This window comes from Tinamus guttatus, unplaced genomic scaffold, assembly GCF_059628265.1.
Source record: "Tinamus guttatus ecotype Peru unplaced genomic scaffold, ASM5962826v1 Tinamus_guttatus_pri_ptg000397l, whole genome shotgun sequence".
In the NCBI taxonomy this organism is placed as follows: Eukaryota; Metazoa; Chordata; class Aves; order Tinamiformes; family Tinamidae; genus Tinamus; species Tinamus guttatus.
The window spans coordinates 1,536,147-2,070,705 of record NW_028288931.1 but is presented as its reverse complement, the minus strand read 5'-3'; the positions used below and the strand labels follow the sequence as shown (position 1 = coordinate 2,070,705).

General features: G+C 55.9%; 45 protein-coding genes and 3 non-coding genes across 60 annotated transcripts; 28 read left to right on the top strand and 20 right to left on the bottom strand.

Annotated features, from left to right (window-relative positions):
• The first annotated feature begins 4,783 nt into the window (after positions 1-4,783).
• MYOM3 (myomesin 3) lies at positions 4,784-23,890 on the top strand. The gene is made up of 36 exons (XM_010224780.2): positions 4,784-4,928; positions 5,066-5,140; positions 5,438-5,597; positions 5,826-5,983; positions 6,865-6,960; positions 7,178-7,266; positions 8,969-9,013; positions 9,203-9,343; positions 9,633-9,794; positions 10,074-10,215; positions 10,307-10,506; positions 10,750-10,803; positions 11,022-11,149; positions 11,575-11,758; positions 12,282-12,456; positions 13,078-13,199; positions 13,875-14,062; positions 14,247-14,373; positions 14,795-14,973; positions 15,049-15,163; positions 15,368-15,524; positions 15,838-15,947; positions 16,432-16,476; positions 16,605-16,741; positions 17,800-17,944; positions 18,275-18,334; positions 18,852-18,919; positions 19,207-19,317; positions 19,709-19,796; positions 20,413-20,451; positions 21,053-21,158; positions 21,940-22,103; positions 22,508-22,544; positions 22,863-22,885; positions 22,973-23,028; positions 23,541-23,890. The coding sequence occupies exons 1-36, from the start codon at positions 4,822-4,824 to the stop codon at positions 23,802-23,804; spliced, it is 4,257 nt and encodes a 1,418-aa protein (XP_010223082.2). The 5' UTR covers positions 4,784-4,821; the 3' UTR covers positions 23,805-23,890.
• A 1,604-nt stretch (positions 23,891-25,494) lies between these two features.
• LOC104577325 (fatty acid-binding protein, liver) lies at positions 25,495-27,361 on the top strand. Its single transcript, XM_010224779.2, has 4 exons — positions 25,495-25,573; positions 26,259-26,431; positions 26,748-26,837; positions 27,293-27,361. Exons 1-4 carry the CDS (start codon positions 25,507-25,509, stop codon positions 27,341-27,343), a joined length of 381 nt encoding a protein of 126 aa, XP_010223081.1. The 5' UTR covers positions 25,495-25,506; the 3' UTR covers positions 27,344-27,361.
• A 2,302-nt stretch (positions 27,362-29,663) lies between these two features.
• SRSF10 (serine and arginine rich splicing factor 10) lies at positions 29,664-40,388 on the top strand. 5 transcript variants are annotated; one of them, XM_088531119.1, is made up of 7 exons: positions 29,664-29,819; positions 31,725-31,831; positions 33,541-33,642; positions 35,346-35,508; positions 35,792-35,845; positions 36,004-36,105; positions 39,150-40,388. In XM_088531119.1, exons 1-7 carry the CDS (start codon positions 29,755-29,757, stop codon positions 39,166-39,168), a joined length of 612 nt encoding a protein of 203 aa, XP_088387245.1. In that variant the 5' UTR covers positions 29,664-29,754; the 3' UTR covers positions 39,169-40,388. The 5 variants fall into 5 exon arrangements, with proteins under 5 accessions (XP_088387245.1, XP_088387248.1, XP_088387244.1 ...); XM_088531122.1 differs by lacking the exon at positions 39,150-40,388 and having other exon boundaries at positions 29,665-29,819; positions 36,004-36,729; XM_088531118.1 differs by lacking the exon at positions 39,150-40,388 and having other exon boundaries at positions 29,666-29,819; positions 35,795-35,845; positions 36,004-36,729.
• A 1,329-nt stretch (positions 40,389-41,717) lies between these two features.
• Positions 41,718-46,073, bottom strand: PNRC2 (proline rich nuclear receptor coactivator 2). The gene is made up of 3 exons (XM_010224781.2): positions 45,912-46,073; positions 44,849-45,054; positions 41,718-43,692 (listed from the first exon to the last, which is right to left on the bottom strand). The coding sequence occupies exon 3, from the start codon at positions 43,672-43,674 to the stop codon at positions 43,249-43,251; it is 426 nt and encodes a 141-aa protein (XP_010223083.1). The 5' UTR covers positions 43,675-43,692; positions 44,849-45,054; positions 45,912-46,073; the 3' UTR covers positions 41,718-43,248.
• A 6,528-nt stretch (positions 46,074-52,601) lies between these two features.
• Positions 52,602-58,228, top strand: CNR2 (cannabinoid receptor 2). The gene is made up of 2 exons (XM_010224784.2): positions 52,602-52,631; positions 56,942-58,228. Exon 2 carries the CDS (start codon positions 56,961-56,963, stop codon positions 58,068-58,070), a length of 1,110 nt encoding a protein of 369 aa, XP_010223086.2. The 5' UTR covers positions 52,602-52,631; positions 56,942-56,960; the 3' UTR covers positions 58,071-58,228.
• A 1,356-nt stretch (positions 58,229-59,584) lies between these two features.
• Positions 59,585-63,944, top strand: FUCA1 (alpha-L-fucosidase 1). The gene is made up of 8 exons (XM_088531117.1): positions 59,585-59,930; positions 60,446-60,580; positions 60,774-60,911; positions 61,544-61,649; positions 61,926-62,126; positions 62,343-62,533; positions 63,092-63,191; positions 63,802-63,944. Exons 1-8 carry the CDS (start codon positions 59,587-59,589, stop codon positions 63,940-63,942), a joined length of 1,356 nt encoding a protein of 451 aa, XP_088387243.1. The 5' UTR covers positions 59,585-59,586; the 3' UTR covers positions 63,943-63,944.
• Positions 63,945-65,328: 1,384 nt separating this feature from the next.
• HMGCL (3-hydroxy-3-methylglutaryl-CoA lyase) lies at positions 65,329-68,375 on the top strand. The gene is made up of 9 exons (XM_088531116.1): positions 65,329-65,420; positions 65,567-65,645; positions 65,794-65,901; positions 66,312-66,407; positions 66,904-67,052; positions 67,190-67,253; positions 67,588-67,776; positions 67,893-68,018; positions 68,259-68,375. Exons 1-9 carry the CDS (start codon positions 65,362-65,364, stop codon positions 68,358-68,360), a joined length of 972 nt encoding a protein of 323 aa, XP_088387242.1. The 5' UTR covers positions 65,329-65,361; the 3' UTR covers positions 68,361-68,375.
• A 1,162-nt stretch (positions 68,376-69,537) lies between these two features.
• GALE (UDP-galactose-4-epimerase) lies at positions 69,538-73,471 on the top strand. Its single transcript, XM_088531115.1, has 11 exons — positions 69,538-69,613; positions 70,800-70,926; positions 71,027-71,142; positions 71,534-71,647; positions 72,041-72,217; positions 72,371-72,484; positions 72,565-72,631; positions 72,713-72,798; positions 73,002-73,079; positions 73,217-73,331; positions 73,410-73,471. The coding sequence occupies exons 2-11, from the start codon at positions 70,806-70,808 to the stop codon at positions 73,463-73,465; spliced, it is 1,044 nt and encodes a 347-aa protein (XP_088387241.1). The 5' UTR covers positions 69,538-69,613; positions 70,800-70,805; the 3' UTR covers positions 73,466-73,471.
• A 3,005-nt stretch (positions 73,472-76,476) lies between these two features.
• Positions 76,477-82,509, bottom strand: LYPLA2 (lysophospholipase 2). The gene is made up of 10 exons (XM_088531114.1): positions 82,390-82,509; positions 79,810-79,915; positions 79,193-79,224; positions 78,646-78,711; positions 77,991-78,038; positions 77,744-77,814; positions 77,475-77,548; positions 77,248-77,349; positions 76,861-77,037; positions 76,477-76,553 (listed from the first exon to the last, which is right to left on the bottom strand). Exons 2-10 carry the CDS (start codon positions 79,885-79,887, stop codon positions 76,503-76,505), a joined length of 699 nt encoding a protein of 232 aa, XP_088387240.1. The 5' UTR covers positions 79,888-79,915; positions 82,390-82,509; the 3' UTR covers positions 76,477-76,502.
• A 538-nt stretch (positions 82,510-83,047) lies between these two features.
• On the bottom strand, positions 83,048-84,377 carry PITHD1 (PITH domain containing 1). The gene is made up of 6 exons (XM_088531127.1): positions 84,171-84,377; positions 84,038-84,081; positions 83,875-83,952; positions 83,589-83,693; positions 83,389-83,497; positions 83,048-83,195 (listed from the first exon to the last, which is right to left on the bottom strand). The coding sequence occupies exons 1-6, from the start codon at positions 84,363-84,365 to the stop codon at positions 83,094-83,096; spliced, it is 633 nt and encodes a 210-aa protein (XP_088387253.1). The 5' UTR covers positions 84,366-84,377; the 3' UTR covers positions 83,048-83,093.
• Positions 84,378-87,163: 2,786 nt separating this feature from the next.
• Positions 87,164-98,383, bottom strand: ELOA (elongin A). The gene is made up of 11 exons (XM_088531113.1): positions 98,217-98,383; positions 94,978-95,034; positions 94,195-94,313; positions 92,149-93,367; positions 90,826-90,940; positions 90,524-90,679; positions 89,998-90,095; positions 89,503-89,683; positions 89,136-89,247; positions 88,675-88,826; positions 87,164-88,263 (listed from the first exon to the last, which is right to left on the bottom strand). Exons 1-11 carry the CDS (start codon positions 98,286-98,288, stop codon positions 88,202-88,204), a joined length of 2,343 nt encoding a protein of 780 aa, XP_088387239.1. The 5' UTR covers positions 98,289-98,383; the 3' UTR covers positions 87,164-88,201.
• A 1,095-nt stretch (positions 98,384-99,478) lies between these two features.
• RPL11 (ribosomal protein L11) lies at positions 99,479-102,584 on the bottom strand. The gene is made up of 6 exons (XM_088530956.1): positions 102,579-102,584; positions 102,240-102,447; positions 102,056-102,162; positions 101,309-101,440; positions 100,315-100,425; positions 99,479-99,556 (listed from the first exon to the last, which is right to left on the bottom strand). The coding sequence occupies exons 1-6, from the start codon at positions 102,582-102,584 to the stop codon at positions 99,527-99,529; spliced, it is 594 nt and encodes a 197-aa protein (XP_088387082.1). The 3' UTR covers positions 99,479-99,526.
• Positions 102,585-103,603: 1,019 nt separating this feature from the next.
• On the top strand, positions 103,604-107,302 carry PPT1 (palmitoyl-protein thioesterase 1). The gene is made up of 9 exons (XM_088531126.1): positions 103,604-103,707; positions 103,778-103,887; positions 104,662-104,789; positions 105,085-105,155; positions 105,935-106,037; positions 106,125-106,215; positions 106,541-106,639; positions 106,822-106,893; positions 107,078-107,302. The coding sequence occupies exons 1-9, from the start codon at positions 103,620-103,622 to the stop codon at positions 107,198-107,200; spliced, it is 885 nt and encodes a 294-aa protein (XP_088387252.1). The 5' UTR covers positions 103,604-103,619; the 3' UTR covers positions 107,201-107,302.
• Positions 107,303-108,009: 707 nt separating this feature from the next.
• CAP1 (cyclase associated actin cytoskeleton regulatory protein 1) lies at positions 108,010-115,821 on the bottom strand. The gene is made up of 12 exons (XM_088531112.1): positions 115,728-115,821; positions 115,193-115,290; positions 114,502-114,579; positions 112,458-112,601; positions 112,271-112,356; positions 111,638-111,743; positions 111,368-111,545; positions 110,573-110,763; positions 110,252-110,375; positions 110,077-110,159; positions 109,797-109,940; positions 108,010-109,430 (listed from the first exon to the last, which is right to left on the bottom strand). Exons 1-12 carry the CDS (start codon positions 115,819-115,821, stop codon positions 109,347-109,349), a joined length of 1,410 nt encoding a protein of 469 aa, XP_088387238.1. The 3' UTR covers positions 108,010-109,346.
• Positions 115,822-126,439: 10,618 nt separating this feature from the next.
• MFSD2A (MFSD2 lysolipid transporter A, lysophospholipid) lies at positions 126,440-135,320 on the bottom strand. Its single transcript, XM_088531105.1, has 14 exons — positions 135,234-135,320; positions 134,953-135,075; positions 134,063-134,187; positions 131,076-131,199; positions 130,859-130,937; positions 130,545-130,717; positions 130,339-130,429; positions 129,473-129,594; positions 129,108-129,191; positions 128,189-128,272; positions 127,768-127,880; positions 127,444-127,587; positions 126,901-127,077; positions 126,440-126,555 (listed from the first exon to the last, which is right to left on the bottom strand). The coding sequence occupies exons 1-14, from the start codon at positions 135,318-135,320 to the stop codon at positions 126,498-126,500; spliced, it is 1,584 nt and encodes a 527-aa protein (XP_088387231.1). The 3' UTR covers positions 126,440-126,497.
• Positions 135,321-141,388: 6,068 nt separating this feature from the next.
• Positions 141,389-144,266, top strand: MYCL (MYCL proto-oncogene, bHLH transcription factor). The gene is given in 4 exon segments (XM_088531106.1): positions 141,389-141,970; positions 143,689-143,798; positions 143,800-144,075; positions 144,077-144,266. Coding segments are annotated over 4 exon segments (1,056 nt in total). The 5' UTR covers positions 141,389-141,465; the 3' UTR covers positions 144,242-144,266.
• Positions 144,267-147,357: 3,091 nt separating this feature from the next.
• Positions 147,358-159,137, top strand: TRIT1 (tRNA isopentenyltransferase 1). The gene is made up of 11 exons (XM_088530978.1): positions 147,358-147,576; positions 151,650-151,790; positions 152,148-152,246; positions 152,474-152,622; positions 153,417-153,559; positions 153,682-153,793; positions 154,384-154,496; positions 155,037-155,114; positions 156,177-156,286; positions 156,630-156,747; positions 158,998-159,137. Exons 1-11 carry the CDS (start codon positions 147,358-147,360, stop codon positions 159,135-159,137), a joined length of 1,422 nt encoding a protein of 473 aa, XP_088387104.1.
• Positions 159,138-163,195: 4,058 nt separating this feature from the next.
• On the bottom strand, positions 163,196-166,092 carry LOC104578796 (CYFIP-related Rac1 interactor A). Of its 4 annotated transcripts, none has more exons than XM_088531014.1 (9): positions 166,023-166,092; positions 164,973-165,094; positions 164,430-164,535; positions 164,216-164,352; positions 163,945-164,139; positions 163,794-163,873; positions 163,575-163,709; positions 163,361-163,456; positions 163,196-163,259 (listed from the first exon to the last, which is right to left on the bottom strand). In XM_088531014.1, exons 1-9 carry the CDS (start codon positions 166,090-166,092, stop codon positions 163,196-163,198), a joined length of 1,005 nt encoding a protein of 334 aa, XP_088387140.1. The 4 variants fall into 4 exon arrangements, with proteins under 4 accessions (XP_088387140.1, XP_088387142.1, XP_088387139.1 ...); XM_088531016.1 differs by having other exon boundaries at positions 163,361-163,431; positions 163,583-163,709; XM_088531013.1 differs by lacking the exon at positions 166,023-166,092 and adding an exon at positions 165,531-165,603 and having other exon boundaries at positions 163,361-163,431; positions 163,583-163,709; positions 164,973-165,127.
• Positions 166,093-171,949: 5,857 nt separating this feature from the next.
• On the top strand, positions 171,950-174,878 carry HPCAL4 (hippocalcin like 4). Its single transcript, XM_088531012.1, has 4 exons — positions 171,950-172,022; positions 173,594-173,763; positions 173,928-174,143; positions 174,524-174,878. Exons 2-4 carry the CDS (start codon positions 173,602-173,604, stop codon positions 174,719-174,721), a joined length of 576 nt encoding a protein of 191 aa, XP_088387138.1. The 5' UTR covers positions 171,950-172,022; positions 173,594-173,601; the 3' UTR covers positions 174,722-174,878.
• Positions 174,879-177,633: 2,755 nt separating this feature from the next.
• NT5C1A (5'-nucleotidase, cytosolic IA) lies at positions 177,634-185,767 on the top strand. The gene is made up of 6 exons (XM_010226369.2): positions 177,634-177,744; positions 183,150-183,317; positions 184,150-184,279; positions 184,540-184,662; positions 185,065-185,249; positions 185,402-185,767. Exons 1-6 carry the CDS (start codon positions 177,649-177,651, stop codon positions 185,765-185,767), a joined length of 1,068 nt encoding a protein of 355 aa, XP_010224671.2. The 5' UTR covers positions 177,634-177,648.
• A 12,066-nt stretch (positions 185,768-197,833) lies between these two features.
• On the top strand, positions 197,834-202,730 carry HEYL (hes related family bHLH transcription factor with YRPW motif like). Its single transcript, XM_088531010.1, has 5 exons — positions 197,834-197,964; positions 199,977-200,043; positions 200,122-200,205; positions 200,938-201,019; positions 202,096-202,730. The coding sequence occupies exons 1-5, from the start codon at positions 197,885-197,887 to the stop codon at positions 202,728-202,730; spliced, it is 948 nt and encodes a 315-aa protein (XP_088387136.1). The 5' UTR covers positions 197,834-197,884.
• A 4,371-nt stretch (positions 202,731-207,101) lies between these two features.
• PABPC4 (poly(A) binding protein cytoplasmic 4) lies at positions 207,102-218,587 on the top strand. Its single transcript, XM_010226356.2, has 15 exons — positions 207,102-207,299; positions 211,836-212,029; positions 212,305-212,420; positions 212,897-213,036; positions 213,301-213,395; positions 213,972-214,109; positions 214,648-214,743; positions 215,235-215,507; positions 215,781-215,868; positions 216,030-216,149; positions 216,663-216,790; positions 217,302-217,395; positions 217,519-217,649; positions 217,738-217,837; positions 218,554-218,587. Exons 1-14 carry the CDS (start codon positions 207,107-207,109, stop codon positions 217,822-217,824), a joined length of 1,893 nt encoding a protein of 630 aa, XP_010224658.2. The 5' UTR covers positions 207,102-207,106; the 3' UTR covers positions 217,825-217,837; positions 218,554-218,587.
• LOC148593415 (small nucleolar RNA SNORA55) lies at positions 214,378-214,507 on the top strand. Its single transcript, XR_015913731.1, has one exon. It is a non-coding gene; the product is annotated as a small nucleolar RNA SNORA55 (small nucleolar RNA).
• LOC148593414 (small nucleolar RNA SNORA55) lies at positions 215,021-215,152 on the top strand. Its single transcript, XR_015913730.1, has one exon. It is a non-coding gene; the product is annotated as a small nucleolar RNA SNORA55 (small nucleolar RNA).
• LOC148593413 (small nucleolar RNA SNORA55) lies at positions 216,280-216,413 on the top strand. Its single transcript, XR_015913729.1, has one exon. It is a non-coding gene; the product is annotated as a small nucleolar RNA SNORA55 (small nucleolar RNA).
• Positions 218,588-219,490: 903 nt separating the features above from the next.
• PPIE (peptidylprolyl isomerase E) lies at positions 219,491-223,529 on the top strand. Its single transcript, XM_088531104.1, has 10 exons — positions 219,491-219,530; positions 219,735-219,833; positions 220,569-220,612; positions 221,027-221,053; positions 221,567-221,648; positions 221,732-221,832; positions 222,226-222,349; positions 222,427-222,612; positions 223,225-223,367; positions 223,459-223,529. Exons 1-10 carry the CDS (start codon positions 219,500-219,502, stop codon positions 223,525-223,527), a joined length of 906 nt encoding a protein of 301 aa, XP_088387230.1. The 5' UTR covers positions 219,491-219,499; the 3' UTR covers positions 223,528-223,529.
• Positions 223,530-225,411: 1,882 nt separating this feature from the next.
• LOC148593412 (bone morphogenetic protein 8A-like) lies at positions 225,412-231,749 on the bottom strand. The gene is made up of 7 exons (XM_088530977.1): positions 231,347-231,749; positions 227,283-227,475; positions 227,014-227,162; positions 226,114-226,305; positions 225,909-225,991; positions 225,690-225,800; positions 225,412-225,561 (listed from the first exon to the last, which is right to left on the bottom strand). The coding sequence occupies exons 1-7, from the start codon at positions 231,747-231,749 to the stop codon at positions 225,412-225,414; spliced, it is 1,281 nt and encodes a 426-aa protein (XP_088387103.1).
• Positions 231,750-233,476: 1,727 nt separating this feature from the next.
• Positions 233,477-347,665, bottom strand: MACF1 (microtubule actin crosslinking factor 1). Of its 3 annotated transcripts, XM_088531108.1 has the most exons (100): positions 347,446-347,665; positions 326,584-326,645; positions 325,721-325,810; positions 324,472-324,573; positions 323,639-323,716; positions 322,417-322,509; positions 316,990-317,156; positions 316,481-316,593; positions 316,291-316,394; positions 315,617-315,736; positions 315,414-315,509; positions 315,058-315,185; positions 314,852-314,945; positions 314,540-314,694; positions 314,157-314,433; positions 313,577-313,705; positions 313,217-313,294; positions 312,884-313,045; positions 312,554-312,658; positions 311,829-311,924; positions 311,613-311,738; positions 309,587-309,739; positions 308,958-309,112; positions 308,673-308,799; positions 308,056-308,239; positions 307,317-307,486; positions 306,910-307,088; positions 306,307-306,445; positions 305,599-305,792; positions 305,278-305,440; positions 304,843-304,926; positions 304,558-304,665; positions 303,822-303,920; positions 303,474-303,626; positions 303,276-303,364; positions 302,735-302,870; positions 294,658-299,910; positions 294,027-294,176; positions 293,391-293,606; positions 293,158-293,307; positions 292,252-292,479; positions 290,751-290,900; positions 290,428-290,661; positions 289,782-290,003; positions 289,024-289,545; positions 288,567-288,743; positions 288,178-288,301; positions 287,824-288,032; positions 287,132-287,449; positions 286,335-286,498; positions 285,443-285,599; positions 284,655-284,772; positions 283,459-283,521; positions 282,596-282,837; positions 282,026-282,155; positions 281,031-281,230; positions 279,909-280,404; positions 277,812-279,283; positions 265,138-265,299; positions 264,864-265,034; positions 263,885-264,051; positions 262,486-262,645; positions 261,720-262,046; positions 260,940-261,024; positions 259,766-260,007; positions 259,461-259,667; positions 258,526-258,645; positions 257,403-257,510; positions 256,835-257,053; positions 256,143-256,346; positions 254,122-254,353; positions 253,178-253,404; positions 252,141-252,263; positions 251,934-252,035; positions 251,599-251,700; positions 251,324-251,497; positions 251,061-251,216; positions 250,734-250,931; positions 249,960-250,088; positions 249,469-249,642; positions 248,497-248,652; positions 248,168-248,374; positions 247,918-248,037; positions 247,523-247,692; positions 247,159-247,318; positions 246,315-246,509; positions 245,360-245,488; positions 244,824-244,967; positions 244,478-244,666; positions 243,965-244,082; positions 243,225-243,388; positions 242,124-242,286; positions 241,892-242,046; positions 241,582-241,656; positions 240,954-240,971; positions 239,322-239,439; positions 236,120-236,331; positions 235,538-235,648; positions 234,438-234,561; positions 233,477-233,721 (listed from the first exon to the last, which is right to left on the bottom strand). In XM_088531108.1, the coding sequence occupies exons 1-100, from the start codon at positions 347,663-347,665 to the stop codon at positions 233,477-233,479; spliced, it is 22,485 nt and encodes a 7,494-aa protein (XP_088387234.1). The 3 variants fall into 3 exon arrangements, with proteins under 3 accessions (XP_088387234.1, XP_088387235.1, XP_088387236.1); XM_088531109.1 differs by lacking the exon at positions 324,472-324,573 and having other exon boundaries at positions 256,134-256,346; XM_088531110.1 differs by lacking the exons at positions 235,538-235,648; positions 240,954-240,971; positions 292,252-292,479; ... (3 more) ...; positions 294,658-299,910; positions 324,472-324,573 and having other exon boundaries at positions 256,134-256,346.
• A 4,086-nt stretch (positions 347,666-351,751) lies between these two features.
• On the bottom strand, positions 351,752-352,946 carry NDUFS5 (NADH:ubiquinone oxidoreductase subunit S5). The gene is made up of 2 exons (XM_088531107.1): positions 352,718-352,946; positions 351,752-351,856 (listed from the first exon to the last, which is right to left on the bottom strand). Exons 1-2 carry the CDS (start codon positions 352,931-352,933, stop codon positions 351,752-351,754), a joined length of 321 nt encoding a protein of 106 aa, XP_088387233.1. The 5' UTR covers positions 352,934-352,946.
• A 1,301-nt stretch (positions 352,947-354,247) lies between these two features.
• On the bottom strand, positions 354,248-357,392 carry AZIN2 (antizyme inhibitor 2). Its single transcript, XM_088531111.1, has 9 exons — positions 357,269-357,392; positions 357,003-357,172; positions 356,560-356,563; positions 356,072-356,244; positions 355,816-355,947; positions 355,371-355,536; positions 355,093-355,255; positions 354,909-355,021; positions 354,248-354,476 (listed from the first exon to the last, which is right to left on the bottom strand). Exons 1-9 carry the CDS (start codon positions 357,365-357,367, stop codon positions 354,258-354,260), a joined length of 1,239 nt encoding a protein of 412 aa, XP_088387237.1. The 5' UTR covers positions 357,368-357,392; the 3' UTR covers positions 354,248-354,257.
• A 2,584-nt stretch (positions 357,393-359,976) lies between these two features.
• On the top strand, positions 359,977-365,832 carry AK2 (adenylate kinase 2). 2 transcript variants are annotated; one of them, XM_088531103.1, is made up of 7 exons: positions 359,977-360,094; positions 360,491-360,616; positions 362,185-362,295; positions 362,375-362,469; positions 363,122-363,194; positions 363,659-363,854; positions 365,489-365,832. In XM_088531103.1, exons 1-7 carry the CDS (start codon positions 359,981-359,983, stop codon positions 365,500-365,502), a joined length of 729 nt encoding a protein of 242 aa, XP_088387229.1. In that variant the 5' UTR covers positions 359,977-359,980; the 3' UTR covers positions 365,503-365,832. The 2 variants fall into 2 exon arrangements, with proteins under 2 accessions (XP_088387229.1, XP_088387228.1); XM_088531102.1 differs by lacking the exon at positions 365,489-365,832 and having other exon boundaries at positions 363,659-363,922.
• A 14,512-nt stretch (positions 365,833-380,344) lies between these two features.
• RNF19B (ring finger protein 19B) lies at positions 380,345-390,253 on the top strand. The gene is made up of 9 exons (XM_088531101.1): positions 380,345-381,031; positions 384,586-384,791; positions 386,216-386,360; positions 386,792-386,954; positions 387,616-387,730; positions 388,001-388,141; positions 388,530-388,737; positions 389,475-389,606; positions 389,787-390,253. Exons 1-9 carry the CDS (start codon positions 380,487-380,489, stop codon positions 390,247-390,249), a joined length of 2,118 nt encoding a protein of 705 aa, XP_088387227.1. The 5' UTR covers positions 380,345-380,486; the 3' UTR covers positions 390,250-390,253.
• Positions 390,254-391,944: 1,691 nt separating this feature from the next.
• On the bottom strand, positions 391,945-392,890 carry HPCA (hippocalcin). The gene is made up of 3 exons (XM_088531098.1): positions 392,513-392,890; positions 392,217-392,322; positions 391,945-392,044 (listed from the first exon to the last, which is right to left on the bottom strand). The coding sequence occupies exons 1-3, from the start codon at positions 392,888-392,890 to the stop codon at positions 391,947-391,949; spliced, it is 582 nt and encodes a 193-aa protein (XP_088387224.1). The 3' UTR covers positions 391,945-391,946.
• Positions 392,891-398,490: 5,600 nt separating this feature from the next.
• Positions 398,491-411,078, top strand: FNDC5 (fibronectin type III domain containing 5). The gene is made up of 6 exons (XM_088531099.1): positions 398,491-398,569; positions 406,093-406,208; positions 406,491-406,689; positions 407,796-407,888; positions 410,346-410,479; positions 410,892-411,078. The coding sequence occupies exons 1-6, from the start codon at positions 398,491-398,493 to the stop codon at positions 410,931-410,933; spliced, it is 663 nt and encodes a 220-aa protein (XP_088387225.1). The 3' UTR covers positions 410,934-411,078.
• On the bottom strand, positions 402,879-422,594 carry S100PBP (S100P binding protein). Its single transcript, XM_088531097.1, has 5 exons — positions 422,491-422,594; positions 420,045-421,385; positions 419,759-419,838; positions 419,078-419,182; positions 402,879-403,038 (listed from the first exon to the last, which is right to left on the bottom strand). Exons 2-5 carry the CDS (start codon positions 421,245-421,247, stop codon positions 402,885-402,887), a joined length of 1,542 nt encoding a protein of 513 aa, XP_088387223.1. The 5' UTR covers positions 421,248-421,385; positions 422,491-422,594; the 3' UTR covers positions 402,879-402,884.
• Positions 422,595-424,011: 1,417 nt separating this feature from the next.
• On the top strand, positions 424,012-428,686 carry YARS1 (tyrosyl-tRNA synthetase 1). The gene is made up of 14 exons (XM_088531096.1): positions 424,012-424,037; positions 424,227-424,291; positions 424,445-424,591; positions 424,683-424,858; positions 425,346-425,475; positions 425,745-425,825; positions 425,963-426,055; positions 426,302-426,437; positions 426,670-426,755; positions 427,129-427,264; positions 427,704-427,798; positions 427,937-428,130; positions 428,236-428,377; positions 428,576-428,686. The coding sequence occupies exons 2-14, from the start codon at positions 424,235-424,237 to the stop codon at positions 428,684-428,686; spliced, it is 1,584 nt and encodes a 527-aa protein (XP_088387222.1). The 5' UTR covers positions 424,012-424,037; positions 424,227-424,234.
• A 1,531-nt stretch (positions 428,687-430,217) lies between these two features.
• NHSL3 (NHS like 3) lies at positions 430,218-435,997 on the bottom strand. The gene is made up of 7 exons (XM_088530976.1): positions 435,943-435,997; positions 435,174-435,326; positions 434,885-434,940; positions 433,751-433,868; positions 433,283-433,399; positions 430,478-433,165; positions 430,218-430,240 (listed from the first exon to the last, which is right to left on the bottom strand). Exons 1-7 carry the CDS (start codon positions 435,995-435,997, stop codon positions 430,218-430,220), a joined length of 3,210 nt encoding a protein of 1,069 aa, XP_088387102.1.
• A 13,186-nt stretch (positions 435,998-449,183) lies between these two features.
• Positions 449,184-452,722, top strand: SYNC (syncoilin, intermediate filament protein). The gene is made up of 3 exons (XM_088531095.1): positions 449,184-450,455; positions 451,490-451,614; positions 452,601-452,722. The coding sequence occupies exons 1-3, from the start codon at positions 449,184-449,186 to the stop codon at positions 452,668-452,670; spliced, it is 1,467 nt and encodes a 488-aa protein (XP_088387221.1). The 3' UTR covers positions 452,671-452,722.
• A 1,874-nt stretch (positions 452,723-454,596) lies between these two features.
• Positions 454,597-461,278, bottom strand: RBBP4 (RB binding protein 4, chromatin remodeling factor). Of its 2 annotated transcripts, none has more exons than XM_088531093.1 (12): positions 461,131-461,278; positions 460,299-460,446; positions 459,711-459,856; positions 459,045-459,218; positions 458,074-458,189; positions 457,769-457,929; positions 457,527-457,653; positions 457,328-457,405; positions 456,148-456,224; positions 455,977-456,034; positions 455,776-455,886; positions 454,597-454,884 (listed from the first exon to the last, which is right to left on the bottom strand). In XM_088531093.1, the coding sequence occupies exons 1-12, from the start codon at positions 461,144-461,146 to the stop codon at positions 454,819-454,821; spliced, it is 1,278 nt and encodes a 425-aa protein (XP_088387219.1). In that variant the 5' UTR covers positions 461,147-461,278; the 3' UTR covers positions 454,597-454,818. The 2 variants fall into 2 exon arrangements, with proteins under 2 accessions (XP_088387219.1, XP_088387220.1); XM_088531094.1 differs by having other exon boundaries at positions 460,299-460,443; positions 461,131-461,277.
• A 1,416-nt stretch (positions 461,279-462,694) lies between these two features.
• On the top strand, positions 462,695-466,871 carry TSLIG1 (tRNA splicing ligase complex subunit 1). The gene is made up of 7 exons (XM_010213031.2): positions 462,695-462,889; positions 464,372-464,396; positions 464,948-465,069; positions 465,281-465,363; positions 465,742-465,794; positions 466,054-466,090; positions 466,623-466,871. The coding sequence occupies exons 1-7, from the start codon at positions 462,802-462,804 to the stop codon at positions 466,707-466,709; spliced, it is 495 nt and encodes a 164-aa protein (XP_010211333.2). The 5' UTR covers positions 462,695-462,801; the 3' UTR covers positions 466,710-466,871.
• Positions 466,872-469,602: 2,731 nt separating this feature from the next.
• LOC104566255 (zinc finger and BTB domain-containing protein 8A) lies at positions 469,603-472,570 on the bottom strand. The gene is made up of 3 exons (XM_010213030.2): positions 471,554-472,570; positions 470,460-470,629; positions 469,603-469,999 (listed from the first exon to the last, which is right to left on the bottom strand). Exons 1-3 carry the CDS (start codon positions 472,512-472,514, stop codon positions 469,670-469,672), a joined length of 1,461 nt encoding a protein of 486 aa, XP_010211332.2. The 5' UTR covers positions 472,515-472,570; the 3' UTR covers positions 469,603-469,669.
• Positions 472,571-477,699: 5,129 nt separating this feature from the next.
• Positions 477,700-482,797, bottom strand: ZBTB8A (zinc finger and BTB domain containing 8A). 2 transcript variants are annotated; one of them, XM_088531092.1, is made up of 4 exons: positions 482,667-482,797; positions 480,874-481,832; positions 480,187-480,356; positions 477,700-479,795 (listed from the first exon to the last, which is right to left on the bottom strand). In XM_088531092.1, exons 2-4 carry the CDS (start codon positions 481,802-481,804, stop codon positions 479,463-479,465), a joined length of 1,434 nt encoding a protein of 477 aa, XP_088387218.1. In that variant the 5' UTR covers positions 481,805-481,832; positions 482,667-482,797; the 3' UTR covers positions 477,700-479,462. The 2 variants fall into 2 exon arrangements, with proteins under 2 accessions (XP_088387218.1, XP_088387217.1); XM_088531091.1 differs by lacking the exon at positions 482,667-482,797 and adding an exon at positions 482,021-482,032.
• A 7,234-nt stretch (positions 482,798-490,031) lies between these two features.
• On the bottom strand, positions 490,032-495,093 carry ZBTB8B (zinc finger and BTB domain containing 8B). The gene is made up of 4 exons (XM_088531090.1): positions 495,074-495,093; positions 493,971-494,900; positions 491,242-491,420; positions 490,032-490,977 (listed from the first exon to the last, which is right to left on the bottom strand). Exons 2-4 carry the CDS (start codon positions 494,893-494,895, stop codon positions 490,666-490,668), a joined length of 1,416 nt encoding a protein of 471 aa, XP_088387216.1. The 5' UTR covers positions 494,896-494,900; positions 495,074-495,093; the 3' UTR covers positions 490,032-490,665.
• Positions 495,094-495,190: 97 nt separating this feature from the next.
• On the top strand, positions 495,191-500,943 carry BSDC1 (BSD domain containing 1). The gene is made up of 11 exons (XM_088531088.1): positions 495,191-495,237; positions 495,353-495,413; positions 496,066-496,182; positions 496,873-497,043; positions 497,136-497,190; positions 497,598-497,713; positions 498,075-498,143; positions 498,326-498,407; positions 498,899-499,336; positions 500,321-500,424; positions 500,848-500,943. The coding sequence occupies exons 1-11, from the start codon at positions 495,227-495,229 to the stop codon at positions 500,878-500,880; spliced, it is 1,257 nt and encodes a 418-aa protein (XP_088387214.1). The 5' UTR covers positions 495,191-495,226; the 3' UTR covers positions 500,881-500,943.
• Positions 500,944-502,621: 1,678 nt separating this feature from the next.
• TSSK3 (testis specific serine kinase 3) lies at positions 502,622-503,868 on the bottom strand. The gene is made up of 2 exons (XM_010213036.2): positions 503,650-503,868; positions 502,622-503,332 (listed from the first exon to the last, which is right to left on the bottom strand). Exons 1-2 carry the CDS (start codon positions 503,792-503,794, stop codon positions 502,671-502,673), a joined length of 807 nt encoding a protein of 268 aa, XP_010211338.2. The 5' UTR covers positions 503,795-503,868; the 3' UTR covers positions 502,622-502,670.
• A 588-nt stretch (positions 503,869-504,456) lies between these two features.
• FAM229A (family with sequence similarity 229 member A) lies at positions 504,457-506,132 on the top strand. The gene is made up of 2 exons (XM_088531009.1): positions 504,457-504,575; positions 506,030-506,132. The coding sequence occupies exons 1-2, from the start codon at positions 504,457-504,459 to the stop codon at positions 506,130-506,132; spliced, it is 222 nt and encodes a 73-aa protein (XP_088387135.1).
• Positions 506,133-506,431: 299 nt separating this feature from the next.
• On the top strand, positions 506,432-524,083 carry KPNA6 (karyopherin subunit alpha 6). Its single transcript, XM_088531087.1, has 14 exons — positions 506,432-506,518; positions 515,748-515,881; positions 516,576-516,671; positions 516,956-517,055; positions 517,156-517,250; positions 518,341-518,472; positions 518,688-518,776; positions 519,335-519,434; positions 520,347-520,510; positions 521,027-521,105; positions 521,611-521,736; positions 522,270-522,397; positions 522,629-522,807; positions 523,432-524,083. Exons 1-14 carry the CDS (start codon positions 506,515-506,517, stop codon positions 523,614-523,616), a joined length of 1,611 nt encoding a protein of 536 aa, XP_088387213.1. The 5' UTR covers positions 506,432-506,514; the 3' UTR covers positions 523,617-524,083.
• Positions 524,084-526,438: 2,355 nt separating this feature from the next.
• TXLNA (taxilin alpha) lies at positions 526,439-532,284 on the top strand. The gene is made up of 10 exons (XM_088531085.1): positions 526,439-526,562; positions 527,714-528,034; positions 528,501-528,592; positions 529,115-529,289; positions 529,794-529,984; positions 530,165-530,284; positions 530,572-530,646; positions 531,065-531,157; positions 531,529-531,624; positions 531,928-532,284. The coding sequence occupies exons 1-10, from the start codon at positions 526,439-526,441 to the stop codon at positions 532,261-532,263; spliced, it is 1,623 nt and encodes a 540-aa protein (XP_088387211.1). The 3' UTR covers positions 532,264-532,284.
• The last annotated feature ends 2,275 nt before the right edge of the window (positions 532,285-534,559 follow it).

The following is a 534,559-nucleotide window of genomic DNA, read 5'->3' as shown; positions in this document are numbered from 1 at the left end:
GCTGCTTGGTGGGTAACAGCCTTCGGGGGCCTCCGCTGAGCCCTAGCAATGCTCATACACGAGGTAACCTGTGAGGGAGACTAGGGAATCTTGAGCTTCATCCTTGCTTCCTTTGCCAGCGCCGCTGATGAGCGACAGGCTCCATCTGCGCGAAGCAGCAAGGCCTGAACCGCAGAACCCTCCTCTGCTCCTCCTGGAACGAGGCCGAAGCAGCGTGAAGTGAGAGCCACGTCCCCCAGCACGGGGCCCTGCCAAAGGCAGGACACATCTGGGGCACCGAGGAGACTATTACCTTGGAGCAGAGCAGAGCTCAGCCTGCTCGTTTGTTTCCATGTGATAAAAAAGAAGTCTCCTGACGTCAGCTTTAAAGGAGAACTGAAATCGTGGGGAGGAAGCTGTGAGGCTGCAGGGGGGAGCCCTGCCCGGGTTAGCGCTTTCACTGAGAGGCTGAATAGAAACAGGAAGGAGCTGCTCTCCCCACGAGGGCTCTTACGTGTCTTCTGTGTGCAGGGAGTGGAGGCTAAAGGTGAAATTCCACTTCTTTTACTGTGATTTTGCAAATAAACTCTGATACTAGGAGTAAGGTGGTTTTCTTCCATCGAGGTGGGGGGGAAGATGAGCCATTTGGATGATCAGGAGCTGCCACAATGCACTGTGATTGCAAAGAGCAGTTTTGCTAAGAGTGATGCTGCTTGGAGGTGTCAGCTAGACGCCATGCTGAGACCCCCTCTCAAAAGAGGCAGCAGAGAAATAAGAATGGAAGACGTGTTTCTTTATCATCAGTGATGAAAACTGACTGCTCTAAAAAGCAAAACAAAGTTATATGAATGTAATATGCAGATCAGATACTGCAGGATTAAAGGAATAGTCCTGGGAGCGTCATATTTGATAGGAAATGGTTCAGCCCCTAATTCTAGAATAAATAACACACAAAGCTCTATGCTCACGTTGCATGAGGCAGAAAGGTCCGAATGCCAGATCAGATGCAGAAGCTTCATGGAAAAGGATATGAAAGGTGTGACTATACCTGTTCTGGGCAGGAACCAAGTGAGAACACTTCCTTGTGCTGGCTTTCCTAGCAGCTCTGCTTAGTGCCATTCAACACCAGAGGTCACGTCTCGTATCCTGCGTCCAAACTCGAGCATCAGAAACAGTCCACACAGAAACGCTGCCGTTCCCAAACGTGCAGCAGCCAAGTTGTGTTGTTCCCAGGAGAACCGAGCTCCCTGGGGTAACGTCCTGCTCCAGCAGTGCCCCCCGAGGAGCAGCTGCATTTCAAGGCAGTGATGCCAGCTCCTTTCTTGGGAGTCGCCCGTAGGCTGCATATCTTGTGTCAACAGCATTCCCAGGCACGCTACTCAGGGAATAATCAAATGCCACAATGTCATCGTTTTGGCTCTTGTTGTGAAACATAACCCGCAGTGCACGGTCAGTATGGGCAGCACTGCGGGAAAGGGAAAGGGGCCTGACAAGAGCATTAAGACACTGCAAAATACATATTTGCTATTTACCAGCCTTCTCAAATCCTTCCGTTACCCATCTTAAGAACATCTACAGCCTTTGCCAGAGAGTGTGATCATGTCACAGCCCTTAAAAAATGTGTCACCTCCACGTCCTAGGGGAGAGATGGGAGCTGATGTTCACTCCCAGATGTGCCCGTAGGTGCCAAACGCTGCAAAAAGGCACACGGTGAAATGCTGATCTCTCTGTCAGGTGTCTTAACTGCTTTCAAAACCATGTCCCTTCTGAGAACACGGGCTGGTGAAAGCTGCCTAGAGCAGCACTGCGGTAAAGGCTGTGGCACCGTCCGGCCCTGCAGCCACAGTGACAGACAGGGATCTCCATTGGCAGAGACTCTCCAGGCCAAGGAGGTGCCTCCCTCCAGCTCATCCATCCCCAACCACCATGGCTTTGCATTATTAAATTTATAGCCTTGTTGGCTTCATAACTGGAAAACAGCTGTATTAATTACCTCACGCTCCTTCTGTGTAAGCACTCTTCCAGATAAATAGCATGTTTCAAAGGTCTTCAGATGCAAGCCACCTGGATATAACAAGAGATTATTCCACGTTTACCTCGACTTTTCCAGATAAGGGTTTTGATAGCACTAGATAACAACAACTAGAACAGCCGGGTGCCGAAGCCCGTGCTTATTCTTAGCCAGCTGTCCCGAGGGTGGCAGGTGTCCCGAGGCCTCAGCGCGGCCGTGGCAGCTGTCACCCTAGAGGCAGCAGCGCCGTCTTTGTGCTCCTGCCCGGCCGCTCCGAGCCCTGCTCCGCGCTCCCGGCCCAACGCTCGCGCTCCCCCTTCTCTTGGGCTTCTTATTTGCTTCTGAGTGGAAGGGTGTCCTGTTTGAAGGACATCAAAAGCAGCCGATGGAAAATCTCACTCAAGGAACAAGTGGAAAGCTCCAAATTCTGGAAATGAAGCACAACCAAGGAGCAGCTCTGAAAGATCCCGGTAAAATAACCTTCCTACCCAGCGCTGGCATCATGTTGGCCACGATGGAGGGCACGACGCAGAGCAGAAGGGCACGAAGGAAGATCTGCAGCAGCTGCAGCACAGGGCGACGCTGTGGCCTGGAGCTGCTGCTCAGAGCATTTTAACTAACTGTAGATATCTCCTCCTTTTCAAATCAATGGGAGAAGCGCAGCACGATTCTGAAATACTTTTATAGGAAAAAGGTGACAAGAGGGGTCAAAGGTATGAAATTACCCCCACAGGAGGGGACAGTAAGTTGAGACTCTTCTTAAAAGAGAATCATAAAGAGTTCAAAAAGAGACTCGAGACATTAACAGGGATAGGACTATTAGTGACAATAAAGCATCGTGTCCCTCAACAGCTACTGGCCTCTGTTGAGAGCCAGGACATGGGGCTGAAGAGACCTTCAGCGTGACCCAGTACAGGGATTTTCTGTTCTAACATCCCCCTTTGGCTCCCCTCTATCTGCTCTGCGAGGTTCATTTCTGACTCCTCCTCTGATAAATCTATGGGCAGCTGGACCTGGAATCTCACCCAGTGCCCGGGCAGCCGCCCTTCGTCTTCCTGCCCCGGGGAAGGCAGAGCGGCCGCCGCCGAACCCCAGCCCTGCCGCGAGCTCCAGGGCTAATTATACACACACGGTCTGGCAGGAGCGGGCGTTCGCTAAAGAGATGTCCAAGTAAATGAATCCCGCTCCCAACGGCAGCGTTAACATCGGGGAGATTCCTGGAGGAGATTAAGACATCCCGGATTCATTTTAGATGCTTTGTGAGCCTTACCCTAAATGAGCAGAGGAAAATATAACGCTCTTCTGCCTGAAATTCGGAGGCACCTGTCTTGCCTTATATCACTTGGCAATGGCATTAATTTGCCCGACCTAAAAGAGGTTGTGATTAGTTACCACCACGGTCAGTGGCTCCACCAGCGTAACCCCTGCACGGTCTCCCCATGGTCCCTGCGGTGACATGGTAGGATGCTATATTTAAGACATCAGGATGGGCACTCCAACATGGGGAACATTCTTTTGGGGACAGTCATTCTTGGTGTCATCCACAGGGAAAAGGAAACGCTCCTTTGTCCTTTATCTTCCCTGAGGACAGGCGCTCGCGCTGTGGCTTCACAGGCTGAGCTGTGTATCTGTAAGTAACCTGCTGCTTATATCAAAATGTTATGGCTTTTATCATCAGCTATTGGGTATGAGAGCTTTACTTGAATTGCACCTAGGTGACAGATTATGCTTCATGATTGTATCTGCTTAAAGTCATCAGTGTTTGTCCAATGTTTTCCTTGTGAAAATATTTTGCTTTGCTTCATTTGTTTTTAATCTAGCCTGTTTTATTGATCTATTTAGAAAAGAATATCCTTAGTCAGAAAAGCAATAGACTATAGTTAGTTTTAGCAGATCAGAACTCTGGATCTTTACTAGATACAGAGATTATGAAGCCCTGAATATTTATTCAAAATTATCCAGGGAAAATCTGAGAACAGCCTATAGTAAAAAAGAACAGTAACAATTCCTGACCATGCAAAGAGCAATCTGGTGCCCAGCAGTCATTTTTCAGCCGAAATAGCTCTGAAGGGAGTAGCAGTCTAGGAAATTTGAAAGATACGCTTCTCATAAACATCTGTTTTGTTGTATTTTCTCTCTTGTACTTGCCAACATTTCTGTTATCCAGACAGAAATGGATTCTGTTATCCGATGTCTTCCAAGGATACCCTCTGCTGAGGAATTATTACTATGATAATTCTGTGTTCTCGTGCCGTTTTGGGGTATTTTGCATTTGTCATCTTAACTGTGCCTTACACAGACTATCCTTAAGAGAATTAACAGAAAACTACACCAGTAATATAAGGTGGATTTTTTACATTGTGTACAGTTTTAGAACGAGGAAGGAACGAAACTAAAATCCAGGCAAAAATTTTCCAAGGGAAAATTTCAATCATGACTGCGAGCCAGGGGGAGATTTACAAGTGTGTTGGAACAGACCCCGCTCAGCCACAGTTCCCCCTTCCGACAGACTCGGCTGCTTCTCTAAAGGAACCGAAGCTCTTCGAAGTCCAAAACCTGTTGGGTTTAGGGATTCTGCTGCCGGTTTGTGAACCAGCTGCAGGAAGGAATGAGAGAGGAGGGAGATACCTGCAAGGGATGATGATTCGGGGTTGCTTTGAGAGAGAAACTTGCTTACTTTTGCCCTATATATATATATTTTTTTTTACTCTTTTATACCCTGTTCGTTCAGCCTTGAATGTCAGAGCAAAGTGAGGACTTGATGGCTTATTTGAAAAGCCACATTTTTTTTGTTCTATTCCAGCCACAAAGTTCGGTTCTGACCCCCCAGCATGGGAACCCGGACCTTCTTCCAGCACCGAGAGGAGGAGCAGAAGGAGGAGAGGCAGCAGAGCTTGCACATGACCTCTACCACTAGCAAGAAAAAGTTCAAAACCAGGTAAGTCACAGAGGAAGGGAAATCAGGTCCAGAGAGGACCTTCTAAAACTGTTCCTGGGCATTAAGATTCATTGAATTTTTAATTTATGAATGTATTCAACTTTTTTGCATTCTTGATGCGTGCCTGCCTCTGGAAGTGATGAAGAAGAGACCTTCACCCTTTCAGAATTATCCATAGCAGCTGCCCTGGCCTTGGCCTCCGAAAAACCACCGTAAGTCAGAAATCCTTGTAAATACAAGCCCAGTTTACACCAGCACCTCAGCATAGAAATGTCCCAGGTTCCAGCTCCCTTTTGTTGGAAGCAAAAAGACCAGGTTCAACAAGAGGTTCTTCCTCTGACACGAGGCAGGAGCGCCCGCGATCATACCCAGACCATGGGCGAGCTGCTCTCTCTGTCCTTGGCGCTTTTTTAGATTTAACCAAATGTATGTGCTATGAAACAAAACCCACCGACCAAGCAAAAACTTTACCCTAACTTTTGTTGTCTTTTTAACACTCTCCATTGCAGGGATTACAAGCTAAAAAGAGAAGCTGCCATCCTTGAGCTAGAGCAGAGGGGACAAAAGAGGGTTCGGTTTGGGAATGACATGGAAAAGCTGGAGAAAGAAGTTATCAGGAACTGCAGGCTGCTGCGTGTGAGAGCTGACCGGAAGGCCCTTCGGAGGAAGGTCAGACGTAGGAAGAACTCAGACATTTCTATGGGCAGCAGAAATGCCCCAGGGCTAGAGCTGCCACCACTAAATCCTAAAGCTGATCAGGTTTTAGGACAACCTCAAAACCATGAGAAATAAGGCCAAGATCTTTGCAGCATCATCACATACGTCCCTTTTGTAAATGAATTTGTGTAACTAGAATATCTTCCCTTTGCACCACCTTTTGTTCTGTCCTCGTCCCAGGCTGTCGAAAAGGCGCGGGAGGAGAAGGAACTGGTGGAGCTGCGTGCGGGGAGAGCGCCCATGTTCTGGATCCCGCTCCGAGTGCACGCCGTGTGGGAGCGCATGGAAGTGACGCTGGTGTGCACGGTGCTGGGCTCGCCGCCGCCGCGCGTCACCTGGTACGTGAGTCACCGCGGCTGCGGCGCCAGCTCCGGCCCGGCACGCGCGAGCGCACGGACGCGCCGGCACATCCGCGTCCTGCGGGGAAGAAGGAAGGGAGAGCACAAGAGTTCACAGAAAACACTCTCCATTCTAGCTGCACTGTTGGATTCTGTAAAGAGGAGTATCCAGGGGATGCTGGAGACAGTGGACTGTCCCGAGGGCTCCTTTGGAACAGAGCTGACACTTATGTGCTGAATTGGCACGGAAAGATCGACTTCCTTCTTCCCTGTAGGATACAACTGGGAGCCAGAATCCCCTGCCCGCGCTGAAGTGCACACGTGCACATCATCAAGGCTTCACTACCAACCAGGAGACCATAAAAGCCTGGGCATTAAATTGCCATAGCTGCTGTAATTTGTAAAATCCAAAGCAACCCTTCTATTTACTCAGCTTTGCTTACCTGCAAATCCATAGGAGAACAAGTGCTAGACCCTGGGCCTGACCACTGCCGCCAAGTCCCTGCTCATTCCTCCTTGCAGGAGGTCTGAATTATGCAAACATTTGCATTAAGTAATGACTCTGTAGGCAGCTAACTCTGCTCCTGCCAGAGCTCCTGGTTGCTGTGTCCTCTCAGGACAAGCCCTCTGAAGCATCCAAAGCCTAGAGAGATGCTGAACCTCCCACAGATCCCCAGCAAACACAGGGAAGCCACAGACATCCGCGCAACCCCAGCACGACCTGCAAAGCAGGGAGCATTAACTGAGGAGGGAGCAAGAAGCCCACGCGACCGCTCTGCTGTCGGGTCCTGCTGCACTGGGCACTGCTCATTTTAAAATACGGGTTTCATTGTACCAGTATCATCCCTCTAAAGCGGCGTGCTGCCTTTGTGTCCCACCAGGTTTAAGAATGGAGCCCGTATCGATCCTCGCCTGGCGCCCGCGGGGAAGTACCGGCTCCGGAACGCGTTCGGGACGCTCAGCCTGCACATCGGCAGGTAACGCTGCGCACGTGGCCGCGCGCCGCAGGGCCCACGAACGGGATCCTCCTCGAGCTCCATCTCCTTCTTTGAAGGAAAAACGGCTTCTCAGTTAAAAGGCAGAATCTGCTTCTAAATTCTGGGCTTAAAGGAAATCCCGTGTGAATTTGTCCTGCCATAAGTTATCTCTGTAATTTGAACAAAAAATTAAAACCTAAAGAATATTTTCTTCCAGGTGTTCCATGGAAGATTCCGCCGAATACAGTGTTGAAGTTAAGAATCAATACGGCGAGGCTTATTCATTTGCTACAGTGCTCGTCAGGCGTAAGTAGAAAATGTTCCTTTTGGTTTATATTTTCAAATTCTTTAGATATTTCAACATATTTTTCATGTTGTAAACTATATCATAAGAACATACAAGCACTTTGGAAACCAGAGAGAAGAGTAAGTCCCCTGAATGTATGGGGGGAGAATTTCTCTCCTATTACTGACAGGGTTTAGGCACAACTGCATAAAACAATATTCAGTTACCAGCATCTGATCTATGTAACAGCCTCTCCTTCTCCGTCACTTCTGGACTTGGGCAAAATCTTTCAGATTCCATGTGGACACAGCTGTCCCTCCACACTGCTGGACCTGTACTAAGTTTAGATGGTCACTAAATTTAGATACTTATTTCTTCTGGACTGATATGAAATAGCCATACGTTTCTATACATAACGGTTTGAGAAAGAGTCTGGTGCATTTCTAAAGATTAGCAAGAAACTGAGTAACAAGTAGCGTGGCTTCCAGGGGAATCTCAGTGCCATGTTACATAGGAAACCATCGCTCGCTCTCAAACCAGTAACCGCTGAGAGTTAATACTGGATTTTCTTCTTTGGATCTGTGCTGATCTGAAAAGAACTGGCAGGAACTCTGTATATTCACATTCTGCCCAAGCGAAATTCAGACATATGGAGAGGGAAGGAAGCTATCGGTACGTAGCAAGGGGAATGGTATCAAGCTTTCAGAAATAGTAGTTGGACCTCAGGGGGTCACAATTCCAACACACACGTGCACAGTCACACAGAAGCGCGTGTCAAAAGGGTTGAAGCGCTGTGGTCTGTCACAGAGCGCCGGGACGGGGCTGCTCTCGCGATCCGGGTGCCGGCAGCGCCTGCACTCCATGGGGCCTGAGGCACTTCCCGCTGCCACGAGCCCCCGCTCTCCTCCTTCCGTGCCCCTGCCTAATGCCACCCCAGTAACATGACCCTTCCTTTTGCTATTTGCATTTAACGCTCTGAAAATAGAGAGCCTCCCGGAGCTTAATCCAGCCTCCGCTGGAAACATTCCTGCCGCCCCAGGCGAGCGGCCGGCATCTCTGCGGGGGCCCCACGCTGTCTGCAGCGCCCCGGTGCCAGGGCAGCCTCCCTGCCCCGCGCTCCCACGGCACCAGCTCCTCTCCCTGAGGACGTCTCTGCGGTGAGCACAGGACCCACGAGGGGCTGGCGGCTCCTTCCCGACCTCTTCGGTCATTCACACGCATTCCTCAGGTTTTGCCGATGAGCTCTGCCGCTGTCAGGCTCCATTCATTGAAAACACGAAAGGTTTTATTTTATGTGCAGTTCTTTGGGCTTTAAGGATGGAAACGAGAATGTGGCCATCTCATCCCGTCTAAACGCAACCGTTCTTGGACCCCAGCTCCAAAGTATTTTATTCTGTGCTGCGATCCCTGCAGTTCTCACAGGCTAAAAAGGTTAAGCCACTGCACAAGGTGCCTCCAAAGCATCCAAGGCCGCTGTAATAAATGGTTCAGCAGGAGATTTACAGTCATATCAGTAATTTCCTCTGTAGATATATCCTCGATGTTTGTGAAAGCAAACAGCTGATAAATGGCTTAATAGTTTATCACACAGGTGGCTTATGGTTCACATTAAGTGCTTGTTTGAGGGAACAAAATAATCTACTGAGCATCACCGTATGTTTTAGGGAGGAAGATAAACATTGTTACAAGATTTGCTAAATGTATTTTCTTTTTATCTTACAGAACATTATGGAAAGGAGTCAGGATTTGATTCAGAAATATACAGAAGTGAGTAAATGACTGTTATTATTCCTTAGCAATCTGATTCCTTTTCTCTGAGCTATGGCTTTCCCTATTAGCCTGACTTTGTGTGAGAAGTGCAAGGCCCAGGTACAACTCTGAATACATCATCATCGTCATCGGATGAAGGCTCGGGGAAGTCTCTTTATCATGTTGTATTTTGCTCTTATTTCACAGGATCTCTCCTGGCCAGAGAGGCAGATTTTGCCTTTTCACTGAAACCCTTATTCGCAAGGGAGAAGGAGCCGTTCACCCTTTCCTGTTACTTCTCGTCTGATCTCCTTGAACACCAGCGAGACATCAGCTGGTTCAGAGACGGTTCGTATGCCAAGCTAAGTTTACATGCAGCCAGGAACATACCCTTCCACCTCGCAGCTGTGGCAAAGCAACTTTTTTGTTTAGATTGCAAGCTCTCCATGGACCGTATTTTTGCTCTGTGTTTGTGCACAAATAAAAGTCCATGACTACAACTCGGATGCAGAGTAACAGTATCAGGAGTGTCCTTAAGGTCCCTCCCTTTGCTCTGCATTTTATTCGCATCTGCAACACGCCACCCTGGCCCCACCGGTCAAGAGGAGGCTCCCCTACCCCTTCTCCTACTTCACAGGTGAGTTGCTGCAGGATTCCCCATGCCGGAAATTCCAGTACCAAGACCAGGAGGCTTCTCTGACAGTGTCGTGTGCTTACAAAGAAGACGAGGGCTTCTACAGCATTCGCGTCCCCACGCTGGATGGACACAAAGAACAGACTACTTACGTGTTCGTCAGAGGTACGAGCAAAAACCTAGAGCAAAAGCTCCTTCTCTGCTCCCTTGACATAAAGGAATTCACAACCTCATTCACAAGAAAATGTCTCCCAATTTTCTGCACAGGCAAAATGAGCAGAATGTTCAAATTCTAATTTCAGCTATGACTTAGGTACTAGAAAATGTGACTTGTATTACTGGGGTAGTAATGCATTGCACACTTAAAAATAAGTTACTGTCTGAGTGAAATGATCAGTACGGAAAAGGAAAAACCGTAACCACTCTGGCTTGGTATTTATATAGATGCTGCAGCAGAAACAGCTGGTGCACCTGGATCCCCCCTCAATGTGAAATGCCACGATATAAATAAAGATTGCTTGATAGTTTCTTGGGTACCACCCAGTGATAACGGAGGAAGTCCAATCCTGGGATACTATGTTGAAAGGTCTGTATGTTTATCATCTTAGCGCAAGGCTTCTAACTACGCTGAAGAAAAAAAAAGACGCGGGAACAGCGTGGGCTGTATTTCATTGCAGGTGCGACGCCGGTTCGGAGGACTGGGTGCCCTGCAACGAGGCGCCGGTGCGAACCTGCCGGCTGCCTGTCCTGGGCCTCGCCGCGGGCCGCACGTACCGGTTCCGAGTGAAGGCTCTCAACAAAGCGGGCATCGGCCTTCCCTCCAAGAGCAGCGAGCCCGTGACAACCCACGACCCCAGCGAGAGCCGCAGGGTGACAGGTACGGGCCAGGCCCAGGAAGGGATCCCTGCCAGGGACGCTGTGAGGCTGCAGCTCGCACGCACCACAGTCTGTCTAAATTCTCCTTTTTCCCACAAGACCAAAATACCCCAACGATGACATTCATTGTCTGTGTAAGGAAAGGTAGATAATAGTGTGTGTAATGAAATAACAGAGTTCTGGCTTCTCTCTTTGTATAAGCATCTTTGCTTTGGGCATAACATTGTCCCGTTTTACATTACAGTTATTCCATACGATGGTGGCAGGACGATAGAGATTTCCAAGGATGACTTAGAAGGTAAATTCAAATTTACATGGAGCCCTTCCTCCGGAAGGAAAGTGCTAAAACCTCATTTGCGAACACGAGCTAGGCAGTTAGTACCCTAGTCTCATTATATCAACGAAACTCAGATTTTTAAGTTGCTTTTAAAAATAAAAAATCCTTGTTTTGCAAGATTATAACTGAACTACTGAGCTACGACTGAACTATATCTACAATATTCTGACTTCCTTTAGGACATATTAAAATTCCCTTGCCACCCACCAATGTTCACGCAAGCGAGGTCAGAGAAGATTACGTGGCCTTGGCTTGGGATGAACCAGATCCAAGAGGCAGAGAGCTGCTGAATTACTACGTGGAAAAGGTAAGGAAATAATGCCGTAGAGAAGGGCAGTAGTAGTTGTTGTTCCTGAGACAGAACCTTGTACTTCGCAGATGACCTGCAGCACGGCTCAGTTCTTACTGAGTGTAACTAATTGCTGGTGGCTCTTTAGCGTGGCCTGTGCAAATGAGTTGTCACTGTTCCTAAGGGACAGTTTCCTCCCATCACGAAAGGCCAAGCCGAGCGTATTTCTTCATAGCTCTGGCATAAAGCAGAAGGGAGGCAAAGAAGCTGAACCACCCTTCCCCCGAATGAGACCCCTTGAGAGGTCACTGCGTGGGGAAACCTGGGTTGCGTCTCCAACACTACTCACTGCAGTTTACTGGAGCTAAAATCCCAGCTCTGACATCAACTCAAGTGGGTTTGAAGCTTTCATGAGTTGTAAATCACCACCTTTTTCTTTACAGTCAATTGCAGGCAGCAACGCCTGGCAAATGGTTAATCTGGATATGCCAGTTAATTCCCCAAGATTTGCACTCTTTGATCTTGTTAAAGGAAAATCTTACTGTTTCCGTGTGCGCTCCGTTAACAAGTATGGGATCAGCGAGCCGTCACAGCCCAGCGAGCCCATAACTGCTGGAGCAAAACTGGGTAAGAACTTCATTAATATGCGCTACACTAATGACATGGAGAAGGAGACACACTATCAGCTGAACACATGGGCTCTCTCCCCCTTCTCCTTTAGACTTTACAGTTTATTACTACACGATGGTTGCTTTGATACCAGGAAATCTCTTAAAGCCTTAAATCCTTGCTTAATTACTTTGCAGTTGGTCAGTGAGCAGTGTACATCTATCCAAGCAATGATAGGGGAATTAGATTTAATAAAACAAGAAATCACTGAAGTGTTTACTACAGATATATTGCAGTGTAAGAGCAAGGCCATGCAGGGCAGTGGTGGAAGGACTGAAGGGGCCCATTTGCTGGGGTTCCAGGCAAAACAGCAGTGTTCACTGGTAAAGGAAGAGATGGAAAGATTCATGCTCACGTTTTCTGTATGCAGAGAGATGAGCACTGGTTCCTTTTTTTTTTTTTTTGCACATTTTCCCACATCACAGCTGCTCCAGGGCTCATTCAAACTCTTCAGATCTTCTCCGTATTTCTTCTTTTTTAGCTCCTCTGCCGCCTCCATCTCAGGTTTTAGCCTTCAGAGACACCAAGACATCTGTTGTTTTGCAATGGGATAAGTTAAAAGACGGGCTGGAGCCTCTTGGCTACTACATATATTGCCGGGAGAGCGGGACGGAGGAATGGCAAACGGTCAACAACAAGCCAGTGACATGTACCAAGTGAGTCAGCTCCTAAACCCCGCTGGCAGGACACAGGGTGTCAAGCTCGGATTCCTCTGCTAACGGCTGCAGTCATATTCCAGATAAAAGAACTTCCTTCCCTGCACATGCACAGGCACACACGCATGCGAGCACCATGTCCTACTTTTAGAATGAAATATTGTTCAAATACTCAGGCTTATTTTTATACCCAAAGCTGATGGCAAAATCTGAGTGTATTTTCATACACTGTCCGTGTGCAGAGGGGAGATGCCTTTTGGCATTACTAGAGCCACGTCCATTTTTTTTGCTTGTTTTCCAGAAGAGTAAATTGGTGCCACTCCCAAAAAGGATTTAGAAGATCCTGCTAGTTGCAGGATCAAATATCAGCCAAAAAAGTCCATTTAAAATTCCCATTTATTCTGCTGCTAGAGCCAGCTAGCAGTGTGACAGCATCAGTATCTGATTCATGCTTCCCGACTGATTTAGTAGTGACTGTTTTCTGGGATTCAAGGCACTTTAATCTGAAATGGCAAATAATGTAAGCAGTAACACCTCATTAAAACTGATAGGCTGTCTGTTCAAAAGGCTGTTTGCCTGCACTTCCAACAGCCAAGTGTAAATATACTGATTTTCTCCTAGATTTACTGTTCCTGGGCTGCAGCCTGGAAAAGAGTACGTGTTCTGTGTGAAATCCGTCAGTGAGGCCGGCCTGAGCGAGAGCTCGCCAGAAACAGACCCCATCGTTGTGAGGCCAGCGATCGGTGAGTAACAAACGCTCACATGTACTCTCCAAAAAGTCCCCAAAACATGTGTGTCCTGCACTGCTATTATTAGACGTAGTGGTAACAGTGCTGAGCAGCTAAGCAGTGCAAAGGGGAACTGATTCTCCCATTCCCTGCAGTTTCTGTCATCAATTTTACTTGTCAACAGTGGACATCATAGATAATTAGCAATTTGAATGAGCAGTGTGTTACGTCTTCAGTACTCACTTGGCACTAGGGCAACAGACCGTTTTCAGTGGGGTGTTTTCCTCATGTCTTGAAATCAGCATTGTGATTTTCTCTTGTGCAAACCCATCAGCAATTACACAGAATTACAAAAAAAAAACCCTCCAAATCTTCAGTGTTCTCCCTTATAGCAACCCACTGCTCTCACCTCTTCTGTCAAACTATAAAGCAACATGCAAAAAAAAAAAAAGCCCTGAGACCTGTCCATGACTTTCCTTGTGATATCTGAATAGGAATCTGCTCAGTTGAGAATACTCCTGCCCTGAAAAAATGGTATTAAGGGGCCTTAACACAAACAGCATCGTATTTGACATGAACCCAGAGATTTTCTTGTCTCAGTTCCTGCAGTACCTACATCTCTTTTCCTGATCCCTCACCTCAAACCCGTCCTGAGCTAGATCCTGTTTTCTCTCTCACTTTGCTGTGCAGCTTGTCCATCTGCACCACGGGGGTTTGTCCTTCTGAACTGCGGGAAGACTGACATGACCATTGGCTGGAAACCCCCAAAGCGCAAAGGAGGAACAAAGATTTTGGGCTACTTTCTAGATCAGCACGATGCATCTGAACCAGACTGGCACGAAGTCAATATTCAACCAATTCCTCAACGAGTTTGCAAGGTTTTAATATAACACTATCCTTCTTCAGGCATAGTGCGAATCAGAAAGGGATGAGCTGTTTTTCCCCTTTCAGCTTTTCTAAAACTCTTCATGCCATCACAAGACTCTATCTTGATGACTGCAATTACAAAGCAATTACCAAGCAAGGTTGCAGTAGTAACTGGTTGTGCTTCTGTCCCCAAAGGTGAGCAACCTCGAGGCAGGACACCTGTATGAATTCCGGGCTCGTGCCGTGAACATGGCTGGTGTTGGGAAAGTATCTGAGCCCAGTGACTTGTTCAAATGTGAGGAATGGACAATGCCAGAACCAGGTATGTCTGATCTAAAACAACAGCCAAAAAATATTGCCAGGTATATTAGTAAATCGCCCTACTCTTTTGTCAATCTGAGGGACTTCAGAAACCTACAGAAGTTTAATAATGTTACAGGTGGATCCATGCACTATTTCAGCATCCAGGTACTTTTATAATATCCTTATTTTCAAAGAATGACGAATCTGGATCTAATATCCCAATATCTTTGCATATTACACCGAAAGAAACAACATTAAACCACTTGATGAATGCTCTTTCTGTAGATCATCTGGTGTTTAATTACCACAGATTCCTATGGACCTGCTAGGAAGCTGTTATCACAGAACTCCCAGCCTTCCAATCTGAGACTGAAATGGGGGGCACCCAGTTGTGTTTTTATGTTAATAAAATGTTTGCCTGCCTCCCCTTTGGTGAACAGGCCCTCCCTACGACGTGAGGAGCACTGAAGTAAAAGACACCTCGCTGATGCTCCACTGGGAAGCACCGTTGTACACAGGAGCGGGTCCGGTCACAGGGTATTACGTAGACGTGTGTGAAGAAGGGTCAGAGCAGTGGACGCAAATAAATAAGCAGCCCATAGCCAGCACTCACCTAAAGGTTTGTATGTGCACCTGGGATCCACGCGCTGCTTCTCCTTCAGACTGTGTGAATTCCTGTCAATGTTTCCCGCAGGTGTCAGACCTGGAGACGGGGAAATCCCTTATTTTCCGAGTAAGAGCACTGAACAAGGCTGGAATTGGTCCTCCCTCTCTCCCTTCAGATCCAGTGGTGGTAAAAACCAAACCCGGTATGAAAGCAAGAGTGATCAGATCATCCCTGCTGAACATCTCCCAGTAAAAACATACATATAAATAGCATCTGTTTGTCTGCATCTAGATTTATTCATCAAAATTGTGTTTTTCCATATAGAAAATAAAAGGTTAAGTCAGAAATCCCCAGAAACTAAGCCCTGCCCTGTTCAGGAATGCCCTTATTTTTTCCTCTTACACAGGCGCAAATGAAATAGAACTTGGAGTCGATGAGGAAGGTTTCATTTACATGGCTTTTGAAGCACCCGAAAAGAATGATTCCTCTGAATTTATCTGGTCGAAGGATTATGAAGGACCACCGGATTCTGAGAGAGTCCGAACTGAAGAGAAAGGCAACAGGTGAGCAGAAAATGTACACTGAGAAATTCCTTGTGGTCTCTGGAACACAGAACCCATGAAATGCTGAAAAAAGGCAACATCAAGTGAGATCTGGTGCCCATGAAACCAGGCACCCAGTGCAGTCTTCTGGTCTCAGCACAGAAGCTGCAGCCATCCTATGGCTACAGTTTTGGCCCCACTCTTCAGTGTCACATATAGAGGGCTATGAGTGCTGTATCAGATGTTCCAAATCTATCAAGTATGTATTGTATTCTCTTACAAAAAAAAATCACTTATAAGCAAAATATGACTTATTTTTATTTTTCTTCCTAAGATCTAAGCTCATCCTGAAAGAGCCATCAGAAAAAGATCTGGGGACATATTCAGTGGAGGTCACAGATGTAGATGATGATATCTCTGCCAGCCGTACATTAACACAAGAAGGTAAAAACTAACAATTAACAGGAACAAAAACCTGATGTGCTCTAATTTTATACTGAATGTTTAAAGAAAAGCTCCTCTTAGAAGAATAGAAAGTGATGAACATCACTTCATGGTAATGGTATCCTTAGAAAGATGTTTCTGTTCCTTGAAAGCCCAAGGCCAATTTCTTTTACAGAAAAGACTCCACAGCCCCGAAAGGTAATTTTTCCTTTACCTTTCAGTATTAAGACACAATACAATATCACCGTGATTTAAAATTTCTTAATGTGATCCTTGATTTGGTATTACAAATGTTTTACTCAGACATAATGAAGAATTATTTTCATGATCTCTTCTAGTCCCATCTGCTCTGGAATGTTTTTTACTTTTTTTTTTTTTTTGACATAAGTGAAGATCCATTGGCATATTAAATCATATTGATACAATGGGTTCCTTTTGACCTAGATATATTAGGCTAAACTGACCGCTATTCTTTGCATTTCAGACCTGGACAAGTTACTGAAACGCAGCCATGAAATCAGGAATCCATGTAAGTTGAACCACATCTGTGACAACCATCTGCACCTGCTGGAAGAGGAACCCTGCCACAACCCCACGACTTCAGCTGTGGGATTTGCCTATGAATCCCCCGGGACCTCCCTTCTCCTTGTTTTCCAGTGATCAAGCTCATCTCCGGGTGGAACATTGATGTTCTTGAGAAGGGAGAAGTGCAGCTGTGGCTGGAGGTGGAGAAGCTGTCACCGGCGGCAGAGCTGCACTTGATCTTCAACGCCAAGGAGCTCACGAGTACCCCCGTATGTGCTCTTTAGACCCTGCCATTTGTGTGACTTACTTTGGCCTTCTTTAACAGGGGTACAGCCCCATGTTCCAAATTCCAGGCTTGATTTCCTGCTACACGTGAACAGGAGGCCAGACTTCACTGTCTGATTCTCCAGTTGCCCAGTCCTGGTGGAAGCAATCAACTAGAGAGCGTAATATCAGCAAGAAACACTTCAAGAAAGTCACTCCTTCCCCGCTTTGCTGTTTGCATTGACAGGCTGCTGCTGGCAGAGACTCCCCTTTTGTAAGGGGACTTTGCAATAAGGAGGCTCGTCCAAAGGATTTCACAGATTTTATTACCATTTTTTGTGGTTTTTTTTTAAAGCAATGGGTAGCAAATATATTGAAGGTTTACCCATTGAAAGAACTGTCTGGAGGACTGACGTGGTAATGCTTGAGTACAAAGTACTTTTCAAGCTCTGTATAATGATAATGTTTGCTTAGAGCAAACAAGGCCATAAAGCAGAATGATGGTATTTATGTTTAAGCGTCCGACAGGTTTCGGGGCGTATGTGTGAAAGGTTCAGTAGTGCTTGCATGATGTCAGAGCATGAAACACTCCTCCTCATTACCCACATACGTGATTACATGCCACACATCAGTAATTATGTGCAACACGTCCATTACACTAACACGCACACGGACTCCAATAAGTTGAAAAATCTGTCAAATACAATGAGCGAGAATTCATTGTATCCTGTGGATTTAATGGAAGCTGTTTCCCACAAAAGGGGGAAAGAGCAATAAGCAATTCTACTAAGGTACAGAAACAAATGTAATGAACTTTTTATATGGGAAAAAGAAAGTACTCTTTGGCAAAATTGACTTGGAGGCAACTCCTGGGGCACTGATTATATCAGTTTATTGCCTTCATTGCACCTGTAAGGTGAGGGAAATATATAAGGATACACATATAAAAGGATTGTTTGAATTCCAAGTGCTATAAAAGATGTTGTGCCGGGATGTGGCCTTGAAATAGTTCCTCTGTGGAATTTCTCTAAGCAATTTATCGTATTTGTTTTGTTTTACACAGACACATAAGATAAACTTTGTCAGAGAAAAAGGCCTGGTCGAGCTTATAATCCAGAACTTCTGTGATGATGACAAAGGGATGTACACAGCCCAGCTGCAAGACGGAAAGGCTAAAAATCAATTCACTCTAGACCTTTTGGATGAACGTAAGTGGAAATTTGGGATCAAACATCAGTGGTAAGCTTCCTACGCACTTAAGGTCCTGAGTATTTCCAGGTGACAGCAGGAAAGGGGAGATCAAATATTAAGTTTAGCACATAACTAAAATCTGTAAAATTAACCCTTCCTGATTCTTATCTCTAATATATTTTAAAATTATCCTTCCTCGTCTGCACGGGGATCAGAGGTAACTGATGCACCAGAGATGTCTTATAAACACATATCACAGCTCTCATGATAATACCTTTCCCAATCAGAAACCTCTACTGGGTAGAAAAGTAGATTTTTACTGACTTTGATCATTGCTGTTCTTGCAGGTTTTGACAAAGTCTTAGAGGAGGCTCGTGCAAAACGGAGAGAATGGAAGAAAAAGCAGGGTATGATAACCTGAAGGCTAATGACTTGCCAAAACTACTATTATTTGGAGGGCAATATCTGAGCAAAGCTATTTTACTGAGTGCTCTAAACAGTCTTCTTTACTGTCCTTTTTTCACTGCTTTATTTAAGCTGATTGATGCACTAGGATAAAAGTCCTCATTTTAAGATAATCTCCTGACTTGAAAATCAAAATATCCTCTGAATCAGTGCGGTAATGCAGAACATTCTTGAATTCTGAAAATTATCTAGCTTAACTATTTACCCTGTAGTTGATCTACTCATTTGCCTTGCAGAAAACAGGGCTATTCTAATATGTCCAAAAAACCAACCAATACCTTCCTCCCTGCACTAGTCTTATACTAATGAATAAGGAAGTTTGTTAAACAGTCCTTTCAGAGAAAACTGTTACTGGAAGGATTATTATTGGGATTCACCACTAGATGGTGGCATTTCAGTACATAATTCTTGTAAAACCTTTGGAAATCCAGAGCAAAAGGCATTTATTTTCTTTTGCAGGTCCACATTTTATAGAAAACTTGAAATGGAAGGTTACTGAGAACTGTGAAGTACTGCTTACCTGCAAGGTACTTATAGCCATATAATTCACAGTGTGCAGATGAATCCCTATATCATTGTATTTTAGATTTGAATTTTCGGGCATGGTGTGAACAGTGCTCATTCAAATGTTACTTGCAAGCCACTGAAAGGTAAGAGTTAATATATCTTGGATTAAAATTTTATCAGAGAAGGAAATTTTCCAGACTCTTTGGCAATCCTCCAAGGAAATGGAGTTCCTTATTGGAAATATGTGTAGGCATTCAGAAAGAAAATATGTTTGGCATCCTGACTTCTAAATCTTCACTTCAAACAGGCAGCAAACCTGAAAAAGGACACCAGCTTTCAGTGGTTCTTCAATAAGAAGGCTCGAACAGGCGGCGTGTTTGACCAGCAAACAGGGATAGGAACTCTTCGGATTAAAAAGGTGAGAACTACAGAGCACTTCAGAAGCTTTGCTGATGTCACTTAAACATGTCAAAAATATGGATGGATCTTATTAATAACATTCAGAGTATGTTTTGGGTACTGCCCACTACATGAAAGAAACTGAACAAATACCAAAGAAAGCATAAAACATCAGTCAGTTAAAGTTATAGCCCAACAGAGCTGAAATAGAAATGAGATTTTTTTTTGCCTATTAGAATTTTAGCTTATTCTGCAAATGGTTAAAAAGGAAAGTGAGGGCTCTTCAGCTTTTCAGATTAAACTGGTTTTGATTTTTCATCGTGATTTCCCACACCAGAAAGGGCACTCAGTGCTACCAGGTGACATAGGACACATGTATGTATGTATGTACATATACATTTATTTGCCAGATAACCAAAGCAGATGAGGGCCAGTACAAAGCAGTTGTTTCAGACGACCGAGGAGAGGACGACACCCAACTGGATCTCACAAAAGGAGGTAAGAGAATGTTGTATCAGGCAATATTACACATTACAGACCCTGGGATTCAAACTGGGTTTAGAAACAAGTTTCCTAACTTTCTACCACACTGATAGTCACCACAGTATCTGCATGCATCTACAGAAATCAAAATCTACATTAAAAAATCACTAGCTAGATTCAAAGAGCTTCCCGATCTTCTATAGCATATATATGCACCAGATCAGTTATGACCACAATATAAATTCTGCCATGCATAGGATTAAAAGTTCGTTAATGTTTCAGTCACTTCAACTCAGCAACAATCAAAAGATTGCACTTTCCAAGATTAAATATTACCCTGGCATCTGGACTCTATCATTTAAACCTGATACATACATCTGTGTGCCGTGACACTCTGTTGCACTGAGTGTTAAGGAAGACAGGAGCATCTAAATATAACAAGAAATCCCCAGCATCTAAAAATAAATCAGTTACTGGCAAGAACCTCAGACCCTGTAAGCTTCCCAAAAAAAGACAATGAATAACTATTATATATAATACATTCTAAACATAAGGAAATTAAGTTGGTAGTTGAAACATGTTTTGTTAAATGCTATAATTATAGATACTTAACCATCTTTATGTCCTGCAGCTTTTGAAGACCTTCTCAAGGAGCTGTGCAGGATCAGTGGTATGTCCTTTATTCACCAGCTGATATTGCTTCTATAGCAATAGAAGAGGAGGGAGATGAGGTGCCATGATCAGAGCAACCAACAGCTCTGGAAGTGACACTGGATTTGGACAGAGAGGTTAATCCTTAACCTCTTAAGCACAATAGTATTGATTAAATATTCCTTTAGCATTAGAAGCACCTTCAAACTGAGGAGGAAATTGTTCAATAAACAGCAGATTGGGCACGGAAAGAAGCATTAGTAAAGTCAGGATTACATGAGGTTGTGAAAGAAAGACTACTTCCACCTCAAAAGAGAGGCGTTATTTCATATTCCAGCATCAAAGCAAACAGAGATCCAAGTCACTTGTCTACAAGACGTGACTGCTGAGAACAGCAACGGCTGAGCTAGTGGTGAACCCTGTCTACACGAGACACTGACATTTCTGTACTGGCTGCTGGGGAAAAGACCCATGGCCTTCACGAGGTAGAACACCCCCTAGCTGGCCCCGTCCTCCAGGCAGAAATGTTAATAATTGCTTGGGATTTTGCTTGCATAATATGTAAAATTACACAGACTTCCTTGGTTATCTTCCTGAATTCCAATCATTTAATCCATTAGCTCTTTCTGCTACACCTCTGAAAATTCAGCCTACTGAAGAAGGCATCAAAATCTACACTGATGTGAAGTACTACACAGACTACATGAAAACAACGTGGTATCACCTGTAAGTCCCCAAAAGATACTTGCAAGGCTGCTGTTTAGCGCTGAGATTAAGCACGCTGGGCCTAAGCCTGCAGCTTTTAAAGGCAATGGGAGATTTGTCAAGTAATGGATGAAACCTGAAAGGGCTGAAAACTCTCCCTGGAGTATGTGTGGGCTTCTAAAATAAGCAGTCCTGTTATTTGTATCTTAGCACTGCACAAATATTTACAAGCGGTCACCTTTACTAGAATAATCATGATGCACTTGAGGGACTGCTCAGTCTCAAGCGTCCTGGTTGCAGATAGGAGAGGCAGTTATTGTGTGTTAAGCCCTTTGATTCTACTACTTTACACCTCTGATTGCTTTACCCCACTCTGACTCACAAATATTCCCAAATATTACAGGATTATTTCCAAACACCAATTACCTTAGTTGCATAGCATCCTGGTAAAAGAGAGAAACACCATTTTACAAGACCCTTCCTAAAGATATACACGAGGACAATTTTAATGATGCTCAAGAGCTCAACCCTTACAAATATTTGATGTCTAAATTCTGTCCTCTCTTAAATAAGAACAAGGAGCTCTACTGTAGAGCGTGCAGAGCTCCAACAAAATGCCTAAAAGAACAGAGGTGCCTAGTGAGATTTTCAAAAGCAACTGCATATATAACTGTTGGTGAAAATAGCAGGGAAGTGCTGACTCCAATCTCTTGTTCTAATCAGTAGATCTAAAGAAAATGTTAGTCTTCTAATTTATGCAGTTCTGCTTCAATGATACTGAACTGATATAATGTTTACTTAGGGAGAAACGTCTAGAAAGTCGTGACAGACTGAAAACTGGCAGTACAGGGAATCAGATCTGGCTTCACATACTGAACCCCACAGAGGCAGATAAAGGAAAATATACCCTGGAGTTATTTGATGGGAAAGACTCACGCAAACTCACAACCGACTTGTCTGGACAAGGTGAGCTAACTGTTACAGGAAGGAGATGCTGCCTTCCAAGCTTCCACCCGATAACTCCTCTCCCTGATTTGAGATGGAGCTGCAGCTCTCACATTCATGCCATGAAATAGGGTTAAGAAGGACAGCGAAGCACACAGAGAATTGTCAAAGGAAATGTGGGGACAGGAAGGCAGGAGCAAGCAGCAGAAAGGCCTGAAGCCCTTGGGGAGTCTTTTGGGAGGGAAGGATGAGTGGGCAGCTGCTGCTCCTGGGATGTGTCCTGATTCCTCCATAGGCCAACGGGACTTGCAGGTGGCATCTCGGAGAGTGTGGCTTCAGGTCCACAAAAACTTCTCCCAGCCACTCAGAGAAGGCTCTTTTCTTCCTCAGCACTAAAAAAAAAAAATACCCTTTTTGTTTTGCAGCCTTTGAAGATGCCCTGGCTGAGCACAGAAGGCTAAAGTGAGTTTCTGCCCACGTATATTCACAGCTAAGATAATCCATTTTGGGTGTTGCATTCTGTGGTGGTCATCTAGTAGCATGGATAGCAGGGTGGGGAAAAGTGAAGGTTGGAAAAAATCATTAACAAATACATCATTAGCCCAGAATAACTTGCATGCTCGATAACTGTGAACGATCAGGCATCCCTTTTTTTTTTTTTTTCAATTTCAAAAGTACAACTATCTATACCCTTTAGAGAATAAACTTCCTTTCAAGAGCACTGAGAATATATACCTAGTAAGCAAAACCACTATAATTGTCTCTCTCCTTCACTTTCAGAGAAGCAGCAGTAGCAGAAAAGTGTAAGTAAATTAATATTGTATGTTTTCTTCTGCTAAACAAAGCCGAGCGACAGGTAAAATTAAGGGGTCATGTTTGCTCATTCCCAGGTCGTGCCAGAGTCGTTCAAGGCCTGCCAGATGTGGCCACCATCATGGAGGATAAGGTAACATTGAGTAACTGTTCTTGCAACTGGCCTTGGCCCAGCAGAAAGGCCCGAGCTGCTGCTTTTCCCTATGGCACATTCCTAGGCAGGCTGGCTGCAGCTCTGCCTGAGCTGCTGCAAGAGCCATGGGCCAGGGGTGATACTGTCCACAGGACTCCTACCACTCCCCAAGTGACAGAAATGACATGTAATCGAGGACAATTATTTGCTTGAAGCCACAAACTGGACAGTGAAGTTCGGTCCAGTTGTGATGTATCAACTTTAAAAATGGTAGCTACCTTGTAAGAATCATTGTATAAAACAAAGATTCAAGAGAAAAGTATGTGTGCTACTTGATGAATACTACAGAGTGATCAGTTCTAAGTCTGATCAGAACAAAGGAGGTTACAAATCAGCAGGCTTTATGGATATTTATTTATACTGTTTTTTCTTTTTTCTTCCTTTCACATTGACAGAATTTCTTTGCTCATTTATGCCTTCATAATCTATGTCTGCTATCTGTTTTACAACAGACCCTGTGTTTAACTTGCTGCGTATCTGGAGATCCTTACCCAGAAATCACATGGTTCAAAAACGAGAAGGTTATTGTCTTTAAAGATCGTTATAAAATGGACGTGAAGGGGTCAGTCGTCACAATTACCATTGATAAAGTCTGCAACGAAGACACAGGAAAATACAGCATCTATGTCAAGAACAAATATGGTTCTGAAACAGGGCAGGTTACTATAAGTGTTTACAAGCATGGAGAGATACCAATTGGGGTGGAAGCAGAGTAAATCTCATGTGGGAGTGTACCCGAACAGCCTAAATGAATTAGGCATCTACAATTAATGGAATTTAAAAGGAATTTAACACTTTCTGATTTCTTCGAATGTTTCAGCCCTATAACTCAGGCTCATGTTTCTCTGCCTTATCAAAGCATCTGTAAACAGATCTGTGGAAAACCTCCAAAACCCTAACAAAATAATTCTACTCTCCTAGGCCAGATTCTTATTTTTATGTATGTAGCTTGTGTGTATGTGTATGCATGGTTGTGCACACATGTGTATTCAGTTTACAGTGTAACTATTTCCTAGTCAGTAGTGCTGCATGGAAAATACCAGGTGATTTGCGTATACAAGAAATATGCTGTGTTTTTTTTTGTATTAAACCCACGTATGTCAATGATTATCTTGTAGCTGACAAATGCTTATGTGTATATTATTAAACGCACACCTTGGGTACCACTTAAGCACAGTAGTCAAGTATGTATCAATGTTGCAATGGGCTGGCCTATCGCCTGCTCCGAAGCCACAACTACACTCTCAGCTTCTGTCAGTAAAACCATGTCAGCAAGAACCAAACTGTTTCTCTAATCCGACTTTGGAAGAATAAAACAGATGCTAGCATGTCTAAGAGAAATGTGTTCTTGGAATGAAGAGAGAGCTGGACTTCAACATTCATTCCATTTTGGAACAACTGCCGATTTGTGTGTGAATTTTCTTTGAAATTACATACTAAAAAACAGTTTTGAATTTGTAAGTAAAAATTCAGCTTTGTTCTTCTATTCAAAGAGAAGAATTACTGACCAGTATGGAGAAATAAAAGTTAACTTACAAAGGTCAGTTACCCCGGGGCTGCAGGCTTTATTTGAATTAAGCAATATCATGTCAGGGCACACATAATCTAATGAATGATTTCCAAAGTCAATAATCATTCTTGCACAGACAGCAAGGAATATACTCACTAGTTATTATGAGTTAGGTATTCTTGGTGCAATCTGTGAGAACAAAAACAATGAATCCTGTTTATTTCTTTAATTTCAGTCCCCAAGCTGTGTTCCATATTTTATTTTACCTTCACCCATCTGCCTATGAAGTGATAAAAAAAAACAAAAAAACGAAATTAGCAGAGTTAAATGCACATTACTGACATCTGTGGATGAAGTCATATCTAACTGTCCCACTAGGATATGATTTTCTATGTGCTCAAGTGATAGGAGGACCACAATTCCAGAAGCAGCAGCCGTGGAGTTTATTCCCACCACTGCAGTTCCATGTGCGCACGGTGCAAACACTGTAGTAATCAGGAAGCCTCTAGCCTAGTTCTTAGCTCGCATCTACTGTAAATTACACCATTTTATCTGAAGAAGTGTATGTCAGCACAGAAAATACATTCAAGAGGTCGTGAACAAAAGGAAAACAGATTAATCAATGCCACCCTTCACAACAATTATAAATCATATAGCTAGATCAGTGACCCACCATAAACAGGAATCCCAAAACATTTGGTCAAGGTAACACCTCCTACAAAGTGGAATGAACTAGAGGTTATGATCATTAAGAACAAATAGATGATTAATAATTGTTACTTCGGTTAATAATTACCTGATCATCTCACACTCTGGGCTGGCTTTTTCCTTACCATAAATAGCATCCAAACGAGCAGGGAGTTCTCTCACTTTCCTGCTAGCATCCACATTGCATTACAGCATCCACAATGGCATTCAATGGGACCTGGCAGGTCTACGCCCAAGAGAACTATGAAGAGTTCCTGAAAGCCATCGGTAAGTGCCTTAGTCCTTTGGAAACACTTCCTTGCATGCTAACATTGCACCTTGCTCAACAACATCTTTTATTACAGTGACTCAAGGTTTCTTTTTGTTTGTGTGACAAACAAGCCCTATCAGACATGTCAAGTCTGTTTCAGAAAGGGAAAGAAGCTGAAAATTGCACAGATCAATGTAGAAAGGTTACAGATAAACCCAAGATTTCTGTCTTGACATAAGATTAACTCCCTCATAAAAGAGGACATGCATCATAAGTTGATTTGTTTCCATTTACCTCTAATTTTCTTAGTACTTTTAACCACAAGCAAGTTGTGAATGACATAAAACTTCCCAAGCTGTATAAGCAGTGCAGGCACTTTCTATAGCATTAGTGACTAAATACATGTAATAGCTGTTTAGTCATCTCTAAAAAATTAATTTGGTCGTTATAACTTAGTGGGTGACTAGATTAATAAACGTGTCTGAACCAAAACCTTTAATACTAATGATGAATCTTCCAGATCACACTAGAGAGAGACTGATGAGAGACTTTGAGGTCACTTGCACTGCTGCATCTTTGCACAGATAACCCCATCTTCTCTCTGCCTGGAAGGCTCTTGCATCAACAGAGAAGAGCATTTAGTATTATATATGTATATATATATATAAACTTCAGAAATGTTATTTTTTGCTCTTTTTACAGCACTGCCAGCTGATCTCATCAAGGTTGCTAAAGATATTAAGCCTACTATTGAAATACAACAAAAAGGAGACGACTTTGTTGTGACATCAAAAACACCCAAGCAATCTGTAACAAACTCATTTACACTTGGAAAAGAGGCTGACATTACTACTATGGATGGCAGAAAGCTAAAGGTAACATATGTCAGGAATAGGTGCATTTCTAGTCATCTTATAATCTAGTTTTAGTGCACAAGTAAAATTTATTGTACTGTTTCCATTAGCAAAAATAGTGTATACACATGCATTTGTATTATTTCAACTGACAGAAATGCTTTGCTGAAACTCTTATGAAAATGCTGTGGTCTTCCATTTCAATTAGCAGACATGGTTATGAAATTTCCATATCACCTGCATTTATTTTACACTTGAATATGTAGTCACCTACTTATTTTAACTGAATTTCAAAATCTCCACTTTTAAAAATATATTTTTAAATCTGCTTCAACAGTGCACTGTGACCATGGTAAATGGAAAGCTTGTGTGCAAATCAGAATCCTTCTATCACGAGCAGGAAATTACAGGAAACGAAATGGTGGAGGTAAGTATTTGGAAAACAATGGTGCATTAGGAAAAATGCTGAAAGAAGTTAATTGTAAGTTGTTCCTTACTGACTACGAGCTTTTCTAAGGAGTTAACCTCATCGGGCTCCTAAAAAGTGTCCACTTGGGTAAAAGTTACTACATGAAGCACAGCTAACTATAGTATAGTTATGTATCTTGGACAATTTCTTGAGATCATTCGGAGTATTTTCTAACATCAAGTAGGCGAAACATCACACAAAAGAACCCATCAGGGTTGAATCTTTCTGGTTTTGTAAGAGACCAATTTCCTCAGTATGAAGGTTACAGATACATTTATAGGCAAGTGCTACAATTGCATTTTCTTGTACAATATGGATTTTAAATGAACTTCAGAAACATCTAGTCACTTGGCTATAAATAGACTTCCCAAAGTCTAAGGGAAAAACAAATTGTGCATATTTGTCATTTACAGCGTTTGACCGTTGGTGGAGCAACACTTGTCAGAAGAAGCAAGAAAGTCTGAAGACAAATCCACTTTCTTTGAGACATTTTTTACATACCTAAATAAAGTGCACCTTCCAGTGGTGTGATCGTTGTTATCTGAAAGAATAGTACAGAAAGTCATTATTTCTACTATCTCCTATCTATTTCTCCTATCCTTTCACATACGAGTGCCTTCCCATCTTAAGACCATGCTTTCCCTGATTACCCTTCCAGATCCTTTCCATGCTCACAGCACGAGCCCTCTGCCTCCCAATCAATCAAACCTGGACATATCTGAACAAATACGACTCACCACAATCATCAACGGGAGGGGACAGAAGCTGACACACTTCTTGTTTCATAATATACCTAATGAACCCAGCCAGCTCTTATCCCTTGTTCTAATAACGTTTGCTGTCCTACTAAAACCCCATCTCTATGTCCTACCCATGACAGTGCCTAGTCTAGACTTTCCTATGCTGGCAGAAGAGTGGTTTGTGAGGGATTTTTTTGGTGTGCTTTATAGCTAATACCAATTACAACAAGCTTTAAGCGTGATTGAGGAATTACAACAAGCTTTAAGCGTGATCGAGGAAGTATATTCCTATTCTGTGATAAGAATGACCTCATGGGGAGTTTTGCTGGCGTAATTAAGCAAGCATTGTTATGTTCCTTTAGCTTCCCATGTAGTTCTACTTCTAAGTACCCTTTTGCAGACTTTAAATTCAGAATTAAGATCATTAGCACACAATCAAGACACCGGTCAGGCCTCAGAAAGAGGGCTCTTTTAAAGCTTCAGTGCATGGAGCCATTTACGAGCTTGGAATGTTTGAAAGTTGCTGGGTAACTGCTGCTAACCACACAATGAAACACTGCAAAACACAACGTAGTTTTCTAACAATAAATTCACATATCAAGTCAACAACCAGGGGGAATTAAGGGGAATATTCAGTGCTGTTCTTTACTTCAAGACCTCAAACCATGAATGATTTTGATTACACTGGGGACCTTACCTCTCTGCTCTAGGCAATCAGTTATTTCTGGACGACAAACGTTACAGCTTTGCACAGTAATCCTGGATCCATTCTTTCGCAAAACCAAGTGAAATTTTCTGCAAAGGCCTTCAGATTATTTGCAATCTTGTAATCAGGAACATTTCTATCTTGCTCGAAACTGTTCATTTCCAATTCCAAAGGCTCTGGAGGGGTAATCCTGGCAGCAAATATATCTATCCATTGCCAAACTCCATTCCTTGGTGATTCCATTGTTCTTCAGCATGTCGGAGGACTGATTTTTCCTGCTTTGTTAGAGCTGAATTGGACTATGCGCTCTGCCATAATTCAGTCTCCAACTCTCTTTCTTTGGCTTGATTCTCAAGTTCTTTTGACAACGCTTGTGTATGTACAGAATCTGACTGGGTTTATGTTGCACAAGTTAAAAAGGAAAATACCTGCTGCTAGCAGATTTGGAGTAAAATAGTATTAAAGGGGAATATCAGATGCATAAAACACTGCCAGGCACCCCTCCTTCTTTTCTGTGGGGGCCTGTACACAAAGTACTAAGCACCTTTTTCTTTTTTTTTTCAAGAGAGTGGAATACATAGCTGGCTCTTCCATCTGCCGGCCTTGCAATTCAAACTCATGTTACATGTAATGTGTAGAAACATCGAACCATTCTGGGTGCGATATTGCCAGGACAGCAGCATGCCTGTGCAGTTTGACAACACACAGAGCTACCACTTTCTCGCCTTTTTCATCGCTGGCAATCATGTTCTATGCAAGAAAAGCAGCAATTCCTCCAGCTGCCTGCTTCCTTGTTAACACAAATGGCTCTGGTTAAGAACAGACTGATCCTTTGCTCTAGAACGCTCCGATGAAGAGCCCTGGAGACAAGCACTGTCCACGGGCAGGCTGCAGCACGCCGTTACCTCACACCGCTAGAAACGGGCAGGCACAGGGAGTTCTACAGCCCTGCACACCAGCCAGCCGCGGGGCCGACCCACGGCACTGGTGGACGGTGCAGGGAAGCGCCTCAGGGCGGCAGCGCGGGGCAGGACACACTCCCCTCAGGGCGGCAGCTCGGCCTCCATCTTGCCAACGGCCGCCCGCGTTTGGGCGGGAAACGCGCGCGGGCGGCGGGGGCGCGCGCAGGCGCGCGCGCGGGGCACGGCCAGAGGGGCGCGCATGCGCGCTCGGGCCGCACCGCCCGCCGGGGGGGGGCGCGGAGGAGCGGCGCATGCGCAGCGAGGGCAGGCTCGGTTTTGGCGCGGGCTGCCCCTCCTCGCCCCCGCCGCGTTTCCCTCCTGCGGCGCCGCTCTCGCCGGAAGCCCCGCGGGAAGTCTCGCGAGAGGCGGCGGCGGCGGTCGCGGTGGCGCTGCGTGCTGCTCCGGAGGGTCCCTCAGCCGCTCGGTTCCGCGCAGCGCCCGCGCCGCCCCCGCCCGCCGCCGCCGCCATGTCCCGCTACCTGCGGCCCCCCAACACGTCTCTCTTCGTGCGCAACGTGGCCGATGACACGCGGTGAGCGCGGGCGGGCGCGCGGGGCGGGCGCGGGGGCTGCGCAGGCTTTGGCGGGCTCGCTAGGCCGCGGCGGGCCGGGGGCGGCGGGGAGGCCTCGCCTCGCGCGGCTCCTTCCCTGCCCCCCGCCTCGCCTTCCGCCCCTTTCTCCTTTGTCCCTTCGCTCCCAGAGCGCATCCAGGGAGAACAAAGCTGGGCCGGAGCCGCGGGGAGCCCTCCCGGCCGCCCTGCGGCTCCTGCAGCCGCACATGGAGGCGGGATTCGCGGGCCCTTGCGCCGCGTCGGTGCTCGGCAGCGGCTGGAATTTAAAATATGCGTTTGAAAATGCACCGATTCTTGCCCGGGAGGGAGAAAACGGAGCACGCGGGATCCCCAGCGGGGCCAGTCCCGTTAGCGGGGTTGGTAATTGCTGCCCGCCCGGGTGGAGTGTCGTTGGGCTAATTGTTGTGTGCGTGGCCTCTGAGAGGCTCTTAATGTGGAGGGAGAAAAGAAAACGCCTTTTCTCTATAACAATTGCGGCAAAATTAGGTAAGCCTGCACCTTAGAGCAATACTTTTCACTATATATTTGTTTTTAAAGAAGGATTAAGCATATATATTGCATGCATCAATATTTGCTGCTTGGATGTTTTTAGTGAACTACTATATTTCTCTGTTTCCCTTCTGCACTTTAGCATCTCCTTTTCATGTTTATTACCAGTTGTGAAACGTTTATTGAGTATATGCGTTAGGAAGGCAAATGTGATTTGGAGCATTCCTTATGCTTTTTATTACAGAATTTTTATGGAAGTTGCTCTAAGATTTGCTTGTATAAGGTCAAGTTTTGAAGCTTGCTGGCAGGACGGCTTGCACCAAAGTTGTTCAGCAAATAACAGTAACGTAGGCACAATGGAATGAACTGGGAACATTATTGTTGTCAAAGAAATTAATAGCTTTTTTTTTTTTTAATCAGCATTCATTCCTCTTTTGACAGTAAATTATTTTAGGGTCAGAACAGTAAAGGAGGAAGACTTTAAAACCTCTTAAAAATGAAACTCCTGTTCAAGCTTTCATTGTAAGCTTGTGATTAAATGATATTTTTAGAGATAGCTTCATTGGACGACGCTTACTTTGGTTGTTGGAACTGGCTTCTTGTTATCATGTATATAATATAGCCTGCTGATTATGTGCATAGATTTTTTTTTTTTTCCTAGTGCATGAGGAGGAGAAAATTATACATTCACATGAGTGTGTCATACAGATTGTTGAGTTAAAATATACAGAAAATATATGTAAAGAAGTTAATGTAACTAAAAAAACGCCTCTTCTGAAGGGACAGGAGTTAGGTTAAGCTGTTCTCACCCTGCCACCTCCGTGGAGTAGCTAAGGGATTGAATGGGGTGCTCCCTCTTTCTCTTCCCTCCAATAGGTTGTTAAGTGCTGCGTGTTCAATGGAAATGCCTTTGTGTGGCTGATTCCTTCTTGTACCTTTTCTTTGCATGTTACAGTTAATGTTTGCATGTTGCAAAATTGGTGTTAAGAATTTTATGGGATTCTTGAGAGAATTCTTGGACCCTTCTCCCTTTTAGCCTGCTTTGTTAGTATATTTTGAATTGAATTAGCTAATATATGTTATTTGTCAGTTTTCACTTATATTGTGAACTTATGCTAAACTGGATTCAAAATACTGGGGTGTATTTTGAGCATCTTGAGGTTCAAGCTGTTTCAGAAAAGCCTGGTGTGTTCTTGGCAGTAATCTGTTGGATCTTTCCCACCATCCCACAAATATTTTACTACACTGATCCTCTTCAGAGCGCTCCAAAAAGATGGTTGGTCACATTATCTGGTCATAGGCATCTCTGTTGTTATTATTTAGCTTAGCAGATGTTTCTAACATAGGGAGGAAACATATATATTTGTGATATTTTAGGTCTGAAGATTTGCGCCGTGAGTTTGGTCGTTATGGGCCTATAGTTGATGTATACGTTCCACTTGACTTCTACACTCGTCGTCCCAGAGGATTTGCTTATGTTCAATATCCTTTCTTCAGATGGCTGATTAGTGAGGGGTGTTGAAGTTTGAAATTCAAGTTTGTGTAAGAGGTAACAAATCTAAATGAAAAAGTAGTTTACTTTTGTGTTGTATCTAATAAGTGTCTTTCTTATGTTGTAGACTTTCATTATATTTGAAGATTAACTCCTCTCAGTTGTTCTTTGCCTTTTTGCAAAGCTTAAATCAAGTCCAGTAATATAAAAGCTTGCTTATGTGACTTAAATTAATACTATATAATTTAAATGAAAAATTATCACTGACTCAAAATTTTCTACCATGTTTTTATTATAACTGGTATGTAAGTAAATTGTGCTTAGCAAATTGTGGCTCGTATTCATTGTTAATTTAAAAAAATTTTAAGAAAATGGGAACTGGAATCACTTGATCAAAAGCAGATTGTATAAAAATGAGGTGAAGTTCTTTCTTTAATATTGTCCCCTAATTTACTGTCCTCTGTTGTTGCCTCAGAATGTAAAGCTGTACAGTAATGGCGACCCCAAAGAGAAAGCATGAAAGAACCTTTAGAGTAGAGTTCAACAATTAAGGCAAGTAGACAAGCCAAAGACCTCTTAAGGATCAGGCTTGAAGAGAAGGGAGAGTTTGGGAAAAGAAAAAATAAAGAAAAGCTGGAAGAAGGACAAGCCATAATGGGAGACAAAGCTTCGCTTTATCTACAAAAGGGGGAAAAGGTTGTTTTTCAAAGTAAAAGATAAAGCCATCTGTCATTTTTGGCCAAGCATCTCATGACAAGTCCTTCTGACAAGCACTTAAAGAGTTAAAGGTCAAGATGAAGTTGAATGGTGGCCAAGATTAAAGGAGTCATACCTGATGTATCCTACAGAATAACAGTTCTTCTTCTGTTTGTCATGTAAGCAGTAATTTGATGAATGATTCTGGTTTAGTCCATTGACAAAACCTGTAATATTTCTCTTGTGAGTGCTACTGTAATTGTGATCATGAATTAAAATGCATTCGTTCTTGGTGTCTCAAGGTAAATAATACCTACAACATGGTAGTTTATTTTCTGCATAGATGATGCTGGTGATGGACTGAGTTGCTCTAAGAAAGGCAATTTGTTCTTTCAAGTTCCACATGTGGAATTACAGTAGTGGTCCATCTCAGGCATTAAAATTGGCAAAGATTGTGTTCCTGAACATCTGACTAATAGCGTAATATTTTTAGTCCATGGTTTTATCACAGAAAGGCTGTTGACAGTCTATATATGTGTCCTTGGCATCCCATAATTTAAATATTTAAAATCAGCTGCTGAAGAAGAAAGCCTTATCCCAATTTAAAAAAAAATAGAAATATATAGTGTTTTCCTGTTGGCATGCCTTAAGTATTTTAAGAACTCTGATTTCTTTTTCTTGTAGTGTGAATATAGTGCAGAGAACTGAATTACCATTAACAATTAACTTATTTGGAAAATACGCATTTCTTATTTAAGTACAAGTGGGGGAAGAAGAAACTTGGGTGCTGCATAGCAATTGCTTGGTTGTGGATAAGTTCATGGGCATAGCATTAGATTGAATTTTACTACATTATAGCAATTCTCAGATAGTTGGAGCAATAAAAGTTGCTCGCATTTACTGTAGCATGCCCAAAACAAAAAAAGTAAAATGAGAAAATAACTGATTTAAAATAACAGCTTTGTTAATTGCTCAAATTCCCAAGTACCTTAACACTCACCACATTTGAAGATGTCCGTGATGCAGAAGATGCTCTCCATAATTTGGACCGAAAGTGGATTTGTGGTCGGCAAATAGAAATCCAGTTTGCACAAGGGGATCGGAAGAGTAAGTGCTTGCATGTACTTCATTGGATTATGATTTTAGCCTTAATATTTAGTACTAGCCAACATTACACAAGTTATAAATTACTGAGCTTTTTTTCTTTCTTTCTTGTACGTAAACAGCATGTAGATATTTTGCCTTCTGTGCAATAGCTATTAATGTTTCCTGTTGTAATTAGATAACTGGGTACAGTGGTTGCTTGCCACAGTGTATGAACTGAAAATATTATTCAAGATCTTTCTGTGCAGTTTTATCAAGCTTTCTTGCAGGAACAGCCTGATGAGAATTCTCCCTGTCAAAAGTGTGTAGCTCACTCAGTTTAATGTATTGCACTGTTACGTTGCTGTGTGTTAGTGGTTCTGTGTGCTATGCCAGGCCGCTTTCCAGGATTGAGGTAACATCTTCAGCTTCATTTTCTTATGATTTTGGATAAAAATAAATTTTAAAATATCTCAGTCCGCTCTGGAAAAGAGTGCTTATTTTTGCTCAGGTAATTGTAAAGACGTAATTCCTCACATAGTTAGCAGCATGTGCAATAAGGTTGCTTTGGGTACAAACCAAACATAGATGTGTTGGTCTGGAACAGTGTTGTTTGTTCAGGCCTCTACTCCAGCAAGTGACTGGCTACAAATATGCTAGATTGCAAAAAATGCTGCTTTTCATTAAATATGCATGTGCAACGTGAGTGCCTCAAAGATTTTTCAGTTAAAGTTGTCAGAGAAACAACCTACGCACTTTTCTTCAAAAGCGCACATTGAGTTTTTCTGAAGTCAATGGAAATCACCTGCTCTGAAGGACAAACTTCTGTCCCATCTATGTAAACATTGGGGTTTCTGTTCTGTTTCTGAACAGAAATTAATTAGAACTAACTCAATGATGTCAACAGCAGCACTTAGCACTTAAACTTGTAGCCACTGGCTACAATAGATAAACATGTTTTGCCCTATCAAGTTAAAAATACACCGAAATGCCATCTTTGGGTTTGAATTAGGATTGGATTCAATAAAAGGGGAAAAAAAAAAGTTGTGCTGCTTTGATGCTTTGAAAAGATATAACAGGAGGTGCCTGCGTTCATTTCCACTAATTATTTAAATAATTAAACCACAAAGTGAATGTGCATTGCTGTACTTTGGGACAGTGGCTTTCACTTTTTTTTTTTTTTTTTTTTCTTTTAGAATCTGACTTGTTTTGTGGAAGCAGTTTCATTACTTCTATGTAAAATCTCCATGTGGGAAGGAGACAATCTTTTAATCATTAGAGAGGACAGTAGATCAACTGTAATGAGTGATACTGCATAGTCATAAAAATGGGAATTTAATTCCCAGTTAGCTGCCCCTTTTTAGGTGAATGAAGACATTTTCAACAATGTTGGCAGATATGAGTTACTAACCTGGCCAGTCCCACCAGGTCAGAGCTTCTCAGTGGGCTGAAATCACCGCAGCCAGTTATTTTTTCTGCATTGACAGTTCTGACAGGGCTGCATCAGGTTTTCTCCAGTGGTTAAACCAGCAAAGCATCAGTGGCATTCAGCACTCTTGTGTCTTTTTCTGTCTTTTTAATAAACATCTTTCCTAAAATCATGAATTAAGCTTTCTGATTAATACGTAAATAGCATTAATAATATTACCGAAGAGAAAATAGAGACTTTGTATATTTGCTGTTGTTGTTTTGAACTTAAAATGCTAAAACCTGCTATTTTTCTACAGCACCAAATCAAATGAAAGCCAAGGAAGGGAGAAACCTATACAGTTCTTCTCGTTACGATGACTATGACAGATACAGGCGATCTAGAAGCCGGAGTTACGAAAGGAGACGGTCTAGAAGTCGTTCTTTTGATTACAACTATAGAAGATCGTATAGTCCTAGAAAGTAAGTGTAGTGTGTTTGGCTTTAACTGCACAGCAGTCTGTTGGAAAAGAAACACCACTGACGATTTAGTTCTTAACATTTTGCATATTCTTCTAAACTTACTTTGTAGTCATTTGAGGGAATTGTGTTGCTTGCATGCTTCATCAAAACAAATATTGATTGAAATGATTCTCTGCTTCATTGGCGAATAACTAAAAGCAAATGCACATCTCTAGTTTATTAATTATCTGTATAAATGCATAGGTATTTGTCACTGTTTACTTTTTCTGATATACCTTTTTAGCAGTAGACCTACTGGAAGACCTCGACGTAGCAGAAGCCATTCGGACAACGATAGGTAAAATACTTTTTACACCATTTAAATCTAAACTAGTTCACTGTATTCCTTTAACTGTAGGCTTAAAAGTTTCTCCTGGTAAACAATTTTTAATGTACTAGATGTCTAAGAATAGTGTTTTTACATTCAAATCTCCTCTCTCCCCTTTATTCTGATAGGTTCAAACACCGCAATCGATCTTTTTCAAGATCTAAGTCCAATTCAAGATCACGATCCAAGTCACAGCCCAAGAAAGAAATGAAGGCTAAATCACGGTCTAGGTCTGCATCTCACACCAAATCTAGAGGCACCTCTAAAACAGATTCTAAAACACACTATAAGTCCAGCTCAAGATATGAAAAGGAATCGAGAAAAAAAGAACCAGCTAGATCCAAATCACAGTCAAGATCACATTCTAGATCTAGGTCAAAATCCAGATCGAGGTCATGGACTAGTCCCAAGTCCAGTGGCCACTAACAGTGTATCCATGTTGTTTTTAGGCATGTAACATTCATTTACACACAGTTCAGTTTACTTAAATTATCAGGAATATGATGTTGCAACAGTACTTTAAAAAAAAAAAAATCAGTTTTCCCTGTAGCCAACAATGGTTATAACTAAAACAGTGTCGAGAAGCCACTGAGAGAGAGAGAGAGAGAGAGAGAATGTCCACTTGGTTAAATGTCATGGGCAGCTACTGATTTGATTGTGGTGTCTCTATGTATATTTTTGTAAAGACTTGCATTTTTAATGCTTCAATATTGGTGATGACTTGATCGTAACTTGCAACATTGTCCTTTTGAAAATGTCATACCCGCAGAGAAACCGGTACTAGCTCGTGCCGAACGGTTAAACCAGCTGTTTAACTTGTTCTTTAATACTAAACTTCGTGATAAGATGGAAAACTGGAGAGCTGTAGCGCAACACTGACCGCCGGGCCGCGCGCACCGGCAGTTACGTTTCGGTGGGTGGAAGGCAGGTTTTTGTGCTCTCCGTGCGCGCCGCCCGCGCGTCGGCAAAGGGAGCTCTGCAGAGAGCTGAGATTTCTCTTGAACGCTGCCGTCTGCAGAGGTGGTGCTGATGCGTAGCCTACCCGGGAGAGAGTTAGCCCTGAAGCTTGTTCAGGGACCGGGCACCGTCCTGACGTGTCAGGATGGGGCCTTGTGGCTTTTTACCTGGCTGCTAATACTAAACGTTTGTGTGAGGGGCAAAAAGCCTTGAAATGGAAAATTAAGTTCAGATTTCAGCAAATGACAGAGCAACTGCGTATTAGGTTGTGTGTACATTTTATGCAGTTTTTGTATCTATTCTAAATTTTAGTGAGCAGTTAACCATAAAATTGCTTAGTTTTCCTGCTGTTAGATACAAGTAGATCGTTTCGAGTTGTGTGTGTACAGTATATAAGAACTAAACTCTTATGCCAATGACTCCTGTGGTTAGTTGGTGTATTCATAGGTATAAAACTGTAGCCATCTCTCTTCTTGAGTAACAAAGGCTTGCTTTTCACATCAACAGGTATTTAGTCGAGCAAGTCTGAATCACTTTTTCCTCAGAATGAATAGTGGTTTGGTACAAGATTTCATTTTACTTGAGAACAAATGTTTCAAGTTGGATATGAACAAGAGCTGCATCTCTAGCTATTTAGTTTATCACTAATACAATATATTTAGTAAATTGAATGTGAAAAAATAACAAAACCAGTGTGTAATCTTAAAAGTATTTCTCTAGAAGGCAAGATACTTCGTTATCAAAATGGCTTTTGGCATTGTTTTTTTTTTTCCTATTTCCCTTCAAAAGCCAGCATCACACACTTAGTGTTCCTTGCTGTCTGTGTAGTAGCATACAAGACATTTGTTTAGAAACTTCCTTTTTAGAGAAACGTTTTGGTTTTAATGTTTTCCGCAGGGCCTTTGAAGAACTGCAGATGGCTTTTGAGTACTGGCAGTGGAACGTGCTTAGGGAGTTGATTCTAGAACCTTTGTATATTTGATAGTATTTCTAACTTTTTCTTTACTGTTTGCAGTTAATGTTCATGTTCTGCTATGCAATCATTTATATGCACGTTCCTTTAATTTTGTAGACTTTCCTGGATGTATAGTTTAAAAACAACAAAAAGTCTATTTAAAACTGTAGCAGTAGCGTGCAGCTCTAGCAGAGGAAAGTTGTGGGATTAAACTTTGTATTTCCTTTCTTATAGAGGCTTCTAAAAAGGTATTTTTATATGTTCTTTTTAACAAATATTGTGTACTACCTTTAAAACATCAATGTTTTGATCAAAATAACTAAAGACCCAGCTTATTTTCTGCTTGCTGTAAATTTAGCAAACATGCTGTAATAAAAAAATGAAGGAAATACTGATCCACTGGAATTATTGTAGCTTTAGAATTTGACTCCAGAGCATTGCTAGGAGCAGAGCTACGCATCCCTTGTGGAGTAAAATCTTTACTATGGTTTTTCAGTAAAGTCAGGAATTTGTTTATTGCTTGACATCTGAGTAAATATCACTTCCTATTTCTAAGAGGGGTACTAGACAAAATAAGACTGACAAGCAAACGTTTTAATACACAGAAATTTCTCTTTCATTAACGTTTGTTATTGCTGGATGGACTTCCCTATGGTTATAACTTAGATATTGCTGGCTAGGTTACAAACTGCAGTTAAAGGTTCATACAGAAGCTGATTCCTAGGTGATAGCTCCTGGTTTTACGTTTGCCTTATCCAAAGCTGCATCACCAGTGGGTCTCCAGCAGGTTGTGAACGGTTTTTGGTGCTCAAGAGCTTGAGCTGCCTCCTGGCACTAGTGGTACCTAGAACTTGTTCTCTTTATGCCACTGAATGAGAGTAATTCTGAAGAGCACTTAAATATTTTGATAAATCCAGTCTTATACTTTCTAAGCTGAACTATGTTTGTCTGGTAGTTGATTTCCCTAAAAAATGGTTTGTAACAGCAAAAAAAACCCTCCTGTTTTTCAGCCTCTTTAAATTACAGAGGTTCAAAGGCTCTTGGGATGGTGCGGGTGCAGAGCTGGTGTGTTTGGGGAGCAGCCTGCCAAGGGTTGCTGTGATTAATGATCACATTTTAGCCCAGCCAGAATTGGAGCTGGTTGGTGGGGAGGAGGGAAGAGGGCAGCGTGTCCAGGCTGAGGTTCCAACTTCTGCCTGCAGCCTAATAGCAACATACCTCAACTATTTTGTCACAGTGTCCTTATATTGTGTGCCTCAATTTATGTATAGCACAGTTTAAATTTTTTGTTTTGAAAATCCAGTTCATTGCAAGTATAATGTAGTATCTGACAGTTCTGATGGTTCTTTCTTTCTCTCCCAGAGGTAGGACTAAACTTTGACTTGACTTGTGTATATGAACAAGCCAGAAAAGCCGAACACAAACCCACGATGTTTCAAGAGTGCATGAATAAAGATGTTGTCCTAGTTCTTGCTCCCATGGAAAAAAATGTGAAGAAGCTGTTCTGTGGGCCTTTCAGTTGGGGACGAGTTAGCAGGATGTGGCCAAAAGGGCAGGGAATGTTTATGCATTCACGCAAGTCCAGCCACAGCCCATCTAGATAACATCTCCCTCCCTTGATGCAGGTGTCTATTCCTGCTCTAAAAAAGCAGTAGCCTGTCTTGTGCAAGCTACCCGCAGGTTATGCACAGCTGGAATGCAAGAACATACGCAGGCTACAAAAGATCATGTATAGGCATCTTTCTTTTGGAGTCTCAAGACTGGTGGGAATTACGTTTTTTTTTTTTTCTCTGTGGTAAACTAGATTTTGTCATTCCTGCAAATTCTGTAGAATTGAAGTAGTGTGTATAAACTCTGCTGAAACTAATGGCTGTGCTCCAAAGTATCTGCAGCATAATGACTGATCTCAGCAGTAACAGAAGGCTCTATTGGAACTTCCTTTTTCACCAAAAGTCCATGCACCCAACTGACAATTTTAATTAAAAATCTTAAAATTTAGTCTTTCAGTAGCTGGGTGTTTAAATTAGGGACTATGATAGACTGGTCTCTGAAAGCTAAATGTTATCCTTTCTATGTCTTTTAAAGATGTTTAAGTGTATACTATAATGGCTTTATTCAAAGTGAAAGTTTTCAATTTAAATGTTATTTTGACCTCTGCTCCTAGAAGAGCTTTTTCTTTTTCTCTAAATGTTTAGTCTGGGGTAACAACTTGAAAACTGTTCAGAGAAGGGTAATTGGATAAAAAATACATTTGCAGCACTGCTACATGATTTTTGGCAGGGATGTTGCAGATAACATTTTGAAGTACAAAAGAATAGATTGACACCTCTTTAGGACATAATCGCCCATTAGTAATTGCTGGTTTTCTCCATTTATCTTGTAACTTGCTTAAGAAGTCTGTAGTCCATTGCTATAATACTTGTCTAAAGATGCTCTTACTGATGAGACTATTATAGGAAGGGAAGACTATGTACCCTGTAGTGTGTTTGATCAAAAGATGCTAATGTTTTATTCATACACATCCTTTCTTCTTGAGTTTTGTGTTCCATCTGTGCAAATAACCCTGTGAATTGGGAATAAAATGTACAAGTTTTGACTATACCTTGAAATCACCTTCTGACTTAATTAATGCAGCTGGTCACCAAACACTGAACTACCCCAGGGAGCTTCCTCTTAGCGCAGAGCCCTTGAGCCAGGAGCACGAGCACAACTGGGCTCTGCGAACTGCACTGGGCTCTCCTCGAGGGGGTTGTTCAGCTTTCCTGGGCAGAGCCCGGCTCTCCCTTTAACTCCTTTTTGGGGGTAATGAGTCATTTTAGTCTTGTGCTGCACAAATCACTTGGCAAGACAGAAGCGAGAGGGGGGCTGGGCAAGGGAGCTGCTGTGGTGGGTTTTGGGCTCCACAGCACCCGCCTGCTCTCAGCAGGCTGCTCTCCTGGCGCTTACAATGGTCCTCAGGCGGGCAGGGTGACAGGACAGTGACATCGATGGGCCTTTAAGTACCTGGATCAGCCTTCCGAAGCGTCCCTGCTTTGCCAAGGTTGGGCTAGCAGGGTGCTCCTACTGCCCGTTACACCACCTAAGAAACCACAGAGGATCACATCAAGGGGGAATTTTGTCTCTGCCTCCATTGCTTTTAAAAGAGGGCTAAAGGGGGAGGTGGAAGAACCTTCATGTTCTCAAGGATTTCAGCATAGACGCCTGAGTTAAATACTCCTTGTGAAGGTTCCTCCTTACCTCCTTGGGGCAATATACTGTCAACTAAGCACTTTCAAATGGGTCAAAATCTTTTTACTGCTATGAACTACTAAAAGCCCCATCTTTGAGAAGTCATTTAGACAAAGGTTGGTGCCGTTTGCACTTCTTTCACAAAGGCAGCGCTTAAACTGTACCTGCTCATGTTTTACACGCCCAAGGTGTGCTGGAGTGGACAGTGTGGGGATGCCAGTCCTAGAGAATGATACACAGGCTTCGCGAGGCAGGTTTCTGCTCCTACCCCTGCAGTATTGTTCCACTGCCCAACACTTCAACCAAGTCCAAATATCCTGCATACAGAACCTAGTTACAATGCTCTATTTGTAACCACAAGCAACATTTTACACTACCCTCTTAAAATAAATAACAGTAGTTTAGGGGGAGAAAATCTGATTTAATTTGTTTCCAATTTTTACATATAAAGTTTATAATTCACATTCCAAAATTGAGTTTACGCAATTATAGTTGGGATACAGCTCTTAACATTGGTGAAGATCCATGTCAAAGACAATTTTGAAGACTGCCAATTCAATCTCATTTGAAACAAAATATTTGTAAACATTCAACCAGCTGCCAACAAGTTCTGAATGTATAGGAAGAACACATTTTAAAACCTTTTACAATTATAAAAATCACATTGAAATTTACTGTTTTGTTATCTACTATTTTAAAAACAATCTCAGATTCTGTGGATAACAGGCCCTTGTTTCTACCACAATCAAGTGAATTGTGGCAGCATTCAAACCTACCCTCTGGCTGTTAGGAACTTATTTTTCATTTTGTTACTGCAGTTGCTGGTGATTGGTGAAGCCTGGACAGAAGAGCGCTGAAGCAGGGACAAGTTTCAGAAATGAAAACATTATCAAAGCAGCTCAGTTCTGATCAGCTTCCTAATCACAGCCCTTTGCATTTCTTAGGAGACATCTCATCATTTAACATGCATCTCTCCTATATATTCAGAACATGAGCACCTTACAGTGGAGCTTTTTTTTTAAAGGTTTTTTTTTTTTAATTACAAAATTCTAAATATGCCTCTTTTGCACTGAGTTTAAGAAAGGAGCCTACGAAGAAAAACGTGCATGTTCACTGTTAAGTGCAAGGGCACAGCCACAAGTGTGCTTTTACGATTTTTTTTTTCTTTAAACAAAATACTTCTTTTTTAAATCAGGCCATGTACTCAGCATGGTCATCTTACATTCAGCAGTTTTGTACTAAAAATACTTTTGTGCAGGAAAGCCCAGCATAAATTTACATATGCTACAAAGTTTTACAGTTATTTACATGGCTCTTTCTTCACTACCTATGAAAACATTTTATATCTGCCACAAGCTACAAGTAATTTAAAACAATATTACAGGGTAACCAATTTAAGACTAGCCTAAGTAACTCTATTCCATTTTTTTCCTCCACAATTACAAAATCGATATAAAAATGCATTTTAAAACTCATCAGTGCAATTAAAATACAAAGATTTAAGTTTTTGGCAGTCATCTGGCAATGTAAAATATCTCATTAGTTGGCACAGTTTGACTGAAATTCCAAATAATTTTCTAGAGTTGAAGAAAGACCAAAATTAATTTGCCTGATGTGTTCTATCTGTGCAAGAATAAGCAAGGAATCAATTTAGCTGCAGGCTTGAATGCTTGTCCAGTGTAAAGAGTGCCAAATAAAAGCTCACAGGTATAAAAGAGAGGAGAAAAAATAAAAAAGAAAAAATTCTACAAGTGCCACCTAGGCAAGTCTCCTCTGCTAGGAAAGTCTGCTCTGCAGAGCCTTTACACAAGTAGCAAACTTAAGTTTGAAAGACAAAATAACTGCCTAAAGCTCTCAGTGTATTTTTCCCCAGTTAATGCTGCAGTTAAGTGGAAGTTGGTTTTCTAATACCATTCCTAATAGCATACTAGGAAATAGTCACAATTTCAATTTTGAAATAGTCCAGATCTGTCACAGTAAATGGAAGAACTGAACTTTCTCATAATTGAAATTCACTACAGACAAAATGTTTTTTTTCTTCACAGTGAAATGCACACAGCACAGTGAGGTGAAGCACTGGAGGGGTATGTAAACTATCCCCGTTCCCCTTCCAGCTGCCCAACTATGTGCAGCAGACTAGCTCCATATACCTGTACATCTGGAGTTATGAATGCCTATTCTCAAATTTGAAACCCTGTAAATTTAAGTAACTAAAAATATGAAAAGTTACATCTCAGGCCTGGACTTTAAGTAATGTTTTAAGCTGAAATGTCATTATTTCTTTATCAGAAGGTTTAAAAGAAACGGGTACCCAGTGGCTTGGTGGCTTAGGAAGAACACTTGGTGAGGGTGGCTCACTAAATTTTGCACCAGCATAGTTCTGATTGGTTTGAGGTGTGAAAAACAAGTTGGAATTTGATAAATTAGGACTCCAATTTTGATTATTGGGGAAATGAACATTGTTCTTTCCCCCTTTCTGCATGGCCTGCCATGCAGCAGGTGATGAGTTGCATCCATGTCCTCTTTCTTTCTTCATATAGGTCATCTTCATCTGAGAGTTCTGATCTTTATTCTTCTGCCTGTTTTTAAGTTGTTGATGGTTCTTGGTGGTATTTCTAGCTTGTGGAACTGGAATGTTGAACCTTTCTCCACCACCCATCTTCAACTTAAGTGTCACCTATAAAACAGAATGACAGAGTGAAGCTTGGATTTTGTGACTTTTTCAAACTTTTTTTTAATAAAGATTCCAGGGAGTTGAAATCAATCCATCTCAAAATTAGACAAATGGAGAATAGCGAAAATGGTGTTTTTTTTTTTTTTTTCCCCTCCATGAGCAGAAGAGTCTTCAGTAATACAGACTCAAGAACTTAGCTGACAGTCATGAGAACTGAATTATAGTGAAGTTTGAAATGTCTTTTCTGTTCAGTGTTAACACAGAGGACAACTCAAATGAGCTAAGAGCTGTACTGGCACCCGTCCCAGCAGCATTCCAAGACACAGGCAGCCAGTATCAAAGCAACACTAACCCCACATTTGGGGTAGAGGTGAAGAAACAGGGAGGCCAAGTTAAAAACACTCACTGGTACAAGAATCCAGAAGTGAATTTTAGGTGAAAACAGCCAAGAACTCGACAGTGAGGGCACATCCCCTAGGTAAGGGAGGATATGGACTGTCCCATGGCTCAGCAATGGCTCATCAGGACACTCTAGGCCAATCTGTCCTTCTGCGACAGTTGCAGCCTTGTCTGCCTTTAGGAAAAGCTGGCTCTGGAAATAGCTGCTACCACCACTTCCTTTCTCCTCAATAATAAAAAAAAAATACTAAGAGCATGTTAAAGACATTGCTCAAATGCAATGCCAGATTTAAGTTGTTAATATCTAATCCCGAAAGCATTTATATTTATGCTCAGCCTATGATACGCCTAGAGATCTGGGCAAGGTCTTCAACTGATAAAGCCACTCCCAGCCTCACGTAAGTGCTCAGCTGAATGGCAGAGACAGGGCTTCCTGGGTAAGCCCAACAACAACAAACAATATTCCTAACATGGAGCTGTATAGCTGATCACAGCAAGGAAGGAGCAAAATCCACTTCCCAAACAGCTTTTCCCAGAGGGAAAAGGGAGTGGGGGGGCACATGCACTAGTAGCACATACAGCCAGACTCAGGCACACCTCAGGAAGAGAGCTGCCCTCAAAGTATGAGAGGAACTGAAAACAACCTCAAACGAAAAGCAGCCATTTATAACTGGACTTCTAAACTACAGAGCCAGATATTAAAACACCCTGGTTGGTCCTTTCATGTCAGTTCTCCCACCGTACATTTATCCCCATTTACCTTTCGCTTGTCTTTTCGGATTCCACACTCTCCAAATCCTGTCCTCTTTCTTGCTTCCAAGCCTGGAAAAGTAGGTGCTGCCTTTTGCTGGATTCCTTCCTTTGGCTAGGAATAGAAGTTTTCATGGGCTGATCTGCTGCGTTCAGCCAGGTAGCCGAGCCCAACATCGGATTCTCGGCACAGAGGTTCCAAGAGAGAAGTCTCAACTGGATAAATTAAGAGAAGTCTGAATTCAAATAATGGAACACACAATTGTTTCTCTTTTTATTATTTTTTTTTTTTAAATGAAAAGAGTCACATGATCTCTAAGCCCAAGTCAGATGTGTTTCTCTATTAAGAAAGGCAACATACTTAAACCATATTTTTAAAATAATACAAGCGTTTTATCTATATGAGCTTCACCATTATGTTTAATATTTTCATAAATGTATTTTCATCTTGGTATACTAAGAAATATTTAACAAACATTTTGTTTAAGCAGAAACGAGCACAACCTTAGCCTCTCTTTCAAAGGGAGGTAAAAACGACGACCAAAAACGAACAATAAAAGAGCAGACACACATTGGGGTGAAGTACAAGGAACCTGGTGTCTCAGTGTATGTTCTCTGAGCAGAAACCCTCCTCTGAAGCCGTCCCTCGGGAACTCACCACCCAACTCAGTGGGACCAGCACCGCACACTGCCAAACTTAGCTGGCCCTAAGCGCCCGAACACTTCCCATCGCACCCTCGAAGCCTCTTCCAAACACTCCCATTTCAAAACGAAGCAATTCCTGACCAGCTTTTAAAGGAGTTTCCTGTTTAACCCTCGTTTATGTTCTCCCGAGGTCTTTTTCGAGGCGCTCCAGCCTATTGACCTCCCCAGCATACTGCGTCACTCTGTGCCACCCGCACCTATGAAGTGTCCCCCTCTCCCGAAAGCTCCAAGCTTTCTCCTCTCTCTTCTCGCCCCCCTCGACCCGCTGGGCCGGACAATCCCCGGCGCCGCTTCCCCAACAATGGAGGAGCTCGGCGAGCACAACATGGCGGCGGCGCCCTGCCCTTCCCACAGCGCTCTTCCCTTACCGACTTCTGTCCGTCTCGCCGGCTCCCAAGCACAGACACACACGGGCTTTTAGGAGCCGAGCCCGCTGCTCCTCCACCGTCACTCGTCGGCCCCCCACCCCCCCCTACAAAGCGCACTCCAAGTCTCTCCACCAACTCCTGCCGCTGCTCCTCTACCTCCCACACAAAATGGCGGCCGCGGAACTACGCCGTATAACGCCGTCACCCTCCTCCCCCCCCTCCCTAGGCCTTCCCGCTCCAGCCAATAGGAGCGCGCTGCGCGCCTCCCGCGGCCAATGAGGAGCAAGCCCCGCCTGTTGCTGGGGCGCCCAGGCAGGCAACGTGGGCGGGCGGAGCCGCGGTTTGAATCGCCTCAGCGAAGGGCAGCTCGGGAGGGGCGGCGCGGCCGCCGCCTTCGGCTTTTGTTCCCCTGTTTTATCGCCTTTACAAAGTTAAGGGCTTAAAATAACGCGTGCGAGGTGTATGACCCGTTTCGAGTCACTGCCGGTAGCTTCGGTTCGCGGAAAACGTCCACGTAAGGTTTGGCAAGCCCATAATCTCCCCCATGCATTGCCACCTTCGTTCTTCCCTTTTACAAGATATTTAAAGATTTCAGAGGGGTTTTAATGCCAAAACAAAGCGAAGTTTGAAGGGAAAGTATTCATGATTTAAAGTGCTGCTGTGCTGTGGAATGGATTCCAAAAAAAAGCGAAAAAGAATCTGTCAGAATCTTAACCTTCACAGCTTCGTTCCTTCCACCTCAGGGCATCATTTATACAGAAACAAAGTTTGGGACCTTTACTGTGTATCTAACAAAATTACATTACTATGAGAGACCCCAGCACTCCTGGAGCAAGCCTCTCCATACAGTCACCTGCAGGCATCGGAAGCACTCAAAATACAACAAAATAATATCAATTTCTCATCGATTTCGGGGGGAGGGGAAACGGTACACAAAAGTAAGAGACTGGGGTTTCCGGAGTGTGAATTGGGAGGAAACTCCTTTGTGCTCTGCTTCCCTCAGCAGAGAAATGGAAAACACACAACTTCCTCTTTTATCTGTAAGATACGTCAAAACGAAGCTGGTTTCTTACTGCTAAGCGCCTGGTGGGACAGGGGGCACTGACTTATCTCAGTCCTTGGGCAGAAATGGAACAAGGATACGCTCTCCAGGGAGGCATCTGGTCTAAGTAGTATTTCAAAATGCAATGCATTATTAAAGAAAAGCTATATTCTATTTTAATATACACGAGGTGTTGACACAACCAAGCTGAGGCCTTTGTTCATGCTCTTTATTGCATGTTTGCACAAACCAAATGGAGATTAAATTTGTTTTCCTCCCTTTGCTGTGTGTTTCTTGGTATTTAATGTTATGTCTGAGATTCTTTGAGTAACTTTCCTTTAAGCAGAAGGCCTCAGTAGCAGTATCTGCTGTAACCAAGCACATAAGCCTTGAGAGTTCACTAATGATCTCAAACAACTCTCCAATAACACATATCAGCTGGTTTTCACTTTTGTGTTTTTATCTACTAAAATATCTCCTCATCTCATAATGTGTGTTTAAATCAGGGCACATCACTGAAGCTTGCAAATAACATTTTACTGGCTGCAAATGTGCACTTGTGTAGGGAACAGAACAGTCAGGTAGTTTTCATCTCAGCTCAAGGATGACACAAGGTCTGGCTGTTTTTCCACATTATCTCTTAGACACTTCAGAAAACATCTTGTCCCTTTCGGGATTGGTTTTGGGGTCAGGCTGACACAATTGGCCAGAGGCACAAAGGAGCGGGAAGCCTCAGTGTTAAACCAATTTCACTGAAACACACTGGGAAGCCAGCTGAATGCTACAAGAGTTGTGTAATGCGCTCAGTTTAAGCAGGAACTCAAGGGGTTCTTCTAAATCAAATCAAAGGACAGGCAGTGTAGAATATCTAAAACAGTGTCTAACTTAAATAAAAGTTGCCATCATTTCACACTGCAGTATCTGAAGACTTGGCTAACTTTCCTCTCCTGCAGTAGAGCAAGAGAGGATAAAGTTTCCAGGGCTGCTGTAACCCAAACAGGTACAGAAACACCTTGTGTGTCTGCACATCCCAGACCACATCTGCCAAATCCAGGTCCCAGGTAACTCTGATTTCTTATTACGGAGATCTAGGATCTCTTCTAAAGAAGATACTCCATTCCCTCAAATACTGATTTTAAATCCACACTGTTTTTATGGCCTCAGCACCAGACTTCCTGCTCCAAAGGCCATGGCAGGAAAGTCCCCTGGATTACTCATGGGCTGCTGGCTGCATCGTGAGCCGTGGTGACACACGAGCCACATCCAGGATCATTTGTGCAGTTCCTCGCCAGCCACGGGGCCACGGCGCTGTCCCCACCTGCGCCGCAGGACACAGAACTGCGGGCCTGGCTTCCTATCACGGCGTGACTCCCCGCTGCAGACAGACTCCTTGACCTCGTCTCCACCCACCTTCACTACGTGCTCTTAAAACTTACTTTGCAAATGCTTTTTATTGCGCAAGAGTCTGCTCTGTCATCGTTACTCTGCTTCCTCCAGGTAAGCAGAGGCTGACTGCAAGAACAACCAAGATTAGCGAGGCAGATGCTTAGGCTGGGTCTACCTTCCTCAAATCCTCCTCTCCCAGCCCTCCAACTCGCTGCTGTGGCCACAGCAACTGCAATCCAACACGGCCTTCCCCTTCAGTAACTCCGTTCCCTCTCAAAGCAGGTCTAACCAGCAGCTCCCCCCAGGGAAGCCAGCTCTGCCTGTGCTGACACTGCGAGAGCCGGAATGAGCCCAGTTGTTCTAGAGAAGACAAAGTCCCCAGGGCCTCAGCAGCCCCACACTGAAGGGCCTCCAGCTCTGATCGACAGATCTACCCACGCACACATTCATGCCAGGACAGAAGCTCAAGGGAAAAGCCCCGACAGCGGCTGCAGGAAGCAGCCCGGACAGGTGAATCAACACGGAACTACTGCCCCAGTTTTATTGCACAGGTGACAAACTTCCAGTGACCCTTGGCTTTAACAGGGCAGAAAGAATAAACACACTCGGCATTACTGAGATTCCCACGACTTGCTTCAAATTAGTAACATGATACCACCTGAGCCAAATATTAACTGGGGTAACAATAATCTAACAAAGTTTTCCCTGTGTGGGAAACGTGTTGATTTTGTACGTTCTTAAAAATCAACAAGAGTGTTAAGTATACAGTAACAGAGTAGACTTTATTCCATTTGGCAAAGGAGTTCAGGCTCTCAGGTTAAATGAGGTACTCAGTAAAGCTGAGGAAATGCACAGAAGGTGGTACACAAGATCCAGCTGGGCATTTGAATCTCCTCAGAATAAACACAGAGAAGCTGCACATCAAACACTCCAGCAATTCGAGGAAAAATTATATTAACTAATTGCTTAAATAAAGGTCCTTACAAGTTTGTTTTTAATGAACGCAGAGGCAGGATACCTAAAGATAATTCATATCCCTGGCTTGGATAGTGCATTATCTCCAGAGTAAGAGATTCCTCCTCCAGACTGCTAAAACCAGACACATGCTCAGCAGTTATCTCTGAGGACTTACCTCCTTTGCTGAGGTGTGACTGCACCATGTATATCTGTATATATACATACGCATGTGTATGCACATAGCTCAGCAACAGTGAGGCAAATATGGAAATACAAAGCTCATTTAAGGCCAGTTATAGAAGCCATGAGCCTGAGGGCTCAGGAGAAATCCCAGAGCCCACGATGGAGCAGTTTCACTGTAACTGGAATCTGAACTTGGTAAATAAAAGCACATCCAGGCATGACTCCTGCATCACCCCCACGGGCTCACCTGCCTCAACAGCTCCCCATTCCAATCCCCAGCAGCTCTGAGTCACCAAGGCCCATAAGAGCCTTCAGCCCATTTAAGTCAACATGCTCAATTCACACCTTATCAGCAGAGAAAACATTCCCACCCTCAAGGCTCCTCAGTACACAGGAACGAGCAGAAGGGGTTTTCCAGCCAGCCCCCTTGTCCAGGACGTTACAATCTAAGGAGGCAAAGAAGCTGCTCCTGCATACAGCCTAGCTGGGAACAAAAAGCCCTTAGATTATAAAAGTCAAGCTAGAAGATTTTTCTTTTACCCTGGCAGGACATAAGAGAATCCAGAAAGCTAATTAAAACCTGGAATGTGCTTCCAGATACGCTGCAGTAACGCTTCTTCCTTTATAGCCCTTGTTTTTTGTCAGAACAGCAGCTTTCTTTGCAGATAAAGAAAACCTGGCTTTGTAATTCACAAGAGCCCGCTGGATGCAGAGATATAAGGGAGCAGGGAATGACTCCGGGCTGACTGCTGCTTTGCTAACTCAGGACTGTGCCCTGCGGATAGTCCATTCTCACTGTGAGCCATGTGGTTCTCATTAATTGTCACTGTTGAAGATGTGGGGTCCCAAAGGGGCTGAAAGTTGTCCTATTGTATAGGAAAAAATGTTTGTTGGCTTATACTGCTGGGAGCAATTTGTAGCTCTTCAGGCAATTGCCTGGTGATCAAATAAGTCTTAGTACAGCTTTTCAGCAAAGGCTAAAGGGGAATTCCTTCCGGCAGAAAAAGAAAAAAACAGCCCATTTCACACTACTGAATTGCACTAGCTTTCCTTTATCCCACAATACTTTATACACCATTGATGTGATCCTGCAAACAATTACTTGTGGAAGTCGTGTCCCTTACATAGGTAATGCTTCCGAATTAGCTAAACCAACCCAGATGGGGAAGCACCAGCTGAGCCCCAGGGTCACACCGCGCTGTGACTCTTGCTCCAGGGTAAGGGCCCTCTGCAAACCCATCTGGGATATTCCGCATCCCTAGGCATCACTTCCACTCTGAAATGCAGCTGCCCCTTGTGCACCCACACTCCCGTTTGCAGGGCAGCAGATATTCAACATGCAGGAAATAATATTGTGGTGAGGATGCTCTGAACCTGAGAAGCACGGGTTCTCCACGGCAGGCACAATTAATAGCAGGATAACTGAGTAAGGGCTGAACTGGAAAAGTCCTGCCACGTAGGGACACTGGTCCAGGGGTGGCCACCTCCAGCCTGGGAAGCTTGTGGGCTCTCCTGCTGCACCTGGAAGGACCTTGTTAACATATTGGGCCTGCTCCTTATTGCAGTTTCCACAGCACAACATGACCCCGAGAGGCACGGGGCAGCACCCTGTTATGGACCCGGCTCTCAGAACCGCCCACGTGAGTAGCAGCTGAAGGCTCAGATGGGACCCAGGTGCCAGCGGTTCCCAAGAGCCCTGGGAGCCGTGGGGAACCCTCCGCTTCCCTGCAGCGGAGCAAGAGGAAGCGCCAGGTTCCCAGTCTGCCCCCAAATCTTCCTCAGGCTTTTGCAGGTCCCGGCGAGTGTCACCCGCTCCCCTGGAGAGGGCAGCCGAGGACTGCTGAACGCGGCCCCGCTGCTCCAGGAGCTGCCGGGAGTCCGGCCTCAAAACGGGTCCTTGGGTTGCGGGAGCCGGCCCTGCTGCGAGGGAAAGGGGGATGTACCCGGGGGCAAGGGGGAACGGCCTCTCCTTTGCAGCCAGTGCCCTGGCTGCTCCTCCGCATGGCACTCAGCAGCGTTGTATTGTCTTTCCCAAACCATAACACTGCAAATTCCTTTGAGATTTCAGGCAGCCTCGCACCTATCCACTGCAATGGAGCCTGGAATAACAGATGCCGGGTCCTCCCGCTGCTCCGGTGTCACCCGCCAGCACAGGCTGTCCCAGCTTGGCTGCAACAACAGCACAATCTGCAAGCAGCCAACTCCCTGCTGCTGCTCGCCTGATGAAGAAGAGTTAGGTGGGAGGAAGGACGAGCTGGGACAGGCGGAGCAGAGACACTGGCCCCTGCAGACCCGGGCCCATCGTGACCGCAGTGTGGACTGCGCAGCTTTAGGCAACTCATTTTCTTTCCCCTCCTTTTGCAGAGGGAAAGTCACTGTTTTGGTATTAGCGGAGCGTGTTTGTGCACAGAGAAGTGCCTTGCATGATTTCACAGGCACAGGGAGGTGAGATTCCTGCTGTTAATGGAACCAGGCAAGACAGCGGGGGGACAGTTTTATGAGCTTGTCCTGTGCACAAACAGGCATCTCAGGGTTTTTCTCTCTCTGCTCCTTAGCTCTCTTCCTTCCCTCTCCTCTTCCACGTCCCCACAGAGCTCAGAAAAAGCCCCTGAATGTGTCTTGCCTAAAGCATCCCAGGTACATGGAGAAATCAAAGAGACTGAGCAAATGATTGGGGCAAGGCGCAGGGCTCGGGTGACTGTGAGATGTGGCACTAGCAGCCAGAAGCAGAACACAAGACCCAGAGGGGAAGTGGGGAAGGAAAGAAAACCTGACACACATTCACCAACAGAACGTGAGGCAGAGCAAGAAACCGGAGGAAGGATTCAAACTGATGGATTTTCAGCCCAAGGGAATAACACGGAATGGTACAAGAAACCCAGAGGAAACCAGAAGCACTGCTGTAAGAGAGAAGAGGGAAGCAGGCGCCGCACGCAGCTGTACAACATGTCCTGAGAGCCGCAGCCATGGGAAGCCCCCAGGCACCCCCAACTCAAGGCTCGAGTGAGAGGCGCCGAGCGCTGAATTTCCCGCAGCGCCGGTACCTGCTGCAGGAAGGGATCTTCCTCCAGGCAGGCGCGTCGCAGCGGAGCCCTCCGCGCCGGGGCTGGTCACACGCGTTCAGGCTATTCTGCAACACAAAGTTAACACGGGTAAGAAACTGTTTTTTCTTTCAGGATGAATATTTTCCTGATGAGAACGCAGAAGGTAAGTGTTTTAAAAGCACACTGCAGACTCTTTGTATCTGGTTCCAGGGAATATTCATGTTGGGCATGTTAGAGTTATTTCCAAATGTCTAGCAAGGAGGAGTGTGATATCGGGCGCTCAGGCTGAGCTTTCTGCACTGAGGGATGTTTATTGTGGCTCTGTGTGTTGGTTTCAGGATGATGCCAGAAGCTCTTCATACCCATATTGATATTGGCATCACTGCTCCATACTCCACGCTCGTGTGTTTGGACTACTGTCATTCCGAGCAGTAGCATGTGGACAGAACGAAAAGAAATAAAGCAAATTATCTTTCCTGTGGCATTTGTACCAGGCGATCTTTAGCATAAAAAGGATTACAACACACAGCATGTTTTAGTATGGTCAGAGGGACAAGCTGGCATGATCAGCTATTTCCACAATGATGCCAAAACTTCTCTTGCAACTAAAACAAGGAATCGTAAACAAAATAAAATCTGTATAAAATAAGACATTATGCTTTTTCAGCATACTAGCAAGTGAAAGGTTAAAGCATTATTGACTTTTTTTGTGTAAATCGTGTCATTTGTTCATATTAAGTGATCATTTAAGACATTTTATTTCTCTGCAAAGATTGAAGCTGTCAGAAATTCTTGTGATGAAATATTCAAGCACAGCACTTTCCAAGTGCTATATGAACTTTGCAGTGACTGATTGCAGTAAAAATAATTTAATTTTCCATTATCTAAGTAACCGGTATGTTAACTTATGAGGCGCAGAGATTCTGAAGGGTCTCTCTCATTGAAGAAGTCATCAGAAACGATGCTGCTTTGTGCAGTGCAGTGCTCGTCTGACAGCTGGAGTCAATCTCACCAGTGCACTGATATAGAAAACGTCTTTTTCACTTGCACGTTTAATTTCCACTGAAGCTGGTGGTGTCATTGGGCTGGCGTGAGTGGGCTCGCAATCAGATCTAATTTGTGGCAGATTTCTCTGCTGGCTGCCTTTGCCATCAGTAACGTGGTAGCAGAAATCTACCACATCTCCACATGCCTTGGCTGCATTTTGCTACTGCCAACAGGGCTCATTTAGTTCACTTCATTTAGTGCGTTGCCTCCGTTTGCTCCGGGGTCTGGCACTGTTTGGAGCTCTCTCCCCTCTAGTTTTGAGCACTGCAAGAGCTGGGGTTTCCGCTGTTGCACTTTGGTGGAATATTCCCATTCTGGGAGATGTTTTGCTGTCCTGGCGGTCCAGCTGGCAGCCGGGACAAGGATTTGGGAGAGCTCAGTCAACACCGCAGAGATCCGTCCTTGTCATTCAGCCTGAGACACAGCAGATGTGGGAAGGGAAGGGAAGGCCTGGCCTGGCCTGGCCGGTTGCTACGAGCCCAACACATTATTTTGAACCTCAGGGCTTATCTGAGTTATGTCAGCTTAATGGAGAGAGCTATACCAGAGCAGTCAGGACAAGAGTTATTTTGCCATTATAACCAAACCCTCTCCCTGAGCAACATAACACGAGCAATAGCATTTTGCTGATTTTCAATCTCTTGCCAAGCGTTCAGTACAACTTCCAGGCTGCCAAGTGTGCTCCTGGGATGCTGCATAAACGCAGATACCGAGAATTTGAGATGATCCCGGGAATGCTGGCTGTGATCAACACACACCAAATTGATGCTGGAGCCTGCTTAAGCAAGAGATGCCTCGACATGGATGGTGATGGCTGCTGAACTTTGGATACCCCAGGAGGCAGTTGCTGCCCTGCTGGTCCCTGGTGAGCTCTGAAAGGCCCAAGTCCATCTGTCTGCACAATCCACCTCTCCAGAGCGGGCTGCTGTCAGCTTTAATGACAGCAGTTAGTCATTAGAGCTGCACTTGCAATGTTTCCGTGCCGAGCTGCAGGAAATGAGCGCTGAGATTCAAACGCAATACCCTGATGCTGTGAGATTGCCCCACGCCAGGGCGTGAGGTAACCGGACAGAGGCTTGTGGCAACAGTCCAGAGCCAAGGGGAAACACAGCGCAGGGCTGAACAGCCCCTGCTGCAGCACGTGCCAAACGCCCTGGAGCTGCCGACGGTCAAACCCCGACGTGGAGCAGGAGACGCTCTGCAGAGCCGGGCGTGGGGCTCGGGCTCCTCTCTGCAGGCTCCTCGGCTGCATCTCAACATTGAGGGAGATTTTGCAACTATGGCCAGCACCGTCCCAATCCCCTTGCGAGGCCTGAAGACAAAGAGCAGCGGGAGTCGGGTCGGTGGAGTCAAGAAGTGGCAAAAATGGGTCTAAAATACCTGGACAGAGGTTTCTAGGAAGTTGGTCACTGTTGACTGTTATTGCGGACAGCTGCTGTCTTTGCTGAGCTTCAGGAAACACGCAGACCACAAGACAGTTGGCTACAGCCCCAGCGCAGCAGCAGCCGGCCCCGCACGCCAGGGCTCTCGCTCGGGGCTCGCTTCGCTCCCGGCACATTCGGGAGCTGTCGGAGCAGCCTGTGGCTCATGATGTTGGGACGTTTCCCCTTTTGAAAGGCAGCTGAGGGGAGGGAGAGGCAGCGGCTGGTTTGTTCTGGGGGAAGGGAAGGTGCTGCCAGGGGTGTTTCTTACCTGGCATGAACATGAGGCGACAAAACGCAGCTCAGCCCTCGGGAAAATGCAGTTAGTTTAAAGCGCAAGTATAGTTAAGGCAGAAAAGAGTTAAAAGCAGCATCCAAAAGGCAAGCTTACCAATGTCATGACTTTAAATGCATTAAGTTGCATAAAAGTAGAAAAGAATCTATGGCATGGCTGTCACAGAATGCACCAAACAGCTCAATATCTAACCAAGGAAAAACAGGCATTTCCTTCTCCCAGATCTCTGCTAAAAGCACGCACAAAGCCCAAGCCTGGGCATGCAGGAGGCTTCCTAGGTTCAGGTGATCTAGCTCCTGTCATGCCCGTGTCTGTCTGTACGTTGTACCTGCATTCTTATATACATTCTAGACCACAACTTTTAGGCACTCTGATCCTGTGCTTGCTCTGGTGATCCCAAGACAGGCTCTGCTCCCCGTCAACAAAACCTTGGTGCGTTCGGTTCCCCCACGCGCTGCGTGCGGAGGAGCTGGGGGACCCGGCACGGCTGTTATGCGGAAGGCAAACGCGACCACACGGAGAGCAGGCCAAACGCTGCTGCCACAGAAATAACTGCTGGGGACGTTACTGAGGAAGGGCAGGGCTGGGCAGCACGGCTCGGCTGGCGCTTCCCTCCGCGACGTCCTGATCTTGCTGCAGGCGTTTTCTCCTGTGTGCTGGTCCCTACACGGACCTGGCTTAGACACCGTTTCCATTCGGAGCCGCGAGCAGGAACACAGCCCTGTGCAAACACTTCCAGACGATTGTGCCTCCCCATTTCAGTCACCCCAGCGCTGCCTGGCAGGTCGTTCCAGCAGCAACTGCTCTGTGTGGCCCCGTTTCAGGACGGAGATGGCAGCCAGGTTCTTCTCCTTCTTGTTTTGCAGGGTGTGTGACAGTAAAACACATCTAAAGGCTTTTATTCCTGTGGCCTGCTGAGGAACAGGAGTGAAATCAACTGGAGAGAAAATGGGAAGCATTTATAATTCACCTTTGACACAGGGATTATGGGGAGAGCAATGCAACTTTAATGTGGCCAAGGTTTATAAAACTCTAATGGGCAAGCTTAAATGTAAAAACGCTGTCATTTTGTATATTTAAACATGCTTTGGTGAAGAGTAAATGCTTCAGAATGCACTCAGCGTCCCCAGGGGAGCCACGCTGAGTCTACAGCAGGGCAATATCCCTGCTCCTGCTCCAACCCAGCCACTTTCCTGACCCCTGGAACGGCATCACTCGGAGCAGTCGCTCTGCAGGGCCGGTTGCCAGCCACAGCACCGGGTCAGCAAGAGCATCCGCAAGAGCCTCCTACCTCCGGGTCTGCTCCAGCTGGGAGCCGGGAATCTTGGAGGCCACGAACAGCTGGAGCAGGAGTCGTGTGGTTGTGAGCATCACTGCTTCCCTCTCGTGGTGAGAAAACAGCCCGAGAGACACGGGCTGGACCCACAGCCGGGAGGGACAGACACTGCTAAACCGGGAGAAACCCTGGATCTCTGCTGAAAAAGGGTAAAAACCGGCTCCAGTGTTTGGAATGAGGACCTCAGAGCAGGTCTCACCAGGCTCTTTTTATTCTGCATGTCCTCCTCTAAGGGGAGAGGAGTCTCTGAGCTGGTTGAATTTACTACGCTTTGTGCTCCAGCAAGTGTCATTCTTCCCCTCCCCTTGTTCTTTTTCAGATCATCTGAAAAAAAAGAAATGCAAAAGGAAGAAGAAAGGCTCTCTGCAAGCTCCTGGCCCCAGCTAATCACTATGGATATATGTAAGGCACAAGAAAACACGTCCCAGTGCGGCACGGACGCCATGCCCCTGGAGTGCTTCATGGTGCTCAGCACACAGGCACAGAAAATCAGCATTGCCACCCTGTGCTGCCTCTTCGGGACACTCTGCATTCTGGAGAACTCTTTGGTGCTGTATCTGATCTTCTCTTCCCCCACAATTCGCAAAAAGCCTTCCTACCTCTTTATCAGCAGCCTCGCCTTGGCTGACATCCTGGCCAGTATCATCTTCGTCTCCAGTTTTGTTAACTTCCATGTCTTTAATAAAACTGACTCCTCTAAAGAATTGTTCCTGCTGAAGCTGGGAGGTGTCAACACCTCCTTTACAGCCTCCCTGAGCAGTTTGTTGCTGACAGCCCTGGACCGTTACATCTCCATCAGCCGCCCCTCCGAATACAAGTCTCTGGTGACAAGGAGGAGAGCGTGGGTAGCCCTGGGCGTGCTCTGGGGGACATGTGTGACCGTTTCCTCCCTGCCCCTGCTGGGCTGGAACTGCTGCACGCTCAACTCGGCCTGCTCCGAGCTCTTCCCCTTTGTGGACAACAACTATTTGTCGAGCTGGATCTTCCTCGTCGTGGCGCTGCTGGCGTCGATCGTGTGCGCCTACGCGCACGTGCTGCGCAGGGCCCGGCAGCACGTGGCTTACATGGGGAAGCACCAAGCGCAGGGCGGGAAGCAAAGCGCCAGGATGAGGATGGACGTCATGCTGGCCAAGACGCTCGTGATGGTACTCACCGTCCTCATGGTGTGCTGGTCTCCCGCCCTGCTTCTCATGGTCTACAGCGTTTTTGGGAAGCTGAGCGATCCGCTTCGGAAGGTATTTGCCTTCTGCAGCACCCTCTGCCTGCTGAATTCCATGGTGAACCCCATTATTTATGCCCTGCGCAGCAAAGAGCTCTATTCTTCCCTGAGGATGGCTCTTTCTCGGCTCAGGAGGCAGCCGAGGGCCACGGAGGACAGCCCTGAAGCAGAGAGCACTCACAAGTCCTCAGCAATAGAGACTGTCTGTGAAGAAACATGTGTAACATAGGGAGGCAGCTGTGGAAAGTCTGAGCTTGGGCTGGTGGAAAGAGCCTGGTTCACTTTTCTTTTGGACGGTTTTTCTCTTCTCTTCTCTGAGTACATCCTATGAGACGATTGATCCGATGCCAACCATGGAGCCAGCTCCCTCTGATGTTTTTCTTAGGCACTGGGGCATAAGGTGCACAGGCAGGGAGAGCTGGTCCCTGTGCTGTGCTGTCATATGAAGGCTGCAGAAATACCAGTGCCACAAAATGCTCTGCCAGTCGAGAGCCTCCTGCAGACCCCCACGAGGCAATGGATAGGGGACGTTTTTCTTTCCATGATGTCTTCCTCACCCTGTCTTAAAATACAGCCAAACTCATGCAAAGCAGGAAACTTCAGGCGCACCAGGAATGTCAGGGTGTCCTTGGACTCTCTCTAAAACCCTTAGGCAGGCATAGTCAAAATTGAGCAAGCACTATCAGCAGAGTGCTAATAGCACACACTGAGTGGCAGAGCTATTTACCTACATCTACATCTATTTATGTAGATGTCCTGAAAGCAGTCCCAAGTATTAGGTATTAACAGCGTGGTGATACCAGGTCCTGGCAATCAGGGAAGGACAACACCAGCTCACAAGGAGGCTCTGCAGCCTGTTAAAGCCTCGGTGCGTCGCTGAAGGGCCTGCACCTGCGCCTTTGCTGGAAGAAGTTACACCCTGCAAATCATTTCAGCAGACTTTTAAATTGTCCTTGTTAATCACATCTCACATAATTTGGTGTACAAAAGCTAGTGTGTCCGCACTGTGGCTTGTAGACTGCAAAGGTGGAGATTTTAAAGGTGAATCGGAGCCTGCAAAGACCATGTTTCAGTGTGTGGTACCGATATTTGTTCATTCAGATGTCACATATTTGGGTGTCGTGTAATTAAACATTAAAAAAGTTTTCAGCCTCTTTCTCCTTTAACCTCTAGTGCTCAAGATCCTCCTCTCTGGTCAACAGTTTCAAAACCATGATGGCCAGATCTTCTGGCTATAAGAAATAGATTCCTTTGCAAAATACACAAAAGCAGCAATTTTAGCTGGGGAGAACCACAGTTTGGTGCCAGTGACATAACACAGTCCCCCTGTGGAGCACCCGGCGCCGCTTCCCTGGGTCACGGCCTCGAGGCACTCGGACTTCGCCCTCTTCCCCCTCACACGCGGGACCCAGGGCCCACATGAGATGAGATGCTCCGGCTGCCAGTGCAGAGGCCGCAGGAGGGTCTCAGGCCCCCACAACAACTCTCTGGGGGACCCTTCTCTTACCGTGGCCCCACACGGGTGGGATGTGGGCGGCTGCGGGGGTTGGCACAGAGAAGGAGCAAGAAGCGCCGCTTCAGCGCGAGGCGGACAGCAGCCTCGAACCGCCGGCCCCTCGGTAGCAATGGCGGCCCGCGCGCGTCGCCTCTGCCTCGCTAGCAATGGCGGCCGCAGCGCGTCGCTTTTGCCTCACTAGAAATGGCGGCGGCCGCCATTACGTCACGCGGCGCGGGGCCGGGGCGCCATGGCGGCCCGCGGGCTCTTGTGGCTGGTGGCGGCGGCCGCGCTGGTGGGGGCCGAGCCGCGGTACCGGGCGGACTGGGCCAGCCTGGACGCGCGGCCGCTGCCGGCCTGGTTCGACCGGGCCAAGGTGGGCGTGTTTGTGCACTGGGGGGTCTTCGCCGTGCCGGCCTGGGGCTCCGAGTGGTTCTGGTGGCACTGGCGGGGCGAGCGGCGCGCCGACTACGAGCGCTTCGTGCGCAGCCGCTACCCGCCCGCCACCACCTACGCGGACTTCGCGCCCCGCTTCACCGCCCACGACTTCCAGCCCCGCGAGTGGGCCCGGCTCTTCCAGCGGGCAGGAGCCAGGTCTGCACCGGGGCGCCCGCCTTCGGGGGAAGCATCCATGAGGGAGGGGAGATCCCTGAGGGAATGGTGGCCCCCTGAGGTGATGTGGGTGTCCCTGAGGGGATGGAGGGATCCCTTAAGGTATGGGGAGTACCTGAGGGGCTGTCTGGTGTCCCTGAGGAGACGGAGGTGTCTCTGAAGGCTTGGTGGCTCCCTGAGGAGATGTGGGTGTCCCCGAGCCCCACCAAGCGTCCCTGAGTGGATGGAGGGACCATGCCGGGGTCCCTCGGGAGTCCTGAGCAAATGGCAGGTCTCGTGCCTCCTGAGTCCCAGTTGTCCATTCTTCATCAGCATCACAGATCATTTAGGCGCTTTATTCTTTTGGAATGTTCTTCTAAATTCAAAAGGTAATGAAAAGAGTCCCTAAGGAGGGTTCCACGCAGCACAGTCACTCAGTCCCATCTTTCTGTTACCTGAGTGAGCCTGAGGAATATCTAAGCGAGTTCCTTTGCCCTCCGTATCCCCCGTTCCTGCAGGTATGTGGTACTCACAGCGAAGCATCATGAAGGATTCACAAACTGGGGGTCACCTGTGTCCTGGAGCTGGAACTCTGTGGATACGGGGCCCCATCGAGATCTTGTAGGAGAGCTGGGACAAGCTCTCAGGGAGAGGTAGGTCACTGGCAGCCTTTGTGGTTCCTTTCATCTTTTCGCATTAAATTCTTAAGGCTGTTCTTGACAAACAGCTGCAAATGCTGAGTTTTGGATGCTTTGCTTACAAATCTGTGAAATAATGATGCTAGTAATTTAATTCTTAAGCCCTGCTGACAGCTTAACTATTTTCTCTCCCTTTTCAATGTTTTAGCAACATAAGCTATGGACTGTATCATTCTCTGTTAGAGTGGTTTAACCCACTCTATCTAGCTGACAAAAAAAGTGGCTTCAAGACCCAGAGCTTTGTTTTGCAAAAGACAATGCCAGAACTTTATGATCTTGTCTTAAGGTAAGAGCTGCAACTGGTTAGGACTTAAGAATATTTATAGTGTAGAGAAAGGTCCAAACTGTCTGCAGAGAAGAGGGATGACAAATGTTACCTTTTGCAAGGTGGCTGTTTTCTTATTGGTAGTGATTTGAATTAATTAGAAAAAATGGGTCACTTTTTGCCTCGTGAACAACATAGCTTATGCAATAATGTAGGGAAAAGGTTTAGATGCAAGAGCGCTACCCTTTAATGAAGTGTTTGTGTATGATAGCTTTAAAAGTGGAGCAAGCTGCTTAATATTGAGTAGAAAAACAATTTCACTGTGATTTACCTTCTTGTTTTGCTTTCTTCACTTGACAAAAATACCAACTGTGTACATCTTTTACTCAGAGGTCATTATTTCCGATAAAGATTGTGCCTTCTATTTGCCAGTGAGATGCAATCTTCCATTTCAGAAAAAATGACATCCTGTATTCAGGTGTGATCAACACACTGTTATGATATGATAGCATAAAACTCCTCATAATGTCAGGCAATGGGAAGAGGAAGTGAAAATAGATTCCAGAAGTAAGAAAGGCAGTGCTGTGGCAGGCTTCCTTCGGGGTAGAAGAACATAAGAAGCCATTTTGAAATAACATTCATCTCTCTGTTAGATACAAACCAGATTTGATTTGGTCGGATGGAGAGTGGGATGCTCCGGAGTCGTACTGGAATTCTACCTCTTTCCTTGCCTGGCTTTATAATGATAGTCCTGTCAAGGTATCGTTCTCCTTCATGGCTTTTACTGGTGAGATGGGACTGTGGTCAGGTCAGAAATCCATTTGACCACATGTTTTATTCTTTCATCAAAAATAAAAAGCCTGTGCTCTGCTCTTGTGAGAAGGCTCTGGTACCTAAATCAGAACTTGCAACAGAAGGCGTAGGCCTTAGATATTTAGCCTTCTATCCTGAATGCCTCACTTAACTTAGGAGGGATGAATGCAAGCTGAAAAGTTCAAGACAAAATGCTCTCCTGAGCTGTGGTTCTCTTTTCAGGACACTGTTGTTGTGAATGATCGGTGGTGTAATAATTGCTCCTGCCATCATGGAGGCTACTACAACTGTGCTGACAAATACAAACCAGGTACCCTGCCGACGCACAAGTGGGAGATGTGCTCCTCTATTGACAAGCTTTCCTGGGGGTATCGAAGCAACATGCACACTGATGAGTTAATGGATGAAGCAAGTATCATTGAGGTAAGAAATCTTAAGTCAAAATAACACATGTGGGCAAATCGATGAGAACTGGAGGTTTCTTTCCTCCTGCTGCTTGCAAAAAGAGTTGTCGTGTTTTTTGCAGCACTGGTGAAGTTAAAGGAGTATTTGCTGGGGACAAAGCTTCCTCAGTTGCCTGTGTCTTCACTGTCAGAGGTGAAGATAAAACATTTTGTTACCTTGGTTTATCTGTCACAGGAGCTAGTGCAGACTGTGAGTTTTGGTGGCAACTACCTTCTCAATGTGGGCCCTACAAAAGAAGGGGTGATTGTTCCCATCTTCCAAGAGAGACTTCTGGCACTTGGGAGGTGGCTGGACACTAACGGGGAGGCAATTTATGAATCAAAGCCATGGAGGGTGCAGATGGAGAACAGCACAAACAGCGTCTGGTAAGGACTCCGTTGCTCAATACCATTCTGAAACACAAAGCTAACATGCAGTGAGACTTCCAGAGCTGACATTTCTTTCTTGTTATTAAGTTTAATACTCTCTGGAGCATTGCCATTGGGTGTGGATGGTTTTTAGGAAATATCCTACAACCAGAGGGCTTATTCCCTGCCCTCAACTGTTAGGTAAGGAATATATTGCTGTGCACATGCAGTTGGAAAGAATGTCCAAATGTGTTCAGCCTAGAAAAGCAGAGCTGTGAGAAGATCAGCAAGAGGCGGCGTGTCCACTCTGTTGACCACAGCCTGAAGCAAGGACAGATGAGCAAATGACGTCCACATTTAGGAGGCATGCGTGGACTTTGTGTGGTTTTCATCAGCCAGTGCTGACAGGATAGACAGTGGGTCCAAAGTGATACATTTTGGAGTGACAGGGAAATAGGTGACCCCTGTATGACAGCAGTAGGCAAGCTGGTGTTCTCGTGTTGTCTGAAGAGGTCATGCTCGTGTCTGGCTCTCTCGTGTGGAGCTCTTCATGTTGCTGAACTGTTGCTCCCTTAGGTATACGTCTAAAGGACCAGTGGTCTATGCCATCTTTCTGACCTGGCCCCAGGACAGTCTGTTGAAGCTCGCTTCACCTGTTCCATCCCCAGACTTGCAAGTAAGGAGCTTTAGAAGCAGCTAATACCCCTTGGGATCCCATCTCGGGTACATGTGCCCTAGGCAGGCCGAGCCTCGCTTCATCTGGCAACTGGTGGGAGCGCAAAGGTTTCATTTCTTGCTTCTTGTCCTGCACTTCTGTTCTATAGAACAGTGGATTGGACTCGGCAGGACGGGCCCATAGTCCACCACAGAATGGGTGGGGGCTCTTCTTCCCTGCCATCTTCTGCTCCTATTGACACAGTGAGAAGGAAATGAAAAATGTCTCGCTGAGCAGAAAGGATCTCTGGTTGCCTGTCTCAAAATCAGATCAGGTGCATTGACCTGCTAATTGTAATTGTAATTGTACGTGACGCAAATGCTGGAATGCCCTTTGCTCTAAACAAACACAAGTGGAAACTTCATAGTTAAAAAGAACTACAGTCAAATGTCGCCAGAGTATCCATTGGGTTGCCCTTTGTACACTGTGACTTATGGCAGAAATACCCCAGACTGCTCTGAATGTGCAGGAACGGTGTAGGGACACTGCAAATGTGTTGGGTGGAGGAGGATGTCCAAGTGGAAGGCCACCATACAAGCTAAAACTGAGTGTCCCCTCCCTCTTTCTGCAGGTGACCATGCTGGGTCTCGCAGGGGCTCTGGAGTGGCAGAAGTCCCCCGATAAAGGAGTGCTCATAACGTTGCCCCATGTGCCTCCCTCTCCTCTGTCTGCTCAGTCTGCCTGGACTGTCAAGCTTGAGGGTGTGGAATGAGAGCTGTGGGTGGAAGCAGCAAATCTGCCTGTGCCTTTCTCTTAACTTGAGGCTAAGCCATTTTTTTTCTCCAATTATTGTCAAATAAAATGATTTTCTCTCAGTAGAACTGCTCTCCTAAGGCACTTTGTGTGTAGGTACCGGTTTGCATGCACCTCATTTGTGCGGAAAGGCCCATGGTGTTTGAGGTGGTTGGTGAGCCAAACACCTCGACTTGCAGCGACAGTTTGTGTTTTAGAGCAGAGCTTCCTGGCAGATGTTTGTGCCTCACTGCTGTGACTGAAGGTGCTGAAGCTGGACAAGAATCCGAGTTGGGATGTCAGGTCGCTCCGTGCGCTAGCTGGGCGCATTAGCAGTGCCCAAATTTGGCAGCTCACTCAGCTATAACGAATAAACTAATGGGGAAGTCTCGTACGTGCTGTCGGAAGCCCTGCTGTGACAGGGCGCTGGAAAGATGTTCCATTCCAGAGCCATCTGATCGCTGCGTGGGACGTACTGTTGGATAAGAAGCTGCTGGGTGAACCGGCTCCTATTACTTTCCATCATGAGCAGTTATCATGGATGGTTATCGCCGAGGTGGATTAGAAGTGATTAATCTATAGAAAGTTGTAATTAACATTATCACAGGTTTGCTAGGAAACCTTCAGTTGTATTTTGGTGGTGATAGCTATAAGCAAAGGCCAGTTTTGTGTTTTCATGTGAGCCGGAGAGAGGAGCCTCTGCTCCGAGTTGAACCCAGGCCCTCATCCGCTTCAGTGAGAGTTTCCTATGTTGATCCTGAACTTCTCTGAACAGGATTGAACAATATGTGCTTCAAAGCTGGAAATTCCTCCTGATAGCTTGTTCTCTGCCGCACGCACGGTTGCTGGGGCGTTGCAGAGGGTTTAGGGTTTACGTTGCTGCTATTCCGTGTGCCGCCAACAAGAGCTGCGCGAAGGCTCGTGGCGTGGAGCGCCGTGACGTGCCGGGGAGGCTCTTACTCAATTGCCAAATAACGGCCCGTACCGGTGAGGCAGGGGGGACTTCGGAGAACCGGGGCCGAACCTGTGACGCCGAGGCGGAGGGCGGCGCCGCCGCGGCCCTCCGCGTCGCCCCGTGCCAAGGCAAACAGGCCGTGTTTGCGCAGCGCGCAGCGCGCCCCGCGCCGCTATAAACGCGGGCGGCGTTGGCTCCCCGCAGCGAGCGGGACGATGCCGTGCAGCGCTATGGGCTCTCTGCCCCGCGACGCTGCCCGCACACAGGTACCGCCCGGAGCTCCCGTGGAGGGAGCGGGGGAGGCCGCACCGGGACAGGGACCGGGACCGGGCGCGGGGCTCCCGCCACACGCGGCGGCGCCGCCCCCGCGTTACGTCATCGCCGTGGCCACGCCCCCCTCAGAGCACGAGGGCGGGCGCGGTCACGTGAGGCGGGCGGGCTGTCATGGCGGCGGTGCGGCGGTCGCTGCCGCGCTGGGCGGTGTCGCTGCGGCCGGTGAGCGGCTGTCCCGTTGTGCGGTACCGGTCCCGTTGTGCGGTACCGGTCCCGTTGTGCGGTACCGGACTCGTTGTGCGGTCCCGGGCCCGGTGTGCGGTGTCCCGGTGTCCCGGCCCGCTCTCGAGCTGTCGCTCTCTCCGCAGGTGAGCACCGCAGCGGCGGCCGGCGCCTTCCCCAAGCGCGTCAAGGTGGTGGAGGTCGGGCCGCGCGACGGGCTGCAGAACGAGAAGGTACGAGAGGCGCCCGGTCACTCCGACGGGGCGCGCGCCCTCCCCGGCGGCGGTTCTTGCGTGAACCCGAGGCCTCTGCTGCGGTGGATGGGCTCCCTGTGGAGGAACGGCGGCTTCAGCTCATTTTTCTTGCCCCTTTCTCCCCCAGACCATCGTGCCAACCCAGGTGAAGATCGGTTTGATCAACATGCTCTCGGAAACCGGGCTGCAGGTCATAGAGGCCACCAGCTTTGTGTCCCCCAAGTGGGTCCCGCAGGTCAGTGCTTGGATGGGGTTTGCTGGTCTTTGCTTGTTAACGTGGAGTAATGTGATAAAAAGATTCTGCTCGCTCCAAAATCCTTATTGCCAAATCCTGTAACTGGGCAAGAAGCAGCAAAGTGTAATAAAGGAGCCTGCAATAACCTAAACCTTCCCTTTGGACCCTGAATCTGAGCAAATTCAAACACAAACAACTTAACGTACACATGTATGTGAGCTTTGCAGGGGGTGACTGAACTATGACCCTTTAAAGCGTGCAACGCTGTTTCCTCTTAGAAGACCCGTTTCTCTTATGGCTGACTTGCTGTTCCATTTAAAAATAATTTTGAAAACTTATTTTTTTATTTTGCAGAAGTAGATGAATATCTTGATTTCACCCTTAAAACTCTGTCCTTGTTTCACATGCAGATGGCTGACCACACTGAAGTTATGCAAGGGATTAATAAGCTACCTGGTGTTAGTTATCCTGTCCTGACTCCCAACCTGAAAGGATTTCAAGCAGCGGTAAGAAATCAGAGCATTTGCATGTTTGCAGTGGCTTGTGCGTGTGTTTGCCCAGGAAAGAACATTTCAACTTTGGTTAAGGGTGGAAACGTAGCACATTCTTTTATTTAATAAGTAGCGGTTTCACCTGTTGGCTCCTTTAAGGGAAGTTCTACTGTTGTTTATGATAAAAAATAGTTTGTTGCATTTTCTTTTAAGAAAAAAAGAAGAGGCTCATGTTAATTGGCAACAGTATTTCAGTCTCATCTCCATGTCGCCCAACTCTCCTGACTTAATCCAGCAATTGTAGCTTTTCTGCTGCATCTGTAGCTTGGCTCTTCTCTTGAGGTCACGCTTGGGTGTCTCATGTTTTTGCTGTAGAATGAACTGAGGAGAGAACTGGGTAGTTGGGGAAAAATCTTCTCTTGTAAAAACAAGAGAACTGTAGTCAAGATTGTGCTTTTATTTCCCTTGGCAGTCAATTTTGTACATTTTGACTTCTATTTCCTATTGACAGGTGGCAGCAGGGGCCAAAGAAGTGTCTATCTTTGGAGCAGCATCGGAACTGTTCACTAAGAAGAACATTAACTGCTCCATAGAGGAGAGTTTGGAAAGATTTGATGAAGTTATGGCAGCAGCAAGAGCAGCCAGCATTCCCGTGCGGGGGTAAGCAGGGTGCCCGCTGTGAGCTGCACAGAGCGTACGAGAGGCTGCGTGGGTCACGGGCTGGGGCTAATTTAGACTTTATAATCTCACTTCACTTTTTTAATTGAAGGTTTTTGTTTTATTCTTCTCAACTATAGCTATGTCTCCTGTGTTCTTGGCTGTCCCTATGAAGGGAAGATTTCTCCAGCTAAGGTTGCGGAGGTGAGTTCATCAGAAACACAGGCATCATTTTTGAGAGGTTTTGGGTTCCCTTGCCTGGCCGTGAGTCAGATCCTGGTGGCTGATGGAGATCCTGGATCACCTCCCTGAAGAAGAGAGGAGCCGTCAGCTAATGACCACCTTGGAGAGGGGTGGCTGGATCTAGCTGAAGTGGTTGGGGGCATTCAGGGAGGTCTGTGGTCTGCAGAAGAATCTCCCAGTGATTAGCCAGGCTCCTCTGCATGCTTTGGTTACGCTGTGTGGGAGGTATTCAGCCCTGGCAAAGCTAGTGACAAAGCAGCTTTCTCAGTAAGCCAAAACCTTGCCTTTTGGACAGGTCTCCAAGAAGATGTACTCGATGGGGTGTTACGAGATCTCCCTTGGTGACACCATTGGCATTGGGACCCCAGGCAGCATGAAGGAGATGCTGACAGCAGTCATGAAAGAGGTGCCAGTTGGGGCTCTTGCTGTTCACTGCCACGATACCTACGGGCAAGCTCTTGCCAACATCTTGGTAGCACTTCAGGTAAGGTGGTTTCTTTGCAGTACTGCATCTTTTCTTGAGTTTCTTTGGAACTTGGCGCTTTAGGAACAGGACCATAATCTGTCTTTTGATTAAGAGGACTTTGCAAATGTTCACAGATGGGTGTCAGTGTGGTTGATGCTTCCGTTGCTGGCCTTGGAGGCTGCCCTTATGCCCAAGGAGCATCAGGAAACGTTGCTACGGAGGACTTGGTGTACATGCTGAACGGCCTGGGGATCCACACGGTAAGAGCCAGCAGCCTTTGTGGTTCTGTTTGCCTGGCTGAAAGCCTTGTCCTGCCGTGGCCGTTGCTGCAGGCGCTGTTGGGAGCGTTTCCTAATGCCCCTTTCTCAGAGCAAGTGGGTGGCACAAAGGGCCTTGTTAAAAATACCCTTCCGACTCCCTTTCCCCCTGTGATGAGCTGTTACTAGGTGGTTTTGCGGGGCAGAACTGGTACTGAGGTGTTGTATCCTTTCTCCCCTAAGGGTGTGGATCTGCAGAAGCTGATGGATACGGGTACATTTATTTGCAATGCTCTAAACAGAAGAACTAATTCCAAAGTGTCCCAGGCAAGTTGTAGACTGTGATACTGCATCAAGTTCGCACCTGAAGCAAGTTGGAGGAGAAAGCAAGGATCTGAAGTTGGCCTGGTTTCCCTTCCTCTCTACTCCTCTGTTTCTCCATGCTCTGAGAGAAAACACTTAATTCACTAGGATCTATGAAGAAATGAAAACAAACAATAATAGAGTATCCAGCCTCGAGCATGTTAAACAGAGAATGAAGTGCTGCTGAACGAAGCTCAAAACAGTGTCTGGTAAATTCTACCTCACAAGTATGTTGCCATAAGTGACCAGCAGAGGCTAAACCCCAGCCCTTCTGCTTAGAGCACTTCTCCACGTCAGCCTTGACCCTTCTGCCTTTCTTTTTCCTCCTGTTGGGAACAAAAGCTACGACTGTCAAGACTGAAATGGAAAGCTGCTCCTTTGGGATCCACAGCGAGTATCAAGGAGCAGCTGTGGATGGTTCTGTCTTAGCCCTTAAGGATTGTAATCAAGGACTGTATCTGTTGTAAGATACTCTTAAATAGGTAGAGTAATAACCCCATTATTTAATATTCTAATATACTAAAAAAAAATGTTTAAAGGAAGCCAGGAAAAGAGCTTTGTGGCCTCGCTCAGTCCCTGTGCCTGTTCCTGCAGCCCTCACTCATGGAGCGAACCCTGTGCTCCTGTCACCTTGCGGCAGGTTTATTCTATATGAACGTGTGCAGGGGCTGGAGCAAGCTCTGTGCTATCCTTCGGGTTTAAAATAAATTATTTAATAGTTTATTTTTGAAAGACAAGTGCACAATATTGTCTTGGGGCCTAGGGGGTGGTATTTCTACCCCCTTGCTGTGTGTTGCTTGAACTCACCTACCGCCTCCTCCGTGTCTCTCCCTGCTTAGCCTTAAACCCTTAAAACAGCCTTAAACTCTTAAAACGGCCTTAAACCCTTAAAGCAACGTTAAAAACCTTTATCTTTAATAACCGCTTCCCCTTTCCAGCGCTTCCGGGCCCGCGCGGGGCGGCCGCCAGGGGGCAGACGCTGCAACCCCCCCCCCGCGCACATGGTATCGCCTAGCCCCGCCCCCTCCGGCGAGCACCAGTAGCCGCAGCCCTTTTCCCGCGGCCCCCCCCCCGCCCCTCCGCGTGGTCGCGCCCGCGCATGCGCGTTCGCCCCGCCCGCGCCCTGGCGGTGACGCGTTTCCATGGGGCCGCGCGGCGGGGGGCGGGACGGGGCGAGCCGCCCTTAAAGGGGCCGCGGGGACAGCGTGAGGCGGCGGCGGCGGCCGGAGCGGCGGGTGAGCGAGCGGGGGAGGCGGCTCGGCTCGGCTCGGCTCGGCTCGGCTCGGCTCTGAGGTAGCGCTGGTTTAACCCCCCCCCCCCCCCGCAAGTAGCTCCATCCCTGAGGCAGCCGCGGGCCCTGAGGTAGCGCTCGGCCCCGGTGCCGTCCCCAACCCCGTAGACGGTCCCCGGGCGCCCCGGCGCTGCCCCTCGCTCAGCCGCCTCCGGCGACCCCCCGCCCGCAGGTAGCCCCGGCTCCCGGCCCCTCCGGTGGCCACTGGCCCCGCGGGTAACCCGGCCCTGCGGCCGCACCACGTCTGCACCTCGTGTCCCGTGCAGCGCTCATCTCCAGGGCAAAGAGTGGATTTTATTTTGTTTTTATTTTGTTTTTATTTAGTTTTTATTTTGTTTTTATTTTGTTTTTATTTTGTTTTCCTGGCCTTTAATTTGAATGCCTGTGGCTGTGTCTTTCCCTGGAGATGCCCTTGCTGGCTGCTAGAGCGGCGCAGGGCAGCCCGGCAAGGGAACCAGCTGCCTGCCGGCCGGTTCAGATTATTCTTTTAGTGGTTTCAGCTGGTTGCTTTGCTGAGAGTGTGTTTCCATTAAGTTTTCCCTCCGTATTCCCTGATAATGAAGCCACTTTTCCCTTCTGCCTGCTGGGCAGGAGCAGCAGGAACTGCTGGGCTGGAGGTGCTGGGGAGACTGGTGTCTCTTTAGCCCTCTGCTTCAAGGGACAAAGGTTCCTTTGTAGGATATTTTCCACGTTTCTGCTGGTGTTTGCCAGCAAATATCCCTGCGAGCTGCAGTGAGCCAGCGCTGCTCCCAACTTCCTTTGGAGTTAGAGGCCAGAGCTGGGGCACCGCTGCAGAGGCAGGGGAGAAAACAGGGGACAGTGCGAAAAGGATGGAGCTGGGGCCCCTTGTAGTGACCCCCAGGGTAATGCCATGGGGTGATGCCTGTGCTTGGGCTAATCAGCCCGGAGGCTGAAGGATATGGGTGACGCCAGGATCTTGGCTGGCTTCAAGCTGTGACAAATGCTGGAAAGTCAATAAATCCTCCCAGACACGGATGTGGGACCTGCAGGTCTGGGACCTGCCCGGCCGGTTCCTGCCCAGGGCAGCGCTGACGTGTGACGGTCCCCGGAGGCTGTGGAGCTCCTGGCATTGCGTGGTCGCTCTGCGCTGAAGAGCCCTCCCTCCCCAGGTAGCGATGGCAGAGAAGATCCTGGTGACCGGCGGCGCTGGGTACATCGGCAGCCACTGTGTGCTGGAGCTGCTGGAAGCCGGCTACGTGCCCGTGGTCGTGGACAACTTTCACAACGCCATCCGAGGTGCGGAAGCCTTTCCCCCCTTGCGCAAAGCGCTCGGCCTCTGTCAGCCCATTCTGGGAACTCGCCCGTCCCCGTGCTGACCCCCTCTCTGCTTTCTCAGGGGCAGGTGAGCTCCCCGAGAGCCTGCGGCGCGTGCAGCAGATCGTGCAGCGGCCCGTGCTGTTCCAGGAGCTGGACATCACGGACGAGGCGGCGCTGCGGGAGCTCTTCAGCAAGGTGAGAGCAGAGCGGCCGTGTCCCGGGGTGGCTGCGTGGGCTCTCTGAGGGGCTCGTGCTGGGAAACAGCAGAGGGAGGCGAAGGGGGCAGGAGGCTGGAGGAGAGGAGAGCACTGAGGAGCTGCCGTGGCTGCTGAGTGTCTCTGCAGGCAAAGGAGACAGCGTGGGGTGGCTGAGAGGCACTGCAGGAGAGACCTCTTCCTGGCTTCTGCCTTGAGTCTCTACCTTTCTGTCTGAAAATGTTCCTCCGGACCAGCAGGCCCTTGCTTCTGTCACGGAGTAGATTAACTTTAATAGATGAGGCCCCTTTGCAGCCAGAACCAATCATGGAGAAAGAGCAGGAGCTGCCCTCGCGCTGGCTGCGGCGCTGACGCTCTTTCCCCCGCTGCAGCACCGCTTCTCGGCCGTGATGCACTTCGCGGGGCTGAAGGCCGTGGGGGAGTCCGTGCAGCAGCCCCTGCTCTACTACAGGGTGAACCTCACCGGGACCATCCGGCTGCTGGAGGTGAGCGGAGCCAGGAGCCGCGCGTGGCCCGAGGGGAGCGGGTGCTGCGGGGCAGGGGGTGGCAGGGACATCCCAACAAATGGGCGATCCAAAGGGCAAAGGAGCAGAGCAGTGGGTGACACTGCCATTGTGCTGCCACCGTCTGCATTGAAAGGCCTTTGCTGAGCTGCTGCCTGCACGGAAAGGAGGCGAGTGCTGCTAGGAAGCATAAAACCTCTCCTTGAGGTTCCTGAACCGTGCCCCTGCGCTGGGGACTGGGATGGCTGGACCTCCTCTGAGCCCCAGGGGACTCAGCCCAGCCTGGCCTGGCCTGCGGGGTGCCTGGGGAGGGCCGGGGTACATGGCTGAGCTGGGGACCCCCTGGCTCATAGCAGGTGGCACCTGCTCCCGCAGGCCATGGCCGCGCACGGCGTGAGGAACATCGTGTTCAGCAGCTCCGCCACCGTCTATGGAGACCCCAAGTACCTGCCCCTGGACGAGAACCACCCCGTCGGAGGCTGCACCAACCCCTACGGCAAATCTAAGTACTTCATCGAGGAGATGATTCGGGATCTGTGCAGCGCGGAGAAGGTGAGGAGCCCTGTGGAGACACGCAGGGCTGCGGCGTCTCCCCTGGGAGCGCTCCGGGGTTCGGGCTGTGCTGCACAGTGCCGTGTAGCCCGAGGCTGTCGCCTGGAATCCTGTGCCCTCCCCAGACAGCAGCATGTGTGTGCGTCTCCGCAGGACTGGAACGCTGTTATCCTGCGCTATTTCAACCCCATCGGGGCCCATGAGTCAGGCATGATTGGAGAAGATCCCCAGGGGATCCCCAACAACCTCATGCCGTACGTGGCCCAGGTACCGGCCGGCAACAGCGCTGAGGGCCCCGCATTGGGGTTTGCAGCGGGGCTGCTCCCTCACGGCCTCGTCTCGTGCAGGTGGCAGTGGGACGCCGGGACGTCCTGAGTGTCTTTGGGGCTGACTACCAGACGGAGGATGGAACGGGTGCGTGGCAGCTCTGTGGGGTGGAGGTGGCCGTCCCCACCAGGCAAGAGGGCTGTGTGCTCACTGTCCATGTCCCCACAGGTGTCAGGGACTACATCCACGTCGTGGATTTGGCCAAGGGCCACCTCGCGGCTTTGAAGAAGCTCAGGGAGAACTGCGGCTGCAAGGTAGTGGGAGCCGCGGCCGTGGGGCAGGGAGGGAGCCCCAAGCACCGTGGGGGACCCGTGGCTTCGTGGGCGTCACGGCTCTGAGCTGGTCGCCGGCCCCTCTGTCCCCGCTGCCCCTGTGTCCTCAGGCTGAGCTCCTGGGGAGGCCTTGCCCTTCTGCTCGTGCAGAAGGAGCTGATGCTTGTCCCTTCTCCTCCTTGCAGATCTACAATCTGGGCACGGGCACCGGTTACTCTGTCCTCCAGATGGTCCGGGCCATGGAAAAAGCCTCGGGGAGGGAGGTAAGGTTGAAGCGGCAGAGGCAGCGGGAGCCCCCGCAGCCCTCGAGCACATTTGGCAGCTGCTGGCTCTGCTCCTGCAGCTCCTATCCCCTCCCTGCCCTGGGAGCCCCCGTCCCCACGCGCTGCTCTCCCCGCAGATCAAGTACAGGATCACGAGCCGGCGCGAGGGCGACGTGGCCTCCTGCTACGCTGACCCAGCGCTGGCCGCGCGGGAGCTGGGCTGGAAAGCTGCCTTCGGCTTGGACAAGATGTGTAAGAGCAACCCCTGCCCCGGGCTGCCGTGCGCCCCGGCCGCCCCTGGCGCTCACCCGCGTCTCTCCCCTCCTGCAGGCGAGGACCTGTGGCGCTGGCAGCTGCAGAATCCCTCGGGCTTCAGCAAGAACTGAGCTGGGGGGTCCTGCCCGCGCTCCCCCGGAGCTGGCGATAAACCGGGATGAATTTCCTTCCCTCCCCGCCCCAGCCACCTTCTGCATTGGGCAGGAGCCCCCTCAGCCTCCTCCTTGTTCTTCCTCCCTGCCAAGGTCCTCTTCATCTCATAGCCCCCGCCACAAGGAAAAGCAGAGCCGGGAGCCAGCCCTGTCCAGGCCGGAATGGCCCCTTGTGGGAATGGCCCTGGGCTCTGCGGGCCCCGCAGCCGCTGCTGGAGCTGCTCCTGGGCCAGCCCCTTCCCAGCCTGGCCCTCTGCTCCCCACATCTGGAGCAGGGGGAGGCTGCTGGTCCCAGGCAGGCAGCTGGGCCCCGCTGCCCTCCCAAGGCAGAGCCCACCGCTGCCTCCTGCACCTACCTCACGGCCTCGGGCTGCCACATCTGCCACCCCCCAGGGACCACAGCCTGAGGCCCGTGGCCCCCAGAGGTGGCAGCAGCTTCTTGCCAGGGCTGCTGCCCTTCCCCTGCGCAGGCCTAGGGTCCACCCCCTGTCCCCAGTCCCACGGACAGAGCCCGTGTCCCCCAGGCAGCTCTGTGAGGAAACCCTGCTGTTCCCATGCGAGTGACCACGGCCCCAGCCACGTGGCTCCTCACTCCCCGAGGACTGTGTCAACGTGCCTGGCGGCAGGAATTCAAGCTGGCTCCCGGCTGGTTTTGCTTCCACGTTGCCTGTGGCAGCCACTCCTGTAACGGTGGTGCCAAAGGCTGCCCAGGAGCCGGCTCCCCAGGGCTGGCAAATACTGCTCCTATTTATTACTGGCAGCTCTGGCTGCTGCATGAGGCAGCGATGACGCAGCCAAGCTGGGTTGCTGTCACTGGGATTAATAACTTATACTACTAAATTATGAATGGAGCTTTTGATTTGTTTTTAAATAAACTTTCTTACTTTCTAAGCAGCAGCTGTGCCCTGCCCAGCCTCCCCGCCGCGAGCAGCCGGGACTGTCGCGCTGATCCCGCTGCTTCCTGCCCCGGCCACCATCGACAGCATCTCAGCTCGAGGAGAGGTTTATGATTTATTTGACCTTGTATCTGACTCTGTGGAACACACACAAAAAACCCCGAACATGTACGAGGAAGACGAGAGAGAGGAGGGGGGAAAAAAAAAACCCAGCTGTACTGAGGAATGGGGAGAAGCCGTTTTCCCTGCGGCTCCTGAGCGCGGCCAGGCGCGCGCAGGGAGCCAGCGGGACGGCCCCGCGGCCCACGCCGGCCCCGCGCTCCGCACAAGGTTCCAGTTCACAGTCGAGTAGGTCGGAACGGCCGCCAGCCCTCGCGTCACCCCCGGGAGCTGCGGGGCCCCGGCCCAGCGAGCCCCCCGCCTCCCCTCGCGCCCGCCGCAGGGGAGGACACAGCAGCTTTGAACAGACACCAAGTAGAAGAAAGAGCGGGACTGAACCCCAGGCACAGGGAAGAGCCCGGTTTCCCCCTCAGCCAGCAGCAAGGTGGCCGGTTTAAGACTTCCTAAAGAAAGAAAACCCAAAACAACCCCAGACACCAACCAGGAGCGGCTCGGCCCGACGCGAGTCTCCGGCGAGCGGGTTATTGCTTTGCCGTCCCAGGCGGAGCGGCGCCGCGCGGGCAGGCGGCTGCGGCAGAGGAGCGTCCCTGGCCGCCCGCGCGCAGCCGCTGGCCCCGCTCCGCGTCACCCCCAGGGACGGGCCAGCCCCGGGGTCCTGGGAGGGGACAGCGACGCCAGCCCCGACCCTGGGCGGCTTCTGGGAGACATTCAGGGTTCCGGCCCTGCAGGGCCCGACCGGCGCTGTGGGCTCAGCCCAGGGAGGGGAGGACGGAGCGGCGGGACGGGCAGCGCTGCTCAACAGCAGGAGCCCTGGGCGCTGCGGGACGGGAGCGGGAGGCGTTCGGGGAATGAGGGGCCCAAGGGCCCTTCCTGGCCGGGTGCCCGGCGGCCACTGGCACCAGCCCCGGCCCGAGCTGGGGTGGGGAAGGGGCTGCTTGGCTGCAGCCTCCAGCCAGTGGTCGGGGCAGGCACCGCGAGCGCCGTGCACCCTCGCATTGGAGCTGGGGAGCTCCACGCAGGACGGGGCCTGGCGCTGCCCTGGCACGAGATGCTGGTGAGACGGTGCCTCCCGCCGCCGCGCCAGCCCGGGGGCCCGCGGGCTGCCCCCCGCGTCTGCTCCACCGCCACGGGAAGGGGCAGCAGCAGCAAGAGAGACCCGGGGCGGCGGGGCCGGCCCCGCACAGACGGGGGAGATTGTAACAGCAACAAGAGGAGGAGGAGGATCATCCGGAGGAAGGACAGAGGTGATTGCTGAGCAGGGGGGCGGCCGCGGCGGCGCCGCGGGGAGGAGTGTGCGTGTGCGACAGGGCAGGGGCTGCAGCCCCGCGCCAGGGCACGGGGAGCAGGGGCCACATGGGCACCGTCCTGGCACCCCGGGGAGACCCAGCAGCCTTGGAAGGTCCCAGCCCAGAGCAGAGCCTCTCCCTGTGGCTTTAGGCTCTTGCAGGAGAGTCCCGGGTTCCTGAACCGTGGTCCAAAACCCGGGAATCACCGAAGCAGGAGCAGCCACAGAGAGGCCAAGCTGAGGGCAGAGGAGGAGCCCTGGGCACTCTGGGCTGCAGAGGGGCCCTGCCCTGCGCCCACCCCGCTCCTCCCATGCATCGGCCACAGCCACCCCTAACACTGTAACAGACAAAACCCGCCGGCCCCAGGCCGGGCCCGCGCGCTGCGGCACCCGAGCAGGGAATCGAGGGGATGGCAACGGCCGCAGAGACGGCTCGGAGCAAGAGGGGGAGAGCAAAGGCCACTCGAGGACTTGCCTTGGCCAGCTCCAACCTCAGCTCCGGGAGCAGCAGGGAGAGATGGGGCCCCCTGGCCGGAGAGGACGCGGTGCTAAGAGACGGGGAGAGGAGGCGGCCGAGGGCAGGGCAGGAGTGAGCTTGGTGCCATGGCTTCCGTTCGCAGCTGACGGGTCACGGGGAAAGATCGGCGGCTGCGGCCTCGGCGTCCTTCCCTGCGACAGTCTCGATTGGCTCCGCTCAGATCCGGGGCAGCAGCTTCTCGATGAACTCCTTCACCGCCATCATCTCCTGCAGCGGCGGCAGCGCCGTCACGCCGGGGACACCGACGGGCAGCGCAGCAAGGGCAGCGCTGCAGGCGCAGCGGGTCCCCGGGCCTGCCCCAAACCCAGCTCTTCCCAGCGCGTGGGGCACGAGGGCTACCCGGCCTCCTCCCGGAGAAAACAGGGGACAAACACGAAGCAGGGGACAAACATGTCTCGTGTGCCCTGGACGCAGCACATCTCCTCCCTGCTCTCAAGCCCTTCCCTGCCCACCCGCAGGTGTCATTCCCAAAGGCAGGAGCAGCCCGGTCCCCTCATCTCTCCAAGGCACTGACCTGAGGACAGGAACTGTGCATCACTCCAGGGTAGGTTTTAAACTGGACCTTGGTGGGGGTGACGACCGACTTCAGCTTCTCCGCAGTGAGGGCCCCAAAGCGCACGGGGATCATGGGGTCCATCTCCCCATGACACTGTAGGATGGCGATGTCCTTGTTCATGCTGTTACTCGCCGCCTGCAGCAAGGGAGGAAGCGTTTAGGGGTGCCAGGAGAGGGAGTCCCCAGCAGGGGACAGGGCAGCTGCTTCCTCCCTGTCCCCATCACCTGGCAGCGCCTCTCCTCCAGAGGGACGTGACAGAGCTGCTGCCCTGCCACCAAACAGCTCTCCGGAGCCCCAGGCGTCCCCACCGCCCCTCTCTCGAGCGGCAGCAGCAGCGCCACGTACCTGCGGGAAGGCCTTGTGCAGTGGGAGCCAGCAGCTGAGCGCCACGATGCCGGCCAGCTGGTGCTGGCAGGTGAGAGCCGTGTACAGCGACAAGGCGCCACCCTGCACGGACACACAAGGACAAGGTCCTTAGCGTGGCGGCAGAGCTGTCACCCCAGCCCCGTGACACGAGGCGGAGGTGACACAGGGGACCCGGTGCCTGAGGAGGGGGACAGAGCCCCGCTCACCTGTGAGAAGCCCCCCAGGATGATGCGGTTGGGGGGGATCCCGTTCTTCACCTCGTGCTCGATAATTGCTTTAACTGGAAGAAGCCGGAGACGAGGGTCAGTAAAAGACACTGGGACTGATCAGCATCACCCGAGGCCTCATGGACCGAATGTGCTCAGCCTCAGTGACCCCAGGACAGCGGAAAGAAGGGAGAGGTGGCAGAAAGACACCCCCTCCTGCCCCACAGAGGGAGGGGAGCCCAGGGCTTCCTGGCCCCAGAGGCCCTTACTGTTTTCTGCAGCTTTCTTGATCCCAGCTTCATCCTCAGGTGCGTCTGGACTCAACCCCATCAGATCAAACCTGGGGGAAGGAATAAGGTCAACCCCGAAGCTCTGTCGGCTGTCAGGGCACAGGGAGCTAGGGGTGCTCTGCCCTTCCCAGCTCCTTCACAACGCTGGATTTTGGCTCTCCAACCCCCCAAAAGCAGCCAAGGTCTCCCCTGCCCGGGAAAGCCCCAGGCAGCCCTGAGCACTGACCAGGAAGGCATCACCATCTTCATGTTGAGCGTTACGGGGATCCGCGGCCTGCAGAGAGGAGAGCTCGTGTCAGTCCATGTGCAAGAAGAGCTAGTCAGGGCTCCAGCCCTGCTGCCCATGGCATGAGGGTGCCTCTACCGAGGGACAGGGACAGGGCAGGGCCCCGGCGCTGGCCGGGACGGCTGCAGAGCGACGCCGGGGACTCCCCAAGGCCTGGGCAGGTCCCGCTGAGCCGGGTGTTTGGCAGCGTTGCCAGGCAGCCCCTTGGGGACGCGTGCGCCTGCGCCCGCCTCCTGTTTGCTGCTGCTGCCGTGCGGGAGACACCGGGACACCGGGACAGAGAGGTGCCGGCTGCACGGACGGGGCTGTCCCAGCTCGGTGAGTGCCTCCCGGCACAGCCCGGGGTGCTCGGGCACAGCTCGGGCTGCTGCTGACGGCAGGGAGCAGCATTCCCTGCCCTTCCCGCTGCTCCCGCCTGCTTGGCTCCCCAGGGAAGGGCAGGAGCTCCGGCGGAGCCGTCACGGAGAGGGTGAGGATCAGGGCAGGGAGAAACGGGACCCAGAGCAGCAGTTCCCACCTGAACTACAACAGGGCCTGGTGCAACCCCCTCCCCGGGCTCTTCCAAGTGCTCTTGCAGGACAAGGGCGGCACTTACGCATGAGGGCAAATGTATTTCACGTAGGGGAGGCGGATGGAGGAGAGAGCGTCAGCCCAGCTGTGCCTGGGGAGAGAGAAGAGGCAGTTCAATGAGGCCTTAGCACCTGGGATGCAAGAGATTCCCTCTGGCAAGGACAGGTCCTCTCCAAGGCTGCTGAGCCCCTGCCCTGATGCTCTGCTGCACCAGTTCCCACTCCCCCAGCACCCAGGACATCTCCCCTATCGCAGGGCAAGAGCTGCACCCAGAGCCCAGCAACTCGAGGCAGAGCAGCTGCTGGCAGCAAGGCAGGAGAGAAGCTCCTCTGCAGGGAGAATTCCTTTGTTGCTGCTGCATCTGACACTGCCCTCTAACGTGGCCTTGTCACACGCACAGAGGGGCTGTCCCCTTCAAGCTGACGGGCACAGGGCTCCTGGCCAGGAATCCCGTTAGGGCTCTCATGACCGAGACCGGAGCGGTGCCAAAGGCTGGAGCTGCCCCTGCAGGGCAGCAAAGCAGGGCCCTGCGGTGAGCGCCGGGCGCCCCGGAGCTCGGCTGCGATACTCACCCCGTGTCTCCAAGCCCGTGTAAAAAAATGACCTGTTAAATTAAGCAGAGAAACAACAGAATTAGCTGGTGCGACAGCTGGGGCCCTGGGAGGGAGGCAGGGCTGGGATGTGGCAAAAGGCCACTTAGTCACTAGGAGGAGACTCAGCCGGGCAGGAAGCCACCGATGCTGATGACACCTCTCTGCACCTCTGAGGGTGACATGCGGGTGCAACAGGTACAGGCCACCCCCGCGGTGCCAGCGTCTGTCCTCGCTGCCAGGCCGTGGGTGTCACCTGCTTCCTCAGCAGCCCAGCTGGAGAGGTGCTGAGCTCACCAAAGCCTCACTCCGAAACATCCTCTGCCGGCTCCCAGCCCCAGGGAGCTGGGACATTGTGCCTGGTGCTTCTGCACGGGGCCAACACCAGCAACAAGCAGCCCAGCCCAGAGGGAGCAGTCACTTTTCCCCAGCAAAAGGAGAGCTCATTGACCCTGCACCCCCTTTAAGCTGCCACTAAGATGCGGTTTGAAGAGCTAAGGCATTACGGGCTCAGCTCAATCCCCCCTGAGCCACAGGCACCAGCCCATCTTTAGCAGCACTAATAGGGAGGAGGAGGAGCGGCCGTGCAGCGCTCTTACCGCAGCGGTCTCCCGCTCTGCCCCGGAGACGGTCACGGCATCGGCGAGGAGGGGGACAGACATGTTGTTACCGCACATACACCGGGAAGGACTCGGACACTGGCACCTGCGGGAGAGACGGGCAAAGTTAGGCGGGAATAAAACTCCCTTCCTTCCTCCAGCAGCTGCTCCGGGGGCCGTGCAGCAAGCGGCACACGAGGGCTCCGGCGCTTCCCCGCCGGCCGGGGAGCTCACGGAAGGGTGAGGAGGGACGGAGCGGGGCAGCGGCGCCGCAGAGACCCCTCCGCTCCGGCCTGGGGGGCTCTGCTGCCCGCAGAAGGATGCGCACGGAGCCCCTGCTCCCCCCGGGCCCCCAGGGCCATGCGCAGCAGCAGGATCCGCTCTCACCTCTCGCTGCTGCCCCTCAAAGATGAGGCTGTTTCTGTGCCCCTAGCGACGCGGGCAGGAGGAGGCCGGTGCCGGTGGCCTCGGAGGCACCTGCCCCGCACCCGGGCCGGGGGGACCGTGGGCACCGCTGGCTGTGGGCAGCCTGGCACACAGTGGGCAGCAGCAGAGGCTGCCCCTGCTCTAATGAAGGGCCCAGCCCTTCCTTACAGGGCACCTGTAAAACCAGCTGGGCAGGAACGGGAGCGCCCAGTCCAGCCCCATCCCCTCCAGGCCCCGGGCACCTGCAGGAGGCTCCGCTCTGGCCCCCAAGGGATGCGGTCACAGACCCCCGGGACGTGGCAGGTGACCTGGTTGTCCCCAGCCCCATGCAGGACACCCCCCCGCCGCGTCCCACACGGCAGCCACGACGCCCGTTCCCACTGCAGCTCGTGCCCTGCGCTCATCGGATCAGGCCACACTCACAGCGCTGCCACGGGCTCCCTGCTGCCACAAGGAGCCGTTCGGAATCCGCCGCGTCCCGGCGAGCGCCCCGGCCAGCCCTGCCCGGCACAAACAGCCTCCTCTGCCAGCCGCGACCTGCCCGACTCGTTCCACCGAGCGCCGGGCACCGGCTCCTGACTCACGGCCATCGAAACGACGCCGCGTCCCGCAGTGACGAATGCGCCGGGGCCGAAACACCGGGCGGGAGCAGCGGCGCTCGCCAGGGCACCTGCCGGCCGGAGCGACGGGCACGAGACCCCCTCGAGCAGCATCGCCCCGTGCTGAGAAGAGCGGCCGCCGGCGCCTGCTGCCAGCGGGGCACCCTGCAGCCCTGATCCACGGAAACTGGCTCCCTGGGATATAGGGAGCACCTCGAGCCTTCGCTGGGAGCGCGGAGGTTCCAGGATGCCCAGAGCACCCCCAGCTCCGGCCGGCAGCGAGGCCACGTCCTGGGGACTCCTGCGGACTCCCGGGGCTCTTCAGGACAGGGAGCCGGTGCTCTGCGTCGCACGGGAGCCCGTGCACAAAAGGGGCCTCCCTTTCCAGAGGCCTCTGCCCACCCCGGGGGGCCTGAGCGGCCACCCCAGCGCAGGGGGCAGCGACGCTCGTCCCTCCCTGCCAGCCACGGCCCCTCCTGCCACGCGAGGGCCAGGCCGGGGTGTCCCCAGCGTCCCGGGCACCAGAGCGTCGCGCGAGGGGAGGACGGGAAGAGCTGCCTGAAGCTGGGACAAACTGGGAAGCCAACAGCACGGAAAGCCCAGGAGGCACCCAGGGGGTCACTGACATCCCTGGACGTAGGGACATGCGGTTTCTGTTGGGGGTTTAAGTGGAAGAATGACACCACACGGATCACAGCAGCCCCAATTCTCTCAACTGCCGCAGCACAAGCAGGACACTCTCCCCGCCATTCCAAACACGAAGGCACGGAGCATCGGAGCCCACATTTTAAAGCCTGCTGATCCAAATTGCTCCCTGGAAATACAATCTGGGCGCGTTCAGCCTCCAGACTTCCCGTGTTTCCCTCCTGCGGAGCTTTCCCCTTCGAATCCGGGGCAGCGACTCGCACCAGGCTGTAATTTAGTCAATCCGCCCCGGCCGCCAGGAGGGATCCCAGGCGGGAATCAGGGGCGCGAGGCGTCGCGGTCGCTCCCGTTCCCGCCGGCTCCCGAGACCCCTCCCGGGGACGCGGTGTCAAAGGCAGCACCGAGCGGCGCCCCTCGCGCGGGCCCATCGGAGCATCCCGGAGATCCCTGCGCCCCCATCGCCGCCCGCGTCCCCCCGCGCGGCTCCGGCCCGGGGAAGGCGCAGCCGCTGTCCCGCCAAGCCCGGCCCAGCGCCCGCCTTGGCTCGGGATCCACCCGGCGGGAATCCCGGCGATGGGAAACGAGGAAAAGGCGCGGAAAGCCGCGTCGCCCGCGGCGGGGGGCAGGAAGAGCAGCGGGGCCCAGCGGGTCCCAGCGCCGCTGCCGAGGGGCCCTGGGCCCCGCGGGGATCCCCCCCTTAGCCGGAGCTGCCGCTCTGCCCCCCCCGCCCGCCCGGTCCGGCGGGAGCCCCGCGGCTCCCGGGAAGCGGCTCCGCCCGCCCCCACGGCCCCCTCCCCCCGCGCACACAACGGCCGCTCCCGCCCCGGTCCCTCCCTCCCTCCTCCCGGTGCCTCCTCCCGCCATCCCCCCCCCCCCCCCCCCGCCCCGCGCTCCCGGTTCCCACCCCCACCTCCTCTCGCGGGGGCCCGGCGCGCGCTCTCTCCTCCCGGCTCCCACCGGAACTTCCGCCCCGCCGGAAGTGACGCCCCGCCCCGCCCTGAGGCGCCGCCATTTTGGCGGGCCGGGCGTGAGGAGAGGCGGCGCCGCGGGAGGAGCCGCCGCCACCGGGCCCCCCCCCGCCCCGCCCACGGCGCCACCGGGCCCCGCCCCCTCCCCGCCCACGGCGCCACCGGGCCCCGCCCCGCCCCCGGCACCGCCGCCGCGTTAGTGCGGGAGAAGCCGGAGGCTCCCGCGCGACGCCCACGGGGCCGGCCCCGCCGCGGCCGCCCGCGTCCCCCCGCGCGGCCCCGCTCCCTCCCGCAGCGCCCGGGGCGCAGCTCAGCGCTCTGGGGGCGGCCGCAGCCTCCCAGCCCCGTCCGCGCAGCGAGCGGAGGCCAACGTGCATCAGAACTTGCTTTATTGGCAACGAGAGGAGTAAACGCGGCCGCGCTGCCGCGGCCCCGGGAACACGTCTCCCGCGCCAAGGCCACGGCTGCGACGTGGCGACAGACCCAGCAAGGCCGTAGCAGCTCCGTCCCGGCGCTCCGTGCGCTCGGCCCTGCGCTTCCCAAGGCAGAGAGCAGCGAGCGGAGCCACCGCACGGCGCCAGGAACCCATCTCCCTCCCGGCCCATCCATCGAGGCCCCGGACTTCCACCGGAGCCCCAGAGCAGGGTTAGGAAATGAAGTGAGTCTGGGGCGTGATCTGCTCCAGCTTGTGATCTGCAGGGTTTGCCGAGGCCTCGTAGCTGCAGATGGTCACTTCGTGGCGGCGAGCCTGGGTTAAGAATAAAGCATGTTAGGCCAGAGGCAACAGAGTTCAGATCCCTCCAGAACAGACTTCCCAGACCTGCCACCTCTAGACAGTTCTCACTTCTGCCTCATAGAGCTGCAAATTAAGCTATGATTTAAATTTTTTTTTTCCTGTTTATTTTTTCTGCTTTGTTCCACTTTGCTCTGGTCTCACCTACCTCTGTCCACTCTCCTTTCAGGCCTATGTAGAAAATCTTTGTTGTCTCAGCTCCAAAGTTCTTGGGAAAGTGCATCGAGAGATGGTAAACATTGGAAAAACGGGCAATTCTGAAAGAACAAAAATAGTCAAACAACGAAAAAAGAAACCAGTGCCCTGCCGGGGAGGGGGCTCCTCATGGCACCCCTGGCTGCATCGTACTTGGTGGGATACTCCAGCTCTCCCGTGAGATCCCGGCTCAGCGCGAACGTCTGCTCCGGTTCCCTGGCCGCATCGTCGAAGGACATGTGAGGAATGTTCTTGAAGCTGGGAATGGAGGAGGGAGACCCAGGAGGTTCTAAAGATCCAGGCGGACAGCACGGCCGCCCCTGCACCCGCGCCCAGAGCCTTGTAGAGTTTTCCAAGGGAAAAGACACCCGTGCGGGGCAGCCCGCACGCAACAACCCCGCTGTCAGCCGGTAGTTACAGCCGTTACAGTTACACTCACAGGCGCAGCTCCGCGGGGTGCGTGCCGCCCTCGCCGCCCAGCACCATGACCGCCTTCAGCTTCACGTTGCCCGTGAACCTGCCGGGAGACACGGGGCTGTGGGGCCTCCCGAGCCGGGGCGGCCGGTTTCGGAGTCGCCCCTGCGCGCACACCGGGGACTTACGGCACGTTAAAGAGCAGCTCCTCGTCGTCGTCGCTTTCCACGAACTGCGGAGACACAAGAGCGGGTCAGGGCCGCAGGTACCGCGGCGATGTCGGGGCGGGGGTGGGTGCGGGAAGGGCGGCCCCGGCGGCACCTGCGCGCGGTCGCCGCGCTGCTCCCAGGCGCGGAAGACGAGGGCGCCGCTGCCCTCGCGCCGCTCGTTGAGGCACTGCAGCCGCTGCCGGTCGATGCGCAGGTAGAGCCCCCAGGCCGCGCCGCCGCCGCCGCTGCCCTCGGCCGCGCCACAGCAGCAGCACGGCCCGTGCCCCGGCCCGTGCCCGTGCGCCATGGCCGCACTGCGCCTGCGCGCCGCCGCGCCACGCCCCTCCCGCCGCGCCACGCCCCTCCCGCCGCGCCACGCCCCCTCCCGCCGCGCCACGCCCCTCCCGCCGCGCCACGCCCCCTCCCGCCGCGCCACGCCCCCTCCCGCCGCGCCACGCCCCTCCCGCCGCGCCACGCCCCCTCCCGCCGCGCCACGCCCCCTCCCGCTGCGCCACGCCCCTCCCGCTGCGCCACGCCCCTCCCGCCGCGCCACGCCCCCTCACCTAGCCGCGCCTGCGCAGTCTGCCCCGCCGCGCGTGGGCGGGGGGGCGCTCGGCGCTGCGCGTGGCGGGTGCTCGCGCCCTGGACTGAGCTTCGCTGGTCCCGTTTCCCTCTTCCGTTGCTCTCCCCGATTCTACCGCCAGCTGAACTGAAGCTGTTTGGGTGCGCTGAAGCTGCCCTTACTCCACAGTGCTGGGGGAAGAAGCCGCTTTGACTCATGCAGTCAGAACTGCAGTCCTGGTTGTGAAACTCAGCCCCTGTGCAAGGGATGGCAGCACGAGGGCAGAACAACAAAGCTGTTTTTCAAAGCAGGGCTAATAGAGAGGCTGCGTGGAAGACCTGTTTTAATTTCAAGTTGAGGCTCTTCAAGCCAGAAGGGGGAATCAGGAACATTTCATTTTAGCCTAATATGCAGCTCCGGCAGAAGCTGTGGAGGGAATTTTGCACTGCCGCGAGGCCTGGCACAAACACTGCCAGGCAGAGTCAGGGCTCAAGCAGAGGCTGAAACTCCTTTGCTCTGGCCCAAGTAGCCCCAAAAGTGGCCCCTGGCCCCCAAGGGCCCCAAAGCAATAAGGGAGCTGTTTTGGCCCCTGTGGGGAAGGGGGGACATTGAAGGTGACAAGCCTTGTTTTAAGCCCTCTGTTTGTCCCAAACCTATGTATAACTGTAGTCACCAACAGTTTCAGGGTGTCAGGCATCGTTAAGCTGTGACTCTGTGCCTGTTATTTTCATATCAGTGCAGCTATTACCAGAGACTGAAAAAGAACAAGCAAACAGCGTCCAGTGTTTGGCTTTTATTGAGACATGATTTCCTCTTTTCATATAACTTATCTAATTAAAATATTCATCTTAGTTACCACAAAAAAAGGAACATAGAAAATTGTATATACACAGTTGGGGACCAAAATACAAATGCAAGTTGAAGTCACTCCCCCTCCTGCCCCCCATTACTCATTCCACCAACAGGAGGGTCACCAAGGGGGAAGTGGCAGCTCCATTTAGTTCCTTCGTGTGTAGTGTAGCACAGAAAAATTGCACAAGGGGAACACGCCGGGCACTGAGAGGCTGCGAGCAGAGCGGGTGCCTTTACCTGGACTTTGCTTAACCTGTGTCCTGGGGCAACAGCCCTCCCTGCCTTCCTGCCAAGCACCTGTGCTCACCCTCTTCCTGCTCGGACACTTAACACCTCACAGCAGGAAGAGGGAGAGCAGAGGGAGACATTGGCATCGCTCACCAAGTGCAGTTAATGCAGAGACTGTCATGTCCCATCCTCTCCGCATCCCCTGCCAGGATCCAGCTAAGCCAAAATACTGACACAGGCGGCAAAGCCTCGAGCAAAGAGGCTACTTGAGGGGGAAGGTACCCCCAAAACTGCAGTGCTTGGGGCAGTGCCCCCATCTGAGTATTGAACTGTTGAATTAATTAAGCGGCAAGTTAGTAGTGCCCAAGATTGGGCTTGGGCTTCATCCAGGTCCTTTGCTCCACTGGGGCATGAGTGCAATGCAAGACCGACCTCCCTTCCCTCTGCCCCTACCCCAAGAACAAGGGAGAAAGAAATGGTAGCACAAGGGTCAGCAGAAGATAATATATTGTAATCTAATTAAAAATACAGCAAAATTAAATACAGCAAAATGCAAGAGTACGGAGCCAGTATTTTACAGCACAACACACACTGAAATGCTGCACGGTAACATTAAAGCATCTGGGACTGTAATGAACTTACAGCACGAGAGTGAGAACGCTTCTCCAAGACCTTCAAAATAAGAAGCAAACAGACCAATTAAACAAGACACAGGCATTTGGGATGGCTTAAGAGAGAAAAAAAAAAAAGAAAAATGAAAAACGAAACCAAAAGCATGTAGGGCATTTTCTAAAGCCCTCTGGGGAAGTTTCCCCGATCAGCACAGAGACAACTCCACTCATTCAGCATTTTCCACCATGGAAAGCCCCGGGCAGAGCTTTAAGAGCTGCCACCGAGAACAGCATCTGCTACCAGCACCTTTTCTATCCAGACAACCAAGCCCTAGGAGAGCAAATAGGGCTTGGAACGGGGACTTCCTCCCTCTTCCTGATGCAGTTGGAGGTCGGAGCCATCACAGAGGCCTGACCTGGGTCCAGCACGTTCCAGTCTGCACTTGCGCTGCCTCCAGAGAAGTTCACTTGAAAGGTAGGTTTGAAGCAGAAACGCTCACCTCAACAAGCTTCACATTCAACAGCAAGTGCCTAGTAGTGTCCATCTCTGTCTATGCTGCAACCACATCAAATTCACCTGAAATCACAAATCTAACCAGCACCTCCTGTGCCTTCGGGCACCTTGTCACACTGCAGCCAAGCCCAGCGGCAGGTTCAGCCAGTCACACCTCTCACTGCCCTTCCAGAGCTCCAGTTCCTCTGCCACCAAGTACAAACAAGTGTTTTGAACTTCTGATACGAAGTATGCGCACATTAAAAACAAAGTGTTCCATTATTCGCTTCCCTGCACCCCGAATCGAGTGGTTTCAAGCTCAAAGATGAGAATTCTTGCTTCTTCCAAAGAGGGGGCAGAGAGAAAGGACAGGATTCAAGTACCAGCTTCCAAACCGGAAAGAAATCCTTCCCAATTCCATGCAGAAAACAAGATAAAAGTATTCCTTCTTTCCACTAAAAGTCAAACTGGTATCCTCATTGATACTTAAAAAGTGTTTGCAGGTTTGGAGGCAGACAAAAACTAAGTCCCCTCCTTCAAAAAAAAAAATGAAAGAAAACAAAAAGACTTAAAATGTTCATTGGAGCACAGTAAAATCTTCTCCCCAGAAACCCTCCAGGCTTTATTCCCAGTAGCCAGCAGAAGACAACAGCAGCAAAGTCCCCAAAGGCCCTTGGCATCCCTGCACAACCCAAGCATCTGTACAAGATCTACAGTAACAGCCGAGAGAAGGTCAAGAGCCAAGATTTTTAATCACACGTGAGAAGAGGGCAAAGCCTCAGGACTTGAGGCACTTGCCAGGGGACCGATGAGCAGAGGTCACCAGCACCACCCCTCCCAGGGAGCCCAGGGGCCACTTTGGGCCCTGCAGGTACCGGATCACAAGGAAAGACTCCCTTAACAAGCAGGGTCCGCCCAGACACGCGACCTCCTGCCAGCTAAAGTCACAGCGAAGGCTCTGTACTGGGGTGGGAGAACACTGGGAGCAACATAAATAGTACCAGTTGGGGCGGGGGGGAATATTAATTAAAACCATTTTATAATTTATTAAGAGGTTAAATAGTAAACAGTCTCTGAATCTTCTGCTCTCAGCAGGTGCTAAGACTTCACATTTTCTCATGTCTGGAGATTCTGTACACCCTTCTTTTGACAGAAGACAAGGCCAGAAACAGGATTTTAAATATGAAAGGGAGGGAGAAGGAGAGGGCTTGACACAGATAAAAGGACCAGAATAAGAGATAAAATACTGTGCTGTCGTCGTGTGCAGATTGAACCTCTCCCAGCAGCTGCAGCCTCCGCAGAGTTCCAAGGAAAGGACCTGGGCCATTTGGGTACCTTCTCCCCCTTCAGTGCCACTCCCCCCGGACGGGGGAAATTCCCAGCTCTGTGCTGCAAGCTTATCTTCGAGAGAACCTGTTCTTGAAAGCTTTGATAGTCTTTGCCATCATGGGTGCAATTTCTGTAACAAGAGGAAAAAGTTTCAAGTGGTAGCCAGGAGAGCAGAACGCAATGGGGAGGTGCAGCTCTGGTTGAGGAGATGCAAGGGACATGCCAGGGCTCTGGAGGCTCAGGCAGAGAGAACACACAGCAACAAAGCAGGTTCCTTGGGTGCTCTCAGCACCTGTACAGAGCCAGAGAGCAATCCCCCCCTCCACATTGTGGCCCTGCACTTCAAAACTTTTCCCTCTATTTTTTCCCCCATGCAAGAAACTTGAACAGACTTTACCACCTCTCTGCAGGGAGAGAAGAGAGACCAGCGTCACCCTCCTGCATAGCCTGGGTCTAATCTTGCCAGAACTCAGAGCAGATTCATGCATTTGTGAAGGGGGAACTAGGAGACCCCCCCAGAGATCCTGCCGTTTGTACTCACTCTTCACTGGCGGTTTCCTGGGGTCGTAGGAGGAGAAGGTGCTACCTGATGAGGGGACAGAATGGGCACTGCTCGTGCTGGGCCCGTCGTAGGACTGCTCCTCACTTACACGAGAATGGCTTTTGCTGGATGTGTAGAGGACTGGTTTTATTCTGAAACACAAGGATGGGACACACAATTTGTTAAAGGATTCGGAGTGTCTTGATACAGTTCTGCAGACACGAGTCACACTTGTTAATGGCAGCATGGCTGAGATCAAATGGAACCAGCACTAATGAGGACCTCCACAAACTTCCTAGCAAGAAAAAGGCTAACAGAGGCGCAGGTTTCACTGCAAAAGGCCCTCCCAGAGGCATCATTTTTTCTCCAGTGAGACTTAGGATATGGAGGTTCAGAGGGAACCTGGCAGGAGCCCCCAGAAAAAGTGCCCTGAACAGCAAGCACCACTGGTAAACACTCACTTGGTCTTCTCTGGCAGAAGAGGTCCTCCCGTTCCAAACTTCTCCTGTCTTCGCCGTACATCCCGAGGGGGCTTCGCTGCAGAGTTCACAAATGCCATCTTGGCCACTCTGCCTACAGGTGGGAAGAGATAACTACTGCTTAGATGCAGCTTACTATAAAGGAGTAAATATTTCACTGTCTGTTCTGCATGGACAACACCTCAAATGAGATCTAGAGTCTGATAATTCATTTGCAAAGACTGCTACATAAAGAACAGTGGTTTAAGCAATGCCTAAGTTGGATGGGATTCAAACCAGCTGCCCAGAAAGACCCTCTACATCTTTTGCCCAATACAAAGACTTCCCCCAGCATCATCCATCCCGTTACCTTTGGGTTTGTTGGCATGAGCCGAGCCGATGTTCCGCGCCAACATGAGCAGCCGCTGCTCTCGTGCGTCGTGCAGCCGGAGGTACATCTCCCGCCACGACTCAAACTCCTGGGGCTTGTCATTCTTGAAGTCTCGGAGACAGTGATTGTGCCACAACTGATCCGTGTCCTCAATTAAGGTCTAAAAAAGAAAAAAAAAAACCCTACACATTATCTGGGATCCCTCCTGACACCTTTGAACTCATCCCCTGGCACACACATCGCTCCCTCCTCCAGCAGTTAGCTCCAACATCCCGGGAGCACCCCCAAGGGAAAAGGACTGCGGGACAAGCCTGTTGTTTGCAAGGACTCAGGCAGGTGGCGAATCCGAGAGCTTGGCAGTCTAGCAAAAGCCACCTTTCCTTGCAAATGATGTTGTTCTTTCCCATTCTGCTACTCCAGACAGAGCTCGTCACTCCCCCACGTCAGCATCCCCTCCCTGGCCGGGCCACTCACATAATTACATTCCTCAATGCGATACAGCTGCTCTGGGGTGCACTTCTCCAACACTGGCTCCAGCACCGAGAAAGGAACACCACCCACTTCATAGATTGCTAGGGACAAAGAAGATACACAGAGTAATTAGTATTTATCCTACTCCTTTCTTGACAAGGAAAAGGCTTTCAGACACCCTGCAAAGCAGTGGAGCTCCGATACAACATGAGGAAGAGAAAGGAACTCTAGGGATAAGAGTGGAAGTTCTGTTAAACATTCATGTCCCTCCACCAGGCTCTATTTACCACCATTTCCAGTACTTTAGTGCTTCCTAGAAGCGTGCTGGGCTCCAGATACCTGCAGCACTCACATAAACACAAGCCCTCTCTCCCATATTAGCTATTTTGCAGCAAGGACTGCCATTCAGGTGTTCAGAGCCAGGCACTGCTGGGATCCATACAAACAAGTTACTAAGAGCCCAGCAGCAACAGAATTCAGTATATCTGCTGGCAACACAATGTTCAAACGGATCAGGAAAGGTACTCACAGTCAATGTTGTTACTGAGGACTCTGATGCACTGCTGGTACAGGGACATCATCTTGGGGAGGTAGGCAGTCTTGGAGCCCGAGTACACCTGCATCTTCGAGTTCAGCCTGCGGCCGGTGAAACCGGCCTCGGCCTCCTCGAGGGGCGAGGACACCGCTGCGAGGGGAAGACCTCAGGTGAGGAGGCAGCCAGCGGGCACTGCCCGCTCTGCGCTACCCGCCGTCCTGCGGAGGCTGAACCCAACATTCGCTCCCCACAGAGTGGCCCCGGTGCCGGCACACCCCTCTCCGACCAGCACCCACCTCTCCTTTTCGTCTGCGAGGAGGCGATGGACTCGATGGAGGGAAGAGGGCGGTAGTTGGCCTGGATCGGGGGCAGCGGGATGTCTGGTAACGTTGGCACCACATCTAAAAGTATCTGGAGGGAGAGGACGTGCACACGACTAAGCAGAGAGTACAGGAGAGCACGACACCCCGTGCAGACCGTGCGTTCTGCTTGAGGTTTTCAGGAAGGCACTCGCTGCTAACCAGGCCGCACCAGGAAACAGCCTCGGGCACTGACACTCCAACATGGGAACTCTGCCTAGGCTGCCAACATGGAGGGGCCAAAAATCGGGATCTAAATCGCTCAGCACCCTCTAAGAGCCATCCATACCGCAGCCTATGAAAGTCAGTGCTAAAGGACTCTGGCAAGAAACCAAGTCAGATTAATGATGCAACCAGAGAAAAGGACAGCAGAGAAAACTGACAAACACGTCCTCAACCCCAAACACTCATTTTCACTTTTTGTCTCATCGCTGTAAAACCACCAATATCCTCCACAGCACTAGGGAGGGGTAGCACTAGTAGCACTAGTTCAGAGGCTGGTGGATATTGAGAACTCTGTTATGAAATAATTGGTCAATCACCCTAATAAAAAGTAAGATTTTAAAATAGTGTTAAGATTATAGAAAACATTTTTGAAGAGTAAACTGTTCTGAAGCAGAGTATGAAAGATTACATAGTAAAAGGCTTACACTTAGTCCTGCTTCATACATACAGCCCTTGCACCCTTGCTGTAAGGAACATGTACAGGAATATTGTTATTTTTCAAGCTTCCACAGAAGGTGATCGAGCTTCTAGAATGAGCTACGTTGTAACATGAGTTCTCCTATTTCTTTACCACTTCTGGAGGCCAAAAGGTTAACAAAACTTCAGTGCAGATAAAATGAGCAAAGGCCAATGTCAATTTTAGAGAAGCAGGAGTATTTGAGAAAGGAGATATTGTAACCTTTGTAGTAAGTAAAGATGCACTGCACAGCAGGCAGGTTTCTAACTCTGCACCTTCCTAAAGAGGTGTTAAATGTACATGTCTCATCCAACACCCTACAGTAAAGCTGATTTTCTCATTCCTAGCAGAGTGCCAGGCTAAGAGCACGGTGTGATGCTCGCGAGGGTGCACGGCAGGGCAGAGCAGCCAGTGGCTCCCGCAGAAGTCAGGAGTCCCCAGCTCACTCAGCAGCATAAGCAAAACGCAGAGCTCGGCCCAGCACCTCAAAGGGGAATCTGATAAGCCCCAGAGAGCAGAGCACTGCGAGCAGCAGCTCTCACCTCCCTCGTCCCTTTTCAGCTCCTTCCAACTCTTACCCTGTTTGGTTTAGGAGGCTCTGGTACACTCTTCTCTGCCTTTTTCTCACTTGTTCGTTTGTGGCTGGGGCTCTTTCGACTTGAGCTTGAGCTCTTGGTACTGGCTTTGGATCCGTTCTGCTTGCTGTGCCCTCGGTCTTTCTCCCCAGCCGACACTGTGGGTTTGGCCACTTTCTTTTTCTTTTTCTGGGGCTGGTCATAGCTGAGATAAGACTCAAAGGACATCGTAGGCTGCTCAAATTCATCCTCTGCTTCCCCATCTCCAAAACTTGAGGAAGAGCCCATAGATTTTTTGTCCACATCAGGGGCCTTGTGTTTCCCCTCTGAAGTTTTTAAGCTCCCCGAAACCCCCTTTTCTTTACTCCTATTCGAGGAGTTGCTCTCAGCTTTCCGTTTCTCCCGCTCCATGGTTGAAGTCTCCAGGCTCAGCTTGGACTTTTCCAATTTGCTTTTGTCAGAGTCCTGATGTTTTTGCTTCTTAACATGGTTGTCCAAAGACTCTTCCAAGTGCGACTGCGTGTGCAACTTCTCCTTTCTAGAGGTGCCACTTTCTCGGGTCTTCTCCTTCTTGGTGCCATCTGACATCCTCTGCTTCTCCCTGCTGCCCCCTGCCACCGGAGTCTCTTGGAGCTGCTCTTTACAGGAGGACTTGTGCAATCTTTCTGGGCTGAAGGCAGAGGGCCTGTCTTCCCCTCTGCCATCAAGGCGCTGCTTCTCCTTGTGAGAAGACTTGTGCTCTTTGTTTCGACTCAAGTTCCCTTTGTCGTGGAATTCACCAGGATTCCTCTCCCGGCTCCCCCCAACCTTGTCCTGAAAGCTGGGGCCCTTGCTGGCTTTCCGATGAAACACTGCCTGCTCTTCCTGCTCCTCGGAGGCGTACGGGTCTGTGTCCACGTCCTGAGGGCTCTCGCTTGGCTCAGGCGACACAGCTTGTCCATAGTCCGAGTACTCCTGATCCGAGGAGAGCACTGGGGAAGATCTGCCCCAACTCTTACCCTCTTGGCTGCTATAGCCATAAGTCTGGTGGGCTCTCTCAGATCCAGGACACCTCTTAGGCTTCTTTTTCCTATGATTTGGACTATAGGATTGGCTGCAGGATGGTTGGAAAGGCTCTGAATAGTCCTGATCAGGTTCCTCATCCTCTCTGGGAGAAGCTTCTCGTTGTCTTTTCCTTGAGCTGCTCCTCTCATAGTCACGGTCTTCAGAATCTAGATTATTTCTAAAGGAAGAAAATAAAATAGATTATTCTCAATAGGACTCATAAGAGTCAATTTTCATGCACTGTACTTTGTTCAGGAATTTTGTCACCAGAACACCAATAATTCTCCTTGATGCAGCAGCATTCAGGGAATCAGAAATAGCATTTCTGGTGCAGGAAGCACTCAAGTGTTTATCAGTACTACAGACTTTCTAGCTCATTGGGCAAGGGGAGGCAGATGCCTATGGAGACTCCTCCTGACTGTGCAGCATACATGGGACGTGCCCCCAGTTCCCAAACTAGGCATGCAAGGACACCACAGCCAGCACAAACACCTGGGGTTTTATCATCTACATCTGTAAGATCTCTTTGCTGGATTCAACACAGCTGTTAATGCTAGCAAACCTGTTGCAGGAACTTTCAGTTTCCGTACCATTTTTGCCCTTCTTAAAAAGTCTTCTTTCGCAGCAAACCACTTCCTTTACTTGGGCCTACAACTTCTCCTCGGCGTCATAAAATGGGAAGCAAGTCGATTGCATCTCTCGCTGTATTAAGGGCGCTTTTTTTGGCGCCTGCTGTTAATCTTTCCATCAAACTGCAGTTTCCTGAACGTCGGCCCCTACCTCTGCTCAGAACTGCAGCTGTCAGCAAGTCGGGCTCTGCAGCTAGTGCAGGCAGGAAGTTTACTCCACAACCAGGCACAAAGGCTGTGCAGAGCTAGTGCACTTGGCTAACAAGTTCTTCCAGAGCCTTCACTTGTTTCCCTGGTCAGAGAGCTTATAATCTCCCTCTGCTGCAAAAAATCTAACACAGTTTATCCAGCGAGACAATGCAGCAGGTTCCCTTACCTGTCTGCCTCTTGGGAAACAGGCACCAGCTTCTTCCACCTGGCTACGAGGTTCTTCGCAAAGTCTCCAACGAGCTCGTGCTTCCGTAAGCCGTTCACGGTCTTCCCAACACCCGTCTCCTTCAGGAGAGAGGGAAAACATTGATTCGCCTTTGCAAAACAGGCAACATTGTGTCACTGCCGAGCCTGCCGCAGGATTAGTTAACCTGCTCTCTATTGCTACTAGTAAACCTCCCTGAGCTACAGGCAGGGATATCATGTGTAATTTAGTATGTTTAGAGCAAGCATTTTGATTACATTTTTTAGTATTGTATTGTTTAGTTCTGTACATCAAAGGCGGCAGGAAAATCTTAGTCAAACATCAATTATTTTGCTTAATAGATCAAGTTATGATTTACCATAGTTGTTGATAAGTGTGAAGACTGGAGTCAGTCACTAATAGTTTCACGTATCGGCACTTCCAAATTCATGCAGCGTCAGTCATCATTAGGGCCCATTTTGGCCGTCATATCCTGATAAGTATTAAGCTTTCGGAAGAATTTCAGACCACAAACTGTCTCCTGCTATTCTACATTTGCTCCAACACACTCCTTCCCCCTCTGCCTTGAGAAAATTCCGCTTCCAGTATTTCTGGAGCCCTCATCACAACTGTGTTTATGACACGGTTTTGTAGCAGGTGCCATGGCATCACATTCTACTCCAAGGAAAGCAGCATTTCCATGGCAAACAGTTACCCTCCAACTTGACAGGCACGATGGAAGCTACGAGAGTTCACGGCTCTTACCACAAGAATGTCAACCGTGATGGGCAGCTCCGACAGCCTCTTCAGACTCTTCAGCAGCTGCAAAGACAAGGAGGAAAGAGTTCAGACTTGTCATACGAACCCACACACTGTGATTAGAAAGGAAGAAAAATCTGTGCTGCATGAGAGCTTGTTAGAAAGATCCAAATGGCAGACAGCTGTTATCCTGCTCCAAATCTAGCTCCCGAGAAGCTGAACACGAGGGCCAATTGTAAGGAAATTAACATCTCTTTGCCTAAGAGGGACTATCTGAGAATCTTAAAATACATTTAAATATTAATGCTTTCTTCACACCAGCCTGGAACTTAACTTTGGCTTAAAGAATCAATAATGGAGACATATTATTTATGCACAGCCTTGTCACACACCAAGCCAAAGAGAGGACATGGAAGCTGGTGGCTCTCAAAGTGATGCTCAAAAATCACATCCTTTGGCACGGGATGTGGGAGGGCAAGTCCCTTTGGACTGTTATGAACAAGATCCTCGCGGAAGGAGGATTTTAGATCTTCAACAGCATCTAGAAAAGGAGCCCTGATCTCCTGTGCCAGTCCCCGCCGCGATGGGGCCGCTGACAGTCTCTCCTCACAACTACAGTCGGTGCCATCTACCAGAAACGCCCCAGTCCAGAACCTCTAGCCCCACTTTAGCTCCCTTCCCTTCCCGCTGGTGAAGGGCATTTCACACTCACAGTGCCAGGCTTGGGCACACCAAGCTGCTCCCCATGCCAGGGAGCAGAGAGGAACCTTCTCCGACTTGCCCCGGCCTCAAGAAGAGCGGTGGCTGCTGAAGGGGAGACGCTCGTAGCTCTGCCCCCGGCTCCACCGCGGCGCCCGAGGGATTTGTAGCCAGCGCGAGGGCAGCGCCGCTGTTATTTCCTGAGCCACAGAGCAGCCTCATCAGCGTTCCCATTGTCACGGCCCCGCGCACGGCCACGCCGTGGGCTGCACAAAGGGCCGGCCCTCACCCTCCAGGGCTGCTCTAAAACCCTGCGCTCAAACCAGCGCTGGCGCCACGAGCTATTCCAGCCAACCCCTGCTTCCACCGTGCAGGGGCAAAGGAGCGAGTCCTGAAGGAAATCACTCCTCCTAACGTACCCAGAAAGTGCTCTGGCTGTCAGAGAGGGAATGCTCCTCGGAGGGATAAGTGCTGGAACGCAGCTCGGCGGTGCCAAGTGGGGAGTTATTTGTACAGAGCAGAAAAGGCCCCCTTTGCCTAGGGCCTCTGCAGGCCACGGGGCGAGACAACGGTGCAACACGGTTTTAGAGCTTATACAAGATGTGTCCTACAGAAAGGAGCTGATCTGGTGCTTTCAGCTGAAGTCAACCAAGCAGGCTCAGACATAACTACAACCCTATAAACATTACGAGGAACAGGCAGCCAAGAAGAAGACAGTTTACAAAGAGGTCTGCATCTCACTAGACACCAGGAAAAGAGACGTAAAAGAAACCTCTTCTGCAACATCCTGGTGCAGAGTAAGGTTTCAGTCAGCCCCAAGACACAAATAAAAATCTGGCCATGTTAGTTCCAGTGCCAACAGAGTCACATTTGACTTGGGAGGATTATTTTCTTTTTCCATAAGAAGTTAGCCAGACTATTACAACACTAACAACACGCACGAACATCAGATCACTGCAGCAGGGCCTGGCCCCATCCCCTTCAGGAGGATTTCTCTCTTGTTCACTGTTCCCTTCCTCTCTTTCTCCCCAGAATAGGGGTGGCCTCAAAGCACAGTTTGTGCCTTCACTACTGAAAAAAGGTGATTGTTTCCAAACCATCACATGGCTCTAGGCCAGCGGCCCAACTTTCCCTCAAAATAACATTAATACTTAACACTGTTGAGCAAAGCAATTTACAGTCCTACACAATAGTGGGTAAATATTGGTCTTTCACATTACTGATAAGGTGTTTCAAAGGGATAGGGCAAGAAAACTCAAGATCTGTGCTGCTCTTGTAGATACGGGAGCGTGCAAAGATGCTGCGGATAGGCCTGGCTGGCAGGGAAAAGCTGTAACCGCTCCAGAGCTGCTGGGTAAGGAACTGCAGCAAAAGAGCAGAGAGACATTTTCCAACAAATAAACAAGCTCAAAATGATGTGATTTGTCAACAACATAAAACCACAACTAGTTCTGAGTCTAAGACACTCGTGAGAATGAGTTTAAAGGGTGTCAAAAATGAAAAGGTCAGAGGATCTTTCTCCTGGTGTAGAGGGAAAAAAATAATAAAAAGGAAGATTGTTTAAAGTTACTATTACAGCTGGTAACAGCCTGCTAAACTCTCCCGCCTTGCAAAACCACACAGAATCAACAGAGAAAGAAGAGAAAGAAGCGATTTATCACTGCAAGGTTACTGGAGGAAAAGTCACCCTGCGCAAACACCGCCAAAGACCGACAGCGTCTCAGAGACACAGAGGGGCCGTCCCTGCCCCGAGTTTGCACAAGGGCAGGAAAGAGGGAGCTGGGCAGACACGTGAAGTCTCCTGCCTGCGCCAAGCAGTCCCCGGGACACAGGGGATTCTCCGCAATCGCCCACTCCCGCCAGCTGAACCCTCCTCGACTGGCCTGGAAGAGCGAGAAAAGGGATCAAAACTTGAGCTCGACTCCAGGTCCCACTTGGCATGAGAAAGAATTAACCAGAAGTCTCGGAGGGGAGCTGCTCTGGGTGGTTATCCAGAGGCAGGCGCAGCCCAACGGCACCAAGCAGAGTTTAGGCGGCACCGAGGAGCCTCTGAGCTACCCAGGGGGTCAGTGACGAGGCCCGTCCACCCCACACGGGGTCAGAAGGGCAGCAGCCGCCCCCCAAGGCCGGGCAGCGCCCGAGTCACCCGCAGGGAACGTCCTGCGCTGCCAACGCCTCCCCGGAGCGCGGCGGCTCCGGCCCAGCCGCCCCCGAGGCCACGGGGTGGCCAGGCCCCGCGGAGAGAGCGTGGCGGGGACGTCGGGACGCGCCGCTCCGGCGGGACAAGCTCTCCGGGCTCTGCCCGGTGACCCGGACCGCAGGCGAAGGAGGAAAAAGGGCAGAATACGTAAAATAAACCACAAGAGCACCGAGCACAGGGGACCTCCAGCGCCAGACGGACCCGCCCCAGTCCGCTCTCACCGGCGGCTCCCCCGGCCCCCGCCGAAGCCCCGGGGCGGCCCCCGCCGCCGCCCGGGAGGGGAGGGCGGCCGCGGCCCAGTGCTGCTCCCCGGTCCCCCGCGAGCGCCGCCGCCGCCCGCCGTCACCTTCTTGGGCTCGGAGCTGCCCGCCAGCCGCGCCTGCAGCTTGCCCACAACTTCCAGCACCGACTCCGCCATTTTTACTCCTGGACGGGCCGCGGCGGCGGAAGCGGCTTCACCGCCCGCTGCCCGCGCGGCGCTTCCCCGCCGCCGCCGCCATCTTGGCTGCAGGCAGGAAGCGGAAACCACGCGGCGCTTCCCCCTCCCCCGCCCCGGCGGCCATGGCGGGTGCGGGCAAGGCCCCGGCGGGGCCATTTTGGGGCCTGGCGCGGCGCCGCGGGAGGCAGCGCCATCTTGGGTGCTGGCAGGGCGCTGCTCCCTGTGGCGACGGCGCCTTGTGCTCGGCCACGACGGTGCGTCCCAGGGTCTCGTGCCGAGCCTGGGGACCAAAAGGGTCCGTGTCCCTCAGCCTGGTGTCCCCTTGGCCCTGCATCCCTTCAGAGCAACATCCCCAACCCGCTCCATCCTGTCAGCCTCTGCAAGAAAACCACCCTCCTAAGGTGCCCACACCCAACACAGAGCAGTTCCCGGGCATTCCCAGTCCTTCAGAAACCAGGCAGGATTTCAATCCTCCAACCAGATACTTTAAGAGGTATTTTAACACTTCAGACCTTGCACTTGCACCTCCAGACACCTCCCTGCATCCCTCCTCAGGGCTGAGGATTGCTAAAACTTGCCCTCACAACCACCTAACCCCTCCAGTTTCATACAGCTGGGGGGGATACATGGAAACATTAACGACACTAGCAATCCAGATACTGTAACTGGGCAGCAGGAAAAATTTCTACTCAAACCCACCCCCCACACACTTTTTTTTTTTTTTTCTCACCCTCTCTTCTCTCACAGCCAAGGCACCAACATTGGTTAAGGACTGAGCTGGGCTGGAGTCAGGGATATTGCCCAGGTTTCCCCACTCTCCCTCCTGGCCCTCAGTGATTTTCACTCAAAAGTAGAGTTGGGAAGAAGTTTCCCATCTGCTCTGCCCTACCCAAAGAATACGTAAAATACTAGCTCATACATTAAAAAGTGGGACTTTTCTATGACCACCTCCCAACACTGGTAACAATTCTGCTGATTTGTGTGGTTGAACAATACAAAAAAAGGAGCCTGTTTATGTTAAATCCAACACCTGCTCCTGGAGAACAGCACTTTCTCTTCCAGGTGCTCAGCATCGTAGTCCACATGTTTCTGCTGCCTTTTCAATGCGAGTGACCCTTGTTCCCAGGAGCTTCCCAGGGCAGAAGTCCCCACAAAACTCACAACAGAAGTTAGGCGTTAGAAAACTTTATTTGCTTTTTTTCCATTTCAGGAACTGCTTATTTGCCTGGAAGGATGATGCCATCATACTGTGAGAGAGAGAAGACCAAGTGAGAAAGAGTCAGGTAAAGGTGCAGCACCACTGTGGTGCTCCCCAGCCTTGTACTGCTAATTTCAAACATAACCATTCAATTCCACCCCTCAGCCACAGAAACCCAAAGCCCCAACCCTTTGGGGATTGATCTGACTAGAATTATACTTTAACCCTTGGGCACTCCCCAAAGTTTAGCCCCTGTAGACAATCCAGGCCACAATAAGCAGAACCAGGGAATTAAGGGAAGAAGCAGGAGCGGATGGGAGGCCTTACTGTGCGGGTACAACCGGAGCACAGCAAGGCACAGCAGCCAAGGCAGAGCTGCCACAGACTCTTTACCCTTTCCAGCTCCGACCAACCAAGGTTCCAAGCATTTGCAATCAAACTTTTGGCCATCCACATTCACTCTACAGTCTAAGAAACACATACAGAGTGTTGAACCCAAGAATGGGTTTTACTTGGCCTGATCCACTCTCCAAGCCTGCCAGCTGACCTAAGAACTCCACAGGACAAACAAATCCCAACCCTGCTTGCTCGCTGTGATCCAGGTACATGCAGCCCTTCTTCCACTGCTCCAGAGCAGTTTAAAGGCATGTTTTAAGCAGCCTTTAGCAAGGATTTTGCCTACTACAGCATCACGCTCAACAACTTGCTTTAGTCTTTCTGCAAGAAGGCCCAACAAGACCTGCAAAGCACTTTGTCAATAAGGCTGCTACCAATCTCTTGGGATAAAAGAATAAAGCCAGACTTTACCTTCTGCTGGAACCAGCGCATGGCTTCCTCCTTTCCGATCCTGTGCTTGGCTCCGATGCTGCCAGTCCTGCGTTTCTTGTCAGCAATACTAAAGCCAGGCCTGCCCAGCACCTGACCGGAGAGAAGATCAACAGCACCGTTTCATTCTGATTTATTATTATTTTAATCTTGCCACATATCTAGGGGGAAGTTTAGAGTTTCCAGATCAGTGATAATCTTGCTGTCCAAATTACTGACAAGACTTCACAGCAAAACCTTCTATGGCCACGACACAAACCGAAAACCATGCAACTTCTGGGCAGTCAGGTAAACTGAGAGCTCCCAGCCTGGACACAATGTACACTCAGAACACCAAGAGGAGTCTGGAAGATGCCCCATTTCCCACCTAAAGATCTCAGAACCCAGAAAAGGATACACTTAACATTGTTAACCCACATGGAACGGCTTTCCTCCCATTTCCCAAGGTATATCTGGGACACAGCAGAGCAGAGACTCACAGGTGCCATCCCCATCCCCACACTCATCTCCCATGCACGGCAGCACAGCAGGACTCGGTCACTACAGCTGGTTCCTGGCACTGCTGCAGGCAGCAGGGAGGCTTAACAACCGCCACGCGCCACCTCGGATACAGGAATTCGCCAGCCCAGATCCCACATTTCCAGACCTGCCCCATCTAAAAAGCCTTCAGTCCCTGAACTCCACACACTCTGCGTCCTACCAAGCTGCTCAATATCTAGCCTGTGATTCCTCAGTGTTATCCCAAAAATAACACTAGGGAGCAAAAGCATTTGCTTCCAAAGAGGCTTTGTGAGACATGCTCTAAGTAAAGGATCTTGCAGTGGCCCTGGGAAGCTCAGCTTAGACTTGCATTTTGTTGACATCTCTGCTTCTTCCAGCACTGGACAGGAAGCCAACACAAGCCAGAGTCACCATTGAAGTTTTTCTGAAGTTTTCATGCAAAAGTAGCAACCCCAGGGAAGCAGAGAATACGCACCACGTAAAAGTCCAAGCCGTAGATACCAATGCTGGGGTCGTATTTAATCCCCAAATCAATGTGCTCCTGGATTCCAAAGCCAAAGTTTCCAGTGTCTGAGAAGTTGTTTTTCCTCAACTCATATTCTCGCACCTGAAATATTTATCGCAAGTTATTATTTCATTATTGACTACAAAAAAAAGCCACCAGAAAAGTTCTGCACGTTCTAATAACTTCCAGAGGTTCTTTACACAGAAGTCTTCAGCCATCATATTCTGATCCCACAACCTTAAAACCCCAGCAGCAGAGGCAGAATCCCAATAAAAGCAGAGACTGCACTAAGAAGCTCCACATTAAGGAGAGATTGCAAACAGAGCAGCCTTTGGGTCAGCCCCCCAGCTGCCTTCCCACCCCTCAGCACCCACGCCTGACCCTTAGCTACCCGGCATGCAGCATCTCCAAGACTCTCCAGTCAGGAAAGTTCAACATTTGTGTTTTCTGGCAAATCATGGATCCCAAACAGGCAAATTCTCCCCTTCTCCAGGCCCTCCTGTTAACTGCACCTCACTCGGCATCTTCAAGACCTTCCAGTCACGGCAGCTCAAGCTTTGTGCTTCAGCCAAACCCCGGAGACCCCAACGGGTTGGGCTCCCTCCTCCAGCCGCCTCTCCAGAACCTCAACCCCGGCCCACGCCGCGTCTCCAAAGCGTTCCCGTTAGGGCAGCTCCACCTTGGTGTTTCCCGCCACATCCCGGCTCCCGCTCTCACCTTCAGCCCCTTCTCCAGGATCTCCTCCGCCTTGGCGCCGCGCACCGTGCAGTGCACCGCGATCTTCTCGTTCCTCCGGATGCCGAAGGACCTCACGGTGTAACGCGCTGCAAGGGGCCGGCGCGGCAGCTGAGCGGCTGCCCCGCGGCCTCCCCCGCGCCGCGGCCGCCCGCCCCGCGCGCACCTTTGGAGAACACGGGCGTCTGCCCCGTGAGCTGCTCCAGCACCTTGGCCGCCCGCGTGAGCCGGTCGCCGCTCTCGCCCACGCAGATGTTGAGGCAGAGCTTGCGGATGCGCAGCTCCCGCATGGGGTTCTCCTTCTCGCCCTGCTCCTGCTGCGGGGACACGACGCGGCGGGTCGCGGAGCCGCCTCGGGCCCCGTCGCGCTCCCCCTCCCGCCCCCGCGGAGGCCCCGCCGTCCCCGCGGAGGCCCCCCCGCCCCGCGCCCGCCGCCGCCCGGGCCCCGCCGAGGGCGGATGGCGGCGGATGGCGCCGGGCCCGGCCCGCGGCCGCCGCCACTCACCGCCATGATAGAGGCGGGGAAAAGGACGCGGCGTCGCCGCCGCGGGGTCTTATGGGAGGGCGCGGCGCGGCCCCACCCGCGCGGCCGGAGGGGAGGGCGGGGCCCGCACGTTGCCAGGGCAACGGCGGCGCCATGAGCGGCCCCCCCGACCCCACCGCCGGAGTCGGGACCGGGGCCGGGACCGGGGCGCAAAGCGCCGTCCTGGGCCCCGCTGGGACGGGCCGAGTCCCCGAGAGCGACCGGCCCGGGCCGCAGTGCCCAGGGATGGTGTCACCCTCCGGCCGGGCCCCGGTGCGCTGCCCTTCCCGCTTCCCGAATCACCCCCGTGTCCTCGGAGCGGTTTAGAGCTCTGCTTCGCTGAGTGCTGCACGGCACGTGTAGGCTCCGCAGAGGGAGTCGAAGGAAGAGAGAGCCAGGGGATTGGGAGTAATTTTTACTTTAGTGCAAAGTGTTTTTTTGTTTTGTTTTTTGTGTTTTTTTTTTGAGAGGGGACCTGTTTTCTTGCAGGATATGCTTGTGGTTAGTGGCCCCCGAATAACGTAGCTGATGAGAAGCCCAAGTGCCATGGGAGTGGTGATTCCCAAGACTGTGCCAAAAGCATTAGTGACTCCCAGCAGGAGCCACCAGCGTCCCGTGCCCGGTGCGCTGCGTGACCCCAGATTGGCACGCGGTCCCGGGGACAGGCAGTGGGACGCAGACACGGCCCTTGCGGCAGGATTTGGAGGGAGCTGAGCCGGGAGCAGCAAACGCCAGGCCTTAACGCAGCCCCGTGGCTGGCGCCTGTCTGCGGGGCAGCGGGTCTCGTCCGTGTGTCTGTCCCGCTGCCTGTCCCGGGACACCCGTCCCTGTCTGTGTGTCCACCCCAGTGACAACGCGCCCCATCCATGGCTCCCTCTGCCCCACGCCGCAGATCCCGCCCCCTCCATGTTCAGGCCACGCCCCCAGTCCAGACCCCGCCCCCGCACACACAAGCCCCGCCCCCGCGGCCAGGCCCCACCCCCACGCGCACCGCCCCCCGCGGCGGTCACGTGCCCGCTCAAGATGGCGGCGCTCAGGGCGGCGCTGCTGCTGTGGCTGTGGCCGGGCCGCGCGGCCGCCCCGGTGCCGCTCGTCGTGTGGCACGGGATGGGTGAGCGGCGGCGGGGCCCCCGCGCGGCCCTCCCCGCGGCCGCGCCGCCTCACGCCCTTCCCCTCGGCAGGTGACAGCTGCTGCAACCCGCAAAGCATGGGCTACATCAAGAAAATCGTCGAGGCGAAAATCCCGGGCATTTACGTGCTGTCCCTCAAGATCGGAAACAACGTGATCCAGGTAAAGCCCGCTGCCTTCCTGCGGTGCCTGTCACGGCGCGGCTCTGGAGCGCAGTGATTCCTGCTGTCTCTGTGCTCGACGCGGTGCTCTGAGCTGTCCCTCCTCGTTTCCTTCCTGTGCAGTAAACAGCTCGGACAGGTGGGAAACAATAAAGTCTCATTAGCACCTGCAGAACTGGTAAGGGAACAAATCCCCAGTCCAAATTGGATCACTGTACAAATCCACTGATTAGCACCCTCCAAGTGCGCCAGATAATACGAAGACATGTGATAAGCTACTGCTCTCCTGAACGGAGAACTTTGTCCCCTGCTGCTTTCTGTGACTACAAATTCCTCTGATTTGCAAGCACTCCCTTGCAGTACATCTATACAATCAACTAAAAATAGAGGCTTCTTCTGCACCTTTGTAGTTCAGGCTGTTCTGTGTAGTCCTACTGGATTTCTTTAAATAGTTTCTCAAGATAATGCAGAATGTTTATTGCTGGAAAATATGAGTGAAGTTTATATATGTATATGTATTAAGAAAAAATACTTAAAGGGACTCATATTTTTTGATGTCTGAGGAAATACCACTGTTCTGTATGAAAGTTTTGCCAGGCAGAACAGGAAGAACAGCCCAATAAAGGGGAAATCTAAAAACCTGTATTTCACTTCTATTACATTGTGAAAGTAAAATATCTTTTAAAAGCAGAACTGTGATCTGTTAGTCGAGCTTGACATAAACTAAGCCACTGTAAAGCACAAGTTGTTCTTTTTCATCTGGGTACTTCGTCAGGATATGGAGAACAGCTTCTTTATGAACGTGAACGATCAAGTGAGGGAGGTTTGCAGCCAGCTCGCAGGGGACCCTCACCTGAAAGGAGGCTACAACGCAATGGGCTTCTCCCAAGGAGGACAGTTCTTGTGAGTTTACCCTTCTGTTACATTCCCAGTGACTTTGTTTGGGGGGGTTGGGTTCTGATGCTTAAAACTCTCTAGCACCGAGCAGATGTAAAAATATTTAAGCCCTTTCACAAAGGTAAGACATGCCAAGGGAGGCAAGAAGAGAGAAGCAGCGTGCGGTTTCCTGAGCTCCTGAACCCTCCGTTCCCAGGAGGGCTCAGCTCTCTCTGCAGAGGTTACCCGGTGCCTTAGCCCATGCAGCAGCAGCGTTCACGACCTGGGTGAGCTGACTCGGCTCCTTTGGCTTTCCCCACAGGAGGGCGGTGGCTCAGAGATGTCCTTCTCCACCCATGTTCAATCTGATCTCCGTTGGCGGGCAGCATCAAGGTAGCGTGCTCTTGGGCTGGCACAACCACTAACCGTGGTGCAGGGCTCTTGGCAGCAGGATTGAATACCTTGGCCTCTTCCTGAAATCTGATTTGGCTTGTGAGTTGAACCATCTGAAGCTGGTGATCTGCTTCAGCTCAGAGAGCTGACTTATCTTCTGGTCTTGCTCAACTGGCAGGGCAAAGGCACTTTTGTAAGCAGATAACTTTTTGTGCAGGCAGAATTCTTATAAATCTTGAAAGCACCTTGGAGGAGTTGTTTCTGGAGAGGAAATTTCTGACTACCTCCTAGATCAGAGGGATATTTTTCAGTGAGCACCTGGAAAGCTAAAACCCCAAGGAAAGGGAGGTGCTTTTTGCAGCAGATTAAAGAGGCAGTATGTAATGTAATTTAGGAGCTGTACAGTTAAGGATCTGGGAGAATGCCTGGCAGTAAATTTCAAATACTCTCCCCCTGGGAAGTTCCACAGCTTGCATCTATTTCTTTGTCAAGTGTTGGGGAAGAGTGTTAGGAAATCTCCTGGAAGCTCCTGGGAGCAGACTGGGTGAGCTCGTCCTGTTTGCCATAGTAATGTGGCTTGCTGGGCAAGAACACCAGCCATTGCCTGTGTGTATAATAATGCCCAGGGGCAGGAGGGCTGTCTAATGGGATTGCAGGATTAAACATCTCCTGACTGCCTGAGTAATTCCTGCCACTGTTCTGTAAGAGGGTGGTTCTTTAGCAGATGGAGAGATTAAGTAGATTGGCTTACCGAGCTGTTACACATCTCTGTGCCTCAGGAGTCTACGGCTTTCCACGCTGTCCCGGGGAGAGCTCCCATATCTGCGACTGGATCCGGAAGACGCTGGATCTGGGTGCATACACACCAGCCGTTCAGGAGCAGTGAGTATTTTCATCAGGCTGCAAAAGTAGGGCCAGACCTGTGTGGGAAGCTTCAGGTTTCCAGTCTGATCTTTGGTTTCTCTCCAGCTTGGTACAAGCAGAGTATTGGCATAACCCTTTGAAGGAGGAAGACTACAGGAAAAATAGCATCTTTTTGGCTGACATAAATCAGGAGAGGGTAAGGACCTGACTAATGTAGAAGTGCTGGCAGTAGAGCATAAGGCTGAGCAGCGAGTTCCTTCATGGTAATAGTTCTTGGCTAGGATCAAGCATTTGCACTGCTAGTCTCGCCAATGAGACTTGTCCCACATCAGAGCAGTTTCTGTGACACCAGGCTGTGATCTGAGTAGAGATAAACCCAGCTCTCAGTCCACACCGGCCTTCCTGGGGGGCAAATCCTCTCCCTCCTGAACAGGAGAGTGAGCAGTTAAGAGCTGAGTTTCTTGCACCCTCTTGGTGCAGGCTCCCAAGGTGTCAATCTGTTTCTCTGCACTTTCACCTAGGGCATCAATGAGACGTACAAGAAAAACCTGATGGCTCTAAAGAAGTTTGTGATGGTTAAATTTCTCAACGATACCATGGTCGACCCTCCAATCTCTGAGGTGAGGCAAGCAGGGTGGATGCTGCCTTTGTCTGGGATCCTGTTTATTCCTTTGCTCATTTTTGGTTTCTCCTTTGATGGCAGAAACAACTACTTTGCTGAGGAGTAGTGCGAGAGCACGTGTAAGCCTGATAGTGCAGTGTCTGAAGGAGCCTTCAGCACCTCTTTCCTTGTTTTTGACAGTGGTTTGGGTTTTACAAAAGTGGCCAAGCCAAGGAGACCGTTCCACTGAAGGAGACAGCACTGTACACAGAGGTACGTTCTCCTGGGCGCTGGGGTGTTCTGCTGTTTCACTCCAGAGAGGGTAATGGGGTAAGTTGGGGACTTTAGGAGCTCCAATGCCAGCAGCTCTGCTCGAGTCGCAGCTCTGCTGTTCCTGCACCATGGACAGCCTTGCCCGGAGCCTGGGGGAGCTACGGTCACAGTTCTCTCTCTTCAGGATCGCCTGGGGCTGCAGGAAATGGACAAAGCAGGAAAGCTGGTGTTCCTGGGAGTCAAAGGGGACCACCTGCACTTCACAGAAGAGTGGTTTTACACCACTCTCCTCCCCTTCCTCCACTGAAGGCAAGAGAAAGGCTCGTGCGAGAGCCCCGGGGAGGCTCTGGCGCTCTAGTTAATGCAGCTGCTGCTGTTCAATTGCACTTCTTGTGTACAAGCCTGGGGGGAAGCAGCAGGAGGGGGGGCTTTAGCTCAGCGGGTCCACAGTGTGCGGAGGTGGCAGCCCTGTTACCCTGCAGCGGGTGACGGGGATTCCTTGGGCTGTAATTAAACTAACTCTGAGCCTTGGCAGCCCTGGGGAAGGCTACCTGGGTGAACTCGTCAGCTGCGACTGTTCCAGGCACTTGATCAGGGCAAAATGGGGCTGGGTGAGGGGTTTAACAATCAATTCACAACCCACGATGCCTGTTCTTCATGGGAAGCCATGGCCCTATTAATCAACATCACTAGTTCAGGGATGCTGCACTGCTGGAGGAGATCAGCAGACTTCCCCATGACTGGATGCAGAGGAAAGAAAGATTACAGTCTCTACTTCAAGGCAGGGAAAAAGGGCCAAAGTTAGTTGATTCTAGGGGAAAAGGAAGGTTTTGCGTTAAGGGGGTATTAACATTGTTAACAGTGTTCAACTAAAGGCTTGTTTTATGCACTTTCGTACAGCAATTAACATTAATAAAAACTTTACAACTAAAGGGGTGAGATTTGACAATTACTTACATGTTGATTAACAGAAGGAAAGAGTCTGTACCTCCCCTTCAGTCTTGCTGCATGGGACAAGCACTTTCCAAAGCAATCTCAGTGGAGCTAAACAGCAAGGAGCATTTTGTGCTGCCTGAGGTTCTGGCCGTCTTCACACAGAGTAAACAAGAGCCACGGTAATGAGCAAGTTGGCATTAACTTTATTCTAATCTTCTGTATAATCTTAAGTACATAAGAAAGGTTTTTTCCACAAGCCTCAGGAGAAGACAAGTACAAGTCACAGGACAGTCTCAAATTAAAAAAAAAATTGCATATTTTTAATAATTTTTGTCCTAGAGAAAGAGAACATTGACACTTTACAGAGGAAATGCCTTTAAGATATGCTTATGCCACCTGAGGCATTGGAAACATGGAGGTGAGAGCACGTGCAGCGCCCCGTACGGGTCAGTACAGTACTGTGGCCTCGATTCATTGCTCTGCTCCAGGGCCCTGGAACAGCCAACAAACCTCCAGGAAAGGAAAGAGCCAAGCAACAGGGGAAAGGGCAGGCTGAGCAGTTTCACTCTATGGTGACCCAACGCCAAGGAGAGAGTGATGAACCAACTCGATCCAGCTCAGGTGTTTTCTACCCTGCACTTACTGACCCTGGAATGAAGGAGACCCTTCCTCTGCAGAAGGGGACAGGTTCAGGAGAACCGTCCTGGAAGACTGAACCTGTGTTCAGCTGCTCCAAGAAGGAAGCCCTGGGGCAAAGATTCCCTTTAGAGGGTGAAGGGCTCACGGAAAGAGGTGCTCAGCTCCAAGCTACCAGCCGCACTGCTGGGGAAGGGTTACTGCAGTCACTCCACTGCAGTCTTACTGTGGCACGAGTTAATAGAAAGCCTCCTGTCATGGCACAAATCAGAAATACACTGGAGCTAGTAGGAATGATGAAAAGGAAGTCGGTGTGGAATGCTACAGCCCAAGTCCTCAGCCTTTGGTCCAACAAAACCGTTTCCACATCCTGTAATGCCATTGATTAACACACACAGCTGGACCTGGCAGCTTCCAGGAGGTCCTCAAGACATCTGCCATAGCAACCAAGTATTCTGGACCCAAAAAACATTATTTGTTGACTTAAAGAAGGGGACAATATTCCTCTTTCACATGAACAGTTTGCTTAAAGGCAATACAAAAAAAAAAAAAAAAAAAACCCTAAACAACACTCTGAAAGCCAACTGCCAATACTGGCTGTGAAGTTCACCCCAAATCTGACATGATCAATTGGTGCAGTTAGATTGGACAAGGGGAGAAAAAATACACCTTCCTGCTAGTAGATGTGGACGACGACTGACCCGCCACCAACACCAAATCCCAGCCAGAGGTATTTCAGTGACGGCAGGTAGCTGTGTCTCTTGGGTAGAAGAGAAGCAGTTTGAGAGCAGAAAGGTACAGGAAATCTAAGAGAATCATCTGAAAGCAGATTTGTCCCACAGCAGGGCCAGGGAAGGGCACGAGCCTTGGAGCTTGTCTGCTTAGCCAGCAATTTCTGTCACAGTGGTAACCAACTTCTGGCCGTTCCACACTGTCTTGAACTGTTCTGGGACAGGCAATTCAGTCTGGAGGGAAAAAGAGAAATCCATCATCAAAAATCTGTTTATGACTGAGACAAGTAACTATTCCCACTGCTTTAGGCACTTTTGTTTTCTTAGATGTGTACTATGTCCCCTCCTGTACCCCTGCCTGTTCTGTCCTCTGGAGAAGAAACAGAACAGAGCAAGTATCTCACTGCAAAGAAACTGATTTGCTGGTTTTAGCAGACCCTGATGGATCCTTCCTTCAGCACATCCTTTTCCCTCCAAGACGTCCTGGAAAAGCTTTCACTTGGACTGAAACACAGTCTAGTACTACAAATTCTTGCCTCTCAAGGAAACCCGTCCTGCTTCACTCCAGCCCTCCTCACCCATTTCAAAACGAACACTTACAAAGTCACCCCCCTCCGTGGGAATAAGGACATTCATCTCTGAGGACTTGGCACTGACGATTTCGCAGTCTAGGGAGCTCTTGCTCAGATAAACATGGCAACCGTCTGTCTTGTTGATGGAAATCGTTGGCACTTTCCCCATTACCTGGCAGATCGGTCAAAGCAGAAGGTACAAGAGCATAATCTCAAACTGGACAGTCACAACATTTGCCTTTTGCAGTTGCCTTCAAGGCAACAGGTTTGCTTGGCTTGTTCACTGTACAGCCAGCAATTACACTCACCTGAACTTTAACGTCCCTGCTGTTTATGATCTCCACAATGCCCACCACATCATCAAACACCAAACCTAGCTTCTTACAGTTATCTGCAAGGGGAAGACAGTAACTCACCAAAGGGTTTTGCAGATTCAGCCTTCTGCAGGCAGATCACAGAGAAACACTTTTGAGCGTCACTTACCGATGGTGATGGAGTTGATCTTGCCTTTGACTTGAAGTGTACTATTTGTGCACTTAAAAACATACGCTACTTGCTTCAACTCTGTGTCGCTGATCACCAGGTTAGTGGCATTCTCATGGTTTTCCTAAAAAGGCCAGGAAAAGGCACTTTACTTTTGGCGGGGGGAAAACAGTTAATTTATACTGAGAGCTGGGCAGTGGACACCCTTTAAAAGCCAACTGCATGTTCCTTCAAGCTTGTGCCTCTTACAAGAAAGGTGTTTAGGAACAAAAGCAAAGATCCCATCCCTCCAACACGCTTATGCTGATATCAAGTACTCACCACTCTCCACTTTTTGCCCTCTAGCTCTAGCAATGGAGGTTCCTTCTTTGGAGAGGTTTTTGTGGTGGGGTTACCACTACATGCTGGTTTGGGAGCAGTGAAAGGCTTGGGTCCACTTCGCACAGGACCCCCCTGGTTCTTCAGCGCCGGATTTTTGTGGGTCTTCATGTCATCTGAAACATGTCTTAAGCCTGCAAAAGAAACCCAGCCTGAGTGCCAGCCCTCCTCACACCGCAGTTTCACTGACACCACAGATCAGTGACCAGCATTATAATGTTTTTCAGAATACGAGCCACTTCTTGAGGCTGGGCTTCAGTCAAGCCCAAGCCTGAGCAATAGCTACTAAAAAAGATTCAACCAGAAGCGCTGTTTCAATGTTGATGAAAACAAAAGGTCCTGAGGAATCAGGAGGCCCCAGCTGTTCCACTCTCCCGTTGGAGAAAGCCTTGAGTAAGCACCTCGCTTCTGCTCCCCATCCTTCCTTGTGCGCTGACCAGGCAGCACGTGAGAGCAGATACAGAGGGGTAAAACCCAGCACCTTTAGCACGTGGGATGTGTGTGCAACTGAAGCCCTCAGCCCAGCGAGGCTGCGCAGGGCAGCTCAGGGCTCCCTCTGCACTCGTGAGTCACCCCAGGGCTGTCCCTGCCTCCCGCTCCAGACCAGATGCTCTTTGGTTATGGCCAGCGGATGTTCCGAGCAGCTGGATCCGTGACCAGCAACAAAAGTGGGATCAAAAAGCACCATCGAGGGCACGAGATTCCTCACTGCCCCCTCCACGAGCTGCGGGCACCTACCGGAGGTGATGCCCTCTCCGCGGTTGATCTCTGCGAACAGCGCCGAGCGGGACGCCGACGGGTCCGTGCCGGAGCATGCGGGGGCCGGAGCCGGCGGCGGAGGAGGGCCCGGGGGCGCCGGCGCAGCCGCCCCGGCGGGGGCACGTGGTGCAATGGCCCCTTCTGGTACCACCGGACCCTGTAAGAGCCAGCAAGGGGAACGGTGGGAGCCCCGCAGCCATCGCACAGCATCATCCTGCAAGAGGCTCTGCCGCTGGCGCCGACACTTACTGTTTTGTTCCAGATCAGCCCCGTGGTGTGGTACTCTTTTATATAAGCCTGCAGGTCTGTCCAGATGTTCAGATAAGCTTTCACCCAGTCCACGTGCTTTTTATCTCTAAGGACACAAGGAGATCGTGAGCGGAGAGGTACATTTGCCATCACAATCCACAGCCCATGAACGGACCGTCATGTCTCTGCCCCTCTCGGCCTGCAGACCCAGCTGGACAGGCACAGCAGCCTCGCACCTCCAGCACTAAGTTTCAGCTTCCAACAGTCATCTCATACCTGCAGGTGGAAGGCCCCAAGCTCCCTCTGTACCCCCCAGTTAATTGAGGGGCCTGGTAATTCTAACAAGACCCTGAATTCTAACAAGATTCCTGAAAGGCATCCTGCTGCCTTGGGAAGCAGTTCAGGCTGCCACCGCAGGGTGCTGAGACAAGAAGGGCCATACACTCCCCTCTAGGGATTCAAGCTGCCAGATGAATACAACTAATGAGAAAAAAAAAAAAAACACTGAACAAGGCTTTATAAATATACTGCACCTTGAAAAAGAAGAATGAAGCTAAGATCAAGGCAGTTGTGGTCTAGTAGCCCCTGTACACCCAGTCAGATGGGTTCAATGATGTCTAAGAGTGAACTTACACATCCTTGTACTCCTTAAGGACCCGGTTGGTATAAAACATGGCAGCATCAGTCATCTCCTTCACATAAGGGACAGGCTTTGGAGCCTAAAGAAAAAATAAACACATTGGCACCGAGCAGCTGAGGCATCACAGAGCCTGCCCTTCCCTGGCAGCCCAAGGAAACCACTTGCCACTGCAGTTCTTACCATGGCCACCCAGCCCAGGGCTGGGACACTCTCACTGACAGCTGATAAGTGATTGAACAATTTGCTACCACGGTTCTTCTCCCTGAAATTCTGCACCATCTGGATTTGCTCTGAAATTGGCTTCAGAAGCGTTGAGAATGTACTCTGCAAAACAAGAAGGGCAGCAGCAGTTAGGAATCCCGGTACTGCTCTGGAACAGCAGCCCATCTATCTTCACAAGCGGTTCTGCCCAGAACCACGGTCATTTGCAGAAAGGTTCCAGCTGGCCCGAGGTTCTGCCCAGCTCCCACCCAGGGCTGACCCTCCCCACGAGGGAGCTCGGTCCCACAGCCCAGCTTCCCTGGAGCTGAAGTCACCGTCCAGCCCCACTGGCACTGTGGGAGTTCGCCAAGAACTGTGACTCACGTACGAGCCAAGAGACACTGACAAAGCTGGTTAGTAATGAGGACAGAAATAGCATTTGCCTTTTCTGGATTCTTTAGTTCTAAGACAGTTTTTCAACTTTTTCCTCTCCTTTATAAATGCTTACAAAAAGGGAGCGCTACGTAGGATTTTGCAGTTGAGGATCCACAGCTGGCATTACAATTCAAGCCCCAGAAAGTCTGCAATTCACCCCATGAAAACTGAGATGATGCCTGGACCTCAGGGTTTAAGACACTCCTCAGTTCAATCCAAGTTTCTAATATTTGGATGATTAAAAAAAAAATGTGTCTCCTGTGTGTTGTCAGCTTGGAAATCTGAATGCAAGTGCATAGAAGTCTTCTGAGGTCAGAGCAGCCAAATACAAGTTTCAAGAGATACCTCTGGGGCCACTTTAAGGTCAGAAAGTCTCTCTCCTGGTGATTGCAGCACTGAGAGACAAATTTAGGCAAAAACCTGTTTTTCAGGACCTGCCTTGTCTTTTCCTTTTGCTGTCTCCTCCTCTGCTTGGGGGCAAGCGTGGGGAGCTAGGATGACTATCCAGGCTGTGCTTTAAGAAGCTCCATTCCCAGGTAGCCACATGGGGAAATCCCTCCCCATCCTCCGTGTCCCCAACAAGCACAACAGTAGGAGCTCACGCGTTCAGCATCCTAACCTAGCTACTCCAGAGCCGACTGGACTCCTGCTAGGCAGCCTGCACAAGGACCCATGCTGGATTAAGGTTGTTGTCTGCTCATAATCCTTTATTTAAATAACGTGTCAGTGGAATTTATAAGCAGATTCTGAGGCTGGAGGCTGTGCAGAGCAGCATCCTAGCAAGCCTGGTGAAAGATAAACAACCTTCCGGTGCTGACTTTGAGGGGAGGGTGAAAAGAGGATGCAGACATATTTTGCAGTTAAAATGAAAGCAGCACCAAAATGCAGCTCCACAGCGTAACACAAGAAGCCACAACTGAGTCAGAGAATAACTGCAAAGAAAAGTAGGGTGGGACCCTGTTGCTCAGGAAAATCGCTTCTCAGCAGGGAAACACCAGTGCACTCAGGATCAGATTCTCAGATCACTCACATCCCGCTGAGAAGCGGCAAGCTAAGGTAAAGTGTTAAATTACTAAGGACAAATCAATCTTAAAAGCCTAGCTATTATTCAGACACCATTCAAAGGAGACAAATGTCTATTTTATCACAGAAGGAATCTGTTAATTGCTTGAAGATGTTCGGTATCACACAATGAAAAGCTCTGCGCTGGTGGCACTGTGGCTGCTGCCTCGGGCAGGGCCCTGTCCCTTGTCACTGCACCTTAGGGTGCTGCGGTTGTGCAGCGCTGGTGCCAGCGCGCCAGACACACGAGCTGGGACACGATGCCCACAGGCTGCTCCGACAGCGACAGAAAATGTGCTGCTCTGATTCCTGGAAAATGATGGTTCTGCAGCTCTAGAATCAGCTCCTGGAATTCTGCACAGGATTTGGATGAGCACCCAGCACAGGTCACACTTCCAGCAAGTGCCGCCTCACGCTGGAAGTGTCTCCAGTCCTGGTCTGGCTCCTCCTATGAAGCAGCTGTACTGCAGCATGTATCCCAGACACTGAGTACCAGCATCCAAGGTTTCTGATTTTGCAGGCTTACCTCTGCTGGCTGCTGATGTTGGGACGCTAGCACCAAGAAAGACCTCACACTCATCAAGCCTGCATGAACCATCTCGGCCTGCGGATAGAGACACATGTGAGAGCTCCCCTTGCTTCACCGTAGGCAGGACAATTATGCTAAGCGTGTCATTTAAACTCCCACTGCCCCCAGTTCTTAGTCTGTAAGAAAGCAGTTATGCTGATCCTAAATGCTGGGGAATACACCATTATATATTAGCTGCCCGGCTGTCCAAAGGGCTGCTATGACTAACCCCAGGCAGCCCTCTGACCTCCGCTTTGGTTATGGTTGTCAAGGTGTGCCTGCCCACACGTTTAATCTGTTTCTTGCTCCAATAGCAGCATTTGCTCTTGGAGATAGCTCTGCTCGGGGACACCCAACAGGAACTTACCAGCTCTGCACCAGGGATACTCTACATGACCATTAAAGGCCATGTGTCAAAGTCCAGAGAGACTGGCGTCTATGTGCCACAGGCTTCACAGAGGTTAGATGCAAAGCATATGTGGGTGGCAATCTGCTGGATGTTATTGGCATGTCTTGAATCCTAGGGGATTATTAACCTCCAAGAAAAAAAGTGCTGAAGAAATACAGTGACAACACACATGGCCTTTGCATCGCCTGAAGGACAAGCAGTAACTATTTGGAGCAGAGGGAAAAGAAAGCGAATCCTTACGTGCGTCTGCACTTCCCCGCCAAGCTCTCTGCTGATCCTGACGTACTCAGCTGCAGGGCCGGCTAGGAGGGCATCGAAGGCCTGCACGTACTCTGCCGCTGCGAGGGGAGAGCGGCACGGCAGTGAGCGCCGCGCAGCCGGAGCGGCGGCACCCGCGTCCACGTGGCACCCGCGGAGCCGCGTCCTGCGGAATCGGAGCCACGGCACCCGCATCCTCCCGTGGGCCCTCGTCCCGTGGAGCCTCGTCCCGCGGCACCCGCATCCTCCCGCGGGGCCTCGTCCCGTGGAGCCTCCTCCCATGGCATCCATGTCCACCCGCCTCCCGCGGAGCCACCAGCCCCGTGCCAGGGCGCGCAGCGAGACGCGGCCACGGGACCTGCTGCAGCCACAGGAATCTCCCATTCAGCAGCGCGGCAGTCGCCATGCAGCCCGCTCCTGCAACCCGCTCCCCGTGGGGCGGCTCTTTGCGGGCACCGGCCGCTCCGCGGCAGCTTCGCTGTCATCCCACCGGGAAGTGCTGTGGCCACGGCCTTACCTTGGGAAGGGTCTTCTCCGCACGCGGCAGCTCCCTGGCACACCCCCTCCAGGCGCTCCACAGCCTTCTCCAGCCGCTCCACCAGCCGCTCCATATCGGCTCCGCTCGCAACCTGCGTGGACAGACACACGGCTGCTGCTCGCGTCCGCACGGGAACCACACGCCCAATATCCACGAGGGTTCATCAGCTGCCTCGTACAAGCTCTTCCAGCTCCAGAAGAACTTCTGCCTTGTTCTGCACCCAGTGATGGACGACAAGGTGGCCTCAGTTTGGCCCACATTAGTCAGGCTATTCTCATTATGCGGTTGCCACACAGCCACTTTTTAGGACCAGAGCAGTAATGGCCATACAGTTTCTATTCCAGAAACACAGCTCATTTTCTAATGTTGTATTGATCGACACCACTCAATAAAGCAGAAGTCTGCACAAAACCTTACTGCAGTTAGTTACCCGAGTCCCAGCGATGGCCCTACAGCAGGTCACGCACAGCCACCGCGTTAGGAGGAGGTCACCGCGCTTCACATGAGAACCGGTGCCCTCAGCTCTTCACACATCTCCACGGGGACCCGCAAACGCCACCTGGAGACACTGGCTCCTGCATCACCAGACTGCAGAGCATCCTTGTGCAAAACGAGCCGCCCCGGCACGTGCCGGGACAGGCAGCTGCGCCGCCGAGGAACGCAGAGCCGTTCTGCAACAATACGGCCCTGTTCACACTCTCCTCCCACAGACTTTCCTATCCAGACTGCAGAATCTACTCTGCAATCATCACCCAGGAAAGCTATTTAGGCACATAAGTCATTTTAAGCTTCTCATCTGGAACAGTCTTAAGTGAAATATAAAATTTCCAGCAATTACCGATTTGCAGAGGCCGAGCACCACGGAGCAAGAGAAGTCACCCCGCACACTAACGCGCAGGGAATGCAGCAGGGAGCAGCAACCACCAGGCACCTTTATCTTATCATCAGTTGCCGAAACATTTTACAACACGAGTCACGATTACGGCCGGAACCCAACTTCCCTCTTACTGCAAGAGTCTGCAAAAGCTCAAAACCTTTGCCTGAGGGCGAGGGCTCTTCCCAGCACATTCCCCGGCACATCCAAAGGATTTATCCAGCTGTGAACATGAACGGAGACTACATCTCCCCTCAGAAACTAAATGCCAAATTCTAACTACTCTTCTGCTTTTGCCTGCAAGCCTTCTCAGCCTTAAATTCCACATTGTTGTCCAGTCTCTAGAAGATGTGGGGCAGATCTAGCACTAGTCAAATGCCCGAGACAAATAGTGTCATTTTCCCCTTCTTTCTCCTCTTTGCATCAGGAGGAGCAACGCTGCGGGACGGGCAGGGAAGGCTGCCCCCCTCCCAAAAGGAAGGCAGCGGTTTCCTCCCCTGCGCAGCAGCAAACCAGAGGATATATTTTGCACAGAACTGGACAGCAGTTACTGGATGGGTTCCAGATGCAGAAAGTTTAGAGAGGCTGGAGTTGTGGGCGGTCACCCATACAACCAACAGGAATGAATGCTGCTTTTTTCACGCTGCACAATGTAGAATTCCCGCCCGCGGGCCCGGGGCTTTGCTGCGCCCAAGGGCGACGTATCCAGCGTGGGGCTCACGTGTGCAGGAGACGGCAGCCGCTTTTAGGGAAGCACCTGCCAAAGACGCAGCCCTGAGCGGCGCCTTCGGAAAGACGGCGGCTCCACGGAGCGCCGCGCGGACAAAGCGGCCGTTCTGCACCGCTGATCCCCAGCACATTCCACACGAGGCTCTAATCTGCTCAGCCCCATTACCGAGTCGCGAGCTGTGCTGCAGATCAGGATTACAGACCAGAAAGTCCAGCTGGAAAGCGGCTTCCTACCCCGAGGAATAAAACACGCTGCTGTGGCCTGCTGCGAGGACCACTGTTGGGATCAGTGTCCTTTAAAAGGAAACTGCTCCTTGCAATTCACTCTCCTTGCCACTTGACACATCATTCTTGGGCCTTCGCTGAGTTTTCTTTGGAAATCTAGTACTGTCTGGCAGATGGTGAAATCATTTTAATTTCTGTTTGATGGACTTGCACAAAAAGTGAAATGGCAGCAAAATTAGAGTTAATTACAGGCAACACAGGCAGCTACACCCCAGTCCCTCCTGGCTCTCTGGTCTGTAAATGCAGCTCCTTCCGCTATGCACAAGCCCAGTCTGCATGAAATATAAAGACTTAGTTATACAGCCAAGAATAGACCCAGCATCAACAGCAAGAGTCTGCAGTGCAGAAAGACTAACACAAAGAGACCAAAAAAAGGGAAAAACAAACAAACCACAAGACAGACCTGCTTGAGCTTCCTCTGAACGGTGCTTTGTCCACTGAACACTTAGAATTTGCTAGTAACTCAGAGATCTCAGAGGTAAAGTGCACACAGTGCAATTCTATTAGCCTTCTTGCAACGGGCAGAGGAGACGTATGGGTCACCCAAGGGTCGTTTTTGTCCATCGTTTTGCTCTCAGGATAAGCAGAAATGGGGCTTCAGGCTGTGTCTTGCAGCAGAGGGGAGAGCTCTCCAGATGACAGACTGGGGTTTAGATGAAGCCCTCCCTTTTGGGACTGTAATGTGGGATTTTAATCTAGGCCTTGTTTAAATTCAATTGAATTTTGATTACTAATGGAGCAGAAGTTACGAACTCGCAGCCAATGTCTGCACGTTTCCCTGTAGGCAAGAAAGCCTATTCATTTGCACTGCACACCCTGTTAATCTATTAGCAAACCTTTATTCCTGTCAAGCCTCGGGAACATGGTCACAATGCAGCTCCATAAAACAGGCTGACACGTAAAACTCGCTTGCCTTTTGTAGAGGCCACAGCAATAAAGGAAAAGAATTCCTAAAAATACTTATTAATCCAAAGCCAAGCACATATAACAAGGCAGCCAAAGGAGCTTCCTGTTTAGCCCATGTCCCAACAAAACTGCATAAACAGAAGGGGCTGTCAGCACGACACAGTTCATCACCGTGACTTTGTGTTCGGGGATTTTACAGTAAATGAACACTCGTGTTTCTGTGGGTCTCAACACGCTGCAGGCGGCAGCTCGGGGAGGGCACCAGCGACTTCCTGTTTCTGCAGCCACAAGGAATGAAGATGGGACAACTAAATTAAGCACATCCCGTAGTTTATTTCTGAACTGACATTGCGGGATCCCAGGGGACCAGCTACCAGATGATTTCCAGCATTTATATCTACCAAAAGCCCCCGGATTTTTTTCTTCTAGTTCAGCTGACTGAGCAAGGAACTATTTGAAGCAAAACAGGCTTCAAATGAGTGATTTCAGGGCGAGTTGTCAGGGCTAGAGATGACTACCAGGCAGCTACTGGTGGCTGCAACAGCTGCCAAGAGAGAAACCTCTGCTGTTTTGAGCACAACAATATTGTTGACGTGGTGCCTTCTCCAGCTATTTCAGTTCTCCTTCATTTAGAAAGCTGAGACTGCTTTAAAAAAATTCCATCTGGCTCCTACTTAAGCGTTCCCAAATAACAAAGGCTATTGAGCTCATTAAAAAAATGTTATTGGGCATTTTTGGTGAGCCGTTAGGAGAGGTGAGGAGCGTCACCTGGCCCCGCTGGAGCGGACACAAGGGCTGCTTGTTCACCGAGGACGAGGAGAGCGGCGCGCGCGGGCCGCTCTCCTCCATCGTTCCCGTTCTGCCCTCGGGATGACGAATCCGGCAAGGAGGTGACTAAGGATCCCAGCTGCGAGCGGAGGTGGATCCCGGCTCCCCGCGATCCCTGCCGGGAGCTCCCGGCTGCGCCTGCTCGCGCAGGAGCCGCTCGGCAACGGGAACGGGGGGCGCGTGGGGCTTCTGGAAGGCTCCGCGGGGACGCGGCAGCCCCCGGGCCACGTTTGTCGCTTCTTTTTGTCCCTTTCTGCAGAGCCACCTACGAGGGGGCAGCGGCTTCGCGAGGCTCCCGCTCCCCGAGCCCCGGCGACCCCCGGACGCGCCCAACGCCGCGACCCGCCGCCGCCACCGGGACCCGCGACCGCGCAGCACCCGCCGTGGCGGCCCCCGAGCCGCGCGCGCAGCCCCCATCGGGATCCCGGCGGGGCGGCGGCTCCCGAGCCGCCCCCCCCCGCCCCGCGCCGGGCAGCGCCCCGCAGGTAACGGAAACCGCCCGTCCGCCGTTACCGGCGCGGTGCCCCCCGCCCCCGGGCGCCCGCCGCTCACCTCCGCGCCGCGCTCCCGCTCCGCTTCCGCCCGGAGCCGCCCAGCAAGCCCCGCGCCCGCCGCTTCCGGCCCCCGCGCCGCGCCCCGCCGGAAGTGCGCGCGGGGCGGCGCGGGCCTGGCGGGAGCCCCGCGATTGGCGGAGGGGCGGGGCTTTGGCGGAGGGGCGGGGCTTCGCGTGGGGGCGGGGCTCCGCGTGGGGGCGGGGCGCGGGACCCCTGGAGCCGGGGCGGGGGGGGCGGTTCTGAGGAACCGGGACCTGCGGGGGGGGGCGGCTGTGAGCCCCCCCGGGAGGGGCTGGGGACCCCCGGGGGGACCCCGAGAGGAGCCGGGGGGGGCTGGGAGCCCGGGGGGGGCCCTGCGGCGCTGTCGGCAGTTCAAACCGCGGCACCGTTTCCGCAGGATAAACCCTGGGACTGGAATAACCCCGGAGACGTTCCCGGTGTCCCGGACGGCCCCCCCGGCATCCGGGGCAGCCACGCAAGCCCTTTCCAGCGGAGGATCCCGGAGAGCCTCCGTGCTCACGTTCACGGCAAAGGCAAAGAATTGCTTTAATTCCGGCTTTCCTGGCCCACTCCATGCATCAGCCCCTCTCAGAACCTCTCCCAAGACTCGTTTACTCTGCTGGGCATGGAGCGCTTTGGAGCCTTGCAGTTTGCAAAGAGCTGCTTTGATCAGGGGTCTCAAAGCACTTGGCAGAGGGTGGATGAGTGTTGTCATCCTGGCTGTGTCACTGGGGACACCAAGAGTGGAGAGGTCAAGGGAGAAAAAAAACACTCGGATCACGAAGAGGTCCCTGGAGCCCGCGCTGGCCGTTCCCACACAAGGCTCCACTGTCTGTTTTTACCATCAGAACATTAGACTTGCTGCTAAAAGGTGTTTGGTGCCATGGGTGGAGAAGGGACAAATGCCCTGTCTGTCTTGGAGCTTTTCTCTGTCTTTGCAGATCCGCTACTCAGGTGGCCTCAGAAGCGGGAGGTAACGTGGCCCTCTGAGCGCAGGATCTGCAGGGAAAACCAGACCAGGCACCTCGCCCTGCAAAGGCCGGGGCCCAAGGACAGGATGGGGAGGAGGAGAAAACCCCGGCAGGTCTGGTGACTTTACCCTCGCTTCCTGCCTCCGCTCTGCTACCATAGATGGTAACGTCTGCCGCAGCAGCGCAACAGCCGCGCAGCCAAGCGGGAGCTGCGGACGAGTCACCGCCTGTTGCCTCAGAGCTCGGGAGCGGAACCAGCGTCTGGGCTCCGTCCGGGGTCCCTGGCAGGGGGCTGAGCGGCTGGGAATTGCCTGCGGGATTGGGAGCTGCGGAGCGAGGCTCTGCTGACCTCTAGTGAGGTTGTCCCGCCAGCTTTGTGCTCCCTGCACGTCTAGGAGGCATTAAAGCCCCTAAGGCTTCGTTTTCCTGGACTCCGAGGGTGAGCAGCAAGCTGCTAGGAACCCCGTGTGCTGCTGGTGGGGGCTGCAGCCCTCCTAGCGCCCTCCTCCCCAGCGCAGCCCCTTGGCTCCTGGCCAGCCGCCTTGGCGGGTTGCTTGGAGCCGAGTAGCCTCTGAGATCGGAGCTGCTGCCCTCCTATTTCCCTGCCTCGTTAGGCTGAAGCTGGTGGTGGAGGCAAGAGCAGCTCCTCTGCAGTCGCGGGGATGCTCTGCCCAACAGCCAGAGATGCTGTTCCCACTGTCCCGGGTGCTCTGTGTAAGGGGGCTCCTGCTCATCACTGATGCATTCCTGGTTTTTCTTGCTCCATCTTCCACCATGCCAATGTCTCTCAGACTCTTGCTCTCTCTCTTTCTCTGGCTGCATCATGATGAGACTCCTCTGGCGCCCGCCGCTAACATGATATGAAATAGAAGATGCAGCCACCTCTTTTCTGAGTATCCTACAGCTCAGAAAATGCTCAGGCGTGCTCTACAGTATCCTGCAGATAGGTCTGATCCCAACCTGCTCGGGAGAACATGTTCGCACTGGGTGGGAGCCCAGAGGGAAGTCTAGGGTCTGTAATCTGTTCCCACATGGGCTGCTCATGCCAGGCCAGGCCCATGTTGGCAGCAATAAAACACGAGCCGTGTTCTGCCTAGGAGACGCTGCTTTGCTGATACGTAGGCAGTGATCCTGGTGGGCAGCGCAGATAGCAGCCGTCCTCCCGGGCTGCTTGCGTGAAGAGGAACTAAAACGGGGGAGAGGAACTAGAAATAACCAAAGATGCTGGGGGAGGAAGAAAATTTCCCAGCAGTCGGGCCCTGGGGACATCGCGAGGTAGCCCCAGCCTGTGGCGTTTGCTTTGGGGTGGGACTGTGGGGCTGAACGTTGTTCCTGGAGGAGCAAAGATCGAGATCCTGGTAAGATTGAGTCACCCCAGCGCTGCCCGGCTGGGATCTGCTCCGATCTGGCAGGGGATCGGAGTGCCCATGAACCCGCGTGCGGCCGAAGCAGCACCCCGTGTCCAGGAGGAAGCTGATGGCTGCCGTGCCAGGCGGTCGGTGCCTTGTCTGCCTCTCCTCCTGGGGACACGTGCGTGTCACCCTATCCGGCAGGACAGAGCGCTGGGGGTTTCCATCCGAGCCCTGCCCTCAGCCCCGTCGCGCTGTTTGCAGTGAGCTCTGCCCCGCGGGGTAGATTTTCAAGTGTTTCCTCCTAGCCATGAAATGCATTGCAGTTGTGGCCCTTAGGTGGCTCTCTTAGGCCGGCTGTGACAGAGAGCACTTGTTCCTTCTGCACAGCAGCGCAACCCGCCCAGGCAGGCAGGGCAGAGCCAGCCCTGCTCTTCAGCCACCTCCCTCAACTGCCATCGATTAGACCCAAGTCCGAGCCTTGACCCCGCTTCAGCAGTTCATTTGCCAGTAAAGCAATTTATAGCTTCAGTCCTGAGGAAAGTTTATTTACTATTGTTGTATTTTTTTGCTTTGTTTTCTAACAGGATCTCTCATCTCGGTGCCGCATTTCTGGCCATGTACAGAAGTGCGGTGGCCGCGTAAGTAGCAGTGCTGGAAAACATTAACTAAGGGCCACTGAAGCAGGCCGGTCACCTCAGTGCCTGTTTGCAGAGCAGGTGAGTGACCTCAACTGGGTGACACAGCCGAGGTGACCCTGGGTCGGGCAGAACCCGGGAATGGCTCCGCTGGATGTCCCTGCTCAGCGCAGCTGCCACGGTTTAACTGCCCTCCCTGTGCGCACTGCAGCTCGAAGCAACCAAGAAAACAGAACCCAGGGCTTTCTGCTGCTTCCCGGGCAGCTCAGGGCTCATGGGCCCTTCCAGCCCAGAGGCTGAGGGAAAACTGTCCCCCACCAGCAGCTGTTTGAAAGTTCCATAAATCTCTCGCTGAGAGATAAGCCTGTAGCTCTTTGCCCTTTTCCTGCGGATAAAGAGGGCCGTTAGTCCCTGCCCTCCGCAAGGAAAGACTTTTCACACTTCCACTTATCCTCCTTGGGTAAACTGTGGCTGGTGCCTTTGCTCTGCTCCTTCCAGTCTGTCTGGAAACACCAGTTCTGTCCGTCCCCTTTGTCACGGAGGGCGTCCATGTGTCTGGCAAGGGTGGCATCCAAGGGGATGCAGAGGATGCAGTTCCTATTCGGCAGGTTCCCGTGCTGCCCTCCCCGGAGGCCTGGCCATGCCTGACATTTGTTTGGGTTTTGTCCCTTGTTGTGGCTGTGCTGAAGGTCTCTGCCTGCCTCTTGCCCACAGGTGCCTGGGCTGACAGAGGGGATCGGAAAGCAGGAGCTGCTGCAGGTGAGCTCAAACCCCAGGATGCCCTGGACAAACCCCCCGGGAGAAGCAGGTCCCGTCCTGTGGATTCCAGCTCGGCCGGCGTGGAGGTGGGTGCCACCAGCAGCCTGTCCTTGCCGGGGACCTGCCCGCCGATGGGTGACCCTGCCCGGGTGACACTGTGCTCCTGCAGCCAGCCTTTGCTTGAGGAAAATGGGACAAGGGAACCTGGTTCCCTGAGCGAACAGAAACCCTCTGCCCCCTTCCAGCTCCCCTCCCGCTGGGAGACCTCCCCTCAGCCCCTCTCAGCACGGGGGGACCCCACCGCCCCAGCTGACCTCTGGAAGCCGCTCGGCTGGGAATGGGGCCAATTCCCTGCACCCCTGCACGGTGTGGGCGCTGCACAGCCCCAGCACGTGTGCCACTAATGGCAAGGGCTCAGCAGGTGCAGAGCAGGCAGCTGCCACCAGCATTTTCCACCTTCTGACTTGCCTTTCCCAGGCTCTGCTCCATCTGTCCATCAGCTCCGCAGAGGGCTCGCTCGCCCAGCCTGGAGGACACGGCTGCGACGAGGCTCCGGCGCTGGAGAGAGGCATTTCCCAGCCTTTTGGGGCACTGCCTTTGTCATGAAGTGAGTGCAAGTAAAGACAAGAGCTGCTCAAGGCCAGCAGCTGTCACGGCCATATCGCCCCATGCAGCACAGGCCGGGAAAGTCTGCTGTGCCAGGGAGCCTTTCCTCACATCCTGGGCTCCCTTTCTCTCTGTACTTAGGCTGGAAACCCTCTATAATCACATCTGCTAGACATGAGCTTTGCTTAGAGGCTGGAGTTTTGCCCAGGACTCAGGGGTGTTAACTCCTAGGGTCATTTTTTTTCCCCATCCTTATTTTTTAAAGCCTCAGATGGAGGTGTGTTCGGCTAGGAATTTCTGGGCGCAGCTTCAAACGCACTGTGTGCTTTTAGTCTCTTGAGCTTAGTGCAGAAAGCCTGAACACAGGCTCTGCATGAGCCCCACGCAGCCTGAAAAGAGGAGGCGAAGAATAAAGCAAGAACCAGACAAAAAAGGCAGCAGCAGTTTTTCATAAAATCAGAATCAGGCAGACTGCAGGGGTGAGCGAGCTGCCTGCTCACAAGCAGGGCCAGGGTTAGTTCGTTTGCCACATGGAGCTCTGTGCGTGGCTGGAGCTGACGCGCTGCCCTCCTCCTCCTCCTTCGCTTGCCAAGGGGGCACGTGGCCACGCTGCCTGCTCTGCTGCAGGTCCCTGGTTTGGCTGGTGCGTGGACCCAGCGCCTCGGTCCCTCTGCAAGCCCCATCCTGGCCCTGGGAGAGCAGAGAGCACCAGGGCTCTGGCTGACTCCATCTCTTGCCCCAGCCTCCCTGCGCCCACATCCCTCAGTGCTGCAGGATCATCCCTCCCTTCTCCTTTGCAGCCCCCTTGTTCCTTCCCACCTGCGTGAAGGCCTGTGTGAGCATTCCTAGCTAAGGCCTAATTAATCCCTCTTGCTATTTTTACCCCTTCCATCCTTCCCCACACATTCAAAAGGAAATCACAAAAGGAAATCCTTCCCTTTCCCCCCACATTCGGGTTCGTGAGCTGCTCCTCCCCAGGTGCCCCCGATGCAGAGGGGCTGCTCTTACCTCAAGCCTCGACTCCACTAACCTCTTCCCGGGTTAACAGAAGGAGGTGGCTGTGAGGAGAGGACAGAGCAGAGCCCCTGTGCTCCCTTCACCCTGCGGGTATTTGCCCAAGGTATTTACCTCTGCGGTATCACTCCTGTGCCCCTCTCCATTACACTTGCTGCAGGATTGCACTGCCCTTTACGAGGGCAAAGCTCTCACCACTTCTGCTTTAGAGAGGGGAATGCGAGAGCAAGGTATAAATATCCCCAGCCTCCATGAGAGCCCTTGCAAAGATTAGCTCTTGCAAGGGAGATAGCGCCAAGTGTCACACGCATCCTGCATTCCCTCTCCCTCTGCTCCCCAGCTGCCTCTCCTGTTTCCAGTGCTGGTCTCAGCCTCGTCACCAGCACTTTCATTTCATTCCTCCCTCCACCGCCCTCCCTTCTTGAAAGGGAGGAAATAATAGAGCCTTTGTTGGGCTGCCGCGGCGCAGGGAGCCGCACGGGGCGAGGGGCTGCCGCCGCCTGCCTGGATTACGGCATTCCAGCACCTTCGGCTTGCGGGAAGTCAGGCCCACGGCGTGTGGAGGGACCCTGGCTCCGGTGTGCCGACATCCCCCGGGAAACAGCGAGACAAAGAAACTCCCCACACCAGCTCTGCTGACTTTATGTAAATTAATATTAATAGGTCCTCGAGTTTGGTTTCTGTACAGACATATACAAATAAGAAACAGCTTCATATTTACATTAAGTTAATCGATGAGGCGCTATAAAAACAGGACAGCTTTCTAAATTAGTGTCTTCTGTGCAGACAGCAGAGGTTAGCTCACGTCCTCGGCGCGTTCGCATTGACAGTGTAACGTACACTAACCTTTATCCCCTGTCCCGCAGGTGAGCCACGAGGCAGCGCGGCACAGGCCGGCCCACGCGGGCAGCGGGCACAAGCGTCACGAGCAAAAGGATCCCACGTCTGGGCTTTGCTGCTCTCCGGGGCCTGGCAGGGAGTAGTTTTTTCTCTCTCGTGAGGCACACGAGTACCGCAGACAGGGTCAATTCGTGTAATGTACACTACCAGCGCTCTGTGGATCCCATGGAAGGCACGAGACCAGCACAGATCTCGTGTTGGAGGCGATGGTGGGTGCTCTGGATGGCTCCTCTGGGCGCTCCTCGGCCGTGCGTGCCCACAGCAGCACGAGGCTGCTCCAGCTCCGGTCGGCTCCTTGGAAAAGCCCCAGGTGTAAACGGAGGGACCCACCTGGGGTCACACGATCCTGGCGAGTTCTGTGTTTTCCGACTCAGAGCTGCTGTTGCTCTCCTCCCTAGGGGCAAAGGAGGAAGCATAAAACCAACCTTTCCCCTGCATCTGGCTCCACAGCCAAGAGGGAATTTCTGCCTTTGAGCCTCAGGAGAGTGTTGCCACCTTGCTCGGTCCTTGCACGTGTTCCCTGACCTCAGGGCAGGTTCCCCGCTGTCACCTCATACCTCACGCCATTATTTCTGAAGACAGGATTGGGAAAGGGAGCCTCTCCACCTGCCTGCCTCCCACAGGTCCTTGCAGGTCCCTGCACACACCGGGCTGTGCTCCAACCAGCCCAGGGCTGATCCTGCCCCATGCACCTGCTCGTGCTCCGCACTTTGCGGCTCCCTGGCACAGCGATGCTCACCTTAAGTCCTGCAGAGCCTTCTTGTTCTTCCTCCGCTTCTCCTCATCGATGGGGTAGAGCTTGAACAGGAGCAGGCCCAGCAGGATCAGCACCACGGGCACAGCCGACACCAGCATCTTCAGGGTGAAATTCACCTTGCTGGGCTGGGAACAGCCCCGGGTCTGGTACCCTGCGAAGCTACGGACAGAGAAGAGCCTTCAAGGAAGGGCAGTACCAACCAGCACCTCCTGCCCCACATTGCAGGAGCTCTCCTGGGGAAGGAGCACTCGCTATAGGACAGGGCTTTGCCTCCAAGGTGCCCTAAGCCACAGCAGCATCACAGTTTCTAGCCCAGAGCTGCAAAGCAGCAAGATCTGGTACCTCAGTGATGCCCATGCCCTGAACATGAGGAAGGCACCTTGCATGGTCTAAGGACAGGCAAGTTTGTACAAGCAGTGTTTTCCCCTTGGGAAAAGGTTGTAGGTTTAGAGCAGAGGAAAACAAAGTCTCCTGGATGCAGAGGCATAGACTGGCTTGGCTCCTGCATTCCTGGCAAGGACTCACTCTAAACTGAGCGTGGAGATGCCCAGGGAGACCCCAGAGGCGAACTTGGTGAAGAAGACGTAGAAGGAGAAGAAGATGGCTTCATGGCCACGGGAGTCGGGGTGCTGCAGCTTGAAGTCGTCTATGACATCCGGGAGCATGGACCTGCACGGAGACGGGGAAGGTGAACGTGTGGACCAAGCCCATGCAGCAGCATATCCTCCTGCCTCTCCTGGAGGATTTACCACCCAGGTGCCCACCTTAGGCTGAAACATGGCAAAAAGGCCTCACAAGGACTCCAGGCTGAGCCAAGAGGTGCAGGTGACATGGGGACCTTGCACTCACCAGGGCAGGAGGAAGGCAGCTGCGACGCTGATGCCAGCTGCAACGGCCACGATGTAGGTGACGATGAGGTTACTGTCCAGGACAACCACCATGATGAGGAAGGGGATGGCAGACTGCAAAGGGGACAGAAGCCACCGTTAGTCTGAGCAGTGCCGAGTCGGACACCCCGGCCCTTCCCCATTCCCTCCCACTCTCGCCGGCGCTCAGGAAGGTGCCGGCTTCCTCCCGGAGCCCCCAGGAGCCATTTCCAGGATGGGGGACGCCGCTTCCTCTGCGGCCACGTTTGCAATAGCACAAAAGGCAGGAAGAAGGACAGATGCCAGATCAGCCAGCTCTGGTCCCTCTCTGAGGACACGGATCTGCTTGCCTCGTGCAGGAAGCCATCCTGCCGCGCGCCTTCCTCCCAAGAGGACCCACTCACCGAGATGCCCACGTAGACCGCAGTCTTCTTCCCAAAGCGGGTGAGAAACCACTGCCAGAGGGGAATGGTCAGGGTGGCAGAGAGCTACGAGGAAGGAAGGGGGTCGCGGTGTTACTCATAGCCAGGGTCTTCCCAGCAGGAATCGCAGCCTCCTCCCCTGCCCTGTGCCATCCTTCCCAGCCCTCCGATTTCCACACGCTCCAGGGCTGGCGCGCGGCCTCGTTGCCTACGCCAGCCTCCCTCATCCCAGCGCTCCCGGGAAGGGAGCTCGGATTGGAGCGGCTCCGTGGAGCCACCTCCTCCCCCGGTGCCGGTGCCTGTCCGGCTGCGCGGGGGCGAATCCTTGTCCCTGCTTCCCAGAGCCAGGAAGGGGCCTGTTGGTGGCACAAACATGCGAACACGGTGCAGGGAGAGCCAGGGGCTGCTCAGCGCCCTCCAGCACCTGGGGGACGGATGGAGCTGTGTGACTATCCCCTCCCTCTGCTCCAATGCAGCAACAGGGGCAGGAGGACAGGAAGGCTGCCCTGTCCCAGGGCGCTCTCCTCCACCCCATCAGGCAGGGTGGAAAGGGAGCTGTTTTACTCCATCCTCCTGGCAATAAACCCTGGCATCCTTTTCTCCGGGGGGGGAAGGGAGATAAGTGGCAGGATTTGGACAAAAGGCCCCCACAGCTCCTGTTCTCCCCCCTTCCTTGGCCGCCTTCGCATGGGAACAAAAGCCTCGCTGTTCTCAGCAGCCGGCCAAGGCCCCTGCAGGAGTTTCAGGAGCTCCTTCCCCCATCCCCATCTCCTGGGGCACCTTTGGTCACTGTCCCCACAGCCTCCCTCGCCTCAAGCACCCATCCCGGGGCAGATCCCAGGCTCCCGCATGTCGCTGCAGTGTCATCCCAGTCCCCGTGGTCACAGGAGCCCAGACGCACCATGATGGCCAGGAGGATGTTCTGGAACTCGTTGCGGAAGCCCAACGTGTAGGTGCAGAACAGCGCAAAGTTGCCCTCCAGCAGCTGAGGAAGAGGCAGAGGGCAGGTTAGTGAGGGGAGAGGGACACCCTGGCACACCGGCCCCGACACGGGCACGCTCTGCTTGAGCCCAGAGCCATTCCCCAATGCATCCGCGGGCACGAGGCCGTGCATTCCTCTGCTCCCAGGGCTCCTCCGGCTCTTCAGCCGGGCACCGTGCACGCTGTGGGCTTGCCAGGGTCCCTGCCTGGGCCCCGTGCTGCTCGTAGCCCGGCCATCAAGCACCGCTGTCCCCCCTCGCCCTCCAAGCCCAGCCGTGGCCTTACCATGAAGGCCAGCGAGGTGAAGAGGAAGCCGGTGATGAGCTTGATGTAGGCACCGTGGTTCATCACCAGCTTCAGCCCCCGGAAAAAAGAGACGGGCTCGTCCGACTGCAGCTCCGAGGCCTCTGGGGTGCAGAGCAGAATCAGAGCATCGTCAGAGCAGCAGAAACACCGGCCTGGCCTGCAGCACTGGGTGCCTCCAGAGCACCCACCCCAGGGCCCGGGGTCCCTCTGCCTGACACAGAAGGGGGAGGAAGGGCCTAGGGGATTTGCCTGGCACAAGCAGAGCTGGCCACAAAGCAGAGGAAGGGAAGGACACACTGCTGGACTTTGGACATCACCCTGCATCCCGGGGTGTCCAGGCTGGCACTGGAGACTTTGCCAGCCAGGCCTGGGCTAGATAACGTTTATCTCCGAGAGACCGATAAGGCAGATAAGTCTTTGGGGCTGTGTTTTGCTCAAACTCTCCAGTTGTGTCCTTCCCACAACGCTGCCCTTCTGCAAAGCCTTCCCTGCCCTGCACGCTGCTCCCCAAGGAGCAGGAGGGTTCACGTGCGCTCGTAGCGATGCCCCTGGCAGGTGCCACGGCATTTCCACAGGCCCGAAGTATTTCTGCACATTGCAGGGCTTAATAGCTTGCAATAGCTCAGTCTGGAGACAGATGAAACTATAAAGCAGCCCCAGGGTCTCCTCTCCACCCAAGGAGCCAAGAACATTTCTCTGGAACACGTTCCCTGCTTGTTCTTTCTGCTCTTTACAGACAAATGAATGTCAGTGGTGGAGGACCCGCTTGCCAGAAGACTCAGTCACCCCAAGGGCAGCCCCAGCCCTCCGTCCTCGTGTCCCTGTGGAGCTGGAGCCCAACTCACCTCTCTTCTCCCGCACGCCCAGCGACAGGATCACGGCGCAGAGGATGTACAGGCCTCCAATGACCCCCGCTGCAATCATGTAGGCGTTTTTCTGTGCGAGAGGAGACGGGGAGCAATGAGAGAGGCTGCTCCTCCCTGGAGCCAGCCCTGCCAAGGGGACGAGGAGCCACAGCAGGGAGGACAGAGCGGGGATCCCCTCGGCTCACCGTGTCCGTGAGCGAGCCGGTGTCGTGCGTCATGTTCACCTCCTCCATGGCCACCGAGGAGTTGGTGTCACCAAGGAACACAGGATTCTGGATGCAGGGAGTATCCGCCTTGCCCACGATCTGGCCCTGGATGGCGGTGCCCAGCACAGTGCCCAGCACTTCCACCGTCATACCTGGGCGGAGAAGCCAGCAGGAGTGAGCACGGCCCTCCGAGAGCCGGGAACGCCGCTCCGCAAGGGAAACCCGGCCCAGGATGAGCAGTGGCCATCCAGGAGCCAGGGAGGAAGAGGGGAGAGGCAGAGGAAGGCTCTTACGGTAGGCGGTGGCCGAGTCCCGCTCGCTCTGCTCACTGCTGATGAACATGGTCAGCGCCGAGTAAGGCACGTGGAAGCACTGCAAGGGCACGGGGAGGACAATCAGCCTTGGGACAAGGTGTGACACTGGGGGAAAGGGGGAGCCTGCCCCTTCACGCAGGGAGATGCCCTCTCCATGCCTCCCCCAGCAGCCCTGGACACGCAGAGCCCAACTCACCGTCACCAGCGTCTGGAAGAGGCAGTAGAAGACAAGGTACCACAGCACTTGGCCGCTGGAGATGTCCGGCACAAACCATATCAGGAAGTAGGAGAGGACGGCAAACGGGGTGGAGATGATGATCCTTTGGGAGGACTCAGCGTTAGCCTCGCGGGTGAGGGGGACCCCAGGGGCCCTGCTGGGCTCAGCTGCTCCCGCAGAATCTGCACGTGCGGCCGCCTCGCTGGGCTCCAGGCACCCGATCCCGGAGGCTCCTCGGAGCTGCCCTGGATCCCAGAGGCTCCTCGGAGCTGCCCTGGCTCTCACCCCGCTCCAAGCCCCGGACAAGAGGCGGCTGCCGCTGAGGCTGCTGAGAGCCAGCCAAAGGCGGCAACTTGGGAAGGGGCTCGGAGCTGACTCAGGCATCCAGGGAAAGGGCGTGATCCATGAGAACAGGCCTCCCAGTTTCAAGCGGAGGGATCGATCTGTCCCTGCTTGAGCTTCCAGCCCGGCTCCCTCCCCTGCCCCGGGCAGCAGCACCGCGTGTTCAGCGGGATGCAACCGCCTCCCTGCTCCTGGCAAGGGCCGTGGAGCTGCCGGGCGGCGCAACCTCCTCCTGCCCGGAGCCCTGGGCGGCCTCGAGCCCCGCGCAGCTGCCGGAGCCGCCTCCGTTCTCCTGGCAGCCACGGGCAAAGCGGCGGGCGGGCTCCTTGCTCCACTGCAGCGCGGTGGATGAAGGATGCCAAGTGCCACGGAGGACGATCTGAGGAGATTGCTCAAGCACGGGGGTTTGGTCGTGGCCCTGGCGGGACCGGCTGGCAAGGGCCAAGCAGGGCAGAGATGCCCAGAGCATCTCTGTGCTCCGTGCAGGGCCGCGACAGCCCTTATCCCGCTGCTGGCTGGAGCAGCAGATCACCCGGCACCCGTGAGACCGCGCAGGCTCCGGTGCTGGGGCTGGAGCGATGGGGAAGCGCCTGCCATTCGGGAGGAAATCCCCGTCCTGAAGGGAACGAACCAGGCTGCGCTGGGAGCAGCCCAGGAGACGCATTTTCCTTGGCTTCTCCTTACTGCGCCCCACAAATTCCCACACCGCGGCTGCATCCTGGAATGACGCTGGACACAGCACAGAGCCTCCCGAGGGCCAGGACTTTCCCTCTGGCACCTGCAAGGGAGGTCCAAGCCCTCCCCTTGCAAGACGCGAAGCTCAAGCGTCCAGAGCAGGGAGGGTGCGAGGAAGGGGCCGGCCGGCGCGGGAAGCGGCGCCGCTCCCGGCGCACGAACATTTTTCTGCCCGCGCGTCACTCCGGCGAGGGGGAGGGAAGGGCCGAGCGGGCTCCCAGCCACTGCTCTGGCGCCCGCTTATCGCCGCGCGCACACGCGGAGCCGGGGGGGAAACTTTGAATCAGGCACCGCGGGAACCGCGTCACGGCCCCCGCGGGCGCCGAGGGGCCCCGCGCGCCGCCCCGGTCCCCACCTCCCGGCAGGCCGAGTGACTGCGAGTTACCCCGCGCCGGGCGGCGGCGATTACGAGGCCCGGGGGCGGCCGGCGTGACGCGCGCGCCCGCTTATTGGCCCCGGCGCCGTGGCGTGTTCCTTTGTGCGGCTCGCGCACCCCCTTCCCGCGCGGCGCTTAACCGTTTCCGCACGCTGCCCCGCAGGAAGGTCACAAGCGGCGCTCTGAAGTCACCGCGACTTCAAGGGCAGCCTGGCGGCGGGGGGCAAGGCGTGGGGACAAAGCGGCGTCCCCAGGGCTTGGGACGTGGCCAAGGCACGAGCTGCTGGAGGGGCTCAGCCTCACGGACAAGGGCCTTGTGTACGGGCACCCCGCGGGTGCCAAGGGTTCAGTGCCCACGCGGTGGCCGCCGAGGCCACCCCACAGCTCCCGGCTTTGCAAGCAGGGAAACGGAGGCAGCAGCACCGGCCTCGCTCGCTGCGGGCTCAACACCCCGGTGCAGCTCCCGGGGCTCCCACCCCATCGCTCCGGGATAGCTCAACTCAGCCCAGCCCGGACCCAACTGCCCTCGAGCCACAAATATCAGCCCCGTGGCCTGTCCCCCGCACGGCTCAATGGCCCCAGCTAATTTTAACGAACCGCTTGGAGGAATGTGGCCGCTCCGTCCCCACCCCCTGCGCCGCCGCCGCCAGATTAGAGGTGTTGGGGCCACCGCGGCGGCCCTGTCCCGCACAGCCCGGCCTCTGATCTCGGACCCCAGACCCTGCCGCGTGCGCGGCCGCAACGGGAGCTATTTCAGGCCTTGCAGGGAGCCTGGCTTAAGCACCAGGCAACGCTGCCCTGCGCTATTCCGGGAAAGCCTGGAAGCGGAGGGTATAATCTGCAGGGGAACAACTGCATCCCTCCAATTCCTCCCCTCCGGCGCCTGTCCCTCTGCCACGCTGTGTTTCGGGAAGTCCTTGGGCCCCCGCGACACCCGTTATTTTGGTGTGGGACCTTCCAGCCTCAGCGCCCACAGTCGCCCTCCAAATGGGCCCTTTGGAGCCGCTTTGGGCTCCCCCAGCCCCAGTCCCACCTGCTCCGACCCCCATGGGCACCAGAGCGGTGGCAGCTCCTTGTCCTGCTACAAAGGTGCCCGCGTGACCTCGCTGGCCCCTCTCGCCGTGATGCCACCTGCTCCGCTGGTGGCAGCCACCAGGGACAGGGCTCGGTGCAGGAGCAGAGCCCTGCGGCTGCTCGAGCTCCGGAGCCCGACCCCGGCTTGGCTGGAGCTGCTCCAGCTTCAGCATTCCGCAGGGAAGCCCGGCCCAGCTCGCGCCGGGGCGGCTCCGGGCTCCTTCGAGCAGCCGGCACCGACCCAGGCGCAGCCGTTTGCGGCTCCTTGGGCATCTTGGGCTGCTTGTCACCACGCTGGGAATGTGACTGGGTGAGATGCAGTGGGAACCCGTCCTGCCCTGCCAGCCTCGTGCCACAGGATACCCATGACCGGCTGCCAGCCTGGAATTGCTGTGACGCTTCACGAAGGGACCCTGGGCTGTGGCGCAGAGCCTCTTACCATGGCATCAGGCGGCCAATGCGGGTCCAGGAGGTTTTGCTGATGAAGAAGCCCACCATGGGGTCCGTGACGGCGTCCCATGCTCGCCCCACAAACAGGATGATGGAGGCATAGAAAGGGTCCAGCTGCAAGAGGCAGAACCCGCGTTAGGGCCGGTGAAACCACCGCGATTCCTGGGCTGAGCACCAGGAGCTCCACACCAGTGGGGAGGCCACAGCTGCTCCCCTTTGGGAGCGGGGACAGGGCCCTTGGCCTCTCCTGATCCTTCAGGGGCACCCGGGGGACATGGATGCAATTCCTGTGGCTGCTACAAGGTTGCCTTCCGCCCCACGGTGACTTTTTTTCCTGGAAAACTCGTGTTTGGAGCAAATTTCTCTGAAATATCCCATACAGCCAACAGGGCCAGTCACACTGACCCATGAGCTCTACCAGGATTAGTGGCATGGATCCTGCCATCCCAGGGGATGGACAGCAATGATCCTATTTTATATCCTGGGAAAACCAAGGCACCGAGCGACCACATGACTTTGCACGAGGCCACGGAGTGAAAGCGGCCGTGCTGGGAGCAGCGGGGGGGACGTGGCCGCCAGGAGCCCAGACCTCACATCAAAGCCGCATGGAGACGTGACTCCAGCGTGACCAAAGCCTCTCCATTTCCCGTGGGGAAGCGGCTCCGGGGAAAACCTCACAATTCCCGGGAGCGCCGCAGGGTGCATCGGCCGCGGCAAAGCCGGTGCATTCCTGCCCGCCAAGCAAACACCTGCGGCACCGGAGCCCCGTGCCAGCAGCGCCCGCAGCCCTCGCGGGCAACGCGTCCCCCTCGCCTGGGAGCCTCGCGGTGCCCCGAGGAGCCCCTGGGGACACGGTGACTGTCGCGGCCGGGCCCTTACCTGTGCCACATCGAGCAGGTAGATCTGGAGGAAGAAGCCGAGCGCGCAGCCCGTGGTCTGGTAGGGGGCCCCGCCGACGGCGTAGCAGAGCTTGCTGCACACCGAGAGCTTGGCGCGGCTCTCCTGCGACAGCGACACCCCGTCAGCACCGCCGGTACCGCCGGCGGCCCCGGCCGGGAACCGGCACCGGCACCGGGCGGGAATCGGGGAGCCCCGGCGGCGCGGAAGGGACGGGACGGGAAGGGACGGGGAGCGGGACGCGGGGAGCGGGTCGGTCTCACCTTGCGGCGCCGCGCGGGCGGCAGGAGGCCGGCGGTGGCGGCGGTGGCGGCGGGGGGGCCCCGCTCGGCGCCCCCGCCCCTGGCCATGCCGCTGCGCGCCCCGCCGATGAATGGGCCGCGCCGCGCCGCGCCCGCGCGCTACATGGGGCCGCGCCCCGCCCCTTCCTCCTCCTCCTCCTCCTCCTCCTCCTCCTCCTCCTTCTTCTCCCGCCCCGCTCCGCCGACCCTGCCTTCCTCTGCCCCCCTGCTCTGTCCCAGCCGCTTCTCCCTGTCTCCGCTCCATGCCTTTCCCATCCCTCTGCCTCATACCCTTCCCCATCTTTCTGTCTTTCCGCTCGTCCCCTCCATCCGTTTTCCCGTCTCTCTCCCCACTCTGCTCCCTCTCTTGCCCCATCCTTCCCCTGCTTCTCCAGCTCCAAGCCCCACATCCCTGGTGGCTGAGGAGGAGGGAGAAGCTGCCCGAGCGCCGGGTTTCCCAGCGGAGGGGACGGTGCTGGCAGAGGCTCTGTGACCCGCTGCGTCCCTCGGGCACTGGTTCAGGAGGGCAGCGGGCCGGGTGTAGGGCTGGGGCTGTAACGTGGAGACCCCACCTCGATCTCAACAGCCCCAACATGAGCCAGGATGATTCTGGCACTACAAATTCTTCAAAGTTCCTTAAAATATTTGCAACAGCTGCCTCGGCTTCCCCTCCTCCAGGCAGGAATTTGGAAGGGGCCGGGCACATCCCCCAGCAGCGCCTGCCGGCCGAGCTGCAGCACCTGCTGGATCAGGATCAGGAGCCGCTGCCAGGTGCCCACTTTGCCCTTTTAGCCACTGGCATCGGGTAGTTGCGGCGGCAGCGGCTGTGCAAACCACAGCCAGGCCATTTACTGGAAAGTCTGCAGAGCTCCAGCCCAAAAATGGGCTGCTCCAAAAGGGAAGTGTGACTCCATGCTCCCCCGGGCACCGCGGAAGCGTGGCCTGAAGCAGGATCCTTTGCAGCCGAATGGGTGCCGGGTGCTGGGAGGCCGGTGGCCGGGCAGCTCCAGCGCCTGACGGGCTCCAGTTCTGCTTGCCCAGTCGCCGCCTGCGCTGCCAAGCCCGGCCCCGGTGCGATGCTGCGGCGGTGCCGCTCCAGCAGCCAAGGAAATTCCGAGGCTTTGGGGAACTGAAGCTGCGGGAGCCCCAGGCAGCCGCTGGTGTCACCAGGCCCGCGTCACCCTGGGGCTTCCTGCCCATCCGGGCGCATCAGCGAGTCACCCTGGGCACAGCCGGGAAGGGCACTCTGGGCAAACTCCTCTCCTCCCCATCCGCTCGTCTGCCCGAAGCCTCTGGAGCAAGAGGGAGCGACGAGTGGGCGTCGAGTGGGGCCGGCTCCGCTCCCGGGGCAGATTCGGCAGAGACGATACTGAGCTGGCCCGGCCCGGGCGGAGCTGGGATCAGGTGGCCCTAGGCCAGACATCCCATGCCAAGGTGCCCCACGCACCCCAAGCAGCAGAGAGGTGCAATGAGTTGGGCAGGGCTTAGCACCCCGTGCGGGGTCCCAGGCACCTCAGAGCTCCGCCGATGGGGCTGTGTGTTGGACCCTGTGCTGGAGTGAGCAGCACTAGCAGTTCCCCCTTTGGAGCCAGCCCTGCTCCCTGCTCCCCTGTCCCTCCCTGCAAAGTGGGGATATGCCGGCTGCTCCCATGGAAGCAAAGGCTTTTCAGGGCACCCTGGCACCTTACCGGCTCCGGAGGGACTAGGTAACCTCATCCTTGGGGCTGATGTGTTGGGATTCCTGTGCTATGGCTCTGGCTTTCTTATTCTCTGGAGCTCTTTAGCTCCTGATGGTTTTGGCATTCCTGGTCTTTGAGCAAAGCGCCAAGAAACTGCCTTGGGCAAAAGAGATCTTTAGGGGAGCAACAAGCAGGCCTTAGTGCCGGGGCAGGGAGGCTGCAGGTAGCAGAAGCCTCCATGTGCTCTGTGTTGTGGACAGTGTAGAGGTAGAGAGAGCAGGACGGCACCTTCCGTGTCCTTTGCTGGATTGGGAGGGTTTTCTCCCTGCAATTTGGTGTTGCACCATTTCCCAACGGGGGATGTGGTCCCTTTCTGCAAAGCAGATACTGCGGGGGATCCTCGCAGGGTGGGATGCAGCAGCAAAGGAGCCTCCGGGATCCCGGCTCATCTCCCGCACCTGGGGACGGGGAGGGAGCAGCTCTGCGGGTGATGGATGCAGCAGGGCCCGAGGCAGGGGCTGAGCAATCGTGAGCGCATCCGAAACCCGACGGCCCTGCCCGGCTGGGCGGCGGGGAGGGAAGGGGTGTCAGCAAAGCGCTGCGGGGCAAACGGTGGCGGGAGGCCCTGATCCACCCCGGAGGGACCCAGGGCACCCGGCCAGAGCTGGTGCCACACGTGGGTGCCCTTGGCCCGGCTCCCGGCGGGCTGAGCTTGGAGCCAGCCCTGCCCGCACGGCAGCGCTCTGCGCTGGAGCAGCGAGGCCAGGCCCAGGTGCAGGGGAGGCTCCAGGCATCTCTCGGCCTCTCCCGGCATCCACTGGAGTGCTCGGAGCGGGGACGAGCGCGGTGGCACTGGGAGGCTGGGGACGTTGTGGGGCCCTGCGGGAGGCAGGCAGCCCTTGTGCAAGGGCTCGGCAGCTCCCGTTGCTCTTTCCCAACTTTTTATGGGGAGAAAGGGGATGTCTTGCTGCAGGGCACACGCCAGCCAGCCCCGCGCGCCGGACCCTCCCACGGGACCGCGAGGAGCCTGTCACAAGGACAGGAGCAGGACAGGGCTGTGGGCCGGGTCCCTGGTGGGACGGTTGTTGGTGCAGGCGCAAGGACACAGCAAAGGGGCAGTGACCAAGTGGGGATGCTGCAGGGCATCGTGGCTTCGTTCACAGCCTCCTTGGAAGCCCAGGATTTCCTCTGGGAAGGGCTAGGACCCCTTCCTGGTGGGCTCCAGGGATTATGCTCCTCCTGCTCGGCCCGGTTGGGATTTGGGGGGATGCAGCGCTCCGGGGGAGGCTGCCCGCTGCAGAGAAGCGCTTTTGAGCTGCTGCGCCAAAGTCCGACCATGTTGTCAGGGGGAATCCAAAGGGCACAGTGCCTTGCGGGAAGCCTCATTGCATCACGCCGGAGCCGTGCCAGCTGCTGGCAGAGCCGTGCCCTGCGCCGGAGGACACGGGGAGCCGCTCGTGCCAGCCATGGAGCCCTGTCACCCTCTGCACAGCCGCACGGGCCGGCGAAGTGGGTCACAGCCCAGCGAGGAGCAGGAGGAGGAGGAGGAAGAGGAGGAAGAGGAGGAGGAGGAAGGAGGTGCTGCTGGCCCAGCTAGTGGCTCACCCCCTTGCGCCATCGCCTCGCCCTGGTGCACGGGGCTCGGCCGGGATGTTTGTGCAGCCGGCACAAGCACTCGCCTGGTGCCGTGGGCGGGAGAGGCTCTTGGCTCCTGTTTGTTGAGCGCCTGGAGAGGCCGGGGTGAGAGGTCTGGGGGGGCCAGCACGGCCTCTCCACTCCCCTTCCATGATGCCTCAGGGCCTCCAGCACCTCTTGAAGCCAGACTGTCCCCCCGCAAGCCCCGGGAAACCCTCAGAAGTCCCTAAGGCCACCAGGGTGGGAGGAGATGGCCACGAGCTGCAGGGCTGTGGGAGCCGCTTGCTCAGGTGACGGCGCTGCCCAGGCTGGACCAGGCAGCCTGGAGGCTCCTTCGAGGAGAGGGACAACCCTGGCCTGACCCCGCCATCCTCCGGAGCACCGCAGGGTGCTGGAACCTCCAGGGATCCCTGGCACACGGCTGCTTGGCCCTGCTTCTCCCTCTCGTGGTGAAGGAATCGCAGTGCCGGGCAGGCGGGAGCCGCTTTGCCAGACCAGGCGCCTCAGCCTGGGAGCCCAGCACCCTTTTGTGGCGCTCAGCACCTTCCCGCCGGGCTGTCCCCATTGCGTGGGGCTGGTCAAGCTTTGCAAGCTCGGATGCAGCTCGTAGGAGCAAGGAAATGCTGCGGCTGCCCTTGGAGCACCCCCTAAGGACCTTGGGGACAGCAGCCAGTCGGGGACCCTGCTCCTTGGCCTCCCTCCTGCCGTCTGCTGGTTCCGCAGGGGGAAACTGAGTCACAGCGGCCCCCAAGGTCCTTTGTTTGGGTAGTTGTGCAGGACATGTGGGGCAGCACTGCCCTCCCTGGGGATTCCCGAGGGGAATGCAGTCCGTGCGGGGATTGGGGGTGCGGGGGGCCGTGCCGCGGCTGCGGGGGGGTCCGGCCGGCACGGGGGCCCTGCCGAGCTCTGCAGGGGGGTCCGGACCCGGTGCCGGGAGGTGCCCGGTGCCTCCGCGGCCGCCCGGCCCCAGCTCCAGCAGGTGGCGCCGCCCGCCCGCCCGAGCCGCCGCCGGTGACAGCGGCGACGGCGCGGGACCGGGACCGGGACCGGGCCGGGCTGGACCCCGCTGGGCCTCCCCGGGCAGGACCGGGCCGGGCTGGACCCCACTGGTGCCTGGGCCGGGGTCGGTCTCTCCACCGCTGGGGCTGCAGGGACGAGGCACCATTTGGTCCCCGTCACCTCCCGAGCGCTCTTGATGCTCAAGCTGGTGATTCTTGCAACCCTGTTGCGTCTCGGCTTGTCTGCGTGATGATGGAGGTGCTGAGGAGGAGGAGCACGGACCTTCCTCCCCTCGGCCACGTGTCCCTGGGCACAAGCTGTGGCTCTTGCTGCTCTTCCTGGGATCGGTGGTGGATGCTGCTCTACAGGTCTAGTGGCGCCCTGGATGCATCCCTGCCAGAGCTGTTGTGGATGTTGCTCCAGGTGCTTCCCGCCTCGGGGCTGGCACGAGGAAGGGAAATGGGGCAATTGGTGAGCGCCAGCGGCTGGAAATGCATCTGCTCATCCCGAGATGGACTTTGTAGCAGCACGTGAGTAACGATCCCGGCCGGTGCGGAAGGCGAAAGCCTTCCTGAGTTTTCACTGTGTTTACAGCTTTTCCTAGCAGGACCTCGGTGTCAGAGGAACGCGGTGTCCCCGCTGGGCTTGCTCGGGTGCCCTGAGGACAACCGTGTCTTACTGAGCTCTGCGATCCTCCGTGCAGGGCGCTGTGCAGGGAAAACCATTAGTTTGTGGTAATAATTACTCAGGGGGTGAAGTGCTGGGGTGACAATCACGCACAGGATCGGCCGCCTGCTGCATTCTGGTGACCTGGAGAGAGCAGGGAGCTCTGGAGCCCTCCCAAGTCACCAAAAAGGGGGCCCTTAGCTGCCGTTGTGGTGCTGTGCTGGATGGTGGCTAGTAGTAGCCCATGCCGGGGTCTGGATCAGCCTTCGGTCTCCTTGGCTTGTCCTACCCACTCGAGACCAAAGAGGGCCGGTTCCCCTAGCACTGGTTTTCCAGCTGTGCTTCCCAATGGGAGGGTCCAGGGGACCTGGGGGAACCCAACCAAAATCCTCCTTGCAAGCATGGGAGAGGCTAGGCTTGAGGCTTGGCTAGGCTGTAGCTTTGGGGTTTTTCTTTTCATATGAAATCTGTTTCTGCGCCATTCTCACGCTCCTGGCGGCCAATTTGGTTGGGAATTTGCAAGCGCCGGCATCGTGTTAATGGGTGGAATTTGATAATCAAATAAGCTCTTCACCCCAGCGACCATGAGTGCCTGCAGCGGGACATCCCGCCCGCTCTGCTGCATCTCCAGTGCAGCCTCCTCGAGTCCTGAGCAGCCTCGGGGGGACACAGGTGACCTGGGCGCTTCCCCGGGGGCCAAGGTGGCCTCGGGGGCAAGTGGGGAAGGGAGCAGCGAGGGCTGCAGGTGCGGGCCGGGCTGCGCAGCCCCAGGAAGGGCCGGGGGCTGCAAGGGGCAGCTCGGCCGGGATGTGCCCGGGGGCCACTGCGATGCTTGAAGTTCCCCCCTCCCCTCCCAAGGGGAGGGGCAAAAGGGCCAGTTCCCGCCCTTTATGCAGATCTCTGCGCGGCGATTGGCCGTCGGGGGGTCGAGGCGGGGCCGGGAGCCGCAGACAGGTTATAAGAGCGGGGGGAAACAATGCGCCGTGTCCCGGTTCGGGGGCTGCCGCCGCCGCGACCCGCAGCGCCGGGGAAGCTGCGTGCTGGGCGGGGGGCGCCCCCTTCCCTGGGGGGCGGTCATGTTGTCCCTGTCCTAGCCGGGAGCGGGGACGCCCCCCTCGGTGGCCGGGGGGTTTTCCCGCCCTCTAGGGGTGTCCCCGGCCTCGTGGCCCTGACCCCCGGTTCTTCGTCGGTGCCGCCAGGCTCTGCCCCCCTGCTCCGCGCCGCCCCATGCAGCCATGGAGCTGGACACGTTCCAGCACTACTTCTACGACCACGACGCTGAGGAGGATTCCTACCGCTCCACGGCGCCCAGCGAGGACATCTGGAAGAAGTTCGAGCTGGTCCCCACGCCGCCTCTGTCGCCCCTGGGACCCCCGGGGGACAAAGCCTGTTGCTCTGGCGCGGAGGAGAGAGCCACTTGGCTCTCCCGCTACTGCCTGGCCGGGGAAGAGCCGGAGTATCTCATAGACACGGGGGAGATCTTTGGGAACCTAAGCGCTTTCATCCTCAAGGACTGCATGTGGAGCGGCTTCTCGGCGAGGGAGAGACTGGAGAAGGCGATGACGGAGAAACTTTCCGCGGGCCCGCCCAGGCTGAGCGCCCACAAACCCTCCTTCGCCCAGGACTTCGGGTTCGGCAGCTCGCTGAGCGAGTGCGTGGATCCCGCTGCCGTCTTCCTGTGCCCGCTGCCCGAGAGCAAGATCCTGCCGTCCTCGGGATCGGAGGGCCAGAGCGATTCCGGTAAGGAAGGGCTCAGGGTGCCGCGCTGCCCCGCGGCTCCCGGGGCGCGGGGGGCCCGGGCCGGAGGCTCCCCGCCGAGCAGCGCCTTTGTTGCCGGTCCCGGCACCGAGAACAAAGGGAAGCTGCCCGCTCCACTTGCCGGGGGATTCGTGTCGGGCAATCCCGGCCGCTGGCGGGGAGGCTACCGGGATCCCCCCCTTCCCCGCGCGTTGTGGCCGCATCCCGTGGCCGCATCCCGGGGCCGAAGTTTGCAGCGTGGGAAGTTTTGTCCGGGCGCTCCGTTCCCCGCTCGGTTTCGCTCCCCCCTGCGCCCCCCACGCCGGGACCCTCTCCCCGCCCCCCGGAGCCCCCAGGCGGGTCAGCGCCGCGGGCCGCCCGGTTCCCGGCGGGGGGGGGCTTGTCCGGCGGGGCGGCCCGGGCCAGCTCCAAACTCGGGTGCAACCCGGAGCTTCCCCGGGGCCCGCGTGCGGTTCCGAGAACCGGCCCCTCTCCCGCTCCAAGGCGGCAGTGCAGGGGGAGACACAGCAGCTGCCCCGGGGGGCTTTCGCGCTCAGCCCCCGCCACGGAGCCCCGGGCCGCGTCCCGGTGACCCCGATAACAAATCTGCTCGGCGGGAGCCGCGCGGTCACCTGCGCGCGGTGACTCAGGCCGGGCCGAGCCGCGGGACGGGGATTTAATTCCATTAGGAGCGCAGGGGCACTAAGCAGGTCGCGGGTGCTAAGAGGCTTTAACGGCGATGCGGGGCGGGGGAAGGGGCGGCCCGGGCTCGGTACTGGAACCGGGGCCGGTCCCGTCCGAGCCACGTGGGCCCCGAACAAAAAGCAACAGATTGCAAACAATGAGAGGGGGGCCCCGCTGACGGGCGGGCGCCCGGGCCAATGGGGACACGGAGCGGCGGCTACAGGGACATTCCAGCCCCGCGGGGCAACCAATGGGCGGCTCCTGGGGGCGGGGCCTGGCGGCCCCACTTTTATTAATGGGCGACCCCCGTTTTGGGGAGTCCGTCCATGCACGTAGCGCAGGTGCGCGGCTGAGAACGGCCGGGTTGTGACACTGATGAGAGCATCTGCGGCCCCGGTCTGGGGCGCAGCAGGGTCCTTATCCGTGCCCAAGCTGCAGTCCCTGGGGAGGAGGCTGGGAGGGGATAAGGGGTGCCCTGGGGGTTCACACGAGCCTGGTGGCCTTTTCCTGGACCCCTTGGCCTCCTGGCCCCCGCTGGGGCCAATGGCGGGTGCTGGGGAGACCTCGGTGCACTGGGGTGGGGGACTCGTAACTTGTGAGAAGTAACAAGTTGCTGAAGGGAGGGCAGGAACAAAGGGCAGCGCTGCCCGGGGGCGCCCAGACCCTCATTTACAATTCCAATTTACAATTCATGGAAGTGCCTGGCTACTGCTGGGAAGATCCGCAGTGCTAATGTCTGTCCGAGGCCTCCAAGGATTCAGCACCCTGGGGGTGGCTGTGGCTTGGAAACTTCTTGCCTGTTGCTTCCTTTTCTCAAGCAAGCACTACCTGTGGCCTGCTTGTGGGTATATCCCTGTTCCAATTCCAGGTGCACAAGTGAAAGGAAATAAATTCCTTTCCCATGGCCCAGGTTAGGTGATGCTGAGGGGAGTTTAAATCTTCTAGCGCTGCAGCGGGCGGAGCGCTTGGGCATCGCAGTGATGGCCCAGGGGGCTGGCGAGTGACGTGTGTTTTTGCTGTGCCTGTTTTGAGCAGAGGGGGCGAAGAGATCGACGTGGTGACGGTGGAGAAGAGACAATCGCTGGCGCTGCGGCAGCCGGTCACCATCACGCTGCGGGCCGACCCCCTGGACCCCTGCATGAAACGTTTTCCACATCTCCATCCACCAGCAGCAGCACAACTACGCGGCCCGCTCGCCGCCCGACGCCGCTCCTGAGCCGGAGCCCGAGGCGCCGGAGCCGGAGGCCGCTGCCGACCCGGCCCTGGAAAGCGCCCTGCCCGAGCCCGGCTTGCCCAAAACCGGCAGCGCCCCCGGCTCCGACAACGAGGACGTGGCCAAGAGGAAAAACCACAACTACCTGGAGCGCAAGCGGCGCAACGACCTGCGCTCGCGCTTCCTGGCGCTGCGGGACCAGGTGCCGCGGCCTCGCCAGCTGCCCCAAGACGCCCAAGGTGGTGATCCTGAGCAAGTCGTCCGAGTACCTGCAGTCGCTCATCAGCGCCGAGCGCAGGATGGCGGCCGAGAAGCGGCAGCTGCGGCTGCGCCAGAGCCAGCTGCTCCGAAGGATTGCTCACCTGCAGGGCCACTAGCGCCATCGCCGGCATCCCGGCTCCTTTTGCACATTTTTCAGTTGGCGCGAGGCTCGGGTGCGCGCGCGCCGCGGCCGCCGCACACGTCCTGCCATCCGGTTAGCGCTGCTGCGATCTGTCCCTGCGTGTTCATCCCTCCTTGCAAGCCTGGAGCGAGCAGCACCCGGAGCTTGTGTGGGGCCGGATGCCCTGGGAATCGGCGGACAGCAGGGGGAGGCCTCTCTCTCCAGGCTGCTGGTCTCTCGGCTCGGGCCGGGCTTTTACCTCACTTCCTTACACTTCACGCAGTAGCTCGTTTTGGATTTTTTTGTGTTTAGAAACCTGCTGCTCTTACTGCAAGTCTTATACTGGAGGCTGTGTTTTTATACTGTATTTTTGTACCACTTTTGAGAAGTATTGGTAAAGAGTTTGTTTTTTTATATAATTTTTTTGTGGGGGGGAAGATGGGGGGGGGGTCCCTGCTGCGGGGGGAGGGCTCAGCCCTGCTGCACTTTAGGGGGATCGGGAAGGGGCCGATTCCTGCCTGGCTCCCCCCTTGCAATATGGGGGGTCCCTCCCTGTCCCCTCTCCCTCCTCCTGCTCATCCCTGGCCAAGGGGCTCCCGGGGGCTGGGGCAGGGGGAGGTTCTGAGCGTCGCTGCCCCCGGCAGCCCCTGCCTGACCTGCTGAGAAACGTTAGAGTTAACACTGTGGTCGGATTTAGCACTTTCTTCATTACCTCACACTTCATAAATAAATAAATTGCAAAGACGACCTGGGTTGGCTTCTTCCAGGAAGGTGGCAGCGGGTTTGTGCCTGGAATCTGCTGTGCTGCTCTGCGACGGGGGCTGGAGATGCATTTTGGGCTCATGGAGCAACACAGGGACAAGGGCAAAAATCTGCCCTGAGGTGAGGGGACAAGATGGCCCTCCCAGGCCCCTTGGCATGGGATTTCTCCCTGTGCCCAGACTGCAGCGTGTTGTGGAATGAGGCACCTGGATTATTTTTCCTCCTTTTAAGTGGCTTTATGAACGAGGAGGGGGGACTGTAACCATAACCTCCCCTGATGGGGCTGGGAGCCCGTAACTCTATAGGCGGATGAGGAGTGGGAATGCAATTCCGCTCGCGCCAAGGGTCCTGGAGAGCTTCCCAGGCCTGGATCTGCCAAATGGGTGAAATTATATATAGGTATCCTGATGCTTTGGGGTCGTGGTTGTGCTGGCGGCAAAAGTCTTGCCCTAAGTGCAGGAAAGTGGGGAGATGAGGATCTGGTTACTGCTGAGAGAGGCTGGGATGGAGCCGCAGAGCCGGTTCTCCTGCAGGAGCCTCAGAAATACCGAGTCTGCAGTGAAGGTCTCAAAATATCTGGTCCCCGTGTCCCTGCAGGGTCTCATGCTCGGTGCCCTGTGTCCCAGCATCTCAAAACCTTCCATGGCCTTGAGATTTGCATCATTGCTGGAAGGTGGGAAAGTGCTTTTAAACCCATGACTGTGTCGGAGCCTGGGATGGAGGAAACTTGACTTTGGGGAGAAATCTGAGACTGAGAAAATCTGAGAAAACCAATAATCAATTTGAAGGCAGTGAGGAAAGTTGGGGTGTCCTGCTGCACTCAGGGCCCAAGAAAGCAGCCTGACGGCCATGGCGGTGCCACAGCCTCACGCCTGGCTTGACACATTCCTGCATGGATTGATGCGATCCGGCACTAATCCCGTCTCCGCCAATGGATGCCGGTTCCGGGCACTGCGGCCGGGCGGGCATCCCGCGGCTCCCTGTTGCTAGGGCAAAGGATGGGTGTTGCTAGGGCGAGCGGGCGCCGTGGCGATACCCTCCTCCTGCTGTCGCCCTGGCAACGGTCTCCCTGCCCCTCTCTGTTGCCATGGCGACAGTCGCCTCCTCCCCATCTCCCTGTGTTGCCGTGGCGATAGTTCCCCCCTCCAAGGAGGCTGCGGTCACCCTGGCAACACTTTCCTTCGTGTTGCTGCGGCAACAGCCCCCCTCTGCCTCGTTGCTATGGCAACAGCATCCTTCTTACACCCCCCCCCCCAAAAAAAAAAAAAAACCAACAAGACAAAATGAAAAAACCCTCTTGATGCTCTTGGCTGCCCTTGGGGACCCGAGAGGGCCCCAGTGCCCCTGACCCTGCTCTGGGGAGAGGTGTGGGCCCCTCCGAGGGCTGCGAGGGCCTTGATGGGACAGGGACTCGCCACGGAGCAGGGGCAGGGACAGGGACTGGCCGTGGGGCAGGAAATAGTCCCGGGAAGAGGGAATAGAGGCAGGCTCGGGGTGGCCCCTCTGGGGCAGGGCAGGAGCCGAGCTCGTGGCCTCCCCGTTCCAGCCTGTCCCTCCCCATCCCTATCCTGTCCTGTCCTTGCCCATCCCTCCCAATCCCATCCTGTCCCCATTCTCATCCCCATTCCCATTCCCGTCCCGATCCCCGTCCCATCCCCATCCACCTGTCCCCCTCCCAATCACATCCCATCCCATCCTGTCCCAATCCCCATCCCCATTCCCATCCCAATCCACATGCCCGTCCCGCCCCATCCCGTCCCTGTCTCCACCCCGTCCCTCCCCATCCCATCCCCATTCTCGTCCCAATCCCTGTCCCTGTCCCCATACCATTCCCATTCTCGTCCCAATCCCTGTCCCATCCCCATTCCCGTCCCTGTCCCCATCCTGCCCCAATCCCCATCCCCGTCCCTCTCCATCCCGTCTCTGTCCCCATCCCGTCCCTCCCCATCCCATCCCCATTCCCGTCCTCATCTCATCCCTGTCCCCATCCCATCCCCATTCTCGTCCCAATCCCTGTCCCGTCCCCATCTCGTCCCTCCCCATCCCATCCCCCTTCTCGTTCCAATCCCTGTCCCTGTCCCCATCTCGTCCCTCCCCATCCCATCCCCATTCCTGTCCTCATCTCGTTCCTGTCCCCATCCCCATCCCCATCCCCTTCCCCGTCCCATCCCGTCCCTCCCCATCCCATCCCATCCCTATTCCCGTCCTCATCTCGTCCCTGTCCCCATCCCATCCCCATTCTCGTCCCAATCCCTGTCCCATCCCCATTCCCGTCCCCGTCCCGTCCCGTGGCGCCCCGCGGCGCCGCCCGCCCCCGTTGCCATGGCAGCCGCCGGGCCAGGCCGCTCCATGGCGGCGGCGGCCGCGCGCGGCCTGGGCCTACCCGGTGCGCGGGCCCCGGCGCCGCTCCGGGCCTGCCCCGCTCCGCAGGCCCGGTCCCAGCCCCAGCCCCGGCCCCGGCCGCCGCTCGTGGTGATCCTGGGCGCCACCGGCACCGGCAAGTCCGCGCTGGCCGCGCAGCTGGGCCGGCAGCTCGGCGGCGAGATCGTCAGCGCCGACTCCATGCAGGTAGGCCCGGCTGGGCCGCGGGAGCCGGCGGGGGAACCGGGGGGCTCCGGGGCCTGCGGTGCCTCAGCCGGGGCCGCGGGGGCCTCGGGGGGTCCCGGGTGGAGGGTGCCCGGGGACGGGGCTGGGGGCAGTGGGGCCGCACGTCTTCCCCCCTCCTTTAACCCTATACGTTTAACCCAGTGCATATTTAACCTAGTATATGCCTGACCCAGTGTATTTTATATTTTTGTGTATGCTTTTCTTTTATTTATGTTTTATTTTTTATGGTCCTCGTTAGTTCCCCCTCTGTCTTCCCCGCTGTGCACAAGCAGGCAGACCCCAAGCGAGCAGCGCTGGCTCCGGGTGGCCTGGGAGCTCCTGGCCCAATGCCAAATAAATTAACCTTTTTAAATTTATTTTTGGTGTTTTTTGGAGGGTAGGAAACCAGCCCGGGGGTTTTGACCCCCAGGCAGCCCCTGGGGGCCGTGTGGGAGTCCAAAGGCCGTAGGTTGCTGGTGAAGTGCAGGAAGGAATATTTATTATAAGTAATATTTGCTGTTTGCCAGCAACGCTGCCTGTAGCCTCCTCTCCTGTCACGTTGGGTATCTCCGCTCCAGAGGCAGCATCGGGAAGCGCCGCTCACCCGAGCTTTGGTTTCCCTCCTCGTTGCTCTCAGCCATGAGCGTTTTGTCACTAGACGTTCCAGCTGCTGCAGGGTTTCATTGCACTTCTAGCGCTGAGTTTTCTTTCTTAAACAACGCTTTTGTTGTTCCTTTTGCACAACGCGTGAGCTCCCCATTGAGTTTGATATTTAATGCTGTTATTACCTGTTTTAAGGAAGAGTTGCCTTGCAGCGATGCTGGCCCTGCACTTTATGCTGCTCAGAGAGTGGATTTTGCTCTCCTGCTTCCTCCTCCTGGCTCCCTGTCCTGGCATATTGGCACTTCAGAGGGTTAGATTAAAATTCCCTGAATTTTAAGCAAACAATAGGAAGACTCTTAGCTGAACTTTTTTAAAAATATTATTATTTAAACTATTGGGAAAAGACCTGGAGCTCTGAGCCAAGTTTACCAAATGTGGCCGTCCCACGTCCTGGCCGCCTGGCACGGCTGGGCCGCGTGAACCGCCTTGTGCCCACCAGGAAAAGAGGCACAGCGTGGTGCGTGTAATTCCACTAGTCCTGATCTTCCAGCTTGTCTTTCTTTTGGACCGTTTGTGCAGTAGGGAACGGTGGGAGCCGTGCGCCTCAGCCGCCGAACCCGGGGCTCTCGCCGCGCTCTGCGGATGCGGCCGTTGACTCGTGTTTGAGCCTGTTTGGAGCTCCGCTCACTCCAGCTCCCGCTCCGGGAACGCGGCCGCTCGGCGAATCGTGGCCGCAGGCGTCCAATGGCACCCGGGCACCGGCGGCTCCTGCCCTCCTTTCCGTCTCATCTCATCCCAGGGTGACTGCGGAGCGGCAGCCGCGCGGCTTTGATCCCGCTGGATTTTCCATGCGCAGCCCTGCTCTCCTGCTCCGGGGCCGCCGGGAAGCACAGCTCGGATCAGCGCCACGGCCGGCCGGGTCTCCCTGCTCCCCGCTTTGTGCCGGTGGGATGTATCCCTGCTCTGACGTCCTCATGGAGCAGTTGCGGGTGTATCTGCGGTAGCCTAAACCCCCCGTTGCTCCCGCTGTGCTGGCGGCTGCCGGGGACCGGTCCGAGCGCCTCCGTACCCAACCGGGCTCCGTGCCGGTCCGGAAGAGCCCGCGGGGGTTTCGGAGCTGCTGGGGCTGCGCCGTGTCCGTCTGTCCCGAGCGTTTCCTTTGTGGCCGTGGGTCGCTGTGTCACGTCACGGACTTAACCGCTGCCTCGGCGGAGCTCAGGTTAATCTGACGGCTCTTAATCTTGCTGTCCTTTCTGCTGCCGTTTGTCATCCCAGCGAGCTGGCTGCCGGAGGGACCTGCTTCCGTGGAGAGCCTGCCCGGTGCCCCCGTTGTCCCTCGCACGACAGGAGAGCGCGGCCGTCCCCAGGCAGCTTTGCTGGGGCGCCCGTCCCTTCCTCGCGTGGTCCCTGCTGGATTTTGCAGCCAGCAGCTCCTGAGGACGTCCCCAAATCTTCAGCAAGGGCTGTGCTGGTGTCTTCCTGGGGCTGGGAGCGGAGAAGTCCCTCCCAGCTTCACGAGGGGCCTTCCTCCCGCTGACATCTCCATCCTCTTCACAGCCACCTGCTTGGCTGTGTCTGGGGTCCCCACGTGTCCCCCCTCGTCGTGTCCGATCCTGTCCTCACCCGCAGTGCCTCCATCCTGGCTCTGGGGGACCTGCTGGGATTGCGGGCGGCAGAGCCAGGGGCTGGGAAGAGCCCATCCGCCCCCGGGCTCCGTCCCTGCACGGTTTTCCGAGGGTCGCTCCTGTTTCTACCTCCTGCCTCGGTTTCCCCACCTGTGAGACGAGGACCCGGCCTTGCCGGGAGGCGCAGGGGGGCCCTGGCCACCGCGGCGGGCGCGAGGGCTGAGTCCCCGAGGCCTCCGCTCGCAGCTCCGGCGACTGCTAATCTGGTTTGGGGCCTTAGAGAGCAACAAGGTTTATCTGAGACACTCACTGAAAATAGCCGTGCGCGGGGCGGGCGCCGCGGGGCCGAAAAGGCTGCAGTGTTCCCCACCGGCCCCGGCCCGGACACCGCGTCCTCCTCTGCTCCCTTCCCGATATTCCGGGAGGCTCTCGCCGCTTCATCTCCGGGGAACCTTGAGGGATTTGAGCGCAAATCCCGGCTTTTGCTGGCAGCTCCCGGCCGTCTCCGAGTTTTCCTGTTAGTGGCGCAAGTGGCTTCAGTTGCCCGGGTGGCTCATTCGCCTGCTCCGAGTGCGGATCGGGCTTCCCTGCTCCCGTAACCTCGTTCTGTCCCTCACCATGGCCACCCCCGTGTCACCTGGTCACCATCCGAGGTCGGAGCAGGCCGCGCTGCAGCTGGAATCTTGGCGGCTTCCCGGGGGGGTTAAGGGGAAATTTGATTCTGGAAGTCTGACCAGGGTGGATTTCTGGGTGACAGAGGAGGAAATGACAGAGCTGTTTCCAGCCACGTGTCCCAGCAGGTCAGTTTGCCCCAAACTGGAGGACTGCTCCAAGCAGGGGACACTGAGTGCATCCTCCCTGGGCCCTTGGCTGGGGATCCTGGATGCGGAGGCTGCGGGATCCCGGACGCAGAGGCTGCAGGATCCTAAACGCGGAGGCTGCGGAATCCTGGACGTGTTGCATTGCTGGATGGGCTGCCCAGAGCAGTTTTCTGTGCCCCACAGCGGCCACGTGCCGGCTGCCAGCGTCGCCCCTGGCACCAGGGCTGCATTTGGAGCTGCCGCCCGGCGTGTCCCAGCCCACAGTGCCAGCACCCGGGGCCACCGCGACGCCTGGGGCCACCACTCCGCTCCTCAGGGCTGCTCTCCCAGTCGCTCTGTGCCAAAAACCGGTACTGAAGGTGCTGGCAGCCCCGGGAGACCGGGCACTGCCACGTCCCGGAGCGGCGAGAGGCTGCGCTTGGGGCAGACTCCTCTCCTGCTCTTTTGTTACTTGGCGTGATCCGCTTTCTTGGCATCTCACCAAGTTTTGTGCCTTGCTGGTTCCTGTTTCGGCAGCGCCAGGAGCAGAGAAGGTGCAGGGGACACATCCCTCCCTATCGGACCCCAGCCCCGCACTTGGGAGATGCCGAAGCTCTCAGGAGCCTTTCCTGCCCCCGAGCTCTGCAAGGAGGACATGGTGCCTCTTTTCTCCCCGAGCCGCTGCATTTCCCTCCTCCCTGCTCGCGGGGAGCAGGAGAAAGCCGGACTTTCCCCGTGCGCCCGAGCTGGGAGCATTGCACGTGCAGGAGATGCCATGGAGCCGGGCACCGCGGGGACAGCGATGCCTGTCCCCAAAGCAGCCTTTGCGCTGGCAGAGGAGGCGCCCGCGACGCTCGGTGTCCGCAAGCCGGGGTCCCCTCGGCTTGGCCAGCCGCGCTGCCCCTTGCTGCTTGCTCCGTCAGGCGGGCACCTCTCCGTGGATGCTGCGCCGGGCACCCCAGGGCAGGAAGGCCATTGTGGTTCATCTCCCTGGGTTTGCCGTGACCGAGGGCTCTTCCCTTCCCAGGTGTACAAGGGCTTGGACATCATCACCAACAAGGCGTCCCCCCAGGAGCAGCGGCTCTGCAGGCACCACATGATCAGCTTTGTGGATCCCCTCGTCTCCAACTACACCGTGGTGGATTTCAGGGACAGAGCCGGCCCCCTCATATCCTTTCACGCCGCAGGCGCGCCGGCGAGGAAGAGCTCTGCTTGCTTCGGCCCCGCACACCGCAGGTTATGGGGGATAACGCAGGGGCGTTTTGCTTCACGCTGAAGCAGTGCCTGAAGTGCACGGGGGGATCCCTGTGCACTGCACCCAGCCGAGCCGGGCATCGGGCAGCATCGCCAGGGTATGGCCCAGGCACAGCCCTGGCTCTGGCCTGGCACAGGGGGAAGCGGGTGGTGAGAACCCGGGCACAACCACAACCCCGTGCTCAACCCCGCTGGCTCCTTGGGGCTGCAGAGAGGGACCGTGCGGGGCAGGATGGGTCCGTGTCCCTGTTACGCTCCCTGACTGCGGCACATTGAAGATATCTTCGCTCGAGACAAGATCCCGATCGTCGTGGGAGGAACCAACTACTACATCGAGGCCTTGCTCTGGAAGGTCCTCGTGGACACCAAGGTACCGCCGTGGGGCTCCGGGGAAGGGGGTGCTCCCTGTGCGGGACCCATCGCACTCTCCCATCTGGGTGGAGCAGATTCCCTGGGGATCGGGCGGGAAGTTCTCCACGGTGGCCCCTTGGAAAGCCCCAGGCCCCTCTCATGGACACTGGGGTCTGGGGGACGCTCCTGGTGGCGCCGGCCTGCGGGCAGACGGCCGATGTGACCAGGGCCGCCCCGTGCCCGCAGGACAAGGACAGCGCGGCCCCCGCGCCGGTCCCCGACAGGAAGGGGGAGCTGGAGCGGCTGGACGGCGCGGAGCTGCACCGGCGCCTGCGCCGCGTGGACCCCGCCATGGCGGCCAGGCTGCACCCCCACGACAAGCGCAAGGTGGCCAGGTGAGCCGGGAGCGCCGGCCTCCCTTCCCGAGGGATCGCGAGCGCCGCGGGACGGGCCCTCCTGGCCCGGGTGGGTGCTCCCACCTCCTAGCAAGGTGCTTGGGGGCCTTGGAGCCCTGCAAGCGGCACCTGGGGAGCTCTCTGGCGTCTGGAGCCCCAAGGGAGCCCCTGGAGCTCCAAAGGCCCCAGCTCGGATGGCCCTGAGGGGCCTGGAGGGTCCTGGTTGTGTGCGGCGGGGCCGGCTCCCGCTGCGGAGCCCCCGCGGCAGCGCTTTCTCCGGAGCTATTTCAGGAGCTGCCGTGCTGGCCGAGTCACATACCGGAGCCGTGGGAACGGCAGCGCGGCAAGACCAGGCTTGTTGGCCTGGCGGGCCCGGCCCGGCCGAGCCCTGGCCCGGGGGGAGCCCAACGCCGCCCACCGCATTCGCACGGTGTGGGGGGACAGAGGGCTGGGCCCGGGCACCGCTTCCTCCACCTCCTTTCGGGCTGGGCTCAGCTGAACGGGCCCCTTCCCCGCAGCCCTGCCCGGCTCCGAAGGGCTGGAGCCCCCGCAGGGCTTGTCCCCGTGCCAGGCACCAGTGGGTGGCTGCGCTCGGGGCTCCGTCGTCCCCAGGACCCGGGTGCACTCGGGGTGCCGGGCACGGGAAGGGGCAGAAACCTGCCCTGCCCCCACGGGAGAGGGTTGGATCGCAGGGAACGTCTGCGGTTCCCTTTGCTGGAGCCCCCAGGGCTGCCGGGGAGATGGCAAAGCTCATCCTCAGCCAGCCCCTGAGCTCTGTCTGCCTCTGCTTCCAGGAGCCTCCAAGTGTTTGAAGAGACGGGGATCCCCCACAGTGAAATCTTGCAGCAGCAGCAGCAGGAGGAAGGTGGGGGGCCCTTGGGGGGACCCTTGAAGTACCCACATTCCTGCATCCTGTGGCTTCACGCAGACCAGGCAGGTGAGAGGGCCCCAGGTGGACCGGGGGCCGGGAGTGCAGACCCACATCCTGGCACCACGTCCCGCTCCGGGCGTCCCAGGGGCATTGCTCGAGATGCTCAGCGTGTCCTGCCCCTCTCCTAGCTCTGGATGAGCGGCTGGAGAAGCGGGTGGACGACATGCTGGCCGCAGGGCTGCTGGAGGAGCTGCGCGACTTCCACCGGCGCTACAACCGGGAGAAGGTGGCCGAGAACCGGTGCGTGAGAAGCCAGGCCTGCGCCTGGCCCCGGCTGACAGACACACAGAGCTTGGAGCGACTCACAAAGCACAAAGTTGAAGCGAGTGAGGGTGCCAGAGCACTGGAATAGGCTGCCTAGAGAGGTTGTGGAATCTCCTTCTGTGGAGATCTTCAAACCCGCTTGGACGCAGCCCTGTGCCACGTGCTCTAGGAGACCCTGTGTGTGCAGGGGGGTTGGACTAGATGATCTCTACAGGTCCCTTCCAACCTTAAGCATTCTATGATTCTGTGATTCTATGACTCTCCCTGCGGGGCTTCAGCAATGACATAACCTTGCCCAGACCTCAGCGAGGTCCCGGCGCGGAGGGGGAGATGTTTGTTTCTGGCTCTGCTCCTGGTCTCTCTCAGCGCTGTTGTTCGCAGAGCGCTTCCGTACGCACGTGGCCCCGTCACCTGCCGAGTGGTGACGTTTTCCCTCAGTAAAAACGACTTGGTGCTGTCTGAGCACACAGCAAAGCTGATATGGGCCAGCTGAAGGCACTGGGCTGGTTTCCTGCATGTGCCTGGCGCTGCCTGCCCTGACCTCTGTCTGTGGCCTCGTTCTCTAGCCAGGATTACCAGCACGGCATCTTCCAGTCCATTGGCTTCAAGGAGTTCCATGAGTACCTCGTCAGCGAGGGGAATTGCTCACCTGAGACCAGCGCCCTGCTGCTGCAAAAAGGTAGGAGTGGGAGGCCAATGCTTTGGAGAAGAGGGCTGGAAAGAAGCAATGAAACAGAGCTAGGAGAGCAGCTCGTTCAGCAGGACGGTGGGAAAGGATCTGTTAGGGCAAGGAGAAGGCTGCGCTGCTCCTCTCTGCACAGTGGAGGTCCCAGGCAGTCGTTCTGCGCTGAAGAGGGTTCAGTGCAAAGCAGAGATGGAGGCTGAAGCAACCACAGGAATGATAAAAGGCTTGAAAACAAGTCCGGTGCAGGAGGGTCTTGTTGTGTCTACTGAAAAGAAGATTGTGGAGGGATGTGATAAGTGCTTCAGCAAATATTGAAAGGGCGTACTCTAGTAAACCATTTTCTGGGCCTACTGTGGATAGCACAAGGAGTCCTGGGCTCCATTTGCACTGAGAAGAATTCAACTTAGATGTTAAGAGAGCAACACAGCCCCTGCACAGAGCCTCACCCACTGAACAGTGCTGGGGTCACAGGCTCCTCGTTCTCTGCGCTGAGCTCAGCTCACCTGCCTTTTCTTTCCTCCCCTTGTTCCAAAGGGATCCAGGCTCTGAAGCAAGTGACCAAGAGATACGCTCGGAGGCAGAACAAATGGGTCCGAAACCGCTTCCTCAAACGTGAGTCCGATGCTGCAGCCCCACTTCACCCTTCCTGTTCTCTTGCATCTCCTCTCGGCCCTCCTCGGAACATTCCCTGCTCCCATCCAGAGACAGGGGACCGATCTGTCCCCGCTCCCGTGTGCCCGCACACGCTCCCGGTGCCGGGCGAAGAGCCCAGTGGCAGCTGCCCTCCGGATTAGGAGCAGGAGCCCCTTGGCAGCTCCTCGCCTGGGCCGTGCGGGCCGCGTGGCCGGGAGCCAGCAGGACTTCCCCATCCCAGCGCCGGCCTTGGAGCAGGGCCAGGAGCAGCAGCTGGGAGCCGGGCGCTTGCTGAAAGGTGCTTGGTAGGGGCAAAACAAAACAAAACAAAAGGCGAGGAGAAACTCGAGTCAAAGACGGGCTTTGAGCTGGGTGCAAGAGCTCTCCCGGAGCCGCGCGCTCGCCGGCCGCGGCTCACCTTTCTGGTGGCAGGTGCGCTTCAGATGGTGGCTCGTTTGTGCCGACGCTGATACAAGGCAGCAGCTGCTGGGGACTCGTGCGCGGGCGCCTTTGATGGCTTTGTGCGAGCGGGCGCCCGACGGCAGGTGAGCTGCGGCCGGGCGCTCTCCGGCCGCGCTGCGCCTCGCCGAGCTCCCCGCGCCGGCCGCTGCTTTGGAAACAGCCCCTCGTCGGGCCTTGGGAAGCGATGCCCCTGGCTGTGAGCTGAGCGGGGCTCCCCCGCGGCCGCACGAGCACTCACAGCTCCGCATGGAGGAGCGGAGCAGGGAGCCGCGCCGGGAGCTGCATTGGGAGATCCAGTCTCTGTGTGTGCACCTCCTCGGGCGCACAGCTCCATTTTGCGTGGTGACTTTGTGCTTGTCCTTGGGCTCTTTTGGTCTTCCGTGGCCTCCTCTGGACCGTGGCAGAGACCAAGTGTTTGCAGTTGGGCTGGGATCCTGCTGAGGATGGAGCAGTTGTGCTGGGAATCTGGTGGGGATGGAGCTCGCCGTGCTGTCCTACATGTCCTGGGATGTGACTTGCTGGGAGAATATTTCTAACAGTGATTTTACCTTTTTGTTTTGTTTTGTTTTGTTTCTCTAGGCCCTGGCCCTAACGTGCCCCCGGTGTATGGCTTGGAGGTGTCTGATCTCTTGAGGTGGGAGGAGGATGTGCTGAAACCAGCTCTAGAGATTGTGGAGAGCTTCATCCAGGTATTGGATAACCAGAATTAACATGTAAGCCTTGGCTGAGAAGCCTGTTACTCAGCAGTCTCCTGACCCCATAACTGGGAACTTGGCCTCTCCTGTGCGGGGGACTGTCCCTGTACATGTGTAGCCTTAGATTTAATTTACTTTCCCTGCATGAGATGTGACCCCAAAACCGAGAACTCCCCCCAGTACCAAGTGCCCCATTTGTATGGTAAAACTGTAGCCTCTGACCTGCTAACCTTAGTACCTGGGTACAAAAAATCACAGCCTAAGGCCTACAAAAGAGAACACAGCCGGGGCGAGTTCGCCGAATAGAAACAGATTTGAGACATTATTTAATCTCCAGGGACGAGAGCCACCAGCAGAGCCCGTCAGGATGGAGTGCGACGTCCACGAGAACAAGCGGAGCCATCGTGTCTGCGAGGTCTGCGACAGGGTCATCATCGGGGACCGCGAGTGGGCAGGTAGGATGCAGCCAGGTGAGGATGGACAAACTGGGGGGCCCGGGCACAGGCCACTCTCCGGAGCGGAGCAGCTTCCTCAGCTCTCTCCGCTTGGCTGAGTGACCCTCAGCATGGGATTTGGGGGCTTTTCAAGGGTTTTTTACAGCCCCTGTAGGAGAGCAGCCCGTTTGCAAGGCCGGAGGGGCTGCTGGAGCCCTGTCACAGCAGCCATCTGTCACACTGTCCCCATGCTGTTGCTCTGCCCTCCTGCCTCACGTGGGCATCCGGGTGGAGAAAGAAACTCCCAAGTGGCCACATTTGGTCTGGTCCTTTTGCTGGTCCTTTTCCTCACTTTAGGTATTTTGTCAAACAAGACTGAACAAAAAACAAAAACATTTTGCTTTTTAAAATGGAAGTTTCTGAATGCTTTTAATGGCTCGCTTTTGCTCAAAAAAATAAAAAAAAAGCTCAGTTTTGCCTTCCCCCCCAGCCCCAGTAGATTTTAAAAGAGCTCAGTTAGAATCAAGTTAACTAATGCTGAGAACCAAAATAAACGTAGTTGAGAAACAAAAGTGGTGTAAATCTCCCCATGTTGCTCAAACACAGTATATGCAAAGATAAGGAGTGTCCGGGGTCATCAGGTTTGAATGAGTCATTTATTTTTATTGGGCCAGGGAGCTGCTGAAAACATAAAGATGGAAGTTGGCTTCAAGTAGGAAGCACAGTGAGAACAGGTTGTAAATGTGGTTATTACTTTAGTGACAGTTATTGCCTCTGCTGTGCTAGTGTGGAGGTGCTTTGAAGGAACTTCACCTATTCCATAGTTAGAGCACACTGAAAGTTAACAGAGTCCAAGCTGCTCATGCCTTGAAACAGAGAAGTTTCATGGCAGAGTGGAAACTCTCCAAGACACCCCAAAAAGCTGCAGTCACAGCCATGTGTTCTCTAGGGATGTCCCAAATCCTGATAGATGGCAACATTTCTCTGGCCCTAGGCTAAGCTGTATGTTCTCTGCAGCCAGCTGAGTTTGGCTCAAATTCAGGTAGGAAAAAATGGTGTAAAATATAAGAGCTCAAAGGGAAGTGAAAACAGTAGTGGGAGCTGAGTCAATCTGCAATCTGGTTTGTTTTCTTAAATCAAGTAGTTCTGGGAACTGCTTCTTAGTACCCCACTGGCTGTGGAAGAGTTTTACATTTTATCTAATTTTCCATTCATGGACTTAAAAGAGCAAATCTCCCCAGACACTAGCAGACATCAGTCCTTCTTCAAGCCACAGAAAGCTTGCAACAAATTATAAGAGGTGAGACTATTTCAAGCAGAGGGTGACCCTACGGCAGTGTGATAAGGCAGCAGCTTTGTATGTAATTTCATCCTTAGGCGGAAAGAAAGATGACTGGAAAACACCTAAGGGCCTTGATTCAACAAGCCCATGCCCTCATTTAATTAAGGCCCTGCTTGAAAAGTTTGCTCCTATAATTGCTGCTCTGATCTTTTGGAAATAGCAAAACCGCCCTGCTAAGATGATACATTGGCCTGGTTAGACAAAGCACCTTCTAGTTAGATAACGCTAGTTAGATAATGTTATTTACTGCCTTAGCCATGTGATTTTTAAACAGAAATTCACCTCTTGTTGCCCCAGTATGTCAGTACAAGCTGAAGTGCCAGCTGTGTCGAGTGCCTGGGATCCTGCCTCTGTTCCAGCCAGATTCCTGCAGAAGTGCTCTTGTGGCTGGGGGCTTTTCCCTGGAATTATGCAAAAGCATAACTGTGCTCCGGGCTGCATCCCCGTCGGCTCCGTAGGCGTGCGGGATATCCCTGGCACTGCAGTGCAGCTTGCAGACGATCCTGGCAGCGCGGGGCAGCGGGGACTTGCACAACCTCATCCTGCAACGGGCTGCCACGTTGGTAACGTTTCCCTACTGCTCTTCTCCCAGTGGTTGTGTCTTGGTCAGGAGCAAACACGCTGGGAGAGGCGAGGGGACAATCTGGAGTTATCTGTGGAGAACACCGGGGCTGGGGGCTCTCCTGGGTGCCTGTGCACCATCCTTTCCCTGCTTAGTACAAGGTTTGAGAGGATTTTTCTGTGAGCCCTGGTGCCTTGGCCTAGCAGAAGTGTCTCAAAACCACCCGTGCCGGCTTGCGAGTTCACTCTTCTGCAGGAATGGCCTCGTGTGGGAGGATGGAAACTCTGCAGGGCACAGCGTGGGTTGGCTGAAGTGTTTCCTTCTCTGAGTTCCCAGAACTAAATGCTCTGTTTGCTCTTTCCTCCAGCTCACACCCGATCCAAATCCCATCTGCACCATCTGAAGAAGAGGCAGAAGCTGGAGGCCGCCAGCCGCGCTGCGGGCAGCGACGGGGACGGTGACAGCACAGAGCCCTCGGCAGAGGACAGTGTCTCCCCTTCGCTGTAGACCCAAAAGTGCCCGGAGAAGGGAAACAGGAGCGATTCCACCTGGTGAGGAAGCTGCTGGTCCTGGGTGGCCTTGAATCCAAGCAGCAGAGTCGTGGGGCTGGGGCAGGTGTAAGTGACAGGCAAAGGCTGGAATCTGCGGCAGAGCCTCTTCATCCTGCCATATTCCTGTGCTTCTCCAGCCCTGCTTGGAAAAGGACTGGTCCTGGGACAAGACTCTGAGGAGCATCCTCCCATGCCAGGCGTTAATCCGTGCCAGGGACGCGGCACTGTCCTTGGCATGGCAGAGTCTGTCCTGCTGCCGTGTGAACGCGTCGTCCTCCGAGACGGAACCACTCTGCGCTCCCCCAGCTTGGCCGGGAGCGCAGCTCGGGAGCTGCCTTTATTGTGGAGAGGATATTTTTGTTTCTTTTATATGGAAATAAACTTGCAAGATTTTTGTGGGTGCACCTCCCTATTAAAAAGTGCAGCTCTGGGATTTCTCTCCAATTCCAGCTGGCCCAGCTCCCCTGCTTTGGTCCCAGGGTAGGATGTCCAGGTGTGGTCCCTTCTTCCAGGCACCTTTCCTGCAGCTTCTGAGGGAGCTGGGCAGATGTTGGAGATGGGCAGATCCGTATGCACAGAGCAGGTGCAGAAGGAACTGGCACCTGCTGAACAGGAACCTGGATGTGATCTCAGCCAGTTTGCAACAGATGAGTCTGGCCTAGTTAGAGCTGAATTCCCCGGGGTTTACACTGTGGTTTGGCAGCGGGATCTGTCCTGCCTTTGAATCAAAGTTGCTGAGCAGCAAATTGCATGTGCTGCATGTCCGGGAGGCAGCGATGCAGCTCGGCCCCGTTCCTGGAGGACGGGAGCGCTCCCTGGGCTACCGTGTTCCTCAGGAGGCAGCGCTGGGATTATCTGCTCTGTCTAAGGCCGGTCAGATGACCATACTGTTAGAAATGGATTTAATATCCTTAATCGGTTTAATATGAACTTTGTTATCCTCGCAGATAAATGTTAGTGCCCGACCAGACTAGCTGCTGGTCTGGCCGTTGTGGCAGCCACCCGCTCGTAGCGGGGACGTGGGCAGAGCTGCCCTCTGTGCTGGCCCCGTGTGTCACCTTGGGGGTCCCAGGGGAGCCTGGCTCTGTCACGCTCGTCCATCCTATGGCGGAATGGGAAAAGGAAGGTGGAAACTCGCTCTGATCCCCCCAGCTGCCGAGCGGCAAGAAGCAGGTGAGGTTTTTTCCTCCACCAGGTGACGAGCTGCTCTCCAGGAAAGAAACCAGGATCTGTTTTGCCTCTGCTGTCCCGAGGACACAGCCTGGGGACCACAGCCCAGCTCGTGGCAAGGGCTGCATTGGTTCCCGGTGCAGGAGGCAGCTCCCTGCTCCAGGCCCTGCCTCCCGCGGAAGGGGCAAACAATGCGGAACAGCTCCCGATCCGGCCAGGAATCACTGAGAAAGTTATTGTGGTCTCAGGTTTCTGGCCGCTGCCGGAGCCGAGCGGTTTGGGGATGGGGAATGGCCCTCAGCTCCATCTGCCCTCCGCTAATCTCCAGACAAGCGCAGCTCTTCCATCTGTGCTGCCGGAGCCACCGAGCCCATCACACCGGCCACTTAATCTAAATGGCTTGGGCCAAAGATAAGGTCATTAATTACGCTGGGATTAGAAGGCAGCGCGGGCCTGGCTCGGCTCGGCTCGGCCCTGCCGCGGTAGCCCTGGCCCGGATGGGCCTCAAGGTGGGAGAGCCCCATGGGGGAGAGAAGCGAGCGCATCCCGTCCGCATCCCAGCGCTCCGGTGTCCCCGGGAGCTCCCATGGGTCCCTGGCCTGGCCTTGCTCCCCGTGCGGAGGCTCCAGAGCCCCTTGGCTGCACTGGCCCTTGGGGGTGGTCCAGGACTGCCCTTCTGCCCTTTCACTTCTCTTTTCCCAGGAAATGCAAGGAGCCCTCAGTTCCAGGCCCCTGCTTCCCCATGATCCTGCCACTCTCCGGGGCCACCCCACAGTGCAGGGACCAGGGACCCTGTGCGGCCTCGGCCGGGGACCGTCTGGGGGACGGTGTCACCTGGGGACGGCGGCTCCTTCCGCCGCGCGGCAGCTGCCGTGAGCAAACCCAGCGCGGGGGATTAGCCGCGTCCGCGCTGGCGCCCGGCCTGATCTTTACTTCCAGACGGGATCGTGGGGCCGCAGGACGTACCGGGGCCCCGGCCCAGCCGCGGTGGGAGCCGGGGAGGGAACGGGAGGCCGAACCGGCTGCTGCGGCTGCCACATCCCTGTGCCCCAGCGGGGCCGGGGATGCTGCAAGGAAGTGGTGCAAGAGCCTAAAAATAAAAGGAGCTGTTGGCCACCGTTGTGCAACCAACGGCGACGGGGCCCCGGGTGGGCTTGGCCACCCGGCGTGTCCGGGGCTGGGAGCAGATGCCCTCGTTCCTCCTCGTGCCCAGCTGTGGTGGCAGCAGGAGAGCCGGGGCCGCCGCTTTGTCCCCCACACAGGGGGTGGCCGCCGCGGGCAGCGTTTTGGGGCCGGCAGCGGGTGCTGGCGGAGCCGCGGGGCTCCCGCGCGCGGGCCGGCCCTTGGCGCGCGGCAGCCCGGGCGCCCGGCCAGCCCCAGCCGCCACCTTCCCCCTCGGAGCAAGCGCCCGCGCTCGGCCGCGCCACCCGGGCTGGCACAGGGCCCGCGCGGCGCCCGCCAGGATTTCGGGAATGGCGGGAATTCTGGGCGGGCAGCGAGCGCCGCCCTTGCAAAGGTGATGGGTGCAGGGAACCTGCTCCGTGTGCCCTCCACAACCGGTGGCTGGAGGGGCCGGGATCACCCCTGGGATGCCCGTGGGAGCCCGAGTTCTCCCTGGGGTGAGATGGATCCCGGGGTGCTGGGGCTGCATCCTGGCCAGAGGCTGCGGGGACTCCGTTGCATCCGAATCCTGGAGGCAGCATCTGCGCCCTCATACACGTGGGGACACTGAGGCACGGACCGGCCAGTGACACAAGGAAGCTGCTTGTGCCCTCCGTCCTGCACAGGGCACCTGGGTGCCGGCCCTGGTGCCACCCCAAGGGTGTCCACACGGTGCCCAGGAGGGTCCCCAGCACAGGGGACGCGCGCGCGGTGCTGGCGCCCGCGGTGCTGGCACGGCCGCGCGGCGGGAATGGCGGCGGGAGCGGGATCGGCTTCCCGCTGGCATCACCCCAAGGCCCGGGCACTGGCCCCAGCGGCGGGGTTGGCACCCTGGCTGCTCCGGCCACTTTGTCACGGTGTCACAGGGCCACCTGCCGGCAGCCTCCCGGTCACCCCCACTATCTGCAGCCACCGAGGTGAGCGGCGCCCGGAGCGACCAGACCTGTCGTCCCATGAGAGATGGCCCCGCTCTGGCTGCAGATGGATTAAATGTCATTTTATTTCACACCAAAAAAAAAAAAAAAAAGGGGAGAAAAGAAAAAAGAAAGAGAAGTATCAAAGAAGGTGAGTGGAGATTTAATTATTTGGAGTAAAAATCTACCGGGTGAGACCGAGTCCTTTCCACTGAGGTCAGCACAGGGCTGTGAAGATGCTCCTTCCTCCTCCTCCTCCTGCTCCAGCACTGGTCACTCACCATCCCCAGCCTCCACTGCCACCAGCTGGGATGGGGTTCCTGGATGCCCCCAGCCCTGCCTGCCCCCTCCTCGGGTCCCCAGGGGATGTCCCTGTCCCCTTGCGGGGGGATATCCCCATCTGCAGCCTGGTCCTGGACAACTTTATCCCTCTGGAAACCCCCACAGCAGCTGTGCCCCGGGCTCCATCCTGCCCCGGGCTCCATCCTGCCCCAGGCTCCATCCTGCCCGGCCCCAGCACCTCCCACCGCCCCGTCCAGGGGGTCTCCAGCTCCAGTGTCCCTGGGGTGACACCGTCCCACTGAGTCCAGAACCGGGTGCGAAAGGGGGAGCGGAGCAGGGGGGAGGGCTTGGCCCATGTCGCTTGGCTTGGAGCATTATTCCTCATTCTGAGTATTCCATATTCACGGATGGTCATTTTTGTCCCTTTCCCCTCGGTACAAAATGGTCATGGGCGTCGCGGTGACGATGTGGCCGGTGCCCCGGGCGCTCACTGGAGCAGGGCGCGGATCTGCTTGGACGTGGTGTCGTCGTGCAGGTGCCGGGTCGTGTACCTGCGCGGGGACAGCGTGACGGGGACAGCCGCCCTCACCGGCCCGGGATGAGGAGGAAGGACCCCGGGGAGGATGAAGGCTGCAGGGGCATCCAGACTCACCTCAGTGCGTTCAGGAGCCCCTCGGTGCTGTTGGACGGCTGCTCTTTGAGGACTTTGATGCATCCTTTCATCTGGACGGAGAGGCGGTGAGCCTTCCTCCCCACCCCTCCATGCAGCCGGGTCTACCCTCCTCCTCTTCACCCAGGGAACCAGCCACCCCCTCAACGACCAGCCCGCGAGGGAGTCACGGGCGCTGTCCCCGCGTGCCCGGCGCTCACTCACGTCAATCTTGGAGGTCTTGGCGAAGGCGCCCACGGGGTGGACGTGGTCGTAGAGGATGATGACGCCCACCATGACGCGCATGCAGAAGAGGAGGGTCTCGGTGTTGGTGAAGCGGCTCCGGTACTCCCTGTCACCGGGAAGGGGGGACATGGGGGTGAGCATGGGTGCCGGTGGGACCCCGGGGCCACCATCGCGCCGTGGGGACACTCACGGTGTCTCCAGCATCACCCGGCACACGCAGGCCATGGTGCTGAGGCAGTCGGTCGTGTCCTCGATGGGGAGTGTCTTGTTCTGGAAGGAGAGAGGCCCAAGGTGGCCATTCCCGCCCCGTCCCCTGCCCCGCCGCGTCCATCCCCGCTCACCTCCGACACGAACTTGGTGGTGGCGTTGCTGAGCGTCTTGAGCATGGGGGTGGCCTCGGCGTAGAAGAGGGACATCCTGTTGGCCATCTCGTTGCTGACCTCGCTCTCCGCCTCCAGCTGCAGGTTGTTGAGGCGGTTGCGGCTCAGGGTTCGGCGGTAGTAGCTGAAGTCGTTCTGGATGGCGGGGTTGGTCATCTGGCATGGGGGGACAGCCGGTGTCGGCCGCAGGTTCTGCAGCTTGCGGCAGCGGAGGGGACACGTTGGGGGGAACCTTAAGCTCATCGAAGCTGAGGGTGAAGTGGAGGATCTCGGCGAACTGCTTGGCCAGGGCCTGCTCGCGCTCCAGGTGCTGCGTGGGCGCGTACGGCGGGCACGTGAGCGCCTCCAGCAAGCTCCGCAGCGCGTTTTCTGCCGGGGAAAAAGCACGGGAGTCCCGGGCACGGCCCCCGCCGGCACGAGGCCCCGGGAGCGGGAAGGGGGCTCACCCAAGCGCAGGGAGAACTCGTAGAAGCGCTTGAGCTTGGCCACGAGGGGACACACGGCGTGCCAGGCCGCCTCCTGCAGCCGCGCGTCCCCGGGGTGCTGGATGGCCTGCGGGCGGGAGAGCGCCGGCGCTTGCCGCCGTGGACAGGACAGACAGGATGGATGGAGGGAAGGATGGAGGGAGGGATGGAGCCACCAGCGCTTGCCACTGTGGACAGGATGGATGGACGGGATGGGTGGAGGGAAGGAGGGAGGGATGGAGCCGCCGGCGCTTGCCACCATGGACAGGACGGACGGGATGGATGGGTGGAGGGATGGAGGGAGGGATGGAGCCACCAGCGCTTGCCACTGTGGACAGGTCAAATGGACAGGATGGATGGAGGGAGGGATGGAGCCGGCGGTGCTTGCCACCGTGGACAGGACGGACGGACAGGACGGATGGATGGAGGGAAGGAGGGAAGGATGGAGCCGCCGGCGCTTGCCACCATGGACAGGATGGACGGACAGGATGGGTGGAGGGATGGAGCCGCCGGCGCTGCACCCACCTCGCGGATCTCGCGGCCGGCGCCCGCGTAGCAGCGCAGCTCGGCCAGCACGGCCTGCGCCTCCCGCAGCACGGCGCCCACCTGCCTCCACACCGGCGCCTCGGCCGCCGTGGGCTGCGCATCTGCGGCGGCCGCCGGGGAGAGAAACCGCGCGGCTCGGAGCGGCGCCCCCGGCGCGGGAAACAAACACCCCCCGGGGCTCCGTCCCCACCAACCCTGCAGCAGCGCCAGGCCCAAAACAGGCTCCTTTGCCCCCAAACTGCAGGCGCTTCTCCCCCATCGGCCCTTCGTGGTGGTCCCCCCATCCCATCCGTCTCCTCTGGCCAAGGGGAGGGGACAGGTCTGTGGTTGTTCCTGCAGCCCCCCCTGGCCCAGGGCTCCCCCCTGGCTGCAGATGGCCCCACAGAGGAGGTGGGAGCCGGGCCTGGGGCCGCGGGGATGGGGTTTTTGGAAGGGGACAGGGGAGGGCTGGAATGGCCGCGATGGGATGTGGGGCGAGAGCTCGAGATGTGCGTGGAGGCGGAACTCCGGAAAGGCAAAGAAAAAATCCCATCTCACTTTCCAAGTCAAGGAAAAAATTAGGGCCTTGGTCAAGCTCGCTATATGTCAACACTTTAAGAAGGTTCCCCATGTGAAACCTGCAAGAGAAGAGAGGAGAGGAAGGGAAGCAGGAAGGCGAGCGGGCGGCGGGGGGAGCGGCGGCTGGGACCCCCCGCGCCGCGGCCTCTCCGATGGCGATGAGCGCGGGCGGATGGCGGCGATGGAGAGGAAGGAGCGGAGGGAGGAAGGCTCGGGGCGTCCCCACTGACCCGCGGGACGCCCGGCCCGGGATGAGGGGGTTTGCAGAGGGCTGGGGGCTGCAGTGGGGGCGGCAGGATGGGAACCTGTTTCGGGAGCTGCGCTGGGACAAGCGGAGCGGCCGCCGCGGGGTCGGTGCCCACGGCCGGGCGTCATCGTCCCGGTGCTGCCCCGGAGCCCGAGCGGGGCGGCGGGCGCCCTTGGTCCCTGCGCCCTCCCCGGCCCTCCCCGCGCCCGCCTCGCCGCACTTACTTTCAAAATCCAGGAAAAAATGAGGACAGTTTTCTAAATCTTTGCCCAGTACCTTTATCAGGTTGCCCATGGCCAGCAGAGCTGAGCGAGAGAAACAGGAGCTTGGAGCAGCCCCGCGCAGACACACGGAGGGACGGAGGGACATTGGGCACCTCCGGTGGGGAAGTGCTGGGATCCTTCCACAGCACCCCCATAGGGAACACCCCTATACGCTCCATGGAGCCTATAGCTCCCGGGGATGCCCTGTATGGGGCCATGTGAGGGTTTGGGCATCATATCCCTGCACCTGGGGGCTTTACCTTGGTGTCCGGCGCGACGGCTACGGCAGCAGCGGGGCCGGCGGAGGCTCCTAAGTCACTTCATCGGCTGCAGGGACCTGCGGGCAGGAGGGTGGCAGCGTCAGGGGTCTGGGGGGGCTCCAGGACAGCTCAGGGTCCCCAGCTGAGCCAGCACGAGCATCCCGTGACACCGAGCACTATGCTGGGCACAGTCCCAGGTTGCTCTTCCCGCATGTTCCTTAGGGTCATTCGCCGGGGAGGGCAGCGCTTTGTCGGAACGCAGCTCCCAGGGGCACCTCGGGTGCCAACGCAGCCCATGGGCTGGGTGCAATGGGCTGAACAGGGCAGGTTCTGGGGTGTCCTGGTTCCGGGGTGTCCCGGTTCCGGGTTGTCCCGGTGCAGGATGTGGCCCGGCTGCATTAGGATAAGTCACTGCGGGCACTGGGGCACGTGGGGCTCCCGGGCACAGAGTGGGCTGCAGCGCTGGGGTCAGGCTTCCCTGTGGGAAACGGCCCTGGGATGCAGCAGGCTGTAATTAAGTGCTTGGGTTTAATTAAAAAAGGGAGCGGGGAGGCAGAGCTCTCCCTTGCTCCGTGGTGGGTGCCCGGGCACGGCTGCCTCCTGCCTGGGGATGGGGCTGCCCCCAGCACAGCCCTTGGCCTCTGGTGCCCTCCTCCTCCTCAGCCAGGGCCGGGAGCATCCTGAGGGTTAGAGCATCCCGATCCAGGCACCGTCTCCTCTCCTGAAAGAGGCGAGAACAACCTAGTTTCCTCTGGAATAAACCGCCCTGCGCCTACTGGGAGCTGCGTTTTCCCGGGGAAGGAAACGAGGCCTCAATGAGGAGCTTCCCAAGGAGCCGCTCTGTGAGAAGCCGGCCCCGGAGACGGATCCCGTCTCTCCCTGCGGCCAGGAAATGAACCGACACAGCCAGCCCTGATCTCAGGGAATTCCTGATGGGGAGAGCAGCGGTGATGGGGAGAGCAGCGCCCAGTGCCGTGAGGATTTGCTGTCACCAGAGGGGATAACGGCCGGGGTGACAGGGCCCCTGCGTCTCCCGAGGTGCCGGTGCTGGGGTTGCTGCTCCTTGGGGCATCCTCATGGGGTGTCACCTGCTTGTTCTTAGCCAGCTGTGCCCTTGCCCTGGGATGGGACCCCATGCAAGGGGACCCCATGTGCGAGCGATGCTCATACTGCTCAGCCGGGTTCGGGGACTCGCTCTGCTCCCGCATTCCTGTAAATTCCGGGCATCCATCCTCGGTGCCTGCGCGGGGAGCGTCCTTGACAGGCGAGAGCAGCAACTTGGGGATTTGTCACCGCCAAGCTCCGCAGCGCCGTCCCTGCCGGCGCCCGGATCCCGGGGACGCAGCATTCCCAGCGCGGGGTTGTCCCGCACGGAGCCGGGGTGGAGGCTGCGCCACGGAGGACGGGCTCCCTGCAGCCACCCCTGCCTGGGTGCTGTGTCGCTTTGTCACCTGGGCTGCAGGGTGGCACCTGGGCGCTGCACTGAGCCCAAAGCGATGCCCGCTCCGCCCGGCCGCTGCTCGCCCAGGACCCCATGCCATGGGCTTCACCCCTTCCCTACGCAAGTCGGGGGCAGGTTTCTCTCCCAATGACAGCAGGGATGTCCCTGGGTTTTGGGGTGCTCCCAGTCCTGCTCTGGCACTGGTGCTCCTCTCTGTGCTTCATGGGCATCTCCCGGCTCTCTGCCCGGAGCAGCCGCTGCCAGAGGGACCCTGTGGGGCTGCTGGATCCCCCTCCTGCTCCAGCCAGGCTGGCTCTGCGCTCCGAGGATGATCCTTCCCCCTGCACCAGGCAGCACCGGTGATGCCCCCGGGATGAGGCCGTGGGTGCTGTGGGGTGCGTTTTGGGCTGTGCCTTCTGCCACCGCTGCAGCGTCCCTGTGTGGCCGAGCATCCCCGGCGAGGGGACACTGCAGCCCATGGGGACACTGCAGCCCATGGGACACCGCAGCCCATCACCGTGTCCCCAGGCCAGGGAGGGGATGGAGGCGGGGGTGGGGGGGGTCTGCTGTTCCCTCTGCCTCCGTGACCTCCCTGCACCCGCTGGGAGCCTCTCCTGTCCCCCGGCCGAGCCAGCGCTGCCGCAGCCGCTGGAAGCTGCAGGGATGGATGTGCTGGAGGATGGATGGCTTTTCCCAGCGGTGGGGAGTGTTATCCCAGGAACGAGGTCACCGCAGCCCCCTTGGCCCCGCCATAGCCCCAGGGAGGGCTGCAGCTCTCCGGACCCCGCAGCCCCCGGCACCGCTCCCCTTCCCGGGGCTCCCCGCGCTGCGGCTCCCGGCGGATTTTCCGCAGGGCTCCGCGGGATCCCCCCGGCGCCCGCGGGGCTGCGGCGACCCCCGGGGAGGGGAGGAAGGGGATTCTCCATCCACCCCCCCCACACACACACAGCCCCGCTCCCCGTTTCCCCTCGCTGCGGTCACCGCGTGCCGGGGCCGCCCCGCTCCGCACCGGTGCCGGCGGCTCTCACCGTGGCGACGCGGCGGCGGCGGCGCCTCTCGCTGCGGCTGCTCCGGTGGCGGCGGCGGGGGGGGCTGGAAGGGGCCGCCCCGCGTTACGAGCCCCCCGCCCCGGCCCGGCCCCCCCCGCCGCCCCCGTGACGTTTCGGGGCCGTTTAACCCGCGCGGCCCCGCGCCCGCCGCCACCGCCCGCGGCGGGGAGGGGACACGGGCGGCCTCCACATCTGGGCGGGCTCCCACCCCACATCTGGCAGCGGGGGGGGGGGGGCGGTTCTCCCACATCTGGCGGCGGGGGGGCTGCTGCGGAGCCCGTGCTTTGGATTTTTTTTGGGGGGGGGGGGGTCGTTTGCACCCCGTCCTTGGTGTTGCACCCCGGGAGCTGGGAAAGGGGGAGCCTGGAAATGGAGTATTTTTCGTCAGAACGGTCCCCTTGGTGTCATGGTCACCCAAGAGGACTTCGCTCTGTGGCACTGTGGGAGATGCTGGGGACAGGCAGTGGGGCAGTGGTGGAGGGGCTGGGGACATCGGGGAGGAGCTGTGGGGAGCAGCAGGGCCAGGCGCAGCGTGGGGACATGGGGACACATCCCATGGCCGAGGTTAAGGGAGAAGCTATGGGCAGAGTGGAGGTTCTTGGACATCCGTGGATGCACCCAAGCCACATTCCCTGCCCCAGCTCTGTCTCTGGGATCAGCTCCCAGACTCCTGGGCCCATCTCCCCCAGGATAACAGCCCAGCTTCCTAAAAACCCCCTGCTGTCCAGCCCCACAGTGACGAGTCACCAGAGTGGTGGCACGGCTGGTTTCAAAGAGAAGAAACCTCATGTTTCCCCAGCGCTGCGGGGCCAGCTGCTCCCAGGTGCGTGAACATCCTGGTCGCAGGTGGCAGCTGCCCTCCCTTGTTGGGGACAGGATGCAGAATGGGGCAAAGAGGGGTGACAAACGGCAGCGATTCTGCGTTTCCTGGTGCTCTGAGCATCTCCAAGAGCTGTTTATAGCCAGCAATTAGCGCAAGCACCTTGATGGGTGGCAGAGCAGAGACCCGCTCACTTCCCCAGCCCCACAAGATAATGTCCCCACGGGGCAGCTTCCTTAAACAGGGGGACTTGGTGGCACTGCAGCCCCACACTTGGGCCCGTGGGGCGCCCAGTCCCCCCGCCTGGCGCAGCCCCCCGGGAGCTGCCGCTGCAGCCCGTAGCCGCTGGGGGAAGCTGCAGCCCTTCGCATTCGGCAGCGGCGCCGGAGATCCGGGTTCCAGGGCTCCGGCGAGGCCCGGCAGCTCCGCGCGCCGGCGGCCCCGAGAAGGGAGCGGGAGCCGGAGCCGGAGCCGTCCTGGGAGCAGCCTGGCCCCGGGCACCCCGGAGCCCGGCATCCCGCCTGGCCTGTGTCCCCAGTGTGTCCCCGTCACACGCTCAGCCTGGTGCTCCCCTGTCTCTCCCAGCTGCTCCCGCACACCCCGTTGCATGTGCTGAGCTGCAGCGGCCTCAGCCCCAGCCAGAGTCACCCGGCACAGCGGGTGCTGCTCCCCAGTGCCTTCCCGGTGCCCGGGGGCTGGTGACAAGGAAGTTTGATGATCCTGCCATTGGATCCACTCCGACCTGCAGGGCCACGAGCCAAAGGCTCTCCCAGCTGCAGTCACCAGGAAGTGGCACCGCATTTCGCTTTGGTAACATCCAAACTGCAATGGCTGTAAAGAGGGGACCCATCTGGGGACACCGCGGCCACCAGTGCCCCCCATCTTGCCCGGTCCAGCACTCCTGGAAAAGCCTGGGAGCAGCGCGGGGCTCTCCTCCTCGTCAGGCTCCATCACGGCGCTGCTTCCATTAAACCCTCATTCATTTTTCAGTCCCTCGGAGCATCCCGAGGGAGGTGAGTTTGCAGGGGCGCTAATTGATGTCTCCTCTGCTTAAGCACGCAAGAAACGGCAGGGACTGGTCCAGCACAAGGGGGGCTCTGCCCGCCCTGCATGGGGAAGGCACCGCGTCCCCATGGCTGCAAATATTGATGTCCTTTTATAAAGTGTCCCTGTGCGCTCCGGCCGGGGCAGTCGGTGCAGACGCCTGCAGCTTGCAGGGAGATGCGTGTGGATGAGCCGGATGGATGGGACCTTCCCCCCACCAGCCCCGGTGGTGGCAGCTGCTGCGTGGCCGGTGGCAAATGGGCTCCGGTCCGGGATCCGCAGCGCGGCTGGATGGCCAAGGTCATTGGGAAAAGCAGCCAGCGGTCGCCATGGCAACGCTTTGCCTTCGTTTCTGGAAATCGGGGTGTTTTTCTGCGCTTCGCTGCGATCCCTCCGCGCAGGGAGCGGCCGAGCCCGGCCCTTAGCCCCACAGTGGGGCTGTCCCGGGATCTTTGCTGGGATACTTGGCACGGGGTGCCCTGCAGCCCCCTGGTCCCTGCAGGGGAGGTGGCTTGGGGCGATTTGGGATCAGTTGGGCTGCCAGGACTGGGAGGCAGATCTGGGCAGAGCGGGGAGGAGGAGGAGGAGACACCGCGAAGCAGCTCAGCCCCTGGGATGGGGTGACAAGTGGTGCTGAGCGCCAGGCAGGGAAGGAGCAGGGGATAGAGCGGGAGAAGGACATTTGGGGCAATGACGCCCCTGCGCCCACGTTACCTATCCCAGCATCCCGCTGCCGGAGCTGCGCTCCCAGTAGCCCACCACAGTGTCCCTATCCCAGCAGCCCTGTCCCAGCCTCTGGCTCTACATCCCACCTCCGTACCCCAGTCCCAGCATCCCCATTCCAATCCCCGCCCTGCAACATCCCCATCCCTGTTCCAGCATCCCCATTCCAACCTCCCCTGCCCCGCCACATCCCCATCCCAGTCCCAGCATCCCCATTCCAACCTCCCCTGCCCTGCAACATCCCCATCCCAGTTACAGCATCCCCATTCCAACCCTTGCCCCGCCGCATCTCCATCCCAGTTCCAGGATCCCCATTCCAACCTCCCCTGCCCTGCAACATCCCCATCCCAGTCCCAGCATCCCACCCCCTGACCCCCCCACCTCCGAGCCCCCTCCCCGCAGCCCCCTCCGGGTTGATTGACAGCTCTCCCAGCCAATGGGGCTCCGCGGCCGGGAGGGGCGGGCCGCCCGCGGTGACAAGAGGGGCGGGAGAGGCGCCAGGGGGGGACAGAGCGGGGCGGGGGCGGCCCCTCCCGGCACCGGCACCGGCACCGGCACCGGCCCCGCTCCCGCTCCCCGGCCCCGCTCCCCGGCCCGGGCTCCGCCGTCCGCGCCGTTCACCAGGTAAGGGGCCGTTGGGGCCGCCCCGTCCTCCCCGGAGCGGGGGCTGCCGTCGGGGCTGGGGTCGCTCCCACCTGGAGCCGCTCCCTTCGGGATCGGGGCGGCCCCGGGGACCCGTTCCCGTGGGAGCGGGGCTGCTGTGCGGGGTGAGAGCGGTTCCGCAGGGAGCTGCTTCCCCCGCTAGCAGGGATGCTCCGGGAGCGGCGGGTTGGACCCGGTGCTCCGGGCTGCCCTCACCAGGGTCTCCTGCCATGTGCAGAGAGGGGCTGCTCGTTCCCAGCACGGGTTTGATGGAACTCGCTCTTCCCGATCCTCTCCCTGCTGCAAGACCAGGGTCCTGCGCCCCATCCCGTCTCCTCCCATATGTGGCCGGCCCACGTGCGTGCTGCAGGCACTGCTCCGGGTTCCCTGCCCTTCAGCCTTCACCGCAAGGATGGCCCAACATCATCTCCGAGGGCAGGATCTGGTTCTCTGCCCAGCTAGGCTGGTTTGGGCTCTGTGTCCTGCTTGGAAATAGGAATTGAGGTCTTTGGACCAAAGGAGCTTCTCATGCTCTGGTCATGTTGGAGGCAACACTGGCAGGGAAGGAACCTGTCAGAGTGTCCTGGTTGCTGCTCCCACCTGGGAAAAGCCTCCTCTCGCCAGCCCTCGTGCAGGATAACATGATCCTTGGTCCGGTGGGGACAGGTGGAAGACTTAAGCATGGTACCCGCTGGGGAGGGACCACCATCACTGTCCAGAAATCCCATCCTTTGGAAGACGCGGAAAGCATCCCTGTCCCCTTGCCCTACTCAGGGCATGGGAGGACTGATGGGTGTCAATACAGACGGGATCAGGGGGCAGGTTTTTGCCCCTGCTCTCCGCAATGTCTCGAAGTTTCCTTGGCTCCGGTTGCCCAAAGGCAGCGGGTGACGTCCCGCCGCAGCAGACTGGTGGCAGATGCTGGTGGGATGGTGGAGCAGGAAGCAGCCTCTGACGGAGGCATTAACTAAGAGCCGGGCTAACAAGCGTGAGGAGCAGCCCCTGGGTGCTGGGGCTTGTGCCTGTCCCTGGCTCCCCCGATGAGGAGATTTCAGGGGAAAATGGCAAGTCCCTGTGCCCGGGACATCAGGCGTGCGGAGCGGAGACGCGGCTTGGTCGCTCTCCAGGTGAACTTCTCCCCAACTTTCTTGGGAGAGAAGCTTCAGGATCCTCTTCGCTCACCATCTGTCGCTCCGCCGGAGCAGCGGCCGGCAGCCAAGGCTGTGTGGGAGCAGGCACGGAGCGTCTTGGGAGCAGATTCGCGCTCTGCCTACGCAGCGGCTGCCTTGCCTGGCACCGCGGGGACGTCCGCGCCGAGGGGCGCGCGGTGGCTCTGACTACCGGGGGGCTGCGGGTCTGGTGCTGCCGGTGAGATTTCTCCATCCTTCGATGCATCCTTGTCCTGCTCCAGCAAGCGAGTTGCGAACGTGGCACCAAGTCGGTGCTGCAGCTGCTGCATCCTGGCATTCTGCAGCCGTATCCATGTGCCCATGGCTACGGATGGGGCGGGCACGTGGCATCGGCGATCATCAGCTCCGCGTCTCCTCTTGCAGGCTCAGCCATGGGGAAGCACAACAGCAAGCTGGCGCCGGAGATGCTGGATGACCTGGTGCGGAGCACGGAGTTCAGCGAGCAGGAGCTGAAGCAGTGGTACAAGGGCTTCCTCAAGGACTGTCCCACCGGCATCCTCAACCTGGAGGAGTTCCAGCAGCTCTACATCAAGGTGGGCCCAGCTGCAGGGTGGTCCCTGCTGTGTTCCCAGCCCTGTGCCGAGCTCCCGGGCCGAGGAGCCGCTCCGGGTCCCTGCTGCGCTGAGGACGTGGTGTCCATCCTCCACGCCGAGCTCCCCCTCCCCGTTTAGATCTCTCTCTTCTCTCCTCCCTGCAGTTCTTCCCCTACGGAGACGCTTCTAAGTTCGCCCAGCACGCTTTCCGCACCTTCGACAAGAACGGTGACGGCACCATTGACTTCCGCGAGTTCATCTGTGCCCTGTCTGTCACCTCCAGGGGGACCTTTGAGCAGAAACTCAACTGGGCCTTTGAGATGTATGACCTGGATGGAGACGGGAAGATCACGCGCTTGGAGATGCTGGAGATCATTGAGGTACTGGTGACATGGGGCACGGTGGTGGGCTCAGCCCTGACGGTGCTGGGCGAGGATGAGGCTGGAGAAGTGGTCGAGCAGCTTGCTTTGACCTGCAGCTTCTTCTTGAAGCTCGGTGCATAAAACCAGCAAGGCAGCCTGCTTTCTCCAGGCTTTTTAAAAATATATAGCCCCCCTCTGGTACCCTAGAATGGGTTTCCCTGGCCATAACTTTGACAGAAAAGAGCCTGGGAGTGCGTAGGGGTTTAGTTGTGCAGACCCTCAGTTCAGGCCAGGGATGAGCAGCTCCCAGCAGGGGTAGGAATCATGCGCCTGCCTTGCCCTGGAGCCTTCTGCCCAGCCAAGGCTCCAGCTCTGGCACTTTGCCCCTCTTGCCACAGGCCATCTACAAGATGGTGGGGACCGTGATCATGATGAGGATGAACCAGGACGGGCTGACCCCCCAGCAGCGTGTTGACAAGATCTTCACCAAGATGGACAAGGACAAAGACGACCAGATCTCCCTGGAGGAGTTCAAGGAGGCAGCGAAGAGCGATCCCTCCATCGTCCTCCTCCTGCAGTGCGACATGCAGAAATAGAGCCCAGGGTGGGGGGTTCCTGCTAGCCTGGTTGATCCGGCCTCTGCTCCCCTTGGTGGTTTCTACTCCTGTTGCTCAGTATCCCACCCCTGCCACACACATTCTGCTTCCCAGAGCTTTGCCCAGTGCCTGGTGGCCCAGATCCGCTGGGGAAACTCTTTCTCCTGCCTGCTGGATCCCCCCGCTCGCTTAGCCCTGGATGGGAGCCGTAGGCTCCATCCTTCCCACTAACCCGTCTCCCTCACAGCTCTGCCTGGCCCCTTCCTTCCAGCATAAGCTTGAACCTGTTTATTTTTTTTTTCTTTTTTGCTCTCATTGCTTGTGAGGCCTCCAGGGAGGCTGAAGGGCTCCGTGTCCTGCCCCAGCGGTTCCATCGTGGTGATCCCTGCAAGCTGCCCCTCGCTGTCCACCTTTAGCCCTCCCGCACCGGCTCGGTGCCGGCTGCTGTTTTAAGCTTCCCAGACGCTGTTTTAAGCTTCCCTGGTGGAATCTGGGGTGCCTGGGCGGGTTCCTGGTCACTGAGGACATGGGAAGACACCTAGGACCAGAGAAGGGGCCGCCGGTTCCTCACGCTGATTACTCCGCGGGCTGCGCTGGGTCGGGATGTGCGGAGGCGCTTCCACCTTGTGCAGCGCAGGATGGGGCGGCTGTGGGAATGGGTGTATCCTGCATGGGAGGCCATGGAAAGGTGCGGATGGGCCCTGCACACGTGGAGCCCCTGGGAAGGGTGCAAGGACACGGGGAGCGGGCACAAGAAGCAGAACTTCCTCCCTCCTCTCTCCATCCCAGCCCCTCCATCCCTGTGCTCCCCACAGGAATATTGCTGCAGATCGGTGTGTAGTCTGCACGTTGTGGTGTTGATGATTGTCATATCTGTTAGGCGACTGTGAAGTTGTTACATATTTTTTTAATGGGAAAATAAAGTGTGTCCCACACATGGCTTTCCTGGCTGATTTATGGAGGGGCATCGTCCTGCGGCTGCTGTTTGGGGAGCTCCTGAGCTCATCTGTGCCTGTGGGACCCCCAGGATGGAGAATCCCCATCCTCAGGGGGAGCACAGTGGGGCTCAGCCCGGGTACTGCTGAGGATGAGGGGGGATTGAGCCTTCGGCTGCGCACACAGTGCCAGGAAGGGAATCGCATCATCTCTTGGTGGGGTAGGACCAGAGATCCCTGGGTTCTGCTGGAACCGGCTCTCATTTCACCTCTGGAAGATGGTCCTGTCCATCCCCTTTGGGATGGTCACAGCCTGGTGGCTTTGTGCAGGCCCTGGCTGTCCCGGCCCTGTCCCAGCACCAGCATGACCAGAACCTGCTGTCACTGCAACTTGTCTTCTCAGCCTCCACTTCTCCACTCCTATTTTCCCTTCACATTTTTTCCCCTGGTCTTTTCTCTCCATCACCAGCCTAGGGGCTGTTGCTAGGGAGCTCTCACACTCCCAACAACTTCCTCTGCATTCCAGCAGGCAGGTCTGGCTTTCGGAAGGACCGGAGCTGGGATCCAAGGGACCAGATCCCAGTGCCTGGTTCTGCTTCAGCCACGCAGAGCATCTGAAGCTTGAGTCCTGCAGCGCAGGGATGGGATGGGGTCAAAACTGTGGCAATGGATGTGTATTTTTAATAGCACTCCCTCAGTTGCTTCGGCAGCAGCAGGGAGAGCTCTGGGTCTGGCTGCCCGGTTCGTGCTGCGCGTGCTTGCAGCTCAGCGGTGCCCGGTGCAGGAGGGATCCTGCAGATCACCCGTGTTGTAAGAGCCTGGAAAGCTGCCAGAGCCTAAAAGGGCAGAGCTCGAGCTTGAGAGGGGACGCTGAGAATAGCCTCGGTTATGCCAGGACCGGCGGCCTGAGTGCGCTTCGGTATTCAGGAACTTTGGGAAAGGGAGACTTTGTGGAGGCCAAAATGCTGTTTAAACACACAAGAAGCTCTGCTGCCTCCTGCCAGGTGCTGCCCGGGCCAGCGAGGGTCCTGTGTCCCTTGGCCCTTCCTTGGTGGCCACTTTTGACCTTCAGGGCTCCCAAGGGCCTCTGCATCCATGGAAGCCGGGATTTACCTGCAGCCTCCCACAGCTCCGGGGCTGGATTCAGTCCCACCAGCGCTCACAGGAGACCATTTAGCAGATAGCCCTAATTAATATCTGCAATCATTCTATTACCCAGCGCACAGCGCAGCTTCCTCTGGGTGCAGAGCAGGGGCTGAGCGCTTGAGTCACGCTGTGACTCACGGCGTGGCCGGCCACCACTGTCACCTCCAGCTCTGCGCCCATCCAGTCCCCAACCCACAGAGCACCTGGGCCCCCACGGAGCACCAGATCCTGGGGACAACGTGATGGTCGGGGAGCAATGGTGCTGGAGCGAAGCCTTCGCTGTCACGGCGCTTCGCGAGGGTGGGTAAACCTGGCTGCAAAGGAGTCCCCTGGCAGCTCTCATGCTGTGATGGAGATTGTGTCCCCATGGGGCCATGTCCTGCCCCATGTCCTCCCCATGGGGTCCCCCGATCACCTTCTGCGCTGTGTCCCCATGGAGCCCCCGGTGACCTCCTACCCCCCATGTCCTCTCCACGAGGTCCCCACGTCGCCTCCTGCCTCCCCCCACTTTTGCTAACGGCATCTCACTCCATCAGGTCCCATCCCTGGGGCTGCAGGAGGGCGCAGCGCTGTCCCCATGGATGTCCCTGCGCCGGGGGTGGCCGCTCCGGAGCGGGGGGGCGGCGGGGACGGAGGGGACCGGGCGGCGGCGGCGGCGGCGGCGGCGGGGCGGGCTCGGCCGCGGCCGCGAAGAGGTTAAGGAGCCGCCGCCGCTCGGTGGGCTGAAACCCCGGAGCGTCACGGGAGGCCGCGGTATAAAGCGCGTCCGCGGAGCCGGCCGCGGAGCCCGAGCCGCCCGGTGCCGCCGCGGAGCCGCCCGGTGCCGCCGCCCGGTGCCTCGGCGCGATGGAGCCGCCGCCGGGCCCCGCGGCGGCGGAGCGGCCCTGGGAGGAGGCCAAGGTTTTCTACGACAACCTCGCCCCCAGGAAGAAGCCCAAATCGGTGAGAGCCCCCGGGGTGCCGAGCTCCCTCCCTGCCGGGTCTCCCCAGGGGCCCTGTCCTTGCTGGGTTCTTTGGGTCCCTGTCACCCCATCACGGGGGTGTCCCCTCTGTGTGCTGCATCACCCCAGGTACCCCATTCCCTCCAGGTTCCCTCAGCTGTCTCACGACCTCCAGGTCCTCTGCGTGTCCCCAAGGTCTCCCTGGCTTTCTCCAGGTCCCCAGGGTCTGCTTCTCCATTGTATTTCCCTCACAGCTGGTGCCCCTCCTTCAGCTCCATTGGGATCTACCCCAGGTGTTCCTTCTCCTCCAGATCCCTTAGGAGTGCCAGGATCTTCCTGCATGTCCCAGTGTCTCCTCTTGGTCCCCTGCTGTGTCCTCCTGCGTCCCTGGGGAAGCCCCTGGGTCTCTCTAGGTGCCACTTCTCTTCTACCTCCCCAGGGTCCCCCTGGTCTTTCTGGGTCTCACCAGCTTCCTGCAGGTCCCTAGGGAGCTGGGGGTCCCTCTGCCCATCTGCAGGCTCCATGTCCTTGCAGGGTGGCTCGGTGCCCTGCAAGCAGCCGGTCCCCTGTGCCAAGGCAGGAGGCTGTGCCAGGGGCCAGGACTGGCTGGGACCCCTGCATGGGCAGAGCAGGGGGACAATCCAGAGGCCAAATCCCGTCCTGGTGCCGTGGGGGGCAGAGCTGCCCCAGCCGAGTGCCTCATGTCTCAGCGATCGGAGCAGGAGCCTGTGTTATCTAACCAGGGCTGAGTGTTGCTGGGTTCAGAAATGTGAGTGCTCCTGAGTGCTGCCATCCCCCAGAATAGCCGCGTGGGTGACCTGCTGGGGACGGCTCCCAGGGCCATCTGTCCCAGGGACCCTGCATGGCACAGGGCACTGCAGCGCTGCTGCCTGCAGCAAGGCTGGAAGTCTTGAGGTGCTGGTGCATTTCCATAAGGAAAAGTGTCCCTGTGTGACTCCTCTGGAGAGGTCTGAGACATCTGAGGCATCTGAGACTGCAGGTCCCAGCTGTGAGCATTCCGGCTGCTTTTCCTTACCTGCAGATTGTCTGGAAACACCCTGCATGGAGGGCAGAGGGGCCTGCCCTGTGTGTTGGTGAGATGCACCTTGTCCTTCCTCCTGCGCTTCTGCCCCCTGCAATATTCCCAGAGCTCCTCCTCTTCCTCACTTCGTGCTTGCAGACACTCCCTGGTGATGCCACTTGGGGCCAGAGTCCACCTTAATGGGAGCTGCTGCTCCAGCAGCCTCACTTGTACCCAGCCCTATAGGTGTCCTGGACATCCAATTTTCCCATCTGTATTTTAAAATTGCCTGTAAGGACTTTGGCTTCTGTGACATCCAGGGAAGTCCTCAGAGTACAAGCTGTCATCTGAGTTCTGAAGATCAAGGTCGATCTGATAGATTCAGCCCCAAGCAGTGCAGAAGTGGCTGCTGCTTTGGGGGATGCTGATGGGGTGTCCACTGTGGTCCTGCAGCTAGTGAAGACCTACAGAGGTGACAACAGGAGCTGCTGCTGGCCTGGAGCTCCTCAAAGGTGATCCAGGTGTTCCAGATGCTGTCTCAAGCCACTGCTGCCCATGCTGCTGTGTTCCTTGGGCAAGTGATCCCAAACAGGATCTCCTCCTGGGTTGTGCTCAGAGGTGTCTCCATCTGGGCACGGACATGAGGGCACCCCACGCCCCTCGTGCGTGTCTCATGCAGCGTGTCCAAACGTCTGTCTCTAATCCTGGGGCACTGCTTAGGGACTACATCCGATTACAGGGCTGACCTAAAAGCCAGCCAGCTGCTGGATCTGCGGAGGACAACGTGCCGCTTCCAGGCACTGCTGGGATCTGCCCTTGTCCCAGAGCTGGGGCTTGGCTCTGGGATGAGCCTTGTGCTTTATGGAGCCCTGCTCTAAGAATATCATGATGCTTTTGGAAACGGGGCTTGGCTGTGATGGATCTTCCAGCTGAGCGCTGGTGTTTTGTCTTGGTGAACAGAAGACATTCAGCCTGTCCGTCCCTTGCGTGGACATCTCATCCATGCTCCGGGTGCTGCTGGAGGCAATTCTGGTGGGAATGGGGGTTTCTACTGCATTAAATGCGGCTCCACGGATCCTGCAGGACGTGTGTCCCCATGGAGGACAGCAGGGACCTGCACCCAGTGCCCAGAAGGGGCCTGGAGATTCGGCGGAGCAAAGCCCCGTGGCTGCTTTCCGGGATGTGCTCCATGCCGGGCTCTAACCGACCTTGTCCGGCCTCGGCTCTGGGGCTGAAGCTCCACTTATTTGGGTCTGGGCGTCGGAGTGGAGGCTCCGGGACAGGAGGCTGCACCTGGGTAGCCCACGGGCACTTGCAGAATGAGGTGCTGGGCGATAAATAATCGCATCCTTTATTGCCTGGTCCTTTTACGGCAGAAAAGCAGGGGAGCAGCAGTGCTGAGCTCATCCCTGGTGCGAGCCCACAGCTGCTGCGGGTGAATATTGTGTGTTTGGAAATGCTGAACTCTCCGTTCCTGCGAGGGCTGTGAGCAGGACCCCCGTTCTGTGCCTGTTTTGATACATGTGGGGGCCTCTCCTCCCCAAAGCTGCGGTGTTTCACGGGCAAAGTGGGATTTGTGGACTTGCTTGCAGCCCTTTGAGGGGGGAACTGAGGTGCTATGGTTCCCACAGGGCCGTGACTTTTAAAGCCAATTTTCCAGTGCAGTAATGATCATGTGCAGTAATAGTGGGGATGAAGAAGCATCCAAACAGCCTCCTAAATGAAACATCCACTTCAAAGAGAAGTCAAAATGAGGCTCTCTCCTTCCAGGGCAGAATTGCTTTATTTCTTAAATGTCAGCGCTTCCCAGAGAAATGAAGGGCTGTTCCAGCCCAGCTGGAGCTGTGAGCTGAATTAACACCCGGGTGAGAGTCTCCTGGAGCAAATGCTCCTGTGGTGCAGATCTGCCCTGGCAGGAGCAAACAGGATCCACAAAGTCTCCTTTCCAGCGGCCAGGCTTCCTGGCTGCAGGGCGCTTGGGGCTCCGGCAGCCCACGCAGAGGCATGGTTAGGCCCCGAGCTTATGGTTATTTTTATTGCTGTGTTTATTACCTCTTAAATTAACCTCCTGGAGGCTTGTGCCTTTAAATGGCAGGGAAGGGACCCCGAGCAGCCTGTTGGCATTGCGCAAGGTGCCCGTGCTTCTGGCACTCGACAGCACAAGGTGCTGCAGGCAGAGAGGCAAATTCAGGCTGGGCATCAGTAAGGAGCCTGCGTGCAGGTTTTGTCCCCATGCACAGGGCTCTGTGTGGTGCTGACCTGGTTTCCCTGCTCAGGAGCCTCTTGTGTGGCTGGATGTTCTTCCTGGCAGGGTCCGGGAAGTGGGAATGGATGCCCGGCTGCGTGCCACCAGCTCTCCTGCTTGCCCTTGGGAATGACTTAGATTTCCAGCGAGCTGGAAGCCGTGCAAAGGAGCCGTGTTCCCTGCTAAAGGCCAATGGCCGGATGTGTCAAGAGCTTTAATAGTTGTTAATATTTTCAGTTAATAAATGGCCCATGACACCTGAGTTATTAATTAATGAGCTAGAGCGAAGATTTGACCCATGACAAGTTAATAGCTAAATCTCAATGGACTTCAGCTGGGAACCTGGCTGTGATTCCCATACTGGAGCAGCGCTGCGCTCCCTGCTGCTGTCCAGGTTCTGCAGGCATCTAAATGACTGTGTCCTGTGGGTCACACACCTTTTTTTTTTTAAAAAAAAAAGCCGGTTGGAAATAGGCTCTTATCCCTCTGCAAATGCAGTGGGATCCCTCTGGGCACAGCGATGTTCCCATCCTGAGCTAATCTGTATCTAGCCCAATTCCTCACTGCTTAATTTGCTTGCTGGGGATTTCAGGTGCAGCCTTGGAGGCACCTGGGGCCGAGGGACGGGGCCACGGGGCCGGCCCGGCGCCGCGGTGCTGGGAATGGGAATGCAATGGGAATGCAATGGGAATGCGGGGCCGCGGCTGACTCATCCCCGGGTGCGTCGTGCTGGGCAGGACGGGCCGAGCAAGCCCAGCCCTGCGGGGAGAGGAGCTCCTCGAGGCCGACGGGGTGACAAGTCCTCGCCAAGCGACCGCTTTCGCAAAGCCCGGCCCTAGGCAAGGCGGGAGCTCGAGCTTTGCAGGGCCGGGGCGTGCGGAGCGGCCTGGCCGGGATGTTCTCCCGCCTCCCCAGGATCAGTCACCAGGAGATGCGGTACGTGCGGGTCCTGGAAATCACGGGGGAGCCGGGGGCGAGATGCTCCGGAATCGCTGGCAGCCGGGGCCTTTCCCAGGCTCCCTGCGGAGTCGCACCCTCCGCCAAGCCCTGCGGCGCTTCGGGTCACGGCTCGCCCCGCGGGCAGGAGCAGGGCCTGCCGGGGACACCTCCGCCCTGCTTGTCCCTGGAGCAGCTTTGATCCAGCTCTGATCATTGCAATGCATGAGGTTAGCCTGGGAATCACGTCCTGGGCGAACCCTCTCACCCCGCTGCTTGGGGCTCTCCCAGGTGCCTGGCAATTTGGGACAGGGGCTGCCGGCACCAAATCCCCTGTTTGCATTTGCCGTCCTGGGCGCGAGTGGTTTCTTGCTGGTCACCAGTAATGAACTTGTTTTTGTGCTTCACTGAGTGACAGGGATTAACACCCTCCTGCCCTCCAAGGAGAGAGTGCCGGGGGGTCAGGCTGAGCCTGGCTTTTCTGGTGTCCCCGCTCTTGCTGCCAAGTCCCACCAGAGGCCCCTTGTTGACTTAGGTAGATTTGGATCAAGCCCTCATGTTAATAATAATGACTCATAAATCAGTGCTCGCACCACCTGTTTGTCATGTTTCCGCCCACAGCAGCTATATCGGGTGTTTGGTTAGTGGCGCTGGCGCGGGTTGTTTGTCACATCTGGACCGCGCCGTGGGAGTGCGGAGCTGGCTGAGCCCCATTAACCCCTCGACATGGGAGGAAATGGTTCTCCTTGAGCTGGGATGAGCCCTGGGAGCTCCTGGTTGCAGCAGGAGGTTTGGACAAGGGGGCAGCAGCAGGGAAAGGGCCTTGGGGTCCCAGACGTGCTAGGACGGTGCTTTAATGGTTTCTAAGGCTTCATCTGTTGCAGCATTGCAAGCTCAGAGCTGCAGGTGCCCCATTCCTACGGTGACCTTCCTGGGGCCGTGCCGCGAGCGCTGCAGATGCGCAGGCAGTGCCATTCCCACATCTCGGCACGGCCAGACATCGTGAGGGCCAACGGGCGCTGCAGCAGGCACCGATTTCCAGGCAGGTGCCCATAGTCATCCCTCATCTTGGGACAAACGTGGGCAGGGAGCTGAGGAGCGTGGGCAGTTTGAGCGGGTCTCCCTGCGTGGCCATGGGCACGTTGTGCCAACGTGTGTTGGTTGTGCCTGTTGCTGTACCCTGACCTTGTTCTGTGTCGTGCAGCCGAAGCCCGAGAACGCCATCACCATCGCGGTGTCGTCGCGGGCGCTTTTCCGCATGGAGGAGGAGCAGAAGATCTACGAGGAGCAGGGGGTGGAGGCCTATGTGAAGTACCAGCTGGACCACGAGAACGAGCCCTTCCTCCCCGGCGCTGCCTTCCCCTTCGTCAAGGTGAGGGCCTGCTCCCCGAGGGGCATGGGGACAATGTGGGACATCTGGGGGTGCCTGGTGGCAGGAACCTGCAGCCCAAGCCCTTGGGGAAGGTGGGTGCCTTGGAAGTTCTTGGATGGGGAAGTGATGGGAAATAAAACGTATGTGGAAACGAGGTAACCATGGATAGACCTTCTGGCTGTGCCTCTTTGGGACTGGGGAGATGCTGACTTCTCCAAATTGCCCAAGAATTGGAGGAAAAAAACCCAAAAAACAAACAAAACAACGACCAAAAAAACTCTCTTTGAGTTTTTTGAGTCTTTGAGTCTTTGAGTCATATTTGAAGTCTCTCTTTCGGGAACTCTTGATTTTTGTCTTTTAAAAAAAAACAGCCAATATTTTCCCCTCTTTTCAGTCTTGCTACATAGCCAGACAGCTTCTAATTTCAGCATGTTGAAATGTTTCAAATTTTGCAAACGCTTTTCAATTGCTGCCCCAACTCTACCAGATCTGGCTCTCTTTCATCTGCTGGCCCTCGCTGAAGGGCTCTTTTGCCTATTCCCAATAAATAAACAAATCCACTTGATGGGGAGAGACTTGTGTCATTGTGGCTTGCTGGAAAAACACTTCTATGCAGCTTCAAGCTAATTTAGCCTTATCTCCTAATGAAAGCTTGAAACTTGTTGTGTTTGAAAATAGAGTGGCTGGAGGGTTATTTTTTCCCCCAAAATGGTCTCTTTTTTCCCAGCTAAAGCTGTTTGCTGAGGTTGGGCCAAGTTTTGATGCATGTTTTGCTGTGGTTGGGGGCTGCGCGCGGTCCTTGGTGACCCTCCGTCGCTCTTGGGTGCTGCAGGCGCTGGAGGCCGTGAACGCGCAGCTGCGCGAGCTCTACCCCGACAGCGAGGAGCTCTTCGACATCGTCCTCATGACCAACAACCATGCCCAGGTCGGGGTTCGCTTGATCAACAGCATCAACCACTACGGTAAGCTCGGAGCAAGCGCGTCCTTTGAGCAGGGTGCTGGCTTTTAGGCCAGGGCTTGGCAAGGAGATATGGAGATGTCCATGTCTTCCATCGAAGCACCCGCTGGTGGCTTTCCCAGATCTTCCTGGGCTTTGAGTGGAAGATGGTACCAAAATTGGCCCTCGTTCTGCTTGCTGCTGGCTCTTGGGAGGCCACGAGGAAGCGGCATCAAAGCCCTTTTGGGGGTGGAGAGGTTCACTCCAGCATCCCTCTGCCCACAGATCTGTTCATCGAGAGGTTCTGCATGACGGGAGGGAACAGCCCCATCTGTTACCTCAAGGCCTACCACACCAACCTGTACCTCTCCTCCGATGCTGAGAAAGTGAGTGGGGCCATTGAAGAGGGTGAGTCCAGGGTCTGGTTTTGGGGGGCACAGGGGGGAGCCCAGAGCCTGCAGGGGGTTGGTCCAGGAGGAATAGCTATTCTGCAGCTGGGACATCCTTGATGCCCCACAGTCTCTAGTTTGCATGGAAATAACAGCTTTCCTCAAGCTCCTCGGGGCGAGGGTGCTGCTTTCCCCTCTTAACCCTTGTATATAAAATGGATTCTGTCATTTAGGAACTTTTTTTGCTGTAAGAGGTCTCTGGGCCTCCACATCCCTCAACACCAAGCTGTGGCTGCTCTATGCATTTCCTTGCTCTGTTTGCTTCCAAGCCATCACATCTTGCTCTGCTTCTCCACAGATGACCCCCTAGGCCAGGCCCTTGGGTAACTGCCACCTCTCGCCTTCCACTTTATCTCCACAGGGATCGCCGCGGCCACCATCTTCAGCCCCAGTAAGGACTTGGAGGTGTCAGACAACCAGCTGCGGGTGGCATTCGATGGTGACGCCGTGCTCTTCTCAGATGAATCGGAGCAGATCGTGAAGGCTCACGGCCTGGACATGTTCTTTGAGCACGAAAAGGCTCATGAAAACAAGCCTCTGGCCCAGGTAGTGCTGAGGGTCTCTGGTATGGGGTGACCAGAGAGTTGTTGGGAGGGAGGCAGCCCAAGGGATGCTCCATCCCTGGGAACCAGTTGAGGGTCTCCTCTGGATGGAGGGGAAGACATTTCTGTCTTGATGGTTTCCTCTCCGTTTTGCAGGGACCTCTGAAGGGCTTCCTGGAGGCCTTGGGGAAGCTGCAGAAGAAGTTTTATTCCAAAGGCTTGAGGATGGAGTGTCCTATTCGCACCTACCTGGTCACTGCCAGGAGCGCCGCGAGCTCGGGAGCCCGGGCCCTAAAGACTCTCCGCAGCTGGGGCTTGGAGACGGATGAGGCTTTATTCCTGGCCGGCGCTCCCAAGGGGCCGCTGCTGAGGAAGATCCGCCCGCACATCTTCTTCGACGACCAGATGTTCCACGTGGAGGGAGCCAAGGCCATGGGCACCATCGCCGCCCACGTGCCCTACGGCGTGGCCCAGAAGCACAAGCGGACGGCGCAGGACAAGCCAACCCCGAACAGCAAGTAGTGGAGCCGGCCGGTCCCGCGGCCCGGGCTGACGCCTGCGAGGATGTCGCTCCGGCCACCGCGTCCGCGCGCAGAGCGTTGGCCCCGGCGAGCGCCGGGCTCTTTCCCAGAGCCCCGTCTGGGCCACGGCGAGGAGCAGGACGCTGGAAGGCAGCTTTTTGCTGTGTATTTTGTGCAATGTTGCGATCTCGTAGCGCTGGCCCCGCGCTCCTCCCTGCCCCTCGGGCAGCCCCGTGAGCCGCTTCCCTCTCCATACTCGCTGCAGACAAAGCGTCGGGAACGGATCTCCCCTCTTTGGACTGCTTGTGCCAGGCAGGCTTAACCCAGTGGCATTTTTTTTCTTTAAAACCCTGGAAATTCCCAATCCAAGTCCCAAGCCTTTTTTTTTTTTTTTTTTTTTTAATCAAGAAGTTCAGGCTGAACCGGGAGGTTTCCTGCACTCAAAGCCTCCTTGCAGCTTTGAAACTGTTGTCTTTAATCAAATTTAAGCCATAACACTGTTCCCTCAGAGGGAACCTCCTGAAAGCCCCTGTTCCCAACCAGAAAATCTTCCAGGTCTTTGTCCTTCCACCAAGATTTGTCAGTGCAGCAACTTTCCCTACATGCACTAAAATTTGGAAAAATAGAAATAAGCACTTAAAAAAAAAAAAAAAAAAAAAGCCTGCTTCCTACTTTGGGCCAATTTATTGTTGGTTTTAAACAACCAACAACCTGGATTTTAAAGCTCAGTTTGACAGTTACAAATGTGAGCACTTATATATCTCGGTAAGGCATCCAAAGCCCAGCCCTTCTATGTGCCTTCCAGGGGCCTCAAAAACAAGCCTAGCATTTGAATTAAGTTAAAAGCAGGCCCTAATATATTAGAGGCAGCATGTGAAGCCCACTGGATAAATCTAATTAACCCTCCCCGGGCTCAAATTCTCTGTAAAGGAATTTTTCTATAAGCTGAGCCCATGGGAGTTGATAATCTTTTTCTCCTCGGCTTCTTAAAACCGCGGGTGTTTCTGAAAATAGACACCTCTGTAAGTGACACTGTGAGAAAGAACCAAATTCCTGATTTAAAAACAGGAGGAGGAATCAAACTGCAGAGCTACTGCAAAATCAATATGAGAGTTACTCTGTTCTTGCACAAAGCCTTGTCCTGAAGGACGCTCTCAGGAGATAGATATATATGTATTTTTTTTCTTGAATTATTCCTTGTGTTCTTCTAAGTAGTATAAGTGATAGGCATGATGGATGCCCAGTATGACTGGATATTATTTTCAGTTGCTTCCAGCTTTGTCAAATGCAAACTGCATGGGCTCAAGTTTTCTTGGGTATTTCTCTGTCTCCTGCTCAATTTTGCAGGGAGATTTCAGCTAAAATAGCTCAACTTTTTCTGAGAGCAAGGCTAGAGCTTAAGTTGTGGCATTTGTGGCAAATATCTAAGCAAGTTACTGATATCTTCTGTGGCTCTGGATAAGTTTTCTTTTTGCACTAAATCTTGCCCTAGCAATGAAAAGCATATTGCACTTTCCCTTGAATTGCTTTGCTCTGACAGACTTATTTGTCACGTTTGGGTGACAAACATGTCAGAGGAAGGTCTAAGATCCAAACAAAGAAAGCCTTGAAAGAAGTATTACAGTGACATATCTATTAATATTCGGTTCCATAAAAAGGTCTTTTCTTGTTAATGAACACTCCAGATATTGGGATTCAAGCTGTTTCTGAGACCTTTTTGGCAGATCCGGGTGGGATAAAGGCCTGGCCTGCAAGTAAACATTTCCAAGGTGTTTCCTGAAGATCTTGTCTTGGAGGTCGTGCCGAGCTCAGCTCACGGATGGGCTGCGCAGAGATGACGTTGGAAGAGCCCTTAGGAAATCCCGACGGAGCAGGGCTGGGAACGGCAGGGATGTCAGGGATGCCCCCCTGGCAGGAATGTGAGGGATGCCCCTTGAGGGGGCTCATTGGAAGCCACAGGGCTGGGAAAATTGGTCTCAGTGATGCTCCCACTCGGCCTCCTGCTCCAGGCGGCACGGGGAGGATCTGCCCCTTGGAGTTTTTAGCCTCATGGTTTCATATTCTGTTTTTTCCTCTTCTCCCTTTCTCTGTCACTGCAACCGGCTGATGTGGATTTGCTGCTCGTGTGCTTCCCGGTGTGCCCAGCCGGGACGTCCATCCCCGCTGGGATTGGGGAAGCGATACGGTCCCGCGGGAATGCTGGCCTGGCACATCTCCCATCCGCAGGGGCTGGTGACTGGACTTTCCTGCTGTGTGTCCTTGCTGTGGGCTTCACTTCACTGTCCCCCACGGTTTCTTTTCTTGTGAATGAACCGAGTTGTTAACGAAACCCCTCTGGGTGTTTATCTGTAATAAACCCTGTTGGTCCCCACCAGGTCTCTGTTGCCCTTCTTGCAAGGGGTATTTTCACGCCCCGTTGCAGCCTGCAAGAGTCTGCAGACCCTATTTGGATCCTGCTGTCACAACAACAACAAAAACAGGTATTTTAGGATTTAAGGGAACTCAGGAAATTTATCAAATGCTGCTACCTGAGGATCAGAGGCCTCCAGGAAAGGTGACATTCTGAGGATGAGATGTGCTGTGGTACCAGCTGCCTTTTTCCTTTGGGAACAGGCTTTTATTGAAACCTTGTCTTGTTTTGAAGCCCTGGAAAAAAAAAAAAACAAATGTGCAGAAGAGTTTTGTCATCTTGTTGCTCTTCCTGCCAACAGGTGGGAGGCAGCAAAAGCTGTTTAGAGGAGATTTATTGCTGCTGAAATACCACGTGTATCCAAATAGTGCTGCTGCTCTGGTGTTGGCTCCTCCCCACCAATAAGGAGAACAGATGGGTTAAGAGGAAGCAACAAATTCTCCATCAGTCATCAAATAGAGCCAAGGAATGTCCACAGCCCCCAGGGCAGCATCTCTGCCTTGGGTGTTAGTTTAAGGGCTGGGTGGCCCTCAGCAGAGCGTTCCTGTGCGGCTTTGTTTGCTCAGGATGCTTTTCCTGGCTCCGTCTCCACGTCTGCATGTTCTTCCACTCGCCTGGAGGGACAAACTGAACTCCGGGGCTGCGGAGCTGCTCGTTGCAGCAGCGCAAGTTGTGGCAGGCGCAGCCAGCACCGAGGTCAGCCCGTCTGGGCCTCAGCTCCTTGTGCCGGAGCCAGCCCTGGCTCCCGCATCCGCACAAAGGCTGCCCTTATCCCGGGACACGCTCCTGGGGAGCACCAGGGCCAACGGGCTGGGAAGAGACGGGCCAGTGCAATGCAGCAAGGGGAAAGGGGGGTGTTGCTGCAATCGCAGCTGCGGTGCCTTGTCCTTGGTTTGCTGCAAGGCAGCATTTTTGTTCCACTGCCTGTTTTTCAAGCTTCTCCCTTTTCAAAGGAGCAGGCGTTGCAAGGCTTTGCAATGCATGTGCCTTGAAATAAGGGATGGGGAGGAGGAGAGAGCGGAGGCAGAGCTGATGGATGGGGAATTATGCTGCTGCTCAGCTCTTGTCAGCACAGATCTTCACAGGGTAATCACGGCCTTTGAAAAGAATCATTTCTCGTGATGAATCAGGTTTAACTCCTGAGAATTTGAGGTCTGTTCCCGAGAACATAACACCCCCATGAAGAACTACGTGGAACAGAGGTGGGGCAGAGCATGAATTGTGCTCTCCTGGTCTCCATTTGCCTAAGGTTAGTCACGAGCCCTCTCTGCCTCAGTTTCCCCATCACCCTAACAGGATCAGTGTGACCTGTCACCCGCAGGTAGCATCGGATCTGGAAGGTGCCTCTAGGCAATTTGCAGAACAGAAGCCAAAATCCAGGTGAGCTCCTTGGTGCCGTAAAATCCGTTCTCTCTGCGGAGACGCCCGCGTGCCCCAGCAGCGGGTCCCAAGGTGCCGCGCGAGCCCAGGGATCCCATTTCATTCCTTTAACACTCGCTGTCCGGCTTGCTGTCCTTCCCGGCGTGCAGAATAGGAGCAAGCAGGGATCTGCAGCCACCTCCAGAGGGTGAAATGTCAGCAGAGGGGATGCGGTGACAGGGTGACAGGGTGCCACAAACACCCGGCCTTGGGAGAGTAGATGAGCTGACCCGGCGGTGCGAGAACAGGCGCAGGGCAGCCGCTATCAGCGCTAGCGCGGCCGTGCCAGCATGGGGACAGCCCGGCCATCTCGTCCCTTTGACACTGCTATTAATAGCCGTGTTCGCTGGCGCCTCTGTCACCGGAGCTGGAAATGGTTCCTCGTGGCGGAGGCCACCAGTGAAGTGGGGCCTTGATAGAGCCCGCGGAGCTGCGGGAGGCAGAGGCAGCTCCAGGCCAGCCCTGCGGATGAGGCAGCAGGTTCCCTGGCGAGGGGACAAGGAAGGCTCTGGGTGCTCCAGGGCTCCTGGTGCTCCTGGTGGCCCCTGGAGCTCCAGCTGTCACCGGTGCTCCACATTCATGGGCGCTTGGCACAATGTCATCTGGAGCCCATGTTCGGCTGTGGACCCGGCACGCGCTCCGGGTGCCTCCATGTCCAGCAGTGCGCTCGGAGCGGTGGGTTCCTGCTGGACATGAAGCAATCCCGGCCGGGGAGGTAGAAGCTGGCATGTTCAGTGCCACTTCCCCGGCCTAAAACGGAGCCCGATGGCAGTCGTGACAACCTGGGACGCAGCGGGATGAGACGGGGAGGACATCGTCCTTGCCAGAGCCTTCATCGGGGAATGGCCGGCAGCTGTCGTGAGCCACCCGTCTGTGATTTGTGCAGGGGGGGATGACGTGGTGACACGGGTGACAACTGTGGTGCCAAGCGGGTGCCACGAGAGGGCGTGACGGGCCACCATGGTGGCCTCCTTCCTGCACCCTCCCTTCCTCAGCGCAGGGGCTCGGCCGGGGGCACAGCCGCCCTTGGTGCAGCCTGTTGCTCCCGTCCTGGCTCCGCGTTGGGGTATTTGGGGGAGCGCGCGAGGATGTGGCGGGCATCCCCGTGCCAGCTTGGAGCAGCCACGGCGGCAGCTGGCACGTGCAGCGTGTCCGTGGCAGGAAGGGCAGCCGCTCGGATCCCCCCCCGAGCTGAGGACGGAGGGATTTTCCTCGGGGGACGCTGTGGCCTTGGGTGCAGAGCCATGTTAGGTGCCAGGGCGGCCATGTTAGGTGCCAGGGCAGGGTGGGCGGCCATGTTAGGTGCCAGGGTGGCCATGTTCAATGCTAGGCCACGGTGACATTAGGTGCCAAAGTGGGGCGGCCACTGCACAGGGGCCACCTCAGGCACCCCGTGGCAATGAGCGGGGCGGCCTCAGCGCTGGGGAGGGACGGGCACCCTGCGCGCTGCGGCCGGGGGCTCCGTGGTGCCCGTGATGTCCATGGGGCCCCCGCTGCTCCGGCGGCCGCGCGGCCTCCTCCAGGTGCGCCTGGGAGCCATTAGGAGCGCGGCGCGCCGGGCGGAGTGTGGGAACGGGAAGGGAGAGCTGGAGCGAGGCCGGCTTTCATCTCCCCCCGCGCCTGCCAAGCCCGCGCAGTCCTGCAGCTCGTGCCAAGCCGGGGAGAGAAGCGGGGGGTGAAGAAAAAGGGGAGGGAAAAGACGAAAAAAAAACCCAGGAATGTGTCCAGGGATCTGGCTTCATTCAGGCTCCCCGCTCGGAAAGGGAGGCAGGGAGGGCCCGCGGGCAAAAATAAACAGGGAAGCGGCTGGTGGGGGGCCCGTCCCTGTCCTCGTCCCCACGGGGAGGCTGGCGCGAGCGGTGGGTGGCAGGAGAGGCTTCTCCTGGCGCTGGTTTTTCTTGGCCGGCCGCCAGCTTTGTGCCCGGCAAATTAATAATTTCCTCTCGCAGCAACAATGTCGGCCTGTGCGTGTCGGCGTCTCCCGCCCCGGCGCGCACGGAGGGGCCGCGCCGCCGGCTTCCTCCATGCTGCCTCCTCCTCCTCCTCCTCAGCTGGGCTCCCAGCTGTGCATGACTGTCAAACTCAGCCCAGCTGTGACGGCTGCTGCCTCCGGAGCGTCCCGGGGGGAGCAGGGCTCTGCATCCGAGCTAAGGATGCGGGAGGCGGCGGGGAAGCGCGCGGGGTTGCAGCCTGCAGCAAGGGGAACGCAGGCAGGGAATGCACGGGTGCCAGTGCCGCCGTTCCTGCCCGGAATGCCGGGATGCAGGGCAGCCCTGGCACGGGCCGTGGCGCTGCATCCATACGTGCCCTTGCTCCGGGTGCACTGCAGCCCACTCCCACACGCCGGCCGGAGCGCAGGCCTCGCTCCCGTGCACCGGGAGCAATTCTGGGAATGCGGGCTGTCCCTCTGTCCACGGACCCTTATTCTGTCCCCAAGGTGGTGCCGCAGGTGGGCGGTTGTTCCAGCTGCCGGCCCCAAAACAACGGGACGAGGGGATTGAACTTCCTGCTATTCACTTGGGGAACGTGTGCGGAGCAGCAGCTGCCGCTGCTGGCAGGAGCGCGGCGCTCCGCAGGCACGCTCTGACGCCGGAAAACGGCCCTGCCGCTCCGGAGGGGCTCCCCGCGCCAGGCAGGACACTGTCCCGTGCCAGAGCTGACGCTTTTGGCTCCTGCGTTTGTTGGTTTGGGAAGGAAACGACGGGTTCAAGGCAGCCCAGGACACCTTGAAAGTGCCAGGCAGGGAGCGCTCGGGGCAGTCGCTGCATTGCAGCTTCCTGCTCGGTCTGGGTTTTGCCACGGACCCTGGAGCTTGGAGTTTGTCTTGGCTGTGCCCGCAGCTGCCTGTGCACAAGGAGCACGGCCCGGGATGCTCCCTTCCCCATCAGATAAGGAGCTGGAGCCTCCCCGTCCGCGTTCCCCCCACGCCTGCACCGCTCCCGCGCGGTGTTTTCCAGGCTGGCAAGGGCGCAGGGAGCCCGCGCTCCTGCCCTGCGGCAGCTCCGGGGCTTCCCGGCACTTCCAGGCACCGGGTGCCTCGGGCCCTGCTGCTCGTGAGCCTGTTCCATCCCAAGGCCAATCCCATGGGAGCCAAGGCTCCCGCTGCCTCCTCTCTGCTGTTCCCTTCCCGGTGCCATCTGTCCCTTGCGCAGGGATGACCTTGCAGCTCCGCGCGGGTGGCGCTTCTGCTCTGGGTCCTTCCGTGCACCTCTTAGCTCCCTCTCTCTTTTTAATCCCTCTGTCTCCATGGGATCTTCCAACCTGGCCCCCTTCATCCACGCAGCAGTTGGGATCCGCCTGGTGCTGCTGTGCAAGCTGCACGCACACGTATGCGCTCACAGGCCGGCACACGTGTGTGCACGGGAGTCTGCACACGTGTGTGCTTGCAGGCCAACACGTATATGTGCATGGGGGCCTGCACATGTATGTGCTTGCAGGCTGGCACATGTATGTGCATGGGGGCCTGCACATGTATGCACTCGCAGTTCGGTACACGTATGTGCATGGGGGCCTGCACACGTATGTGCTTGCACGCCAGCACATGTATGTGCACGGGGGCCTGCACACGTATGTACTCCCAGGCTGGCACACGTATATGCATGGGGGCCTGCACATGTATGTGCTCAGGGGCGAGCACACGTATGTGCTCACAGGCTGGCACACGTATGTGCACGGGGGGGCCTACACACGTATGCGCTTGTAGGTCGGCACACATGTGTGCATGGGGGCCAGCACACATATGTGCTTGCGCGCCGGCACATGTATGCGCTCACAGGCTAGCACATGTATGTGCATGGGGGCCTGCGCATGTGTGTGCTCGCGGGCCAGCACATGTATGTGCACGGTGACCTGCACATGTATGTGCACGCAGGCCAGCACACGTATGTGCACGGGGGTTTGCACACGTATGCGCTCGCAGGCCGACACATGTATGTGCACAGGGGCCTGCACATGTATGTGCTCAGGGGCCAGCACGCGTATGTGCATGGGGGCCAGCACATGTATATGCATGGGGGCCAGAACACATATGTGCTCACAGGCTGGCACACGTATGTGCACGGGAGCCTGCACATGTATGCGTTCGCACTTTGACACACGTATATGCACGGGGGCCTGCACATGTGCTCGGGGGCCAGCACACATATGTGCTCACAGGCTGGCACACGTATGTGCACGGGGGCCTGCACACGTGTGTGCTCGCAGGCTGGCACACGTATGTGCACGGGGGCCTGCACACATATGTGCTTGCATGTCAGCACACGTATGTGCACGGGGGGGCTGCTCGTGGGCCAGCACATGCATGTGCACGCGAGCCTGCACACATACGTGCTTGCACGCCGGCACACGCGTGTGCTCTCAGACCAGCACACACACGTACGCACGCCGCGCCGCACCGCGAGCCGCCCGCGCTCGTCCTCTCCTCGCACGGACGCAGCTGGTCCCCCCGGGCCCTTTCGGGAGCAGCCCCGCGCGCTCCGCTCCGTGCGTGCCGGGCGCTCCCCCTGCTCCCTTGGAAGCGGGGCCAGCCGGCCGTGCCAAACCGCGGGTCGTGCCTGAGCAAACCCGGGTTCCTCCTGTCACTCCATGGGGCCGGGAGGGCCACGGCGCTGGTGTCCCCTAGCAGGGGAGGCGCAGGCTGGCACTGCCCCTGCGGTGCCATCTGGCCCACAGCAGCCCCGGAGAGGGGAACATTTTACAACAGAAAGCAATTAACTGAATAAAGCCCCCCTTTTTTTTTTTTCAAATCCAGTAATTAAAAGCAGTCCCTCCTCCTTGTTTTCCTTTTAAGCTGAAAGTTGCTGTTTACTCATTTGCTTTACAAAGTGTGCCTTGTTGTGGCTTCAGAAGAAACGAAAGTTTGAAGTGGTTAGAGAAGAAAGGCTCTGGGGCTGCCGTGGCAGGCAGGGCGGCGGGGCAGGGGCTCTCCAGCCCGGCCTGTTTGTGTTTGCTCTTGTCTCCTCCCGAGATCGCTAAACACACATTTAACAAGTGCTGAAACCGTCTGGCAGGGCAGAGCTCCCAGGGCTCCCCGGGAACATTAGCATGGCTGGGGGACGGGACGGAGCAAGGGAAGGGGGACGGGAACGGAGCGAGGGAAGGGCTCCGGAGCAAGGGAAGGGCTCCGGAGCGAGGGAAGGGCTCCAGGCCAAGGCGCAGACGGAGCCTTTGTGTTCCCCGAATCCCAGGGACCGGCCCTGGGGCCAGGCCGAGGCCTGGGCTGCACCGCGGGATGGGTTTTCCCAGCGCGTTCCCGGTGCAGCCTCAACGGCGCCCGTGTCCGGCCCCGTGGGACACATCCCATCTCCAGGAGCCCGGGCGCGGAGCAGCCCAGTCGGAAGGACAGGGGCTCTGCCCTGTGCCCGCCTGGGAAGGGCACCCTGGATTTGTGGGAAAACGTTGTTTTCCCTCCTTGGCCGTGGGCAGAGCCGGCTGCGTGCCGTGTGGGCTGGGATAGCAGGGGGAGCCGCTGCTCCGGGGCTTGGAACGCGGCCCTGGCGAGCGATCCTGCCGTCCCCACGGAGCGCGGAGGCGACGCCGTCCTCGCACCCACGCGGCATCCCCGGCGGCCTCCTGCGAGCCCCGCGCTCCTCCCGATCCCTCGGCTCGGCCACGGAGCAGCCCGGGATCCCGGCCAGCCTCCCCGCGAGGCCTCCGCTCCCGAGATCCCGGCGGGTGGCGGGGGGACGTGGCGGTGACGCCGTCACCGTCATGCGGACAGGGCACCCACGGGGTTAAGGCCGAGGTGTCGGTTCACCGGGAGGTAACGGAGCCGTCCGGCTCCGCTCGCTGCCTCCCGCTTTCCAAAAGCGCTGCCGCCCTCCCACATTCCAGCTGCCGCAGCCTTTCGCAGCTGGCCGCTCTCCGGGGACGATTCCCAGAGCAGGGAAGGGAGCCGGACCCCGCTCCTGCTGGAGTCATTCCGTGCCGGAGAGGGCTGGCACAGGCAGAGCTGGGCAACCCCTGGCAGGGATCCAGCCTCCGCCCTGGCACCGCGGAGCTTTTCCTGCTGCCGCGGAGGGACATCCATCTTTGGGAGCTCACGTATTCCTTGGAGTCCGAAGCAGGGAAGCCAACTGGCCTCGTCCTCGTGACACCCGTCCTCTGCGGAGGGCTCCCACCGCACGGGGACGAGGACACAGCCCTCGACGGCCGCGTGGCACCCTGGCCATTCCCTGCCGCCTTCCCTCCCGGATCAGGCTGCGGGAGCTGACAGTGGGTGCACGGATGGGGTCTCGCCACGAAGCGGATGGTTTTCCAGCCGTGGCAGGAGAGACATTTCCGCTACTAAATCCCCTTGCAATGCCCAGGGGAAGAGCAGAGGGGAGAGATCTCCATCCCCAGCTCCTGACTTGGGGCCTCAGGGGGCTTATCCAGCTTGTCCCGAGTGCTGGGAGCAGGAAAACGGGCGGGAGGATCCCGATTTCTGCACCTGGCTGCCCCATCCCGACGCAAATTCCTTTTAATCCGCCCCTGCCGACCTGCGCGGCCTCCGGCCTCAGCCCCGGCCTCGCCGTCCCCCAGGGCTCGCTGGGGGCCGTTGGAAACGGCTCTCCCGGAGCACAGGCTGGAAAACGGATCTGGTTACAGGAGAAGTGGGTTTGAGGGCCCCCGCTCTGCTCATAATGAAGTGTAATCCTAGGAAAACATGTTGCCAATTACACTTCAATTGAACCCAGATAATGATGCTTAGACGAGGCCCAGAAAAGCCAAAGTCTGGACAGCGAATTCCTTTCTAATGGAGAAGGAAAGTGCTCCTCGGTGGCAGGTCTGGGCTCCGCTCGCTTCAGGCTCGGTGCGATACGAGCAAGAGCCTCAAGTAACCAATCTCTGGATCCCATTTAACTGGTTTTATCCGTGGAAAAAGTATTAATCTCTCAAAAACACATTATTTATGGGAAGCTTGGTTTGGAGATACACATATGTACACGTATAAACTGAAATCACTTTGGAAAGGAAGGTGGAGACTCAAAATGGCCAGAATAATTCATTTCTATTTTTTTTTCTGTTTAAAAGTGGCTTTTACTTCTGAAACGCAAGCTAATAACAGCTTGGCTTTAATGGTAAAATCAGAGGAAAATATCAAAATGGTGTAAACAAACGCTGCAGCCTAAAGCAAGTATATTTTTCTCGGTTTTCTGGTTTGTGAGCCCTTTGAAGCCGTCGGTTTTTCCCCATCCGGGAGGACGGCGCGGCCGGGTCTCCGTCGGTGCCCGGGGCCGCGGGTGGGCGCTGGGCACCCTTGGGAGCTGCTTCCAGGCTGTTATGGGCACCCTTGGGAGCCGCTTCCAGGCTGTTATCGCCGCCTTTCCGAAGGCTTTGGGAAGGCCGAGCGCTGCCAGATCTCGGTGCCGATCTCTTCCCTTTTCTTTCTCTCCCCCTCCGGAGCCGAGGGCGTTATTTTCGTGCTGCGAACCTCCGCCGCGGCGCTTTCCCTCCGCCTCTCCTCCCCCACGCGCACGTTTTCGCTGCCTTTGGGGATTTTAGCTGCGCCGGGCTCTAAACAACAGCCCCCATCCCTGCGGGCTGGATGCGGGGGATGCTCCTTGGATGCTGGGCCTGGAGCGGGAGGCGGGGGTCAAAGTTTCCAGCCTTGCGCTACGAGGTGGAAAACAGCAGCCCGGCCCGGGGTTAGAAAGCCCAAAATTGGGTCTGGCCCGTTTATTCTGCAGGGCAAGCGCCGCGGGCGGGAGGGCGGCCGAGGGGGGACAAGGTGCCCGGGCCACCCTTGTCGCGAGGCCCTCGGCGCGACCCTGGGCCAGCCGGTGTCCCCGCACAGGCGGCGGCGGCGGCGTCAGGCGGCCATGTGTGTGCGTGTGGGGCTGCCTGTTGATTTTTCCCTGCAACAAGCGCGCGCTTTATCAGCCCCATCGCTTTCCCACGGTTTTCTGTTGCCAGTGAGGTCACCGGTCCCTTTAAACCGGGGCCGGGGCCAAGCCGCGGCGGGCGGGCGCGGGGGCCCGCGGGCCGGGGGGGCCGCGGGGGGCCCGGGGCCGCCTCGCACAGACGGTTCCTTTTACAGGAAGACTTTGGAGCGGCGCGGGGGGGGCCTGGGAACCTGGGAACGGCCGCGTAATCCCTGGCTCCTGGGAGATGCCTCATTAACCCATTAGCCGCGGAGGCTGCAGACGGGCCGGGGCGGGGGGATAGGGGAGGAGCCGGGCCGAGCCGGGCCGGGCCGGGCCGGGCGGACGCGCTGGGGCCACTCGCGCGCAGCCCGTCGCGGGGAGCGCGCGCGCGTGTCCCGCGCTGCTCGGCCGCGCGTGGGGCCGAGCCCCTTTGCCCGCGAGGATGAAGCGCCTGTGCGAGGAGAGCTCCTCGGACACCGAGTCGGACGGCACCATCGACGTGGGCAAGGAGGAGGAGTACAGGTGAGGGGACGGCGACACCGCGACCCGCCGGCCGGGAGGGTTTCGGGGCTCGCCGTGTCCCCCGCGGGTCCCCAGCGCCCCGTGCCCGGCGCTGGGCGCTCTCCAGAGCGCGGCGCGGGGGTCCCCAGCGCTGCCACCACCCGCGGGTGTCACTCGGGGGTCGCTGGACCCCTCCAGGCTGCGCTCGCCGACTTTCCGCGGTCGTTAGCGGTGACAAGGCAGGGAAAAGCGACTCCGAAGCCGTAGGGCGACCCAGGGTGACGCTACGTGACAAGCGGAGCGAGTTCCAGGGAAGCGCCATGGGGAGAGCTCCCGGAATCGGCTTTTCCTGCTCCGCATGGACAGCGGAGGGTCCGAGCTCGGCTCGCGGGGTCTCTATTCCCACCGCTCCCCTCCACATACGATGCCCCCCGGAGCAACCGCATCCATCAGCTGCCCGCGTGGCTGCGCTCCAAGTGATCCAGAGGCTCCCGGGGAATGTGGAAGGAGCAGGGAGGTTTCGCAGGAGAAACGCGGCTCCTCCGTCCGCGCGTTTTGTACGGCACCAGCCGGGGCTTTGATCTGCAGGAAAAAGGGAGCTGGGGAAGGGAGCCTGGCTTCGGACGTGGCTTTTCAGCAAGGCAGCCCCATCCCTGCGGGATGCGGAGCTGCAGCTTCTCCAGGCTCCGCCGCTCCGTGCCACAGCAAGGAAGGGACAGCAGTGTCCCCCCCGGCTCTCCGTGCGCCCCGGCTCCGGGCAAAGGGCATCCCGGGTGCTCCTCGCAGCCGGCTCCGTGCTCCGAGCGCACGGACGGCGCTGGGCATGAGGAAACGCTCTGTTATTCATCCTATTCCCAAAATCAGCTGCTTTCGAACTCCAGTCTCAGTATCCAAGTGTCCCCCTCCCTCTGCACCCAGCAGGGCCCTGTGCGGATCCATTCCCTGTTGCTGCTTGGTCTCCCAAACAGGAATCGCCCTGCCCGGTGCCAAGCTCAGCTTCTCGCGGCACCAAACCCGAGATCCGACCCCGTGGGGCCTCCCACGCAAACCCCCTTGCCCTAACCCAGCTTGAGATATCAGCGTCCTTGCATCTGTCTTCATGCTCACATGAAATATAGGTAAAATATATGAAATATAGGAAAAATATATGAAATATAGGAAAAATCTATGAAATATAGGAAAAATATAAATATATGAATATATGGCAAAATGCTCATATCTCAAGGATGCAACCTCGGCAGAGAATCCTGAGTTTGCAGAACCCCAGGGGAACAGAGGAACTGTTGTAATATTGTATTTTGGTGAGCAGTTATGATACATTTTTGATCACTCTGGTGCTGTTAGGAAGTTAGCAGTCCAAAGAACAATGTTATAAAATTCAAGCAAAGGGAAACGCAGAGATGTTCATCATGGTGGGGTTCAGCTGCAGGGCTGTCTCCTATCTGCCAGTGGAACATGGTTTTAAAGGACATTTTGCAGGAAGCCGGGTGGGTTGTCCTATCACAGCAGCTCCGTACGGAGCGTTTCGGCTATCGCAGCCGCGTTGCGCGCGGGTTGGGACGCGCAGCCGTGGGGCAGCCCCATAGCAGCCCTGCCGGGAGGCACCTCCGTGGGGCTGTGGAAGAGCCTCTAATTCCACCTGCTTTTATGCAAAGCCGCTTCTGGAATGGCCCCATTTGGGCCAAGCCAAGTGTGTTTTTCCCTGGGAGTTTCCCATGGCCGCTTGTCCGTCCTTGTGGTGACTTGGGCTCCTTGGGGACCTGAGCGCTGCCTCCCCTCGTGCCTCTCGCACGGCCTTTGGTGTCTGCAGCTTCACCCTGCCCGACAGCACGGGACGGTTCGCAGGGCTCTTGTCCCCAAGGTCCCCAGAGCCACCAGACGTGCTGGGACGCTCGGGAGAGGAGGCTGCAGCTCTCCAATTCCCGGGATAACCCGTGCGGGAGCCGCAGGAATCGTTACGCCGGGGCGAAAGCCGCAGCCGGCGGCGGCGCGCGGAGCCCCCCGCGCACCCAGCGCCCGCTCCTCTCTTCCAGCCACGCGTCCCGCGCCGTGTCGCCCACCACGAGCTCCCAGATCCAGGCCAGGAAGAAGCGGCGCGGGGTGAGTGTCGGCGCCGGGGCTCGCGGGGCGGCCGCGCCGGGGCTGGGGCACAAAGCGACGGCGCTTTCTCCTCGGCAGATCATCGAGAAGCGGCGCCGCGACCGCATCAACAGCAGCCTCTCGGAGCTGCGGCGCCTGGTGCCCACGGCCTTCGAGAAACAGGTACGTGCAGCGCTCAGTACCCATCTCCACGCAGCTTTTTGTCCTTCTCGAGTGGCCCCAAACGCTCCAAAGCCTGGTCCGAGCCATGCAAAGCAAAAAGGAGCCGTTGCACCTTTGCATTCCCTATTAGTTTTCAAGCACGTGTGTTTTTAGCCATCTGCAGCACGGAGGGTTTTACTCTGGAGTCTCCTCCAAGGTTTGCTGGCTTCTGCTTCCCCAAATTCCTCTCCGACCATGTTCAGGAAAACTGATTATTCAGTGTTGGCAGGACAAAAGGGCTGCTGTGATTTCCACTTATCTCTCCACGCTGGCTGCGTTTCAGCAGTGTAAGGCGGGGAGAGCCCTCGGAATTAAAAAGTCTGCAGCAATGTTATGTTTTCCTTATCGTTATCACTTCAGGAAGTAACTAGGTGGTAGAATTGGGTGGTAAAAAAAACATTAACGAATAACATTCAGGAGCCCTAGGGAGTATAAAGGCAATGTAGAAAATGTTTTGAAGTGAGAAAGATGCGCAGAAATGAGGATTTTTGATTTGCACTGGGGGACCTTGGGAAGGAGCGGTGCTTTCTGCATCCTTGATTTAAGAACACGAGCCAATGTCTCCATCCAGGCATCCGAGCGCTCCCGGGAGGGTTTGCGGAGGGGGGTATCAGGCAAAACCCTCCTGCGAGACACAAAATATAAGCTGTAAAATGACAGATTGCTCTTTTCTTCCCTGCTTCCAACATGCAGGGCTCCTCCAAGCTGGAGAAGGCAGAAATCCTGCAGATGACAGTGGATCACTTGAAGATGCTTCATGCCACGGGAGGAGCAGGTAGGAGCTCCTCTTTTAAGTGTATGTATGAACCCAGGGTGAAATCCTGAAGGGAAAATTCCCCAGGGAATTGCTCAAAACAGCAAGGGATATCTCAGGGCTGGTGTACCCTGCTTGCAAGACCCACGAAAAGCTCCCGCTTGGAAATGGAGCCTGGAAAATCCATGTTAAATTCTTTACCTCCTCCCCGGGATACATTTCCTGCACAGGCCAAATTCTGCAAATAAACGAGGGTTTTTTCCCCCCCCTTTCTGTTCTTCTTCTTTTCGTCTCTGGGTTGTTATGAGAGGAGAGAGGGAGCCCTGTGCAAAACTCAACAAAGGTCTCGTTTGTGCTGAGACCTCAGCACAGCCCCTCGGTCCTGTTCCAGTTAACAGGATGGAGATGGCAGCCCCAGGAAAGCAGCCTCTGGCTTTGCTTACCACCCATTTCTGGCTTGCCGGGGACACTGCTGGCATCCAGACTTTGCTTCGGAGCCGTGACTTGGTCTGGGACATTTGTTTAGAGATTCGGTTTGACTGCACCCCGACAAAGGGCCGCATTGTCACGCGGGACCCCGCCGCGCGCAGCGCTCCGCTCTGCTGTGACATTCCCTGCTCCGTTGCTCAGTGTCTCATGAAGATGCAGGCAGGGAGCAGGAGCCTACGGAATTGGCGGGTGGTTGCACTTTGTCTCCTGGAGTTTTCCTTCTTGGAGCTTTCTCAGCTGCTGCCCTGTGTCCTCCGGCATCCGCTTAAATGGAGTGTAAAGGGCTGGGAGCGGGAGCCGGGCACGGGAGGAGGGTGCTCGGCCGCGCGGACCCGGTGCCCATCCAGCCCCTGTCCCGTTTCCCGCAGCTCTAACCGGGAAACTCCAATTCCTGCCTTCCCGAGCCCGGTTAATGAAAACTCTTGCTCATCTGGAGGCTTCCTGGCCCGGGAGGTTTTATCCTAGGGAGATATCCACAGAGCCCGGCTGTCTGCTTGGGGGGTGTCGTGTGGCAGCCAAGGGCCTCGAGCGGATACGCAGGGCATTAGAAACCAGCACGTCCCCGAGCTGTCCCCGCGCTCACCGTCACCCCCGTCCCTTCCCTGCAGGCTTCCTCGATGCCCGAGCCCTGGCCGTGGATTACAGGAGCATCGGCTTCCGCGAATGCCTCACGGAAGTGGTCAGGTACCTGGGCATCCTCGAGGGACAAAACACGGCCGACCCCATCCGCCTGCGCCTCCTCTCCCACCTCAACAACTACGTGGCCGAAATGGAGCCTTCGCCCGTGGCCACGTCCCTGCTGCCCGTCCCGGCCTGGCCGTGGGCCTTCCTGCCCGGAGCAGCCGGCCCCGTGCACGTGGCCAGGAGGGAAGCGGCCCCCGCGCCGGTGCTTTTGACTGCATCCTCGCTGGCGCTCGCGGGCCCCGGCGCGCGGCCGGCCGCCCTGCGCCGCGCGCCCGCCGACGCGGGGCCGGCCCGCCGCGGCGCCCTGGCCGCCAGGGCGGCCTCGTCGAGCCGCAGGGCCCGAGGCGGCGGCGCGGCCGCCGTGCCCAGGATGCCGCCGACGGGCGTCTCGAGGGAGGCCTCGGCCAAGGGCGGCCAGATCGCCGCGTTCCTCTTGTCGCCGGCCGGCGTCCCCGTCCCGCCCGCTCACACGGCGCCGCCGGCCGCGCAGGGACCCGGCAGCAGGCTTGGGACAGCCAGGATCTGCCGCTCCTGGGCTACCGAAATCGGGGCCTTCTGAAGCCTGCCCTTCCCTTGGGAGATGGAACATCTTCAGCAGCCGCTGCCAACAGGCCTGAGAACGAACCCAGCTGAGAAGGCGCCTTTCCTGCTTCGCACGACTCAAGGACCCATTAAGAAAACCCCTTTATGTCCCCCGCCGCCCCGCGCTGCCTTCCTCCCCTCACCGTCCCTCCTCTTCCCCCTCTCCCGTGTAAAACCCCTCCACTTGCCCACACGCAGCTGCATTCCCGGCCCCGCGGGACGGCTGCCCCCGATCCCAAACCCTTCCCTCCTCCTGCGAAACCCCCTCTGCAGAGCCCGGCCTTGCTCCTCCTGGGAAAACACCAGCCCGGCCCCAAGGAGCGTCTCATTCCCGCGGACACTCGGGGTTTGCAGACGGACACTCGCTCGCGCTCGGCCCTCGGGATGTAGCCCTGGGATCAGGAGGGCTTTGGGAATGGTGGGACAGACCCAGCTCGGATCCCACCGGATTCCTGGCACCCGGCGAGGCCGGATGGGGCCTCCCTGCTGCTCTTCGTGCTTTGGGCTGTTCTTCCCAGCTCCGGTTCTGTGCCCCGGAGCTGGAGCTGGGACAGAGCTTAACGGAGGTAGTTCCTGTATCCACTTTGCATGGACACAGAGGGAACGCGATGGCCTCGAGCTGCCCGGCTCCGCTGCGGGCAGGACAGGGCATCCCGCTGCTCCTCCTCCTCATCCCACCCCAAAACCCCCTGCTCCCTGGATCCGTGCCTTTATTTGCTGGGATACCCACGCCGAGCAGCCCCGACCCCGTCATTCCCACCCTAAGGAGTCTCAGCCACCCCGAACGAGAGAAAAGCAGGGAAAGGGCAGCAGGGAGGAAGGAGAGGAACAGGGAGAAGCTCTCCCAGCCCCAGCTCCAACAGGCTGGTCCGTGCGGACGGACCCCGGCGTGTCCGGGCGCTCGGGAACAGCGCGTTCCCGTTTCACGAGGTCACGAGGAAGGTCCCTGCGGCCGGGTTGGGCGCTGGAGCTCGCGGCAACGGCCTGGCCTCGCTTTGCACCGCACAGAGCTGCTAGATTCACACTTGTGGCATCCAGCAAAGCTGTCCAATAAAGCCTTTCCAACCCACGTCGTGGCTGTGAAATGCACTGCTGGGGCGAGCCCGTTTTGCTGGAGACGACCCAATCCGGCCTGCTTAGGTGACCACTGGTTTTGTAGCAGATAAGATTTTGTTGACAAAAGGACCTCAGAAACGGTGGGTAGTATCCAGCTTCTAAGATAACACCCCTGATGGTCATCTTAGAGCTCTGTTCTGGTCCTCTGTTTTTTTATTTTGCAAACTGTTGCGTGTGTCAAAATTGGTCAGCTCAGCTGCACTCACCCTAAGATTTGCAATAATCTGTGGCTTGAGAACAACCCCCTTTAGTTACCGATGTCCAAAATGTGTCAGGGAATTAATCAGTGCAGCAGAGCCTCGGCACCAGGGGATTGGGGCTTGCCGTGGCCTCCAGAATAACCCCTGCTGCTCCTTCCTGTTGGAAAACCCTTTGGATTAAACAAAGAGCGACAGCTGAGAACTTGTCTCTGTTTGAGGAAAGGACCAGTAAACGATACTGGTAGTGAAAGACGCTGGGAGAATTTTCTGGGGGAACAGTGGGAATTTGACTTCCTTTCCCATAGCTCCTTTTCATTCCAAAATGCCTTTCAAAACCGCCCATAAATCCCCGCCTTAAGTACTGCGTTGGGAATTGCTGGAAGGGAGCAACCGCAGCTGCGCTGGAGTAACGCGGGGTAAGTCTGGGAGCGAAGAGTGGCTCCAAGAGCAATAAAAGGGCTATTGACAGCGGGTCGTCCCGCGGGTCGTCCCGCCGGTGGCTCCGGCGCTCCCGAGCGTCTGGAGGCCTTGGGAGCGGCTCAGGGCTCTCGTGTGGCCTCCGCCGGGGAGAGCAGCAAAATTATCCGACTGTGGGAGGCGAGAAAACAAACCAGCCCCGGAGGCTACGGTGGTAAAACAAAACAGAGACAGGGAAAAAAATCCCACTTCCTGATCTGGGCTGATCAAACGGGAGCGGGTGGGAGCATCGGCTCAGCCCCATGGGGTTTTCTCCCCACAGCAACCCGGTGATTAGCGCAGCAGCCCGGGACCGGAGCTTTGCTTTTTTTCCCAGGGTTTTCCTGAGCCTAAACATCTCTTTTAACAACGCATCCTGGCAACTTTTTGATCTGCCCTGTAGGGGAAATCCCCAAACTCTCCGTGCACTCGGCTCATCCTCATTCTTCGGGCGCAAGCGTCACGGAAAGGCCCATGGGAACGCGTGGGCTGCGCTCAGTCCGGCTGGATACGCAGCGGCCTCACCCGCACGGGGCCGGAGCGAAGCCGCGTCCGTGTCCTAATTAACGAGCCCTAACCCGCTCCCGAGGGAGGGAAACCGCTTCCACCCGGAGCAGAGAGATTTGTTATGCAGCAGGTGCTCCAGCAGCGAGCAAGCCCCGCTCTCCCAAATCCCCTGCATGAAAACGATCGCTTGTCCGGGTTGCCCTATTGCTTTGGGTGCAATGGTCTTTTTTTTTTCTTTTTTCTTTTTTTCTTTTTTTTTTTTTTTTTTTTTTTTGCACTCCCGGTTGCTTTTTTTGGCTCGTGATGCAATCCCGAGCTGCCACCTACTGGTGACATCCCCAAACTAGGGAGAAATCCTAAAGCGGGATCAGCATTTGCTTGAGGACTTGGCCATCCTTGTTGAGAAATTCGGCCACCTCTTATTGATGTTACCGAGGACCTTTCGGGACCTTGGGACCGTGGACACATGATGATGGAGCCACTGGGAAGACCAGGATGGGACTTGGCTACCGTGACCGTTGGGAAAATGAGCACGTTAAATGTTGTAACCTTTGCTCCGTGTACCCCTGAGAAGGAAAACCGGGAGGATCTCCGGCATCTCCGGCCACCAGCTCCAGCTGCCTTGGGGTGTCTGAGAGGAGCAGGAATGGGGGGATCCCTCAGTTCGTCTCAGGAGTGAGAAGGACTGAGGTCCCGGAAGAGCCCAGGCTCCCGCTGAGTCTGCAAGCAGCGTCCCCGTGGGAGGGGACACAAATGTCACTAAATATGGTTCTAATAAAAGCAAAAGGGAGGTTTGTGTGGAAACATATTCCTCAAACTCCACTGTGTTTTACTCTAACTGTCCAAAACCTGCCGCTCTCCAACAAAAGGCCTATGGAGCCAGCAGTGTTATTGATCGGGTTATTCCTCAGCTCGGGACAGGGGATGGGAATGTCCACGTTGGGCAGTGCAAGTTTGGAGGGAGAGCTCAGGCCTCGCTCCACGTGGGGAAGGGAACGAGGAGGCGGATCGGGCATCGCGGCGCTGAGGGGGTCGCGGCCGCCATGTCGCCGCCTCAGCGCCGGCGCGGGGCAGCGCCAAAATGGCGGGGGCGGAGGAGGAGGAGGAGGAGGAGGAGGAGGAGGATGGCGGCGGCGGCCTCCCCTTCCCGCCCTCCTCCCGTCTCGCCTCAGGCCGGCGGGTCCTCCCCCCCGCTGGCGTCGCTGCAGCCGGGGTCGCTCCGGGCCGCGCCCGCCGCCTCCTCCGCGCGGCCCCGCGCCCGCCGCCGCCTATAAAGGGGCGCCCGCCGCGCGCGGCCGCCTCTCCGCCCGCAGCGCGTGACTCGGGCCCAGCGCCGCCGCCGCCCCGGGGCCCGCAGCGGGATCCCGGCGCTGCCGCCTCTACGGGGGCAGGGAGGGCTCGGCGAAGCGCGGGGGCGCCGGGCGAGTGCGGCCCCCGGTCCGGTCCCGGCCCGGCCCCCCTCGCGGCGCGGCCTCCTCCGCCCGGGAGCCCCCGCTTTATAACGCGACGGAGGAAACCGCCTCTCCACAGGCAGGTTAATGCTATTATATACCGCAGGGATACTTATTTTCCCTAGTTTTCTTCATTTTGGTTTATTTATTGCTGTTATTATTTTCTTTTAAATCTCCTAAAGTGGCCTTGGGTCTGGAGTAATTGGGGATAAGTTGTACTGGGAAGGGGGGTGGCAAAATAAGGGAAGTGTCTTTAAGGTGATTGGGACACAGTCTTGGAGCTGGAGGGGGAAATGCTGCAGTGAAGTGGAGTGGCTTTGGGTTTTGGCTTGATTTACGAGCCCTGGTTTTGGGGCGGAAAAGTCTGACTTTGCTTTTTGCCCCTTTCCAGGCCTCCTGCTGTCCGGGCGCTTTTGGTGCTGTGGCCTGGCCGGGCGGTCACCCCCGGCATCGCTGCTGTCCCTCTGCTCCGCGCACCTGCCTCATTCAGTGAGGTTTTCCAGCAGGATTTTGAGCTTTCTCCCCTAATTAAACACTTGCTACAAGCTTTGTTTTAAAATCTCGTTGCTCCCCTCAAGCAATCCCCACCTTAGCGTGCGCGGGGAGCGCGTGGCGGGCAGAAGATGAACGCGGCGGCCAGCAGCTACCCCATGGCATCGCTCTACGTGGGCGACCTGCACCCCGACGTCACCGAGGCGATGCTCTACGAGAAGTTCAGCCCCGCCGGGCCCGTGCTGTCCATTCGGGTCTGCAGGGACATGATCACCCGTCGCTCCCTGGGCTATGCCTATGTCAACTTCCAGCAGCCGGCAGACGGTAAGCGATATCTGTGACTGCATTTGTGGCTTTTTCTTTCCTTTTCTTTTTAGTCCCCTCCAACCCACCCTTTGCTGTTTGTATATGCTACCAAGTACCTTTGCAATTATGGTGTAAGCAACCACTTGCAGTTGCAGAACTAGAACATTTGCTGCTCCAAAACCCTTTACAAACACCTTAGTAATATATCTCACAGATAGGACTTTTTAATTTGTTTTTGTTTTGTTTTCTCACTTAAAACTTTGGAGACTTCAGTTTGTTCCGATTCAAACATGAGAATAATCATCATATTCTGTTTTGTTCCTGTGAGGATTTGGGCTATCCACGTGGATCTCCACACTGTCAGTCCTGGCAGGAAAGCTTCACAACAGTCAGCTCTGATCAAACAGTTCCATTAACTGTCTTTGACTACCCACCCCTATAATTTAAGATGGAGATGTGGTAGGCTGCAGATCATGCTATTTTTGCAAATAGCCTGGTGGGTCTTCTAGCTTGTGGTATTCTTGCAATAATGGGAAAGAAGGCACAGTGTTTAATGCCTGTAAAACCAGGTTTCTCACACATAAAATCCATGCCCAGACTCTCTTCTAATACTCTAGTTTGGCCCCTGTTTGAGCAGGCATTCCAGAGCAGCAGAAGCTTATGAAAGATGGGAACAGAAGAGGTCATTCTGGAACGTGTCCTTTCTGGAAGGAAAGTGGGTCAGCATTTTCCGCCCTAGATCTCAGAGCCTTTGCTTGTTGCCTAGTGCAAGTTTATTGCTCTGTGCTGTAACTTAGTAGTATCTTTATAAGATAGTCATTTGCAGGGATAAACACAGCCAAGCCTTTTTTCCTTGAATCCAGAATCAGTTCATAACACCCCAGGCTTCAGCTGCAAGTAACCCTCCTATAGCCTTTAATAGGTTGTCCTGCTTTACAGGGTTTTTGACAGGGGCTACAAATCATGATCTTTTTGTTACATAGATTTTGACCCAGTCAATCCATTTTTCTTTCTAATGTAGAATATAGAGGCATTATTGCAGACCTGCTGTCCTGCAAACCAGTAGAGACCATGGAATGAACTCTTGCCTGGACTACACTGTAGTCTGGTTGTGACTTCCCACCTGTTGTAGCTGTTGTAGCCTCCACACCTTTCCTTGGGATGCTGATGGATCCGATAGAGCGCTTGGGGTCCTTTCCCTTGACAGGCTCCTAAAAAGCTGGCTTTCACCCCGCTGCATAATGTCATTCATGAGCCTCTCCAAAGAGCTTTTTTTCTGTAGGCTAAGCCATGCATTTGCATGGTTTAAAACCTCCTCAGCAAGAAGGAAAGAACCCATAACCTTTTTTTCCAGGAATGCAGGACCAGAAATGCACTTGGAGTTCATTCTACAAAAGGTCTGGGAAAGAGGCAGTGTGTTTTCTACCCCTGTCCTTGTAGGGATCAATTTTGGTTTATAGAGTGTTGCTAAATTGCTACAAAGTTGCACATAAAAGTAAAGAATAGTTACTTTTTTAGCATAAAGTTTCTTTTCGGGGAGGTCCCTGTAGATGCAGTGTTACTAGGTTTCAAGTTTTAAAGAAACTAGTGTGTAATAGCTTGCGTTTTGCTGGCACCCTAGTGGAAAGAGGTAAATACTTCCTAAACCTGAGGAGAACCACATCTTACCTGTTTTGGGTGGGAAAATAGGATATCCTTAGAACCAGAGAACCAAGCTGTGAGACCACAGAGCAACTCAGTATTTCAACACAAAATAGCAGCAGAGCCCTTTCTAGTTAGGGATGACCAAATATGACCAGGAGATTTTTCTGTCATATCCTAAACCTGCTGTGTAGTCCCAGAATGTGTCTAAATTGGTCCAGCCCTTATACTTTTCTTTGTTTTGCTGGATAACATATTGATGCTTGACACAGGAAGGGTGTTGAGCTCATGGACATGAGTTTTCTTGCTGGTGGTCTGCTGCAAAGGGGTTATTTTTCATGGAAATGAGCTCTTCTGCCTTCGATTGCAGGTCTTTGGTGTAGCAACTGGAGTGCTGAACCCTGAATCTGCCATACTGTGATAGCCAGATTAAGGAAAGGCTTCAAAGTTGGGGCTGTGGAGGCTTAGCCATGGTATTTAATATTTATTCTTTTGACTTTAAGGCAAGAGGAAAGAGAAAAGGCTTTTTTAAAGAAAAGCTGAATCCCCTTTTTCATGTTCCTCATGCAATCTAATTGCGTTCTTGGGTTTCATACCATGACAGTCACGAGCATGACAGTTCCGATGATGAAACAGGGAAGCTTTAATACAGCTGTAAAGATAAGATATTCTGGAAATGCACAGAAAACAGCACATTCCCCAAGCCAAGAAGGAAACCAGAGCTGGGATTAGATAAGTGCCTCTGAGAAAGAAAGGTGTACAGAAACACATAAGCTTTTTTTTGTTATTTTCCTTAAAATCAAAGATAAGTGCAGGTGTGAATTTGAAAGGGAAGGGTGGTTAGTTACATATGTTAGCTTGTTTTTGGAGGCCTAAAGCAAACTTGAGGCTTTTTCCTATCCAAAAGGCTGGGAAGAGGAATGAGAAGGAAGGGGTTATCTGTGTGTGCAGTGTTATATATGAGTTGCAATTGGGTCTGCTGGAAGGATGACAGGAACCAGTGGGAGAGAAATAGATACAGGAACTGAAGTGGCTGCAGCTTTGTGGCTTAAATAGAAGAAAATGAGAAGGTGCTTGCTCAGATTAAGGAAATGAGTTGGATTTCTTTAGTCTGAGTCATTCCCACCACCCCTGCTGCTCCTTTACAGCTCTTCCTGGGTACTGGTGTGATGTGATTACACTTCTACCTGTGGGAATGGCAGCTTTCCTCGAACTAAGACGTGTGTCTAGAGCTTTTTTACCTCCCTGCTCACACAAAGTGCTCGAGTGAATTCCAAGCAGCATAGAAAATAAAGCAATGCAAGCAAGCTACTGAAACAGCAGTGCAATAGTGTCTGCCTCTAGGTAATAATGCTGAAAGCCTGAAAGAGCTGGGGCTAAGTTCATAATTAGCATATATCTTAATTGCTAAGGAGTTTGAGGCCTCTCTCTGGTTGCGTGCCGCTGCTTCATCTGCTTGGCAGCTTTCAACAGGAGCCCTGTTTCTGCTGCAAATGGTATATACGCTTAGTTAGTGTCCCTGCCAACACATGCTTCTGGAGGACCTTTCCTGCTATAAATAAACATTGCCAAATTTGACAAGCTGGACTTGGTCGCCTTCTGAAGCGCCTACTAGGAATGGGCTGCTGAAAACTCCGTGGAGTCGTGTTGGTTCAGAATAGCAATTGAAGAGTTATTTTAGTAAGCCAGTTAATTGAGTTTAACACCTTTGACTAAGCAATAGAGTTCTAGCAGGGCTAATTTTTTTCCTTAAATTAATATTTCTTTTGTTTTCTTTTGCAAACCTGACTGCTCCAGGAATGGAGTCCAGCAGAACTTGTTTCCCAGCTGAGGATGCTCTGAGTTTCTGCAGATAGTTCTGTGAAATGCTGATTTTTTACTATAGTTGCAATGGCAAAGGAGAAGACATTCAAGTTGGCATTTTCCTTGAATCAAATGTTCCTGAAATCTAATCAGCAAGTATCATTTGGTGACGTGGGTTAGAAGAATGGAGCCGTAAAAATCAGAGAGTTTTCTGCCATGTTAATATTCCTTTTTTTTATGCTTATCCCTCTTTTCCTGCCTCTTGCTGGGAATTAATGGTCTCTTTCTCCGCTCCCTCCATGCTGGGAGCGTTTGCTGGCACAGAAGTGTCCCAGGCATCTGAATTTTATGAACAGGATCCCAGTGCGTGTACGTAATGATCCTTTTAATATGTCAGGAGGCAGCAGAAATAGAATCGTGGAGGGGGGTTTGGTGTAGGTTAGGATGGCATTGCTGGGCAGCCTGAAATTCAGATAGAACACACTTCCCCTTTTACCAGACAGCTTGTATGGTCATTTTCCAAGGTTTTATCCACTGTGTACGGTTATGCTTAGGCTAAATACCTTAGGAATAACTTTTGGGCCACATGAATTGCAGGGGCTATCTCGTATCTTCTTTCCAGCCAGCCTCGTGTTCACGTGTGTTTTCCCTGGCACTGAACTGATAGGGGATGATTGGTTTTTTTCTTCTTTCTCATTAGAAATACTTACTGTTAAATGTGAGACTTGTGAAAAGCAAATAGGTCAAACAGTTATTTTTGTTCTTTTTTCCCCTTTTCCTTCTGATGCATATGGCAATCTATTTTCCTAATGAGGAATATAATTAGTTTATAAAACCCAGGCATTTTGACATTCATTTGACAGCTAAAGCATTCCTGTCATCTCCATTTGTCTTTTAAACCTATTGTGTACTTATTTAAGCACGTTTCGTGATCTTGCTGCAAAGACCTTCCTTAAAACATCAAGTTTGAAAAGGAACCAAGCCAAATGTAGTAATAAGTAGCCCTATTGTCCCAGCTGTCTCCATGAGCTGAGCAGCACCCCGGTGATGGAAGAAGTTATTTTTTCTAACAAGCCACTGCAATCTGTTCTTCTTGACTTCTCTTTGCAGCTGAGCGTGCTCTGGATACCATGAATTTTGATGTGATCAAAGGAAAACCAATTCGCATCATGTGGTCTCAGAGGGACCCCTCCTTGAGGAAGTCAGGGGTTGGGAATGTCTTCATTAAGAACCTGGACAAATCCATTGATAACAAGGCACTTTATGACACGTTTTCAGCGTTTGGGAATATTTTGTCCTGCAAGGTGAGCTGTGCTTGCTTGTCCATTGCACCATTGAGAAGATCAGATATGCTCAACACAAGGGGAGGGAATCTTTAAAAAGGCAGAGCTGACCAAAAGGCCAAGGATCAGAGAAATTATGTCAGTTTTGAGGACCACACGTGCTAGCTGGAAACAGTGGGTCTATCTTTGACGCTCGGCAGTAGCTTATTCCCCATGCAGGCCTTGAGTGTGAGCGTGGGGAAGGAGGTGATGTGTGTCCAGAGAGCTGACGGTCCCGTTTGCTTCCCTGTGCCCAGGTGGTGTGTGATGAGAATGGCTCTAAGGGCTACGCATTCGTGCACTTTGAGACCCAGGATGCCGCCGATAGAGCCATCGAGAAGATGAACGGCATGCTGCTCAACGACCGCAAAGTGTGAGTGTCACAGCCAGCAGCAGCAGCGAGCGCATGAGCCGTGATGCATCTCGGTATTAACAGGGACACACAAGGCACTGGTTCTCCTGGCCCGAGCCTTGGCCTGCCACCTCTCCACTACAGGGCTGGTGAGTGACCCTGCCCGAGCCACGGCCTGCTCTCTCTCCATCCCAGGGCTGCGGGGTTGCCCTAACCAAGCCTTGATCCACCTTTCCTAGCGGGCTGGGGTGGGTTTCTGCAGCCAAAACTCTCTCCACTGCAGAGCCGGGTGGGCATCTTTGGCTGCTTCTTTGTCATATATCAAGTGACTCTGATCTGTGGCCTTTTGTCCTCTTTTCCTCTCACCCTGCCTTTTCCCCATTCCTACTTCCTACTACACACTGTTTTTTTTGCCTTACTGAAAATCACACATACCTTTTTTCCCATTATTGAAAACAATCTGGTTATGTGTTTTTTCCCTTTTTATTCCCCCTTAGATTTGTTGGGAGATTTAAATCTCGTAAAGAGCGGGAGGCTGAGTTGGGAGCCAAAGCAAAGGAATTCACCAATGTTTATATTAAAAACTTTGGGGATGACATGGATGATGAAAGACTAAAGGAGCTCTTCAGCAAATATGGTAAATATAAAAACATATTTTAATGCAGCTGTAATTTTCATAACCTGTGTTAATCTGACAGTGTTGCTACCATCTGTATAGCTTCACCTGGGTCATTTTGAGGATGAACAGGAAGAACTGAGATGTGGCAAGTTGTGCCACGTGTTGGGCAGGAGGCAGAGGCTGGCAAACAGATGGGAGAGGAGGCTTGAGCTGTTATATGGAGTTTAATACTCTTGAAACAGTTCTGTATTTTGTTTTAATAGCCCTGTCCCTTTGCAACAGGTAAAACTCTGAGTGTTAAAGTGATGACAGACCCCACTGGAAAATCCAAAGGCTTTGGCTTTGTGAGCTTTGAAAAGCATGAAGATGCCAACAAGGTATGAGCAACTCTTGCGTGGCTTGGTTATCCTTAAAGAAGAAACTTACCTGGATTACCACAGGAGCCTGTTACTTCTTACCGAAATGAGATAAAACTCTACCTGAGGCCTAACCTCATCTAGGTTTTGAGACTCAAAACCTTTTGCACTTCACTAGCTTGCTGTTTCTCCAGATTATTAGATCCATATGGAATACAGTAAAATAATAAAGAATATAATTGCTGGAAGAACACTATAGTTGGGGGTTTTGGTGGAAGGAAGATGTCTAGAGTAAGAGAGCGGCTTAGAAATGTTCTTTTCCCCATAATATGATTGCCAAAATTTGGTGCTAACTGCAAGAAAAAAGGCTGGGGAATTTCTAAATTGTTGCTGTTAGTCCAGCACTTATAGTGGATAGTCAGCATAGTCTCTCCTGATAACACAGGATAAAACAAACTAAAGTTATGTGGGAGTAACACAAAGATCATGTGGCAACCTTGGCTGTTGGTTAGACAGGCTTTTGACAGGCTTTTAGCTGCATCAGCTACTGCCTTGTTTTTAAGAGTTGACAAATTTCTCTTTGAAACTTCCACCCAGGCAGTGGAAGAAATGAATGGAAAGGATGTCAATGGGAAAATGGTATTTGTAGGCCGAGCACAGAAGAAAGTAGAGCGCCAGGCAGAACTGAAAAGGAAGTTTGAGCAGCTAAAGCAAGAGAGAATCAGCCGGTACCAGGTAGGTCTGTTCCTCTTCTGAAGTTGTGTGGGTGCTGTCAGACTTCAGAGAGCTTCACAAAGGAAGCCACTCGTATCCTGTGGGACTTTCATCCTGCAAGTTAACCATAGGGTTACTTTTAAACTTGATCTGGGGACAAAGGGAATATCAGAGCATAGTCTAGATTACAAGATAAGATGTTGGGGGCACATGAGAACCTCTGTGATCCTTTGTGGGGATACCTGGAAGGATAGGAAGAGACAGCACAGTCTGTATGGCACTAGAGGTGGCATCTGAATCTTTCCCATCCTTGCTGTAGTGCTGGACTGGGGACATGCGATGCAACAGGAAAGCAGAGGAAATCCAGACAGGCTCCCTTTCACCACAGTGGGACTTGTCTCTACACCTTTGCAACATCTATTGCCTTTGGTTTTGGGGGTACAAAAAGAAAGTTATGCTAAACTAACTGTTCTTAAATTAACAGGCTTGGGAGATGAGTGTTAACAGTCAATGTACTCAAGATTTCTCCTTGTTGACACACTTGTTCTTTCTGTTCTAGGGAGTGAACCTGTACATTAAAAACCTAGATGACACCATAGATGATGAAAAACTGAGGAAGGAGTTCTCACCGTTTGGGTCAATAACAAGTGCCAAGGTATTTGGGGCTTTTGGGGTATTTGGAGTTTATGACCTGAAGGAGAAACTGTTATCTGACAAAAGGCTCAAGGGCAGTTCTTGTATTCCCTTGATTATTCAACTTCTGAGAATATCTGGACTAGGAAATAGGTAGATTTCAGCGGGTCGAGGTAGGATTTTGCTAATAACTCTTCCCATTGCCTCCCCAAGAGAGGAGGCAGGAAAAGCTCAACATGCCTGAGCGACTCCAAGCATGAAATTGCTCTTGACTGTTCCCCTGTGCGCGTTGAAGGGCTGCACCTGATCTTTCCCATTCCTTGCTGCCTAGTGCAGGCCTGGGGACACATGGTGCTTACAGAAAAGCAGAGTAAATCCAGACAGGTGTGTTTACTTCTCTGAATACTTGTCCCTACAACTCTGCAACAGTTCTCCTGGAGAATCTGACTTTTCTTGGTGGAGGGAGAATATAAGTTCTTGTGGTGCTTCATTAGCAATTGGTGTTTACTGCAGGTGATGCTGGAAGATGGACGGAGCAAAGGATTTGGCTTTGTCTGCTTCTCCTCTCCAGAGGAAGCTACGAAAGCCGTGACCGAGATGAACGGGCGAATCGTGGGCTCGAAGCCACTGTACGTTGCTCTTGCACAAAGGAAAGAGGAGCGAAAAGCTCATCTAACCAATCAGTACATGCAACGCATTGCTGGGATGAGAGCCCTGCCTGCCAACACAATCATTAACCAGTTTCAGCCTGCTGCTGGGGGTTATTTCATGCCTGCTGTGCCCCAGGTAAGCAGAGCTGAGTTAAAGTGGTTTTATGGGTGCTCTAACCCTGCTTGGACCTTTGGTTCAGCTGCAGCCCATTGAGCCTGTCTTGTGCCTATGGCCAGGCAAGCAGCTCCTAATGAGAGGTGCAGGGTTGGTGGAGTTAATTCTGTGGCTTTTGAGCTGCTGCCCTTAGGTGCATTGAGTGAGTGCTGGGAAAAACTGCCAAAACATGCTGGAAAAGAAGCTTGTTACTCACTTAGGTGCTCCCTCTGAGCTTGTCTCGTCTCTCTTCAGGCTCAAAGCAGACCCACTTACTATGCACCCAACCAGATGACACAGATGAGACCTAACCCACGCTGGCAGCAAGGGGGAAGACCTCAAGGTGAGCTGGCTTTGCTCGTATGGCCCTTTTGGCTGTGCTTTCCAGCAGGAATAGCTGGAACGCTCTCTGTTCGTGAACAGCCCCAACCTGCTGCTCGTAGCTGACCGTCCTCATTGCCAGTCAGCTCCGTTCTGAGGATTTCCCCTCGTTTCTTCCATCAGGCTTCCAGGGAATGCCGAACGCCATGCGCCAGTCGGGACCACGGCCGGCCCTGCGCCACCTGGCCCCTGCCGGCACCGCTCCGGCTTCCCGGGGCCTCCCGGCCGCTGCCCAGCGAGTTGGTAAGGAGTCTGCTCCCAGGATCTTCCCCCGTCGCGGGGAAGGAGGGTGCTATTAAGAGCTGACGTTTACTTCAGCAGATGGCTGTTAAACATGGGTAGGAGAAGGTTACTTTGAGCAAGGGCAGTGACAGCACCTGAATCTTTCCTATTCCTTGCTGTGCAGTGCAGGTTTTGGGGACAGTTGGTGCTATAGCAACGCAGTGGAAATCCAGACGGGTTTCTTTTCTTTCACCTGGAACTCATCTCTACAGCTCTGCAACATTTACCACTCTGAAAATGGCTCTGTGTTCAGAATAAAGCATCCAAATGCACTTTATTCTGGGGAATAAGTAGAAAATGCCTTAAAAGCAGGTATAGAATCAGGAGAGGATAGTTCTTTTTAAATAAACCGATAGGTTTTTGGAGAATTTCTAAACCAGCATTACTGTGCAGTGCATAGTTAATGCCAGACACCCCAATTTGCTTGCTGCATGTTGTTGTGGTGTGAAATTCTGGCCTACTCTTCCTTTTCAGGCGTTGCTTCTGCTGCACAGAACTTAGCTCCTCGTCCGCCCGTGGCTGCCCCTGCTCCCCGGGCAGCTGCTCCTTATAAATACGCGTCCAGTGTCCGCAGCCCCCACCCGGCCGTCCAGCCTTTGCAGGTAATAGTGCTCTGCTCTGTGAACTCTGTGCAGGCAGCCCAGCAGGTTTTACACAAAGTGTTTTTGCAGAAATTCCAAGCTAGTTTATTTTTTATAACCCAGACAAGAAGAAACTGTAATTATATTAAAAAAAAAAAAAAAAAAGTGCAGTTGTGCTCACATATCTCTGCTGGGGGCAATAATTGATTTATCTGTCTTATTCTAAGCCCTTTTTACCCATAATTTGCTGTAAGGATATTCTTCCTGACCGTCTAGTCACACTTTTGCTAGCTTTCATTCTCTCATGTCTTTGTGCCCTCATTGATAGTGAGAATTTTGCTACTTGCCTCCCTAGACACCACTGCACAAAAAGCAGGCATGGGTGCTTTTCTCTATCTGTAGCACTTGCCTGAGTGGAAGGTCCAATTTTTATAGCCCAGGATATTTTCAGACTTTGACCGTGTGACATCTAGTTTTTGAGAGCAGGATTTGGAGCGTGTGTGCCTGACTCCTCACATCTGCCCTCCTGCAGGCACCTCAGCCTGCAGTACACGTGCAGGGACAGGAACCACTGACAGCCTCCATGCTGGCTGCTGCCCCTCCCCAGGAGCAGAAACAGATGCTGGGTGAGTGGAACTCCTGTTTTTACAGACCACATCTGACCTGTGATATCCCCTCAGCTTTCGGAGAACATCTTGATCAAAACTGGCCTGTCTGAACTGCCCTGTTGTTTGTTGTTCTTGCTCTAGGGGAACGTTTGTTCCCTCTGATTCAAGCTATGCACCCCAGCCTCGCAGGGAAGATCACAGGAATGCTGCTAGAGATTGACAACTCGGAGCTGCTGCACATGCTAGAATCTCCAGAATCCCTTCGGTCAAAGGTAAATTGCCCTGTTCCTTCAGAGGGGACATAGACTGGGACACCTTGGTCATGCTAACGGCTCTCCCTTGGATAACTTGTCTACCAAGGTGGAGGAGGCCGTTGCAGTGTTGCAGGCTCATCAAGCCAAGAAAGAAGCTGCCCAGAAGGTGAGCGTGGTTGCTGCTACCTCTTAAACCAGGAAGACTGGTGAGTGTCCCAGTTCTCAGCTTCAGTTACATTTCCAGAATCTAGGTAAATAAAGCATTATTGTTAGTGAATGCAGTCTGTCTTGAAGCCTATGTGTAGGTCTAGGTGCAGCACTGTTTTTAATCTACTCTTTCAAAGACCACATTTTTTTTCTGATTGAGAATTAAGGCAGGAGCTGTAGAAGTGCACTTAAAGATCTCATATTTAAGCATCAGAAATGTGTTGCATGGGTTTCTGAAGTGTTTCCTAGTAGCTGACATGCCAGGGAAGGATAATAAGATGAGGCTTCTGAAGCTCCTAAGCCAGGAAATAAAGGCAAAAGATACCTAAGATGATCCAATGACTTTAAGACTAAGTAGACTGCTAAAGTAGGTTGCTAACACCAATTTCTTATCCTGACAATCATCTGCCTGCTATATATATTAAAGTATCAGTGTCAGGAATGTCTGTGTCTGTCTGGTGCTGCTTCTCGTTTCACTTTTGTGTAAGGTTTTTAATTCTTTAAAATTGTTGATCTGGGTTGCTCCAGCAATTGGCTTCTCTACTAGAAAAATTGAATGTCTTATTGAATTAGCAATGGATGCTATCTAGAACTGGAAAGCTTCTCTTCCTTGCAAGTTTTACCGGAGTTCTTAATGGTTCATAATGCTGGATCGTTCACTCACCTGCTGCGAAACCGGTGTGTGCAGGGGACTTGTCATTCTCTCTTCTTACAGGATGCAAAGAAGCCAAATAACCCCTTCATAGACATCAGCTCAAGATGTTTGAAGATTCTTCACTGTCCTGCAGACTTCAATGCCATGTATCATATCACATAGTTATACTGCATTTTGTAAATTAATCTTTAAAATATTATTTAAAAAGCCAACTCCATGAAGCTCTAGATTTCCAAAACCAGAATTAAGTTTGCAAGCTTCTCTGGGGTCAGGACAGAGTTACCCTTTGTCTTTTCTAAGCAGGACATTGAGGATTTCTGATTGAAAGTTGTTTTATTTTTTGTGATTTTGGTTTTAACTGAGCAATCCAGGTTGGGAAGTCTGGAAAGCATTTATCAATAAAGAAATAAAATCTCTCAGTACTCTTGTATTTTCTTCTCTAATAGAGTAAGCTACAGGGTCTTAATTCATCAAATGGAGGGGTGACCAGCTGCTCCATAATTAAAATATCAAGTTAAATCACTTTATCACTTAATTCCACCTCCAATTGATATTTTTAGGCACATTAACTTTGTACAAGGCCTGTTTTGGAGCAGCTGCCACAGGTTGAGGGTGTTGAGGGTGACTCTGCAGCACTGGGTGACACAGAAGCAGTGAGAGGTATTTTTCAAGTGGCACATTGGCCTTTTTTGGATCAATTTATTGAGTCTAGAGGAGAGCAAATCCCACTTGGCTCTTTTTATAAATATTTAATATTCTTCTCCCCCAAAACACTGGTATTTGACACTCCAGAAGGTGACTGCTCCTTCAATGCTTTGTAAACAAGCTGGGCTCATCGGGGCCCTAAAACCGCCCTGCCACGGCGGCTTGCTCAACAACAGGGCTATATTAAAGCGTTTAATTACTATTTAATTGCTATTTAATATTAAAAAAGCCGCTGGGGCCCGGGGCGGAGCCGCCGAGCGCTGCCGGGGCGGAGGCCGCGCGGGGGCTGGCGGGAGGCAAGATGGCCGCCACCAAGCGGGTCCTCTACGTGGGTGAGCGGCGGGAAAGGGAGCGGGAGGAAACAGAGCGGAGCAGGGCGAAATGGAGCGGTGGGAAGCGGAGTGGGAGGGAACGGAGGGGCGGGAAGCGGAGCGGGGGGAAACGGAGCGGCGGGAAGCGGAGCGGGGAGGGGGTCGGACCGTCCCCGGACAGCCCCGGAGCGGGGCAGGCGGCGCCCGGTAACGCGGCTCCCGCAGGCGGCCTGGCCGAGGAGGTGGACGAGAAGGTGCTGCACGCGGCCTTCATCCCCTTCGGAGACATCACCGACATCCAGATCCCGCTGGACTATGAGACCGGTGCGTGGCCGGCGAGCGGGGGGCTCCCCGTGCCCGCCGGGGTGAAGGGGGTGCCCCATGGGGCTGCTGGGCTGGCCCGGGGGCTTGTGGCTTTGGGGCTCCTGGTGTCACCCTAGGACTTGCTGGTGGCCCTAAGGGTTCCCCACTGCATCCCAGCGCTCTCAGCCTGGCCCTGGGACTCATCATCGTGGGGCTCAGCACTTCATCTCGGGACTGGCCACCTCATCCCCAGGCTCCTCTCCTCATCCTGGGGCTCATCCCTTCCTCCCGGAGCCTCCTGCCTTATCCCCAGGCTCCTCTCCTCATCCTGGGGCTCATCCCTTCCTCCCGGAGCCTCCTGCCTTATCCCCAGGCTCCTCTCCTCATCCTGGGGCTCATCCCTTCCTCCCGGAGCCTCCTGCCTTATCCCCAGGCTCCTCTCCTCATCCTGGGGCTCATCCCTTCCTCCCGGAGCCTCCTGCCTTATCCCCAGGCTCCTCTCCTCATCCTGGGGCTCATCCCTTCCTCCCGGAGCCTCCTGCCTTATCCCCAGGCTCCTCTCCTCATCCTGGGGCTCATCCCTTCCTCCCGGAGCCTCCCACCTTATCCCAGGGCTCACCGCTTCACCCTGGCTCTGCCGCCGGCTCCCAGGACTCCCGGCCACCCCCCTGGGTCCCCTCCTCTCACCCTGGGCTCCCCCGTCATTCCCAGGCTCTCTCCATCCCTGCTCCCGGTGACTGCTCCTTTTCTCCGCAGAGAAGCACCGAGGATTTGCCTTCGTTGAGTTTGAGCTGGCAGAGGTGAGAAAGGGGCAGATACTATTGGGAATTTCTTCTTCTTCCTCTGGGCATTTTGAACTAGCTCCTGCTCTGGTTGAAGGCAGCAGAAGTCTTGTTGATTTAAGCAGACGCAACTGAAGCCAAGTTGCCTCTCTGTCTTGCAAGCTCCCAGTTTTTCTGTTTTCTTTTGGGCTGAAGCGAAGCCACTGCTGCTTCCAAACCCTCCCCTGCTGCCCCCAGAGCTCAGTTGTCTTCAGCAGCTGTGGGTGGGTTTGTCTGGTGGGTTGGAGCATGGGGAGTCTTGGCATATCCAGGGCTTCATTAGGTGAGATCTCTCTCCTCCTCTCGCAGGTATTGGTGTAGGGGATCAAGTAACTCAGGTAGAAAGAAGTGAAGAAATGGCAATAATATATATTTTTTTTCCTCTTTGCACAGGATGCCGCCGCAGCTATCGACAACATGGTACAGTCCCTGCTCCCACCCGAGCGTGGTCCTGGGAAGCACAACTGCCGCTCTGCTCCTCACAGCGCGGGGCTTCGGCGTCCTCCTAGTAGGAGCAAGGCTCAGAAATCCCCCTTGGGCTCCCGTCCCACCTCTCTGTGCCCGAGATGGCCCGTTCCCAGGACAGGGAGTGCGGCAGCGGCTGCCGTTGGGGACAAGCATGAGCTGGAAATCACCCCAAACCCAACCTCAAGCAAAGTTTAGTGGCGGCCAAAGCTGTCTGCAAAATGGGGTGGGTGCAAGGACCAGGGCTCGAGTGCTGCTGTGGACCGGGGCCTTTGTCCCCTGCTTGTCCCTGCTTTGATCACGTTTGTTGCTACCAGGGGTCTGGTTGCAAGGTCTGGGGCCCTTGCTCCAAAAGCAGGAGAAGGGAGAGGAAGGAAGCTCTGTTTCTTTGACCTCTGCAGGGTTTTTTGGAAAGGAAAACATTTTTTTACCTTTTGGTGGGCTTTGTTTTTTTTTTCCCCTCTACAGAATGAATCTGAGCTCTTTGGCAGGACGATCCGTGTGAACTTGGCCAAGCCGATGCGGGTTAAAGAAGGATCGTCCAGGCCTGGTGAGTTGATGGAGATGGAGACCAAGCCGGTGACCAGCTCGGAGCCCCCGTTCCCTCCCTGACCCTTCCTTTTGCTTCTGCAGTCTGGTCGGATGATGAGTGGCTGAAGAGGTTTTCAGGGAAGACTCTGGAGGAGAACACAGAGGAAGGGGGAGCAGCGGCCCCCAAACCAGAAACGCAGGAGGTAGGAGAAAGAATTGAGCCAGAGCACGGGGGTCTCCTCTATGCAGAGGAGGGAACAGTAGCTGGAGCTGCTCCCCCCATGCTCCTTGAATGGCCTTGTGGGGTGGATAAATCATTATCTCAGATACCTCCAGATCTTGTGAGCTCTCAGAAACAGGGAGCCAAGAGTGAGTGGCAGCCCTGGGCAGAGCCAGTGTCCCCAAAAATTCAGCTACCCACAAAAGTTCTGCAGTTTTGTGCCCTGTTGGTGTTAGGCTGTTGCTGCTCACTTCTGTGGGGGAGTTTTGAAGCCATCGCCACCTCTGTTTGGGTCATGCTGAAGGCTGAGAGCTCGAGGCCGGCCATCTCTGGAGGGAGAACACAGGAAAAGTTGTTTTTCCCTTTCCCTGCCCAGGGCGAACCTCCTGCTAAGAAAGCCCGAGCCAACCCCCGGGTTTACATGGACATCAAGATTGGCAACAAACCTGCCGGGCGGCTCCAGATCCTCCTGCGCTCGGACGTGGTGCCCATGACCGTGGGTGAGGAGAGGGGCGGCTTCCGTGGGGCCGTCGCTTCGCGGGGCCGCAGGGCTCTTACCTCTCCCCTCTTCCAACAGAGAATTTCCGCTGCCTCTGCACCCACGAGAAAGGCTTTGGCTTCAAAGGGAGCAGCTTCCACCGCATCATCCCCCAGTTCATGTGTCAGGCTGGAGACTTCACCAACCACAACGGCACTGGAGGCAAATCCATCTACGGGAAGAAGTTTGATGACGAGAACTTCATTCTGAAGCACACGGGGCCAGGTAGGGCCAGCTGCAACAGTCGGGATCATGGAATCACAGAATGCTTAAGGCTGAAAGGGACCTCTAGAGGTCATCTAGTCCATCTGGTCACACGCAGGGTCACCTAGAGCACGTGGCACAGGGCTGCGTCCAAGCAGGTTTTGAAAATCTCCACAGAAGGAGACTCCACAACCTCTCTGGGCAGCCTGTTCCAGTGCTCTGGCATCCTCACTGTTAAGAATTTTTTCCTTAAGTTCCTGTGGAACTTTTGAAACTTTAGTTTCTGGACATTTCCTCTATTTTTATCAGTGGCCACCACTGAAAAGAGGCCAGAACCATCCTCCTCACTGCCTCCCTTGAGGTGCTTATAGACACTGGATGAGCCCCTGTTGCTACAAACAGTAAGAAGATTAACAGTTTCTAAGGCCATTTCCATCTTTCAGGATTGGGAGCGCTGCTCTCTGCATAATCTGTTCCTACCAGCTTGTATGGAGTTTCAATTTGCAGAGATGCTCCTAAATCTGGTGTTTTGCAGGGCCTGAGATGGGGTTTTGGGAGGGAGTTGCTCTCAGCTTGGGGGCTCGCGCTCTTTCCCCCAGCGCCGGGATGACCCCCCAGCCTTCCTCATCGCAGGGCTGCTGTCCATGGCCAACTCCGGCCCCAACACCAACGGCTCCCAGTTCTTCATCACGTGCGACAAGACGGACTGGCTGGATGGGAAGCACGTGGTGTTCGGCGAGGTGACGGACGGCATGGACGTGGTGCGGGAGATCGAGGTGGGAGCCAGCGCGGGCAGGCCGGAGCGCTGTCCGCCTCCCTTGTGCCCCCGCCTGCAGCTCCTGGCCCTGTTTTCCTCTTTTCTTCAAGGCTCAGGGCACCAAGGACGGGAAGCCGAAGCAGAAAGTGATCATCTCGGACTGCGGGGAGTGCCCGTGACCTCGGCCCCCGGAGCAGGCGGGATGGGGCCGGAGAACCGGCTGGATCGGGAGGCCCCGTGGGCTGCTCGCCAAGCCCCGCTGCGCCGATGCCGGGGAGGGCGCTCGGCTCCGGGCCGCCCGCGGCCTCCGGGTGGGCGCTTGTGTCACGAGCAGAGCGGGAAACATCCCGGGAAACCTGCGGCAGCCCCGAGCCGGCGGGACCAGGGCTTTGGTGGGTGCGATAAAGACTTTCTACTTGATGCAAATAAAGCTAATTTTAAAAGTATCGAGGCTCTGCGTTTGACTTCCTGCTGCGTGGGGTCGTTTCAAATGGCTGAGAGCTGCGTTTGCGCCTGCCCTTCTCAAATCCCTGGTGCTCCAGCAGTGTCTGCCCGTGCTGGGGCAAGAAGAGCAGAGCTGGGGCAAGAAGTGCAGAGCTGGGGCAAGAAGAGCGGAGCTGGGGCTGGTTCCATGCTCGTCCTCCACCCAGAACCAGCACCGGGCTCCGCTGTGGGTGCCTTGGGCCTCCGGCTCTGCACTGTTTGCTCCCATCAGCAGAGGGAGGCAGGAGGCCGGCGCGTCCGCACAGAGAGCAGGGACTTAGTGCTGCAAGTGCCGGGAGAAGGGCTGGAAAAGCAGCGCCAGGGAATGAATAAGCTCTTCGGGCCAGGGAAGGAAAAACCCCAAAGTGCTGAGGCTGGAGCGGGGCCGGCAGGAGCAGGGGACGGTTTGCAAGCGCCGGGGCAGTGCTGGGAAGAGGCGCTTGCGGAGCTGGGGTGGTGGCTGCTCATTTTTGGCAGCCCAACTAATTACAACCCAGGGGTGTTCCCTTTTCATAGGAAACAGCCCGTTGCTCTTATTCACCTGCTACTTTCCCCTGCTGTTCTGGGTTTGGGGAGGGCAAAGAGAATGTCGTTTTCTTACCGAGTTCACCATCCCCTGAACATTTCCATGGGCTCTGGTTTGGCTGGGATGGATATATATATATATATATATATATATACACAAACACACACACACGCACACATATATATACACACACACACACACACACACACACACACACACACATATATATATATATATGTTTGTATGTTTTAGGCATATATATATATATATATATATATATATATATATAGGGCATTTCTCTATGCCAGGTTCGTTATTTGCCGTCCCCGAGTCGCAGCAGATAAATAACAGCCTGTGCAAACAGCGACGCGCCCGGCCCGGCGCATCCGCTCGCCCCGGAGCCGCGGGGTTACGGTCAGGCACCCGGGTACAATTTTAGCCGATCCTGAGGACTTCTCATTGCAGAATCATTTCCGCAGAACAGCACGCTGCCGTGCCACAACATTTATTAAAAAGCAAAGAGAAACAGCAAGAGAAACTACGTGTTTACTTTCCAAACAAGCATTTATTTTAAAACAGTGTCATAGCTCAATACGTCTTTTCTTTTCTTTTTTTTTTTTTTTTTTGGCTTTTTTTTTCCCCCAATTGCCTGAGTTTTTTTTAAAAAACTTGCAGTAAACAGGAGCGGGTCATCCAGCCAGCTCCCGAGCTGGCCGGCAGCGTTTCCGCCGCGGGCCGGAGCCGGGGGAACCGGGATGCGGCGGCCGGACACGGAGCAGCCTCCCCTGCCCGGGATCCTGCGGCCTCCGCTGCGACGCCCCTGAGCAAAACGCACCAGCCACAGACTTGCGCTCTCCTATATATATATATTTATATCTATTTAAATCTATATATAAAATATACGTCTCGTTAAGTGCAGTAAGAGAATAAAAATCTTATATTATTTACATCCACTTTGGGGACAGGGCTGCAAGGGGTTAACAGCATTACTTATGCATTTCTTTTAGCCTTCCTGGCTTTTGCTGCAAACCTCCCCGTCGGCGCGGGGCCGGGGTCAGTGGCAGCCGCAGGATTTCACCACCATGTTGCGGTGCTTCTTGAGGATGACGTTGTTGTTGCTGTCGTAGTAGAGGACGGAGGTGGCGCTGAGCTTGGTGGGGGCACAGCAGGCCTTGGGCACCGCGTCGGGCTTCATCAGGTGCACCTGGGCACAGAGCACGGCCTGACCCCCAGCCCGGCGGGGACCCCCCTCTGCACGAGGGGGTGGATTCTGCAACCCGGAGCATCCCGTGCAGGTGGCGTTGGGAAAGGCTTCCCGGCGGGAATGCTCACCAGGGACTGCAGGATGGCGTGGTTGGTGGCGTTCATGCAGGAGGCCAGCGGGAAGGCGCACTCGCCCGCGCAGTAGAAGGCCGAGTAGCCCTGCGGGGCGATCACCCAGTCCTGCAAGAGGCAGCACCGCACGGATGCACGAGCGGCCCTTGCTCGGAGCAGCGGGACTTTTCCATGTGTTTTTTCCCGGCTCTGGGAATTGGGAGGGGGATGCATTACCAGCCAGCCCAGGTCCTGGAAGCTGACGTAGAGCTCGTGGCGCCGGCAGACCTGCCTGCCGTCGGCGGCGGCGTGGCCGTCGTCTGCAGGGAGAGGAGCGCGGCTGGGCCGGAGCGGCGTTCCCGCGGGAATGCCGCCCAGCCAAACAGCCCCGGGGCTGCCCCAGCTTTGGCCTTGGCCCCGTTTCTTCCCGGGCGCCGCTTACCGAAGATCCCCGGCAGTTTGTTGGGGTGCGGGAGGTCGTTGCTCCTCTTGGGCTGCCTCTTGCGCTTGCCGGCGGCGCGGGGCAGGCGCGCGGGGCCGCCGCTCGCGCGCGAGAAGGTCACCACGAAGGGCTGCTTGGAGCGGGGCCCGCGGCGCCCCAGCAGCCCGGCCAGCGCCGGCTCCACGCTGAGCCCTGCGGGAACAGGGAGTCACCGGGAATCACCCGTGACCACCCGCCCGTCACCCTTCAGCTTTGGGGACCTGCAAGGATGGAGACGCTGCTGCCCTCCCCATGGGGACGATGCTCTTTGCAGCCCCGAGCGCTCTCAGAGATGCCTCTGCAGCCCGTTTGGGTGGAAAATGAGTGAATCCTCCAAAGAAAAGGAAACACCCCCCTCACTGTGTTCTCCACAGTACAAGAGGGATGTGGAGCTGCTGGAGAGAGTCCAGCGCAGGGCCACAAGGATGATCAGGGGCCTGGAACATCTGCCCTATGAGGAGAGGCTGAGGGAGCTGGGCCTGTTCAGCCTGGAGAAGAGAAGGCTGAGAGGGGATCTAATCAGTGTATATAAATACCTCAAGGGAGGGAGTGCAGAGGATGGGGATGGTCTCTTTTCAGTGGTGGCCACTGATAGGACTAGAGGAAATGGCCGGAAACTGAAACATCAAAAATTCCATAGGAACTTAAGGAAAAATTTCTTAACAGTGAGGGTGCCAGAGCACTGGAACAGGCTGCCCAGAGAGGTTGTGGAGTCTCCTTCTCTGGAGATCTTCAAAACCCGTTTGGACGCAGTCCTGTGCCACGTGCTCTAGGTGACCCTGCGTGTGCAGGGGGGTTGGACTAGGTGATCTCTAGAGGTCCCTTCCAACCCTAAGCATTCTATGATTCTGTGATTCTCACCCTGCTCCGTCTCCACGTAGAGCCGCAGCCCCACGTTGTGCCGGTGCCCCCTGAACCAGTGGTTGCCGGCGGCCGTGACATCGAAGACCAGCCAGCCCTCGGCACCGGCCTGCAGGTCCTGCACGTCCAGCAGGAACAACTCCGATTCCCTGGGGAAAGCACGGGTTAAAAAAAAAGACCAGGTGAGCAAAAACACCCAAACCAGGGGGATTTTTCCAGCAGCTGGGATGCATCATCGCAAACGTGGGAATTGTCCCCATCCCGGGCACCTGCTGGCGAGCTCGGCAGCCACCTCGTAGACGCGGACGCGCAGGGTGCCGTTGGCGGGGCGGCTGCCCCCGCGCGCCTTGTAGATGCGGAGCTCGGCCGCCGTCACCGTCTCGCCCGGGGGCATCTGCGCCAGGTCGAAGCGAAGCTCCTTCCAGTAGGGCCTGGGCCAGGACACGTCCCGGTCCTGCTCCACTGCGGGGGGACAGCGTCAGGCGGCCGCTCCGCACCCCCAAAATCCCAGCTCCCCTTCCCGGGACACCTTATCCCGCTCCGGAGCCGCCGCCTGACACAGCCCAAACCGTTTTTGCTCCTTTCTGCAGGAATCTGGGGCATTTTTGAAAGCGGAAACAACGTGTGATCTTTTTCTTTTAATACATTTAAATTAAGCCCATCAAACAAAGACACACTGTGTTTCTTTATGGTAATACGTACCCACCCAGTGTCTATACTATGTAATTATTTTCATCAAATTACGCTTTAAAAATATTCCCGTCTGCCATGGCTGAAGGGGATTGAAGCCACTAAAGCTCCTCCCGCTCCTGGCATTAAAGCCGCGAAGCTGCCCCGGCGTCTTCTGGTTCTCCCAAACCAAAGATGCAGCTTTTTGTTAGCGCAACTTTTGACCGACTCCAGGGGAAAAAACAAATGATAATAAATCCAAATTCTCTGTCTCTCCATGAAGATCCCGGGGATGCAGTGCAGCACCCATGGGGAATGAGCGGCTCATCCCTGCAAACTCGGTGACGGGAATTTAATTGTGCAGCTGTGGGGCTTTTCCCTTTTTCTTCTTTTTTAATAAGAACGAGCTCATTTCCTGCAGCCGCTGGGCTCGCCGCAAGCCGGGATTTATAAAAAGCCCAGGCTGGGCGGATGCGGCTCCGTCCCCATGGGCACCCCCGGCCACAGCTTCCTCCTGCCCCGGGTTTGGGACCCACATCCCGCCAGGACCCCATGCGCATCCCGGCATGGACAGCATTCCCACCAGGAATGCTGCACTTGCAGGCACAATGCAGCTGGGACGGCAGCGGCATCTCACTCACACAAGCACAGGCTCCGGAAACCCAAAACAGCTGCAATTACTGAGGTTTTACCCGAAAATGTCGCATCTGCCGTAGCCGAGCCGCAAGCCGGACACATGGCTGAATTCCTGTGGGACACAGCCCGGCAGTGGGACCCTCTCCCTGGCCGGGAATGTTCCACCCTGTGGGAAGTTAACTGGGAGAGGACGGATCCGTGGGGAAACCTCAGCTTTGAGCCCAACCACTGAGCTTCAGCCAACCCACAGGGACATTTGTGAGAGACAAGGGGACCCATCAGGGCCCCGTCTTCTCTGGAGGTGGCCAAGATGCTCCAGAAATGGGGAGCAAAAACAGGGATAAGCTGGAGCCAACCAAGGAGGAAAGTCCGGGGGATTCCTGGCCAAACCTGCCTGGCAATGGGAAGGGCCAACAAGCCCATGGGAAGCCACGCTCCTCACCAACCCAACCTGCTGCTGCAAATTGGGCTGAAAACCTGGAGCAATCCCTGCTCTTGTGGCTATTAATCCAGAATTTTGGAAAGGGGAAAAGCCTCTTTGAAAGGCAGGGGCAAAATGAACGGGCTCTGCATTGTCTTGGCATTAAAAAAGACTCTCAAAGGCTTTGGGACAGGGGCTGCCTGCACGAAGGCTTTGCACATGGGGATGCGGTCCATATTTTCCCCCCAAATCCCAAAGCAGCAGCAGGAGAAGGTTTTGGAGGCTCCATCAGCCTCGGGCCAAGCCGCAGCTCCCTGTGGGCGGACGAGCCGGGCTGCGGACGCGGCGATGCTAAAATAAAATAAAACCCAACCCAAGCACTTCTGCTTCCTTCTCCCTTGGCATCTGCCCTCCTCAAGGATGCTGCTCCCGTCCCAACATCCCAAGCATGATTCGAGCTCCCCTAAATATAGCTATATACATAAATCCATATGTGTGTATATATATATATATATATGGCCCCAGACACACACCCATCTATAAGTACGTGCATGATGAGGGGAGCTGCGGCACCTCTGGGCTTCCCGGCCGGCGCTCACTCATCCCATGGGTTATTTTTGGGGGCATTTTCACTGCAAACGGCCCTGTGCACACACTGCTTCTATAAACGTCGCCTCGGCCATAATTACTAGCCCCGAACGGTCCCCACGATCATTCTGGACACTAAATTAGAAGGAAATGCCAGGAGATCGGCCCACATGAAAGCGCTCTGGCTCTTAAAATAGGGCTAAGGGAGATGCGCGGAGGATGCGACGCTGCAGCGGGGTGGGATGAACTCCAGCAGCGCTGCGGAGCCGGGAGCTCCGTGCGGCGTTCCCGAGCGGATCCTCCGTCCCCCGGGACGAGTCACTTCGCCACCACTTCCAGCCAGCTGTGCAAACACCCCCGGCCACCGAGGAAGCGCACGGTTGTTGCAGGCACTGAAAGGGGGATTTTTTTTTTTTTTTTCTGTTTTGGAGCTATTTTTTCCATTTAATGAATGGGCTGAGCCCTGCATGGGGCGCAGCCACCCAAGGGAACCCCCTGAAAGCCCTGTGCTTGCACAGAGGTGTTGGCACCCACGGGTGCTGCCCTGGGGGCCAGAGCCAGGGATGTTCTCATTGCATTTGCTTTGCAAAGAGAGTCGGCATCAAAAACACAGGCCCCAGCGTCAAGGAAACCTCAGAGCCTACCCTGGCACTGGGCTCGGAGCTCCAATGTCGCAGCCTGTGCAAAGCGGCTCGTAGAAAGACCTGGGTCAAACTGGCCCATTTGCATCCCCCCCACCCCACACCGGGAAAAATATCCATGCAGGGAATTACGCAGGCAAATGCCAGCTAGCCCTCGCCCACGGGAGCTTCCTTCGTTAGCATGCCGGGCCGCAGGAATCAAAGCCATTCAAATTGCAGGCTGCAGCCGCGCGCCCCGGCTGCGCCCACGGGAGCTCGGCCGTCACGCCGGCTCCGCCGCAGCCCTCGCTCCGCCGGAGCCTCCCAGCGCCGCTGGCTTAGGCGACACAGCTCGTTTTAAAGCGCTTTTCGGAAGCGCTTGCATGGAATAGAGATGGGATTGGAAACCCATTCCCAAATCTTCCTTGCACTGGCTGTGCTGCTGCTAAGGGACCTTTTGCATCTCCCATCTCCTTGTCCCGGCAGCTCCAGCCCTGCTGGGCTGCCCCAGGCTCTGTCCCCAGGGTCACGGTGTCCCCTGCATCCCGCATGGGCTTGGATCGAGCGAGGTGGCCTGGGAAGCGCCCTGCTCCGGCGCAGAGCACAGCGCCGATGGCTCAGCAACCAGCCGGACAGGATTCCAGCAGTAATTAGCAAGCCCCAGTATTTTATTTTTGCGCCGTGATTCAGTGTCCCAGCGCTGGTAAGTTGGTCCACCCTGGTGCTGGCAGGAGCGAGCGGCTGGTCCTCCCGCGCACTCCCCACGCTGCTATCGTGCCCCTGGCGCACACGCTGCAATTGGGGTGCCCGGTGGGAGCACCTGGCTCCTTGCACCGGTTGCATCTTGCATTAGGGTGGAGGAAACCCTGAATATCACCTGCTCCTTTTCCCCTGAGCGTTGGTCCCTTGCGCCTGCAACCAGCAGCCTCCTCACACCATGAGCAACTGCAGCCGTCCCACAGCTCAGCCCCTCCGTGTGCAGCTCCAAAGTCGCTGAAACCTGGCGCTTGCTCCGCATTTGCTCTTTTAATTGAAGGCGTTTCAGCACCTGCCCCATCCCGCGGTTGTTTCCAGCTCCCCTTTGCTGTGCAACAACACAGAGAGCACCCGGCCTGGAGACTCCCAGTTCTTTGAAGCTTGGGGACAGGACCAAGCTGGGCTTGTGCCCATGGGGACCGCGTTACACCCCAGTGCCACCCCAGTGCGTTGTCCCTTCTCCAGCTCCTCCTGTGTGCGGCCCCCGCCGCGCTCGAGCCATCCCCGCACAGCAGCAGCTTCTCGGAGCAGCGAAACCTCCGCGGCTGCTCCGGGGCGGCAGAGCCGGGAGCTCCGCGGGGTTTCGCCGCGGGGACGCGCCCGGCGCCGGCCGCGCAGCCCCGCTCCGCGCCGCGGGGCTCACCCAGGTTCACGAGGCTCACGACGGTGTCCGCGCGGCTCACGACGCTGCCGGGCGGGGGGCTCTGCGTGCTGAGGCCGGTGAGCACCGGCCGCGACACCGGCTCCTCCTCGGCCGCCTCCTCCTCGTCGCCGGCCACGGCGTGGTAGAGGTCGAGCATGAAGAGCGGCGCGGCGGCGGCGGCGGCGCGGGCGGCCGCGGGGCCCCGCGGGCGCGGGCGCCCCGGCAGCCCCAGCACGGCCAGGATCTCGCGCTGCACGTCCCGCCGCTCGCCGCCGCTCAGGCGCCGCTGCGGGAAGCCCCCCGCGTGCAGGCGGCGGCGGAGGACGCTGCCCGTGCCCGCCTGCCACAGCACGGCGGCCGCGCAGAGCAGCGCGAGCGCCGCGCGGGCCGCCCCGCGCCCCATGGCACCGCCGCCCGCAGCCGGAGCGGCACCGGCACCGGCACCGCCCCCCGCACGCACCGGAGCGCCGCGGACCGGACCGGCCCCCGCGCGCCGCTCCAACCCCGGCCCCGGCCCCGGCCCGCCCCGGCCGGGCAAGGCGAGGGACGGTCCCGGCCCCGGCGCCGCCCCGCACCGGGAGTCCCCGCGCACCCGCAGTCCCGGTAGGGCCGGGGCGCTGCAGGGCGCCCGTCCCGGCAGGAGCATCTCCAAGGGCACCCGTTGTCCCGGGCATCCCTCCCGCCGGGCACCGGGTATCCATCCCGCCGGGCACCCCCATTCCCTCCGCCACTCTCAGAACCCCCCGGTACCGGCTCCATCCATCCCCCCGACCCTCCTTCCCTCGCCCGTGCTTAAGAAGCGAATGCTTCGGAATAAAGTTGGAGGCAAGATTGTTTATTACCGCAAGCAATTTTAATACAAAAATGTGTTTTTTTTTTCTTTCTTTTTTTTTTTTTAAGATTATTTTAAACAATTCATTGGTAGAGCTTCAGTTTTGCCTCAATTTAAACCAATTGAGAGAATCACACAGCAACATGGTCGGAGCCGAAGAGGAACGACAAACAGCGGCGCTGGGCAGCGCCGTCTCCCCTGCCCCTCTCCCGGTCACTTGGTCAGTTGGATTTTATTACAAAGGAAAATCAGCGTACAAAAGCGGGACAAGACTTGCAGCAAGGGTGCTGGTGAGACTCGTTTCAAGGACAAGCGAGTGTGCGTGTAAGTCCAGATTTCTCCTAGGAGCAGAGGTCACCTCAATCTCAGCCTGGGTGGACGTGGAATGACCAGTTAAATTAATAAATAGGAAAAAAAATAAAACAAAAAAAGAGATGCAGCTCAAGAGCCAGGCGGTAATTCCCGATCCGCGCGGGGCCTCCGTCCAGGAGGAGCCTCCAAAGGGGAGGCCGGGGAGCGGGAGCCGCCGGCAGCGCCAGGGTGACCCAAACCCCCCCATTTTCGCCTGCTCTTTCAAAACGCCGCTGCGGCACCGCAGTGATGACCCGTGCTGTAGTGTGTGCAAATGCGGTTAGTTCAAGCGCCCCTTTCTTCAGGTAAAATCACATAATTTTAAGGAAGAAAAAAAAAAAAAAAAAGGAAAAATAAGCCCCAAGTCCCCTCACCTCATGTGTCTCTGTTTGAGGTATCTGTGATTTACAAAAAAGAGAGTTCCTTGAACACTGCAGGATTCAGGTCTTTGCTTTTAAATATAATTTACCTTGCTGAGACAGCAAGTTAAGTTTATAAAGATGCATTTAGGAAACAATCCTAAAAGATAAAGCAGGTTCACACCCTGCACCGCGCAGAAATCCTATTTATAGTTTAGTTTTTCTTTACACTTTCACATCTTGACCTTTTTTTTTTTTTGCTTCATTTTTTTCATTTTTTTTCTCTCTTCTCTCCCACGTTGCATTTTTTTCCAGGCCCCTCTTCAAACAGGGGCCGGCGAGAGGCAATTTATCTACATAAATATTCACATGAAAATAGTAACTTACAAAACAGGAAAAAAAAAAAAAAGAACAAATAAGGCAACTTCATGACACAATTATTCTTTTACATTTTTAACAATATAATTTCTCCTGTTTAGAATAAATATACATCCAATGTGTATAGCAGGGTTAAAAATTGGACGCAGGTTGGATTTCTTCTTTTTCGTGGTGTCGCGTTCTCTCTTTTGCAGAGGGTTGGGTACAGTATTATCTCTTGGGCCCCGGCGTTTTGGGGGTGGCAGTGGCGGTTTTCTTGGTCATGGTGGGGATCTTGGAGGGCTTGGCCGGCCGGCGCCGCGAGCCGCCCTGGCCGCCGGCCGCGCTGCTCTCCGACGTGTCCGAACAGGCCGACTGCGTCTCCAGGAGGTCGAAGTCGGAGGCGTCGCTGCCGCGGCGGCTGCTGGCCTGGCTGCCCGCGCGGCTCCCGGCCCGGCTGGCCGCCTTCTTGGGATCTGCGGGCGGGAAGGGCGGAGCGGGATGAGGAGCTTCCCTCCCGCATCCCTGCGATGCTTCCAGCCATGCGGACACCCTCAAATCCGCGATATCCCCCCACATCCCGGCGGTGCTTCCCGCAGCATGGACACCCACAAATCCATGATATCCCTCCCGCATCCCTGCGGTGCTTCCAGCCATGCGGACACCCTCAAATCCGCGATATCCCCCCTCATCCCGGTGGTGCTTCCAGCAGCGCAGACACCTGCAAATCTGCAATATCCCCCCTACATCCCTGTGGTGCTTCCAGCAGCATGGACACCCGCAAATCCGCGATATCCCCCCACATCCCTGCGGTGCTTCCAGCAGCAGAGACACCCTCAAATCCACAATATCCCCCCACATCCCTGTGGTGCTTCCAGCCATGCGGACACCCTCAAATCCGCAATATCCCCCTACATCCCTGTGATGCTTCCAGCAGCGTCGACACCCTCGAATCCGCGATACCCTCCCACACCCCTGTGGTGCATCCAGCAGCGCAGACGCCCGCAAATCCATGATATCCCCCCCACAACCCTGCAGTGCTTCCAGCAGCATGGACACCCACAAATCTGCAATATCCTCCCAAATCCCCCCCAGCATCTCCAGCGTTTCCCCTCCTGGGCTAAACCCAAGCGGGAGCCGCAGCAATCCCCGTTTTTCCCTGTTTTTCCCGTTTCCTCCCGGCGTTGCTGACCTGCACGGCCGGCCTTGGCCCCGGTGGCGCCGGGCGAGGAGCCGGCGCTGGCGTCGCCAGCGAGCGACGAGCGGCTCGAGTGGAACGTGGGTCTCTTGAGCTTGCTGCCCGCGGCCGGGGTCACCTGGGGACGGAGAGCGGCGCTCAGAACCGCACGGGAAAACAGCCCCGATCCCGCAGATCCCACCCGTGGCGGCTGCCGTGCGGCCATTTCTGGCCAGATTTAGGGAAAAAACAAGCCAGGCCACGTCCATGGGGAGGATCACGGCACCCCTGGGGTCTGCAGGGACCGTGGAGGAGGTGAAATCTTGCAAAAACGCACATGTGGAGCGGGTGCCGCGTTCCCGCAGGGAACGGGGCCTTTCCCGGGAGAGGTTTCCCTCTGCTCCCGGCAATCTGGAGACTCTGGAGAGCTCGAGCAGCTCCCGAATCTCCTGAAACTCAATGATGGGGGAGCATCGGGGAGCCACTTTCCTTATCAGAGATTTCCATTCCGGTCCTCGATCCTATTTCATAAGCAAGTTATAGCAACAAGCAGCTAATTTAGGACAATTCCAAAAGTCCTCCAGTCTTTGGATGATGAAAACCAAATCTTTGTTCCTTGAAAGCGTTTTCAAGCAAGATTGTGTGATTTGGCGAGCGCAAAAGAGCGCGGGGGCAAAGCCCTGTGCCTGCCCTGTGTCCCCGTCCCTGTCCCCAGCGATGGGCAAAGCCTCGTGCTGGCGGCGCCGGCGGGACCGGGCCACGCGCAGGGGCCGGTTTTCAAGCCCTAACTCGGCTTTGAGCACCACTCGCCACCCTTTTGGGTCTTTACAAGCACTTAAAGCTTGGAAATTCCCATTTTTTAAAGCCCGCCATGACAAATATCGCTCCTGCTGTTTGCCAACTGGTAGTGACACAAGCAACAAGCGTTGCCCTTCCTCTGCAGGTTGGGATTTTGCTCCAGCCGAGTTAGGAGCCCCGAAAACGGCTGCCAGGTTCAGCGTTAGCAACTGCCAAGCTGGATATTAGAGAGGAAAGGAAGCGGGATGGGACTTCTCCGTGGCGGCTGCGCTCCGGCTTCCCAACGGTTTTCCTGGGAACTACAGACCATACTCTACCTCGGCGCCCGGGAGCTGGAGGTCGGGGTAATCGTATCCCCGCAGGGGGGTGCCCGCTTTACTGTTTATCAACCAGGGTTTGTCATAACATCGAGAGAAGTGATGTGGAGTCTGTGAAATGGAAAATCCAAAGGGTGGGGGGGAGAAGGGGGAAGAGGTGGGAGTGAGCGAAAAAAAAATGGAACAGGAAAAGCTCTGGAATGCGGAAAAAATACACAGCACAAAAACGAAAGAACCAAAATATATAAATTCCAAAAGGAAAAAAATAAAACAGACAAACTAAGGCGAACATGGGCGAATGATGTGGCAGAAAGGAGGGACAAGGGGGATCACTTCTTTCTCGGTGCTGGCCCCAAGCTCCGGGCAGGGACACGGTGCCGGCAGCACACGGAGCTCGGGGGCCCCGGCTGGAGCCCGAGGAAGAGGAGGGCGACGTGTCCTGGATTCGAGCGCAGCCTCCCGCCCCATCCCACGCGGATACCCGTGTCCCAATCCCCGGCGTTCCCTCTGCTCCTCCGTCAGCTCCTTGTCCCACCGGGATGGGTTTGGCTAAAGGAAAGCAGCGGGAAGCGGGACACCCACCTTGGCTCCGCTGGCCGGCGTGGCCGGGGACGAGGGCATGGACGCGCAGCTGTGGTTGCTCTGGCTGGCGCTGGAGCTGGAGCGAGTCGGGGAGGCCGCCCGCGAGGACGGCTTCGACCTTCGGCCTCGCGAGCGGAAGGGCGTCATTCCCTGGGAAGCCCCTTCCGGCAGGATGAACTTCTCCCGGAGCTCCAGGTTGGTTCGGCCTCGCGCTGCAAAGGAGCAAAAGGATCCGCTGAGACCCGCGGCAGTTCCCGGCGTTTTGTGACCATCGAGGAGTCTCCGCAGGCCCGGAACGCCGGAGCGCGCATCCTGGTTCGGAAAGGCCATTTCCGAGGGTGAGCGGGTCCCCTCGCGGCTCCGTCCCAGCTCATGCTCCATCATGGATCAGCTCTTTGAGGAACCATCCCTTAGCAGCTGCCCAAGACCCATGAGTTCATCCCGGGTGCTCTGTTATTCCCTAGGGCCCTTTGGGAAGGGGCCTCCTGCGCTGAGCGCGGCATGGGACAACAGTGGCTGGTGACATTTTTCAAGTGGCTTAAAAGCATGAAGAACAAGTTTGAAAGTGGCAGTTCTGGTCTGGAGGAGGGACGGGCGACCAGCCCCGCTGAAGGCCAAGTGCAAAGTGTCCCTGCTGATGTCCCCAAGAGCTGGCGGGTGTCCCTTGGACAAGGGGACCAAGCGCAGGGAAGGGCGGCTGGGCCAACGTCACCCACCCGAGTGTGTCCGAGCCGCAGGGTGTAACAGAGCACGGGCAGAAACCGGCCGGTCCCGGGGGCGAATTTAGAGCATTTGCAAAGCGGAAACTCCAAGCGGAGCCTGCGCCGGAGGGAGCCTCGGCGGGAGCGCCCGGAGCAGCCCTGCTCCGGGATCCCGGGATAACGGCACACACGTGCTGCGGGACAGGCGGATCTCAGCAACAGCCACCAGCAAACGGGAGCTGAGGAGGGTTAGGCGAGAAAACGCATCCAAAGTTAATAGCACATCCAAAGCGGTTAATATCCCCATGACCCCCGTGGGATAGGGACACAGGGACAACAGGTCTAACTGCCTCAAACCGACTGCAGCAAGAGCTGCTGAATCCTCCTGTCTGCCTAGAGCACGGGGTGGCCGGGGAGGCGGCAGCTGCACCTGCATCCAGCTGCACATTGGTTTTATCCTTTCCTTAATACAACCTATGGATACTGCAGCTCTTGGACTTGCAGCTTCCTGTCCTCATCATTCATGTCCTAGCGCCAGCTAGAAGTTGTCTAATGTTCCTGGGGACAAATGCGGCATCAAGGGGGACTTCGATGCCGCTTGCGGCAGTGAGTAGGGAATGGCAGGACTTTCCGGATGCTGATCCGAGCGCATCCCGGGGCCGCAAGGAGCGCGAGGCCCCAGAGCGGTGCAGGAGGGCCGGGAAGATGCTCCAGGTTCCCTGCCCACCCCATGGGTTGTGTTGGGAGTGTTAGAAAAGGAAGAGGGAGAGACGGGACGGAGAGGGAGCAGAATTGTGCCTGGAGAAGGAACGGGACCCACCACGAGGGTCTCGGGAGCCAACGCTCCAAGAGCAGGTGACCCTCATTCCCTTCGGTACCGGGACCGGTGTCCCAGCCCTCGCTGCCAAGTGTGTCCCATCGCTCTGGCTCCCGGGAGAACACACCTGAACTCCCGCTGGGAAGGACGGTGGCTACGAGGAGGCAGCCGGGATGCCGCAGCCCGGGGCTACACAGATCCTCACTGCCTTCCTGGAGTCCCTTAACCCCAATCCGCTTGCTTAGCCGGAATGGGAAGGCTTCTCCGGAAGGCTCCGGTTCTCTGGAGGATGGAGCCAGCCCCAGGAGGGGTCTTGGCCTTCGCTGGCCACGTATGGAACCGGAGAGCCTGGATTAGGTGTTAAATAAACACAGGCTTCATTTCATTGCACTCTCTACCTGGGCACCATGGACTGAGCGCACCCTCCCGGGGGTTGCAATTCCAGGCGCATTCCAGATGTTTGGTTAGGAGGTTATGGAAAGCCATGCGGAAAACAGGGAAGGCGTCCCCAGCGCTGCAGCCTCGGGCGAGCACCTCGGGCTTTGGGAAGCGCCAAGAAAGCTCCAAGGGGCCGGCCCGGCACCAGGCTGGGGACATCGGCACGGGGAGCAAGCAGAAAACTGCCAACCTATGGGAGCCTGGCTGGCAATCGAGGAGCTGGAATCAGAGCGCTTTATTTTACCTCCGGGGTGGTGAACTAGAATAGAGAAAATACAAAAGAGACAAGGACACGAGCAGAGCAGGAACACACCGAAAGGGGCCGAGAGCCAAGGGGCCGGGGGAGCCTGCAGAGAAGTCACAGAGAGCCCTGAAAACACAAGATCTGGGTCCCTTCTCCTGCTGCTGATCCTCCTCGAGCTGGTTTTGTCCACGAGTTTGCTGGGGTCCAAAACCCGCCCAAGGGAGCCAACCCAGGCCTGAAAATCCCCATGAACATCTATGTCAAAATGCAACCTCATTAAAACCCCAACCTGGCACATGGCTACCCAGGAAGAAAGGAGGAAGGACCAGGATTGACCAGAACAGAGAGAGTTGGGAGAAAAAGGGCAGAAAAAGGCAGGCATTTTTAAGGCACTAGAGGAAGATGCAGGACTGGCAGTAGATCTCCCTGCAAACAGCCTTTTATGTTGTTCAACATTGCACAAATAGTGTCTTATGCTGCTGCTCAAAAGAGAGAAGATTATTTGAGAAAATCTGTATTAGAAATGCACTAGCTGCACATCAAATAAGCCATTTAAAGTTGGTGCTGCTGCTTCCTCCCAGCTTAGGATGAGCCTGAATTCTCAACACGCTGGGGCCAGAGCTGGGACCACAGGGTCTTCTCCCCTGGGGCTCAGACCAGGATTTTCCAGTGTCCTGGTTTGGAGGGCACTTTTCAGGTCCCCTTTATGAAGTTTACTCTGTTACCTAAGGAGTCTTAGGCACCTACTGACTGCTCCACTTGCTGGGGGCTTCAGGACAACAAACCCAACTCTTCCCTCTCCCCACAGGAAACCAAAATGTGGTGAGATTTGGTGCAAAAAGTACACAGTTTGGCAACACTAAGCTTTGCGATTTGGATAACCCAGACCTACCGCGCTGGAATATCTGGTATCGCTTGGAAATTTATAGTCAACGCGGACAAGAAAAGTCTCTGCTAAGTTCTCAGGCTCATAATAGTGGAAGAGGATGAGTGAATTCTTACCTCTGCAAGGATCATTCTTCACTAAAAATTCATCCAGGGCCATCCATCCTCCGCCGACTCGAACCATGACAGTGCTGCGCAGAATACGGACCAGCCGCAATAGCTGGGAATCACCAAACTGCAGGACCAAGAAAGCAGCGGGTCAGGAAACAGGGAAGCGCCTGGAGACGCAGCTCTCCACCCGAGCAGGCTGCACCAGAGCAGAGCACAGGGCACCACCAGGACTCAAATATTTCAAAATCTCTATGCAATCTTATTTTTTTTTTTATTCTGATCTATTAAATATTTTTGGTCTTTCTACAGCCGTGTTCTTCTGGAACAAATACGTGTTGTAGCAATTTACTGGAATTTCTATGCTGCATGATTTTAGGATGATGCAGCAACTAAAATCTTTAAAGATTTTTCTTTAAAGCAACAAATGAGAGCTCGGAATTCATCTTTGCATGGATTCTCTCAGCCAGGATTGTGGCTTTTCCCTTTTCCGTGTAGGAAATCGAGGCAGTTGCTACTCTGACGCTCCTGGTGCGAGTCCCCTCTGGGAAGAGACGGCCGATTCGGATCCCCGGAGGCCGGTGAACCAGCAGGGCAAGCAGGGCTGCGTCACCACCCCGAGAGCCCCCGCGCCGAGGCCGAAGGCCGCGGGGCTCCTGAGCCTCAGCCTCGACCCCCCGAGCCAGCAAGCGGAAACCCGGCCCCGTGAGGACGTCTCGGAGCGCGCGGGATGCCGGGAATCCACGGAGGAACCCGGCAGCGATGCTGATTAGTGATTGCAATGTTCATTAGTGATTTTAATTTTAAACGAGCGCCCCCGGGATCAGCAGCGTGCGGCCGGTTTCTCAAAGCTCCCTCTTGATATCCTGAGCTTCCCGGGCGGCTGAGCCCGGGCTCAAGGGCTCCTCCTTGGCAGGACCTGGGCAGGACAGTGGGAGCAGCTCGGACCCAGGTGTGTCCGAGAAGATAAGAGCAAACCCTTGGAAAGTGAGAACGTCTCCAGAATGGCAAAAAAGCAGCAAGACCTTCCCGGTGCGGGTAAGAGTGCAAAAAACAGGAGAGGAAAACCAGAGTCCAGGCAGGTGGGGATAGGGCGGGAGGCAGCACGGTGGCTTTGCACGCCCGTCCTTCCCGTGGGGACACGGGCCGGCATCGGCTCCGGAGCAGGCGGCTGCACGGAGCATGCGGGTCCGGTGAGCCTTGCTCCAAGCGGAGCTGCTCCGGAGGTGCAGGTGAAGGTTTAGTGACCGTTACCTACAGCATTAAAGTGTGCACATTCGGCATTCCCATTCCACAGGGATTGCAACCCAAACTCCGCCGGAACCTGGTACACACTCCTGGCGTGGGGAATTTCGCCCCTTTCAGAGGCTGATGGATCGCCCAAGGGGAAAACAGCCCCAAAAGGGAGAAAAAAAATCTCTCCATTTTTGCCAAATCCTGATTTCCCTATTGCGTTTTGCCTTCTTTTGGCCCAATGGAGCGGCCGCTCAGCTCGCACGCTCGGTGTACCAGGCTCTGCCGAGCAGCGCAAGCAGCTCCCGCAGCTCCCATCCCGGCACAGGACAGACGGACAATACGGACACACAGCAAGCGAGGGGGGCTACGGGGAAGGGGGAGGGAGCATCGCAAGGCAAACTGTACCTGGTTGCCGAGGAAGAACTACGGAGAGAGACAGGATTGGAGGGATGAGGGTTGGGGAAGGAAAGGAACATCAAGAGGAGGAAGAAAAACAAGAAAAAAACAACATTTTAGGGGATTAACAGTGCAATAATCACGAAAACCGTTAACTGCGGGATGTTAGAAATCTGGGGGGGTTCTGCTACTCGGGGCAAAGGTGGAAGCTGGGATTGGACACAGCACAATCTGCCCGAGGTGGGTTGGGGCGGTGGGGTCAAGCTCTGCACCCCCGAGCTGGGGGCACGGGAGCGGGCGGGCGCCCTGCCAGGCGCTCGGCGCGTTGCCTCGGTGGCTCCTTTGCAACATAAACAGGGAGTCTGTTACAAAGAGATCCTGTACGGAAATTATTCTGCTCCTTTCGCAGCGAGGCTAAGGAAAACAGAGGCATAAGCTCTGCTCGCGCACGGGACGAGCGGCGGGCCGGCGTGAAAGCGCCGTTTCATGCCAGAACAGGGACGCTTTTATACTCGCCCGGCGCTCCCCAAACTGGGAAGGGCCTCGGGCCGGACCCAGCGCCGGAGCCGCCCGAACGCCTCGGTGGGCCGAGCAGCAGCCCTTGGCACCGTCTCCCGGGCCCGGCGCGCGCCCTTACCCGGTATTTGTTCTCGCCGATCTGCTCCACTTGAAACCTCTTGGCACACTTGCATTGGGCCACTTGTCTGGTGACCTGTTGGCACAAGCAGAGCAGGGGTAAGAGAGGGGCTTCCTCCACCTCCTGCCCACCTGAGGTGGCCATCGAAGCTGCTTGTCCCTTAAGAAGGGCAGTAGATGCCCTGGTGCTTGGACAACTTAAGGTCAACACCAACTCAAACCTTTATTTTCCCCTCTTCTTTGCTTTTCCCAGCTGTCAAACCAGCCTGAACCACCCCAAAGAGGATGGCCCGTCCCTCTAGGTCCTTTACCTCATCTTCAATCTTGTCTGCATCAGTGGTGGGGCGGTAGGAGTCCTTGTTCGGGTGCAGAGCACCCACAAACTCATAGTAGTCGATGTAGCCGTCACCGTCACGGTCGAAGATGTCAGCCACCCCACTCATCTCCAGCTTGGTGGTGGGGAACTCTGCAAATGGAGCGAGATGAGGAACTGCTGCCCAACACGCAGCCGAGGCCGCGGGGTCGGGGTGGTCGAGCACTCACTGGAGGCCAGGATGCCATCGATGAACTCCTGCCGGGTGATTTTGCCATCTTGGTCTTTGTCAATGCGCCGGAAGAAGTCCATGACGCGGGATTTCTTGTGGTTCATCCAGCGCATGTACTTCTTGCGCCAGATGTCGAAGTTGAAGTTGGCGAGCTCCTTCAGCTGGAAGGAAATCCATGGACGTCAGCGCTGCGAGACAGCCCCCAAGCCCACCCCAGCCTAAGGACAACCCGTGCCCGAGCTCCTGGCGCTGCCTTCGGCCCCACGCGAGCGGCGCTCCCAGGAGGGTCCATCTAGAGCCCACTGCGAGCGCCAGGGCCGCTCCGACGGACGTGGCGGGACGGGAGGACACGCGGCGCAGCCGACAGCCACCAAGGGATGGGTGACACGAGCCACGGACACAGGAGGGAGCAGCTCTGCGCACGCACAGCTACTTGCACACAGACGCACACACTCCAGCTCTTTTTTAGACACTTTGGGGGCACTTTTTCAGGGAAAAGCCAGCGGTGTTGCCACCAGGGAGAAACAGGACCTTCCCCCCTCTCCCCGCGGTGCATCCCAGCCATTCCCACTCCCAAGGTCCCGCTAGTTAAAGGGGCTCAGAGCAACGAAACACCACATTTATTAGCACTTTCCCCCCCCGCCCTCTCTAAACATTCCTGGAGCTAAAAGGAACAAAGGAAAAACATCGATAAACTGAACTGACCTACAGAAAAAGCAACAGAAAACAAAAACACTCACTTCTGGGCATAGCTGCTTTGATAAGCATAAATAAAAACAAAAATTACATTAGATGGCTAGAAGAGATGCATATAGTACCACGGCAATCGTCAAAGTCATCGCTGGGTGCAGAGCAGCCCCGGCGCCCGCTGCCTCTAACGATACCAACTGCAGGGGCCCAAAGCTGTGCATTAACACACAGCTCATTACAGAAGGCACTTTGCTGCCTTAGTATGTTAGAGGATATATGGTTTTTTTTTTCCTTTTTTGGGGTATTTTTACCCCAGCAATTGCCAGGTCCAAGGCGGCACTAGGGTGAGATGCTCCCGGCACGTGTGGCCGGGAGCCCCGGTGCCGCCGGAGCCCCGTGGGGCCGTTACCTCCTCGAGCCGGTCCAGGGCGTCGTTGAGCTTGCGCTGGCGCTCCAGGGCCAGCAGCCAGACCTGCTGCCAGCGCGCCGAGAGCTGGTTGATCCGGGGGTTCTTCGTTTCCGACTGGGAGATGATGGGCATGGACGGGGGGGCGGCCTGACTCAACAATTTTCCTAGAAAAATGTTTGGGGAAAAATAAAAAAGAAAAACACAAAACATCGTTTGAGTCACTGATGGGCACCGCGAGTCTGAATGGGCCAAGAGAAAGCAGCAGCAAAATATGTTTTATATTTCAGACAAAAAAAGAGTTTCCTACAGCCGTGATAGCCACTTTCCGAGTGGAAACTCGGCCTTGAACAAGGCTCCGAGGTGGGATGATGGTTTTGCATGGACCCCCCGCCGGTGTTCCCTTCCATCCCTTTGCATAGAGCATCCCCAAAGGATTCTGGCTCCAAGGAGCAGGCGCAAAGGAAATATCTCATTGCTGAACAGTTGCAGCAAGACACAGAGGACGCGGCTGCACCGACTTCCCGGCACTGCCGGGGAAGCTTGGGCTGATGCTGCCCCTCCAGCTAACGCCACCCGCACTCTCTCCCCCTCCATCTTCACAAGTTTCAGCATCGTGCCAGGCTGCCCTCAGTGCAGGATGCCTTGCTAATTGGCAATCAGCGGTAATTAGCTCCCTGCACATCTCATTTCCTCCCCATCACGGCACGTGCCGCAGCGCAGGCTGCGCGGCGGGGACGTACGGTTGCTGCGGGACTTGTCCATGAAGGGCCCGTGTGCGGGCTCAGTCGCTTTCCTCTTATATGTCTTGGTGATCCGGTCCACGTCTGGTTGCTTCTGTGTCATCTCCTCCATAAAGGACTGTCAAAAAGCAGATGAGACAAGAATGGGTGTTGAGATGGACTCAGGCTCCAAGCGCCATCGCTCTGGGTCCTCGCTTGGACACCCATAGAGGACATGGATGAACGAAGCACCAGCGATGCAGGGAACAGCCCAATCTGGGGGCTTTTGTGGAGCATCCCCCAATACCAGGGATGTGGGAAAGCTACTGCACATTCTGGCTTTGCTCTGCAAGCCTGGTTGGTCCCTTGGGCTGTCTTTGCTCATAAGTGACAGTCCTGGATGAGTAACAAGCTGTCTTAATAGGGACTGAGAGCAAAGTCAAATGCCTCCTCTGCAGAGCAGCTGGAACAAAATCCCACTTGCCCCTATCCTGAGATGGCAGGAAAATCCTCTGGCTTCAGCCCTGGGCTCACCTGGTGCTCAGCGATGAGGGCTTTGACCTCATCAATGTCCTGTGGCGTGGGCTCCTGGTCCCGCTGCATCAGCGTCGTCTCAGCCCACTGGATCCAGAACAGGAGCTCCTCGAGAAGCTCCGCGTTCGCCACCTGCTCTGAGAGCGCAGACTCCAGCCTCTGCTGGTGCTGCTTGGCCCATGTGAGAACCTATGGGAAACGCAAAGATGACCATGAGCCAAGCATGGGACACCGGAGAGGGGGAAGCCAAGAGCATGGGAATGCTCTGGGAACAGAGTTTTCCGTCACCATCCTGGAGCAAAGCGTGCTCAGGCCGGCTGGTGGCCAGCGCGGCGTGGGGACTCACCTCCTCAAACCTGGCGCGGATGATGATGATCCAGTGTTTGATGGTGCTGATGCAGTCGGGATGGCACGCGGCCAGGATGGCCTCTCCCATGGCCACCGCCGCGTTCACGTCCGCTCTCTTGTCCTCCACTTTCTTCATGAACTCCTGGAAGCAGGAGGGCAGCAGGAGGGGTGTGAAGGGCTGGCACAGCCGCAGGAACGATCCAGCTCCCCCAACCCCACCCTGATGGTCTCCACTTGACACCTTCCCTTGAGCTCTGCACAAAACCCTCTGCATCAGGGTTCTTTAGCAAGTAGCATTTTCCTAATCACTGTGGGTCTTCTACTTAATAAACAGTTTATTTGTCCTTCAACCCCCACCAGAAAGCAGGAACTTAAGGCCCACATGCATCATTTTGAAACATTCTTGCCTACAAGGTTCCCTTTGCTGCTTTAAAAAGCCACGAGCTGCCCTCTGCTCCTTACAACCACCCCTCCACGCCGCAGGCATCGCCGGTTCCGGGGGCGCCCGCGGAGCCTCCCGGAGCTGCCCGGTACCTTGTGCACGTCGATGAGGCTCTGCAGCGCCTCGGTGTCGTCGGGAAGCGCGCCGCGGAAGCGCAGGCTCTGCTCGGCCTCCGACAGCCACTCCAGCAGCACCTGCACGGCGCTCCGGAACTCCTCGGCCTGCGGAGACGCGGAGCGCGCGCGTGAGCCCCTCGGCTCGCTCCTCGGCTCTCAGCCAAGGGGCTGAGAAGGTCTCCAGAAAATAGAGGAAACAGAGAGACCCGAGGGAGCGGTGGCGTGGATTTGTACAGATCAGCACAGGAGTCCGACAGCACCTCCCTTCTCCTCTCCTTTGCATCAGCAGCATTGAAGAAGTGGATGTTTTTTGAAACACCCCAACTTCCTTTATTCTGATCAATTTGGCATGTTGGGAGTGTATGCTGCAAATTGCCTACTTGATATATAATCCACTCACAAGCCTTTTGAACTTTTTTTTTCAGCTTTAATCTAGGTCTCTTTCTTGTTCTGGACATCAGGAGACGTAAGTCTGAACAGTCTCTGATCACCTGGCTACGCCTCTCCGCCTGCTGTGCACATCAGTGAGATCTTTTCATCCTTCCTTTTCAAATAAGGCTTCAATGACTTCTTTTTGGGAAAAAATAAGTAAATAACAGATGCCATTGCGCCACTTTGCAGCTCTGACCATTAATTGCTGCAGGACTGGCTCAGCCATCCTCAGGGTGAGGGAGATGCTTCCAGCACCGAAGCACTGATGTGGGTCTGTCCTGTCAGGACATCCCAAAATGCCTTGACAATTTTTTTCTGGGGCATGAGGACCTATTTCCCTTTTTGATAAGGGCATGGAGAGGTTGAAGGGCATGGCCCTGTTACACAGGCAATTGGCAGGGCCAGGACCTTTGCACTAACACAGGGAGGAAGTGCCCCAAAAGGAAAGCAGAGCACGAAGCTCTCAAAGAGCAGAGTTTTGACCCGTAGTTTTGCTTACCTTCTTCAAGGCCTGTTCCAGGCGGGTTTGCTTCGACACGGACAGTTTGCACACCGTGTCCCAGCGGTTGCTCAGCTCCTGAAGTTGCACCTTCACCCAGGTCGTGTCATCTCGGCTGTTCTCGATGAGCTCCCGGCCAGAGCGCTTGAGCATCTGCACTGTCCCTGTGCGCTTCCCCAGCTCCTTCTGGAAGACCTGCAGGGTGAGAAGGCAGGAGTCAGTCCCACGGGGCAAAAATGGGAGAGACAGTTGAAATATTTTGTAGCATGGGCACACTCCTGGGTGCACATAGGTTGCTGAGAGCCAAGTATCACACAGAGCATCTGAAAATGTTCCCATATGAGTGCATCTGGACAGCCTGAGCACTTCCAGCAAGGTGAGACTCAGGAGCTTGGAATTTCGCCCAGAGCATCCTGCAAACACTCACAGAAATGACCACGACCTGGAGGAGGGCAGCTCCTAGCCGAGGAGCTCACACTGCAGCACGGTAGCTGCTTTAAGCAGAAGCCCAAGCCCTGCTCGGGGAATTGAACTTCTGACCTAATCCAACAGGAGGAGTGCCAATTCCTAAGGCATGCTGGAGAAAACTGCCAAGATGAGAGTTCATAAAAAATTGTAAACTCAGCTACATCTTCAAAACCCAATAGATCTTTCTGATGTTAGGAAGAACAGAATTCCAGGTCCTGTAGTCTTGTTATTGCCTTCCTTGTTCACCACAGGAAACCAAAGCCTTGACACATGCAGCTCTGCAGAGAGGAACCTCTCTGGTTCCTCTGTTATTTGGCATTTGGGGAGCACAAACTCCACCAATATCGTGGAGAAGAACTGGAAAAGGCACTCTCACCTTATGAGCATCCATGAGGTTCATAACCAGATCCAGGTCACCATGGACAGGCTGATCTTCAGCTAATTGTGGTTCCACCTTGTAGAGCCAGTCCACCAAGGCTTGTAGAGCATCCATGAACTGACCAGAGAACAAGAGGGCTTCTTCAAGCTTGTGTTGCCTGAAAAGCAAACCTCCATGTGAACTCTATGGAAGCAGGAAGTGTTTCTCACTTCATCCACCTCATTTTGCTACAACCCTGCTTCACCCATCACATCTAATCGCTGGTCTAACCTCCCATCCTGTCTCCTCTGCTCTGCTTTTCCCTTTGGCGATGGTCCTTGGCAGACAAGTGCTGCTTGAGAAGGGTTCTGACTGGACTTACCTTTCTACAGACTTGCCACACACAGTGTCCCATTTATCCCGGACTTCTCCTAGCAAATTGTCCAGGTTTTGAGTGTCATCTGAAAGCAAGGCCTTTTCTTTGAGGGCCCTGCCACTCCGGATTGTAGTGTCATAGACGGGCTGCTTTCCACCCAGCGTCTTCTGAAACTCCTACATTTGCAACCAGAAGCAGGGAAGAGAAAAGGAAAATGCTTTAAAAGGTCTGATCCAGCCAGAAAGATAAATGTGTCTCTTGTGCAGACCCACAGCTCTCCGTTTGCCACTGCAATAATGAAGGTGCAACGTGCCACTTGTCACTGCTGTCCTGCTCTCCCTGCCATGGAAGCCACTTTTCCCCAGCCACCAGGCTCTGCTTTCCCTTTGGTGAAACTCTACCTTGTGCTTGGAGAGCTGCAGCTTGATTTTGTCAGGATCATTGGAGATCTCCAGCTCAGAGTCCAGATGATTTTCTGCATCTTCCAGCCAATCAATCAATTTTTTCCAAGCTTCATGGAACTGAAATAAAACAGAAGGAATTTTGAGGCTTAACACTGATGCCTTCCTCTGTCTCTTTTCTGTCCTGTGACCTTCTGTCTCTCAAGGCTGGCAATACCCCTGGGTTTGTCCAGCCCTTTCCATGTCTCACCTGCTTGGCTCGTTTCCTGGCATCATCAAGAGCTCGGCCCCTCTCAACTGAGCGCTGCACAACCTTCTCCCAGCGCAACTGGACGCTCACCAGCAGGTTCTTTATCAGAACCACGTCCTGCTTTTGACTGAGAAACTTCAGCTGGTTCCCAGTTTGGTCTAGCTCGATGATCCGATCCCGATGAGCATTCACTTCGTTGGCAAACACCTAAGAACAGCAAACACGTTTACTGCTGTGCATAAAGAGAGGAGCTGGACAGGCCTGAGGATGAAGGCGCCCTCCAGCTCCCTCAATTTCAGCTCTGATTGGGGTGCTCCCAGCCTGGGTACCTTGTGCTCGTCAATTTGGGCCAGCACCGCGTTGAGGATGAGGCTGGGCGGGGGCGCAATGTTCAGGGTCTGCTCCGCCAGCGTGAGCCAGTTGATGAAGTCCTGGAGGGAATTCTGGAAGTCCGTGGCCAGGGCGAGGGCTTCCTCCAGCTTCGACTGCCGCCGCGGGCGCCGGGAAGGAGGGAGGGAGAGAGGGAGGAAAGGGGGGAAGAAAAACACAGAGTGCTAAAGTTCACAATCTGCGGTTTCCCAGACAGAGGCAGCCTTTGTGTCCCCGATGAAACGAGCCTCTAACGGGAACCTCGTCGGCTCGGCCAGGGAACATGACTTGTTTACCAAGGGGAGGCGATTTCGGTGAGAGCAGCCCGCTGCAGAATCGGTTTCTTTCCAAACAAACGGGCAAGGATCGGGCATGAAAGAGGAGACAACTCCATTATGGGCACGCAAGCAGCTGCAGCACCCTCCACTTCCCGAGAAACGGATCGCCATGGGAAGAGCTGCTCAGGAAATGGAAGGTGGATGATATTTCGATGGCAACAGCTGCAGCACCACTAATTTATTCTGGGCTGAGGCCACAGCGGCCCTTGTTTTATCTCATCGCTGGCCAAAACATGAGAATGGAGGTAGCTCAGGGGAGGATTTGGCCGGCTCTCGCGCTCAGAGGACCAACAAAGTCGGCCTTTCAGAGCCGCAGGAGGCTGTTCCCACCTCTCTCCTGAATTCATCCAAATGCAATCCTCATTTTCTACGTGATTAAACCAACTCTTGTGCCTATCTAAGAAAATAACAGCTTGGCTCTCGGCATCGTTGGGAGGGCAAATTCAACCCGTGCAACCGAGGGAGAGATGGTCTAGAAAATGATCCTGCTTTCCAGCCCCGACTGTCTCTATGGACTGCAGTAACTGCAGAAGTAGGGAGCTCTGACCAGCATGTGGGGTGCAGGAGCAGCTGGCATCACTCTGCAAGCCCTACCTTTCTCTCTTCCATCTTGGTGCTGACCAGGCCCCATTTCTGCTCCAGCAGTGCCACGCTCTGCTCCGTCTTCGAGCTGGAGCCCGAGTCGTCGCGGTTCAGCAGCATCAGGCGCCCCTTGGCCAGCAGTTGGCTGTACACGTCCTCCTTGGCCTTGAGCTGGCTGTACAGCTCCTGCAACGAAGGCATCACCAAGGACGTTACGGGAGAGCTCAGGCTGGGGGCTACGGCTTGTTGGGAGTGGAGAAACCCAGGGCAAGCAGCAATGGGTCATTGTGCACAGAGAGGTGCTCAAAGCAGCGATGCTGGGAAGCCTTGTCCAGGCATCACATGCAAACTTGACCATAATGCTGAAAAGAAGAGGTCACGGAAGCCCTCACCTCCCTCCCCATCAGATCCCGCCACAAAACGGCGAGATTTCCACATGGAGATTTGACAGGCAGACAAACCGGTTGGATTCGAAGCATTACAGATCTTTACGGAGAAATTACCATGTGAGCATTGAGTTGTTCCCGGGCAGTTTCTGGCAGCCCTCCTGTGGGTTTCGATGCTGACAGTTGGCTCTCCATCCTCGTTAGCCACAGGAGGAAGTCTTCAATCTCACCATGGAAACCCTGGGCCTGTGAGGGGACACAGAAAGGACCGCGGATCAGATGACATCAGCCACCATTGATCGCGTGCCAGGGCTGAAGCTCCATCGCTTCACGCTAGATAAAGAGGCAAAGAATTTGACAGCACATTAAGAAGGGATGTACGTGGTACCTCCTTAACCACACGGCAGCTCTGGTGCATAAACACAACACTGTTGCTTTTGCAAACAAATATTGCTGGCTCTTAAACCTCACTTTGAAGCTACCATGTCTGCAACAGTTTAAAAAAAAGAGGTAAAAAGCCACTTTCTAAAGAGCCTTTGTCCTTCCACCATGAAGTCCCATCTGCTTCTTACAAAGGTATAATTTTCCACTTTAGGATAAAAACACACGTGGACTATTTTGAGGTAAAACCAGCAAAAACAAAGCACTCCATAGCTGTGCCACATGGCAGAAGACGTGGGGTTAGCTCTGACCTTGCTGAGTTCATACCCTCTAGCAGAAGTGTCTGGTCTTTGCTGCGCTTCCAGGTAGGCAGAGAATTGTTCCCAGACAAAAAATTAGCACAAAAAAAGCACCGAGGGTCTCTAACCTCTTCTACTCTTTGGGAAGAGACATTAAGTGGGAGCAGACCTTCAATGGCCCCCGTGAAGCCACCCAAGGAGCATCCCTGACCTGCTGAAGTGTCGACTGCAGCTGCTGCTCCCTCTCCTCGGTCTTCTGCAGCACCGATTCCCAGCACGAGTTCAGCGTCTCCAGGCGGTTCCGCAGGCTGCTGGCGTCGTCTCCGGCACTCGACTCCAGGAGCTCGTTGCCTGCTTTGTTCACCGTCTCCACGGTTGCTTGGTGGGCCAAGACATCGTTCTTCAGCACCTGCAGAAGACATGGCGTGTAAGCGTTGCATGCGTCTCCAAAAGGGCTGGTTTCAGGGCAAGTCATCTCCAGCTCCTCAGGTAAAACAAAATCCTGCACCAGGAAGATTAAAATCATGGGAATACTCACATGGTGCTTTGCGAGTTCCACCTCGATGACTTTGGGATCTCCGTTGATGGGTTTCTGTGCATCTAGCAGCTCCTCAGTGTGGGTCAGCCAGGCCATCAGCTCTGCCAATGCGTGTTGGAACTGGCCAAGTGCTAGAAGAGCAGCTTCTAGCTTATGCTGCTCAGCGAGAGGGAAGGAAAAGGAAAGTTGAAGTCAGGAAGGAGAAGGAAGCATCCAAGCGAATTTTGACTCCTCATTTCTGAGAGCCCAGATCTTCTCTGTACCTGTCTCTGAGCAATTTTCTCGCCTAAATTCTCCCAGAGATGTTTCAGCTCTGTCAGTGGCTCTTTAATGATGTCTCTATCTGTCTCATCTGTAGCCTTTTTTAACATCAGTTCACCTTGATGATTAAGCTTTTCCATCTCGATCTGCTGCTGGTAAACCCCCATTTTAAACTCCTGCCAAAACAAGCAGGACAAAAAACAGAATAATATGAATCATTTGAGCGTGAGCTCTGCAGTGTCAGCATCAGAGAACCAGCCCGATTCCACTCTCATACCTTCATCTCGTTCATTTGCTCCTTAACTGTGTTGAGGTCTGTGCCGACGGGCGACATGCTGCAGAGTTTAATCACAGTATCATCCAGCCAGTAAAACATTGCCTGAAACGAGGGCACACAATTAACATGGAGTATCAAAAAAAGAAAAACTAAAAAAAAAAAATAGTGGGGGAAACAGGGCAGCTACATCTGTCATCCTGCAACCACACAACTTTGCTTTTGGACAGAGATGTCTACTTGGCCAGCATGGACTTTTGCAAGCTCCTTTGCACCCAGAGGTTCATGGTGATGCTCCTAAATTCACCCACTCCACAGAGTGCAGTGCTCGCTCTTACCTGGAGCATGTCCTGGTACTGCACTGCCGACTGCATGGCTTCTTCGAGCTTTTCAAGCCGTTCCTTCCAAGTTTTGTTTAGATTTTCCCATGCGTTGATCATCTGCAGAACACAAGATTGACCACAGAATTTGTCAGGCTCTTCCACTTGAGCTCCCACTTGCACTTGCCCGACGTTATCGGAATGAGAGGCCGCTCTTCCTCCTACCTCATCAATGCTCTTCTTCACTTCTGGTTTCTCGGTTTCGCCACAGGCAAAAATTAAATCTGTTCCAAGGAGTCGAATGAACTCCAGCTCTTCATGCAAGCCATCCGTCTCCTCTTTAATAGTCTGCAGATAACACAGTGACAAAACAAAGAAGATTTATTTGCTAAACGCTCTTCAGAAAAGTCCCCTAGGACATGAGTACGGGAGGGCTGAGGCATGGCAGGTTTGTCCTGACTTCCAACAGGAGAAATTCTAGCAACCTGCACCCCAACTGCTTGCTATTTGCAGGGTTTGGGGGAACTAAATTAGAAAAAAAAAAGTCTGTATTTAACTTGACATGTGCCTGAACTGATCTCACTGCAGGTTATGGCATTTTCATCAATGCAGCAATCACTTTTCAAGACTTAATGGTTGCAAATTGAAGTCAGAATGGTTTTAAAATGAACAAAAAGCCAGCAAGGACAAACTTAGGAGAGAGCAATGCAAAAGTTACATCATCTGTGCTCCCCGAGGTCCAAGTGAGGTCGATATTCAAACGGTCAAAGTGGATGTCACCACAAGACTTCAAACAACCAAACAACACGACATCCAAGTCCATTCAGCTTTAGTTATCTCCAATGTAACCAAAATCTAAATATACTTCCTACACTGCACAGTGCTCCAATGCCTCCTGTGCAGACCAGGGGTGAACTTCCACATTGCTCCAAACAAGCTCTGTCCACTTGCTTTGACAACGGTTTTCCAAAACAGTAGCAGATAAAGTGATTTAAGTATCATTTCCTTGTCCGGGTTAGGAACAGCTGGAGGGTGGGAGGGGATATGTAAAATGCACTACTCTTTTTTTTTTCTTTTTTTTTTCCCCTTGCAGTTCCAAATTGCAATGTAAATAATGTTTCATAACCAGACTAGCTGCCTACGAAACGTTTTGTAGGCAATGGATGTGTTTGGCCAAGCCCATATCTAAGATCTAGCCCAATCTGGCTTACAAGCTGGGTGCAAACAGGCTCCCGAGTGAGATGCAGCCCCCATGTCCTCACCTCTGCCGCTTCCATCTGCTGCTTGATGATGGAAGGATCAATGCCCGGGCTCTCCAGGTTGTGCACAATGTCCTGCGTCTCCTTGATGGTGGTCAGGAGGGCTGCCATGTCGTACCAGAACTTCTCTGCAAGCTCCAGGACGTCGAGGAACCTCGTTTCACGTTCCTCGGCCCAAGTTATGATGTCTTCCCAGAAGACGACCATCTGCTCCAGCTTAGCCTGGATTGCTGAGGAGGGAATGAAAACAACCAGTGATGAGGGAGACTGCCCTATTTTGCCTCTGGGAAACTGTTTTACAACTGAAAGTGTTTTGCAAACACTTTCCACTGAGAAACAGCCAGTAGAATATTCTAATCAGAATATCCTAATAAGAATATTCTAATAAGAAACAGAAGGACTGTCAGAGCATGAGCTGAGACATGAGGGACAGGAGAAGCTCCAACTTGCAGAAACAAAATTATTCCTTATGTGCAGACAAGTTGAGGACAAATGTGCCCACACAGCCTCCTCTAGTGAATCTCTGCTCTGGCCACCTCTAGTGCAAAGCCTGAGCTCCCGCAGTTCAGTGGCTGCCCGTTGAGATGCCAACAAAGGTGCCAATTAGCATCACTCGTGTTGACAGGCCTTTTTGTGCCAGGGATGCTCCTCCCTTCCACGAGGGGTTGAATCGACAGGAACAAACCATTTCATGGGGGCCACCATGAGATAAGAGCTGAGATAAGAGCTCACGGCTGACCTTCTTGTTCCTGGGGTTCATACCCAAGGAAGGGCTTCTGGTTAGAAGCAAACACCAGGCACCAGCACGCAGAGAGCTCAGCGTCTCCAGGGCCAGGAGACCCTTGAGATATCCCCTAGGGACAACCCCATGAGATTGGAGCCACCATTTGGGCAAGCTGAGGCAACACCAAAAGCAACCGTCTCCCATCGACTCCACCCTGAGGTACCTTTCGCCGTCGGGTCCTTGTCCACTCCCTGCGACCTCCCGATGAGCTCCTCGCCGCGGCGCTTGAGGGCCTCGAAGGAGGGCTGCAGCTTCTCCAGCTCCACGGTGGCGTTCTTGTTCTCGCTGATGCACTCGCGGATCTTGTCCACCTCGGCGGGGATGAGGGGCGACGCGCGTAGCCGCGACGACAGGGCCTCCAGCGCCTCCAGCATGGGCTCGATCTTGTCATGGAACTGCAAGGGAAGCGAGGCCATTAGGGCAGCAAGAGGAGGCTCAAGAGCGCTGCCAGCGCGTGACGGTCCCTCTTTTGAGGGGACAAGCAGGGCCCGCGGTGGCCATGGCACCAGCAGCCTCCCGTTCGCGCCTGCCCCGGCTTTTCTTTGCTTCTCAGCTCGCAGGTGCCAAGCAAGGAGCCAGGCAGAGCCGGGCAGCTGCGGAGCAGGCACGGCAGCGGTTCCTCGGGATGTTCGGCCCTATAAAATCCACATTTGGGACTGCTGCCCCCCTTGCTGCAGAAGGGCAGCAGGACAGGAAAGCTGAATCCCATGGGGTTTGTTTGTCTTGTTTTCTTTGTTTGTTTTGTCTTGTTTTCTTTCAGCACCCATGCAAAGACACCACTGGCAAAGCGCCTGGTTTTGGTGCCCGAGGAAGCATCCGCTCCACGCGAGGAACCTGCGCAGCTGATGGGGACGGTGGGAGGCTGCGTGCGCACGAGCGGCTGCCCCACGGCTGAGACTGCAGCAAAAGCAGCATCGAGAAGCTGGGGGCAAAGGGAGGGGGTCCGGCAGGGTGTTTTCTTCTAATAAAAGTCAACTTTGGCCTTCAAGACCTGAGATCGTCTCTGCTGCTGAGGATGAGAGCAGCACCCATGGGTGCCCCAGCGCCTCCTCTCCCCATCCTGGCAGCAGAGGCGAAACAGGCTCTTGGCACAAAGTTGCCCACGGGCACCCTGACTTCACCCCAAGCAGGAGCAACCCAGCGAGAGCAGAAAACTCAGTGCATCGGTGCAAAGCCCTTGGATTGCAAAGCCTCAGCTTTGCGCCACGCGCCCGCGGTGGAAGCGGCAGCGGCACGCGAGCCGGCTCCGCGCGGCGCTTTCAGGGCTTCGCAGCTAAATCTTCAAGCCCGCGACCCTGAGCTGTGCACAGACCAAAAATATCACAATCCGGGTGTAAACCAGGCTGGTTTCAGCCAAATAGGGAGGGTAGGTGAGAGGGGGTCGTGGCGAGGCTTACCTCCATGATCTGCAATGGTGGGACGCAGTCAACACAACAATGAAATGGGACCACGCGGGGACACGGGCAGCGACACACAAAGGTAACACATCCACAATGTGAGTGAGAGATGAGACGGGAGGGGAGTAGGGAAGGGGGAGAAACGTGGAGTTAATACAAGTGCAAACCCAGAGAAGTGACTAAACAATACAGGAATTCAAAATAAAAGTAATAAAGTAAAAAAGAAAGACGTGACAAAAACCAACCGCTACGGTAACATCAGGTGAAATGAAACATCACTGCGAATTATACATCCTGGGCATGGGGGACAGCTCTTTGCCCCTTTCTGAACTTTAAGGCCTCTGATTTCTACCCGTCCTTTCCTATCCCCTTCCTGCCATGCTGCTTTTTGTGGTGTCCCCTACAGATGCCTGGGTCCTGGAGATGAAACTTTGCCTCTCCAGCAGCACTTTTCTTATCAGGAAGGAAACTTATCTCTCAGGCTCTTCAAAGAGGCTCTCTGGGACCTTTCAGCCTGGGCAGGTGCCAAAACAGCCCCTCTGAGCGAGCATCTTTATGGAGGCCGTAAAAATTTATTACGCTATTTAGTGTGTCAAGATTCAAAGCGCTTCTGCCCTCCCGCTGCAGCGAGGAGCTCTGCCCTGCATCGGCCTGACCACATCAGGCTTTATAACAGGGTTTAAAATCCTTAACCCTGGCATAAAACAGCCTTTGAAAGTGGCCTTCCCCAGGGGAACGCGACAAGCCCGTGGCGTAAACGTGGCTGCTTTGCACCCACGGCACCGACCTGGGTGGACTGCGAGACAGCCTCGTCGAGGGCCAGGGCCCGCTGGCAAACCTCCTCCTTGATCTTGGCGTACGTGGCCTCCGCCGTGGTGTACTTCTTCTGCATCATGTCCCCTTCCTCCGGGTTGAGGTCCTTGAGCTGCGGCCCGATTTTCAGCAGCTTGTCAATGTGAGGCTTGTGCTCCGCTATCGACTCTCGCAGTTGCTAGGGAAAGGAAATAAAGAAAAGAGAATGGTTTGGAAAGCTGCTGAAGGCCACTGCCTATTTATTTCATGCTCAAACAGCAATGATTTTATCTCACGCCATGGGTTTCTTGACGCAGCAAGGACACGGTCCTCAGCACCTCCCTGCGTGGCCACCACTGTGCATTACTGTCCCTTGGCCCCCACAGGGGCTTCTCTCTACCCTAAAAGCCCAATGCAGTTTTCCTTGCCACAATCAGGCAAAAGACCCAAAGCCAGTTGGACTCCCTTGGGTTTATCCTCTATTTCCTAAGCAGCATTCCAATTCTTCCAGTGATTTTCACATGTGCCCAAGACACCAAGTAGGATCCCCAAAAGCAAGAGATGGAGGAAAATTCCCAAAATTCCTCAGGAAAGAGCCATGCACAAGGCACACGAGCTCTCCTGAAGACAGCAGAGCCGATTGCCCTAGAGCCAGCACGGGAGCTGTGAGCTCAGCTCCCTCCTCACCCGCATGTCCTCCTGCTGCTGCTTGAGCTGCTCGGGATCGATGGCTGGAGGGGGCAACTGTGAAATCAGGGCTTGCGTCTCCTCGGTCCACGGGTTCAGCTCTTCGTAGGTCTCCCAGAACTGGTTCACCAAGACCTGGGTGCGCTCCAAGCGAGCGTAGCGCTCCGAGTTGAGCTGGCTCACGGCTTCGTACTGCTGCACCAGGGACTCTGTCTTCTCCTAAAAGGAACGGGATGAGAGTCAGCGGCGGATACAAAAACGGGAAGAACGGCAACTACCTGCTGCGAGCTTCTGCAAAAGCAGGAGATGCCTTTGGTGGTGCTCCATGTGCACATGCCATAATTCCAATTAAAGCAGCCTAAGAAACTGCCGCTGTCCCCCCCACTCCATAAACACTGCAATAAAAACACGGCAATAAAGGGGAGTAATAAATGTAAAGAGACTTCTGCTAAGTGCCACTGGTGGGAACTACTAACGATGGAGTAATTTTAAACTACTTGAGATGGAGTAAGAGCCGAGTGCTGAACCCCTCCTCTCTCCCCTCCGTTTCCCCTGCCTATGGACTCACCTGGAGCGCCGCTTTCTGCTCCTCCCCACACGTCCCGAAGATCTCGTTGCGTTGGCTGAACAGCTCATCCATAGAGTCTTTGTGCCGAATAATGTCAATGGAAAAAGCCTGCAGAGAGGAGATGTCCAAAGAAAGGCAAGAAATCAGGACCACGGCCACGCTGTGCCCCCCTGCAGCCTCCCCGGGGTCCTGCTGGAGCTCGGCGCCGCAGAGACCGCACACAGCTCAACACATGTGGCCCCTGGCACTCCGAGGAGCTGGCTCCCACCGCAGACATCGGAATTTTTATCCTCATTGCTCATCCAGCTTAACCTCTCCAAGATCCAAAAAAGGCATTTGAAATTAGGGACCGAATCCAGCTCAGGACAACGTCCCCATCCAGGTCATCCTTCCCACCCACCCAAAACCTGGTGTATCTGAAGGGAGGCCTGGGAAGGAGCAGCTCCAACCCTATCCAGAAGGGAGGTCTGGGAAGGAGCAGCTCCAAGCCCTGTCCAGAGGGGATCATTTTAGGGAAGACTTTTCCCCCCCGAGACCGTGTGCTCAGAACCGCATCTCCCAACAGCTCTGCCGCCCCCGAGGCCCCCACGCTTTGTAATATCCACAAGCAGCAGGAACTCGAGCTGAGCTCAATTTAACTTAATGCTCGGTGGTTCAGTCCCTCTCCATTATAACGACGATTTTTTTAAATGCACAAAATCCAATAAGCGTGCATGTTGCACCGAGTGCCGAGTCTGGTAAGGAAGAAAAGGGCTGTTTATTTAAAGGGCACGTTCTTTCAGGCATGATCTCATCCCAGAGATATAAAAAACCAGCTTCTCTTTGTTCCAAGCCTGGCTGCCACGAGGGAGACGAGTCCCCCACCACGGGAAACAACGAGCAAAAAAAGCAAACGCAAAAAGCACCCGTTTTCATCAATACACTCGTTCTGCTAAACGGTTGCTGCTGGCAGCAAGAAGCAGATAGAGCTGCTAACACAGGGAAAAGCTTGAGAAGGGGCAGAGCTCCAGCTTTTCCCCCAGGTTAACTAAAGCACGGGGCTACCTCCATCGTTTCCTCCGTCGCGCGGTCACGCTTTGGGGACGCGGATTCGCCGGCACCGAGGGGGACGCTCCGCACGTACCTTCTGCACCTGCAGCTGGGCTGTCATCTGGTCCTGCTCCAGGTGGATGGGCCCCAGCGCCAGCAGCTTGCGCTTGGTCTCGGCCACCCAGGCCAGCTCCGCGTCGGCCGCCTGCTCGTACTGCGGCGCAGAGAGAGGGGACAGCGGGTGAGCGGCGCCGGCAGCTCGTGGCCACAGGGCACGGGGTGCAGCGATGGGCGAAGGGGCAACAAGAGTCATCAGGGCCCTCGGTACGGGCAGTGGGGGACATGGGGACAAACGCTGTGGCCGGGCGCAGGGCGGGACGCCGGCGATGCCGCCTGTGTCTTGCTCCCTGTGACACATCCGGGGACAAATCGCCCCGATTTAGCTTTAACTCCACCCAGGGCTTCCTTGGTTTATCCTTTTGCCCTGGCAGGGAACGAGGGCCCTTTTGGGTTTAACACCGACAGCACCAGTGACCCTGGCCCCAAAACGGCTGCATGGCCCGGGAGCCACTCTGTGCACGCCAAGGCAGAGACCTCGCTGTGTATGACACGGAAACAAGTGACAAATTGCATTTATGTTCTTGTCACGCACACTGAAAGCAACTTCTCTGCAAGGCACATGGAGCAAATTCCCCTGCTCGCAGAGCAGAGGGTTACGTTTCCAAGCCTGAAAGTCACCTGCCTTTGGCTTTGCACAAGCTCCATTACTAATGCAAGCGCAAGCCAGCGGACGGGGGAAAACGCATCATGGTCCCCAGAGCCTCTGAGCCTTCCCTTTCCAAACCACATGTGGCTGGGCCAGGATTCAGTGAGAAACGAGCTCAGCTCAGGGATGAGCTCGGCCTTCCCGGCAGGCACCACTCACATTCCTGCCGCGGCCGTCACGACCGGAGCGAGGCCGGCGTGAATCACCCGCCACGTCTCATCCCAGGGCCCCGTCTGGAGGCTGCTGCAAGGTTATTGAGTTACCTGCTGGGATCTCTGGATGGCAGCATCTATTTCTTCCACCCTCTGCTTGATGGTGTCGCTGATCAGCTTGTAGCGCTCGTTGGTGTCCGACACGAGCTTGTCCAGCCCTTCGCGGGCTCGCCAGGGCACGAGCTCCAGGAGCGCGCGGCTCACCTCGTTCACGGTGTCCAGGACAAGCCGCTGCTCCATGACCTCCTTCTTCAGCTCCTGGGGACACACACACACAGCAGCCAGGTGACACCGAGCTCCAGGGGGACCACAGCCGGATTCCCAGTGTTTTCCCGCTGCTTTCCGACAGGTCTCACCTTCTGCCTCTGCTGGAATTGGGGGATCTGCTCGCCCACGGGTGACTGTCCCCCGCTGGCCGCGAGCTCTTCCTCCACTTGGCTCATCCAGCTGTTCAGCTCCTCGTGCGTTGACTGGAATTTGGTGGCCAGCTGCCGAGCCTGCTCCAGCGTGCGCAGCGCCTTGGAGCTGGTGGCCGTGATGTCCGCATAGCGAGTCTTAATCCCATCCAGTTTCTCCTGGATTAGCAGCACTTCCTCCCCTGAAAAATAAAGATATTGGGAGAAGAGCACCCGGCTAAATGGGCTGCAGGGGGGTTTAAGCAGCCTGTTGCCCTGTGCCCCCATTTTAAATAGCTACTTTCAGTCTCACTTTTCTTCTGCTCAGTGCGACTAACAAGCCTATTTTTACAGCCACGAAGCTACTCTTAGAGCTGACATTTTCCTACCAGCTCGTGTAATTTCCACCTCCTTCCCATAATAGAAAGGAAGCAAGCTGTGAAACCTTGCTTTGCAATAAACCTTAAAGCCACCAGAACTCAGTTCTTGACTAATATGTCAGAGCTCCCAGAAAAGGTCCTATTCACCCGCTGTTCCTGTTGCTAAAAGGACAAGAAATCGCAAGCCAATTTTTTTTTTTGCAATTACTCTTCCTGCTCTGGGGCTCCCACAAGGACAGAGGTCCGGCCAGCTGCTCGGAGCAGACCACATCTGAAGGGAACGCATCACCCTGACCTTCCTTCCCACTCACAAACACAAACTCACACCCACGTGGCAACAGCGACAACTGCTACAGCATGGGAAAGCGATATTAGGAAAGGGCTTGGCGTATTTTTAACTTCTTTCCATGTGATTTAGCAGCTGGATGCAAAGCGAAGATCCGTCACATTACAGGGCTGCTCGGTGCTCAGTGTCACCGAGCGCTTTGTGTCGAGGGTGGGAATCCCAGCTCGGAAAGCCGGGGGCGGGAGTCGGGATTTACCGAGCAGAAGGAGCACACGTGGCTCGGCAGGCCTGGGCGAGGAGATCCCAAAGGAGAAGATCCCTCTGAGAAGATCCCGAAGGAGAAAAGTCTCCTCCGAACTAGTCCCTGTAGACCATGAACTTCCCAACTAGCACAAAGCACCGCGTAAAGACTTCGCCGGGGGCATGGGAGAGCTCCGTATGCCAGAAGGTGTCCAGCTCTTCTCGTTACCTGTGGTTTGCTTCAGAAGAGCTTGTCCGTTTCTAATGGCTTGGTCCACGTTCTTCTTTCGGTTCAAAATCTCCTCGTTCAGAGCCTGGAGAGGAGGAAGCAGCTGCCGTTACCCTTCCGCAGGCAGGGCCCCGAGTCCTGCAGGCTGCTCAGTGCAGGACGGGGCCCACGCAGAGCAACTCCTGCTCTCCTTAACACCTAACACGGAGAGGTGACTACAGATCCAACACAAGTCCCTTCAAGCCTGTCTTGCTCTAGGACATATCAAGACTTATGGGACCCCCAGGCACAATCTTAGAGCAAAACCACCCAAATCTTCATCTAAAACTGAAGGATTCAGTCTTTAATTCACATAACCAAGCTCTTAGCAAGGTCCGCATGGCCCTAAGAGAAGAAATGGCCCTAAGAGAGAAGAAACAGGCTGCCATTCCAGCCCAGCTCAGCACACCCCTAGCTCAGCTCCTCAAATCCACATTCCTGGAAGCAACCTCCAGCCTTCCCAAGGCAAACAGTGGCCAAGCATGCTCAGAACCCACTCCCAAAGCAAACCAATCACTTGAAGTTTTGTATCCCTCTGCCCAGAACACCCATTTGGAGGCTGCAATTATTGCTTGCAACACATGAAATCTCTTTATACGTCTCCAAGCCCCAGCAAGGCAAAGCCTGTTCCACTGCCGCTTAAAATTAAAGTCAGACCAGAAACACAAAATGGATAAATGCAACAACAAACAAACAAGGAAAAAAGAAAAATAACAAAAAATGGAAGAAAACGGAAAATACCAGCTGGTCGCCATGCTGCTTCTGCAGGACGTCCCGTCTGTAATCCTTTACAGAGACCGAGCCAAGCTTGTCCTCGACCTCGGCCAGCCAGTTGAGCACTTCCACCTCCTCCTCCCCAAAGAGCCTCGCGTTCGCCAGCGCCTGCCGCAGCAGCGCGGCTTTGCGGGCGCCGCGCTCGCGGCTCTCGCCGTAGCGGCCCCGCAGCGCCTCGAGCTTCTCGGCCAGCAGCCGCTGCTCCGCGGCGCCGCTCAGCGCGGCCAGGCGCTGCCCCACGGCGACCGCGCGCTCCACCGCGGCCGCCCGCCGCGCCACGTCTTCCTCTAGAGCCTGGGAGCCGGGGTGGGGACGACAGAAACGACGACAAGGACAAAAAAAAACAGAAATAACAACAAAAGATGAGTGGAAATAATAAAGGAACAAACGAAAACGTGGGATGGGTCAAAATAAGGGAATGGAAATGGTGAACGCAGCTGAACTGGACAAAGGAGACACAGGAGCTGCCCGTGAACGGGCAAAGCGCGTCAAAATAAAGGAAGAATTAAATGAGACATAAACAGGAACGGCTTTGCCATCCGGATCTGGATGCTTTTCTCGCAAGAGGCAAAGATATCACTAAAATACTTTGTATTGGGGCTAAAAGCAAAGAGAGAGTCGGGGTTTGCAGTCTCCTCCTGGCATAGCGCAGCCTGGAAAACCTTTGTGATGAGGGAGGCAGATAAGAACCACCTCGCGCAGCGGCCACGTCCATCGGAGGTAGCTCTCCTACCTTGTGGCGACTGATCTGCTGCTGGATTTTGGCCGTCTGGGTGCCAATGGGCTCCGAGTTGGCCAGCTTCTTCTCCGTCACCGAGAGCCAGTCCGAAATGGGCTCCGTGGTTTCATGGAATTCCTTGGCCAGGACCAGGATGTCTTCCAGCTGCTTCTGCCTAAGTTGGGAGTGCAAGAAAGCGGCTCAGGAGGAGCGACCCTTTTGGAGGCTGCCAAGGGGAGCAGCCCCGAGCTGCCCCATCGCCCCGTGGCCGGTACGGCTTGGAAGGGGCTCGTCGGCTTCATGGAAGCAGGAGCCGGAGCGGAAACCCACAGGACTCAAAGCCAGAGAAAGAGGGAGCAGAAGCGGCTCTGCGGAGCCGTCACCTTGTCCAGCAAGTGGCGGATCCCAGCACAAAAAAGCAGCGCGGAGAAACTGCAGCACGAGCCTTTTTGTGCAGCTGCTCCCGCAGGGTCCAGCAGAAAGGTCCCTTTGTGCCACTTGGCTTCCACTAACATCGTCCCCTTAGAGATCCTCAGCTGCCGGCGGGGCCTGGGTCTTTCCCTAGGACATCTGGGCCCGGAGCGCCCATCTCCTCCGCAAGCTTTGGAAGCACCCGGAGGTCAATCCGGCCCTTGCAAGCCATTCCCATCCCGACATCTTAGCTTATGTAGCAACCAGCAACTTGCAAATGAAATTCAGGCAGCAGAGAGGTGTCAACAGGATGTTCCCACTACAGCTAAATGTTAAAAGCTTAGAGGAATAAAAATAACACCCATCCTCTGAAGGGAATTTGTTTAATCTGAGCTCTTCCCCGGCATTGTGCACTGTTGCTCTCTGCTTCGCTCCCCCCAAAGCTTTGATTTCCCATGTTTTCCAGCTGTGGTTTCCAGGATGTGACTGGGAAGAAGTCCCTGCCTGCTTTCCACGTGTTGTTATCCCAGGAGCAGGGAGTTAACACCTGCGGCAAACGCGGCGGCGCCGCTGGCAGGAGTTATCCAAACAAGCCCCTGTTTGGCCGAGCGGCTCCAGCCTCGCCAGCGGGAAAATAGCAAACAGGGGAGCAGAAGCAGCACCGTTTTGGTCACAAATTGGCTTTCCTTTAATGGACACAAATAACCAAGCTCTGAAAAACTGTGGGGCACCGTGGGGTAGAGGACAAGCTGTCCCTGCCCTTGGTTTTGCCCACCAAGGCTCGTGGTTGCCTCTTTGGGCCAGCCAACCTGTCCCTAAGGGATCCTGCTGGGAATGTGGTGGAGCTGGGCAGCCGAGCTCTGGACACGCGGCCCGGATTTCAGGGAAAACCAGGGAATTTTGCAGGAGATAAGGCAGGGTTCACACAGTGCAAGGGGCGAAACGCGGCTGGCAGCACAGCCGGGCACGGGGAAAAGCCGAGGGGTCTCTGCCCCGCTCCTACCTGTCGGCCGCCCTGCGGAGCAGCCCGGCCCAGCGCTTTTCCAGGCTCTCCAGCTGGGATACGATCTTCTCCCTGTCTGCCAGCTCGGCCGACTGCGCGATCCGCTCGCCCTCGGCCTGAATCATCTCCACCGTGGCCTTGCGATCGTCCAGGAGCCGCTGGAGCAGCTGGAGAGCAAAGAAGGGGAAAAGTTATGGAACTGGCTCAGCAGAACCGTTCCCCGGCCCGGGGACACCAGATTTCCATGTGCTTCTGAAAAGCATCAAAACGCATCAAGACTGGAGCTGGCCAAGCAGGATACCCACCCCAGCCGCCTCCTGCACCATCAAAATCGCCTCTAGAGAGATTCAAAGCACTTCTAGCTCCAGAGAAGTTTTATGAGGCTTCCCCATCACCCTCTCACAATCTACCAAGATTAGATTTTTATCTTTTCCTTTAAATTTCCGCTCCAAAGTTTCAACAGACTAAGCCTTTTTTACAGACTTATTTTTAAATGTTTTACCATGGCAATACTTGAATTTTCATCTGCGTGTTCATAAGAGCCAGCTCTGACCCAGGTTTGTTATGTTCACAAACACGAGCGTGCGTTGGGTTAGTTCTTACAGTCTGTATACTCCTTTTGTCCAAACACCCAAACTGGTAACTATAACACCAGCTTGCTCTTGACATAACACAATTAGCACAAACGAAACCGAGGGCTGGAAAAACACGGGCAACCAGCAGAACCAGCTGCAGACTTCCAGAGGCGGCGGGACAGTAACGCTGCTGATTTTCACTGTGGAAATGGCCGGTTTGGGCAAAGCAGCTGCCTGGTTGTAACCCCGGGATGGGGGGAGCCGGCTGGCCGCCCGCTGGGATGGCAGCAGCTTGTGGACATCCCAGTTATGCCTCATCTGCTACTGCTGGACCCAATTCCCGCCTGGTTATCCGGAGCCCCCGCTCCGTGAAGCCCCCGCAAGGATGTCCCCTTCTTGCTCACCTTCTGCTCCTGGATCTGGGCTTTCACCACCTTGTACTCGGCGGAGGGAGGCTTCTGGTTGGAGATGAGCTCCTCGGTGTCCGCCAGCCAGCTGAGCAAGGGCTCCAGGGCGTCCTGGAACTTGCCGCAGTGCAACAGGGCCTCTTGGAGCTGCGCGATCCTCTGGGCCACCTGCACGAGCACCGAGCACCATGAGGACGGCTCACGTGCCCCGTGTCCCAGCCCGTGCCCCAGCGCGGCTCCGCGGGCCTCGTCGTGGTCCCTGAGCACTCACCTTCTTGTTGAGGGTGTTCCAGCGGCTGTTGATGTCCTCCATGTCATGTTCCAGCCCCTGCACATCGCAGTTTTTGCCCGCGCTTTGGATGAGCCCTTGACCGACTCCATTCACTTGCTGCAGTTTCAGCTGCAGAGGATCCACTTGTTCCTTCTGGAACGTCTGGGAAGGGAAAGGTGGGATAGAAAACATCTTTAGACCTTGTGGGCTGCCCTTCACCTCCCTGGCTCCATCATGCAACAGATGCATCAGGTTTTCTTCTCCAGGGAAGATGCAGCATCTACCGCTGCCTGCGTTGCTCCAACTTTACTGAACGGAGCTGGGGAAGCAACACGCACGGCGCACGCAGTCCCCATGCAGCCTCCTCTGCTTTCCAAGAGGAAAATCCTCCTTTCCAAAGCCCTGGTCCCAGGGTGAGGCGCACAGAGCTTAGAGCACGGGCTGTGGCCAGCCAGCTGGTTTGGAAATGACGCATTCCCGGGGAAAAACCCAAGGGATTCTGGTAACGATGCTGCCGAGAAGCAAGACCCGACTCCCAGGGAAGTTGTGTTATCCGCTGCAACGACCCGCGCGGGGAACCGGGCGGCGGTTCGAAACACAAAGGCAACGAATGTGCAAGTCATTTATCGCGCCACATATTTGGCACGATCCCGCCTGGGAATCCGGTGGGGAAAAGCTTCTAAAAACAAAAAGACGGGAGGGAAGGGGGAGGAGGGCAACCGAAGCGCGCGTGAAGCGCGCCATTGTGAGCGGAGCGAGCCGGGAAAGGCCGGAGAGAAGGGCTCTTTATCAGCCCTTCGGATCGGCCGGAATTACCCGCCGAGGCGGCAGCCGGGGCCGTTTCCGTCGCGGAGCCCGCGCCCGGGAAGCGGCTTTCCCAGAAGGAACGGCGCCATCCCCAAAAAAGGGAGCGGATTCGCTCATTGTTTATTCTGGGGCCTTGCGCGAGGAGCCGACCCGGAGCGCGGGGCAGCCGGAGCGCCGCTGCGAGGGCCGCCCGCGCTCGTCCCGCTCGCGACGCTTTCCCCCTTGGAAAAGCAGGGAATTCAGGCGGCCGCTTCCTCCGGCGGCCTCAAACACAACAGGGACAGGGTCAAAATGTTAAAAAAGCAACTCCAGCGCAGATTGCAAAATGCGAAACTCCCCGCAGCTCCGCAATGGGAGAGCGGGCGCCGTACGGAGCCGATTGCTCAGGAGAGCGGCGCTACGGTCACAAGGAGCCAACGGCGACGGAGCCACCCGCTCCCCAGGCGCTTCTCCTGTTACCGCTTATACAGGGAGGCCACAAAAGGCCCAGGCCGATAACTCCGGCGCGCCGAGGGCCGGCACGAGCTGCTCCGGCGCCGGGAGCCGCCCGGGCACGCGGCGAGACCGGCATGAGCGGGAAGCGAAGGGCCCGGAGCGGCGCCCTGAAGACGCCGAGGGTTTAATCCATCCAGCTCCCTGTGAGTCAGCTCCGAAGCGCATCCCCACGGCACGGAGAGGCGCGCGGGATGAGCTGGCTGGATGGACATCTTGAGGACAGGAGCGCGTCGGCACCCGCTCCTCCTCCTCCTCCTCCTCATCCTCCTCCTCCTCTTCATCCTCCTCCTCCTCCTCCTCCTCCTCCTCCTCCTCATCCCCGCTCCACAGAGCTCCCAGCCATCCCTCCGCGCGCTGCTTTGCTCATCCCGGGCGGCTGCATCCCGCGATCCCAGCTGCTTCCTGCAATCCCGCGGCAGCCCGGCCGTGGGCGGCGGTGATCCTGAGCATCCCGTGGGCCACGGGGGCATTCCCGGAGCTTGGGCACCTCCCAGGAAGCATCCCACAACCCAACGCATCCAGCGGGAGCCCGAGCGCTCCCGAGCGAATCCCGAAGCAGCAGGGGGAATCGGAGCCCTTTCCAGGATGGGTCGCCTTCCCACACACCTCAAAGCCCTGCAGTGAGCACTAGGGAATGTTATTCCCTAGTTTTCTGCACGTTTTCCTCTCGGGATGCGGTAAGCAGCTCCCTGGTGGGTCCTGGCCCAAAAAACTTTCCAGCGAAACCTGCAATTTTTGTCCGAGCGAACGTAACGCGCTTCCATAAGCCCCAGGAAAGCCCGGGAGGAGGGTTTAGGGAGCGAGGCGGCCCCAGTCCTGCAGGTTGGAGGGGAAGGGGTCTCCCGAGTCCCCTGCGCTGGGGAGGGAGCCGCCCCGGCCCCAAACACGGCGATTCTGCGCCCAAAACGCCGCCCGCGAGGGCCTGCAGCACAAATACCTCCGTATCTGCCGGGGGGGACGCGGCGCGCTGGCCGGGCGCGCGGAAGGGACCCGGCTCCGCGCTGGCTCCCGCTTCCGCGGGTCCCTCCAGGCCAGATGCTCCGGGAGGCTCCGTTGGAGCCGGCGCTTCCTCGGGATGCTCTGGCGTGCTGGGCGTTGTGGCACCCGCAGCGCCGCCGGCCGGACCCTCCGACGCCGTTCCTGGCATTCCCGGGAACACCAGGGCATCCTCCAGCACCGGGACACCCGGCACGGCGGCCACGGGCTCATCCGCAAACGGCGCCGGCGCTTCCAGAGGCTCTTCCAGCCCCACGGCGGCATCGGAGGGCAGGCACCAAGTGCGCGGATCTTGGGCATCTCCGGCGGCTGCCGGGACCTCCCAAGCACCGAGCTCCGGAGCCGCTTGCTCCGCACGGAGCAGGACAGCAGCAGCTGCCGGTGCCACCGGGAGCCCGACCCCGGTGTCCGGGATGGTCCCTGCTGGCGGCTCCACGGCCGCCGCTCCGTCCTCCCAGGCTCCGGTGAACAGGGCGAACAGCAAGTCCAGGTCTCCCGGCTGCAGGACGCCCGGCTCTGCCTCCGCCTCCGGAGCCCAGGCCGCGCTCCGCAGGGATCCGCCCGCGCGGGCGGCCGGCGCCTGGATCTCATCCCGGGGAAGGGTCTCCGGCACGAGGCCCTCGGCAGCCGCCGCGCACGCCGGCTCCTCGGAGCCCAGCTCCGATGCGGAGCCAGCAGGGGAAGAGGCCGGGGAGCCGCCGGGAGAGTCCGCGCGCTCCGCTGGACGGCTCCGGCCCTCCGAGGCGTCGCTCTCCTTCTCCAGATCCGTGAGCTCCTCCTCGGAGAGCAGCTCCGGGATGTCCCAGTTCGTGAGCTCAGTCCTCTCGGACGGCAGCTGCTCCAGCCTCCCGGGGCTCCCGGCCGCCTCCGGCCCCTCCGTGTCCTTCGGCAAAGAGCATTCCCGGGGGGAGCCGGGCTCCTGGGCCGGGGCCGCTGCCCCTGCGCTGCCCGACACGTCCCCGTTAGCGGCGCTTCCCAGCGCAGAAACATCCGAGCGGGAATTTGTCCCCTCCAGGCCCCAAACGCAGCTCCCGTCTCCCTCGGGAGACGCCGGCCCCGCCGCGGCCCACGGCTCCTCGTCCGGCAGCGCCCCGCGGGCGTCCCCGGCCACCGGCCCCGCTGCGGCGACGGGGGACACGGCGCCATCCGAGTCCGTCGCGGTGATGGCCGAGGTCTCCCGCTCCGAGTAGGGCTCCGTACCCGGCTCCAGCGCGCTCGCTGCCTGCGAGCTGCAGGTGCCGTCCAAGTCCTCCAGGTCGGACACGACGGCGGAGTCGGAGGCGGAGGCCTCGAAGGCAGCCGGATGCTCGCGCGCCGCCGCGGCGCCCTCGGAGAGTTTTCCCGTGTGCGGGTCGGGTCCTTCCGAGCCTAACGGGGAGCCCTGGCCCTCCAGCTCCAGGGACACGGCTCCGTCGGCCTCCTCTTCGTCCAGGCACTGCTGCTCCAGCTCCAGGAACATCTGCACCGAGTCCGTGTCGGAGAGCGGCTCTGGGCCCGGGGGGCTGGCGGAGCGCTCCGAACTCGGGGCAAAGTCCTCGGCTTCGCACTGCACGGCCACGTCCTCGGTGCTGCGCGCGGGCCCGGCCGGCCCCGGCACCGCGGCCACCGCGAGCTCGGATGGCTCCGATGTCCCATGGCCACACGGCGTCCCCGGGCCGGAGGCGGCAGCAGGGTCTGCGGCGGGGAACTGTTCCCGTTCCTCCAAAATATCTGCCAAGCAACAGCTCTTCCTCTCATCCGTCAGCAGAACAGTCTTTCCCTTCTCCGACAGCGACGCCTCCTCCCACTCCTCCATCATTACCCATCGCTCGTCCTCCTCAAATCTCAGCTCCGACTCCGTTTTCTCCCGGAGATTGGAGGTGAGGAGGATGTTGAGTCCCGAATCCAGCAGCTCCTCGCTCAGGCACGGCGAGAGGTTGACGTTCTCCACGACACAATCCGCTTCCGAGGCCTCCAGGGTCTCCTGGTGCCCGTCGCTCAGGCTGCCCCTGACCAGGTTCTTCCTCGTGCGTGGCCAGGTGGCACTCGGAAGCCTGCGGCCCCGGGAGAAGTCCCTGCTGGGAAGGGGGAGATCTTCCGGATTGAGGAGGGGCCGGCATTCCTCCTGGGAATACTCGTAGCAGTCCTCGCTTAAGTGCTTGGCCGGCAACACGTCCGCGGCGCCGGCCGCTTTGGAGACGTGCTCCAAAGTCAGGGACTCGGACATGGGCTCCCCGCGGTCGGAGCGCCCGGAGCTCTCGGCTAACAGGGCGCCCGACTCCCGCTTTTCCTGCAGGGAGGGATTCGAGGCACCGGCTTCCGAGACTTCGCTCAGGGAGGCCTCGATCCTTTCCGCAAACTCGGGGAAATTGGGGGGCATGAAGGACTTCCACGAGCGCCTGTTGACGTTCTCCTTCCGCTCGGGATTCGGCCGTCTCCTGGGCGGAGCCGGCGCCGACTTGGAGACGTCGCTGCTGAGTTTCAGCGCGTCGAAAATGACCCTCTCGTCCAGCTTCTTGGCCTCGGGCGGCCTCGACTCGAACACGTTGGAGGCTCCCAGCGTCCCGTTGCTGGATATGGTGCTGCCGTCCGCCTTATCCAAGGTGCTCTTGGAGGGCTGGCTGAGCTTGGAGCCCTGGTCGATCTGCTCGTTGATCCTCATCGTGTCGTAGATGGAGCGCTGCGGGACGTAGCAGTCCTCGATGTAGCCGTCCTCGTCGTCGCCCTTGCCCAGGCACGCGGGGTTCTGCCGCAGACAGTCCGGCCTGCTGAGCGGTTTGCCCATCGCCCCGGTCAGCGGCGGCCCGCGGGCCCCGTCACCCCGTCGCGCGCCGCCGCCGCACACGCATCGCGAGCGGCCCCCCGCGCCCCCCAGGCAGCTCCCATCGGGAACGGGGCCTCTCCCTATGGAAGCCAATCCCGGGGGTCCCGAGCGCGGCGCATCCCACCCCCCCGCGGCCGAGCAGCCCCGCGCGCGCCGGCCCTTTTTTCCCTCCCTTTTTGCAGTAAAAAGACAACGTTCCTCTCTCCCGGCAACTCCGTCGGCAGGGAAGGCAGCTCCGCTTCAACGGGTATTCCCAGGGATTCGCGGGAGAAGCCGCGGACGAGTTGGAGGCTGTTAATTTATCCCGTGCGTGTCCGGCTAATAACAAAGGCGCTGCGCCCGCCGCCCGTCACGTCTCGCGGCCCCGCATCTCCGCTCCGGCCCTGCGGAATTCCAGCTGCTCCGAATTAGCCTCTCCCGCGGCCTCCAGTGTTTTCATTTGAACGGAGCCGCTCGGCGGATATTCGTGCGAGTTTAAACACAGGAAGTTCTTCGTTCAGGGCAAACTCGGAGGCTTCCTGTCTCCCCAACATGCTGGCATTGTTGTTCCGCGGGCGGCGAGCCCGGAGCGCGGCCCGCGCCGGTACCCGCTCCGCGGCGCCGCGCGGGAAGGCGGCCGGCAGGCGGGCGCGTTGGGTTTTTTTTTTCCCAAAAAAAAAAAAAGACTTAAAAAAAAAAAAAATAAAAAGGCTTTAAAACATATCCAAAAATGGAAAGGGAATGGATCCGCACGGATTCCCCCAAGTTCCCGGGAGCTGGCGAGGAAGAAAAGAAGGGAAAAAAGGGAAAGCGGCGGCGCCCGGCGCCAGTCCCGGCTCCGCTCGCGGGGCCGTTCCCGTTCCCGGCTCCGCTCGGCGCTAAGTTGGGCGGCGGGCGGGGGGCGGCGGGGGCGGCTCGGGGCCGCCGGGCGCCCCGGCCATGGCGGGGGGGCCGCGGAGCCGCCGCCGCGGGCGCTTTTGTGCGGGGCTGCGCGCGGGGCTTCAGCGCCGCCCCCGCCGCCGGCCCCCGGGCCGCATGACGAGCGGCAGCCGCTGCCTTCCTCCTCCGCCGCCGCCGCCTCCTCCTCCTCCGCCGCCGCCGCCGCCTCCGCCAAACTTCCCGCGGGCGGAACAAAAGGCCGGGCCGAAGCGAGGCCGCCGCCGCCGGCACCGGCGCCCTCCGCGCTGCCAACTCCGGCCGGGGGATGGATGGAGGGAGGGAGGGAAGGAGGGAAGGAAGGAAGGAGGGAGGGATGGAGGGAGGGAAGCGGGAGGCGGGCGGGGGGCCGGGCCGCGGCCGGCGGGGCGGGCGCAGGGGCGGCCCCCGCGTCGCGTCGCGTCGCTTCCCCCCCGCCGCGGGGACCGGAGCCGCCGGGGAGCGGGGGGAGCCGCGGGCCGGGGCCCGTCCCCGTCGCGCCGGGCCTGGCTCCTCCTCCGGGGGGAGGCGGCAACGCGCAAATCCCCCGACAAAGGAGCAGCTCCGCCCTGGCGCGGCACCGGCACCGGCACCGGGCCCTTTGTGCCGGCCTGGCGGAACCGGCACCGGCCCCCGCGCCGCTCCGGGGAGGGTTTTCCGGCCGCACGGGCGTCAGCCAGAATAATATTTAAAAATAATAGCGTTAAGGGCAGCGCAGGAGGGGTCAGAGCCGCCCGTGTCCCCCGCGGAAGGTGGCGGCGGTGCCGGAAGGGCCACGCGGGAATCACCGCGCGGAAGCGGCGCCGAGCGCGGAGCCGCCGCGGGAAGCGGAGAGGAACCGGGGGCTCCGGCTGCCTCGGCGCAGCTCCAGGCAACGGCGGCCCCGGGCGCCGCTTCCCGGGCGGCTCCGCTCGCGGAAAGCGCAGGAGAGGCCGGACGGGTCCGCGGCGATGCGCCGGTGCCTGGGAAATGCTCCGGTGCACGCGGAGCCGCTCGGATGCACCCCGGCATCGTCGCGTTGCGACGTCCCCACAACCCTCCTTGTGCCGTGCAAAGAGCAAGAGCCCCGTCGTGCCGGTGGGAAACAAGGGCCTGGGCTGTCCCCAAACCTCCCGCCGTCCCCAAACCTCCCGCTGTCCCCAAACCTCCCGCCGTGCCCAAGGTGAAGGAGGAAGCTCCCGGCCCGGCCGCGAAGCCACCGTGGACCCTGCAAGTGCCAACAGCGCCCACGGGACCCTCTGTCCCCAGGGATCCTGTGCCCTTGAGAAAACAACAGAAAGAAGCATTTTGCCAACATAAAAAAGGGAGATTGTCAAGATTTGGAATGAGGAATGCTGGTCCAGTTATTGCTGGAAGCTGGTAGAAAAGCAGGAGAGCCCTTTGGAAGCCCCTTGACTTATTTCCATGATTAAACGCGAGCGAAGAAACGTGGTGGCGGGGGGAGCAACGAAGACTTTGCAAGCGCCGCTACCCGCTCCGGCACGGCCGTGTATAAACGCACACGCGGGCGCCGTGCGCAACGCGCCGCGCGCCGGGCCCGGCACGGGAGCCCTCCGGGAACGGGGGTCCGGAGGCCATCGGAGCCCGTGACACATCCTGGCACCGTCTCGGCTCCTCCGGGCCCCGGGTGGGTTTGTGCACGGCGGGGGACAGGGCTCGCCGGGCTCCTAATGCGATGCAGCTGGAACAACACGGGCCGGGCGGGCTGGGAGCCCAGGGCTTCCCGTCCCCATTCCCACCTTGCCGGCCGCAGCTCTCCCGGCCGGCCAGGACCGTTAGACGCTCGGGGGGCCCCTTCCGCGAGGAATTCCAGGAATCCAGGCTGGGGGTGCGGAGGCTTTTTGTTCCACGCTGAAGAATGATCTCGATGTGGAACTGCCAGCTTCACAGCCAGAAATTCTTTTCCTATTTCCTCACCGCGTCACGTGCCAGGAGCGAGCGGAGCCTTCCCGCACCGCGGCCCCCCGCCGGCCCTAAAACCATTAGGGCTAAAGCCAATTACGATCCCGCCTGCGTCTGGCCCGGAGCTCCGAGCCCGAGCGCCAGCAGGTCCCTGGGCCGCAGGGCCCCGGCTCCAACCCCACGGATGCCACCGGGGATCCCGGTATCTCTAACCCCACGGATGCCACCGGGGATCCCCGTATCGGCCCCGGGAGTCCCCGAGTGCCGGGAGCCGCGGCGCTTGCACCAGGGTCACGCTCCAGCACGAAGCCCAGGAAGGACGGGGCAGGCTGGGAAGGTCCTGCTGGAATTCCTGTCCTTCCCCATGGCTCCGGTATGTGGAACGCTGCCAGCGGCAATCGCTGGTACCGAAATAACCGCCCGATAGAGCCCGCAGCGGGGCCCGGGCACCCGAGCGCGCGGGGAGGGCAGGACGGGCCCGCGGAGGCTCCTGTCCCTTCTCCCGCGTCACTCCATGCCCGAGCTCGCGTTAGAGCCGGGGACGCTGCAGACCCATCGGACACGGGGATGCCAACGCTCCTGCCAGCAGCCCGGCCCTTGGGACCATCTTTGGGCTCCTACCTCGTCCCCAGCCCTCAATCCCATCTCCAGCCCCAGCAGAGCCCCCTCCTGCCTCCTCAAAGGCTTTTTCCAGGCTTGCTTGGAAACGGCGGAGCCAAAAAAGCATCTCGGGGGGCCACGGCGCGCTCTGCTCGCTGCAAAGAGGGACACGGGCCCTGCGAGCGCCCGGCCTCCTCGCGGGGGTGGCGGGTCCCCGGAGCTCGGCATTCCTGCTCCGTGCAAAGCTGCTCTTCCTAGCAGCCCCTGGAACCACCGCGGAGCATCCGCACCCCCGGCTCCCGGGGTCTCCCCTGCACCAGGACATTCCCGGGCCGTGTCCATGCGCTGCGGAGCCGCGACCCAAGCGGGCTCCTCAGAGGCGCTCTGGGCACAGCGGGAGCGTTTCAGGGCAAGGAAGCAGCAGGGATCGTTCCGGAGGGGTCGCTCCGGCGGCTCTCGGCTCAATCAGCTCCTGTTCCCCGGCTGCACCGGGGCATTGGGCCCTGCTCAAGCAGCAGCACGGAGCAGCGCGCTCAAACACCCCAAAACCACCCGGCGGTTTGGGCCGCCGTTTGGGCAACTTGCCACAGCCCAGGGCAGCGCTAGCCATTGGGGACCAGGAGGGCCACCCAGCGCCCAAGGGAATCCAGGCAAAACCACCTCCGTGCTGGCTCCAGAGAGGGAGCCGGTGCCTTTAAGGCAGCCCGACAGCTGTGGGAGGCATTTCTGCTCCAAATACTGCCCGGGATGCTTGGAGGAGGCCGGGAAGCGCCGGGCGCGGAGAGCGGCCCGTGCCCGCCAGCTGCTCCGAGCCCCGGAGCCGGCGCATTCCTGGCGGCCACGCGAGGGTTAAAAATACCGGCAGCTGGGCCAGGAGCTCAGGGGCCGCTGCTGTCCCCTCCCTGTGTCCATTGGGGACACGGCGGGACAGGGATGCACCTCCCAGGCGGCCTCAGAGCCCCGCGGGGAGCAGGGGACGTGCTGGAAATATCCGCGCTCGGCAGCTCCGCTCAGGCTCAAGCCCAGACTTGCAGCCCTGGCTCGGGCCGCGCGTCCTCCCGCGCGCGGGTGACACTTTCGGGCTGTCCCACCACGGGGATGTCCCCCGGCGGGGCAGACGCCGGGTGCAGACGGCCTGACCCGCTCTGAAACGCCATGGGAACGCGCCTGAGGTTAGAGCTGTCCCGGGATTCTCCCTCCTGCCTCTCCCATCCTTCGGGATCGGACCTCTGGGGGTTCCAAGTCTCGTTGCCAAATCCAGCGTGTTGCAACTCGGGTTTCACTGAACTGCTCCAAAAGGCTCAGGAGGGGACGGCGCGGAGCGGCTGGCCGGAGCTCTCCCCTCCTCCTCCTCCTCTTCCTCCTCTCTCCCTGGGCTCAAATCAGTCATTTCTTAGAAGCTAAGGAAGGGAAGGGGGGAAGGAAAGGGGCCCGGGGAGCCCTTGGTTGCTGCTGCGGGTCGTTAGCGCGGAGGAGACGGACACGCGGCCGGAGCCGCTTCCCGCTGCCCATCCCGGCAAAGCCCGGCCGGCCCCGGCGGCAGCACCGCGGCCTCTCGGAACCGGCGACTCAGGGTTGAAAAACACCAATTTTCCCCCTTCTTTTCTTGGTTTGGGTACGGGTGGGGTTTAATTATTCCTCGGAGGCAAGATCATGGATAAAACCCAGTGCCGGTGCCCGCACGGGCAGGTCCCGGCTCGCAGGAATTCCTGCGCCGCGCTCCGAATCACTCCAAATCATCCCAAATCTCCCCAAACGCGGTCGCCTTCCGCTTCCAATGCGCGAGCAGGAACTTTGCTTGCACCAAGCAGCACCCGGGGCTTTACTCCAAGCCCGGTTTTATCCTCATGGGCTTTGGGGAGGATCCATTGCAATTTGGGCTCTGCAATTCGGGGTTGCTGGCCCGCAAGAGGGCAATGAAAACGTGAGCGGGCCCCGGCGTCCTGGCAATTGCTTGCAGGGGGAATTTTGCTGTTTGCTAAACTGAGTCAACATCGCTGGTGCATGTAGTAACGCTTCAACTGTAGCTCATTTGGCTCCGGTCATTAAAATTTAATATTGCAACAAGCTCTGAGGAAACCAAGAGCGACTCGCAAAAGCGGCAATGGAAATAAAGCGCCTTGGCCTAACCTCAAGCTGGAGACCAAGAGTTAAAGATCAGGTTCCTTTGCTCTGGCTGGCAGCTCAACGCAAGCTAAAAACACATTATTTTAGCTGCAGCGCAGCTGTATCTAAAGCGACCCATGGGGATGTCCATATATGCACAGACGCCGAACCGCAGAAACGCCTCTTGGCTGCGCTCGATCCCACCGGGAAGCGCGGGAGAAACCGGTGCCCTCTTCCCACTCGGCTCCCTCGGGTGGGAAAAGGAGCCCGTGGGGGTCAGGTCTCCCAAATTAAGGGTTTATTGGAGCCTGTTCCCTCTTGGGGTAGGTGGAAGCGGGAGGTTGTAGGCAGGAATGGAAAATATATGGGACACTCGGGGTGTAAATTGCCTCCGGAGTCACCCGCTTGTGGCCCCGGAGTCAGAGCCATCAATATATCTTCTTTATTAAAATCCGGACACAAAGGGCCCAGAAGTGGCCACCTTTGTCAGGGCTGCATGGGCAACGCGCTCGGAGCCCTGGGGCCATGCCTCATTTGCATCTCATTTACACAGATGTTCATTTAAATTAATGCTTTAAGACACTGAATCCGCCCGCCTTGGGGCGTCTGCGCAGCCGGAGCAGAACCGGGATGCCCGGGAACCAAGGGACACACCTGGGATCGTGTCCCCACACCAAAAGCCACCCCTGCTCCTCGGCAGACACAGGGGCGGCTGGAAAACGGGGCAGTTCTGACACTGTCCACGATATCGGACACGGGTGGCCTCGAAGGCTAGAGCGGCTCCTGACAAGGACATTTCCTCCCTGTCACCAGCTCGTAGGGCCGAGGCCACTGTTGTCTTAAAGGTTCATCTCCGCAGAGCTTAGCCCTTAGTTAGGAGGGAGCAGAGTGTTTCCCCCCTGCTTCCAAGGAGCAGCCAGGACCATGAAGCAGGAAGGTTTCACCCGTTATCCACACCAGGACCTCCTTTCTGGGTGCGTTTATTCCAGAATAATTCCAATTGTGTGTGGTCGTCTTTGGTTTCCCCCCACCAAAGGCCAAGCTGAAGCCCTCCCGAAGGGCGCGAGTTCCAAGCAGGAGGACAGCGGCACCGGCAGAGCCATCGGAGCAGCCCGGATCCGCCCTCGAGCCCAAACCCCTCCTTGGCCAGGCAGCCCCTCAACACAAACCTCTCCTCTGGTCAAGGCTTCACGGAGCTGTTAATGATGGAATGGGATCAATTAGCCACGTGAGGGAAACCAAAGGGCTGTAAAAATGCCTCTCCCCAACACACATTATCACCAGGATCCGAGCGGCGAGATGTAAATCAGGCCAATCACCAGCTCTGGAGCAAAGCAGCAAGAGAAGTTTCACAGCAAGAGAATCTCTAAGCAGTGTTAGTGCAATTAATGGAGCGTAGCAGCACGGCCCGACAGCGCACAGGAACCAAGGCTGCTGCAAACCTCCTCTCCCTAAACATTTCTGCAAGCCCAGGTGGCCTCTACCAGCTCCGTGCAGGAAAAAAACCCTATGGCAAAACTCAGCCTTGATTTTATTCCCTGTGTGCATCTCCTCTCCCACAGTTTATCTAGGAAAGACTGACCCAGAGGTGAAGTGGCCAACCAGAATAAATGCCAGAACAGGTAGAAAGATCTTCAGGATGATCTGAGGTGGATCTCTACAGGTCTCCTCGAACCTTAAGGATTCTATGATTCTATGACCAGACTCTCGGGTGATGCCGACTTGCAGTTTAAATACACTCAAACATTCCTCCCTCTCCAAAGACCCACATACCAACCACCTCTAAAGCCAGGAGGAACTGGCACTCCAACACTAGAGCACTGCAAGGAGAGCAGAGAACTGTATTTTCTCCCCTCACAAAATCTTTTCACCACGGCCTATCAATTCCAGCAGTTGATTCTGGATCCCCCAGAGCTGAGGATATCTCACTGCACCAAGCGTGCTGACATTTTAGCAACAACAAAGTCACAACGAGCTCGAAGACCAGAAGCCTGAAACAAAAGGCCATGACACCAGACAGACTTTTAAACACCAAATACCACTTAAGAAATGTCAGAGCATAAAGACTTACCTTGAAGGCCGCCAGCTGCTGGTTGATGATCTCCACCTCGGTGCCCACCACCCACTGCAGGGCCTCGCTGTCCTCCGCCGCCGTCGTCATGTGGCTCAGCTCCTTCAGACGGCTGTAGAAGTCCTCGACGCGAGACAGCGTCGTCTCCACCTCCTCCTGCCGGTTCTTGCCTCTCTCGGTCAGTTTGCTGCACTGTTTATTGAGCGTCTCCAATTCGCGTTTCAGCCCTAATAAATCAGGGCTTCCTTCGTCCTCCAGCATTTTCTTACATTTGCTTTCGGAAGCTTCGATGTCGCACTTCAGCTGCTGCAGTTTGCCCAGGAACGCACGGACATCCTCTGCTTGAGACTGGAGGCTGTCGGCGTCTCTCCCAATGGAGCCCATGCCGTCCAGCTCGTCGTCAAGATCTGCCAGTTGAGAGAACATCTCCCTGACCCAATTATTGAATTGGCCGATGCCTTCGAGCTTGCTTTCCATGAGCACACAGCAATCGTTCACTCTCTGCTTCACAGCTTTAAAGTCTTGCTGAGCCATTTCGGCTTGGCACAAGAGCTGGGAGCAGTCAGAGCCGTCCGGGGCATCTTCTACCAGACCTTGTGTGAAGTTTTTCAGATAATCCACTTGTGGCTCGAGGGCCTGCAGCACCTCCTGCTGTGCCCTGAGCTTCTCCATGTTCTTGGTGCTGCAGGCCTGCGGTCCGAGCGCGTCGTAGATCTCCAGCTGGTGCTTAGCCCCTTCTAGCTTCTTCTCGATGTTCTTGAAGCTCTCTTGAAACTCTTTGAGCCTCTGTGACATTTCTTCAATGGAGCCTGTCTTGGCTTGCAGCTCCTCCGTGATGGCATCCATCTTCTGGTTGATGCCAGCCTTCTCGTCGCGAACATCATCCTCGTCAGCTTGAGAAGCATCTATGAGGATGTCGGCCGCGCTGTTGAGCATCTCGAGCAAGGAGCGGCGCTTCTCCACGTCGCTCAGCAGAGCCTTTGCCCTCAGCAGAGTTGCTTCCAGCTGCACAGGATCCAGAGTCACTTCCAGCTCTGACATCTTTGCCTTACAGTCCTCCACCCAAGGGAGCAGGTCCTCCGTGTGCCGTTGGTACTTGTGAGCCTTCTGCAAACAGTCCTTGAGCTTGGAGTGCCTGTCAGCAACCTGTTTGCTGAGCTCTTCCCAGTGTGTTTTGAGGCCAAACAACTGGTTTTGCAGAGTAGTCTTTTCCTCTCCAGGCTGGACTGAAAGCAGCAAAGACTCTCCCTCAGCTACAATCATCTCATAGGAGCCACTGTGTTGGTTGAGGCTCTTCTGGAACTCTTCTTGTTCCTGAATTTGGCTCTGCAGCCTCTCCAGTTTAGCAGAAATAGGTTGGCTCTGAGCTTGCTGGCACAGCTTGTCATCTAGCCAGGTCCTGAGTTCATCAAACATATGCTGGAACTGCTGGGAACTTGCGAGCGCAGTCTGCAGTCGGTTCATCCGGTCGGCTGAAATGGAAATAAGATTAGAACGCGACAATTAAGCTGGAATCGAATAAACAAAGTGCAATCATCTTATATCATGTCAGATGCTCTAACTGTGTTTTGATTAACAGGAAGGAGCTCTTTCCATTGCATCACTAGCCTTTGTGTTCACTGGTTCACGAATTTCTTAAGGATTAGTAAGTAATGATGATGCAGAAGAGTCAATTCTCCTGACTAATACCTAAATGCGACCTCTTGGGAACCAAAAGGGCATGTCAGGATTAGAGGTGACCCCTGTGTCTTCTCTATTCCCCACTCTGAAGGCAGGGGCCAGGGTTTTTCCAAGCACAATACATGCCATGCTGCAACAAGGCTGTCTGGCTTGCTCAGCAGCCACGTGGTGGGCTTCCAGCACCAGGACTGGACACTTGTGCATGGTCCAGGCCCCTTCCTCAGGGATGTTTGGGATGAGAACTCTCCTGTGCTTAGCGCCACATGAATCACCCATGTGGAGCTCCAGGAAAAATGGCAAGTCACCATTTTCTCCCCTACTATCCCCAGAAACCTAGTGATGGGAATGCCTTGTGGTCAAGAACAGGGAGAGGAGTTTGACAACCCAACATCTTCTAACTTCTCCATGCTGTCTCACCTGCCAGGTCTTCCAGGCCTTTGAGAGGGAGCGCCACAGTCTCCAAACGCTTCCTTAGCTCATCTTTGAGATACTGCTCTCCAATGAGGACAGAAAGGTCATCGCAGAGGGTCTGCGCCTCCGCGATCTCCTCCTCCAGCTGATCCAGGTCCGAGCGGATCTCGCTGGTTTCCTCCAGCTGCTTCTTCACGGCATCGGGCTGCGTGCTGACGGCAGACTGGCTGCTCAGACGCTGCCCGACCGCCTTCACCTTCTCGGATAGGCCCTGGAGCAGCTCCTGGTACTGGGTGCTCTTCACTATGGCCTGGTCGATTTGGCTGGAGCGCGAGTTGAGGCGCTCGGTGAGCTCCGACCATTTCTGATTAACCCCTTGGAGCTCCTCCCGCACCTGGTTAGTCGATGGTGAAACATCCCCAGGGCCCGTTAAGATGCTCTGAGCTGCCTGGTTGAGCTGCTCGTGCTGTTGTCTGCGAGCTTCAAATTCCTTCAGCATAAACTGGAACAGAAATAACATAAAAATGTTTGCATAAAACTGACAGCTCCGAGTACACACAGTCAAAACAAACCAGACCTCCAGGGGCTTTCTGCAGCCCACGGGATCCCTCGGAACAAAGCGAGACAGGCCTGGGCAGGGCAGCGAGTGGGCACGGGAGAGCACAGCCCAGCACGGCCTCCCAGCGGAAAATCCTGGGAGGGGTCTGCGATTCCAGCGATAAAGCCCTTTGCTCTCTCTCTTTTATGCCCTCGTGCTGTGCAATGCAACAGCAACCAGTCAGATGAGGGAAAAACAACCCTCTAATTACGCTAAATGGGGCATTTTATTTTCTGATGTGGCCAGCTATAGACATGTCTGGATTTGGAGCTCTAGGTGCACGCAGGGCCCATTTCAGCTTGCTTTCCTCAGGCTTTGGAGGGCTCAAGAGAGGAGCCCTTAGATCTGCAACCTCGTAGGCTGCTCTCCCACCACTCGCTGTGGGGCAGAGCCTTTGCAGAGGGCTTTTTACAGCAAGAACCTTGTGGCAGCAGAGGTTTGTGGTGCTCCTCAATTTTCCACTTTGGACACGGGAAGAGACCCCTCCTGCCAAACTCGTGGAGGAGACGCGCGCCCAGCTCAGGGCTCACCTGGACCTGCTGCTTCTGCGCGTTGAGCATGTTGGGGTCGATGGAGAGAGGGCCCAGCACGCTCATCATCAGCTCCTTCTCCAGGAGCCAGGGCCGCAGCTGCGTTTCGGCGGCCTGGAAGGTGGCCAGCTGGTTCACCGACTCCTCCAGCTTCTGCTGCCGCTCGGCTGTCGCCTGGTTGGCTCTTTCCCACCTGCAATCTGAGGAGACGGCGCCGTTGGCAGCGGTCGTGCCAGCCTGGCCCCTCCACCGAGCGGGATCTTCACCCTCGCCGTGACTCAGCCCTCAGGAAAGCTCCACAGCTTTGCAAGAAATCCGGCCTGAATCTACCCACCCTCCGGCTCAGAAGCCATGGGCCGTTTCTGATGGTGGCCTGGGCTTGGGGCTCCCAGAAAAACACCAGGATTTTGGCATCCTAATCATCGCTGCCATGAGCTGGTCTGATGTTGGCTAAGCTATTTCATGTCTCTGGCTCAGACCCCAGCTCCATTAATCGAGGATATTCTCTTGGGCAACACACCTCACACCACAAGAGCATTGAACTCCATAAGCAAATTCCTCTTATTTCAAAGAGGAAAACCTCTGGACTTCTTTTTAAATTTATGGCCTTGTTTAGTCAACTTTTAATTACCCTTGGATATCCCTACTAAAGACTAGAATTTTGAATCAAGCTGTGGAGCTCTTGCTCAAAGTAATCAACTCATGTTGCTAAGGCCTTTTTTTTTTCTCTTTTTTTCCTTCTCCTTTTAAAGAAGTGATTTAAGGAGGCAAGTCTTTAAAAGATACATCCATCATAGAGATTTCATTAATCATGACAGTGCTCATCTCAGGAACACCCTGTACACCAGACAGCTTGGAGATAAACTCACTATTTACTGAATTCTAATTAGAAGTGACTCTGCTCTGCTGTGACTTTGGAACTGTCCTGCAATCCTGGGTTACTCCTAAGGAGATGTTTCAGGACAGAAACCTCACCAAATCCTTCAGGCACTTACTCAGGTCTTCCTGCATCTTCTTCCAATTTGCTGCTTCTGGAGAATCTGGATATTTCTCCAGCAAATCAGAGAGTGCTTCCTTTACTTTCTGGATCTTCCCTGAATTCTGCTCCAATTCAGCCAGGAATGCCTGGAAAATAAATCACTTCTTAAGATACAGAGGCAAGAATAAAATCACTGAGAAGGGACAAAGCAGTAGCTACAAACTGAAGACAGTTGGACAATTTCTCTTCTCTGCACTCTAAGGGAATCACTTCATATTATTAGCAAGATTATCAACTAACTTGACTCCGGGAGCAGAGGATACGATAGGGAATTGCTTTCCAAAAGCAGCTGGAGTGACCCAACAAGAAGGGCTAGAGATGGAGGGATTTCTCCGAGCCAAAAGCTGTGAGCAATCGGTCCAAACACCAGAGAGGGGGAAGCACAGGAGGAGTTTCTTGCTCCGGGGACCTGCTCACGTTCCCTTCGATAGAAGGCCGAGGGCAGGTGGCTTTTAACCTTGATGCAGTCTTATCTCCAAGAAGCCACGAGGCTCCGGCCCTGCTTTTGCTCCGGAGGAGAAGTTACCTTGTTGTGCTCTGCCTGGGCTCTCACGGTCTCCGTCTTGGTGGGCGACGAGGAGGCCTCCAGCTCGGACAAGGTGCGTTCCTTCGACTCCAGCCACTTCAGCATGGAAGTCGCCTCCTCCTGCACCTCCTGCATCTTCTCCAGCATCGCCGCGAGCTGCTCCCGCCGCTCGCGCAGCGCCGTGCCGAGGCCCTCGTGCTGCTGGTTCACGTCCGCCACATCGCACTGGATTTCCGTCAGATCTAGCGGCAAAAGCAGCGGGATGAGAAGGGGAGCGCGGCCCGCATCGCCCCTCGGAACCACCACAAGCAGGTACTAAGCCAGCCCTGGGTCTTGCTCCCATCCTCCCGCCTGCCGGAGACTGGGAATGTCGGGTTATCCCCCCCGCCGTGCCGGGGGGCTCTTCGGCTCGCGCTGCAGACGCATGGTGACAGTTTGCAAACAAAGCAAACGCCGCCGTAGCCCGGAGACTGATGCAAGCTGAGCCCTGCTCCCCCCGTGTCAGCGCTAACACAGTGGTAAATAATTTGACACCAAAATATAAAACTGTTTTATGCATCTATTATTTCACTGAACCGATGAACTAACAGCAGATAACGGGCAATAATTAAAACTGCACTTCAGCTTGAAGGGCCGGCTGGTGGTGTAATCCCTCCGAACCAATAAATGTAATTGCAGGCCTTAAAATGATCTCCCATTTATCAGCTCTTAACACCAGCTGACGGGGTGCCAAGGTGCTGTCACTCCCCGAAGCTCCTTCTGTCCTGCCCATCCCCGTCCTTGAGCGTGACCCGCGCTCCGCGGGGACGCCAGCGCGCACGGCGGCACGGGGGACGGACGGGGACGCGGCGCTGGCGTCTCACCTTTGCAGGTGTGGTATCCGTTCACGCTGCCTGCCGAGCCTCCCGGCGCGGGTGGCGCGGAACCTGCGCGGAGGGGACGGACAGAAGGACAAGACAGAGGCGTTAGAAGCGCGGGGACAGCTCGTGTGACAAGGACCACATGGCATCAAGTCACACAGCTCTGCCCAGGACGGGGCCCCAGGGCCCTCCTGCAGCCCCGAGCCACAGAGCTTGGCGTTAGCTTGGGCTCGAGCCCTTTTCTTCCTTCTCCCCCTTCCTGATGTGTGGGAGAACCGCAGGTGGATAAGTTGGATGCTCCTCAGCCGGAGGCCAGGCTGGAGCTGGTTCCGCACGGACAGCTCCGTGGAAAAGCCACTACCCTAAGAGTAACTTTGGGAATTAAAGCATCGTGGGAGGCTGCTGAAGCCTCGTCATAGCCTCGCTCAGGAGATTAACTCCCCCAAAGGGATTATCTCCCCCAGGTTCGGATGGGATGAAGCTACTTAAGCACTGCTTGGTGCACGGACGACTTCCCGTTGCAGAGAGGCTCCCACTGTCATCTTTGGGACCCACTCCAGATGCCTCAGTTGCATCCAGAGCCAAGATGGGATTTCTCAAACATCCCTGAGCAAGTTTCCTCTGAATCCCTTGGACACAGGCTGTGCATTCCCTCCCCATGCTCCGTGGAGGCTTCCCATGAAGCTGCTAGGCCCCGACAAACATATCTAGGCCGTAAGCCCTCATTTAGCTCAGCTTTTGCCCTAACTGCCCTAATATCAGCCATAAGAATCCAGGGACTTGTTCTCACGTGTTGGACGATATCTTTTAGGCAGCTTCCAAACAAACCAGACATAATCTCATTGCTTCGCAGACTTCGAGCCAGGAAAGAAACTAGTAAATTAAGCCTGAATATCACAGGCTGAGATTTCATCCAGACGTCAAATTGAAAGACTGGGGTTTAATTAAAACATCCCAGGAGGCTGAAGCTCACGACCAGCCCAGAAAGAGGAGAGCGCCACGTCCCAGGCACTCCCAGCACTTCCCTGCAGCGGCTGCACCGCTGCTCCCAGCCCTGCAGGACTTGGGAGTCGTGTTGAGAAGGGAGAATGAGCCCATTTCTTGCTCGCTGCAGGCACGTCCACAGCGTGGGGGAAGCAAGAGGGCCACAAAGGAGAGGGCTCCGTGCCAGGCGCCGGGACAGCGCGGCTGCCACCCACCTGTCTTGGCCGGGGCCTCGGGGGCCGTGATCTCCACGATCAAGCTCTCCAGGGCCGCCCCGCGGCGAGTGATCTCCTCCACCTGGGCCCCCTTCTCCGTCCATTCCTCCAGCAGGACCTAGGAAAAAACACAAATAAATGGAGGTTGGCGCGTGCTGCAGCATCAGGATGCAGCCATGAAGGGCACGACATTGCAGTGAGAAAGTGGGTGCCACGGTGGTTATTTCCGTCTGCAGAAATAAAACGGCAAAACACTGTTCCCAAACTGGCGGGTCTGGCACAGGAAACATCGTTTTCCCTCCTACTGTCTTGGGGACCTCCCTCCCACTCCAGCTGCAACCCAGCCTGGCGCGAGCTCCATCCCCGGGTTAGTCAGAGGCCGCCGCGTTGCCGCTGCGGCCCCCGGGTGACTCAACGGGATGTTCTGCTGCCACCGAGTCCAACCCTCGACACGGCCCGAGCGAGGGCAGCGCCGGGGAGGAACGGGGGCTCCGGTGACAGGAGGTGGCCTTTGGTGCCTAGCGAGGAGAAGCACGTGGCCAAAACGAGCGTACGCCGAATTCCCACCCAGGCGGGCAGGGAGGAGGGGAGGAAAATGGGATTGCTGGGGAAAACCACAACGAAGGGGGCTGTATGTGCCACGTTCGGCGCTGCGAGGCCGGAGCGGGTGGGATCTCTAACTGCCGGTGCCGCGCGAGCCAAGCCCGGAGCGGCTGGATCATGGCGGGCATAAACCCATCCCGGGAGTCTCCGCACGCTCCGGCGTTTTTCCCAGCGCCGCTGCCCACCTGGAGCTGCCGCATGCGCTTCTGCAGCTCCTGGGTGCCCAGGGAGGTCTCTGCCGAGGGCATCTTGCCCTCGCTCTCCTTCAGCCACTTCCTCACGGCTCCGACCAGCTTTCGGAAGTCGTCCAGTTGCTGCTGGCAGGCAGACACGTCCTTTTCTCTGACGGTGAAAAGGGGATGGAGAGTTAGCGCTCGTGCTTTGCCTTGCAATTACCCCGGCTTGAATGCAACTCAGTTGTGTCCCTGGCAGCCGCGTCGTCCCCGCTGCGAGCGGCTGCTTAGCAACGTTGCCCTCAGCAGCAGCCCAAACGGGGCAACGCGGGCGCTGCTCCCATGCGACCGGGCTCGGGCGGGCGCTGCGGGCTCGCTCCTGTGCTCTGCACCACCCAGTGCAGCTCTGGGGGGGCTTTGGGGCAGTTTCATGCCATATCTTGGCCCACGCTGCCCACCTGTGGCTCTCCTGCTGCAGGAGCCGCTTGCCCAGGGGCAACCCGCTGCATGGCGCTGATTTATTGGGGATTACTGTGAAATTCCTCTGCTTTTCCCCATCCCCTTTCCTTATTCTCCTGGGCGCTTGGAGGATGCTCCTAAGGGATTCTCCATGACCTAGCTCTAAAGGGACCCTGCAGAGGGTCCATCCCGGCTTGGAACGTGCAGCCAGCACGATGCTCCCTGCTCCCGGACGGGCACGTGGCGGCCCACGCGCCGGGGAAAACGCGAGCGCCGGCTCCTGCGGCACCAGGAATTTTTCACAACGCCCCCAGCCAGGCTTTTTTTAAAGCGCCCGTTGGAGAGAGCTGCGCTGCATCTCCGGCGTGGGAGGAGGCAGGCAGGAAGAGTTCGCTCGTGCCCCCCCGCGGAAAGGAAATCTTGGAAATGGGGTGCTGGGACTCACCTCTCCTTTGCCACCTTCTGCAGCTGCAGGAAGTCCTTCTTCAAGCCCTGCACCTTGTCCTGTTGCAGGGCGCCCGTCGGGAAGCCGCAGGAGCCCAGCTCGGCTGCCAGGTGCTCCAGAGCCTCCAGGTCCTCCTGCTGCTGCCTCAGCTCCGAGTTCAGCTCCTGCCAAGAGCAAAGGATGAAGCCAACCTTGTTCCTGCCACCTGATTCAGTCGAAGGGGCAAAGCCAGGGGATGAACCAGCAGCCGGAGACCCTCTGTAGGCAGCGTGGTGAATTACACCAGTGCCAACCTGGTGGACGAGGCTCCATTCCACTTGCTAGCGAAGCTCTGGTTGAGCATGGCCCTTCTCCAGAGCAAGTGCCACCTTCCCAACCAAATCGAATGCATACAAAGCTCAGATGCTCCATTTTAGGGCAGCTTAGAGCACTTTTGAGGCTGAGACTAAATCACTTCCTGTAGAAGATCACTTGCAGGATGCTGGACACCAAGAATCAGAACCTCCCTAAGGGCTTTGGCATATCCACCACTGTGCTCACTGGGCATTTTGCTGTATGAACTTGTACCATTTTGAACTGGTAATGCCTTCCTGTATTGGGTCTGGGCCTTAAGAGATGGGCTAGAGATCCCTCGAGGAGATCAGCCTGGCTCCAAGGAAACGCCATCCCCATCTCACATTGCTTGGGATTGGGAACGATCTTAACTGCTCCAATCTCCCTCCCTTCCTCAAGCACCTCCTTGAACGCTGCACAGCTGGAGTGACCTTCCTTCCTGGGGCAGGAGCCCCCCGTCTCACCTGGATGTGCTGGGAGAAGTGAGCGATGTCGTGGTCCGGCTGGTTCCCGGTTGCCAGCATCCGGGCTCGGCTCTCCGTGAACTGCTGCAGCTTCTCCGAGAGCTGCTCGAACTGCTCCACCTTGGGGAGGAGGCCCTTGAGCGCATCCTCCTGCTGCTGCTGCTGCTGGCACAGCCGGCCAAAGTGCTCGGTCACCTGCGCCAGCTTCCCTTGCAGGGCAGAGGCCGTGGCGCCGTCCGCCGTCTCCATGAAGCGCGTCACCATCTCGCGGGTGGCTTCCAGGCAGCTCTTCTGCCTGGCAATGTCCTGCTTCAGCTTCTGTTTTAAACACAAACACAGAAGATGCCATTTTAGGAAGGCGCTTGAGCATAACAGAACTAGCACGAAGAGAAGGGCGCCCTTTGGAATGATGACAGACATTTCCAGACACCAGGATCATGCAGGGACAGTGTTCAGTTCTAGCCCTCTTCCCTTCCTTACCTCCCCAGTCTGACCTACCTTTCCCCAGGGCTTGATAGCTAGTAGCTAGCCAAGGAGGAAGGGAGACCTTCAACAGTTCATAGCCTGGCTCAAATAAATTAGGCAAAGGGCCTGTTCATGTTCCTTTTGGGGGTGGTTTGTGCATTCAGAGTATTTTAACTAAATCCAGGCAGCTATCTGCAGAGCCCAGAGAGCAAAGTGACTGTCCTTACTGCATTTGTGGCGAGGGAGTCCTGGATGGAGGCAGAGGAGAGAGCAATCGGCTGCTCTTCCTTCAGGCTCTTCTCAATCTCGGCCACAGACTGCAGGAGACTTTCCAGGCTCTCCTGGACGCTTTGGGACTGTGCAATGGATTTCTGCAGCAGATCGGAGCGCTCTGCCATCTGCTGGGAAAGGTCCTGGAAGCGGCTCACGATGGCATCTGGAGAGGTCGGAGCAAGAAGAGAGAAACGTCAGAGAGGGCTTCAGCGCCCGCCTGGCACACGGAGGGCAGCAAGGAGCAGCTCGTCCATGGAGTCTGGAGATGCAGCAATGCATCTCAGCTCTAGAGATGCTTCATGCTCTACCTGTGGTTTCCTGAACGCGTCCATGGTCAGGGGCCGGCTCTCCTTGTATCTCCAGCAGGGAACGAGCTGCTTTCTGGAGCTTCTCCACGAGCACCTGGTGCTCAGCCAGGTCTCCCTGCAGCTGCTGCTCAACACAAGACAAGGCCAAAGTCAGCAGTCCATCACACTCAAGGGACCTTCCCCTGCTGGGAGCACCGTGCTCCACAGAAACCCTCCCAAGGTTGCTGCCCGGGAGCTCCTGAACCTGCGGGTACATCCCTGCACGTGGCCAGCCAAAAAGGCAAACAGATCAAGTGTTGTTGTTGCTGCTGACTTCCACCACTGCTTCTGCTCAGAGCAGAGGCTGAATTTCTGCACACACGCCGGAAAATCCCCCAGAGATCACGCACCTTAGCACTAGCGAGCTGCTTCTGCAGAACAGCAGGGTCTGAGGAAACCGGCTCCGAGAGGAGCTTCCCAACTGCCGCTTCGCTCTCCTGCAGCCACGTCCTGAGAGCCTCTGCCACCTCCTGGAACTGCTGGTAGTGATCCAGCAAGGTGCTCAGGTGGGAGCCAAGCTTGGTGCACTGCAAAGGAGCAATGAGGCACAACGTGAGGAGGCCCAGGAGCACAGAACAACCTGGGTGCCTCTGGAGAAAGCAGAGGTCACTAAGGATGGGGAGGGAAATTGCCATGTAATAGACAGCTCTGAGAGAGAAAGTGTTACTCCAACACGGGCCCTGGAAAAACACAGACCTACTGTCTGCATACGTGCTAAAAGCACCGTTGAATTGGAGGAAACTGCTAGCACTACTTGTTTCAGGAAGAAAAGAGCATGCAGAGTTTAACAGCGAGCCCGTGCCGTACCTTGGAGTGCAGCGCAGTGTATCGCTGCGTCGCGTCCTCCAGCTTGCTCCTGACCACGCTTCCCGACGTCAGGGACCGGGCGCCTCCGTCCTTGGCAGCTCCCTCCGCGTCCAGCACCTTCTGCCCTGACATGGTGACGAAGCGCAGGTCGCCTTTGTGGGAGATGACGTCTTCCGAGAAACTTCCCTGCCGGAGCAGCAGCTGCCGGAGAGCGGCCGGGTCGCTGTCCGCCTTGTGCATCCCGTCCAAGTCCTGCTCCGCTTGCTTGAGCCACGTCTCGAACTCCCCGTGGTCCCGCAGGAACTTCTGGAGCTCGTCCCGCAGCAGCTGCACCTGCTTCAGCTGCGTCTCCGACCGCGACAGCGAGGCCGCGTACTGGTCCTTGAGCTCCTCCAGCCGGCCCCGGAGCGCATCCCGCTCCTCCGGCGACAGGTTGTGGCCTTGCTTGTCCAGGAAAGCTTGTGCCACCTGCGTGGCCAGGATGACGTCCTGCTGCTGGGACAGCAGCTCCTGGTGCTGGGCCTGCACACGCAAACAAGCCTGTGTGAGCCCCCACCACTTCACAGTGACTTCCCAGGAGCCCCTGACTTTGCACAGAAAGTTCCAGGCCACTTTGAACCAGGCTTTGGAGGACAGACCCAGCCACTATCCCACTCCACTCCCAGCTTGGCCAGCGGCTCGGGGCACCCGGCAGCCCTAAAGCCTGCTCTGATGTGACAGCAGAAAGTTTTAAGGGGGGATATGGTGTCAGTGCTGACCTTCAGCCTCTCGTACTGCTCATCCAGCTCCTCGGCAGCGCTGTCGGCTCCGCGGCCATCGGGAGCATCCTGAGCATCCCGGCCCAGCTGTGCTCCCGGTGCCGGCTCAGTGAGGTGGGGTCTGTACTCCGGGATCCCTCCCTTCTGCTCCAGTGATGCCACCCAGTTCAGAAGGGAATCGATCTTATTCCTATTCTCCTCCAGCTCTTTGGCAGCTTTCACCTGAAAACACAAAGGCTCCGGATGAGAAGGATCTATGTTAGGCACGTTCAAACTGCCAGTCGGGGGTAGGAGACAAAAATGAGCAGAAAAACAAAAACCCTAAACCATTTTGCAATGACAGCAGCCACCTGAGACTTGCACAGACCTTCCAAATATATTGGAGCTCTTTGAAAGGGGGAAAGACACAAAGCAGCTGTGAATTAGCAGCTGCAGCTCAGCCTCCTTCACGGTGCACCTCACCCCGACACAAGCTTGGGATCAGGGATGTGCCCCCCACCCCGTGGGCTCGGATGGTGGAGGAAGAGGAAATTGTTCCATGCCATAGTGCTCAGCAGAGGAATGTGAGGCCTTCAAAGAGGCTGTTTCCACCCACCAGCCCTCGGGGTCCATCCCAATCCCGGGCTCACAGCTCTTTGCACGTCACCTTCTCGGTCTCTTGCTGCACCGCGGCCGTCACAGCAGTCTCCAGCTCCTTCTGGGCCGCCTCTGTCCTTTCCTGCAGGGACTGGTACTGCTCCTTGGCCTGCTGCAGCGTCTCACGCAGCGCTGCCAGCTCCCCAGGCTCCATCTTTGCCTTGTTTTCCTCCAAGAACTGCTCGGTGCTTTTCAGGACACCGGCAAAGGAGGCTGCCCGGCTGTGCATGCTCCTCTGCAGCTCCTAGTGCGCAGAGGGAAGGGGCCATCAGGCTCCGGGTGCTCCCGGGTGCTGAACTCCTCCTTCCCACCTCCGTTTTCCCGAGCACTGACCTTAACGCTGCTCTGTCTCTGCTGCAGGGCGGGCAGGCCGCCCTGGCCGGGCGCCGCGGGCCGCTCCGCCAGCGCGTCCTCGGCCGCGCTGAGCCAGGCGCGCAGCTCCTGCAGGCCCCGTGCATGGGCTGCGTGCTGCTCCTGCAGCGTCTGCATGAGGGGAGAGGGGAGAGGAGGCCGTTAGCAGCAGTGCTGCACCCCTGGCACGCACGGCGCTGCGGAGCAAGGCAAGAGGTTACAGCTGGAGCACTTCCCTGGAGGAGGCAGCACAGAAACGGCTTTGGCAGCTCTCCGTGGGCTCTCTCCCCCTCTCCAAGACCTGCACGCGGCAGGAATGGGCTCAGGGGCTGGTGTCACTGCTGCGCTGGGGGCTCCACGTGGAGCCACGCTCCGATTTACCCTCTCGGGAGCATTTACCAAATGTTTCTGTGCCTTTTCTGCTCAACGTTAAGAGCACTGAAACTGCACCGAAGACTCATCTAATGAGAGCTGGCAGCAGCAGCAGCCTCGTGGAGCCCTGAGCAACCTAAGGCAGGTTTGACACCAGCCTTGGAGAGGGAGCCTAGGAGAGAGAAAGCGTCTCTGTAGCTGATCCAGCTCCTAGGTTTTGCTGCCAGTGCACAGTACAGAAGCGCCTGTTTGAGCAATTGAGCATGATGTGACCTGAGAGTCCCTGCAACGTTACCGTTCCCTTCCCCAGAGGAAACAAACATTTTTGAGTTTCCCTAGGCATTCCAGCAAGGTGAGGTACAAACTTGTGCAAAACATTGTGCTTGATTCTCTCAATCCTAAGATAAATGACAGAAGCAATTTGAAAGAGCCTTCTTAAGAGCTCTTCAGCTGCAAAGCGAGTTCTTCCTGGGTTAGGATGGGCGCACACTGAATCTGAAAAAGCAAAGCAAACTGGTTAATACACACGCACACTCCAGATGGACAGGCAAGAGTTACAGGGAGCAACTGTTAATTAAAAAATATATATATTAATACTGTCTTGAATAAGAAGATCCATGTGGGGTATGTGCTGCAGGAATACAGCAGTTGGGGGCAGTTGCTGGCTGCCTTCACACATCATCGACAGCTGTTTCTTTTGGATCAGCAAAACCTGACTTGTGAAAATCAGACGTTAAAGGCACTGGTAGAGACCAGCTGTCTGTGGTGCCTGCTGTGCACGGGGGCTTTCTGGCGGGGCTGTTACAGCCTGGGGCTTCGTCTACCACCCCAAAGGAACTTGGTGTTTGGAGAAGGGACTGTCCAACTGTGCTACCCAGCCCCCTGAGAGGGCTTCATCCTCGGGGAGCAAAGCAGCTTGCTGCCTGAGAGTTACATGGGAGGAGGAAGAAAGACTTTAGAGGAAGCTCATGATGTGCAATGGGAAGTCATAAACCGAGTGGCATGCAGGTGCAAGCCCCCCAAAAAGGGGTCTCAGTGCACATTGCTGAGGGCTGCAAAGTGCCTCAGTGCCCAAACGGCAGCCAGGAAGCAGATGTCCCAGCACCTTCACCTGATCCGTCCGCTCCGCTCGCTGCAGACAGACCTGCAGCACCTCGAGCTGCGCCGCCACGCGCTCCGACAGCTCCCGGAAAGCCTTCTGCAGCTCGTTGAGCAGCCTCAGCAGCTGCCTGCTCTGCTGCGGGGTCAGGTCCTGCGCGTGCTCTGAGATAAGGAGCTGAATGTCGAAGGCGGTGGCATCGAGCTCGGCTTTGGTGGCAGCAAGGGGCTCTTTCAGCTCCTGAATGGAAAGGAAACAGCCTGTCACACAAATTGTTCTCCATGGCCAGCATTTTCCTACACTGCTGGCTTTAGCTGAGATACACGAACAAACAGGATTTGCTGCTGCACTGGCAGCAGGATTACTCAAAATAGTACCTGGCCACCAATATATTCCTGAAACCCAACCAACCCCACCTGAAGCACACTCACTGTCAGCATGCCCATGTCTCATAGCTGCATTTCTCTAAGGCTCTTCTAACCCAGGGCTCCAAGAGGTTGCTCTGACCTTGTGCATAAAACCACCCTGTCTAGGTGGGCCTGATGATGCTCTGAAGACAGATCCAGACATGGAGCTGCCAGTGGCTCCCAGCTGCTTGGGACAGTCTGTGATGACTACCCCTGTGTGGTACCACTGACTGCCAAAGCCTTCATCCCCTTCAACCTGCACCTCTCCCCCTCATCGTGCATCTCTCCTAGTCGCCTGGGCTCCCTACATGTCTGCGTTTGAATATCCAAAGCGGATATTTTACATACAGAGGAAATAAATATCACGGAACAAATACAACACCGCAGCTCCTGCAGCAAGGGATAAAGACAAACACACCAAGACTCTAGCAGAGAAGCAGGATTAAAAGCTTCTCCTCCCTGCAGAGGATGGCAACTTTATCAGCCGGATTAGGGCCGTTGCCATGGCTACCTGGTAGTGTTGGAGGCAGCGATTCAAGCTGTTGGCATCAGTCGCCCGGTGGTAATCGCTGCTGTCCAGCGCCTGGGCGGTGCTGCAGACCCAGCTCAGCAGCTCCTGCAGTTTGCCCTGGAGACTCTCGTGATGAGCCACGATTTTAGCCTGAAGTGAAGTAGAAGGGGGTATGGTTTAAACAAAAGGCAGATCAAGCACGGGGCGCCTCGCGGGGTGGCGGGGAGCTCTACCTTTTCTCCTTCTGCTGCTCCGCGGAGGTTTAGCAGCCGGGACGCCAGGATATCACTGGCAGAGCTCAGGGACTTCTGAAGGTTCTTGGCATCCTTCTCCAAAGCTTTCAGTAATTGCTCAGGGACTTCTTCAGGCGGGTTGGCCACAATCCACTTCACAGCGTCCAGCTCCTGAGTCACTGGAAAGCTCAGCTCCTTCAGCTCCGTGTCCAGGGCCTGCAGCAGACAGCATCATCATGTCTAAGAGGCAGTGACTTCTTCTTGCTGCCAAAACTGACAGTATGGCAAAGGTTCGGAGAACCAGCTCCAAACGATGCATCTGCTGGAAGGATTCACTGCCCCCGACCCATGCAGACGTGCTCAGCTGCCAGCCCTCAGCTGTCTTTCTCCAGGCCGCAAAATTAATTTCAGTCACACTTAGGTTATTGTCTGAGCATGGGCTGGAAGGCGAGCCAGAAGGAGGGCCAGAAAGACTGACTTTGCATAGAAATATCTGCTAAACCTGAGCCTAACCCCTCAGCTCGCGTCCCCCAAGTGAGGAGGAGTTGCAACAACCGCGCACGAAGCCGAGGACTTCCAAGGAGATCCAGGGATGAGGAGGAAAGGAAACCGGCCTGCCCACCCCGAGCCCATCACCTCGGCTTGGTGCAGCAGCTCCTGCAGCGCTGCCAGGTTCTGCTCTGCCGGTTGGACCCGCTTGATTTTCATCTCGATATCACGCAGCATGGAGAGGTAAGAGATCAACTTCTCATCGTGCTCCAGACACATCTTCTTGCTGAACATAATCTACAGAATCCAATGGCAAAACAAAAGCTCAGACGTGGGCAGAAGGGGAAACAGAAGGTCATATGTATTAAGCAAATTCTTAACATTCGGTTTTAGGGGCTTTCCACTTGCTAGCCTATCTACAAGATTTACTACAGGAAAAACAAAACACATGGCTCTTTTTTCCAGCATAAGCTTATAAATGCCAACAGATCCATGGTGCTGCAGTAAAAACACACACACAAAAAACCCACCCTGTCCTACTTAGTCATTTGTAAGTAATGCTTCAGTAAAAAGAAGCCACAAGTAAAGCTGGAATATTTTCAGCCATACATCACCGGCTTGTTTGCCAAATCCTTTTCAGCTGATACTGTAACACGGAGCCCCAAGCAGTCACTCCCAGCCGTTCCCGGTGCTCACTGCTGACCTCCAACAGATTTACCATCAAATACACACAAAGAGCTAAGGAAAAAATGTTGGAATAGCAAAAAGACCAGCTTACCTTGGCTGGTCTTGTGGATTCCTTGGAGGTTTCCAGCAGCTCCCCCTCGGCTATCACAGGTAAGAGCAAACTGGACTGCCGGGATCTTTCCTGGTGTGTCTGTTCTTGGGATTTAGAGGGGAGCGAGGAACCTGCTTGGCCCGGGCTGAACTCTGCTAGTGGCTCTCGTGGTGCCTTTTCCGCATGCTCAAGGATTACGGAGGTTTCCTGAGCTTCCCTGGGCTCCTCTCTAATAATTAATTCCTCCAGCTTTTTGCCTGCTGCAGGGGTTGCAGTCGATGCATGACTGGTGGTTCCCACTTGGATATGTTCCTGGGATGCCCCCAGCTCCTGTTTAAACGCTGCAGAGGAATCTTGATCTTTTCTGGTGTCATCTACAATCACTTCTTGGGATGCCTCTCTTTCTGGGGGAACAGGGTGAACCCCTAAAAGTCTCTCCATAATTTTCTCAGAAATTGAGTTCTCTTCTTTTTCAGAACCATTTTGTCTTCTGGTTTCCATTTTCTTTTGCTCAACTGCATCTGTTGGCAATCCACCTGTAACTGTCCTGGTTGTGGTTTCATGTTGTTCTGGGCTGCAGGAGATGGGCTCCTCCTCTATCTTCTCTGCAGTTTCTTTGGAGCCTGGTATAAGAAGGGGCTGTTTTTCCACGGTGGATTTCTCCATTTGAGTGCTTTCTTCTGGGATACTCATCTGCTTTGCCTTCTTTTTCTTGGTTTTCTGTTTTTTGGTAAGTTTTAGGTCAATTTCAATTGATTTTTCCTGAACAACTGGACCTTTTGCATCCAGTAGCAAGGTATCTCCTTCAGTGTCTTTGACACTTCTCCCATCCGCAAGCTTGTCTCCTGCAGGTTTCTTGCAGACGGCAACCTTGGAGGATTCTCCAGACTTTCCAGGAACTCTCTCTCCCTTTCCCCTACCCACGGACACGGATTCCTTCGGCACTGCCCCAGTTGCCTCCTCTGCCTGATCCACGCTGCCCATTCCCTCACCTGCTCCAGAAGCCACAGCTCGCCCTGCACTTACAAACCCTTTCCTCGTCTCCTTGCTGTCCTCAACACTTTCAACCCCCTTCCTGTCAGAAAATGACTCTTCCTCTGACCTCGATTCCTCCTTTTTCTTCCGAGCCACTTCTGCTCCCCTCAATTCCTTCCCCCCAACTTCTTCCACGTAGGAGCTGCTTTTTCCTCTCCCTTTTTCCACAGTTTTTACCATGGCTGTCTCTGAAGGGAGAGATGTTGTACCTGACACTAAGGGCTGTTCTGGAGCCTGCTCGACCTTTCCTCGGTGCTGATGAACTGCACCGTTCTCCGACACTTTCCGTGGAAGCAGTTTTGGTCTTCCCGTTTTGGTTACACTTGGTGTCACCGGTGGCCTCCCAGAAGCAGTGTCTCTATCTGCAGCCACGCCACAGCTCATTGCTTCAGGTCCAGCTCCATGCTCAGCAACATCAGGCTTCCTTGTAGTACTAGGATGGAGGGCCAAATCATCTTCTTTTGGAGATGTTTTTTCCAACTTTTCAGGCAAAAGATAGGATTTTTCTTCTTTGTGGACTTCAGAGCCGTATTTGTCTTTGGATATTTGAGTATTTTGAATGCTGGCGGCTAATTTTTCGCTAACCAGTCCTTTCTCAACAGCTTCCTTTAAAGCCAATCTTTTCCCAGTCTCGGCATCAACAATTCCTCCGGTCACCATCTGCTGGGACGCGATGTGTTTGGCCATTTCCTCATCCAGGAGTCCTTGCTCCAAAGCAGATTTCAGGGACAGTCTCTTGCTGCTGGTGCCTTCCACAAAGCCTCCACCATCTGCTTGGGCCTGCAGTAGCCGCAGCACCGGCACGGGGTCCGCGCGGCCCAGCCTCACCGCCTCGGCACACGTGAGCCTCGTCCCCGAGCCCTCGTCCTGCATCGCGCTGAACGGATGAACCTCCAGGTACCTCTGACCAGATTCAACGTCGATTTTACATTTCTTTATGAATTCCGAGTAGGGAACTATCATGCAGCTCTCAGGATCTACAATTCCCTGTTTTATTTCGGAAGATGACATGACTTTCTCCATAAGTTGTTCAGGCAACAACCCCTCCTTAACCGCCTGGGAGAGCGTCAGTCTCTGGCCAGCAGCAGGATCAAAAATACTTCCACTCCTAGCCTGGATTTCTTGCACTTTCCTTTGGAAGTCTGGACTAATGAGCCCTAATGATACTGCCTGGGGCAAGGGCAACTTTTCCTGTGTTTCTGGATGAACATACTCATGTAGACACACGCTCTCCACCTTGACGAGTTCGTCACACAGGTCTTGATCAATCAAACCATGTTTCATTGCGTCGCTTACCGAAAGCCTCATTCCAGACACATGATGAATGATTCCTCCACCAGCAACCTGCTTGGTCAAGAGCTGAAGAGCTGTTTCCTTTTTCAGGAGCCCTTTTTCAACAGACTGTGCAACAGTCAATGGCTGCTTGGTTTTGGGATCCATAATTCCACAGGTTTCAGCCTGTAAGCTAAGGAGTTTCTGCCTAGTTGCCTCATCAGTGCCTTTCCCTTTAGAAGCCTTCTCCAGCTGGACCAGCTCTTTCTGACTGGATGGCTCTATGAGGCCAAGGTTGGAAGCCAAAGTGACTGATATTTTTTTGCCACGTTTCAAGTCAACAATCCCCCCAGTAACCACTTGCCCTTCCAAGATCCTCATTGCTGTTTCCTTGTCCAGCAGGCCAACTGCAGCAGCATCCTTGACAGAATAAACAAAGTTATTACCTGGGTCAAGAACCCCGCTTATTGCTTTGTCAGATGCCAGTACCTTCTGGAGAAGGGTCTCATTCATGAGACCTTCTTCGATGACTTCCTCGGTGGTTAGCGACTCACGTGTGTGCGAGTCGAAGAAGCCACTGAACATCTGCATTTTCTCCAGCAGTTTCACAGCTGTGTGGCTGGGGACCACCCCACAGGCTATCGCTTCATTCAGAAGAAGAGTCTCGCCGGTCTGCTCATGGATTATGCCACCCCTTTGGAGCTGTGCTAACAGCATTCCTAGGGTGTCATCCTCTTCCTGCTCCGCAGGGACTGGCGGGGACACTTCATGAACACTCTCATCACCTGGTAATTCTTTCCTCTCTCTCTCTTCCACTTCCAATTCACCCTCAACTTTTTCAGTATGTCTTTCTTTTTGCTCTGCCTCTCCAGTTTTAGGGAGCACAATCTCCTCTCTTCTCACAGAGCCGTTCTCAATTGGTTCATCATTTAGCAAATAAATCTCTCTACTAGGTCCTACCTCTAATTCCAGTTTCTCCACTTCCTGAAAGCTCTCTGCCGTGATTCCTGCTCTCTCTCTACTTTCTGAAATATCCATCAACATGTGGCTTTCACTCTTCACAAAACCTGCCCTGGTTTCAGATGTCCTCTTTTGATCTCCGCTACTTTCTATTCCATCTACTGCTGTAGGCTTGGACTCTTCTGTCTCAGTGATCATTTCCTTTGCTTCTCTGAATTCACTACTAGGATGTTCTGGCATCAATAATTCTCCACGATTTTTGTCCTTGACTGTAGAAACTATTTGCTCTTTTCCAAACTCAGCATCACTTTCACCTTTCGTGGTAGCCTGTTGAGGACAGAGCTGCTCTTGCTCCTCCACAGGCAGGACACTTTCTCCATCCTCCAAAAGGAGGCTTCCTTGTTCCACCACCACCTCCCCGTTCTCCACAGCAGCTCTGGGTGGCAGGTCCTTTTCCCTTTGTCCTTTCAAAAGAGCAAATTGAACCTCAAGCTGCTGCAAAGCCAAACCATTGTAAGACTCTCTTTCAAGAGCTGCACTCTCCTCTGCCTCCTCGAAGCCTTCATTCCCTTCCAACATGTGGGCACTGGATCCACTTTTTTGGGTTTGGATGAGGGTTTTAGTGAGATTATTCAGCTCTCCATCTACTAAGAGCAGCTTCTGGCCATCGTGGATGTTGATATAGCTGTGGGTCATCAAGTGGAACATCAATCTTTCATTATCACTCCTTAGCAGAGGGTCGCTTTGCTCTTCCTGACCCGTGGGACTCCTGGAGCTCTGGCTCTCTCTGCCTTTGCTCGCAGTGCCAGCCAGCTGCCCGCTGGGCAGGACATCGGGTAGGACTGTGGACTGCAGCTTCTTGGCCACCTCCCTCTCCAGGACATCATGTTCAACCGCTTGCTTCCAGGACAGCACTTCAGTGGTTTCGGGGATAAAGACAGCCTTGATGAATTGCCTCTTGTTGAGCATCTTGTAAACTAACTCTGTAGACAGGATTCCTTGCTCTAAGGCATCTGCAACGGGGATAATCTCCCCAGTTTCTGGCCACAGGAGCCCCATGAAAGACCAAAGGGATTCCAGGATCACCAGTGCAATCTTTGGTCCTACCAACTCTTTCTTTACAGCTTCATCAATTGTCAGCCTCTCTCCTGTGACTGTATCCACGATGCCGCCCGTCTGGAGCTGCCGGACGAGCAGCGCACATGCCATATCCTGGTCAATCAAATTATGTCTCATGGCCTCATCCACGGTCAGCCTGTGCCCTGTCCTGGGGTCAACGATGCCACCAGCAAAGAGCTGCGCTTCCAGCAACCTCAGGGTCACCTGCCTGTCTATCAGCCCTTCCTGCACAGCACGGAAGATGCTGACTTTCCTGCCTGATTTCAAGCTCACCATCCCACCCGCCAGCTGCTTGACGGGGAGCAGCCTCAGCCCGGTCTCTTGCTGGATGATGCATCGATGCATGAGTTCAGGTAGACTGATTTTCTCAGCAGTGTTGGGGTCAATCAAATTCTTCCCACACTCCAGGTGAGACAACAGTTTGGAATGCAGCTGGGGCGTGAGGAGCTTTTCTTGCACGGCTGTCTCCATGCTGACTCTGCCCTGATGTGCTTTAAAGCCCCCAGTGATGAGGTCGACCTCCAGAATCTTTAAGCCAAAGGTCTCGCTAATCCTCCCCTCTTCCACTGCAGCTACGACAGGTAGGAGCTGTGTCCCTTCACACCTGACTTCATCCACCTGGTGAAGGGCATCCTTCAACTCCTGCAGCACCTGGAATGTCCTGAGATCAATGATGTTTCTTGACAGACTTTCCTCCAAGGAGAGTTTCTCATTGGTCTCTGGAACAACTAAGTCGGATGTGATAACCTGGGCCTCTAAGAGGACAAGGCCAGTGTCGTGGTCTATAAGACCTTTCTGCATGGCACCAAAGACAGGGAATATTTCCACGGTGCCAAGATCGATCACTCCCGCCACTGCTTCGCTGCCCTAAAACAGAGAGAGAAGGAAAAAAATCAAATCAGAATTGAGCGTTCCCAGCAAGCAGACTGCACGAGGTCCAGGGAGGTCTCATTTTCCAAAATAAAAGAACAAAACCCCAAAACAAGCTAGAAAGTGAGTCCCAAAGTGTTCGAAATGCACCTCCAAAGGCATCGCAGCCCGCAGAGCGGTGCCTTTGCTCGCCCATGGTCAGCACGTTTTAATGCTCATCTAGTCCCTCATCCAGGGCAGCACCGAGACACTTCCAACATCCACCAACAGCAACGCAGCAAAGCAGCAAGCAGCAAAACCCAGGAGTGCTCTGATGTACCGTGGAGAGACAGAGAGGAGGCCGAGCACACACCAAAGCTGCTCAGCATCTCCGCTTCCAGGAAAAATAAAGGCCACACAAGTCCCATTTTGTACTAACAGAGGAAGAAAGAAAAGAATTCCACTTATAGGACCCTCTCCTGACTCCTGCCATGCTCCAGCCGCACATCCTGAGGCAGACCTTGAGTGCCAGAAACCTGGGAGCAAACCGGCCCGATGCCTACGGATGCGCTCCCAGCAACCACATCCAGGGAAGCGTTAGGGCACGGGAGCCGCCTCGGACACGCGAGCGGTTCTGGCCACCGCTCTGCCCTGCTCTAGAGCCTACGAGGAGCCCTTGGTGCTCTTTAGAGAAGGAAAGTGAGGGTATACGAAGGGCTTGTAGGTCCCAGAAGACAGTGACAGCCTGGGAACAGACCGTACTCAGTATTGCTGGAGGGGCTTTTCTCTTGCTGTTATCTGCACAGGAAGGTAGTAATTAAATTAACACCAAAAGGGTAACAGCACTTCTGGCATTTGGACTTCTCCCATCCCCACTTCTTTGCTTAAAGTGGGTCCAAGTGCTACAGGATTTCCATGGGTATAGGGAGAAAGGAATTAAAGAATTAATTCCTTTTAGGACCTCAAGCCACTCAGATTTCTTTACCAGGGATCCCAACAGGAAGGTCAGGGGCCTTTGTAGGGGCTCAGGTACGGCACTCAAGAATGCAGCCTCCAGAGCACAGCTTTGCTATTTCCCTAAATGCATCAAATCCTGCGGAAACAGGGTGAGCCTGATGGAAAATCAGCTCCCAGCATCACTGCCAGACATGCACGTTCTGATAGGAACAGGCTGTAGAAAGACAGAGAAGAGGAAGCGAGAGGAAAGATAGGAAAAAAAGAGATAGAAGGGGATGGGGGTAAGAGGCTTTTACTTACCAGAGTTGCAGGGTGTGCCTTGAGCAGTTAAAGACAGAGCCTTATGGAGCAGTTCAGCCGTATCACACACAGTGTAAAGCTTGGTGTTAGCGTCCAGCATGCGACTGCTTTGTTTGCAAAAAGAACCCCACACACAGGTCGTCCTCTTTTCACTTTTGTGTGTTTTGTTTGTTTAAATCCCGGAGGGTTAGTTAAAACTTGTAAGCAAGGATGTCAGTTAATCTTAAAAAACAGTTGACATGAAACACAAACTGTACAGGGACACATCATGCTCAATTTAGCGCGTTCTGCGGTTCTGCTTTGCACCTTTTGGCTTTAAGTTTGTAACCTCTCTCTGACAGTTGGATGTTTCCAGCAAGCAAATGTTAAGAGTTCTTCATGCTCCCTCTACAATGAAGCAACTGGACCCCCAGCAGCCACAGGGATGGTCTCCTGCCCCAGGACTCGCTCTGCTTCTACTTTGCCTGGGTTTTGTGGAGAGGGTGAGTGAAAATTGGCCCCTGTTCTAACGTGGGCTCCAAAACACCCTTATGCTGCACAAATGCAGCCCTGGAGAAGGCTTCTCTATGACAGTTATTTTTCCTGCCCAGGAGGGAGGAGGAGGGAAAGGTAAAAGCAATGCATTATTAAATCCAATTCTAAGAGCCACTGTGTTTTTAAGTGAAAGCTAGACATGCAGACTTCAAATAAATGTCATCCTCTCCCCTTGATTTGCTAGAACAGGGCTTCACTCACTGACACACCACCAAAATCAGTGTCACCTGTCCTGAGTAGGCCATTGCTTCAGAGTACAGGGAGCCAGCAAGCAAACAAACAAATATATCCATTGACACATGTATATACACTTATATAACACATACACATATATCTGTGAATGACTGAGGACAGCTAGCATCAATAACAGAGGCAATAAGGATGCAGTTTGGGTCCTTCCTACCCAACACACGAGTGGAGCAAGAGATGGAGACTGACAGGAGCACTGTTGGATGCAGATGGGAATAGCAGGGGGTCCAGCACTAGTCAGTGAGGATCCCCTGGGTGAGCAGAGGGCCTGTTCAATATTGCAGTTGCCTTCCACCTGGAGGGCAACTTCCTTCAGCTGCCTCTTAAATCCCTCCCAGATCACTGCCACTTACCTGGGCGTGGGTTAAGGAGCTTGCACAGGCAAACAGCCTTCTGCAGAAGGCACCTTTGTGCGGCTGCCACATGCAGCCCTGTGCAATCGAGCTCTTTCTGCTCAAAATCCTGAGGAAGCATTATGTGGAAGAGACTGATTTGCCAAGGGAACAACTTCCAGGACAGAAGTCCATTTATATCTTTAGCCCTGATAAGAACGAGCCAACTCTTTTGCCCAGCTCTGATTAACACCATTGCAAAGGAGACTCTCTCAGTGAGCTGGAGGCAGCTTCTGCTTGGCCTCCAGTGACCACACCAGCCCAGACACTGCAACATGATGCACAGGAAGGAGGGCAATCACGTGCAATTAGGAAAGGCAAGTGGCCATGAGCCACAACCAACCAAAGCCTCTTTGACCTCCAGAGTAACCTGTGGCTGAGATGCTCCCAGTGTGCACGAGGAACAGTACCTTGTGCTCTGTCTCCTGAGCCAGCTGGCTCTGGAGCTGCTGGAGCTGCTCACTGGAATCGCTGCAGAGCCCCTGGTAGGTCTCCTTCAGAGCACCGATCTGAGCAGAAATCTGTTCCTTCTCCTGATGGGAGAGCCTGCAAGGTGAAGAGGAGATCTCTTAAGGAAACTACACAAAACATTTCCCAGTTGCACAGTTTTAACACGTTTTTCTCACAAAGGGAAAAGACAGAACATGATGAGTCCCTTCTTCCTGCAGCTCTGCTCTGCACCCAGCTCAGCTGCAAACCATAAGGTTAATTGTGCTCAGCAAAGGCTGATTTGCATTATAACAATCAAATCCATAAACATGAGGGGTTGGACCACTGCTGCAGTGGGTTAAATTGGGCACAACAGGATAAACAGGGTTCATATTTCTTATCTCCTAGCGCAGAAGAGGAAAACAGCCCCTTCCATGCGCAGCTATTATCAATGGTAGTCAGGCTGGATTCTAAGGACACCTAAGCACCTAATTCAAGGAAGCTCTCCTGTGCCATACTCACTTGTGGCTGTGTTTTGCCAGGAAAATTTGGGAAGTTTTGATGGCCTCAGAGACCTGTTCCTTCTTTGCAGCCAGCTCCTCATTCAGAGCCTGTTAAGAACAAAAAAGAAGTTAAATTCAGCTGCAGAAAAAGGACAGACGTTAAAGAAACGGGTACCATGCGTGAATCAGAGCGGGATAGAGCAGGTCCTTGACTAACCTGCTGCTCCGAGATCGATTTCTCAATGTCTCCCAGCTCCTTGCTCCTCGCAGCAGCAGTCCTGCCTTGCACATTCTGCCTCAAACCAGAGGCCCAGCCCAGGAGCTCCTTCACCTTGTCCACATGCTCCTGCTTCTCTTCCTCCACTACTTTCTGTAAACAGAAGAGGGAGGAAGATACCTGTGTCAGATGGGTCCAGGATTCCCAAAGGCTGTTGGGAGCAGGACCTGAAATATGCTCTAAACGTTGGGCCCAAGAAGTGGGAGGGCAGGTGTTACTGGTGGAGCTTCTCCGGGAAATGAGTGTGGACATTTCAAAGATGGAGTTTGTTCTGCCTAACGCTCCTACCTCCTCTTCCTCCAGCCGCCGGAGCGCATCGCTGATGTACTTCACATGCTGCGTCGTGAGCGTGACCAGGGCCGTATAGCGAGTCCGCAGATCCATGAACTGCGAGCGGAAAGAGAGGGAAACGGAGGGCATCAGCCCAAAGCAGCTGGCCTGGCGCTGAGTACTTTACAGCACAGGACATGGCTACATCATCTCTCGCTTGGAAAGATCTCCAGGCACCTGGCAGACCCCACAGAGCATCCATGGAATGCAGCAATGCCAGGGGGAGGGTGGTGGCCACACACGGCATGCTGCACGACACTGGAGCGAAGGGAATTCCCGTCACGGACACTGGGGCGGGTGCTCAACTCTTACAGAAAAGGGCCACTGGGATCTTTGATACCCACACGGAGTAGACAGGAGCTCAGTCTCTAAAGGTCTCATCCCAAAGATGCACACACAGGAATGCTGCATGGCGCTCTGTGTATTTACCTGGGGAGGCTGATGGGCTGAGCCGACCCCGCTGGGATTGAACCAGGGGTTCCCAGGAATCCAGGTATTTCATACCTGGTGCTCAGAGCACTAAGCCATCCTCTCTGGCTAGTGGAGAAAACAGCGAGGGTGGAAACTTTATTTATATAAAAGCGTTTAGCAGAAAGGAGCTCATTTCACAGAGGGGCTGCTCATCACTTTGCTCAGAGAGAAGGATCCCCCCAAGACTCCTTCCCGACGAGGCCGGGGGGCGAAGGCCTCCTACCTCCTGCGTGATGGTGTCCGAGGAGGAGAGCATGCGCCGGCGCTTCATGGGAGACTTCTGCTGCGACTCCACAAACGCCCTGTACGTCATGAGCTGCAACTCATAATCCTGCAAATGAAGCCAAGGGGGGTTGTTATTTCATTACCGCTGGTGCTCTTGGATCTCTAGTTCAGGCTGGCTGTTTGCACGCAAAGCCAGGGAAGTTAAGTGAACACAGCACAGGAACCACTCTGGGGCTGTTTATGCCTGGCCAGGGTTACCCCGAGGGGAGGAAGTGGACCCTACCTTGACAGCAGCCGAGTATTGCTGAGAGAATTTCTGACACTGGTCCAGTTTGGCTTGATTTTTCTCAATTTCTGCAGCCAAAGCCTTCAACAAAATTCAAAACAAAAACAGTCACCAGGACGGCTGCCGTGGGTCAAGTGGGCTGAAATCTCCATTCCCCAAGTTACGGCTTCAAACACAAACCACCCTCCCCAGCCCAGCGGGCTCGCGGGAGCTCCTGCAGCGCCACCAGTGCCTGAGCAGCTGTTGATGGCTGCAGATTTTGCTTGCTGCTCTCCTGAGCTGCCTAACAGGACCTGTGTACAACCCTGCTCTTCCACAAGGCACTGCAGGCCCTAAGCATTGATGCATTCAAGCTCACAGAGGTCTCAGTGAAAGAAAATGGTGACACATTTGCTGCAGTGACAGCCTGGATGTCACAAGGCTCTGACTTACGGTTTGCTGGCTCAGTTGCTCTGACAGCACCCTGCTGTCTTCCGCTTGCCCCGGTTTCATAAGTTCTTGCTGGATGGTGATCTCCTCAATCCACTGGATCAGGGAGCTGTGGCACTGGCGGTAGTCACTGAGCACCTCCTGGATGCTTTCCAGCTCCGTATGGCTGGAAGAACCATGATAAATAAAAGGAGAGTCAACCAAAGTCTACCATTAGAATATGGTAGCCAGCAGTGGGCATCACACCTGGAAAAATACTGCTGCTAACAAGCCTTAAGTAAGGCGTGGAAGCAAATCCATGGAAGGAGGAAGGGAATATCTCACCGGGTCTCAATCTGCGTGCAGACTCTCTGCCAGCGATCCCAGAGCTGGCTGCCCTTCTCCTGATAGCGCTCGAGGTCGAGGCTGCGCTCCTGTCTCAGCCGGTACAGCTCCTCTCCCACCGCCTTGGCCTTTCCCATTTCTTCTTCCAACGTGGAGAACACGGAGCTCTTGTCCTTCACTTCGCCCAGCCAATGCTTCAACAAACAGCAAAAGACACAGGTCAGCTATGGAAGCAGGACGTGCAGCTTCACCTTAAGGCTGTAATTACAGCCAGAGATTCCCTCCCTCCCACAGTTTAAAAGCCTGAAAGGGGGCTATACTCCCTTTCCTCCTAATTTGCCAAGAAGTGGCTTATCATAGACTTAGGAGATGCAAAGCGGAATGGATCCCTGTTCCCAGGCTGCAGCAGAACAGTCTGGCCCATTCCCTGTCCCAGAGCAGCAGAACACAAAGCTGCTGAGATGCTCATATGTATCTTTGTCACATGTATCTGCTCCGCAAAACAAAGTGCAAGGCCAAGGCAGCTCCTCTGTCATTCCCAAAGCAACAAGGGATTAGACAGGGACCACTAAACCTCCTGGCAGGTATCTAGGGCAAGAGAAATGGAATACAAGGCAAGTTCAGGAGAAAAGGGGAGCTCCCTGTTTCACTGGCCTAAAACCCAGCTGGTTTCTCCGCTGCATTCTTAGGAAAGCAAAAAGTACCAACCTGTAACGTTGATCTGTGAGACTGAATAGCTGCCAGGTCAGCTGGGACTGCCTCTTCCTGGCTCAGCTTAACTTCATAGCCTTTGACTAGAGACTCTGCTCCTTGGGTGTTACGAATAATAACATCAACCGTCTTTAACCTGGCAAATCAAAGACAGAGAGCCCAAGGACTTCAATGCTGTGGAGAGATTCTCTTGATTGTGAAACTGTTTGCCCCAAATGCTACGGACGGATGAATACCAGTTACAGCCCTGTACAAGTTGTTCTGTTTGAGAACCAGAAAAATAAGCTCTCTTAACAGAATCAGGATGCTTGGGGAAGCACATTTAACTGCAAAGCTTTCTAGTAAAGACTGAAGAGATAAAAGGAATCACATACAGACTCAAGCTGCAAATGCTGGAAAAAGCTCTCCTGTTACCTTCATGTGTCACCAAAGCCCAAACGCACAAAGCCACTTCGGTGCCTAAACCCCACTGCCCTTCCCCTTGCTGCCTCAATATTGTCATTTGTGAAGTGGAAGTTGTTTTTCTACAAAGCATTCTGTAAAGGGGCAGCAGCTCCACGCACACAATGAGATGGATGCACAACGGTGTTTAGGACTCACTTATCCAGGTAGATAGAAGAAAGTCCATTCATCTGGTCCATCTTATTGACCACCAAGTCAAGCTCAGAACGCAAATGTGGGGTGCTGGACCCCGTTGGAGCTTTGTTGAGGAAACTGTAGCATCTCTCAGAGACGTGCCGCAGGTCAGACCTCAGCTGCTGGAGATCCTCCTGCATGCGCTGCGGGGGAAAGAGAGGGGACATCACAGGAGAGTCCCAGCAGAGGCACTTGAAGCCCTGCGCTGTCACACATGCACTACCCACGTCCTTCATTCTCTTCTGCCAGCGAGGAACACGAGGCAGAATTTACCCCAGAGACGTCATTTTAGGCACATGCAAAAGCCCAGCAGCCACCACCTTCCTCCCCTGCTCGAAGGACTCCTCATCCTCACAGCTAGAAGGACTGACCTCCTGCTCTGCGATGCGGAGAGTGTTTTCCTGGATAGTGTCCTCGTCTGCCCGGGTGCTGCTTGGGGACTGGATTCGGCTCACTAGTCTCTGCTCGCACTCCTCCAGGCGCAGACGGATGTTCTTGAGCTCGGAGAGATACGTCCTGGCAGCAGTCTCGTCCTTGTCCTCTGTTGAGTCACAGACAAACAAAACATGGACCCGCGGCCACAGCGAGGAGCCGCCGGCAGCCCCGGCGCCGAGCGCGGCACCGCGCTGACAGCGAGACCCCCCGAGGCCTCGGCTCACACGGAAAACAAGTTAATCCCATCCTCCTTCCTGAACACAGCGACCCAGCCACAGGGCACCCCACGTGGCAGAGCCCCTTGTCTCAGTGCCACTCACGATCCCGCTGTGTCACACACGGCTCTGAACAGTGGCTGCCATGTACGGCTTGTTAGAAAGCTAAACACAGGAAAAATTCCTTGCGCAGAACGTGTTTGACTAATGACTAATGCTTCTCTGGCAGTGCTGGGCTATGAGGGCTCAGCAGGTGACCTGGAGCTGCAAAGCCAAGTCCTCTCTGTGGGAGCACTGCTGGACAAAGACCGACTACTTGAGTGGAGGGAGAAGGAAGGAAAGCAGCTGCTCACATCATCACCAGCTAGCGCAGAAAGAGGAGAAAATGAAGCCATCACACAGGCCCTTTTCTTATTAGTCCCCGCCGCTCCTGGTTAATCCATCAATCTTTGAAGCTCACCGTTCTCCATGGACTCCAGCAGCTGCCGGATGTGTTCCTTGGAAGCCTCAACTTCCTCTTCCAAGCGCAGCCGGTCGGACACCGAGAAGAGCTCGGAGTCGCGGCTGTCCTGCAGGAAGTCTTCGTAGTGAGCCTGGAGGCTCTTCATGGCCTGCTGGCACTCCCCTTGTGCCAAGGATCTGAGCTGCAAGTGGAAAAGAGCACTTTTAACCGCTGGGAATGACTTCCTGCACACAACCTGAAGCTGCTCTCCCCCTGCTTAATGACCTCCCTTTGCCAAGTGCATATTGGCTCTCCAGAGGGGAAAAGGCAAGTTCCTTCCCCGTCGGCCTCATGCCTCCCTCCAGCCTTGCTCCTTCCCCACTGAAATGCTATTTTAAGTCCATACTCTCTAATGGTTATTACAGCTCAGCAGCAAACTACTGTTGCTCTGTGGATTAGGAAAAGCTGCAGCCATTTTTGCACTGAGCTGCCAAGCTCGGGTTATCCCGCTGCTCGGGGTCCATTTTCCTGGCCTTGCGGCCTTTGCTCTTCCCTTTCCCGTTTCCCGTTGTCCTCTCGCCCGCAGGGCAGTCTCGCCAGCGCAGTGACAGCCACAAGGCAGGCAGACATGGTACCTTCTCCATGGTGAAGCCCTGCACCAGGGTGAGGTCCTTCCGCAGGTAGTTCCAGGAGATGAGGCTCTTCATGTTCATGTGGAGCTGGTGCCACAGAGCCATCACCTTCTGATACAGCTGCTCAATCCTGCCACAGGAAAGAGCAGATCCATCAGCTGTGGGATTTTATCTCTTGGAAGCCACTGCAAGAGTCCCTCTGAGGGTTTGCAGTAATATAGCCATGAGGGCTAGAATTGAGTAACAAGAGTAGAGTAGAAAATAGAGTAATAGAGAGCAGCGAGTTACCTGTTAGCCATCTCGATGGCCTCTTTGTTCGGAGGGGGAATCAGGAAGCACACGGAGGGCACCATGGCCTCGTTGCCCGTGGGGCTGATCACCTTCCATTTGGTCCTCTGCGAGTTGTCTTCCAACACGCACTCGTCGTTCCTGCAGATGGTGATCTGCAAGGCACCAGCAACGCGGCCCCGTCAGAAGGCAGCAGCAGGTCTGCACGCTCCTGCCTGTGCTGCCAGCTGCTCTCCTGGGGGCAAACCCGCCTCCACAGCAGCTTTTTGTTCAAAAACAACCCCAAAAGCAACACGGAAACCAAGGCATGCTGCCAAGCAGCGCAGCACACTCGTGTCTGAGGAAAGGGGACGAGGAGGTTGAGGCTGGCCAGCACCCAGGAGGTTATTTGGCTGACAATGATGAACCCATTCTCTTTGGGGAAAAGTAGTTTAGCTCCTGCCCAGAATAGAGCTGAGACACAGAAGCTGTTCCAGGAAAAACAGCTATGCTACTTCCCTGCTCATCTCTCCCCCCTGCATTCCTGCTTTTCATTGACAGCTACCACAAACCTCATCCAAACCCGTCCTGGCTCTCTCCTTCGTCCCGTCCCTTTCGAAGTCAGGCCAACACCTCACCAGCCTCCTCACCTCGATCTGCCGATAGTCGCAAACGGCCTTGATGGGGATCGTGCTCTTCACAAGGTGGTCTGGGTTCCTGGGCTTGAGCTGCACGATGCTCTTGGACCGTCCCACCAGGCTGGCGACGGAGCTCTTGGACTGAATAAGCTGTTCCTTCTCATCCTGCAGAAAGAAGAGCAAAGAACGGGTTGCTCAAGGCAGAGAGGGGAGAAGAGGCTTCGTCACCATCCCTCCCCATCCCGAGATGAGTCTTCAGGAGCTATCCTGGGACCTTGACCGCTGAACAAACACGTTAGGAGGATCCCAATGGGAAGAAGGGGTCAGGAAGGAAGGAAAGAAGGGAGAACTGACTTTGAGTCAGGGCTGGGACCCCTCCACTTATGACTCCCACGGCCCTGCCAAGCTGCATGCACAACACTGGCTCTTTTGCTTCTAGGACATGAAAAGACTGTCTTTGAAAAGGAAAGGAGAACACAGCATATGCCAAAATTAAAGTCACAGTAGGTTTAAGTGGCAAAGAGCAGGACAAGTCCTGGCCAAAAGCCAGCGTTTTTCAGTTGCTTGGAGGAGAGGCCACAGAAGCATGCTCCCCTTTCTAGAGCAGAGGATGAAGGCGTGTTTAAACCCATGTTTGGAATGGGGGGTGATGAGTCAAGCGGATAAAAAACATCCCAGGAGAAGCGGTTAGCGGTGGCGTGATCGCACAGGTCTCTGGATTTGGCTAGGAATAAAATGCTGCATTATGGAGTCCCATAAGTGCCGGCTGGGTCCGGGGATGGGGGGACCCGGGGGACGGCTCCAGCCACGGGACGGGGACGTGTGCGGATCACAACACCGGCAGCCCATGGCACTAGTCACAGCTCAGCCCCTTTGGGCTGCAGAGGTTTAACAAGGATCCCAGGAAAATGTTCTCCATCATGCTTTGAACCCTCAGACCACGAAGGGCTGGTTAGTGTGCTAAGAACAGAAGAGGATAAATTACTTAATTGTTAAAAAAGAAAAAAAAAGAAAAAAAAAAGAATAAATGATTAAATAAACTACCTGTGCCTGTCCCACGGAGCATGATTGAAAGAAATACAACTTTAACTCATTAGGAAAGAAAGAATGAGACAGCTTAGAGGAGGGCAGCTGTCCCCGTCTTAGACCGTGGCCACTCTCCTCCTGCCCAGCCTGCACCTTCCCGACCCGCTGCCACGTGTTGGGTTTGTGGCAGCCCTTGTGAGCACTGACTATCGGCATCCCGATTTCCCCACGTGCAGCCTGGAAACCCAGGGAATCTACCAGGAAAATGAGGAAGCGGCTCCCTGACTCCACGGCCTCCGATTTAACCTCTGCGGGCCGTCACCAGAGGCTGGGTGGTTAAACCACAAACCCCCTGCTACCCCCACTTCCAAGCACTACCTGCTGCTTTGCTCCTTGGTTTTTATTTTTGTCAGGCCAGTTCAGAGCATGAGAGTACGGTTGTGGGTCTGGGTGGCGACACTCGGGGACCGGAGCCACCACGTGCCGGCAGCCCCGGCCATGTCGCCCTCCTCCCCACGGATACGGCGTGACACAAGGACACACTCGCTCTGGATGGACATTCCTCTCCAGCCCAGCTCTTAGGAAGCTCCAGGCAGAGAGCAGAAACAAAACACAAATGGCACCTGGGCACCCACGGCACCGTCGACAGCACCCGACCACCTCCGGAAAGGAACAGTTCAATGGATACTAATGGAGAGGAACCAGCTCCGGGGTGGTTTAATTAAAAGAAGCCTCTAGCTATAGTCTTGCCCAGGCAGGATGTGCTGCTTGTTCTTTACCAAGAGAGTACAGAGAGGTTGTGGCAAGTGCCACCAAGCACAAATGCTGCAGACACTGATGATCCGCTGCCGCTTCCCAAATCCAGCTAGTGCAGGCAACACACAGGACAGGCAGCAAGACGAACGTGGCCTGTTTTCCACGGAAAGCAAGATGCCCCCCGGCCAACACCGCTGGACTGGAGCAAGTATTCCATGTGCTGCCCCCAGGGAGATGGGGAGTCCGGCAAACCCACCATGGAGTCCTGCAGCAGGTCCTCCAGGCAGGTCAGGCTCGTGTTGTGGTCGCACGAATACTTCCTCTTGATGGAGTCCTGCAGGCTGCGCAGGTAGGTCTCCAAGTCGCGGGCATCGCTGAAGAACTGCGAGACCAAAAAGTGTCACAGGAATCGGCACCGCTCAACCGAGCGACGGGCAAGAGGCCCCCCGAACGCCTCCGCGAGCGGCGGTACCTGGAAATAGGCAGCGTTCTCCTTCACGTGCTGCTCCACGCACAGGCAGAGCTGCTTGATCCACTGCCACTGGGTCTGCACGGCGGCGCCGTAGGCCTGGAAACACAGCGAGCAGCCCTGAGCACGGGGCTCGAGCAGAGGGGCACGGGCAGGACGCGCCGCAGCCGGGGGATGCACATAAAAGGGCAGGAGCCGGCGGCAGCAGCAGTGTTTGGACACTGAAGTGACAGACAGCAGGCCCAAATCTGCACATGCCGGAGGCTGCTGCAGGCACAAATTTGCCTTCTCCCACCCTGGAACAGGCGCCTGCCACTAAATCAAACAGCGGGGAGAAAAGTGTCCTAGCAACCCTTCACTACATCCCTGTTTTTTCTCTAACAGTGCTGGAGGCTTCAATAGCTCCAAGTGACCAGAGCCTTTCCCTGCATCAGTGTACTGCAGAAAAATGCTCTGTGTATGCCAATCTGTGCTGCCCTTATCTTGGAGACCTTGTTATTTGTATAACTTCTCACTGCGTGCTCCCAAAGACCGAATAAAACAGCTCTTAGCACTGCATTAACACTCTTCTTCCCCCATAAAACACTTCATTAGGTCTAAATGCTCTTAAAAGCGCCGTGGGGTCGGGCAGGGGCACAGTGCAGGGCTGCGAGTTTCCAAGTTACATTTTGAAGATCTGCTGCCACCTGATTCACGGGGCTCCTCTCTGCTCTGCTGTCACCACTCACCTCTACAGTTTGCTTGGCTGGGTGATTCTCCAGGGACAGCAGCTCAGCTGTGTCTTGGAGGGAGCGGAAAACGTCCTGTCTCTCTTCCAGCTCCATCGTCAGCTCCTGAGCAACGGACACAAGCGAAGTCAAAACCTGGGCTACCAGGAGCGGTCTGCATTCAACTAATGAAACAGGTTTGGTAACATGGGAGGGAACACCAAACTTCTGGGGTTTTCTGCAACCCCAGAAACTCCTGCAGCAGTTTAAAAGCTGCAGCAGTGTGACAAGGAGTGCATCCACCCCCCTGGCCCTGCTCGGGGAGCCACTGTGAGGTGACAGACTGCTCACCGAGAAATAGTTCCTCTTGGCTGCAATGTTGGGGTTGTTGTCACTCCAGTCGTACGCCAGTTCCTCTTCCTCCTTCTCATTCAACCAAATCAGTTCAGCGGTGGCTCGAGACACAAACAAGTGCAAGCTCTGGAGATGCCTCAGGCGGAAGCTTGACGTCTCCTAAACACAGTTGAGCAACATGACTCCTATTCCCTGGCTCTGACAATCCCCAGTTTCTTCTCCCATCTCCCCAGCCATGGAGCAGGGATGGTCAGGACCAGAACAGCAGGGATGGACCACGCACTCCCCTGGCAGCGGTAGGAAGGGGCTACCAGCCCAAAGTTCACTCACCATCAGCTTGCAGTACTGCGTCTCCAGCTTGCCAAGTGTCTCTGTGTAGCTAGCACGGAAATTCTGAGACATTTTAGCCTGGAGGATGAAAACGTTCTTGTTACTCAACACAAAACAGCATCCTACGAAACGCCACCTCTAAACCTTTCTCCCCAGCTCTCCATGAGCAAGTAGGCAGAGAGGACAGCTCAGGGCAGCAGCCTCTTGCACCAAACCAGCAGCAACTCGTAAGCCCTGTCCTTAAATATTGCCTGTCTCTAAGTCACCTTTGCCCACAAGAGCTGCCACCTCCTGTGCTCTCATCTTCCCAATGCCACCAAGCCTTTCCACGCATGCTGTGCCAGGGTGGTGCCACCGTACCTCGTAGACGCGGGCCTCCTTCACGCTGGAGCCCAGCTCCTCCACGCTGCTGTGCACGAGTCGCTGCGTCTCCAGCTGCGACTCCACGCTCGGCAGGTCGTTCCCCCACTCTGCCCGCTCCAACCGCATCTGCAACAGGCCAGAAGGTCCGAGTCAGCACCCCCTGCCCACCCGGGCACATCTTCAAAGGACAGGAGGGCAAAAAACCTCCTGGGCCGCTGCAGAGGCAACAAGTAACCAGCCAGCCCAGGCAGAAAGGCCTCAATAAGTTCAAACACTGGATGATTGCAGAGGCAGCCTGCACAGGCCTCACACTCAGAAAGACCAAAGGGCTCATTGGATCAGTACAGTTTTGCATGTGGCTTTGAAAATAACTTCCCATACCCAGCAAACAGCAGGATCACAAGAGAGAAGACCCAACTCAAGACAAAACACTAATGTTTTGCAGAAATTCCAAGCCACCCAAACAATTGCTGTTCACAGAGACAAGGGTAAAGCAAACAAACAAATAAAAACCACACAGATCATTTGCAGTTTTACCCTTTGGTGTGGTCTGGGGAGCAAGTAAGCCAGGACTCACCTGCATTTCTTCCACCCACGCCAGCAGCTCGTACACGAAGCGGAGGCTGCCCTCGTCTTCAGAAGAGGAGATGGCCACGAGCTCCGTCCTGGTCATGGGCTTGCGGAACCAGGAGGCAGCCGACGTGTGCAGCCCCTTGGTCAGCGACTCGCCCTTCAAGTGCGTGGTGCTCCGCGTGGTGCTGGGCACCAGCTCCAGCGTGGAGAAGTGCCCTTTCCTGTACAGGTTAGTGCACTCGAGCCGCAGCGTCACCAGCTCGTCTTGCAGCCGCATGATCCTGGAGGAGCAAACCAGGCACGTGTGAAAATCCCGGCGGAGCTGGTGCGGAGCAGCCCCGGCCGCTCTTCTGCAGCAGCCGGCTATCTTGTCATGGCCCCGCTCACCTGAACACCAGCTCCTCCAGTTGGTAGTAATTCTCATCCCGAAGGATCTGCACATCCACCTGGAGCTGGCGGATGAGCCCCTCGCACTCCTGCAGGTACATGACCACGTCGGATTCGTACTGCACCGGCCCGCCAGACTCCAGGTGAGCAGCGTCCTGCACCAAGACAAAGGGGAATGAAAACTGGGTCCCCTCCGTCCCATCTGCATGAGCAGAGGGGTTGGGATTGTTCCCCAACACAGATGTTAAGGTCAGAAGGACCCTCAAACTTCACTAAAATCAACACGGGGGGAAATGCCACCCCGCCACTCACAGCCTGCAGTGTGTTCTTCGCGAGAGTAAGTTTTTCTTCACAGTTCAGAGCACCATTCTGGATTTTGTTAGCAATTTGTAGAAGCAGTTCCAGCCTGCGATGACAGAGGGAAAGGGAATGAGGGAAAGGCTTTGAGCTGTCCCAGCAGTCGCAGGAGCTGGGGAGGTCCCAGCAGGGAGCTTTGCTGCTCCAAGCAGAGCACCCACCTCTCCACCGCCGGCCGCAGGAGCTTCTCGCGCTCCAGCATCTCGATGATCAGCTTGCCCCACTCCTCCTCCACATCATTAGGGTGGTAGCCCTGGGGCAACTTGATGCGGCCAAATTCAATCCATACCTGGGGAAAAAAAAAGCAACATTTAGTACCTTGTTCTCTAGTTGGCAAAGAAAGTGGGGCAATGAGGCAACAGCACTGCCTCTGCAGCATGGTATGTGCAAGATCATTTACCCTAAGGGTTATTTCCATTTCTAAACTCCAAAACAAACTAAACTGAATATGCTTAAGTCTTGCTAAAAGCCTAACACTCCCACCTACACACCTCTGTGCAGCTGAGATAGTACTTACCTCTAAGAGTTTGTAGAGCTCCTCAATCCTCCCTTTCTCTTGCTCTTTCAAGGGGATTTCAGTTTCTTTGAAGTGTATGTATTGATTATAAAGTCCCTGGGAGAAGAAAGACTGCATGAGAGACTGGCCTGAGGATGATGCCATGTGGCTGTTGGAGCAGAGCACTGGGGCACCCTCAGGAGGGCCCTTGCTCCAGGACCCACCTTGAGTTCCACAGGGTTCCGGGGGAAGGATTTATCCGACATGAGCATCGTGTGCTGCTTGATCCACGAGATGAGAGACTCCATGCGGCTCTGGTATTCCAGCCACCTGGAATCCACCTCCTGGAAGTGAGAGAGACCTCGTAAAGCACTGCCAACAGGGAGGACTCCGCAAGGACAGACAGCCCAGCCCTAACACGTCCCCAAGCACAGCAAGAGGGGACCTGATGCAGCATGGTCACAGCTGTGCTCGTCACAAAATACAGTGGCTGCAACACGGACCGGGTCTCCTCGCTGTGATGCTGTCTCATGGGTACAGGGTGGAAAAGGAAAGAGTTTTCTTGCAAGAAAGCTGCTCTACAGAAGCCAGCCTGACTTTGTGGAGGAGCTGCCCGCAGCTTTCCGAGTGCTCAGAGCTCGAGGCACAACGTAACCAGTCCCCCCGGCTGTGGGGAGCATCAGGACCCACGGCGGGTGGCTCAAAAGGGCACACACGCTAATGGGGAAGCTCCTTCCTTGCCTCAAACCCATTCCCCCGGCAGCAGTTCATTACAGCTGGAACGGAAACCTCCAAAGCCTCCTCCTGAGGGATACAGGAGCCTCCCAAGCCCCAGCTCCAGGAGGCTGCGGTTCGGCCTCCCAAACGAGTGAGGTGCAAAAAAAGCAGCCACGCTTACGATAGCGCTGATCCCTTCTCCCTCGGGGACCTTGGGAAAGGCATCGTAGATTGAAGACACATAAGTTATCACAGACTTCTCATCTGGAGATGGAACATCCACATCTGGAAGGGGACAAGAGAGGCACAAGAGGGGTGAAACCTCCCCAGCAGGAGCCGGGTTTGCCCGCTCCACCCGGCCAACCTCTCACCTTCTGCATCCAGCAGCCGGGTGACCCCCAGGCGCTCGGCGATCTCGAACGCCTGCTCCAGGTTCTCTCGGTTGCTCTGCACTTGCACCCTCTCCATGTCCACCAGATCCGGCCTGCAAGACACACGTCCCAGTCCTGATGCGGGTGCTGCCAAACAGCACGAGGCCGAGCGGGCAGGGACGGGCGCTGCTGTCACCACGGCTGCTCCGCGCCTCGCTCCGGCAGCGCTCCCGGGAAGGCTTGGAGAGAGCCTTGGATGAAGCGTTAAGTGCGGGAAACAGCAGCACTTCAAGCACTGCAGCATTCCCATGCTCCGCTTCTAATGCTTTTCCTTTTTGCTTCCCTCGTTAAAGAGGACTTATCTCCCGATCCGCTGCTTTTCTGAGCACCGACCCAGCAGCAGCAGCTCCCCACAAGTCCTCCCACGCCTGCGTGTCCAAGCGATCCAGATCTGGTGGTGGGGAGGGATCCCGGGATCCTCCCGGCCAGGCAATGCTCTCGCTGCCCACCTGTATCTGTGGATGAGGGCGTTGAACATCTTGCCGTCGCTCCAGCACGAGGAGAAGTTGGTGCACTTCACCCCAATGTAACCCGCCGTCACCTTCTGCGTCCACAGCAGCAGCTTCTCCTTGGCCGACATGTCCCCGGACTCTCCGCTGATGTAGATGTCGGAGATCTGCGAGGGGGCAGCAGAGCCAGGGGTGATTTGGGAGGAGGAAGGGAGCCCCCGGGCACATCCCACCTCTATAAACACGGGCTACGTGTGCCATGGGGCAGGGAGAAGCCCCTGCGGTATCTGGGGCTCCTGGGTGCAGCTGGGAGCTTCCTATTAAGGCTCCATCCTTGTCCTCCTATTAAGGGACAAGGATCACCAACCAAAGAGGGCACTGGGCAAATGTGGCACCCAGGGGGACCTCAGCAAGCGCCAACAGGAAACTTCTCATGGCCACATGCAGTAGGAGACCTAGTGGGCTTGGGAACGGACCCCGGTCCCACCAGGGGCACTGAGCAGCTCTCCCCAACTTGGCCGGGTCAAACAGAGCTTTTGGCGGGACAGGAAGGGTGGCGAGAAGGTGGCCACGTCCCCCCTGGCCTCGCTGCGCCCGGCTGCGCGGGCCCCGGGGTGCTGCTGACCCACTTTCCCAACAAAAGCCATCTATAGTCACAGATTCCTCCCGCTAAACGCCCAGGACGGGCTGCAAATCCCAGGCTGGCACGTGACGAGACGCACGTGTCCCCGCGCGCCGGGATGCTCCCGACCGACGCAGCCTTCCCCGCCGGCCTCCCCTCCTCGCCAGCTCCCCAGTCAGTCCCATCACCTCCCCTTCGTGCCGAGGAGGACGAAAGGGAGGGCCGGGGCGCACGGGGGAGCGGCAGGACGTGGGTGCCGGCCCGGGGACGCGCTCGGCACGGCCGGCGGCCGGCGCTGCCGCAGCCGTCGCCCCGTTGCTTCGTTCTTGCAAAACACGGGCTCGAGGAGCCGCATCCCGGCTGCACCTGCCGGATTAAGGACGGAGCGGCGCCGGGGTGGGCTCGGAGCGAGCGGCGTCATTGGTATGCGGCGGCCGCCGGCGCCCGACACGCTCATCACACCCAGGGCTGCTCTTTGTCAGCCGCTGCCGCCGTTAACTCCTGCGGGCCCGGGGCGAGGGGCTGCTCCGGGCAGGGGGCACGGGACGCTCCGGCAGAGCCCCACGGGGCGGGATGCAGCCTCGCGCGGCGCCGGCTCCTCCCTGCCTGCTCCTTGTGCACCCGGGGCGGGACGAGGATTTCGGGAGGCCCCGCCAGCTCGCAGGAGCTGCCGCCATCCCCTCCAGTGGCTTTTGGGACTCTCGGACCCGGCAACCAAACGTGACAAACGTGAGTCCAAACCGCGACAGCAGCACCAGGGCACCGCTCTCCATGGTCCCAGGCTCCTCCCGGGCTCTCCAGCCTCTCCCCTGCTTGTCCCTCTGCTGAATTCCCAGGCACAACCAAGGAGAGCAACCAAGGGAGCTCCCAACAGCAGCGGCTGCTCGGCCAGCCCAACAGCAGCCTCCTCTGTCCCTCCTCCTCCTCCTCCTCCTCTTGGACACCAGCATCGCCCACTCCTCAGAAGAGGCGACCAACCTGTTTCCTCTTCCAAGGGACTCCTGGCTACGGATCACCTGGATCACGAGCAGCACGTTGCAACCAGCCCTGCAGCCTGCTGCGGGACAGCACCCGGCTCCGTGCTCGCCAGGACCCCGGAACGCTGGCTCTGCTCGGAGCGACGGCACAAGGACGCCCACGGGGGACGTTTCCCGTTCTCCGTAACCCCGGCGCTGCCCCGTCCGCCTCCTTCCCGCAGCGCCGGGGGACATGAAGCACGTGCAGGGGGTGGTGACACCCCCGAGACGCGTCGCACCGCGGCGAGACGGCGCGTGCCACCCGGAGCAGGAGCTACAGGAGATCCCGGCTGCCGGGGAGAGGAGCCCAAGGGCCGAGGGGATGTGGCAGGGATGCTCCGCTCGCCCCGGAGGGCAGGGATGCTCCGCCGTCCCGCGGGAAACGCGCGGATCCGCACCCGCCGCCACGCACGCCGCTCCCCGGAGGCGCTTGGGACAACCGCGGCCACTGACCCTGGGCGCAGCCAGCTCTGCCTCGAGGACCGCGGCGGTGTCGCCGGCCGCGGCGCGCGCCGGCTCGCGAGGGTGCCACGAGGAGCGGGACACGGGGCCGGGCGACGACGTGGCCGGCCGCGCGGGGCGGCTCTGCCCCCGCGGGATGTCTCCCCCTCCATCGGCGGGCCTGTCCCGGGATGACGGCCATCCCGCAAGGCTGCGGCTCTCCGGCGGCTCCGCCATGGGCGATGGTGTCGACAGCTCCGAGATGGTGCCCGGCTCGCTCGGGGCGGCGCGCTCATCGCTCCCCCCGCTCCGGCCTCGCTCCTGGGCGCTCCGGCGCGCGGCTCCGGGGCTGCCCGCGGCGGCGCTGGGCAGCGGCAGCAGGACGGCCCGGCTGCTCCCCGGTGGCTGCCGCGGCGCCAGCCCGCGCTGCAGCTCGGCCGCGGTCTCGAACAGGCGGGCGACAACGGTCAGGCCTTCCTCGGGGGAGCTTCCCGCCGCCGCGGCCGGCGGCTCCAGCACCAGGAGCGCCTGCTGGATCTCCCCTTGGAAACGCTCCTTCACCTGCACCAGGCGGCCGGGCGGCGCGGCCTCCTCCTCCTCCTCCTCATTCCAACACGCCTCGGCGGCTCCCGAAGGCCCCGGCGCATCCTCAGGGACAACCTCGGCCTCCTCGGCATCCTCCCCGCCGCCCGGGGGATGCTGCTCCTGCGGCTCCCCCTTCGGCACCTTCCTCCTCTTCTTCCACCACCTCCTCCTGAGGCGGCTCCGCGTTCGGGGCTCCGGCGGGGGCTCCAGCGGCCGCTCGCCGGGCGGCGGCGGCTCCTTCGCCCCTTTACAACAACTCAGGGCATTGCCCATGGCTGCGGCGCGACGGCGGCCGCGCCGGGCTCCGTATCCCGTAGAAACCCCAGTTGTCGCCTCATGGGCGTTCCGGAACGCTCGGCGCCGCCGCTCCGTATCCCGCGAAGCCCCGGCCGCCGCCTCACGGGCTCAGGCGCCCCGGCGCGGAACGCGCGGCGCCGCCGCCGCCTCACGGGCCTCATGGTGGCCGGCGCGGGCGGGCGGCGCGCGCGGAGCCTCCCCGCCGCTCCAGACAGCCATCTTACAGGCGCGGAGCTGCGGGGAGACACATTCAAAGCATCTCACTGCAGTTCAGGAATCACTTGACCTAAAAGCAGCCGGCGCCCGGATTGGCTGCGGCGCCCGCTCTCCAAATATGAGGTAATTGGAGCACGGCCCCGGCGCGCAAACAGGGAGCAGACGGAGGAGCCGGGAGAAGGGAGGGAGAGCGCGGGGCGGCGGGGAGGGAGGAGGAGGGAGGGAAAGCAGGGAGGGGGGAAAGGAAAAGGGAAAAGAAAAGGGGAAGGTTGGCAAAGGTAGCATAAAGGAAGGGGTGGGAAAGGGAGGAAAAAAGCAGGGAGGAGCCGGCGCGGCGGGAGCGGAGGGAAACCCTGCAGCATCCGCAGCACCTGCCTCGGGCACCAAACCCTGCCGGCGGCGCCGGCTCCATCCCCGGCCCCGGGGGTGCAGGGGGGCTGCTCCGGCACCCAGGGATTTCCCCCCTGTTCCCGGCGCTGCCGAGGCTCTGGCATGGCTTCCCGCAGCCCCCGGGCGCGGAGAGGCGATGCCGGCAGCCAGCCCGGAGCGGCGCGGCAGCGGCACGTGCGGAATCAGAAGGAAGAGGATGGAGAGGAAGGTGGCGGCGAGGATGGGGAGGGGGCTTGGCTCCAGCAGGCAGGGCTGGAGACGACAGGACTGTCACCTCCGGGAGCCCTCCTGGGGCACAGGACCCTGCAGAGCATCCCCCAAACCAGCCCCGTGCCCCAGGTCCCGGGGAGCTCCCGGCACACGGGCTCCAAAGAGGCCCCGCAGCCCCCGCCTGGGCCGGGCTGGCTCTGCCGCAGCAGCAGGAAGGAGATTAAGGGCTCCACAATGGAGCTGCATCCCGGGAAAAATCCCGTCCCGGCAGGCGGGGCGAGGAGGCGCCGCAGCCCCGCGAGTCCCATGCGCCAGCCCCGCTCCCCTGGTCACCCAACCCCGGCAGTGCCACCTCCCCGATTCCCAGGCCATCCAGAGGGGACTTGGGAAGGACATTGGGAAGCATCCGTGGCTCCCCGTGCTCTCCTGTGGTTTGCTCCGAGCCCAGCGGAGCAGGGAGCAGCCCCACGGCCGCCCCGAAGGCGGCGGGGACAGGACAGCTTGGCACCCGCCGCCATCCCACATCACCCATGACTCATCAGCATCCCGGCCCCGCTCAAGCCCGGCTGCTTCCCAGACCACAGCGCCGGCAGCAGCTCCGGACACAATCCAGCCCTGTGCAGCCAGCTGAGAAGTGCAAACGCCCCAAACTGCACGTTCCCGAAATATCCAGGTCAAGAAGGCCAGCAAAGACACGACAGCTCCGGCATGGGGAGCGCACTCGGCTCGGGCACTCGGGATCATCCCTTTGAGCTGCACCCGGCCATCGCCACCCCGGTGCCACCAACAAGACCCCAGGAGCAGGGACACCCTGTGAACGCACCAGCCCGATCCCTCCGCAGCAGCCGAAAGAGGATTCACCATGAGAAGTGGCACAGAGCCCCCACGGATCACACTCGGCCACTTCACCAGCCTGGCACGTGGCAACACAGATACCATGTTCACCAAACCGCCGTGAAACACACCCGAAACCCGCGGCACCGGCGCACAGCGTCCTCCCGGATCCCTGCCCACTGCGATTCCCGGCTCCCGGAGCACGAGGGTTCGCACCCCATTTCCTCGTCCACCTGCCATGGACCGGGTTCAATCCCCCTGGTTGAGTCTCCTCCAACCTCTGCTCCCCCTCGGCAAGGCTGTTCCGAGCATCCTTCCCAACAACATCCCGGTAACAGGAGGCTATGAAAGACCCGAGACACTTTGGTTTACAACACACCAAAGCTGGGGATGGTCCCAAGCTCCTTCCCCAGCCCCAAAGCTGGGGCAGGCGGTTTCTCCCTTGCCCTGAGCTGCTTCCAGGCAGTCGACATTTTCCACTCTAATGAAGGTCCCCCTGGGACGAACGTCCCTGCCCTGCGCCAGCTCGTCCTGTCCCCGCGCGGCCTCCTCCAAATCCGGAGCTGAGCCGAGCAAAGAGCCCCTGCCAGCAGCCTCGGTGCCGGCGGGAGGCCGGAGCGCACGGTCCATCCCTAACGATCCCGTTACGTAAACGATGAGAGCAGGGAGCTGGTATGCGCTGACGCCGGGCCCCGCGCCGAGCGCTAATCCTCGTGGGACACGTGTGCATGCGGGGACAGGGGCCAGCGCCCCGGGGAGGCGACGCGCTCCCTCCATCCGCCCCGCGTCCCTCAGCGCGAAACGCGGGCGCCCTACCTGGAAGTGCAGGATGATGGTCCAGATGAGCCCCAGCGTGAGCTTGGGGTTGCCGTCCGTAATGTCATCGTTGCGGATGTTCACCAGCTTCACCTGAGCGAGACGGCACGGTCAAAGCTTCCCACAGAGCGCACGGCGCGAGCTGTCCCCAAGCACCCTGTCCCCAGGGCCTCCCGCAGCCTCCGCGGCTCCAGGATCCGCTTTTCCCCTCTCTGCCCGGGCGCCGGGAAGCGCTTTAGCAGCAGTGCTTGATTCCAGCTCACGTGGCCAGCGCCTCGTCCCCGAAGCCCCCAGTGCTGGTGCATAATTTAATAGCTGCAGACCACAGGGGCTGGTTAAAAGAGGCCGGGCGAGTTTATTAACTCCCGCCTGGCTTCCAAACGAAGCTGCTCATCGGGATAAGTCAGGGAGGAGCGGGGCAGGACCCCGTCAGGTCCGAGCAGGCGCCGGGGGGACGTCCCAGGCAGCGCGCTGCCGCCAGGCCCCCCTGCTTCAAAGGGAAAAGGTGTTTAATGGAAGCAGGGAAACCAGCTCCCCGGAGCCGCGGGCGGAATGTCTCTATCACGGGGCTGGAGAGGGGGCTGGGAGTCGTTCCCCTCCTTAGCGTCAGCTTGTGCACAAATTTATTCAGTGCCCTCAGGCAGGAAGGGAAGGAAAATCTCTGCTTCAGCATGAACTGACACCATCTATCATCGCCTGCCCGTATCCGGGGAGCATCCCGACCCGGAGAGCTGCCCCAACAAGCCCGGCAGGGCGCCCGGCCCTGCGGAGCTGCAGGGCTTCACCTGCACGCGGAGCAAGTCCCAGGACACACCGGGGCTAGGGGGATGGCCGAGGAGCATCTCCTGCATCCCCCGGAGAAACCCCGAGTGCACGAGAAAAAGCAGAAGGAAGCTCCTGCCGAGGGCAGCTCTGCGGAGGGACGGCAGCTCCGGCCCTGGCAGCGTGGCCACGTGGAGCGGAGCACGGAGCGGGCCGGCCCGGCACGGCCCTGGCCTGCAACCGCTCCGATATCCCGGCTGCAAGAGCTCCTGCAATTCTGCAGAGCCCTTCCCAGAAGAGGAGTCCAACCCCACATTTTGATCCTAGTTTTTGCAGCGCTTGGACAACTCGGAGCTGCTGACGCTGCTTCTTCACACCCTTCCCAAGCCGCGGTCGGAAGAGCGACACGTCACTCCCTCCTGGAAGAGTTTCATGCAAGAGGGCATCGCCCAGCCCTTACCTGCCGCTGCTTGAGGAAATCCAGGGCGATCTGCACGTTCTGGAGCCTGTGGAAACGCATCCGGCCCTTCTCACGCGGCTGCAAAACAAGGGGTGGTGGCTCAGGTGGCTCCGGTCGCGGTGGCAGCGCTCGCATGCAGGGCCGCTCGGCACCGCGCTCCCCATGCCCTGCGCTGGGTCCGGCCGCGGAAACTTCCACCGTTGCACAAAATCCCTCGGAAAACGGGCAAAAAAGGCCCTTGGCAGGGCCGAGAGATGGGAAGCCCCGGAGGCATCGAGCTGCTCTGGTCCCCCTCGCGAGACGCTGCTGCCTTTGGCACGAGCCCCGGAGCCGGGGCTGCTCCGTGCCCGGCTTGCGGCATCGGCACCGCAGCCGGGCTCGGAGAAAGGCTCCGCAAGCGGATCCGTGCCCAGCTCCTCTTGGGATTGTTGAGGAGCAGCCGGGAATGTCACTGCGCAGGGACATCAGCGCACGGAGCCCATTCCCCTCTCCTGCCCCAGCCGAAGGGTCTCGGCTCCCGTGGGACAACGCTCAGCTCAGCCGGGGGTTCCTGGGCTCCAGCCGGGTCCCGGAGCACCGACGGGACCCCCTTGTCACCCGTCCTGGCCGTGCCCGCGGGACGTGCCCGGCGCGTCTCCATGCAGTGCCGCGGTGGGGCTCATGCTCACACACGGGTGGCCCGCGGGCCCCGCGGCAGGTCGGCGCCGCGCCGCGCTCGCGGATGCTCCGGGCAGCGGGAATTCGGCACCGGGAGCCAGGCGGGACCCTGGGTGACGCCGGAGCATCCGAGGGCGCCCGCGGGGCCGCGCTGCCCCCGGGGTGACTCAACCTACTGCGTCACCATCCTCTTCCTCCTCGCGCTCCTCGCTGCTCGCGCGGAGCCAGGACGGCGCTCTCAGCAGGCGAAGGCTCCTCGCGCCCGACGGCTCTTTTTGCTAAGGAGCAGCGCACGGACAACACCCACGGGGACGCGACACACAGGGAGACAGAATGGAAACTAAAATGCGACGCCGGGTAATGGAAAACGCAGCAGAAACGGGGTGCCCTGGCGAGGGATGGGATGAAGGGCAGCTGGCTCTCCTGGATACCACGGGTACCTACCAGGAAGAGCCGGATTTGATAGGGATAAACTGGATGGCAGGCATCAACCTCCAGATTTAGAAGAGAAGTGGGGAAAACCGGAGCTAATGGTATCTGGTTGCTACAACCCTGCATTTCCCCAGCACCTGGGGCAATTTCCAGGCCCTCAGGGCTGTCCCACCTCCTCTTGTGCAAAAGGGCTTAAAGGGGAGACGTTTCCCAAAGCTTTGGAAGCCAAAACAAGGAGAAGGAAGCTGCCTGGAGCACTGGCACCTCAATCCAACTTTGCAACACCCACCAGCTCTAATTTGGCATCTTGGGAGGGTAACGGAGCGAGTTAGTTAGCGGATCTTTGCCCAGATCCTATTTTAGGGAAAAACCCAAGTAATTCCTGCTGTGCCACAGTGCTGCACCAATAAGGAGCTTCCCAGCACTAACAAATGTGACAGTCTGGAAAGGAGGAGGAGGAGAAGGGAAGGGGATGCCACTACGTTCAAGATGCAAGAAGGGATGTTTGTAGCCAGACAGCTACAGATTCCACAAATCCTCCCCATTCAGCGGATGCTAAATCAGAGCAGGTTGGGGATCCTACCAAGGACCAACTCTGAGCCCAGCTGCCAGGCAAACGGGTAGGGGAGCAGCCCCCAGAGCTGTTGGCATTCCATATTTTAAGCATATAGAAACACATGGAAAGGAAATATGCTTGCAAGGGTCTCCCAGAAAGAGGGGTCTGCCCAGGGCAGCAGAAAATGAGTTTTAGATAATTGCACATTTTAGTGGTATCCAGGAAATCAGCATGAGGGACACACATCTGAGTGAAAAATAAATGAAATAATTATATAAACCAAGCAAAACGGCAACAAAAAAGAGGGAAAAAAAAAAACTATGGCATGAAAAACAACTGCTGATTGCTGCAATGCAACCAGGGTGGAGAGGGAAGACGGAGCGGGAGGAAACAGGCGGCGGGGACGGCAACAGCCCCAGGAAAACAGCCGGACTCACCAGTTTCACTCCCGACAGGACCTCCAGGAGGGAGATGAGGTTGTGGCCGTCCCGCAGGTCTTCGTAGAGGTCGTTGATGTGTTTGCGCACCTGGGGAGGCGGCGAGGACAGGGCTCAGCGCCGCGCCGGCCCCGCTGCCTCCCGACGCGCGCGCCTTGGGAAACGATATTCCCAAACTACTGCCGAGGAAAGCGGCTCCCGGCTCCCCCAGCGAGCTGGCAGGAGCCGCTGTGGGTTCAGGATGTGCAAACGGAGCCCCGGAGCGCTGCATGCAGAGCCTGGAGGAAGGGGTAGCGCAGGCCTGAAGCTACCCAGCAATTTAAGACATTACTTCAGTAATATTTCCCCCCAAAAATAGCATTTAGCTTCTGCTTAAGAGCAGAGGGTGTTTCCACGGGGAAGCACAGCTGCAAAAGCACCAGTCCCCTTTTGGGCGCACCTGGGAAGCTCTCCTAGGAACAAGGAAGCTCTCCTAGGAACAAGGAAGCTCTCCTAGGAACAAGGAAGCTCCACACCGGCTCTTCCCCACACAAATCCGGGGATTTCTGCAGGTAGCGCCAGCCCCGACGCTTCCCCGGCAGCCTGGCCCTGTCTGCCCCCCTTCCCTTCCTAGGATCCTTCCCAAGATCTGCAAGGGGAATGCAGAGCAGGGCAAAGCTGGATGCGCAACACAACTGTGCCACCCTTAAGGCCCAAATTAAGGGGTTTTTGGGGTGTTTTTTTTTTCCAAAATGGAGAATTATTTTACAAATGGGGAATTTAGGCACCGCTGGTCGGGCAGGACATGCAGGAGGGCCCTGGCCACGCTAATCCCCTCGGCTGCCACTGCTCAGTGGCCCCATGTGTAACAAACGGCCTCTTACCTTCATGAGGTGTTTATTGACCCATTTCGTGAAGGTTTTCTTCTGGACTCGGTCCCGCTCATCTGTTAAGAGAGCACAAGGAAAGTCTCAGGAAAAGGGCAAAACACTCGGAACTGATTGGAATAAAAGCGGAGCCGCTCGTTGCGAGGGCCTCGGCTGCGTTTGCCGGCAGGACAAAACCCCCCGAAGCCCCAAACGGGGCTCCAAAGGCCCCCGCGGCCACCGGATCCGCTTACGCTTCCGCTGTATTTTTGGCTCATTGGATTTTAAGGATTTACCGCTTATTCCCGTCCTCGGCTCGGCCAAGGGCGCCCGGGTCGGACGCGGGCGGCTGCTGCCGAGGACGGTCCTGCCCCAGGGGTGGCGGATCGGAGCATCCGCCCGGAAAGCGGCGGCGCTTCCCAGCCCGGGACGGGGACGGGAATCCGCGGTGCCCAACGGGATCACCCGGATCTAGCAGCGTCGCCTCCGAGCGGAGACAGCTCCACAGGGAAGAGAGCTCCCAATCCAGCCTCAGGGAGTTTTTTCCCCTGCTGCCTTTGGTGCTGGCCGCTGTGCATTCCCGAGTCCTTCCCAAATTCCCGAGCACTGCTCCAGACACACAGGGATAGCTGGGAAAGCACGGAGCCAAGAGGAGGGCAGCACTCGGGCCGATCACCTGGGATCCGCAGGGATCCACGGCACACAGAGCCCGGGGCGCGGAGCAGGAATTTACAACAGCAGCTTCGTGTTTGTTCCCATGCCAAAAAATCAGGAAAAAAGCAGCAAACCAGCACCTCAAATCCCCCTCGGCAACGGCACGAGCTCCCCAGCTGCACTTCGGATCCCACCCGGCTGCTCCGGCTTCCCGGGAAGCTCCGCCGGCGGGATGCCGGTGCCAGCAGCGCAGCCGCAGGCGCTCGGGAAAGGAGCCCGGACGCGGGGCGACCGCAGCACCCCCAGCGCTTTAATACCCATCCGAGGGGTGTCCCCAGGCACACAGGGGACAAATCGGGCACCGCGGGGTGGCCGGGACCCCTCCGAGCCCCTGCAGGGCCTCTTCCCGCCCGGAGCGGCCGGCGGGGCCGTTCCCGGGTGCCGGGGAAGCCACGTGTCGCCGCCGCGGCGCGCGCTCACCCATGCAGCACATGCGGCGCTCCAGGCGCTCCGTGAGCCGCCGCCGCAGCTCCGAGGCCGCCGCCATGCGCCGAGGCCGGAATCCCGCTCCCAACGAGGCCGGAATCCCGCTCCCAATGAGGCCGGGGATCCCGCTCCCACCGAGCCGGGGGTCCCGCTCCGCACGGCTCCTCCCACCGCGCCACTTCCTACGGCGGTGGCTTCGCGGGCCGGCGCGGGGGCATCGCCGCGGGGCCGCTCGCCCCGCGCGCTCCGAGCGCCCGCCCGCCGCTTCCGGAGCCTCCCGAGCCCGCGGGCCGGGAGCCGCCCGCTTTGGCTGCAGGCCGCCGCGGATCAGCCCAGGCCGGCAGCTCCGTGCCCGGGAATGCCGGAGCGGCCCATGGTCCCGGCACGCCGCAGAGGCGCCGAGCGGCGGAGCGCCCGGCTATTCCCGTCTGGAGCGCGGCAGCGGGAAGGAGGCGTCCTCAGGGATGCAGGTCAAGCCGAAGCCGAGCGGGCGGAACGCAGGCTTCCCATCCGCCGGCTTCCCGCGGGCACGGAGCAGGCCGGCCCGGCGGAGCATCCCGCGAGCCGCGGCGCCGGGCACTGCCGCGTCCGGCTCTTGGCTCCTTTTCCCCCTCCTTGTTTTCCAGCTCCCGGCTAATTGCGGGGCCCCGCGGCCGGACAATGCAGGGCTGTTCTTCACAAAGGATCCGCCGGAGCCGCGGAGCCGAGCGCTCCAGCCGCGGTCCTGCCCGGAGAGCGCGCGGCCGCGCCGAGATAACGGGGGCTCCTTATCGCCCTCCTAAATATACCCCCTCGGCGGGGCCCTGCTTGCCAAGAGCCCGAGGATATTCCAGCTCCGGCAGAGCGCGGTCCGCACGGAAAGGTCGCAGCCGGCCTCACGGTCCCTGCACGCCGCGGCTCCTCGGAGCGCTCCCTCTTCTCCTCTCAGACCGTTGCCGTTTTTCGCCTTTTCTGCCCCATTTCGGCCCCCGCGCAGGGCTCCGCAGCCCCACTGCTCCGCGCCGCCCTCCCAGCTAATAATAACGCGCGGCCGCTCCGGACTGACCATATTACGGCACCGGCTTATCCCGCTCCGGCTAATCCCCTCCGGCTCCTCTCTGTCCTCGTGGAGGTTTCCCAGCTGCTCTTCCCACCGCCCGGAGATCTCCTGGCCCCACATCCCAGGTGGGGATCTCGCTCCGGGCTTTTCCTTGAGCGCAAGAAGCCGGGAACGCCGGGCAGACCCAGCCATCCGCAGCAAGGGAACGAACAGGGAAAAACGCCCCGGATCCCGGCGGTGGAAACTGATCCCGCGCGCGGCTCCGGGCGCGGAGCGGCAGCCACGGCCCGAGCGGGGCTATTTTTACAAGCGGAGCTGCAAGCTGAGCCGCGGGGCCGGCCGCGGGAGGCCGAGCGGCAGCTCGCTCCAAGGGGCCACAATCCCATTTTTGCCAAGTCGGAATCGCCAACGGGGAAAACTCTCTGTTTTCCAACATTCGCCTGTTTTTTTTGTTTGTTTGTTTTTTTTCCCAAGAGAAAGGACAGGCTTCTCCAGCACATCTGAGAAGAGCAGCCAGCCGGGATAAGGAGAGGGAGGAGATGGCAGCTCCCACTGGGACAGACAGGGAGAAGCCGCAAGCGATCTGGGAAAATGGCTCGGGATGGAGAGGGAGACCCGCTGGAGCAGCAGAGGAGAGAGGGAAAGGAATGCCAGGAGAGGAGGGAAGGGAAAGGAATGCCAGGAGAGGAGGGAAGGGAAAGGAATGCCAGGAGGCAGCCAGAAATGCGGCCGGGCTCGGACGGAGCGGCCGCTCCTTTGCCCTTGTTGGAGCTGCCGCAGGCCCCTGGAATGAATCCCCGCGGGACGGCCATGGACAAGCCCCATTTTGGGAACGGGAGGCAGGGCCGCTGGAGCCCCAACCCGTGGGGACGACGGGGTCCAAGGAGGGCCAAGCGGCCGCATCCCGGCGGAGCCAGGAAACCCCCCTCGGGCCGGCGCGCGCAGCCCAGGAAGCCGCGTGGGGCCCGGCCGCCCCCCTGCCCCTTCCTCCTCCTCCTCCTCCTCCGCGGCTGCCGGAGGGGCCGGCGGGAGGACCCGGAGCGGGAGCGTCGCCCTCCTCCTTCCCGCGGCGCCCGGCCCTACCTGCTCCGCTCCGGCTGCGCCAGTACAGGACGCCGGCGATGCCCAGGACGTGGCTCAGCACGAAGGCGGCGGGCGGCAGATAGGAGCCCTCCGAGAGGGGCATGGCCCTGCGCCCGGAGCCGCCGGAGCATCCGGGAGGGCCGGGAAGCGCCAAGGAGCCCGCGGAGACTTCCCGAACTTCCTGCGCGCTCGGCACGGACCCCCCCGCAACTCCGCGGAGCCGGGCCGGCTCCGGAGCCGGGCGAGGGCGGGAGCGTCAGGCCGGCTCCAACATCTCGCCTTGGCGTTCGCGCGGTCGAACCCCCCCGCTCCCGGCGGAGACGTCATCTCCTGACTTTCCATTCCCGGCCCCGCAGGAATGCCGGCTCCGGCCGGCACGAGCCGTGAGGGACGCGGCGGGAACGGCCTCGAGCCGGCCCTGCGGGAAGGCCGAGGCGCCGGGGGCTAACGGGAACTCTGGTGCGGGGCTCCAAAGGCTCCGATCTCCCTGGGAATACGACGGGAAAGGGCCCTGTGACACATCCAGCCGTGTCCCAAGGTCTCCGAACCAAGCACCGGGCTTCCTATGGGATCATCGCACAGATCCCGAGAGGCAACAACGCGAGTCAGGGAGCTCCAACGCCAGGAAGCCTGTGCCAAGGCCCAGCGGCCACGGGGGAGGGCAGCGATGCCGAATGCGACGCTCCGCAAGACGGGTATCCCAAAGCTGCTCCTTCCAGGCAGTTTTTATCCAACATTAGCATCCATATGGAGGCCTGAGGCATCTCTCGGAACTGCGGCTGTGAGGCAAAAGGCCTGGAAACGCAGCGGGATGGCGGCATTCCCACTTCAGGGAGATTCCCTGCAGGTGCACGGGCCAGGCGCAGGGATAGGGGCTCTGCACGTGCCCTGGGAAGAGCATCCGGAAAAGGCACCCTAAGGAGATGGGAAGAGCACCCCTGCATGCCAAGGCCGAGCAACCGGCAAAGAAACGGCCGGGCGGGATGGGAGCTGATGGGATCTCCAGCTGGCCAAAGTTGGCACCTGAGAAAGGCCTTGGCCATGCAAAGCTGTGCAACACTGTGCAAAACCATGCAGCACTGCGCAGTGCTGTGCAACGCCGTGCAATTATGTACAATGTTGTGCAACACTGTGCAACGCCGTGCAACGCCACACAACACTGTGCAACACTGTGCAACGCCATGCAACGCTACGCAACGCTGTGCAACGCTACGCAACTCTGCAACGCCGTGCAACGCTGTGCAACACCGTGCAACACTGTGCAACGCCACGCAACGCAACGCTGTGCAATGCTACGCAACACTGTGCAGTGCCGTGCAACACTGTGCAATGCCGTGCAACACCGTGCAACACCATACAACACCGTGCAACGCCACGCAACGCAACGCCGTGCAACGCCACACAACACTGTGCAACACTGTGCAACGCCATGCAACGCTACGCAACGCTGTGCAACGCTACGCAACTCTGCAACGCCGTGCAACGCTGTGCAACACCGTGCAACACCGTGCAACACCATACAACACCGTGCAACGCCACGCAACGCAACGCCGTGCAACGCCACACAACACTGTGCAACACTGTGCAACGCCATGCAACGCTACGCAACGCTGTGCAATGCTACGCAACACTGTGCAGTGCCGTGCAACACTGTGCAATGCCGTGCAACACCATACAACACCGTGCAACGCCGTGCAACGTCACGCAACGCAACGCTGTGCAACGCTACGCAACACTGTGCAATGCCGTGCAACACCGTGCAACGCCGTGCAACGCCACGCAACGCCACGCAACGCAACGCTGTGCAATGCTGTACAACACTGTGCAACGCCGCGCAACGCTGTGCAATGCCGTGCAATGCCACACAACGCCGTACAACACCGTAGAACACCGTGCAACGCCATGCAATGTGATACAACACAATGCAACGCTGCAACGCGGGACCTTGCAGCCCGACACAGCTGGTGGGATCCAGCGACACGCGAGGCGCCCCACGCAGCGCAGGACGTGGGTGTTTTAGCAGCCCTGCTCCTCTCTGGGGACGGCAATGGGCAAGACGTGTCCCCAGGGTGCAGAACCGGCACCGAGGGTGCAGCGCGGGGAGCTGCAGCCGTTACCGCCCGGCCCGTTTGCCGCTGCCGCCGCAAGGGAGAGGCCGGAGCGAAACCCCGGCGCGCTCGGGTCCCGACGCGGCCGCTCGCCCGCGATTCCACCGGGCTGCAAGAGGGAAAAGCCCCATTCCCGACGGGCACCGCGGGCTGCGCCCGGAGACCTGCAAAACCACAAGGAGCAAAAGCCCCCGCGAGCGCCGGGGAGCAGCCGGGGCCGCTTGCAGGGAACGGAGCGAATCGGCCGGACACGCAGCAGAAACGCGGCAAAACTCAGGGTGGTTTGGCAAAACCAAGGAGGTCGCAGCCTCTCCACGCGGAGCAGGGATCCCAAATCCGCCTCCGTGCACGCTGGCCCGCTCGCGGCTGCTGCGGGGATGGATGCACGGAGAGGGTGGGTGGTTTCCCTGCATTTTTCCCAAGGAAACGGAGGTTTTGGGCTCCACCAGAATGCCCGATTTGCAACAAGAGCGGCCACGTGGTGCCCGGAGAGCCGGAGCAGGCGGAGCAGGAGGGAGCAAGGGAAGTGGTGGCACCCAGGGGACAAAGGCGGCAGCGGCTGCCGCTCCGCGGGCTCCCCGCGAGCACCAGCGACACAAAGGGATGCGAATCCCGCCGGATCCGAGCGGCTCCGTGCGCTGGGGGGACCGGGACTGAGCGCGCAGGGTGGACAAGGGCCGGGATGCACTTCATTCCGCACAATTTAACCCCATTCCCAGCCCCACATGCTACTTATTTTAACGGGCAGCGCTTGGCAGGAGCCGCTCCGGGCTCTTTCTCGCTCCCGCAGGAAGCCGATAAGGCCGGGGCTCCTCCGGCACGCGGCTCCCGGCTCCGGGGGCCCCGGAAAGCCCTGCCGGGCCCCGCTTCCCGCCGCGGATCCGGGCGGCAGCGCAAACAGCAGCGGCTAAAATTAGCTCCGTGCAAGGCGGCTCCCGGCGCTCCGGCTGCCGCCTCGGCCCGAAAAGGGAACGGGCGGGAGGCGGCGAGGCCGGAATGCGGGAGCCGAGCGGAGCCGAGCGGAGCGGCGGCTCCTGCGCCCCCCTCGCCGGGCACCCCGGCTGCTCCCGGGGAACGTGGGGGGAACTCGGTGCATCCCGGGATGCGCCGGCATCCCGGGATGACCCGGCAGGCTCCGGCCCCCATCCCTGTGTCCGGACGTCGCTCCCGTCCGGCCGGGAGCTGCGTCATCCCGCGGCCCCCCCCGCGCCGTGCGCCTGCCGGTGAGTAATGCGGCGCGGCCGGCGGCTTCCCATTCCTTATATGACCCGGAGCGGCCGGGAAGCGGAGCGCGGCCGGAGCCGCCGGCCTGCCCGGCACAGCAGCCAGGTGGCACTGTGGAAACGCCGCCGCTTCCCGGCCCCGAAGCCCCGGGAAGCTCCGAGCTCCGGCCAAGAGGAGCCGCGTCCTGCGGCCCAGCTCCGGGCTGAGCCCGGCAACTCGTGACAGCGATGCAGGAGCTGCCCCCACGCCAGGCCTCCCCTCCCGGCTGCTCCTGCTCCTCCTGTGCGGGGGCTCCAAGGGCCTGCAGGGCAAATCCTGCTCCTGGGGAGCTCCAAGCCTGGAGAGGGCTTCCGGAGCTCGGATTGAGCTCAATCCCACAGGAATCTGCCCCCTTTCAACCCACAGGGCCAGCCCCGACTGCCGAGGAGCCCTCGGGGGCTAATCCCGGCCCCCACACGGGAAGACATGGAGGAGCCTCCTCCACCCCGAGTGCACATGGAATTGCGGGCCGTTCCCGCGCGGAGCCGAGCGCATCCGCACCCCGCACCGGGAAGCGGGCGCCGGCAGAGCCCCTTGATCGGCGCTCTGCCCTGGAAAAGCACCACGGATTTCCACTGGAAATCCCCGAAAGAAGAGCTCCGCGCTGCCGCCGCAACGGTACCTGCGCCGCGCAGCATCCCGCCGTTCCAGGCCCCGGGAAGGGCTGCTCCGGCATTCCCGAGGATGCCCTGGCGGCTGCAGGAGGAGGGCGCGCGGCCGCCGAGATAAGAGGGTTTGGAGCAAATGTTCTTAGCGAGGGCTTCCCGGCGCGGAGCAAACAGCAGCGGCGGCGCCGCCACCTGCTCCCGGCTTAATCATTCCCCAGGAGCGGCGCTCCCGTTAACCCTTGGGCCGGCGCCGGGATCCTGGCGGCGCTTCGGGCAGGGAGAGCCCCCCGCTCGCCCCGCGGCCCGGGACAGAGCGGGATGGTCCATGCGGACTCATCCTGGGGGCTGGGAAACCTTCCGTAGCTTCCCAGGGGAACCGCCGGCATTCCCGGGAGCGAGGGACATCCCTGCACCCTTCCTGCAGCAGGAATACGCAGCAAGCCCAGCCTGCTCCTGATGCCACCGGCTCTGTGCTGATGCGATTCCAGCACAATTCCATGGGCTTCCCGCTCCTCCGAGCGCTCCTCCCGCTCGGCACGGATCTCTCCGTGAACAACGCCAGCACGATCCCGGCTTTCCTGCTTGTCCGAGCGAGCGGAGAGGGCACCGAGGCCGCGGGATGGAGCCGGGTGATGCAGGGAGAGGAGGATGTCGGGGATGGAGGGAGGAGGCGGGAGCCGGCACATGGATAGGGAGGCAGCGAGCGGGAACGTGCTCCGGAGGAGGAGGAGGAGGAGGAGGAGGAGGAGGAGGAGGAGGAGGAGGAGGAGGAGGGCAGCAGCAACACACGGGAGAGAAAGCGCCAAGAGGCAGGGAGAGCTCTGGGAAATGAAAGGGAAGAGGGAAAGAAAACAAGCCGAGCCGGCTGCCAAGATGGGGGCAGCGCCGCAGCCCGAGACAAGAGCCGAGCGGGATGACAGGGAATTAATGAAGTGCCAGGAAGGAGGCAGCGGAGGCCGAGCCTTTGTGCAGCCCCGGAGCGGGGCCGGGAGCGGCTCCCGCGGCACCGGGAAGGGCTCCGGAGCGCGGGATGAGGCCGCGGCTCCGCGCTGGGAAAGCCGGGCGGGAGGCGGGATGGAGCCGCCTTTTCTCCGGGATAACAAAAGCGGCCGTGTCCGGGCGAACAGGCTCCTCATTCTGGGGAGGCCGAGGGCCGCGTGGGCCCGCGGGATGTTTGCACAGGGCGCCCACATAAACACACAGAATAATAACAACCGTAAACCCGGGAAAATAAGGATAATTTTTAAAAAAAGAGGTCAAAGGGAAAGCGGAGCCGCCGGTTCCCCGGGGGTCAGACGGCCCCGCTCTGATCCCATTAGCTCTGCCCAGCTCAGCGGGGCCAAGGCCGATTAGCGCCCGGATGGGAGACCGGAGCCGGGAGACACCGGGAGCCTCCGCGGGGTCGGGATGCGGCCCCGGCCTCCGCTTCCTGCCCCTGCCGCTTCCCGGAGGAAGGGAAACAATTCCTGGACGCCGGGTGCCCGCGCACGGGAAGGGGCCGAGCGGCAGCGAGGGCGCCCGGAGCGGCCGGGAATGGCTGTTCGGCTCCTTGCCGGAGCGGCCCCGGAGAGGAATTTGGGATTAAAAGAGGAGGGGGAGGGCCGGGGCCTGAGCCGCCGTTCCCTAGAGACCCGCTCTCCCGCAGAGGAACTTAATCCCCATTAAAAAACAAATTAAATAATCCGGGGGCCGACGTTTCCTCGGCTCTTTGTTAGAGCCCCAGCAGGGCCCCGCGCGCCGGGTCCTGCCGAGCCCGAGCCCGGCTCATCCAGCCCCAAAAGCACCCCCCTTTCCCAAGGGGTTGCAGTGGGAGAGCCGCGGATTGGCCGGGAATGCCCCGGTTTTCCCCGAAGCCGGATCCGGGGAGGATCCCCCGCCCGCCGGCTCCGTCTCTTATCGCCCGCGGCCACCTGGGGCGGCCCCAAAACGGGCCCAAAACACCGGACAAACGGGGCCGGCCGCGGAGCGGGCGCCGATGCCCTCCCCGTTCCCAACCACGGGGACCGAATCCGAGCGCGGCTGCCCCGGGAAGCACGTGGCGATGACAAGGTCAGATGGAGCCCGGAGATCGGCCGGGGAGCACTGGAAAAGGCCCAGGAGATGCGGGATCGCAATCGGGCTGCCAAGTAAACAACAAACCGGGGAGAAAGTGAAACCGGCCTTCCTGCCGCCGCGGATAAAATTAACCCGGCAATAAATTTGTAAGCAAATGGGTTTCCTGAGCCGGGCCCGAGGCTCTCGTCACCTCGCGGCCGCGCCGGGAAACCCGAGCCCGGAGCCTCCGGAGCGGCCGGGCCAGCGGCACTGCCCAGTCCTCTCCCAGGGCGAGCTCCAGCTCCCGGCAAATCCCGCGCGCAGGAAGCTGGAATACGCGGCCATCCGCACGGATACGGCCCCGCTCCGGGATCTGCTGCGGCCTCTCCGGCTCCGGAGCCTCGCGCTGCTCCAGCTGCAGAGAGGGGTGAGGAGGACACCCCGGCCAAGCCCCAAAGGGACAAGAGGGGCTTCCTGCTGCTCCAGAGCCAACGGAAAACCCTCCGGCAGCCCCAAAAGCGCCCGCTGGATCCTGTGCATCCACCTCCAGCATCCCCAGCTCCTGAGCGGGCGCACAGCCCTTTGCAGCCCCGTTTTGGGGCACGAGGCTCCTTCCCGGTGATTCCCGGGTGCCAGCTGCAGCCGAAGCTCCCGAAAAATTTATGGCGGAGCCGGCGCCGGCGCGAGCGCGTGAACGATGGGGCTCGCGGCGCCGTAACTCAGGCAGCTGTCGCCCCGGAGCGGCCCCCGCCGCGTTAACCCTTTCCCGGAGGAGCCTCCGGAGCCGGCGGCGCGGAGCGGAGAGGCCGGCGACAACTCCCTTGGCTCCCTGCTAAATTAAACATGGGATTGATTCACCTTTGTTAGAGGCAGGATCAGCTGGCGAGGCCCGGCCGCACGGAGCACGGCCGGGAAAGGGGGAAGCCGGCGGGAATGTTTTTAGATGATGGGAAATGGGGTTTTTTTCCCTTCCTCCCCTCTCCTTTTGCACCTTCCATCCAGTAAGCAAATCCCAAAGCCGAGTGCAGCGCTCCTGGCTCCTTCCCAGAGAGGGCTCAGCTGGAGCAGGGCTGTGGCATTCCCTGCAGGATGAGGCCAGCTGGGAATTCACAGCCAAAAGGATCCCCTGACAGCAGAGTTGGGAAAAATAGGAGCATCCCGGATCCGCGAGAGGTGCCGGTCGGGTCCCGGCAGCGCTCGGACACGCAGGGAGGAGCCCGGGCTCTGCTGCATCCCGAGAGCCGGATCCCTTGGGCGGAGGAGCCTAAACAAAGCGCCAGGAGAAAGGCCACCGGATCCGCCTGCATCCCAGGATCAGCCCCCGGCCGCCCGGCTGTCCCGACCCTCCGTGCGTTTAAAAGGAGGATTCCGATCCCGGGGATTATTCGCAAAGCGGATCCGCTGCGCGTGGGGCCGGCACCGCCGCGCGGATCGCGTCGCGCTCGCACGCGCTGCTAAAACCCAAGACAAACCCGGGAAAACCAGGAAAAGCCTCTCCCTGCAGCAGCCTCCGCGGCTCCCGTCTCCCTCGGGCTCCCTTTCCCGGCACCGGGAAGCCCCGGGTACCTTTCAGGTTGCTGAGCCCGTCCAGGAACCTCCTGTATTTCTGCGGGTTCATCCTGCACTTTGACCGCCCGCCCGGCTGCTCCGGAGCCGGCTGCTCCGCGGCCTTTTGTGCTTCCTTATTTGCTGAAGCGGCTGCAGAGCCCCGGGAGGGCGGCGGGGACCACGACCCCCCTCCCCTTCGTGCAAATCCCCCTCCCAGCCCCACGCTCGGGTGCAGGGATTGGGTGTCCGGGATATTTCGGGCACGGAGCGTGTCCGAGCGGGGAGGAACCCGGGAGGGGGGCAAAACCATCCGGCGGCTCCAAGAGGGGCGCAGGAGAAAGCGGAGGAGAGGGAAGGGGCAGCGAATGGAGGTGGCCGGCGGGGACACAGGAAAACCCCATGGAGCATCCAAACTGGAATATCAACTGGGAGCAACCAGAACGGGCCCAGCAAGCGCGGGAGAACCACGGGAGAGCAATGGGAGAACCACGGGAAAGCAATGGGAGAACCACGGGAGAGCAACGGGAGAGCAATGGAGCAGGCTGGGCTCCAGGCTCCGCACGTGCGGGCAGGGACCCGGTTGAAAGAGTTCCGAAGGCAGCCCGGAGATTTACTGGTTCTAAAGGAATTTCTGGCAGCGGAAGGGCGCCCGGAGCGATCCGAGAGGAATGCGGCCGCGCGCTCCCCGCAACGCGACGTGCATCCGCAGGGAGTTTAATGGGATTGCTGTGAAATTAAAGAAACAACGTGACGGAGCCGGGATGCGGCGACGCGACCCAGGCAGCGGCGGCCGCACCGGAGCGGCGCTCGGATCGTTCCCGATGATGCCCAAGGTGCCACGTTGGACCCGGCAGCCAAAACTGCCCCTCGTGGGACCCGCGAGCGAAGCAGGTGGCAGGTGCCCGGGTCCGAGTTATCCGATCCCTGCGGTTCCCCATGGAAAAGGTCCCAGCCCGACTCCTCGCAGCATCTCCCAGCTGGAGCGAGAGCCTCCTGGTCCACAGGGAACAAACACAGGGAGCAGATGGGAACGCGCGGCGTCTCCGTGAGATTCTGCAATGGGTTTTGGAGCTCCCTCCAAGCATCGCGTTCCCAAGGGGGAGCCTCGGGGATGGACACGGTGCCCTCGGCAGAGCGCGGAGCTGCCGCAGCTCCCGGCGGGATTTATGGATCCGCAGCAGCCCGGGAGGACATTCATTGACCCCGGTGAGCGGCGGCAGATCCGAGCGCTCGGGGGCGGCCACGCGGAGCGGCCACGGACGGGATGTGCCGGGAATTTATACCCAGGGCTGGCAGAGGCGCCGCGGCCGCCCCGGAGCCGCTCCGGAATCGCGGGGGGTTCCCTGCAGTGAACACAGCAGCGCCGGAGTCGTCACCGCTAAAAACAGCACAATGGAATTTTCCTCCGGAAAAGCCTTTTCTTGCTGACAAAGGGGCTGCGCGTCGGGATGCAGCACCCCGGGAACACCCCGGGATCCGCACCCGGCTTCATCCAGCCTCCCCCGGGAAGCAGCCGCGTCCTTCCCTGCCGCTTCCCCCATGCCGGAGCGGAGAACAAAGCCCAAAGGGGCGTCGCAGGCGGCTCCGCAGCCTCCATCCTCATCCTCCCCTTCCCGACGGAGCCGGCACGCGAGCCCTGCACAGCCACAAAGGGAGGGATGACCGGAGCGCGACCGGAGCCACTTATCGATGCCCGGAGCGCGGCCGGGCTCCGCGCGCATCCCGCGCCCTCGGCTCGCTTTTCTCCCGGACCCTGCACCGGAATGATAAAAGTAACTCTAAACTTCCCCGGGAGGTTTGGGTGTCTTCCCGGCGGCCCCGCTCACAAGCGGCCGATTGTCGGGAGGAAAAGTAGGTCACGGAGCGGCGGGAACGCGCGGCCGGAGCGGTGGCACCAGCGGCGTGGGGCTCGGCTGGGCTCCCTCTTCCCAAAAGCCCCGGGCACCTCCCTCGCCCCAGGGGAGGCACCGGCTTCTCCGGAGCAGAGGCGGAAGGTCGGGACTGCAACCGGGAGAGCTGGAGCTGCCGGATGGACGGACACCATCCCTGCGCTTCCCAGTGCGGAAGAGGAGCAGGAGGAGAGAATCCCACTCCTGCTGGTCCCTGGCACCGGATGGGGTTTAGGTCCAACGCCTTCCAGATCCCATTGAGGAGCATCCCGGCTCCCTTTGGGCCAGGGAACGCCTGGAATTCCCAGCCTGGGAAGGATGGCTGCAGCTGGCTTCCAAAAGCCAGGCCTGCGCATCCCGCACATCCCGGGAGAGCCCTGGACGAGGGGGACAACAGGGACCCGCGGCTCCGGCGCTCCCAGCTGTCGGTGCAGCCCAGGAATCCCAAGAGCTCCGGCTCGACAGCTGCGCGCGGAGCAGGAACGGGCGGCACGCAGCACGGGAGCCGCTCGCTCCCAAAGCGTCCGTGGCGCCGGCCCCGGGATGCAGCTCCGGGAACGCTCCGGGAACGCGCTGCTCCTTCCCCGCGTGCAGCAACCCCAGGCTCCGGAGAAGGGCCTGGAGCTTGCACGGAGCCAAGGATTTCTTGCAGAGCAAGGGCAAGGCCGCGCGGCCGGAGCGAGCCCGGCGCTCCGGACTCCCTTATCTCCGCCGGCTCCGGACACGGGGAAGAGCCGCGTGCCGGGAGGAGGGCGGCACGGCCGGTGCCCGCGGCCCGGCCCCGCTTGGCACCAGGAGCCGCTTCTCCCTCCGCTCCGCGCGGTTGTAGCAGGATGGCAACATTGTCCAAGGTCAGCGCTGCCTTCCCTGGCAAAGGAGCCCTTGTCTACGGCTTCCTGGAGGAAAAAAATAAGCGGGAGCAAAGGGAGATGGAGCAAGGACGGAGCTCGGCTCCCCTCACTCCCCGACGGGCTCCTGCTGCAGCTCCGGAGGAGCCGGGTCCCCTCGGAGCTCCGGACAAGCAGCGGGAGAGCCGGGAGAGGGGATGGGAGCACGGTGGGAGCTGCTGGGAGCGCAGAGCCTGTCGCTGGAAATGCTCCCGCGCTCCGACCTGCTCCGGTCCCACGTTCCCGGCCGGCGGGTTGGGACTCGCTGCAGGGAGAGGGGCTTGGGCAGGGAATGAGCCCTGGATGGGCGGCTGTGCCTCATCCCCACGGAGCCGCCGGGCCCCCTTGGAGCTCCTCATCCCCATCCCTGATGGGCAGGGAAGCCACGGGACAGATGGGACCGAGGGAGCCTCCCCGCCTGTCCCTGCATTGGGACCCGCCAATCCTGGCACCGTCAGAGCCACAGGGACGAGGGCGCAGGGGAGCGAATCCATCTTCCCACTGGGAACGGCATCCTGCTTCCACCCGAGATCTCCGTGGGGGCCTTCGCCTGCTCTTCGCACACCAGGAATCACCAGGAAAGGACACGGATGCAGGGAGCCCGTCTCAGGTCACCTCATCCTGCCCGCACCGACCGCGAGGGCCAGGCTCCCATTCCAGGGCTCCGGAGAGCCGAGGCCGAAGGCTTTCCCTGCCCTGCCCTGCTCCAGGCCGGGGGAATTGGGCCGTGGACACGGAATGCCGGCGCTCGGGAAAGGAAACTTCCCCGCCGAGTAACACAAACATCCTTGGGAAGCTCCGGCACGGAGCTCCCTCCACCGCGGACATCTCCGGCCTCCGGCAGCTGCCTGGGGACAGCGGCCACCGCGGCAGCTCCCGGCCGGCATCGACACGGAGACCTGGGCTCCGAGGACGCGGCCGGGACGTTCCCGCCCCGGGAGCGGCACCCGGAGCGCGCCGGGACGCCCAGCGCGGGGTGCAGGCCGCGACGGGCCCCGCTAATTAGAGCTCCCAGCGCGTTCCCAGCGCGGCTCCTCCCGCGCCGCCGGCTCCGCTTGCCTCATCCGCCGCCCTGGGAGCGGCGCCGGGTCCGGAGCGCGGCCCCTGCCCGAACGGCGGCCGCGCGGATGCGGCGGGATGGGCTCCGGCGGCGCCATCCAAGCTCCGTCGCTTGTGATTCCCGCGGAGCCGGGTGCTCCCGGAGTGTCCCAGCCCACGGAAGAGTCCAGATCACAGGATGGTTAAGGTTGGAAGGGACCTCTAGAGATCATCTAGTCCAACTAACAAGGTGTCAAGGCTTTATTTGCACTCTAGTCCCAAGATCCCTCATCCCAGCGCCAGCTCCGGCAGCCCTGGGCCCACCGGGAGAAGCGGTGCCGGGAGAAGCGGCGCCGCGGGGCCACGCGCTCCGAGCGCATCTCCAAGGCGACGCTCACCTTCCTCCTCCTCCTCCTCCTCCCCACGGGCTCCTCTCCCTGCCTCCTCGGGAGGCTGCGGAGCCGGAGACGCCCCCGGGATCCTTCCTCCCGCGCCGGGACGGTGCCGCCATCATCATCGCTGGCCGCTCCGGTGCAGCCCTTCATCCCTGCACAGCCACCGCCAGCACCGGGAGCAGCCGTGATTCCCATGGGAGCACAGGGGAGGATTGTGGCTAGGAGGGAACGTGGAGCCCTGCAACGTCCCCAGCACCTGCTCCGAAGCCGCCGGCGTTCCCGGCCGCGCTCCGGCCAGCAGGAAAACACGGCCCCGTGCGGGAACCAGCACCCGCTCCCCTTCCATCCGTCCCCATCCACAGCGGGAATCGGAGCCCTGGGAATGGCTCCGGACTTCATCCGGGCAACAGAGACGGGAGCAAAAGCAGCTCCATGGGGTCCCGGCTGCCTCCTGCCCGCGGCACCGTTCCCGCTGCCGATCCCGATCCGCTCCCCATGCGCCGGGGGGGCCTCCCCGGGCTCCATTCCCGCTCCTGCCGGCGCAACGGAAGCCAAAGCCGGAGCCTGCTGCTGTTTGCACCAGCTGGATTTATCCGTTTTAGGCGTGTATAAAGGGACCTATCACCTTGGTATTCAAACAATGGCGCTTCCAGGAGTCAGCAAAAAACGGCTCCTTCAGCCTTCCCCGGAGAGCCGGAGCGGTTGGCATCGGCCGCGGTATGTCCAGAGCAGTCTAAACTTAGTTGACACAAATGAGACTCGCCTGGAAAGGAGATTGGCCCGAAACCAGCAGACGGAGCTCAGGGATTTCATTCTTCCCCCGAGCGCGCGCTGAGAAGGAGGAGGCCGCACGGGCCGCGCGCAGACAAAGCGGGGCCACCGAAACAGGGAGCCGCCCCGAGCGGCACCGGCCACCGGGGCACCTGCCAAGGCCTCCCCTGCGGCTGTGACAAGGACAGGGGGCCACGGCCTCCCCGAAGCCTCCTTCCCGCTCCGTCAATTCCCAGAAGCGGAGGAGCAGCGGGATGAGCCCTGGGGAACAACGCGGAGGCTCCTCCGGAGAGGCCGCGGTTTGCCGGGCGCAGAGGCCGATCGCAGCCTCCTCCCCGCGCACGGAGCAGGTTCTGCGGGTCGGGGAGGCCGCTCCGAGGCCCGACGGGCGCGGGAGGCCCCGGCGCGCGCGGCACCGCGAGGATGCGGCCGCAGAGGCGGCAGGAACGCGGGCGGGCGAGGCCGGGCGCGTCCCGGCGCCCGCGAAACCGCCGGCCCCGGCAGCCAAAACAAACAGCGGCGGCGCCCGCGCGGGCGCCAGGTCTACCCAGGCCCCAAAACAAAGTCCCAGGGATGCTCCCAAGCCGGGAAAAGCCGGAGCTCCGCGGCTCTCCGCAGGCCCAGGGCCTACGAAGCTTCCCTGGTTCTTCCCTCTCCCGCTTGCTTCCACGTCGGCCCTGGCGTCAGCGCCCGGCTCCCCGCGCGATGAAGAGGAAGAGCAGCTTCCTCCCGCGCCATGCGCCATCCTCGCCACTGGGAATGACGGTTATCCTTGCAGGAGGCGCTCGCGACGGCGGCCGCCCCGGACAGGCACGTGCGGACGAGGCGGCTCCGAAGGGTCCGACAGGGAAAGGGACCCCGGCCGCGGCGCCTGTGTTTGCTTTTCCTACAGCAGGGACTGGATCCGAGCCTGGAAGAGACGGGCAGGGCCGGGACAGGACAGGGTCGCTGCCCCCGGGAGCAGGAGGACGCGGTGACGCTGGCGGTGCAGATTTCTAACCCCAACAGAGCTAGTTTGCGAAAACCGAGGATTTTTGCCAAGAAAGACCGAGCGGTTAATGTTTAAAACATCCCGATGCTGGAAAACATGACCCCTGCTCTTTGCACGCAGCCGAGCGGCACCGGGGACGGGTCGGGGGGGACGGGGCGCTGCTCCGAGCGCCGCGGCTCCGGACCGGGAGCGCTGCAGCGCGGCCGCTTCCGTCAGCGCCCGGCACGTCCCGGCACGCGGAGCATCCGCGGCGTTGGGCAACGCCGAAACCGCCCCCGCCGGCCCCTCGCGGGCCATTAGTCACCCCGCGGCGGCCTCCCCCGCGGCGAGGCCGAACACGCAGAGCCTCCTCTTCCTCCTCCTCCGCCCATGGCGGCGGTCACGGACGCGGGGGTCCCCATCCGCCAACCGGAGCCTTGGGCACCGCTCCCCTTGGGCACGACGCCGTCCCGCTCCACGTGCCCCGGTCCACGCTGGTATTTTCATCCCGTAGCGCCGTTTGCAAAGGTTTTCCCGGGATTTTTGCATTCTCGGCTCCAGCAATGTCAAGTATCGTCCCCGCGTTCCCGCCGCGGCCGGGGCTCCCGGTCACCGGTCGGTCTCGGTCACCGGCCGGTCACCGGCTCCGCGCGGCCACATTCCAGGTCGCTGCTCCGCTTCCCGATCAGGTCACCCCTGGCGACCGGCTCCGATCCGCTGAGGAACCTCTGGTTTTGCAGGATTAAGAGGGGGAGGGGAACCAGGCAGCGGAAAACTTGTTCTGGGCAGGAAAAACTGACCCGTTCCCAGCGGAAGGAGCCGCAGGAAGGGAAAGCAGAGACGGGGCAACACGTCTACCCACTGCGGGTCTATCCCACCTGGATCCTCTCGTCCGGCCCTCCCAGGGCTCCAACAACCTCTGGAGAGGGGGAACTGCAGGAGCAAAGAGCCTTCATGCAGCAGCGATCCCAGTTTTCCCAACACAACAGACAATTCCAGCGGGATAGTGCTGGGAGACTCTCACCTTCCAGCAGCCAAAGCTCCTAACCCAAAACGGAGCCTCGGCTTCACCTTCCAGCGCACCGGGCCACTTCCCGCACCGGATCCCGCTACTTCCGAATGGCTTTTTATTAATAAAGTTTGCAAAGCGCTCGGAGATGCCAGAGTCGCGTTATCCGGCACCTTTCCAAGATGCCCCCAGCAGAGGATATTATTCCCCTGGGAAAGGCAGACGGCGGCTGTGCATGGCCCTCTGCTCCGTCGCCAGGGAAATCCATTCTTTCCCTTTCTCCGCGCGCAAAAAAGGGGGAAAGGGGAACGGCGGCAGCGAGACGCACTCGGCTGCGGAGGCTCCGCGCGCCCCGGGGCCGGGATCTGGGCTCCGCGACAGGCGCTGCTGCGCGAGGGAAAAATATGTAAAAAAAGGGGAAAAAAAATATCCTGCAAACCCGCGCGGCTCCCGGCAGGCAGCCACGGCCGGCAAAACTGCACACTCACTGCCGCGCCGGGGGGGTCGGCGGCCTCCGTCCCCACGGAGCGCTGGGAGAGACGGAGCCGGGGGGACGGGGACACCGGAGCGGGGGCGCCGGGCACCTCGGAAAGGGATTTGGGGTGGGAAGGGGGGTCCTTGGGGAGCTCGAGGGAGGGGAGGGATGTTGGGAGGGGACACAGGGAGCTCGGAGACGGGGATGCCGGGAGCCCCGGCGCCAGGACACGCTCTCCGGGGGTACCGGCGGCCGGGAAGGGGACACAGGGCACCACGAGCAGGGGACACGGGGGTCCCCACGCTCACACACCCCCCGGGCGGCACGTGGGACCCCCGTACCCCAACGAGGGGGACCCGCAGCTCAACTGGGGACACAAGGCGGGTACCGAGACCCCCCCCCAGCCTCCCGGTACCCCGACGGGGACCCCCATCCCCTGCGGCTCAACCGGGGACACCGAGGGGGGAACCCCCCCGCACCCACCGGGGAGCAGGGGGGGCCGCCGGCGCCCGCAGCCCCCGCGCACAGCGAGGGGCGCCCGCGGGAGCGAGCGGAGCCGCCCCCGCGCCGGTGGTGCCGGTGCCGCCGCCGGTACCTTTGTATCGCTCCAGCACGTCCTCGTAGGCCTGCACGAACTCCTTCTCCTGGTTGCGGGTGGCCGGCTGCAGCCCGGGCACGTAGCCGGCCATGGCGGCGGCGGGCGGGAGGCACCGGCGCGGCGGGCGCCCAGGCCGCGGCTCCGCCGCTCGTTTCCGCCTCGCCCCGCGGCCCCGCCCGCCTGTCAGCGCCGCCCCGCCCCCCGGCGGGCCCCGCCCACCGCGCCGCGCCCCGCCCACGCGGGAGGCCACGCCCGTTCCTGCAGGCCCCGCCCATTCGCGCCGGCCACGCCCGTGGCTCCAGGCCACGCCCCCCTCCGCCGGCCGGACCGGCGCGCCCGGGCTCCGGCCTCGGCCCCTGCGCGACCCCTGGCGGGCGGCGGCGGCGCCGCAGGGGGCAGCGGCGACCCCGGCGCCGACCTGGTGTCCCCGCCGGGACCCCCGGGACGTGAGTGACCCGGGCACGGACCCTGCTGACCCCCCCCGGGACACCAGCGACACCGGAGACACCAGGGACACCAGCACGGAGCCCCCCACCCCCACCCCGGGCACCAGGGACACTAGCAGTGACCCCCTGCTGAGACACCAGGGACACCAGTGGCATCAGCACTGACTCCCCGGGGACACCAGGGACACCGGGGACACCAGGGACACCAGCAGTGACTCCCTGCCAAGACACCAGGGACACCAGTGGCACCAGCACTGACCCCCTGCTGAGACACCAAGGACACCAGTGGCACCAGCACTGACTCTTCCTGGGACATCAGGGACATGGGTGACCCGGGCATGGACCTTGCTGACCCCCCCCGGGACACCAGGGGCACCGGGGACATCAGTGACACCTGCACTGACCCTCCCACAGAGACACCAGGGACGTGGGTGACCCCAGCACGGACCCTGCTGACCCCCCCAAGACACCAGGGACACCAATGACACAAGTGACACCATCATTGACTCTGCTGACCCCCCCCAAGACACCAGTGACACCAGTGACACCAGTACTGACACTTCCTACCCCCTGTGACACCAGTACTTTCCAGTGTCACCATCGCCCCCCCAGTGACACCAGTGGTTCCAGCCCCTCCCCATGACACCAGTTCCTCCCAGCGACACCAGCGTGACAGTGACACCAGTGACACCAGTGACACCAGTGACATCAGCGCTTCCCAGTGACCCCAGCACCTCCCAGTGACAGTAGCACGTCCCAGTGACAGTAGTGACACAGGTGGCGCCAGTAACAACAGGGCCTCCCAGTGCCACCAAGACAACTGGCATTCCAGGGCCTCCCAGCGCCACCACCGGTGCCACCAGTGCCTGGAGTGCCAGCAGGGCTCCCAGTGTCCCCAGTGTCCCCAGTGCTCCCAGCGTCCACACGGACCAGGCTGCCGAATCCAGCCGTTCCGGCCCCGCGATGCCACTTTCCACCCTGGCAGCCCTTTGTGTTGCCATGGCAACCGGCAGCCCTGCTCAGCCATCTGGGTAACCATGGCAACGCAAAAAGTACCCTCCCCCCTCCATTGCATGGGGGGGGGGCGGGGCACGGCCAAACCTCCCTTTTCCTCCCCAAAACACCCGCTCGGGCCCTCCGGCCGCTCCGGCCCCGTGCGGCACCGACAGGGAACAGGGGCTGGAAGTGCCGGCTCCTTCCGGAAGGAGCGATGCTGGGAGGAGGCCGGAGCTGCCCCGGGAACCGGCTCCCAGGCCGCACGGTTCACAGCTCCGGATGCAGAGCCCGGCTCCTTTTCCCACCCGGAGGTGCCGCTGGCTCCCTGCTGCCGGCTCGGCGCCGCCGGGTATTTTTAATGCCAAACCTGCAGGAATGGGGATGCTGAACCCCCTGGCTGGGCCGCTCGGCAGCGGGATGTGCTGGGTGCCGCCGGATGGGAGCAGGAGGACCGGGGTGCCGGGAATGCCGGGATGCATCCGCAACCCTCCCGGCTCAATCCCCGAGCTCAGCAGGCCGCGGGCGCTGGCACGAAGCGCCTCAGCGGGGCATGGCGGAGCGCGCGGCCGCGGGCGGCGCTCACCTGCGACGCGCACCACGGCGCGCTCGGCCGGGTCCAGCACCGAGTCCTGGCTCTTGCGCTTCTTCTGCTCGTGCAGCGGCAGGTTCCAGGGCAGCGTGTCGCCGGGCGGGCAGGGCGAGAGGCTGCCCGAGCGCTCGCTGCGGCACGAGCGCTCGCTGCGGCACGAGCGCTCGCTCCGGCACGAGCGCTCGCTCAGCGTCTCCTCGTCCGAGGACGACATGGCCCCGGCCGGCGCTTCCTCGGCGGAGAAACCTGCGGGAGCAGCGAGCGGCCGGTGAGACGGGGCCGGCGGCCGCCCTCGGCGTCGCCGCGCGCTCCCGGCACGCTAACGCCAGCCCCGCGGCTCGCGCTCTTTGTGCCGCCATCGCATCCCGCTCAGTACCCGGCTGCTTTTGGCCCTCTCCAAGCGGGAGCAGCTTCCAAATCCCTGTAGATCCCGGGGGAAAATGGCAGGGCTTCCCGCGAGCGGCGCGCGCGCCGAGCCCGCGAGCACCTTGCCGGAGACCTAGTTAGCGCAGGGCGCGTTGCCGCCGCTCGCCCCGGCGGGGAACGCGCAGGCGGGAGGAGGGAGATCCCCCCCCGCGCCCGCGGAGCCGCTCGGAGCATCCGCGGCGGATCGGGAACAAAGAGACGGGGAGAAACCGGGGCGGGGGGGCGGCTGCTCCTGCCGCTCGCCCCCGAGACGCGGCGCGGCCCCGCGGCTGGAGCGGGGGGCACCGGGCTGGGGCGAGCGGGGGGCACCGGGAGCGGCTCGGCCCGGGGCAGGTGCCGGGGCGGGAGGGCTCGTCCGGCCCCCGCCCCGGGGCTGTCTCGGTCTCTCCCCCCCGTCCTTTCCCCCCCGGCCCCGCAGCCGCCGCCCAGGCCCGGAGACCCCGGTGCCCGGCGCCCCCCTCCGAGCCTCGCCCTCCCCTGCCCTTCCCCGGTCCATCCCCGAGCCATTCCCGGTCCATTCCGGGCCGTTCCCGAGCCGCTCCGGCTCCATCCCCGGTGCATCCCCATTCCCGCCGCATCCCCGGCCCTTCCCCACCTCGTTGCCGGCCGCGCTCTCCCCGCCGCGCCGGGGTCGGGGGCGGTGCCGGCGGCTCTGCCGTCGCGGTGCGGGCAGGTCGCGGAGCGGCGCTCCCGGTGCGGCGGCTCCGGCTCCGCCGTGCGCTGCTGCTGCTGCCGCCGCCGCCGCCGCGCGCGGCGCCTCCCCCGGCCCGGCCCTGCCCACCGGGGCGGCCTGGAGCGGCGGGGGGGGCTCCCGGCCGCCTCCCGCCCCCCGGGCATCCCCTGGCACCCCCGAACCCCGCACGGGCCCTCAGTGCCCCCCGCGCCCCAAAACCCCCCACCCCCTGCACCCCCCCCTGCACCCCAGAGCCCCCCCGGAGCCCCCCTGTCCCCCTGCACCCCCCAGTCCCTCCCAGCAGCCCCCCCGGGGACAGCGGCGCCATCCATCGGCCCCAGCAGCCGGGGCGGCCGCAGGGCAGGGGCACTGGAGCTGGACGAGGGACACTCGTGGTGGCTCGGGGAGGCCCCGGGGACACCCCGGTGACAAAGCCCTGCAGGAGCCACCGCCAGCTGGGGGGGTCTCTCCCGGAGTAACTTGGTGGTGGCGTCACCGCGTGTCCCTCAGCGGATGCTCCGGCTCCTCCGGAGGGGCACCGGAGACGCTGCCCCGGCCGCGGTGCCGTCCCGGTGCCCCGGAGCGATGGCCGGACTGGTACAAACTGGGCAGTGTTGGCAGCACCCGGTGCCACCCGGCGCTGCTTCCCGGTGCTTCCCGCCCGGCTCCCGCATCCCGACGGGACACCGTAATGGCGGGAGGCGGCAATGGAGACGCACGTGCCCCGGCACCCGCTGGAGCCATCCCGGGCTCCGCCGCGCGCTCCAGGGCCGGAAAACCCGGAGGATCCGGCTGCGCCACCCGTACCGGTCCCCGCGGCGCCCAGACGGGTTCATCCCGCCCCGCGTTGCTGCAAACCCGAGCGGTGCCTGGCGGAGATCCCGGGCCCGGAGCGGGGCTGGGGTCCGGGCAGCCCCAGCGGGATGCGAAGCCGGCCCGGGAACGGGGCCCGTTGCAGCCCCGGGCGCCCGCCCAACCCTCCCTCCCCGCTCCGCCGTGTTTGTGCCGCGAATCTGGGTTAGGCGCCCGCGTTGTTTTGCAGCGGCTGCTGCAGGATGAGGGGGGAGGCCGGGAGCGGGTCCTGCAGCGCGGGGTCCCCGCACGGGGCTCTGCCCCCGCTCGTCACACCCGTCACTGGAGCCCCATGATCAAACCTGCCTCCCCGCGGCTCCCTATCCATTATTCATCCCGGGGAGCTGCTTGTTTGCTTCCTTGAGACGGAGCTGCCGGGAGCTCCCGGCACATCCAGTTCTATCCCTGTGTCCCCCTGGCCCCTTCCCAGCAAATCCCGGAGCAGCCCTGGGCTGTGACCCACGAACAGGGCCGCAGGCAGGAGCTGGGACCCCTACGGCCTTCCAGGGCCACCAGGATCCATGGGGAAAAAGGGAGAGGCGGCGGCGGCGCCTCCCGTGATGCTGCTCTACTCCCAGCGCCCGCAGCCAAAAACAGCGACGAGGAAGAGGAAAAAATAAAATGTGGAGCTTAAATTTATATCTACTATGGGCTGGAAATAACCACGGGGCCGGGCTGCGAATCGCGTGCAGCGACGCTCAGGCTCCCGCGGAGCCCCCAGTGCCGCCGCGGATGGAGGTCCCGGCTGCCAACACAGCTCTAACTAGGGCAGCCCCACAGTGCCCCCTCGCCCGGGGCTGCGTTCGCATCCATGGCCAAAGCAATCGGATTCTGGATTGATCCGAAGAGCCGCTCGGGAGGCAGCGGCGTGAGCCGCGTTCGGCATCTCCCGGCCCCGACAGCGGCTCCGCGGTCTCTGCATTTCCCCTCCTTGGAAATTCACCTCCTCCCTGGGCAGCTCTTTGCTGTGTCCCTAGGGAGCGACGCTCCTGAAAGGGACGGGACTGTCACAGGGCCCTTCCCGAGGGTTAAGGGCTGTTGTGCCGGCCCCGCTCCCTGCCCTTCAACGCTCCGTGGAAGCCAAAGGCAGCGCCAGGCGGATCACAGGGGGCAGCTCTGGCCTGCGCAGGGTCCCGGGACACCCTGGCCTCCCCCCTGTTAACTCCTCAGCTCCCTCCAAGGCGCCCACAGGTTTCCCACCGGGAAGCTCCCACATCCGTGTGCGGCTCTTCCCGCTCTCTGCACAGGGAGCCTCCCCCGACCTGCTTTTACATCCCGGGCCGGCCGCCTCTGGATGGGCTGTGCTCTCATGCCAGTTTTCCCCTCCAAATTAATCCCCGCTGCGCAGCTTTCGTATTAAAAACAAAGCAATCAGCAAACAGGCTCCCTGCAGCTCATCTGAGCGCTGCATCAAGCGCCGGCGCCTTCGGCTCCGGGTTTAATTCCAGCAACAGGAGCAGGGACGAGGAGAAATCCTGAGGAGAAACCCTGAGGAGGAGCAACCTGGGGATTTGCGAGCATGAAGAAGCCCCCGGGCTCCACCTGCACCAAAGATTAAGCGCTAAACCCGCAGTCGCCCACGTTAATATCCCGGATTAAGGAGCGGATGTTTCCCATCTCCGCAGCCAGGTGTTACCTGTGCCAGCAGCAGCGGCTGCTCCGGGATGGGGTCCCCGGGATGGGAGCAGCTCGTGGCGGTGCCGGCGGCGCTGGGGACAGGATCCCAGGGAAGGGATCCCCGGGACAGGAGCAGTTCGTGGCGGTGCCGGCGGCGCTGGGGACCGGATCCCAGGGACGGGATCCCAGGGATGGGATCCCCGGGACGGGAGCAGCTCGTGCCGGTGCCGGCGGCGCTGGGGACGGGATCCCCGGGACGGGAGCAGCTCGCGGCGGCGCCGGGGCCGGCGCACACGGCTCAATGCATCGCGCTGACGCGCAGGATTTCGGAAACAAAGTCCCGCTGAGGCCGTTCACCCCCTGGCAAACTGCAAGGGCACGAAGCAGCCGCCTGTTAACCCTTTCCCTGCGCCCTGGGGAAAGGGAGCTGTTTCCTGCAGGTTCCCCCCATGCGCTGATCCCTGCGCCTGGAATGTGCCTGGGAATCGGCCCACCCCGAGCGTGGCCGGGAGCGGCTCCCAGAGGAGCTCTCGCTCTCGGGGTTTTTCCTCTCGTTTCAGCAGGAGCTGCCGGTACCGGGGAGCTCCGAGCACGGAGGCAGCGCTCCCGGGCAGCGCCGACGCCCGCGGAGGAGCTAAAGCCACATTTTATTGAGGAAAAAAAGACCGGAGAGGGGCAAGGGGCATCCGAGCGCGACGTTTACGGGCGGAAGCGGCGGTGGCGGCGCCGGGGTCAGGGCCGCGGCTCCTCCGTGCCCCGGTGGTGCTCGGGCGGCGAGTAGCGACCCTCCTGCATGAGCTTCTTGCGCTGCTCCAGGATCGCCTTGAGCCGGGCGCCCTGCGGGACAGAGCGGGGACGCTGCGGGGACGGGGCCCTGGAATGGGGGGCTGCAATGGGGAAAGGGCCCCCAAATGGGGGGTAGCCCCATAGCAGGGAGGGGCCCATAAATGGGAAGGGGGGCTGTAATGGGGGAAGAGGTCGCCCCATAACAAGGGACAGGAGGGTCCCCCATAATGGAGGGTCCATAACGGGTTGGGGGGGGCATAATGGAGGAGAAGGGGCTTGGGGAGGGGGTGGGCAGCTGGAACGGGGACGAGGACCCTGTAACGGGGAGGGGGTTATAACGGGGGTGGTGCCCCGTAACGGGGACGGGGGGGGCCATAAGGGGGACGGGGGGTCCATGATGGGGATGGGATCATAACAGGGACAGGGGATCCATAATACGGACAGGGCACCCTATAAGGGGGAAGAGGAGGCCCATGATGGGAATGGGAGGGCCTGTAACGGGGACGAGGGCCCTGTAACGGGGACAGGGTTATAACGGGGTTGGTGCCCCATGACAGGGACAGGGGCCCATGACGGGGATGGGGGAGGCCATAATGGGGATGGGGGCATAATGGGGATGGGGGACTCTATAAGGGGGATGAGGAGACCCATGATGAGGACAAGGGGGCCCATAACGGAACGGGGGGCCCTATAAGCAGGACGGGGACCCCATGACAGGGACGGGCGACCCCATATTGGGGACGGGCAACCCTATAATGGGGACGGGGAGTCCCTGACGGGGACAGGGGGCCCACGACGGGGACTCCATAACGGGGACGGGTGACCCCCTACCGGGAACGGGCGACCCTATAAGGGGGCCGGGGGCTCCATGACGGGGCCGGGCGCCCCAGGCCGGGCCCGCCCCGCGCTCACCAGCTTGCGGCGGTGCATGCACTCCAGGAAATCCTCGTACTCGATGGCGCACTCGCGGGTCGCGCGCGTGCGGCCCAGCCCGTGGCCGCACTCCACCCACTCGCGCTCGAACGCGTGGCAGGCGGCCGCGCCGCCGTACGGCTGCGTCGTGCTCTGCCGCAGCAGCCAGCGGTCCACGTCGATGCCCAGCTGCCGCTGCAGGTCCAAGAAGGGCATGGCGGCGGCGCCGGTACCGCTCCGGTACCGCTCCCGGTGCCCTTCACGCGACGCCGCCCGCCGCAAAGCGCCTATGGAGCGGCGACACCTGCGCGACGCTTGACGGCAGCCAGCGAGACGGGCGGCCAGAGCGGCCCCTGCGCCGCGCCCCGGGCGCGCGCGCCCCCTGGCGGCCCGGAGGGGAGCGGCCCCGCGTCCCCAATGTCCCCTCCCCGCTGTCCCCCCGTGTCCTTAGTGACCGCTCCGCAAGGACCCCAGTGCCACCCACTGTCTCTTCTCCAGTGTCTCGCAGTGCTGTTGCTCTAATGTCCCCACTGTCCCTTCCTCGGTGAGCCCCAGTGCCACCCACCGTCCCTTCCCCACTGTCTCGCAGTGCCCTTGCTCCAATGTCACCCCTGTCCCTTCCTTGGTGAGCCCCAGTGCCACCCACTGTCCCTTCCTCAGTATCTCCTGGTGCCACCCAGTACTCCCGTGCCTGCATCCCTGCTGTCACAGCCCCAGTGTCCCCTAGTGTCCCTGCCCAAGTGCCTAGGGTGTCCTTTCCTCAAAGTCCCAATGTGCCTTCCCCAGTGTCCCCCTCCCTCCCAGCCCTCCTCTTTCCACAGCTGCTCCAAACCCCAGGGTCCCCCCTGTGTCCCCAACACCCTGGGGCCACCCCACAGGGGTTCTGGTGCCCCCCATGCCCAAAACCCCGTTAACATCCCATTAAATCCCTGCTAATACCCGACACCCCGTGGACGCTCGGCCGCCTCCACACCGAACCCCAGATGCCGTTTGTGATGATTCCTCCCAAAATGAACCCAAGCGCCGGGTCCCCCCCAGGCAAACGCCACCACAGCAGCACCGCAGGGGCGGGAGGAACGGGATTTATGTCGCGTACTCGGAACGGGCCCTGCGGGTCCCGCAGGAGCAGGACGGGGCCGCGGGACCCCCCGGCGCCGCTCAGCTGATGCCGGTGGCGGGGACGGCGGGGGCCACGCGGGGCGTCTCGGCGCTCTCCCAGCCGCAGGACAGCGGCGGGCACGCGCCCTCCCGCTCCTCCTGCGCCCGCGGCGCCTTCCCCTGGGAGAGCTGCACGGCTTCCCTGGAAGCACGGAACACGGCGCGGGATGAGCCTCCTGCGCGACGCCGCTCGGAGGCTCTCGCGCCGCCGCAGCAGCCCCTGGGGAAAACCTACAAAAAATCTTCCTGGATTTGGACACTGCGGGTTTTTATCCCGAATCCCCAGGTAGACGCAGCCCGGACCCTCTTCCTGGACGTGGGAGCCCGGCTTGGGGCACGGCTGGCACCGCAGTCCCCGCTCCCCGCAGGGCAGGGCTGTGTCTTACCAGGCCACGCGGGACATGGCGTAGCTGATCCGCGGCTGGGGACACCCGCCGAGCGGGGCGGCCGCCGCGATGGTGTAGGCGCCCATGTCCTCGAAAAGGAGCCAGTCCCCGACCTGCAGCTCCGGGAGCTCCAGGCCGTCCGCGATCCGGTCCTCGGCGGGTCCCGGGGGGCCGCGGAGGCTGCTGCTGTACGAGGGGTGGTCGGGGCAGGGCTTCTGCAGGGGAGAGATGGAGCTGGGCCGCTTTACACCAGGTGAGAACGTGGTCCCCAACGTGGGGGGCTACAGATTGTCTGGGAGCGTGAGCCGAACGGAAGGAAACACAGGCCGTGGAACGGGACGGGTTGCATTGGGTCACGCTAACGCCAGGTCTCAGCTCGGGCTGGTGGACACACCATGGATCCAGAAAGGAGCAGAGCCCACGGTCTGGAATGCCTGACCCCAAGAGCCAACAAACTCTTGGAGCCGCTGGCTCCAGCCCAAGGTTTCATTTGAGGTGTCCCCCCTGTTAAAGGTGAATAACCCTCCCCGGCAGCTTCCCGGCCTCTGCTCCCCCGTCACGGGGCTCAGTGCCGGCCACGGTGCCGGGAGAGCAGGGGGAACGTGCGGGCCCGGCTGGGCTCTTCCCGAGCCGGGCCAGCTCCTCACCTTGTGCGGGAGAGGCCTGGGACAGGGGCTGTCGAACAGGACGCAGTTAAAGGAGCCGTAGATGCCGTCGCTGAGGTGATACACGATGCTCCTCTTGCTGCCAGACTCCTCCTCTGCAGGGAGCAAGGAGAGGGCTCAGGGGGACAAGGACACGCGGGCAGGCCCGTCCCACTGTCCCACCTACCCTCGGAGCCAGGCTGGCCCGGGGGAACCTCTTCCTTGGCGGTGACGCTGGCTGCAAAGGTGAAGGCCGAGGAGACGTAGTAGCGCCCTGGTCTCGCCAGCACCTCCACCCCGCAGCCTTCCGGGAAATACAAGTCCAAGGCAGAGTTTATGGCAGCGGCCGTCTGCGTGGGGAGGACACGGTCCCTCTCGCTTAGCCCAGCCAGGCCCCGCGGTGACGCCAGGACCCCTCTGGCCTCGCTCTCCGCACGCCAAGTGCCAGCATCGGGAGGCAAATACCTCTTGGAACAGCGCTCTGGAGTCCTCGGGCCCAGGGAATCCCCCGCCGATGTCCAGGACGCGCATGCGGTAGCCCAGCTCCGTGCCCATCTCAAACACGAGTTGGGCTTCGGCTAGAGCCTGTGCGAAGGCCTGGGGCTCCGGGCAGCGGCTGCCGAGGTGGAAGCTGAAGGCAGAGCCCCCGCTCAGCAGGGGACGGCGGCGAGGGGACGTGGCACCGCGCGGTACTCGCACGTCCGCCTTCTAGCAAGGTGGCTCAGTGTTTCCCTCCTGCCACACCGGCCCCAGGGGCTTGCAAGCCAAACTCGGTCCGAATTGGCCCCGATGAGGGCAGATCCCCCAGGGCCCAGCCTCCACCTAGTCCCCTACAGCCCCCAACCAGCTCCAGTGGGACAGGGTTCCCCGCGGGGCTGCGTGACCGGGGGCACAGGGACAAGCGCCGTACCTGATGCCAACGACTTCCACCGCCTGCTCCTTTGCCATCTCCAGCAGGTGCTGGCAGGACACGAGGGTGGCCCCAAATGTCACACTCGGATGGGGAGAGGGGCTAAAGTCAGCAGCGATTCCCAGCAGCATCCTGCAGAGTGAAGAGACGCCACATTGAGGCATCTTGGCACCTTCCACGAACCCCTGGTGCCCTCCCTGCTCCCAGTCTAACACCCGGCTCCAAAGGTGCTGCCAGGGCTGGCATCAGCACCTACTTGGCATGAGGGTGGCTCCGGGCCACCTTGTTCAGCTCCACCTCGTTGTCGAAGGTCATGAGCTGCACGCCGTGGCTGGCTGCGTATTTGATGTGGGCAACCTGCTTGCAGGGGTTGCTGTAGAAGATCTTCTCAGCTGGAACACCAATGCTGCGAACCTGGGCGATCTCTGCCTGCAGAGAAACAGCATGAGCTTGGGGACGGGTCCCGCGCTGCTCCATGACCCACTCCAGGCCTTGGCAGCTCCGCACTGCAAAGGGCAAACAGCCAGGATTAGGCCTGGCCTTTCCCAGGCCAAGCACAAGAGATCAAAGGGATCGTGGTGGACTTTGCCCTGGCTGCGGCAGGAAGATGTTTACAAGCAGCACAAGACCAAGAGCAGAGGAAACCGGTGGGACAAGTTAGCAGGGGTGGTTTGGTGGCCGTCTCCCCTGCGAGCCATGGCAAGAGGCTTAAGGCTGCAGCACTGGCCTGAGCTGTAACGGGGCCTTGCTCTTCCCTTGCACTTTCTCCCCCCGTAACACCTCCTACTTAATTACACACCAGTAAGTGGTTTAACTTGGGATTCTCCCTGGGAATCTGGCTGAGAGCTAATGAGAAGCAATGAGCTTTGTGCTCAGCTCTAAAGCCACCAAGAGGGGACAGCTGTGGCAGCACAGGGACGTGCCCTGCCGCTAGCCAGGCCTGCCAGCCAGGACACAGATCACACGGAGAAAAATGTCGGTCAAACGGAACAAACATCCGAGTCAACAGACAGGCAGTTGGGACGGGCATTCCTAGGCTGTGCTGGGAGGGTTTTGACAGCAGGGGGAGACTCCCACCACCCCAAACCTCCGCTAGGAAGAGGGAGAGGAAAGCCAGGAAACAAGGGAGGGTTTGGTGATGTTGTCCCCAGGACGCAGAGCTGGGGCTGTCCCCCTCGCAGCGCTACCTTGCGCAGGCGAAGCCGGCGCCCAGCTCGGCCAGCAGCCCGATCACTCCTCTGCTGCCATTGCACTTGACGGGGAAGAAGGTCGTGACGCGGGGCAAGGCCTTGCGGAAGCGCAGGTGCCTCCTCACGACGTCCCCCAGGTCTGCCATGAAGAAGGCGCCCTGCTCGCTCTAGGACAAGGACAGAGTGAGCAGCGGCCACCGCTCCGTGAGCACCGGTGGGAAGGGGGTTTCGGCTGCGGGCACTGGGGACAGCGCAGCCCCTACCGTGTGGCACAGCTCCACGAGGAGCCTCTCCAGGAGCTCTCTGGGGGTGAAGCCCTCCTCCACCAACACAAAGTCGGATTCATCCAAGTAACCACTCATGGCCAAGACACGGTGACGGTCTAAAGCCTCCTTGAGCAGGGGGTAGTTTCTAAGCAGGCAACCCCCTAGGAAGAAAAAGGCAGTGTTAGAGGCAGGACCACAGCAGACACCAGCGCCGCAGGGAGCAGCAGGGCCCTCGTGTGTCCTCTGAAGCGGCTCCTCAGAGACGTCCCCGCTGCGGCCAGCGCGTCCTCCCCAGGGCAGGGGGACGTCTCGCGGCAGCCTTGGCCCCCAGGAGCCCTGTCTCCTTCAGCTGCGGTTCGGGCAGCGACACAGTTAACCAGACAGACAGCTTCACGGTGCAGCGAATGGCCTACATACGGCAGAGCACGTCCCTCCGCGCTCCAGCTTGCGGGTAGACGTGCGGCCGTTGAGCAGGATGAAGCTCCCTTGTGGTTTCCGAGCAGGTGAAGGCGCCCGGTCCCACCGTCCCAGGCACCCAGGACCCACAAAGGGAGGCATCGCTGCAGACCTGGAGCTGCCTGGATCAGGCTGTGGTTCTGGCTCAGGCAGGTGCCGGGACTGCGCACAGCAAAGGGACAAGTTAAAGCTGCGCAGTTATTTCCTGGCTCACACACTCAGCAGGGCAGTGTTGGCAACCTCTTCCCTTGGATCCAGCCCATCCTGTAACCCAGGGCGCTGAAGGCCCAGCATGAGCTTGCAGGAAGCATTTGCACCCCAATAACGCAACTTTGGATAGGGGCGAGGAGAAGACCAGAGCGCCTGTGTGTTATTGTGCATCAAGCAAGCACCAAGAGCAAAGCTGGGGAATGGGAGAACCCCGGGCTGCGGAGCTCGCAGGGGTTTATCCTGGGGAAAGGAGAGCGATTCCTGTGGGCCATCTCCTCACTCCCCGCAGACACCGCTGAGCGGCAGCCAGCCCTGCCAGGGCACGGCATCAAGGAGCCGCTAAGGGGGTCGGTCCTGGCTGCCTTGTGCAAACGGGTCCCGCGCTGCTCCCTGCCGCCTCGGCCGGCCCCTCCTCACCGCGCTGCGGAGCCTCCCCCGCGGGTGCTGAGCTGCGGTGCCGGGGGGTCCCCGGAGGGACGCCGAGCTGCCGCGGCCCCCCGAGGCTGCCTGGGGCTGGGGGGCCGAGATCCCTGTGGAGAAGCGATGCAAGGGCTCAGCGGGGGAGAGGGGGTGGCAGGACGCCCTCCGCGCTGGCCCCACATCCCAGCAAGCGCAGGCATCTCCCCGGCTTCCCCAGCACCCCCCATGCCCGGCGGGGGGCCCCCGGCCTCGTTACCTTACAGAGCATTTAAGCGGATTATGCCCATGGGTCTCCCAGGAGCGAAGTGGCCTCGGCGGCAGCTGTTCGTCCTGCCCCGATCCCACTCCTGTCCAGAGCCTCTGGACCAGCTCACCCTGCCGGGGGGCTCACACCCCCTTATATCCCCCTGCTCCGCCTCACAACCGTGGCCATGGCAACCGAGCCGGGCCACCCCATTGGCTGCGGCGCTGCCGAGCATCCTTCATCCCCTCCTTCCTCCCCTCCCTGTGCCCGGAATGGGGACATCCCCCTGTGCGCTCCCTCCCAGGGCTGCGGCTGCCTCTCCCCACCCCGGCAGCCGTCCTGGCGCTCACCGAGCGCCCACGGCTCACGGGCAGCCTGCCCGGAGGCAGCTGGGCCTGGCGCGAGGCTGCCGGCGGCTGCACGGGCATCACGTGTGCAGGGACCCTTAAGAGGGAGTTGGGTCAAAAATACTTTCCGAAGCGCTGCTTCCAGGGAAACGAGGCTTCGGGCTGCCTAAAGGCTGAGCAGCGTGTTTGGCTGGGACGCCGGCTGGGGGAGGCAGTCGAGCAGGTTGTCAAGGCCCGTGATTCTGCTGCCACTTTGGTGGGTTCTCGAGCAGTGAATCAGGCCCTGCTGTTTGCAGACAGCCTGCGTGGCACATGAGCCTCGTGGCACCTTTCAGCCTTGTTGCATTTGCACAAGGCCGCACCACTCCACCTGCCACCCCACAGGCTAGGCACGGGATTCGCCTTTCCCCTTCTTGCCTGTTTGCCAAACCTCAGCTAGCCCAACGCTCTGAGCAGGGGCAGCTGCTCCCACACAGGAGGGGATGGAGGAGCTGGGGCTGAGTGAGCCCCGGCCGCTCCTGCGTTCAACACCACCATCCTGCCCTGCCCTTGCTGCTGCCCCTCCTGGCGGCCGGGGCCGAGCGACCTCTTGCCTCCTGCAGCGCCCCGGGTCTCTGCAGATCCCGCGGGAGCCGCCGGCCTCCTCCCCGCGGCCGGCTCGGCCCCGCGCGCTGCAGCCGCAAAGCGCAGAGTCACCCGGGGAGCCGCCCGGGAGCCGCCGGCAGCGGCGGGAGCGGGGCCGGGCGCTGCGTGGCGGGAAGCCCCGCGTAGCCCCGCCCTCGAGCCGCGCAGCCCCGCCCCGTATCGCAGAGCCCCGCCCCCGAGCCGCGCAGCCCCGCGCTGCAGAGCCCCGCCCCGTTCAGGGTAGCCCCGCCCCCAAGCCGCGCAGCCCCGCCCCGAGCCGCGCGGCCCCGCGCTGCAGAGCCCCGCCCCGTTCAGGGTAGCCCCGCCCCCCGGGCCGCGCGTGCCCATGGGCCGGGGGCGGGGCCTGCGCGGCGGCGCGCACTCGGCGGCGCGCACTCGGCGGCGGCCATGGCTCCGAGCGCGCAGGCCGGGGGCGGCCGCGGGCAGGCGCCGGCCGCGGGGCTCCGCCAGGGCATCCGCGCCGTCCTGCTGGGGCCGCCCGGCGCCGGCAAGGGCACCCAGGTGAGGGCGGCGGCGGCGGGTACCGGGCACCGGGCCCGCAGCCGCGGCACAGGCGTCCGGCCTGCCCATCCCCCACCCCCGGGGCCCAGGCGTCCGGGCTCCCGCTCCCAAGGCGCTCCGCTGTCTGCATCCCCCCGCCGGGGTCGAGGGGCTCCCCTCATCCAGGGTGGTCCCAGGGATGCGACTTCCCCACACGCACAGGGACCCAGGCGTCCGGGCACGTGTTGGCCGGCAGAGCAGGACGAGGCCCGAGGCGGGTGGCGGGGGGCCACCCTGTCACCGTCCCTGTCACCGGGGTGGCCGGGCCCTGCTCCCCGGTGCATCCCAGCCCCTGATCCTGGCCGCGAGCGGCTCCGCGCGGCGCATCCCACTCACCTGCCTTGCTCTGTCCCGCAGGCGCCCAAGCTGGCCGAGACCTACTGCGTGTGTCACCTGGCCACCGGGGACATGCTGCGGGCCATGGTGGCCTCGGGCTCCGAGCTGGGCAAGCGCCTCAAGGAGACCATGGATTCGGGGAAGCTGGTGGGTAGCGCGGGGCCGTGCCGGTGGGGAGGGCGGCCTGGCAGCACCTGAAAGGACAGAGGTCACCCCTTAGTGACAAGTGTGACAGCAGCCACTTAGGGAGCAGCGAGGACAGCGCGGGCAGCACTGGGGGCTTGTCCCCTTCCTGTATCTCCTGCAGAAAAGCATCCTAGAAAAACATCCTTTCCTAAAGTCCCACTTAGTAGCAACTCGCATGTCCCTGGGTCATTCCTTTCCCTCACGATGACTTTGGGCAGCGGGTGGCTCCTGCACCCGCGGTTCCATGGAGCTTTTCCACGCTCGGAGCCGTGGGACGACGTTCCCGGGTCTCCTCGCGTGACGGCTGCTCTCTGGGCTGGAAACCAGCGCGGCGGTTTCGCCCGCAGCCCGGCCCCCGCGTGCCTGGGCCTGTCACGGTGAAACCAGAGACCGGGGAGTGTTAGTGTGGTGGTTACGGCGGTGACGGGTAACGCAAGAGATCCCAGACAGAGCAGCCAGGAGCGTGAAAACGCTCAAGATGGTCTTGGGAGTGTCTGAGATGTCTTGGGCAAGACAGGATGGCAAACGGCCCCCAAACTGCAGCACGAGGAGGTTTTGGACATCCCTGCGGGCTGCTGCTGTCTCCTAACTGCTGGGTAAAGAGGGGTTGGAGGCTCTGGGGTAGAGCAGTGACGTGGCTTATCTCCGCGTTGCAACAGAGCCTGCCACAGCCCGCCTGGTTAGGAAAGATAGGGCCGTTATCTGGAAGGTCTGGAGGTGGCTGCTGCGCGGGGAACGGGACAGCAGCAGCTCCGCGTGTGGCCTCCCGGAGCGCTCCGGTTGTGAGATAACCGGAGGGAGCCCGGCAATGCTGGGAGCCCAGCGTGGATATTGGTGCTCCACTGCCAAGCAGGATGGTGTCCTGCAAAACGGAGGGCTGCAGTGATCGGGAAAGCGCAGAGACAACCTGCTGCTTCCCCCAGACGGCCCCTCGCGCGGGTCCGATCCCGCCTACCCAAGGAGGTTGTGCGTGGAGGGTGCAAAGTACCAGGAATTAAAGGTTATGTTGATATCGGTGCTGCTGCTAGCACGGCTTGGTTTAACGGTGACATGTGGGTGGCTTGTCCTCAGGCTGAGCGTCCCCTTGCAAACAGGGCAGCCCTCGTGAAGGTAACGCTGCAGCTCCGTCGCTGACCCGTGCAAGTGTCGCTGGCCACGTCCTGGCGCTGATGCCCGTCACAGGGAGCGTTTCCCCGCCATGGCACATCCAAGCACACCCCCTTAGTCCTGCTACAGCAGCCCCTGTGCTCTCCCTGCTGCCTCCAGGCTTGGAGGGGCTCTAAAAAGGCTCCAATGACTAAAAAGCATCCTAGAATAACATCCTTTCGTAAGGTCCCACTTAGTAACAACTCGCCTGTCCCTGGGTCATTCCTTTCCCTCACGATGTCTTTGGGCAGCGGGTGCAGCCGGGGGTCTGGCTCCTGCACCCGCAGTTCCATGCAGCTTTGCCATCCTCGGAGCCGCGGGACGTTGTTCCCGGGTCTCCTCGTGTGACGGGGACGGACTAAAAAGGTCCCTGTGCTCCGCAGGTGAGCGACGAGATGGTGGTGGAGCTCATAGAGAACAACCTGGACTCCCCTCCGTGCAGGAACGGCTTCCTGCTGGACGGCTTCCCCCGCACCGTGAGGCAGGCGGAGATGGTGGGTGAGCCCGGCCGGGCACCGGAGACGGGGCCTCTTGGCTGCGTCTGCCCCTGTGGACAAGTGTTTTGTGTTGCAGCTGGATGAGCTCCTGGAGAAGAGGAGAGAGAAGCTGGACTCCGTCATCGAGTTCAGCATTCCCGACTCCCTGCTCATCCGGAGGATCACTGGACGGTAACTGTCCTCTCTCAAAATCCTGGTGCATGTGATGGGGTTCCTGTTTTGTGGGACAGCATCCCTGGTTCGGATGCTCGCGTTGTTCCAGCTGCAGCCCTGCTCTGGGTCACATTCCTGCTCCGGTTGAGCCTTCCCACCCTCATCCAGCACCTGCTCTCCCTTGAGCCTTGAGCAGAGCCCCGTTGTTGCCCTATAAATAGATGTTGCTGATACGAATCTGTGCGCTGGGTGACCCAGGGTGGGTTTTGAGGCCGGTGGCTGACAGTCAGTGCCCCTGTGTGCTTGCCTCTCCGGTGCCGTTAGTGCTCCGTTACGGAAGGCCGGCACTGCTGAACGTCCTGCCCAGGTCAGCGGGGATCCTCAGGGACACAGACACCTCCAACTGCTCCTGCCGGACAGCATCGCCCCTGCATTCCCTGTGCTCCCCCCTTTCCGCAGTGAAACAGCCATTTCCTAACGCAGCTGCTTTTTTTTGTTGTTGTTTTCAAGTGCTTGAAGAGGCCCTTGATACAAAAATAGCTAAATGAGCTTTTCTTAATGGAGAGAGACTAACTGTGTAGCTGTTGCAGATGTTTCCGTGCTGAGCGGCAGGTTCGGGAGCCCCTGCCCCGGCGCGGGGGACGCTGCTGACACTTGCTTTCTGTCCCAGGCTGATCCACCCGGCAAGCGGCCGTTCTTACCACGAGGAGTTCAGACCCCCGAAAGAGCCCATGAAGGACGATGTATGTGAGCTCCTGAGGCCGCTGCTTGCATTGCTTTGGGTTTAGCTGGTGCTTTGCAGCATCCCTGGAAAAAAAAAACTCTTTTCCTTCTCTCCTACCTTCTCTCCTGCCTTTCTGGGGAGCGTGGGGAAGCGCCCTTGAGCCTGGCTCTGCTGGCCTCCCGGCTCGTTGACGCTGTCCGTAGTTGCCGCCGCAGCAGGTTGCGACTGCCTTTCCTCCTGGGAAGCAACTGCAGCTGCCGCTGGCTCTCGATGCTCCTTGGGCTCCCTTTAAGCGAAGTGGTGTGTGGGGGACAGGCCGCGACGCCGAATCCTTCTCTCTTCCGTGAACTGCTCCGGGACTTGGTTCGGCCCCGCGGTGCAGCCTGTCTGCAGGAGGGGGACGGGGGGTGTCGCAGCGGCACGGACAAGGCGGGAGCGCGCCAGGCTGCAGCCGGCTGGAGACTGTCCCCTTGCTTCTCCCAGGTCACCGGAGAGCCCCTGATCCGCCGCTCGGATGACAACGAAACAGCCCTGAAAACGCGCCTGAAGGCCTATCACACGCAGACCTCCCCGCTGGTCTCCTACTACAGCAAGCGCGGGATCCATACGGCTGTGGACGCCTCCCAGTCTCCCGACGTGGTGTTTGCCAGCATCCTGGCAGCCTTCTCGAGAGCGACATGTAAAGACCTGGTTATGTTCGTTTAGGGCTCCATCCTAGCGTGGAGCTCTCCTTTGGGTTTTTTTTTTCTCTCTCCATCTCTCTCTGTCTCCGTCTCTTGGGGCCAGGGAGGGACGAGCTCAGCAGGGTAGAAGAGGGGACGCTGCAGCCCGGGGCAGGTCTATGCAAACTCTTATTAAAGGAGCTGTTACCGTCTCTCATCCACGTGCACGTCTGTCTGCCGGTGCTTTGGCCCCTAGAGGGAGCAGCGAGCCCGGCCTCCGTGGGCTGCTGCCAGCAATGGGGTCTGAGCCCCTTTGGGTCAAAAACCTTGTCCTTCCTGTGGCTCCCTAGGAGACAGAGAGACATTTGCTGCTCTTCCCAGCTGCTCTGCATGGGCAGAAAACAAGATAGAGCGGGTGAGAGATGGGGCTTTGGAGCCTCCTCATCTCTGGACCCCAAAACCTTTTCCAGTCAAGGTGTGGCCTTCCAGTATAGCAAATGGTAGCAAAAATAGTTGTTTTCTCTGAAAAAGTGCAGCCAGCTGGGCTCTGCTGAGGATGAGGACAGGATTTGAGTCAGTCTTCTCTCTGCTTTTCCTGTGGCTTTGGCCAAGGAGATGAAGATGTCTTAAAGCCTTATTTAAAAACGAGTAATTTTAGAGGCCAGGGAGACGGAGCTACTAACCACACTTTTACATGCCCTTGAGCCGGCGACCTTCCTCATGAGATCATGGAAACGTTCTTGTTTCCTGAGAAAACCAAACAGCTCGGGCTGGCTCTCGGCTGCAGACACCGCACTGTGGTTAGTGCCTCGGTTTCCCAGGGTCTCACGCTGCTCTGTAACGACCCTGGAGCTAGGAATGACCTTTGCTCGTGTAAGAATTGAGCTCGGTCTAGCAGAAGCCCCTGCTGTAGATGCAGCCTGCTGTCCTTTGCCCTGCTATACCTGTTTGCTGACTCAGTGTTACCGAGTCCCCTTCTTGTGGGGGAGATGACGCGTCTGCTTCTGCTGTGGGTGTCCAGAGCAAGTGTCCAACCCTCAGGAAGCCTTTACCCCTTTTCTTGGTAATTTCTCTTTTGTCAGAAAATCACTTGCTGGCCTTTTACGTCCTTTCTAGGGAAACCACCTCTTCCCTTTCAGCGGACTAGAAATAACCCCAGAAACTGAAAGCAATCGCCCTGTTCTTGAAAGCATATGACTGTGTGGAAAGGGGCCTGAGAGCAGCCAGTAATTCCAGCTCCAGCAGCAGCCCCGAGGACCCAGCTGGCCATGGCCTTGTCCCCGTGTCCCTTTCCTGGAAAAGGGCGTCCCCGGCGCGCGGGGAGCTCCGAGAGCGGCAGCAGCCCCGTCGTGCTCCGCAGCGCAGCGAGGAGAGCGGGCCCTAGAGCTGCCTCTTCATCGCGCTGGTTATAAAGGAACTGTGGGGGAAGCAGCCTTTATCTTGCATTTCTTGGCCAGTTCGTGTTCCTGGATTTGGTCAAGGTTTTATTCTACAGCAAGAACAACGTGTTCTTCCACTCTCTGCTCCTTTCCTTCTCATGTTCGCTTTGTATCCAGCTCGCCAGCCTTTTTCAGCCATAAACCATGATTCATTTTGTTTTTTTCTTCCCCTAAATCTATTTTTTTTTCTCTCTGTGTTCCCATTTTTCCAGCTGAGACTCCGTGACCCAGATGAGACACCACCAAACGCTGCACGCTCTGCTCCATCACCCATTGCATTCCTCACGGGGCACGCAGGGTGGGCAACTGAGAAGAGGGGGAAAGGAGGTGGCAGATAAGGGGATTTGGGCTTCATTTGGGGAGTTTTGCTTGTTTTTTAAGGGGGGCTTTTTTATTCACCAGAATCGTTTTGAAGGGGAGAGGATGTCCTTAGCAATCAGTGTTTGGAGGCAAAACAACTGCAGAGGGAAATAGCTGGGCCAATGATCAGATCCAGGTCTATGACCTTCTAGCAGGATAGGGCTGGGTGCCAGTTTGGGCTTCTCCAGGAATTCCAGCGTTCACCTTTTGCGCCCTGGGACTCTGTGGCTATTGTGAAGTTTACTGTGATTTCTGGCAGCAGGGACCAACGTGGATAAGCAACTCATTAGCTCTGAAATTGAAAGTGAAAAGAGATGCTGGGGTCTTTTCCTGGAAGTTTTGCTTTCTGTTATTCCACTGCATCCCTTGGCCCCAGCGTTCACTGCTCAAGGTGTTTCTGCTGCTGGCTCTGCTCCAAGCCTGCCTTACCTGGCCATAGGGTGACTTTCCTGTGATCTTGAGTGAACTGGAATTCACGTAGTGCTCAACAAATGCAAAAGACTTTCTTACTTGACTACAAAAATGACACTTAATTGGTGTTTGCATTTCTTTATAGATCAAATGGTGCCTTGTCTAAACTCTGAATCAATAATAAAATAACCCCTTTACATTTTGTATCTGTTGCCATGTCCTCTTTGACCTGCAGACAATGTGGAAGAAGACAGGGAGCAGATGACAGCAATGGAGCGGGGTGGATCTTCTGGCCTGATCTTATCACAGGGATGTTATTCTGTGCACTTAAAAATGTCTTCCAATTCCTTCTCTTTCTTTTCCTTGTCGAGTGTGTTCCGGGGCTGTATTATCACCATAGCAATGTTGTCTCTTGCTGGTTCTGTCTCTCCTGTTTCTTGATGTGTGGAGCTGAAAGCACCGAACCCCTGTGTGTCCTGACCCCTTCCTGACCGGAGCTCCTTTCAGCTATTTTTAGAGCTGACAGAATTCCTAGCCCTATTCCCCCCTCCTTTTGCATCGCTTGTGTGTGCAGGAGCTGACGTTCTTTTCCTTCCTCTCCTCCTGCAGCAGCTGCAAGCCAAATAGCATCTTTGGTGCCTTTCACACCATGTTGCACTCTGGCATGTCTCTGCACGCACAATAACGCAGGGTTTGAGAGGATTTTCTTGTCTCCCTTTATCCTGCCTCCACAGGGACCCTGTGACTGTTTCTCAGAGGTATCTGCAGAAAGGCTCTTCTTGCTGTGCCCATGAAGGCTCTTTGTGTCCCCCAAGGTACCACGCTGCAGCCCTGCTTGTGTTTGCTGCTTGGGTTGAGGCTCTGTAAACAGCCACCAGCAAGGCTCAGGCTGCCCACACCCATTTCCTCCAGAAACAACTGCTTGCTTCAGTGTTACTGAGCTCTCCTGCTCCTCAGCCATTCAGTTGCCCTGCGCTCTGCTGTTTTTCCTTACCTCTCCCATTACCATTTTCTCTCCTTGGAAGGCGAGCTCGTGCTTCTCCGGCAGTTGTTGCATTCCTCCCTCGTTTCTTTTGATGATGGATGTTAAACTATGCTCCTCTTCATTACTGGTGACTGTGTCTTCTCACTACATGCCCGCTGTTGTTTCGCAAACCTGTTCTGCCTGCTCTTCCAAAGCTTCCAACCTGTGAGACGGAGGCATCCTGGCTCCTCTGAGCTGGGCTTCTTCCATTTGATCCCCAACTTAGCCAAGTGTGGAACGGGAAACACCCTGGCAGGTCGCTGTGGGAAAGGGCACTTTTGGGAGGCTGTTTAAGCTCAGTCAAGCCCATGTCCTCTCCCGTTGGATCTGTTCTGTGACCTGTCTCTATCATGTTGACCTTGAACGTTTCCACAGTACAGGATGCTCTGCAGGTGCCGTAAATTCCTTCTGTTCAATGATTTCACTCCAGCAAGCTGCTTATCAGGCATTCTTTTGAAAAATATGTTCATATTTCATACAGACAATTATTCAGCAACTATAAAAGGGAAATTTTCCTATTTATAGCACAAGGCCACATCAAATAGGACACTGAATTCTCTCCGATTAGAGGAATGACCTGTTCTCTAATGCAGCAATACTTTGGCTGAAAAGCAGCAGCATCTTGGATGGGGGGAAGGGATGAAAAGCCCTAGGCCATCTCTTCCCATTAAAGATGGGCTGTAGTCCTAAAAATACAGTACGTGCCCTTCGCCCTTCCTGAGGAAACCTTCTGTGAAAAACACATTGCAGAAAAACCTTTCGTTGGGGATTTGCGGTGAGTAATAATGAACTGGGTGACTCGCGATGGTCTTATTTGGAGCTGCGATCGATACCTGAGCCCTGACCTTGGGCTGGGAGCAAGGGCAGGCCCTGCACCCGTCTGCTGCGGAGAACAGCACCGATGCGTGGCCTGCGCAGAGCCTGCACGCGGGGCGATCGCGGCGTGCGCGCGCCAGGGCTCTGCACGACGAGCACGTGGCACCGAGGAACAAAGAAGCGGCTGCGAGCGCTAAGCAGAGGGGCTGGGAAGGTGGGGAGAACGTGCGGCACCGCTCTGCCCTCCCTGCTCCTCAAACACGAGCCCTGCTGCCCCCCTGGCACTGCTGCCCGCGCCGGCCTTTGCCCGCTGCTGCTCTCTGCTCCCGCCCTGCCCCTTCCCGGGGTTTCCTGGTCGGGATTCCCTCTTCTGTTGCTGTGGCAACTGTAGGGAAGGGAAGCGCCGCGGACGAGCCCCGCGCAGGGAGGCTGCGGCGCGGAGGCTCGCGCGGAGGCAGGGCTGCAGTGACATCACGGCGGGGAGGTGGCGCGCGGCGAAGGCCAGCGGGAAGGGGAGAGCCAGGGAGGCTGCGGAAGGAAGGGAGCCGCATCAGGAGGGAGCTCCGGGGCGAGGTAAGAGACCCGCTGGGGACAACGGGTCAGGGCGGGCGCCGGGGATGGGTGCAGGACCAGAGTCTTCCTCGGTGTCTTTGTGGCTCTTGTGAGCTGGCTCTTGGCAGCAGCAACACTGTGCAGTGCCTTAACAGCTGGCACTGCAGGGCTTGGCTCGCGCACAGCAGGAGCGGCTCAGAGCCCGCATGGCTGGTGCTGGAGCTGCAACACGTCCCTCGGGATTCCAGCATGTGCCAGGAGGAAGCTCCAGCTCGGTGTGAAGGGATAGGGGAGCATCCCCCTCTCTCTGGAGAGGAGGACCGGAATCTCCTCCACGGACTAAGGCACAAATTGTTGAACAAACAAGTAAGAAGTCTGGAAAGGCAGTGTGCCCGATCTGTGTTCAGAGAGGGCTGCAAGCAGAGCGGGAGCGCAGGGACGCAGCCCAGCCGGGTGCATTTGCAGCGGGTCACCTAAACTACCCATGTCCAGGAGCCTCGACACTTACCCTGCTCATGCAGGACGTGATCCCTCTGGGGCGGGCAGCCAGCTGGGTGTGCGTTGCCAGGAGCGCTCTGGATGCTGATCCTGGGGATCCGCAGCCCTGGAAGGCAGAATAACGAGGTCCTTGGAACTGCCCTGCGTGTCATGATGCCTTTCAGCATCACGGTTGCATAACGGGATCCGATCTGCTAGCGGCGAGAACCAGGGGTGACGGTCACCTTTGTGCCCTGCAGCATCCCCATGGTACCTAAGCACAGCGCTGGCCATCAGCCAGGGGGTGAATTTCATCTCTTTCTAATCCAAAAGCTGGGCTTGTTCTTTCCCTCTAATGCTCGATAAAGCTGGTGACTTTACAGCTCTGATTTCCTGGCAAAGGCGCGCAGTCTCTCTACCTACAAGCAGGCTGGACAGCAGGCCCTGCAGCACTAGAAAGTGAGTTCATTGGCAGCAGCTCAATCCCTGCTAAGCCGACTTCCACCCACCAGGATCTACAAGAAGGATCTGCCTCAGGAAAGGGCATCTGTGTTCATAGCCCCACTGTGGGCAACAACCTGCGGGGGCCATAAACCAATTAGTGGGGTGGACAGGGATAAGGCAAAGAACAGAATCTCAGCTGGGCCAAAGAAACCCTGTTTGAAACCCAAGAGTAGAGAGCAGCCAATGCCCTTGTCATAACTGTTTAGTTAAAATAGTTTTCACACGTTAACCAAACTTGCAGGCCACAAGAAGTCACCTACAGGACTGGGGAGAGCAGGATGGTCATGGAGAGCTGGAGCAGGAAATGCCTGAGTGTATAGGAACAAATTGGATCGCAGTGAGGAGTCAGCATGCCTCAGGCAAGGCTGCTGACACAAGGTGTGTGACTGTCCCCCAGGAAGGCACCGGTGCTGGCTCTATAGGGAGTGTTTGGGAGTGGCCCAGGGTGGTGACACTGCAGCTTATTTTCCAGCAAGTCTTCGAGGAGCAAGAGCTTGCGCTGCTGTGTGGGATTGAGGTGGCAGTCTGGGTGAGAGGCCCCCCAGCTGGGGCCTTCGGGAGCTGGCTGGCTGAGGGCAGGCTGCAGGGCTCTGGCGCAGGTGGCCGTGCAGCCAGCTGCACTTGGTGGCCCTGGCACGGGCACAGGAGCGAGGACAGGCCCTGCTGGCTGCGCTCTCCATGCGGGCTGTCAGGGGAGGGAGCCAGCAGTGACCTGCTGCGGTCGGGCCCAAGCAGGCACCGATGCCCCTACCTGGCACCAGACTCCTGGTGGCAGTTTGGAGAGGAGATAGCGGCGACTCGGGTGCAGCGCCTGCTCTGCGGTTCCTCTGGCCGGGCACAGGTGCCCGAGGCACGTGCCCACTCTTTGTTTTCGCTCCTTATCGGCCGTGCTGGGAGCCGCGGGGCAGGCAGCGTGGTGGGTACAGCGAGCAGCTCCTCCTGCTACTACCCGGCCACTCTGGAGTCCCCTCTGCCACCTCCCTAGAGCCTGGCTGGAACCTCCTCCTGCTGAGGTGCTTGTTTGTAGAACAGGCAAGGTCATTTGAGTGACCAGTAGTTCCCTGCTTCCTAACAGATCTATCACCCCTCTGCTTGGCCAAGTCAGCATTTACATCTCTGACAACCCAGCCCTTATTCATGCCAAGGGGATCCAGATACATTTTTGCCCTACCTGGTTCCCCCTCTGTTGTTTCTTTTTCTTCTCCTGCTCATGTTGCCTTTTCTCTGTGGAGTGGAGAAATACTGGGAGCATACAGAGAAATTGCCAAAGCTGCGCGGCACCCTCCAGTCTCAGCCTGTCCTTGCTGCTCAGAGGGCAGCGAGGACAGAGGCACCGGGATTCAGGCAGCCAAGGGCATTGTGAATATAAATCCTGGTCCACAGGCTCCAGGAGAACTTGGCTCAGCCACTGCTAGCAAGAGAAAAGCTGCAGGGCTGGAAGACAAGGTGCCTGTAGCCCATGGCTGCAAATAAACTTCCCTTGCAAAAAGGAAAAAGCTCCGACTCCCTGGAGCTCCTTTTCTGCTGCTTTCCAACCCAGACAGCCAAAGGCTGGGCCCTGGCGTTGGAGTTTCCTCCCGCTGGCGGAGACTGCAGGGTTTGTTCTGCCACTAGGATGGTTGGAACATCCCTGCTGCGCGTTGTGAGCATCTCTGAGCATCTCTGTCACTTCCAAACCAGAAAAGATCATGGAGACTCAAGAAAAACCCACTTCCCCTCTTCAGTGGGGCTCCTCTTTCTGCCTCGCACATGCTTTTGTTGCCATCTCCTGCATGCCAAAGGCAGGAACAAACACTGAGGTTTGGCAGGGCTCGTGGCCTTGGCTTGTGGGATGGGAAAGCAGCGTTCTTGGTCCTTGGCCCAGGGAATGAGGCTCTGCTCCGTGTCTACTGCCAGGTTCTCCAGCTGCGATTTTGTTCCTTATCCCAGGCCGAGCGCGCTGTTCTTACACATCTGGGGCCAAGCGGCACCCCTGGGTGCTAGACTGCGACTCCTGCAGGGAATCCATGGAGAGGGAGTGGAAACAGCTGGAGCAAGAACTAGAGCTCTGCAAACCCCTGCGTGTCACATCCATAGAAGGATGCCACAGAGCTACCCACCAGCCTGTCTCTCTTCTCCTGAGGACGGTCCAGCCTTGTCAGAGAGCTTAAACAAATCTGCCCATTCTGATCAAGGCGACCCACAGACAAGAGCAGCTCTGGCAAGGAAAGAGGCTCTCACAGGGGCACGGGGCTCAGCTTCGCGCACACGGAGGGAGGGATAAGCGGAGTTTCCTGGCTGCGGTAGCCCTGGGAAGTCAGAGGGAAGGGGCTTGCGGTCTCAGCAGCAGGCAGGAGGGAAGGGGTGGCTCGGTGACAAACCCTGGTCACCTTTCCACACCAGCACAGGCACAAAGGCTGCTCCGAACTACAGCTTCACTCCCCGCTGCACAGCCGCAGGTCACCGCGCAGAGCAGGGCACAGGGCTCCCGAGGGAGCTGCTCTGCACGGACCGGGCGCAGGGCAGAGAATTGGCAGCCAAGTGTCAGGCTGGGGAAATAGCACGTGTGAGACAGGGGGACCCAGATCGAGCCGATTTTCAAAGCGAGAAGCTCATTTATTTCCCACCTGGTGAATGCTGGCTCGGCCCTCTGGAAAATGAGACGTGTTTTCCTTGCTGCGGGGCCAGAGATTGCACGCTGGGAGCGCCGCGCTGCTCTCCCCATCCCGGCTGCGGACGGGAGCTGCTGCTGGTGGCTTCCAGAATTGCTCTTCTTTCCCCTTTTCACAGCTGTTGCTGTTTACGAAAATGGGAACATTCCCCAGCCATTTCTCGGCAGGAACTGCCCTTTCCAGGGCTGACCGCATGGGCCATTTCTTCCTCTTTCCTCCTCCTCGCCATTCAGATCTGGGTACCTTCAAGTTTTGTCCAAGCACTGCCCTTCTCCGCTCCCCTTCTCTGTTTTAATCCTCACACGGTGCAAAGAAGAGGCCTGTGGATCTGGCTTGTGAGGGGAAAATGTTTCCTCTTTGGCCTTAGATCAGTAAAATTCTTCAGTCCATTCTCTTCCCGAGGCACAAAGGAAGAAACAAGAAGTGCTGGGATCAGTCCTCTTGTTGGGATTTATTTCCCCAAGGCATCAGTCCATAAATAAGTTGTTCTTCACAACACAGAGGTCTTCTTGGAGCAGCTACCACCCTCTCCGAGAGAAACCACCCCTCAAAGGAGGGTTGGGGGCACTGTCAGGGCATCGCTCAGGAAAGTTGTTATTTCTCATTACCTCTGACACGAGGTTAGCAGACCCCGAGTGTGTGACCACAGCACGGACAAGAGAACCCTGGACAGAACTTAACTCGGGCAGCAATGAGACAGCAGGACTTACTGCTACTGGAAGCCGTGGAGATTCAAAGCTTGGCAAGATTCCCAAAGGAATCGAAGAGTTCTGGAGACAGCAAGATCGTACAGAAGCTATTTCAGGCCTGAGGCCTATAGACTCTAGGGCTCAAAGCTCAGGCCAGTTTCTGAGGTAAAGGAAGGAACAAAAACCCCAAAAATCCCTCCCCATCAGCCTGCTTGCACTATCTTTTGTAGCTGCCAGCGTTGGCTATTCCAAGGACCACGTCGGCACAGGAGGAGGGGGATTCAGGCCACATGCTATTCAGCAGGTTGGATGTTCCACTGGAAAGCCCGGACGGTGCAAGTGAGCTAATTCAGAAGCAAGCAGAGGTGCAGCTCTGAACAACTCTTTCCACTCTCTCTTCCACTTTTGCTGCACGGCGAGACAGGAAGCCATGTTTAGGACCCCAGGCACAAGGCAGTGAGCAGGAAAAAGCCCTTATCCTAACTGACAGATGAGCGTGTTAGCATCGAGCCCCCCTGAGCTCGGTTCCCTTCCTGACTCCTAACCACAACTTGAAGACAAAATTCCCTATCTCTATATGTTAAGGCTGGGAAAATTTCTGTGACCAGTGTTCAGTTAAATGGTTGGTCAGTTCAGGAGGAAATGCTGCCTCATGCAGCAAGGAGTTAACCTTTGAGAGTTTGTTCAGTCAAATACTGTAACTGGATTTGAAAATATCCTGATGGTTTTATGACCTTTAATAATGTTTGTACTTCTGCACCAAGATAAGGGTTGCCAGATTGCTCTGGGGCATGACCAGATCCCCTCAGAGAGATGGGGAAGGAATTCTCTTCCTGTCTTTCCCTGTCCTTTTGTGATTATCACTGCTCAGCTTGTTTCCATAAAGCACAGGAATAGTCTGCAGCCAGCGTAGCATGGCCTGGAAGGCTGAGTATCTCTCACAACCAGCTCCTCTGAACCCCACTTCAGGTATGAGGATGATCTCTGCATTATGGGACTTCAGGAGATGCAGAAATGTGCTTGTGCTGGAAACTGTTTGCCTCTGAGACAGAGCAGCACAGGGCTGTAAGACTCAAGGGAAAGAGGTACTAGAAGTATGTGTGTCCTCAGAAGCAGATAGCAGGGTTTGAGCCTGGCACTGGTATTCACCTGGATGGTCCTGAAGAGACTTGGTAGGTGCAGGTCTCCCCAGGAGGGCAGTGACATCCTGGGGGGTGAAGGAATGTGGGCATGAGTGAGTTTTGGTTTTGTCCCTTCCCTTTCACTCTTTGTAGCACAGGGTGACCAAGGCTGGGTAGTGCTGTTTCAGTGACCTGCTCAGAGCTGTGGCCAAAAAGATCCCCCGTAAAGAGGCCCTGCCAGGGTGAGCCATGGTCTTGTCCCTCTCAGGCCTTTCTCTTACCAGCTCTTAACTGACAGGAGGTCCCTGGTCTTCAGCCTGATGGGGCCTTCTCCCATTAGCAGGTCATTGCAAGGAGAGAACTCTACCAAAGTCACAGGGACACTGCAAAACACAAGCCCCAGAACCATGCTGCCTGCTCCACTACAGAGCAAAATAGGTCGTGCATCAGCAAATGAAAAAGGACAGATGGTGCCTGCTAATACAGCTTAGTTTATGGCCTGCAGGATTAACCCGCTAGTTGTCATGCCTGCAAAGATAGGAAATGGGTGGGCCGGGTGGAGGAAGCCTGTGGTGCACCCGGCCCCGCGTGCGTTTGTGGGATGCGCCGGCTGGAAAGGATGTCAGAGATGCTGAGCGGTTTCGAGAGGCTGCTTGGGCGTGAGCGCTAGAGCGGGTACCTCGTCCCAAAGCCTCCTACCAAGCTCTGCCTGCCACACTGCCCCTGCAGACATCAGCAGCACGGGAGACAGACCCTGAGCCACGCAGGACCTCAGAGGCAGGGACAAGGGTTGTGGTCTATGCAGTGACAGCCTCCGTGCAGCAGCCCAGCTGCCTGCCCTGCACTGGCAGCCTCCAGTTCAGCCTTTTGAACCCCCGAGCATCCACACGTCTGCAGGAGCGAGACGGAACGCCGAGGCAGACGCCTCGGGTCTTCCAGTGCCTCTCTGTGACACACTGTTCTCCTTTCCTGGAAATCAGGCCAGTGCCTCTCTCTTCTCCTTGCAGAAGTCAGGCTCTGTACCAGAGCTGTCGCATCTCAGCGTCTGCTCTCTGAGGGCAGATCTAACCCTTCCCCAGCCCTTCAGGAACGGCTCTTCTCGAGATTTTCTCTCTTGTGCTCGCGGGTGGCACCTGGCTGTCCCCAAAGAGCGCCCAACCACCACGGTCCCGGCACACAGCGTGCCAGGGACAGGCAGCTGCCTCCAGCTGGTAGAGTGGTTTGTCACCCCATCTTCTAGTCACAACCAGTTGTCACAGGCACTGAGGTTTTCTCCAGTGACTAATTTGCCTGTGTTTATGCCAACCCCAAACACATAACTGTGTAAGAGCCTGGGTGAGGAAGGAGCCTGGCTATTGCCTCTTACTGAAAGGATCAGGCCAGCGCCTTCCTGACGGCAGCACCCTACTGTGCTAAACCTTCTCAGCTGTAAATCCCACATGCCAAGGGACAGCAGGTCACCAGTAAGAGTGAAGCGAAAGTAGGGATCACCGTAACCTCTATCCCCGAAGCTGCACAGAGAATGTGCAAGACAGCAGGTGTACAAACAAATCAGAACAGCCTGTGCTTGTGTCACAGAAGGAAATGCTGCTTTTGTGGAGAGGAAAAGCATGTCAGATTACTATTATAAGTAGGTGGTTAACGCTCCCTACCTTTACGTCACTGCTGAAGTAGAGTGTAGTTATCTCCGAGGCCCTTTTCAGGTTCCTCTTTCCGTGTGTATCGGCAATGGTGACGAGCTCATGGTCCATTCAGCTGGCTGAGACCTGAGGATGGTGGATACATAAGCTTTGGAGCCTCTAAGTTCTTCCCCATCAAAATCTCCCCACATCCCACCTCTTTTATGAGCTGCTGACAAGACTTGCCATATGCGTAGGTGGCTCCCAAGCTTGTGAGATTATTCCCAACTCCCCCCATCATCTCCACCCGCAGGAGCATTCAGGATTTCGAGGAGGGGGAGTGCAGCCTTTCTGTGTCTGCAAGGCTGCTTTGCAAAGGACACGCAATGTTTTTACAGTGCTCCATGTGGCAAGTTTCTCCCAGGATTTCACATGACAGCATATTCCACAGAAAGCCACGGCAGTGGGAAGATTGCTGCGCTGTGTGTGTGGGTGTTGGGATGGAGCAGAGTGGGATGATGAGCTGGAAAGGAGGGGAGGTGTAACCACAAGAAGAGGCAGAACCACCCTCTTGGGAGAGCCTTGAATTTCTGATCGCAGGGTTCCTATCTCCTGCCTTTTGTTCTTCCTTTAAAGGAATGTCAATCCTTGCTGAATCCAACAGAGAAAAGGAGAGTAAAGCAGAACCTTCTCTTCCTTTCCTGTGCATATCTCATGGGACCACAGGAAGCAAACAGAACACAAAATAACTAGATCAACCCTCAAAGTGTGTGCAGAGTTGCACACCAGGGAGAGCTCTCTCTAGCCGCTGGTATCTTCCCTGGAGAGAAATGAGTGGCCGTTAATGACATCTCCACCTGAGAGGTGATCAGAGTGCATGTCATTACCACCCAGCGTCTCCCCAGGGCTCTGCAGAACGACCCCGACGAGCCCCAGCTCTGCAGTGCACAGCTGCTACCCCGGGTATGCAAAGCAGCCCTTGCCCCGGCTCTTGACGCTTTTAGGGCTTCGGCAAGCCCCTCTCAACAGCCCAAGCCCAGCTCTGCAGAGAGCACAGTGTGTTCTCAGCACAGCTGCTCGAACAGGGAGCTTGAGAGAGATGCCTCCATTCCACAGCTTTAAAAATGCCTTTGTGCTCCTTGTGACATCCCTTTGTCATCATCTAGAGCCTGAGATGACAACAACCTCTCAGGGTGTCCCAGCACAGGCCTGGCTGTACCTGGACCCCATGACAGGGCTTGTAGGTGGGTCCTCAGGAGATAACCCTGAGCTGTCACCTGCACTTTGGCACTGGTGAATCCTGGTGTGTGTAAAGGCCTTTAACAGCACCAGCTGCTTCACCAGTATGGGGTCAAGATTCAGTCTGTCCAGACAGACAGGATCATCCAGGGTGCCCCTGCAGGCAATGGGGAAAAATCCCTCAGGCAAAGCTCCCAGTTTAAAGCTATTCCCCTCTTTCCCTCATTTTACCTTGTCTGTAACTATTTCGGAAAACAGCAATGTGAGCTGGATTTTCTCATAAATTCCATCTGTTCTGCAATGCACTCTGTGACCCAGGAATAGCTGCCCATCCCTGCTTGGGTAGGAAACCCTGAGAAGACCTATGCAATTCTGGAGAGAACAGCCTGCTGCAGGGAGGGGTCTGCACTTCAGTGCCAAAACAACCTGGAGACGGAATCCATGTGTGCCCTGAAACTGCTCTTTCCAGGTGCCTTCCCAACATGTGCTCCGTGGGGAACCCAGGAAGCAGGGGTGCTGGGGACGTGGCAGGAGGTGGAGTTTCATGTCATGGCCTCAAGCCAAGACGAGCGCCGGCGCAGCGATATTCCCGGCCACGGCACAGCCACTCCCTCCGTGCAAATGCTTTTGCAATCCCTTCCCGGCAGCCGGCCTCTGCTTTCACTCTCCGAATTACACAGGGGAGTTTTCATTACATCACCAGAGGCTCTTCCTCCTTGAGGATGGAGATGCATCTTTCACTCTGCTTCACAGGGGTTTTTGGGGAGCGGGCGGCTGGGGCAGTTCCCTGGGAAGCAGCTTCCCCAAGGCTGCTCTTCTGGAGACAAAGAAAGGCAGCAGGCAGCATGGCTCGGGCAGGGCCCTCCCTGCATTGCTGCTGGAAGCCTTCTGCGAGATACGGCACTTCCAGACAGCTTTAAAAGTTCCCGTGCCAAATCCCGCTCGATTTAGGCAGGAGGGGTCAGCAAGTCAGCAACGTTCCAGTTTTCTGCCAGCGCAGGCAAGAGCAAATTTGCCTATCAGAGTCAGGATTGCTGAGTGGTTCAATGAAGCGTTGAAACCTTCCTTTTTTGTTGTTGTTTCTTTTCAAATGTCCCCAGTCAAACTGTCAGCTGGTGACAATTTCCATTTCCCTGCAGCCCCAGGCAGCGGCTCATCTGATCTCACTCCCAATCAGTGGCTTCCCCTCCTTCCTGGCAGCACACTTCCATGTGCTCTCCTTCCCAGACTCAGGGATTTTTGTTTTGTTATTTTTTCTCCAGTTTGAATCAAAACAAACTACCGTAGTTCAAACTGCTCCCTGGTCAGGAACGTGCTGAGCAGGAGCCTCTGCTCCTGGCAAGAGCTATGGAAACTCTCCACAGAGAAACACCTCAGCTGCAGAGAACTTGTTTTTAAGCAGATGGTACGTCTGGACCACTGCAGGGTCACAGCAGCTAGAAGAAACCTGCACCCAACGGGAGCAGAAAATGCTAAATTCACTGAGCTTGCCAAGATTGGCAAAAGGTCTGAACAGCCTGGGGGTTGGGAAGGCAGAAAATAGTTTGCATGAGCCCCTCAGATTCACCCTGGCCTCTCCCAGCCCTGGTCGTACCCTGATTCCTCACATAAAGGCACGAGGAGCCGTTTCTGCGCCGTCAGCACGTCGCGAGCTGATGCATTACCCAGGAACTCCAGATGGTTTTGCTCTCTGTCTCTCTGTCTGCACTACTGGTAATTCAGGCCTGTCTCATGTTGGCTTTGAGATGAAACCTTCCCACAATTAGTTACAGTCTGTGCTCTTGCACTGCAAAGGACGCAGGGCTGAGCTGCCAGCGCGCAGTCTGGGAGATCCGTCCCACACAAAAGTCCTGTTCAGGTTTCTCTATTTCAGTCAGGAGGGTGATTTTTCTAGTGAAATCATCAAACCAAGACAGCCTCTGCTGCAGACCGGTAGCGACAGTCTACGACAGACAGAGATGCCTCATACCTGGCCCGCCTCAGACAGAAACAGCTACTTTCACTCTAATCTCATTTTACAGCCACATTACATCTCATCCTTCCTTCCTTCCCCGGCCCTTGCTCCCTAACAGAGGAATGGGAGCGCCTCCTCTCGTGTTGCTGCATTTTGGGGGCTTCACATCACAAGTGCCACCAAAAGGCTACGCGTTTTGCTTCCTAAGCAGACCTGGCAGTCTGCTAGGTGCCAGAGCTGAGCAGTCCCCACTGCCTAGGGGCAAAGCGCTCCACAGACACCCTGGTAACACCCCTGCCTCGCCTGGAGCAGAGCTGTTTGGCTCTCTTGTTAAATTATTGCTAATAACAGGGCTCTTCAGCCCAGACAGGAACTGAGCAGTCTGAGGCCAATTGTAAATGTGGTCCAAAGCGTCTAGCCAGGCCAAAGCCCTGCGTCTCGTGACAGGAATGCCAGAGCACAGCAGAGCCGAGGGAGAACGGTAACCGGTTGAGGAACACAAACTCCAGAGACAGACACGGGTGCAGCAGACAGCCTGGGATTACCATGGAGCACGGGGAAATGACAGGCACAGAACTGATCCAGGAAAGCACGGGGAAAGCAATAAGAGGAGGAGGAGTGATAGGAGGGGAGGAGGCTTCATCGGCAGGTGATAGATCCCCCTGCACCTCCTTCATCCATCGAACGGGGAAGCAGCCTCGTTATCTCTGCTGCACACACAGGTCTCTGCCCGCTGCTCGTCGGGCAGCGCGGGTAGCGAGACGCAGGTAGCGAGACGCAGGCGCCGAGGCCTCCCCTGGGCCTGCTCCACTAAACCTGGTTGCTCCTGCTCGAGCAAGCAGGCCTGGTGCAGTAGGAGGGCGCCCGGTAATCGCTATGCAAATACGCTCTCTGGAGAGAAACCACTGCAGGGCTGAAAGGTGCTGACGAAGCTGCATTTTCTTGTCATATGAACAAGCTACAGCCCACCCAGCTAGAGCCTGGCTGTACACAGGGAAAGCAGCCACTTCCAGGCCTGATTTCACCCCCGCTTCACAGACACAGAGGCTCTTTCTGCTTTGCCTCACTAGCACAGCAAGAGCCATCAGCTTTCCCAGGAACTTAGCTGCTTTTGAGCAGGAGCCGGGGCCGGCAGGGCACCCTGCAGGCACTAGGAACCCATTCCCGGTGCTGTGAGGAACGGGAAGCTCTGCAGGGGCAGCAACTCACCGGGAAATACCACAGTTGTTCCCGCAGGGCCTGCCCAGGACAGGGGGTACAGGCCAAGCTCAGGCATGGGTGACGGGCGAGCACCCAGGGGAGCCCCTCCGAGCCGAGGAGAGGGCAAACGGCCTCGGGCAAGGCCCAGCTCTGCTCAGGGACCGCAGCTCCGGGCAGGCCCATGAGGTGACACCGGCTCCCTTGGACTCACCGGTAACAGCCCGAGGCCGGGGGAGCCTCGCAGCAGCGCGAGAAGCCGCCGGTGCCCGCGGAAGGGGGAAGGCAGCGACAACCGCCGCCCTCTCTTCGCCTCACACCACGCCTGTGACAAAATGGCGGCCGCACCCCTTTCACGCGGCGGCGGGAGGGCGGGGCCTCGGGGGGCGGGGCGCGCGCGCAGGGGGCGGGGCGCGGCGAGGCCCCGCCCTCACCGGCCCGGGGTCGCTGTCGTTGCAGCGCGGCGGACGGGACAGCGGCCGCCCCGGAACGTCCTCGTCGCGCGGCGCCGGCGGCCGCCCGGACCCCCGCGGCCAGCGGACACCGTCGCTTAGCAACCGGCGCCCCCCGCGCCGCCGCCGCCGGCAGCAGCCGCCATGGGCTCCGAGCGGGACTCGGAGTCGCCCCGTTCCTCCTCCATCCACTCGGCCGCCGCCAAGTGCCCCAAGCCGGGTCGCCGCCGCCGCCTCTCCTTCCAGAGCGTCTTCTCCGCCGCCGCCGTCGCCGGCGGCCGCCGCCGGGCCAAGGCCGAGCCGCCGCCCCCGGCGCCGCCGCCACCGCCACCGCCGCCGCCGCCACCGCCGCCCGCCGAGGAGCCGGCGCCGGGCCCGGAGGCGGGCGGCGAGGAGGAGCTCGAGTGCCCGCTGTGCCTGGTGCGGCAGCCGGCCGAGAACGCGCCGCGGCTGCTGTCGTGCCCGCACCGCTCGTGCGGCGCCTGCCTGCGCCAGTACCTGCGCATCGAGATCACCGAGTCCCGCGTCAACATCTGCTGCCCCGAGTGCAGCGAGCGCCTCAACCCCGCCGACATCCGCCGCCTGCTCCGGGACTCCCCGCAGCTCGTGGCCAAGTACGAGGAGTTCATGCTGCGCCGCTGCCTCGCCGCCGACCCCGACTGCCGCTGGTGCCCCGCGCCCGACTGCGGGTGAGTCCCGGCCGGGCCGGCCGCCTCCGCCCGCGGGGACGAACCGGGACCCGCTTCACCCCCCGGGGGTGCCCTGGGGACGCAGGCTCCGCTGGAAGCGGCAAAGCCCGGGGTGGGGGGGGGTTGCCGTGAGCCCCCGGCTCCAGCCCAGGGGCTCCTTGGAGCAGTGGCCGCCGTGGGGCTGCCCCGTTGGGATGAGAAATTGGAAGCGGTGGCTTTTCCCTAGTGGCTCCCCGGCGCGGAGGAATGATGTTGACTCATTATCTATTGCCTAAGCGAGTTAACGTCTGTCCGACCAGAAGCGGGTCCAGCCCTGCCTGACGACTCTAGTTATCAGCGCTTTGCTTTCATTTTCTGTTCTCTTTTCCCCTAACTGAACTCCGCTCGGTTTCTCTTCGCGCGCAAGACGAAGCTGCTTGGAAAAAGAGACAGTGCCAAAAAGTTCAGTGAGATGCACACACACAAAAAGCTTAAATTGCAGCTCTGGGTAGTGCAAATGCTGAAGGAAAGTCCAGCCTCGTGGTCAGAGTGGAAAGCGCGGTGGGAGGATGCTGAAGGTTTAATCAGAGCAGTGCAATGGGCGGCTCTGCTGATCTGCTGCCCTGCCTCAAGTTTTCCCCTTCACAGCACCACCGTAGAAAGGCTGTTTCTCTGGGAGGTACCATTAATAGTGAACAACAGCTATGTTAGTTTGGGAAACAAAATCACGTGCCAGATCTCGATGTTTTGATAGCGCTGGGGGCGAGATCGGGGCGATAGGGCAGGTTATGCTGCTCCCGGGGCCGTGCAGGAGGGAATGCCTCCGTTTTCTGCTCCGTTGACCAGCTGCCGAAGACCTGGCTGCCGCGCGCTGGATTTCTGCTATTCCTGCTCCTCGGCTGCCGCTCCGTGAGCCCGTGTGCAGGGTAAGGTGTAAGTGCCACCGAGTGCTCCTGGCCTCCTTGAAGTGACCCAGTGTGAAGCTGCTGCCTTTGGGCAGAGCGGTGTCACCTCTGGCACTTCGTGCAGCCCGACAGGGCCACACTGGGCATCTCCTCCCTCGGAGGAGCACGGAGCGCGCCGGGCCATGAGGAAGCAGCATCTCCGGCACCGTGAGCCCGTCGGCAGCTCCCGGACAAAGACAGCCGGAATCAGCCCTCTGACAGCACGAGAAATGAATCTCGCTTCTCATTCTTCCCAACAAGCTGCTCTGGTTGTGCTCCTGTGAAGCCGGGGTGTGAATTCTTTACGGCGGGCTTTCCCTCCGGAGTAGCCCATCCTACTACGGGGATGAGTCGTGCCGGTGCTCCGCGATCCCAGCGCCGGATCCAAGGCGGCTGCGGCGCGGGATTCGGCTCGGCAGCGTGGGGCCTTCCACACGCACCGCAGCCTTTCCTAAACGGAATTGCTCCGCTGTGCAGCGCGGGAGGAGGAGAACCGGCTCCGAGCGCGTTGCCATGGAAGCACCGGTCAATGGATGCACCCTCGGTCCTCCTGTGAATCATTTGCCGTGTTTGGGGCTTTTGGGTTTTTTTTTTCTCCTTGCTACGATCAGCTGATGTTGCCGCCTGATGTCTGTCACGCCACGTCTCTCCGAGAGGCTTGGGAGAACAACAGGAGGCTGAAACAAAGCGCGTGGTGTAGGCTGAGCTCAGCGGAGGAGGCTGAGGGCTGCCCGAGCAGAGAGGGCTGGAGATGCTGCCCTGCATCCTCAGCCTCGCCAGGCCTTAGGGAGGATGATCCTGGCCATCCCTGCACTGGGAAAAGGCAGAATTTCCCTTTTTGTCACAGTTGGCATGAGCCAGGAAGCAGCACCTAGTGCAGTGTCAGAGGCCAGGTGAAGATGCAGGCGTGTGTGAACTGTGGCAATTCTGGGCCCATCACATGCAGAGGATGTTTGAATCCAGAGATGTGTTGTTTCTTCCCGTAGAGCGGAAAGGCGTGTAGATTTTTCCATGCAGTTGCGGGCTTGCTCTTGGTATTTGTCATTTTGGCTGCAAGAATTAAATATAAATGACGAGAATTTTAATTTCTCAGAAGGGCTGCCTGAGTCAGCTAGGGAAAAAAACAAAAAACAAAGTCTCTATTGAGGGCTCATTCCGAACAAGAAGTTGCTTAAACATTCTGCTGAACTTCCCTGACCTGCTAGCGTTTGGAATAGCCGTGTGTTGTAAAACAGCTGCTCAGGTGAGGCTGCTTTTCCCCGCACGGCAGCGTGAGGATGCTCAGCTGGATCTTGGCCGCGTGCGGCGCGTAGGAGCCCATCTGGGTCAGGCCTGGCCCTCCCTGGGCTCTCCGCATCCCGCTCCTCCGCCAGCGCTGGCTCTTGCGTGCGGGCGGCGGGGACGCCGCGGCCGTGCCGCGCGGCACCGACGCGCCGCTCCTTTGGCGCTGCCGTTGTGGCAGGCACGGCGAAGTCGCTCCGACTCCCACGGGATGTGAATCATTGTGGTGTGACACATTCGGCGGTTCTCATGCTCATGCACAACCAGAGCTCCTCAAGCTCTAAATACACAACCCCAGAGATGAGATATTCTCCTCTGGCCTCCTGCAAAGACGCCGGCGGTGGTCAACAAAACCCCCTTTTGTTGTCCCGGTGTCAGAAGCGGAAGGTGCTTCTGGATTTGCTCTCTCCAGCCGCAGTGGTGGGAAGGTCCCGTCGCAGGTGGCTCTCTGAGGGCCACCCGGGGCGATGCTGTCCCCACACGTACCCTTCCTCGTGGAGGAAGAGCCGGTTTAGCAGCCTGGCCACGGAAACCTCGGGACAACCTCAGCTTTCCTTGGCCTCCGTGGGAGGTTTCCTCCCTCTGCAGAGCTGGCTCTGCTCGGGAGCTGCTCCGTGTGTGCCGGGGAAGCCGGCGGGAGCAGCCGCGTGGCCAAGCGGGCAGGAGGAACGCGCTCCGCGTGAGCTGACAGCCACAACTCCCAGCAGTTACTGAGGGGTGAACTCGATATCACAAGCTGTCTCTATAATAGGTATCTGTCCCGAGTAACTTAATTAGCACCACTTAATTCCAAGCCCTGCAGTGAAAGACGCAGCACTGGAGAAAGCAAAAATTTATCTGGAGTGCAGACTGCTCTAGAGGACCGGGATCAGAAATGGGAAATGGAAGAGGCAGGGCAGGCTCTGGACTACCATAATGTGCAGTGTCCAGGAGGTAAAAGGGGGTTTCTTCCCCCCCTAAACCGTGAAACTCGCTGCAGGAGGCTTAAACAGAGCAGTTTAGGAAGTGATAACCTTACCTGCTCGCTCTAGGCAGATGCAGTCACCTTGTTCTCACCTGAGACTGGAGAGAACTGCATTTTTCTCTGTGTCTCTTGCAATTCCGCTGCAGGGTTGCCCAACCTGTCAGGTAAGCTGTGGTCTTGCACTGGAAGCAATCCAGTGCCAGAGGCTCTGCCCAGATGGATGGCAAGGCTGTTGTCACGGGCACCTGCTTTTGCCAAGGACACCAGCACTGTGCAGTGCCCATGAGAGGCTCTTGGTGCTCCCGGTGGCTGATCACCCTCATGTGTAGGGCTGTGTGTTCCTGAATTTTTGGCCCTTTCTAATTCCTGCTGTCTTCTTTCCCCAGGTACGCGGTTATCGCCTACGGCTGTGCCAGCTGCCCCAAGCTGACGTGCGAGCGGGACGGCTGCCAGACCGAGTTCTGCTACCACTGCAAGCAGATATGGCACCCCAACCAAACGTGCGACATGGCCCGCCAGCAGCGGGCACAGGTGCTCCGCGTACGGACCAAGCACACGTCGGGCCTCAGCTACGGCCAGGAGTCCGGCCCGGGTAGGGATTCCTGCATTTCTGCTTACTCGGTGCTGCCTGTGGAGCTGAGAAAAAGCCCCTGCTTGTGCAGAGCTTCCTCTGATCAAAGGAGGGGTGTCAGTGGCCCGCGGGGAACGCTGCCACGTGGCGCACATGAGGGTCTCCAGGAGCAGCGGGTGACAACAGCCGTGAAGCTGAGAGTCATTTCCCCTTCTCACATTAAGGGAAGAAGCCTGGCGGGCTCCTCCAAGGCAGCAGAAAATGAAGCAGAGCAGTCAGAGGTGACGCCGTGCGTTTGAGTCCTTTCTCAGCACTCGGTCTCTCCTCATCCGCCCCAGCTCTGCTTGTGGCTGTTTTGATCTTGGATGTTTTCATTTCTTGCTGATCTAAACTCTGAAAAAAAATAGGCGCTTTTAACCCTCCCCACCCCCAAATAAGACATATTACTTCTCCGAGCATGTCAGGAATGAAAATGTTAATACGCAGCTGCCATGAGTGGTTCAAAGGTGGCTCAGCTCTGCTCCGAGGTTCAACGTGTCCCTTACCAGGGCTCTAACTCAGGCAGCAGAGGCCCTGCCAGCGGCCGTGCTGCAAACCAGCAAACAAAAAAGCAGCCTCTGAGCTTTCCACCCTGTCCAAAGAGATCCCTGCCAGGAAGTGCTTAGAGCTTAGCCGCTGAAAGGGTGATTCTTGAGGGTGTTTTTTCCCTGCCCGCTCCTTGCTGAATGCAATGCAGTGATTAATAAGGTGCGAGCGGCTCTCTCAGCAGCTGGATTTCACGTTGTCGAGGGCCACTGCCAACAAAGCCCGAGCGGCGCAGCCGGTCATTGCGTAACCGTCACCAGATGACACTTGAATTCAAGAAGAGATGAAGGACCCTGGCTCCTGTTCTGCCAGCAGCAGAGCGGGGGCTCCGCAGCACGTGCAGCCGCTTCCCGTGCGCGGCCGCAGGGTCGTCCCCGCCGTGGGCTGCCCGGAACCCGGCTCAGAGCTTCTCCCGGTTGTTCTGGCTCTCCCAAAACGCCTGGTTCTCCCAATTGTTCTGCCGGTCTTGGCCCGTGAATCACCTCAGTGGAGCGATTTCATAATGGTTCTTGCTGACACTGTTGTCTTGGCTAGCTCAGGGCAGGTATAACTTGTTCCCAGGGTTTAAGCGTGTTCTGGAAGAGATCCCGTTCAAGCCTAGAATAAGCTTCTAAAATGACTGTTGTTCTCAGTCTCTGCTGTCCAGGCAAATAGCTTTGACTCTTCAGGATTATCTTCCTGCTCTGTAGAGGAGCTGAAGACAGAACCAGTTGGTCGTATCCATCCCAGCCTTGTATTTGATTAGCGAATTTGCTCGGCCTTTCCAAGGGTTTCTCCCTGCCATGAGACCCCCTCCCTGGTTATTGATCCCCACAGCATGCAGAGTCCAACTGAGTCCCTTGCCTCCCTCCTTCCCACAGCAGATGACATCAAGCCGTGTCCCCGCTGCAGCGCTTATATCATCAAGATGAACGACGGCAGCTGTAACCACATGACGTGCGCCGTGTGCGGCTGCGAGTTCTGCTGGCTCTGCATGAAGGAGATCTCGGATCTGCATTACCTCAGGTGAGTTCCTGTCACTCTGGCAGCGCCCGCTTCTCCAAGGGGGTGTTTGATTGCATGCACTTGCCTTTCATCCCCTTGCCTCCCCAGAACCAGACAGCAGAATTGTCTTCTTCCTTCCTAAAGATTTGAACTTTCTTCCTGCAAGAAAGTAAGGAGGCTCTTCCATACCAGGAAAGGCTCATTTGACTGAAAAAAAGTTGCATGTTAGAGCTCTTAACATTCTGGACATTAAACAGTCCCAGACGTGTGATAATCACCTTGATGAACAAATTAATCTTGGTGGAGAAGGAGAGAGGGCCTTTTGTTGCACGTTGCTTACCCATTTCCTGAGTTTTGGGTTTTGTTCCTGTGGATGTTGAACTTAGAGTTCTTGGGAACACTTAGGAGTTGTGGAGTTTTCAGTGTTTTTAACTTTTTTCCTTCCATTACAGTCCCTCTGGCTGTACGTTCTGGGGCAAAAAGCCATGGAGCCGTAAAAAGAAGATTCTCTGGCAGCTGGGCACGTTGATCGGGGCTCCTGTAGGAATTTCTCTCATTGCTGGCATTGCCATTCCTGCTATGGTCATTGGCATCCCGGTGTATGTCGGGAGAAAGGTAAGTGTGGAGAGTTCCAGCCTGGAACTGGGGATTGTGCAGCTTGGGGTGTTCTCTGTAGCCAAAGCAGCTGCCCAGAGATGCAGCCGCGACGTGAAGCGTGGATGGATCTTTTCACAAAACTCAAATTCAGTCATCTCTTATAGAGCCTGTCTTATCTCTTGAGCTTTGAATGGGCACAGGGAAGGTGGTGGCTGATAGCCCTTCAGCCTGAGCCCTCTCAAATGACTATCACATTGCTGTTGTGCTGCACATTGAAGCAGAAGCACCAGGGCAAGTCCTGGCCCCTTTTGACACAGGGCATCTCTGGGGCAGTGGCCAGATCCCGGGTATCACCCCTTGCCCAGAATAAGTCCCTGGTGTGTTTTGATGCTGATCTGCTGCCATTGGCTGACTCCAGGGCTCTGCACTGCGTGGTGCTGCTGAGTCTGTGCTGACCAGGAGGCAACCAGAGGGAGGAATTGGCATGTCAGTGCCCTGCCGTGGCTCCCTAAACACAGACCCACCTTCCAGCTCTGATCTGAGATCTGTGCTCAGGATGAGGTTCTTCATAGGCTAACGCAGCTGCCAGGGCTGTAAAATCACAAGCTTATTCATATTGTCTGCTGGTGTTTGTTGCTGGCCAGGCTGTGTTCTCACCTGCTGCTTCTCCTTCCCTTAGATCCACAGTAGGTACGAGGGAAAGAAAACATCTAAGCACAAGAGGAACTTGGCCATTACTGGTGGGGTCACCCTGTCTGTCATTGCCTCCCCCGTCATCGCTGCGGTCAGTGTTGGTGAGTTGCTGCTGCTCTTTTCCCTTCCATGGGCCAATAGTCACAGACACAAAGACAAGCCAAGCTCTGTGCGGGGTGGCCAAGGGGAATCTGCAGATTCCCCCTGTGCGTTTTCCCTGGACCCTTCCTTCCATTTCACCCCGCAGGCTGCACAGCCTCGTGGGCAGAACAGCCCTGGTGCCCTGCAAAGCCTTGACCATAGCACAGGTCCTCCCTGCCTGGCCAACCCGGCCTTAAGCTCCTCTTAACCCAGTGCATCCTCTTCTCCAGGTATTGGAGTCCCCATCATGCTGGCTTACGTGTACGGAGTCGTGCCGATCTCGCTGTGCCGAGGTGGTGGCTGCGGAGTTAGCACAGCCAACGGGAAGGGTGTGAAGATAGAGTTTGATGAAGATGATGGACCTATCACAGGTAATGTAACTGGTGAAGGGAAGGCGTTAAAGCACGACCCTCTCATTGCTTCCCGTAATGAAATGGCAGGAGACTTGTGTTTCCCAAATCTAACACGTTTTTTAGTTTTCATAGAATCACAGAATGCTTAAGGTTGGAAGGGACTTCTAGAGGTCCTATAGTCCAACCCCCCCTGCACATGCGGGGTCACTGGGGTTTGGCTAGCAGCAGTGATTCACCCCAGTCCTCTGCTGGGGATCAGCTGGGTGGCTCTTGTAGCAACATCTCAGTTCTCCCTTTGGCCGCTGGTACCCGAGATGTGGATCCTGCTGCTCGGGGTCTGGGCTGGCAGAAGCCGGCGCCGTCATGCCGAGCGCTTCCCCGATGGCCTCGCTCTTCCTTCCCTCAGTGGCTGACGCCTGGCGAGCCCTGAAGAACCCCAGCATCGGCGAGAGCAGCATCGAGGGGCTGACGAGCGTGCTGAGCACCAGCGGGAGCCCCACGGACGGGCTCAGCGTCGTGCAGGGCAACTACAGCGAGACGGCCAGCTTCGCCGCGCTGTCCGGCGGCACCCTGAGCGGCGGCGTCCTCTCCGGAGGCAAGGGCAAGTACAGCAGGTAACGGAGCTCACACTCACTGCGGGATCCCAAAGCCCGTGCCAACGGGATGGGCTTCGATTGGGATCTGTGCGGACCTCTGGGGGACCCTCTGTGTGCCCAGGAGTCCCGTTCTGTGCTAATGTCTTCACTCTTGGTTTGTGGCAGCGCTAGGCTGCTTGTTGCAAAGAGGACACAGCTGTTGAAACAAGGTTCTGCCCCTGCTGAACTCCTTGAAAGAGGGAAGCCGGCGCTCCAGGTTAATTGGGAACAGCCTGGAGATGCCTGCGTGGCCGGCTTATAGCTCTTCCAGGCCTCTAATCCCAGCCTGGTGCTGCCTCTTCCCTACTGGCTTGCAGCAGGCAGGATTGCTGCTTTCCAAGTCAGGAGGTTACAGCACAGTTTTCCTCCAAGCCTGCCTGTGAGTCAGTCTGCTGGGTAATTAGAGACACGTGTTGATCTAGCAGCCAGGATGTAATCATGACTCTGTGCTCGATCCGTGGAAATCTGTTCTTCGCGGGAATTGCATGAGTCATAGTTATAAACACAACTTCACCTTCGTCATGGAAAACAGAATGGATTTACCTAAATGGAGCCAAGTTTGAGACTAAAGGAAGCTAAACCATTGGAGATAAAGTCCTTGGTGCCCAGCTGGGCCAGCACGCGGGGACACCAGGTTTCCCAGGGCAAACAGTAACTGTTTGGTGCCCTCATGGACCAGCTAAGTAATTTCTGAGCATTTCTCTCCTCTCCTGCAGGCTGGAAGTGCAAGCAGATGTCCAGAAGGAGATTTTCCCCAAAGACTCTGTTAGCTTGGGGGCTATCAGCGACAACGCCAGCACTCGAGCCATGGCCGGCTCCATCATCAGCTCCTACAACCCCCAGGACAGGTAGGACATGGGGTGGGAATTCCGGAGGAATCCATGCCCCAGGAGGTGCTGCTGTAGGTCCCGGCCTGCTCCTTGTCCCTGGAGCGGGGAGGGATCCGTTTTCTCCCACAGAAGGAGGGCAGGGGCTGTTTGGAAGCAGCCTCCACGTGTAACTGCAGCTGGTGGTGCTTGTTTCTGCAGGGAGTGCAATAACATGGAGATCCAGGTGGACATCGAAGCCAAACCAAGTCACTACCAGCTGGCCAGTGGCAGCAGCACAGAGGATTCTCTGCACGTCCACACCCAAATGGCAGAGAATGAGGAAGAGGAGGAGGAGGAGGAGGAAGAGGACGGCGAGCAGGAGCAGCCATGCAAACACCAAAGCTGCGAGCAAAAGGACTGCATTGCCAGCAAAACCTGGGACATCACCCTGGCCCAGCCCGAGAGCATCCGGAGCGACTTGGAGAGCTCCGACAGCCAGTCGGACGACGTGCCCGACATCCCGTCGGACGAGAGCGGCTCCCCCCGCTCCCAGACCGCGGCCGCCCGCCCGCGTCCCCCCGGAGCCGAGAGCCCAAGTGCCCCCCTGGGCCACTGTGCCCACGCAGAGGGCTACCGGCTCGAGGAGATGGTCCAGCTGGAGTGCATCGAAGCCAGAGTATGAGGGGCCTCGCGCGGAGGAGCTCGCGCTCTCCTTGCAGCTTTCGGGCAGGGTCGTGTCCGTGTCGGCTTCTGTCTGCAGCTCTCTAGTTGGCTCCCCGGCCTCGCCTGGGGGAGCTGCTGTTTCGTACATGACAAAAGAGAAACCGCCCCCCACCCTCTTTTTGTTTTAATTTATTGGTTCAAGCGCTTTATAGTGAGGTGCGTAAGAGTGTAAATATGTACGTGCGTCTGTATGTCTGCAAACATCTAAAGGACTGTTGGAATAAAGACTCTGGTTGTCATTCCACTCGCATCTAGCTCGTCCTTTCCAGAGGTGTTTGGTGAATCCTCTCCCTCATTCTGCCCCTTGCTTGGGATATCTGCACAGGAGAACTGGATTTGCCCCGTTTTGCCTCGAGAAAGCGGGATGTGGCTGCCTTGTTGTCCCATCCGTGTTGGGGACGGCTCCTCTCTCAGCGCCCTGTGCAGCAGGACGGTTCAGAGGGGACCCGCGCGGGGACCGCGGAGCAGCCCCGGGGCCGAGCAGGGCCGGCCGGAGGGGAAGGGGCTCCCACGGGGTCGCTGCTGCTCCTGGGCAGCTCTTCCCAGCGCCGCTCTGCTCCGCGCTTCCGGATCCTTCTCCCGGGATCCCGGGAGCTGCGGAGGCTCCTCTCAGCCCCGGGCGGCTGGCATGAAGCCCCCGATGGTGCTGCTGGATGCAGGGACACGGGACGGACACGGGGGCAGAGGGCTCCGCTCGGCCATGGCCAGGGCTCCCTTCCCGGGGGGCTGAAGGCTTCGGGGATGGCACTGAGATGGGGACGAGGGCACCAATGTCCCCATGGCAGCCGCTTCCTCGCAGGAAGCTCCTGCGGGAGAGCCGCCCCCGCGCCATCCTGCTCTCCCGCCCCTGAGGATCCCGATGAGCCCTGGACCTCCCTGTTCCCAACAGTGCCAGCACTGGGGGAGCATCCCCGGGGAGCCCAGCCAGGGTGCTTTGACCGGAGCAGCAGCAGGGATGTGATGTCCTGCCCGTGGGTCTGCCCCGTGCACCGACGTGGTCTTCATCCATCCCACCCATGGGCACCCCTTCCACCCCTTCCATGGGCGCCCCTTCCACCCCATCCATGGGCGCCCCTTCCACTCCATCCATGGGCACCCCTTCCACCCCATCCATGGGCACCCCTTCCACGGGTACCCCTTCCACCCCACCCACGGGTGCCCCTTCCATCCCATCCATGGGCACCCCTTCCATCCCATCCATGAGCACCCCTTCCACCCCACCATGGCTATGTGAGCCCTAGGGGTGCCCTGGGCACCCACAGCTGCTTTGAGCAGCTCGGGGGCTGCGGGTGGGCAGGGGGTCCCGTCCCCGCACTGCTCCCTGCTGCCCCTCGCGCTCAGCTCGGTGGCATCTTCAGCACCCGCTGCCCCCCACTCGCCCCCCACCTCCTCCCCTGCAGAGAGGTGACACCGTCCCCGTCCCCTCGCGGCTCGTCCTGCCCCACGCGGCCCCGTGGCCGGCCACAGGGCTAGGACGCGGCCACCCCACGCTGCGCATTGACGGCCCCTTCCCCACCAGCGGCTGCTCCGGGACAAACTTTATTCTGGGATAGTGACAGCCCGGGCGCGCGCTCCTCCCTCGCCGCCAGCGCCCGGGGAGGGGACCAGGGCGTGCGGGAAGGGACGGCGCGTGCGGGACGTGGCGGTGCGGGGCGCTCAGAGCTGCGCGGCCCCGCTGGGGTCGCACTGCAGCAGGCGCACGATGGACGGGTCGCTCTTGGCTCCTCTGATGAACTCCTCCAGCGACAGCTTCCCTGCGGGGACAACGGGCGCTCGGGAGGCTGCGGCCACCGCGAGCCCCCGGGTCCTGCCCCAGCCCGCCCCGGCGGCCACGAGCCATTTAATCAGCGCGCGCGGCTCCCGCTAAAACCCCTGGATTTAGCCATGAGACCTTTGCCTTAATCCCCTCCAGCTCCTCTCATTTACCGTCGTTATTAGTATCCATCTGTCGGAAGATTTTTTCCGTCCGTTTCTCCGGCGTCGACTCGTCTTCGGGCATGTTCATCACAGAGGAGACCATCTTGTAGATGGCCTGGGGAGAGGGAGGCGGGATGAGCGCGCGGGATTCCCGCGGGATGCTCCGGCAGGAGCAGGGCCGGCATCCAGCCCTGGGGAAACCGACAGGGGTGCAGGGGGGATTTGGGGACCGGTCCCCGTCCCAGCGCAGCGGGACGTGACGGGCTCTGCTCGGGGCCGCGAGCAGGGCCGGGGGGACCGGGTACCTGCACGATCTCGAGCATCTCCTCGCGGCTGATGTAGCCGTTGCCGTCCAGGTCGTACATGCTGAAGGCCCACATGAGCTTCTGCTCCAGCTTGCCGCGGGACGTGACGCTCAGCGCGATGATGAACTCTCGGAAGTCGATGGTGCCGTCGCCGTTGGTGTCGAAGGTGCGGAAGACGTGCTCGGCGAACTTGGACGCGTCGCCGTAGGGGAAGAAGTTGGCGTAGATCTTCTTGAACTCCTCCACGTTGAGGATGCCGGTGGGGCAGTCCTTGAGGAAGCCCTTGTACCAGCCCTGCAGCTCCAGCTCGGAGAACTCCGTGTTCTCGCGCAGGTCCTGCAGCATCTCCGGGCGCAGCTTGCTGTTCTGCTTGCCCATGGCGCGGCGGGCGCTGGAGCTCCCGGTGCAGCTCCCGGCGGGTCCCTCCGCGCTACAGGAGAGCAGGGAGAGGCGGCAGCGCTCGCGGGCAGCCCCCGGACAGCAGCGCGGACGCCGATGCGGCCCCCTCCATCCCCGGCGCCCGCTCTGCGCCAACGGGGCCGGGCCTGGGGACAGCGCTGCGACAGGCGGCGACAGCCCTGCTCATTTGCATAATAGCCCCTTATAGCTCATTTGCATAATATATAGGCGATATATATATATATCCAGCGCACAGCAGGAGGGGCAGAGCCTGCGGTGGGGCTGGGTGGGGATGGGGCGCTGGGCCCGGTGCTGGATGGATCTGGGTCAGCTCCCGGGTGGGAGGGATATTTCCAGCTCCTCCGGCTGCTCCGTTAATATTTGATGCCTCCGGCTGGTGCCGGAGCTGCGGGGAGAGCCGGGGGCTGCAGGTCCCTGCCCGGGGCCGGGACCCCCTCCCCACCTCGGGTGCCCCACAGGGTCCCATAGCGCCCACCATGGGGAAGGGAGCGGGACAGGGGGACACACGGGGGACCCTGCAGTGACCTTGAGTGCCCCCCCACCGCCGCGCTGTGCCCAGGCCCCCACCGAGAGCAGCAGGGTGGCCCGGGGGGGCTGCAGCCCCTTCTCAGGGTCCCCCTTCGGTGCCCACAGCCTCCCCCGAAGGATGGAGCGGGGCCCGGGCTCCCCTTCCCGCGGGATTGCGGGGCTCGGAGGGCTCCCCCCGGCCCCCCCAGCTCCATCCTCGCTCCGGCAGAGCCGGGGGGGGGGGGCTGCACCGGCCCCCGCAGCCGCCGCGGGGACAAGGACCCCCCCCCCGGCCGGGCACCTCCGCACAGGGACCCCCAGGAAAGACCCGCCCGGGGGAGGCGCTGCAGGGACCCCCCCAAAAAGGGCACCTCGGATGGGGGGGGTTGCAGAGCCCCCCCCGCCCAGGAGGGGAGGCGGGGGGGGGGGGGCGTCACGCGTTGGGCAGGGGGAGACGCCCCGGGCGGGGGGGGGCTCTGCAGGTGCCTGTGGGGGGGGGGGCGCCCCGTTCCCCCCTCGGTCCCCGGTGCCCCCCGGCGCCGCCGCCGCCGCCTCCTCCTACCTGCCCGGAGCCGCCGCCGCCGCCGGCCCCGAGCGCCCGCCGGGAGCGGCCGCCGCAGCCGCCGGGGGGGACCCGCCGCGGCCCCCGCCCCCCCCCCCCCCCCGCGGGGCTCCCGGGGCCGCAGAGCCCCGAGGGGAGGGAGACGGGGGGGTCCCCGGGGCGGGGGGGGGCTCGGCCCCTGCTCGGGTCCCGGGCGGGGCGGGGGGGGCGCTTCCTTCCCCCCACCCCCCCAGTGATTTTCAAGGCTGCTCCAAGGGGAGCCCGGGCTGAATCCTGCGCCCGGGGGTGCATCGAGAGGGGGCAACACGGGGGGACAGGCACAAGGAAACACACGCAGGCTTGCACACGTATGCAGGCTTGCACACGCGTACACATGCAGGCTTGCACACGCATACACATGTAGGCTTGCACACGCATACATATGCAGGCTTGCACACACACACACACACAGGCTTGCACATGCATACACATGCAGGCTTGCACACGCATACACATGTAGGCTTGCACACACACATAGGCTTGCACATGCATGCAGGCTTGCACACACATACACATGTAGGCTTGCACACACACATAGGCTTGCACATGCATACCCATGCAGGCTTGCACACCCATGCAGGCTTGCATACGCATGCACACGCAGGCTCGCCCATGTACACACGGGCTTGCACACACACATACGCTTGCACACGCACTTGCAAGCCCGCGTGTGCGCACGCATGCACGTGCACCCTCTCCTCCCCATGGGCTCCTGCTGCTGCTGCAGAGCTTGGTGCAACGGTCCCGGTGGCTCCGCAGGTCCCGGTGCCTCCGCAGGTCCCAGCACCGGCACTTTCCCCATCTCCACAGGCTCTTTGGGGACATTCGCCCCGGGGACACCCTCCCCGGCCACTGCAGTGTCCCCAGCGCCCGGATTCCCCCCTGTCCCAGGACAGGGCTCTGCTCTGGAGCCCAAGGCACTGTTTTGGGGCTGCCTGGGGCGTTTTCACGAGCTGCAGCCAGTCCCAGCCTGTTACTGCACCAGCACCAGTGGCCTTGGGTTCAAGCGGCTGTTTCAGAGCTGCAGCCCGGCTGGGCCCGGGTCAGGAGGATCCATGCTGGGATCTGGGGCCCAAGGCAGCCTGGAGCAGCCAGGGAGGCCAGGACAGAGCAGGGCTCCCCAAGGAGGGGTGCCCTTCTCCCCCTCGTCCTCCCCACCGATAATCTTCATATCTATTTTAATCCCCCTGTGCATGAGCGGCGGAGGGCACAAGTGACGCAGGGTGATTTGAAAGCATCCCATTTCCGACTCCATCCCAGCCCTAAACCCCCTAATCCCCCTCACCACCGGGGATTTCAGGAAGGGGGGGATAATACGGGGGGCTGGGGGCCGGAGCCGCTCACCCCAGCCATGAGGCCGCCCGGTGCCAGGGCTTGGCCAGCGAGGAGAGACTGTGGAAACGGTCACGGGCTCCGCTCGGCGCTGCCAGGGCTGGGAGCTTCCTCCTTCTCCTCCTCCTCCTGCTCCTCATGGCAGGGGTCTCCTGATAGTGGTGGCATCACCCGCACACGAGCGTGGCACCCACGTGTGGCACACGCAGCTCCACAGGACTCAGCGCTGCCCGGGGCCAGCGGGGCCCTCGTGGCCACCTTCCCCAGCCCCTCTGTGGCCCGCATGGCCCGGCCGTGCAGCCAGGCAGGGCCCCGGGGCAGCTGAACTGGTCAAGGGAGCCGCAGTGCCGATCCCGTCCCGCATCCCGCCCCGCGCTCCGGGATCCGGGATGGGAGAAGCTGGTGGGGAGGCAGCCCTAAGTCTGCACTTGGGTCCTGCCTGTGTCCCTGTCCCTGCATCCGTGCAGCGGCTCCGGCTCCGCGTCCCATCCGAGGACGCAGAGGAGGCAGCGGGTGCCGGGGGCGGGGGGAGCCGCGGGCGCTGGAGGAATAGCCAGGGATTAAGCGCAAATGCCCAGATAATGAGGATCGCGGCCCAAACCCATTTGTGTAATTCCCATCCCTAATAGGCTTGGTGCCCTGCGGAGCCCACAGGGCTGCTCGTTCCCGGCCCCTGGTTCCTCTTGCACAGGGGGCTCCGGAGCACCCCGCATGTCCATGGAATCCCAGGGTCATTAAGGTTGGAAAAGACCTTCGAGACCATCGAGTCCGGCTGCGCTGCCACCCAGGCTGGTGGCTTTGGGGATCCCTGGGGCGCAGGTGGCTCCTGCCCTGCGTGGTGCCCGGGGGAGGTGACAGGGAGGGCAATGCAGCTGCCCCTTCCCTGGGCACAAACCCCACGGGCTTCCCGGGCCGGCGCTGCAGGTTGTCACTGCAGGGAGCCCTTGTCCCCGTGCCCGCCGCTCCGGCGGGGCCGGAGGGGTTAAGCGCAGCACCCGTGAGCCCTGGGCTCCCTCTCGTGGCCCCGGCTGCGGGGTGGCCTCAGGGCCACGGATGGTGCCACCGCGGCAGCTGGAGGGCGCAGGGCTGGGGGTCATCCAGGAAAGGGCCCTGCGGGGTCCCCAGCCAGCGGGTTCTGCACCCCCAAGACCCGCCCAGCCTCAGAGAGGGGGTCAGGGAGAGCCAGGCCCCGCTGCAGCTGGTTGGGGACACCGGGCATTGCCCTGGGGACAATCTGGACGCAGCCCCGGCTGCGGCGCCGGCCGTGCTGGGATCTGCCGTGGGATGTCGGCAGATGGCAGCAAGGACCTTCCCCAGGCTGCGCCGCGCCAGCCGCCCGCCTGGCACCGGCCACAGCTGCACGGGGCCCTGCCAGCACCCTGCCAATGTCCCCAGCCTGGTCCCCAGCCTGGTCCCCATCCTGTGCTGGACGCTGCAGCCGGGCTGGGCGGGTGTCCCGTCCTGGACACGGCACCGGGAGCTGGTGGTGAGCGGGGCACGTGGCCGGGCAGGGGACATCGGCCAGGCCCTTCCCAAGGCAGAGCCACCTCTCCCGGTTCTGGCTGCGAGCGGCCCCTGCTCCTTCCTGCAGCTTCCCCAGCCAAAATGCCGAAATTGCTGCCGGGAGGAGAGGCCGCGATGGTGCCCGTGATGCAGGACTGGGAATCGCATCCCGCCTTGGAGGGACGCGCGTAGGATCGGCACCATCTCCACTTGCCGCGTTCGCTTCCTTAGGCACGAGGTGGCCCAGGCTGGGGAGATGCTGGGGATGCTCCCACCCCGCACCATCGTCTAGGGGCACTTGTTGTGGGAGGTGGCCTCGGTGTGACCAAGTTGGTGCAAGGAGGACACGAGGGGCATCGGATCGCAATGCGGCAGTGCGGGCAGGGGGACCACAGGAGGCCACCGGCCCAGCCCGGGCACTGGCACATGGAGCAAGGCTGGAAAGAGCCATGGAGCAGCCCTGCTCGGCGAGCCCGGAGGCGGCCACCCAGCTCCCAGCATTGCAGCCCGGCCGGGATGCAGCTGCAGAGCCGCTCCGGAGCGCGCGGCCCTTGGAGCGAGCGGCTTCGTGGCACGGGGAGGCTCCCCCCGCTTTGCCTGCTGCTCGCTGGCCTCCTTTGCACCCTCTCTGCCTCTCGAGTGATGAAATTTTAATCTGCTGCCAGCCAGGAGCTGAAAGGGAGGAGCGGGCGGCGTTTCGTGCTGCCTGGGGCTGGGGGAGGCAGTGGGGAAGGGCCGGCCTTGTGTCCTGGTGCTGCCGGGGGGTTCGGCTCTCGCTTGTGCCCGGAGCGCTGGTGGCTCCGGGAATGGCCCTTCTGGGCCTGGCTGCCTTGCGGGGACCATGGGGGACACGGGCACACGGTGCAGATCCCAACGGGCGCCCGCCTGAGCGCCGGGATCTGCTGCGGGGTGGGGGGCCCCTCGGGGCTGCATTCGCAGTCCTGGGATTGCGGAGGGTCGTCGCGGGCTGCCGGGGACGGGGCCCAGCGCCCGGTGGTGGCCGGGGCGGGTGTCCCCACGCAGGGCACCCGCTGGCCGAGGTGGTGGCGTTGCTCCTGCTGCCTCCAAGCGCTCACCCGGCACGAGCCCCGCGCGCGCCTCGTTAACCTGAACGCCGCTAATTGGAGAAGCTGCCCCGCGCTCGCTGCTCAGAGCCGGCGCGGGGGCTGCACCGGAGCCGGCACCGCGATGGCACCGGCAGTCCTGGGGGGGGCCGCGAGCGGCCCGGGGTGGGGGCTCGGGTCCCCGGTCTCCCCCCGGGACGGGGAGGACGGGGCGGGCGGTGCCGGCGGGGCCGGCCGGGCCGCGGGGCCGGGGGAGGGACCGGAGCGGGGCTGCCCGGCGCTGCAGCGGGCGGAGCCGGGGCTCGGCGGGGCCGCGCCCGCCCCCGCCTCCCGCGCGCGCCGAACCGAACCGAGCCGAGCCGAGCCGAGCCGAGCCGAGCCCAGCCGCGCCGGTGCCGCTGCGGCGCCCAGCGGTCCGGGGGCCCCGAGCGGAGCCGAGCGGGGCCGGGCCGAACCGGGCCGGCCCGGCGGGCCCGGGCCGCGGCGCTCTCCGCGGTGCTGAAGGCGCCGGGGCCCGGCCCGGCCCGGCGCGGCGCGGGCGGCCGCGGGGGATGGAGCCTTCCCCGGGCTGCACCGGCGCCGCGCTCCTGCTCTGCTTCAGCTGCGCCAGCCTGATGCCCGTGGAGGCAGGTAAGGGCCACCGGCACCGGCTCCGGTACCGGCTCCGCGGGGCACCGGGCACGGCGGGGGCTCTGGCGACAGGGAAGGAGTTTCCAGGCATCGCTGGCCGCGACTTTCCTGCTTGCGGCTGCCCCAAGCTCCGAGGGGGCTGGCGGGTCCGGACGCTCCGTCCTGCGGAGCCCCCGGCTTTGGGGAGCTGCTGGGCACCTGCCCGTCACGGCAGAGCCCCACGGGGTCCCAACCGGGCACCTCTGGAAGAGGCGGCTCCGGAACGTGGCACAGAAACGCCAGGAGCAGCCCTGGCACCGGGAGGGCAAATCCTGAGAGGCCCCACGGGAGCCAGGGAGGCACCAGGGCTGCTCCGCTCCCATGTGGCGCTTCCCCCTTCGCAATCCCGCTCTCCTTTCCCTGTCCCCCAGGCCTGCCAGGGGCCACCAAGGTCCTGCAGCTGCCGAAGGCCTCGGGAGCTCAGTAGGATGAGCCCGGCCGGCCCGGGAGCGCATTGGCTTCCTGGGGACCTGGACACGGCAGGGCTAAACCCAGGCTCCTCCGGGCTGACCTGCTCAGGGAACAACCCTCCTGCAGGCCTAGGGTCCCCAGGGAGCCACTTCCTACAGGGAGCCAAGCGGGATGCATCAAATGCACCCATGGGTGCCCTGGCTCCGGCACCACTTCCCTCGGGCTCTGCCGAGGCTGGTCCCGCTCGCGGCTGTGAGCCGGGCTGGAACAGCTGCTCTGATTCCCAAAGCGCCGACTGCCGGAATATCTCACGTTCCAGAGGGCTGGCGAGGGCCGCTGGCGCTGCACAGCCCGGGGAGGGGGAATTCCTGTGCCCGGGCCAGCCCTGTGCCCAGCCGGAGTTATCCCACCCGTGTCGCGCCTGCAATGGGGTGCAGAGACCCCCCCAGCACCTTTGGCTTTGGCACGACAGTGTCAGGTCAAGGACACGCTTGTCAAAGTCACCGTTTCGGAACCAGCGGCCGCAGGATGATGGAATAAAACATTCCTGAAAGAAGGGAGCGAGGGGGAAAACACCCCAGTGCAACGGAGGCACCTGCCAGAGCAGCAGGCTCGCCAGGCCTCTGCAAACTAGGACGCTCGTCCCTGCTTCTCCTTATCCTTGAATCACCTCAGCCAGGAACGGCGAGTAAACACGGAGCCGTGTCCGTGCCCACGGCCGCCGCTCGGGCTGGTTCAGGCAGCGTTTGTGCTGCGAGGGGCCACGAGGCCTCCCGCTGTCCCCATGCAATGCACGGGCAGTGCCGTGACCTTGTGCTGCGCCGCTCGCCCTGCACGTGCCCTGCAGCCGCCCTGGGGCCTGGCGGGAGGTGGCAGAGGGGACACAGCGGCTCTCCCAAGGTCACACGCAGCCGGGGGTGGCAGCGCCGCTGGTAACGTGTCCCTGTGTGCCCAGAGCCGCCGGTGCCGCTGCTCCTCCGCACGGTGAGGTCCCTGCTGCTGGAGACGGGGGGAAACGGGTGCCAGGGGCTCCGGGAGCCTCAGCATCCAGTGCAGAGAACCCTCCAGTGCTCCCCGCTGCTGCCTGCTCGAGGGGAGCACTGAGAAAACAGTTGTTCAGATCTGCAGCGTGATTCAGGATTGCGACGCGGGGCCCTTGCGCGGCCGCAGTGAGAGGGAAGCGCTGTGCAGCGCGCGGGGCCGCGGGCTGCTCTTAACGAGCATCAGGGGGCTGTGCAAAAACACTGAAAGACCTCGAAATAGCCCAGAGCCTTCCCGGAGCAACGAGCAGCCCCGCAGGGTTTGCGGGCGTCGAGCGACTCGAGTCACGTTTATTCCTGTAGGATGGAAAACTTCCCACCGGCTCTTCCTCGTCCTCTTCCTCCAAGCCACGGGAGTCACGCACCGCTGTCCGGCGGGATCGGAGGCAGCGACACGGGGCGCTCTGCCCGCCGAGGTGGCCCTTGGTGGCAGCTCTTTGCAGCTGGCCCTGGCTCGCGAAGGCCACAGAGATTCCCGGGCAGCTGCCGAATGACATCAGCATCTTCCCGACTTGTGCATTCAGCACAAGGGAGGTTTAATTGAAACGTGGAGGTTTCCAAGCCCGGTGTCAGGCTCTCAGCGGGGAAGCTGCCGCGCAGGGTTGCGCCATCCTGTTCCCGACACCCGCTCCTGCTGGGAACATCCGTGTGAAAAGCAGAGAGCTCTCCCGGAGCGGGACGAGCTCGCGCACACCAACCGCGGGCAGAATGAGAAGCAGCTTCCCATGGACCCGTGCCCACTTCTACGGGCGCTCAATGTGACTCAGTCCTTTCAGCACTCACTGTTAAATAAACCCCTCCTGCTTTATAAAGTACCCTTAGGCTGAATTAAGGCCTGATACAAGCATAATTCAGTTAAAAGCATAAATGTATTGAGCACTGAGGCATGAAAATCTTTGTGTGAACAGCACAAATGCGGTTGATGCAAGAGCACAGAGCAAGCAGCTCTCTGGAGGGGACCGGGTCCTGGTGGCAAGTGGCCGGCCAGGAAACTTCATCCTTGCCCCGTGCTGCCTCTGACAGCCTTTGCTTACGTGTCTTACACCTCTTCTGTTTGTACACGGGAGTGGGTGGTTGGCAGGAAATAATTGACTCTTTTCCATGCTGAAAAACACCCGGTTGGACTTTCTGCTCTTTGAAATAGCCGGAGCTTAGCGAATAGCCCCATTTCCCACGCGAGCGGTGATGGCAGCTGGGGGTCCCTGCTCCCTCCCACTCCCCTGCAGGTTTTCTTCATTAAAATGCTCAGGGAAGCTGATCGGTGCTCCAGCCCTTGCTAAACACCCCAGAAAACTGACAAGCAATTACACCCGGTGAGGAGAGCCCTGCTGGGAGAGCACGGAAAGGCTCAGAGGTGGGAAAAGGTCTTTCCACACTCACCGCTCTGCTGCGGACAAGAAGGGCCTGGTGTCGCCGGGGCTGCGGCCAGGACGTGGACGGGACCTCGGCGGATGCTCCTTCCCCTTGCGGGTTCTTCCATCCCCTGCATCCCTAGGGAAGGTCGCGGTGCAGGAACGAAGAGCAGCTGTGATTTGAGGCTGACATTTACAGCTTCCCACAGGAAAGGGCAGGGAGCTTGCAGGTGGTGCCGGGGCCCAGGGAATGGCAGGAGAGCACTGAAGGAGCCCCTGGGCAGGTGCTGTGATTGCTGGAGCTAACTGGATTGGAAAATGCTGGGATTATAGCATAGCACTGCCCGCGGAGGACGCGGCTGCATTTTACTCCAGCCGCTTTCAAGTACATCAGGCCTGCGTGCATTTTCCAAGAAAGCTGAACTCAAAGGGAGCAGATTTATGAGGAGCTGGATCCCTTGGCTGTGGAGATAAACCTGCAGACACACTCTAATAGCAAATCTACTGCCAGAGCAGATGACTGTGCTGTCGGAGCTGCCCTCGAAGGGTGCGACACTAGCACAGGGGCTCCCTTTTCCTCCCTTTACTCCGTGTAGATGGTTCCTCTGGCCACTTCCATGGCAGGGGCAGCAATTTGGCTCCCACCTCCAGCCACATCCTAGGAGCTCAGGGCTGGACAGTGGAAACCGCAAACTGAGAGTGGCCTCAAAGGCAGAGCTGAGCTGTCGCTAAAGATCCTTTGAACAGACCTTAAGGCAAGATGTCAGTTAAAGGAGGGCCTCAGGATGGCTTTCCGGTGTCAATTTATACGCTGTCTTTACTTAAAAGCATTAGGAAAGTATAAAAGCATAAAAAGCTGTACTTTGTGATCTCTGTGATATTAAATACCTCTTTGAAGCTAGCTATACAGAGGCTGTTTGATATCCCTAAGTATTACCAGGCAGAAGCTATGGGCGCACACAGCGGTCTATCGCGGTTCGGGCACGCGGTACGGAGGGTCCCGGGCACGGGGCGAGCAGGAGCTGCCCCCGGCCGCTGGGGGAGGATGCCCTGGGCTAGGGGGGTGGCTCCCACACTGCTCGGGCACCGGCCCCACGCGTGCCCGGGCCATCCCTCCCGCTCGCAGGGGTGCCAGGAGGGCTCAACCAACGTGCTGGCAGCAGCACCACGACCCCGAGCCCTCGACCAGCCACCCTGGTGCCCCCGCCGCGCTGTGGGGACAGGTATGGGGACATCCCTGCTCCCTTCTCCTCTCCCCTACTCCTCCTGCCATCCTCCTGATGAAGGCAACGTAAGGGGTTGCCCTCCTGTTCCTTGTGCCAGCAGCTGCTGCCTTGACAATGAAAAGCCAGGGAGGAACCAGCCCACAGCTGTAAAGTGGGTTTTTTTCCTCTCTTTTCCTCAAATGAAAGTCCATTAATAATTAACAGAGTGTTTAATGAGAAGCTAGGAGTTCTCAGCATTAAGAGGGGATTAAGGGTAATCTTCACTGCTTACGCCTCCTCGCTGTGCGGAAGAGGCCCTGACCTGCTCCTGCCAAAAGGGCTCAGGGTGGGTAGGAGTGAGGCAGGGCCGACACACACATTCCTGGGGGATGCAGGGCTGCAACTCACCTGATGGGAGGTCCCTGGGAAAAGAAAACGAGACATAGGTTAAGCACCATCAGCACATTCCCACTTAGAAATTGCCATTAGTTTATCTTCATTAATCAAACAGGGGGCTGCAAGATGTGCTGGCATGAAAGAGAGAGCAACTTTTCATTTCTGGATCCAAATTTGGTCAAACGGATCCTCTGCCAGTCTGCAATGTGCAATTTGTTCAGGCTGGCATTGCAGCCTCTGAGCTGGGATGAAACTAAACTGCTAAACCACAAACCTGGTACCATATGGGCTCCTTACGAACCAGACAGAAGATCTGTGCTGTCCTCAGTACCTTTGGAGTAAATATGCATGAGAAAGCAAGGAACACACTGTGCATCAAGCCTGTCTTGCACGAAGAGAGGAATTGGTTCCCTCTGGGGCCATCCCACCCTCTAGACCTGCTCCCGAGAACATCACAAGCTTCACTGGCTGCTTGACACAGAAGCAAAGTTTCCAGGAGTTGCATAAAAGGAACCGAACCTTTGGATTTGGCTCCTCAAGGCTCTGCTGGAGATGCTGACTCCTAGAACAAGCTGGGAAACAGGAATTATGTCTTCTCTACCTGACCCCAGTCCAGTTGGCACTACAGAGAACTGCAATTGGTCCAAGGAGCCAAAAGCAGTGTGGAGTATCCTGGAACAGTGATTAGAATTTAGAAAGTCATGATCTCATCATGTATCTCCTGGGAGCAGAGAGAAAAGCATCCTCATGGATTAAATTTTTGGTTCCAAATTATTCACTCAACCCTGGGAGCGGGGAAACTCATTTTCCTGGCTTTGTACTTCTGTCAAATGCTGTGCTAATTCTCTTTTCGTATTGCTTTTATGCCGCTTTGACATCACTGATTTATGTGTAGCTACTCCTAATGTGTAGTAGTGAAGCAGAAACGCAGCCAGATCTGCCGTCCTAAATTTTGGTGTATTATCTGCTGACTTCAACTATCACTGTGTGTCTCTCAGGTCTTACCACCAAGTTGTTAAGTGCTCTTGTCCATACTGATCTCTTCCCGTCTACCTTTGGAGTTACAGGCTCCGATATTTGGGCTGCAGCTTGGCCAGGTGCTTCCCTTCTTCCTTGCAGCCCCTCGCCAACTCCCAGGGGTTGTTTGTTCTCCTCCTCCAGCTCTACGTCTTTCCAACTCCCCCACATTTTAAGTCATCAGAAAAATCAACTGTTTCTTATGCTGTGACTCCCTCAAGGTCACAAATTTACAAAGGGACTCAGGTACCAACTGTGGTGCCTTGTACGCTCCCTTTTCCCAGCTCGAAGCTCTTTCACTGATACTTTGCTCTCTGTTTCTGTGAGGTTAATTCATCAGCTTTCAAAGGCCTCCTTGACCTAAGCTGGGTAAATCAGTGGTGGCTTCTCCTAAAAATATCCAGAAGAGACAACCACGCTGGGATTAACTGCAGAGCGATACTTTGAGGAGGGCGAAGTGCCTGGCTGCGGCTGGAGGCTGTTTTGTCTCCCGTCTCTCAACTCCGTCATGCCCTCCGCGTGTTCTAGCCAATTCATCAGGCATGACTCACCGAGCTTCCCGGTGCACATTCCCCTCTGCTGACTGCCCCTTCCTAAAATTAGACCTTCCTCCCGTTGGCACGTGGTTCCAGGACGCTGAGGAACCGCAGACCCACGTCCCTTCCCCATGTCACAGCAGGGAGTTGAGTCCAAAAGGGACCCGGGCTCTGCTCTGAGGACGATGCGTGTCCCTGGTTCGGCTCCTGCTTGGCCCAGCCGGAGCAGACAGTGCACAGTGACCCCTAAGTCATGGCAATGGCCTGGTCAATACTCACTTCATCACATACTTGAAAGGACACCTCCATCTATGAAATCCTGGTGCCCCTGGTTCACAGCTGCTCCTCCTACACCCCCAAATTGCTGCAGACCAGCCCTTTGACTGACCTTTGAGCTCATTGACTCGCTGCAGTGAGTCTGGGGTCTGCAGGACTCGTCCAGGGATCCTATTCCTAGGGGTTTCACTATGAGGCCTGGTAGCTGTGGGTTTCCCACCTGCCAGCAAGGGAAGCCAGACTCTGGGAGGTGTTTAGGGAGAAGGGAATAAAATCATTGCTCTGCTAACCATAGAATAGGACTGACCTTCAGCAGGGGAATTTTGTGCTCCCATGTTTTCCCTGTTCCCTCAGGAACATTCACCAGGAGTGAAGTCAGTTGTTAGGAGACACTTGACACTAGAGCTAGAATATTTTCGGCCACATCCAGGCGGCTGGGACTGACTATAAATCCCACGGGCGTTACTGGAGATGCGCATGGATGCATTCTTTCACTGTTGACCTCAGCCCCAGAAGTAGAGATGGTTAAAAACAATAAAAGTAGTATTATTTGATAAGAGTCAGAGCATGCCCCCTTCTCATCCTATCGGCCTCCCTGGGGCAGTCTGAGCCCCAGCAGCCTGGTCAGGGGCAAGAGTTAGAGATAATGAATTAAATTTCACCAGCGGGGAGGGAGCAGGAATCCAACCTGCTGCTCTCGCACGCTCAAAATGCGCCAACTAATCAGGGAGTCGCTGCCGGCCCAGCAGCCCGCACAATTCTATCAAACCAACAGGGAAGAAACGGAGAAACACTCCCGTTTACTACACCTGCATTTCAAATCTGCTCAGTGCTCCTCAAGGCATTCACCTCCCCACGCTTTTGAGGCACTTTTGGCCTGTCCTCCGACTGTCGCTGTCAGACTGTAGCAGGAGACGCCGGAGACAACGCGGTGCACGGCCGAGGAGGACGCGAGGGGCAGCGCTGGGTCACGGGAGCTGCTCTGAACACTCAGGTGTTTCACACGTGTAACAGCGCCACGTTCTCAGCACACATCTCCCACAACCTGTTAATTAAACCCTTCAGTTTTGCACACCACATGCCCAAGGCCGCTTACAGGAAGGTCATTTGTTGCTCACAGTTTCTCCTGCCTTGGACCTTGGCTAAATCCTGTTTTCTTTCAGCAAGGCCCTTCCCCGCTCCCTCGCCTTTGCTCTCTCCTGCCCATGGCCGTGGCTTCGCCTCGGTAAAGCCTCTTTTCCCTCCTTGCAGACGGCCCATCGGCTCCCGTCAACGTCACAGTCAAACACCTCAAAGCCAACTCGGCCGTGGTGACTTGGGACGTTCTGGAGGACGAAGTTGTCATCGGATTTGCCATTTCCCAACAGGTACAGTGCCCACGCTTACTCACATTCGGTCATGCTCGTCTCCACGCCGGGTTGCCCCTTCCCACATGCTCTTGCTGCAGTTTGAGCCCATTCCTTCTGCCCTATCCCTCACGGTCGGGAAGGGAACTTGCTCCCTGTCCTGTCCGCAGCAGCAGCAGGGAGAGAAGGGGCCGACGGTCTCTGCGGCCGTGGGGGACAGGGCAGGACTCGGCAGCCTGGGGTCCCAGCCGTGCACACGGGGGGTCTCTCCACCTCTCCGTGCTCTCCGCTCTCGGCTTCCAGAAGAAGGACGTGCGGATGCTGCGCTTCATCCAGGAGGTGAACACCACCACCCGCTCCTGTGCCCTCTGGGACCTGGAGGAGGACACCGAGTACATAGTGCATGTCCAGGCCATCAGCATCCAAGGCCAGAGCCCTGCCAGCGAGCCGGTCCTCTTCAAGACCCCCAGGGAAGCTGAGAAACTGGCTTCTAAAAACAAAGGCAAGTGTGGGTGAGTTCCTGTGTGGCCCCGGGATGCCAGCGTAGGGTTCCCAGTGAGGGAAGCGGCGTCCGACTGAACAGTCTTGTGTCCTTGTCACAGCCCCGCGTGGACAGGCGGATGCTCCGGGTGTATCGGCAGCAATGCAGACACGGGGTGAAGCACGAAGGAGATGCAGGTGCTACAGCTGCCCACGGGGCCCTGCAGCCTGTGCTTGCCTCTCTGCAGGGCTTACACCTCAATATGGAACTGCCAACATAATACTAATATTAAGACTAGGACACTTCCATTCGTTATGACGACTGACTTGCATGCTAACCATGCAGGTGTCCCAGCAAAGCTGTGGGGGACATTCCTGAGCAGCCGGTGCTGACAGGACACGGAGGGACTGAGCCTCCTGCATGCACATTCCTGCAGAGCAGGAAAAAAGATGCCCAGAGATTCCCCCTTTTCTTAGGCTCCAAATGTTTCTGTCAAATCAGGTACTTCCTGACTGGAAAAGCTGTGGGGAGCATAGGGATCTGGGACACAAAGGGTTGCTCTGCTTACCAAAGGAGCCAGCCTGTTGCAGGGCTCGTGGCGTCGGTTCCTAGGATGCTGCTGGTTCTCTCCTCTTTCTGCTAAGACGACTTGGTGTTATCTGTAAATACTGACCAGCCGCTCACTGAGCACGCTAAGAGGAGCCTGGCTGCCCTCCCTGCAGCCTGAACTGAATCTTCTTAGTCCTGAGGCCAAGGAGGCACGTTGTGCTCTGCAAAAAGGTTCTCATTGCTGAATCCCACGGCTCTGCGGAAAACTGCAGAGCCGGGAGAGGAGCCACGCGCCACACGCACTTACCCCCAGCAACTCCAACGCACTAACTGCCTCCTAATCCTGTTTGCTGCTCCTTGCTCATCCCAGTGTCCTGCAGGTCATTGTGGAAGAGCGTGGGGCAAGTGCACAGCGTGGGTCACGCTCCCTGTGTGACCCATGGGCAAGGACTCGCTCTTTGCTACCTCTGGCCCCGGGGCACTGACGATTGCAGTCTAGGCTGCTGTTAAACCGGGCCTAGTGCAGCCCCACTGAGCCCTGCGGTTACAGTTCACGATCTCTCTTTCCCCTTGTGCAGATGAGGTGACAATGAAGGAGATGGCCAAGAAAAACCAGCAGCTGCGAGCAGGGGAAATTCTCATCATCGTCGTGGTGTTGTTTATGTGGGCAGGTCAGTTTGATTTCTCTCAAAAGCACATAACACCCCAGGGACTCCCTTGCTTGCTTGGTTTGCACGTGTAGTCACCTAAGACCCGACAAGAAATGCTTCCTCCCAGAACGCTGCTGCACATTCAGCTCCATTGCTCCTGCAGCATCACAAGTTGGGCAGTGCCAGAAGTTGGATGGGGACTGGGTGCCTCAGTGGTCTCACCTGGTGCAGCAAGTGGGATAACGGCCTTGATGAACCACTTGTCTAACTCACCGTGGCTAATCCTGTAATCTCCATTTGCCAGAAAGCTCTAATGATGATGCCCTTCAAATGATTCAGGTCACTGTCGCTATCTGGCTTGTTTTATGACCCCAAGTCTCATCCAAAACAAATTCCTGTGAGTTCCACCAAGACTGAGTTGTGACCATCTAGCTCTCAACCCACTATTTTACTAAAACCTGCACTAACAGAGCTCTAACAAACTGACCATCAAGTAAATGTGCTCCTCCAGTATGAAGAACCTTCCATACAAATATAAATAAAATGTCCAAAGAGAAGTGAGAGTTTTCTGGCATGAGTTTAAGACCACATTTCAATATGCCCTTTAGCAAATCATAACTAGGAGAGATCTGGTTCGTGCATTTTAAGCTAGCAAACGCCAAGAGGAAAATGCCCAAGTTCTGCTCTGTCCACTGATGATATTGGAATGGCTATAGCCTGTTCAGGACACTTTCTGCATGAGTTAACAGGAAATAAAGTTTGCACTTACCTGTTTTCTATTTAGAGCCACAGCCTCCCTTGGCTGCCACTCAGCGGCTGCTCCTGCTGCAATGTAAAACATTAATGAAAGAGCGTGATGTGTTTGCTCCCCATGAGCCACAGAGCAGGCTGCCCCTCAGAGAAATGGTTCAGGTGACCCTAGGAAACTGGCAGGCAGATAAATTAATGCTCTGGCAAATCACATAATCCACAAAACGCAACCTTTGTGGGTCAATATTTACTCCCCTGGTGCCAGCCAACCAGTTTCCCCACACACAGAACGCGTTAACCATCACACAGAAACAGCCTCCTCAGAGTTATTACTAACCACAATATCAAAATGAAAGATAAGAGGTGTCCAAAGTCACCAGTTCTCAGTCTTTCTGATGTTCACATCACGTTAAGCTCTGCTTGTCCAAATTTCATAGTTTTTACAGGCAGGATAATCACAGATAGTTACACAAAGTAACTGAACAACCTAAAACTTAGATCAGTGTCTGAGCACAGAATTTGCTAACACCACAATTTCCTTTCTAGGTGGATGATGTATTTAGGAAGGAAAGTGGGTGGGGGAAAATGTATCTACACTCAAGGACTTTTTACAAAGTTTCAGCACACAAACAACTTTTTCCAGCCTTTAATCTGGCCTGGTGACCTGAATCTATAAGAATGTTTTAGCAAATGCAGGCTGCCCGCACGCTGGGCTCTGGAGCCAGAGACCCAGGTTCTTGTGCTGATTCTGCTTCCAGTATCACTCACTATTTTGCTGCTCTGTGCCTCATTTTTACCATCAGAAGTGACAGACGGTGGGACGATGGCAGATGTTAACTCATTCTCCTAGGAGCAGCCCTTTGCTCGCAGGCAAGGGGCTCACAAGGACAAATTTGGACCACTACATTTATCAGTGACACCTGGGGACTGCTGCCATAACAACTCCTCACTTTATAAAGCGTTTTGTGAGGAACTGAGGAAAGCTCTACATGTGTTCTGCTGTTAGGGGAGCTGGAATACTTTTCAGTATGGGAAACACAGCATCTGCCCAGTCCTACTTTAACACTGTGCTTGGAATCTGCAGGCAGAGGAGTTATTTGGTCAAAATGTCACGTAAAAGCTTCTCAGAAAGATGTTTTCAGTCTTCTTATTCATCATGGCAGCACCTGCTTTGCTCTTCATGGGCCTCTGCGCGTGGGAGGAAATTTCCACTGGCAGTTTTTGCTGTCGTCACTGCTGCATATTTACAGATGTTGCCCTGCTGCTTGAGAGCCCTTGGCTGGTTTCTTTTGCAGGCAGGTGCAGAACCTGCCTCTCACCTCCCAGCTCCTTCGCTTCATCTCAGAGGAGGAAAATCAGAGGACACATTTTCCCTAGCCAGAAATACCAGGAGCTCCTGTGTCTGCAGAGCCAAGATCCCATTTAACCACATGGCTGGCACTAATGATATCCAAACGTGGGGTTTAAAACACTTGTCCCATGCAATGACAGGGAAGTGGGAATATAATTAATCTTCTGACCTAACTGGTCTAGCATGGAATTTGGCACTGAGAATCAAACAGCCAGAGGACTGAGCAGCTGTGTTAGAAAAAAATCCTTAGGAGTAATTGTGGATGCTGCCGAGATCCCTGCCAAGGCACAAAGCGGTTGGCAAGCCAGGGATCTCGGAGCACCGCGGGCTCCGGAGGCCGAGCTCGTGTGTGTGACCACTCCTGTCTCCCCTGCTAGGCGTCATCGCCCTCTTTTGCAGACAGTACGATATCATCAAAGACAACGAGCCCAATAACAGCAAGGAGAAAGCCAAGAGCGCCTCCGAGAACAGCACTCCCGAGCACCAGAGCGGGGGGCTGCTCCGCAGCAAGGTGAGACGCGGCCAAGCCGCTTCCCCCGGGCCAAAGCACCCAAAAAGCCTCTTCTATTCAACATCCTCCCTCCTGGAGGGAGCACGGGAAGATCCTCCATCCCAGGCCCTGCAGCTGCAGCTCCCTGAGCAGCCTGAGCCCCCGGCACACACAGACACCAGCGTTTTACTCCCAGCTCGGGGTTAGTCTCTTTGTCCTCGCCAGTAAACCAGAGATTTCAATCCATATGAGGCTGCTGCTGTTGTCACAGCTAAGACCCATGTCATTTCTGGGCCCTTTCAATAGCCTGAGGGGGTAGGAACAATACATTTTACAAAACCCAAATCCTCCAGCACATTGCACTGATCTCCGATGTTTTCTTCTTTTCTCCCTAGTGATTCCTATACATTCTCTCTTCCTTTGTCTCTTCTAGTTTCCAAAAAACAAGCCCTCAGTGAATATCATCGAAGCGTGACAGCCTACCCTCTGATAGATGGACTCCATTTCTCACTCTCACTTTCTGCCTCTGAGCCTTGATGACTAAGGGAGGTGAAATATTGTTGGAGCAATCTGGAGAGAGACCTCACGATTGCCACTTGCTGGCACGAACCTCCTTGTCTCTGTTCTGCAAAGCATCTGGCCAGAAAGAAAAAGCCTGCAAAAAAAAAAAACAAGACAAAACAACATACCCCTAAATGCAAACAAACAATTAAGATGCAAAAGCATCTGCTGATCCTGTACCGGACTCGTGAATCACCTAGGCTGGAGTGACTTCACACACTTCACCCTCACACTCCATCTTCTGCAACAATTTTCCTGTCTTTGGAGAAGTGTACGGTTTTACTGTATCTTTGTTTTGTCTCACTGTCACTACATCTTGACAGTAGATGAATATGAGCTCAGGCATCAGTCACTGTCACTCCTCTTCAAGCAAGAAAGAAAAGCTCATCGCAGACACGACTAGCAGCCAGATCTTGGCTGCTCTGTGCTCTTGCTTGCTTTGTGCCATTGATGTTTGTTGTGTAACAAGTCTTGTAGATGGGTTTTTAAAACAAACAAACGAGGGAAAAATGAGGTATACCCCAGTTTCCACTCAAACTGTGAGAATTTTGCTGGTTGTTTCCAGTCAGGCTGCAGCACACGACTCCACTGTTGCTCTCTCCTGTCTTGCACTGGTGGGACTTTACCTTGGATGCTCGGGACACTCCGGACACCGAGAACCTATGTGATAGGACACCTGAAGCTGTTGTTTTGCTTCCAGGATAACTTCAAGCATTCTCTTCACAGTATTTTTAGCTGGGCCCAAGTTCACCAACAGTGTGATAACAGGTCCATTAATGTAGCCAGTCAGCAAAAAAGAAAAAAAAAGGAAAAAAAACTCGTGATATAGGTTGCTATGCAAGGTCTCCAGTGGCGATAGTTATTTATTGCAAAAGACTTGCCTAAAGGAGCTTTTTTTGAGGGCTTAAGTTCTTACCAAGTTGCTTCTTCTAGTGGGGCTCCCCAGGAAGGTCTGGTTCTCCTTACACGTCTCGCCTGCACTATTTTTCGTGACGTTGTAATGCCAGGTATTTGTTCGAGTCAGTCCTCCATTAAAAGGACAACAACAAATGGGAAGGGGATGGGGTTCTCCTCTCTCTTTACTAAGTGCTGATGTTTGCAAGCTGACAGGATCCCTGGGACTGTTGGTGCTCTGGAAGCTGGTAGATCCAAGTGCGTCATGTGGAAAAGATTTATTCTTTGTGGTGTGCCATGGAGTATCTGTATTTAATTGCCCCACAAGACCACTCCATACACACTAGGGAATGAGGCAAGAGCCTATTTGTTCCATCAAACATCAAGAGACGTTGGCCTGAGAAGGATTCAAATCTCATCATAGCAAACTTGCACTCCCATAAGCCTGGCTGAAAAGTCAAAGCAAAGAAACAGGCTGCCAGTTCAGCCACCTCCCCACTTCCACAGTCACCAGCCTTTCGGAACAGCTCGTCTGGGAGAACAGCACTAGGAAGTCTGCTTGCAGATCACACAGTTTGCAAACAGGCAAGATCTTCCTGGGAGCCTGTTCCAGAAGGCAGGCCAACCCCCAACAAAATCACTGGATCCTCTGCCAGAAACTATTTCTCCATCACCAAGAGGGAGAGGTCAACACCTCTGATACAGATAGAGCAATAAACATTTTATAATGTACAATAAAAGACTAAAGACATTATCCTGTGTCCTTGTAACGTGAATTTAGTACCGTTTTGTCTTCATGTGCTTTGAACAGAACGCATGCAATGGAATAGGGGGGTTTTTCTCTGGGTATCCTAGGGACTCTGCCCAACTGTTTTATCTGGTTTCCCACAAGCAGGAACAGAGAGATTTATCAGAGTTCATTCTGGCTGTGGATGAGGAGGGGGGAAAAAATAACCCTGCAACATAAATAGCAGCACAGCCCTACCTAGCAGGATTCTTCAGACACGTCTGTTCTCTCCTAAGAAAGAAATGGCATTTGGAATCCATAGTGCTATAAAGGGAGATCTAGGACAGATGGTGCAGCATGTGCACGAGAAGGGAGATGCTCTCTCATAATCCTAGTGCAGACAGCCAAGCAAGCAGCCCTCAGCAGCCTGCTAGTAGGAAATCCAGCCTGGGTAATTTGGCAGGGGTGTTTGTGTGTGCGCACGCATGTGCATATGTGTTTACAAAGAGTTTTCCCCAGAAATTCAGACCATAGCCCATTTTTTTTTACAGTAGCTGCTGTTGCTCCCTAGTGACCATTTCTTTCCTAACAGAGACATGCTCACTCCTTGAGTGTAGGAAAGGAAAATTAAAGGTATAAAGCATTAGTGTTTGCTCAGAATTAAGTACTCACACCATGATGCGGCAGGAGGTAAAAGGCTTATCGTTATGTTCCATATCTGCAGGCTTTAAAGGCAAGATAATAATGCTATTAGTGAAAAGAAACAAATGAAGCCTGGCAGCAAATTACAGAAGGCTTCCAAGCTATCAAATTCAAGCGATTCTCTTAAAGGATATGTTTTCAGCAACTATGATTCAAAGATACATAATAAGTTTACACTTTAGGAAAAGTTATCTCATTCAGAGATGAAAAGAATCCTAGTAGGAGTCACCTTAAGTAAGATGACTTAAGGTGTTATTTTCTAAAGGTCACAGGCATCACAACCTTAACTGGTGTTTAGGTACCAGCTTCCACTGTAACCCACGGGGCTCAGACACCATCAAGGCTTCAGGCATGACTTCAAGTCTAAGCCCATGTTCAGAAGAGATACCCAATTCTCAACAGGGCTTGCCTGAAGATCCTCCTTTTGAGGAGACTTGAGATGGTTTTTGGTCAGTATCAGGGGAAAAAAAAAAAAAAAAGAGGTAAAGAAAAGTACTGAGGAAAAAACTCACGTTGGGCCACAAAAGACCTCGCCCCAAAGGCCAGCCACAGTTTCCTGAACATTTTGTCTCACTGATGGTTATTGGAAGCAAGGCCTAGGAAAAAAATGGTTTTAAAGAATACTAAAAAGAAGCAGGTGGGAGTAAACTTGCACAACAGGGATTCCAGACAGCCCCACGCAAAGCAATTTCCCATTGAACTCGGAACCGAAGGAAAGAAGCCTCCAGTCGGCATCGCTGATGTCACACGGCCCCTGGGGACGGATCCTGCTGATTTCCAGGAACAAACTGAGCAGAGACTATGCACACAATAAGGAGCAAGCAGCAGAAAACAGAACCCTTTGCCAATGGATGCAGCGCATACTTAAAGTTAAGCACCACTCGCCTTCATCCTTTCAAGCGCAGTAATCTTTTTGCCTACACACACAATTTAGCCAATATATTCCTCCCCCACAAGTTTAGGAAAATTGAACCGCAGGAGGCGGTGTAGAGCAAACAATCCTGCACAGCGTGTCCTTCCAGTTCACAACACAGCGCCACGCATTCCCCTCACCTCCCTCCGTACAACAGGGAACGGCGCAAACTCTGCTCCTCGTCTCCTTGGAGGAAAATGAGAACATTAGGCATTTTACCCACTGACACTTCAACAGCATCAGAGAACACACCTACACGACAGAGAGCATGAGGATAATCTCAGCTGGTACCAATTTTCTGGAGATGTTCATGGGGGAACAGCCTAATGCCAGAGGCATTAAAGGCTGCATCACTCCAGAGCCTCTATCGCAGCCGCACGCTCCTTGCGCTGATAAAAATATGGCAATTCATTGACTGAGCAGTCAGACTTCACCCCCCTACAAGGAGCGAGTTGAAGATTATATCATATGTTATACCAAATTTAATGTCCCTTGATTAAAAAAGCTTCCCAATTACATTTAATGAGCTACTACTGCCTAGTGCAGATGGAGGATGCTAACAAGCAGGCAAAGTGACCAAATTCAACCAGTTCTCTGGCATTTGTTAAAAAGTGTTACGGCCAACATGCTTGTTATGCTACAACTCCCTCTGTTTTCTCAACAAATCTGCTGTCTGTTAAATCACTTGATGATCCTATAGATTAAAACAATTATGTTCCTGCTTGTTAGTGCTCTTAGCCCACAAGACTCGGGGAGAGCAAGCTGGATTCTATTTTAGCTCATGCATCAGCATCAATTTTGTTTAACTAAGTTCCAAATGAAGAACCTTTATTATTAGTGACAGAGCCAGGAAAGACACAGCTTGAATTTTAGATCCCAGATGGAATCAGCAGAGTTGGCAGCCAGAAAAGCCATCTTTTTGCTTGTGATCTGAACACATTGGTGTGGAATCGAGTGGCAATAATGACAAAGCCCCATGATGCTATTTGACACTTTCCAGAACATCCCTGTCCTTTCTAACTGACAAGAAAAACCTCACTTAGTGCCACCAGCTGCTAAATAACACCTATTTATACCACCCAGGCTTGTTTTTTTTTTTTTCCAGAGGACACAACCAGTATAGCCCTGAACTCTCAAACCAGAGCAGATTCTTCAAGCTTTTCAACAATGATTTACTGCAAACACAAATTAAGGGAGGACATCTAGGACAATGACTGACTTTGGCCACTTTTTAAAGCCCCCCTTTCAGGAACACAGCCCAGTGCTTTGTTATGTACATTGAAAAGGCCTCTTTCTCCCTGGCCCAAGCACAGAAGGCTGAAGACTCCACTACACAGTCCTTAAACAAAAGGCAAATTTTCTGCCAAGTGCTGTACGCACAGAAGCGCACTCATTTCCTACATCTAAGCACATTCTCAAACAACAAGACAGAATTCTGCAAACTTCAAACAGTCTTACAGGAGCGGCATTAAAGAGTGAATTACATTTCAATGGACTTGGTTATCTCCAGGCCTCAGAGAGAGCTACAAAGCTTTTCCACAGCATTAGATGTTGCTTTGCCTCTTGTGAGCTTTGAAAAAAAGCCAACTCTGTCTTTTCTTCCCCTCATTTGTGCAGAGACACCATAAGTCAGGAAATAGCATTTAGAAACTGCACACCCACCTGAGGGGGGGTTACACCTACAAAAAATACTGCGGAAACAGTTGGTGTGGAGACAGAACACCTGGGCAGCCACAAGGAAGTCGAACTGCTGCAGAAGAGACTGGGCACCAAAGAGGTCTCAGCCCAGGAAAGCAATTGAATCATGCCAACAGCTGGGGAGAAATATCTGTATTACAGATAACCTAACATACTAGCTCCTTGTAAAGCTCAGAAAATCCAAGTCCTGACTAGATCACGCAGGCTAGGAGAGCAGGTCTCCTCCTTGGAGGTCCAAGTCAGGGTTACATGGATCACAGAGTACCAAATTCGTACTAATTTCTGAGACACAAGTTCTTTAGTTTAAATCAGACTAAGGCCAAAGATTTAGAGGATTCCCACTCTCAAAGTCAATTGGACAATGTCTCCCTGAACTCACTGCCACCTTGGGAGTTGCTCATAATTCTTTTACAAGACATTGCCACAGAGGTAAAACGCTATCTCAAAGGGAAAATAAAAAGTGCCTCCATGGTGTTTATTATTAAAAAGACAAACCACCATCAAAAAGTCTGACATTCCAATCCACTAAATGTTTCCTGTGGCCTTTCCTAAAGCAGAAAGCAAATATTTAAAGTCTGCAAATTAATTCAGCAACAGAAAGTGAGACTAAACACGAGCTGACTCACGAACACTTCAGACTAGTAAGAGGTTTCACACTAGTAAGAGGTTTCAGCTCTCTGGAGAGCAGCAGAGTCCCCAAAGCAGCGTGTAACACCAGCCAGTTTTTGGAGAGTGCTCCAGAAGTGCCTTATTTAACTATCCAACACAAGGAGCTGAGAGCAAGAATCCTCATGGCCATGTCACACAAGGAAAGGGGACAGCGAGCCCCTGGATGAAGTGAATTGCCAAGGAACAGAATTTAAAATGCCAATTTGCTTCCTTTCTCCTCAAGTACAGCCTGTCCTCTATCCTTCAAGAACAGCTAGGATCAAACTGCAGAGTTAGGATGAGATTTCCAGACAAGTTCCACGCTGATTTGGATGCCAGGAACCCTGGTTATTCTCAAAAACACCCAGCTATGTGTTGGGGCCAGGTGATTCCCACAGAAGCCCTGGACCAGCCTGGTGTGGACCGGGGAGCATCACACTGCTAGGAGCAGCAAACTGCTCCTTCCAGCCCCCAAAACACAGGCTGCCCCTCGCTGCAAGCTCTTTCCAACCTGCTTCATCAACAACAACTACCCCACTCAGGGTGACGGATCCTTCTCCAAATGACAAGAGAATAGTTGTCTGAGCAGCAGGTGGTGCAGCCACTATCTCATATGCATAATTGCAATGTTAATGACCTGTGAAAGCAGTTCCCCTGAAGCACAGATGCTTGGGGAGAAAACAAGAGAAGGCTACATTTAAAGAGAGAAATAATTAAAAAAAACACTTTTAAATCTTTTGAAAAAACAGGCCTATATAGCTGCATGCATTGCTGAGGACAAGCCTGAGCAGCAGTTGAACTAACACTTAGTGCTAACAGTCATAGAGGTAGATGCAGGGGCCTCACTGCTTCTGTGAGCTGGTGCAGACCCAGACAGAGTCTCATCAAGGAGGGTTTGGTTCTATTTACTGTCGAATAAAGGGCAATAATGAATTGTGAATCCTAACAAATGGTCAGCTGGCAGATATCGTTACTGGTCAATTATCAGTTTCAGCCACCCATTTCCAAGCAGATGTTCAAATCTCATCTCATTTTTACATCTGCTACAATGCAGCCTCAGCAGCATTTAGATTGCTAAGGGAAGCTGCAAATAAATGTATCTATTCATACTGAATATCCTCTAGAAACTATAATTAGAGGCAGAACAAGTAGAACCACAGGTTATTCTGTATTACCAGTTCACTTGAGATGGTCAGATTTGAAAAGTTTACTTGGAATATAAAAATTACCACAATACAACTACCAGGAGACTTGCAATAAAAACCAGATCTGAACATTTGTAGCAGCAATAGGTTACGATTTCTGAGCCACCTGATCAGTTACCACTTCCCAAAGGGAATTCCCTGGCTGGGGCTGAAACCTGTTAGTTTTCCTTTAGGGATCACTCTGCATTTCTGTAGCTCCTAGGCAAAGGACACTCGAGATTGCTGCAGGTGCATGAATGGAAGAGGCACCATCCAAGGTCAAACTCAGCCCACTGAGAAGGTCCTTCTGTGACAACTGGGAAAACCCATTCAAGTCCCCTGGGCTACATTCCAAGCCTACAGCTATTTGAAATGAGGTTTGCACTAATCGAAAAACAAAACCAAACCCAAATGGTGTGCATCACAGACAACGCTCCTCCACAGCAAAATAAGATCTCTATTTCACTCACCAGCCTTGCTCATTTGCAGCTCCTGCCTGATTTTCTATGACTCAGAACATACGTCTTGCATTTTTAATTTGAAAGGAAGGAAAAACAGGCCATTTTAGCTTTCCTTGCATACCCCCCTCCACATTACTTATGCTGTATTCATATACTGGAAAGCAGCCCTGTGGCTATGCAGCTGTTTGTGCTGCCCAGATAAGTGCAGGCTCCATGCAATGAGCCGCACAACTGTCAGTTCCTTGTAACTCTCAAGAAATGACAATTACTGCACCCGTGAACAGTCAGGAGCACCACAGTGGGAGGCCATCTCTGGAAGCTACCAGAATGCTTTCTGCCCTTCAGAAAAATCTCAGTTCTACTAATCACTGCTATAGATACTGCTCTCCAGTTAATACTGGTAGCTGCTCTTTACACACACACTTCCCTTTCAATCTTTATTGGCAGTAGCTCGGGGATGACAGCTGAGAGGGGCACAGTAAAGGTGATAGTGGTTGTTGATCTAAACCTCAGCATTTAAGCTAAAGGTTCCCCAAGCCTGGATTCAGTTATGGACTGACAAGGACAAGCAGCTCCCAACACAGCTACAAGCCAGAGCTCAGCTCTGCTCCTCCCAGGTGACAGCCACATTTTGATACCTCCACTCTCCTCTTTCCCAGCTGTTAGAGACAGCTGAACCAGTCCTGGAACTGGTTCCTGTATGGGAATTTTATGCATGGTACTCCTAGTACACGCAGTATTTTTTATTTCATGCTGAAAAGCAAGGGCATATGCAAGGGCATATGCTCTGCCCTCGCCACCACTAGAGCCTCATCCTCATCTGCAGGTTACCTGGGGCAGGATCTATAAGTCTCTTCGCACAGGCAGGCATGCACTGGACACAAGGGTTCCTTTTGCTCAAGCTCTGCTTCCAAAATCCACAACCCTTGTTTAAGTCTTTAAAAGAAAGGACACAGAGTTAACATTTTGAAAATACCTGACAAATTAGGCTGCAGAAGAGGGACAAAGCATGCTACAGAAGTCCTACCAAAAGGAATTTCCTCATAGCACTATCCATCCAGATGCTGTGATTATAAAAATAGAATGTTTATTCAAATAAAGCTGCAAGGTAAAATACTGAGTGCAAAGCAGGACAGAAGATGTCAGCCAAGGAAACCAGCAAGTCACTGCCCTGATTAACAAGCCAGAAACCTGCAGTAAGCTCTCAAGAGTAACAGATTTTTCATGTTACTCAAGACCACTCCAGGAATGACAATGCACAGAACATCAAAATGCATCGGGTATGCAGCGGCCACAGGGAGGAAACTGAATTTACAACTCCAGGCACAGCAGGGCTGGAGCAAAAAGCAACCTCCACTGCAGCAGGCAGCTGCTCTGCTACTGCCATCTCCTGGAAGCCTCGCTGAAAAGGAGGCCCGCAAACACACCAAGCCAAGCAAATTGTTTTGGGGAACTGCTGGGTCTTTTATTTATTTATTTTAAATGCAAAGGCATCAGAGGCTAAGATCTCACCTTCCCTCCTGCAGCACAGGAATAACCTTGCCCAGCTTCTTTCCACCTGTTGTCTCTTTCTGCCCAGCTGTATCACTTAACTAGAAAGATAAGGAAAAAGAGAATTAACATCTAAGTGCATTCCATGTAAGTGTTGTTATACACACACAAAAAGCTTTCTTCTGCTTTAAAAGTCTTTGCTCACTGTGTAAAAGCGCACTTATGTGCACACACACATTACTACCAAGCCCTCAAGCACAAGTGCTAGACTTAAAATGCTTTAGTGGGAATTAAAATTTGCGTTTACTTTAATGCTGTCTGATGGCTGTTCAGCTTCTGAGGATTCCTGCACCCCATCGTTCTTTGGGAGGTCAGTTTTCCCTGAAAAGCTGCAGTTTGTTCCTTTGGAAAGATCTTGGTGTTGGGACTCAGGAGACGGCTCAGGAGACACGTCCAGCAGAGCTGAGCTCTCATCAGCTCTACTCTGGTCACAGGCAGAGTCAGAAGAGAGTGTGGAAGTTTCTGCAGGACCATCACGGAAGTTAGTCATATCCCTGCTCGCAAATGCAGTTTTTCCCACGTGATCCATGCCCAGGCTGTGCTGCCCTTTAGACATCAGCCATTCTAAAGGTTTTCCAAGAACCAAGTTACTAGCATTAATTTTATCATATCCTAGGCAATCACTTATGGTTTGGGAAGTTTCTCTTTTGGTTTCTTCCAAAAAAAAGTCCTCCAGAGGCTGATCTACATAGTCAGCATCAATTGGGCTCAGATTTAGAAGCTCCTGAATATCAAGGTCAAACAACATGCCAGTTACTTCGGCTGACTGCAGATCACTCACATTTGAATTAGCTGTTTCATTTGTGAGGTCAGGATAATACTCTGGACCAAGTGAAGCACACACCCTAGCCAGAGGTATATTTGGTTTCTTTGCCATCTTTGGTGCTACCTTTACATCTTCACTGATGACTGATGCCCCAGTGCAGCTGCTGCTCACGTCCTTTCCACTCTCTCCATTTACATTTTGGCTCACAGTGCTTTCTCTAGTTGTATACTGCTCAGATCCTGAGCAATCATCTGCCAAGATTTCCTGGATCTCTTCCTCAGTGTAATTGAAAGGAGAATTCCCTTGTTCACTGTCTGACAGTTCCAACAAGGAGTCGTCTGGCTCGCTATCCTCAAAACATCTGCTGGTATCTAGAGAAATGGCCACATCATCGTATTTTGAGCAAGAAGAACCGGCAACAAGCTCATCAGGGCCAATATCATCCAGAAAAAGGGAGGATTCTTGAAAGGAGGCTGAATCTGGGGAAGAGAGCAGCAGCTTCTCTGATGGACATGGAAAGATACAGTGATGACTCAACACACAAGCTTTCTTAGCTGCCTGCAGCACCTGAGCATCCCTGGAGGAGTAACAGGGCCTTTTGGCCCTAGGGCCTGTATTATTAACAGTAGGCTTAAATTCATGAAAATGACAAAGCTCAAAGGTATGAGGGGAATGGTCATCCATGTTGCTGTTGGAGCCTCTGCTTAAGTGACCCCTGTGCCTTCTGCTTGCAGCTCGAGAGGCACCTGCTGAAGCTCAGCTGATCCTGGTGCCACTTTAATGAGCACTTTCGGGAAGGAAATCAGCAGAATCCGCTTCAACCTGCCAGTAAAAGACAACATCTTAAATAAAAGGCTCAGCCATTTGCAACATTACTGGGAAAGCAGTAATATTAGCTCAGGCAAAAGCAGACAAGGCTAGGCAATATAAATGCTGGGTTTTCCTTTGATGCAGAACACCCAGGGTTCTTCTAGGATGAAGCACATGAGCGTTACCGACACCAGTTACTCCAGAAATTAATGGATTGTGGAGTCTAAAGACATAATTAGATGTCTGCTTGCAAAGCAGTTATAGCTACTTAAGAAGACTAAATTTCAACTAGCAAAGTAAGTGTCCACCCATCACTCAACATGATTTCACAAATAAATATCTGAAAAAAACAAACCCCAAACCCCCACTCCTTTCAATATCTCTGCTGTTCATCAAAATAAAAGCTTCCTCACACAAAAGGAAGAACCAATACTTACCTGTGTACTAAAGGTTCCAACATCAGCCCTGTTCAATCTCCACTACCTCTACTCCAGGTCTTTTTAACTCTTAACAATACAAACCAGTAACTTCTCTCTCATTTCCCAAGTTTCCTCCTACACAAGGTTGTTCAGCATGTTTTATCAGCAGGATTGATACCAGCTGATCTATATAAGTCATTGTAATCATTGTAACACCTGAAAACAGTATTTACTAGTTACATTTTTTACCAGCTCCCATTTAAAGTAACAGGGCATTCTTTAGGTATTAAGTAAAGCCTCACAAACTCTTCCTTTGCCCCAACCCCCTATCTCCCATCTTTCAAAGGAACTAAACAAATCTTTTTCTGGTTAGGAAAAACTGAGCAATGGAAGAATAACTCTGCCAAGGAGCTAAGAGGACATTCAGGAGCACATTACAGTCATAAAAGCACTCATACAAAATGCATCTTATAAGGAAAGGGCAAAAGATAAAAAAAACCCTGTAAAATCAAATAGCTTAAAATATCCACAAACAAAATGTGTTTTTATATCAGCAAAATTCACACCAACATTAATCTTCTGACTTAAAAGCCCTGTGTTTGACTCTGAACCAGCAGGAGAATCTGGACTTTCCTTTCTTCTTTGGCCAACTGATTTAGAGGAATATCTTTTGTCTTTCCATTGGTTTGACTACTTACTGCTTTCAAAAGGGAAATTCACCCGCTCCAGAAACAAAAATCAGGCAGCTCTGCTACTTTCTCCTATCATCCTGTCTGAACAGTAGAAAATCAGCACTTTCAGAACGATGATCTACCCACAAAGGAGGAGGAAAATACCTCAGGAATCAGCTATATCCTTACAAAAAAAAATTACACAAAAACAGAAAAGTTACAAATGCTCCTGAGTGATAATGACTTGCCTGGAGTTTTGTAATTTAGCTACAGGTGCTCCAAGAATTCAAAGAGAAACAAAAGGAAAATAAAAATAAACACTGGTGTGATCCTGCAGGGTACAGCAGGGTGATACTCTGGCCCCTAGCAAATAAGAACTGGACACAGAATGGGAGTTTGGAGCCTCGTGGCCAGCACTGCCTTAGTGGCGCGTTCAGAGCCCTTCCGTGCTCAGGTGCAGACCCAGGAACGCCGCTGGCGGTGCCACAACCTTCCCAACTCCCCTTCCCGGCTCCGCGCCGCCTCACAGCACGCGGCTCTGGAAGCAGAACTGAGGCAACAATGTTCCTGGTGATGCAGGAGCCCGGACGGAACCCGCTGCCATGTCCCGCAGAGACCCTGCAAGGACAAACAAGAGGTTTGTAAGCCAAAACAGAGGGAACTAAGCACAGAGGAGGAGAAAAATGTGTAGAATTACGGGGCTGTTTGAGGATGTGCATTATAGCAGGCTTTGAGGCCATGGAAAGGGCTTGGAAATCCAACACCTGCACAGCCAGCGCACCAGAAAGGCTTCCCAATATTTTTTCCCCCAATTTTAGGGGCTCACACAAGCCTTAGGGGTGAGGGGACCCTGCTAGAATAGGGACACAAACCCATGGGGTAACGTGGGTTCATGTCCACAGCCTCTGCCATGAGACTTCCACCACACGGGACATCCTCCTCGGAAAAGCAAAGCCTTGGGAGAGGGAAGGGCAATTTCAGCTCCCTACGGAGCAGGAGGGCCGGTGTTTCCCCGTCAGGCCCTTGGGAATCACGGGCTTTATCTGCGCGCTGCCCCAGCGCCACCCCCCCGAGCTAGGGCGGCCCCAAAGGCAGAGCAGTAAGAGAGCAACATTGAAAATAAATCAAAAAATAATAACAACAACAAAATAATAATTAGAATAATAAAAATAATAAATCAAAACTAAATTAATCCTCTACCCCCCCAAAAAAACTCGCCACCACCACTAACAAAACCAAAACTAGCAAATAAAAATAAAATAAAAATAAAACAAAAATAAAATAAAAATATTAAAACAAAAAAACACAGGGGAGGTCCGGTCCAGCGGGCCCCAGGTGCCCAGCGCCACGCGCCCCTCGCGCTCTCTCACCCGCCGCCATTTTACCGGCGCGGACGGCCACGCAGGGCGCGCTCTCATTGGCGGACAGAGGCCACGCCCCTATCGGCCACGCCCCCAACTGCCCCGCCCCTAACGGCCGCGCCCGCGCGCCACGCCCCACTCCCCATCCGTCAGCTCGGCGCTCGGCTCGTTCCCCCACACACTTCTCACTGAGGGAAGTGACGCCCAGGCTGGGTAGGCGAGCGCCGAGCGCAGCTGATGCAACCGGGAGCCGGTCGGTAGCGGCAGGACCGGGAGCGGGAGGGGAGGGGGAGCGAGCGAGGCGGGGGCTCGGGGTTCCCCTCGGGGCCGGGCCCCGCAGCCCCGGCAGGGCTCCGGGCGGCCGCGCCGCCTTGCCCGGTGACGGTGCCTCGTTGCCCGCAGCCGCCGCCATGGAGGCCGCGCCCGGCCCGCAGGAGAAGTACGAGCTCGTCACCCGCAACCTGCAGGTACCGGCGGCGGCGGCAACGGCGGCTGCTGAGGGCGGGAGGGCAGCTGGGGACGGGCCCGGGGACCGGCCGTGTCTCCCCCGGGGGAGCCCGGCCTCCCCACGGGGGTTTTCCCGGCCTCCTGCAGCGCCCTCAGCCCCGCGCCCTCGGCAGGAGGTGCTGGGCGAGGAGAAGCTGGCGTCCATCCTGAAGGAGCGCGAGCTGCGCATCTACTGGGGCACGGCCACCACGGGCAAGCCGCACGTGGCCTACTTCGTGCCCATGTCCAAGATCGCCGACTTCCTGAAGGCGGGATGCGAGGTACGGCGCCCCGGGGCCTTGCTGCCTGCGGATACGCAGCTCCTCGGCACGGCGCGGCCCCGCGTGTGACGGTCCCTTGTGTCCGCGCCAGGTGACGATTCTCTTCGCTGATCTCCATGCTTACCTAGACAACATGAAGGCCCCCTGGGAGCTGCTGGAGCTGCGCACCCGCTACTACGAGAACGTGATCAAGGCCATGCTGGAGAGCATCGGAGTGCCGCTGGAGAAGCTCAAGTTTGTCCGGGGCACCGACTACCAGCTCAGCAAGTGAGTCCGGGGGCACGTGGGCCTCTTGGGAAGAAAGAGCCTTGTGCTGAAACACAGAGAGTTCCACCTCCATGTGAGGAAGAACTTCTTTGCTGTGAGGGTGCCAGAGCCCTGGCACAGACTGCCCAGAGAGGCTGTGGAGGCTCCTTCTCTGGAGATCTTCAAACCCGCCTGGTTGCCACCCTGTGCTCTGGGTGTCCCTGCTGGAGCAGGAGGTTGGACTGGGTGATCTCTGGAGGGCCCTGCCAACCTCAACCACTCTGTGATTCTATGGGGCTCTGCAGTGTCTGAGGTTGCACCCCTGCCCCTGGGAGGGGACAGCACCATGTCACGCTGTGATATCCAGCAGTGTCACCCCGCTGTCATTCAGGGAGCGCAGTGAGGGTGTCTCCAGGTTCCTCTCTGTGTACCCAGAGTGATTTTTGCGTGAGCCAGCTCTCATTGGGAGCTCCCCGGTGCCGGCAGCGCTGACGGTGCCGCCCCGCAGGGAGTACACGCTGGACGTGTACCGCCTCTCCTCCGTGGTGACGCAGCACGACGCCAAGAAGGCGGGCGCCGAGGTGGTGAAGCAGCTGGAGCACCCCTTGCTGAGCGGCCTGCTCTACCCGGGCCTGCAGGTGGGTAGCCAGGCGGGTTGGCAAAGCCCCTTGGTCTTGGAGAAGCTGGGATGCGGGAGGCGGATCCGCCAAGGTCGCTGCTCCCTGCTGCAGCAGCACGAAGCTCCGCTCTAAAGCTCTGCGTTTGCGGCAGCTCCCGGGGGCTGCAGGCCCGGGGCCAGCAGGGAGGGCACGGAGCCGCCGTCCTGCCCGGGGCAGAGCCTGCGGGATGGGCAGCTGGAGCAGGGAGTTTGGGGCAGGCTCGAGGCTGGCTCTGCATCTCTCCGCAGGCCCTGGACGAGGAGTACCTCAAGGTCGACGCGCAGTTTGGAGGAGTCGATCAGAGGAAGATTTTCACCTTTGCAGAGAAGGTCAGGAGGGAGGGTTGGTCCTGAAGCTGCAGTGCCGGTGCCTGGCACAGGGCTCCATCGCAGGAGCGAGCAGGGATTGGGGGTTACAGCTGCTCTCTGGACGATCTCCCATCGCCCATCTCCTTGTTTTTCCCCAGTACCTTCCCTCTCTGGGCTATGCCAAGCGCATCCACTTGATGAACCCGATGGTTCCTGGTCTAACGGGCGGCAAAATGAGCTCATCAGAAGAGGTTGGTTCCTGAATGGTAGCTGCAATGAGGGACCCTGCAAAGCAAAGGGGTTTAGGGCTGGGAGAGAAGGTGCCTCCCTCTGGGCAAGAGGTTGAAAGAAGGGTGGAGGTCCCCAGGATACCTGGGAAGTAGTTCTCTCTTGTGGGTGGGATGGGGAAAAGCAAAGCCCCTCAGCTTCTCGGCGAGTGTTCGGGTGCTCTGAGTTGCTGCCTGCACAGCTCAACTCCAGGGAATCCTTTCCTCCAGGAATCAAAGATCGACCTTCTAGACCGCAAGGAGGACGTGAAGAAGAAGCTGAAGAAGGCTTTCTGCGAGCCAGGAAACGTGGAGAACAACGGTGTCCTCTCCTTCATCAAACACGTCCTCTTTCCTCTCAAGTCAGGTGAGGGGCTCCCCACATGTGGGTGCTGGGGCTTGTCTTTCCCGAGGGCAGGGAGGGGATGGGAGTTGTGTCCCCTAGAGCCTGTCCACTGCAGGTCCCCTCCCCGGCCCATGCTGGCACAGGGCCCAGGGGCTTCGCAGTCCCCTCAGCTCCTGGGCAAAGTGGGGTGGTTCATCTGGCTGAGTTCCTCTCAGCTTGGTTTCATCTGAGCCTTGAAATCTCTGTGTCACAGAGTTTGTGATTCTGCGAGAAGAAAAATGGGGCGGAAACAAAACCTACACGGAGTACGAAGCCCTGGAGAAGGACTTTGCTGAGCAGGTGAGTGCTCAGCAGTGTCACCTGCACCAGGTGTTCACCCCGGGTTTGTCTCCTCTTCAGAGAGAGTCCACCCTGCCTTTTGTAGCTGACACCCTCACGGAGACTTCTCTGCTGTCTCCTACCACCTCTGAGATGCCCCTACATCTAACCGAGTCCGGGCATCGGAAACTGCCTCTCACTTCCAGGCGAGGGCTCTCTTGCCAGAAGAGGTGCTTTAATCCCGTTCTGGGAAGAATGCCAAGGCCCGGGTCTGCTGGAGCTGAGAGGAGAGATCACAGCACCTCCCTGGCCCTACATCCATGAATCACATTCTGCTTCTCCCCTCTGCTCTGGAGGAAACCATCCAGGAATCCACCTTTTTGTCACAATACAGGTCGTTCATCCCGGGGACCTAAAGAACTCGGTGGAAGTGGCTCTGAACAAATTGCTTGACCCCATCAGGGAGAAATTCAACAACCCAGAGCTGAAGAAGCTAAGCAGTGCAGCATATCCCGACCCGTCCAAAGCCAGTAAGGAGGGGCTGGGAGTTCAGGAAAGGAGGGTTTGGTCTTGACCGCACGGAGCCAGGCTGAGAAATGTCTCTGGAGACTGAGATTCTGGAACTTGTATCTCGGGAGCAGCCGTGGAGAGGGTCTGGCGTGGCCTGTGTGCCTCTCCTGGGCTGGTGGCTGTCACATTCGATTACGTTTGAGCAGTAGCAGGGCTGAGGAAAGGCCAGCGCCAGGGCTGCTTGCCGGCCCTGGCGGGGACAGATGCCAGCACGTGTTTCTGTTGCTGCCTGAGATAACGGCGCGGTGGAGGAGGGACTGTCTGCTCTGTGTCACGGAGACAAGCAGGGGGTTCAGCAGGGCCCAGATGCAGCATTTGGGGGTCTCTGCGGGCTCCCCGGGGCTTGGCTGGGGGCCTGGACTCGTGCGGAGCGGCACAACTGCTCCGTTTGCACCGCAGAGCACGCGGAGAAGGGCGCCAAGAACTCGGAGCAGGAGAACGTGGTCCCATCCCGCCTGGACATCCGCGTTGGGAAAGTGATCAGCGTGGAAAAGGTAGGGGCAGCAGGAAATCACCTTCCTGCAGGGTGACATTGGCATTCATGGGACACATGGGGTTGTCCCCTTCCTCTCTGCTATCCACCCCTGCATTCCTGCTTCCCTGCTGAGGGAACCTTTGCTTCTGCTGGGCAGCACCCGGACGCGGACAGCCTGTACGTGGAGAAGATCGACGTGGGCGAGCCCGAGCCTCGCACCGTGGTCAGCGGCCTCGTGCAGTTCGTCCCCAAGGAGCAGCTGCAGGACAGGCTCGTGGTGCTGCTGTGCAACCTCAAGCCCCAGAAGATGAGGGGTGTGGAGTCGCAGGGCATGGTGCTGTGCGCTTCCAGGTGAGGAACACACGGCGCTCCCGGCTGCTCCCCCAGCTCCGGGCGGGCTGCGGGATGCATGGATTGGAACTTGGGGTGACCCTGCTCCCCGCTTGCCCTCCGCAGCGCGGGGGAGCCGCGGCAGGTGGAGCCCCTGGACCCGCCGGCCGGGTGCCGCGCCGGGGAGCGCGTCTACGTGGAGGGCTACGAGGGCGGCCAGCCCGACGACGAGCTCAAGCCCAAGAAGAAGGTCTTTGAGAAGCTGCAGGTGAGGCCTGCGCCAGGGGCTGAATCCCTGGGGCTCCGGGCATGGAGCAGGGGAGCGTTGGGACCAGCTGGGCCCGGCTCCGGCCCCGCAGTCTCGCTACTCCCCATCCGCTGCCATCCTGACCCTCGGTCAGGGGGCTACCACAGGCAGCCCCGGCCCCCCAGCAGTGACCCCATGTCTCTCCCCTCTGCTCCCCAGGTTGATTTCCGCATCTCCCAGGACTGCGTTGCCCAGTGGAAGCAGAGGGACCTCCTGACCAAGCTGGGGAGCATCTCCTGTAAAACGCTCAAGGGGGGGAGCATCGGCTAAGGGGGGATCCTCGGGGGGGTCCCCACGCCGCTGCAGCCAGGCTCTCCTCCCCGGCCCGCTGCACAGGGCCCCGAGGGACCCAGGGGCTTGGGGCTGAATCTGTGACCCCCTCCCCAGCCCCTTGTAAGAGCACGAGGGCTCCTGGGGAGCTGCCTCTGCCACCCCCTCACCCTGGGCCTGCCTGGCCTGTGCCAGCACTGGGGCCTTGCAGTGTCACCGCAGCTAAGTGAGCGGTGATGTGTGCTCCGTGTCCCCAAGCTTCCCGCCAGGGCCACTTGTGCCACCAGCCCGGCCTGCCCTTCCCGGCCCGGGGACCAGGGCTGCGGGGGGAAGCAGGGATTGCTAAAAGGGAAGGCCACTTGCCCCAACCTGTGTTGCTGCTAACGGGGCCGGGGGCGACTGCCTGGCACCCCCTGCTCCCCGCTGGGCCCGAGGCCGGGGCCGCTGCTCCTGCTGCTGCCGGGCCAGGAGCCCCGGGTCTGCAGCAGCTCCGTCCCAAGCCTGGGCTTGGCACGGGGGGCACGAGCCCTCAACACCAACTCGGGAACCATCCGTCTGTCATGAACCCCAATAAAGTGTCAAACTGACTGCACCTCGTTGTGCCCGGCCCTCTTTGCTCCTTGCTGCCGGGAAGAGCCGAACGCCGGCGCGATGGGGGCACGGGCAGCGGTGCCGGAGCTGCCCGCGCCGCTGCCCTGGCACACGCGGCAGGAAGCACAGGAGGCAGCGAGCTTTGGTCATCATCTTTACCAGCCAGGTACAGAGCTCTGAGCAGCTACTCGGCGGCAGAGGGGTTGGTTGCTTTTGTTTTTTTAAAAGTTTTTTGTTTTCTGTCTTTTTTTTTCTTTCTTTTTTTTTTTTTAAAACAATCAAAGAAATCAAAATGACCCAAGGTTAACAGAAACAGAAGTCGAGGCTCCAGCCCCGAGCCCAGGGCCTCGCCGCCCGCCCGGGGGGCCACCAAGCCGCCCCCAGGGTGGTCCCGGCCACCCGGAGCCCCCGGTGCAAGGGCAAGGGCAGTGCCCGGAGCCCACACACCGGCCAAGCCGCTCGCTCCTGCGGGCACCGTGCAGAGCTCCCAGTTGGAATTGGCTCCTCCATCCAGTCCCCCAGCTCCTCTCCGTGTTCCCACCAGGACCAGCCGAGTCTCCGCTTTGCCGTGGCTGAAGCCTTCCAGTTTCCTCATCCAAAGTGCTTTGATTCCTGCGTGTCCGGCCGGGAAGCCGCGCGTCCTCCCGCGTCCTCGGGGCCGCTCCGCACGCGCACACCAGCCGCGGCCCCGCGGGGAGGAGCCGCCCGCGCCGAGCACGGCCCTCGGGTCCAATAAAAAATAATGCAAAATAAAGCTGTAGTACTTAGGAAAGTAAAACCAACACCATTTTTGCATAAATATCATCAAGGCCATGGAGGCTAAGGCTGTTTGCTTCCTGTGTTAAGTTAATCGCCAGTTCCACACTCGTCTGTTGACCTGCCCAGGTCCCTGAGAGATTTGCATTCCCGTCGCGGGGGCACCAGTCCTGCGGTTCCTCCTTCAAACCGTCTCTCCGCGTTTGTCTGCAAGGGGAGAGGGAAGAGCCCGTCAGCGCTCCGGGCTCTCCCACCGCGATCCCGGTGCCCCCCAGCCCCGACCGGGCCACGCACGGGGTCCTCCCTCGCCCCACGGTACCAGCCCGGGCCTCGTCACATTGAAGGAGCCCCCAAAACCCAGTTGAACCGGGTTGGCCGTCGCCACATTTGGGTCACAGACCCAAGCATGGGGGCATCCCCAAGGGTGGCACCGTCCCCACGTACCTTGTGCAGGGGGGCTCTGTGCCGGTGTCTCCGCGGCGGTGCCGCCCTCGGCCGCGTTGCCGGCCGCCTCGCTCCGAGTCCTGCTCTCTTCTGCCGGGAACGTCTTGGCCTTCCCATCCGGCAGCGGAGCGCCCAGCGCCTCCGTCCCCGGCGCCTTGGGGCTCAGCGGCGACGGCAACGGCCCCGGGCCGAGCGAAGGCTTCTTGGCTACCGGCGGGGGGATCTTGGAGGGCTTGCGGGCCGCTGGCGGCTTGTTGGGGCCCTGCGGGGCCGGCGCGGCCGCGCGCTGCCCCGAGAAATTCATGAGCTCGGCCACCAGGTTCCTCTTGAGGTCGGCCTGCGCCTCGGGCGACGAGGGCGTCTCGATCACCAGCTTCTTGGAGCTCTTGGCAAAGATGAAGCTGGCGGTGGAGGCCGGCGACTTGTGCGCCGGGGAGAGCCGGCCGTCCCCGCCGGGCGGTCCCGCCGCGGCCTTGGAAGGCGCCGTCCCCGCGGCCTCGTGGAGGTGCCCGGCGCCGTGGGGCTCCGTGGAAGGCACCGCGTCTTTGGGAGGAGAGGGCTGCCGCGTGGACAGCGCGCGGCGGACGGGCTTCTGCGGCGCCGCGCGGTCGTGGGCGCCGGCGGGCGGCTCGACGCTCACCGAGCGCAGCCGCACCATCTGCAGCAGCGAGGGCGTCACGATGGGCAGGCTGGCGTCCTCCTTGGGCACGGCGCCGCTCTTGCTGCGCGCCGCCGCCTCCTTCTTGGCCTCCGCCCGCGAGCCGTCGGCCACCGCTTTCTTGAAGCTGTTTTGGGTCCCCGGAGCCGGGAGCGGCGGAGCGGGCGGCACGGCCGGGCTGGGATCTTTCCCCGGCTCCGCGGAGGGAGCTGGCAACGGCATCCCGGCCGGCGAGTCCTGCTGCTGGATGCGGGAGGGGACCGTGGCTGAGAATGACGGAGCGGGCGGCTCCTTTCCGGGACTCGGCGGCCGCTTCTGCCCGGCCGGCGGCTCCGCCGGGACGTCCTGGCCCAGAGCCGGTGGCTGGGGCTCCGGCAGGGGCAGGCTGGAGAAATCCGCCTCATCCGGAGGGGGAAAGTCCGCCATGGACAAGTCCTGCTCCTCGGGAGCCGGCGGAGGCGGCGGGGGCCACGCGGCGTCGCCGGCGCTGTCCGCGCTGGCCTCGGCCTTCCTGGCCGGCGGCGGCGGTGGCTGGTAGGCAGGCGGTGGTGACGGCGGCGGGGACTTGCCTGGGGGCTTGGCCGGCGCCGATGGCTCCCGGGGGTCCGGAGAGGCGGCCGGGGGGCTGGCGGGCAGCCGGGGCTTGGAGGGCGGCGGGGAGAAGGGCGCCGGCACCTTGGGATGCGGCGGGATGGCGAGGCGCTCCGAGCGGCTCTCCGGCTCCGAGGCCGAGGAGGAGATGGAGGTGAGCGAGGAGGAGCCCGAGAGCGCCGGCGACTGCAGGGAGCAGCCCCGCTCCGGGGCGTTCCGCGCGCGGGCCGGGGAGGCGGCGCGGGGCCCCAGCGCCTTGGCGGGCAGCGTGGGCGTCCCGCTCTGGCTGGAGTAGCCGCTCGAGGGGGACATGGTGCGGTCGGAGGCGTCGGGGCAGCTCCAGCGCGGCGGCGCCGGCGGCTCCCGCAGCCCCGCGCCGGCCCGCGCCGCCTCCTCGCCGAAAACGTCGTCGTCGCCCGCGGGGCTGAGGGGCGGCGGGCAGGGCGAGCAGGGCGGCCCGGTTCCCCGCTGCGGCGGGCGCCGCTCGGCCCGGGGCGGCAGCGCCGCCGCCGCCGGCTCCCCCTCCGTTTTGTGGTGCAGCGAGTAGGTCCGGCGCGGCGGAGCCGGCGGCTTCTTCATCTTCCTGAGGGAGACGCTGCGGGCGGAGGAGCGCTCGCTCGCCACACTGCCCGTGTCCGAGCCCTCGGCCTGGCTGCCGCTGCTGCACGCGGGCGACGCGCGGCCGCTGCTCCCCGCCGCCCCGCGGGGCCCTGGCGCCAGCAGCGCGTGGGACGCGGGGGCCGAGACGCGGGCGCCCGGCGGGCGGTCGGCGGCGTCGGGGCGTCCCGGCGCCTCGGGCGGCCGCCGCTCGGAGCCGCCCTGCGAGGAGATGGTGGAGCTGTTGGAGACGATGGTCTCGGTGGACTGCGAGTGGCTCCAGTTGTCGCTGGAGGAGGAGGGCTCGCGGCTGCGCGCGCCGCGCTCCGAGAAGCGCGGCAGCGAGCGCACCGAGGCCGGGCTGGACACCAGGCTGCAGCGGCTCAGCGTCCGCACGCTGCTGCGCGTCAGGGCCACCACGTCCACCATGGGCGGCAGGATGGCGTTGGGGATGATCTTGGACATGTAGGTGCCCTGCGGCGAGATGGACATGACGGGGCTCAGCAGCTCCGGGGGGCTGGCGCTCGTCGTCATGCCCGGCACGGCCAGCGACTTGGGCCTCGCCATGGGCGACAGCTTGGCCGCCGTCTTGCGGCCCAGCAGCGAGTCGTCGTAGTAAACGCGCTCGATGTGTTTCTGCAGGGCCGCGTCCGCCTCCTCCAAGGCTCCCAGCGAGACGCGGGCTCCGCCGGGGGCGGCCGGCGGCGGCAGCTTCCCGTCGATGGTGGGGATGCGGATGGAGTCCCCGGAGGAGACTTGGCCGCCGTTCAGCAAGGGCTGATGCGCCCGGCCGCCCTCGTGGCCGCTCGCTTGTCCCGCCGGCTCCCGGCTGTTCCTGAGACCTGGGGCAGGGAGACACAAACCCCAGCGTGATCCCGGGGCGGATGCGCCCCGGCACGGCACGCCAAGCCCAGGGAATGGGATAGCAGCCCGGATCCCGCTTGGCCCGCGACGCTTACCCAGCTCCTTCTGGACGTGCTGCGGGATGCCCAGCACCGTCGTCCTCCTCTCCTTCCTCTTCTTGCCAGCCCTCTCCGAGGATTTGGAGAAGGAATCATGGGGCCGGAAGGTGGAACCTGCGGGAGGAAAGAGCGGGTCCAGCCGGGGGATCCTCCACGACCCCGGCAAACACCTCGTCCTGCCGGAGCCGCTCCGGGAGGAGCCGAGTTGGAGGCATCCGGCAGCTGCCAAACAGCTGCAGGGCCAGCGCAGGGAGGGGACGGTGTCCGTCCCTCCGTCCTGCTCATCCCGTCCCACCCAGCGCCTGCAGCAGCCTCTGACTCAGCTGCTCACTCCCATCTCCCCAAAAGCCCCCAAATTCCCCCACCAGCGCGTGGCCACCCGGGCTTGCAGCCCCGAAGCCCCCCAGGCCTCCCCGTGGATGCTCTGGCCCCGCGGCCCCGCTTGCCTCCCCCCTGGCCGGCTACCTTTGCGCTGGATCATCTCGGAGCGGATGGAGAGGGCGTCCTCGGAGGTGCTGTCCGTGGCGCAGGAGGCCGCGCGGCTCCGGAAGGAGCCCCCGTCATCCTCCGAGGAGGCGCAGGACTGCGGCGGGAGGGAAAGGGGGTCAGGCGGCCACCACGGAGCCCCCGCTCGGCCCCTTCTCCGCCGCGGACTGACTCCGCAGCCCAAGACAAAAGCTGCTCCGAGGGCCAAGGGCTGAGTCAGCCAGGCCGGCATCCAGAGTCCTCCCACCCGGAGCGGGGCCGGAGCAGCCCCAGGGACCCCAAAACGCCCCGCGGCTCCGCCTGGCCTGGGGGGCGGCCGCGGGACGGGACGGGGCGGCGGGACCGGGACCCCACGGAGAGCTCGGACACCCCCCGGCCCCGCCGCGGCCGCCTGGAGCCGCCAGCATCGCTCCGGCCGGGACCGCCGTGTGTTCCCGCTCCTGCCCCCGCACATCCCGGCCCCGGGAACTGCTGCTGGAGCCAGGATGAGCCCTGGGGTGGCCCCGTCTCCAACCGCCCCTGGGGTAATCCCCACCGGCCTCCGTACGGCTCCGTGCCTCGGTTTCCCCATTGGAGGCAGAGGGATTGGCCCTGCTCTCTGCCTGCCCCCCTTCCCAATGTGGTTTTGTGCCCCCCGCTCGGGGATTTTCTGGCATCTCCCAGCCCAGATGGGGATCGGACTCATCCATGTGAATCACTTCCCTGGGCCTCCAGCGCGGAGCCCAGCGCCTCGGCCCCGCTCGGGAAGCCGCTTCCGAAGGGTCACGGAGGCCGGGAGCCAGCGGCTCAGAGCAAACAGAGCCAGCGGGCGCAGGGTCAGTGCCCCGGGAAGCAGCAAATCCACCTGCGCCACCGGAGCCCGCGGCCCCTCGGCAGCCGGAGCGGGACCCGGACGCGGATCCGGATCCCCCGCGCGCGGTCCCGACGCTCCGGTGCTACCTCCAGATCCCTCCCCAGGTGCCCTCCCGCTCCTCGCTGCGGTTGTCCCTCGGAGCCGGCTCCATGGCTGGGGACAGCGCCAAGGGGACAGCGAGGAGCCCCCGGGGGTCCCCTAAACCCGCCGGGGGCCGGGGCACCCGCTCCAAGCCTGGCCGTGGTCCCAGCCCAGCTCACCTGGAGGCTGTTGGTGTCTCCGTGGTCCCAGGCACTTTTGGTCTGTTTCTGCTTTTCTGGAGAGAAGGGAAAAGGGGGATAAATCCCTCTGGAGGGGCTGGGGGAGCCCGAACAGGCAGGACGCGGCCCAAGGAGATGAAGACAACGAGGAGGAGGAGGAGGGAGCAGCCGCTCAGCCAAAGGGCTGCCGACCTCTGGCAAGGCCACGGGCTCCGGCCACCGGACTCCGGCCGGCGCCGCCCACGCGCCCGGAGCATCCCGGGAATAGCGCGGGGCCGGGGACACCTACCCTGGTGCTGCAGGGACTTGAGGCCGGCCTGCGCCTCGTGGTGCAGCTCCTGCAGGTGCGGCGGCCGCGCGCCGGGGAAGAAGACGTTGTCGGCGCATTCGTCGGCCGCGTGCGGAGCGCTCGGCCGCTTCTCCTTGTCCGCCTTGGCGGCGCCTGCGGAGGGAAAGGGGGGTCGGCCCCGGCTCCGGCCTCGCGCCGCGGTCCGTAGGCTGGAGCCCGGCTGTCTCCCACCGCTGGAAGGGCGGCCCTGCTCTCCGGGCGCTTCCACAGGGGCCACGGAGCCGCACGGGGAGCCGGGATTCACTCCCTGATCAAGGCAGGGGGGAACCCGAGGAAGAGAAGCCCCCACTGCAGTCCAAACTCCTCCCGCCGGGACTACAACAGCCCGGGAAAAAAACAACTTCCCGCTGGAGAAGGGAAGGGAGGAAACGGGGCAGATCGAAGGGGCGCGCGGCCGAGCACCGGTGCTGATCCCACGGCCCCCGCTCCGAGCGCCAGGTTTGCCCGAGCGCACAATGGAGCCGGCCGGAACAATAGAGCCCGGCTGCACGGACACCACCCCGGCCCCGCTATCCAGCCCTTTTCCGACGAGCCCGCAATTCCGGCATCCCCTTCCCAGCCCCTCTCCCGAGTGGCGCGGCGGTTTGTGCCCTCCGCATCCCCGCGTGCCAGGGTGACCTTTCCCTGCTTCCCGCCGGGAGCGGGGGACACCGCGGGGTGGCGTGAGGACACGTCCTCCCCCCACTCCTCCTCCGCAGCCTCCGCTCACCCTTCCTGAAGAAAAACAGGAGCGAGGAGAGGTTCCTGCCCAGGAAAACCACCATGCTGCCCCGGGAGAGGCTCCGCTCCCCGCGGAGCGCGGGAGCTGCCTATTGTGCCGGGAGGATGCTCGGATGCGGCGGGGCCGGCGCAGGGCTGGGAAGGCTGGAGCGGGGGGTGGCCGCACGGTGGCTCTGGGGGCGGCCCCGGCGCCTCCTTCCCGGAGCCGCGAGCCGGGAAAGCGGCTGCTCTCCCGCCCGGATGCTCGGGCACCCCCAGGGCTCCGTCATCCACCCCCCGCGCAGCCGGAGGGGTCAATCCTGCCCGGCGTTTTCCCAGACTCCTGCCTCTTGCTCCCAAGAAACCCGCATTCCCGATGGGAATCCCCCAGCCCTGCAAGACAGTTTCCCCCTCCCCTTGCAGCAGCGCGGCCAATTGGGAGCCTTTGCCTCCACCGGGGCACAGCTGCCTTCGCTCATCCTCCTCCTCCTCCTCCTCGAGGCAGCCCAGCACCATCGGGCAGGTGCCCAGGAGGCCACACAACAGCAATGTGATAATTCACTGCCACCTGCCTGGTCCCTGCCACAGAGCGGGGCAAAGAGGGGCGAGGGGAGCCCTGCATCCCTCTCCCGGCCCCCCAGCCCCATCCAGGGGCTCAGTGTTCCCGGGAGCTCCCGGCACTGGGGGAATGCCGGGAGGCGGGATGCCATCGCTCCAGGGATGATGCGGACGCCGAGGAGCGAGCCAGGGGAGCACGATGGACGAGCCTCCTATTTCCCGCCCCATTCCCTTGGCTACCTCATCCTCAAACGCTCCGCATCCACTAAAGGGACCGGGAAGGAGAGGCAGCCGGAGGGGGGAAGGAGCTGCCAGCAGCGACCTGCCCGGCATCCCGGCGCGTTCCTCCCGCCAGCTCCCAGCTCCGACACGCGCGCGGCGGCCGCATCCTGCTGCGGAGGGAAGCGGAGCCCCCGGATGCGGGATGCCGGGGACGCGGCGCGCCGGGCGGTGCCGCCCGCTCCGGCGGCCTTGGCCGCGCTCCGCGGCTCCCGCCCGGCGATGCCCCGACTTGCCTCCTCCTCCGGCAGCGGAGCCGGGCGCGCGGAGGCAGCAACGCCCGGCGCGGCTCCCTGCGCCCCCGTGACTCACTGCGGAAAAATGGGGAGGAGGGAAAGGGGCTGCCCGGGGCCCCGGGCGAGGAACCCGCCCGGCCGCCTCCGCGGGGAGCCGCGGATTCGATCCCACATTCCGGCTCCTTCTCTCGGCCGGGCCTGGTGCCGGATGCAGCGCACGGGGTCATCGGGGTGGATGTTGCATGAGGGTGGGAGCCCCTTCCCAAGAAGTTGCTGTGGGGCCGGGATTGGCAGCACCTGGCCGGGAGCTGCAGCCTTTGGGGACAAGGAGGAGGAGGAGGAGGAGGAGGAGGAAGCAAACTGGACGCAGCCAAAGCACCTGCTGCAGGCGTGAATCAGCCTGAGCGCTGCCCCAGGGCAGCAGCTTCCAAGAGCTGCTCCCATGGGATCTCCGGGCGGGCTGGGATGCGATACGGAGCATGTCCCGGCCCGGTGTCCGTCCGAGCCCTCCCTGCAGCGCCGACGTCTCGGGCAGGAAAGCAGCTCCGCAAAGCAAATAAACACGGCCCGAGCGGAGCCACCGCCTCTCGGCTCCGCTCCATCCCCACGGACACAGCCAAATTCACTGCAAATGCAAAAGCCACCGGGACCCTGTTCTCCCTCCGAGTCACAGTGCAGCAAAAAAGCTGTGAGAAAAGCAAAAAAGTGGGAGAAGGCAGAGCTGGGACAAGCAGGGACACCCAAGTGACTTTGCTGCAGGTCAAGGGCGCAGCGGGTGCTCCACGAGGCTCCCAGCATTTCCCCTTCCCAGCGGCCCCGCTCCGGCTGGGCATTCCCACCCCAGCGAGCCTCAGCCGCCCGCCGCATCCTGCCCCATCCCCGGCTCCTTCTGGGAGAAGCCACCAAACAGGTTTGAAGGCAAATAGAGCCGGAGCGGGGCAGGAGCCGGATCCGGGCGGGAAGGGCCTGGCTGCCAGCAGGGGAGCGGGGCGAAGGCGGCCGAGCCCAGAGCGGCAGCGGGGCGTCCCCAAGCCGCCTCCTCGCTGCCGGAGCCGCCGCTCCGTGCCGGAGCGGTGCCGGAGCCGCCGGCATCTCCCTGCTCCGCCTCGGGCGCTCCCGCTACGCCTGCCGCCGCGCGTGCCGGGCTCGCCGGGCGCCCGCCGGCCGTGCCTGTTGCAGCAGGTTCCCGGCTCCGCGCGGATGCCGAGTCTGGAAAAACGTCAGAGAGGAGGCAAGGCCGGCGGGAGCTCGTGCCGCAGCCGGCACCTAACGCAGCCCCGGGAAAAGCGGGATGGAGGGAGGAGGCCGGTCCCGGATTGCCGCCGGTGCCGCCCGCTGGGCTCGGATCCCCTCCAAGGGCCGGGCTGGCGGTGGGAGCAGCGGGATGCCGGCCGGCCCATGGGGAAAGTGCCAGGATAAATCCCAGCACCGGGGCGGCTCCCTGCCCTTATCAGCTCGCCGGCTGTTTGCGGAGCCGGCCCAGCGTGGAGCCGGCACCAAGGCCGGGAGAGGGGTCGGATCCCGCTGGGATCGGTGCCGAGCCCCTGGGGCGCCCGCCCCGATGCCTCCCGCACGCCGCCGCCTCCCGCGGCTCCGGCACAGGGAGCATCCGACCGCGCTCGGCACCTGCTTCCCGCGGGCGCCGGGGCCGGAGCGGCGTTCGGCGCCCTGACTCAGCAGCGCCCGCGGCCGCGCCGATAAGGAGCGATAAGAGGCTCCGGTCTCCATGGCGCTCAAGGACTAGCGGGGACCTTCCCCGAGCTGCTCCCATGGGAGACGGCGCTGCGGAGCCGCAGGGAATCCACCCCGGAGCGAGCTGGGCCGTGCAGCGGGTCAGGGAATGGGCACCGGGTTGCAGGAGGCCGGCAAGAGCAGCGATCCCGGCTGCCGGGATCCCCCTCCGCAGGGGCCATTCCCATCTTTGGGATCCGGAGCAGCGTGCTCGGATACAAACCCCGCTCGCTGCCGGGGCCAAGCGGGCTCAAACTGCCCCGCGTGCCATTGGGACGGCGGTGCCACCACCGGGATGCAGCATAAGGAGCGGTCGAGACGCAACAGCAGGGGGAATACCGGAGCAGAGAGAAGGACCGGGCTTGGAAAGGCCCCCAAACCCATCCCGTCTCCCAAGGACGGGCGCGATTCCCGAGGGAGGGGACGACGGGCACGGCCTCCGCGCGCACCCTGCCCCCCGCCCGCCCGCGCCCTCCGAAACGCTGAGGCGACACAATGCAAATTCTTTGGCTTTGTGGCCGCCGGCCCGTTGCCATGGAGCCGCCGCAGAGAACAAACACAACTCGCCCCATGTTTTCTCAGCACCTCCTGCCCCACGGCCGCCCTTCGGCCTCGCTCCTCGCCCCCCTCCGCCCTGGCCGGCTCCCCCTGGAAAACCGCCCGTGCGGCAAAGCCGTTTCCCGCTTCCCGGCGCGGGATGCTCACGATGGCCACCGCGGACCCGCACCTTGCTCCCCAGCGGGAATCCCGGGAAAAGGGAATTCCCGGCGGCTGCTCACGATGCGTTAACGCCCGATGAACGGGCCACGCGCGGCCTTGGCACGGGGCGACCCGCTCCGGAGCGTCGCTTTGGCCGCGTGCCGTCGGGATGGAGGGAGCGCCGGGCAGCGCGGCGCCGGCCCCACGGCTGCGCCAGGGCACGAGTTGGGCATCAGCAGGACAAAGTTCCTGCAAGAGCCACCCCGGGAAGGAGCTCGCGGGACAGACCCCCCCCAGACCCGCTGCCTCCCGACGTTTGCTCCGTGGAGAGGAGCAAACGCCCCATCCCGCCTCCCCCAGGATTTCTCCAGCTGCATCCGCGGAGCGGGAAAAAGCCCTGGAAGCAGCACCCGGGGGTGCGACCGCGGCCCCCGCGCCCGGCTCGTCCCCGTCCCGCTCCTACCCGCGCGGAGCCTCGCGGCACGGCGGCCGAAGAGCCACGCGGGGCCGTGCGGGCCGCCCGGCGGGCTCCTCTTGCGGTGCGCGTTGCCCATGGCGCCCGCGGCGCTGCCGGCCGCTACATGGCCGGGCCGGGGGGCTCCGGCGCTCCCGGCTCCGCGGGCTCCGGCGCTCCCGGCTCCCGCAGGCCGCCGCTGCCGGAGCCAATGGCACAGGCAGCGAGAGGAGGGGCCTCCCGGGAGCATCCCGCGGCACCCTCCCCGCTCCGGCGCGGATACGTGTGTCCGGGGGGATGCCGGCCCCAGGTTTTCCGGCCGCGGGGGCTGCAGCGGGCGCAGCCGGGACGCGCTGCAGCACCCGAGGCACTGCGATCACCCCCTCCATGGTCAGGGCACATCCCGGGTCCCCCAGTCCAGCTCCACGGGGCTTCCCCCTTGTCCCAAAGGTGCTCCCGGCAGCAGGAAGCGGGTGCAGAGCAGCCGGGTGCAGCCCTTGCACAAATCCCCGTCGAGACACCCCGCGCACGGACGCAGCCCCGCGCGCTCCCCCGTTTCGGCAGCCCCTTTTCCCGGCGCATCCCACTCGGCGCACGGAAGGAAACAGCAAAGGAAAGCGTTGAGCTCGCGCGAGGGCAGCTCGAGCCCCGGCTCTGCACGGACAAGCCCGGGGCCTGCGGCGCCGCCGCGCGCGCTCGTCCCGGCCGGCGGCTCCCGCTCCCCTCCGCATCGCGGTGGGGAAGCCGAGCGCAGCGAGGGGGCCCCCCTGCTGCCTTCCCCTTCCCTCCGTGATTCATCGGCCGCTCACGTAAATAGGAAGGACCGAGTGGTAAAGGAGCAGGACACCAGGGAGGGGACGGAAAAAAACAGGCAACGGCAGTTCCCTCCTGCCCTCCCTGGGTAACCCGCGCTTGGCCTTCGGTCCCTTCCTTGGCAGGGGGGTCTGGCCCCTTGGGGACCCCCCGTCCGGGCATCCTGTGGAGAGGCCACCCCATCCTTGCCTCTGGAGCGGGGGTTCATGACGCTGCTCCCCAAAAACAGGGAGTGTGGAAGGTGCCCGTGCTCCCGGGAGAGCAGCTCTATTTATTTATTCATTGCAAAGGCTCCCACAGCAGCAGGGCACCAGGAGGGCCAGGGAAGCTGATAACAAGATACAGATCTCGTCCTCGCGCCGTGACGGCTCCCGACACATCCGATCCCCCGCAGCTCCCGAGCGGCGCGGACGCCTCCGCGTTCCCCCCCGGGAAGGAGCCGCCAGGTCTCCTCCAAGCCTGGCCCCGTGCGGACGCGGAGCTGCCCGGGCGAGGAAGGAATTCAGCCCTTGCTCCCTTCCCGGGGCAGCGCGGCGAGGCCATGGGAACAAAATCCCCGCTGGAGATCCCCAATCATTAACAGAAATGCATAACCAGGAGGCTTGGAACCATTTCCTGCCCGAGCCGGCAGCACCGCGCTGCTCCGAGGCCGCTACCGAGCGCCCCGGGAGCCGCTCCAGCCCCAGGCTCCGGTTAAGGGATTCACGGGAGGCACCGGGAGCCGCCAGGGCTCCCGCTCGGGGCCTTTCCGCTCAGTCCCCGCTCTTCCCGCGGCTTCTGTTCCCACCCGTGCCGGAGCCAAAGTCAATGATGATATTGTCTTATGAAATCAAACCTTCCTGCTCAAGAGAAATATGACTCCGGCGAAATAGTTTTATCGGCTCTTATGGAAGATGATTTGCCAGAGCAGCTCGGCGCTGGCTCCAGGTGGAATAGCTGCGGTTGCAGACACACCTCGCTTTGTTCAGCCGAGCGGCTCCGCCGGCCGCCGGATTCCTGCTGCTCACATTTTCTGGAGCGTCGCTCTCTGCCTTTCTGCGCATTAACAAATTCATTACCACGTTCAGGGATACAACCCCGGGAGCACGGGGGGCAACGCACAGGAATGTCTGCGCGTCCCCGCGGCCTCCTTCGTCCCCGCAGAGCCGAGAAGCTGGGGACTAAAATACAAACGTCGTGTTTACACCCCATATGGCAGCAGAAGATAGAGGAGATCAAGGCTCCGAGATCTCACATCTCGGTTGTTATCAGAGAATCACAGAATTCTGTGATTCTACGATTTCACATCTCGGTTGTTATCAGAGCTGCACTTCCCGCCCGGACACGCAGCGGCATCGCTGCGGCCCAGCCCCGGAGCACCGCGAGTCCTGCCATGTCACCGGCACGCCGATCCATGGCATCCAAGTCCTCCCTCCATCCCAGTCCTCAGCAAGCGCTCCCTAATGTTATAACAACACATTTCGAGCTGTATTTTTAACATTCCGGTGACCCCAGCGCACAGGGAAGTCTGTTGCTGCTGCTGGAATAAGCCGGCACAGGGGAAAAAATGCAGTCCTAATTTAAAATTTTTGGAACATCAACTCCTTTACTTCATTAGAGGATTAAGGACAATGTTGTGAAACCTGCAGAAAACAATAGCCAGAACCGGCCTCAAACCACAGGCACCTGCTGACACTCGGCACCGTCCGCCCTGCTGGGACAAGGCCCCGGGCCTGCACATCGCGTCCCCGGAGCCCCTCGATCCGGGTGGGTTACAGGGATCGCGCTGGAAGGAACGGAAAAGCCTGCGGCACTCGCTCCCAGCTGCAGAACCCCACAGACTCCGATTGGATTTTTTTTCTCCCAGGAAAAGCGGCCTCGCTTTGCAGCCCTGCGTGGGCTGCGCGATCGCAGCCACCCGGCAAGGACCTGGATTTGGCGCTCGGAGCCCGCGGCTCCTCCCGGCGCTGCTCCCTGCTCCATGCGCGGGGGCGGCCCGGCGAGGTGACTTGTTTTCCACGGATCGGGTGCCAGCGCAGATTGGAGCGATGGCTTCTCCTGCCCCCGGGAACGGAGGCGAGGAGGGCGCCTGGGCAGGGGACACGTGACAGCGAGGACGGAGCGGTCGCGCGGGGACACATAGGGACACAGGGATGCCCGAGTGTCGCTGGGATGAGGAAAACAGGGCAGCATTGACCCCTTGCAGGAGACAGGTCTCGATGGCACCGTCACGGGGGCTGTTCGTGCTGCAGCAAAAACTTCATGGGGCCTTTGCTCGAGCCCGGAAACCAGGGGAGCATCCGGGCAGGAACCAGACTGGACTTTGTCCCGTTTCTCCGGACTTTCAGCTGGGAAAGGAGCCGTGACGGGCACGGAGCCACCCCTGCGCAGCGCGGGGGCCTGAGCTTTGCCCCCAGCAGCATTCCTGCTCCTTCCCTGCGACCGCCCCTGCGCCTGGAGCTGCCAGATCCAACAAGGAAACGCTCCAGTTTGCACGAAGCAGCTCAGAGCCCCTGACAGCCAAGTCAGGAGAAGCTACCGCGGGGCCCATCCCGATGCCTGGATCCCTCTCCGGCCCCAGGGAACGTGCCTGCGGCTATCACGGGAGAAAGGCCAGCGCAGCTCCTGCAACCGGAGCTTAATCCCCCCCTTTCCCCATCCCGCAGTTTCCAGCCTCTATCTGGACAAATTCCCAGGCCGCAGGCAGCCCGGCCGTCACCGCAGCCTCGGGGCAGGCCGGGCCTCGCGTCACCCGCTGCAGCGGCCGCACCAGCCCGCTCTTCCCAGCACCGTCACTCTTTCCACTTCCGCAACGTGACCCGCGCCGGAGCGCACGGAGCCCGGCCGACCTCCCGGCCCCGCGGTCCGGGAAGGACGTGGGAAGGCAGAGCCAAGGTCACCCCGCCGCCCGCGGCCCCGCGTCCTTGTTTTGCAGCCTGCTGCTTAATCCCCGGGATCGCGCCGCTTTTGCGGCCCCGAGGAAATTCCCAGCCCAGCGGCCGGGCGGGAGACGGTTAAGCAGGGTGCGGCCCTGGGTGCTCCGTGCGGAGAGCAGGATTTCATCAGGCACGAGCGCTGCAGGGCCGCGCTGCTGCCCGGCTCCGAGCGGCCGCCGCGGCGCGGAGCATCCGAGGGGCCAGGGATGCTCCAAGGCGGCCACAAGGAAGCCGGAAGGCGGAGGGTCCCGCACCCCCCACACGCACACGCGTCCCCCTTAGCACTGCCCACCGCGGCCGGGCACGTGATGCGGGGACGGCGGCAGCGCGCGGCCCCTCCGCCCCGCGCTCGGAGCGGCTTTCCCGGCCTCCGAGGTGCCTCTGGATTCGGGGACATGGGTGTTTCCACGCCGCAAAGAGGATTTGTGCGCTCTTCGGCACGGGTCTCAGCGCAGGGCCCATCGCGGTGGCGTCTGGGCGTTTAGCACCAGGAGGGAGGCCCAGCCCGGCAGCACATGAGGAAGCTCCCGAGCCAAAGCGGAGCCTCTTTCCGAGCCCCTCTGGCCTCCTGCCCGCTCCTTCCTTATCACGGATCTCCGGGCGCTCCTCGCACCACGAGCGCCTGCGTGCGGGATCGGGACTAGGATTGCAGCGCAGGGCAATCCAGGGAGAAGGTTCACGGCACCTGGGTCGGTGCTGCTGAACCAGCCTCTCCCTTGGGAGAGGCAAGGAGGTGACGGCTCCTTGGGACGTGTCCTGCGGGAAAGGCCACCACGGTGTCCCCAGTGGTGCCAGGATGCTGCCGAGCACCCCTGATCACCCCCAGGGACTTTAGCCCTGCCAGGCCACCTAGTACAGAAGACGATGGCGGGGGGAAGACGAGCGTGAGGGCTGTCACCCCCCAACAGGGGATTTCTGCCCACCTTAAGGGCAGCCCAGGTGACGAGAAGGATCGTCCCCGTCCAGCTCCGCTGCAGGAGCGGAGCCAGGAGGCTGCCCGGGGGCGTCTCCCTGCGGATGTCCCCAGGGGACAGGGTCAGCACCCCAAGGAGTTGGCCCAGGGCAGGGGCCACATCTTGGTCAGGAAGGGCCACACCTGGCGCAGGGCAAACACCCTCCCGCGGAGGAGGAGGAGGAGGAGGCGGCGGTGGCAGCGCGTGGCAGCGCTCCAGGTTTCCCTCAGCCCCAGTGACCTTCTGACTCAGCGCAGAGCAAACCTACCCAGTGAACCAGCAACATCCCTCGGGGCAGGGACGAGATTGCACCGGGAGCCGCCGTTCCCTCCGGAGGGAACCGGATCCGGCCTGCTGCCACGGCCAGCACCGCACCTGCCAGGACCACCAGCACAGCCCCTTGGCCACCGCAGTCACCACCATGACCACTGTCACAGCCACCTTCTGTTGCCATCACGGTTGTGGTCACCACTTCATCCCTCTGCAGCCACTTAAGGTGCCACTACGGCTACCACGGTGGCCTCTGCCACGGCCAACATCAGGACCACCAGCTCAGCCCCAACCTGGCCACCACCACGAATACCAGCTTGTCCCCTGCACGGCCACCGCCAGGGCCACTAGCTGTCCCTTCCTTGGCAAGCAGCTTGCCTGCTACTACGGCCACCCCCTCCACTCCTCCTTGGCCACCACGTTGGTCCTCCTTGACCACAGCAGCCGCCACCGTGACCACCACCGCGGGCAGCACCCCGGCCCCGGGGGTGCCACGTCAGCCGCCCGCCCGCGCCGCTCACCTCGCTCCTTCTTGCCGCGGGCGCCGGGGGTCTCCGCGGGGCCGTCGGTGCCCGGCGGGGGGCTGTCCTTGCGGCGCCGCCGCCGCCCGCGCAGCCAGCTGAGCGCGCGGCGCAACGAGCCCGCGCGGCCCTTCTTGCGGAGCGGGGCCGGGGCGGCGGGAGCAGCCCCCGCGCCGCCGCCGCCCGCCTCGGCGCCCGCCGCAGGTGCAGCCGACATGGCCGCGGCGGGAGCGGGCAGCGCGGGGCGCCGCTGCCCATAGGGCCGGGCCCGCCCGGCTGCCGCTGCCCGGTTCCGTTCGGCCCGGCCCGGCCCGGCCCAGCCCGGCTGCGCTCGGCTCGGCTCGACCCGGCCCGGCGGCCCCGCTCCGCGCGCGCCGCCCGCGAAACTTTCGGCGGGGCGGGGCGGAGCCTGCGGGAGCTCCGCGCGCGCCACGCCCTGGGACACGCCCCCGGGACACGCCCATCTCCGGGACACGCCCCGCGTCTTGGACACGCCCCTCTCGTTGGACACGCCCCCCTCTGGCCACGCCTCCGGGCCACGCCCCCCGCGCAGGTGTCGCGGGGACCCCCTCGAGGCTGCGGGAGGTCCTGGCCGGGGGGACGCGGCGGGGCCGCCGCTTCTGCCGGTCCTTAGGGCAGGGACAGCGAGGGGACCCCCCGCGAGGCTGCTGGGGGACACGGGGACCCCCGAAATCCGAGAAGGAGGAAGGAGGAGCGGGAGGAGGAGGAGGAAGCACGTTCGGCCGGGCTCGTGGCGCCGCTGCGATCCCTCGGGGATCGGCCGCACTTAGCGCGCAGAGGCTCCCCATGAGCCTGGCGGCGTTCCCGGAGAGCCTGACAGCTTCGGGAAATGACGGGAAGGGCGCAAGGAGCAGCCAAGCCACCTGCCCAGCCCGCAGGAAATGCACCCCAAATTCCATGGAAAACCACCTCCCCTCGCAGCCTTTGCCTGCGCTCAGACATGTCTACGATGCCCTTTCTCCCTTCTCTGCCCCATTCCAAGCACAGCCTCGTTACTCATTAAGCCCTCGTTAATCATTAACCCCTGCTGACGGCCTGGACAAGGTCCGTGCTGCACTGGAGGGCGCCCGTCGCGCCCAGCGGCGCCAGGGCCCCAGTAGAGGCCCGTGGGACGTGGAGGTCGGTGCAGGGCCTCCAAGCAGGGCTGGAGGCTGTTCAGCTGCTGGCGAGACGGAGCTGCGTGTTTGCACGCGCATGCACACGCGCACCCATGCATGCACGTGCGTGCGCCCATGTATGCACACGGATGCAAGCGTGCACCCCCATGCACATGAGCACATGCATGCATGCACCCCCATGCATGCACGTGCGTGCGCCCATGTATGCACACGGATGCAAGCGTGCACCCCCATGCACATGAGCGCATGCATGCATGCACCCCCATGCATGCACATGCGTGCGCCCATGTATGCACACGGATGCAAGCGTGCACCCCCATGCACATGAGCGCATGCATGCACACAACCATGCATGCACACAACCATGCATGCACATGCATGCACACGTGCACCCATCCACGCACACCCGTGCAGACGGAGCTGCAGGAGCGCCAGGCCCAGCACGAGCAGCTGTTTAACGCCCTTATCTGGGCTCCGCGCCGAGCGCGCTGCCTCCTTGGCCCCTTCGCTGCCGCACGGCCCGGCCGTCCCTGGCCACAGATACGTGGGAGCCGCCGGTGCCACCAAGGTCCCTGCGGCCTGCAGAGCGCTCCCTGCGAGCTTCAGCCTCCTCCTCCTCCTCCTCTCCCAGCCCCGGCGCAGGTGACCCGGAGGTGCAGCCGAACTGCCGGCCAACATCCCGGCTCCGCACAGGGCTGGGGGGCTCACGGGGCGGGATGCAGCCGGGGGGACGGGAGCGGCGGCGCTGGCCGAGCGCGGCGGGCGGGCAGGTGCCCCCGGGCACGTTCTGCTCTCCGCCGAGCGGTTATTTTTAGCAGCTCTCCGGGTCCAGCCCCGGCGCGGAGCGATTGGAGATGCTGGGATTTTTGCTGTTGTTTTGCACAGCCGGAACACTTCGTCTTGCCCAAACAGCCCCGGCCTTTGGCTCTCCCGCTCTGGCAGCGCCGCCGATAAGCGCCCGGTGCTGCCGTTTGCCGGGAGGCCGCGGCGCGGGACCGGCGTCGGAGCCCAGCGGACACCCGAGCCGGCTGCATCCTGGCCACATGTCCCAAAGCACCGGGGCTATCCGCTTACCGAGGGGAACAGCTGAGCCCCGCGGGCGGGATGGGCCCGGAGCCGCCGGCACCCGGCCCTCGTGACCCTCCGCTTCGGCCCCTTGGCACTTGCAGATAGGGATTTATATTTATAGGCGCAACTCGGCCAAATTAAGGGCATTCCTCCCCTGCTGAGTCAAAGGGCCCGCGCGGATGGAGGCGCTGGGTGGGGAAGCGGGGAGAGATGAGTTGGAGGAGAGGGAGGCAGCGGGAGCTGGAAAATGCAGCGGGGTTGGCATAGGGAAAAAGGGAAGGGGCTGCGTGGGCCGCCCGGGGCGGGCACGGGCGGACGTGGTGTCGCAAGCTGGTTTCGGGGCACGTAAGCGGGCGACTTCCTGCGCGGCGACTTCCTGGGGCGCCGGCGGGCGCGGGCGGCGGGGGCCAGGGCAGGTAGGACGCGCCGGGCTCCCCGGGGCGCTCGCGGCGTCGCGGGGCGCTCACTGCAGGACGCGGCCTCGCCGCGATCCCGCGGCGTTTCCCCGTCGTGCCCGTGGGCAAACCCAGCGCGTGCCCCAGGGGAGGCTGCGTGGGGGAGTCTGGAGCTCCTCGTGGCCTTCGGATCCCCGCGGAGCTGGGATCCATCTCCGGAGGGAAGGGGCGGGCTGGAGGCTGCACAAAGGGAAACCTCCCCCTTGCACGGAGCGCGGCGGAGGATGCTCTGCGGGGCGGCAGCCCCTGCGGCTGCCCGTGCCAGGGCGCGCGCGGCCTTCCCCGCCCTCCTCCTCCTCCTCCTCCTCCTCCTCCTCGTCGCCGGGGAGGGCGGCCGCCTGGCGCCGTGTCCGCTCGCCCGGGGGGGCCGTTCCCAGCGGCCGTTATTAATATCGCGCCCGCGCCATGGGCCAGCCCCGCGCCGCGGCGGGCGGCAGCCGCCGGCCTCCCGCGCACCGAGGTAGGAGCAGCCCGGGGGCATCGGCCGGAGCCGCCCGGGGGGTCCCAGCCAACGGGGGTGGTGGGAAGGGGGGGACAAGACCCCCCCAGGGGTGTCACTGCACAGGGAAGTTTGGAAATGAGCCCTGGGGCTGTCCGAGCGGATCCCTCTCCCCACCTTTTCCCGCGCGTCCCGCCTGGCTAACGGACAGTCCGGGGCGCCGATGTGTCATCGCTGCAGAAAACTACCTTATTAGGAGAGAAAGTATCGGTGAAAATCCGCGCTTTCCCTGAAGCCGCGGTGCTGCCAGGCTGCGCTCATTCCTGCGGCGATGACGAGACGTGAGCTCAGCCCGCGGGGCCGCGGGGGCGCGGGCACCGGCGCGCCGGCACCCCCGGGAAGCCCCCGGCACCGCTCGGCGTTGCCGGCCGCGAAGCCGCCGGGGTCTCGCCGTGCTCGGGGCAGGTAGGGGCTGGGGGCCGTTGGCAGCTCGGTGACACTGCAGAGAGGAGCTGGAGCTGGTGCTGAGCCCGGGCTCCTTCCCAGCGCCTGGAGAGCTGCCGGCAGCGCTGGAAGGACGCGACGCGCTCGCCCTCCGCGCCGCGCGCCAACGCGAGCAGGGTTCATTGCTTCATTCAGGAGGCTGGCGGCTCGGGGGGTAGGCCGAGACCTGTTGCAATCGCTGCTCTGTCTCATGTCGCCTCTCGTTTGCAGGGACCTGATGGCAGCGCCGGAGCCCCCGGCAGAGCCGCCCGTGGCCATGGAGGCGGGAGCCTCCCCGGCGGCCGCGGGCTCCTCTCCGGACCCCGGTGTCTCGCACGGCCCCTCGGGCCTGGCGGCGGCTGCGACGGCTGCTCCGGAGGGCACCGCCAGCCCGGACACCCATGAGGAGGTGCAGGCGGCTATGGAAGAGCCGCCCTTGGAGCTCACCGTGCCGGGGAGCCCGTTGGAGGAGGCTGCGGATGGGGCAGGGAGCCCGCTGGAGGTGGATGAAGATGCAGCACAGATCCCGTGGGAGGCGGATGCGGATGGAGAAGCGATCCCGTGGGACGTGGATGCAGATGAAGAAGGGATCCCATGGGATGTGGATGCAGATGGAGCAGGGATCCTGCTGGATGTAGATGCAGACGGGGCAGACATCCCATGGGAAGTGGCCGCAGACGCAGCAGGAATCCCATGGGAAGTGGCTGCGGATGGAGCAGGGCTCCTGCTAGAAGTGGGTGCCGAGGAGCAGCCGGCGGGCACCGAGGGCTCGGGACAGCCGTGCCTGTCGCTGGCGGAGCTGGGCGACTACTTCCAGGAGTGCATCGAGGCCGTGGCGCGGCTGGAGCGGGAGCGGGACGAGCTGATCCGGGAGCTGTCGCGGCTGCGCGAGCCGGCGCTGCAGGAGATCCGGCGGGCGCACGAGGAGATCCTGGCCGCGCACCGGCTGCTGGCCAAGGCGGAGCTGGAGCGGGACAACCTGCGGGACGAGATGGGGCAGGTGAAGCGGCAGCTCTTCAAGGTGACGAGGGAGTGCGTGGCCTGCGAGTACCGCCTGCAGAGCCAGCGGCACGAGCTGGGCCAGGCGGCCGCGGCGCGCGGCGAGCTGGAGGAGCGCGCCGGGCAGCTCTCCGAGGAGCTGGCGCGGCTCCGGGAGAGCTGCGGGAAGGAGGCCGAGGAGGCCAGGCAGCGGCTGGAGGCGCCGCCGGAGCGCCGGGACGCGCCGTTCCTGCGGGAGAGCCGGCGGCTCTCGGCGGCCCTGGCGAGCCTGGTGGCGCGGAGCCGCCGCGGGCTGGAGGAGCACTACGAGCCGCAGCTGCTGCGGCTGCTGGAGCGGCGCGAGGCCGGCGCGGCGGCGCTGCGCGCGCTGCACGCCGAGCTGCACGCCATGCGCGACGCCCTGCGGCCCTTGCAGGCCGAGGCGAGCCGCCTGCGCCGCTGCAACGGGAGCCTCGAGGAGCAGATGGCCCTCGCCAAGAGGAAGCGGGATGAAGAGGTCCGGCAGTACCGGGTACGCGCGCCGGGGACGGGGCTGCTCCGCACGCCGGGGCTGCTCCTCCTTCGGCGACGATGCGGATATTGCGGAGGGATGGCAGCGGGAGCGGGGCGATAAGGACAAGCGTTGCCTGTGGGCCCAGCATCCCTGCAGCCCGGCGGGTGAGGTTGGGATATGGCGGGGAAGTGTCAAGGATTCATCCAGCCAACGTGCCAGGAAAAGGGGCTCCTTGGGTTCTTCTTGTTGCTTTGGGGGCAGGTAAAGGCAGAGAAGGGAAATTCCCATCCCGCAGTGAGATCCCAGGTGTGCTGAGGAGCCAGGACACAGATACTCAGCATGCACTTTTCCATCCGGGATTTAGCTTGGAGCTCTAAGGGAGCCCCTAAGTAGAAGTGCAGTGACTGAGCAGCGCTGTGATTGCGAGTTTTGCTTGAATTGGATGCTCAATGTGAGAAGACTAACGCAAACATGAGCAACGAGGTCTCGGAGCCAGGTCCACAGGCCGGTTCAGCTGGTCCGGAGGAAACTCTGGATTTAGAGGCCCCGGGGCAGACGCTGTGCCCAGGAGCGGGTGCCCTGGACCCTGCTCTCCCGACCGGGGCTTCTCCTTTAAAAGTCAATCCCTGCCCGGGCAGCTGCTCCCAGCAAAGCCCGGCCTGGCCGCCTGCCCCTTCCCGCTGCCAGGACGCGGGCGGCCGCTGCCCACGTTATTTATAAGCGAGCGCAAGGGCAGCGCCACGCGTCCCCCCCGCTGCATCTCGCGCCGGGAGGACGAGCAATTCAATCCCTCCAAGGGTGCATTTGGCAAAGAGGCTCCCATTAATCCTCAGCCTTCAACACTGCCAGCTGCTCGCTCCGTAACCGCGCTCTTCCCAGGCTGGCAGCTTCCCGAAGGAGCCGGCGTGTTACAGTGCAATCCGAGCTCTTTTTTTGCTGGGAAAGCAATGCTTTTTGTGGAGTTTTTTCTAAACTGTGGCGTATTTCCCCATGTGGGTGTCCATAGGAGCTGATCTCCCCCGTGTAATCCAGCCCATGTCTTTAACCCCCAGGAGCAAGTGGAGGAGCTGGAAGAGCGGCTGAAGGAGCTCAAGAACGGGGTGCAGCTGCAGCAGCGCAAGAACCAGGAGCTGCAGGAGCTGCAGAGCAGCCTCCACCAGGAGCTCTCCATCTACAAGTCAGTCGCCTTCTCTTCCCTTTGCCGGCGCAAAGCCGCGGAGCAGGGCAGCGAGGAAGGGCTCGTGGAGAAGCCTTTGGAAGGAGCCTCACACCTAGGCAGGGGTTACATAGCCCTGAGCTAAACCTTGGGCTCCCAGGAAATTCCAGACCCTTTACCCCTACGGCAAATAGCGATTTGATGGAAATTCCTGTGCAAATTACGAGTAGAGATTGTTTTCCAAGGAACAGCTCTGGCAACTTAAAGAGGAGCTGTTCCCTTATCAATACCTGGAAGGGGCACGAACCTGGAAGGGTTATCTTGTGCTCGGGAATCCATACTGCTGGCTTTGCTCGGGAATTCTTTATTATATGGGATATTTTAAAGCTCCAGAAAATGGTCACAACTTTGTGGACTATTTTACTTGCCTGGCTTTGTGTTCTTACTGCTACAGCTGCAGTGGTTACCACTCGTGGCCATTTTCTGCAGTTTCACTGTTACTCTAGCATCCTTTTCCCTGATTTCCTCCTTCAAAGTTGCTTGTGCAAACATGCCACGGGAGGGTATTCCCTGCCACGAGCAGGGATACACAGGGAATCCTGTGTCTTTGCCGTTTGGGATCCTTCTAAACCACAGGTTGTTGAGGCCAATATTTAAGCCTGGGTGCAGCAGCAGCAGCCTCGTAACCCCAGGGAATTTATGAATTGCCGTCAGTGGAAGCGATAGCGCGTTGGCCTTGGGAAACATGAGAGCACCTCATTATGTTTCCACGTTTGAACGGGGCAATCCGAGTTAAACACGTCCCCGAGCTTGCGCCAAAGAGGAGCATTTGTCCCTGGAAAGCCCGGCCATCCGCACGCTCCCTGACCGTGCCCATAGCCCGCTGCTTCCCAGACGACTTCCAGGCTGGGAGAAGGAACAAGGCTTTTGGGATACAGCTTCTGTCCCCATCCCCTGCTTCCTCGAGGTCACATTCAGCGCCCTAAGTGCACTTTCTACCCATACAGGGGCTGCTTAGAAATCTACGGACACCTTTGCAAATCAGAAGAAAAAGCCGAGCAAGACTACGAGGAATGACGGCTTTTCCCGTTTTTAGCAAAAGCCAAGGAGAGAGGCAGCTGCAGGGGCCCTTTCCCGCTTGCTCCTTACCCACCTGATGCAGAGCAGCTGCCTAAAACCAGGAATACTAGACAGAGTTGTTTGGATTTTGTGGGGTGCTGCTGTTGATCTAAGAAAACTGCTCTTCCCTAGAGGAGCAGAGAAAAATAGACTTGCACTGAAGATAGACATATATATATAAGAGTAATGGATGTATGTTTTGCTGTGATTGGAAATGTATCTTGTCTTGTTCATAGGTGACTGTACAAGCCTGCGCAGAAAGCACTGTCCTGGAAGCCTGGGGTAGGGGGTGATTTTTAAAGTTTACATGCAAGAGGAGCTTTATCCTTTTAACAGGATTTTCTTTTGTAGCTCAGTGGGTCTCTGCTGTATTGTGACATGTTCAATGTGGGCCACAAACTCAAGTTTGTGGATAAATGGTTTCCACTTTCTATAAAGTCTCGCACTGAAAATAAAGGCCAGAGTTTAAGGATCCTTTTATTTCTCAAACCGCTGTCTCAAAGACAGAGTAACAAGCTCCTCTGATCAAGCCAAGGTGTCCATAAGGTATCCAATTATTCACGTTACAGACTACTAAAAAAAATAAAAGAAAGTTCGGTGCTAAGGGTTAGGGGAGCACATCTGTGTTGCAAAAAACAGTCTCCCTTCACGAACATAAAAATGTCAGAGTCACCACAGCTCCCAACGTCTGAAAAATACCCTTGGAAGATGCTACAGCACCCTACAACTTGGCAAGGGAAACTAATGGAGCAGGGAGGGATAGAGAGTGATTTGTTTGCATTAAAATCACTGGGACATCATTGAAATAGGCAACAACCTGATGAGGGGCAGAGGAAATAGCAGGTATATCCACACCAGCACCCAGCATCTCATCTGGGCTCCGTTTGCCCCTTTTCTCCACTGCAGAATTTCCTGCTTAAACCTTAAGAGGCCTCCTAGAAGTCATCGCTGTCTTTTATGGGCATAAAACCTCTACACACTCACTTCAGCACTTTCTTAAGAGGTACAGTTCAGCCTTGAGAAAGGAGTTAAGGCAGAAGAAAAACATCTGCACGAAACAAAGCTACACGGCTTTTACGTAGAAAAATTTATTCCATCTGAAGCACTTACACGTAATTAGTCATGAAGAGCATGGAGAGGAAGAGGTTGCTGGTGGAACAGGACACCCTAGGGGAAGATGTGCAGGAACTAGTGGTCAAGGACTAACTCCTAAAAGAAGTTGTTGATCCACGTGTAGTTTGTTTAACGTATACCAGCTACCAGTGCTGTTTTGGATCACTGGGCTTGCCATCTGCAGGACGTCAGTCGGTAAAAACATACACCTTGACAACTTGGTGGCCCCAAGTTTTCAAAACCATTTCACAGAAAGGAAAGAAATGTATGTGAAAACACAGCTCAAGAAACAAGACAATAGAGCAAGATACCCTGTTCCCCCTCCATGTATCCAAACCGCTGTCGCGCAGCAGATCGGAGAAAAGGGGAGGGAAAGAAGGAAGGAAACAATGAAAACACCAAAATTACCAGTGGAGAGGAAAAAAATATATATATAGAAAGAAATGTAATACTAGTTGAAGTCAGAATCTGCAGGTCTGTTTTGTATCTGCAAAGGCAGAAATACCCACACAGGTCGGACTAACTACAGGAACCCCAAGACTTCTGAGTCTTGCTGAAGAGGACAAGACCCCCCACACCCTCCCTTTCTGAACTGTTAGGAATTATCACTTTTATCCTCTGTATGGCATTGACTCAAGCATATTCTGGCAGCTCTACCAATTTAACTTTTATTTAAATTAGGCAAAAACCCATAGCTGTAGCAAGCCAAAGACAGAAAGACTTAAAAAAAAAAATAGGTTGCTCTGTGTGACAAAGGCAGCTAAAATGGGCTAAATGGGATAGCCAGCTCTATACACAAGAGGTTGCTGTAAGAAATCCAAACAAGAAGCTACAGCGTGGTACCCGCTGTCTGGGCTAGAAAGCATCGTTGATGGTATCTACATAAGGATGGCTGAACACAAAGTCTACGTGTGTCTCAAAACCAGTGTTAAATCAAGTTGAGGGTTGAGAGGGAAGAAAGGGAAAAGACTAAGAACAGGAAAAGGTCATCATCTAGGATCCTTGACCTTCTGGATCCACGCTTCCTTCAGGGTCTTCATCATTATATATGTTCTCAGCCTGCAAGATAAGGGAGATGGAAAAGCTGAGGGAGCACGTAGCATCATAGTTAATAGGATTGTTACTGCTGGAACATTTTGAAGAGTTGTTGTTTCAGCTTCAGATAAGTATCTCCTATCTACGATCCCTCAAGGCCAATGAGCATTAAAGAAGTAACACAAACAGCCTTTTTTCATAAAAGTCATTTTCAAAACATTTCAGAAGCATTTTTCAAGTTAATGTAGCTTTTAGGTATCTGCCTTCTTAATCTGCATATCACTACAAGAGTTACTTTAAAAGAGTATTTTGCATAGCTATAATACACTCTCTATTTTGCAGCAGCATCTGCCAAAAGAACTATATAGAGCAGTGTTAAGAACAGAGACCGTATTAAGAACACAGCTGCTGTGAGCCAATTCATAAACAAAAATTGGAAGAATGACCTTGTCAGAGGTCATTCAAGTTACACAAGATTATTTTCTAAAATTTTAAACAGTGCTAATTTGAGCTCAGTATATTTTTTTTACTTACTCCCACCTCTTTCCATCTATGTGGAAACATTTATATTATCTACAGAGATTTAATTCTTTAAGACAATAGTTAACAGCACCTTCAATTTCACCTTTGGTTCTCATACACTGTATTTTCATTCTAACATGAAAGAGAAAAAAAAAAAAAAACCCACCTTACTCCTACTTTTTAAGTCATGAGAAACATGAAGCAGCTTTTCAGTATTTGTAAGTCCTTATTTCTGTCAAGCCTAAAATGGATTTCACAATCCCCTTGAGGTTTTAGCTAGTGCTACAAAGCAAGTCGTTCTGAGAGCTGTAAATAAACCCAGGAATGCTGAAATCCAGGCAGTTAAACACCAGCTCCTATCTACCACCTCCTGCACTTTCCCCAACGACTTACCATTTGCCAGACTTGCATGATGTTATCTTCTGATACAGAACAAATTACCCAGGGTTCATTTGGATTCCAGGAGAAATCAGATATCTTTGCAGTGTGACCACCATGAATAAACTGGATTGGAGAAACAAGGGAATGTTTTCAAATCATTCAATTAAATCTTCATTGCAGAGATGAAGAGTTTAAAGAGACCCAAAGACTTACCAACAGCTCTGGAGGGCCATCCTCAGCATCCTCAGGGGACTGCTCTTCTCCAATTTTACTGTAATAAAAACAAGGGGAATATTAGTTTTTCTTTTTCCTTCCTCCTCTCAGGTGTGATATACAATTCAGGAGTAATATTTGTCAGGACAACATGACTAATTTGGGATTTACCTCAAGTCCCAAACATTTAGCCTGCGGTCAGTGCCACTGGAGGCCAGTATGGTTTCGTTATGGGGAGACCACTGAACCTACAGACAAAAAACAATTTAGAAAAGAAGTTAGTTTTAAGAAGATGCAGCATGGCAAACGGTCATGACAGACATCAGAGTGTTTTATAGCAGGAAAGCTCTATGAAAATTCAAATCAACATCAACTTAATATTCTCACACAGGAAGTGTGTTTGGGAACATTCATACACTGAAGAGGCATTCGAGCTCCAAAGGTACCTCTTGGCCTATGCTCTAACAAAGGCTACATGCTACAAAATGTAAAGAGTCCCAATGACATTAGCTGCTCCTCATCTTAATACAGAGCATGCAAACAATGTATTCATTAAGGAGGAGGAATGGTTTATAAATGAAAACAAAACAAAAAAGGGACTGTAATTAAGCTTAACAGCCCCAAAAGCTCACATCTCACTGCTGGAGATAAGTGGTGTGTTTTGGAAAGATTTAATAGGATAACAGGATTAGGAAAGAGCACAGAGCTCTGCACACAAACCTGGCATGTCAAGATTCCAAGTATAATTTTATTTAGAAGTAACTACAGTCATCAAGTAACAATCCTTCTATCAAAAAAAAAAAACTCTACATATTTTTCTTCTGAGGCACGCGTGAGTTGAAGATGGAAATATTGTTTCTGTGAAGCACATGCTACCAGTGATGTTAACGTTCTATATTTATACTAGTAAAATTTGCAATCATTCACTGTCACTAGCTGGCCTGGCAATCCCCTTAATCGGTCACCAGGCAAAGCCCTCCTATGGGACCAGGCTGGGAAGACAAAAATGCTGCAGTCGCTTATTGTGCCTCCCTGCTTCAATCTGCTGCCATGAATAATTTAGATTTGCTCTGTACTGATAGCATTTCACTCTGCGTTGTGGACAAAGCTTTCTACCCTCTCCTTGTTCCATCCTCTGCTTGGCTTTCTGGACATCCCTATCTGTACTGGAGTTCTGCCCCACACAGATGGCTCCAAACGATAAGCTAACAAAATCTCGAGTAGATGAGAGAAAATATATGAGTTTTTAATGCAAATGTATTCAATACAAATGTAAGTTGAAAATAAATGTTCTTCTTTAAGATAATTAAGAAGAGCTAAGTCAAAGTGCATAAAAGACATTTTGTTATACCTGGAATATTTCATCTTTATGTGATTCAAACGAGTGCAGCTTCAGCTTCAGGTTCCTCAAGTCCCACAGGGCAACAGTCTGGTCAAAAAGCAAACAAAACCATCAAAAAGTCTTTTTTTTTCTGAAGTAATCAACACATACATGCACATTCATGCAGTGGAAACTAGGCAAAAGTGCTCCAAGCTCAAGGCAGACATACCTTATCAGCTGATCCCGTAGCCAGGATAAATTCACTATAGGGATTAAAAGAGAGGCAGTTGACTTCAGCAGTGTGAGCATCCACTGAATGACTAGGCTTGGAGGTGTTATTTGATCGAGTATCCCAACTGTAAAAAGAAAATATAGAATGGAAACAAAGGTTTATACCCCATTTTACTGAGGTAGGGTGTAGCTGGGAAAGGAAAGGGATGGCAACTTTGTTTGAGACATTATCCTACTTACATCATAAGCTTCTGATCATCAGCAACAGATCCAAAAAGAGATTCGTGGAGCAGGTGCCAGGATACATCTTCTACTACTGCTGTATGCCCTGTGAAGATGGTCTTTGCATCCACCACTTTGCCTTCTTTTGGAACAGCACTAATATCCCACAAGCAGATGGTCTTGAAATAAATAAATCAATTCAATCAACAGAAAGACTGCACCTTTAGGCAGCAACTCTATCCACCCTCCCCCAAAACCTCCCAAAAGCAGGAACTTTTGCCAAACAAAGTGCAGATTTCATCACAGCACTCTGAAGTACTCACATGATCATCAGAAGCACTGAGCAAATGCCCGCTCAGGTTTGGGTTCCAAGACAGCCCATAACCCTCCTTCTGATGTCCACGAAGACGCAGGTCAGGGTTACACTCCCCAGAAGGATCTGTAAAGATGCAGCCTAAGAACTCAGGTGCCTAAACGTTTGACACGAGTCTTGCTGTGCTTTACTGAACTTTGACATTGCCCACAGCATCCCTCCCTGCCCTTCTGAGCATTTTCCCTCAGCAAAGAGTTACCTCATTGAAACAGAATGCACTGAGGCAACACACAGCCAAATTTCCTTTTGACCTAATAAGAGCACACTGCAAGCTTTTCCAAGTTGCTGTTTTCTGCAGCTGGATCATCTAGGAATGCTCTGTTCTAAATCCATATCACATTGTACTACTTGCTGAAGGGCAAAGACACCCACTCAGCCACCTGCGTGCTTGGCTTGACACACCTGGTCAGGCTGAACGGAGTAACCCCGATACTGCTCAAAAATCCTTCCTAAACAATCTGCTGGAGCGTCATGCTTCATCTCCAACTGCACTTGGAAGTTAGAAATGCTCTTCTGATCCTCCTACAACCAGCAAAACTAGTCATTCTATATGATCTTGCCCAATTCATCAGGAAATTCCTATCACTACCCTTGGACCAGGAACACAGCTCAGCTACACAGCAAATCAATCACCAACTGGCCAGTAAGTACCTTCCACCCCTCCAAGTACCATTATACACATGGCAAAACATGCAAAAAAGAAGCAAAATGACATATATTGGAGTATATCTGTATAAGCTTCATTAAGTACTACATTAAGTAGTATTTTACACTCAATATCCACTTGCCTTTCAAATTACAGATGAAATGCAGCCCATAACTTCTCAGTGTCTTTTGCACAACCATCACCTTTGCTTGAGGAATGGCTGGTAAAGACTTTTGCTGGGTTCTGAGGCACAGACACAACAAAGATGCAGATACCTGGTTTAGAAGGGTGCTTGGTGTAATCAAAGACAAGAACATCACTGGATGGTGTCTTGGTGGCAATTATGCAGGGGTTTTGCGGCATGTAACGTGCTCTGTTAACTTCTCCCTCGTGATTGATCTTGATCTCAATTTCAATCTTCCCGCTAACTGACCCAAAGCCTCCAAATTCTGAAAAGAGAATTCAGCAGTTGTCAATAACATGACACTTTCAGACAAGATCTAGAGATCCATACTCAATTACTGGGTAGACCAAGTACATATTTTGACAGGACAGTTACACACACACATTGAAAAAAACAAGCCATAACATGTTAACTAAAATAACCCAGTTTTCAAATCACATGTTATTTTCAACATCCATAGTTGTAGCATCAAAATACCAGCTAAGTTTAGAGCCAGAGACATATATTTTTATAAATAGTAGTTTATAAAGTAGATTAGTAAACCTACTAACTCGTTTCTTCAAAATTTTATTACTAAAACATTACAGATGTACATAATACGTTGCATTTGTCTGTTAAATGTACAGCTGAGAAACAAACTGTTTTAGACGTAGCTTCTGTACTTCATTGGCTGAAAGCTAGGGAGAGACCAATATCTCTTAAAATGGGGAGGAAAAGACAGCTAAAACTTCACTCGATTCACATCTCTGGTCCTTACCTCCTTTCTCACTATCATAGTGCGAAGCATCGAACTGTGCATCATCGTTAGGCAACTGCACACTAGCTATCACGAGATGATTTTGTTCATCTGAGGTATGGGTCCCCAGGACTAACCGATGAATACTGAAGTCTTTGCCCTCGGGTCTGCAAGAGAAGAGAAATATGTAAGAAAGAAAAGGAGTTTACACTGACACTGAGCAGATTAAAACGTTTAACTCCGGGTCTCAACTTGAAATTCTCATAGCACAGTCTATATCTCTAAATAAAAGAAACACAGCACCACTCCCTTGCCTTCTCTTAAGAGTCATTGCAACTCTCCAGGACAAACTTTGAGGTACACAAACATAACCTGCAAAAACATTGGTCTGGAAGCTAAGGACAACACGGTGCCACACTGTACAAGACAAGTTGCTGACAGCGCTTTGGTACTGAAACTTTATTTCCTTCTGTTTTTTTGTAGAGAGGGTTTTTTCTTTCTTAAGTTTCGGGTGAAGCTGAAAAAAAGACTGCAAAATCAAATGTATGAAAATATCTTCTCAATGATAAATGACATTTTCCTCTTTAAAAAATAAAGAGGCTCATTTACCTTGTCACATCAGGAAGCCACTGAGCAGTCAAGCTGGGCCATTCCAGCGCATGGGTCATTACCAGATCGTATAAGAAGGGCGTATTCTTTTTCCATATTTTATACTCTTCGTTGATCACACGTTCCTCCACTGCATCGTCAAAGGCTGCTAAAGGTTGGGTTTATTTTTAAATGCATAAAATTAGCCTTTATGAACATATTCAAGACATACAGACAAAGCCACGGGCAGACACTGAATAAAAAACTACAACATCACCCCGCTTTGCTGGCAGAGCAGCGGGGTTAGTTATTAAACCATTCGAAACCCTCTTTGCACGTGATAATGTGTTTCTATGTACACGGCTCCAAACTGACCTCGATTATGTCAAACTGCATCACCTCAAAGAAGCAGTATGGCAAAACTACGGAATATTGTGCCACGGGTTACGGGGGGAAACAAAAATAAGGATATTAAGGATGAGGAAATGGGGGGGGGTGGTAGTGCTGCCGTTAGCGGCGGCTGCCCCCCGCCCCCCCACCCCGTTCCGGCGGGGGCGCCTCACAGCGCCCGGGCCCTCCCCGCTCCCCGGCCCGCGGTCACATTCGGGTTATTTCATTAATAAAACGCATTAAGTTAACGACACCAGCGGCCTCCAGCCCGGCCCGGGGCTGAGGCGCGAGGAGGCCGCGTCCTCCCCCGCCGGCCTCGCGGCCGCCCCGACGGCCCCCGCGCGCCCCCTGGCGACGCCACCCCCCGCCCTCCCCCGCGGCGGCCGTTGCGGGGGCGGAGCGGGGGGGGGATCCCCGCGCCTCGCGGAGCCCCGCGGGGAGGAGGCCGCGCCGCGGGCGCTACCTTCCTTGTCCGCCATGGCGAGGCGGGCGGGCGGCTCCTGCGCTCGCTGCTCCAACCCCTCCGGCCGCCGCTCTATTGTTTCCTGCCCCCGCCGCGCGCCGCTCCGCCGCCGCGCAGCCCCTTCGCGCGCCAACGGCAGCCAATGGCCGCGCGCCGCCGGGACGCGGCAGCCAATGGGCGCGCGGCACGGGGCGGGGAAAAGGGGCGGGCGGGCGCGCGCGGCCGTCACGTGGAGGGGAGGCGAGGGAGAAGGCGGAAGCGGGGGAGGGACGGGGAGGAAGGGGCTGCTGAAGCTCCCTTGGGAGCCGCCATTTTCCGGAGGGAAAGGGAAGGGGAGGGAGCGGCGTGCCCCTTGCTCGGCCCTTAAAGGGACCGCTCAGGCCATAGCGGTCCCCCCTCAACCGCCTCCTGCCGCCGACCGGGCCCGGGCAGCCCCTGGAAGAGGCCCCGGCCCGATTCCGTGAGGCCTTGGCCTGGTACATAAGGCCCCAAGTCTCCAGGTGTGATGGGGAATGAGGCCCAGTCCTGCCCTTTCTCCTCGCAGGGTGGCCCAGTAACCTCCGGAACGTCCCTCTTGCCACCTCTTTGTTCATTGATTGCCAATAATTACTAATAACTTATGTTTTCTCACATAATTCCCTGCAGAGATGGGCTGTGTGGACAACTGAAGCAGTCTGCAAGCCAAACGTGTTTGGCTGTGGATAACCTGGCGCAATCAGCTGTGGATCTGACAGGCAACACCAAGGAACAGGTTTAAAAATCCAGTTTTTTGCTCGTCTGGTTTTATCGCTCTGAGCAGCGCTGGCCTCAAGCTCTTCTGTGTCCCATAAAGGCCACGGTGCTGCCTGGAAATTGGAAGCGGGGAGGTCCCACACAGTGTTGTCATATTTAGGGCTACCCATAAGCAGCACAAGTTCACCCTTACGTTGAAAAACTGGGGGACTTGGTGGTGCTAGTTGTCATCTGTAAATCTCTTATGCCTCTTATTGGGGGAAACTACAAATAGATCTTGCACAGAAAAAGAAATGTTAAGAGGGAGCAGGAATGACCACTTTGTGTGAGGTCTGAGGAAAATCAATGGTCCTGACATTGATGAGATGATGACATCTGTGTCTGTTTGTTAGTTTTACAAATAAAAAGCTTGTGTGAAACTGGACTGAAATTTCAAGCTTAATAGCGTAATCTATTTCTTTGCTGCTTGATAGTTTTTCATTATTGAAATAGTTTATTACTTGAGAATGAATCAAATGCATACTGTTGTATGCAAAAGAGAGGATGAAACATGGTTCCTGCTGCAAGGAATCCTGAAGATCCCTGAAGGGACCTCAGTGTGTCCTTTACAAAAGAATTGTAATTCTCTGGCTTCACTCACTGAATATACTTAAATCAGTTGCTAAGGCAAGTGGTGGCAGATTGAGCTCTAAACCAAACTCCCCTTGACAGTTTCAATAGCAAACAACTCAGATATGCATTTAAAATCCTGTTCAAAAAATACAAGTGTGTGTACAGCTGGTACGAAACGGATACCGAGTGAAGGAAACTGAACTAAAACGGAATTTTCCCTTTTATTTCAGCATCACTTGGGAAGCCTGGCAACACCGAAGCACGCACGGAGGTGGCCATTTTTCGGGAGACCAGGAAGTGCGTGAGTGTTTTCCAAGCCCGCCCGCTATGGCAGGCGATGAGAGGGACTACAACCTGACGGAGGAGCAGAAGGCCATCAAAGCCAAATACCCGCCGCTGCAGAAGAAGTACGAGTGTGAGTATTTAACGAGTGTGAGTATTTAACGAGTGTGAGTATTTAACGAGTGTATTTAACGAGTGTGAGTATTTAAAGTCATCCGGGCAGAGTGTGGGGGTGCCAGCGTGAGCGTGCAGGGAAGAAGGCACTGAGCAGGATACGGCTTTTTAGGCACGTGTGGGATTCCTTAGTACACCCATATCCTGTATTAGGGCTGATCAGGGCTCTCTCTGAGTTAGAGATCCCTACAGTTTTATTTATTGCAGATAAATGCCTTGTCTGACAGGGAAAAATCATGATATGAATAAATTAGTTATGAGTTTTATCTTGAAAGTGTTCCTTTTTCAAGCCATTTCTTACTTAGGCAGTACTTTTTTTTACTATGTCTCATATCAAAAGAGATATTCAAAGAGTGAGTTGGTCTCGTAGTAGTTGTTCCCCCCCACATCCCTTCTCCCCAAATGCTCCACTTTGCGATCATTATCGCTCCCTTTCCCCAGCCCTGGAATGTCTTCTAAGAACATCTCAAGCAAGTGGGTGTCAGCCCGAGGAGTAGCCTGGGGCACTCACAGGCCATTTAGTGCCTGTCTGTCTTTCTATCTGAGCAGTGTTTATCTGGAGGGTTGCTCTATGTTACCCTGTTAAAACATATATTTTTAGATCTTTATTTGATAGCAGTGCACAAATACAGTGACATACTACAATAGTCATGCTCCTTCCATAATCAAAAGAGGTTTTACCCTCCTTTTAAATCCACTGGAATTTGTTTGCTTTAGAGACAGTTGTTGAGAACCATTAATAAATAGTGTGTGGGTGACCTAAGCAGCATCAGAACAGTGTTTCAGCTGGAGGGATCACGATGCAACGTTGATCCTTCCTCCCACATTAGCTCTGTTTCTACCAACCTGGTATTATTATACTCCTCTGTCATTCATCTAGGTGAAATGATAGTCATGTAAAACCTGATACATGTTGCGGATGTTAATCCTACTTTGTTAATGAAGATCACTGTATATTTTATATATATTTCTAGTTACGCTTTTTTGCATAATGGATGTCTGGGGTGTGGACGGGTATATTTGTTCTTTGGGCTGTGAACATTTGCAAATCTTATCTTCTCTATGACTAATTTTCAGTCCTGCAGACTTCAGCAAAAGTTCTTTACCTCTCATTAAAGTTTTTCTTTTCTATTGCCATTTACCTGCAGAACCCTGTTATCTTTCAACAGCCATATGTTGTACACAGTGCTCTACACACAGGGCACTGATGTAATTTAAACACTATTTTTCTTGTGTCAAGTTTGGCAGAAATAATCTAAGATTTTACTCGTGTTAGCTTTTTCTAATATACTGAAAAATAAAGAGTATTACTCGTTGATGTGTCAAGGTGAATACAAAAAGTTAATGTATAACAATATCTGTTTTTTTAATTTGAAAAAAAATCCTCATTTTAAAAATATATATGGTAATTTCATGGCTTTTCTTTTTCCTCCACCCTCAGATCTGGATCACACAGCAGATGTGCAGTAAGTATGGGCAGCTGGGATTTCACAGTATAACAAATTGAAGACTAGTTTCAGATGTATACTTCAGGCACCTGTGAAATGCCATACTCCAACAGTGCTTTTTTTCTTTTTTGGTCTGTTTTCTTCCTGTTACTCAGACAGCATAGAAGCATATATTGTTTGGCTTCTCCTCTGATGTAATAATCATTTGGTGCTTCTGACTTTTTTTAATGATATTACTATAGTATTTGAAAATGTCTTTCAAAATGGGTCTTTTAAGCTTGCCTTAAAACCAAAATGATTTCAAATAGTCTGCTGTTTAGGCATAGCAAGAAAGGACATTCCTGTTATTGGATAAAACATTTATTTTCCATTTTCTCCCAAAAAGAAACTCTTCTCACAGGAAGGAGTATCTCTATATATGTAATCTTTGGCCCAAATGCATAGGTATAGAAAGACACATCTTTTGTTCATTCACTTTGCATTTATTCCCATGTTCAGTTATCTGACCTGTATAAAACTTACGTCGTCGTCATTCTTGTTATCCTATGAATTATCCTGTGTCTTTTTAGGCTACATGCCTGGGGAGATACCCTGGAAGAAGCGTTTGAGCAGTGTGTTATGGCCATGTTTGGCTACATGACTGATACAGAGACTGTGGAACCTCTGGATACTGTGGAAGTACATGCAGAAGGTAAGATTGTAGTGACTTTATGTTGGAACTGTATAAACAATTGGGAGAGAAGGGTACCAAAATCCTTTAAATCATCAGATGGAATTTTGCTGCAGTTAATTAAAGCCTGATTACAAGTTTTTTTGGTGGAGAACCTGTACTTCTTGCATATGTTACATGTTTTGGTGTTCTTGCTGGGAGAATCACCAGACTCTCTGCCTCAACCCTGCAGGACACGATATGCTGTCTCTTCTCTTTCACTTCCTGGATGAGTGGCTCTATAAATTCAGTGCTAATGAGTTCTTTATACCCAGGGTAAGTGTTCTGTTCTTTTCCTATTTGTAGGATGAGGCTCTGATAACACCGACTCCCTTTCCTCCTACTTCAGGAGGGGAAAAAGCTGCAACACTTAATGCATGGAGAATACCAGAGTAGAAAGACATGAGAAATAAATTGTTAGCTTTGTTATCACAAACCGTTAGGTGTCATTACATGGTAGAGACAGCTCCCAGCTCCCTTGTCTTTAATTTCCCAGTATTACTGTGCCTCTTTGAGGTTGCTACGATTCTCTGGTTTCAGGTTTCATTTAGAACAGTGAAAATGCAAGCCTTGCAAATGGGGATTTGCTGAGATATTTTCAGACGGAAGATAGAAGACTTTACTGACATGTTTTTCATCTCCCTTTCTCTGCAGGAGGTGAAAGTGCTTCATATTGACCGAATGCAATTCAAAATAAGATCAATAGGGTGAGATTAAAGGGTCAATTGAGTAATTAATATCTTTACAGAAAACACTTAACACTTGGGAGGGTCACATATTGCCTTTCTGGAATATTGACCTGAAATTCACTGATGCATTCTAAAAAATGGATTATGGACTTCCTTTTCTTGTTTTGAGGCTTTAAATGAAAGTGTCACTGTCCCATGTTCATTAATGAAACTAGTTATAACATTTGATTAAAAATAACCAAAATTCCAACCACCTATCTTGTTTTTGTTGTTAAAGGTGGGGAGAAGAGTTCTCTTTACCTAAACACCCTCAGGTATGTAGTACTTTGGTAACACTTAATGCTTTGGTAATACATAAGTATTACTTAAGTAATACTACTAAGTAGCTGCTTCCCTTTTTTGATGCTAGTAGCACAGTAAACCAATCTATATTCAATATTTTTCCATGAGTTGGATTCTCACACTGTTATCACAGCTTTTCGTTAGTCTTTTTTGCAAGTTTATTTTCTAAAGATTACTAAAAGCCGATTCTTACCTCCCAACCTGTTCTTTAGCTATGTCAGCACAAGAATAGCAATGCTGATCTCCTGTCAGAGAGGAGGAGAAATTTGTGCCAGAAGGAAAGAGCAATTTGTTCAGTATTTGGCCCAAACAAGTTATTGCTATTAATATACTAACTTTTGTATTCACCAGGAAAAAGATAATTCAGGTTTTGGGGAGGGAATGTCTCTTAATCTGGATAGCATTTATAGAAATTGGTAAATATTGTGAATTGGCATGACAAACTGCTGCAAGCAATTCTCCTTTAGAAAATCCATGGGTTTTTTTTCTGTCTTTTCTCTCTAGGGTACAGAAGTCAAAGCCATAACTTACTCAGCAATGCAAATCTGTGAAGAAGAGAAGCCAGAAGTCTTTGTCATCATTGATATTTAAAGAAAAGTGTAATGAAATGACAGGATATACATATCGTTGGCTGGCAGAAGCTGCTTTTGGAAGTTACTAAGGAATTGGCCAGTTGAAATCATAAGTTGAAGAGAATTGCAGGGAATGTACATCTGTGTTTTGACTTGAGGATGGTGAGCCAGTTTGGCCTGTGTGCCAAGGAAAAAAAAAAGTTTTTTATTTGGGATTTTTTGGGTGAGGGTGGTGAGTTGTAAGGATTAAAAATCTCTCAGGAAAGTGAGTATTTTATATCAACTTTTAAGGCTGATGTGTTAAGTCGCGTATGAACTAAATAGATTAGTGAAGCCAGCAATAAATACACTGCTTTTTGTAGGATTGCTGGGGATAACAACTTCTTAAATCTGCAACATTTATTTGCAGATGTAAGTATTCTAATTCTGAATTAGAATATGTCCCTCCATATTATTCAAACACTCCAAAATACCTGCAGTGATTCAGATCTAATGTGGAAAAGTTTCTGATTGCTTGAAGGATGCCAAAGAAAGTAAACCAATCTTTCAAAAAAACTTGTAATTAATGAAAAAAGGTAATGCCACCAGGTGGTGCTGAATTGCCAATAGTTTCCAAGCGAAATGCTGCAGTGTGTGATGGAATCCTAGTAGCGCTACCACTCTAAAAAGGAGACAATCTGGAGCTTCTCCCCTAGCATGTGGGAGGATGGTGAGGTGAGGCTCATTTCTGTAATTTAGATTATTCCTGCTTCTACTGCTGAGAAGATTTTATGTTTTTTACCTGACTTCATTATACTACAGAGTGGTGAAACCGTGTGGCCAAAAAAAAGCTTCCTTTTGCCTTTATTGTCGGAAAAATCTGAAGTCTTATTCACTGAATCAAGAATAATAATTGAAAAGTGTGTGTTTTATTTTATGTTCATGGGACAACTAACATGTGGTGTCTGACATTGTCTTCCCTTTTTTTTTTTTTCTGGTAAATGCTGCAAGTTCTCATCTTTATTTTGTCCTAAAGTCGTCTTAAATAGAGAAAGATTGGGATTTTATTTCCTTGTTTTACAGATGAGGAATAAAATCATTTTATTATAAAAAAGTTTAATGCCGAAATAAAACATGGACTAAAAAAGAATTATGGATACATACATGTATGAATAATTTTGGCCAGTGGCTTTTTGAGGACAATAAACTTAAGATTTGTACTGTCTTCTCTGGCAGGGTGAGCAGAGTTTTCCATACATAATAATTAGGATACATAATAATTAGGATTAGGATGTTATAGATGGTGCCTACATTATGATTTGCTTGTCCAGGACTTTCTTTTCCCTCAGAGGGAGCCTTAGGGCTCCAGCCCTTGCTCACCATCTCTGGGATGATGCCAGCCACAGCGGGGCTGCTGTGGAGGAGTGAGTCCAGGGCCTGCCTGTTAAAATGGCTCTAAATAAACCCTTAATTTGCTCTAAATAAACAACTTTTCGGTCTCTCCCTAGAGGCGACCGGGAGCCGCGGGCGACGCGCGCCGAACGCTCCCGTCCCTCAGCAGCGGCTTCGGCACCTCATTGGCTGGCTGGGTCAGGTGACCGGGATTAGCCAATCGGGCGTCGAGTTGAGGCCGCCTTGGTTCTCCACACTGCCTGAGGCAGTCGCGGCCTTTTGGGGGCTGCAGGAGAGCGGCGTCTGTTCTCCCTTAGCCCAGCTCTCCGCCTAAAAAGGGAGGAGAAAATAATAAAGTATGTCACTAAATTTTAATTTTCTTGACCTGCTGAGGTGCCCTGTGCGTGACATCCGTTACAGGTTGCAGTGACACCAGCAAACTACTCTGCACTAAGGAACTGATGACTGGAATGTGCTAGAAAGACTTTTGGACTCCGATAAGTAAATTCTATTTGTCTGTTCTTCAATGTTTATTAAGTACTTACTGTAAAATAGACTTCATATTCTCCTTGTCATTTCTTCAGCTGTGGAAATGAAACAAGTATCAGGGTACTTTCTAGGAGTCTAAAACATACAAAAAGACTCTTCAGAATACCAAAGGTTGTTTAAATTATAGGAGAAGGTGTATTTAGAAATAAGGGGTTTTATACTGACTGCCCAGCAGCCTCTGAGCTTCCTAAATTTATGTTAGCTGGAAAGACGTCCTAAGATAGGTACATGATCCAAGCTACAAGTGTCCCACTGAAATAAAAGGGAGTTGTCCAGATTTATTATCTTTCCATAAAATAAGAGTATACGCAATGCCAGCCCTGAAAAAAATGGGGGGGAAAAAAGGTAATCATACTTCCAGTAAGTGCACTTTTATTTTTTTGAAACCATGTCAGTGTAATTTTGTTTAAAATTCACAGTACAAAATCACTGTATATCTGAAGAGGAAAACTCATGCTAGCCAAATGCATTATAGCAACTTGGTTCACTATTCTACCCTGTCTGGCTCTGTGTATTCTTTTAAACTATCCATGCTTTTTCTGAACTACAAAAAGCAGTAAGTTCACTCAAGAAAGAGATAGCTTTAGTAAATTTTTGTTGGGTTTGTTTGAACTCCTTTCTTATGAACTTTCCTAGGTGTATTTACATGTTAATTACAGTGTCTACAAAAATTTAGATTACATTTCTCAGCTGATAACTTGCTTTGAAAAAGTCTTACTAAAATTATCAATAATAGATTTTTCATTATATAATGTCCACTGCAGAACTGTAAAGTAGTTTATACTTCCATTATGAGTAGATACTCCAAGTATTTGATTAAATACAAAGCAATTATTCTAAATAGTTATAAAATACTAAGTAATTTTAAGTCAGTATCCAGAAGCAGTTATACTGTTGCATGCCCGTAAACAGAAAAGTATGTTTTGGTAGACCTTATTTTGCTTTTCATAGAGTCAAATATCCCTAAAGTTTTATTAACAAAGCTAATAAACCAGTGCTAGTTGGCAGGATACAAGTAATTTAATCTTGAATATAGGAAAAACAAACATATAAATATATCTACCTAAGATTTGGTTTCCCTTTACCATCTGCCTCATCTGAAATATCATCATCAACACGTTGGATAACCAAATTATAAGGTTCCTCCCCCATTGTCTCTTCATCTGATTTCTGCTCTTCCTCCAAAGCCCATTGGAAATGTGTGTTTCCTGGAAAGGTGACGAGGGAATGCTCTGCATCCACGTCCTCGGGGACGCTGTCAAAGCTGGCTTCTGCCAGGCACTCGTGGCACAGTCTGTAGCGCCTCGTTCCTTGCTGAACCACACATCCCGTGAGGTCGGTTACGTGGCGCTTGCATTTTCTGCAGATTAGCTTGCCAGCTTGATGTATCTAAAGAGATTTAAAAGTTGAAAATATCAGTGCTCATCCAAAAGCATTTTTTTTAATTATTAAAAATACTAAATTCATCGCTGTTCAGTTATTCACCACAAACAGCACTGAAAGCAACATCTCTAAGAAATAAACTTTTTCTATATTGTAATTGTTGTTCTGTCACCTGGAGATTACCAGACTGGTGCACTGAATTTATGGAGCAAAAAAGCAGCAAAAAAAACCCAAAAAAGACAGTAAATACCTCATGAGCAGCAGAGATAATAATTTTATTTCAGATTTGTATCTTCCATGAAGAGCAGCTCAAACTTTAATTATTTAAAATTTCAAATGAAGTAATTTGAATTAAGGCTACAGCTAGGAAGCTTTTCTGGTACTGGTTCTAGAAATGACTTGACAGCTGTTACAAATGAGTCTGTCTGTCTTCCCTTAAGCTGACTCTCTGATGGAAGCGACGTACTGTTTGGAAGTGGCTACGTAAATGCTCCAGTCGGGTGAACCTTTTCCCGCACGCTTCACATGGATACGGTCGCTCCCCCGTGTGGCACCGAAGATGACGCTTTAGGTCTGCCCTCCGTTTCACTGTGTGAGTGCAGAAGGGGCACTTGAATCGCATCCGAGGTAGATCATCTATTTCAGAGAAAAACAATTTAATATGTCAATAATTACTAGTCTTTGCTTATATTCTGTAATTCACCACTCTGGATTGTTTTGAAGCTTAAATAAGCAGTTTTGTCTTGTGCCCTGTCACTAAACAATCCAGAATGCAACCCAAAATATTTCTTCTTTTCCAGCAACCAACATTCTTTATTGAATACGTTAAATCAGTATTTGATAGTATTTTTTTCCCCTCACACGGAGTGAATGTTCTTTAGACATATGGAAGACTGTAAATATATACATGTAAATACACATTTGCATGAAGAAACAATTTTAGATATTTATAAATCCTATATAGCATATTAGGGTCCCTGAAGTCTTTAAATTATGCAATTATAATTACATACTGGTACAATAAGTTAGTCTCTCTAAGAAAATATCTGTCTACTCCATCATCTCAGGCATCTGCTCTCTGTTCATCAGGGACTTCTTTCATGCTTTATGCAGCGTGGCCAAAAGTCTTAAAGATTAGACTCTTTGGACCATAAGGGAAGTGGAGAATGCTTCCATCTAAAGATCTTAAGTGGCCAATGACATGACCTTCTCTTGTAAAGAAAACAGTGGATTAAGTGCAAATACTGCCACATCCCCAAGCCAATTCCAGCTCTAAAGGCCTCAGACTCCACTTGGGTCCAGATAATCTGGTGTATATTTTTTTAACTCCACTGAATATCTGGGCTGTGTTCTCCAACTATAATTGTCCTGCTATATTTTGACTTCACAAATTCTCTCATTCTGTTAAGCACTAGTATAAAGTACAGCAAGAAAATAATCTGCAGGTCTAGGCATCATTTTGCTTTTCATGCCAAAACAGCCATACAGGATTCTCTCCAAAAGATCTGCTGACTTCATCTGGACAAAGAAAAACTGTCCAAAACCATATCTTATTTTTACCTTCATTCCAACTACTCATTACACCTAAAATTGTGGGCATTGACGTATACAGCTCATCTGCTTTTAATTCCATTAACTCAGGAGAATTTCTTGAAAGTTCTTGTTCTAGCTGAGCAACAGACCACCTCTTTGGTATAACTTCTGATTCTTGGTTATCTCCATAATCATCATGATCAACATCATTGTCAGCATCAAATTCATTCTCCCCTCTTTCCCCAGAGGTGTGGCTAGAATCTGATGCATTACCACCTCTGCTAGTCCGCTCACTTTTGTTTGATTTATAGTGCACAAAATCACGGCTCTGTGACAGTCCTAGATGTTTTTGGCGCTTTCTTGTCGGGCCCAATTTTCGGCCTCTTTTTGATAGCTGCATTTCTGGCCGTTGAAGACTTATCTGTGAGGACAGACAGTTGTTGTAATTACTCCAGGAATTTTCATTCACCATACTTGCCTTTTCATCTGGAGTTAAATGGGAGCGTTTTGGGTTGCTCTTTGCTTTCCTTCTTGACCGATAAGGAGGTGGGTGAGCAGGTTCATTGTTTGTACGTTTGGCCGAAAGGCTAAGGTAACGATCCTTTTCCTTCTCATTAATGTCCAGGGAGGATTTAATGAACGTCTTACAGACATTAAGAATATCTGTCATCTGCAAATAGCTAGCAGCTGACATGACTTCAATGACATTTTGACCAGTTAAAGACAATATGCCTGAATATACAAAGTCCAAAATAACCATAAATGTCTCTGGAGAGAAGACCTCAAAAGTAGCTGTTGTTGGCTGGCTGGTGTCTTTTGAACTCTGCGAAAGGAGCATTTTGAAATAGCCACTGCTGGCGAACAGCACATTGCGATGGGCTTTGAAGACCTTCCCCTCAACCAGGATACTGCAGTCGCAAAACAAATCCTGCTTCCGCTGCTCATTTAGCTGCTCTAGGAGGTGAAACTGGTGGGAAGAAATCTCCATTCCAACGAGGGAATAACAGGAAGTCTTGCCCTAAAGTAAATAAGTACAAAGCATGACAATCTACAGCCAACGCAACATGACTGCATCCTGCTTTAAGGGCACATGGGACCTTCCTTAAAAAGAAAATCGTGCATGTTGCTACATTCCCAATAGATTTCTGATTTCCACCCCACGACGTATTATTAATAGGAAAGACGCCAATGGAAACACGAGCGGTTTGAGCTGTTTGCCGATTCAGCAAGTCGTGCCGCGGCTCCCCAGGGATTGGTACCCGGTTCCGCGGGATGCGGGCACAGCCGCTCGGGAGCGGGCCGGACCCACCGCCGCCCGCCCGCCTCAACGGGCTGCCCGGGAGCCGGGGCCGCCCGCCGAGGGCTGCCGTTCCCGGGGGGGCTCCGCTCCGGGGGGCTCCGCCGCGGCTCCCGCCCCGCTCAGCCCTTTGTGGCGGCGCCGGCTCCTCGCAGCCGCGCCCGGGGCTGCAAATGGCGCCCGCCCGGCTCCCTCCCGGCCCGCGGGATCCAGCGGCTCCGCGCGGCGGGAGCTCCCGCGCCTGTGCCCGCCTGCAGCCCCGCCGCCCGCCCCGGCTTCTCCCTGCCCTGCACAGCCGCCGCTCACCGGCCGCTCCGCGGGCGCCGCTGCCGCTTGGCGGGGAGGAGCGGGCGCTGGATGCGGGGTCCCCGGCCCCCGCGTCGGGGCTCCGTGCGGTTCAAGGCGGCGCGTTGCTCCCGCAGCCCCGAGCCCTGGAAGCCCGAACGGGGGAGAAACAAAAGGTATTTGCTGACGTGGGCGCTGGGCAGAGACGCCCGCGGGCTGGGGACACAGTTAAAGGGGCCACGCGCCGCTCGCAGGCGCAGCCGGCAGCGCCCTCCGCCCGCGGGAGCCCCGCGCACAGCGGCGCGTGGGGCGGGGAGGAAGGCGCCGCCCGAACGGGAGTGGGAAACATCTGCAGGACCACGGAGCAAGACACCTTATGGTGCCCAACTCAGCTTTGCTTTTCTCTTTTAATCAAGGGAGCTTCGTATTCTGACACATCATCCAGAACTCGAGTACTGGAGGTGCACTAGTACAGAGATCCCAGAGATCCCTTCATCTTTTCCTTTTGGAGGAGGAATGTGACATAAAAATTCAAGATGCCCATAAGGATGGGAGTCCGCTTCAGCCTTCTTCCTGAACATCAATGAATAGTTTCACTTGGAAGGGACCTCTGCAGCTCCTCTACTACAACCCCTTGTTCAAGGCAGGCCAATTAGAACCAGGTAAAAGAACAGTTCCCATTTTCAAAGATATCAAGTTGGAGTTATGCAGAGAACTGCATTAGTGTTATATTTAGTGCAGGAGATAGAAGTTAGAAAACTATTTTTCCTTCCACTTCTCTCAACTTTTCTTTTGAGAAGATTTTTTTTGTTCCGTGTTCCTATTTTTTTTTGTTTTAGTTTTTGGGGGGTGCATCAAATAAGACACGTCTTCTCATTGGATTTCAGAGTTAAGTAAGATTAACTCAAATGTTGGGAGTTTTTTGAAGTTAAATAATAATTTTATTATTTAAAATGGTTCTTGAACTAATATCATGTGCCAACTTGACCAGGTCACATAGGTACCGGCCCCAGCAGTCCACTGAAATAAGATTTTAATTATGAATTTTTAGACATATTAAATAAACCTCAAGTGAATGTGCTTGTTCTAGTCTGACTGATGCTAAATTTAGCCTCCTGGCTTGAATAAAAATAGCCTTTCTTTTAGGATAAATTCAATCAAACAAGTTTAGTTTAATTGTAATCCTCACTGAACAGCAATCTAGACTCTGCTAAGCCTCAGCAGTTAAGATTTTAGGTAGATATTCAATTCAGCACTGCTCTTGTTATGCTAATGACTATCAGGAATCCTGGGATGCAGACACAGCCCCTGACTCAATTAAAGCCAGATGGCAGGTCAGGCATTTTTCAGCTTAACCAAGGTCCATTTAAATAATAAATGGTGCTGAAGATATGGGGCTATTAGCCAAGAGCCCTGTTTACTCTATTGGAAGTTCAAAGCCCAGTATTTCTAACCTTATTCTGGCTAAAAGCATAGGATGCCTGATGTAAGGACAGACGGCCAGGGAAGCTGAGAGACTACAAATCCAGCATTTGGGGACATCTACTAAGTTATTAGACTTTTATCTTTAATGCACAGAGGGTTAGTATTAAATGTTTTTTACCAGCTTACCTCCAGAAGAAAATACAAATTATCCTGCGTGGAACTGTTGACATTGAAGCGAGGTGATGCACATAATTGGTTCAGCATCATTTTAAAATACTCCACCAAGAAGTAATACAAACCTGAACCAAAGCTATTAGAATCTAGAACTATCTGGTTTTTTTTAAGAACTGTGCACAAGCTTTAGATGCAGGTTTAAGGGACAACTACATGTTATAAGTTTCTTAGGATGAGGATGCAAATCAAATCTTAATAAGTAAATCTAAAACACTCCTGTCACCATATCCTCAAGATCAAAATGCAACATGCTTGTTAATCACAGCTGTCACATCAGATTTTGCAACAAGACAATTCATTTAAGTTTCATACTGCATGGTGTTCTGTCTTAATACTGTTGTGTGATGGTTGCTGCCAGTGCAGATTAAGAAACCAAAATTTAAGAAATACTGACACTGGCATGGCTAGATAATGGAATAATATAACCTCTAACAGTGACCAGATGCTTCAGGGAAGAAATGTTGTAACATATTTCATAATATTTTGATATCCAAGGGAGAAGTTTTTCATAAATCGTCATTGAAAAATTTAGAAGGGTGCCCAAATCCTGGAGGATGGACAAGTATCGGTAAGTGTTCTCTGTAAGAATAGTAAATAGAGAATTTTAGGTAATTTAATGGAAAACAAAAATATTGGAGGTATGATATGTATGTGTAGTTGGAAGAGAAAAGCAAATCAGATATCAAGCAGGCCATAGGTTTAGGAGGCAGAAAGAATTATTTGAAGAAATATCTGAAAGAGGGCAAGGAAAAATGCTTTAGAATACATTTATCTCCATTTGGCATTTGAGCGGATGGCAAGGTAGTTGCCCCAAAAGAAGAATAGTTAGAGGTGAGGTACTACACAGAGCATGAGGAGGCTGTGTCTTCATTCTTGACCATGGTTTCGTGAACACAAGATAGAGCCAAGCAAACAGTCTTCCAGTGACAAAGGACAGATAGAGGAGACAAAGGGACAAAGACACTAGGATTCCACGGAAAGCAGAGGTTTAAAAGAGGGATGTCCCTCCAACTGGCACACCCTCATGTTAGACAGTGGAAATGGGGAATGGTGAAGCAGAAGACAAGAGAAAGACATTTTGAAAATCAGTGAAGAACGAAAACACTGATTAACAAGCAACATACCAGAGCATCCAAGGCAAACAGTCACGAAGAAGTGTAAGGAGGTAAAAGACACAATGAAGATACTAATAAAAATAGTTAGAGTAGAATCTTAGAACTGTTGGTTTTAGGGAACTTCTGGAGGTCTTTAATCCCACCTCTCACAGAAAACAAGGCTGGCATCAAGATCATGTCAGATCAGCCGTGATTTTTTCTAGCCAAGTCTTGAAAACCCTCAAGGACAGAGTTTTTACAGCCTTTTGGGGCAACCTATTCCAGTACTGCACAATTTGAAACCCCCAAACGTGGTTGTACCTACAGGGAGAGTACAGAAACGGAATCCGAATGGATCAGTGATAGCAGAAGAAGTCAATATAGTCCCAAGTAGCCTTCTCTAGGATTTAAAGATAACATCAGGAAATGTACTTGTACCCTGGCAAAGTTCTAAAAGCAACACATGAAAATCGGCTTTTATCAATAAATTAAAAGTTCTGTGGGAACAATCCTATGAAATGAGCAACTCTCAGAGCTGTTTCTTTTATAGTTTCCTACAGGGTCTTTGGTTTCCTCCTTGAAAAGGAGGAAAATGTTACTTCTGCTCATGAATGGTATGTGAAAATAAAAGGAACATGGACAGAGTGACCGAGGCATGGAGATGCAAGAAGGTGAAAGAAAGAAACAAACGAACAAAAGATGATTTCTTTCATTTAGAGAAAAACAAGCAAAATATATGATTGGGTGTGTAAAACAAAGGACAGTGTAGAAAATATAAGGCACTTACATTTATCTTGTCTTGCAATACAAAAATAAGGGAACAACAACTGAAATAAGGCAACAAATGTAAAAATTAAACCTTTTTAAATACAAAACATAATTGACCTATGAAAATTGCAGTCTTGAGCTAAAACTTGAAGCTTAGCAAGATACTTCAAAAATGACTACAAATATTTATTTATGCTACTGAGAATAATAATGTAAAACAGCAATAAAAACCCTTGTTTGCCAAGACATAAAGCAGCAGTTTATCTGCCTATATGTAAATGTATTCATATGGATAGACTGTTCTTTTTAAAACTGCCCATTATAGTATTTCACATCGTTTTCTGAACCATGTGGTCCTCACTATTCTTAGAGTTTCTGATCAGAGTGAATATTGATCCATAAATCCATTTGCTTCTGAAATCCTTCTCCAGACATACATAACCCCTGAATATTCTCATCTTTAGAGTTGGCAGTTGGGATTTCAATCTTATGAGTGACACTATGTTTTCCCATCCCCTTAATCCATTCCCAAATACGCATACACACACATATCCCAGTTTTTTAGTACCCTGGGACAGTAGGCAGGGATACCTAGAATTTATTGTGCATATTGTTTAAAGGGAAATGGGAAAATTATTAAATTATATTTCTGCAAGCATTCTGCAACTGATTGAAGCCAGTCCATACTCCTTTATATATTTCTTTGTTCTATACTTGATTTATTTAAGGTGGCTCATTGAATATTCTTAACCATTTTGTGTAACAAATCTTTGGAGCAATAAGCTCCCAGAAATTACTATTTTCACATCAAACCCATTTTGCGGACTGCCGAATAAAGTGTAACATAAAATAGAGGGTCACTAGAAAGTTTGATACATCCTCCCCCTTCCACCTGCCCTTCAAGTCCAAGTCTATGAACGATTTTTTTAGGAGCAATAAACACTACTCCCCGACTGGGTAAAAATAAGTAGACTCTCCCTACAACATATGAGCAGGCTGCTTCTTGACAGCCTTTTAAGTTCTTTTTCAGAGGAGAAGGAAGCACTTATACTGTGAACTTGATAAGGAAGCGCTTGAGCTCTCATTTAAGAGCCTTGCAGGCTAGCCATCTGCAGCCTGGTAAGAAATGCTGCACTCTCTGGTAATGATGATACTCATAAGGCTACACAGTTTTTACAGAAATAAAAATAAAATAATGACTTTGTAGCTGCCCCCAGAAAAGAGATTATATAGTATATATATGGATTTGTTCCCTAATTAATCCCAGGTTTTAGCCAAACATGCTTACACAGTAATAAAAATAAAATAAAATAAAAATCAAAGCCTCTTCCCATCGACTTGAGCGATCAGAGGATGAAGCCTGTAGTAATACACATTTCTGTCCAAGAAAATACAAAGTAAAAACACCCTAGCAGCATATTTCTGTTCTCTTCCCATTGACACTGCTGCTTGAGATAAACTCACTACGTTTGAAAATAAAGTGGCTCATTTTGTTTAAAAGTAAACTTTCATCACCATTAATCATCTCATGTAGTCTCATTGTAAAGTAACACAAATACAATGTTCAGAGCTTTCAGCACAGATTGTTCACTGGTGTATACTAGAAACTGAAAAAGGTTAAAAATCTACCGACACCTGAGTGACTGTGAATATGTAAATTGATAATGACGGCATCTTCAAACTCACCAGTTTAAACTGAGTACAGGTCACAACAAACGAGAATAGTCAATGGCTTCACATGTAAAGCTCATCAGTTCAATTTCTCATGATATAGTATATGTAGTGTACAAGTTAGCTGGCTCTGTCATCATTACTGGCAAATAGAGTAGGGGATAAGGAAAGAAAACAGAGGCCAAAGCAGCCTTATAAAAAAATGTTTCCTTCAAATTGGCATTGAAAAGCTGGCACTGTGACTGGTATTGCTGATGATACAGGGCTAACAGTCCCATCACATCAGCACTTTCGATATTTAGAGGGAAAATAAAGTATTTTGCCCGTGGTTACTAAAACACACCCCAGCTTGAGTTGCCAATTTTCAGAGTGAAAAGAACTTGTATTGGTATGAATTAGTGATCCATATTAGTAATCATTTTATCCTTGATGTGTTGACTAGGAATCGTATGCATGTCTCTTATTTTCTTATAAAGATATATCTCTTGATCTGCTAAAGATTCAAAGATTTTCCTTATTAGAATCATTTTAAAAAGAAGGTGCTTTTCCACATGTAAATGCTAAAACATTTTTATATTTTCTTTCTTAATTCTCTGACAGGCTTTTCTAATCACCATACAAAGACTTTGTGAAATTTCATGGAAGATTTTCTCTTCTGAATGCTGAAGAGAGATTTTCTCTGTATTCTACAGTGTTGGTGGAGGGAACTTAAACTTTCTGGAGCACCAGGTAATACTGCATATAAAACCCACATCTCCAAGTTCAAGAAGTGGGTAGTTTACAATGCTTTCTGACTTTTTAAAATGCTTCGTGACTTTTTAAAAAATACTTAGATTCTACCCCACTGAAAGTGGTTTTTAGAAGGGACTCATTGTCTACTATAAAAAGTTGTCCATGTAGTACCTCAGTTTCCTTTTTCATTCATTATTCCATTTAAGGATGGATTATTTGGATGGATTATTTCTAATGAAGCAAAATACAGATATTTTGATAACAAAATTCAAAATGGGATCAATGGCATGTCCATAAATTCATGCAAGTTTGGACCTGTTCAAGAGAAACCAGTATGTCTTTGTATGAAAAGAACAGGCTGGTGAGGGATTGTGGTCAAGACACAGGAATTCAATGTAAAAGGGATAATTTACTAATTCTTATCTCACAACTACCTAATATTGGGTTTAACTTCCCTTTCCTCTGCTTCATCTTCACTGTCATCAACCTGCTGAATGATCAAGTCGGTTGACCCATCTTCTACAATCTCCACATCGGATTTGTTGTCTTCCCCATAGTGCCACCTGGAATCCTTATCCCCTTCTTGTGGGAATTCAAGGGGTGTTTCAGCGTCCAAGTCAATGCGAATACTGTCTATGCCAGCTGCAGCCAAGCACCCATTACAGAGTCTGTAACGTCTTGTCCCCTCCTGGACCACTTGTCCCGTTCGCTCAGTCAGGTGGCGTTTACACTTTCTGCAGATAAGCTTACAAGCCTGATGAATCTGGAAAAAATGAAATGAACACATTTGATATCCATAAGGAAGAAGTGCTTTTTTAAGATAACAAAAAGTAGGGCTGGAACAGTGTCAAATAGTAGTGTTAACTCATTCTGAGAGACAGGCATCCAAATGTTAGAAACAAAGGCTCCGTAATTGCCCACTTAGGCTCTATTACTGGACTTACACAGAGCACAGTACATTTCTGTGCCATCCATTAGCAATGGATTTCATATGAATTATACTTCATATTTACTTAAACAAAACAGATTCATTTTGTATTACCTCTTAAGGTAGGCAGCATATCAATGAGATACACTTACACTGTGTTTAATTATACTAACACAGTTTTAGGTTTACACATTAAACAAGTCATGCAGCTACTAAAAATACATACTGTTCGAAAATGGCTACTTAGGTGATCTAGCCTGCTAAATCTTTTTCCACATGCCTCACAAGGATAAGGGCGCTCTCCTGTGTGACAGCGAAGGTGACGCTTTAGGTCTGCTTTTCTTTTCACCACATGTGTGCAGAATGGACACTTGAACCTCATCCTGGGCAGATCATCTGTTAGAAAATAATTTAAGAAAACCTTTAAAAGTCATAACAAGTCTAGTGATGCGATATTCTAGGAAAAGTTCATTCTAGTTATGAAAAGAGGAGTAAGCTTTTTTGTTTAATATCATCATATAGGTCTTGTCAAATGCAAAGATCCTGCCCTTCCTGTTAATTTCACAGGAATGCAATAAAGGAAATGGAGTAGTCCGTTAGCTATATTAAAATGGATTTTAAAAATGCAAAAAGGCTAATGACTTGTATTTGCAGGATGCAGCTGTGGAGACACTAGAGTTTGGCATTCTGAAGGGCTAGTTTTAATAAACTAGTACAGCTATCAGGACAAATTTAAACAAATATTTCCATCATTCATAAATATTTAAAAAATAGAGCTAAACTTCCCAAACTTACATTTGTGGGCACTACAGATGATTTTTTGTCAATGTGCAGTTTGCCAGTAACATCTGTTTTCTCACTGAGAGACAATTAACAGATGATTGTGCACTTAGAGCATTAAAAGAGCTCTTACCTTCAGCCCAGCTGCCCGTGACACTTAGAATGGAAGGCATGCTCGTGTGCGGCTCGTCTGCGTTCGAAGAATTGGATATTCCAGAAGAGCGGGGTGATTCGTGCCCTTGCTGTGATGCAGCTAAACCCCTTGGTATCACATCAGAGCCTTGAGTGTATTGGTATCCCACCTGCGGAGATTCAACTTCTTCAATGTGAACTTGCTCCTCAGATTGAGTAACGTGGCCACTTGGCTCTGAAGCTCTGTCCTCAAGTTTGCTTGATTTACAGTGAGGAATGTCAGGCGACTGCTGCGGTCCTAGGTGCCTGGATTTTTTTATGGAATCCTGCCTCTGCTCATGCTTGGACAGCGGTGTATTTCTTTGGGAAGTTGGGTAGTAGCTGAAATTGCTCAAAACGCTTCCACCCATCATACATGTCCCTTGATCTGGATTTAAGTGAGAACGTGGCGGGCTGCTTTCAGCCCTCCAGCCAGCAACGTATAAGCAGGAGCGGTCCACGCCGTTTGAGTTGACATCCTTGTCTGAAAGGCTGAAGTAGCGATCCTTCTCCTTCTCACTGATGTCCAGCGATGACTTAATGAACGTTTTACACACGCTGATCACATCCGTCATCTGCAGATAGCTAGCTGCTGACATGACCTCAATGACATTCTGGCCAGTAAGAGACAGTTTGCCCGAATACACGAAATCTAGAATGACTGTAAACGTGTCAGGGGAAAACGCCTGGAAAGTAGCTGTTGTTGGCTGGCTGGTCTCCTTTGAACTCTGCGAAAGGAGCATTTTGAAATAGCCACTGCTGGCGAACAGCACATTGCGATGGGCTTTGAAGACCTTCCCCTGAACCAGGATACTGCAGTCACAGAATAAGTCCTGCCTGCGCTGCTCATTTAGTTGTTGCAGGAGGTGGAACTGGTGAGAAGAAATCTCCATTCCAGAAAAGGTGAAATGGAGAGTTGTTCTAAAATAAAAACAGAATTAAAGTTTATTGAGTTCAGCATTCTACAACTCAGAGATACGGGACCCAATTTTATAGACACCTTTAAAAAATATTTTTCTGAAAATGTATCTTTTTAAATAACAATATGCATAACCATACATTGTGTTTTGAAAAGAAACGACTCCCGAAATGCAAACAGCCCAATAAACCTGTGCACGTTATTTGGCAGATGCGTGTGCGACAGCCGGGAGCATCCGCTTCCGAAGGAGGCGCGCGGCGTTGGGAGCTCCGCAGCCGCCGCAGGACGGGGAGCCCTCGTGAGTGTCTCGCTTCCAGCGCGTGTCCGTTCCCGGCGTTGTCCTTATCGCAGCGCCCCGCTCCGGCCGCGCTCACAGGGAGCGGGAACGGGGAGCGCGGCGCGGCCCGGGCTCCCGGCTTTGGCGCCCGCCCGCCCGGCTCCATGGGCTGCTCCGGGGCCGCTCGTGGCTCCGCGGGCGGCCGCCGCCGCCGCCCGGTTCCCGCCGGGATCCGCGGCGCCGGGGCCGCAGCCCGGAGCCCCCGCTCCGCTGGCGGCGCCCGCCCCGCCGCCTCCGCCCGCCCGCGGCGCCGCTCGCCCCGCAGCGGCCGCCCCGCTCCCGCTCAGCCCTTTGTTGCGGCGCCGGCTCCTCGCAGCCGCGCCCGGGGCTGCAAATGGCGCCCGCCCGGCCCGCGGGATCCAGCGGCTCCGCGCGGCGGCGACTGCGGAGCCTCGCGAGCTCCCGCGCTGCCGCTCGCGGCAGCCCCGCTCCGGGGCCCTTCCCGCCCCCAATCCCGGCGCCCTGCCCGGCCTGCCGGCGGGCGGGAGCCGCCGCTCACCGGCTGCTTCTGCGGGTGCTCCGCGGGCGCCGCTGCCGCTTGGCGGGGAGGAGCGGGCGCTGGATGCGGGATCCCCGGCCCCCGCGTCGGGGCTCCGTGCGGTTCAAGGCGGCGCGTTGCTCCCGCAGCCCCGAGCCCTGGAAGCCCGAACGGGGGAGAAACAAAAGGTATTTGCTGACGTGGGCGCTGGGCAGAGACGCCCGCGGGCTGGGGACACAGTTAAAGGGGCCACGCGCCGCTCGCAGGCGCAGCCGGCAGCGCCCTCCGCCCGCGCCCGCGCTCTGCGCCGCTCCGCGCCGCGCGGAAGGGGCTGCGATGCCCCCGATGCCTCCTCCTCGCGCCTTCGTGCACAGCGAGGGCCCGGGCGACCCAAATCCTTCCCACACCGCCCGCAGCTTCCTCGAGCGGAGATTTATCCCTGTTCTTTCTTCTCCTTATCTCCATTATCTTCTCCAGAAACCATAATGTCTGAAATCTCCATCGAAGCCTCTCGCCTTCTCTCACTTGAACTTTGGAATCTTTCTCTTTCCTGTTCTTAGCAGCAGGGTCTTTCTGTACTCTGACACCCCAAATATTTCTCACAAATATTTCTTTTCTCACGGGAGCCACGCCGCCTTAGCCATATCCTTCGAGTCCTTTTCAGCCCTCCCTTCCTTAAACTTCAGACATTCCATCTTGAAACAATTTACATTCCTTTCCCCAATATGGGGGAAAAGGGAAGTTATCTAGAGACTTCCCTCTGACAAATAGAATTGTTCTCTCAGTGTATCATATACGTTTAGTCATACCCAATTTATACCCATATATGTTGTAACAATATTTGTCGTCAACTTAATTCACCTTTTTTAATGGTCTTCCTTAGTTCTGTGGATTCCATCTTCTTTCAAACTTTGATGTGCAGGCCACGCTCTTAAATCTTCCGTAAGACCTACCCATTTAAATTTATCATTCTTGAACATAAAAGCGATCACAGCTTAAACAGTATTTGTCATGAAACTCCAGTGTTATTAATTCTCAACAACTGAGGACATTGAAATCTGCTGTATCCTTTTCAAACCACATTGCAGTTCTGTTTCATAGTCATCCTGTCATCAATGGGTACATCCCTCTAGTCTTCTCTTGTCTCCAATAGCTTGCAATATGTATTTTTCTATCTAAAGTCATGAATTTTGCATTTTGTACCGTTGATTTTTTTTTCCCAGCTCTGTCAGTATAGTCCAAAAAAGACATTAGTTTGTACAAATTCCATTTTGCATGGTATTGGCAATTCCTTAGAATGTCATCTGCAAATTTCGTAGGATTGTATCATGCTTATGTCAAACTCTACATAATGGATTAGATGAACTGATTCCAAAGCTTGTACAGGGAACTGTCGGTAACTTTCTTCCTCCACATCATTCCCCTTTCAGGGTAACCCAACAGAATTCCAGTATCTGGCTGCTTTAGCTCTTACATTAACTCTGCATGCTGAACACACAGTGTTCAGCATCTCTCTTCTCAAAGAGGATACACCAGAGTCTGAAACAGCTCAGAAAGGTGAAAGAGAAATTATAAAAAGTCTGGAACAGCTTTGGGTGAATGCCTGTATAGTGTGGAATCTCCAAACAGGAAAAAAATGAGGCAGATGACGATGAAAGTCAATGAAGTGCCAAGTGGATGAACAGCACTGATTGTTCACTTGTTATTCCAGTATAAGAACAAGGTGGTATCAAATGAAGCTATCCAGTGACAGGGATAGAGCACTGAAAACAAGGTTGTCCTCCGAATACCTTCTGCCAGGCACTAACATTTCTTGCCATAGGGTGTCGAAGATGCAGAAACGTTGAGTGTTACAGGAGATGCTGGACCAGGTCACGAGAGAGGCTTGAGCTCGCGCTCGTACCAGCGAGAGCCGAGCGGGGACTTTGCAGGAATGCCGCTGAGAACTCGAGAGTTCCCCATCTATCAGGAACAGACTGGTAGAATTTAAAAAGCAGGAAAAAAATGCAGCGATATCTAGAGTAGTTTTAATTAGAATTTTCAGAGACTGCAAGTGCTTTGGTCAGAGTCCTCCAGGAACCTTGCAGGAGGTCTTCTCACTGCTGCCAAAGAACTGACTCCTGGTGTTCTCCTTCATCCTGCTTTGCACAACAGTACATCATAAACAGTGCACAGATTCTAGAAGGGTGCTCAGTTAGTTGATCTAGTGCTTTGCTTTGTGCTTTTTGAGTTCCTGCTCCTGGCCAAGCAAGCTCCACTTGAAGGTGAGATACTGCTTGGAGAGCCCATGCAATGGGGATAAACTCGGCAACTATGTAGAGGAGCTGCCTCTCACAGCAAGGTGAGATTAAGGGCTTCACATGAGAGGCTGGTATGGTGCCTGTTGGGGACACTGTACAAGGAGGACTTTACAAGTCACAAAATGTAAGTCTTGCTGAAGCCACATCTCTTCCCCACTCCCAAAGCAACTCTGGCAAATCTTTACTAAAGTGCATGCCCAGATGAAAAATCTCACAATTATTACCAAGATGTCTAACTGCAGCACCTTCCCTTTCTATGGGAAATGGGAAAAATGCACTTAATGTTAGATTTTTAATATTTTCTGTTCTTTAACTATAAAAGAACCAGACTGCATACAGTGATATAAACATATACAGTACATATACAATTTAACATACAATAAAGACAAGTTCAGTAATGCACCACTGTAGGAAAAAAAAAGCACTTAAAAGATCTGATCCCCACCCCTTAAAAGGGTAAGCTGCTTGTATGGTGTTGATGCACAATAATCGTCAACTTTGGTTTTATTTATTTTTATACACACAGACATCTCAACATCAGGACAGATACTCTTGCAAATCTGGCAGCTCTAGCTAAATGTCAGTGCAATTTCTCTATTGCTGATCTGTGGAAACTGTCCAGCTATTAAATGTGGAAAGGTCTGCTGGGTGCTACCCAGAGTGTACTCTTGAATTGTCGAAATACTGCAGAGTTATCCTTGCTTTTGTTTTTTAGGTGTCCACATTTGGCGTGTCCTGGGACATTCTTAAAAAATCATCTTTCTTTTACTTTTAAAAGTTTGTTAAACAAAGTTAAAACTCAAAAATATGAAAGATGGATGTTTCGAGAAAGCAGGGATAACAATTCCACATGCCTCAGGTTCAGATGGCACAGAAGAAAGCATCATTTGTACCAATTAGTGTTTTAGAATAGTATACTTTTGATCAGTCTAATCACTTGTGTGTGCACATTAAAGGTCAGAAAGGACTGTCAACATAAGTTAGATCCAAAAATTCAAATTTATAAACATAACCCTTAATGGGAAAAGTTTTAATGATTAAAAATAAAGTCAATAATAAGTTTCGAAATAGGAATACTTCCCAGGCACTGATGAGCAGGTAAAAAGCTAACAACAAAACTGCTGAAGTGCAGGAGCTCTGTGGATGGGCAGGACGGGTGGCAGAAAAGCAACTTTGGGTGCTTTCCCAACAAGAAAGGGAAGGGCAAGCCCTGCAGAGGTTGCAAACATTTGCAGCATGAACATTTGCAAACGCTTGCAATAACATTTGCAAAGACAGACCCAACTCACTGGAGAGCTGATACCCTTGCAAAGCACCTGATAAGAGGCCAAACTCGCCTGAAGATACTGGAAAAACCACCCTGTGAGGATGACCATAGCACAGGCCCAAAGACTCCTTCCCCAAGGAAGGACAGAGTCCAGCAAGGATCAAGGACACCTGAACAACCCCTCCGGCTGGACCAGGATGGGAGTGAGGATCCCTTCATTCCCATTAAACCGGGACACTGGGCTAAGGTCACTCCTTGCAAGCTTGAGAGGCCACCTGGATATTCAAGGTGAAGTAACACTATAACATTCCATTCTATTTTAATTTTTATTTCACTCTATTTTATTTTTGTTTTCCTTCTCTATGGAATTCTTATTTACTAATTGATCAGCTGATTCCTATAACAATTGTGCCAGTTAATGGTAGATATTGTTATTGAAAAGATCTTACGCTGGCGAATAAAAGCAACCAGCTAAAGCCCCTCCGGATTATTTTACTGTCCGTCCTTTAATGGCAGATAGCACAACAGGCACTTCTGAAACACCAAAGTATTAACATAAAGATCCCCAAGAAAATAAAAAATGACAGATTTCACTGCTTCAATGGAAACAGTGAAAAGAAAGTGGCGTTTATTAAAATTTTCCATTGATTGAAGATATTCTAAACAAACATATAAATATAGCTTTTAAAATATATTCTGTAAAAGCAGGATTAAAAAAAAATAATTGTGAAATATCCACTATTATTGCAGAGTGACCCAGGACTTTTTTCTTCCCCCTTTCCCTTCCCCGGCTCTTTTATTGTAGATATTTGAGAGCATTTTCTTCTGGACAGCATCAGGGATTGCTTCCCAGTTGCATGGACTCTCCCATAGCATAAAAAAGGGGAAAGCTTTAAAAAAAAAGATTTTAAAAAGTTAAAATAATTTTGAAACTACAAAAACTGGTAGGGGAACACAGTGTTAAAAATATATAATCATTTCAAATCAAATCAAAACAAAAATCAGCTGACTAGATTTTGACAGCATCCTTTTAATCTTTTTCCAACACAAATGTGATTTTTGCTTGCATGATGTCTTGTGCTAACAAGGCATATATTTTTAATTCCCAGAAATTTAAATGTAGGACTTTATCTATATTTTAGTCACCTTTGTGAATGTTAAATCAAATCAAAGCTACCCTCTCAATGAGTTTTATTTTCTAGACAATCAAAAACCTCCAAAGTGCTCCAAGATCCACTATTATAGTTAAGTCACTTCCACAAATAAGGTTTTGATTTATAAGAATACATCATTTAAACTAGACTAAAGGACTCCAGTTATGAAACTGCCTTACAAAACATCAGAAAATTAAATGACCACATTTGGAAGATTTACAAGGTCTTGCACCAAGAGGTAAAATGCAGTATTAATACCAGTGCAGCATGTATTCCTTTAGTGAAATACAGTGCAATTATGTGCAAAAGTACATCGTAACATATATTCCTAAACAAAGTGGATCACACAGAGCTAAATCTTTAAGATATGCAGCCTGCGTGGCCTTTTAAAAACTTTGAGAAAGATATTACAAATAAGTTTCCTAAAAACGTTATTTTTGATTCTTCATTCAGCACCATATGAACCTTTTAAAAGGGCCACATCATCTTCTCAAAGCTTGTAGAGGCCGGATTTACACTGGAAGATTTCAGGAAAACATCAAAAAACTAGGTGGAAAGCACAGCAAACAGATTCACATGAACATGGTCACACCGAAGTGAGCAAATTACACCCTCTTCTACTAAATACAAAGGCTAAAGGACTCCATCAAAAACAGAATAGCACAATATGACAGATCAACAGTAAACATCAATTTTGGTGGTCACTTCCAATCTGCAACGCGACCGCGACGCCTCCCCTCCCGCCCCTCACCCCGTGTTCCACAGAAGTCAACACAGCTCCATTTTCTACGCACAAAACACACGACAATAATCTCTAAGACCCACAATGCAGGTTGGAGTGAAGTCGCTGAAGGTCTCTGCAGCCTTTCCTGCAGCTCTTCACTCCGTGTCATACAGGCTTGCAGGCGAGTTGAGTTTTCCCTTCCCGGAGCGTCCTCAGGATTTCGGAGTTAGCTCGTTTGCATCTCAGCACAGTCCCCATGTCCCACCCTAAACACCATTTCAGCTCCCTGTGTACATTCCTACTCCACTTTCATTATGCCACTTGGTCTCCCAGCAGTCACAGATATCACGACTGCCTTTCAGGTGCTCTCACACACAGAAGTTCCTTCTTTATCAAATACCAAAAAACACTCTGAAGTTGGCTTGGCTCCACAAAAGCAGAGCAATATCAGTGAGCTGGGGACACGGGGGTTCAAAGGTGCCTGTATGATTTAGGAGCCCACCTTTTGTGTAGACATTCAAAGATTCTTGGCACCCAAAATTACAGTGGGATTTTCAAAAGAGCTCTCGGTTCCAAATCGGGCACCTACATGAACTGTCTTTTTGAAGGTTTTTGTTTAGAGATTAAAACAGGGACTATAGAGTCCTGAATGTTTTTGAAAACTTTGCCTCAATACTTTTTTCCATTCTGGTGTCACTATGATACTGGTCAGCTATTGCAAGCTCCCAGTTTATAAATGATCTAGAAGAGGTTGGAATAGGGTGAAAGTTTTAAAACTCAGAGTGCAACCAAAAAGAGCATTTCTTAGAGGTGGTATCTTGCCTGCTCAATTGAAGTTTTAGAAAATAAACTCAGGAAGTGATGGCACTGAGAAAGGCTTCCTGAGAACATGGCACTTATCAAGAACAAAGATCTAGAGAGACATTTCAAAACAAGTCTATTTACCTTCTGCTGTTTTTTATGAATCATTAATAAAGCAGCTTCTTTTTAAACAAGTTACCTTATTTCTTCTTTCCTCACCCTGCTTGATCTGGCAGTGACTTCTTAACCACTTGTGATACCAAAATCACTTCTGCTCAAGTAAACTGTGATATTGCAACAGGATTATTGCTCCACTGTGGAATGAAGCTGATACAGAATGAGAACAGTTCAGGTTTTATAGGAAATAAAAGCACAAGATATACAAAAACAGCTGGTTAAATTGGAGGACTTCCCTCCTCAGCAGGTTTCACTGTATGTCTCCCTACTGTGAAGTATTTCTTTAAAACCTCAAGAAATATTGTCTTGTTAAGTCAGAGGAACATATTATTTACCAGCTAGATCTGGCTCCGGTCTTCTCTGATCTAACACTTAACTCCAGCTAGAAAGACTCATATACAGTCTGCCTTTTCATTGAACACTTAAAGCTCTAACTCTATGCTGTTCGACTTCACCGAATCTTTCAATAGTTTCTTCATTGGGAAACATCAGGTTATCCATGAACAAACAGGCTTTCTGTTGGGGGTGCGTTTACTTCTGAAGCTCCCCAGCTTAATTTTTGCAGCTTAAATCGATTTGGTTCAGAAAATGCAACATGACCTCACCTCCTTTGAACGCCAACCTTTACCCCAGCAGCGGAAACAGGAGGGCCACGCTGGAGTTTGAACCAAACAGGACTTGGATAAATTTGCGAAACAATGTAAACAATGAAGAGGATTGCCGGAGACTACCTATAGTAATAGAAAAAGATTTGCATACAAAAAACTAGTACAGATCCTACTGTAAAATTTAAAAAAGATAATAGGACAGATCGCTTATTCTCAACTGACCACAGCATTAGAAACTATAAAGTTATAACATCTTAAGTGTGTTTCATGTTTCTTAAGCCAGATCTAGTGTTATCTAAATGTCATTAAAGACACATATGAAGATCTGTAGTTCAATCTCGAGAGGCAGATACACTGAAAATTCGGAAAAGGCAGCTTGCTGCAAAATAGCTATGATTGAAGAGATCTGAAATATATTTATTCTTACTGTCTATACTTTCATTTGCAGCGTATTTTTGTTAGCCTGGTTGGTCTACCCTGGTTTCCAGGTCAAATCCTGTCTAAACAAACAGCTAAGGTTTACAGTTTCAATAATACCATCCTAACACAGAAGGATCACAGCTTAGTTTGAAGAAGTCCCAGCTAATTTGGACTTTTCTTTTAATCTGCATCTCCTTCCAGAGAGAAGACCGTGCCTGTTTGAAAGAGGTGAATAAGGGCCATGACAACACTATTGGAAGAAACCTGGTACCAAAATAACACAGAGATGTTCCACTTGCAAAGTGTGCTGTCTCTTCTTTAATGCTGGGATGCAGAGACACAATGGGAGAGTGTTCAAGTGCAACCTCTGGGGACCCTAGACAGAAGATTCTCTGGAGAATTCTGGTGCACAGCACTGAAAGCTTCAAAGTATTAAAAATTCCAATTCTCCCCACTGTTCTTTAAAAAAATGGAATGATAAAAAAACAGTACAGTAACTGGACAAATACCCAGTTTTCCAAATCCTCTGTCAGGGAGACACCTGAAGTCCTCCCACTCTTGTCTCACTGCTACATAAGTGTTTCTCGGTCCAATAAGTTCCTGTGGATTTCCTGCTTATCGTCACCATCATCATCCTCGGCAGGGTCATTTTCCTCTCCAGACTCCACATATATGGGCCAGTCATTATCTGTATCGCCCTTATCCTGGCCTTCCGAGGAGGCTTCCATGAGGCTGAGGTTAATGGGCATGGAGTCCTCGTGGGTGGTGGTCACACACATGCAGCTCTCGCACAAGCCGAAGCGGCGCAGCCCTTGGGACATGCTGCTCGTGAACGTTCTCCTGCAGCCTTTGCAGATAATGGGCTTGTTTGATCGATGCACCTACAGTGAAAAACAAAACGGCACAGTAAAAACTCAACCTGCCTTCTTGCCATCGCCTTCTCCAGGGGGTATTTTGTGTAAGAAGGCATCTGCACTTAAGCTACGCAGCAGATGCTTAAACTGACTATTGGCAAAGTTTATCTCACATCTTGATTCAAAATACGATGGATTTTGTTTTTAATCTAGGATAACATAATGTTTGTGAACAAAACAAAGACCCTCTTGATCTTTTCACCTCCTAATAGCCCCATCTTCCCGACTTACACTTAGAGCGTGGCTCCGGAGGTGCTCCTGCCGAGTGAAACGCTTCCCACATGTCTCACAGGGGTAGGGCCTCTCACCTGTGTGAGAGCGAATGTGCCGTTTTAGTATTCCTTTTTGTTTAGCCGTGTAGGGACAGAATGGACATTTGTGAAGCTTGATTGGCACAACTAACACATCACCTTGTGAGGAAAAAAACAGCGCGTTAGATTAGGCAGTGCAGCAACGCTCGCTCTGTCGGCTTCTCGCCCTCCTGACTGCAAAGCTCAATCAAGGTAACTGCACTTGCCCCTCTCCTTGTACTTGGCTTACCTGGGATTTCCGTAGGCTGTGCAGTTTCAGAAAACTACTGCAGCTGCAGACGATCAAGTCCCTTGGAAACCAGGTTGACTACACTTCTGTGGATCACCATTCTGAGCGACTTGGCTCACAACAGAAAGACAAATTAGCCTTATTTTAAAAAGCCATTCAATTAAGTGCCAAAAAATGTGCTTAGAGCCTCTCTGCTATTCCAGCCACAAAAAGTCTTTTTTTTTTTTTAATGCCATTAGCATTAAACAACCTTAGATATTAGAATCTTTAGCGTAAACAACGGGCAGAGGTAGTGAACAGCTTCCCACATGCTTTTACATTGTGCATTAATTTAGATGAGGTGAACCCATCTAAAAAGATGAAGATTTTTTTTTAACTCTCATTCACTTTAGCCTCTCTCTACTGGAAACAGCAGGTGAAGGATTACAATATACTTGCTACTTTTGTTTCACTTTTCCTAGAATCACACTATATACACAAAATATCTGAATTTATGAAGTCAGATGCAATGATTGAGAGTTTAATTTGAAGATTATATTTTGCATACATGACTATGGCTAAGTTTTTCAGTAGCAGCCCACATATGGAGCTTCCTTCAGAGCTTAGGGGTTGAGGTGGTACATTAAAATGTCAGCTTTCACAAGCAGTTTAAGTTTTTACTGATTCAGGAAAGCATTTTTATATTGAGCTGTGAGGCCCCGAATAGCTACGAGTTGCAGCTTTGGAGTATTTTTGCATTCCGCTTTGTCCACCTCAGTCTCAAGGTGTTTAGAATTGACTTGTAGCCTTCAGGAGCAATTCAGTAGCCCAGTTCTACAGCTCTACCAGGTTGCCAGTCTCTGCCTCCGCACAAGAACCAGCGCTCTCCAGAAGGGCCTGTTTTCCCTCCACCAGCTAGGAAAACCACCAGGGTACCTAGACCAGATGCTTAGAAGTTAAACGGTATTTACCTCATCTGTCTTGCATTCAAAAAGCTTGAGTGTATGAGAGAGTCATTCTTTTGTTTATCAGGACCTGCCTTCATGGTTGTTTCTTGTGAAAACGCCGAAGATACCAGGAGCACTAAAAGCAGTGAAGAGATATTCCCGTTCTACTGGATGCTTGTGATGAGCATTTTTAGCAGAGAAACATTAACTGAAGGGGGTTGTTCCCTATTTAAAACACTTCTAGCTTTAACATTTCTAATATGTTGTCATAACACCTTATGTTCTATACCAAATTTTAGAAACATTTTAACGCTACACTAATCGAGGGGAAGATTTTAAAAGGAAAATAGTAATAAGTACAGTTAGTCTGTTAGATGCCCCTGCCTTGCTGCAACACTTAAAAGGTGTAGACAGCATCTGGGACAGTACTGGGTTATAGAAACTTTTGGTGAAGCTTTGAGACTGGATTATTAGCTTTATCGGATTTATTATTTTAAAACAAAGAGGGGAATATATTGTTTTTATTGCCTTTGAGATCACATACGCATTCTTGAGCTGGGGATGGCACAAACGCACGCTTGCTGCCTACATCTCATACGGATTTCCATGGTGCTGCCCGCACCTCTGCTGAGCTCGTTGCATCCTGAGAGCCTCCAACACCGGCAGCGGAACCCAGGGCAGCCTCCTCCCTCGTGAGAGCGGTGGCACAAGGCAAGGGCTGCTCCGGCACTGCAGGAAGAGGTAAAACGCCCAAATCCTCAGTGTCCCCTTCAAGAGATGTATGGACACAAATCCCTGCAGGCCCTGACAACCACTGCGAAGAACCTAACAGACGCCGGGCTGGGGAAAACCAGCTACCAGCAGCCAAAAAAGGAGCCTGCCTCTGGAAGACCAAGTTAAGCCTTTACTCGGTACCACGCAGAACTTAAAGCTTTCAGTGCTTCTTACATTTAGGCACTAAAGACATTCTGGGTACCACTTAATATTGAATAAAATGGTTTCTGCCTTTCTGAAGTTCAAAGTATCAGCAACCAGAGTGATTAGGTGACAGCCAGTGAAAAGCCACTCTGATGTGCCAGACTCTACAGAATATCATCCTCTCAGGGCATAGTTTTCTGTTTGCTCTTTAAACCACTGGAATGGTTTAAAGATGAAGATATATGAAATGAAGACTGTCTTTTAATGTCCACCTGCCATTCCACCAAGGTTCCAGGTGAGACTGTTTATTAAAGCAGGGTCACCACCACCACGCTCCAGGATCTGCTGCAAGAAGATTGCAAAAACTACCAGAAATACTTACCTCCCCCATGCTGCACTGAATAAACGAGTACAGCTTTCTTTGGAAGTCCACAGCAATAGTTTATTTTGCTAGGCATAAAATTCAGCAATATTTTCCTGCACAAGAACAACCGTTCAGTTAACACGGGGAGTCGCACAAATAGCAGCTTCCCCAGCAAGGACCAGGCTGTGCTCCAGCCCGCGGAGCCCTCTCACCTGCATCCTCACCGTACCAGTCGCTGTGAATGTCCATCACGGAGCTCACGGGCACGCCGCCGTCGTCGGGCCTCCCCTCCAGGCCCCGCACGAAGTGCTGAACCACCTCGTCCTTCCTGTGCGCCGCGCCGCCGCGCAGCAGGGCCTCCAGGAACTGCTTCATGTGGTAGTTGTTGCAGGCCAGGTCCCCGGGCGGCGCGCCGGGCAGCGCCTCGTCCAGCTGCTCCAGGGACAGCGGCGGCGGATACGGCTGCGGCCGCCCGCCCGCGTCCGCCTCGGCGCCGTCCGAGTCCAGCTCCACCTTGGGCTCCTTGCGCAGCGAGGAGTTCACGGCCTCGGGGCACTCGCTGCTCCCCGCGGCCCTCACCACCAGCTCCAAGGGGCGGCAGCCGCCGCAGGGGGGATCCCGCCGGCACCCGGCATCCCGCTCCTTCTCCCGCGGCGAGGAGACGGCGGCCGAGCACTGGCTCCTGGCGCCCGACGAGGTGCCCTCGCGGGCAGCGCCGCCGCTGTCCGCCTGCAGGAAGGCGGCCTCCCGCTCGATCTTGCGGCAGATATCCAGCGAGGACCTGATGTACGCCTTGCAGAAGTTGACCACGTCGGTCATCTGCAAGTAGCTGGCCGCCGACATGACCTCGATGACGTTCTCCCCGCACAGGTCCAGCTTCCCGGAGTAGAGGAAGTCGAGGATGACGGAGAAGGCCTCGGAGGTGACGATGTCCAGGGAGGCCGTGCTGTGGCGCCCGCTGTCCTGGATGTAGTGGATGAGGAGCGCGCGGAAGTAGCCGCTGTTGGCGAAGAGGATGTTCTTGTGCGCCTTGAAGATGCGGCCCTCCACGATGATGCTGCAGTCGCAGAAGAAGTCCCGCTTGCGCTGCTCGTTGAGCTCGCCCAGCAGCTTGGCGTAGTACGACTGCATCTCCATCGCTCCTGCCAAACCGGAGCCGTTAACGGAACCGATAACGGAGCCGATAACGGAGCCCTTGGGGCCGCCGCGCGCCGACACGGGCCGAGACGCGATGCCGAGACCCGCAACCCCCGCCCGGCTCCCACAGGGCAGCCCCGGCCCCGCCGCGACCCGCCCCGGCCGCCCCGCTCCTCACCGTCCCGGCCGCCGTACCGCCGCTCCTCGCGGAAGGCGGAAGTGACGCCACGCGCGCGGCCCGCCCCGCCGCCGTTCCCCGCGCGGGCCCGCCCCGGAGGCGGAGCCGGCGGGGTGAGGGGTCGGTAAATAGTGGTGACGTCACGCGAGCAAGATGGCGGAGGGGTGAGCGCCGGGGCGAGGGGCCCGGTCCCGGTTCCCCCCTCCCCGGTCCCCGTCCCCGGGGCGGCGGGAGGGGGGACCCGGTCCCCGGTGCCCGCTGACGCGCGTGTCCTCGCAGGGAGGACGCGGGCTGGTGGCGGAGCTGGCTGCAGCAGAGCTACCAGGCCGTCAAGGAGAAGGTAGGAGGCGGCCCCGGTACCTCCGTGACCCGCTCCCGAGCGGCCCCGGGCCGGGGAGCGGCCCCGGTACCTCCGTGACCCGCTCCCGAGCGGCCCCGGGCCGGGGGGCGGCCCCGGTACCTCCGTGACCCGCTCCCGAGCGGCGGCCCCGGGCCGGGGGGCGGCCCCGGTACCTCCGTGACCCGCTCCCGAGCGGCCCCGGGCCGGGGGGCGGCCCCGGTACCTCCGTGACCCGCTCCCGAGCGGCCCCGGGCCGGGCGGTGGCCCCGGTACCTCCGTGACCCGCTCCCGAGCGGCCCCGGGCCGGGGGGCGGCCCCGCGGGTCCCCGCGGCCGCGGTTCTCCCCGCGCAGCTCCCCGCGTGCGCAAGCTCCGCTCCCGCTAGTGACGTTAACGCGGCTCGACCTGTTTTTTCCCCCGTTCTTAGCATAAACGATCCCCGCGCGCTCGGGACTCGCTGCCTCTCGTTATCGCAGTCGTTGCTATACGGGTGTGCGGGGTACGAGCCTCCCTTGTGCCAAATCCCGGAATCCTCGTGGGGGGAGAGGACCCTCGGGATCCTCCCGCGGGCCCGGCAGCGTCCCGGGCGCTCCCGGCGCGGCAGCGGCTCCGCCGGATCCTCAGGCTGTCGCGCTCTGCCCGTCTCTCCGCAGTCCACGGAGGCTCTGGAGTTCATGAAGCGGGACCTGGCGGAGTTCACGCAGGTGGTGCAGCACGACACGGCCTGCACCATCGCGGCCACGGCCAGCGTGGTCAAGGACAGGCTGGCGGTGAGCGGGGCTCCTTGCGGATGCACCCGGGCAGGGGTGGGATGTGCCTGTAGCGAGCAGGTTGCTCCTGCTTTGGAGGATGCAACCTTTTCTAAACAGGTTGCAGAATTACAAACTTGTCCTGCAGGCTTTTTTCCCCGTGCAAATTCAGCGCCAAGACCCATGTGATTTCCCAGGATCACAGAGTGGTTGGGGTTGGCAGGGACCTCCAGGGATCACCCAGTCCAAGCCCTGTTCCAGCAGGGACACCCAGAGCAGGGGCACAGGGTGACATCCAGGCGGGTTTGAAGATCTCCAGAGAAGGAGCCTCCACAGCCTCTCTGGGCAGCCTGTGCCAGGGCTCTGTCTCCCTCACTTCCTTGCTGCGTTGTGGGAAAGACCCCTTGGAGACGAATGGAGAAGGGTTCTTGTGTTTTCCTTCCCTCTGTGCCACATGCTGTCTCTTTCCCATGTCCCAGCCTGGGCTTGGTTCCCTTAATGCCAGTTTATTGTCACCACCTGAGACCAGTCCCGTTATCACACCCTTCCCATACCCCCGCCTTGCCTGTACAGTTGCCTCACTAGCATCTCTCTGAAGAATAAAAAAATAATCTTTTTGTAAAGGAACCAAGTCAAAACAGACCCTGAGAATTGTCCTGTCGCTTCAGGTGCTGTTTCTTAATGCCATGTTTTTTTTTTTTCCTCTTCAAGAGGACAGAGGTTCCATCGGGTGCAACAGAAAAGGTGAGGAAAGGGCTCTCTGACTTCCTGGGCGTCATCTCGGACACGTTTGCTCCTTCTCCAGACAAGACCATTGACTGCGATGTCATCACGCTGATGGCAACGCCAGCAGGTACCACGGAGCCCTATGACAGTGCCAAGGTGGGTGTCCCTGCTCGGCGCGTCCCGCTGGGTGCGGAGCCCTCTCCCTTGGGGCTCCGCTGACAGCGCTTCCCTCCCGTGTTCTGCTCCAGGCCCGTCTCTACAGCCTTCAGTCCGACCCAGCCACCTACTGCAACGAACCCGACGGTGCGTGTGGGGCGGGCGCTGTCTGTGCGGGTGTCCCTGGGTGTCCCCAAGACGCCTGGGGCTTGGCAGCCCCTGTCCTGCTGGCTTGGCTTGAGTCACCAGTGTGAGAGAGCAGATCTGTGTGGGGACCTTGAGGACTTCGTCTGCTCGTGGATTTTAAAGAGTTGTGAGCCTGTGATGTTCCCTGCTCTGCAGTGACTCTATCCAGCTTGGGAATCGCATCCCAGCTGCCGGGCGCAGTGTGGGAAGTGGTGTGCTCATCTCGGGCTGCACATCCTGCTGCTCTCTTGCCTTGCCTGCTCCTTGCCCACTCCCCAGGGACTGTAACGTCTTTCCCACAAAACTTACTGAAGCTGAAGCTTACCCTGCCTTATTTGTGCTGCTATCTCTGTGCTTGTCCTTTGCAGGCCCCGCGGAGCTCCTTGAGGCCTGGCTCTCTCAATTTAAGCTAGAGGAGAAGAAAGGGGAGATCTCGGAGCTGCTGGCGAGCAGCCCTTCCATCCGTGCGCTCTACAGCAAGATGGTGAGGGCACCTGGAGTGGCACATGGGGACTGCCCGGGGGTGGGTTGTGCTCCTGGCACAGGGGAGCCCTGAGCTGCTGGACCCTGGGGCTGTTGGCAGGAGGACTGTGCCTGTGCAGTAAGCAGACACATTAATACGAAGCTGCATATTGGGTTTTTTTCCCCCTTTGCTGCCTGCAAACCCAGAGCAGATGTTCCCCTGTGGCTCTCTGGTGTCTGAGCCCCTCTGGATGTGCACCTGATGCTCAGTCCCAAACCCACAGGTGACCTGTGTAGGTTATAGGGTAACTACAAGGCTCAGGAGGTGGCAATCACAGCCGTCCCTTCTAAGTGACTCAGTGCATTTTCTGTGCTGTTCCCAGGTCCCCGTGGCCGTGTCTCATTCTGAATTCTGGCAGCGCTACTTCTATAAAGTGCATCGCCTGGAGCAGGTAGCTCGGGAGGAGGGTGCTCGTGGGCTGAGGAGCTCCCTAATGCAGAGCCAGGGGAGGGAGGATGGTGCCTTCCCGGGAAGCAGGGCTCTGGGCTGTCCATTCCATGTCTCTGCTGCCGATGTGGGGCTGCCTTGGGGAAAGGCACTGTGGGTGAGACGCTGAGTCCCGCTTCCCTGCAGGATGAGGTGCGGAGGGAAGCGCTGAAGCAGCGAGTGGAGCAGGGCATGCACCGAGAGGAGCCCGGCTGGGAGGAGGATGAAGGTGGGTCGCGTGGCAGGGGATCCGTGGGGAGATCAGCAGGTCTGAGCTCGGGGCCGTGGCTCTCGCTCCTGCAGATCTGGCTCCAAGCCAGGCCACGACTGTTCCTGCCTCCTTGGCAGCTGCTGCTGCACTGGTGCTTGGGCTGTCACAGCTGCTGGTGGCTGCTCCTTGCTTGGCTGAAGCACGGAGGAGGCTGGTTCCCCTGGCACTGCTCTGGCTGTGCCTGCCCTGCACAGCAGCAGGGCCTCAACACTGCAGTGCCCAGCGCTGCGGCCGGGGGAATGATCCCTGCCAGGCCCCTGCGGAGGGAGCTGGAGGGGAAGGAAGGTGGGAGGATGCGGGAGGCCTCCCCGGAGGGCTGGGCAGAAGGGGCTGCTGCAGCCTGGTGAGATGAGACCTGAAGTATCGAGCCCGGCTCTGGTGCTGTTACCGCTCCCACCTTGTGACACGCTTGCTGAAACACCTCTGGCTTCTCTTCCTCTTTCCCACAGAGGAGTTCTTGGGAATGTCCCCCCTGCCTTGTGCAAATGTGAAACTTCCAGAAGCAGCAGAGAAGGAATCGGCCCCCGCGGGAAGCGCCGCCCCGCAGGGACCCTCGCAGGAGAGCGGGGCTGCCCCGCGTCCCGCCGCGGCCCCCGCGGAGGGGAGCCCCTCCGAGAGCAGCGAGAGCGTCTCCCTCGTGACTCAGGTTGCCAACCCCGTGCCCGCCGCCGCGCAGCTACAGACTGGGGCCCAGGAGCTGTCACGGAGGCTACAGGAGGCCACCTCGGAGGAGCCCGGCCCCGCGGCCACCACGGAGCTCAGGGAAGCGGAGGCCAAAGCCCCGGCCAGGACAGAGACTCTGAAAGAGGAAGGGCCGACGGATTTGCGAGTCTTCGAGCTGAACTCGGACAGCGGGAAATCCACGCCCTCCAACAACGGCAAGAAGGGTGCGTACGAGGGGGGCTGCCCCGCGCCTGGGAACCCGCTGCTGCGGGTGGGAGCCCTCGGGAAAGGGGCTAGAACCAGAAAGGAAACAGGATCCTGTCACCAGAGAGAGCTGGATCCCAAACTAAGAGCTGAACTGAAGCGGGGACGGCTCCTTGTGCGGTTGGGTTGGTCGTTGCAGACTGGCAGTGCCTGCTGGGAGCAGGTGCCTGGTGCTGGCTCTGCCCTGAGCACTGTCTTGCTCTCGGGAGCCCCATTCCTTGGGAAGTGGAGGGTAAAACTCTGCCAGGGTGTTTCCTGGCCCTGAGAAGGGGGCAGAGCTGCTGCTCTGCCTGCTGCTGTTTACAACCCTTGTGTTGCAGGGGATGCTGCCATCAGTGGGGCCAGCTGCGGGTCTTCCAGTGCAATGGTTTTGCTAATTGTTGGATTGTGAAGCAGCTGGAAAAAAGCCAGGCTCGGGGAAACGTGGCTCAATATCGTGCCCTGGATCTGTTTTCTTTAGCAGAATTGGATTAGATGAGGGAGAAATGAAAAGTCTCCTTGTGAACTGAGTAGGCAGTGCCATTAATGCCTGGCTTGCTGGATACTAGAGTTCCAGGCTGTCTGTGTATGGAAAAGTGGCTTCTGCCCTCTCCATGTCACTGCTTGGAGTGTCCCTGTGAGGCTGTGCTTCCTGTTGGGATTTATTTCAGTTCTCATACCTGGGTCATTCCTGTCATTCCTGACCTGCTGTATTTTTGTGTGTGAAGCCTGACACAGCCAGAGGGGAACCTGCCCCCTTCTTCTGTACCGAGTGACACGGTCCTGGCCGTGACAGAAGTCCAGCTCAGTCCCATCTGCTCCCAACCTGGCAGCGTGTTCCTGGGACCCGGATAGACTGTCCGTCCTTGGCCAGGCCGTGTCCAAGCTTTCCCAAGGTCCAAGCCGTGGGAATATGTGGGCTTTATACACCCTGCCTGGCTCAATCCTGCTGTTTGTGGTTACAGGCTCCAGCACGGATATCAGCGAGGACTGGGAAAAGGACTTTGATCTGGACATGACCGAAGAGGAGGTGCAGCTGGCGCTCTCCAGGGTGGAGGTGTCCGGGGAGGTGAGTCCTGGGGGTGCCAGTCCCTCCTGGAAAGCACCAGCATTTCAGCAGCTCCCGGGGGGACAGGGAGAGCTCCGTGTTGCCGAGGGCTTCCCTGGCCTTCGAGCCAGGCTGGGGAGAGAGAAAGCAAATCCCTGGTGCTGAATCCCTGGTGCTGAATCCCCCCAGTGTCTGCTGGCCTGGAGGGGCAGCACTGCAGCCGGTACCAGTTGCTGCAGCATCCCCTCTCCTGCAGTGAGTTTAAAGGCCTGGTTCCTTTTGGAGGCAGCCAAATTTAGCCTGGGATCTTGCAAATCCCTGTCGTGAGAGCACGGATGTGTGTCAGGCTTTGCACCCACTCGGATGCCCCGAGCAGGAGGATCTCTGACAGATGGCTGGTAAGTTAAGGGAAAAAAACTTACGGCCTATTCCTCCTGTTTGCAGCTGGAAGATGAAGAGTGGGAAGACTGGGAATAAAGCTTCCAGTGTGCGTGGCAGGCTCATCTCCACCATCGAATGTGAATTAAATCACGGACCGGCTATTCCTTTGTGTGTAACTGTGCTGGGGATTGCAGTTCCAGGCTGGAAGAGTTTCATCCCTGCTAAATCCTGTGGGCAACTCGAGCGACCTGCTGGGATGTGGAGGAGGAGGAGGCGGGCGGCGTTCACCTTGTACACTTTGCTGCTAGGGAGCCCCTCTGCTCAGTAGGTCCTGGAGACTCGGCAAGGCCAAGGCTGGAGCTGCTGGCACTGGGGTGGAGGCCGCTGTGGTGCAGCGAGGGGTCCCCGGGGGAGCTGGCACAGCGGGCAGGGTCGCGTGGTGCCCCCGGCCTGTCCCTCTGCTTGTGCGTGTGTGTGACAGCCCTCCGAGGGGGCCCTGGGCTGCTGCTCCTTCCCTCGCTGCGAGGAAGGACACCCGGCTCGCGGCTCCGGCCCAGCGCCGGGCCCTGCCCGAAGGAGCCGAGCTCCCTGCCAACCCCTGAGCTTCTGCCTGGCTTTTTGTCTTGGAAGCGTTCCCTCATGGAAACTCCCGCTTCCTGCTGCAAGAGCAGCAGCTTCTTTAAGCGCCGAGGGCTGCTGCTTTCCTCTCTGCTGGGTTTTGAGTAGTCACATTCTCCAAGCAAAGTGCTTGTGCCTGGCTGTTACCGGAGCTGTTACTGGGTCTCGGCGGGATCGGAACCTCTCCCGGTGCTGGTCCAGCACCCCGAGCCCCTCGTCCTGCTGCTGGAGGTGGCACCGCTGTCGGCAGCGCCTGGTTCCTGCACTTCAACCTCCTCCTGCTGCCCACGATGCTTTCCCGGAGCCTCTCGCCCCGCAGCAGCACCCCTTTAACCCCTTAAAACACCCCTCGAGGGATGCTGCTAATGCACAGGCATCCCAGCAGGACACAGCCCCCGTATCCACCCCTCCAGCACTGGTTTTATCCCTGCTGCCCTTCTCCTTCTGCCTCTTGAAGAGCTGCGTAGCTTGAGCTAGGGCTTTTCTTCCATTTCTGGATGGGGGGAACTTGACAGAGTTCTTTTTCCGCTGGGGAGGCTTCCAAATGCAGCAGCCCCCACAGCTGCTGCATTAACGGGGGCTTCGGGACCACGCATGGGAGCCGCTCAGTCCTGCGGGAGCCCCCGGGCTCATCCGCAGAGCCCCGAGGGGGCCGCGCTCGGCTGTGTCTTATTCCACTTAACCCTGAGGTTGTCTGTGCAATATTCTCTGTTCTGAACTATTCCGCGTCTCCCTGAGCCTTTTGTAGCTGGGGTGCAAACCAGAACCAATTCTAACAGCTGGTAGTTTTGTAATGACGACTTTCTCCAAACCTTTTACAGATTTGCAGTTAACGGCAATTAAAGGAATTCTCTGGAGCCGCTGCCTGTGTCGTGTCCTCCTTTTGGCTGCGCTGGGGCAGGGGCTGCGCCCGGGGGCTCTGGGGCTGATTTCGCTCCCATCCCTGAGGGATGCGGATGGGAGAGGGGTGGGATGTGCTCCTTGGCGCCTCCGTGGATCCCGTAGCCCTGGGGGCTGTGCCAGGGCTTGGGGTGGCCTTGGGAAGGTGGCAGGTGCTGCTCAAGGCATGAAGGAGGCCTCTTCCTCCTCCTCCTCCTCAAACCCTGCAGGCCGAAGGCTTGGAGCCATGAGCCCCTTGGCTCCTCCTGTCCCTGCCACAGGGAGGGACGGATGAAGAGGGGGTGGAAGGAAGAAAAACACCCACATCAAACTGTCACCCTCAGAAGCAAACGGTCCCCTTTATTTAGGGACAGCGTGAGGCGCCCGTCTCAGGGACCGGCCAGCCACGGGTGCCAGCCGACCTCCTCGATGGAAGGCCTCAGGATCATGTCCGGCTCCAGGAGGCTCTTCAGGAGGTCCTGGCACTCCTCGGAGACGCCCAGGTGCCGGGGCAGGGTGACGCCTTTCTGCTGCTGGCACAGCATCTTGGGGATGTCCGTGTCGTCGAAGGGCAGGCTGGCGCACAGCATCACGTACAGGATGACGCCCGCGCTCCACACGTCGCCCTTGCGGCTGTCGTGCAGGACGCCCTGCAGCACCTCGGGCGCCGCGTAGGCCGTGCTGCCGCAGAACGTCTGGCTCAGCTCCTTGCGGTTCCGCGGCAGCACCTTGGCGAAGCCGAAGTCCGTGAGCTTCAGCGTGAAGCCCTGCAGCAGGGCGTTCTCGCACTTGAGGTCGCGGTGGGCCACGCCGCAGCCGTGGCAGTAGCCGATGGCCTCCACGAGCTGCTGGAAGAGGGCCCTGGCGCGGCGCTCGGGCAGCGGCCCCTCGTGCAGGACGCAGTCGAAGATGTCGCCGTCCTCGGCCAGCTCCATCACCAGGTAGATCTTCCCCTCGGCCGACTCCAGCATCTCGTACACGCGGATGATGTTCTTGTGGTCCAAGCGCTTGACGATCTGCAGCTCCCGCGGCAGGAACCTCTGGATGAACTCTGTGGAGAGCAGGGGTTCGCTCCGGCTCCCGCCACCCATGCCCGAGGGGACATCCCGCTGCTGGGCCCTGCTCCTTATGGAAGCACGGGGATGCTCCTGGGTTAGCGCAAGATTGGGGATGCAGGGAAGCAAGGCCCGATCCTCCCCCCACGGCTGGGACACATGGAGCTCTCCCATTCCCTGCAGCTGGGGCAGGAGGTACCCCAAGACCTGCCTCCTCGCCCACTCCCAGGTGGAAATTTGGGAATCTGGTTCTCTGCCAAGAAAAAGAAGCCTCCAAGCAGAGGCCGGGCTCAGCCCAGAGGTCGCCTCTTACCATCTGGACCTTCCCTCTTATCGATAATCTTAACAGCCACTTTTTTCTGGTGCTTTTTGGAGAAAGCCTCCTTCACTTTGGAGTAGGTGCCCTCCCCAATGGTCTTGCCCAGCTGGTAGCCATTGGCGAGCAAAATCTCCTCCATGTCCTCGGGCGAAGCGGGGCCGTCGGCGCTCTCAGGTCATCCTGCAGCACCGCGGCGAGAGCCCGGCGGCCGCCCGCGGCCCCGGCCGGCACCAAGGCCCCGGGGCCACCCGGGGACATTTTGAGACGCGGGCGCCCTATTGTGATGCAGGTGACGCCGCGTGAGCCGGGGGCGGACACGGGGCCGCCGAAACGGGCGGTGGCGGCGGCGGGGCCGGGGGACCCTCCGTGGGTCCCGCTGCCTCGTCCTGTCCCGCCGCCACCTCCCGTGTTCCCACCGCTCCGTCCCCGCATCCCGGCGTGGCCCTGGCACAAGGGATCTCGGAGCAGGCGCCTGGGCGGGAAGCGCCCGGTGGCTCCGGCATCCTCCGGGCGCCGGCATCGCCGTTCCCGCTGCTCCATCCGCTCCCCATTCCCAGCTGGTGGAGCGGAGCGGGGCGGCGGGTTCCTGGCGCCATTGTGATGCGGGGCCCCGCGGCGGGTCACAGAGCGCCCGACGCCGCCGCCGCCGCCGCCGCCGCCGGGGACACCGGGGACACCGGGGACGCCGCCGAGCCGAGCCGAGCCGCCGCGCGCGCCACGGGGCCCCGCCAGCGCCCGGCTGCGTAGCGGCCGCGGGCCCGGCCAGCGCCGCGCGCCCCTCCGCGCGCCCCCCGCTCCGCCATGAGCTCCCAGGAGACCCCCCAAGCCCGGAGGTTCCCCATAGAGGCGGGCGACTCTCCCGGCCTCGCCGTGGCGCCCGAAACGCAGGAGCCGGGGGCGGCTCAGCAGACGGCGGGGAGGTAAGGGACACCGGGAGGCAAGGGACAGGGGACACAAGGGACATGGGACACAAGGGACACCGGGAGGCAAGGGACAGGGGACACAAGGGACACGGGGATGCAAGGGACATGGGGATGCAAGGGACACCAGGAGGCAAGGGACATGGGACACAAGGGACACCGGGAGGCAAGGGACAGGGGACACAAGGGACACGGGGATGCAAGGGACACAGGGAGGCAAGGGACGTGGGACACAAGGGACACCGGGAGGCAAGGGACAGGGGATGCAAGGGACACAGGGGGAGGTAAGGGACATGGGGAGGTAACGGATGCAGGGATGTAAGAGACACGGGAACATAAGAGACACTGGGACATAAGGAAGATAGGGAGGTAAGGGATATAGGGAGGTAAGAGACACAGGGATGTAAGGGACACGAGAAGGTAAGGGACATGGGAACACAAGGGACACGGGGACATAAGGGACACAGGGATGCAAGGGACATGGGGATGTAAGGGACACGAGGAGGTAAGGGACACAAGGGACACGGGGACATAAGGAACGTAATGGCTATATGAGGTGCTGGGGACGTGGGGACACTCAGAGCGGCCCCTCCTTGGCTAATGTGGCTCCACTGCTCTCAGAGTGTCACCCCACGTCCCCCTGCAGGGGACAGGGCTTTGTGGGGGCTGGCAGAGTGCCAGGCCCTGCCGCACATCCCATGTCATGGTGTGCCACGTTGTGCCGTGCGTGCCATATGTGCCATGCTGAGCCGTGCCATGCCGTGCCAGGCATTGCCATGCAGCCCGAACGGGGACACGCGGAGCCCTGCGTGCAGGGCAGCCAAGCAGTGCCGCGCCACACAACGTGGCACAAGCCATGCCATGGAGTGCCGGGCCGTGCCAGGCCGTGCCATGTTGCACCGTGCCGTGCAGTGCCATGCTGCACTGTGCCGTGCAGTGCCATGCTGCACCGTGCCATGCAATGTCATGCCACACTGCACTGTACCATGCAATGTCACACCGTGCTGCACTGTGCCATGCAATGTGACGTTGTGCTGGGCCATGGTGCACTGTGCCATGCAATGTCATGTTGTGCTGTGGCATGCTGGGCCATGCTGGGCTATGCCATGCTGCACTGTGCCATGCAATGTGACGTGCTGGGCCATGCTGGTCCATGCTGGGCTATGCCATGCTGCACTGTGCCATGCAATGCCATGCCAGGCTGTGCTGTGCCATGCCATGGTTACTGTGCCATGCTGGGCCACACTGCACTGTGCCGTGCAATGTCACACCGTGCTGCACTGTGCTGTGCAATGTCACGCCGGGCTGTGCTGGGCCATGCCATGCTGCACTGTGCCATGCAATGTCAGGCCGTGGTGCACTGTGCCGTGCCGTGCCGTGCCGTGCCATGCAGGGCCACCCCGTGCCGCGCCATGGCCTCTCCCGCGGCGCTAACCCCGCTCTGTCCCGCACAGGCAGCTGCGACGATGCCCCGGGAGCCACTGCCTGACGCTGCCCAACATCCCCATTGACGTTTTCATGGCCATGGGCGGCAACCGCCGGCCCCGCACCACCTGAGGGACCCGCGGCGCCGGCGCCCGTGAGCGGGGCCCGCCGAGGACACGCGGAGCGGCGACGCACTTTATAATAAAAGGACTTCTTAGAGCGTTCGGGCGCCTCCGAACCGGCCTGGGCCCCTCCGAACCGACCCGGGCCCCTCGGAACCGGCCCGGGCCCCTCGGAACCGGCCCGGGCCCCCGCGCCTGCTGCGCCGCCCCCGCCCGCTGGGGGCGCCCTGGCGCCGCCCGCTCGGCCCCTTTAAGAGGGCGGGGCGCGCGCGCGCTGCTGTAAGAGGTTTGTCCCTTCGTGGCCGCCTTCCCCCTCCGCCTGCCTTCCCTCCCTCCGCCCGCCATATTGTGGCCGCCGCCGCCGCTCGGGAGCCGCCGCCGGAGCCGCCGCGATGGGTGAGGAGGGGGGGGGAAACCGGGACGGGAACCGGAACCGGGACGGGAGGTGGCGGCTCCACCGCGTCCCTCCGTGGCGGGGAAGGGGCCGCGGGCTCCGCGGTTCCCGGCGGGGTTTGGCGGTGGCTCCGCGCGAAGGGGCGAGAAGCGGCGCCCGGTGCCGCCCGCGCCGCTCGGTGCCTGCAGCGGCGGTTCCGCCCGCGGGCGCTGAGGCCTCCCCGGCGGCGCCGTCCCCTCGGGTCCCCCCCTTGGCTCCGCTCCGGAGCCCCCGGGGCCCCCCGGCGGAGGCGCCGCTCGGGGCCGCCCGCTCGAGCCGGCTCCGTCCCGCGCGTTGCAGAGCGCGGCGCGTGAGGTAAAAACCGCCCGAATCCCCTTTGCGAGTCCCATCCCATCCCCTTCCACCCGCGGCCGGGCTCGTCCCGCGCCCCCGTGGGGCTCCGGGCCGAGCTCCTCGCCCCGCTCGCTGCTGCGTTCGTGTTTACGTTCAAATTTAACACGCGGGGGCCCCGGGGTAGCGACGGTCCTGTGCAGCGGGAGGGCAACGGAGCAAACGAGGGGGTCCCCGCGGTGATAGCAGGCCGAAGGGGGGTCCCCGCCGTGTCCTCGCGTGCAGTTCGGCTCAGCGCCCTTAAGCAGGGGGTGCAGAGACCTCTTGGTAGCTGCCACTGCCCCCCAAAAAGCATCCCAGTAACCGGAGGTTTCTTCTCCCGGCTCCAGCGTCGCTCCCGTCGCCGTTCCCCGCCCAAGGCAGCGAGATGCTGCTGTCGTGAGGGTTAAAGCAGCGAGACAGGGCACAAACGGAGCAGGGAGCGCTGACAAGCGAGCCCAAAGCCGGCCTGGCAGAGCAGGGTGAGATTCCTCTGAAGTAAGGACTAGTTTCCTACCATTTTTTAAGCAGCAGTGTGGTCTTCTAACCAGACCTGCCTTCAGAAGTCATAAAAATGCCCTTCGTAGGGAGATGCAGCTTGATCAGAACGACCTTGTGAGAACTCTTGTTCCCTCTTCAGACGCCTCTTGGGATGTTCCAGGAGAAGTTGGTGGCTGCCCATCTGCACACGCAACGGCTGCAGAACTACCTGGTCTAGGGTAGCTTTTAAAACTTAATTTATAGCTTGAGATTTAAAATGTTGACTGACAACTTTGAGCAGAAAAATGTCCTCAGGCCTTTTGGTGAACGTCTGAAAACTGTGTGTGTTAACCACAGACAAGGGCTTGGGTAAAGAGACTTTCTTGCTCTTTCCTCTTCTGCCCCTCAATTTCTTGTTGGAGCTTCAAGGAGGCTTTTTTTCTTGACAGCTTAATACTCTCCCTCCTTTGAGTTGTTCAAGTGTAACCTTTTAAATTACTCTAATAAACCAGAACTGCTTCGTCCTCGTCTAGAAGTAACGCAGCTTTATTGTGGAAGGAGATCACTGCTGCCTGTTCCCGTGTGTCGCGGGCTGGATACCGCTGTGTTTTGTGAGTAGCTGCCGTGTTCCTGGGAATGCTCATCAGCTCTTCCCTCGTTATCCATGCCGGCTACGAGCCCAAATGTCTTTATGGTGCTTGATTCTTACACCAACGCTCCCGTGGCTGCTGGGCGATGAGCTTAACTGGTTATCTGGCCACTTTGCTGTGTTTGCTTGTGTTTAGCAGAGAGCAAACATGAACTTTGTAAAGAGGAGCTCAATCATTAAAGTGGCTGGTGGAGGAGTGAAAGTACCAGTTCTTCCATCCTTTCAGTGCTCGAGTGTGGTGCTACTCGACCTCTCATTTGCTCCTCAGGAATCAGGCAGTGCTGTTCATGTTGGGAAGGATGATCCTGCAGCTCTGCGACTGCCTCCCGCTACTTCTGGCTGCTTTAGCTCCTGTAACTCGCGTGTGCCTTGAGTTTGGGTTAGTTTAGCCACAGACTTTCTGTTTGTTTTTCTGGAACTGTTGCAAAGAATCTTCGGGCCCCAGGTGGGAGATGGTTGTAGCTCGTAGCCCATCCGTACGCTCTTGAGGAAATCTGAATGTTTCGGGACATGGGAATTGGGTTGCAAAAACGTAAATCCCCCAGATTTTAGATATGGGATGAAAAACTTAGGAGGAGATAGAGCTGAAATTAGTGTTTTGAGAACCGGCCTGAGGATTAGGCCCAGAGAGAGTGAAAGGAGTCTCGATGCTAGACTGACCCTAATGAAAGGCCCGTACGCTGCATGACGGTTAATTCCCTCAAACAAAATGTTGTTTTTGCTCTTTTCCCCATCCCCCTCGGCAGCCAGCACCATCAGCAAAGCGGTTGCGCATTCCAGTAGTGATATCACATCCCTGGCTCTTGGTAGCTAAAACAGAAGGGAATGAGCCAACGCCGAGTGCTGCACCAGCCGGCCGGACACCCGCCCGGATAAGCACTTTGCTAGCACAGAATGTCCTCGTGCGGAGCGAGGCCGGAGCGGGAATCGCTGCATCTGCTTCCTAGCAAACGCTCCAAGAACCTGAGGGAAAACAGAAAAGAGCAGAGTTGGTTCAGAACAGAAATGCACAGGTGACCAGACCACAAATCCTCAATACTCTGCTGAGGTTTGACACTGGCTGGGATAATCCTGAGACTGTCAAGTTTCTGTGTCTTTGACAGGGCTTTCTACATTGGCATTTTTAAAATTTTTCCCTGCATGCATAATTGGCTGGTCTCCTTGCCTCTCTGTGTCTTCTGAGCCATGAAGTGCCTTTTTTCCATTTTGTTCTTAGTTATCTTGATAGATGAAAGATATCTAAATAGATAAATAGATGAAGACGATAGATAAATCTATCAAAAACGGCAGGTAGGTAATATAGCAAATTTAATGTAGGAACCTATCCTTAGCTAGTCCTTGATAGCTGTTTTAACCTGCCTGTTAATACTACTGCAGCCTCAAGACGTCAGCTGTGGTTTTCAGAGTGACACTCCTTACACTTACAAAGGATATACTAGAGAAGGATTAGATTTTGAAACACTTCAGAAATGCCTAATACTGCCCCATTGTCCCTGTTGCATTGAAGGGTTTTGTTTTTTCACTTAAAACAGCATCTTTGCTGACAGCTCGAAGAAAGAAGTGACGATTAGAGGATGTAGAAGTGGCCAGAGGTTTTCTTTCCAGCTGCAAATAGATTATAACAGTGAGTAATTCATGTCCAAAACATGACAGACCTATCGTGCCATCTGCTTAATGTTCTCCAGGTACTTTAGGTTCAGGCCACAGCTACCGACTGGCTTGATTGACTCAAAAAGGCCAAATTCTTAGGATATAGCTCCTATGGAATCCACTTTCCGCAGCTTAATGGCCAGTGTGTTCCTGTGGGCTGTACTTGCCCAGCTGAGTGCACAAATGACATGAACTTGAGTAACAAATGTTAGCAATTAATTCTGCTGGGGAAATGGGAGATCATGAAGCAATAACTCGCAGTCAGCCTAATACCCATTGCCTGCTGGTGCCTCCTTGGAGCTCCAGATAATGCTTGGCATCTCCTTCCCCAGTTCCAAGAATATCACCAGAGCTTTCTTTTGTCTTCTTTTTAAAGAAATGCCCCAGTAACTAATATACACAAGAGATTTCCAGCAGCTTCAGGTGATCTGTGAGTCTTCAATGTGTTTTTGTACTGTTAGCTTGATTTTCTGTGTGTAAAATGTTCATTTAGTGTGACCTGAACTGCTCTGATGCTTAAATTAAGCTGATTTAGTACTAAACTTTGTGCCCTTCCTCAAGGGCAGTATTGGAAGTGCAAGAATTTTGTTAAAAACAAGCTCTACAGGGAAAAATCTACCAAGCTGCTTTTCCTGATAGTTGTTCCAGCAGAAAGTCCCGTGTTTACAGTTCAGTGTGTGGGTCTCCGTGGTACCCTAAAGGTGGGAGAACCTGTATGGATTCGTGAAGTGTCTTTTTGCATCCCCTGCAACTCAGTGTGACAAAACCTGCCCTGTTGTGTTGGACCATGAGGAGCCTGAGGACCGCGGAGAGCAGTAACCACTACTGAGCTTGTAGCAGTTTGCCTTGTAGGATCAGGTCCGTAGCCCTGAGCCTGTGCAAAGGGGTGGAAAGCCAGGAGCAGCTTGGAATATCCTTTGGATGTTCAGGTACACAAAATGGAGAAACCCGCTGCTGCATGGAAAAAAAAATCCAAGGGACAGAGCAAGCCGGGTTGGTCAGATGGACCTTGGTAGTTCACTTGCTGCATTTTTCTGGTCAAGTTATGTTTTTAGTTTTAACTGTTTGTTTTTAACTGTAACTGACCAAGTTTATAGTATCCCAGGAAAGAAAAGAGCTTGGAAGGGACCTTCAGAGGTGCAGCCCAAGATCTCAGCTGGGCTGGCTTTGAAAGGGGCCACGCAGGCTGGTCAGTGCTGATGAATTCATCAAATACATCTGGTTACACGTGTAAAATCTTGCCTTTTTGACTCAAAAAGGCAAAACACTTGATGTAGCTGGGCCCTCAGCTCCTGGTGAATGAAGTTTCAGTATAGATTTGTGTAACTGTTCCTCTGTTCTGCTGCCTCGGTCTGACTCAGCAGCACAAGTCCTGATTTAGCTGCGAGTCCCTGCAGTGACTCAGCTGGGAGGCTTTAACCGGCAGCTGAAAAATGTTGGAAGCAAATGCCTCTAATGCAGAGAAATGGGAAGAACATAATCTGGAGAAAAGCGAGGTTGAGTTTCTGATCCGGTAGCATTAAGAAGCTGTGATAATCTTGGTGTGGTGGTAACGATGTCAGAGTTTAAATGGGGTTAGCTAAGCTGAAGTCTCCTTGTTCCTTTTTTTTTTTTTTTTAAGGAACATCATGAGAGTTTCTTCTTGTGAAGTAGCAGGTCCTTGGCTGATCTTTGTGTTTGGAAAATGACTTCATGCTCTTGTAGATTTGCAGGATGTTTGTGGCCGTATTGAAAGGAGCTGGGCTGTTTTTTTAACAGGCAGTACAAGCTCTGCCTCTGCAGTTTGCCTCTGTGCTGGGGAAAATGAACCTACTGGAAGAGTTTAATCCAAGGATGATAGAGTTTGAGACATTTTGTTCCCAGAGTGTGTGAATGGCAATATACTGGCAAGGTAAACTTGGATGCTTCAAGGAAGACCCAGTAATCAGGTTTAATTGACCAGTGAAAAAGGAAGAGGCAGGTTTTAATGGTCTAGGTTAATCCAAGGGATGCTGAACTTGGAGGAAAACAGATTCCTAGAAAGTCGAGCTGTTTTTGCAGCAGGAGATCAGGATGGTAGAAACAGAGTATGAGCAAGGGCCTAAAATATGAGTGGCTGAACTGGCTTTTGCTGTTATTTGGAAAGACTATTTGTTGTTCCTCCTGGTGGAGGAGGTGCCTGGTGCTAAGGCTCTTCTGTCCTAATTCCTGCTGCTTTCCTTTCTCTACCAATGTGTTCATGCTGTGCTGACCCTTTAGTGGGGCAGCACAAGCTCTGTCCTTGTCTAACAGTATTGCTCTGAAAAAGACTTGCGTGTGGCTTTGTTTCTTGGAGGATTTGGGTTTTGTGTGGGTTTTTTTCCCCCCTTTCTCCTCTTTTGCTTTACTCTGGGTAAACTCCTTGAGCTTTATTGCATGAGCAGCTCCAGGAGTGAAAATCTGGTTTTGGTGCCCGTTGCAAAGAGCTGGGCCCTGCCGTGCCCCAGGCACCCGTGCCCACGTGCCTGCAGTTTTCCTACCTCATTCCAGCAACACGAGCACATGCGTGTCCTGACAGGAGGCTGCTCATGGCCGGAGGACAGAGGCTGGTGACGAGGAGTGGGCTCCTCTTCTCGTGGCCTCGGAAAAGTGGGATTTGGCCTGGGAGCGGCGGGATTTGCTCCGGGCCCGCGACACACGTGAGCAGGCTGCAGTCGCCTTGCAGAGGGTTTTTTGAGGGCTGTAGTTGAGCTCGGAGTCCTGGTTGGAATAACAGCAGAACGGCTTCGTAATTCCAGGGTGTGAGCTGATGCTATCTTGATTTAAGGCAGGGCTTAGCAGGTTTCTAAGGGAGAAAATCCTTTCCTAGGAGAGGTGCAGTACAAGCTGCTGGCCTAGAGGACAGCACTTCTTGGAGGTTAGAGCAGCTGCCTAAATGTGACAACAAAAGCTTTAGAGCTTTTAGCTAAAAGAAACCTGCTCTAGTTAGGTTTCCATGGCCATCTTGTAACCAAGAATTCTTCTTCAAAGGCAGGAACATCTCAGAGTTAAAGTGCAAAGTGAAAACCAGTGGCCTGAGCATTGTCTGAGCATCCTTCCTCTGCGAGTAGGTGATTGCTTTTCCTAACACTAAAATCCAAATTACTCCAATAGTCTGAGTTAGTGTGATAATTTTCTAGGTGTTTACACTGCTAGAATGTGAGTTAATGGTTAACACTGAAGCCTGCCATGCAAATATACTGAATTATTAGATGTTTTGTGCTGAAATGCTACAAATAAAGAATTTGTATGTGCTTGGCATCTTCCCATTCTATTTTTCATAGATTTGTGCTTGCTGCAGTCTGTGCTGCCTACGGCATCTGCTGAGCTCACAGTGGAATCATAATCCCGCGTTTGTGACATTCATCTGTTTCCATAGGAATTAGATTGCAATGGTACAAATTCCAATCCCAATCAAGCGTTGAGGCAGATGACAGGCTGGAAAAAGCAGCATCGGAAGCGGTAAACGCGCGCAAGGCGCAACAGGGAATCGGGAGCCGGGTACCCCCAGCCTGGTTTTCCAGCTGGCACCTCGGGAGCTGCATCCTGGGGAATCCTGGGGCTCTGTCCTGCAAGGGCAGCACGTTCTTGGTGCGCTCCGAGCCGGGAGGGATTGTGCAAGTTCCCAGGCAGCTGAGCTGTCATGTGGCACTTAGCTATTTATATGACCGCCTGGCTGCTAATCCTGTATAGAGTATTAACCCACTTAATTACTTTTTACTCCTCCCTTTCTTAAAACTGCCTTTTAATTGGAGACCTCGCCTTCCAAAGGGAGGTTGCAAATTTGCCTTCCTTGGAGAATCTGTTGTAATCCTTCTGAATTAAACGAGCGACTGTTAGTCTTTTGTGTGGATGTAACAGCCATTAGTGTTGGGTAGTAATATGAACACCTACACCTACAGAACAAGCAGCAGCAGTCAAGTATTTCCTGAATTAAAATCTGAATGTAGATGGCATCTTGCTGCTGTAAGAGTAGATATAAACCCCTAAGACCCCTCTCTCTCTCTCTCTCTCTCTCTCTCTCTCTCTGTGTGTGTGTGTGTGTGTGTATATATATATTTTTCTTTTTCCCTAGATTTTCTCTAACATCTGAGTTATTCAGTAAATATGCTGCCTTCCCTGCAATTCTGGCATAAAGGGCTGCTGGGAAGAGGGATGGATGAGTGGGAGTTGCATAGTTTCTACATGATCCTTGGCCTCTGCTTTGTCTTATCTTTTATTTTTGAGACTGTAGACAGCTTTCTTAGTGGTGCTTAGGATGATATAGTCACTTTTTCTCACAAATTCTGGTCACTTAAGCAGACACTGAGATTTTGTGCATCTAGAGCAGGTTGCTGAAAAGGGCTTGCACTGGAATGCTGCTTTTGCTGGTGAGTTTGGCTGGTGTTTCAGCCTTCAGGGTTGCCAATAAACTTCCAGCTCCTCCTGCTACATCATCATTTCGAGCCTCGTGTCGCCTCCGGCTGCTCCTTGCCAAGCTTCAAAATGGTCTCGCAGCCCTGGGCAGCCTGGGGTCAGGGCCATGCGCCAGGGACCGGCCTCTGTTACAGCACAGGTGACCAAGGAACTGGGATCTTAGCGGCGCTTCCGGAAAAATACAGCTTTTTCCATCGCTTTTTGCCAAGAACGGCCTCTTGCTGCCTTGGCTAGGTAAGGGGACCCCATCCTAGAAAGCAGATGCTCTGAAGTGGTATTTTTTTCCCCTCATAATACTTAGTATTCTGTCTCTTTTAGCTATTTCTCTGAAATGGTAGAACAAAGTGTTTTGTTGCCTCTCATGCCAACACATGAATCCCTCGGGTGACTTTCTCCTCCCGTGACAATGCAGTGTTGGGGTTTATACCTTGCCTGCGTGTCACTTAAGCCCTGGCAGGGCTGTGGGCTTTCCCAGCAGCAGGACAGTGAGCTCTGAAACTTCTGCTGGTTTTTGGAAGGCTTCCAGGATGGCTGGAGGCAGTTGATAAGGCAGAGGCAGTTTTTCTGTAAGCAGCCTGGCTGAGGAGTGCTCTGGGTTTGAAAGAAAGGGTTATAACGAGATAGCAGGGCAGACTTTCCCAGGGCGCTGCTTCCAAGGGCACGTGGAGGAAAACAAAAATATTGGTATCCAGCAGACTGGCAGAGTCGAGCAAGTTGTTGGTCACGGGGTTAATTGGCACTTTACTGTGTAGCATAATTGGTTCCTTCCTGCCTTTTGAAGGTCACAAAAATGAAGCCAACCAGTCTGCTTCATAAACTGGAGAAAGGAAGATGCAGAAAGAAGTTGATCTGGTCAAAGCGGTGGCCGTGGTTGGATGCAGTGAAGCAGTTTGTACCCAAGTTATTACTTGGTCCTGGTTGCTTTCACTGTGCCGAATAGTGGAGTGTCACTTCCCTGACCAGGAGGGAAATAACCAAGTAATGAAGCCTGAAGTTCTGCATTAGTCAGATAAATATGAAGCAGCAAAATAAGTAAGCCACGAGCTAAATGCTGAGGCCGTGTTTGTCCCACCAGGTTACTCTGCTGCAAACAGCTTCTTTTAAAGTGTCTGTTTTTTCAGTGTCTGCTGTGAATTCTCTTGGTTTTGCCACACGCACAAGTTTGGATGCTGTCACGAGCTGCTCTAAAATGTTGAAGTTGATGTAGCTGTGGGGAGCTACAATCCAGGTCTTGCCAGATCTTCACTAGGCCTTTGGATTTGGAGAAGAATCTGTAAGATGTGACTTGTGCCAGGATAGCAGAGACAGTTTCTGTGGAAAACCCAGGTGGAGGCCAGATTTACTCCTCTTGAGGACAATGAAGCTGTTTAGTAGAAGTCTTTCATATGGGTGGTGTGCTTGATGTTGAAGTCAGGTCAAGGTGTTTCCAGAGCAATAAATCTACTCCTGGGCTTCCTAGAAACTTCATAATATTCTTAGCATATCACGTGAACTAAGGTCAGAATCTCGTTCTAACTTAAAACTTCAGCATTTAAGAGACTGACTCCTTTTAATTTAAAGGCTTTTTGATCTGGCTGTTCCATTTCTGGTCTCACACGTGCAGACTGCGGAGGGCAGGTGGGTTATAGAAGGGAGATTGAAATCTGAAGCAGATTTTCTTCTCTTTACAGAAACCATGGCGAGCCCTGCAAAGGATAACTATCGAATGAAGAGTTATAAGAATAAAGCTCTAAATCCCGAAGAAATGCGCCGGAGAAGAGAAGAGGAAGGGATCCAACTGCGCAAACAGAAGCGAGAACAACAGGTAACTTGCCCTGACTAGCTTGCATTCAGTTTTAACACAATTGGTAATGTGCTCCTGTTCGACTGGAGCCCTCAAGGGTCTGTGTATAAAGACTCACTGGCAGTCCTGTTTTTCAGCTGAGATTTTACTGTGCTTTTTCCTGTGCATCTAGTACAGAGTGTAGCTCACATCAAGAGCTCTCCAAGCTCCCCGTCTTTTGGGCACTAGAGGCTTTTGTTTGTGGGTCTGTACTTTTAAGACTTTTTGATCAATTAGTGGATAGTGTTGCTTCCTCCAGCAGCAGGAAAATTAAATGAGTTATAGGCTGGAAGTATTTCTCAGCTCCAAGCTGTGTGTTTAGCTTGAAGGTCTATGAAAGTGAGATAGTTTCCAGTGATGTGTTTAGCTCTCACTAAATATTTGCCCTATTAGTGCATCATCTACAAGCTGTCTTCTCCCTCATTTCCTGAGCTTGTCAGGCTAAATTCTACCCTGGTTTATATCGATGCTTTGGTGACTGGGGTATTTGCATGTTTGAGGGCAAGACTTGACTAATTTTTTAATCAAAGGTGGTGTGCCAAACTAGTCGTCAGAGCACAGAGCTATTATTAATGACTGCTTTTCTACTCAGGTTGCATTTAGTCTGTGGAACAAGAATATTTACTTATAAAGACTATTCACCATTGCTTTCTAATAAAGACTTTTTTTTCCGTAGCTCTTTAAAAGGAGAAATGTGGAACTGATTAATGAAGATGCCTCCGTGTTTGATAGCCTTCTTGTGGACTCCTATGTCAGTTCCACAACGTGTGGGGTAAGGTGCCTTTTCCTTGTTGCAATCACATCTTCGGATAGATTTAATGCTGAGGACTGCATAGAAATGACAAGCTTTGCTTTTTTGTTTCCTGCTTTTGAGGATACTGCCAGTCTTCCTCTAATGATCTGGAAAAATCTTCCAGGAATTAAGAGTATGCTGTAATCCTGAGTTAGGAATTGTTGGATTCCTGCCTCAGCACAAAATCACTAGGTGGTCTCAGCTGCAATGCCTTTCCCCTCGGTGTGGAATGGAGTGGTTCTATCCCATTTCTGCCCTTCCAGGAAGGAGTGATTACAAGAGAGATGGTAGAGATGCTCTTCTCAGATGACCCTGATCTCCAGCTAGCAACCACCCAGAAATTCAGGAAGCTGCTGTCCAAAGGTGAGTACAGCTTCAGCCATTCAGTTCCATAATTGCCCATTCTTGTTTACTCCTCTGGATTAGGCCTGTGTACTGTTGTGATGCTGCCTTGCTATTTCAGAGCCAAATCCTCCAATAGATGAAGTGATAAACACTCAGGGAGTGGTGGACAGATTTGTTGAATTCCTGAAAAGAAGCGAAAATTGCACACTACAGGTAAGGGAGCCTGCGGTAGGAATTCTTGGTGGCATGTAGCCATTAACTTTACAATTGAGCAACGTGAGCCCACAAGTGCCATTAGGGAAAAGCCATGTCTTGAACTCAGAAGATGCAGATCATATTGTGGGTGTGAAAAGATAGACAGCCTGTAAAGCTAGTAAAGAGGCAAAAGAGGGAATTGTAAATTGGTCCTAAACTCATTTTTGCTAATACTCTTCCAGGAATAGATGATTTACCTACCCTGCACATTGGGGTAGGACAAGAAATCTTGTCTGAGTTGTAGCAGAAGAAAGCCTGGCTTTCCTGTGCCTGACCTTTGTGTTGGTAGATATTTAAGACCAAGAACAAATTAGATAGGAAAAATCTACACTATTGGAAGACTTTTAGGAACATCTTGTTAGAAGTGGTTTAGGTAGAGCTACTCCTGCTTTGGTCAGAGGGATGGACTAAATGGCTTCTTGAGATTCCTTCCAGTGTGGTAATAACTATAGTTACTTTGTGGAGGCCATATAATTCCATACATGGGATTTGATGTCAGAGTTGATGATAATCTTCCTTCCTGCCCTCTAGCCCAAGATCTTATGTCATATGGGATTACCTTCAAGGAGAGCTGAATGGAAATCTATACTTAAATCAAATAATGAATGAGCAACAAAAGCAGAGAACTTGTTGTTCAACTTCACTTGAACTTAAGGCATCTCTGTAGTATTAGTCAGACGGGGGTGAACTAAAACTAGTTCTCTGCCCTGGATAGGGGAATCTTTCTCCTTTGTGTGTGTTTCTAGGCTACATGTTTTCAATTGTCATACTTGAAAGTGTCATATAAGTGAGATGACTGTTGTGACTGGTGGTGCTTTCACTAGTTAATCCTTTGAGAAGCTATAGCCTCTGAGAAATCATTTAGCAGATGTGTTTTTGATCAGGCAGTAAAATCTCTTTTCAGGTGCTGAGGTATTTTATGGAGTAACTTCCCCTTGCCCCAACCTTTATATTTAATAGAGGTCAAAAACACAACTAAAATTCAGTGGTAAATATCTTGCTGTCGGGGTTTTTATTCATGCCTGTGTCACTTATTTGCTTGTTTCAGTTTGAAGCAGCCTGGGCACTGACGAATATTGCATCAGGAACCTCCCAACAAACAAAAATAGTAATTGAGGCTGGGGCTGTCCCTATCTTTATAGAGCTGTTAAACTCTGACTTTGAGGATGTTCAAGAACAGGTAAGGCTCAAGATTTCATTCCTACCCCTAAAGAAGCACAACTACACAATTAAAATGCAGTGCTCAAAATGAGTGGTATCTAACAACTGGCTTCAGAGGGTGAACTTAAATATCAGTTATCTGAAGTGACAGGAAAATGCCTTCCTAGCACACTGCCTTTTCTTCCTCTGTTTAGAGACTTTGTGAATGCTAAAACTGTTGCTCTTTCTTTTCAGGCTGTCTGGGCATTGGGAAACATTGCTGGAGACAGCTCTGTGTGTAGAGATTATGTCCTTAACTGCGCTATTCTTCCTCCCTTGTTAATGTGAGTAGCCATGAACACTTAGCAGTGCAGTTCTTGAAGTCCCGTTGTACTGTGTGCTGGGTGAAGAGGTTCCCTAGCAATGTGTGTCAGTGTTTAGTGGGATTCAGGCCATTGGTAACAGATAAACTGGCAGTTGTTCAGACAATATCTGATAGGGTGGGACTTGGTAGATACGATGCCTTCTCATAAACCTTTATACTGCTCTGAATCTGAAGCGAGCGCCCTCGCAGGGTGCTTGTCTTTCTGAAGTCATGGGGCTTACTGTTTCGGCACGCGTCCTTCTGGATTCCTGCTCCTCATGCTTATGCTCTGAGTTTCAGGAGCCTGTCTGAAAGGGTTCCTCAAGGACTGAGAAAGGGGAGCAGGTTTCTGCATACAGCCTTCTCTCTGCAGCTAGTGTGGCGTGTCATTCTCAGGAGCATGCTCTCAAGTACTACTTATTGCCCTTGGGAAGGGGAGGAAATTATTTTAGACCGTTTTTGGTAAAAAAGTGACTTAAATTATTACACTTCTGTCTCTCTACACTAAGGCTATAATTCATGGTAACTGTCTCTTTAGGCTTCTTACAAAGTCCACCAGGTTGACGATGACACGAAATGCTGTCTGGGCCTTGTCAAACTTGTGCAGAGGAAAGAATCCACCGCCTGAATTTGATAAGGTGAGAATAGGTACCTTGCTGTCATGTAGCTGGTAGGGAGACATCCAGGCAAGGTGTTAGAGCAAATTACTTCTGGCAATTGGCCTTAAGCCATTTCAGGAAGCACTAGGGTGAGTTTCTTCCTGCTAAGATTGAGATCTTACTGTTTAGCAGGCATTTGAATGCCCACTTAGCTCTTTGCCAACCTCCTAACATCACTTAGCTGGAAGTCCAGGCCCTTCAAGCAAGGGATGAACACTAACTTCTGTGCAAGGAGCATGTGCCCTGGGCTCTCTGAGCCTTTTTGTGATGGACTCTGGAAGTCAGACTTCATTTCAAGTTATAGTTAATACCTAATTGAGACATCTAAATGCTACAAAACAGGACTCTGTCAGAACTAGTATAGCTCTCTGGGCACTGTGATAGTGACAGTGCCACAGCAGGAAAGGGAAAGCTAAAGGGCTCTCCTGGCCATTCAGATCTGTACCATTCTATTCTGATAGAACTAAAATGCCTTAAGATGTTTTTACACTAGAAAGTTCCCTTGTCAAAGCTGGAGAGCCTGCAGTAAGGTTTGAAATTGGAATTGATTGTAAATAAAGACACTTGCAAATAAGCCGAGTAATCAGAGGTGCAACTCCTGATGGTTGCAGCTCTGTGTACTGAACTATTTAGGGAGTAGCACTTGTCTCGGAAGTCTAGACTGGGCCCAAGAGGAAGGGGTATAATTTTAGTTTAGCAATAAAGCTGTTGAGGCAATCTTAGATTCTGAGCCATGCAAACCAGCTGGGAAGCTGCTGACTTTGGGGAAGGAAACTGTGGACATTCAACACTTATCTTAGCAGTCCGCAGAGCCACATGATGTTTACGTGCAAATGCAGTGGTCCTTGACAGAACGTGACTAATCTTCCCGGGTGGCTGCTGTTGTTGTAGGTATCTCCCTGCCTGCCAGTGTTGTCCCGATTATTATTCAACAGTGACTCTGACTTGCTGGCAGATGCATGCTGGGCTCTTTCCTATTTGTCAGATGGCCCAAATGAGAAAATTCAAGCAGTTATTGACTCTGGTGTGTGTCGACGACTGGTGGAGCTGTTAATGTAAGTATCCTGTCTCTCAGGGCTGAAGCAGTGAGCACGGGTAGCACGTGGCTGAGCGTGTTCATTCCAAAACTTGCCATGGTGCAATTGCCATTTCTGGTGGGCACAGAAATCGGGCATAGCTAGGATTGCTCAGATACCTTAGCTAAGCCTGAAGAAGTTAATGTTAGGGTCTGATTATTATTTTTTTAAGCTTAACTTTTCTGAGAGAAACTCTGCATTTTAGCACTGGAATACCAGTTAATGCTGTACATGGGGAAGAACTTAATAACAGAAGCCCATACTGACACTTAGACTACTCTGTGAAAACAGAGTATTGTGCTGATCCTAACACAAGTTTAAATTCAGTCTCTGCTTATCCTGTGGTAGTCTGGAAAACTTTTGTGTGTAGTGCATCCCCTCTGTGCTAGGGGGTGGAACTTTTAAATTATGCAGGTGAGAAACTGGGGAGAGAATTTCTTGAGTTTGGGCACACGTGATAGATTTGTTTTTATCCCTGCATCATCCCTTCTGCAGGCACAATGACTACAAAGTGGCCTCCCCAGCTCTGCGAGCCGTCGGCAACATTGTGACCGGGGATGACATCCAGACCCAGGTGAGGGCATGTGGCAGCTTCACAGATGCAGCTAAAGAAGAGTCCTGCTCTCGATACCAATGACATTTATACTTGTCAGAGTATGTCTCTTACTCTCAGTGCGTGATCTCTTTCAGTGTGAGCACTTTGGCAACAGTATGTTTGTTCCTCGGCATGGTTTGGTCAGACTGCTGCAGCAAGCTTTGAGAAGCCAAGTGCATTGGAGGAACATACATCTGCTTTTCTTTCCGTTACTTTAAATGCATGTGCTGGGGGTGTTTTGTTTTTGTGTTTTTTAAATGGAGCTTCAGAAAGGCTGATTGTCCCATCTCCTATATATCTTGCAAAGTACTTTCTACCTTTTTTTAACAGCTATGTAATATCTGTATCTCTCCTCCCCTCTTCCTGAAAGGGTCGGGGAGAGAAATGCAGCCCCCATATCAACTGCATGAAAATTGAAAGAAGGTAGAAAACTTGGCTCTGTACCTGATACCAGTGACCTCACTTGTGCTTTCCTTCCCTTAAGGTGATTTTGAACTGTTCAGCACTGCCTTGTCTCCTTCACTTACTAAGCAGTCCTAAGGAGTCAATTAGGAAAGAAGCCTGCTGGACAATTTCTAACATCGCAGCAGGAAACAGAGCACAAATACAGGTACAACTTCAAGGCATTTTCATTTCAAGTGACCTTGGATTCCAAGTTCAGTGTTAAGGAAAAATTTGCAAACTCTTTTCTGTTAAGTTTTTTGCAGGCAGGTTGCTTCTAGCTGTCAGCCAAGTAAAATAGCTAAAATATGCTAACTCTGCCTGCAAAGACTACTCCTGAAATGAGTCCCCACTGTGGGATCGTTGGAGTAAGAAAAGGACATAAAGATCATGTCTCTCCCTGCTCAATTAGAGATACCCTCTTGAAAAACTGTAGCTTCTTGAGATTTAATTGGCCTTTCAATGGCCTGCATAAAAAGGCAGATAAAATGAAAGGCCTTTTGCAGTACTGATGTAGTAATACTGTGCTAATTATGGAATTGAGTAGCCTGTGTTAAAGGGATTTGCTAGAGGAATAAAATGGAGGAATCGTTAAAAAAGTTTTAGCCTGGAAAGTTTGTTGGAAAGTAGAGTTAGGGTTTTTCAGCTGTTTTTGGAAACCACGTTGCCAGCTCAAACCCTCTTCCTGTTCTCTCTCCCCAGGCAGTCATAGATGCAAACATCTTCCCGGTGCTGATAGAAATCTTGCAGAAAGCAGAGTTCCGTACAAGGAAAGAGGCAGCATGGGCTATTACAAATGCAACGTCAGGAGGAACGCCAGAGCAGATCAGGTACTCCCAAAGGCTCCTTTTAGAGGAAATCGTGCTGAAAACGTGGCAGCTTTGTCTTTGGGAATTGCAAGACAAAGTAGTAATGGAGTAAAGCTTTGCAAAACAGCAAAACATATTCCTATATTATTAGGTAACACTAGTTTGACTCATTGTTGTGAGTTTGTCTAATGAATGAACGTGATGCTTGCTATCCTCAAAGCTGAGTGTACGTTCTTGGTGCTCTCCTTGTAGATACCTGGTAAACTTGGGTTGTATCAAGCCTCTTTGTGACCTGCTGACTGTTATGGACTCAAAGATTGTTCAGGTGGCACTGAATGGCCTGGAGAACATCCTGAGGCTTGGGGAGCAGGAGGCTAATCAGAGCGGGACGGGCATCAACCCTTACTGCAGCCTGATCGAGGAGGCCTACGGTAGGTTGGGGCTGGTGACCTTGTGCTGTTGACTTTGAAAAACATAGATTATGTTGACAGGTGCTGATTTCATCAGCTTCATTTCTGCTCAGCATTTAAATGTGTACCAGACAAGGGATTCTGTTCCAAATTAGCTTTGGAAGTGTGTTTGATTCTCCTGGTGAGAGCAATTCTTGAGACTTCCAAGTGTGCATTATTGCTTGGACGTTTCCTTTTCTGTAGTGGGTTTAATTTGGAGAATTAGAGCAGTTATTGCCCTCCTGTTGGACGAGGCTGGTGGGTCAGGGCCTAATTCTTTCCCCTTCCAACTCCAGAAGTGTCAAACCATTCACGGCCCGTTGTATTAATTCCACTGACTTCAGTCTGCGGCAGAAAGCTGTGATCAAATCTGCTTTAGCTGATGCAGCTAAACCTACTGTTGTAAGTGTGATAGAGAAAATCCCCAAGCAGCTCTGGGGTAACAGGAGTTAGTTTTAGATGCCAGCGTGCTGCTGACAAAATGTGAGTTTAACACAGGCAGGGTGTTAGATCCCGTGTCTGGAATTAGGAGCAAGGACAGATGTGGGCAGTGTAAACTCTAGCATCTCCTTGTTTCATCGCGTGCCACCTTTCTCTTCTCCAAAGGCTTGGATAAGATAGAGTTCCTGCAGAGCCACGAGAACCAAGAGATCTACCAGAAGGCCTTCGATCTGATCGAGCACTACTTCGGAGTAGAGGATGACTCCGCTCTAGCTCCCCAGGTAGACGAGAACCAGCAGCAATTCATCTTCCAGCAACCTGAAGCCCCCATGGAAGGTTTCCAGCTATAATGTGCCCGGAGGGGGAAGGAACACCACAAACTTGCCAAGAAGCAACTGGGAGCAGCTGATGGTCCCACCCCCTCTCCTTGCAAATGGAAGGCTAAACACCCACTCCACCTGTTAGGAAACAATTCTTCCTTCAGAAACAACTAGAAGCAGTGCTTTATCCTCATGGAGAGAAGGGGATGTTCTTACACTTTTTTTTTCTCTTTTTGCTGCTGCATTTGTGTCTTTAAAGCAGGCATCTGGGTGGAGGAAGGACACTGAGGTAACAGATTGCACCTCTTTCTTTTTGGTGGTCTCTCCCAAATGTCACTTTTTACCTCGGGTACTTAATTTGAGATTTCACCATTGGGTTGGGTAAGAACACAAATAGAAAGTAAGCATTCTGACAGCAGTAATTCTGAAAACCCGGGTTGATCTATTTAATTTTTTTGCACATGTTACTCTTTATTAAAGACTCTAATTTGCCAAGAGCGAAGTTTAGCCCTGGCCTTTCTGCGACCCTCCTTCAGGGGACAACAGTCCTGTTGGACCTGGGCCAAGTTCCCCTGAAATATACTGTAAATGCACAAGAAGTGGGAAAGTCTCCCTCTCCTGAGAAGGCTTTCTGGGGAAGGATTCTTCCCTTTGCCTAGATTTTTTTTCTTCTTTTGAAGAACTGCTAGTGGTATTTACAAGGAAAAAATTAAAAAAAAAAAGGCACCAAAACCCCAAAGATGGTAACTATGAAAAGGGTGGGATGCTTGGGTGGCTTTTGAAAGAGGAAGCACAGCTGCCACTGCACAGGCTTTGTTTGCATTGCTACTGACTGAAGTCGCAACGTGTTGAAATGGTGAAACCCATCTTCATCCTTACTTGAAAACTATATTTTTTTTTCATGAAAACATGTTTTGAGGTTTTTGTTTTTCCTTTCTGATGGCTTTGGGGCGGCTCCCCAGCCGGGGTGGGGAGGAAGACGGCGCTGTTGTGTGCGGTGTTAACTTCAGTAGCAACAGGCCTGAGTTTTCAGGTTTCACTCCTGCTCACAGTTGGATCATGTACATTTTACTTCAAAAGGAAGAGCCAAATCCTTGTATTTTTTATATTATAGAGAGGTAGCTATTTGTCTAATTGGGCTGCAGAGAACAATATATAAGAAATTTCTGTAATTTATGTAAATAGAGCACTGTGAGGCAGGCAGACCTGGAAATGACGGTCTCTGGAATCACTCACTGGTTGTCCTGCATTTTTTTTCCCCTCTGTTTCCTCACGTACTGTATAAACAACCCTAGCTCTGTCTTAAACCGCTCTACCGGCCTGGAGTTTACTTAGCCACGACCTCCTTAAAACAGCAAGGCGGGCCGCGGCTCCCCGCTCCGCGCGCCCTTTGCTGTTAACGAATAAACCGCATCTGTGCATGGGCTGTGCCGTGTGGCTGCGGGGACGGGAGCGCGGCGCGACCGGGCGCGGCGCCGCCATGGCGGCGGGGGCGGGAGCGGCGGCCGTTAACGGCCGCCCCGTGCGGGCGCGAACTACAGCTCCCGGCGCGCCCCGCGATGCGGGGCGCGCCGGGAGCTGTAGTTCGCGCCCGCGCGGGGCACGCTGGGAGTTGTAGTCCCGCGGGTCCCCCGCCGCCTCTTTCCCGGCGCGCCCCGCGGGGCGCATGCGCGCTGCGCGCCCGCCCGCAGGCCCGCGCCGTTGCCGCTCGCCGCAGCGCGGAGCCCCGGGGAGGAGCGGCCGGCGGCCCCGGCGCCGCTGCGGCCTCGTTGCCCTCCGCCGGGCCGGGCTGCCGCCGCGGCCTGCCCGCTCATTGGCTCGATAGCGGCGGGGGAGCAGCAGGGGGGCGGCGTCAGCGCCCCGGCGGTTACGTCACGGGGTACGTGCATGACGTCATTGCGGGGGGCGCGGGGCTGCTTGGGGCGTCATGGCGGGGAGGGCGCGAGGGTAGGACCGTTAACGGGGCGCGGTGGAGGGGGCAGGACCTGGGGTAACGGACGCGGGGGGGGGGGGCAGATGCGGGGGTAGTAACGGGGGGCAAATGGGGGGGGCAGCGTCGTTGCCACGGGGCAGGGGTGGCCGCGGGGGCAGATGTGGCCCCATGGCGGGGGGTGGGTGCGGGGTGCTGCCGTGGGGGCCGGCGTTGCCCCGGGAGCGGGGCGGGACCGTTCACGGGGGAGGCCGCGCTGCCGGCGGCAACGGGGAAAAGCGGCGCCCGCGGGCCGGGGAGCGGCGGCGGGCGCGTGCCGGGCGGCTCCCGCCCGCTTCCCGCCGGGACGGAGCCGCGAAACTCCCCTCCTCGTGCCCTCCTCCGGGGCTCCGCTTCGCAATCGGTACCGGGACGGGTGCAGGGGGGAGCGGAGCCGGCAGGCGCTCGTCCCGTTAGCCGCAGCCCGTGGGCGATGCTAATTAACCCGCCCGGGAGCCCTGCGTTCCTGCGGCCAGGGAGGCGTTTCTGTGGCCGTTCTTCCCCAAAATGCGGCCGTTTTGGTCCCCAGGTGTCCCGCGCAGGGAGGGGGCTTCGGCAGGGAAGTGCCGCGGGCCTGGAGGTAACCGGGGCTGGGGGTAACGGTGCGGAGGAGCCTGCAGAGCGACTACGACTCCTTGTGCCTTGCCCTCCAAGGGGCTCCTTCCAGCATTCCTCACCAGGGACAATAATTCCTCTGATTTTAATTATCCTGGGCAGCAGCCTGCCCGGGATGCGTCGCTCTCCCTTCCGAGCGCGTCGCTTTCCGTTGGCTCCCGGCTGCGGACCCCGCTGTACCCCCTAATCTGCTCCTTCCCAAGGGTAGATGTAGCTGCCGTTTCTCTTTCCTAGGGCTGGCTGAGAGCGAGCGGGAAGAACCGGCACGATGAAGAACCAAGGCGGGGAGCCCAAGGTGGCCCCGCGCGGCGCGGGCTCGGCCCCGATGAGCAGCGGCAGCAGCCCGGGGCTGGAGGAGGGCGACTCGTCCGAGGCCACGGCAGCGCTCGCAGGTGGGAGCCGCCGGCACGCGCCGCTCCGTGGCCCCGGCACCGGGATTCGGGCACGGGAAGGCGGCTCGCAAGCCTGCGCAGAGCCGGGCTGCTGCTCCCTCCTCGGAGGACGGGCTGTGGTGCAAGAGCAGCTGGGATGTCAGGAGCAGAAAACCCTCATTTCTTAGCACTGTGTGTGCAATTCTGAGGTAGCTACTGCTTCCCTGGGGAGCAGGTTTCCAGCGTGCAGACTTGCATCCTCACCTGAACACAAGGGGTTATTTACTTTTGCCTAGGCCTTAAGGATCCCATACAGGAAAAAGTCACACAGCTCTTTCCTTGGGCCATTGCATCCTCACCTGAACACAAGGGGTTATTTACTTTTGCCTAGGCCTTAAGGATCCCATACAGGAAAAAGTCACACATCTCTTTCCTTGGGCCAGTGCTGCATGGGGTGATCTGCACTGGCTTTTTTCAGTCATAACAATAATTCTCTGGAAGAAAAAAAACATGTCTTCTAAAGCAGTCGCTGAGTTAAAATCAACCCTGTACCTTATGTTTTGATGCCTAGTAAACATGGGACGTAGCAAGTGCCCAGTGTGTGAGTTAGTGCTGAATAAGCAGCTGCTCTTTGTCATTTAGGAGTCTCATTTTGGGGAACTTCTGAGGCTAAGAGGAGCGCTGAGGGCTGCGCTGCCTCCTCCTTCCCTGAGCATCCGCTGCTGCTTGCTCTTGGGGACAAGGTACCTTTGATGTGACCCAGCACAGCTGTTCTGTATGCGACGAGAGAGACGAACTGGGGTTTAAAAATCTATTGTGGTCTCCAAAGGCCTCCCTCCAGGGACATCAGCAAGGGGCAGCCCATGCAAAACCTGCCTGCCTTAAAGGGAGGTGGGGGGCGTGAAATGTTGCTCCTGACAGATGTCAGGGGCTTGGTCATGCTCTCCTGATCAAAAGGGAGCCCGCTAGGAATGCACCTCTTTTGTCAGGGCAGCTGGCTGGAGACGCAGCCAGAACAAAGCAGCTCATGCTGCTGCAAGTTTGGCCTGCCCGGGTGCAGGGGGACAACGAGGAGCCCTTCCCCGTGCCCTGCGTTTCGGGGGTCCTAGCAGAGAGGGGAGCGCGGAGCGCGCGGGGGAAGGATCACAGTGTCGTGTCCCCGTCTCCCACAGCTCCTCTCCCCCAGGAGGACGGCAAGTCCTCCCGGCCGGCCGTGCGTGACGTCTCGGAGGAGCTCAGCAGGCAGCTCGAGGACATCTTGAACACGTACTGCGTGGACAGCAGCCAGGAGGGGCCGGGCGAGGACGGCGGGCAGAGCGAGCCCGCCGAGCCCGAGGAGGCGGAGAAGAGTCGCAGCGAGTCGCCCCGCAACGGCGAGCCGGACCCGGGCGGCCCCGAGATGAACGGGGAGAAGGAGAGCTCCAAAGGGACCGAGGAGTACGGGGAGCGGGATCAGAAGAGAGCCCAGGAGAAGAGGAAAGCCAAGGGCCTTGGTAAGAGGTTCCCCGCTGCGGGCTGGAGCCAGCTTGAGAACTTCAGTGCAGACGTGGGTTTTTCTTTGTATCACGCTCACTGCCCTCGGTGAAATAAGCACCTTAGGTGCATGATGTAGGGCAGGGTTTGGAAACGATCTGGCTCTCGTTCTTGGGGTACATGGGGAAACGTACTGAGCGCTGCTGCAGCCTCTGAGTGCTGCCCGTTTCCCTTCTGCTGGGCACAGCTCTGCCCGGGCACCCAGTGATGGGGCCTGTGCTCCAAGCCAGGCCTCCCCATCCCTGCTTCAATCCTCCCTGGCATCTGCAGGAAAATCTCCGGGGCAGAGCCTGGAGATGGTGCTGCGGGTTGTACCCATGAGCTGGGCTGTGCAGAGACGCCTGGTTCCTCTCCCCTGTCCTTGCCTTATGAGCCAGAACGCTGCGAAAGGGATTTATTTTTTAAAAAATCCGTGTCTCGTTCCAGGCAAAGAAATCACTTTGCTGATGCAGACGCTGAACACCCTGAGCACGCCAGAGGAGAAGCTGGCGGCGCTGTGCAAGAAATACGCTGAGCTGGTGAGGCCCTGTTTGCTTTGCTGCAGGTCCCGGGGAAGGACACCCCACAACAGCAAGGGCTGAGGCTGTTTGATGAGGCTGAGGGTGGCCGTGGTGCTGGGGGGACACTCGTGTAGCTCTGCAGGCTCCTGAATCCCTGTGATTCTGGCTATCCACGTGCCAGGATTGGTGCTGTCGGTCCAGCCGGGGGCTCTGCGGAGGTGCAGGCGAGGCCGGGAGTGTTGTAGGCAGATCTGCTGGTCGCTGTTACTCAGACGTGGTGTTTCTGGTGATGGTTTCTTGGCAAGAAACACACGTTCACCAAAGTCACTCCAGCAGCATGATTGATTTGGGAAGCAGAAAGGTCGAGTCCAAGGCACTCTTGGACACTCTGTGGCAGTCCCGCTCTGCTCTTTTGTGATTTAAAGCTCTTGTCCTCCCCTCAGAAGACAGAGACCGCTGCTTTGATTCCCAACTCCCCTGCGGGGGGACACAGCCCTGACGTGCTTTGCTGCATCTGTTCCTTTTGCCTCCCTGCCGTAGCTGGAAGAGCACCGTAACTCCCAGAAACAGATGAAGATCCTGCAGAAGAAGCAGACGCAGCTGGTGCAGGAGAAGGACCACCTGCAGAGCGAGCACAGCAAGGCCATCCTGGCGCGCAGCAAGCTGGAGAGCCTGTGCCGGGAGCTCCAGAGACACAACCGCACCCTCAAGGCAGGTCCCTGGGGTTTCCCGCTGCTCCCGGGGCTGGTGGATCCCGAGCGCTCGGAGGGGTCTTGTCTGGAGAAGAGCAGGATGCCAAATGTCCCCGGGAAGGCGGCTGGGGCCGTGTCCAGGACCCGGTGTGGCTCTTGGTGACGGTGACCTGCGGCGCTGGTGGCGCTCGGGGCCAGCAAACGCCTGCACGTCCTCACGTCCCCCACGGCCCTGCAGTCCCCTCTGCCCTCCAGAACAATTCGCACAGGCACCTAGGAGGGCAAAATGTCACTTCGACCCAGTGTCCCTGGGCATTATTATTATTTCAGGGCCTGTTTCCCAGAGAAATGGAGGGAAAAGGCCCGGAGCAGGCTGAGGCAGGGCCTGTCTAGCAGTGGCTCCAGGTGCCTTCACAGTCAGGACAGGCAGTCGTTGGAGGCTGGGTGGCTTCGTGGCCGTTTGGGCAGGTTGCCCACCGGCCCGTTCAGGGGCTCACGGTCCTGCTCTGCCCTCCTCGTGCAGGAAGAAGGTGTCCAGCGCGCGCGGGAGGAAGAGGAGAAGCGGAAGGAGGTGACATCCCACTTCCAGGTGACGCTCAATGACATCCAGCTCCAGATGGAGCAGCACAACGAGAGGAACTCCAAACTGCGCCAGGAGAACATGGAGCTGGCGGAGCGGCTCAAGAAGCTCATCGAGCAGTACGAGCTGCGCGAGGAGGTGGGTCGGGGCAGGAGCCCCGCGTCGGGCTGCTCTGCTGCCTCCATCCTGCCCAGCCGCGGGTGTCCCCGGGGTGGTGACAGCTGCTGCTGGCTCCAGAGGGGACCTCCAGGCCCCTGGGATGTTCCCTTGGGATTGCTGCAAGGGGGCCCGGCTGAGCAGTGTGGTTCCCCTTGGCAGCACATCGACAAGGTGTTCAAACACAAGGACCTGCAGCAGCAGCTGGTGGACGCCAAGCTCCAGCAAGCCCAGGAAATGCTGAAGGAGGCAGAAGAGAGGCACCAGCGGGAGAAGGACTTTGTAAGTCTTACTGTGACTTTCTTTGATGGCAGCAAGTTCTTTGCCTCATCTCTCTTGGAAATTTTGGTACCGTCGGTTTTCTGAGGGCAGAGCCCAAGCTGGATCAGGGCTGTGTGTACCCAGCCATGCCCATTCCCCCCAGGGGCCTCAGGAGGGAGGCTGCAGCCCTGCTCTGCTCCTCGTGGTTCTGCCAGGCCTCTGCTGCCTCCAGGCCAAGTGCCAGCTGGACAGGGCCACGCTGGGGCCTTCCCTGGTGGCAGCAGATAACTGCATTTCCTCCTCCCTAGCTGCTGAAGGAAGCTGTGGAGTCGCAGAGGATGTGTGAGCTGATGAAGCAGCAGGAGACCCACCTCAAGCAGCAGGTGAGCTCCCTGCCCCGTGTGCTTGACCCGCTCTGCTTGTCTTCCTCCCTTAGCAGGGATGAGCCACTTAAGCTCCTTAAGCTGGAAAACACAGGAGGATTGTCCCTGAACGTGGCACTGGAGAGCCCGTGTCAGCACCGGGAGCGCAGTGTGAGCTGGGGTTTTCTTCAGCTCTTCCACCTCCCTGGGGAAGGTGGCCTTGGTTTTCCGGGCACCAGCGCTTCCACACGGATCTCCCTTGTGGAATCACCCCAAGGGGGCCCCTGGGAGAACGGGACAGGGCTGTTCCCTTTGCTGCCCTGCAAGGGGGGTTTGTTAGCCGGGAAGTCCAGCCCCACGACGGCGCCGCGGCTGGAACGTCGCCCTCGGAGAAGGACTCGGGGAGCAGTGAACACTGTCACCCTTCCTCTCCCCGCAGCTGGCGCTCTACACGGAGAAGTTTGAAGAGTTCCAGAACACCCTTTCCAAGAGCAGCGAAGTGTTCACGACGTTCAAACAGGAGATGGAGAAGGTGGGTGGCTGTGGGAGCCCCCCAGGGTGCAGGGACCGCCTGGCCGGGAGCAGCAGCTCCCTGGGTCTGTTCGGTTTTACTGGTGTCAGGATGGGCCACGAGCTGACTGCTCGTGCCACCCTTGAGGGGTGACTGCTCTGTCACCTTCTGAGCCCCCAGGGCTCCCTCCAGCTCCTGCATCTGTTGCCTGGTTGGTGATTCCTGCCAGGGAGACCAATTCCAGCAGGATGAGGAGACTGATTCCCGGGACAGCAGCATCTCATGGCTGTGCTGGGAAAGCGGGTGCCTGTAGGAGAGTATCCTACATGTAACCAACTGCAGCACTCTGCCCCCGTGTCTTATTTCTTACTTTTGTCTCTGTGATCCTGTAGATGACTAAGAAAATCAAGAAGTTGGAGAAAGAGACCACCATGTACCGCTCTCGTTGGGAGAGCAGCAACAAGGCTCTCTTGGAGATGGCTGAAGAGGTGAGGAGTTTTCCTGGTTTTCCCTCTGTGCTGACTCAGGCAGCTGCTCCCTTTGGCTCAGTTTCCTTCTCTGATGAATCCTGGTTGGAAAAGACCTTCAAGATCATCAAATCTAACCATAAATCCATCACCCGCTGTGTGTGGTGAGAGTCAGTGAATGCTGAGGTGCCTGGGAGAAGTCTGAGACCGTCTTAGCTGCACTTGGCCTCCATAAATACCCCCCTGAGTTCTCACTGAGGTGTCATCTCCCTTTCTGCCCCCTCCCCAGAGCGGGTAAAGCCTGAGCTGCTTTTCCTTTTGCAGAAAACCCTTCGGGATAAGGAATTAGAGGGACTTCAGGTGAAAATCCAGCGCCTGGAGAAGCTGTGCCGAGCCCTCCAGAGCGAGCGCAACGACCTCAACAAGAAGGTGCAGGACCTGTGTGCCCACGCACCGCGGGCGGACGCGGAGCTCTCGGAAGCCTCCAAGGACCCATCCCGGGACAGCTCGGAGGCGGCGGCGGAGCAGCGCCCGGCGCACGACTGCCCGCACTCGGGAAAGCCGGCGCGGAGCACGGAGCCCGCGGAGAGCCCGGGAGAACTGAGCCCAGGAGCCCTGGGGCAGAGGGGCCCCGAGGAGCGCGCCCAGGGCGCGGACTGACCCGGTAGCCAGAGGTAGGGCAAGGGAGGCAAGCGCCAACGGGGCCGGGCTCGGCCCGCTGGCCCTCGGACACGCGGGAGGGGACGGCCCGCTGGGGGCTGTGAGACTTCCCAGCTTAGGTTCTTGGAGGGTTTTTAAAATTATATATATATATGATATATAAAATACGTGCAGGGCAGCATACACTTTATATATGGATATATATGACAACTAGAACGACCCACCTCCCTGCACGTGTGTGAAAAACTAATATATGGAGCCTCAGCTGATGGTCCCTTTCAGTAAAAGCCCTTGTCATTGGCAGGCTGTGACTCCCCTAAAACCGAGCACAGCTCAGGAACGCGGGTGTGGAAGTGCCCGGCCCCCCTGCAGCCGGTGGCACTGGGACAGCTGGACGTGTCACCTCCTCCACCGTCAGCTCCGTGCTCTCCGGGAGAGCTAAAGCAAAAGGACTGAGCGGGAGGGAGCCGACGCTTCCCGCTCCCGGCTTCTCCCTTCGCCCTCTGGATCCGGCCCCTGGCACGAGGGAGCTCCTGGACTTGCTCTCGTTTCTCTTTTTACGTCCTGACCGGCAGCTCTCTCCCGTGTGTGAGCTGAGCGAAGAGGGGAGAAGAGACTGTCTCTGTTGTCCGGGTTCTGTGTATGGAAAGGGAACAAAAAGCAGCAGAGAAACGGTGGGTGCCTGGCGGGCTCCGCCGGGGCCTCTGCCCGTGCCCGCCCTGCCGCTGTCTCGATAGCCTTACGATTCACAGTTGCCTCTTTGCTATACGCACATGTGCACAAGTGTATTAAACAGTTAATCCAAAGCGCTCGTTCCTCAGTGTTTCGCACAAGCGCGTGTCATCAGCTGTGCAAGGGCTGGCTGAGTCCTTCTCCCTGAATCCTCCTTCCTTGCGGCTGGACCTCCCGGCACCCGCCCCGCGGCACCCACATCCCGGAGGTGCCCGTAGAGCCGGGCGTCCCGGGGGACAAACCCGCTCCGGGTCTCCGCTCGATGCCCGGGGGCTGGCACCAGCACGAGGACTCTGCTCCCGGCGCTCCGGGGCTCCGACCAGCCTCTCCTCTCCCCGGTCGCTTGGTCGGGAAAGCGTCTCCCGAGCGCCCGGCTGTCCCTGTGCCGCCGCCGCCGCGTCCCGGGAGCCTCTCCTGCTGCGGGATGCGCGGGACAGACGCCCAAGCGCGCGGCCTGAGGACCACGTTGCGCTCGGAGGCCGTTTGTGGAGCTGCTGGGGGGCCTCAGTTTAGTTTCTCGAGACTTTTTTCATTTTCCCTCTTCTTTCTGGGAGCCCCCTGCTTGTTTGGAAGCTCTTTGCAAAACCCGACTTTACTTTCAGCATTGTGGGCTCCGCTGTGAAGGACCTGCCTGGCTGGGGGGACCAGCCCACAGGAGCCGCTTCCCTGCGCTCCCCTTTCTCCAGCAGCTTCCCAGCAAATCCCGTTTCAACGAACGTGGGGATCAGCAGTGGAGACGGAGCCGAACGAGCTGCTGTCCCCTGTAGCCTCGCGCGTGCAGCAGGACGTGCTCCCTGGGACGGGGATTTGTCCCAGGAGCTCTGGCCGGGGGAGAACGGGACGTTTCCCAGGGAAAGGTCTCCAAGGGAGGGCTGCAGCCTCCGCCGGACTTTGCTGCCTGCTTTTCAGTAAAATAAAAACCTCTCACACGGCACCGGCCCTTTATTTTTGTTATGGTACCGAGAGCCTCCGTGCGGGGTCTGTTGTGTGAATCCCCGTTCCCAATAGAAATGCCCACGTCGCTGCCCGTGTCCGTGTGGTCTCTCCACTCGGTTCTGCCCGGGATGGGCTGCACGGGGCAGGCGCTGCCGCGTTCGGATGCTCCTTGGAGCTTCTCCCCTGCTCGCGCCTGCCCCAAACAAGGAGCTGATGGGCAGGAAGAGCTGGGGCCGCTGAGGCGGCTTTGGGACAGGGCTCCAGACAGGAACGCAGGGAGCTTTGCCAGCTCTGCAGGATCCCCGCGGCGAAGGGGAAAGGCCCCAACTCCTGTGGGAGCAGAGGCCTCTGTGTGCGGAAACGGCTCCTGCGATGGCACCAATCCCGATGCCAAAACCAGGGATGGGGACACGGGGGTTACATGGAGCTGGGGGAGGCCCCGGGGACGATGTCCGGGTCCGCACGAGGCTCCGAGGCGCAAACAGCCCCGGGCGCTGCGGGACCGGGGCCGGATCCCGCCCCGCGGAGCGGCCGCCGGGAACGGCACGGGGCCAGCCCGGAGGCTGCTCCGAGGCGCAGGAAGTTCCCGTCGCCTTTAAATGCAAATCCCGGCCCGGGCCGCGGCGCT

What these genes read in the sequence shown, in the direction of transcription:
- HPCAL4 (XM_088531012.1), top strand. Translation starts at nt 173,602, where the DNA reads ATGGGGAAGCACAACAGCAAGCTGGCGCCGGAGATGCTGGATGACCTG. An exon ending in TCCAGCAGCTCTACATCAAG is followed by an intron (nt 173,764 to 173,927) that starts GTGGGCCCAGCT and finishes TCCTCCCTGCAG; the next exon opens with TTCTTCCCCTACGGAGACGC. An exon ending in AGATGCTGGAGATCATTGAG is followed by an intron (nt 174,144 to 174,523) that starts GTACTGGTGACA and finishes CTCTTGCCACAG; the next exon opens with GCCATCTACAAGATGGTGGG.
- TRIT1 (XM_088530978.1), top strand. Translation starts at nt 147,358, where the DNA reads ATGGCGGCGGCGGCCGCGCGCGGCCTGGGCCTACCCGGTGCGCGGGCC. An exon ending in GGGACAGAGCCGGCCCCCTC is followed by an intron (nt 151,791 to 152,147) that starts ATATCCTTTCAC and finishes TGACTGCGGCAC; the next exon opens with ATTGAAGATATCTTCGCTCG. An exon ending in AGGTCCTCGTGGACACCAAG is followed by an intron (nt 152,247 to 152,473) that starts GTACCGCCGTGG and finishes CCGTGCCCGCAG; the next exon opens with GACAAGGACAGCGCGGCCCC.
- AZIN2 (XM_088531111.1), bottom strand. Translation starts at nt 357,367, where the DNA reads ATGAGTGGTTACTTGGATGAATCCGACTTTGTGTTGGTGGAGGAGGGC. An exon ending in CGGAGCCACCCTCATGCCAA is followed by an intron (nt 355,948 to 356,071) that starts GTAGGTGCTGAT and finishes TTCACTCTGCAG; the next exon opens with GATGCTGCTGGGAATCGCTG. An exon ending in GTGGAAGTCGTTGGCATCAG is followed by an intron (nt 355,537 to 355,815) that starts GTACGGCGCTTG and finishes CTCTGCCTTCAG; the next exon opens with CTTCCACCTCGGCAGCCGCT.
- S100PBP (XM_088531097.1), bottom strand. Translation starts at nt 421,247, where the DNA reads ATGGATGACCATTCCCCTCATACCTTTGAGCTTTGTCATTTTCATGAA. An exon ending in CCTGTGCTGCAGGAGGGAAG is followed by an intron (nt 419,183 to 419,758) that starts GTGAGATCTTAG and finishes TTTCTTTTAAAG; the next exon opens with ACTTAAACAAGGGTTGTGGA. An exon ending in ACTTATAGATCCTGCCCCAG is followed by an intron (nt 403,039 to 419,077) that starts GTAACCTGCAGA and finishes TTCTTTTCCCAG; the next exon opens with GGACCTCCCATCAGGTGAGT.
- PITHD1 (XM_088531127.1), bottom strand. Translation starts at nt 84,365, where the DNA reads ATGGCGCACGGGCACGGGCCGGGGCACGGGCCGTGCTGCTGCTGTGGC. An exon ending in CACCCCGCGGAGCTGCGCCT is followed by an intron (nt 83,694 to 83,874) that starts GTGAGTGTAACT and finishes CTCCATTCCCAG; the next exon opens with CTTCAAGAACATTCCTCACA. An exon ending in TGAAAGGAGAGTGGACAGAG is followed by an intron (nt 83,196 to 83,388) that starts GTAGGTGAGACC and finishes TTCTTAACCCAG; the next exon opens with GCTCGCCGCCACGAAGTGAC.
- KPNA6 (XM_088531087.1), top strand. An exon ending in GCGAAAATTGCACACTACAG is followed by an intron (nt 517,251 to 518,340) that starts GTAAGGGAGCCT and finishes TGCTTGTTTCAG; the next exon opens with TTTGAAGCAGCCTGGGCACT. An exon ending in CCTGATCGAGGAGGCCTACG is followed by an intron (nt 522,808 to 523,431) that starts GTAGGTTGGGGC and finishes TCTTCTCCAAAG; the next exon opens with GCTTGGATAAGATAGAGTTC.
- NT5C1A (XM_010226369.2), top strand. Translation starts at nt 177,649, where the DNA reads ATGGAGCCGCCGCCGGGCCCCGCGGCGGCGGAGCGGCCCTGGGAGGAG. An exon ending in CCAGGAAGAAGCCCAAATCG is followed by an intron (nt 177,745 to 183,149) that starts GTGAGAGCCCCC and finishes TGTGTCGTGCAG; the next exon opens with CCGAAGCCCGAGAACGCCAT. An exon ending in AAAACAAGCCTCTGGCCCAG is followed by an intron (nt 185,250 to 185,401) that starts GTAGTGCTGAGG and finishes TCCGTTTTGCAG; the next exon opens with GGACCTCTGAAGGGCTTCCT.
- MFSD2A (XM_088531105.1), bottom strand. Translation starts at nt 135,320, where the DNA reads ATGGCCAGGGGCGGGGGCGCCGAGCGGGGCCCCCCCGCCGCCACCGCC. An exon ending in ACATCCTCCTGGCCATCATG is followed by an intron (nt 128,273 to 129,107) that starts GTGCGTCTGGGC and finishes CCTTCCTCGTAG; the next exon opens with CTCTCTGCCACCCTGACCAT. An exon ending in AAGGCTCTGCAGGACTTAAG is followed by an intron (nt 126,556 to 126,900) that starts GTGAGCATCGCT and finishes CTTTGCCCCTAG; the next exon opens with GGAGGAGAGCAACAGCAGCT.
- LOC104578796 (XM_088531013.1), bottom strand. Translation starts at nt 165,603, where the DNA reads ATGGGGAACCTTCTTAAAGTGTTGACATATAGCGAGCTTGACCAAGGC. An exon ending in CCACCAAGTTCGTGTCGGAG is followed by an intron (nt 163,874 to 163,944) that starts GTGAGCGGGGAT and finishes CTCTCCTTCCAG; the next exon opens with AACAAGACACTCCCCATCGA. An exon ending in CCAAGACCTCCAAGATTGAC is followed by an intron (nt 163,432 to 163,582) that starts GTGAGTGAGCGC and finishes CTCTCCGTCCAG; the next exon opens with ATGAAAGGATGCATCAAAGT.
- RPL11 (XM_088530956.1), bottom strand. An exon ending in TCCTGGAGAAGGGGCTGAAG is followed by an intron (nt 101,441 to 102,055) that starts GTGAGAGCGGGA and finishes TAAATATTTCAG; the next exon opens with GTGCGAGAATATGAGTTGAG. An exon ending in TGCGCTGGTTCCAGCAGAAG is followed by an intron (nt 99,557 to 100,314) that starts GTAAAGTCTGGC and finishes TCTCTCTCACAG; the next exon opens with TATGATGGCATCATCCTTCC.
- FAM229A (XM_088531009.1), top strand. Translation starts at nt 504,457, where the DNA reads ATGAGCTCCCAGGAGACCCCCCAAGCCCGGAGGTTCCCCATAGAGGCG. An exon ending in GCTCAGCAGACGGCGGGGAG is followed by an intron (nt 504,576 to 506,029) that starts GTAAGGGACACC and finishes TGTCCCGCACAG; the next exon opens with GCAGCTGCGACGATGCCCCG.
- ZBTB8A (XM_088531092.1), bottom strand. Translation starts at nt 481,804, where the DNA reads ATGGAGATTTCTTCTCACCAGTTCCACCTCCTGCAACAACTAAATGAG. An exon ending in CACGGGCAGCTGGGCTGAAG is followed by an intron (nt 480,357 to 480,873) that starts GTAAGAGCTCTT and finishes ATTTTCTAACAG; the next exon opens with ATGATCTGCCCAGGATGAGG. An exon ending in TAAGTAGCCATTTTCGAACA is followed by an intron (nt 479,796 to 480,186) that starts GTATGTATTTTT and finishes CATTTTTTCCAG; the next exon opens with ATTCATCAGGCTTGTAAGCT.
- ELOA (XM_088531113.1), bottom strand. Translation starts at nt 98,288, where the DNA reads ATGGCGGAGTCGGTGCTGGAAGTTGTGGGCAAGCTGCAGGCGCGGCTG. An exon ending in TCACGGTTGACATTCTTGTG is followed by an intron (nt 94,314 to 94,977) that starts GTAAGAGCCGTG and finishes TCTCTCCTGAAG; the next exon opens with GAGACGGGTGTTGGGAAGAC. An exon ending in CCTCAGTAACAACATTGACT is followed by an intron (nt 90,096 to 90,523) that starts GTGAGTACCTTT and finishes CTTTGTCCCTAG; the next exon opens with CAATCTATGAAGTGGGTGGT.
- ZBTB8B (XM_088531090.1), bottom strand. Translation starts at nt 494,895, where the DNA reads ATGGAGATGCAGTCGTACTACGCCAAGCTGCTGGGCGAGCTCAACGAG. An exon ending in CTGGTACGGTGAGGATGCAG is followed by an intron (nt 491,421 to 493,970) that starts GTGAGAGGGCTC and finishes TTTCCTCACAAG; the next exon opens with GTGATGTGTTAGTTGTGCCA. An exon ending in TCCGGAGCCACGCTCTAAGT is followed by an intron (nt 490,978 to 491,241) that starts GTAAGTCGGGAA and finishes TTTTCACTGTAG; the next exon opens with GTGCATCGATCAAACAAGCC.
- MACF1 (XM_088531108.1), bottom strand. Translation starts at nt 347,665, where the DNA reads ATGTCGTCCTCGGACGAGGAGACGCTGAGCGAGCGCTCGTGCCGGAGC. An exon ending in TGCACGCAGATTGAGACCCG is followed by an intron (nt 305,441 to 305,598) that starts GTGAGATATTCC and finishes TGGTTCTTCCAG; the next exon opens with CCATACGGAGCTGGAAAGCA. An exon ending in AATCCACAAGACCAGCCAAG is followed by an intron (nt 294,177 to 294,657) that starts GTAAGCTGGTCT and finishes TGGATTCTGTAG; the next exon opens with ATTATGTTCAGCAAGAAGAT.
- LOC104577325 (XM_010224779.2), top strand. Translation starts at nt 25,507, where the DNA reads ATGGCATTCAATGGGACCTGGCAGGTCTACGCCCAAGAGAACTATGAA. An exon ending in TGGATGGCAGAAAGCTAAAG is followed by an intron (nt 26,432 to 26,747) that starts GTAACATATGTC and finishes CTGCTTCAACAG; the next exon opens with TGCACTGTGACCATGGTAAA. An exon ending in CAGGAAACGAAATGGTGGAG is followed by an intron (nt 26,838 to 27,292) that starts GTAAGTATTTGG and finishes TGTCATTTACAG; the next exon opens with CGTTTGACCGTTGGTGGAGC.
- PPT1 (XM_088531126.1), top strand. Translation starts at nt 103,620, where the DNA reads ATGGCGGCGCTCAGGGCGGCGCTGCTGCTGTGGCTGTGGCCGGGCCGC. An exon ending in CGTCGTGTGGCACGGGATGG is followed by an intron (nt 103,708 to 103,777) that starts GTGAGCGGCGGC and finishes TCCCCTCGGCAG; the next exon opens with GTGACAGCTGCTGCAACCCG. An exon ending in CGTTGGCGGGCAGCATCAAG is followed by an intron (nt 105,156 to 105,934) that starts GTAGCGTGCTCT and finishes TCTGTGCCTCAG; the next exon opens with GAGTCTACGGCTTTCCACGC.
- CNR2 (XM_010224784.2), top strand. Translation starts at nt 56,961, where the DNA reads ATGCAAAAGGAAGAAGAAAGGCTCTCTGCAAGCTCCTGGCCCCAGCTA.
- FNDC5 (XM_088531099.1), top strand. Translation starts at nt 398,491, where the DNA reads ATGGAGCCTTCCCCGGGCTGCACCGGCGCCGCGCTCCTGCTCTGCTTC. An exon ending in GATTTGCCATTTCCCAACAG is followed by an intron (nt 406,209 to 406,490) that starts GTACAGTGCCCA and finishes CTCGGCTTCCAG; the next exon opens with AAGAAGGACGTGCGGATGCT. An exon ending in ACTGGCTTCTAAAAACAAAG is followed by an intron (nt 406,690 to 407,795) that starts GCAAGTGTGGGT and finishes CCCCTTGTGCAG; the next exon opens with ATGAGGTGACAATGAAGGAG.
- LOC104566255 (XM_010213030.2), bottom strand. Translation starts at nt 472,514, where the DNA reads ATGGAGATTTCTTCCCACCAGTTTCACCTCCTAGAGCAGCTAAATGAG. An exon ending in AATGAGTAGTTGGAATGAAG is followed by an intron (nt 470,630 to 471,553) that starts GTAAAAATAAGA and finishes TCTCTGAAATAG; the next exon opens with ATGATCTACCTCGGATGCGA. An exon ending in TACGTAGCCACTTCCAAACA is followed by an intron (nt 470,000 to 470,459) that starts GTACGTCGCTTC and finishes AAATCTCTTTAG; the next exon opens with ATACATCAAGCTGGCAAGCT.
- BSDC1 (XM_088531088.1), top strand. An exon ending in CTACTGCAACGAACCCGACG is followed by an intron (nt 497,191 to 497,597) that starts GTGCGTGTGGGG and finishes TGTCCTTTGCAG; the next exon opens with GCCCCGCGGAGCTCCTTGAG. An exon ending in GTGCGCTCTACAGCAAGATG is followed by an intron (nt 497,714 to 498,074) that starts GTGAGGGCACCT and finishes TGCTGTTCCCAG; the next exon opens with GTCCCCGTGGCCGTGTCTCA.
- NHSL3 (XM_088530976.1), bottom strand. Translation starts at nt 435,997, where the DNA reads ATGGTGGTTTTCCTGGGCAGGAACCTCTCCTCGCTCCTGTTTTTCTTC. An exon ending in CCTGTTTTTCTTCAGGAAGG is followed by an intron (nt 435,327 to 435,942) that starts GTGAGCGGAGGC and finishes TTCCCTCCGCAG; the next exon opens with GCGCCGCCAAGGCGGACAAG. An exon ending in GAGACACCAACAGCCTCCAG is followed by an intron (nt 433,869 to 434,884) that starts GTGAGCTGGGCT and finishes CTCCCGCCGCAG; the next exon opens with TCCTGCGCCTCCTCGGAGGA.
- HEYL (XM_088531010.1), top strand. Translation starts at nt 197,885, where the DNA reads ATGAAGCGCCTGTGCGAGGAGAGCTCCTCGGACACCGAGTCGGACGGC. An exon ending in CCAGGAAGAAGCGGCGCGGG is followed by an intron (nt 200,044 to 200,121) that starts GTGAGTGTCGGC and finishes TCTCCTCGGCAG; the next exon opens with ATCATCGAGAAGCGGCGCCG. An exon ending in TCATGCCACGGGAGGAGCAG is followed by an intron (nt 201,020 to 202,095) that starts GTAGGAGCTCCT and finishes CCTTCCCTGCAG; the next exon opens with GCTTCCTCGATGCCCGAGCC.
- SRSF10 (XM_088531121.1), top strand. Translation starts at nt 30,129, where the DNA reads ATGCGTTTGAAAATGCACCGATTCTTGCCCGGGAGGGAGAAAACGGAG. An exon ending in GGGCCAGTCCCGTTAGCGGG is followed by an intron (nt 30,215 to 31,724) that starts GTTGGTAATTGC and finishes GTGATATTTTAG; the next exon opens with GTCTGAAGATTTGCGCCGTG. An exon ending in AGATCGTATAGTCCTAGAAA is followed by an intron (nt 35,509 to 35,791) that starts GTAAGTGTAGTG and finishes ATACCTTTTTAG; the next exon opens with CAGTAGACCTACTGGAAGAC.
- YARS1 (XM_088531096.1), top strand. Translation starts at nt 424,235, where the DNA reads ATGGAGGCCGCGCCCGGCCCGCAGGAGAAGTACGAGCTCGTCACCCGC. An exon ending in TGCTCTACCCGGGCCTGCAG is followed by an intron (nt 425,476 to 425,744) that starts GTGGGTAGCCAG and finishes ATCTCTCCGCAG; the next exon opens with GCCCTGGACGAGGAGTACCT. An exon ending in TTTTCACCTTTGCAGAGAAG is followed by an intron (nt 425,826 to 425,962) that starts GTCAGGAGGGAG and finishes GTTTTTCCCCAG; the next exon opens with TACCTTCCCTCTCTGGGCTA.
- MYOM3 (XM_010224780.2), top strand. Translation starts at nt 4,822, where the DNA reads ATGGGAACCCGGACCTTCTTCCAGCACCGAGAGGAGGAGCAGAAGGAG. An exon ending in TCTAGACCTTTTGGATGAAC is followed by an intron (nt 17,945 to 18,274) that starts GTAAGTGGAAAT and finishes CTGTTCTTGCAG; the next exon opens with GTTTTGACAAAGTCTTAGAG. An exon ending in GCTGAGCACAGAAGGCTAAA is followed by an intron (nt 22,545 to 22,862) that starts GTGAGTTTCTGC and finishes CTTCACTTTCAG; the next exon opens with AGAAGCAGCAGTAGCAGAAA.
- HMGCL (XM_088531116.1), top strand. Translation starts at nt 65,362, where the DNA reads ATGGCGGCGGTGCGGCGGTCGCTGCCGCGCTGGGCGGTGTCGCTGCGG. An exon ending in CCCCCAAGTGGGTCCCGCAG is followed by an intron (nt 65,902 to 66,311) that starts GTCAGTGCTTGG and finishes TTTCACATGCAG; the next exon opens with ATGGCTGACCACACTGAAGT. An exon ending in TGAAAGGATTTCAAGCAGCG is followed by an intron (nt 66,408 to 66,903) that starts GTAAGAAATCAG and finishes TCCTATTGACAG; the next exon opens with GTGGCAGCAGGGGCCAAAGA.
- PPIE (XM_088531104.1), top strand. Translation starts at nt 219,500, where the DNA reads ATGGCCGCCACCAAGCGGGTCCTCTACGTGG. An exon ending in CAAGCGGGTCCTCTACGTGG is followed by an intron (nt 219,531 to 219,734) that starts GTGAGCGGCGGG and finishes CGGCTCCCGCAG; the next exon opens with GCGGCCTGGCCGAGGAGGTG. An exon ending in AGAAGGATCGTCCAGGCCTG is followed by an intron (nt 221,649 to 221,731) that starts GTGAGTTGATGG and finishes TTGCTTCTGCAG; the next exon opens with TCTGGTCGGATGATGAGTGG.
- PNRC2 (XM_010224781.2), bottom strand. Translation starts at nt 43,674, where the DNA reads ATGGGTGGTGGAGAAAGGTTCAACATTCCAGTTCCACAAGCTAGAAAT.
- GALE (XM_088531115.1), top strand. Translation starts at nt 70,806, where the DNA reads ATGGCAGAGAAGATCCTGGTGACCGGCGGCGCTGGGTACATCGGCAGC. An exon ending in CTTTCACAACGCCATCCGAG is followed by an intron (nt 70,927 to 71,026) that starts GTGCGGAAGCCT and finishes CTGCTTTCTCAG; the next exon opens with GGGCAGGTGAGCTCCCCGAG. An exon ending in GGACCATCCGGCTGCTGGAG is followed by an intron (nt 71,648 to 72,040) that starts GTGAGCGGAGCC and finishes CTGCTCCCGCAG; the next exon opens with GCCATGGCCGCGCACGGCGT.
- TSSK3 (XM_010213036.2), bottom strand. Translation starts at nt 503,794, where the DNA reads ATGGAGGAGATTTTGCTCGCCAATGGCTACCAGCTGGGCAAGACCATT. An exon ending in TAAGAGGGAAGGTCCAGATG is followed by an intron (nt 503,333 to 503,649) that starts GTAAGAGGCGAC and finishes TGCTCTCCACAG; the next exon opens with AGTTCATCCAGAGGTTCCTG.
- TSLIG1 (XM_010213031.2), top strand. Translation starts at nt 462,802, where the DNA reads ATGGCAGGCGATGAGAGGGACTACAACCTGACGGAGGAGCAGAAGGCC. An exon ending in GCTGCAGAAGAAGTACGAGT is followed by an intron (nt 462,890 to 464,371) that starts GTGAGTATTTAA and finishes CTCCACCCTCAG; the next exon opens with ATCTGGATCACACAGCAGAT. An exon ending in ATGAGTTCTTTATACCCAGG is followed by an intron (nt 465,364 to 465,741) that starts GTAAGTGTTCTG and finishes CTTTCTCTGCAG; the next exon opens with GAGGTGAAAGTGCTTCATAT.
- CAP1 (XM_088531112.1), bottom strand. Translation starts at nt 115,821, where the DNA reads ATGGAGCGGCTGGTGGAGCGGCTGGAGAAGGCTGTGGAGCGCCTGGAG. An exon ending in AACATCAGCAGCCAGCAGAG is followed by an intron (nt 112,602 to 114,501) that starts GTAAGCCTGCAA and finishes CTTGTTTTGCAG; the next exon opens with AGTACATTCTCAACGCTTCT. An exon ending in GATCAACTCCATCACCATCG is followed by an intron (nt 110,160 to 110,251) that starts GTAAGTGACGCT and finishes TTCCCCTTGCAG; the next exon opens with ATAACTGTAAGAAGCTAGGT.
- SYNC (XM_088531095.1), top strand. Translation starts at nt 449,184, where the DNA reads ATGGCAGCGCCGGAGCCCCCGGCAGAGCCGCCCGTGGCCATGGAGGCG. An exon ending in AAGAGGTCCGGCAGTACCGG is followed by an intron (nt 450,456 to 451,489) that starts GTACGCGCGCCG and finishes TTTAACCCCCAG; the next exon opens with GAGCAAGTGGAGGAGCTGGA. An exon ending in CAGGAGCTCTCCATCTACAA is followed by an intron (nt 451,615 to 452,600) that starts GTCAGTCGCCTT and finishes CTACCCATACAG; the next exon opens with GGGCTGCTTAGAAATCTACG.
- LYPLA2 (XM_088531114.1), bottom strand. Translation starts at nt 79,887, where the DNA reads ATGTGCGGTAACAACATGTCTGTCCCCCTCCTCGCCGATGCCGTGACC. An exon ending in AAATACATTTGCCCTCATGC is followed by an intron (nt 78,039 to 78,645) that starts GTAAGTGCCGCC and finishes TCCTCTCTGCAG; the next exon opens with GCCGCGGATCCCCGTAACGC. An exon ending in TGCACAAGGCCTTCCCGCAG is followed by an intron (nt 77,038 to 77,247) that starts GTACGTGGCGCT and finishes CCCTTGCTGCAG; the next exon opens with GCGGCGAGTAACAGCATGAA.
- FUCA1 (XM_088531117.1), top strand. Translation starts at nt 59,587, where the DNA reads ATGGCGGCCCGCGGGCTCTTGTGGCTGGTGGCGGCGGCCGCGCTGGTG. An exon ending in GGACAAGCTCTCAGGGAGAG is followed by an intron (nt 60,581 to 60,773) that starts GTAGGTCACTGG and finishes TCAATGTTTTAG; the next exon opens with CAACATAAGCTATGGACTGT. An exon ending in ATAATGATAGTCCTGTCAAG is followed by an intron (nt 61,650 to 61,925) that starts GTATCGTTCTCC and finishes TTCTCTTTTCAG; the next exon opens with GACACTGTTGTTGTGAATGA.
- AK2 (XM_088531102.1), top strand. Translation starts at nt 359,981, where the DNA reads ATGGCTCCGAGCGCGCAGGCCGGGGGCGGCCGCGGGCAGGCGCCGGCC. An exon ending in CCGTGAGGCAGGCGGAGATG is followed by an intron (nt 362,296 to 362,374) that starts GTGGGTGAGCCC and finishes TTTGTGTTGCAG; the next exon opens with CTGGATGAGCTCCTGGAGAA. An exon ending in ATCCGGAGGATCACTGGACG is followed by an intron (nt 362,470 to 363,121) that starts GTAACTGTCCTC and finishes TTTCTGTCCCAG; the next exon opens with GCTGATCCACCCGGCAAGCG.
- HPCA (XM_088531098.1), bottom strand. Translation starts at nt 392,890, where the DNA reads ATGGGCAAGCAGAACAGCAAGCTGCGCCCGGAGATGCTGCAGGACCTG. An exon ending in AGATGCTCGAGATCGTGCAG is followed by an intron (nt 392,323 to 392,512) that starts GTACCCGGTCCC and finishes CCCTCTCCCCAG; the next exon opens with GCCATCTACAAGATGGTCTC. An exon ending in GATGGATACTAATAACGACG is followed by an intron (nt 392,045 to 392,216) that starts GTAAATGAGAGG and finishes TTGTCCCCGCAG; the next exon opens with GGAAGCTGTCGCTGGAGGAG.
- NDUFS5 (XM_088531107.1), bottom strand. Translation starts at nt 352,933, where the DNA reads ATGCCCTTCTTGGACCTGCAGCGGCAGCTGGGCATCGACGTGGACCGC. An exon ending in GCATGCACCGCCGCAAGCTG is followed by an intron (nt 351,857 to 352,717) that starts GTGAGCGCGGGG and finishes TCTGTCCCGCAG; the next exon opens with GGCGCCCGGCTCAAGGCGAT.
- RNF19B (XM_088531101.1), top strand. Translation starts at nt 380,487, where the DNA reads ATGGGCTCCGAGCGGGACTCGGAGTCGCCCCGTTCCTCCTCCATCCAC. An exon ending in TGCCCCGCGCCCGACTGCGG is followed by an intron (nt 381,032 to 384,585) that starts GTGAGTCCCGGC and finishes TTCTTTCCCCAG; the next exon opens with GTACGCGGTTATCGCCTACG. An exon ending in CATCGCTGCGGTCAGTGTTG is followed by an intron (nt 387,731 to 388,000) that starts GTGAGTTGCTGC and finishes CCTCTTCTCCAG; the next exon opens with GTATTGGAGTCCCCATCATG.
- PABPC4 (XM_010226356.2), top strand. Translation starts at nt 207,107, where the DNA reads ATGAACGCGGCGGCCAGCAGCTACCCCATGGCATCGCTCTACGTGGGC. An exon ending in AGCATGAAGATGCCAACAAG is followed by an intron (nt 213,396 to 213,971) that starts GTATGAGCAACT and finishes ACTTCCACCCAG; the next exon opens with GCAGTGGAAGAAATGAATGG. An exon ending in GGAGCAGAAACAGATGCTGG is followed by an intron (nt 217,396 to 217,518) that starts GTGAGTGGAACT and finishes TTCTTGCTCTAG; the next exon opens with GGGAACGTTTGTTCCCTCTG.
- RBBP4 (XM_088531093.1), bottom strand. An exon ending in TGGCTTCCTGATGTGACAAG is followed by an intron (nt 459,857 to 460,298) that starts GTAAATGAGCCT and finishes CTTCTCTTGCAG; the next exon opens with ACCCGAGGGCAAAGACTTCA. An exon ending in TCATGCAAGTCTGGCAAATG is followed by an intron (nt 454,885 to 455,775) that starts GTAAGTCGTTGG and finishes CTTATCTTGCAG; the next exon opens with GCTGAGAACATATATAATGA.
- TXLNA (XM_088531085.1), top strand. Translation starts at nt 526,439, where the DNA reads ATGAAGAACCAAGGCGGGGAGCCCAAGGTGGCCCCGCGCGGCGCGGGC. An exon ending in GCAAGAAATACGCTGAGCTG is followed by an intron (nt 528,593 to 529,114) that starts GTGAGGCCCTGT and finishes TCCCTGCCGTAG; the next exon opens with CTGGAAGAGCACCGTAACTC. An exon ending in TCAAACAGGAGATGGAGAAG is followed by an intron (nt 531,158 to 531,528) that starts GTGGGTGGCTGT and finishes GTGATCCTGTAG; the next exon opens with ATGACTAAGAAAATCAAGAA.
- LOC148593412 (XM_088530977.1), bottom strand. Translation starts at nt 231,749, where the DNA reads ATGGGGCGCGGGGCGGCCCGCGCGGCGCTCGCGCTGCTCTGCGCGGCC. An exon ending in CTACGTGGAGACGGAGCAGG is followed by an intron (nt 226,306 to 227,013) that starts GTGAGAATCACA and finishes CTGTTCCCGCAG; the next exon opens with GGCTCAGCGTGGAGCCGGCG. An exon ending in ACGCCATCCTGCAGTCCCTG is followed by an intron (nt 225,562 to 225,689) that starts GTGAGCATTCCC and finishes CTCTGTGCCCAG; the next exon opens with GTGCACCTGATGAAGCCCGA.